A 518,326-nucleotide genomic window follows, 5' to 3' on the forward strand; every position below is an offset into this window, starting at 1 on the left:
TTCTTATGTATACATTGGTAGGTAGACTCTCAAGTATTATTCTTTAGTTATTTTAAATGAATTTTTTCTTTCTATCTCTTTCTGCTGGGTTTTTATTGGTATTGTGTAGAAATGCTGCTGTGTGTGGATTTATTTTATTTCTTGCAAATTTGCTGAAATTATTATTTCAATTAATTTTTAGTTGACTCTTTAGGGTTTTTTAAATATATCATTCCATCCTCTGCAAAAAAAAGTGAAAATATTGTTTCTTCTTGTGGTTATTCCCTCAATTTCTTTTTCTTGTTTCATTGCTATAGTCAACATTTTTAGAAGTATACAAATAGAACTGAGCATCTTGATTTCACTCTTGCTTTTATTGGAAAAGAATCAAGTCTATCTCTATTATATATAATGGTAACTCTTGATCATAGTAAACAAGCATTTATTCAGTACTTACAAAGTGCTAGGCACTGAACTAAATGCTGTGGATACTAAATTTAAGCAGAAAGGCACTCCCTGCCCTCAAAGAACTTGCATTGTATTGGAAGAAGACAACATATAAAAGAATATTGAAAAGGGAGTGATGAGGAAACAACACCTGCAAAGAAGCATGGTAGAGAAAGTCTAGAAAATCAAATGTAGTCTAGAGAGGAATGAAGACAAGGATGGCCTGGAAACTTTGCTTAAAATAGAGCTTTGAAAGGAGCCATCCAATCAGAGGGAGAGGCCAAAGGTTGAAAGGGTATTTCTAGACTGTGAATTCTAGGTCTAGAATGGGCTTTCATGATAAAGAGGTTTGTAGGGCATGATAGAAAAAGTCTGGAAAGTAAGAAAGAACAGTAGTATATTTATCATTTTGAGGAAATATTCATTTATTCCTAAGTTTTCTAGTGAGTATTTTTCTTTCTTTCTTTTTCTTTTCTTTTTTCTTTTTCTTTCTTTCTTTCTTTCTTTCTTTCTTTCTTTCTTTCTTTCTTTCTTTCTTTCTTTCTTTCTTTCTTTCTTTCTTTCTTTCTTTCTTTCTTTCTTTCTTTCTTTCTTTCTTTCTTTCTTTCTTTCTTTCTTTTTTTTTGCTGAGGCAATTGTAGTTAAGTGACTTGCTCGGGTCATACAGCCAGGAAGTGTTAAGTGTCTGAGACCAGATTTGAACTCAGGTCCTCCTGACTTCAGGGCTAGTGCTCTATCCACTGAGCCACCTAGCTGCCCCTGGGTATTTTTTTCTTTTTGAAACAGAAATGGGTATTATATTTTGTCAGATGTCTTTTCTGTATCTATTAGTGATGGGGGTGAACCCTAAAACTGTCCCCCTTGACTTTTGGGGTGAGCTCTGAATCTCTCCTCTGACAAAGACCCACCCTTCAGGGCAGTTAAGTGGTTTCATTAAGATTAGCCCAGGAACACTCCCTACTTACCTTTAACTTAACTGGTCTCATTCAGCTAGAGATCTAGGCCTGGGGGCAGTGACAACATTGAAAGAATCTCATTCAATGGAAGCTGTACACCCAGACTGCCAATAAAATGACCACTTTGAACCCCAAATCTCTGCAGAAGTATGAAGTAGAATGCCAAGGGACCTCTCTTCTTGGCACAGCTGCTTGCCTCCTGCTCACTGTGAAGAGACCTTCTCAGTGATTTCTGTGCCAGGGCCTCCTGCCACTGAGGAATCTGTCTTCCTAGCAAAGCTGGCTTCTCAGTACCAATAAATTTCTCTTTTGCCATTCAGACTTTCTGGGTTTGTGAATTCTTTCACATTGGACCTGCATGCTGAGGGGATTCCCATCCCAATTCTCACAACTCTCTGCACTGCCACTAACCACATCATAAATATAATCATAATTTTTGTTGATTTTATTATATGATTTATTAAGTTTATAGTTTTCATGGATATTGGCTATAGCATTCTCTTTCTGTTTTGACTCTCAAATGTTTATTATTTGTGTCATAGGAAGAATTTGGTAGAATCTCTTCCTTTGCTATTTTTTTCAAATAGTTTATGTAAAAATTGGGATTAACAATTGTTCTTTGGGTATTTGATAGAATTTTCTTGCAAATCAATCTCATGTTAGAGTATTCTTTTCCCTTTAGAAGTTTATTTATGGCTTTTTCGGTGAGACAAATGAAAATCTGACAGTTTCTGGGTAATTAATAATCAACACATCAATTTTGTTAGCAAATAATCAATAAATTGATGGTCAGTGATCTCTCAGTAACCAAAGACAAAGACCATGGAGATTATCCAAGGCATAAACACCTTTGGAGAAGTAGATGCCTTTGACAGTGGAAATCAACCTTGGGTAAAAGTACCTCATGATGGATTAATCCTAAAAAGAGTTTACCTATAACAAGGAATATGCCCTTGACTAGTGGGCTAAATTCCTATAGAAATTTAGCAGGGTTCTACAGTATGATCAGATCTTTTATAGGGTAAATATAACCTCAAGGGTTAACATCATAACTTGGCTTTCTGGTTCAATATAAGAAAAGTGGAGTTTCTAGAGACCTTCACCTGGGGTGGAATTGTAATCAAAAGTATGCTAACTCCTTTTTAGGACCAGTCAGACAGTGGATGGCATACTCTTGTTATAGCTAATTCCTTTCTGGGATTAGTCAGGTAAATGCTATTGGAATTTAGTCTGCTCTTAGCAGTGTAATAAAATCTTTGCCCTTTGATTTGGAGGTCTATGCCTATAAATTCTTTTGAGATAATTCATAACACCAGCCCATAATCTCTATATACCTTTGGGGTAACAACCCCAATTCTTAACATTGGGCCATAGATCACCTCATTTTTTAACATCTTTCACTATTAGGCTTCCTTATTTTCCTTATAATTTACTGAAATCTACCTCTCTTCAATCTTGGTTATCAGTGCTAGTTCTAAACTCAGGAGCCATTAAGATTAATTCTAAATGTCACTTTCAAATGTCAATCATTCAAATATTTGCAGACAGCTAATATATCTTCTGAACCCTCTCTATTTCAAGATAACATTTTCAGTTCCTTCAGTTGTTCCTTAGGTAGCATGACCTCTTCATCTGATACTTGTGCAGTTGATTTTATAAGCCTAAATGCTGTAACATACTCTATATTCATCCCTACTGACTTCTATCTTGCTACAATCAGTCCATCATTCCAGCCTTCCAAGATTCTTTTGGATCCCAGTTTTGCCATACAATGCATTTAGCTATTCCTCCCTATTTCATCTCATCTGTAAATTTGTTTAGTATGTAACCTATGGTTTCAAATATCTTTCTAAAATACAGCATTGCCTGGATCAAACACACTAGTTATCTTGTCCAGAAAGAGAAGGGAGAGGAGGAGGAGGAAGAAGAGAAAGAGGAAGAGTGGGAGGAGGAAGAGGAGGAGAGTGGGAAGAAAAGGATAAGGACAAGGAGGAGGAGAAGGAAAAAGAAGAAATGAGAAGAGTGTGGCATGTGTCCTTCATAAATTCTTGCTAGCTTATAGTAATCATTTTTTAAAGTCAGTCAGCAAACAAATATTTACTAAGCACTTACTATATGCCAACTACTATGCTAAATGTTGGAGCAGCTATGTGGCACAGCAAATAGAATGTTAGGCCAGGAGTCTGGAAGCCTTATTTTCCTGAGTTCAAATCTGGTCTCAGACACTAGCTGTGTGACTCTGGACAAGTCACTTAACCCTGTGGCCTTAGTTTCTTCAACTATAAAATGAGTTGGAGAAATAAATAGCAAACCTCTCAAGTATCTTGGTAAGAAAATCCAAATGAGTTCACGAAGAGTCAGGTATAACTGAAATGATTGAATAACAACTTAGAATTTCCTCTCCCCAGTTCATCATCTCTCCAAATCTTACCTATCTTTCAAAAATTGTCTCATCCATAAATTCTTGCTCTGTCTGTCTTCTGAGTTTTTAAATGTCTTTATCACTCAGTTGGCATTTATTATTAATGATATATATATTCTAGTTATTTTACATGCATGTTTTGGCCTCCCCAACTAGACTGTGATCCACTTGAAGGCAGGAATTATTTTTTTTTGTAGCTTCCAGAATGACTGGCAAGTAGCAGGTGCTTCTTTGACCTCCATAGGAATAAACAAAGACAGTCCCATGAGCCTACAAAATTCAGGGCAAATACAACAGAACATGTTGTCCCTGTTGCTATCAAATCTAAAGCACACATCCTTCTTTTCTGTTAACAACTGTTAAATTACAGAAATGGAAAATGATGTATTATGAGTCACAATCCTGCTGGGTGATTGTTTGGAAATTTGTTAGGCAATGTCTACTGTGTCAAACAAAATATGCATAGAGCCACGGTTTCTGTTAGCAGGGAGCTCCCATTGTGGAAACTTCCTCTACCAGATTAGGGAGAAGTCTGAAACAATATAGGGGTTAAATAACTTGACCTGGATCACAAATCTAGTGTCACAGGTGTGAATTCTTTCTGAATTAACCCAACCTTCTCACTTACTTTCCCACAGCTAACTCTAGCAAGACAAACAAAATAAAATGTCTCTTCAGACTCAACATTAAATATAATAGGAGCTTAATAAATTATTTTTGAGACCATATATCCAATCTGTTACTAGATTCTGCCATTTCTACTTTTACCCATCTTTTGTAACTGTTTTCTTCTCTCTCTTCATAAGCAGCCTAGTTCCTTGTACCTCGTCTTTTCCCTAGACTATTGCAACAACCTTCCAATATGTCTTCTTACCTTATGTATATTCCATTATATCTTCTACTCAACCACCAAAATCATTTTCCTAAGATATAAGTTTGAAGAATCAATCACTCCCTCCCCTCAATAAAATCCAATGATTCTCTATTACTTCCAGGATTGTAAGGGGCCTTTAAATGGGTGCCACAGCAAATCGGGAGATTGAGTGGTCTGGAAGTAATTTCTGTGGATATTAGGACTGCCCTTGGGCGGGATCCTGGCCATATTGAGATAGCTTCGTAATGGGTGACTCTCTCGCTGATTGGCCCTATGTAAGCCCACTGCAGGCAGCAGGTGCTCTCTTTAACCTGGCGTTCTTCACCCTGGCTTCCCAGCCTGGGTGGCCAAGCCAAGATGGATAGCCAAAAGAGGTAAGGGTTTTGGTAATGAACATGTGGGTCTTCTGACCAGGTGTTCACTCGGGAACCAAGTCAGGGCATCAGTTAGGGCATTATGTGAGTAGATATAATAAAGGCTTTTAAGATTACACGTGGATGTTCTTGAGTGCGCTACCAGTTATTAAGCTATAGATTCAAGAAATTGTGGCCAGAGACCTTAGAAGGCCTCAGAGGAGGCGAGCCGGGTAGAGTTCACACTGCAAAGGACAGTGGTCAAAGGTACTCTGGTGGGTCTAGGACAGACTAGTAATTGTAACTGCCAGGAGAGCACGCTACATAGGATGAAATGAAAAGATCTCTGTTTGGTGTTTAAAACTCTTTAAAATCTAATTTCTTAGCCTTCTGGCCTTCTTATACTCCAAGTATTCTACAATTCAGCCACACTGAACTACTTGTTATTCCTCACTGAGAAGATCTCATTTCTTTTCTCCATGCCTTTGCTATATTTGTGTCTTAATGCCTGTCATGCCCTCTCTTCTTATTTTTATTTCTTAGTTTTCCTTCTTTTAGGACTTAACTCAAATCTCAGGATCTGCAATCCTTTGTTATTCTCCCAGTTGTTATTGTCTTCCCCTCTGATCACATTCCGTCTACCATGTATGGATCTTGTGTGTATCTAGTTATATTCAGTCTTCCATTAGAATATAAGCTCAAGAGTTTATATTCTTTTATCGAGACACTGTGTTTTTTTATCTTGCTTTGCATCCCCATAACAGTGATTAGCATGTAGTAGGCCCCTTATAAATACTTGCTGATTGGCTAAAGGAACAATTGAGTCAATAAATATAGATTTACACTATTTCAATTTAGCCCTTCCATATTGACATGAGAGTGGCTCCCTTTTTTTGCAGAATCCTTATGAGGCTAGGTAAAATAAAAATGTTATTATTGCTATTTTACAGATGAGAAAACTGAGACTCAGAGAGAGGTGAAGTTTGACCAAAATTAGCTTCAGGGCTTCTGACTCCACATAGAGTTATTTCTATTGTACCACAATCTCTTATGTGCTCTAAGTGCCACTTGAAATGATATAAAAATAGAATTTGAAGGAATTTTTAAGAGATCATCTTCTAGTCCACCTTCCATTCCTACACAATACTCCTTTTACTTAACTTCATGTTGCTGTTCCATGCTTGAGTCCCTATGTCACAAGGAATGATTTTTTTTGCCTTCTCCTTGGTGTAAGAGATCATAGGAGATCATTGATCTAGTTCTTAAGGGACCTTTGAGACCAGTTACTCCTAGTGGTAGGACTTTAGTCATTCAAAGTTCAAGAACACCAGCTTGATACAGGAAATTATATATTGGGGATGATTCATGAATTTTTAGAATTTCCTCTGATAGACATGAAATGAATTTCTTTATTTTTATTATAACTTGTACATATTTTTATTATAACATGCACATATCCCTATAAATAGATTGTAAATTGATTTCTTATAAATAATTTGGTATGTGAGCAAGTGATTTTATTGCTCTGAAGCCTTTGGGTGATGAATGTTTAATAGTTCCTAGAAATGGAGGTGGGTTTTTTTTGCCATTTTCATCTCTTTCTGGTTACTGGGTCAGGAGGGAAGAATGAGAAATCATTGCCTTTATATCTATCAGGAGACAAATATCAGGAGCCAAGACTGAACCACTTAAAATAATCCAATATCATGTTCTCTTTTCAGAAAAGAATTCTTTCTCTTTCTCCTTGACCTTAAAAAATATTATTGGGAAATTCTGACACCTACAAACACTTTAATGCAGAAGGCACTTTCTCCATTCCATTACTTAAGCCACCTGAGATGTCCTTGGACAAAACAGTGTTAGTGTCTCGTTTGATTTCAGATTTTCCTGACACCAAGTCTAAGCATTCTATCCACTGGGTCACTTAGCTGCCTCATATCATAAAATTTCATATATAGAGATATGTCTATAATTTGTTGTTCAGTCATTTCAGTCATGAGCAGTGGTTTATGAATCACTCCCCAAAATATGAATAAAGATAGCTGCCATAGATACAGATGATACTGATATAGATATAGATAGGTGGGCAGCTAGGTGGCACAGTGATAGAGTGCTAGGCCTGGAGTCACAAAGTTAGGAAGATTTTTCTTCCTGAGTTCAAATCTGCCCTCAGACATTTGCTGTGTAACTCTGGGCAACTTAACCCAATTTGCCTCAGTTTCTTCCTCTGTAAAATGCCCCAGAGAAGGAAATGATAAATTACTCTACTATCTTTGCAAAGAAAACCCCAAATAGGATCACAGAAAATTATATATGACTGGAAACGACTGAACACACACATATGCTATTTATTATTCTTTCCTATTTATTTGTACTGTTGAAGATTTGGTTTGTTCCCACAACCAGGACTGCCTAAGATATTATAGAACAGAGGGTTCTAGTAAAAAAGAATACTGGACCTCGATGTTGAGATCTGAGTTGGAATCCTGCCTCTAATTCCTACCACCTGAGTGGCTGATTTGGGCAAATCCATCAACCTCTCTGATCCTGGGTTTTCTTATCTATCAAATGAAGATAATATGCTTAAAAGTTTGTGGAGAGAATCAAATAAGATGTAAAGGGAAAAATGATTTGTAAATCTTATTGTTCATACAAACATCAGCTATTATTGTTAAAAGAATAATAAAGGTATCCTGGAGCAGAAAGAACCTTTAGAGGGCATCTAGTCTAATTCCTTTATTCTAAGAGAAAATGGAGGTCTTGGAAAAGAAGGTGACTTTAGAAATATTTTATTATTTCTTTTTGTTTTTACACCAATAATTTTTGGATATATAAACCTACACACACCCATACACACACCCATACACACACACACACACACACACACACACACACACACACAGATAAACGCACAAAAATATAAATCCTTATGACAAAGACACAGTTAAACCAGCTGCCATAGTTTCACTGGGTATGCCACATTATACATCCATAGTACCCCACCTCTCTATAGTGAGGATCAAAGTGCTTTTTATATCTTCAAAGAAGTGATTCAATTAAAATTATCCAAGTTAGTGGTAGAGGTAAATCTTCTGAAATCAAATCCAATATTCTCTCTCCTTTTTAAAAAAACTATGTCAAGCTCTTTTTCTTTAAACCTCAATCTTAATCTTTTGAACATCTGAAAAACTCTCTCACAGAAATAATTGGGTTGTAATCCTATTTACTCAAACCAATACTACTTTTGTTGATATCAACATCTGGTGAAATGATGTTAGATGATTTATATCTTCTGGGACATTGTAAGAAGGAGACGTGCGTTAACAAGTTCCTATCAGTTACATGAAGCGCCCTTTATCCTAAGAATGTTCAACATTCTTTCAAAATGAACTTTGAACTAAAGAAGGATAATCCCTTTCACCTTTAACTTAGTTTTTAGCCTGTCTTTGCCTCTGTGTATATGGGGTGGGAGGGAGGGGGGGAAAGGGGAGAAAGAGACAGAGAGACACAGAGAGACAGAGACAGAGAGAGACAGAGATACAGAGACAGAGGGAGACAGAGAGAGGGAGGGAGGGAGGGAAAGAGAGAAGGCAGAGAGAGGAAAAAAAGATTCTGAGAGAGGGGAAGAGAAAGGGAGAGGGAGAAGGAGAGAGAGGAAGGGAAAGAGACAGAGATAAGTAAACAATCAGGGAAAGAGGGAGGGAAGAAGGAGGAGGAAGGGAAATAGGGTGAGGGTGGGAGAGAGAAAGAGAGACAGAGAGGGAGGGGAAGAGAGACAGAAAGAGACAAGGAGAGATCGAGAGCAAGAGAGAAGAGAGAAGAGAAACAAGTAGCTATAGACAGACAGATGGGCAGAGACATGGGAAACAGACATGCAGACAGACACAAATATACACATACCAAGGAGGAGCTAGTTTGAAATCATGAGAGCAGCAGGACACTGAAAACCATAATGTGGAAATAAAAATAACTTATTAAAGATGATAAATCTATTTTCAGGAGCAGAGGAAGCCTTAGGAAAGACTCTGCAAAGGGATGTCAGAAACCTTCCAGCATCATTAGCTCAATCCAGGCAAAAGCTTCAATTGAACAGTTAGGATATCACTTAAAATTTTGTTTTATTATTATAGCTTTTTATTTACAAAACATATGCATGGACAGATGGTAAGTAGTCCAATACATGTTAAATATGTTAAAGTATACATTAAATCCAATATATGTATACATATTTATATAGTTATCTTGAAATCAGATCTAGAAAGAAAGAAAAAAAACCTGAGAAGAAAAAAAAGAGTAAAAATGGTTCACACTCAGTTCCTATGATTCTCTCTCTAGGTATAGATGGTTCTCTTCATCACTATACAAGTGAAACTGGTTTGAATCATCTCAATGTTGAAGAGAGCCATGCCCATCAGAATTGATCATTGTATAGTCTTCTTGTTGCTATGTATAATGATCTCCTGGTTCTGCTCATTTCACTTAACATCAATTCATGTAAGTCTCTCCAGGGTTCTCTGAAATCATCTTGTTGGTCACTTCTTACAGAACAATAATATTCCATAACATTCATATACCATAATTTATTTCCAATTGATGGGCACCTCTTCAGTTTCCAGTTTCTAGCCACTACAAAGAGGGCTGCCACAAACATTTTTGCACATGTGGGTCCCTTTCCCTCCTTTAAGATCTCTTTGGGATATAAGCCCAGTAGTAACACTGCTGGATCAAAGGGTATTCATAGTTTGATAACTTTTTGAGCATAGTTCCAGTCTGCTCTGCAGAATGGCTGGATCCATTCGCAGGTCCACCAACAATGTATCAGTGTCCCAGTTTTCCTGCATCCCCTCCAACATTCATCATCATCTTTTCCTGTCATCTTAGCTAATCTAACAGGTGTATAGTGGTATCTCAGTGTTGTCTTAATTTTCATTTCTCTGATCAATAATGATTTGGAGCACCTTTTCAAATGACTAAAAATAGTTTCAATTTCTTCATCTGAAAATTATCTGTTCATATCCTTTGACCATTTATTAATTGGAGAATGGCTTTATTTCTTATAAATTTGAGTCAGTTCTCTATATATTTTGGAAAAGAGGCCTTTATTATCAGAACCTTTGAATGAAAAATGTTTTCCCAGTTTATTGCTTCCCTTTTAATCTTGTCTGTATTAGTTTTGTTTATACAAAAACTTTTTAACTTCATATAATCAAAATTATCTATTTTGTGATCAATAATGATCTCTAGTTATTCTTTGGTCACAAATTCTTTCCTCCTCCACAGGTCTCAGAGGTAAACTATCATAGTATATCTTCTAATTTATTTATAATCTCATTCTTTATGTCTAGATTATGAACCCATTTTTACTTTATCTTGGTATATGTCATCTTTATTATATTCACTCGACTTATCCAAGAGCACTTAATATTTTTCCAGTTGTTTAGATCTGACTTTTTTTGTGTGTGAAAAGTGTTTTGTAGCTTTGCTCATATAGTTCCTGATGTTTTCCTTGGCAGATAGATTCCCAAATATCTTATACTATAGGCAGTTATTTTAAATGGAATTTCTCTTTGTATCTCTTACTGTTAGATTTTGCTAGTGAAATATAAAAATGTTGATGATTTATGTGGATTTAATCTGTATCCTGCAACTTTGCTAAAGTTGTGGATTATTTCTAATAGTTTTTTAGTTGATTCTCTGGGCTTCTCTAAGTATACTATTATATCATCTATAAAGAGTGATAATTTGGTTTCTTCATTACCTACTCTAATTCCTTTAATCTCTTTTTTATCTCTTATTACCAAAGCTAGCATTTCTAATACAATATTGAATAGTAATGGTGATAGTGGGCAATCTCATTTCACTCCTAATCTTATTGGGAATGGTTCTAGTTTATCCCCCTTATAGATGATGCTTACTGATGGTTTTAAATAGATGCTACTGACTTTTTAAAGGAAAAGTCTATTTATTCCTATACACTCTAGTGTTTTAATAGGAATGGGTGTTGGATTTTATCAAATGATTTTTCTGCATCTATTGAGGTGATCATATGGTTTTTGTTAATTTGGTTATTGATATAGTCAATTATGCTAATAGTTTTCCTAATATTGAACCAGCCCTGCATTCCTAATATAAATCCTACTTGGTTGTAGTGTATTATCCTAAGGAATAATTTTCTGTAGTCTTTTTGCTAATCTCTTATTTAAGATTTTAGCATCAATATTCATTAGGGAGATTGGTCTATAATTTTCTTTCTCTGTTTTCATACTACCTGGTTTAGGTATCCATACCATATTTGTGTCATAAAAGGAATTTGGTAGGACTCCTTCATTCCCTATTTTTTCAAATAATTTATATAGCATTCGGGTAAAATGTCCTTTAAATGTTTGGTAGAATTCACATGTAAATCCATCTGGTCCTGGGGATTTTTTCTTAGGGAGTCGATTAGTATCTTGTTCTATTTCTTTTTCTAAAACGGGACTATTTAAGCAATTTACTTCCTCCTCTGTTAATCTGTAATCTGTATTTTTGTAGGTATTCATCCATTTAACTTAGCTTATCAAATTTAGTAGTTGGGCAAAGTAACTCCTAATTATTTCTTTAATTTCCTCTTAGTTTGTAGAAAGTTCTCCCTTTTCATCTTTAAAACTAACAATCTGATTTTCCTCTTTCCTTTTTCTAATCAAATTTATCAAGGGTTTATCTTATTTTGTTGGGTTTTTTTTCATAGAACCATTTTAGTTTTATTTATTAATTCAATAGTTTTTTTTTTTACTTTCAATTTTATTAATCTCTCCTTTTATTTTTAGAATTTCAAGTTTAGTATTTGATCAGGGCTTTTTTAATTTGCTCTTTTTCTAGCTCTATTTTATGCAAGTAAGCCTCTAGAGATATAAAATTTCCTATTATTACCACTTTGGCAGCATCCTACAAATTTTGGCATGTTGTCTCATGATTGCCGTTCTCTTGGATGAAATTATTAATTGTGTTGATGATTTGCTATTTTACCCATTCATTTTTTAGGATGAGATTATTTAGTTTCCAATTACTTTTTGGTCTATTTTTCCCTGGCTATTTATTGAATGTAGTTTTATTGCATCATGATTGGAAAAGAATGCATTTACTATTTCTACCTTCCTGTATTTGATTTTAAGATCTTTATGTCCTAATATATGGTCAATTTTTGTTTAGGTTCCATGAACTGCCAAGAAGAAAGTGTACTTCTTTCTGTCTCCTTTCAATTTTCTTAAGATACCTAACTTTTAGTATTCTATTTACCTCTTTAACTTTTTTCTTATTTATTTTGTGGTTTGATTTATCTAGTGCTGAGAGTGCAAGGTTGAGATCTCTCACTATTGTTGTTTTGCCACATATTTCTTCTTGCAGCTCTCAACTTCTTCTTTAGGAATTTAAATGCTATACCACTTGGTGCATATATGTTTAGTATTGATATTGTTTCATTATTTCTGGTACCCTTTAGCAAGATATACTTTCCTTCCTTATCTCTTTTAATTAGATCAATTTTTGCTTTTGCTTGATCTAAGATCACAAGGGCTACCCCTGCTTTTTTTTTTTTTTAACTTCACCTGAAGCATAATAGATTCTGCTCCAGTCTTTTACTTTTACTGTGTATGTATCATCCTGTTTTAAATGTGTTTCCTGTAAACAACATATTGTAGGATTCTGACTTTTAATCCAGTCTCCTATCTGACTCCCCTTTATGGGAAAGTTTACCCCCTTTACATTTATGACTAAAACTACTAATTCTGTATTTCTTGCCATCTTGTTATGCCCAGATTATACTTTTCTCTTTCCTTTCTTCCTTACCCTCCTCCCCAGTATTTAACTTAGGGGCATTACTTGCCTGAAGCAGCCCCTCCCCTTTAGAATTCCTCCCCCTTAGAGTCCCTCACCCTTTCTTATACCTTTCCCCTACTATTTCTGTATTCCCTTCTATTTAGCCTACTCCTTCCCTTTTCACTTTTCCCCTCCCATTTCTTACAGAAGTTTCTCTGTAAACCAAATATGTCTAATATGTTCTTTTTGAGCCAAATCTGATGAGAGTAAGATTCACACAATGTTCATCCCCATCCCTTCTTTCCCTCAGATACAATAAGTTTCCTTTGTCTCTTCACTTTTCCCTTTTTTTAGTATAATCCCCTTTCCACCTCTAGTTTCTTTTTTATATTATAACAGTAAAATCAAATTATACATGTACTCTCTATGTATGCCCATAACAGAAATGCAGTTTTCAAGAGTTCTTTTTACCTTTTTATCCTTCTCTTGAGTCCTATATTTAGAGGTCAATTTTTTTGTTTATCTCTGTTTTTTTTTTCCATCAGAAATAAATGGAATTCACCTGTCTAACTGAATGCCCATCTTCTTCTCTGGAAGAAAATGCTCAGTTTAGCTGGGTAGTTTATTCTTGGCTGCATTCCAAGTTCCTCTGCCTTTCAGAATATCAGATTCTAGGCCCTTCAATCCTTTAATTGGGGAAGCTGCTAGATCCTGAATAATCCTTATTAGGGTTCCTCTGTATTTGAATTGTTTTTTTTTTCTGGCTGCTTGTAATATTTTTTGCTTAGTCCAATAGTTCTGAAATTTATCCACAATATTCCTTGGAGTTTTAATTTTGGGGTGTTTTTCAGGAGGTGTTCAATGAATTTTTTTTATTTTAAAGTTAATTTATATCTTTATTTTTTATTATAGCTTTTTATTTACAAAACATATGCATGGGTAATTTTTCAACATTGACCCTTGCAAAATTTTCTGTTCCAACTTTTCCCCTCCTTACCCCCATCATTGTTGAAAAGAGCCACATCCTCAATGAATTCTTTCAATGGCTATTTTGCCTTCTGATTCTATGACATTTGTGCAGTTCTCTTTGATGATTTCCTGAAAAATAGTGTCTAGGTTCTTTTTCTCATCATGATTTTCAGGGAGTCCAATAATCCTTAGATTATGTCTCCTAGATCTAATTTCCAGGTCTGTTGTTTTCCCATGTAGGTGTTTAATATTTTTTTTCTATTTTTTTCATTTTTTTTTTTGTTTTTGCTTAACTAATTCTTGATGTCTCATCGAGTCATTCATTTCCATTTGTTTAGTTTCTGATTTTTAATGAATTGCTTTCTTCATTTACTTTTTTTTTAACTTCTTTTTGTATTTGTCCATTTGAGTTTTTAAATGAGTTGTTTTGTTCTATGGAATTTTTTTGCATTTCACAAATTTTTTAAGGAGTTATTTTCTTTTTCCAATTCACAAATTCTGTTTTCCTTGGAGTTCTTTACCTTTTTCCATTTCACTTTTTAGGGAGTTGTTTTCTTTTTCCACTTTATCACATCTTTCTTTTAATGAGTTATATGCCTTTTCTAAACTCTCTTGCAGAATTTTCCTTTCCTCACCCCATTTTTCTTCTAGCTCTCTTTTAAGATCCTTTTAAATTTCTTCTAGGAGAGCCTTGTGTGGTGGGGAACCAGCTATATCACCCTTTGGGGCTTCATATGGAGACAATCTGCTTTTAGTCTCCTCAGGTTTTGAAATTTGTTCTCTTTCACTACAGAAGCTGTCTATAGTTAGATCTCGCTTTGTCTTTTTACTCATTTTTTTTAAAAGGTTGGGATCTGTTTTTAGGGCAAGGAGGTTCCAACTTTTCTCTACAGATTAGGAAGCAACAGTGGCTGCATTGGGTTTGTGCTGAGTCACTCCTGGTGCTGGGTGGGTGTGGCCAGGTCCTGTGAGACTCCAATGCTTTGGTATACACTCTTTACCTTTTGTGTTTGTGTTAGATGTTTTATAACTTCTCTGCTGATCTACTGGCATGCAACCAGGGCAGAGTAGCCAACACTGTGGTAGAATCCTCCCTATAGATTGTCTGCCCTCGTAGACCTCACTCCACCCTCATCTGCTCAGCCTGCACTCACCTCTGTGCTCTGCCTCCCTGTCTGCATCTGGCCTCCTCCTGTGCTCACGCCCAATCAAAACAATCCTTTTCTGGTGATATTTCAAATTAACTTCTGCCGGTAATTTGATACACTCCCAATATTTGTGGATTCTGCCAGTCAATCACTATTTCAGAGGCTGAATTTCATAATTAATGTGAGGATAGTAGGAGACCTCAGAAAGAAACATGTGTCCTCTGTACCATCTTGGCTCCACCCAGGACATCACTTCTTTACTCAAAATGTCCTTAGATTAGCAGCCTAGAAAGTCAGGCAGGTCTCTATATTATAACAGATAAAAGAGATGATCACTTTTTGACTGACTAAAGGTTATAGTCAAGTGACCTCATTTCTAGTCAAGCTTGGTGCATTTTGCACTAGATTCTCCCTAACCAGTGGGGAGAATGTTGATATAACATTGAATGCCTGGGGTTCTTAGGAAAGGCAGAATTGATGTGAGGGCTTTGAAAGAGAGATTTTTCCTCTCTTGAAGAGAAAGGACACATATCATTCAGAGTCTCTTGAGGACCAGCTTCAGATATGTAGAGACAAATAGATAGACTTTGGAAGCTGCAAACATGAACTGATTCCTCAACACCTCCTTGAGTTCCAGCTTGCCTCCTTAGAGACTTCAGGCACTTTCCTCTTGGATAAAAACAGGGTCTCTCTTATGGCGAAGTTGAGATCTCATCTTGTTCCCACTGAAAGCACATTCATTCTTGTGTATTTCCTGCTATATCTTAATCTATAGAACTTGGATTTCTGTTTACCTAGATTTATTTACTATTCATAGCATGTGATTTTTTTTTATGTAACTAGCCTTTGGTGGAAAGGGATCAAGCCAGTGCTTTTAAGCACCCTTCCTTCTTTTAAGAGGTAGTAGCTAGGAAAGAGGTTTTGTTCTGAACTTCTAAATCACAGTACTGGGGGAAGGGCAAATAGTCTCATACTGTCCTCTCAGAGACTAAAGAACAAAACAGTCTGTTTCATGGCTCTATCTCCTGTTGCCCTCAAGACAGGAATCATAGGAGATAGGGGTGTGGGTTGATGTGGTCCAGATTCAAGGTCATATAATCATACCTCCCCTCAAGATAACTGTTTACCTGTTGAGAAATCTCATGTGGATACACATACATACACATACATATACATATTGTGTATGTGTATGTTTATGTACATATTGTACATATAAGGAGTTTTGCTAGCTAGGTTCAGGTAGCAATTATTATAGATAAAAAGAAGAAAAATTCATGGTCACCCTGTTTAAAAAAAAACAAAAAACTTCTGCCTCTTCTCTTTTTTCTTATGGAAGCTTCTCCTATTTCTGTAACCAAGCAAAAAGTTATATGTTCTTGCTCTTGTTGAATTTATTTTAGTCATATTTGACTCTTCTTGTCAAACCCCATTTGGGGTTCTTGGCAAAGATACAGGAATAGCTTGCCATTTCCTTCTCCAAATCATTTTATAGATGAAGAATTGAGGCAAACTGGGTTAAGGGACTTGTTCAGAGCAAGAGGTCCCACAGAGTCACACAGCTAGTAAGTGTCTGAGGCTTAATTTCAACTCAGATCCTCCTGCTGATGCTTTATCCACTGGGCCAACTATTTGCCCCATGAGAAGTTCAATACAACCATAGATTTAGAGCTGGAAAGGAGCTTAAGGACCACTAAGTCCAATTTTCTCTTGTGGATGAAGAAACTTAGTCTTGGAGAAGTCAAATGATTCACACAATAAATAGACTAAACAGGATTTGAATCCAGAACTCTCAATTTCTTCTCACTCCCAAATCTGACACTTTCCCCAAGCCACAATGGTGTAACTCTCTTGTTATGTTTCCTCCTCCTTTGGCTGCTTCCTCTTAGTAGCACCTCTACAGCTTGCTGTTCTAAATACTTATTTCCTATAATGCACTGGTCAAGGCTGCCCTTGCTGTTCATTCTAACCAGATGTCACCTGCATGCAATGTGAAGGCGGAGGAGAGGGCCATGAACTCCATAGAGAATGTGCCAAGAAATAAGCTTGCCTGCTTTGCCTGTTGGGTGTGTTTGCTTTGTTGGAACACAGGCTTTTTAGTCCTTGAAATCCTAAAGAACAGAGTGTTATAGGAGGCTGGGAGCAAATCTTTGACATGTACAGGAATCAAAAGGTCTCCCTAAACAAATCATTTGAGAAGCCAGGCTGGCAGAAAAATGGGGAGAAGAATTTTTGCATCCAGCCTCCTTGCTTGTTTGTACTTCAGAGAGAAGATAAAGAAGGGAGGACTTTTTGTTGTTTTAAATCTGCTCTAGAACTGTGTTATCAGAGGCAGCCAGCTGGATTGAGGCTGGAGAAGGGAAGAAGCATTTCTTCAACACCTACTAAGTGCCAGGCACTGTGCTAAGCACCTTTTAAAAATATCATCCCCTTTGAGCCTTACCATAACAATTTGGGATAAGTGCTGTTATTAATCCCATTTTATAGTTAAGAAAACTGATGCCCAGAGAGTTTAAGTGATTTGCCTAGTCATTAAGTATCTGAGGTCACATCTGAACCAGTGTTTGTTACTCCAAGATCAGTGATCATCAGCTGCCTCTGGCAGAGAAGAAGGGAAAATAACCTGGCTAGCATCAAAGAGTAGGAAAAGGCTTCTTCAGTGTGCTTGAGAAGGGAGAAGAGGAAAGAAGAAAAGTTACCTTTTGATAAAGAACTTCTTATAATCTATTCTTTATGACTATGCTGAGAATCAGGGTAAGTGATGAGAGTTTCAAAAAAAAAAAAAGTATAGGATTAAATGAAGAAGCCAGGTAGTGTTATCCATTATAGTGGTTTGATGAGAGCAGTCCTGGAGTGGAGGGCTGAAGACTTGGTATTCAGTTGTGTCCAGCGCTTTGTGTTACAATTTGGGGTTTGGGGGCAGAAATATTGGAGTGATTTGCCATTTCTTTCTCCAGCTCATTTTACTGATGAGGAAACTGAGGCGAGGGGGGCTCAGGAACTTATTCAGGGTCACACAGCTTGTGAGTATCTGAGGCTAAATTTGACCAGCTCATTAACTCATTAGCTGTGTGACTTTGGGTAAGTAACTTCTCTTTGGGTCTCAGTTGCAAAATGCAACAAGAATAAACAATGATTTCTCAGAGCCCTTTTATATGTCTTACATATATAATGTCAATCAAATGACTTTTAACTGGCTATAAAATTCAGACAAAAGTTCAGGAACCCCTTTTCTAAAGGATTAAAATATGTAAGAGTGGTTGGAATTAGTTCATACAAGAAGGCTTATTGTTAAATTTTCAGTTGGAGCATTTATCTATTGGACATTGACAAACATTACATATCAGAGCTTGATTTATTGTTTTATTAGTTGTTTATAAATAAGAAAGTAATTAAGAAAATATTAAAAATGCAGATTAAGCTTTAAAGTGGGGATAGCTTGGTGGTACAGTGGATAAAGTACCAGGTCTGAAGTCTAGAGAACCTGAGTTCAAATATAGCCTCAAATATTTACTAGCTATGTGATCTTGCCACTTAAGCTTTAGTTCCTCCTCCCAAACAGTGTAGAGTAATTCCCAGGGCCTCCTCCCAGTTGCTTGTTAAACATTTATACTCTTGCAAATGTAGTATATTACAAAATTAAATCTTTATTTTTTTCCTATTGTCTCTACAACAAGTGTTCTTAATTTTTTTTGTTGTTGTTATGAAAAAAATTTGATTGGTATACAAGTGGGCCACTTTTCAGAATGTTTTTTCAATGCATATAATAAAATGCATAAGATTACAAAAGAAGTCAATTATGTTGAAACGTAATTATCAAAATATTAAATACGCAAATTCAGAGAGCCCAGATTGAGAGCTCCTTCAACCAAAACATGAACTTTTCAGGCTGGTAAAGACTTCCACAATACAATTCCAGCCTGCTTTTCTTTCTTTCACTTCTTTCATTTCTTATTTGTTATGTTTTAGAGCCAGTCAGGATTAAGTGTCTTGTCTAGGGTCGTACAGTTATTAAGTGTCCAAAGCTGCATTTGAACTCAGGTCCTCCTGATTCCAGAGCTGGTACTCAATCTACTGTACCACTTACCTGCCTAATTCTGCCTATTTTTCTAAATTTATTTGATATTACTCTCTTAATTATATTGATCTTGTTATTCTGCTAGCTCATCAAGCCATCTCCCACTTCTGCGTTGGCAAAGGTCCCATGTGTGTAGTGTATCTGAGCCCTAGAATTCTAAGCTTCCTTCCATGCTCAGTTCAGGTACTCCTTGCTACATACAGGTAGTCTTTTCTGTGATCTCACTCTTTTCAAAATTTCTCATGTTTATTTATCTAGATACATGTTGTCTGCCCTAGTAGGATACAAGCTTCATGGGAGAAAAGGTTGCTTTTACATTTTGTCTTTGCTTGTCTACCACCTAATATAACCCAAATAATAGATGTTTAATAAGTGCCAGCCTAATTGATGATGCATGCTGTTTGTTTGACTCAGTGATCCCACTTCTAAAGAGTATATTAGGAGCAATTGGACCCACTTGTCCAAAAATATTTATAGCCATTTTATTTGTAAGAGCAAAAAATATGGAAGCATCCTATACATCCAACTATTGAGAGAGGATGACTATGCAAAGAAGCAGTGATTTTGATTTTCTGACTCTAAGTCAAGCTGCTTCTGTAATAATATAATGTGATATCAGAATAATGAAATGTTATTGCACCATCAGAAAAGACAAATGTGAAAAATATAAGGGTATGTGGAAAGATGGGACAATAGGTTGAAATGAAAAAAACAGGACAATACTTTACCTGAAACTGATTATTTAAAAAAAATAATTATGGCAAGCACAAAACTGAAAAACAAATAAACAAAGGTGAGGCACATAAATCCCAAACTAGCCTTTTTACTATTTTATTCAAATTAATATGTAAATAAAAGTAAATGAATAATTGTATTATAAAACTAAATTAATAAAACAAAAATTGTAAATGATTTGGAATCTTAGCTTTGAATATGAGCTCATTTTAAATTTTATTTCATTTATCTGGGTATTTCATCATCACTGAGCTTGTATTTAGAGCCTACTGTGTGTTAGGCACTGTACTAAGTGCTGGGAATACAGAGAAAGGTAAAACATTTGTTTTTTCGTTAATGGTTACTGTTGGTAAATTTTTTAAGTGCCTTCTAAAATGTTTGATAATACTGGGAGGAAGACAGACGTTTAACATGCTGTGTTTGCCTTCTGAGAGGCTATACTTTTGGGTATCTACTGTCAGTGACAGTACAGACCACTTCCCTTTCCCAAAGGTCACAGAATGACCAAAGAACCTGATAATAAAACCATCAGAGTGGGGTCTGTTTCACACAGAAAGACTAAATAGATTATAGGATCATGGGGATTAAGAGCTGGGGGACTTTGGATAGCATCTAATCTAAGCCCTTCATTTTTTACAAGAAATTGAAGCCCAGAGTTTAAATGACCATAGTGCTCAGTGGCTGAAGGACAGAGATTCAAGGCCAGGTCACCGGACTACAAAGTCTGCTCTCTCTCTGCTAGGCCAGTGGTCTCCAAAATGGGGCCCTGGCCAGCTGGAGAGCAGCAGGATGACTTTAAAGAGTGAGAGATCAACAGTGAGAGGGAGGGAAGACCTGTTCCATTCCACTCTCCACAAAGTAGCAGGGCTTGCCTTCAACAAAGGCAAACACCCCCCACCACCACCACCACCAACTTCCTGAGGGATGTGCAAGTTCTGAGTCTCTCCCTTTGGGCCTAGAATGGGCAGTTTTAATCTAACCTTCACCAGAGCACCTGCATTAGCAGCTGTTAAGGTGCTAATGGGAAAATTCTTCCCTTAACCACCCCTAGTGAACCCATTGCCTGTTCACCAAGTCACATGGTAGCTGTAACAAATTTCCTATGACTCTATCCTGTCAAGTATAGTTTAAAAAAAAGGAAAGGAAAAGGAATCGGCATAAGAAAATCAGACTTGTCCCTCAAACTCCATCCAGTCTCAAATCCCATCTTCAGTGTGGGAAACAAAGATGGATTTGTGTAAGGAAAAGAATGTTCTACCTACTCTCAGTCTTACCACTTCTTTGGTGTAATGATTAGTAATAATAATAGCAATAATAATAATAATAATAATAATAATAATAATAATAATAATAATAGCTAGTGTATTGTGAGATTTGCAAAATGTTTTCTCTATGTTATTTTTTTTGGTTCTCACAACCCTGTGAAGGAGTAGTTATTATTACTCCCATTTTATAGATGAGAAAACTGGATGAGAGCAGTGAATGCCTTGGCCAGGATCACACAGCTAGTAGGTGTCTAAGGTAAGATATGGACTCAGATGTTCCTGGTTCCAAGTCCATTTTTCAGTCTACTTTGTGTCTGGAATAGATCTCCCTTTTCTGTTTTTTTTTCTGTTGCTCCAGAGAGCAAGATCAGCAACAGCATGCCGGAAGAAGTTATAAAGAGATCGTTATTAGCTGAACATATGGAAAAACTTTCACACACTTAGAACTGCTCAACAATGGAATGTACCGCCTTGAAAATGATTGAGACCTCCCTCCCTGGAAAGGGTCAATCAAAGGCTGGCTCATCATCTATCTGAGAAAATGGAGAGGACTTTTCCACACTGGGAGGGAATTTTGGCAATTGAAACTCCTAAATCCTTTCTAACTTAGAAATTCTGTGATTTGAAGGTAATAATATTCCACAGTGGGGGCAAAGGGGGTTAGGGTATTCTTTCATTATCTATGAGGTTCTGTCCTGCCTTCTTCCCTCCCCCTCAAGTTCTATCCTGGGAGTCTGACCTCTTATAAGGTGGATCAGGCTCTTATTTCTAGCTCTTTGGGTCTTTACATCCCTATTCCAGACCCTCAAAGAAAACTGCTTAAAGCTTAGAGTTTGGCTCATGCCTAAGATCTCCTGAAAGGGGAAAACAGAGATTTACTCAATGAACAATATAGATCAGATATGTTTACATTGCTTTATTATCTCAAAGCATGAGGGTCTTTAATGTTGAATCACACAAATCCCTAGAATCCCTAAAAGTGGCCAGTACAAAGATTCAGCATTCCATTTTCTGTTGTTGAGTCATTTTAGTCATGTCCAACTCTCTGTGACCTCATTTTGGGGTTTTCTTGGCAAAGGATACTGGAGATGTTTGCCATTTCTTTTCCCAGCTATTTGACAGATTGGGAAAGTGAGGCAAGAAGGATTACAGGACTTCCCCAGGGTCACACAGCTAGGAAGTATCTGAGGCCAGATTTGAACTCAGGAGGATGTCTTCTTGACCCCAAACCCAGAGATCTATCCACCATACTATCTAAGAGCTCTATACTCCAATTTAATTTCTGCTATACTAACATTCTAAGACTTCTTGGCTCTGTAAAGCAGAAAATACTTTTTTTTCCCCTCTAAATTTCTATTATTAAATCCATTTCATTTTTTACAAGTATTGCTGAGTGACTCCCCACATCTGTGAGGCAATATAAAAACCTGAAGCAACCTTAAAATTAAAGAAAGAAAAAAAACTGCAAGTAGGACCCAAAGTGGTGGAGTGATTAAAAAACTGGTCTTGGAATTCAGAAGATCTGGATTCAAATTGTGTCAAATTGTGTCAAATAATTGACACAAGTCAAGTCACTTAAAAGTTCTCTAGGTTTCCATTTCTTCATCTGTATAATGAAAGTGTTAAACTTTATAGCTCCTGAAACTTTTTCCACCAGTCACTTTTTGTCCAAGAAATTTTTATGTAACGCCAGATATATAGGTATACAAATCAAATATTTACCAATAATAAATCCTAATTTTGTGACCCCCACATTCAATTACAAGACCCCCATGTGAGGTTGCAAACCAAGTTTAAGAAGTTGGGCTCTAAGGAACAGCCCTCAACAAATCAAGATTTCCTAAGGGCTTTCAAGCTCTAAACATTTTTTTAATCCTTTGATTCCACATTCCTGCCTTCAATGAATTTATAACCTTATTCAGTAGACAAGCCGAAGAGACAGGAAATGATTAAAGAACAACTAAGACTTTGGAGTGTTACACAATGTTGGCTCTAGTAATTTGAGAAGACTTGTTGGAAGAAAAAGAATTTGAGTCATGATTTGAAAGGACCCTTGGATTAGGATAGGTGAAGAAGGAGTGTGTGTGTGTGTGTGTGTGTGTGTGTGTGTGTGTGTGTGTGTGTAATTATATGACCTTGGATTCAATCTGATCAACTAAACACACTGATTCAGGCCTTTGAACAAGAATTTTGGAATCCACAGGAGCTTGGGAAGGGATCTTATTTTATTAAATCCATTTCATTCTTTACAAGTACTGCTGAGTGACTGCTCCCCACACCTGTGAGGCAATATAAAAACTTGAGCCAACCCCAGAATAAAAGAAAGAGAAAATGGAAAATAGGGCCTCAGATGAAAAGTATACCTCATCGTTGGCTAATTCCAAAGCACATTCCAGGCTCTGTAGGTCAAATGCTAAAATTTAAAAAAAAAAAAAAAATCCCAAGATCCTGGATTCACTGGCTATGATGAGTCCAGGTTTTCATAACTCCTTGGTGTGCCTTCATAAACCAACGTTTTCATACTGATTTCAAGAGCAAAGGAACTTCTTTCCTGATCTGTTTCCTTTAGGGACATTAATAGCTTTATTAAATCTTTGGGTGCAATGCTTAATGACTTTTCACCCTTTTACATCCATGTGTACCTTGCTATAGGCCCTTAAGTCACATTAAGAACCCTTTCCCCACCCCACTCCCAATCTTCTAGGAGTTGTAATCTTTAAGAAAAGACAGATACAGACCCATTACATCTACTTTTAGTCACTTTGGATGGGAATGTTTCTAAGGTGATCCCCTACCTTTTTTCTGCATGACAAACCATGATTATTGTTATGTCCTTCAGTCGTGTCTGACTTTTTGTGACTCCATAGACAAGTCCGTGAGGTTTTCTTGCAAAGATATTATAATGATTTGCCATTTACTTCTTCAGCTAAGTTTTAAGATGAGGATATGAGGTAAATGGGATTAGGTGATTTGTCCAGGATCACACAGCTAATAAGTATCTGAGGCCAGATTTTAATTCAAATATTCCTGACTCCAACCCTGGTGCTCTATCAACTATACTACCCAGCTGCCCTATGATTGCATAATGCCATAAAATACTCACAGTCTTGAAGGCTAGTTAGGCATGTAAGACTTCTTATTTCTATTTTAAATAACCTCAGAATGCTGTGCTATTTGAAATCTTCTATTTGTTTTACATACACTTTGATCTCTTCCTTCACTGCCAGGCTGCCCCTTTTCATTCCTTCCTTTAGTCAGAATGCTTGCATCTTAGAACCATATGAGAATATCAACTTTCTTTCTAATTTCCCATTTTCTCTCTGACTGCTGAGAACTTGGCCATTGAGCAAGTTCGAATCATGTAAAATATGAGTTAACAAGTACAAAGCTAGAGGCTCTCCTCTGAGTAAAGTATCTAAGCTTTAATCCATGAACTTAATGTCATTTATTTTGGCAGCTCAGATGCCCTTTTCTTTCTTTCAGTGTTCTAGACTGTATCCTAGTTAATCATTGTCAGGTAAATGACTATTCCACCACTTTCTTCCCTCATCCCCATCCCTCCCCCACAACTTGTGAAGTGTTATTGTAACCAGTAGTTAAATAAGGGCTAGGCAACAATAGTTGCATAAATTCCAATAGAAAGTTTATGAAACTCTTCCAATATAAAAGGCACTGTGTTAAGTGTTAAGGATACAAATGTAAAGAAGAACTTACTTCTAATAGGTAAGACAACATTAAAAGTGGACTTGGAAAGCTCCACTTTCCAGTGGAGTATATGAGAGTGGCAAGAATGATGACCAGGAAGTAGAGAGCAGAACCTGGTTCAAGACAAGATAGAGCAGAAATTCACTTCTTAGAGCCCAGCTTTCCAGGGGCAAAGTGTATGGTTCCCATAAGAAGACAAGGGTGACTGGAGTCTTGGTAACATGGCATGAAGATGGGGATAAAGAAAGATAAAGGGCTCATCCATTCGAGCCCAGCTTTGCAAAGACAAAGACTTAAAGCCATAAAGGCAATGGAGGTATATCTGTCCTCTTGCTGATGTCCTCGTTAGATTTGTGACAGTCAGGTAGTTAGATACAGTACCAGTTTTAGGCTCTGGAGCATTTCAAGAATAGTCAGGGACATGAGCTCACCTCAACATGTAATTCCCAAAAGCCTGAAGAAACAATCCAGGATTCTTGTTTGCCCATGCAGCTGGAAACATAAAAATCACAGTGTTTCCTAATCCAGTCATGACTTAATTGCCTTTATTCCCCTTTCCTATCATGGAAAGATAGAAAGCTTATAATAAGATATGGAACTTGTACCATTCTTGTGTTATGACAGAAAAACTGATGAGAAGAGTTAGAGAATCCAACCTAAAAGGAGTTTCTTCTCTGGGAGTAGGGAGAAGAAAGATGTGTATGTTATAGAGGCTATTTTGGTTTGGAAATCCAGCTCTGAGTTCAAATCCTATCCCAGACATTTGTTAGCTATGTGAGCTTAGGCAAGTTATTTAATTCCTCTGGGCTATTTTTCCTCATTTGTAAACTGGGTTCCAGGGAGTTGTAAGAATCAAATGAAATAATATTTTTAGAGCACTTTCTGAACACTAAAGCACTATTTGGATTCTGGCTATTATTATATATATTATCCATGATTAATCCTTCTACTTTATTTTTGTATGTTATAATTTACTTAATGTGTTTAAAGTAATGACTTTGCCTATTTGAACCAATTTAAATGAAGTTAGCAGAATCAGGAAAACAGCATGCTGTGCATCCACTTGTGGTCCCCTACCCTACATCTAAATCCTAACTCAACTGAATTTAAGTATATCCATTTCTTCTCTTATAAGCCATCTGTAATCTGACTTCCAACTTCCTTGTCACTGAAAGTACCCTCCCCAAAGTTATCAGTAATCTCATAATTGCCTCTTCTTATTTCTCATCCTTTTTTGGGGGGGGGATACAATTGGAGTTAAGTGACTTGCCCAGGATTTGAACTCTGGTTCCCCTGACTCCAGGGCTGGTGCTCTGTCCACTGCTGTCCCTCTTCATTCTTCTCTTCATCTGCTAATCCTCTTGGATTGTCTCTTCATGACACTCTACTATCCTCGTTCTTCTCTTATCTCTCTAACTACACAGTCTCAATCTCTTTTGCTGGATCTTCGTTTTTTTCCATTAAACTCTCCTTCCAAATTTCCCTTTTATTTTTGAAAGTACCACTGTGCTCCTAGTCACCCAGGCCCAAAATTTCACAGTTATTTTTGACTCCCCCACCCCAACACTTCCCATTCCTCCATCTCTCTCTTCTATTCATCCCACATAATTAGTCTGCTCCATTTCAATAAAGCATAGACCCTAGAATTCATCAAGTCTGATCCTAGAATTTAACAGACCAGGAAACTGAATCATAAAAAGGGTATTGACTTGACCAGAGTCTTGCAGCTGATCACCATCTGAAGAAGGAGTCAAACCCAAGACTTCCTGACTATATATTTGGTGTTTCATTCACTTTGCTATGTTGTGTCTCAACTGCTTTTTGGGGGCTATATCTATTATTTTAATGGTATTGGAAACACTCAGTAAGGAAACTTGCTCTATCAACATAGATGAGCTCATATTCTGTAAGTTATTATTGTCTTAGAGAGTTGTCTAAGCATTGAGCAATGAAGTAACTTGTCCAGAATCACAGTTTTCAGAAGCAGGCCTTGAACCCAGGAATTCCTGACTTTGAGGTCAACTGTCCATTACGCCACATCAATTCTCAATTTCTATACCTTTGCAACAGCTGTCCACTAAGCCTAGAATGCTTTCTCTATCTTAATTTCCCTAGCTTCCACCTTTTACAAAAGCCTTTTCCCCTCCTTCCCCTTGCCAGTGCCTTCTTCTCTGAGATCACCTTCTGTCCACTCCTAGAGATCTTATATGCAGCCAGTTACATGTCGTCTGTCCCTTAAAATGTGAACTCCTCATGAATAGGAGCTGTTTATGCCTCTCTTTGTATCCCAGAACTTAACCTGGTGCCTTGCACTAAGTTAATGCTTAATGAATGCTTGTTGGTTGACTGACTGATTCTCTAGGCCATGGTTTATTCATCTGTCATATTTTAGAGTTGGATTAGACACTATCTATGGTCCCCTCCAGCTCTGACATTCCCCAAGTCGTTGTCTATAATGTATTTTCCTGGAAGGCAAGCAGACCCACTGAGGCTTTGAAATCCAACATTTTATTTTCAGCCACATTTTAAAAGAGAAATCAAAGGAAATGTGCTCATATACTCCCTGTGTTGTTGGCCACCCCTGACTACCTTTCTCCCATCCCCCTTTTCTTCCTCATGACCTGCATCTCTAGGGAAAGATCAAACAAAGAAGTTTTTGGACAATGGAAGAATGCTATGCATTTGGTTATGGTCCCAACTGCTAGATGTGATTACAAAATGATGGTGGTGATGCTGGAGAGAATGTGATCCTCTCACTTCTGAGGGAGTTGGGGAATGAAGGGGAAAAGAAATAGAGAAGGGAAGGAGAAGAAAGAAAAACAGAGAGAGGCAAAACAGACAGAGTCACAAAGATAGAGAAAGTGATGGAAGGAGGAAGACAGCAAAAAAGAGAGAAATGGAAGAGAGAAGAAGGAAAGGTGACAGAGAAAGAGAGACAAAAACTGAGAATCACAGAGACAAAGAGAGATCCAATACAGATTAACTGTTTTTAAAAGTTTTTAAAAATTAGATTGTAAAAAATTTTCATGACAATAGGTCATTTTTCACTTTTCTTTTCCTCTTAGAAAAGTAAAGTTGGATTGTGAGTAGGTTGTGACACCATATTTATGCTTGGCTACCCAAATGATTCCAGAGACTCCCATGTACCTAAAAGTGGACTGTTCCTTATGATCTATGAACCCTTAAATGACAAGTAGGACATAAACTCCTGAAGAGTTAAGACTTTTTTTGTCTTTATATTTCCTGTGCCTAATATAGCACTTGGCATAGAGTAGGTATTTAATAAATGTTTGTTAAAGGAATGAATAAGATCGGAGTACAAAGTACACTAGATTTTGGAGTACTATTTGGAAATGGGAAGAAGGAATGCCATAACCCATCAGTTAAGTTGATTAGAACACTTTGGAAATGAATTCAAGGTCATAGGCTCAGGTCTCAGGTTTTTAGTTTGCTTCTAAGTGTTCACAGATTGGAACTGAGCCCCTATGGGCTATTCTGTGTGTGCCCGTGATGTTCAGGGGGGACTTGGATGAGAAAATGTGGGTTGGATTCAACAGAAACAATTCAACAAACATCTAGTAAACATGTCTATGTACTCAAATGAATGCACACTCTATTTTGGCTTAGAAGCCAATCAAAAGCTTTTCTTCTTCAGAAATGTATTAAGTAAACAGGAAAGAGTCATAGGATACCTACATATCTTCTGAAGTAGAGGGCAGAGCCCCCATTATAAATGCCTGGAAGCAGGCTTTCCAAGCATCTATGAGGGTTGGCAACAGGCATTGCCTACAATGTGTATTCCCAGGACTAAACGCTCATTGGTTAGTTCCCCCTTCCAAAATTGTGATTCCAAGTCACTTTTCAGAATGATTGGAATATTCATATCTCTCTAGGCAGTATATTCATGTGCCTATCTTTCTGTAACATCTCCAACATGGACCATTTTTACTTTTTGAAATCTTTGCCATGAAGACCTTGTCTAGATCAGACAATATGAATTTGAATGGATTCAAAAAGGATGGCTTTAAAACATTTTTAAAATTTTATTTTTTATTATGAACTTAATCATAAACAAATGTGAACATTGAAATATAAAAGACAAAGACAAAAGGATTGTCTATGAAATTGAACTTGCTAATTGAACCTATGCCCAACAAGAATTCCTAGAAGCATTAAAGAAGAGATAAAATTGGGAAAGAAAAGAGAGTGATGATTAACAGGGTGGAGCCAAGATGGAGGATTAAAGGTAGGAACTCACCCAACTTCTTCCATAAACCACTCCAAATTCCTTTAAATAATGACTCTAAACAATTTTTAAATCATCAGAATACTGATGATTTAAAATAGCAAAAAGGCAGAGTAGAATATTTTCCAGTTGTAGGCAACTTAGAAGGTCAGTAGAAAAGGTTTGTGACACTAGGATGGTAGTCCCAATACAGGCTGCACCTGCACAGCCTGGGACCCAGCCCTAGTCCCAGATCCAGCTCCTGGCCCCTGCCCAACCTTTGAATCAATGGTAATAATGATGACTTCCAGACCTCTCAGCCCAGAGACACCGAAGAAAACCTGGAAAGTTAGCAAAAAAGATCTGTGGACCCAGAGTAGGAGCCCAGGGTGCAATCTCAGGGCCAGCTGTACCACCACAATGAAAAGACCAGAGCTGAATAGAAAATTTGACATTTAAACACAAGACTGATGAGAAGCATAAAAAAGTAAACATGAAAGATTAATCATAAAGGGCTCAATAAAGTTAAACTGCTTATATTATTATATAGGAAGATGGAAAGGATAGACAGAGGGCATTGGTGTGAGTCAATTATGCTAGAATGATCTCCAGGAAAAAAATTGAAGGAGTAAGAAGGAGGGATTCACTGAGAAAGAGGGAAAGGGAGAGGTAGAATGGGGAAATTTTTCTCACATAAAAGGTGCATAAGGAAGAGCTTTTACAATGAAGGGGGAAGTGATCATTCTCATCAGAATTGGCTCAAAAGGGGGAATTTTATATGATATTATATTTATAGAAATTTAATTTACCTAATAGGGGAATAGGAAAGGAAGAGGATAAGAAAAAGTAAAGGGGATGATAAAGGGGAGGATAGATTAAGGGAGGTAGAGGTTAAAAATGAAATAGATTTTCAAAGAGGGATGAAGGAGTGAGGGGGGAAGGACGAAAGAAGGGAGGGAGGAAGGGAGAGAAAGAGAGAGGGGGAGGGAGAAGGAGGGAGGAAAGGGGGAGGGTGATAAGGAAGGGGGAAAGGAGGAGAAGGGGAAGGGAAAAGAAGGAGGAGGGAGAGGAGAGGGAAAGAGAGAGGGAGAGAAACAGGGAGAGGGAGAGGGAGAGGAAGGAGGAAGTGAGAGGGAGATAGAGGGGAGAGAAGAAGAGGGAGAGGAAGAGGGAGAGGGAAAGGGAGAAGGAGAAGGAGAGGGAGAGGAAGAAACAGAAGATAATGGGATAGAAAAATACACAGTAATTATAACTGTGAAAATGAATTCATCCTTAAACAGAAGTAGATAGGAAAATGGATTAGAAACAAGAATCCAAGAATATGTTGTTTATAAGAGAAGAAACACATTTGAAATAGAAAAATACACACAGAGTTAAAATAAATGGTTGAAGTGAAATCTAATATACTTCAGCTGAAGTAAAAAAGGTAGAGATAGCAATCATGCTCTCAGACAAGTAAAAAGCAAGAATAGATCTAATTAAGAGAGATAATCAGGGAACTTCATTTTGTTAAAAAGTATCATAAACAATGAAATAACATCAAAAAAATTATAGCAAGTTCCTCTGATAAAGTCCTCATTTCTCAAATACTTATAGAACTGCTTCAAATTTAGATGAATGCGTTATTCCCCAATTAATAATTGGTCAAAGGATGTGAACAATTATCAGAAAAAGAAATCAAAGCTATCTTATTTATATTAAAATGTACTAAATCACTAATGACTAGAGAAAGGTCAATTAAAATAATTCTGGAGTACTATCTCATATATATCAGAAATGATAAATGCTGGAGGGGATTTGGGAAAATTAAGGCATTAATGCATTGTTAGTAGAGTGATTCACTCATTCTGGAGAACAACTTGAAATTATGCTCAAAGGGCTATAAAACCATGCATACCCTCTGATCCAGCAATATCACTACTAATGATATTGCTATTAGTACTATTACTATTAAAGAAAAAGAAAAATAACCTATATATACAAAAATACTTGTAGCAGCTCTTTTTTGTGGTATTAGAGAATTGGAGATCAAGGGGGATGCTCATCATCTGAGAAGTGACCAAATAAATTGTGGCATATAATTGTGATGGAATACTATTGTATTGTGGAAAACGACAAGGAGAGGGAGTGATTCCAGGAAAAAAACATGGGAAGATCTATTTGAAGTGATGCAAAGTGAAGTGAGAATAATTAGGAGATGATGTGCACAGTAACTGCAATGTTGTAATGATGATCAATTGTGAAAGACTTGGCTACAGTGATACATACAATGATCCAAGACATTTCCAAAAGATTCACAATTTTTAAAAAATGCTATCCACCTCCAAAGACAGAAATGATGAACTTGAATGCAAAAAGAAGCATAATTTTATTTTTTGTTTTCTTTTTGAGAATACAGAAATTTTTGCATGATTTCACATGCACAATTAATAGCATATTGCTCACCTTCTCAGTGGATGGGAAAGGGATGGAAGGAAGGGAAAAAGTTTGGAACTCAAAATTTTAAAAGAAAAAATTATTAAAAACTAATTTTTTTAAAAAAAAGAGAGAGGGTCAGACTTGTGGAAGAGGAAGGTATTTGTGACCAAAGAAGAACTAGAGATCATTATTGATCACAAAATAGAAATTGTTGATTACATCAAATTAAAAAGCCTTTGAACAAACATAACTAATGCAAACAAAATTAGAAGGCAAGCAACAAACTGGAAAAACATTTTTACAGTTAAAGGTTCTGATAAAAGCCTCATTTCCAAAATATATAGAGAATTGACTCTAATTTATAAGAAATCAAGCCATTCTTCAATTGATAAATGATCAAAGGATATGAACAATTTTCAGATGATGAAATTGAAACTATTTCCACTCATATGAAAGTGTTCCAAATCACTCTTGATCAGAGAAATGCAAATTAAGACAACTCTGAGATACCGCTACACACCTGTCAGATTGGCAAGATAACAGGAAAAAATAATGATGAATGTTGGAGGGGATGTGGGAAAACCGGGACACTGATACATTGTTGATGGAGTTGTGAACAAATCCAACCATTCTGGAGAGCAATCTGGAATTATGCCCAAAAAGTTATCAAACTGTGCATACCCTTTGACCCAGCAGTGCTACTACTGGACTTATATCCCAAAGAAATACTAAAGAAGGGGAAAAAACCTGTGTGTGCCAAAATATTTGTGGCAGCCCTTTTTGTCGTGTCTAGAAACTGGAAAATGAATGGATGCCCCTCAATTGGAGAATGTCTGGGTAAATTGTGGTATATGGAAGTTATGGAATATTATTGTTCTGTAAGAAATGACCAGCAGGATGAATACAGAGAGGCTTGGAGAGACTTACATGAACTGATGCTGAGTGAGAAGAGCAGAACCAGGAGATCATTATCCACTTCAACAACAATACTGTATGAGGATGTATTCTGATGGAAGTGGATATCTTCAACATAAAAAAGATCCAACTCACTTCCAGTTGATAAATGATGGACAGAATCAACTACACCCAGAGAAGGAACACTGAGAAATGAGTGTAAATTGTTTGCATTTTTGTTTTTCTTCCCAGGTTATTTTTACCTTCTGAATCCAATTCTTCCTGTGCAACAAGAGAACTGTTCGGTTCTGCACACATATATTGTATCTAGGATATACTATAACATATTTAATATGTATAAGACTGCTTGCCATCTAGGGGAGGGGATGGAGTGAGGGAATGGAAAAGTCAGAACAGAAGTGAGTGCAAGGGATAATGTTGTAAAAAATTACCCAGGCATATATTTTGTCAATAAAAAGTTATAATAAAAAGAAGAAAGAAAATTAGAGGTCAAGCTGCAGTCAGAAGAAGGCTTCCTTTTCCTCTATTGCCTCCCCAAAAAAAGAAGAGATAGAAGGAATTTTGGTGGGTATACTCATTTGATCAAAGTAAGAGAAGGGAAGGCTGATGATAGCTATTGGTGGTCTTCCAAAGAAAAGATAAAGAGGAAGCTGATAAATGGACAATTTTCATGACAAAATTGAAAATCTTCTGCACATGTAAAATCATAGTAATTAAAATAAGAAGGGAAACAATTATCCTGGAATAAAATAGTTGCAGCAAATATCTCTGATAAAAGTCTAGTGTCCCACCTGTCAGATTGGCTAGAATGACAGGGAAAGATAATGTGGAATGTTGGAGGGGATGTGGGAAAATTGGGAAACTGATACCTTGTTGGTGGAATTGTGAATATATTCAGACATTCTGGAGAGCAATTTGGAACTATGCTCAAAAAGTTATCAAACTGTGCATACCTTTTGATCCAGCAGTGTTACTACTGGGCTTATATTCCAAAAAGATTTCAAAGAAGGGAAAGGGACCTGTATGTGCAAGAATGTTTGTGGCAGCCCTCTTTGTATGGCTAGAAATTGGAAACTGAGTGGATGTCCATCAATTAGCGAATGGATGAATAAATTGTGGTATATTAATATTACAGAATATTATTGTTCTGTAAGAAATGACCAACAGGATGATTTCAGAAAAGCCTGGAGAGACTTATATAAACTGATGCTGAGTGAAATGAGCAGGACCTGGATATCATTATATACTTCAACAATGATAGTATATGATGATCAATTCTGATGGGCGTGGCCCTCTCCAACAATGAGATGAACCAAGTCAGTTCCAATAGAGCAGTAATGAACTGAACCAGCTACACCCAGCAAAAGAACACTGGGAGATGTCTATGAACCATTACATAGAATTCCCAATCCCTTTATTTTTGTCTGCCTGCATTTTTTATTTCCTTCACAGGCTAATTGTACACTGTTTCAAAGTGATTCTTTTTGTACAGCAAAATAACTGTTTGGACATGTATACATATATTGTATCTAATTTATACTTTAACATATGTAACATGTATCGGTCAACCTGCCATCTGGAGGAAAGAGATGGGGGAAGGAGGGGAAAAGTTGAAACAAAAGGTTTTGTAATTGTCAATGCTGGGAAATTACCTATGCATAAAATTTTTGTAAAAATTAATTAATTAATTAATTTAAAAGTCTCGTGTCCAAGATAGATGACATTAATTCAAATATGTAAAAATAAGAGCCTGTCTAATAGATGAATGAATAAAGTATATATTAGGCATTTACCATATACAAAACACTGTGCTAAATGCTGGAATTACAAGTAGAACAGTCTCTCAAAGAATTCACATTCTAATGGAGGAGACAACACATGGAAAATTTAAGTTTCATATCTGGTGGTTCTTAGGGTACAACAGCAAAGCAGATGTTAATGCTCTTTCTTTAATGTTATTATTTAATGTCATTATTCCTGGGATTTTTGGGTTCAGGATCCTGGGTTGTCCCTATCAGCTTTTGAAGGGGATGATAGTATTTGAACATCCACAAGTTGCTACCTCTTGTCTCTCTTTCAGAATGTCTTGCTGTTTCAGCAACAGATAAATAGTCAACGGCTATGAATAGGCATTTCTCACATAAAGAAAACTATCAAAATCCATATGGAAAAAGTACTCTAAAATCATGAATAATTCAGTAAATTCAAATAAAAACAACTCTGAAGTTTCATCTCAAACTCATCACATTGGCAAAGTTGACAAAAGATAGAAATAGTGTAAGTTGGAAATGTTGGAGAAAGTCAGACATTGAAATATTGTTGGTGGATCCACAAATTGTTCCAAAGCATTCTAAAGAGCAATTTGGAATTATATTTCCCAAACTGAAAAGTCACTGAACTCTACATATCTTTTACTTCAATGCTATTACTTGACAAATGATATCATTACTAGATGTATACCATGATAAGAGTGCATAAAGAGGGAAAAGATTTATATATTAATAAAATTTTAATTAATAAAATTAATAAAATCATTTTAGTTGCAGCAAATAAACTAAGGCAGTACCTATTAATAGGTGAATTAATAAACAAATTATGGTATTATGTAATAAGATGTAATAGAATATTGTATAGTAAGAAATAAAAAAAAGGTAGAATTCTTAACAACCTGAAAGACTTACATGAATAGATAAAAAATAAAATGTGTAGAACCAGGAGAACAATTTATACACTACAACATAGCATGGAAAAATAAGTTTGAAAGACTTAGGGACTATATTGCTACAATAACCAATCACTACTCCAGAGAACTGATGATGAAGGCTTCTAATCACCATCTGAGAAAAATTGGGGATTCCAGGGACATACTTAGATACACATTTTCAGATATGGCTAGGCAATATGTGAGTCCATTTTATTTGGCTGTGCTTATTGTTACATAAGAAAAAAATTTAATTTGGGAAGGGAATTTGGGAGGAGAAAGGGCATGTAATAGTTATGACAAAAAGAAATAAAAGAAAAGAAACCAAAGATGATCATTGTACTATTTTTTTTAGTGCAGAGAAGAAGTACAAACAAATACATTATTGAAACTAACATGTTGAATTTATTTTATATATATTTAAAGTGGAGGTTACATATGATTTTATGTTCCACCCTCTTTTTCACTTCTTTATATATGGAAAAGCCCATCTTTAATGATATTTGCTAAGTACAGAAAAAACAAAACCCTTTTGATTACATTTGTTTAATGGTACTCCTGACATTCTTTTGGTGAAGCAGGATTCCTTACTCTATCTCTCTCCCTCACAGTCTTTCTGAGAGGCTGAGGCTGGGGCCTACTCAGCTGATGGGAATGAGGATTGGGATCCTATCTAATCCAATCCAATATGCATTTATTGAGTATCTCTTATGTCCAAGGCATAGTGCTAAGTGCTAGGAACATAAAAATAAAATGAAGCAGTAGTCCTCATACTCAAAAAGTTCACTTTTGGAATAGGATCACTATGCACCAGGATTTCCCTGACATACTTCTACCCCAATAAGGTTAGACCCAGGCTCAAGCCCAATAAATATGTCATCCTAATCTACTAATGTCATGTAAAGGCTCAACTCAAATTGAGGAGGGGTGCAAAATGGGGAGCATAAATCTCATCACTTCTATATCCCTACAATAAAAATTCTAAGCTACTATCTATTGAGCACTTATGATGTACATGATGTTATACTCTGTGCTGGAAGGGCACATACACACATATACATACGTATACACACATATACCCAAAGTACACAATATTCACACACACACTTCTAAAACAACATTAGACACAGTGGCTGCCCTCAAGGTGCTTTAAAGATTGTCAAATAAAAGTCAGATTCTGTTCAGTGTAATGTTGTCTTGATGATAGTACATGATATATTTCATCCTTCAAACAAATACATAATAGAGAGACAATCTAAAAAGACAATTTCAGGAAAGAGGCAATCTCATGTTTCTCTCTGTTGGCAGAAATATGATCCACATCTCCAACATGGCTGATTGTTCTGTGTCTGCAGCAAGTTCACAATGTTCAGTACAACTTGAACAACAACAAACAGTTGTTGGCTAATTACAGCCTGTGCTCTTTATCAGTTCTTACGTCCTGTTATTTGTGTCTTGTTATGGGACGTCCCAGAACAACCGAGGGACATTTACCTTGTAAGTCATTTAAAAATGAAAGATTCTATCGCCATCAAAAAGCAATCAGTAAAGAAAGGTCAAAACTGTAAGGAGGGTTCTGGGAAAGGCTGGAAAAGTGCCAGCATCATTGGTTGGCTAAATTGCATGGGAATAAAGTCACTAGAGAGCAGAAAGGGAAGAAAACTGCTTGGACAGACCAAGCCACCACTCCCTGTTTGTAGCAGCAACACAGCCCAGTCTTCACTCCTTTGCTCTTTGAAAAGTATTTTGAAAACTTAGCTCAGGAATTGCATTGAGGGCCAAGTCTTTAAACACTAGTTCTGGTCAAAACTGAAGCTTCTATAAACTGTCCTTGTTGGACCCTATCTTCCAACTTCTATGACCCTTTCTTTTTAATATTTTGTTGTTATTGTTTATCTATGCTCTATTTTAACCTTGCTATTATTACTCCTGAACATCACAAGCCCCTACCCCAAATAGTATTCCCCCTTATAGCAAAAAAGTACAATTAAGTAAGAAAGAAAAAAAATTCTGACAACATATGCCCCATTCTGCATCTATAGTCCTCCACCTCTCTGCAATAAGAAGGAAAGTATGCTTTATTATAGTCCTCCAAGGTCATCAATTTCTGAAGTCTTTCCATGTTGTTCTTTCCTATCTTATACTGCTCATACTAGGGTAAATTGTCCCTCTGGTTCTGATCACTTTGTTTTGTATCAATCTCTTGAATTCCTCATGCTCAATGTTTCTTCTGCTATAATAACTTTTCTTTACATTTGTGTACCACTATTTTTTTCAGTTATTCCCTAATCAGTGAGTACCTAGTTTCCTTCTGGTTATTTGCTACCACAAAAATTGCTTCTAAGAATATTTTGATGTGCCCTTTTCTTTTCTCTCCCACTTCACAACCTCTTTTCTGCCCTATTCCAAGTTCCCAGGATTCTTCTGCTTCCCCAATCCTATCAGTGAAGAAAGACAGTTAATTGATGAGTTGACTTAGACTGAGATATTAGAGATTCCATGAATTATCATCTAAGAGACATTGGCACTTTATTTTTTTAAAAATATTTTATTTTTCCCTATTACATTAAAAGCAATTTTGCCATCTTTTTTTTTTGAGCACCACATTCTCTCCCTACTTCCCTCCCTCCCCCTTCCCTGAGATGACAAGCAATTTGATATAAGTTATACATGTGCGATCATGCAAAACATATTTCTATATTAGTCATATTATAAAAGAAAACACAGACAAAAACCCACATTAAAAATAAAGTGAAAAATAGTATGCTTTGATCTGCATTCAGATATCAGTTGTTTTTCTAGTGGTAGATACCATTTTTCATTTCAGTTCCTTTGGAATTGTCTTGTATCATTGTATTGCTGAAAATAGCTAAGTCATTCACAGTTGGACATGGTACAATACTGCTGTTACTGTGTATAACATTCTCCTGATACTGCTCATTTCTCTTTGCATAAATTCATATTAACTCTTTAAAAAGAGGATGCACAGCAATGGATCAGTGGTTAACTCAAAGAAATTAATTGCTAATGGCAGAATTTCTAGAAAAGAGATTTGGGGGCAGTAGGATTTATCTGTCTCCCCTACAATGAGACTACACAGGTGATCTTCCATCTATAAGACCATATGAATGAATTGAACCTGAGACATAGGTGCTCCCTACCCAGCCCAACTTCTATGATACCTATATATAAGGCCCTGCTTTGTGTCTAGATTTAAACTTCCAGCATTGACCCAAGCTAGATGGTATTGTTTCTTTTTTGAACATCGTTTAGCTAGACTTTGACATACAGTTGTTTAATACCAACTGTGTGAAGAACACTGAGCTACATACCTTAAATAAACTACAATTCCTATCTTTATCTAATCCAAAAGGAGGGCAGAATGCAAAAATAACTCAATAATACATGGTGGTGCATGAGAGAGACATAGATCAAGTATTATTTGATTTCTGAAAGGGCATTGTGACTGAGAAGAGGAGTTGCAGAGGGTGGTGATAGAGAAGGGGTAGGAATTCAAATGGCAAAACATTCCAGAGTCTTTGCCAAGAAGACTCCAAATGGAGTTTCCAAAAATCAGACATAACAAACAACTCAACAATTATTTCCTGAGTTTCAATCCAGCATTCAATTCATTGAATTATCTAGCTACCTAATCAGAGTGGTTTGCCATCTCCTTCTTCAACTCATTTTACAGATAAGAAAATTGAGGCAAGCTGGGTCAAGTGACTTGCCCAAGGTCACACAGCTATTAAGTGCCTGACGCCAAACTTAAGGTCACCAAAACCAGTACCCTAGCCACTGTGCCACCTAACTGCCCTGAAGAGAAATAGTCCAATTAGAAAAAGTAACATTTAGCAGATTAGGTAAAATGAACCTGAGAGAGATGGTAGAAAGTAAAGAAGTGTGGATTTGAACTTAATTCATTTAACTCTAATGCTCTCCATATGCCATAGCTGCTTTCATCGGTCTCTTTTACAGAGCGGTTTCAGTACCATTTGGAGGATGGAAGCTGGACTGCAAGTAAAAGTGAGGAGAAAAAAGACAATATTCAGTAGGGATAAAATGGTTAAGGAAATGCTGTATGGAGCTGGGGGAACCTGAATGTGTTTCCTGGCATCTGAGGAGTCCATGAAAAGGAAGAGATTGAAGTTACTTTGGAGAGAGGAAATGCTCCAAGAAGGTAGGAAAATTAGATCTGCCACTCCAGGACTGAGGGATGAGACTTTACAAGGAGGAGAGGAAGATGTTCAGTTAATCAGCCTTCTAGATTTCATTAGTGTCCATTTAGAGAATTTTCCTTAAAGCAGTTATTGAATACTCAGTCATAAAAGACTATTTTATTCACCATAATAAAGAAACTAAGACAATTTAATTCTCAACGAACAACTAAACAAGAAATAATACAAACTTGACAAAGGGATCCGTTTAATTAATCCCTTTCCCTCACCCTAAAATACAAAACAAACTTTTCTGACTTTTCTCCTGGATTAAAAAAAAAGAGAGAAGAAGCCTATTTCCAAATAGATCCAGCTTCCCAAAGGTTAACCTTAGAGTGGTGACCTGGTACTGTCTTTTAAAATGTACAATTTTCACTTTTTTTCCCTTTCCTTACCCAAATCGGCCAGGGTCTTGCAGCCAAGGGCAAAACCAGGAAAAACAACATTGCAGAAGTCATGCCCATTTTTATCTGACCTGCTTGCAGCCCTCAGTGAGGAGCAGGGGAGCCCCCTGGGGGCAGGAAGGAGGAGGGCAGATGGCTCACTTTCCCCAGAGTAGAGTTGACCTCTTCATTCAGAAGAACCTTGGTACCAGGCAAAACGGAGCTTCAGAAAGCGCCTGGGCACAGGTTCAAGGGGGCCAGATCAGCAGGACAAACAATTCTCCCTAAAAGGGAAGGAAGAAGCAGGGTAGTAGCAGCAGTAGCTGTCCGCCCAGGAGGTCTCTGGAGACTGGGACAGCCATTCTCAGCACCGGTGTGCTTGCGGGCAGCTATGATCCCTTTATGATTTGGTCATCACTTCCTCTCTGACTGAAGACGTTAAGAGATCAGTGTGGATCGGTGGGAAGAGTCCTGTAAATTCTGAGTCCGAGAGCACAGGTTGAAATCCTTCCTATATGACTTGATTCTGAACATGTCATCTCTCTGAACCTTAGCATCTTCATCAATAAAATGATGCTTGTAAACCCCACCCCCAGTGAACCAGAAGATCACTAAGCTCTTTTCCAGCTCTTAACCTCTGATCCTAAATTCTACTTCTTATGACCCCAAATTAATCTTTTTCATACCCCCTAACTCTAATTTGGTGACAAAAAAGTTTCATTGGTTAGTATTCCCTCCTCCAACTATAAAGCTTGTTGCACTAAGTAATATAATAGTTAGAATACTGGTGGGTAGACCTGAGTTCAAATCCAGCCTCAAAAACTTATTAGCCCTGTGATCGTGGACAAATCACTTTACCTCTCTCTGCTTCAAGATCTTCCTCTATAAAATGAGGATAATAATAGCAGGTATCTCCTAAGATTGTCGTGTGCTTTTAAAAATATTATTATTAAGAACTCATTACTAAACAAGTGCTTTAGGAAGCAAAGATCAAATCAAAACCAGGTTTACTATTTTCCTCAAGTAGACATACAAATCACTTTAAAATATGTCTGAACAGCCAGCAATGTAATATAATTTCTCTGACCCTCTCCACCCAGCCCCAGACTTCCTACATACCTACATACCTACTCACTGGTGATGTCTGAAATGCCTTTAACAGGGCACAGTTATATTTATTACAAGGGATCTTTCCGTGGATAGAAGAAAGAAGGGCATATCTGGAAATGAAGGTGACGTGAAAACTAAAGATAGCAATAAAATTTTTTTTAAATGAAGACAGAATCTTTCAGTCCTCAGATCAGGTTTCTAATGCCTCTGAGAAAAGCAATACAATACCGACATTCACACTCTGGTATTAATGACTATTATCAGAGCCTGCCTATCCAGAAAACATTTTTTAAAGGAAGAGAAGAGAAAACACAGGGCATTGGGACAAAAGGGTGGTGCGCAAGGTTAGAGGAAAAGGAATAAAAGGGGGGAAAACACCACTTCCCTCTCCTACCCCCACACAAACTCCATTCTGGGGGCTAATTAGCCTTAGAATTCTCAGTTTTGCAGGACTCACACATCTGCAAAGTTATTTTAAAAGAGAAAATTGAAAACAGGCTCCAAGGAGAAGATACCTATGAAAAAAGGAAGCCCACAGACATTTTTTTCAAATTGTGAGGTCATTGCCATCCTTCCTAAGATGGCAGAATGCATTATGGAAAAACACTTTTATGCCAACCCTTCCCCTAAAATAAATGAGCTGTGTCTCTGCATGTGTATCACTCTCTTTCTCTTTCTCCCCCTCTGTCCATGTCTCTCTGCTAATTTCTCTCTGTGTCTCTATCTCTGTCTCTCTCTGTCTGTCTTTGTCTGTCTGTCTGTCTGTCTATCTGTCTATCTGTCTCCTCTGTCACTCTTTGTCTCTCCCTCCTTCTCTCTCTCTCTCTCTCTCTCTCTCTCTCTCTCTCTCTCTCTCTCTCTCTCTCTGTCTCTGTCTCTCTCTGTCTCTGTCTCTGTCTCTCTCTGTCTCTGTCTCTCTCTGTCTCTGTCTCTCTCTCTTTCTGTGTGTCTCTCTTTCTCTCTCTCTCTGTGTCTCTCTCTCTGTGTCTCTGTCTCTGTCTCTCTCTCTTTGTCTCTCTCTCTGTCTCTCTCTGTCTCTCTCTCTCTCTCTCTCTCTGTCTCTCTCTGTTTCTCTCTCTCTCTGTCTCTCTCTCTCTGTCTCTCTCTCTCTGTCTCTGTCTCTCTCTCTCTCTCTCTCTCTCTCTCTCTCTCTCTCTCTCTCTCTCTCTCTCTCTTTCTCTGTCTCTCCTCTTCCCCTTTTTTTCCTCTCCTCTCACCTCCTTTTGCCAGCTCTTTTGGAAGCCTTAATGCCAGCATTTCCCAAATAAAGATATTTGCAATCTCTAGAGTCCCCACAATATACAATCACAGAACCCAAAAGATAACAGTTAGCTGTAAAGGGGCATGAGGCAGGGGGAAAGTAAGGAAAACCTCCCAAAATGTTGCACTACATGCCAATTTGTCAAAAAATGTAAGATGAGCAAAGTTTTAAGAAAAGCAGCTTAGTCTGGCTTTAACTCTCAACCTACCAGATAGAAATATTCACACTGAATGCACTGGCTAGGGAGAAATCACCCCACATTCCCCAGCTTCACTGCTCTTGAGCTGTTCTTCTCAGGAAGGAGATCAGGCTGATATTGGTCACTTGAGAACTCCTTTAGTCTCAAGCAGGAATCTGGCACTGGAATGCCATTTTGGTTTTTTCCTCCATCTTTCTTTTAACCCCTCTTCTTTAGTTAGAAAATCTCTACTTTCTAAAGTCTAAATTGTCAAACTGTAAACTCCTACATTTTTCTCACAAGCATGGAAGTTAGAAATTAACATTGATCTACCAGGTCATTCCCCACCCACCCATTCACACATTTTGAAGTTCTACAGATTCCTAGAACAGAAAAATACCTCTCCAATATTTGTTCTAAATGTTCATTAAAAAAAAATTAAGAATGACATACTTAGAGTCAACTGTACTCAAAGACCTGAGCTAGGTGTTGTGGTGGGTTTAGTAGAAAGAAAAAAAAAAAGAGCCAGAAAGAAAATTAGACTTGGAACTGAGTGTTTTAGGTTTAGCTTATGGCTTATTAGTTATTTGACTTAGACTTAGTTATAAGACTAGAAGGAATGGTGAGTAAAGAGGTAGGTTTGGACTCAGAGAAAACCTGAGTTCTAATTCTACTTCAGATCCACTTATTTACTTTCAGATTCAGTTTCTTCATCTGTAAAATGGGGATTATATACCACCTTACTTCAGGAGCTGGTTGTGAATATTTCAATGAGATAACATGTGTATGGTGTTTTGAAAAACAGTAAAGTGCTGTATAAATTCCAACTATTATTAAGTGCCTTGGTTTTCTGTAACTTGCAATGATTATATTGGTGAAGGGTGTTTCCTCATTTAGGAGTTCCCTATAACAGTGAAATCACAGATCTAGTCCCTCTCCCTGGCCCTGTCTTTATCCACGTCCCTAATAGAGGCCTGAGCATTTTGGGAACTTAATAACTATTTATTGACTGAATACTGCCCACCCTTCAGGGGCAGCTAGATGTCTCAGTGAATAGATTCTGGCCTCAGACACTAGCTGTGTGATCCTGGGCAGATCACAACCATTTTTGCCTGCCTCAGTTTCCTCATCGGTACAAAGAGCTGGAGAAGTAAATGCCAAACCACTCTAGGATTGATCAAGAAAACCTTAAATAGGGTCACAAAGAGTCAAACAATGATGAAATGACTCAACAACTGCCTACCTCAGTTGGTATGAAGATACCTACTTAGAAAAATGTAAAGTGCTTTGGAGATCCTATCAGCTAAGATTCTATATAAAGGAGTCTTTTAAAGGAAAACCTATATAAAGGGGTTTCACTCAGGTGGCTAGATTTTTCTCCAAACCTGCTCCTTTCTTCAATTCTCCTTCAATTATGAATATCTTGGGGAAGGGTGGGGAATTGGAAGCCTTATATGGGTATTAAAAGTCTTAATAGTACTCTTTCACATTTTTTAATGCCAAAGAAATATTCATTCCTCCTCCATTGCTCACACATTACTCCACCCATCCACCCCCATTCTCCTCTAAGACATCAGTCAGAGAATGACTGAGCTGGGCTTTAGTGATATTACAAATAGAATGGTCATCAACAGCTCAAACTTTGGAGGCTCACACAATTACGTCTTTGGAGCAGGAAGGGATCTTCAAGATCATCTGTTTCTTTACCATTGTAAGCTGGCCCCAGATCATTCAGCTAGTTTAGTGATGGAGCTAGGTACTCTGATGACAGATCCAGAACTCTTTCCACTGGATGCAAAAATTTGGAGACCTTGCTATATAGTTTAGACTAGGACCATCTCCATTAAAGATCTCAACTTGGACACAAGAAATCAATCAACAAACATTTAATGAATATTTACTATGTGTCAAGCACTGTGTTAAGCTCTGCTGACTCAAACTAAAGTTTCTGCCTTGACATTCTAATGGGGGAGACAACATGTAAATAGCTATCCACAGAGAAGATTCTGTATTACACAGTGTAAATGGAAGGTACACTCTGAAAAGACAGTAGCAATGGAGTGGGGAAGATCTCCCCCCAAAAGATAGGATTTCAGTTGAGTCTTGAAGAAAGCCAGAAAGAACATGAGTGGGGGGAAAAAGATATAGAGGAATGATGAAAGAGAGGAAGAACTCGTTTCCTATTTCCTTAGACTAGCTTCATTTTCTTTAAATACTTCCCTTATGTGTGTATCATCATCATCATCATCATCATCATCATCATCATCATCATAGCTAGCATTTATAGAGGCTTTAAGGTTTGCAAAGAACTTTGTATCTCATGTGATCTTACTAACAATTCTGAGGGGGGTGCTGTTATTATTCTCATTTTACAATTGAAGAAAATGAGGCAGTCAGAGGTTCAGTAACACACAAGATCTTTCAACTAGTAAACTTTTGAGGATGGATTTGAATTTCGGTCTTCCTGACTCCAGATCCAGCACTCTGCCCACTCACTGCACTATCTGGCTGTATTCTGTTTATTCTAGTTACTTGTGTTGGTATTTTATTCCTCCCTACTCAACTATAATCATGTAGACAGGGACTATGTTATATCTAAACTCAGTTCTCCCTGATAGCATCCAGCGTGGCGCCCTTCACCTTAACAGGTATTTAATATATGTTTGTTGCATTGAATTGAATTGAATTTTTCTTATTAATCAAATCTATTCATAGTGTTCCCAATTGTATCCCTATCCTACTGCAAATCCAAAAACCTTAAGTGACTGGTTGATGGCACAGATCTATAACTCCAGCTACCAGAGGGCTTAGATTAGCATATCTCTTGAACCCTGGAATTCTAAGCAGCTACCAGCTGTGCCAATTGGGGTGTCCATATGAAGTCTGGTGTCAATATGGAGTCTTGGGAATAGGAGGCCACCAAGTTGTCTAAGGAACAGCACAGCTCAGATTGGAGACAAGAGCAGGTTAAAGCTTCTGTGCCATTCAATAGTCGGATCAGGCCTATGAATAGCCCTTGTAGTCCCAGCCTGGGCAACATGGAGAGACCTAGTCTTAAAAAACAGACTAAACTTGAAGGGACTTTTGACTAAGGATAAAGACTAGGACATAGACCTGACCTGGCCCCAGCCCAACCTATGAATCAGTGGCAGTACTGGTGGCTTCTAAATCTCTCAGCCCAGAGACATCAAAGAGGACCTAGAAGGTTAGCAGAAAAGGTCTGTGGAGCCAGAGGGGGAGCCCAGCACACAATCTCAGCACAAGCTGCCCCAACCCTAGCCCCAGCGCCAGCACAGACCCCAGTGTCGGCAAGGTGAGAACTCTGAATTAGTAGCAGTGCTGGAGGCTTCTGGACCTCTGCGTGGGGACACGAGGGTGGAAAATCAGCAGAGAGGGTCAATAGTGGAAGTTTGGCATGTAGTCCCAGTGTAGGTTGTGCCAGTGCCAGTGCAGCCCAGGCCCAACCCCGACCCAGGTATAAGCAAAACAGGGCTCTGTTGCTTTAGCACACAAATCTTACAACTACAGTGAGGTAAGGACACTCCTAACAGCTCCAGGGCAGAAAAACGGCTTGTGGTCAAGTTCCAAGAAGGATCTCTAAAAACAGCTGCACAAAACCTTGAAGCTTAGGATAGTGCACCCTCCACTCTGGAAATGGAGCCCTATTTTAACAAAGAATGAAAAGCTGAGGAAAATGAGCAAACAACAAAAAAAGTTTCTGACCATTAAAAGTCATTATGTGACAAGGAGGATCAAAACACATAATTAGAAGATGATAATAAAGTCAAGGCTCCTACATCCAAAGCTTCCAAGAAAAATTAGAATTGGGCTCAGGCCATGGAATAGCTCAAAAGGGATTTTGAAAATTGCATAAGAGAGATACAGGAAAAATTAGGAAAAGAATCTAAAGTGCTGCAAAAGAAATTCAAAAAGCTAATAAGAAGAAGAGTGCCTTAAAAAGCAAAATTGGCCAACTGGGAAAGGAGCTATAAAAGTTCACTGAGGAAAATAATTCCTTAAAAAATATAAATGAGCAAATAGAAGTTAATGACTTTATGAGAAATCAAGATACAATAAAGCAAAACCAAAAAAAGAAAAGAAAAGAAAAAAATAGGAGAAAAAAGTGAAATATCTAATTGGAAAAACAACTGCCCTAAAAATTAGATGCAGGAGACATAATTTAAAATTATTAGTCTACCTGCAAGTCATGATCAAAAAAAGAGTCTGGACATCATCTTTCAAAAAATTATCAAGTAAAACTGTCCTGATATTCTAGAACCAGAAGGTAAAGTAGAAATTGAAAGAATCCACCAATCATTTTCTGAAAGAGATCTCAAAATGAAAACTCCCAGCAAAATTCCAGAATTCCCAGGTCAAGGAGAAAATATTGTAAGCATCCAGAAATAAACAATTTAAGTACAGTGAAGCTACAATCAGAAAACACAAGATTTAGCAGCCTCTACATTAGAGGACCACAGGCTTAGCATATGATATTCTGTTGAGCAATGGAACTAGGATTACAACCAAGAATCATCTTCCCAGCAAAACTGAGTATAACCCTTCAGAGAAAAAAGTGATCATTCAATGAAATAGAAGATTTTCAAGCATTCATGATGAAAAAACCAAAACCAAAATCAGAAAAATCTGATTTTCAAATACAGGATTCTAGAGAAGCATAAGGAGGTAATCAGGAAAGTGATATCATAAGGAACTTATTAAGGTTTATCTGCTCACATTCCTACATAAGAGGATGATACTTGTAACTCACTAGAACTTTCTTATTATTATTACAGTTAGAAGAAATATATATGGACAGAGGGTACAAGTGTGAACTGAATATGAATGAAAAATGATGAAATTTAAAAGTGAGAGAGGAATGTACTAGGAGAAAGGGAAAGGGAGAAGTGGAATGGTACAAATTATCTGCCATAAAAAAAGAGGCCAGAAAAAGCTGGAGAGAAGGAGGAGGTGAGTGAATGAACCTTATTCTCATAAGAATTGGCTCAAAAAGGAAATAACATCCATACTCAGTATGGATATAGAAATCCCTCATCTATCATCACTGCAGGAATTACAGAAATAATTTCATGTGAGCATGATGCGCTCAGAAAAACCTGGAAAGACTTAGGTAAACTGATACAAAGTGAAATGAACAGAACTAGGAAAATTTTGTACACAGAGAGAACAATATTGGATGGTGATCAGCTGTGAATTACTTAGCTATTCTCAGCAATATAATGATCCAAGACAATTCTGGAGGACTTATGATGAAAAATGCTATCCACCTCAGAGAAAGAATTGATGGAGTCTGAATATAGATTAAAACATACTTTTAAAAATCTTTTTTTCTTTTTTTTGGGGGGGGTCTATGGTTTTTTTTACAATATAATATGAAAATATGTTTTGCATGACTACACGTGTATCACTTATATTAAATTGCTTGCCTTCTCAATATGGGGAGAGGGAAAGAGAGGGAAGAGAGAATTTAGAACTCAATTTTTAAAAATGTTAAAAATTGCTTTTACATGTAACTGGGGGAATTAAAATACGAAATATTTTTTTTTAAAAGGAAAGAAAGAATTTCAGATCAATGCTTAGAGTGAACATAGCTCTGGATCATAGATACAAGGTAATAGACCTGGATCACAGCCTAGACCTGGCAGGCCTAAGAGCATGGATAAACCTGAATTTGGCCTGGAGTTGGGGTAGTAACTGGAATTCACAGATGAAGTACAGCTAAGAACTGAGAGCCCAGTAACAATATGGAGTCAATTACAAGAAGAAGAAAGAAAGAAAGAAAGAAAGAAAGAAAGAAAGAAAGAAAGAAAGAAAGAAAGAAAGAAAGAAAGAAAGAAATTGTAGCGAGCTGTCGTCTCTAGAAGCTGCTGGATCGCTCTCTGGGAAGAGATCTGCTGTGTCTACTCAAATCTTTAAGACAGATTCTTCTTCCTGTAGTGAACCGTTGTCTCCAGGCAGTTGCTGTTAACTCTTGTCCTTAGAAGTGACTTCCCTTCCTGCAGAGAGCCCCGTCAAGCCTGATGCAATTCAGAGTCCTTCTCTTGAATCCTGGCTCTGAATCTCCTCCAGCTCTTATCCTTCTCCAGGCCGAAAAAAAAGAAAGAAAGAAAGAAAGAAAGAAAGAAAGAAAGAAAGAAAGAAAGAAAGAAAGAAAGAAAGAAAGAAAGAAAGAAAGAAAGAAAGGAAGGAAGGAAGGAAGGAAGGAAGGAAGGAAGGAAGGAAGGAAGGAAGGAAGGAAGGAAGGAAGGAAGGAAGGAAGGAAGGAAGGAAGGAAGGAAGGAAGGAAGGAAGGAAGGAAGGAAGGAAGGAAGGAAGGAAGGAAGGAAGAAAGAAAGGAAGGAAGGAAGGAAGGAAGGAAGGAAGAAAGAAAGAAAGAAAGGAAGGAAGGAAGGAAGGAAGGAAGGAAGGAAGGAAGGAAGGAAGGAAGGAAGGAAGGAAGGAAGGAAGGAAGGAAGGAAGGAAGGAAGGAAGGGAAGGAAGGGAGGAATCAGAGTAAAGTTATAAATTGAAATCAGGTAGTCAGGGATTTAGGAGGGTACAGATAACTTTCATCAAGGTAAGATAGGCAGTCAAATGACTGGAAAGACAGGAACCAAAAGGAAAAGAGAGACAAAATGGAACAATAGATCTGCTACAGAAATACCATGGTAACCATGATTTTGATGAAAACTCCTTTCCAGCCAGTTGTTATCTTAATATGCTTCCTGTAGGTGCAGAGGCTGGTGCTAGGGCCTATCTAATTCAGACCTATGTGTGCAATCTGGGAAATAATCACAATAATAATAATAGCTGACATTTACACAGCACTCTGTGACTACAAAGCTCTTTATATGCTTTAGAATCAGTCATCTGATACAGCTCCCCTCATTTTATAGATAAAGAAACTGAGACAGACAGGCTAGGTAGCTTGTCAGTGCATTCATAGCTAATTAGTGGCAGAATAACAACACAAATCCAATTATTTTGATACCAGATCCATTTCTTTTTCTGACACATTATGGTATTTAAACCTGGCTAGGGACATGTGTAAATAAGGGTGAAGGAGAACAATATTCAAAAGGTTCTTAACATCATACCCAGCCCATAGATTTTGTGGACTGATTGACTATAATTATGCAAATGTAAGCAAAAATGCCACTAAAAGGAAATCAAGTTCAGTTATCCCTTTCACATTGCAAGGATTGGGGGAATTAATAATATTAATCATTATAATAATACAATTATCTATATATTATATTAATATAAATTTATTAAATATAATAATAGTAATATATGAGGCTGTTAGGTGGTGCTGGGCCTTGTTAGGAAGATCCGAGTGCAAATGTATCCTCAAATACTTATTAGCTGTATAATTCTTGGAAAGTCACTTCATCCTGTTTGTCTCAGTTTCCTCATCTGTAAAATAAATTGGAAAAGGAAATGGCGAACCACTCCACTATCTTTGTCCAGAAAACCCTAAATGGATCAACTATGATAGACTTAGTTTTTCCCAGCAATACAGTGATCCAAGACAATTCCAATAGATGGAAAATGGCATCTACATCTAGAGAAAGGAGACAATGCAGATCAAAGCATACTATTTTCACGTTCTAAACTTTTTTTTTTTAAACAAATTAAGAGAGCAAGGGATAATTTATCTATTCGATCTTTGGAGAAGGAAAGAATTTATGACCAAAGAAGGACTAGAGAACATTATGAAAGGCAAAAATGGACAATTTTGATTACATTAAATTAAAAAGGTTTTGCACAAATAAAACCAACAAAAACAAGATTAAAAGGGAACTACAAAGCTGGGGAAAAAATCTTTACAGCCAGTGGTTCTGATAAAGGTCTTGTTTCTAAAATATAAAAAGAATTGTGTCAAATTTGTAATTTCCCAATTGATAATTGGTCAAAGAATATGAACAGATAATTTTCAGATGATGAAATTAAAGCCATCTATAGTTACATGAAAAAATGCTCTAAATTATTTTTTTACTGATCAAAACAACTCTGAGGTACCACCTTTCACCTCTCAAATTGGCTAAGGTGACAGGAAAAGATAATGATAAATGTTGGAAGGCATGTGGGAAAATTGGGACACTAATGCATTATTGGTGGAGTTGTGAAATGATCTAACCATTTTGGAGAGCAATCTGGAACTATTCCCAGAGGGCTATCAAACTGTGCATACCCTTTGATACAGCAGTGTCATTATTAGATCTGTATCCCAAGGAAATCTTAAAGGAGGGAAAGGACCCACATATGCAAAAGCATTGAATATTTTCTATACACCTCTTAGATTGGCTAAGATGATAGGAAACGATAACGATGAATCTTGGAGGGGATGTGGGAAAACTGGGACATTGATGCATTGTTGGTAGAACTGTGAACTGATCTAACCATTCTGGAGAGCGATTTGGAACTATGCTCAAAAGGTTATCAATCTGTGCATACCTTTTGATCCAGCAGTGTTTCCACTGGGCTTATAGCCCAAAGAGATCTTAAAGGAGAGAAAGGGAAAGGGACTTGTATGTGTAAGAATGTTTGTGGCAGCCCTTTTTGGTAGTGGCAACAAACTGGAAACTGAGTGGATGCCCCTCATTTGGAGACTGGGTGAATAAGTTATGGTATATGAATGTTATGGAATATTATTGTTCTGTAAGAAACTACTAGCAGGATGATTTCAGAGAGGCCTGGAGAGATGTACATGAACGGATGCTAAGAGAAGTGAATAGAACTAGGAGATCATTTTATATAAGATGATCAATTCTGATGGACGTAGCTCTTTTCAGCAATGAGATGATTTAGGCCTGTTCCAATGATCTTATAATGGTGAGAGCCATCTACACACAGAGAGAGGATTGTGGGGACTGAGCATGGATCACAACATAGCATTTTTGCTCTTTTTGCTGTGGTTTGCTTGAATTTTATTTTCTTTCTCATTTTCTCTTCTACTTTTTGGTCTAATTTTTCTTGTGCAGCATGATAATTGTATAAATTTATATGCCTATATTGAATTTAACATATATTTTACCATGTTTAACATATATTGGATTACATGTCATCTAGGGGCGAGAATAAGGGGAAGGGAGAAAAAATTGGAACACAAGATTTTTCAAGGGTAAATGTTGAAAAAATTATTCTTGCATATGTTTTGAAAATAAAAAAACTAATTAAAAATGTGCATGTTTGTAGCAGCTCTTTTTTGTGGGAGTAAAAAATTAGAAAATGAGTAGGTGCCCATCAATTAGAGAATGGCTGAACAAGTTGTGTATATAAAGCCAATGAAATATTATTGTTCTATAAAAATAATAAACAAACTGATTTTAGAAAGGCCTGTAAAGATTTGCATAAAATGAGGTTGAGCGAAACAAGCAGAACCAGAAATACATTGTACACAATAACAGCAAGAATGTATGATGATCAACTGTGAAAGACTTGGTTCTTCTCAGTCGCTCAGTGATCCAAAGCAATCCCAATAGACTTTGGACAGAAAATGCCATCTGCATCCAGAAAAAGAGCTAAGGAGACTGAATGTAAATCAATAGACACTATGTTCAATTCTTTTTTCTGTTTTTTTTGTTTTGTTTTGTTTTGTTTTTTTTATCTCTACTATGGTTTTTTCTTTTGCTCTGATTTTTCTCTCCCAACATGATTCATAAAGTAATATGCATTAAAATACATATATTTATTAAAGACAAATTTTTTTGTTTTTTCTTTCTTATGGTTTTCCCCTTTTCTTCTGATTTTTCTTTCAACAGCATGACTAATATGGAAATATGTTTGACATGATCATACATGTATAACCTATATCAGATTTCTTGATGTCTTGAGAAGAGTTAAGAGAAGCAGAAAAATTTGAAACTCAAAATCTTACAAAAATGCATGTTGAAAACTGTACATATAATTGTAAAAAAAATAATATTATTAAGTGGGGGGAAAATAAAGAAAAGAAAATCCCAAATGGGGTCACAAAGTATCAAACAGGGCTAAAAAAACTTAACAATATAACAAATGATAAGGTTTTTAAAAAAACTATAAATAATAAAACACACTTCTTCTTTATCTAGATATGGAAACTATGGATTTGAAATGTTATATGTACTGTCAGTTGTGGTTTTGCTTTGTTATTTTTCTAATTACAAGGACAAATCGAATGTGAAGAGTGGAGGCATAGGTTGGGAATGACAGGAATGTAAAAACAAAAGACATCAGAACTGTGTTATTGTGTGTGTTTTTTTGTTGTTGTTTTTTTTTTTTAAAGAAAGATGAATCTTGATAAAACTAACACTTTTGAAAACTCAAGAATGATCCTAGAAGATTGGGAAAGAATAAATACACAGATCATTTGCTTTGGGTTTTTTTTTTTTTTTTTTGAAGAAGGAAGAATGATGCTGCTTGTTATTAATTCTCCAACCACAATCCCAAACTGTTAAATATTACTGGAGGAAGTCATATCACCATGCCAATTAGATCTAGAATAAAGCCATATTATTTAATCTAAACAAAGCCCTTCATGTTAAACTGGTACTAAGTCTTTCTGGTGATGATGAAGAAGAAATTGATGATGATAGCTAGCATTTATATAGTGCATTAAGATTTGCAAAGTGATTTACAAATATTATTACAATTATTGCTTTTTATACTTATAACCACCTTAAGAGGTAGGTGCTGCTACTATTAATCTAGTTTTACAAAGGAAGAAATTAAAACAGACAGAAGGGAAAATCCACAATAACGTTACTAGTAAATGTCTAGGGCCTGATTTGAACTCAAGTTTTCCAGAGTCTTATCTACTGAGCCACCTATTTTGACAATTCTATTTCCCTTCATCAATTATATATCTCTAATCCCTCTTCTTCATGCTCTCTATCCTCAATATTCCATGCTTTTTATTTATTTACATACATATTGTACCCCCCTCAGAGAATGTGAACCCCCTTGAGAGTAGGGACTATTTCATTTTTATTTCTGTATTCCCAGCACCTAGCACAGTGCCTTGTAAATAGCGGCTTAATAATCATGTACTTGATTGAATTGAACCAATTAGTTATTTTAACTTGGATATGTGGGAAGAGAACAAGCTATTTGCAGTGGACAGGTGTAGAGAATGGGAAAGGGAAGGAAAAGATGGAAAAGGACATACTGGACACAACAAGAACAGCCTCCAGAGAATAATCTGTCACATTGGTGACATGAGTTAACTTTTTTAAAATGACTTCTTCCAAACTCTTTGTGCCTATCAGTTTTTAGATCAGGTAAACCATTGGAGGCACTATGATATATCTTAGCTAATATGACTTCCTTGTAGCCTACTGTTTCATCAGGCAATGCCATTAATGGGCTACCTATTAACCACCAACAGAACAGGAATGATCTTGATCCTGATGAGAGTCCCAGAGTATGGAAATCATGTTGAATATGACAAACTGATACAATAAGCATCAGTCAAAATGGGATATTTTTATTTTGAATTTCATATTAATCTATGTGTCACAATTCATATTCCTCACTATAAGTGATAATGCTTTTCAACTATTATTTTTTACAATTATAATTTATATGATTATATATTAAGTAAAATTATATTTTAACAATATATATTATAATGATCTATTACCTATCATATTCTAATATAATATATAAATTATTTTTATAAGTACAATTATTTTTCTTAGATCTGTGATTTTATCAGGGTAATGAACTACTGGTGTAAAAAACCAATTACAATTAATGTGAATGTTCTACTTGTCAAAAATTTAAGGGGACGGGTGAGACACTGAGACACTAAAGGACATGCCTGTGGTCACATAGCTTGAATGTACCAGTTAGGATTTGCACTCAGGTCTCTCTGACTCCAAAGTCAACATTCTATTCATTACATCAAGCTTCCTCTCAGCTTTATTGACCAAATATTTCTTGATAAATGATCAAACACAAGTAGACTTAGGTCAGTCCTTGTACCATTAGTCCAGCTAAAATAAAAATTTCTTTTTTTTTTTTTTTTTATTCATTTTTCCAAATTATCCCCTCCCTCCCTCCACTCCCTCCCCCCGATGGCAGGTAATCCCATACATTTTTTTTTTATTAGGATTTCAACCTTTTTTTTTTTTTTATTTTTATTTTATTTTATAATTATAACATTTTTTGACAGTACATATGCATGGGTAATTTTTTACAACATTATCCCTTGCACTTACTTCTATTCAGATTTTTTTCCCTTCCTCCCCCAACCCCCTCCCCCAGATGGCAAGCAGTCTTATATATGTTAAATATATTACAGTATATTCTAGATACAATATATGTGTGTAGAACCAAATTTTTTGTTGCACAGGAAGAATTGGATTCAGAAGGTAAAAATAACAGTTTACATTCATTTCCCAGTGTTCCTTTTCTGGATGTAGCTGATTCTGTCCATCATTAATCAATTGGAATTGGATTAGCTCTTCTCTATGTTGAAGAAATCCACTTCCATCAACATACATCCTCGTACAGTATCATTGTTGAAGTGTATAATGATCTTCTGATTCTGCTCGTTTCACTCAGCATCAGTTGATGTAAGTCTCTCCAAGCCTCTCTGTATTTCTCCTGTTGGTCATTTCTTATAAATTTCAATAATGATAATTATATAATTATAAATATAATAATTATAAATATTATAATTATATTAATAAATATTATAAACATTTATAAATATATAATTAAATATAATTATAATTAATTAAATATAATTATAATTAAATAATTATAAATATAATAAATATATAAATAAATATTATAATTATAAATATAATAATTATAAATTTCAAAAATTTCTTTAAAAATTCAATAATGTACTGTCACAAGTACTGAATTTGGAGTCAGAAGAACTAGAATTTAATTCTAGTTTTGCCAGTGATTTGATGTGATACTTGGATATTTCTGGGAGTGGAGCTAAGATGGCAGAGTGAAGCCAAAAAGCTGCTCTAGCTCTCCCAGTTTACCTTGAAAACCACATGAAACCAAACCTCTGAACAAATCTGACAGAATGAAACCACTCTCCACTTCAAAAGAGATTGGAAAACTTCAAGAAAGCTCAGTCTCACTAGGGTAAAAAGGGTATTCAGCCCAGCTCTGATAGGCTCTGGAAAAGCTGATGGAGGATCTTAATCACAGCATCAACAACTAAAACCCTTGGTCCCAGCTCAGTAGAGATGCAGATCAGTGAGGCAGCCTCCAATTCCAGCTCAGAAGGTAAACTCTGGGAAACCAGGCTGTTTCTTGAAAAGAGTAGGCAAAACTCCCCACAACAAACATGAGGGGTCCCTATGTTCAAAGCTGCACAGAAAGCTTGGGACAGCATCCCCTTTACTCCAGTAGCAGAGCTCAACCATAAAAATGAAAAGAAAAAGAGGAAAATACCAAAATAAAAAGAAAGAAAATGAGCAAGAAACAGAAAAGAATCTCGCCCAGAGAAATCTACTATGGTGACAGGAAAAACCAAAATACCACCTCACATGAGGACAAAATATCCACAGAGGAAATCTCAAAGAGTGATTTGAAATGGTCTTAAGCCCAAAGAATCTTCTTGGAAATGCTCATAAAAGGCTTTAAATGGCAAATAAAAGAGGCAGAAGAAAAAATGAGTATATAAGACAGAATCAACAGCTTGAAGAAATAAGGCAATTACTTAAAAAAAAAACACAATTGGCAAATTAAAAAAAAAAAAATCCCCTAAAGAAAACAACATCTTGAAAGTAGAATTAACCAATTGGAAAAAGAAATACAAAAGCTAACTGAAAAAAATCATGCATTAAAAATTAGAACAGGGCAAAAAGTTATCAAACTGTGCATACCCTTTGATCCAGCAGTGCTACTACTGGGTTTATATCCCAAGGAAATACTAAAGAAGGGAAAGGGACCTGTATGTGCCAAAATGTTTGTGGCAGCCCTTTTTGTAGTGGCTAGAAACTGGAAAATGAATGGATGTCCATCAATTGGAGAATGGTTGGTAAATTATGGTATATGAATGTTATGGAATATTATTGCTCTGTAAGAAATGACCAGCAGGAGGAATACAGAGAGTCTTGGAGAGACTAACATCAACTAATGCTGAGTGAAACGAGCAGAACTAGGAGTTCATTATACACTTCAACAATGATACTGTATGAGGATGTATTCTGATGGAAGTGGATATCTTCAACATAGAGAAGAGCTACTCCAATTCCAATTGATCAATGATGGACAGAATCAGCTACATCCAGAAAAGGAATACTGGGAAATGAGTGTAAACTGTGAGCATTTTTTTGTTTTTGTTTTTCTTCCCAAATTATTTTTACCTTCCGAATACAATTCTTCCTTTGCAACAACAACAACAACAACAAAATTCAGTTCTGCACATATATATCGTACCTAGGATATACTATAAGATATTTAATATGTATGGGAATGCCTGCCATCTAGGGGAGGAGGTGAAGGGAAGGAAGGGAAAAATTCGGAACAGAAGGGAGTATAAGGGATAATGTTGTAAAAAAAAAAAATTACCTATGCATATGTACTGTCAAAAAATGTTATAATTATGAAAATTAATTAAAAAATTAAATTTTATTTTTAAAAAATTAGAACAGGGCAAATGGAAGCTAATGACTCTATGAAACATGAAATATCAGTCAAAAAAACTAAAAAGAATAAAAAAATGGAAGAAAATGACACTTGTCCATGAGTTTCTATTTTTCCATCTATAAAATGGTAGGGTTGGACCAGAATAATGATATCAAATGAGATAACTTGTGGAAAACATTTTGCAGACATTAAAGCTGTATATAAATCCTAACGATTGTTATCATTATCACCATCATCATTATTTTTATTGAAAGCTCTTTCTATTGTTTCATGGTTCCCCATTAGTTAATAATTTTCTCCTTTGTCAAACATCCTGTTGCAACAATATTTTCCTTATCTCTAAGTCTGAGGCCCCTTTGGAAAAGGATGATGACCCTTCTTGCTCTGATATGACACAAGATAGGGACTGATAAAACTTCAAATTAGTTGATTGGTGGGACAAGATCCATCTATAAAAAAAGCTATTCTCAGGAAGAGAAAAACCTGGTGAAAGCCCTTCAACAACTACTGCTTGCCAAGATTCAAGGTCACACATGCCTTCTATAGGCACAACTCTTTTCCCCACCCCCTTCCCAGATTTGATTAAAGTTTCTATTCCTCATCTTGCACCTTGGCCTACTGCTCAAGGTTTACTAGCTACTCCCAGAGCGCTTCATAAAGCTCAGCTGGGGCAACCCACCACAGAATTCTTTCACATCATGTAATTTCTTGATTATCTGAGACTAGTGGTATTTTAAACTAAAGTCCAAGATTATTATATAAAATCATCTCATGATTGTTGCAGCTGTTATTTTAATGTATTGCTCAGCTGGTGAGATTTGTTTTTTTTTTTTTTATATAGGCTCACCTTGTGACATACAATTCAACATATTTCCACAATTAGGAACTTGAGAGTGCATACTGTTCCTGGCCTGTCCCCAAACTCTTATGAATATTTCTGAGAAACTGGAAAATGAGGGGGCCAGGCCATGACTAATTTTTTTTCCTTTGCCTATCTTGCAAAGGATACTATATTAAACTGGAATCATGGGATTTAAACATAGAAGGGACATTTAGCATGATCAAATTCAATTTGTTCTTTTATAAAGAAGAAAACTAAGGTATGGAGAGAGGAAATTACTTTCTCAGAGTCATATGGGCAGTTAGTATCCTCGTGATTTAAATAAATTAGCAACTAAAAAGATTTCATTGGCACACCCCACCATCAGAGATTCACTGAAAGTTAGACCTGGAAGAGACTTTAAATCTTGAATTCAAGCCTCTCATTTTTCAGAGAGAAGTTCTGTTAAATGTTGCTAGTCTAGAGAGATGCAGGAATATGATGTAATTTCTTATATTAATTGATTTAGGATTACAGTTTTACAGTTAGAAGGAAATTATCCATAGCCATTGAGTTCAATCCTTTCGTTTTCCATATAAGGAAACTGAAATAAAGACAGCCACTTACAATAATAATAATATCTAGCATTTATATAGTGACCACTATGTGTCAAGCACTATGCTAAGTGCTTTACAAATATCATCTCATTTGATTCTCACAACAACTCTGGGAGGTAGGTGATATTATTATCTCCATTTTACAAATGAGAAGGGTCAACTACATGATAGAATGATAGTCAGGAGTCAGGAAAACCTGAGTTCAAATCTCACTTCAGACACTTAATTAGCTGTGTGACCCTAAGTAAATGACTTAACCCTAAGTTTCCTCATCTGGAAAGTGAACTGGAAAAGAAAATGGCCATTCCAAGGTCTCTGCCAAAAAAAAAAAAAAAAAAAAAAAAAAAAAAAAAAAAAACCTCAAAAAAACAAAACAAAACAAAATGAAAACAAAAACAAAAACAAAAAACAAATGGGGTCATAAAGAATGACCCCATTTGAACAATAATAGCTGAAAGACAATAGTCTCAAACCCAAAGAGGTCTCTTGGAAGTGCTCATAAAAGACTTTAAAAGCAAATAAGAAAGGTAGAAGAAAAAATGAGAAAAAAAATGAGAGATATGCAAGAGAGAGAAAACAGCTTGGAAAAAGAAAGCAATTCCTTAAAAAACACAATTGGCCAAATGCAAAAAAAAAAAAAAAATTCACTGAAGAAAGCAACACCTTCAAAAGTAGAATTAACCAATTGGAAAAAGAGATACAAGAGCTAACTGAAGAAAATCACACATTTCTAGAATGGGGCAAATGGAAGCTAATGACTCCATGAGACATGAAGAATTAGTCAAACAAATTTTTAGTTCTTTTTAGAATGAAAAAAGTGAAAGAAAATGTGAAATATCTCATTAGAAATCAACTGACCTGGAAAATAGATCCAGAAGGGACAATTTAAAAATTATTGGTCTACCTGAAGGCCACGACCAAAAAAAGAGCTTAGATAGCATTCTCCAAGAGATTATTAAGGAAAACTGCTCTGATATTCTGGAAACAGAGTGCGAAATACTCAATAAAGGAATCCATCAATCACCTCCAGAAAGAGATCCCACAAGGAAAACCCCAAGAAACATTGTTGCAAAACTCCAAAACTACAATCTCAAAGAAAAAATATTGCAAGCTGCCAGGTGAAAATAATTCAAAAATCAAGAATCAACAGTCAGGATTACCCAGGATCTTGCAGCTTCAACAATAAATGATTGGAGGACTTAGAATACTACATTCAGGAAGGCAAAGGACATGGGATACAACCAGGAGTTAACTACTCAACAAAAGTGAGCATCATCTCTCAGGAGGAGGGGATGGATCTTAATGACATAAGAGACTTTCAATCATTTCTTTTGAAAAAAACAAAAATAAATAGAAATTTTAATCTACAAACACAGGACTCAAGAGAGGCATAGAAAGGTAAACAGAAGAAAAATATATATTATTTAAAGGTAAAGCTGTTTGCATCCCTAGATGGGAAAACAATATCTATAACTCTTGAGAACTGTATCTATTCCTGGGGCAGACAGAAAGGACATCACATGGGCAAAGGATGTGGTTGAGAATGGATTCTAATGTGATATGAAAGAAAAAAAAACATTAAAAGGTTTCTATCTTTCTGTACTGGAAGAAGAGGAAAAGGGAGGCATAATGGGACAAATTAGATCATGTTAAAAGATGCAAAGGACCTATTACAATCAAGGGGGGAAAAGAGGGGGATGAGCATTGCCTGAGGTTTTCATCAGTTTGGGCTCTAAGAGGGAATAACTTAATCATTCAGTTAGGTATAGAAATGTATCTAACTCTAAAAAGAAATAGGAAGAAAAAGAGGAAAGAAAGGGAAGGGGCTGGATAGAAAGGAGGGCAGAAACACTAGCAAAAAAAAAAAAGGTAAGAAAAGAGAGGAGGGTGATAGAAGATAAGATAATGGGTACAGTGGGTTAAAAAATAAAACACTACCAAAGGCAGTGAGAAGAGAACAAAAGTATATACAGGGGAGAAAATAGGATGAAGGGAAATAGAGAGCTGGTAATCATAACAATCAATGTAAAAGGGATAATCTCTCCCATAAAACAGAAACAAATAATAGAGTGGATGAAAAAAACAGAATTCTACAATATGTTGTTCACAAGAGACATATTTGATACAGAGAAACACATACAGAATAAAGACAAAAGGCTGGAACAGAATTTTATTATGCTTTAGCTAAGTAAAAAAAGCAGGGGTTGCAGTGCTGATCTCAGATAAAGCAAAAGTAAAATTAGATCTAGTTAAAAGAGAAAAGGAAGGAAAATAGATCTTGATAAAGAGTACTGTAAACAACAACGTAATAATGATACTAAATGTATATGCACCAAGTGGTAGAGCATTCTCTAGATTCGTAGAGATTCTCTAAATTTTTAGAAAATATATTAAGCCATTTATAGGAAGAAATATACAACAAAACTATATTACTGAGGGACCTCAACTTTTCTCTCTCAGAATCAGACAAATCTAACTATAAAATAAACAGGAATAGGATCCAAGAAAATCTAGATATGATAGACCTCTGGAGAAAACTGAATAGCAACAGAAAGGACTACACCTCTTTCTTGGCAGTACATGGCACCTACACAAAAACTAACTAAGTATTATGGCATAAAAACCTCATGATCAAATGCAGAAAGGCAGAAATCATAAATGCTTCCTTTTCAGACCACAAAGTAATAAAAATTATATTCAATAAAGGACCAGGGAAAGATACACTAAAAGCCTATTGGAAATGAAATAATCTAATTCTAAAAATTAATGGGTCAAACCACAAATCACAGAAACAATACATAATTTCATCAAAGAAAATGACAATAATGAACCACCTCCCTATTATATCATTTATTTTTTAATTACATTTTATTTTTCAGATCCATATTTTCCCTTTAATCTTATCTCCTTGACCACAACTGAAAAGTAAGAAAAATAAAACCCCTGTTACAAACATACATAAGCAAAAAAAAAAAAATCCAAATTTGTCCTGTCTAAATATGTGCATATATAATATTGCACTATTAAAACTATATATATATACACATATCTATTCTATAAACAATAAAATAAATATATATTAACATAGATAAATATTAATAAAATTCTATGAATAACTATAAATAAAGTATGTGTATGTGTGTATTAATATACAGAGAGTTCAAAATGCATTTCAAATCCATCAACTTTCTATCTGGAGGTAGCAGCATGTTTCATCATAAGTCCTCTGGCATTGTGGTGGATCACTGTGTTTATCAGAGGGCCTAAATATTTCAAAGTTGTCTTTATTATTATATACATTGTTGCCCTTGTTTTTGCTCACTTTACTCTGTACAAATTCTGTACAAATTTTACTCTGAACCCATTCCCTTCATCATTTTAGGGAAGAGAGGGAAGGAATTGAGCTTCAATGATTTGATTAGGGCCATTCAGCTAATCAATGTTAAATATCTGAGGTCCTCTTGGCTTCAGGACTGTACTCCATGGTGTCAGCCAGCTACTCCTCTTTTCAACATTTGTTATAGCACAAAAAATAAGGAAGACACGTTTCCTACATATTTTTTGAGGATTAGGATTCCCTCAAATAGGGAATAGAAAATAGTGAAAATTGAAGGAAGAAAGAAAAAAAAAAAAACCCTGGGTATTTATCGACAGAAAGCCTCATGCTTTATTGTAGGAAAGAGAAGGCAAATTCCTTTACATAGCTGAACTGAAAGGTGGGAGGAGATGCCCTCGCTTGATGTCTGAAAGCTCCATCCAATGATTTCCTTGTCTCAGTCACCCCAGGAAGTTCTGTTTAACTTGTTCTCAGCATCCCAAGAAGAGACTGTGCTACTGCTGTCTCCTTCCTGAATTTAGCATCTTCATGATCACTTTTCCTTGAACCTGTCCCCTTATTGTTCCTAAAAGTCTTCATACCTTGACCCAGTTAAAATTAGGTTTCATGGGAATTTGAAGTCTTAGTGACTTGTGATCAGGACTGTCTCTTTTGAGGCCTGGGGCCTCATGAGAAATGTAGTTACATTTCCTTAATTGAGCACCACCATAATTGCTTCTTCATGAGTCTGTCCCCTGTCCCTAAGAAGTCTTCTTTTCTTCACAAAACTAACACAATGTTTCATGGGAATTTGAAGTCTTGGTAGCTTACCTATAATCAGGTCTTTTGAGATCTGGGGTCACATGAGAAATATAGTTAAAAAGTGAATAGGTTTGTATTCGTCGCTTAGCACAGTAGGAAGAATAGGCTTACCTTCATCTGACCTTTAAACCAAAAGCAAAAGAGAAAAAGAAAAGAAAAATGGTGTTTTATACAGGAGATCAAGTACAGAAGAGTATAATCTAAGAATAAAAATAATTTTAAAAGAAATGTAGCTTTCTTTCCTGATAGCCTGTGGCTCAATGTGGTTTTCAACTCATATCAATTGTGTTATTTGGAACAATCATCACCTATAATTAGTTTTGGAATTGTAAGTATGGGGTTCATTTATGTGAAGGGGGAGAAAAAGAATAACAAGGTGTGTAGGAGGAGGGAGCTGAGGGAGCTCAAATGGGATGGCCTCAAATTTCTCAGTAAAATAGGAAATGAGATCATCTGCTGTGAGCGTAGGTGGGTTTGAGGGCATTAGGAAAGAGGGAATTAGAACAGGCACAGCATCAGTGCTGGGAGAAACAGAGGCAGAGGACTAAAGCTGTGTATGAATAAGCAAGGCATTTGGACTTTTACACTCTGCTATTACAGTGAATTATTTCGATCGTGTGGGTATGAGAGAAAGATTGGTTGCCTATCTAAAAGCCCCAAGTGTTTTTCCCTTTCAGCCCACCCAGGGTCTCTGAACAGTCAACAAGGAACCAACTGGAATTTCAGGGTATTTAATGTCTCAAAGCCCCAAGTTAAATTTCTTTCCAAATTACGGGGCAGCATTGAATTGAAGCATTTTAGTGCCATGGAAAAGTGGCACCTACAAGAGAAGAAAAATTGTATTAATTCCTTATGGATTTCTGGGGCTACTTTGTTTTCTCTATTGCTTATGAACCCCTGTGAGTCCTCTGCATTTTCTTAGGTGTGAAATAAAGACTGATTTGTGTCCAGTAAGTGCATTGAATATTTCTAGGAACCCTTTCCCCACATAAATGAAAATCGAAAATAAATGAGATGGCATTTGTAAAGCACTATGCAAACATTAAAGTGCTATAGAAACGCTAGCTATTATCCCAGCTATTCTAATGAAATATTAGCTATGATCAGAGATTTGTCAGAGTAAATTCTAAATGGGATAAAATGAACCAAAATGAGAGTGATATTGGTGATGTAATATGATTTTGCATTTCCCTGATTTTAGGGGGAGGCTTCTGTTCTGACAGTGAGTCAGGAAATCCTGGATCTTTTGGTTTTGGAGTCTGCCTCAGAAAACTCTCATGCCCAGTCTGTCTGATTCTGAATAGACTATTTCTCAGTTCATTGCTGACTGATGATCTGGTCAGTGATAATCAAATTTCAAGACCACTCCTCAATCTGGAGATTACTTCCCAGCCCTATCCTTGGGCCATAGAATTAACATGCCAATGATAGATTCCCTAGCCCTACCCTAGAGCCGTACAATTAACATATCTATGGTATAATAATGGATAAAATGTCTCTCTTGCTTCTGTCTCTACTAGATTCCCTTAGAATTCAGTCCACTTTGTAATGGCATTACCATTACTTTTAATAAACGTTGCCCTTCGACTAGGAGATGGGTTCAAGCCTGAAAATTCTTTTGAGACTCCTTGTGACAACAATCTGGGGAATTTTTGGGGTCCCCCTTCCCAACTTCAACATTGGGATCAGATTGTTTCGGATCTCCATGGGTTCTGAGCCCCGGGTAGGTAACAAGTTACATCTTGTTTTAATGGATTCCACAACTTCTGCTTCCAAAATGACAATATGAAGCATGTTACGTAAAAAAATTTAAAGTATTAGGGGTATAAGAAGGAAGAGCTTAGATTTTGAAAATGTTTTCTCTGTGATAAAGACCAATCACCCAATGAATTTCTAAACTAGATAAAATTTTCTCTCTGCTCATAGGTCCTATGAGTCATCCCTCAGCATACTGGGAAGTATAGGCTTGCCTTCATTTGACCTTTAAACCAATAGGGAAAAAAGGAAATGTGATGTTTTGTGCAGTTTCTATTGTTCACTATGTTTTATGAGACACTATTCAAAGCATTATGATGTAATGGATAATAGGATTGGCCTTGCAGTCAGAAGTTCTAGGATTGATTGCATTCTGGTTGTGATATACTTGCTATATGACCATGGACAAGTCATTCAATTCTGGGAGCCTCAGTTCCCTCTTCTGTAAATAAGGACTTAATAGTATGAGTAGCAGCAATTTCACTAGATTATTGTGAGGTTCAAATGAGAAAGATCATGTATGTAAAAGCACTGTGCTGGCTGAGTTCTCAGAGGTCATCTCATCCAACCCCATGGATAAGGAAGTAGAATCCCAAAGTTAAGGGAGGTGGTTTGCCAAAGTTCTAAACATTTGTTTACTTGTTGCCTCCCCCATTAGATTGTGAGTTCCCTTAAGGGCAGAATATTTCTTTTGTCTCTTTTTATATCCCCAGAAATTAGCATAGTGCCAGGCACATCGTAGATGCTTAAAATATACAGTTTTAAATAGTATTTTACTACTATTTTACTGACTAGACTAGAAACTCTCAGTCAAAAGATGCCTATAACAGGGACTAATCTCACTTAATACTTTGTGAATCTATTATAAACTTTGCTCCACACTCCTATTTACTTCTCTTGATTATGAAGCAAGAGAGACACTCACTGAATAAAAGGAAGGAGCTCAATAAAATGTGTACAGACTGGCAGTCATCTAAAAGAATATGCATATAGGATTACTCGCCATCTAGAGGAGGGGGTGAAGGAAGGGGGGAGAAAATTAGAACACAAAGTTTTACAAGGGTTAATGCTGAAAAATTATTCATACCTATATTTTGAAAATAAAAAGCTTTAATAAAAATGGGAAAAACTAAAAAATATATTAAAAATAAATAAAAGAATATGTAGACTGTACAGATAAGAATCTCTAGAAGAAGAAGAATGAGAGTGTCTTGAAAACTCAATTGTGTTGCTAACCCTATTGCTCATTAGTTATCCCAAACAAATACTTTCTATGGCTACCTCCTCAATCACCTAAACTCTTCATACATTTTGGCAATGACCAATTACCCTAGGGTATTCTGAAATCTATCAACTCTCCAGTAACAACCAAGAAATAAGAAACAGATAAATGATCAGCCAAAAATAGACCTGACAAGAGACACGCACTAAAGTTGGTGGAGGTTCTTTATAGAAGAGAAGACTCTCAGATTGACTCTGAATTTATGCATGGTTCCAGCAAATTTAGTGGTAGTATACTAGAAGCAAATTAGGTAGTGAGTAGGTACTGTGAAAGACAGATGTAATGATAGCATAAAGAAGTGACAGCTAACAGAGAGAGAAGAGAAAACCGAACGCTGTACTTCCCAGTGTTTGGCAAAGTGCTTAGAGCATGGAAGATGCTTAATAAATGCTTGTTGACTTACTATTAAAAGTAAACAAAAGAACAAAAAAAATTATATCTTTGTAGAACCATTTAGTATTGTCAATGCAAAGACTTCTCTAACCAACCTTAGACATTAACATATTCATACTTTAATTGTATCACCTCAAATATTGTTTAGAATATAGGATGGGTTTCTGGGAAGGGAGATGGGGAAAAAGGAATACAGAGGAAATTTTTGATGATATTAAAAAATATAAATAAAAATTTATTTTAAAAAAATTTATATCACCTTCAATATCCAGAACTTCTCTGACTACAGGTTCTTAACCTTTCACTTTCTGAATTATCTAACTTGCATATGACAACATGATATAAGAGCGCTGGATTTAGAATCAGAATATTTAGATTATTGTCCCAGTTTAGGCATTAATTTAGCTCAATTCAATTATAAGGGAGCTAAAAGCCTGAAAAAGCTTTAGACTTCAACTGGCCTTCTATGTGTAGTGTAACTGTCTCAATATGGCTCTCAGGGAGGCAAGAATAAATATCTCATGCATCTGTTCCATTCCCCACCCCCACTCTCCTCCAACAAGTCTTTAGTTCTTGCCAGAAGAAGAAGCAGGAGGTTTAGGCCAGAGGCTGGCCACTCTATTGTCTTCAGAGAGAAGTATTAGCCTAGAATTTTATCTGTCTGATTCATTAAATAGTGTGGGTCTAAGGGAAGTAATTTTAAGGTTAAAATTTAACTCCTGCATGCTATTCATTAATGGGGAAAAGAAGGTACCAAGCTTTACAGCCAAAGCTTGATCTCTTTCCCATCAGATGCCATTTCCACAATGAACACACATAGCAAATAACAAACAAATCCATTAATCCAAGTTGATAGCAAACCAGAAATTTGAGAAAGTATATATAAAAGAATATATACCACACAATATAGATTGAAAGAACTCTCCCACTGGGAAAAAGTAACTCAGCTCAAACAAAAAAGAGAATTCCAGATTTCACACAAAAGGAAACTCTCCAAAATCTCTAAGGTAAGTGAGCTGAGAATAAGAACATGATCAAAATTTTATATAATGCTTTGTTCCCAGAGTCTTTTTTCCTTTATGGTCCTGAAGAAAAGATGGAATTTCCCACATCTTCATCTCCTCCCTTGATACTGAAGAGCCTGAGACCATTTCTCTTTTCTCTGCTGCTCTCTCCCACTCCTCCCCTCACCATCACAAAGGCTCAAGGTATTGATCTCCACCAAGGAGGATAGAGTTTTGTAGAGTTTTGAGGCTCAGGTTACTTATGAAAATATGGGGAAGAGAAGAGAGATATGGGGACCCCTAAGTAATTGAATTCTTCTAATCCACTACATGAAATTACTAGCTATAAGACACAAGTAATAGACAATGAGATAGAAGGGCATTGCCTTTAAAACTCTGTTCTTTTACATTTTTAGGTTTAATTGAGTACCCCTCTCAGACCTGAGAATGTAGGCTCTAGTTCATTCTGAAAGTATATAGCATGTCTAAGCCGTGGTGTCAACTAGTCTGAAGTAGAGGTAGGAACTACAACCAAGTGGTGCAGCAGCATCTGTTTGAGCAGCATCTGGAAAGACCCAATGGAGAAACATCTGTAAGGATCCTATGGTATAGAACCATGAGTTGTCCAATGGAACAATGTTTAATGGAGACTTCAAGTTAAAGGTTGACACTAAAGGTATGTTTTTGTTTTGTTTTGTTTTGTTTTCCCCAGGGAAGATGTTCACTAGTCTGTGGCTGAGGGCTTTTGCTCCCAAAGAGCTGTGTAAAGTTCTTGGTGCTTTAAATCCAAAAAAGTATATCGGGAACTAGGTGGCACACAGGGACTTGAGTTCAAATCTGGCCTCAAACACTTGACAGTTATTAGATGTATGACCTGGGCAAATTTCTTAAAATCATTGCTTTACCAAAAAAAAAAAAAAATCCAAAAAACTCCCAAACAAACAAACAAAAAAAACATTATAAAGCTCATTCTCCTCATAGGGTAGAAGCTACACCAGGAGCTGAAAACAGAAAGTCAGCCTACAACCACACATCAAGTAAAGCCATTCCTAAAAGTAGGAGTAAAGATAACTCACTTAAAAGAGTAGGATCCAGTAAAGACTACATGTCTGACAGGGAAAATATATTTGGAAGTACTCCATAATCTGGCTCCCACAGACTTTCTCTTAACGGGGGCCCCTCTCTTATTTCCTTGCACCTAGCACTTCACAGACCAAGTGTGTAATATATTATAAGGTCACAGATTTAAAGCTACATGAGACCACAAAAGTCACCTAGTCAAACCTCTCCATTTTGCAAATTAGGAATCTGAGGCTCATTGAGAAGAAATGACTTGCTAAGTCTTCTCATTTAGCAAATGGCAGAGTTAGGGTTCATAGGATTCTAGATTTAGAATAAAAAGAGACCTTAGAGGTTCAATCCTCCTCATTTTATATAAAAGAAAAATGAAGTCTAATGACGTTACCAAAGTCTCACAACTGGTTAATGATAAAATGAGGCTTCAAAACCAAGTCCTTTGTTGCTAAATCCAATATCTTTCTATTTCACTCTTGCCTCCTTTTGTTTGCCAAAGCAATTGTTATTGGGACAAAAATCCTGTAATATCAAATAGTGGCTAAAGATATCTCTGTTCTGCCCAGCACAATAACTAACGTTAAAAAAAAAAAAAAAAAAAAAAAAAAAAAAAAAAAAAAGATGATGCTGAGTCATCAAGGAAAGGTTAAAAATAAGTTCAGTTTTTTCTGTTTAATAAGATAGGAAAATGACTCATACATTGTAGAAAGATTACCATCCTAGATGATTTTTAAAGTTTGGTTACATAAAGGGTTAAGCTTCTGTTCCAATTGTGTGGAGCCTCTTAATCTTTGGAAATGCCAAGCAATTGAAGCACTACTTTTATCTAAATTGTTTTTCTTTCCTGGAAAAGAATATGAATGATTAAAGTGTATTTTTATCCAGATTTCAAAACAAAAGAAGAAAATTGGATAAGAAAAGGAAAGAAGGAAAGAAAGACAGACAGAAAGAGAGACACAGAGAGAGATAGAGACAAAGAGAAAGGAAGGAAGGAAGGAAGGAAGGAAGGAAAGAAGGAAGGAAGGAAGGAAGAAAGAAAGAAAGAAAAAAAGAAAGAAAGAAAGAAAGAAAGAAAGAAAGAAAGAAAGAAAGAAAGAAAGAAAGAAAGAAAGAAAGAAAGAAAGAAAGAAAGAAAGAAAGAAAGAAAGAGAGAGAGAGAGAGAGAGAGAAAGAAAGAAAGAAAGAAAGAGAGAAAGAAAGAAAGAAAGAGAGAAGGAAAGGGGAAAAAAGAAAAAAGGAAAGGAAAAAAGAAAAAAGGAAAGGAAAAAAGAAGGAAAAAGGAAAGAAAGAAGCATCCTTAATTTTCTCAGCACATCCTGGGGAATCATCATCAGATGGTATGGGAATGGTGGGCAAAGAGGAGGGGAAAGGATGAAAAAAAGAATGTGTATGTTGGCATACAGATAAAGAAACAGATATGTGGAAATTAAGTCAGCTGTCCAAAGTCACACAGTTAATAAGTGACAGAGCTAGTACTTGAACACAAGTCCTTGGACTCAAAATTCAAAGGTCTTTTTACTATCACATATTATCCTTGTCTCTACCATACACTGATAGTTGCTGCAGTGGATAGAGTCCTGAGCTCAGTGTCAGGAAAATCTGAATTCAAATCTAGTCTCACACACACACATAGCTATGTGACCCTGGGTAATATTTAATCTCTATTCATCTCATTTCTTCATCTGATAATGGGGATAATAACATTACATACTAGAGCTATTGTGAAGATGAAATGTGATATTTCTACAATGCTTCCTTCCTGCCTGCCTGCCTGCCTGCCTTCTTGCCTTCCTTCCTGCCTTCCTTCCTGCCTTCTTTTCTTCCTTCTTTCTTTTCATCTCTAGGGCAGGGAAAGAGGGGGGAAAAGAGGGAAACATTTACATGATAATTTTATAATATATTTAAAAGGAATAGCAAGTTGTACCTAATAAATTTGCAGTTTCATATGCAATCATCTTTTTTGTTATACCATGTTATGGAAATGCTTGTTTTATTCCATAAATTTAAAAACAAATGAATAAATAATTAAATAAAAAGAAAACGGGGATGCTAGCTAAATATTTCAACAGTGAAGTAGCTGCCAAGAAAATCAATGCAACGTTAGGTTGCATTAAAAGAAAAAATAGCATCCAGGAAAAAGGAGGTGATAATCCTGCTCTATTCTTCAGAGAGCTGAGCCATGAGTTAAATATTTTGTCCAGTTCTGGATATCATCACAGTTTTATGAAGAACATTGATGAGCTGGATGGAGAGGATTTAGAGGAAAGCAACTGGTAGTGAAGGGTTCCACGTTCATGATATATAAGGATCATTTGAAGGAACTGGTATAATTAAGCTTGGAAACAAACAAACAAACAAACAAATAAAAAAATGCTCAGCAGACATAATAGCCCATTTTGAAGACCTACTCTAGAGAAGAGAAATTCCATTTGTTGTACTTGGTCCCAGGGCACAGAACTAGGAGCACTGAAGCAGAAGTTGCAAAAAAGAAAAATTTAGACTTTGACATAATGGAAAACTTCCTTACAGACTGCTTTGGAAGGTAGTAAGTTCTTTCATTCAAGAATATCAAGCAAAGGTTGGATGACCACTTGTCGGTTATATTGTAGAGGGGATTCTAGATGGCTTGACTTGATGGTTTCTGAGATTCTATTTATTCTATGATTTGTCTTTCACTTCCACTTTTATACTTTTCATACTGTTCTCATCTCCTTTCAATATTTTTCCCTTTTAATCACCCTTGTTGGCCAAATTAAACCCCCAAACTTCTTATGTGTCCACCACTCCACTGCTCTTATGCAAAATACCTTGAGTCATTAAAAGAAGAGATTCAGAGGTGTTAGCTTGAAGAAGAGAAGACTTCACAAGAAGAGAAGAATAATCGATTTCACAAATGGTAAGGACTATCACACAGACTCTTTGTTGCCTCAGAAGAAGGATGTGCTGGTAAATATTTAACTACTAACTCGACCAGGATAAACAATGTAGGAATAACACACTTTTTAGTTTAATCTGTGTTATAAACATTTCCTCAACTACTTTCTTAAGTCTAGGCAATCAACAAAACAATAAATCAAACCTTGACATATAGCCAATTTCTTAGGTGTAAATGCCTACAGTGAAAATTTAATAATTGGCAGAACCAGTTTGAGCTGACTCTAACATAACATGCCTCAGAGGATAAAATGAAGAACAATGAATGGGAGTTATAGAGCAGTGGATTTTGGCTTGATATAAGAGTTGAAAGAAAATAAATGCTTAACAGAAAAATAAGATTTAAAAAAAAAAAAGAAATCTGTTCTTCTAAAGCCTAAAGTCTAAGATATCTGTAAAACTATTCTCAGACTTTCTATCAACCTCTACAAAAACTCTAGGAAAGAAAATGATCTCCCAAGATTGCCTTCATTTCCATGACAACAACCAATTTTTTCCTTTTTTCCAAGAGACTCAGATCCTGATTATTCCACCCTCTTGAAGGTAAGTACCCATTTCAATAGAGACTGGCCAATTGTGTGCCTGGAAGCAGATGCAGTGTATCCCAGCAGAATACCTTGCCCAGCCAAGATTTTTCCTAACAAGGAACAGGGGTCCTGAAATATTAGAAGTATGAGTAGCCTGTGAATAAATATATTCTTTCAAAATATTTTCCCTACCAGTGTACCTCTCTTCTTATGAACCCTAATTGTGTTTACTCTCCCCACTGATACTGGGTACATTTTGGAGAGAATGCCCCCAGACTTATGTGGGAGATATTATGTTTTTTGCTATGCTAATTCAGTAAATGCTTTTGCTTTGAATAATTGGGTCCTTTGGGTGATTTGTAAAAGGTATTGATGGGAAGCTTGTGAACTTTTTCTTACCTCCTTAAAGGTAATACATTTGTTTTTCACTTGACTTTGGCTGTTTTATAGTGTTATTTTCTTTTGCATTACTGTGTGGTCGTGGTGGTGGTGGGATGTGTGTGTGTGTGTGTGTGTGTGTGTGTGTGTGTGTGTGTGTGTGTGTGTGTTTCCATCCCTATAACCTCTTCCAAAAATGACTTCTTGGCAAGAACTACATGAATAGAAAAAAACTGAGAATTTTTTTAAAGTAATAATTTTCATTCTTTTTAGGTTTGCTCTCCAAATGGAGTATGGAAAAGAAAAAATATTTCCCTCCCTCTAGTTTTTCCATGTTTTTCTCTGGCCTTAACATCTCTAAATAAACCAAACATTTTATAGGCAAATTGAGTCATGTGATATAGTCTAAATTTGTAAAGGATGCTAAAAATAATTTCTAAAAAATATTGGTTATATTTTCCTTCCTCCCCATGATGTCCATCACTACTAAAAATAAAAATTCTCTCTTACCTCCATATGAGGCTGGATCTACTGAGGGGCAGTTGAGGGCGTATTCTTCAGACTCCCCTAGACCCCAGTATGCAGCCTCCTACTTCATTTCTAATTATATCCATTTTCATATATTCTATAACTATTTCTGAGGATCCATTAATACAAAATTCCTGTTTGTAACCCAGAATGCTTTGACTCAAAACTTTCTGGAAATGTTCAACATCTAACTGAGGATCTACAAAATAACATGGGAATGGGTTGCTTTCTAGTTACACTTCCCTCTTGAATGTACCAGGTAGGGTTCAGAGGAGTAAGCAGAGGTTAGCCCTTCCCAGACTTTTGTGTCCATAGGGTTGGGAGTTAGAAGTGACATTAGAGTTCACATAATATGGCTCCTTCATTCTACAGAAGGGCTAGATGCTATACAGAATGAGAGTTCCAAGGGCTGCCCCTTCCCCCTATCCCTCCTCCTCCCTCCCGCAGATTGCTTCTTTTCTAAAATGAATGCCCTGACCCAAACTTCCAGATGGGTATCCAAGCAAATGCTGTACACAGTGCCAGGCAAAAAGCCAGCAGCACTGGAATGAGAGCCCAAATGATGAGGGAATTGGATTGACTACAAATCCTCTGGGCAGGGCCAGGCTTTGGCAAACCACATAGTTGGCAAAATTTGCCCCTGGCACTCTTCACTCTCCTTTCAATGTCTGTCTCTAAACTCCTCTTGCCCCTTTACCCTCCAAAAATTTATATAGATGATGCCTTGCTGAGACATTTACCTGAGCTCTAGTCTTCAGTGGAAATACTATCAGGGTTGCAGTTGCTTAATCTGTTAAAAGAGAATAATTTCTTGCTTTGATGGCAGAATGCTGAACCAAGTGATCATTTGAGCTGCCTTTCAATTCTAGCATCTGTGATCCTGTGTCCTGCTTCAATAAGATCTAGCTCTAAAAATTCTTATAAACAAAAACCTGAAGGTGATTGCTGGTAAAAAAAAATTAATATCACCTGGCCCAGAGTTAATTACATTTTAATATGGAACTCTTCTTTAAAAAAAAAATATTTTGCAAGCTTTTAAGTCTCAAAGGAATGAATATCTAATGAGAACATTTAAGTGAATGTGATGTTTTGTTTATTGAATCTGGCAAATTTCCAGATCAATTTAATGAGGTTAGGGGGAGGTAATCTTCCTTTGGAGAATATGAATTTACTCAATATCAGTTCCTTGAAAGGATATGGATTATATTCTGAGCACTAAGGACTTGTTGATATACTCATACTTCATCATGGAATGATTGAGTTTTGGTAATTGAGGATTAATTGATTGGTTCTGGCTGTAACAGATTTGAGCCATGACTTGCTGGAAAGCAATTTGGAACTAGAGGATGAAAATGATGATAGTGTCCAGATTTCTTGACCCAGAGATTCCACTGTTAGACAAGCCAAAATCTTTTTAGAAAGCATTTGCTAAGTTCTTACTATTTGTATAATATATATTTATAGAAAGCATTTATTAAATTCTTATTGTTTATATGTTATATCTTATAGAAACATTTATTAAGCTCTTACAATTTGTCAATAACTGTTCTAAATACAGGGATTTTCACCTTGCTTCCCCTCAAGGAGTTTATATTCTAACAGGGGAAGAGAACACTTAAAGGGAAGTTAGGAAAGGGACAGTGACGCAGATAGCAATACATGTATATTCTATAATCTTATGGTGTGAAAATGGCCCACAAATGATATGTGTCTGGATTTAGACAAAATAAGGCCAGAACAGATCTGTCAAAGCTGAGACTGATTTTAGAAACAGAATCCAATTTTCTGGTGGGAAGAAATGTCAAGGAAATGCTTTAGAAGTATTTTTTTTTCTTTGTAGTAGGAAAAAAAAAAAAACCCAGATGCCCTTCAGGTGGGAAGTGGCTAAACAAATTGTGTTTATTGCTATCATGAGAAATGATGAATATAAAAATTCCAGAGAAGCAAGGGAAAACTTGTACTATCAAATATAAAAAAATAAGTGGAGGAAAGAAAAGAACAAGCACAAAAACTACAATAATGTTAGTGGAAAAGAAAAACAATCAGAATTAAATGCTGCAAAATTATAATGATCAAATATGGTCCCAAGGAAGAATTATGAAAAGGTACCTACCTTGGATTCTTGACAGAGATTATCACTGAAAGAGACTGGGGAATATACTTAAAATCCAATTATACATATTGCTTTGGTTTAAGCAATATTTATATGTAAACTAATATGTATGAGAAAAGAAACTTTTCAGATGTGACTTTCTTCTCTTCTACTATTGACATATTGGTTATAATCTCAGAGAAACTTAACAATTGCCCAGTGATACCAACCAGTTTATTACCAACTAGCTCATTCTCCATTTATGTTTATTATTATCTACTTGGCAGATTTTCAAATGAACTGGTTAGTGTTATTTATTGCATAAATGAAGAATGAATATAAGTAGAAATGGAGCTCTAATTCTGAAATTAGAAGCAAAATAAAGCTTGTTTCTGCACAATGCTTGAAATGGTTTCAAGATGTGCTTTCAAACACAAATGTTTGTAATTTTTTGAGCATGTGATTAGCACTGATTAGGTATTATTACAAGATAATGGAGGAAAATGAGGCAACTAGTTTAGTGATGAATGAAATTTTATTAAAGCAGATTAAAAATGTGGCATTTTGTATATATAGTTTCTTTCAGAGAGTCGATTGTTAAACATATACCAGGCCACTTTGGTTGGAAGAGACCTCAGAGATTAAGTGATCCACCTCCCCTTTTCTCATTTTATAGAAAGAAGACATGACTTGCCTATGATCTCACAACTAGTGATTGAGTAAAGAGCTGGCCTCAAACTCAAGCTCTTTTGACTCCAAATACAAATCTTTCTACTATGCAATCATATACTAAAAAATTGAGTTGAATGACCTCTGAAATTCCTTAGGCAACTAAAACTGTATCTGTCACTGGGGCAGACACAGGCTATCACATGAACTCCGGGTATGGTTATGAATGGACTCTGATGTGATGACATTAAAGAAAAAGACATTAAGGGTTGAGAAAAGATCTGTACTGGGAAAAGAGAAAAGGGGAAGTATAATGGGACAATTAGTTCACATGAAGAAGTACAAAAGACCTATTATAATGGAGGGGAAGAAAGGAAGAGGATGAACATTGTCTGAAGCTTGATCTCATCAGTTTTGGTTCTAAGAGGAAATAATTTAACTGTTCAGTTAAATATAGAAAATTATCTAACCCTATAAAGAAGTAAGAAGAGAAAGAGGAAAGAAAAGGGAGGGATAGAAGAGAGGGCAGAAATACTAGTGGAAGAGGTAAGAGAAGAAGGGAGGTAGTTGATAAGGTAGTGGGTAAAGTGGGTTAAAAAATACTATTAAGAGAAGGAGAAGGGATGATAGATGATAAGATAGGGAGTGGAGTGGGTAAAAGAAAACACTAATAAGAAAAGGGGAGAGGTGATTAGAGATAAGGTAATGGGTGGAGTTGGTAAAAAAAACATACTACTAAGATGGGATGAAAAGAGAGAACAAAAGTATATACAGGGAAGAAAATAAGATGTAGGGAAATACAGAGTTGATAATCATAACTGTGAATATGAATGGGATGAACTCTCCCATAAAATAGAAGCAAATAGCAGAGTGGATTAAAAAACAGAATCCTACAATATGTTGTTTACAAGAAACACATTTGACACAGAGAAATACATACAAAATAAAGGTAAAAGTCTGGAACAAAATTTATTATGCTTCAGCTAAAGTGAAAAAAGCAGGGGTAGCAATTGTGATCTTAGATAAAGCAAAAATAAAAATAGATCTTATTAAAAGAGATAAGGAAGGAGAGTACATCTTTTTGGATTTTATTTATTTTAAAAATATATAAAATGCTATAAAAATTCCAACTTGTAAAAAATGGAGTGAATTTCATCATGAGATTGATTACTACATGCAATAACTAATTTGTAATGCTTTCAGCCTGGTGTATATTTTGTTGTACCTCATTTTTGTCACATATGGCCTAAATCACTCCTAGGAAGTTATTTGAAAATTAAGATAATTAAGTACTCATCTATACAAGCCAGACAGAATCCTAAGGAAGGGTTACAAAAAGAGAAGGTACTTGAAAGTGATCAATAGTCTGCTCTTGCTGTCTTCTTACAGGTTACAGGCAACAGAGTCAAGCTAATATAACAAACATGTTGGTCTACTTAGGCAACTAAAACTGTATCTGTCACTGGGGCAGACACAGGCTATCACATGAACTCAGGGTATGGTTATGAATGGACTCTGATGTGATGACATTAAAGAAAAAGTGCCATGCCAATCAAATTGCCAAAACATTATTTTATAAAATTAGGAAAAAATGACTACATTAATCTGGAAGAACAAAAGGTCAAGAATATCAAGGGAATTGATGAAAAAAAAATACAAAGAATGGTGGCTTAGCAGTACCATACCTAAACTATATTATAAAGCTGTAGTCATCAAAATCATTTGGTACTGGCTAAGAAATAGAGTGGTGAATCAATGGAATAAATTAGATACACATGACACAATAATCAAGGCCTATAGCAATCTAGTATTTGATTAAACCCCCAAACTCAACTTTCTGGAATAAGAACTCACTATTTGACAAAAATTGCTGGGAAAACTGGAAAATATTAAGTCAGAAACTCAGTGTAGACTTACATCTCACAGCCCATGCCAAAATAAGGTCAAAATGGATACATGATTTGGGAATAAAGGATGATACCATAAACAAATTAGGAGAATAAGGGGTAATTTAGCTATCAGATCTTTGAAGAAGGTAGGAATTTATGATCAAAGAAGAGCTAGAGAACATTATAAAAGGTAAAATGGACAATTTTGATTAACTCAAATTTTAAAAGTTTTGTACAAACTAACAGAAAAAAAGATTAAAAGAGGAAAAAATCTTTGCAACCAGTATTTCTGATAAAGATTTAATTTCTAAAATATATAAAGAATTATGTCAAATTTGTAAGAATACAAGTAACTCCCCAATTGATATATGGTCAAAGGAGATGAACCGACAATTTTTAAATTATGAAATTAAAGCCATCTACAGTTATGTGAAAAAAATGCTCTAAATCACTATTGTTTAGAGAAATGCAAATTAAAATAATTCTGAAATACCACCTCCCACCTCCCACCTCTTAATTTGACTAAGATGACAGGAAAAGATAATGATAAATGTTGGGGGAGATTTGGGAATACCAGGACACTAATGTATTGTTGATGGAGTTGTGAAATGAGCCAACCATTCTGGAGAGCAATCTAGAATTATGCCAAAAAGGCTATCAAACTGTGCATACCTTTGCCCAGCAGTGCCATGACTAGGTCTGTATTCCAAGGAAATCTTAAAGGAGGGAAAAGGACCCACATGTACAAAAACATATTCATATTTGTAGCAGAAAAGGATTGGAAAATGAGTTGGTGCCCATCAATTAGGGAATGGCTGAATAAGTTGTAGTATATGAAAGTAATGGAATATTATTGTTCTATAAAAAATTATGCTGTCATCGGGGGGAGGGAGTGCAGGGAGGGAGGATAATTTGGAAAAATGAATACAAGGGATAATATAAAAAAAATTCTAAAAAAATTATGAACAAGCTGATTTTAGAAAGACCTGGAAAGATTTACATGCACTGTTGCTGAGCAAAAAAAAAGCAGAATCAGGAATAAATACACTGTACACAATAACAGCAAGAATGTGCAATGATCAACTGTGAAAGACTTAGTTCTTCTCAGTTGTTCAGTGATCCAAAGCAACCCCAATAGACTTTGGCCAGAAAATGCCATCTGCATCCAGAAAAAGAACTAAGAAGACTGAATATAAATGAATGTTCACTTCTTTTTTTCTGTTTTTTACTCTTTCCCATATTTTTTCCCTTTTGTTCTGATTTTTCTCTCTCAATATGGTTCACAAAACAAAATTTTAAAAATGAAATAAAAAAATAAAATAAATGGTGCAGTGGATAGAGTACTGGTCCAGAAATCTGGATGACCTGAATTCAAATTTATTTTCAAACATTTATTAGTTGCGTGCCACTAAACAAGTCAATTAACCTATCTGCCCCAGTTTTCTCAACTGTAAAATGGGGATAAGAATAGCACCTATCTCTTAGGATTGGTGTGAATATCAAATGAGATAACATTTAGCAGTGCTCAACACATAATAGGCTTCTCATAAAATGCTTCCTTTCTTCCTTCCATTCAGCTGTAACCTTCTATTGCTCTATAAGATTTTTTTGCCTAAAGGGTTTGCACTAAAATTTGATAAATCAGGAATAATTGACCCTTTAGTCCCATTAGCAATCTGGAGAAACCCATGCACCCCTTCTTATAAAGTAAAATACATAGTCTTACAAAGGAAGTCAATTATATTGAAATATATGTGTGTGTGTGTGTGTATATATATATATATATATATATATATATATATATATATATATATATATATATATATATATATATAAAGTTAATTTTTTAAAATTCTGGCATGATTACACACATATAATCTATATTAAATTATTTAACATCTCAGAGAAGAAGGAGGGTAAGGAGAGAGAGTGAATTTGGAAGTCAATATTTTAAAAAAACAAATGTTAAAAATTGCCTTTATGTGTAATTTGGAATAAATTAAATATTATTAGAAAAATAAAAAAGTAAAAATTTAAAAATAAAACCATGAACCCTCTGAAAACCATCCATGGTCCCCTTTAGGGTTATTGACCTCTTGGGAAGAATCCTTGTCATAATATATAGCATGACCAAGGCCTTACCTTTCATTGGAACATTATCATTTCTTTGAAATGGAGTTAGGTGTCCAGCTGGTTGTAAGCATAAGGTTTTACCCAATATGTTAAAGTCACTGAACCTTTTTGGAAGGGCCACCTCTACCCTGGGGATTTCTCTTGCACTTTAAAATAATGCACAATGAAAATTTCTCACTGTGATTCCTTGGCAAAAATGAAGTATTTTCTTGAGTCACAGAAAGGAGTATTTAAGGGAAGGGTCTTGGGTTTCAGAATTTTCACACTGCCAGGGTCATGCCTCCTAGATAGAACTGGATTTTTTGGCTATCAGTGAAGCAATCATTGGAGGGCAATGGAAGTTTCCATGCTGGCACCTCTCAAATGAAAAAGCACAATCTGGTCCTCCTGAGTCAAATATTCTGCATGCCATTTCTAATTTGGATAGCTGTTCTGGAAAACTTGATTAGGGCCTCGAAAACTAGAATTTTTATTGGGGACGACTGAGCTATTGCCAGTTTGTTTTTCAAGGGAGTAAACCTAATCCCAGAAATAGTTCCAGGACAGAGCTATTATGGACGCCCTTGCAAAGTCTGATGGCAAATAATATGCAACAGAAACATGGAGCCAGCAGCCACCAGTATTGACTTTGGATGGACTGCCGTAGCATTGTAAACAACTGCAGAAATGATTTCTAATCTTGGCAAAACTTTTGTTTAGAGAAGGTTGTGTTCCTCCCCCTCCCCCCTTGCCTTTTCAAGGTAGTTTTATGATATATTTGCAAAAATGCTAAAATCTTATTTCTTCTTCTGAGAAACTATTCTACCCCAGAGCCAGATGAAAAGTTTTGTGTTTATTTAATGCTCATAGTTTTGTAGGTTGTTGTTTTAACTGTTACAGGGCTACTGAACAAATATTCCTAAATAAAAAGACCTTCAGTATCTATTAAGGGTTTGATTATGCTTACATCTATAACCAGAGTGGCTTTTAAGTTTTCTATTACCTCCTACCCCAATTTATTGCATTTTAAACCTGAGAACAATAAAAGTCTGCATATGGGGATCAGGAAAGCATTTTTAAAAACACCTCCAAAACCACTAGCTCATAACATCTCGGGCCAAACTTGAATGCCAGAATGGAATGATGTAATAGATTTTCTTTTTTACTGGCCCTTCTAAAACAAAATACCAGAGTTGTCAACTCTTGTCATATCATTGTGGGTATGGGATTTCTGGAGGATCTTCTGTACTCTGCAAATCTTGAGTGCAAACTGAAAATGAACCAGAAGGCTGAGCAATGCAAGAAAAAAAGAAGAAAAAAAAAAGATTTGATGATGTTTGACCATCCAGAGGCAAAATAAGCAGCAATCAAGATCACTGGATGAAGTGGATGGAATTTGAACCACACACCTGCCAATATAATGAGGGTTAGAGACGGCAGAACTAGACAATGTCAGGAATAGGGAAAGAGGAATTGGAGGAGAAATTGAAAGGAACATGAAAAAAGAAGATAAGGCATTAAATAGGATGAGGAAGGGAAGATGGAAGAGAGAGACAGAGAGACAGAGAAACACATACTCACACACAGACATAAACACATAGTGAGAGAGAACCAGAAATGAATGACATTAATCACGAGAGAAGGCATGCCAGATGATGAGAAACTCTAAATTCATGTCACAGGAGGATCTCTTGAAGAAATTGAGATGTTCATCTGGGCGAAGAGAAGACTCTCCTTCACTGCAACATGGTGGGTCTCAGTCCTTGGAAGGCTGTCATTTGACAGAAAGGCTAGTTTGTTCTGTTTAGCCTCAGAAAGCAGAACTAGTAGGATATAGGAACATGCAAAAGGATAAATTTAAATTTGATATTTGGAGAAATTTCCTAGAGAACAGAGCTATCCAAAAGAGGATAATTTATCTTAGGTTGTAGTGAGTTTCCTTCTTTGGAGAAATCCCAAGCAAAGGCTGTATATATACAATAAATGACTGTACCATTTATTGTATAGGTTGAAATGGGGATATTTTCCCCCCAGGTTTGGACTCAGTGACCTCTGAGGTTTTCTCCAATTGTGAGATTTAGTGACTCTGTAAAAATTAAAATTATATAGCTAAATTGTGGGGATTAAATGTGAATCACAACATAGCATTTTCACTTTTTTTGTTATTGTGTGCTTGCATTTTGCTTTCCTTATCATTCCCCTCCCCCTTTGATTGGATTTTTTTTTTGCATGTATGCAGCATAATTGTGGAAATATGTATAGAAAAATTGTACATTCTTAACATATACTACTTAACATCTAGGGAAAGTAATTGGGGGAAGGGAGAGAAAAAAATTTTGAAACATGAGGTTTTGCAAGGGTGAGTGTTGGAAACTATGCATATGTTTTGAAAATAAAAAGCTTTAATAAAAAATTATATAACTGTCTGCTTTCAGAATACCTAGCCTGCATGGAGGGAGATATACAGTAATTATAACTATGAAAATATTAAAGAAAATTTCTTTGATAAAAGCCTAATTTCTCAAATATATAAAGAACTGGGTCAAATTTATAAGAATATAAGTCATTCCCCAATCAATAAATGGTCAAAGGGTAGGAACAGGCAATTTTCAGATGAAGTAATCAAAGATATCTATAGTCATATGAAAAAATGCTCTAGATCACTATTGATTAGAAAAATGAAAATTAAAACAACTCTGAAGTACCATCATTCATCTGTCAGATTGGTTAATATGGTAGAAAAGGAAAATGACAGATGTTGAAGGGGATGTGGGGAAAATTGATTCAACAATTCTGGAAAGCAATTTAGAACTATGTCCAAAGGGTAATAAAACTATGTATCCATTGGTACAGCAATAACATTACTAGATCTGCATCCCAAAGAGATCAAAAACAAAAAGGAAAAAGACCTGTGTATACAGAAATATTGATAGCAGTTCTTTTTGAGGTGGCAAAAAATTGGAAATTGAGGGGATGCCCATCACTTGGGGAATGGCTGAATGTATGTTGTGATGTATGCTTGTGATGAAATATCATTGTGCCATAAAAATGATGAGCAAGATTCTCTCAGAAAAATCTGGACTTAAATAAACTGATGCAAAGTGAAATGAACAGAACCAGGAGAATATTGTACACAATGACAACAATATTGTATGATGATCAATTGTAGATAACAGCTATTCTCAACAATACAAAGATCCAAGACAATTCTGATGAAAAAATGCTATTCACCTCCAGAGGAAAAAAATTAATGGAATCTGAATATAAATCAAAGCATACTTTTTTTTTAAACTTTCTTTATTTTTCTTGTTTCTTTTTTTTCTGGTTTGTGTTTTCTTTCACAACATGACTAATTTAGAAATATGTTTTGCATGACTGCACATGTATAACCTATATCAAATTGCTTGCTTTTTCAAGGAAGAAAGAAAGGGGGGGGAGGAGAGAGAGGGAGGCAGAGAATTTGGAACTCAAAAATTTTAAAAACAAATGTTAAAAATGGTTTTTTACATGTAATTGAAAAAAATATTAAATGAAATTTAAAAATAATATTTAAAAAATAAAAAACCCACAAACTATGCAGAAAGCTGTTAAAAATGATTATAATTCATTACCTATATATTCTGCTCCCTTCACAACACTGCCCTACCCCTGCCCCTTAACCAACTTTCAGAAACAGAGAGCCACAAGACTCCCTTCTATACAAACACTCTCTGAGAGCCTTAGTTCAGTTTGAGGTATAAATGATTGGTGTTACAGATGAGGAAGCAGAGACCCAGAGAGATTCAGTGACTTTTCCAGAGGAATACAGATAGTACGCATCTGAGGCAGGATTAGGATCCTGGTTCTCCTCCCTCCTGTCAGTTCTGTACCCACTGCACAATTTTGGGTTTTCAGTTTCACCTCCTCACCAATGCAGCTAAATCACGGTATGGAAATGAGAATGCAGTTTACTCAAAAGGCCTTGATCTCAAATACAACCAGATTCCAACTTCTGTCTCCCTTCTCCCACCTTCTCTGCTCCCCAATGTCTGTTTTCTCCAAGAGGAGAAAACAGGAGAGAAAATTCCTTAGTTCAATTGCTCCTGCATACTCCCCAAATGTCTCTGCTCCCCTGCTGGGCAATCTGCGGGATCTGGAAGGGGCATTAGGGGACTTGGCACAGTTTACTGAGCATTAAGAGAGGGTCTGTGAGCAGCCTATGCTGAGAGCTGCAGCAACCAAGATGTTTTAAGTGCGCTGGAATGTCTAGCCGGCAGGACTGCACTTTGTTCTGCCCAGAGAGGGGTGGGAGTTGGAGGTGGAGTCCTGGAGGGGGGTGGCGGTGGAGGCTGGGGAACGCACTGGGACTTGGAGGCCATCCAGCATTCCATCTGGCTGACCGCCTTTGCCCAGCTCAGGCTGCATTCCTAAAGAGCTGGCTCTGGGAGAAGGAGGAGGCTGTCCCAGAATCCCTGAATCTCTGATGGCTCTTGCAAGACATCTAGAGCAATGTCTACCTGCATCCCCCCAGCATTCTCCATAATGGTCCCTCTACCTGAATACCTGCAGGAAGGAGGAACCACCACCTTTGGAGGCAGGCCCTTCTTCCAGTTTAGGGATTCTCAACTTTTTCTGTGTCAGATATTACTTCTATTCCTATTTTACAGATGAGGAAACCGAGGCAGATAGAGATTAAGTGATCTGTCCTGGGATAGATAGCTAATATCTGATTCTGTATTTGAATTCAGATCTTCCTATCTTCAGACCCAGCACTCTAACCACTATATCACCTAGCTGCCCTTTTAATGCCCTCATTTAATTCTCATCACTCTGTAAAATAGATGTTATTATTATCCTTGTCTTACATACATGGAAGCCAAGGCTCAGAAATGTTGCCAAAGATCATACAAAGACAGTAAGTGTCAGAGGAAAGAGTAAAACCTCCTGTTTTCTGAGTCCAAATCCAGTGCTCCACTAGTGCTCCACTCTATTGCCATCTCCTGAGCCCTTAGCTGCTTACACTTTTCACAGAAAATACATCATATTAATTTTTGTGCACAATTGTCTATGGATACCAGACTTGAGAGACTATACGTTCCTTGAGGGCAGCTCTGTTTCCAAGTCTTTAAGTTCCCAATAACAAACACATTTAATAAAAGATGAACAATGCACTGGGCAATGTGTATTCCCTGTTCCTGAAGGAAAGACATAAACTGAAGAAAAGTATAGGGTGTGGACACATTCCTACCCTGGGAGGGAAGAAAACAGAGGAGGGACAGAATTGGAAGAGGAAATACTTTAGCTTAAGAAACAGCCATAGCCTTCACTATGAAATCTCATGCTTCTCTTTCTACCCTGTGTTTTCTTTTTTTTTTGCCAGTTGGGATGTTTAAAGCATAAAAGGGATATTAGGAATCTTGATTACAATTCTCTCTCCTCTCTCTCTCTCTCTCTCTCTCTCTCTCTCTCTCTCTCTCTCTCTCTCTCTCTCTCTGTCTCTCTCATACATATATGTCTAAATATTCTTCTGATATCTTACTTACATAACATTCATATCCAAATATATCCTTCACTCATTAACCTTTCCCTCAAGCAATCCTTGTAAGAGAGATATTAAAAGAAGTAGAAAAAAAAACACAAGCTTCCTCATTTTTTACAGGTAAGAAAACTGAAATTGGAGAAGTTACATGATCTTTGCCCACCCCTTTACTGTGTCTTTTTAAAAAATTTTCATCTTCCTTACTCCTGCCCCCATTCCTCTCTGAGGTATCACTTAACAGATATACTAATATGACAGAAAAGGAAATTGACAAATGTTGGAAGAATTGCAGAAAAATAGGGACACCCATCAACATATTGTTGGTAGAATTGTGAGCTGACCCAACCATTCTGAGGAAAATTTGGAGCTATGACCAAAGGGCTATAAAACTGTGCATAATCCTTTGACCCAGCAGTACCTCTACCAGGTCTTAGTCCCAATGAGATTAAGGAAAGAGGGAAAGAATCTATATGTGTAAAAATACTTATAGTAGCTCTTTTTGTGGTGGCAATTGGAAATTAAGAGGATGCCAGCTGAATGAGTGATATATTGTAATGCTGGAAAAACTGAGGCAGGATAGAGATTAGAGAGTATTTAATAATTTATTTAATAGGAGAGATTTACTGGGACCAAATGGATCCATGGTTTGGTCCCAGGGCTGAATGAGACTATCGTCTCCAAGAACCCAGCCAACAATGAGAGTTCCCAATGACCTATATACACATGGCTCAGACTCAGGGGGGTACAATGAGGTGGAGGAAGAGTCAGGGGGCTGAGAGCAGAATGGGACTCTGACAGGGTGGGGTGTGCCTCCAAAGAGGGATGACATAATGGGGGAGGCACCCCAGACTGGGGAGAGGCATCTTGTTAAGACGGCATCTGACATTCCCGTAGCTTGGGATGGGGAGAGGCATTCTGATATTCTAAAACATAAGATCTTTTATCCTTATCAAATATTCTGATAAAGAGGAAGAGGGGGTTTTGTAGGACTGAGCTCTGAGAAGCAGGGAAACTGAGTCAGGACTGGGTCAGGATAATTATGGAAACTGAGAACTGTGGTATAACAATATGACTATCATGAAATATATAAGAAATGATGAGCAGGATGATTTCAGAAAAACCTGGAAAGACCTATATGAATTGCTGTAGGATGAAGTGAGCAGAAGTAGGAGGACATTGTATACAACAGCAAATATGTTCAACTGTGAATGACTTATCTTTTGTCAGCAATACAATGATCCAAGACAATTCTGAAGATGAAAATTGTCATCTGTCTTCAGACAAAGAACTGATGGAGTCTGCATGCAGATTGAAGCATACTATTTTTTAATTTTATTATTCTTAATTTGTTGGGTTTATTTGTTGTTTTTTTGTCTGCATTTTCTTTTGCAGCATGGCTAATAGAAATAGATTTTGCATGACCACATACGAATAACTCTGATGTGGATGATGTAGACATCAGATTATGGTAAGTACCAAAAATTGGGATTTGATCATGTAAAGAATCCCCAATGGCCATTCTCTTTGGCAAAAGGTAGTCTCTAATACTTTTTCTTAGTGGTCTCAACAACAAGCATTTATTAAAAACTTACTATGTGCTAAGTACTAGAGATACAAAAGAAAGGTAAGAGACAGTCCCTACTCTCAACAGACTGTACAATCTAATGAGATCTCATATACTTCCATAGCTTAATGATTAGTTCAATGCAGGTGTTTCCCAAGTCTCTGTCTTCACTCCAATCTCTCCCCCAAGATTCCCATCTTGAATTCCCAGATTATTCTACATTTTCCAGGAGGTTAGACTTTTCTCCCCTTGTGTCTCCCTCCTTCCCCATATCTCACTATTAAAGTATCCAAATCAACATCATTCTCTTTTCCTCCCAAGTTGTCTTTTCTACCTTGTTTTTTTTTGAGGGTACCAGGGTTCCCAATCACTCAGGCACAGAACAATGGAATCATCCCCAACTCTTTCCTCTCATCTTCCTTAACACATCTAATTGTTGGCCAATCTTCTTCTTTAACAATTATTCTCATTCATTGCCTTCTTTCAACTTCCATTGTGACCATGTCAGTAGTAACTCTCCTAGGTTACTGTAATAATCTAACCAATCTTCCTGAGTCCTACCTTGCCAATTCTCCCTAATCCATCATGTCTACCACTGCCCACTCATCAAGACACTCCTTTACTCAAAAACCCTCATGGCTCCCCATTACCAACAAATGAAGAATTTAAACTTCTCTTGCTGGTATTCGAAGTTCTCCAGAATCTGGATCCTATCTCTCCTTTCAATTTTATGAGTCATTAAAAACAAACAAACAAAAAAACCACTGGCTTTGGTTAGAATCCAAGATCTCCTATTTAATGCCTGGGTGATCTTCCCCTCATGACTTTCCCTCCCTAGACTGTAGTCTCTTTATAGAATGAAGGGGTTGGCCTAGATTATGGCTATGGGCCACTAACCCTATGTAAGGATTGCTCTGGTGATGTTGTTCATAGTTGTGTCCCACTCTATGTGACCTCTTGGACTTTGTCCACAGGGTTTTCTTGGCAAATATACTGGAGTGGTTTGCCATTTCCTTCTTCAGTGTGTCCCCATTTTATAGAGGAGAAACTGAAACAAATTGATTAGGTGACTTGTCCAGGGTTACACAGCCAGCAAGTGTGTGAGGCTGGATTTGAGCTCAGATCTTCTGAACTCCAGACCCCAGGGCGCTTATCCACTGCACTACCTCGCTGGCCATATATTAACTAAGAAAACTGCATAGTGAGATTATCTGTGCTGTATTGTAATTTTTATCAATTTTGTTAAATATTAATTAATTACATTTTAATCTGATGGGCTGCAGTGAGCCCTCTGTAGATGTTTAATACCTCCAGCTTAGATGATCTCTGAGGTCCTGCTCCATATTCTACAAGTTATGGTCTCTCATTTCTGCCTTTCCCAAATTTCCTGTTTCATTTAAACTGGATTACTACTATTTACTTCCCCCTCCTCCCTCATTCTCTTCCACCTCTAACCAACCTACTCTTTCCCAACTTTCATGCTTTTGTCCACAACGAAGGCCTGAAATCAAAGGCCAACTTAAATATTTCCTAATGTTCCAGTAGTACTTTTCTATAGTGGAGTTGCCCAGGATCCAAAACCCATTAGGGACAGGAGAGCTCTCTCAGTCTTCCGGGAGATATTGTCTCTCCCCAACCCCCCCTTGCTAACCTCCAGTTCTCATTGCTGTAGAGTGCTACTGCTCCTGCTGGAAAGATGGAAAGAGTGCTAGGACTGGAGTCAGGAAGTCTCATCTTCCTAAATTCAAATCCAGCCTCAGACACTTTCTGTGAGCCTGAGCAAGTCACTTCACCCTGCTTGCCTCAGTTTTCTCTGTAAAATGAGACGGAGAAGGAAATGGCAAACCATTCTAGTATCTTTGCCAAGAAAACTCCAAATGGGGTCATGACTGGGAAATGACTGAACAACAACATTCCACTATGTTCAAACATCACCTTTGCTTCCCCTCTACAGTTTCCAGGACATTCCTGCTCAAGAGTAAGGTATTTCTAGGATGTAGCCGTCCTTCTCTGGACCTTCTTCCAGACTTTCTCTGAAGCACAGCCCAGGTTTCGTGGCTGTGTAGGTACATACTTCCCATCCCAGAGAAGTAGACTGTATCAAAATTTTGGAGGAGTCTTGATGCTGATATGGACTTTATATTTTTTGTGGGGAGACAGTAGGGAGCCACTGAAAGTTTTTGAGTAGAAAAGTCACATGATTAGGGCAGCCAGTGTAATGAGTACTGGTCCTGGAATCAGGAGGACCTGAGTTCAAATGCAGCCTCAAACACCTAACACTTAGTGGCTGTGTGATCAGGCAACTCAACTCCAATTGCTTCCACCCACTCCACCCCCCAAAAAAATAAAAGTCACATGATCAAAGGGCAGTGGTCTGTAAGATATATTGAGGAGCATTGGGGAGGTAGGAAAGAAGAAAAACAGGAACTCCAGATAAAGAAAAAAATCAACTCAGTCTTTTCCCACTCTGCCTATTCTGGTCATTTTGTTTTTCATGGCTCAGCCTTAGTAATAGACCCCGAGACTCTGAGTGGTGTAAGCTGGGAAAGCAAAAAAAAGTTATCATTTAAAATTTTTTAAAGATTTATCCCTGATCACTAGTTCTTAAACTCTACTGTCCACTTTTTAAGGCAAAGTGAAGTACTAGGGAAGCAGGGCCTACTTAAAAAGGTGCTAATTTGTAAGGATAAGGCTATAAAAGTTGTTCTGAATTTTAGAGGAAGGGGCAAGATTTGATTAAACAGAGACTTTGTATTTTTAAAAGTGTATTAATTATTCAAAATTAAATTTAGTTAAATATTAATTTTATTTACCTTAATATATAAAAACAATGTCCTTTATGATTGAATATAGTAAATGCTCACCTGAAAAGGAGAGAAGAGAACAGAAGAGAAGGAAGAGAAGAAATGAAAGAGAAGAGAGGAAAGGAAAGAGAGAAAAAGAGGCAGAGAAGGGAGGGGAGAGGAGGGAAGGAGAGGAAGAGGAGATTCTTTGGGTGGATACCCAAAGGAAATATGTTGCCAACACCCATACCTGGAATGGAATCCCTGCTCTGTCTACTGAAATTGCTCCCTTCCTTCAAGGTGTAATTTAGGTATCATCTAACTCCTTCCTCCCTGCCCCCTCTGCCAGATGAAAACAATCTCTCCCTTCTCAGATTTCTCAAAGGATTTTGGACTTTGGACCTCACCTTTGCAGTAATCACTGTTTCCATTAAACCAAAATTATTTGTGTAGGCAGTTCTTTTAAAATCCCCCCTTACAATGTGAGCTGGTAAAAAGGAATCTGGAAGCTACCTCAATAGGGAGATGCTGGTTCTAAAACAAATTACCCCAAAATTTTGTAATGGGGAGAATCTTAAATCAGCATTAGGAGCAGCTTTAAAGAGGGACAAAAATCACAAGAAAGTTTTTGAGTGAATGAATAAAAAAGTACATATTAAGTATTGAATCTGTGGAGAGAACTGTGCTAAGTGTTGGGGATACTACTAGAAAAGGAAGACAATCCTTGAGTTCAAAGAGCTCACATTCTAATTGACGTTACAACATATATAACATGGAAGATCCCACAATCCTTAGGGTGAAGCAGCAAAGCAGTTGGTCCTGTTTCTTCTTCAATGGCATTTCCATCAATAAAATCCTATCATTTTCTAGTGTTGAACCATTTGACAGTACCAAGGACTGTGGGGACCAGGATTTTTCTTTTCTGGTTCTGAAGACCCTGAAACTCTAAAAATCCTTAAAGGAGAAAATCTCCTTCAACTCTGTCTCAGTGAGGGACCCACCCTGAGGATGAACAGTTTCATCCTTGTTATCTGGGTGGGGTCCGGCTCAGACCTGAAACTCATAGATTTCAATTCAAATTCCAGCTCAAAGCTGAAACCTATCAAGGAGCCAACTTGGGACCTCACCCATGAGCCCCCATTCAGCTTGTAGCCAAAGCTCCCATTATAAAAGAGTCAAACTTAAAACCCTCTCTTGGCAGAAGTTCCAAACATGCCATGCTATGCCATGCTTGGGATGCCAAGGGCCTCTGTCCACTGGGATACTCTTTCCAGTGCCATCTTCTCTTTATCCTCACCTATTTCCTAACCAGACTTTATACCTCTGTCAGGATTTCTAACTTTACTTCCAATCCCCATAATAAACCTCTTTTATTAATCTAGGTTTTTGGGTCTGTAAATTCTTTTACAGAGAACTTCCGCGCCACCATAAGGGAGTCCCCAAAACTCCCTATCCTTGCGCCAAATCCCAAGGGGTTTCAGGGGAGCCAAACCTCTCTATTTAGTTCCCTGAATCCTGAACCTACCACTAGACCTTATCATTCACAGGGGCTGCTTTCCAAGAAGAGGGATGTGGGCACTGGGCTGGAAGCATTGCCATTCCCAACACTTTAGATTTAAAATATTGGGTTGCCTCCACTGGGGTTTAAGGAGAGATGGTGTTTAAGGCAATAGGGATGGTTTATATACTTGCCACAAAGGTTGACTCTTTTTTCTCCCTTAAGACCTTCTGCTTTGGCTACCTTTACTTATCTACTCTTTAGGAGCACTCAGTTACCAATTCTTGGGGATGGTTGACTCCTCCACAGAATTTCTTCCCCAGATGATGCTCTGAGGGCTGGGATGGAAGCAGGACCTTTGGCTGAGGAGGAGGGCATCCTACTATTCTCAGGGTTCTTGGGCTCTTCTGTCTATTGTTGGCAGTTGGTCAACAATTGTTGCTGTTGGTTGTGAAAAGATGAACTCTTCAGCACAATGACTTCTTCCTTTAGTGAGAGCTTCCAGAACTCTGTGGAAACAGCCTGAGAAGAGTATATAGATTCGTATTTAGATGTAGAGTCCAAATATATTTTAAAGTTCATTGTAATAACCAGTTTATTCTAGGAACCTGGTAACTAAATAACTAACTAAACAACTAACTAGCTACAACAACAGCTTTTGTATAGAATTTTCTCTATGCTCAGCACTGATACTTTACAATAACTCATTTGATCCTCAAAACAACGTGAGAAATGAGTGCTATCATTAGTACCATTTTACAAATGAAAAATTGAGGTAAATAGAGGTTAAGTGACTTGCCTAAAGTCGCACAGCTGGCAAGTTTCTGAGGCTGGATTAATACTCAGGTCTTCTTGACGCCAAGATCAGTGCTCTCCTCACTCTGCCTCTTGGCTGCCCCATCAATTTCTCTGTTCTTTTAACTGACCTTAGTTCTATTTTCGGTTTTGGAAATGAAAGGTCATGTTATCATTTTTGAAAAGGCAGTATGGTGATAATGGCTAGAAAACTGGCCTGGGAGAAAAGAAGTCCTGGCTTCAAATTCTGCTTCTGGCCATACAGACCTCATGACCCTGAATAAGTTATTTCTCAATGTTTTATGCAATTTAAGTTAGCAAGACATGAATGGAGGATTTAATAAATAAATGTAAATAAATGTACATATGTGTTCATATCTGGATGTTTTTTGTTTATTGGTTTGTTTTTTAGCATTAGATGGTAAAACTTTTCCTCCTCCTCCTCCTTCCTACTATTATCTTCCTGAGTGACTGTCCTTATCTCTGGTTTGAAACTTTGCATGTTACCCAAATGGCAGAGCCTAAGGAAATTGCTCTAATTAAAAGTACCCTGTGAAAGGGTATCCTAGATAGGGTTTCTCCTAGAAAGATACTATCCAAAATATTTTCTTTATAATCTTAATATTCTTTTTCTACATAGCTTGTAATTTTACCATTAGAGATTATATATTTCCTAAGGACATGTTATTTCTTCTTTTAAAATATAAAAACTCCTAAATTAACACATTAAATTTCTAAAAATCTTTAATAATCAATATATAACAATTTGTTTATTTTCTTTTTTAATTTTCCTTTTTTTTCAATGAATAAAATCTGTTTTCACTCCCTCCTTCTTCCTCCCAATTAAAAAACAAAACCATTGTCACAAATATGCACAGTCAAGCAGAACACATTCCCAAATTGGTCATATTCAAAAAATGACTTGCAAGCTGAGTTCATCACCACTCTGTCAGGAAGTGGATAGTGTGCTTCATCATGAGTCCTCTAGAATTGTGAACAGCCATCATATTGATTAGAGTTTTCAACTCTTTTGGAGTTGTTTGTCTTTATAATATTATTATTATGTACATTTCCTTCCTACTTCTGCTATTTTTCATCTGCCTTAGTTCATATGTGTTTTTTCAGGTTTCTCTGAAATGCTTCTTTAGTCATTTTTTAAAGTAGCATAATAGTGTTCCACTAGATTTATACATCATAATTTGTTTAGCTCTTCCCCAATTGAGAGTCACCTCCTTAATTTCCACTTCTTTGCCAAAAAGAACTTTCATTTATTTTCTTTCCAAACAAGAGAGTCTTTGATTAGCCAAAGATACTGGATATCTGTGAATAGGTGGAGTGTTAAGATGAGGGATCCAGGGCATGGAAAAGCTAGGTAGGAGGTAGGCTTTGCCAACCACTCAAATGTTGCATTTGAACATCCTTCACTAATGAACTATTTCTGTGAGCTGATTATAGCTAGTTAACTGAAATCCATTCAGAGAATAGGATTTGGGGTTACTTGTCACAAAACCCTGGATATTTCTAGCTTACAAATTAATGATGAGGATGACGATGTCAAGTTTAGCTCACACTAGCAAAACGCTTTATGGTTTTCAAAGAACTTTTCTCACAACAATCATCTAAAGTTGATTGTAAATTTTTATTCTCACATTATAGATGAAGAAATGAAATTTCATATTAAGGAATTTTCTTGGGACCACATAACTAGCAACTGGAACTAGGACGTCTACTCAGATCCATTGTACTATAGTACAGTCACCTCATTGTCACCAAGGTGATTTAGTGACCCATATAGGCACATAGCAGGCAATTAATGTTACTGTTCATCCTTTCTTTTCATCATGAGGGGATGTCTTGTCTTGGGCATGAATTGATTTTAAGTGAAACAGGTGCGTAAAGTTATCAGTCTCACTCTTTCTTCCAGACTCTGGTAAGACAAAGTCAAGATAATTGGGGTAAATGCAGTGAATTACCTTGTCATCTTTTGCCTGACCAACCTCTAAGCCTCTTTCGTGGTCATTGGAACAAACTGTTTCCATCTTCCTGTGTGGGACAGTGACCCTTACCCAAATTAAAATTAGAGGCTCTCTAAATAAAAAGCAAAAAGAATGTATTAAGATTTCGTGAGAAAGGAAAGCTCCCAATGACAGCAGTGGTGGTATAGGAGTGCAAACACAGGATTACATAGATCTTAACTAGGAAGCCCCCACCCCCTTCTGATCTTTTCTCCCATTCACTGGGGGAGTCCAGACTTACATCCTAACACAGAAATCTACCCAAAGACTAAAAATCTACCCCCAAAACAAAAACATACTAGCCATGACACACCTTTTACCATGTCAGGAACTTAACACTAATGAAAAGGTTGGGGGAGACAACTGGAGGGGAAGGTAAGTTTATCTAAGATAATTGAACACCTGTGGCTTTTAGCGATATCTCAACTTGTTATTGCAAAGTCACAATTAGGGCATAGGTGTAAGCCACGTTCTTATGAGAGGTCTTTACTCAGTTTATCACATTCATTCCCATTCCACTAAGGGAAGTTTTTACCTATTTGAAGTAGACACCACCCATCTCACCCATGAGTTTGAGATCTATTGGTTACTCTCAAACTAGTTTAACCAGTCTGATAAGAGTCTTACTAGAATGTGGCCACTATGCATGCTCCAGCTTCTTGGAGCCACAGGTGAGAGTTGGGTGACAGGTGGAAACAAAAGTGGATGAACAGCCCTGAAAAGGACCTGGTAAGCCCTCACACCAGAGGACAAGAGTCCTTCTTGAATACTTAATAATTATTTATTCAATAAATATCTTTCCTAAACCATTTCAATGTGTAGTGATTTCTCTTCTGAATTTGTTATCTATAATTACTCATTTAGCACTGACTTATCATACTTGTTCCCCAACCTTATTTGTGGGTTATATCTCTTGTCTTTTGCATATGCTGATTTTCAACTTTTCATATGTTTTAGTTTTATTTGTATTAGTTCAATAATTCAATAAGCATTTATTAAGGGCTTGTGACTATAATACAATTCCCTCCCCCTCAGACAAAGTAGTATCAAAAGTCCCAAAATGTAAACCTAGAGTGTTAATGAAGTGCTAAACTCTGTTGGCAGAATTACCTCCCCCTTAGTTATCTGATCAAGCATCAGTCTGATTGAGTTAAGAATGGCATAACTAGATTGCCTGAGAAAACAAATTAGCCAGGCCTCATAGGCATTAGAGATCAGAATTTTCTTGTTTTGAGGATCTCCATCCAGAGAGCAAAAACCCTCTACCTATTGGGTCCTTACCTTCTCTGAAACTTAAACAGTTTTGCCTGGAGCACAGAGAGGATAAGGGATCAAGGATCACAAATCAAGGTCTTCCTGGTCTCTGGGGACTTTACATAGCTAAGCCTGAAGACTTGAGGCAGCTGTGAAGTGAATGTCCTTGTCATGTCATCCACTGGTAACCCAAAGACAGAAGATTTTGAAAAAGCAAGATTGCCTTACTTATATCTTCCTCTCCCTCCTTAGGTTGCCCATGCTTTGCACATAATAGCCACTCAATAAATGTTTTCAAATGAATTGATAGACAGGTATGTAGGATCTAAGTATGTAAAATTAAGAGCCATTCTCTAATAGATAGTAGATCAAAGAGTATGAGTAGGCTATAGCCTACAATAATCAACCATTTTAAAAAGTGTTAAAAATCAATATTAGTCAGAAAAATAAAAGTTAAAACAATTCTGATAGATTTTACCTTATACCCATCTAGTAGACAAAGCAAGTAAAAGTTGAAAAAATGTAATGCTGTCAGAGATGCATAAAATAGGCATAGCGGTTCTCTGCTGGCAGAATTGGGGGTCAATTGGTCCATTTAGGAAAAATATATGGAATTATACAATAAAATTGGGGGGGATTCTCTACCTTTGATTCCATTATTAGATTTATAACCTAAGGAGGTTATTAACAAAAAGACAAGGCCCAACTGTACAAAAAGTATCCTAGAAACACTTTGTAAAAGAAAAAAAAAACCAAAAAAACAAAACTAGAAACATATTATGTGCCTAACAATTGGGGAATGACTGAATAAATCATGGTGTATGAATGTAATGGGATATTATTGCCCCATAAGGAATGGCAAATTACAAAGAATACTAAGAAATATGGGAAGATTTATAAGAAGTGAAGCAGAGAGAAGAAAGCTGAACTGAAAAGAAAAATGTACAAAATAACTCCAGCTATGCAAATCCAGCAACATTAAACAGCAACAAAGCAATTCAACAAGCATTTATGAAACACCTATCATATTTGGGGCACTGAGCTAACCACTTCAATCTCTTTAATTAATCCTAAAGGCTTTGCCATTCCCAGAGCTGGATAAACCTACATCTTCCTGCCATCTTCACTCCTCATCTCCATCTTCCCCCCAAGTACACACATATATCCTTCTCCCCCCTCCCTTTGTGGTGATAGCTCATGAGACTGAGGGATTTTGTTGGCCCTAAGCTGGCTGAGCATGTGAGAGTGTAGGCAGAAAATGAATGTGTTCTGTATAGGCAACCAGGCGTGACCACAGTCTCTCATCCTCCAATCCCCTCCTGTGAGTACATGTTGTAATACTGACAGTTTCCTCATCCTATTTTCTGCTAGTGGCTGCTAGTGGGATTCATTTTGGCTATTCCAGTAACTCAAGTAAATTTGGTAGCATTCTGGGTCTTGGGTTAGCTCATCCTACTTCTCATCTGTCTATATTTATTAACTTACACTTTTTTTTCCTCTTGATCAATGATTCTTTCAAAACGAATATTTTACTGATAATTTCTTTTTTTCTTTCTTTTTCTTTTGAGGAAATTCAGGTTAATCAACTTGCCCAGGATCACCCAGCTAGGAAGTGTTAAGAGTCTGAAGCCAGATTTGAACTTAAATCCTCAATTCAGGGCTGGTGCTCTATCTGTGTCACCATCTAGCTGCCCCAATTTTATTGATAATAATTTTTGAAATTTAACACAAATTAAATCCTACCCATCCATTTTGGAGAGCCAATTACAGTATCCAGTAAAAGTTATTAAAATAATCATACTCTTTGACCCAATGATTTCATTATTGGAAATATAACCTGAAAATAGTGTTTAATTTTTTTAAAGAGCTATCTATTCAAAAAATTCTATGGCAAGAATATATGTAGTATTATGAAGTACTCATTATAAAAAATGCTATCCATCTCTAGAGCAAGAACCAGTCAACCTGAGTGCAAATTGAAATATAAGTTTTCCACTTTCTGTATTTTTCTAGCTTTATTTTTTTCACAATAAGGCTAATGTATAAAAGTGTTTTGCATGATTTTTCATGTATAATTTATATCATGTTGCTTGCCTTCTCAATGGGTAGGAGAAGGACTGGAGAAAGGAATAGAATTTAGAATCAAAATAAAAGAATGTTAGAAATAAATACTTTCTAAAAAGATTAAATATAAACATAATGCTATAACTTCCTCCTGTTCAAAAAAGAAGTGTATCTAACTCTTCAGTGAGAGGAATATTTAGCTTAATTGCATACATTAATGTATTTAATGTACTAGATAGAATATTATAATACAATTAACACTAACAAGTATGAGGATTGCAAAGGAATATGAAAAAGTGTTTTGAAATAATGCAAAAGGGGAAAAAAGAAGCATAGGAATGGACTACATACTTAAGAAGTTAGGAAACAAGTATTTTATTGCCTACTATATGCCACTTGACAGAAAAGAAAGATCTGACTATTCAAAGTATATCATAGAAACACTTTATAAAAGCAAAACAAAGACAAAAACAACTCTGGAAACATATTATGTGTCTAACAATTGGGGAATGACTGAATAAATCATGGTGCATGAATGTAATAGAATATTATTGCCCCACAAGGAATGGCAAATTACAAAGAACACTAAGAAATATGGGAAGATTTATAAGAAGTGAAGCAGAGAGAAGAAAGCAGAACTGAAAAGAAAAATGTACAAAATAACTCCAACTATGCAAATCCAGCAACATTAAACAGCAACAAAGCAATTCAACAAGCATTTATGAAACATCTATCATATTTGGGGCACAGACACTGTGCTAAGCATTTTTCAGAGATATTATCTCATTTGCTCCTCACAAAAACCCTGAGAGGTAGGCACTAGTTTTTATCACCATTTTACATTTGAAGAAATCGAGGCAGACAAAACTTAAGTGAATCACACAGCTAAGAAGTATCTGGGGCTACATCTGAACACAGATCTTTCTGAGTGTCCCCCACTCAAGTCTAGCACTCTCCCCATTTTAAGCTTCCTTTAATCCTTATTCTTTGGACCTCTCTTTGACACTTAGCTCTTGCTACTTTGTGTTGTGAGTCATGAGGCACCTGTTTGGATTTTATTTCCTCAAATTGACATAGCTTCATTTCAGAGCTTAGTTTCTTAACAAGAAGAGGACCAAAATGACATCATTATGTTATGAGTCGAGTTACAACGTGTTCCACTGAATATTCTGCCACAGATCAGACACAAATAGTCCATGCAAACATTTGGGGTAGCTACTCTCATTTCTTCTGGGCTAATTCAAGTCTGCTTTGCTCATAGAGCACCCTTCTCTGATGAGGGCACACCATGCTGGGCAGTCCTGTGCCAGAGTCTCCTATGTCATACAATTGATTCTAAAGTTCTTGAGAGATAGCTTGAGAGTGTCCTTATTTGGCTTTTTCTGATCACCTTGTGAGCACTTGCCCTGTGGGAGTTCTCCATAAAATAATTTTTTGGGGCAAACATACATTTAGAATTTGAGCCCAGCAGAGTTGAACTCTTTGCAGTACAGTTAGAATGCTCACCTTAGCTATATACCTTCCAGGGATGTCCACATTGATAATGAGATTGACACCTGTATTGCCAGAGCTGTCTCAGGGTTTGTTTGGGAGGCTCAGAAGGAAAATATGGGAAAGAAGAAGTACTGGACTGACTACCCAACTGAAGATCTACAGAACCATTGTGCTGACCTCATGGTTGTATGCCTGTGAAACCTGAACAGTCCACCAGATGCCATGCCAAGCCAAATCGCTTCCATTTGAATTGCCTCAGAAGATTCTGAGGATCATCTGGCAAGATACCAGATGCAGAGATCCTTTCTCGAACCACCTGCCAAGAACTCTCGAACTGACCTCAGAGCAGCTTCTGGTAGCTAGGTGATGAAGTGGAGAAAGGACTGGATTTGGGGGGTCAAAAAGAACTGAGTTCAAAGCCAGCTGCAGGAATTTCCTAACTCTGCAACCCACCTCATCTCTTTCTGCCTCAGTTTTCTCAGTTGTAAAATTGGAATATTACCACAAATAATAGCATTTCTCTCCCAGGGCTGTTGTAAGTATTGTGAGAAACAATAAACCGTTATGTTTCCTTAGTGGAGGAAAAACTGGAAGTCTAGAACTGGAAATAGTTCAGGAGCTGCAGAGCTCCTGAAACCAGTTGAAACTAGTTAAAACTGAACAAAGCTAGTTGAATAGTAAAACAAAAAAGCTGAAAGTAGGATAAAGGTCAGAGCTAAACTAGAGTAAGCATGTTTAATTGCTTCATGAATATTAACTTCTCCTTCTCTGGAGGAGCTAAAGCTCATTTTAATATTCAATGTACGAAGGGGGAAGAGGGAACATATTAAGAGATGTATGTTGTTATCAGACAGGGAAAGAATGTTAACCTCATCTTCCCACCAGTTCCGGGATAAGGGAGGGGATTCTCTGGCCTGGATTTGGGATAGGATCTGATTTTGCTTCTGAGAGACACGTGGGACTCTGGAGCTTTGTATCTGCTTCCTGCAAGAACATAATAAAACTTTATACTGTTTCATCCATCCTGAGTTTGTTCACTTACTTTACTACATTCTTTTGGGTCCAGGATTTTGTTTCTAAAAATATCAAATGAGATAATATTTGTAAATTGTAAAACAGTGTCTGGCACATAGTAGGTGCTTGATAAATGCTTGTTTTCTTTTTTTCTGTCCGTTGCCAAGTATCTTGGGTATCTGGTCCATTACCACTAACACCAAGGAGTGAAAAGAGGAGGATTATGACCAAAGAAGAACTAGAGATCATTATTGATCACAAAATAGAAAATTTTGATTATATTAAGTTTTTATCCAAACAAAACTAATGCAGACAAGATTAGAAGGGAAGCAATAAATTGGGGAAACATTTTTACATTCAAAGGTTCTGATAAAGGCCTCATCTCCAAAATATAGAGAGAAGTGACTCAAATTTACAAGAATTCAAACCATTCTCCAATTGATAAATGGTCAAAAGATATAAACAGACAATTCTCAGATGAAGAAATTGTAACTATTTCTAGTCATATGAAAAGGTCCTCCAAATCACTATTGATCAGAGAAATGCAAATTGAGACAACTCTGAGATACCACTACACACCTGTCAGATTGGCTAAGATGACAGGAAAAAATGATGATGAATGTTGGAGGGGATGTGGGAAAACTGGGACACTGATACATTGCTGGTGGAATTGTGAAAGGATCCAACCATTCTGGAGAGCAGTTTGGAACTATGCTCAAAAAGTTATCAAATTATGAATACTCTTTGACCCAACAGTGCTACTACTGGATTTATATCCCAAGGAGATCTTAAAGGGAGGAAAGGGACCCACATGTGGCAAAATGTTTGTGGCAGCCCTCTTTGTAGTGGCAAGAAACTGAAAACTGAATGGATGTCCATCAATTGGAGAATGGCTGAATAAATTGTGGTATATGAATATTATGGAATATTATTGCTCTGTAAGAAATGACCAACAGGTTGATTTCAGAGAGGTCTGGAGAGACTTACATGAACTGATGCTGAGTGAAATCAGCAGAACTAGGAGATCATTATACCTGGCAACAACAATACAATATGATGATCAATTCTGATGGATGTGGCTCTCTTCAACAATGAGATGATTCAAACCAGTTCCACTTGCTCAGCAAGGAAGGGAGCCATCTATACCTAGAGATAGAATGATGGGAACTGAATGTGGACCACAATATAGCATTTTCACTCTTTCTGTTATTGTTTGCTTGCATTTTTGTTTTCCTTCTCAGGTTTTATTCTTTCTAGATATGATTTTTCTTGTGCAACAAGATAACTATATAAATATGTATACATATATTGGATTTAACATATATTTTAACATATTTAACATATATTGGACTACCTGCCATCTAGGGGAGGAGGTGGGAGGAGGAGGGAAAAATTTGGAATAGAAGGTTTTGCAAGGGTCAATGTTGAAAAATTATCCATGCATATGTTTTGTAAATAAAAAGCCATATTAATAAGACAATAAAAAATAAAGTCACTGTAAGTAGTAGAAAGAGTACTGTAAAGTCAAAAAATCTGTCAGGCTCAGCTAAGCCACTAATTAGATATGAGCAAATAAGACATTGTCTTAAATAATCATTATCCAATCCAATGCTCTGGTTCCTTGAGAGGAGCCCAGCCTGGATTTCTCTTTATATAGATCAATTTTTAAAAAACTAAATAGAATTTAAAATATTGTCTTCATTGCTTGACCCATTCATAAGTGCCCTTAAAGATGGGAACTTCAAGTGGAAGGAGGGTAGAGATATTTGGGGTTAGACCTACCTCTTTTTCCCACTCCCCCCCAAAAAAATGAGAATTGATTTTTCCATGGTCTCAGAGCTAAAGAATGCCAGATCCAACACTCAATCACAAATCTGCTGATTTCAAATATAGTCTTATTTCCCCTATTCCCATACTGTCTCCCTTGTATAATCAGAGAGGCAGCAAGAGTCCACATGCCTGACCCTGAATAACCTACCTTCTCCTACTTCTCTCATTGTGTCTCTGTAGCAATCCAGAAGGGGACTAAGAATGGAAGGGTTCATTAGCCTGCCTGAACTTCTAGAGCCATGGCCCAGGGAAATTATTTAACATCTTTGAGTCTCCAGTCTCATTATTCCCAAGAAAAATGGGGATATTAAGACCACCTACTTTGTCATGAAATCAAATAAAATAAGGTTATGTATGTGAATTATTTTACCCATCTTCAAAGCAATATATAAATATTAGCTGCAATTTCTAGTTCCAAACGATATATTTGGGATTAAGGATTATTGGGTGAGATTGTTGGGGCTTGTTTATGTGAAAAATTCACAATATCCAGTTTTCCCAACAGTTTTTTTCAAATAATGAATTTTTATCCCTAATGTTGGTATCTTTTGGTTTGTCAAAGACTAGATTGCTATAGTTGTACCCTTTTTTGTCCTTTGTACCTAATCTGTTCCACTGATCTACTGGTCTATTTCTTAACCAATACCAAATGGTTTTGGTGACTGCTGCTATATAATATAGCTTTAGATCAGGTACACCTAGACCACCTTCATCTGACTTTTTTTTCATTAGTTCCCTTGCAATTCTCAACCTTTTATTCTTCCATATGAATTTTGTTGTTATTTTTTCTAGGTCATTAAAATAGTTTCTGGGGAGTCTGATTGGTATAGCACTAAATAAATAGATTAGTTTGAGGAGTATTGTCATCTTTATTATATTCGCTCGGCCTATCCAAGAACACTGAATGTCTTTCCAATTATTTAAATCTGACTTTATTTTTGTGGCAAGTGTTTTGTAATTTTTCTCATATAATTCCTGACTATTCTTTGGTAGGTGGATTCCCAAATACTTTATACTCTCAACATTTGTTTGGAATGGAATTTCTCTTTGTATCTCTTGCTGTTGCATTTTGTTGGTGATATATAAAAATGCTGAGGATTTATGTGGATTTATTTTGTATCCTGCAACTTTACTAAAATTCTGAATTATTTCTAATAGCTTTTTAGCAGAGTCTTTGGGGTTCTCTAAGTATACCATCATGTCATCTGCAAAGAGTGATAGTTTGATTTCCTCATTTCCTACTCTAATTCCTTGAATCTCTTTCTCGGCTCTTATTGCCGAGGCTAGCGTTTCTAGTACTATATTGAATAGAAATGGTGATAGTGGGCAACCTTGTTTCACTCCTGATCTTACTGGGAAAGGTTCCAGTTTATCTCTATTGCATATTATGCTTACTGACGGTCGTAAATATATGCTCCTGATTATTCTAAGGAATAGTCCATTTATTCCTATACTCTCAAGCATTTTAGTAGAAATGGATGTTGGATTTTATCAAATGCTTTTTCTGCATCTATTGAGATGATCATATGGTTTTTATTAATTTGATTATTAACATGGTCAATTATACTAATAGTTTTCCTAATATTAAACCAGTCCTGCATTCCTGGTATAAATCCTACTTGATCATAGTGTATTATCCTGGGGATGATTTTCTGAATTCTTTTTGCTAATATCTTATTTAAAATTTTAGCATCAATATTCATTAAGGAAATTGGTCTATAGTTTTCTTTCTCAGTTTTCGATCTACCTGGTTTAGGTATCAGTACCATGTCTGTGTCATAAAAGGAGTTTGGTAGGACTCCTTCATCCCCTATTTTTTCAAATAGTTTATATAACATTGGGGCTAATTGTTCTTTAAATGTTTGGTATAATTCACATGTAAATCCATCTGGTCCTGGGGATCTTTTCCTGGGGATTTGATTAATAGCTTGTTCTATTTCTTTTTCTGAAATGGGACTATTTAAGCAATTTATCTCCTCCTCTGTTAATCTAGGAAGCCTATATTTTTGGAGGAAGTCATTCATTTCACTTAAGTTATCAAATTTATTGGCATAAAGTTGGGCAAAGTAACTCCTTATTATTTCTCTAATTTCTTCTTCATTGGTAGAAAGATCCCCCTTTTCATTTGTAAGACTAACAATTCGATTTTCCTCTTTCCTTTTTCTGATCAGATTTACCAAAGGTTTATCTATTTTATTGGCTTTTTCATAAAACCAACTCTTGGTTTTATTTATTAATTCAATAGTTTTTTTTTACTTTCAATATTATTGATTTCTCCTTTTAATTTTTGTATTTCAAGTTTGATTTTTGGTTGGGGGTTTTAAATTTGGTCTTTTTCTAGCTTTTTAAGTTGCAGGCCCAATTCATTAATCTTCTCTTTCTCTATTTTGTTCAAATAAGCCTCTAAAGATATAAAATTTCCCCTTATTACCGCTTTAGCTGCATCCCACAGATTTTGGTATGATGTCTCATCATTGTCATTATCTTGGGTGAAATTATTAATTGTTTCTATAATTTGTTGTTTCACCCAGTCATTCTTTAAGATGAGATTATTCAGTTTCCAATTACTTTTTGGTCTATTTACCCCTAACTTCTTACTGAATGTAGCTTTTATTGCATTGTGATCTGAGAAGAAGGCATTTATTATTTCTGACTTCCTGCATTTAATTTTGAGATCTTTATGTCCTAATATATGGTCAATTTTTGTATTGGATCCAAGAACTGCTGAGAAGGAAGTATATTCCTTTCTATCGCCATTCAGTTTTCTCCAAAGGTCTATAATACCTAGTTTAACTAATGTTCTATTTACTTTTTTAATTTCTTTTTTATTTGTTTTGTGGTTTGATTTGTCTAAATCTGAGAGTGCAAGGTTGAGATCTTCCACTATTATAGTTTTACTGTCTATTTCTTCTTGCAACTCTCTTAACTTTTCCTTTAGAAAGTTATATGCTATACCACTTGGTGCATATATGTTTAGTATTGATATGGCTTCATTGTTTATACTACCTTTTAGCAGGATATAGTTTCCTTCCTTATCTCTTTTAATTAGATCAACTTCTGCTTTTGCTTGATCTGAGATAAGGATGGCTACCCCTGCTTTTTTGGCTTTACCTGAAGCATAATAGATTCTGCTCCAACCTTTTACCTTTACTCTGTATGTATCTTCCTGCTTTAAGTGTGTTTCCTGTAAACAACATATTGTAGGGTTTTGACTTTTGATCCAGTCTGCTATCTGTCTCCATTTGATGGGAGAGTTCATCCCATTCACATTTACAGTTAAAATTACTAATTCTGTATTTCCTGCCATCATATTATCCCCAGATTATGCTTTTTCCCTTGACCCCCCTGAACCCCTTTCCCAATATTTAATTTATAGACCCCACTTGTGATGTGCAGCCCTCCCTTTTTAATATCCCTCCCCCCTCCTTCCAAGTCCCTTCCCTTATTCCCATTTTCTTTTTCCCTTTTCCTCTCCCTACTTTTAATGAGGTGAGAGAGAATTCTCTGAAAAACAAATATGTCAATTATTTACTCTTTGAGCCTATTCTGATGAGAGTAAGATTCACACAATGTTTCTCCCCCTCTCTAAATTCCTTCAGATAGGGTATATTTTCTATGCCTCTTCCTGGGATGTAGTTCCCCTCTTTTTATCACTCCTTCCCCTTTTTCTGATACTACCCCCTTCCCTTTACTACTCCCCTCTTTGTTATATCAGCAAAATCAAATTATCCATGCGGACTTTCTATATATCCACAACAGAGATATAGTTCTCAAGAGTTCTTTTTACCTTTTTCTGTTTCTCTTCAGTCTTGTGGATGTAGATCAAATTTTTTGTTTAAGTCTGGTTTTTTTCTTAGAAACAAATGGAATTCCTCTGTTTCATTGAATGACCATCTTCTTCCATGGAAGAAAATGCTAAACTTAGCTGGGTAGTTTATTCTTGGTTGCAATCCTTGATCTTTTGCCTTTTGGAATATCAGGTTCCAGGCCCTTCAATCTTTTAATGTGGAGGCAGCCAGATCTTGAGTGACCCTTATTGTGGTCCCTTGACAATATCCATTCTCTTTGTCAAAAAGTAGTAGGTTTATTTAGGAAAAGAGATTACAGTCAAATGAAGAGATACAATAGACACCAGGAATGGTAAATATGAAATAGAGTTGGGACAACATATAGTTAGCAAGAAAAAGGGTTTTAACAATTAATGATAGAAAGAGCAAGTTGCCTAGTGGAACTCCCAATTAACCAGGAGAAAGGGAACATCCCCTGAGATTGGTGTATACCTTTAGTTGATAGATTAAATTTATAGAGGAATTTAGCACCCCGAAAGAATTAGCTATAAGAAGGAGAAATACACCATGACATATGGTGGGGTGTGAGAAGAGATGCCATGAGGCATGAGAGAGGAATAAAGGGAAAGATATCATGAAGCAGAAGGTGGTGGTGGGCTATAATCCAATAGGAGTTCAGCAAAGATGATGTAAGCCATGGACAGATTTATAGGGGAAATTTAACCTCAGGACTTTGACATTAACTTGGATTTCTGACTGGATGCAACAAGGCGAGGCTGCCCACAACCTCCACATAGGATAAGACTATGAGATTAAACTGATCCCCTTCAGTGCCCTTTCCTGCCTGCCCCAGGAACAATTCCATCAGTACTCCAGTCCCTCTCTGTCAACCACACCCAGTTACTCAGGATCTCATCACTACCACTACTATGGTCTTCATATAAATAGTATTTAATTTATTTTAATGTAGTACAAATATTTTCATAGCTAAAAGTTACAATTTGGGGGCAAATGGGAGTTCAGAGTGCCAGGCTTAGGTCAAGAAAACTCAGCTTCCTAAGTTTAAATTTGACTTCTGTCAACTAGACCAAATGAGCTTCTAATCAATGGATGACCAGAGTTGAATAGCTCAGGCTAGAGGATAAAAGAATCAGGAATCAAATAGAAATTTAATTTCAAATTGAGGAAAGCATCTTGCAAGGAAGGAGGGAAATTAGACCCTGCTGGGACCCCATCCTTAGTAGGGGAGGCCTGAGACAATGTGGGGAGATCTCAACACTTATACCAATGACTGCTCAGTGTGCTGCAGCTCTGACAATGAGGGGTAACAGCACCACTGTGACAAGTTTGATTCATAGCTGGGCTTTATGACCAGAACTTGTCTAAACGAGTCCAGGGCTTGCCTGAGCTCAGAGAACACCTTGTTCTGGTCAAAGCAATACAATAATTATGTGATTTTTCAGAGTGAGATCATCCAGAGGTTGAGTGCAAAGGATTCTTGTTATACCAAGCTCAGAGAACAGCTTGCTATCTGAGCCTTAGCTCTGAAAAACAGGCTGTCTCCTAAAATCTTGACATTTCCCTCTTTTGGTCAAAAGGAGGCCTGAAAGAACCCCTACCCTTCTGGTCAATAAAGTAGAGGTAGGAATAAGTCAAGACGTCACAAGAAGCCAGCTGGGCCAGGGCAAACATTTTTATCCTAAGAGCTCAGGTCCTTTTCCTGTTGGTGTTTCAGTTATAATTGCTAGCCATTGTTTGCTCGTAAGCAGAAAAGGGATAAGGCAAAAATGTAGGGAAAGAAAATACCAACAACATGTGAATCAGGCCCTGGGTGACTGGTTACATAACAAAAGGGAAAAGGACAGTATATAGGACAGTATATTTACCCCTCATCCAGAATCTTGGGGCAGATGTTTTGTCTGCAAACCTTGAGGTTCCCCAAGGTTGTACTATCTACTTAAGACTTTCTTTAAAAAATCCAGGAGTACACATCCACAAGTTTGAGAGCTTTGGGAATAGTTAGAAGGATGTGGCAGGGACCCTTACAACCAATGATTGATTGACAATTGTGAGAAAACACCTTCCATCAATCTTTGAATCTAAGTTTCTGGTCAGCATAGTCCTTGGTTAAAGGTACATAGAGATGGTCCAGTTTCCCAGTCATGCAGAGCTAAGTTCAAAGAATGTAATAAAGTTTTTCATAAATTCATAACCATCATTACATTGTCAGGTCACAGCAATGTCCTGTAACAGATCAAACTATGTAGAGGGCTCAAATGGACTGGTTTTGTCCATTTTTCCATGTCACCAAGGTAACCAAGAAAACATAAACATAAACATCTTGAAACAAAAGACCAAACTAATACAACAATTATCACCTATATTAATTAATATCTAGTTTCCTTGTATTCTAATAATCTATGTCCCAATTTCCATTTAACCAACACATTTGGATTCCAGATGTTTCATGTAGTTATCTGGTTTCTAGATATCTTTTCTTGGACAATAGGTTTTATTCTCAGGACATTTCTAAAGGAGGCTCTGCTTCTCTGATTCCATATCTAGAGATACCTAGATAATTCTGACAACACAATTTAGTAAATGTAGTACTTGAATCTTGAAATCTCAGAGAATTTCAGTTTACATACTACTTGCTATTTCTATCTTTACCTAAATCCTGTCCTTTAAAAATTTTATGGGGATCCAATTGCAAAATGAACTCATCTGCCCTTTAAGATTATCAAACAGATACCTTAAAAAATGGGAACTCCTTAATCCAATTCTGAGCTTATTACTTATTAATTACTTATTAATTCTGAGCATTATATACTCAAAACCTGAATTTCCATGATAGATAAATTTTGGAAGCCAATCATATGCATCTGTACATATGCATTCTTAAAGAAAACAATCTAATTCCATTGTTTTTCTAAAAATTAACTATTCCATTTATAAGTATAACAATGTCATACATAATAACAGAGAGAAAAACTCCCTTGGCTCTGTTTGATTCCAGGCATGAATTATATCTGATGATCAATCATGTAGTCACAGAGTATCAAAAGCAAGGTTCAGGATTAACCAGGTGCTGAAATTTTCTTTTCAGAAAGGAAATAGCACAATGGAGAACTAGTAGGACTATACCTTAGGCCATGCCAAAGTAGTCCCCAAAACTTTTCCCAGGCATAGACATCCATCTTTGTGATTCCCATACTTAAACACTTCATTTTGTACTATTAGCTTCATGATAATTCAGACAATTATTCTTGTAATCAAAACTCAAAAGAGTAATAATTTACAATCCCAAGAATTTTTACCTTAAATAGCAAAATTTTACTACCCTTTACTTATAAATTAAAATCATCCATGATCTGGGGTTTCAGACATACAACAAATTCCTGATAGTTATTTCATCATTAATATGTTGAAACTACTTCTTTAAATCTACCATATATACACTTTCATAATTTCCAAGATTTCCAAATGAAAATTTGCCATTATGTATGATTATTGTTACTATCTGCTTTTTAACAAAATGTACCTCATTAAATATTTAACAGTTTTTGAATATCTATTTTTATTAAACCTTTTAAAAGCCCAATTCATGTATAATAGCATCAAGATTTTTAAAAATTGTTTTGTCTAACAGTATTTCTTTTGCAATGATCTCTCAAATTTCACAACATAAGAGAATTTAGAAATATAGTCATGACACAAACAATATCATGTAACTTCAGATGATACCAATTACATTTCCAAGTTATCACATATAAAATATCATTAATCTTATTACCTTTGGCATTTAAACCCATTTTAGAGTTATCAGGCATAGTATAATTACATTTAATTAATGAAATAATAATAATGTAGTGCTTAGTATATGTCAGTCACTGTGTTAAGCTCTTTACAATCATCATATCATTTTGATCCTCACAACAGCCCTGGTACATAGGTACCATTATTATTTTTCTCTTTACAGATCAGTAAACTGAACCAAACAGAAACAAGATTATATAGCTAATAAATTTCTGCCGCCAGAATGTAATTCAACTTTCTCTCCATTCTTCCAGCATTTTTTTTAAATCACCTGTGTTTGGGAATCTGATCTGAAATGAGAGGGGCTAACAGAATAAGAGGGAGACGGTCTTGACCTGGAGGAGTCACAAGTTCAGTCAAGGAAGGATGAAAAGGGTTGCTATAAAGTGCAAAATGTTTACCTGTTTTTTCTTTACTCTATGATTACTTCCAAAGTAGCTTCCTTCCTTCTTTGCCCTAAAACAATGAAGCTATTAATCTTGCCCTTTATTTTTAAAACTTTTTTCTAAAACAAAATCCTTTTTTCTTAAAACAAATCTACCAAGTAGTACCCCAACACTTAGTAAGGTACTTCAGAAGGGAGTAAGTTCCTGAAATTACACCAAAGTCTTAGGAGTTCTCTCCTGCAATCTTAAAATGATTAGTCTCCAAATTCCTTAATCTACTAAATTGCTTTCAGTAGTTCTATTATTTTGATCATCTAATTCTATATCTGTAATTCCAATATAACTAAAGTTAAAATGACAGGGGGGGGGAAGTGTCTTGCAGATCTTGCAGATGGAAATTATAGTCCATAGTCAGGCACACAGTTACTGAGGTGTATAGTTTAAGAAACAACAGAGACAAGCAGAAGATCAATGAATACAAGAATGCAGTTTAAAAAAGGATATCCTCACCAGAATGATCTGAGACAAATTGGATCACCAGATGTTTTCCTTACAAAGAATGGCAACCCTGACAAGGCAGGAGCTTGGCATTAGACCAGGAATAACAGAGGACTCACCAGATGAGGGGGTCCTACTCCATAGAAATAAATCACCAATGGCATCTAGTCTGTTCCCATGGTATTATAAAGGCTAGTTGCTCAGTTCCATGCCCAGTCCCACTTTAGTCACCAATAAACATCAACTGGACTAAACTAGCTTCCAATCTGTAAATAGCTAGAGCTGAACAAAGTGGACTAGAGATAGGAGAGTCAAGAATCAAACAGAAATTTAATTTCAAAGTGAGAGAAACAGTTTGCAAGTAAGGAGGGAAATTAGACCCAGGTGCTGGGACCCCATCCTTAGAGGGGGGACCTGAGACAGCATGGGGAGATCTCAATACTTATACCAATGACTGTTCAATGTACTACAGTCCTGACAATGAGGGGTAACAGCACCAGTATGACAAGTTTGATTCTTAGCAGGACTTTATGACCAGAACTTGTCTAAACAAGACCAGGGCTTGTCTGAGCTCAGAGAACACCTTGTGCTGGTCAAAGCAATACAATAATTATCTGATTTTGCCAAAGTGAGATCATCCAGAGGTTGAGTGCAAAGGATTCTTGTTATACCAAGCTCAAAGAACAGCTTGCTTGCTGAGCTTTAACTCTGGAAAATAGGATGTCTCCTAATATCTTGATACCTCAGACTTGTAGGCAAGTCACTTAATCCTGTTTGCCTCAGTTTTTTTCATATGGAAAATGAGAGAAGGAAATGGCAAACCACTCCAGTCTCTTCCCCAAGAAAACCCAAATGGGGTCACAAAGAGTCAGATATGATTGAAAAACAACTAAACTATAACCACAAAACTCAATTTGAAGTAAGTTACCCCTGCTTTACTAAAATCTGGATTAAAGCAAGAAAATGTACTCCAATCAGGTATAAAATTTTTTAGCAAAGATGAGAGAATGGGCAGGGTAGGAGCAGGAAGGGGAATGAACAAGGAGGGTTTTCACCACATCTCTAAATGATAATAGCTAGTATTTATATTGCACTTTGTTTTACTAAGTTCTCATTTGATTGTCACAACCACCTCCTAAGGCAATTGCTATTATTAGCTTCATTTTTACAAGTGATGAAGCTGAGATATGGATACCATGGGAATAATAACCCTTGCATTTCCTATTTTACACAATGGTTATAAGGAAAGTACAAACTAAAGTACCATATTAAGGTGAGCTATTAAAATGTTGTATAGAGCTTCAAAAAATGTTGAATGGAACAGTTTCAAAGTAACCTGAGAAGACCTGTATAAATTGATGCAGAGCAAAGTGAGCAGAACAGGGAGAACAATTAGTTAACAAAAACAAACAAACAAACAAACTTTGAAATACTTGAAAAGCTTTGATCAAAGCAATGATTAACCATGATTCCAGAGGACTGATGACAGAGCATGTTGCCCACCTTCTAAGAGAAAGGTGATGGACTGAGGATGAAGAATAAGACAAACATTTTTTGACATGGCTAATAAGGGAATTTTGTTGCTTAACTAAATATATTTGTTATAAGAGTTCCATTTCTCTCTTTTTCTTTCTTAATGGGAAAGGGAAGTATGAGAGAAATTGAAGATGAAAAAAATAAATGTTTGTTGATTAAAAAAATAAAATGCCTAGAAATTGACAGCAGCCCATTAGCATGAGACTGCTCTGACTCAATTCAAGTCCAGCCCTGCCCCAATGGCACCAGCCCAAATGGCTCTTCTATTGCCCCATTAGACATCAGTATTTAGAATCAAAAACATCAGCTCCATAAGGGATCAATTCATGTGTTCAACAAATGTTTACCTTTACTATTTATTAAAAATTAGCAAATAATGTTATTAAAAGTTTGTATGTATTATTAAGTGTGAAAAATACTGGGTTAGGCTCTAGGGAAGATATTAAATTTATCTAAGTTAAAGTCTCTGCCTTCATGGAGCCTACAGTTTAGAGGAAGGAAGGAGGGAAAGACACGGAAGGAAGAAGGAGAAAGAAGGGAAAGCAGTAAAAAGAGAAGGGAAGAAGGAAGGGAAAGAAGGAAAGGAAGGAAAGAAAGAAAATAAAGGAAGGAAGGAAGAAAAGGAGGGAAGAAAGAAAGAAAAGGAAGGAAGGAAGGAAGGAAGGAAGGAAGTAAGGAAGGAAGGAAGGAAGGAAGCAAGGAAGGAAGGAAAGAAGGAAGGAAGGAAGGAAGGAAGGAAGGAAGGAAGGAAGGAAGGAAGGAAGGAAGGAAGGAAGGAAGGAAGAAAAGGAAGGAAGGAAGGAAGGAAGGAAGGAAGGAAGGAAGGAAAGAAGGAAGGAAGGAAGGAAGGAAGGAAGGAAGGAAGGAAGGAAGGAAGGAAGGAAGAAAAGGAAGGAAGGAAGGAAGGGAGGGAGGGAGGGAAAGAGAGAGGAAAAAAGGAAGAAAGAGGGAGAAAAGGGAAAAAAGTAAAAAAGGGCAGAAGGAAGAAAAGCAGGAAAAGAAGGAAGAAAAGAAAGGAAGGGAAGAAGTGTGAAAAATGCTGAAAAGTTGCATTTCCAGAGTGTGATAAGCCTTCAGATAGTATGGAAGAGTGGGTACCATTGACCTAGAGGTTTTCAGATTGTGAGAGGTTAAGGAAGGGTAAGATTCTACAAAACAATTAAGTGATCAATAGAAACCTTGAGCATAAAAGGAATGGGGGGGGGGGTGAGGAGGCTAGGAAGGCACAGGTGAATTCAGCCAATCAGTCTTGTGACTTTGAGAAAACCACAAACTTAAGATAATAGCAGATCCAGCCCAAGCTAATTGGAGTCAATGACAGGACTTGACCAAATCACTACTGCACCTGCTTAATAGACTAATTGAATATTAAACAACACATTCTGTAGGAGGAGTTTTGGAACATTTTTTAACAAGGGATATATGAGGGAGGGGGAACATGTTTATACATATTTAGGAGGAACCATGTAATGGGCTTATCAAAAAGACTGGAATAAAGGAATTGATCCATTCTCTGAAGGGAGGGGCTCCGACAAACTAACAAGTATAAGTGGGAGTGCTGAGCACTCCCTCTTCCCAAAGAGAAGTGGGACCCTTTTCTGGCCAGAAATATTAAGACAATTCCTCAAAATTCTTCTTTAATAAATTTTCCTTGATATCTGATTTTCAGTGACAAGAGTGTATTTTTAACAGAGAGAAGAAAGAAAAGGAACGGAGGGAAGAGAAAACATTAATTGTGCGAATTATTGGAACTATGGCTAGAAAAGGAAGATTGTCCCCACTCTCAAAGAACTCTCATTCCAAATGGGGGAAGATAACAAATTTAGGAGGATTTAGCTGAAAGTTGAACAGGAATCCCAGCAGTTTTTAGGATATATTGGCTAGTCATGGGAATATCTAGGAGTCTGGAGGATGCAGTGGTAGGAGCAATGGTATGATAAGGCTTGGTGATCCTTTGGAGTCAGTATCAGGAGCAGTTGGAAGAAACTTAAAAGATCCTCTCCCGAAACCATTGGGAAGAGAAGGGGCAGGCCCAGGAATCAGAATGGAGTGAACACAGCAAACATTCCCCCTTGGTGATGAGGGGGGTCAGCATTTAACCTGGAAAGAGCAAGATGGAGAAAACCCTGACAAGAATGTTTCGGAGGAAGGAGATGGAATCTGGGCAGGGTGAGGATAGGGAGGAAGACACAAAGAGAAGGTTAGAACAGCAAACTCTAATTCATCACGAGTACTTTGCAGAGGTCCCCAGAGAAAAACTGGGATTGGTCAGAGAACCACCTTAAGTGCAGAATGATTGCAAAGGGGAGGGAAAGGAACTTTAAAAGCCGAATAGAATGCCACTTGGCATCATTTCACAGACTGCCTTTTAAAGATTCTGTTGAAACAAGCCAGGTCTCCTTTGGTGCTGGGAATGGAGGCCAGGCTTCCTCTTCTCAAAGGGAGGCCTCTGGTGGCTGCATCTAAAAGTTACAGAAATGCTTTTTAAGGTTTTCCTTTCCTCTCTGTACCAGACTCCTTAACCTGGGAATTCGGGCATGAAATAGGGTTTAGCCATGCCCTGGTGCCCGCCTCACATTTCTCCATCTACTATGTGCTTGACTGAACTTGGAGCTTGATTGCAAGAGTGGGGAGATGTGGTTCCTTAGTTCTCAGAAAGAGATCAGAAGTGTCTGGGGGGAATGGGAATGGATAAGGAAATGGAGCCTGCCTGTCTATACTTCTTGGCCATTTTCCTTTTTGTCTCAGATCTTCCATTCAATTTAATTCAATTCAACAAACACTTATTAAACTTCTATTATTGTGCCAGGGGCTGGAGGTGGGAGGATAGAGCAAAAGATAGCAATAGGATGGTAGGTTAATCCTAGCTCAATTTCAAATCAGGAAATGGAGACCCAGAGAGGCTGTGACTTCCTCAGAGGCATGGGCCACATGTTTTTATGTTCTGCAAAAGGTCCCAGGTTCTTATGCTGGCCTTTCACCTCCCCTGAAGCTTCAGGTAAATGAGTCTGGAGTGCCAGAGAATGCTAAAGGAGGGAACTAATTGTTCTGATTTCTATATCCTCATCTCAGGGACTCCAAGTCAAAAAAGGAAAATTCTCTAGAGCAGCAGGAATATTCGGAATAAAGTATCCAGGCTAACTAACTTTTTTCTATTAAGCTAAAGGCCCCTTTGGTTATTATTCATTTGTTTTAGTCCCATTTTCTTTTATCCCATTTGGGGTTTTCTTGGCAAAGATATTGATTGGAATAATCTACCATATCTTTTGCCAGATCATTTTCCAGCTGAAAAAACTTAGAGAAATAGAGTTAAGTGACTTACACAAGGTCACATAGCTAGGACATGTCTGAGACTGAATTTGAACTCAGATCTTCCTGACTCTAGACCTGACACTCTATCCATGGAGTTACCTAAGCCACCCTATTTTAAGCCTATTGGAACAATTCTGATAGCAGAAGCAAGACCTGAGTTAAGGACAAACTTGACTACTAAAAGTTCCATTTCTTCTTATGCTATCTTTATGTCAGGTTGAGTGAACATTCTCACGAGTACACCATTATTACATTAACAATTCTATTTTCAACTCAGTTTATTTTTATTTAATTGATGTAAGCCAAGCAAAAAATAATAAATTGTGTTATTTTACCCATATATTCTTGAGACTATTAGGGTTTGTTTTCCTCTCTCCTTTCTATCTCTTCTCCCCAATGCTTTTTACCATTAAAAAAGACAGGTATAGCTAGGAAAAGTCAAGCTGAGAATGGAACCTCCAATAAACAAAATCAAATAAAGGCTAGAGGGTATAGCAAAAAGAGCATCAGATTTGGCACCAGAGGATCTGGCCCCCAACAGTGACTCTGCTAGCAGTGGATAGAGCACCTGGAGTGAAGTCAGAAGACTCATCCTCTTGAGTTCAAATTCAGTCTGAAACACTGACTGTGTGAGCCTGGGCAAGTCACTTCACCCTGTTTGCTCTGTTTCCCCATCTGTCAAGTGAGCTGAAGAAAGAAATCGCAAACTACTCCAGTATCTTTGCCAAAAACAAAAACAGATGGGGTCTCAAAGGGTCAGACACAGCTATTTATCATCTATGGATGATCTTACACCTCAATTTCTTACTCTTGAAAATTAGGGGATTGGACTAGATCAGAAGTTTCCATTCAAGAGGTCCCACAAACAGATTTCAAAAGGCCTATGATCTTGGCTAGAAAAAATGCATCTTTATTTTCACTGAGCTGAAATTCAGCATTGCCTTCAATTATTTTAAAACTTTATTTTGAGAAGAGGTTCATAAACTTTATCAGACTTTCAAAGGGATCTATGAAACCCACAAAAGGGATAGGGATGATATCTAATCTTTTCTGATTGCTAATGGTCATTAGACATGATCTACAGTTATCCCTTCTACACTGAAGGGGGTTAGAGGCAAAGCATTCTGTGATCTGGAAAATCTGTGTAAAATTTTTGTACCAGAGAAAAAGTCTAAATTATTATGGTGTTAAAAGATAAATTATATAATATTATATGCATATTTATGCATTTCTGGGTTTCTAAACTTTTTCTGTGTCATCTGCTGGTCTTCATGTGTCATCCACAATTTATACAAAACTTCCCCAAAATCCTCACTTAATTTCTTATGCAAATCTGTGATGTATCAGAACTGTAGTGGGGAAAGTCATGATGTGGAAAGGATAATTGTATTTATTCATACCACAGTCCTGGCTGCATGACAACAATTCTAATAGCATTCATTCCCTTAGCCTTAATAAACTGTCAGATTTTTTAATATCATTGTCAAATCTTTTTGACCAAAGTGAGTTTCAAGAAAGTCAGTGTTTATAATAGGGCCTGGAACCTCATATATTCTCTACAAATGCTAATTATTTACTATCACCATCTTGTATTAATATTATTATTATGTGTTGTTGTTATTTTATATTATCTCCCCCCAACAAGTAAAACAGTTACGTGATTAAAACAGCTAACACCTTAAGTGAAGAGACACACTGAGAGTGGAATCATTGTAACTGCTAGACATGTCAGAGGTGAGAAGTTCCTCCATAAAAGTATCAAGTTGTAGATACCTTGTCCTCCTATGGCTTTATCCTTGATTTCTTTTCTAGAAATGTGCTGTCTTTCCCAGGAGACTCCCATAGAGAATAGCAATGTTGAATACAAAGCTATAAAATGTTAGTTGTAGAGTTTTAGGAGGTATGTTGGAACTGGGTGGGGCTATTTGGCACTTCTTATCAAGTCTTGTGTGTAAGGACAAGCTGAACAGGACAGGCTGATGCACTTGAAAAAAAAATAATCCATACATATTTTTTCATATTAAAAATGTTTTTAAATTTAACAAACACCAAATAAAATGACCATTTTCATATAATATTGTGGACCAAGAAAGAATCAGAGGTGAATCTGTGAAACTCTATTACATAGAGCTTACATTTCTTTTTCATTGTATCATAAATTCAGTGTGTAACTGTAAAATTGTCATGCTTATCTGTAATTACTTTTGGATTTCTTTCTGTTATCTTCTCATTTAGGGGGAAATGGAGGAAGAAGAAACCCTATTACTCATTCTACTTTCACTCCCAATTCTTATTTACCTTCAACTGAAAAAGAAGGGGGAAAATTTCTTTGTAATAAATATGTATGACCAAACAAAACAAATTTCTGCATCGAGTTCCCCCCAAAATGTATATCTCATTCTTGAGTTCTTCATCTCCCTGATAAGCAGGCTTCATCACTAATCCTTTGGAACTATAGTTGATAATTACTTTGATCAGAGTTCCTCGGTGTTTCAAAGGAGTTTTTCTTTACACCATTGATGTTATTGTAGAAATTATTCTCCTCCTATTTATTTTACTCTACATCTGTTCTGGCCAAAAACTCTGAAGTTGATATTTTTGGGATGGTAAATTAGGTCATTTTTTTGTCTCAATTCTTATGTAGTCCTTAATCACTAAATGGGAATTACCTTAGACAAACTGAGACTTGTCAAGGAAAGACTTTCATTTAAAAGACCAAAGCATCCTGAGCCATCCCTGTGAATCTTAACTTATGTCTTGCCACTGGAATTCAATGATTGGGGAAGGAAAAATGAGGCTGATAACTTTGTGCAGCTCTCCTTCGCTTAACAACCAAATTCACACAAGAGTCAAGACATTATCTTCATGATATAATTGGTCTTCGAGAATGTAGAATAAATAGCAACAGCTTCAGGTCATATTAATCTTTCCAAGTTTCTCCAAAAACCATCTCTTTCATCGTTTCCTGTGGTGAAATCATATCTGTTTTCATTCATCCATCATCATTTGTTCAGCCATTCCCCCAATGGATATGTACCTCCTTACTTTCAGTTCTTTGTTACTACAACAAATAAATAAATAAATAAAAGTTAGGGGCAGCTAGATGATGAAGGAGATTGAGCACAGGACTTGAGTTCAAATCCAACTTCAGACACTTAATGCTAACTGTGTGATCCTGGGCAAATCACAACTCCAATGCCTTGCAAAAATAAGTCACTGTAAAATTTTTTTTAATAAAAATGTATCTTTTTCCTCTTTCTTTAATCTCTTTGGGACACAGACCTAGTAGCGGCACTACTGGATAAAAAAATGTATATACAGTGATAGTAACTTTTGTGAAATAATTTCAAATTATATTCCAGAATAGCTAGGCCAATTCATACCTTTACAGACATTGTGTTATTGCCTGTTTTCCCACAGCTATATCAACTAATGTCATTTTCCTTTTTTTGGTAATTTTTTTTCATGTTTATTTTCCCTTATTTTTAATTGAAGTTTTTTATTTTCAAAACACATGCAAGGATAATTTTTCAACATTGACCCTTTACAAACCTTATGTTTCAATTTTCCCCACTTCCCCCCTAGATGTCAAATAATCCAATATATTTTAAACATGGTAAAATATATATTTATACAACATATTTACACAATTTTATATATTTATTTATTTATATTTATACAATTATCTTGCTGCACAAGAAAAATCAGATCAAAAAGAAAAAATAAGAAAATAAAATTCAAGCAAACCTCAACAAAAAGAGTGAAAATACTATGTTGTTATCTGCCCTCAGTTCCCCCAGTCCTCTCTCTGGGTGTAAATGGCTCTCATCATCACAAGATCATTGGACCTGTCCTGATTCATCTCATTTGAAAAGAGCCACATTCATCAGAATTGATTATCATCATATATTGTACATGTTGCCATGTACAATTATCTCCTGGTTCTGCTCATTTCACTTAGCATCAGTTCATGTAAGTCTCTCCAGGACTCTCTGAAATCATCCTGCTGGTCATTTCTTACAGAACAATAATATTTCATAACATTTATATATTATAACTTATTCAGCCATTCTCTAATTGATGGGCATCTACTCAGTTTCCAATTAATATTCATGTTTAAAAAATAAGAAATTCCAATAAGAGGAAGAAGTACTGATTACAGTGATGTTAAAAAGGAAGGGAATCATTCCATTTCTGGGCTTAGATGTTCTGTTAGCTCAAGAACAACAGAGATAATCAGCATCAAAAGCATCATTCTAGAGAAATCGTAAATGAAAAACAGCTTAAGGAAAGAAGCCATATACCACAGGTAGGAGAACAATAAATCACATGTATGTATGAATAAGAAGGAAACATTTATGTAAGGAAGTATCTGTAGCAAGAATTTCATAACAAGACAATGGAAATGAGTAGTTATACTATGAGGTCTATCAGATAAAATCATATGGTCTGTGATCAGAAGGAACATTAACAACTGATCATTATTGGTTGTTATTTTTTCCCCAGATGGTAACAAAATTTGTGAAATTAAGGGGATGAAATTCACTTAAATTGACACATATGTTTTAGAGAAATGATGGATAAATTGAATAAGAACAAATGACTGAACCCTATACTCCTGAATAGCTTCCATAAACAATAGTATTCAAGGCATTCTAAAATTTATTTCTGAGAGAAGCCAACACTATGCATAGTTTCAGAAGGAAAATTCACTTTTTCTGGTAATTTTTGACAATGTAACGAGTCTGGCTTGGAGTGGCTTTTATTTGAAGTTTTCTAATTATTAGTGATTCATTTATTTTTTTATATTGTTATTGATAGGTTAGATTTCTTCCTTGAAAAAATGACTGCTCATATCCTTTAATTATCTATAGGAGAATGGCTTTTGTTCTAATAAATTTGAAACAGTTCCTTATATATCTTGGATATGAAATCTTATCTGACAGATTTTCTTCAAAGATTTTCCTCCTTTATTTCCCTTCTACTTTTAACCACATTTATTGTTTTGTGTGTGTGTGTGTGTGTACATGCATGCACATGTGTAAAATCTTTTTAATTTCATATAATCAAAATTATCCATTTTGTCTTTATTGCTTGTCATGGAGGAAACTAAAATGAAGGAAGAATAGGGAGTAAACAATTTATTTCATTCATTCTATCTCATCAATTACCAAGTCTTGCTGGATTTTCTTTTTAACGTATTATATATATCTTCCTTCTTCTCGTCTTCTAGTATAGCTGAGTCAGCTAAATGGCACAGTGGATAGAGTGATGGTCCTAAAGTCAAGAAGAACTGAATTTACATATGATCTCAGACTTTGGGTAAGTCACTTACCCTGTGTTTGCCTCAGTTTCCTTAACTGTTAAAAAGGGATAAGAATGGTACCTATCTCTCCAGGTTGTTGTGAGAATCAAATGAGGCAATATTTATAAAATGCTTAATACAGTGCCTGGCACATAGTGAGTGCTATGTAAATAGTAGCTATTATTATTATTTTAGGATCCCAAAATGCTGTAGTAATATTCAATTTACTTCCATGTCATTGAATAACCAGCACTACATGCAGTTTTATATGTATAACACTGTGCAGGAGATACCAAGATTGGGAGAGTGAAAGAGAAAATCCCAGTTCTCAAGGGAATTTACAGCTTAGTAGGAGAAATACCTACATGTATCAAATCACATCATTAGACAGCTCAAATCTGGGCAAATTATTTTGTGCCTCAGTTTCCTTGTATGTAAAATGAGAACTTTAAGGTCTCTCTCAGCTCTAAATTTGTGATCCTTAGTATAATGCTGGTTAACACATGAGGACAAAGGAAAGACAGACTAAGTAGGCTAAAAATTTTTGATAAGGGACAAATTGACTTTGAGGGAAATCATGGAGGCTGCCTGAAAGAGGTGACATGAGCTGAGCCTTGAAAAGAGAGAAAGATTTCTATGGATCAGAGAAGAGAGCATTCTAGGCACAGAGGCCCACTGGGCCTTGTATATATGTTTGCAGGTGGGAGAAGGCAGAATGATACTGGGAAGGAGCTAGAACAGTCTTAGTTGGGTGGTTTTAGAGTATGTAAAAGGGAGGTTTATAAAGGTGGGCTGAAAAGGCAGATTAGGGTCAGATGGTGGAAGTTTTTAAGTGAAAGACTAAAGAGTTTGCCTAGAAACAATAGAAACCCATTAAAGGTTTCTGAATAAAAAAGAAATATTGTTCCATCAAAACAGTTCTTTGGGCATCCTAGTGAGGAATGAATCAGAGATAAAAAGATGCAAAGTAAGGAAATTGATTATGAGGTTGATGGTCCTAAAAAAACAGCACTAGACCTGGATTCAGGAAGACATCCTCCTAAGTCCTACTTCCTAGCTGTATGACCCTGGGCAAGTGGCTTCATCCTGTTTGCATCGGTTTCTTCATCTGTAAAATGAGTTGGAGAAGCAAATGGCAAACCTTTCCAATTTCTCTTCCAAGAAAACTCCACATGGGGTCATGAAGAGTAGGATTCAATTGAAAAGTAAATGAACAACACAACAGAAGATAAGGTTTTCCATTACTAAGTAATGGAATAACATACCAAGTATGTGGGTAGTGTAAGGATTTGGGAGATAGTTGATTTATGACTGAATAGTCTCCTGAAGAGGAGAAGGGTACAGCAGAGAAAGAAAAGAATGAAAGATAACTTTAAAAGTCTTAAGCCTGGGTCATTGGGAGGACAGGAATGCCATCAGTAGAAATAAGGAAGTTAGAAGGAGGGACAAGTTTAGAGAGAAGATGTTGAAACAGCCTTGTGGGACACTCAAGCTTATGGGATGAGAGAATGATGAATCATCAGAGAAGACAGAGGGGTTGTTAAACAGGTAAGTGGAGAACCAGGATATACTAGTGAACTGGAAGACAAGGGAAGAAAAAGGATCATACCTTCATAGACAGAGGGCTAGAAGAGACTCTAGTGGTCAAGTCCAATGTTTTCAATCTTATAAATGGGAAAAATGAGACCCAGAGTAGGGAAAGTGAAAGTGACTTTCCTATGTTCTTATAGCTGGATAAGATTGAACTGGAGTGTTTTAAGGCTTAAGTGAGAAAATGGGTAAAAAACAAAAACAAACAAAAAAAAAAAACACTGAAAGCCTTAAAATGCCATATTAGTGCCAATTATTCACTTTAATCATTAGCCTACCATGACCAAGCCTCTGATGAAGTGATACCTTCCTTCCCTAAGCTTCCTGCATTCCTGCTGAGCTCAAGCAATATTTATAGAGCGATACAAAGGTGTGCTGGTAAATGTTTAACAACTGGGCTCTCTAGGGAAAAAATGTGTGCTCATATACTTGTAAACTTTAATTGAATTATTAACACTTTAAGTCTAGATAACCAACAAAACAATGAATCAAGTCCTGATTCGAAGCCACTGCTGATTTCTGAAGTTAAAATGTTCACACTGGAAGTTTAACAAACATGATCACATGGAAAATTTAACAATCAACTCTTCCACACAGTTAGATCTGGTTCTAGCATATCCCCAATTTAAACCAGGACATATGACTTCAAATACAGTGCTTTTTCTTCCTGAATGAAGGGTTAGTCAACACTATTAAATAATGAAGGAAATTCAAGGTAATTGAATACTAGGAAAAAGGTATTGAATTTGGTAATTAAGTGGTGGTGTCAGAAGCCAGATTGCAAGGAGAGAAGGAGTGAGTAGCTGGAAAGGAATCAGAAATATCCAGTATGACATAATCTTCCTAGAAATTTAGCTGAAAAGGAAGTAGGGTAGGGCAAAGAGAAATATAGAATGATAGTTTGAAGTTATATGGAGGTCAAGGGAGAGATTACATTTGCCTTTTTTTTTTCTTGAGGAGAAGGGAGAATTAAGAATGTTTGTAGGTAGCAGAAGGAACTAGAAAAGTGAAGAGAGGTTTAAGATAAAAAAGACAAAAAGGATGGTGGATAGAATAAGATCCTAGAGGGTTTTCTAGGTAATTTCTCTCCCTGTAATACTGCTCCTATCTAATCTACACTACATACAAACTATCCTCAGATTAATCTGTTTATTTTCATCGTATTGCTATCTTATTCAAGAAACCACAGTGTCACATGTACTACATGCATGTTGCTTGAATATTTATGACATTCAATATTTTTTTACTTTACTTATGTAATGATAGAAATGGAGATAAAAGATAGACATGCAGGAATGAATTTCTAGAACTTCTAGACTGACTAATATGTTAATCACTTGCTTGGACATAAATTATTCCAGAGCAATGCAGCTCCCATGAAATCAACTTGTCTAGCATCTTCAGTTCTTTTCAAGGAACATGTATTAAGTGTACCTGACAAAAATGAAACTTTACCTTTACTCACAAAGCTTCCATACTGCTCAAAAATACAATACACACATAAGTAAATATAAATTAAGTTTGAGTTGGAATGTAGACATAGACCTTAAATGCCAGGCCAAGGAACTGTATTTATCCTAAAGGACACAGTGAGCTACTGAAAGTCTTTGAACAAGGGAGCAACAGGTCCACTAAAAGAATCACTGGCCTAGGAAGAGAAGGGAAAGAAAGGCGAGACAAGGCAAAGCAAGACAAGGTAAAGCAAGACAAGGCAAAGCAGAGACCAATTAGAATGCTATTGCTATAGTCCTGGTGAATGCCAAATGAGAGCTTGAAGTATTTAAGGATAGCAGTTTTATGAGAGGGCCAAAGGAAATCCAGACAAAAGATGTTATGGACTTAGAACTGACAAGATCTAGCATTGTCAAGATATAAGTGAAGAAAAGGAGCTTCAAGTAGATATAAAAGAGAGATTGGCAGCTGAGGGTCTAGCCCTTGGAATATACATATATACATAATATATATAATATAACTGTTTTCTCTTTGTGGAAGCTTGTTGAGATTGCTTTCAGGATTAAGTGATAGAGGGACCTTTTACCTTCTGGTTTTAAAGTATGTACAGATATACTCCAACTGTTTCCTGGATGGCAAGCCCATGCCTGAATATGCACACAAAAAATTCAAATAGATCAATATTTCCTGATGAATTTTAAGTAAGTAACTGCAAGAGAAAATATTGTGAGGCTACAGGTGTGTATGTATGTGTGTGTAGTAGTAGTAGTAGTAGTAATAGCAATATCTGATGGTTGATGTAGCCACCATAATTCTCTCCCCACTTCAATCTATCCTCCATTCAGCCATCAGTGTGATTTTCCTAAAGCACAGGTCTAACCATGTTGCTTCCCTACTCAATGGGTTCCAATGCCTCCAGTGCCATGAGAATCATATACAAAATCTTTTGTTTGGTATTCAAAGCCCTTCATTATTTTGGGTCCCCCACACACACCTTTCTAGTATTCTTAAACCTTATATCTTCTCATGTACTCTTTGATCCAGTGATAGCGGGCTCCTCATTGTTCCACTAATATGATATTCCATCTTTCAGTTCTGGGCCTTTTCTTTGACTATCCTGTAAGCCTGGAATGCTTGTCCTCCTTGTCTCTACCTATCAGCTTCCCTGCTATTTCAAGTACTGACTAAAATCCCACTTTCTACAGGAAGTCTTTCCCCACCCTTCTTAATTTCTAGTGCCTTCCCTCTGTTAATGATTTCCTATGCATCTTATACATAGCTTATTTGTATATATTTGTTTGCTTGTTGTCTCTCCTATTAGCCTCCTTGAAGACATCAATAAACTTTTGCCTTTCTTTGTATCTCTAGCACTTAGCACAGTGCCCAAGGAGTAGGTACTTAATGAATGCTCATGACTATAGTTGCAGACTGCACCTTATTTCTCCACTTAGCTTCCATGTGACCATGATCTTTTGGATTTGCCCTGTTGTCTTGCTCTGCTCTGTTTCTTCTTTCCTGATCTTAGGTTTGAAATCAGAAATGGAAGCGGGTTACAACACAGTGAGCTTTTAAAAAGTCAGAAAAGTCTGCAGAATCCCAGCAGCTAGAGTACATAACAGTCTATCAATAGGCTGGAGCAGCAAGTGAGGAGCCATTCCTATGGAACAACTTTCTTGACCTAGCTCAGCAGTAAATCAACTTGGGCAATGACTGCAAAAGAGTGATTCCTCTATTAGCTATCCCACCCTCAGAAGTAAACTTAGTTAGGGGAGAATGTTTTATAACTATCACTTTACATGAGTCCATTTCTTTCAGGAACCAAAGATTTAGAGAAGAATGTGTTCCCAGTTTAAAGGAGTTTTGTACTTTATACATTCTTCAGTATAGATCCTTTCTTTTTTAAGCTAATTGATGTAAACCAACTAGTTGATATAGGGGAGGCAATACCTGATTGATTTAATATTGGAGGAACATATTGGATGGGTGCTCATGAGTGATGGTACTAGGTAAAAACACTCCCAATCCTTTAAAGTTGTATTCTAGGGGCAGCTAGATGGCATAATAAATAGAGCATCAGCATTGGAGTCAGGAAGACCTGAATTCAAATCCAGTCTCAGATACTTAATGCTTTTTAGTTGTATGATCCTAGACAAGTCACCTAATCCCAATTGCCAATTTGCCAAGGGAAGTTAGGGTTAAGAGAAACCCAGAGACTATATACTACATAGACATATCAGGGTACATAAGTAAGGATTTTCCTTCCTATGACAAACATTGCATGTGCATATTTAAAATAGATTTACATCCATTTGTCAACTGTGATAACAATTGACCAAAGAGTCACACAGTTTTACAACCACTATTAACTCCAAAAATACCAAAGAACTCACACAAGTTAAAAGCAAAAAGCTTCCTTTATTCCACAAGGGAAGAGAAATTAGGCATATATGTAAGGCCTTCCTGTGGTAGGAGAACCAAGGCAATAGGGCTAAACCTTGATTTATATACTTGTGCTTAGACAAAGTATCAAACAGTGTAGAGTAGCAACAGTAATGAGACACAACAGCAACAATGGGGCAAAGTCTACCCATAGGAGGGTTTCATATCTGGGCCTGTTGGTGCTTGTCTGAGCTCAGGAACCATCAGTTCTATGATCTGCTTGCCACAGAATTCTCCCAGAAGGGGAGCGCTTGTTGCTCTGCCAAGCTCAGGACATAGCTTGTTGCTGGACCTTAGTCTTGGAAAAAAAAGGTATCTCCTAATAACAACAAAAAAAAGGAATAAAGAGAGAAGGATGATCTTGTATCCTGACACATTATAAAGGAAAATAATTAGCAATATAATATAAAGGGAAGACCACTGTATTAGGAGACAAGGAAACTGGGTTTGAATCAATGCTCTGCCATTTCTTTCTTTTATGACTTTGCTGAATCAATTTCCTTATCCACAAAATGAGCACCAACATGCCTGCCTGATCCAATCTCAGAAGACCTTTGTAAAGGTGAAATGAGATAATGTAAGAAAAATTGTTTTGGATCATTATAAAACACAATGCACATGTAAGATATTCCTATGGTAGTTAATCACCACGTGAGATTTTATTTAAGCTAACAAATGATTATCCTCCAAAGTAGAACACTACCTTGATTAATGAATATACTCATCATTTTCCCCTCCCAATGTATCAGTGTCAAGATGGCATGATAGATAACAGTACTGAACTGGAGAAAGGAAGACCTGAGTTAAATGCAGCCTTAGATACATACAAATCACTTAACCTTTGTCTACCTTAGTTTCCTTAACTGTAAAACGGGGATAATAACAGCACCTACCTCCAAGGGTTATATGTGAGGATCAAATGAGATAATATTTGTAAAGCACTTAGCACAGTGTTTGGCAAATAGCAGGTACTTAATAAATACTTGTTTCCTTCTCTTGTTCACTATTTTGTGATCAACATAAATCTATTAGGTTATTAATAGATTTGACCAGTATCTTACATTAAAATCATAGAATGTTGGAATTTGGATTAGAGAAACTGAATTTTGAAGATGGCCTTCAAGGACACCTAGTCTGATCCCCCTGATTTCATAGATAAGGAAAGTGAGGTCCAGATTTGGTCAAGATCACTCAACCAGTCCAGCTTGTGAAAAGAATCACCAGAAAACATTAATGGATGATAGAAGCAGTGTGAGTTAGCTATGCTAGGTCTGGGACAAATAAGATTGAAAATAGCCTCCCCACTGGAACCTAAAAATTCAAACAGAAACAGCATAAAGCAGGCAAATACCGTGTTTCCCCGATAATAAGACACTGTCTTATTATTTTTTTGGGACTAAAAAACACCAGAGGGCTTATTTTCAGGGAGGGCTTATTTTATCCTCCATCATGCCCCTTTTATCCTCCATCATGCCCATTTTAGCCTCCATCATGCCCCTTTTATCCTCCATCATGCCCCTTTTAGCCTCCATCATGCCCCCTGAGTGCTTATTTTATTCTCCATCGCTTACTGAACTTACCGATTTTTAGATGGTCCTGTCTCAGCTCTACTCCGCGGCGCTGCTCTCAGTAGCGCCAGCAAGCAAATCACCAGGGAGAAGAGGATGACGCGCTCACTGCTGCAGCTCTGATTGGATGCAGCTCGGAGCGCGACGTGCGTTTCACCCGGGAGGGGAGGCGGCGCTGCTTACTGAAGGACCGCTACGCAGCATATAGCGCAGGGGATCACCATGATGACCGTTTTCATAGTAAGTTCGATAGGGCTTATTTTCGGGGGAGGGCTTATTTTAGCGGAATATTAAAGAGTATGTGGGTGTCTTATTTTCAGGATAGTCTTATTATCGGGGAAACACGGTATCTGCTTCAGAAGGCAGGGACAGACAGCACAGATTCATTATTTCCTCTCCAGGCAGTACTACTGACTTTCCTAGATTTACTTATACTGCAGCCACTCAAAAACATCATCATTCTGGAAGCTCATTCTATCCCTGAAACTGGATCCTTCTGGTCCTTCATTTTATTTTATTTTAAAATAATTCTATTTTAGTTTTTTTCCAATTATATGTAAAGAGTTTTCAGCATTCATCTTTGTAAGATCAAATCCCTGTCTCCTTCTCTTCCTTACTTCCCCCCACCCCAAGATAACAAGCAATTTGATGTAGGTTATACATGTGCATTTTAAACATATTTCCATATTAGACATGTTATGAAGGAAAAATCAGAATAAAAGGGGGAAAACCATGATAAAGAAAAGGCAAACAAGCAAGCAAAAAAGTGAAAATACTATGCTTCAATCCACATTCATTCTCCATAGTTCTTTCTTTGAATGTTGATGGTATTTTTCACCTTATGCCCATTGAAATTTTCTTGGATCCCTGTATTGCTGAGAAGAGCCAAATCTATCATAGTTCATTACCACATAATCTTGCTGTTCTTGTGTACAGTGTTCTCCTGGTTCTGCTCACTTCACTCACCATCAGTTCATGTAAGTCTCTCCAGGCTTCTCTGAAATCATCCTGCTGATTGTTTCTTATAGAACAATAATATCCCATAATATTCACATACTATAACTTATTCATCCATTTTCCAACTGATGGGCATCCACTCAGTTTCTAGTTCCTTGCCACCACAAAAAGAGCTGCTACAAACATTCTGGCACATGTGAGCCAGACTCCATTTTAAAGAGAGTGTCTAGACCAACCTGATTCTCTTGGACTTTCTCTATAATTACCTCAAATTCCAGTTGCCTTCATCTCTTCCCAACTCCTTTTCAGCCTCCTTTTTATGTGCTGTCTTTTCTCATTAGAATATACGTTCTTCGAGGGAAGGGACCCTTGAAGTGCCTGGCATATAGTAAATATTTAATAAATGTTAGTTCACTTGGTTTAATAGCAGATCTGGAGTTTTTCCCCTTCTAAACTATAGACTCTTTATTAAAACAAACAGTAGTCACCCAAAGAATGCTTATATAACAAAATTCATGTCTTTTTTTTCACTTGTCAATGAGTTGTTTTAATGTCAAATTGACAAAAAAAAATTGCATTAAAAAAAATCACCAAAAAGCTGAGGTCTCATGCTATCTGGAACTCTAATTCCCAGATCCCTATCTTTTCTATCCTTGAAAAGGCCAGCCTAAGACTTAAGAGTTTTTCCCAGACTCAAACATAGACATTCCAATTTTTATTTAAAGATTCTAATTTCTGGATGCTTATTTTGGGGGATTACAATGGTGGCTTAAGCTACTTGAAGACATTATGGAGTTGAAATCTTTCCTTCACTTGGCTGCTAAAGTTTAATTCAGTCTAATTATTTCATATTACATCGACTATAATAGTTTCATAATTTCTAGGATATTAAGCACTTAATATGTTGTGTCATTTGAAATCACATATTAAATTCAGCAAAGTACATTTTAATGAGAGTTAAGTGGTGTGAAAATATTAATGCAATGTAATAGTTCATTTGGGGTGCTCATATTTTGTAAGTCCTATCGCACTGCTTGAGTGCCCACTGATAGATACCAGGTAACAGGAGTGAGTGCTGGACTTCCCCAGGTTTGGAAGTGAAGGTGAAATCAAGGGAAGATTAAAAATGCCCTGGAATGGAATAAAATGGAGTAGAGTAAGGGTCTGGGGACATTTACTATCCCTGCTGAGTTCCTCTACAAATGAATGGCTGGGCTCTTGCTGGAGTCAATGAAATGTATCTTTGTCTGATGTTTTCCCCTCCCCCATGTCCCTCTATCCTGTACTTTTTCCTAACTCTCCAGGAATCCCTTTCTCTCTCTCCCTTCTTTACTGTTAGTTGAGCAAGGGTAATGCTCAACCCAAAGGGAGGCAACAGACCTAGTGGCAGAGTTTAAGGCATCATTGGAGATCTTTTTGAAGAGAGACGCTTCTAGTCAGGGTCCTTCAAACTCAAAGGCAGAACAATTTCATGAAAAGAACCTTAAACTTGAAATAAAAAAATCCTGGATTCACTTTCCAGCTCCATCATTTATTACGTTTGTGACCAAAGACTTAGATAACCTTTCTGAGACTCAAATTACCAATTTGTAAAGTAGGAATGATAATTTTTACATTGCCTACCTGGCAGGCCTGTTATAAGGAAAGTATTGTATGGCTATGAAGCCTTCTTTATATCATAAATAGCCTTGTATGTACAAAGTTATTTTCTTGTTCTGATTAGAATGTGAGCTCCTGGACGGGAAGTAATATCTTTTTCCTTTCTTAGTATCCTCAGTGCTTAGCACAATGCCTGGCACATAGAAGACACTTAAATGTGTATTGACTCTAGAAATGTGACTTTATTAACCCCTTATGTAATCACCACTTTTTTATAGAGCAATCAGTAAACATTAATTAGTTATTTACTATTTGCCAGATACTGTGTTGAATGCCTTACTAATCAAAATTAATCCTCACAACAACCCTGGTAGGAAAGTGCTATTATTAGTCCCACTTTACAGGTAAAGAAACTGAGGCAGACAGAGGTTAAATGATTTCCAAAGGATTGCACAGGTAGTAAGTATCTGAGGTTGGATTTGAACCAGGTCTTCTTGACTTCATATCTGTTGTTCTATCCACTGGGCTGTCTATCTATCTAATAAACCTACTAAGCACTAGTCTTATATTTCAGTTTTCAAATTCAGGCAAAACATAATCAATATTTATCTGTTCCTTAATTTGCAACTACTTGGATAAAATAAAACTTTCTATTCCTCTGAAGAACTTTTCTTCTTCTTGATAATGATAATATTAAAACAAGACGAAAAGAAAAAGAACAGATCCTCATCTTTTTATTTCCCTTCTTAGCCAAAGCAAGGTTCTCTGTAGGAAAGGGATATTGACATAAATAAATAAAAGCTATTTGCCACCTTTGCATTTTTTCCATTCAGAATATCACATTTTTTTTTTGTTTCATGAACTGTAAAAATGAATGACTATCAAGATATATAATGTGAATAGATACTGTGTACAGTCAGTGATTGGGGCCCAGAACTGAACAGAAGGGACATCAGCTTGCCTTTAGAGAATCTGACCAGTTCTTAATGATACTCAAATGAAGATTCATCTTCTATGCCCAGTATTTTCCTAGTGATGTTAAATGACTACAAGAGGAGCATACTGGTAAATGTTTAACAAAGTGAGTGGAGAATACTGTATGTAGTAACAGCAATATGTATAATGATCAACTGTAAGCAATGTAACTATTCTCAGCAATACGGTGATCTAAGACAATCCTTAAGGACTCATGATGAAAAATGTTATCCACCACCAGAGAAAGAACGATGGAGTCTGATTGCAGACAAAGCATACATTTTTAAACTTTCTTTATTTTTCTTGTTTTTTTTTCTTGGTCTGTATTTTCTTTAACAACATACCAAATGTGGAAATATGTTTTACATGACTGCATTGCATAACCTTTATCAAATTCTCCATAAGGAGGGAGGGAGAGAATTTATAACTCAAAAAGTTTTAAAAACAAATATTAAAAATTGTTTTTACATGTAATTGGGGAAAAACATTTTAAAAATTAACAATAACAATTATCTTTCCAAGGGAAATCATTCCATCAGTAGGCTTTTAATTTTTATCTGCATTATTAATATTTTCTTTAGTTTTTAAAGTCTAGACAATCAACAAAATAATAAATCAAGCAGCAATTTGTAACATTTGCTGATTTTCAAGGTGTAAATGTTCCCACTGAAAATTTAAATATTGGATCTTGGAACAAGCACAAGCTGGCTTCAGCATTCCACTAGCTACAAGTCATGGAATACCAATCTCTGAAGAATTAAATCTGAGGATCAGCCAAAGGGCAATGAAAGGGTATATGGTAGACATAAGCAAGTTAAAACATAAAGTCAATCCAGAAATCGGAAATCAGCAAGGCCTTTATTCACAAGAACCTTAGATTCCTGTATTCCAGTTCTTCATTAAAAATGAGAAATTCCTAAGGATAAGTTGAGTAATAATAATGATAGCTATAGAGTTTTGAGACTTTTGAAATACTTAACAAGGAAATTACAGGAACAAATATTTGAAAGTAGAAATAAATTTGTATGATCATAGAATTTAGATCTGGAAAGGACTTTAGAGGTTATCTACTACTAGTTTACAGATAAGGAAACTGAGGTCCATATAATATAAGTGCTTTGTCCAAGATCTCAAAACTAGTTGAGAAGGCAAGGCCCCTTTTATTTTATTGGAAAGCTAAAAAGTTGATAGAAAAATAAATATTCAATCCCCCCCCAAATAATAATAATAAAGTTTTAGTATGCAATCCTAAGCAGCTAGTGTCTTAAAACTATTTGAAAAGTGGTTTTTAACTCACTGTCCTTGAATCTTAGAATTTCCTCTGAGGTGCTTCCTTAATCTCTAACATATGCTCCAACTGTACCATTTTAAAATGGCCTATAACTTTAAATAGATTGAGTCTCTGTCTCTCTTCCTACAGACTAACTAACTTGTGGGGCTACCTCCATTTAAAGGAAGGGGAAACTATAGTGAAGCAGTAAAGCTGAGTGCCATGAATGCTTGACTATAAGTCAACAGATCTGGGCTGGACATTGCACATCTCCTCATTCACCTAACTGATGTGTGACTTGGATTACGTGCATATATATATATATATATATATATATATATATGTATTTTATTTAACATTTTTCCAGTCCCAAATTCTCTCCTTTCCTCCACTCCCTTTTCCCACTTAGCAAGAAGGGGGAAAATGGGTAAGTATCTAAAGCTGGAAGGGAATGTAGATATAATTTAGTCCAAAAGGGGCAGCAGGGTATAGTAGAGAAAGCACTGTTTTCTTGTCATCTGAGACTGCCCCAAACCCCATGAGGAAGAATTCCAGGCATTATCTCCATTTTACAAATGAGAAAACTTGCTCATAAATATTAAATGACTAGTTCATGGCTACACAGTGAGAAAACATCAGAGATGAGGGACAAGTAGATGATATAGTGGATAGAGAGCACTGACCCTGGGGTCAGTCCAAATTGTTAATGTGATACAAAGGATACCGGCAGACTAGTAATTGAAAAGCTTTTGGGTTTTAGACCTATTGTGCACGGTTATAACCATACTGGGATATCCTAGAACAATGCCTTACTTGGGAATGCCTGGGCCCCCACTCATACACATCCAGTTATTACTTGCATTTAGATGCCATGATTTTAGAGCTGGAAGAAATCTGTCTCCTCAATTTACCTAGTAGTAAATTAATGTCCCAAAGGTAAATTACTTGCCTTGCCTTTAGTCACTCAGTTGTAAAACCAGAATTCAAATGCACATCTTCTTAATCCCATCCTGATTTAGATGTGTTCATAATTTTTCTAGGGCAACCAGATGACATAGTGGACAAAGTACTGGGCCTGCAGTCAGAAAGTTCAACTATGACCTTAAATATTTACTAGTTGTGTGACCCTGGGCAAGTCACTTCACCCTGTTAGCCTCAGTTTCCACATCTGTAAAATGAATTAGAAAAGGAAATGACAAACAATGATACTATCTTTGCATATGGCCCAATTCTTCTATGACCTTGGCTGTCCCTTCAATTCTCTTGTTTAATCTCCTCATCTATCAAAAGGGGACAAAAATCTCTGTTTCCCCTAGCTTGTGAGGGATTGAAAGGATGAAATGTGTAATTTCTATAAAAGTACTTGGAGAAAAGGCCTAATTAAGAGGTTATTATTACAATTCAATGTAATTCTTAAGCTTCTTTTCTTACTTTTAATTTTTTTAGTAATGTTTTTTAAATAGGCAATACACACACACACACACACACACACACACACACACACAGAGAGAGAGAGAGCCACTGCTACCTCTAGCTTAAAATAACATAAGGAGTTTGCAGCCAGAAATAGTGAACAATAACCAGGTATGTCTCCTGCTGTTTTCTGCAATAAGGCAGTTATGAACCTGTGAGATGTGACCATTACCAGACCACCAATACGCATCTGAGAGTGCTGCAAATGTGCTCATTTTAAATAAATAAAAAAAAATGAAGATGCTAATTGAAGATTGGGATCATCCCCATCAATGTTAATACGCTTTTTGATTATTTGCAATTCCCTTTTGTAAATCGGAAAGAAACATCATTGCCCAAATTAGCTCTTCTCACTTAATAAAGGCCATATTAGCATTTCTAGGTTTGTGTACCAGTTACTTAGAGAGAGAGGTCAGATGAGAAGTTAGGCATTCCAAGCCTGGAATTCCATTTCACTCATGACAGGCAGAGAGAGAGAAAGGAAGCCAAAAACCACACTGGGAGGCGAACTCCCCTTGCTGTGATTTCTGCCCGATTCACCTCGATGCATGGAGAGACTGGGCAAAGGCATGGCTCGCCAGCTATTTAGACCACTGACTCCCCCCCAGCTGCTAACCAATGTTTTGGTATGATGCCAGGAAATCCTTTATTTCCTTACTCTTTTCTCTTCCAGTTATGGATCAAAGAATGAAAGGTAGAGGTAATAGTAACTAAGGTATGTCCTCCTATTAAAGTCAGTTCAACAATCATTTATTACAAGACTACTGACTGCCAGGGGTGGGTAAGTGTCACAATGACTAGAGCATCAGGAAGAGCTGAGCTCAATGTGGCCTTAGAAACTTACTAGCTGTGTGACTCAGGTAAGTCCCTGTTTGCCTCTGTTTCCCTCATCTGTTAAATAATCTGGAGCAGAAAATGACAGATTACTCCAGTATCTTTGCTAAGAAAATCCTAAAATAGGTCACAAAGAGTCTGATAGTACTGAAAGGGAATAAAAGCAACATTTGCCTTGAGGTTGCAAAAACAAGTGTTTACCTTCCATGAAGATTTCTCAGATCTTGGGCTTCACAGTGTGCTTTGTTTTATGCCTCAGAGAGGCATGGAGCTAATGGAGAAAGGCCTGGAATTTGAGTCAGAATGCCTAGAATCAAAATCCATCCTGCCTCTTACCTGCTTATGTGAGATTGGACAAGTCATATGACTTCTTGGGGCCTCAGTTAAATGAGTAAAAATGATCAGTAAAATGAAAGAATTAGACCAGATGATCCTGAGATTCCTTCCAGCTCTAAATGGATGATCTCTGTAACTCCCTAATAGACACAAATTGTATATTGTAGTACTGTCTGTGTGTCATATCCTGCTATTTCATTTAGTGTTTTATGAGAATGTCTGGGTGCCATAGTGGATAGAGCACTGAACTTGGAGTTAGGAAGACCTTGAGTACAAATTCATCTTCAGACCCTTAATAGCAATGTGACCTTGGGAATATCACTTAAATTCTATTTGCCTCAGTTTCCTCAACTATAAAGTGGGATCATCGCAGGATCATTGTGAAGATCAAATAAGATAATATTATTTGTAGAGTGCCTGGCACATAGTAGGAACTATATAAATACTTATTGCCTTCCCTGCCTCCTCATGAGGATAGATTGTGACTTCTTTAAACTGGGCAGCTAATAAAAGTGGCATGAATACAGTAGATACTTTTAATGAACAATTGGATAGATGAAGAAGTTTATGTGTATGTACTGTGATCTTATTCGTGTCTCTTCCTTCCTTCATCCAGCCACATTACAACCATTTTTTGGTGTAGTCTGCAAGGGAAGCTTAATACAGACTTGAGGTTAAGTCTAAGGCAACTGGTCTCAGGTTCCCTTTTGACCTCTTTTCCCATGATGATCTACTCCTTTCTTGCAAACACTCCAAATGCAATAAAAACTAGCTTTTGTTTATCTGGAGATAAAATTATCATAAAAGTACAAATCATAAATAAACAAGAATAAGGGGCTCAAGAAACTCCTTGGGGCAGATGCTGAGGCAGGGAAGTGAGAGGAATGTAGGGCATATAACTTTATCACTGCCCACAGTGTGAGAAGTGGTACATGCAGGCAAAGCCAGGTCTGTGCAGACAGATCACTTCTTAAGTAGGTCACTGAGCCTCCAACTGCACATCACCACATTAAAGTCAGAATATCAGTGGTCTCTACCTGCCCTCAGTTTCTTCTTTCCTCTGTGCAACTCAAAAGTTCTCAGCCTTCTCCCTCCAACAATAAAAAACAATATTTGCCATGAGTGTCCTTGATAATCAGGGGCTCTATATATTCCATGCTAATTTCTGGGCACACAACATATAAAAAACTCCTGTCTTGGGGAGATTCTTGGGGACATTACCTCTGAATCAAGCTCTCCATGGTGCTGATCCATCTCACCTTTCCTGCCTTCTTGGTACCTGCCTGCCCTTTGATGATTGATTTTGGCTTTCTCCTTTGGGATTTGAATAATCCTGGGTCTTGTGTTCTAGCCTTTTTTAGCTTTATTGGTTTCCTAATATGTTCCTAAAAAGGCCCTATCATTTGTAAGAGAAGAAATTTTGCCAAATGCAAGCCTAGACTATGTGCAAACCCACAAGCAAAGCCATAATTGGTAAAAGATCTCAAAGCAAAAATCCAGAATCAGGGACCAGAGATCTACCTAATAAAATACTAAGAAGCCTGATGTAAAAATGGGAAATGAAGAATATACCCAAATGATATTTAAAAGTAGTCAGTCAATTAGATCTGTCTTTGTCTGGAAACTGTCAGGGGAGACTCTCTGGTCCCCAGTGAACACTTACTATGTGTGTGTTCTCAAGTATGTTGCTTACCCTCTGTTTGTCTCAGTTTCCTCATCTGTAAAACAAAGAAAATAATAGCGCCTTTCTCCTGGAGTTGTGAGGATCAAATGAAATATTATTTGTAAAGTGCTTAATAGTTCCCTGACACATAGTATGTGCTATATAAAGGCTAGCTATTACTATTATTATTATTTATTATATATAATATTTCAGGGGGCCAAGGAAAATTATGTCTTATCCGTACTAGAACTGACTGGCTATTTCATGTATGTTATTGCAGGTTTCGATGGATAAAAATAGAACCAAAGACACATAGTATAAATGGTGTGTGTGGTAATATTTCTGGGCAACACAAAAGTATAGCCTCTCACTATAAAGCAGAAATTTCAGGGTAGGAAGAACCAATTAACCCCCTCACCTGGACAAAGCTTGACACAGGACTGGCCCATTGCATCCCCAAACAGCAATGGATTGAGGAAGAGGCAGGAAATCTTGATTAAGGCTATTACAGACTAGGTTATTCATCATTCCTCCACTGGCATCTAGATGGCAGTTGAATTGGATATTATTGGAAGTCTAGGGATGAGATCAATAGGAAGCAGAAGGTGTCCCGCCTAAGGTGAACAATGAAACAAATAAAAAGGATGTTGTAAAGTCTATTACAGATCTCCACACCAAGAGGAAATAATAGATGAAGTTTTGGTCAACTTCACCAAAATAAATAATGGAGCACTCGCTGATGAGAATAGGAGAAAGCCAGCAAACTGCACTTCATAACTTTTTTTTTTGTAAAATTGAAATTATCTTCTTGGTCTAGAAAACATTCCACACCTGGATTTAAATATGTAAACTGATTTGAAAAAAAACCACTATACAAAATCAAGAAACTTCTGTGGAGTTAATTTTTCATAACCAGGTAGATTCGGTCAATAACGCACTGAATTAACTTTTTTTCTCCTTATAAGTTTGTATACTGGGAGATATGGCCCAGAAACCTGGCAGGATGAACTGACAGCCACTAACATTCACAAGCAAATGAGAGTGTTGGTAGCATCCACACAAAGGTGCTATTCCTAATATCAAAGCTATAGTAAGGGAAAAAAAACAAATCAAAATCACCACAATCTCTCACTAGCTGTCCCTGTTTGCAAGAGACATTGTGTTGATTGCATCAATCAAGGAACGTTGAAGATCCCCCTAAGTGAAACCAATAATCACTCCAAAAACTTTGGACTAAGCAACACAAAAAATTGTCTTATTGTTCTATTGTCCAAACTTTTGTACACAAGACAATGCACTTATATTGCTTTTTAGTCTACACCAGAGATTCTTAATTCTTTTTGTGTCATGGCAAATCCTGTGAAGTTCATCTAAAAATAATGTTTTTAAATGAAAAAAAATTACAGAGAATTATAATGTATATATGTAGCTGGATGGGTATATATATATATATATATATACACACACACACATCTTTCCATATATAGATATACGTATACATATACATATATACATACATAGAGATAGATAGATAGATATCTATATCTATCTATCTATATATATATGTATATATATATATATATATATATATACCAAATGGTCAATAAGCTGGATCAAGTGAATAGAAGGAGGAAGGAGGACTGAATTGTTTATGGGCCACTCCTTTAAAAACCCCAAGCTTCTCCCCAAAATCAAAGACCAATCTTTTTGAAAACCAATATTCTTCCAGGTTTTTTTTTGGTCTAGCTCTGAGTTGTGGAATAATATAGTTTCTTAAGAATTGAAATTGGGGGTCACTTAAATGTCAGTGGAGAATTGTTGTTGGTCATGAATGGGGATTGGGGATAGCTGGAAGACATTTCAACTAAGAAATTACTGACTTTATATACACAAACAGCAATATCATATGATGATTAACTGGGAATGACTTAGCTATTCTCAACAATATCCTGATCCAAGACAATTCCAAAGAAATCATGATGAAAAAATAATATTCACCTCCATAGAGAGAACTAAAAACTCTGAGCAGATTGAAGCATGCTTTAAAAAAAAAGCAACTTTATTTTTCTTGTCTTAAGTTATTACGAAATATATTTTGTATGACTTCACATGTATGATTGATATCACACTGTTTGCCTTCTCAATGGGAGGGAGGGGGCTGAAGAGAAGGAGAGAATTTGAAACTTAAAATTTAGAAATTAGTGTAAAAAATAATCAAACAAATAAATAAATGCATAACGGAAAAAGAAGATTCCTCAGAACAGGGAGGCAGTGTGTAGTAATGTGGAAAGAATATTGGCTCAGAAGTGAGAGAACCTGAGTTTAAATCCCAGCTCTGCTACTTATTATTTGTATGACTTGAGTCTAGTTACCCCCTAGCCCTCTTGTAAAATGAGGAGATTGGACTAGATCAGTGGTTCTCAAAGTATGGCCCAGAGAATTCTGGGGTGTCTCTGAAACCCTTTCAGGGCCTCTACAAACTCAAGATTAGTTTTTATTTCTAACGTGATAAATATCTATAAGTACAATCCACATAAACAAAAACTTTGGGTAGATCTCAATAATTTTAATAGTATAAAAATTCTGAGAACAAAAGTTTGAGAACCATTGAACTGGATGGCCTCTGAACTCCTTTCTAGGTCTAATTCTGATCCTAAGATCCTTATTATACAACAATATTGAGGGATGGCTAGTGGATAGGTTACGTGCTCTACTGATATCTCCAAGATGTCAAGAGAATTCAAGACCCCCATTATGTTGGGTAAATAATCCTCCAGCAACCTTAGCCCCATCAGCATGAACTCATGGGAAGCTGTGGATAAGAACTGGACAGGTAGATCATGATCTATATTTGGATTATAAACCTACTCTGATGATATTATATGATTCCTTGGTCCTAATATTTCCCCACGGCATTTTGTATGTCTTCTTTGCCCCGTGACATTCTACCCTGTACCATGCTAATTTGTGTTCATGTTGTAACATCACTGATAAAATATAAGAGGTCAATGACTGTGGTAACATAAATGGAGAGAGTCAGGAAGACAATTCAAATCTTGTTTCAGATGCTTATTGATTGTGTGATTCTAGGTAAGTCACTTATCTCTCTTGGTCTCAGGTTCCTCATCTGTAAAAAAAAAGGAGTAATAATATAATTGCTCTAATATATAATATTAGTGCTACCTTACAAGGTTGTTGTGAAGATTAAATCAAATGAGATTTTACCTGTATTATAAATATGCGCATATAAGAAATTACACATAGATATACATGCATATTTATCTATATATCCATAGCTATCCTCTTGCAAATGTAAATGTTTGCTATTTTTTCATCTTTCCTCAGCATTCACCACACTGACACCTAGAAAGTGCCTAGAAAGTGCTTAACAAATGTCTGTTAAATTAAATTGAAGAGCATCTTCAGAATTGTTTAAAGAGCTTCCTAAGTGTCCTCCAAAGAACAAAGGGATTTTCAAGAAAAGAATAATCATTGTTTCTATAGCTTCATGCACTAAAACTGGGATGAGACAAAGGAGAGTAAATGAGATTATTCCATGACACTTCATTGTCTGGGAAATGCATGAGGAATGTTGGGGAACACTTTTTTAGGATTCATCCATCAAAATTGAAGAGGATAGAAGTAGGTACTTAGTTGACAAATGAAACATTGATCAGCAATGGAGAGACAAGGATCAAAAGGATTACTGAATTAACTGATCAGTAGTGAAGGACCTTGAATATGTATGTACTTCAGCCTTGAACATCATCTTCTATCAGTTTTGCTGATTTAACCTCAGACTGCACTGGTAACAACCCAGAGTATGCATTAGGGTGAAGGAAGGAGCTGTGGGATAGAAAGGGCAAGCTGGTGATTGGGCATTTAGTACATAAGATAATATACTTACGTTGTCAGTTTTCAATCTAGACCAATGGCTATTTTTAAAAGCATTATTTTTAAATTTCGGGTTTCAAATTCTCTCTCCTGCTTGCCTCTCCTACACCCATTTAGAAGACAAAGCAATATGATATCAATTATATACATGAAGTCATGCCAAAAAAGTAAGTCCATATTAGCTATGTTTAAAAAAAGAAAAAAAGGCAAGAAAGAGAAAGTGAAAATATATATTTTAATCTGCACTGAATTCTCTTTCTGGAGGCAGATGGTATTTTTCATCATTATTCCACTGGAATTATCTTGGATCATTGTATTGATGAGAACAACTAAGTCTTTCACAGTTAATTATTGTTATCATATTACTGTTTCTGTGTACAATGTTCTCCTGATTCTGTTCAATTCACTCAGTAGCAATTCATATAGGTCTTTCCAAGTTGTTCTGAAACCATCCTGGTCATCATTTCTTATAGCACAATAATATTCCATTATAATCCTAGGCCAGGATTTGTTATTAATAAGGACTTGGGTCTACCAGCAATCATTTCGGAATGGAGATTCATTTTCCTAAGTTCAAATCCAGTCTCAGATACAGACTAGCTGTGTGACCTAGACAAGTCATTTAACTTTGTTTGCCACAGTTTTCTTATTCATAAGTGAGTTGAAAAGGGAAATGACAAATCACTTCATCGTCTTTGCCAGAGAGATTCTAAATGAAATGTGGAAAAGTTGGGATATTAATGCATTGTTGGCAAAATTGTGAACTAATCTAACCATTATTGAGAACAATTTGGAATTATGCCCAAAGAGCAATGGAATTGTACATAACTTTTGATCTAGAAATACCATTATTAAGTCCCTATCCCAAAGAAATTTTTAAAAAGTGAAGAGGGTGGAGGGGAGGGAGCAATTCTTTTTGTGATGGCAAAGAATTGAAAATTGAGAGGATGTTCATCAGTTGGAGACTGACTACATAAATTGTGGTATGTGAAGGTAGTGTAATACTATTGTGCTATACAAAATAATGCTCTGGATATTTTCAGAAAAATTTGGAGTCACATAAACTGATAGAAAGTGAAGTGAACAGAACCAAGAGAAGCACAGTAAACAACAACACTATAAAATGATCAACTATGAATGGCTTAGATATTTTCAGCAATACAACATTCCAAGATAATTCCAAAGGACTTATGATAGAAAATGATATCCACAGTCAGAGAAAGAATTGATGCAGTCTGAATGCAGATGAAAGCATACCATTTTCACCTTCTTTATTTTCTCATGGTTTTTTTCTTTGAGTCTGTGTTTTCTTTCACAACATGACTAAGATGAAAAAATGTTTTACATGATGACACATATATAACCGATATCAAATTGCTAACCATCTTAGGGAGGGAAGAAATAAAGAAGGAAAAAATTTGGAACTCAAAATTTTCAAAAAATGAATATTATAATTTGTCTTTACTTGTAATTTGAAAAAAGGAATTTTTAAAGACCCCAAATGGGGTCTCAAAGAGTCTGAAATGCTTGAACAACATCAATTCAGTATTATAGTGTGCTAGGTGCTATTGAGAAATACAAGTAAATTAGAGTACATTAATCTACAAATATTTTATTGTATATCAGTTGTGTGCAAAACATTGGGTGCCTTGGCTAAGGCATGAATAAGGATAAGGCATGGTCCCTCTCAGAAGGGTTAGGAAACCAGATACCACTTTGTACTTATCACTTCTTGGCTCAAATATCTTTGATGGTTCCCTATTCTCTCTAATGTTAAGTCTGAATCCTTTAAGCTGGCATTCAAGTAAGCTACTTGAAGTCAGGAACTGTTTTTCACTGTCTTTTGTTTCCCCAGACTTTTTTCTCCCTCAACTTGGTTTAGATTGGTGATTTCATTTTTTATGAGAAATACTGAACACATAAATTTTATTCCATTCATGCCACACAACAACTCATTTGTAATTTATAGTTTTTCTCCCTTCTTGTCGGTACCTTGTCTTGTCAATAGAATGAAGACTCTATAAAATCACAGACCTTGTGCATTTCTTTATGCCCTCTCTGTCTACTGCAACGCTGGAGGCAGTGCATACTCACAAAATAGCCCCAGAATTTAATGGTTTTAACCCACTCTGAAAAAAGTGTAACTGATAGAAAACAGTATGTACATTTCTGCTGAGCACTTTGTGCAAACCACTGCTAGAATTCAAAGGAAGGAAAGACCGTTTGTGGACCAGAATAGTTAGCAAAGATCAAAGAGTTAAAACAGAAAACTCAGGTTCTGCCTTTGGGAAGCTTAGAACAATATCCAGAGTTGGGAAACTTCCAGAGTATGAACTGGAAAGACAATCAAATTCTCCTAAGTCAAGGAACTTTAAAAAACAAAAACAAAACCCAAAACACCACAGGGAAAATTGTGGTTCTGTCTCACTTCTCTCACTCCCTTGAAAATTAAAAATTAAAAGTGAGAAGTTCGCTTGGATAAGGCACAAAACTGATCAAATCCCCCTTCTTCACCAGGTGGCTCCATTGGTTGCAATTTCTGAAAAATGTCACAAGGTGGCAGCATTGTGGCGAGAAATAAACTCTCATCTTTAATGCTCTTGGTTTATTTTGTTTTTGTTTTTTGGGATTTGGGTTTGATTTTTTTTTTTTTTAAAGCATATTTTCCCTATTAATGTTTTTTCATTTAACTTAATTAGAATCTGAAAAACTAATTAAAATGGCTACAAGCCTCGAAATCAGCAATCATTTGTATAATTATTGATAATTACATTAATGCCGATCGTTTTGTTATTAATGTTTGAAAAAGAACATGACTGCATAAAGACAATCACAGCACAGGAGGATTTGGGGCCGGGGGCTGGATCTTAACAGTGTCCACAAGTCATCTGGATTATGAGAAAAAGCCTCTGAAGCATTGAAGTGTTTCCCTTGGTTTCTAGAGATCTCCATAGATGCCAGGTACTTAGAGAGGGGATCTTGGTCCCAGCTCTATTATTAACTGGTTTGTGCCCTTAGACAAATAATTGGATGTCTCTGTACCTCAGTTTCTCATCACTAAAAAGAGAGAAGGTTGAACTAGAAAAGTTCCTTCCAGCCCAAACAATTGATAACTTCCATGGGGAAAACTGGCCTTAAGACCTGAGTGAGATAATTCCCTCTCTGGTGTAAGACCCAAGAATGCATAATTCCCAGCCTTGGAAGAGGAAACAAGACTTAAATCTGAACTCCAGTTCTTAATGACTTTGGTATAGTAAAGTAGGTATAGTCATAAGGAAGTAGGAGCAAGATAGATTGGGGTAGGAAAGAAGGAAAATAAGTCTGATTTCTGCAAATAAATCCTCTACTCTCAGAGGTCATCAGGTGAACCAAATAATAGACTCTCACCCAGGGACCACCCATGTTTAGAGGGTAGTTACCTGTGTGATTCTCCCCAGCCCCACCAGATTCCCAACAAGAGGCCCAAACCTTTGAAGTTCCAGGAGCCTCAGTTTAACCGAGGTAAAACTTTTCTTTCCGTTTAAGTTGAATGATTGGATAAATGTGTTAACGGGACTTTGAAGGTCCAGTAGTCTGCCCTGGAGGGAGGCGTGAGACTCTGGAGAAGGTGAGGAAGCTGAAGATGAAAGGTGATGGATATATAATTAACACCCCCGAAAAATGCCAAACCCAAACATTCAATGCAGGAAAAGAAGGAAATGGATCCTTAGAGGGAAAAAATTGGTGATGGTGGGGAATAGCATGTTTTGGAATCAGAAGACTTTGAGTTCAAAAACAGACGCCTATTTCCTACCTGTATGACCTTGGACAACCCCTATAGACTTCAATTTTCTCATTTGTAAAGTAGGAAACGACTAGGTGATCACTAAGGTCCCTTTCAGCTCTAAATCTATATGCTTCTATATCAGGGCTGCAAAGTGAGAGAGGGGGAAACAAAAGGAGAGATTTCCAAAGGGTCCATGAATGGGGGGGGGGGCAAAAAATTGCATTTGTATTTCAATATAAATGGTTTTCTTTGTAATCCTATGCATTTTGTTTTGTGAATTTAAAAACCTAATTCTGAGGAAGAGTCCACAGCCTTTCACAGACTGCAGAAGAGGCCCAGGATACAAAGAAGATTAACAATCCAGGCTAGAAGGGATCCCTTAGTCCTCATCTGTAGCTGAATAGTTAGGAAGAACGAATTAAATCTAGAGAAACAGATTTACCCAAAGTCTTACTATTAGCTTCAATTCAGACTTCAGGGCCTTGGACTGTGTTCCTGGCCCAGGAGTTTTTGCATTGTCCAGAAGAAACCAGCTAAGTTTTCTGAGGGTGACCTGGGACTGTCCCTGGTTTCAAGCACAAGCCAGTCTCAAGTGCTCTGGAATCTCCATGGGAACTGATCCTCTTGCCTTATCTTCACTCAGACCCCTATTTTCTTGGGTTTAAACTCAAGCCTTTCTGGGCCAGGCTCGGTGCAAGAAACTGAAAAAGTGAATGACATCACCAGTTCGTCTGTTTCCCAGGAACCCAGGCTGTGCGGTATGAAAGGAGCAATTTTAGCAAGTTTTAATCTACCTCTTTATCCGGTAATCAGCATTTATCATAACTTGTCTTTATCCCCCTCTTCTTGAAACGTGCATCCCTGATCCATAATTTCATGTTCAAGAATCATCAAATGCTCTTTTAGAAGAAACTGAGCAGGACTTTTAACCCATTTTCCCCTTTCCAGAAGCGTTTCTAGGAAATGGGGGTGTTAGGCAACATGATTAGATTTGGGGTTTTAGTGGGCAAGAAGAGAAAGATCAGATTTTAAAACTTATAAAGAATACTTTGAATGTCTTACAAGAGCTGTGCAAATATGAACTATGATTGCGTGCAAAACAGTTCAGTAATGAGACACCAAAACGGTGTCTTTTAAATACCTGGCTGGTGGCCACCACAAGAAAAGGACTTGGTGAATTTTCCTAGTGCGCCAGGCTCTTTCCCTCACCCAGCATCCCAGAGTTCACTTCCCCATGAATGTGTCCTCACTCTGCAGCGGGACCGGTTTGGGAAAAAGATTTGGCGTAGGAGGTAAGGAAGGAACCATCCTGCCGGAGGTGAGGAGGTGTGGGGGGGAGTGGAGCAACATCTCTTTCAACTCCAGTAAAGATTGGAGGTGAGCTCAGAGCACTCGGCTTTGTTCGTTCGTGTAATTCTGGGCTAAAAAACAGGTATTTAGGGCTAATAGAAGTGTAAACCACCTTCGGGGGGGAAACAAAACAAACAAAACAAAAACCCGCAACACACCAAAAACCTCTCTCTGAGCTCATTAGTGTTTTACTTTCATGTGTGAAACAAGCATATAAATGGCCCACTAATGAACTCCTGGATCTCCGGAGAAGGGGGAGGGGATGACGAACTGGGGGAGGAAGGGAGAAAGAGTCTCCTTTCAGCGACCTGAGGAGCCGCCGCCCCTATTTTCCAGGAGAACGCGGGGGACCCGGGTCAGTTCCGGCGCCGGGAGAGAGGCTGTTCCCGGAGGCCTAACTTCCAAAACCCAGAAGCGGGGGAGGACGGAGAGAAGAAGGTAATGAACCCGATTGAGTTTCCTGCCCTCGGTCCTCGGATTGCATTCACCCCAGCGGCTGCCCCCACTCTTCACCTGACTCCAGTTCTGAAGCAATCAAGACCTCTAAAGTTGGGGAGGGGTCTGGTGTGCCCGGACAACTTTCCCGGGGTTCCAGAAACCAAGGATATAGGACACATGGAGGTGAAGTTAAAGAGAGTCCCCCTTCTCTCCCTCCTGGTCTTTTCACTGCCCTCCCGGGACGGGGGACTGAAACAAAATCGTAATATGGCCAGTGCTTTAGCTTCTCACAGTGAGGGAGTGTTGGGTGTGCGTGTGTGTGTGTGTGTGTGTGTGTGTGTGTGTAGGGGAGCGTCGAGGAGGGGGGAGGGGGGGAAGTATGAATGATTCCTTCTGGTGTGATGGATGGGGAACAGCCTGATCCACGGACTGTGCTATTGCCGGACGCGTTGGCTGAGATCGCGGCAATCCAGAGAGACCCCAGTTCTGCCCCAGTTTCCTTCCTCCCGGACCCAGAATGGTCATTAGCAAAAATGAAGACGTTAACCAGACAAGATCCCTCGGTTCCAAAGCAGACTCGGTACCCCGACGTCCCTCTCCTCGGTTTCCCTCAGTTTAGGGACAGATCCGTTGACTGCCAAACCCAGGTCGAGATCTTCCCCGCCCGTGCCCTTTCATCAGCGCTCGCCTCCGGCGCCCCCATGATCGAGACTTTTTATTAAAGAACCAAAGTCACTTAATACAGAAATGTCTCCCAAAACAAAGTTGAAAGGTTGTCATCTCGTGAGTCGGTGGTCGCCCTTTTAAAGTGCTGTTACATCAATAATTACAACTAAAAATAAATTAAATAAATAAAGCCCAAAGATCAAAACTCAGTGGGGAGGGAGGTAGGGACGAGGAGGAAAACAGCAAAATAAATTAATTCATAAATAAATAAGGTTAAGTTAAACCAAATGCTGTACTAAGAGAATCACAGTACATTTATATCCATTGCACATAGCCACTTTGTCATTAGGAACGAGAGTTTAAGAAGTGGACATTACAGGTAGCTAGGACTTCAGACAGTGATCACGCATGGAACATCGCTGGCGGGAAGTTGATAACGTATTCACAATCGACAGTCAGTTACTGTACAGTTGGACCGCGTGTTCTCCTTCAGGATAGTTGGTGAGGGTTTCGTTTCGTTTCGTTTTTGTTTGTTTTTTCCTTGCCCCTCTTCCTTTGGTCCAGTTAAACTTTTGTGGTCCGATGCCCTGAATTTCAACTTAGTTTTAGGCGGTATTTACACTTAGAACCTCTTGAGTCTGAATCCCAGGGACCGAAGGGTAAATGTGGGGAGAGGGGGAAAGTGGGCCGAGGCTTAGGAGATGGAGGAGGGCGTCCGGAGATCAGTATTTACATCGGTCTGGTATAAATGGCTTGTTTCTCTCTTTCGGTTGCTGCCCCGTATTTACAGAGGAGGAGCATGGCTTTGTAAGTGTGTCCACGCGGCTCGGCTGCGTTAGGTTGGGCTAGGGCAGGAGCGGAGGCTTGAATGAGCAGTTCCCTGTGCAGTGACGCGGCGTCAGCATCTTACAGGAGAAGTGGTGCAGGGCATCATGGGCTTCTGGAAAGGGACAAACCCAGGCCAGGGGCCCAGTCTTATTCCCCTCCACACCCCACTCTAGAGAATTTTTCATTCCCCGCCAGGGGCCCAATCTTATTCCCCTCCACACCCCACTCTAGAGGATTTTTCATTCTCCCAAGTCGGGAATCTCACCTGTCTACTAACGGTAGCTATACAATTTTTTTTAATCCAATTATAACTAAATGCATTTCTCTATACCCAAATATCCCTCATTTATCCCCTCCATCAACCCCTCCCCTCTATTTGGACAGACCGAACACTTATTTATCAGTCTGCCAGGTCTTCCCCCTCCCTCTTCCTTTCTTTCTTCCTCCCTTTCCATCCTTTCTTTTCTTCTTCCTCCTCCTCCCAGGTCCCCAACTTCAGACCTCAGTGGGAAGGGACAGAATGCTTCCCTCACCTTTTAATTTCTGCTGGATGGCGTAACGAGCCTTTCTTTCCTGATCTAATTCGTTACACAAAGTGTCTGAAAAAGAAAGGGGACAGGGTTGGTGCCGAAGTGAATTCCACACCCATCATTACCAACACATCAGACTCTGTTTAGTTGGGATAACTCTTCCGAGTTGTGAGTTGGAAACAAACACACAGCCGCAGCACACTAGCTTATGACTGCAGTATGGTATAAGAAAGTAATGGTAGGGAATTGCGCTTAAAGGCAGATGGATCTAACCAAAATTAAAGCAAACTTAGGCATTACTTCCCAGGTAATTTTACGCCTCGATTTTTAATTTAGAAACCATGGAAATTGCCGCGATAAGAAGTTCAATCACTCCATGTAATGATGCCTTCAAGCCGTTTGTTGGGCTTGCTTGCCATTCTGAGGCTAATCAGAGTATACAAAGGATATTAAATAAAAAAAATAATTGTTAAATTACCTTCAATTTAAATCCAAATGACTGAACTAACATTACAGCCCCTACCAGACAAGAGGTAGTTATGGCCTCTTGCAAGCGCTCACCTGACTCGAGTCTTACCTCTGACAATTTGCAGCTGTTGTACCATTTCTTCTCTATAGGCCAATTCCCTCTTCATCTGATCCTGAAAATTATCTGTGCAAATTGATTAAGTGAGAACTGTTAAGTACAGTCCCCCACCCCCGCATGCCGTACTCAGGCTGGTGGCCCTCTAGAGAACCCCAGAAAATGTGTGTTTGGCGAACTGACAACAAATGTGTTTGTGAGCATTGGGGTGAGAAGGGATGGGCCGGGACATATTTGGACAGTTCTTTGCCTCAATTGGCCTGGTGGAGAAGCCCAACTAGCTTGGGCATTATCCTTCAACCTTGAGGCAGTTGTGGGAGGGGAAGGATGAGGAAGGAAAGAGGAGGAAATGAGAAAAGAAGGGGAGAAGGGGAAAGTGGGTAAAAAAAAGGTGGGGACAGAGTAGGAAAGAGGAGGACAGGAGGGGGAGAGCAAGGCAACTAGATTTGTCTTAGGAGGAAGGAAGAGGAGGAAGAATGTAAAGAAAAAGAGGAAAGAAGAGTAAAGGGGAGAGTGGGCAGGACAGGGGAGAGAAGGGTAAGCAGGGACATACCTTTGAGGCTCTGGAATTCCCGTTCCAATTTCTTCCTGAGCTCCATTTGCTCCAGAAGCAGTTTTTGCAGTTCGCCTGTGAGGAACAGCTTGGTAAGGCTTTGCAGGTTTTTGGACAGGACAGCTCTGAGCCCCAGACTCCTAAACCCCATCCCAAGCTTTCTGAAGTTCTTCTACACACTCAAGGTCATACTCACACCCCACTGCTGGAAAATCCTGCCCATCTCCCCACACTACTTCCATCCCCATTTGGCTTTGGGATCAGTGTCTGCAGACGGGGCTTGTCTTACTTTTCCCATTTGTACTCAATAGAAGGATGGTGGTGGTGGAGCAGGAATCGAAGCAATCTTCCAAGCCAGATACCAAGCTTCTAGAGGAAGTGGTTCTAGTCACCTCAGCTAATCAGTCATTTCCCCTTCCTTTTGTCACTTCCAAATTGAGTATTTAGTGGGCATCCAGAAAAGAGTTAGACCTGCTCTAATCACTACTCATTGCACTTTTCAGAGGATCAGGTCTACCTTATATCCCACTATTAATCTCACCCATTTAGCAGCCCTATAAAAACTAAAATTGCAATGTTAAAAGGAAACATGCTTCCAGGAGTTAGACAATGTATTTGTATGCATCTCTTCTTGCCCCAGTCCTTAAAACTCCAGTGAAGGGGCCTCAGGACTATTTTCCTACCTCCCTACATAAGTGTTGCATCTACCATATAATATTCTTCCTGTCTACAGAACTGTGGGATTTTAAAAACTGGAAATTTTTTTTAGGTGAGCAAACTGAAGGCAAAAGAGTTAAAAGTGATTTGCTCATATTCACAATGAGTCAATGATAGAGCCAAAACTAGAAGATCCATTATCTCATGTTTCCACTCTGCAGAGCTTTGTCTCCAGAGAAACCAGACATTTTGACTAGTTTTCCTTCTTTTGGCTGGAAGGCAAGAGATGGAAAGGATGGATCAGGGAGCAGGGAACAGGGGCCCTCTTCATCGATATAGCCTTCTATGTTTTTGCCAAGAATCTTTAACCCTAACTTCTGGGGAAGGCTCCTGGAAGCTCCTGAGAGCTATTCCTTTTCGAAAGTTTGAAGATTGAAAATGTCTGCCATATCAGGTGGATGTTACTGACACTTCTCCTTGAAAGGTTAACAAAATTTCTTTAAGGCAGAAACTCTGTATAAAATCAACAGGAAGTCCTTCCACACCCTATTCTCTATCTCTCTGCTTCTCTAAACCTTCCAAACTTTCTCTATTATAGGAAAAGAAAGGGAGAGCTGGGAATGGTCATTAGGATAATTCAGTCCAAAAACAATAGGTGGGATCAAGGCCCAGAAAATCCAGACATCTAAAGGAGAGAAAAAAAAATTCCTGACCTGCTTTTAAGTAAAAGCCAAATCTAAAGTAGATGAAGGTCCTTTTGTTTGTTCTTCAGACTAACCCAGTCTTCTTATCTACAGGCCTATGTTTCCAAAAAGATTGTTCGAATCACCTTTACTCTGGCCCTTCCTCACCCCAGACCCTAAGGTCTTGATATTATTCATTAGGTTAATACAGCAGATTCTGGAAGGAATGGGATTTTTATTTGGTAAAGTGCTTTCAGTAAGCAGCCTACACACACACACACACACACACACACACACACACGTGGACTTCCTGTCTCTGAAGACTTAAGTTTTAGAGCCCTCACCTCTGGCGAGGTTCTCGATGTCTTTCTCACCTATCGGAGTTCCAGTGACATCCAAGGTCAGTCCTTCTTCTCCTGTGACAGACACAAGAACAAGTCAGAAGGTCAGCAGCTGACAAGAATGTCTTGATTGAGTAGATTAGTTGGAAACACCTTAGTCAACTCATGTGGAAGCTCAGCCTTAAACTATCCCTTCTTTTCCCATGAGGGAATAGGAAGAAGGGAGAAGAGTGGATTCATAGTCTCCCCAGGGAGAGGGTTAATCATTTTTACTGATGTGTTTCCATATATCCAGCCTGGAGAGAAGACATTGGACTACCTTTCTGCATGAAAAGCCCCTTGCATTTCAGGCTCGGTGCCCAAATTTCTTTTTCTTTCTTAACTTCCTTCCTAAACTTAACTTTCCTAACTTAACTCCATTCCTTTCGTCTTCTCTTTGCGCTTCCCCCTTCCTGACTTTTGGCTTCCATTCACTGGAATTACTTAGCACAGGCTAGTATCAAGCGGAATTCTGTAGGCAGAGTAGAGAGGAATTTGGGAAATCGAGCCAACAGAAGAGAAAGTGGCTCATGACTGGCAAAGTTATTTAAATATTTATCCATGTGAAGCTGGAGGGGACAGCTTCTTACTGTTGATTTAAAACCTTTTCCTTTCCAATGTCCATATCTCCATCATGTGTATCTGCCCTTCAGCAGTCTCACCAAGCAGTCAGTAAGAGCTGTACACAGGTGAAGTTCCCCAGAGGCAGCTCCAATCTCTCCCTCCCAGTTCTAGGAAGAGGTGGAGATGAGAGCGGTAGAGGGGCAAGGAAGACAGAGCTGGTAAGGGTGTTGCAGACATGGAGGTTTACTCACCTCGGTCTGTGGTTACCGGACTGGGCTGAGAGACACTCCTTTGGTCTTGATAGGATTTCCTAGCCTCCAAATCCTCTGCCGTTGAGTGATTGTCTTCTTTATCTGGCTCTTAAAAGGAATAAACGGATTTTCAAGTACAAGCAAAGAAAGTATGATCGAATACATCCTTAATTACATAATTAAGGATAGGGTGCTTATTAAAGACCTCTTAGGGGAGCTGCCTAATCTCTCTGCTCTTGGAAGATTGGCTAGGCTCCCTGGAAGCATTTTCTTAGGTAAATCTTCACTCTTTTACAAACCTTCCTTTCCTCCCCCAACCCCATTCCACAGAACCAACCCATCAGAGACAAATGACCTACATTGAGTGGAAATACTGGGCCACTAGCTAGTGTGTGTGTGTGTGAAAGAGAGAGAGACAGATAAGGAGAAAGAGAGGGAGAGAGAAAAGGGGGGAGTTAATGAATTTGAGTTTCTTCTATATACTTTTCCATCATTGGCTAATGCCTATTAAACAGTGGCTATTAAAGGCATAGACAGGACTGGCTGCCTACTGAGGCACAGAATACACCTAGGAAAGTTTGCCTTGAAAGAGCTTTTTTTTTTTTTTTTTTTTTTTTTTTTTTTTTTTTTTTTTCCTTCCTCTTTTTTCTCTCCTCTCTTTCTGTTTCCACACACAATGACTTTCCTTTGGAACTCAGATTTGGTAAAAAAATAGAAGGGATGTACTAGATTAGGGATTCCAGAAAAGTCTTGCCTTGTAGGTAGAGGGGGAAAAAAATCAATTTTTATTTCCATTAACCTCTAACTAAAATGATTTAAAAGCATTATTCTAAGAAGGAACTCAGAGCTTCCACCAAAGGAGTCAATGATACTAAAAGAAAAAAAAAAAAAAAAGATAAAAGAACTTTCCTGCCCTAAAATTCTCTGATAACCCTCATATGGGGGGGAGAGGTAAGGATTGAACCTGTAATTCATTGGGTAGAGAGAGAGCTCCCTAGTGGGAAGTACCTTCTATTCTTTCAGGATGGCAACTTCTCTGTAATTTGCAAAGTTATAGTTTCCCTAGCATTGAGAGATTAGGTAAACCCAGATCTTTCTGCCTTTGATGCTGGCTCCATATCCACTAAGCTATTTTGTCTCTCAGGTTTCATATATATATATGTATATATATATATATATATATATATATATATATGTATATGTGTGTGTAAGATATTGCATATTATATATATATATATATTTATATACACACACATACATTCATCATTATATATCAAAATGCTTCCTGTTCAATTTTATTCCCGTCAACCACTGTACAATGTAGATGAATGATCACACACATCTCAAACAACCAACTACAATGTTTCCTCCAGACAGATCCACTCAAAGAAGCTGCTCCTTACTTGTATATAATAGGTGCCCAATCAATAGCCCCTGAATGGGTGGATGAAGTTAAAGGGGGGAAGCCAGTGTTTAGTGTTTAGTTCAGTGTTTAGAACTGAACTAAATGCATACTAATGAGAACGGAAGGGGGAAAGAGTCTTTAATTTAGTACAGTTTAAGTTGGTGGGTTTCTTTCTCTCCCTCTCATTATTTCTATTATCATATTCTCCTCTTCGACTATTTCAGCGAAGTCTCTCGGGTAGGAAAGAAGGGAGAAAGGGCCACCTTTACCATTTGCCTCTGGGTTGCAAAGGTAAGAGGCCGCCGTTCCCAGCGCTGAAGAGCTCTTCAGGGTCTGCAAGTGCTCGTCTCTTTCCTGCGCATACACCTGCAAAGCGGACGGGAGAAATCAGATGCAATTAGGGCGGCGGTTTGTTCCAGCCCCGAGGACCCTCTGACACCCTTTTGGGTCAGGGAAAGGAGACGCTCCAACAAGATTCAATTGGGGGAGGGAGACCAGGTGAAGGGAGGGACTAGTCTGTGTGCAAACAGACGGGCGGGTGGAACAAAAAGGGGAGGGGCCCAGAGTCCCTCTGAGAGAGTATAATGACCACCCTCACAGTCTAAATGACGCAGACGAAGAGGCCAAACGGCCTCCGAGACTGACATAATAGGTTTGTATTAAATATAATTATTAGTGCTCTAGAGAAAATTACCTGAATTAAAAATTGAGCCGCAGAGGCCAAGAGCTTTTCAAAGCTCATAGCCCCCACAAATTCAACATCCGTCTGATTTTTTATAATTTCTCCTCTTCCCTTTGCTCTCCTCCCCGAAACTCCCCGCATAAAAGTCCTAATAGATTATTTGGATGTAAATATACAGGTGTTCGAATCACTTTAAAAATATATGATCCTAAGCCTTGTTTGATGCTCAAGTAGAGCCGACTGGGCCCCAACACAAAGTTCGGAAAACCACACATACCCATACGCATGTATACATGCATACATAATCACACGTACACGTGCGCGCGCACATACAACTGAGAGCATCCCCCCAGTCACCGAACTACTTCGAGAAGCTCTTCTTTCCTTCCTTCTCCCACCAAGCAACCCCGCATAGTTTGTCACTGTTTTTCTAAACTTCCCTCAAGCCGCTCTCTGTCCAAGGAATAAAAATCTATTGGATACACGTTTAGAAAATTGGTAGCCAGGTTGTAACATGGAATCCGAGGAATCTCCGGATTCTAGAGAGACCTCCCACCTTTCCAATTGCTCAAGCCGCGTCTGAGGGTGACAGGAGTGCTCTGAGGCATTTCCCCCTGTTTTCTTTCACTTTTATGAATCCAACAATCGGATACAAGTGTACCACTAGACTTCCTCAAGCCAGGAATTGAGGAAACCCACTCCGATTTATATGTTTCATTTCAAAGGTAGTTTTATACGTGTTCTCTGCTATTCCAAGTACACAGGACCACTGAAAAGTCAGACATGCTGTATTCTGTCTCCGTCTCTTATTTCTGTCAGGGTGTATTTGTTTTTACAAACGCACTATGAAATGTAGAAATAAAATTGCCTTCCATAGAAAACATTACTCAAGAGCTGCGAAATCTTGGAAACGTTACTTGTAATATTCCGGGTTACAACGACTGTATACAATAGCAACAGGAATTTTTGTGGGAATTTTGTTCCACGGGACCCCATGAACAGTTGGAGGGGGTCGTGTAAAAAGTAACTGGGAAGAGGAGAGGAACTTCCTCCTGGGACCTGAGACATCTCAAATGAGATCAAAACTCCAATGGTTATGGGACGCCCAGCTAGGAAAGCTACCTACTCTGCATGACTATAGAGTAGCTAGACAGTCGAGGTGTATTCACAACACGACGTATAGTTCCACCACACACTGACTTGAGGTTTGGGGGACGAGCTAAACACCTGACTAAAGGTGATGGAGGCTTTGCTTGGCCTTCACACCGTGGGACCTCCTGGTCCCCCCCTCCCCCAACCCTTTGTAGACTAGATCCCAAGAGAAAGAAAATAAGCATAAGGGGCTCACCTTGCCCGGGCCAGGGCCAGATCCTGGAACCGAGCCTCCCAGAGCCCCGCAGGCCTCCCGCATCTCGTAGCTTCCGTTTTCTGGACTTCCATCCGAGCGTCTCCCTGTTTCCTCAGGCGCCCGGTCTCCGAAACCCGGGCGGCCGCTCGTCTGCGGCACGTGACGCCGGCGATGGTGGGGACTGCCACCATCGGATGAATCTGCTGGGCAGTCTCCCGAGGAGGAGGTGGCAGAGGAGGAGGAAGAGACTCCGGTGGGAAGTGGGGTCGTCAAGTCTCCGTCAGGGCCGCCGCCTCCGACTGACTGGCCCGGATCGGCCTCCTCCTCAGGTTCCGCTTCCTCGTCGTCGGGGAAGCGATTGGACTCCACGTCCACCTCCGGCTCATCGCCCGTGTCGACGTCGGGCGAGGCTGAGCGGTAGCTAGAGCTTCCCTCGCTCAGGAAGTCCGGACTCAAGTAGCCTCCAGCGCCGCTACCCCCTGGGCCGCGGGCAGCCCCAGCCCCAGCCCCGTAGGCCTCCCGGGTAGTGCCGTATAGCTTCGCTATACTCTCGGCGTCTTTTACCACGGGTCGAAAGGCCGACACGTAGCTACCTTTGCGGGCCTGGTGGGGCGGAGGGGCCTGGGGTGGCGCCAGGGGAAGGGGACCCAACGACGGGGGCAGTGGTTCTTCTACCCCGTCCTCGTCCCCAGGTCCGCGGGACAGCGCGCTGGGGCACCGCTCTTCACCTCCGAGGCCACCTTCCTTGACCGGTTCTCCCACCACCTCCAAGGGCTCGGCTCCTCCAGGGGGTACTGGGCCTCCGCCTGGGCCTCCTGTTCCGCCCGCACCTCCTGGACCTCCAGCTCCACCGTTTCCAGCCGCAGCTGCTGCTGCGGCCGCTGCGGCCGCAACCGCCGCTGCCACGGCCTTGGCCTGGCTCTGAGCTGGATAGGGTGGCACAGGTAGGCTGCCCGCCGCTGGCCAGAACATAGGAAAGGTCGGATAGACCGTGGCAGCCGCGGCGGCTGCAGCCACTGCAGCCGCATCTTTGGCTGCCCCAGCCGGCTGGTGACCCCAAAACATCGTACCTCCGCCTGGTCCAGCCCCGGCCCCTGGCGGTAAATGTCCTCCGCCGCCTCCGGCCCCTCCTGCGCCTCCACCCGCACCTGCCCCGCCAGCGCCCTTGGGATCACCCCCGCCCAGTACTGGGTCATCCTTCTTGGGGCACAAGCCGAAAGCTGTGGGGAAGCCGTAAGGGTGCGGGAAGAGAGGTGGTGGCAGCTTCTGTAGAAGGCCAAAGCCCTTACTGGGTACAGGGATCACCGGGTAACTGCGAACTCCGGTCCCACTGCCGCCTCCAGGGCCACCCCCGCCTCCTCCAGACAGGCCCAAACCCCGTTGCGGGTGAGGAGGCGGCGGCGGCCCGGGTGGCCCGGTAGGGTCATCATCGGCAGCGCAGCGAAGGCTTTTGTGGGGCGGCGGTCCGGGAGGAAGGTCTCCTCCGCAGCCTGGGCCGCCCCCTCCACCACCGGCCACTCCTTTTCCGGGGCCCCCGGTGCCGCTGCCGCCGCCGCCGCCGCCGTGAAGGGAGAATGTCCGCTTACGGGTTCCACCGTTGAACATAGCCTTGACGTCCTCCCACGCGTGACTCAGCTCGTCCGTGGCCGTCTTGTCACTGAGCTTGAGGTGGCGGCGCCAAGAGTTGAAGTTGGCCGCATCGGGCTGAGTGTACTTGGCCTCCGGGGTGCGGTGCGAGTGGAAGATGAACTTGTTGGGGGAGAAGTACATGCTGCAGTAGCCGCACTTGATGCACTTGGCGCGAGAACTGTTGTAGCGCGCAGGAATGAAGCTGCCTCGGGAGCCCCAGGCGCACTCGTGAACCACGTCGAAGGCAAAGTTTTCGGGCAGCTTGGGCGGCTTATGCTCTCCAAGAAAGGACTTGCAGAGCCGTTCTGCCTCGCGCTTTGTGATCATGCCACAGCGGCGCGACGAGATGGGCATAGCCCCGGCCCGGCGCAGGATCTCCAGCTGAACCGGGGTGCACTGCACACACGTGATGCCCAGGGCCACCCGCCGGTTGTGGATCTCATTGTAGCTGTAGTTCTTCAGCAGCGTGTTCGAGATTTGCGCCAAGCACAGGCGCTCCTGGCCGTCGATGACCAGGGAGACGATGGGGACCCCGTACAGGGACGTCTCGCCGACCTGGTTGGGCTTGAGGGTATTGGAGCCGGAGTAAGGCTGCAGCTCCTGCTTGGAGTTTGGGGAGGAGCTTCCTTCGCGCCCATTCCCCATCTGACTGGCGAGAGCCTCCATGCCGCCACTTCTGCAAAAGAAAAATCAGAGAGGAGATGAGCCATTTTCAGCGCCGCTGCTCAGTCCCGCCCAGCTGGGCGCAGGGAGCTGCTGCCAGCGTGGGGGGCTTCGCATTTGTTATTCACAACAGAAGTCACCCCCCTATAATAAGTTTCCTTTTATTATTAATACATGTGCTGGCGCTAGGACAAAAGCCATCAGGGTTGGAGGAGAAGGAGGAGGAGGAAAAGGAAAAAGAGGAAGAGGAGGAGGAGATATTTACCCTAAAATTGCCCAGCTTCCCTGGTCCCGAATCAAGGACATTCACAATCTGTTCTCTTCTCTCTCTGTCCAACCCGGTGGCCACACAGGGTGTGGGTGGGTGGGGACATGAGCAGAGAGATCCTTAAGAGGGGAGCCCCCGGCACATGGTGGTTGGAGGGCTGTCAATGTCCATTATCAGACTATCTGGACTGGAGGGGGCATGACTGGGCAGGGTCTGCTGTCCGGAGTTCTGAGTCCCTCTCTAAAAGCTATTTAGGGTAATTTGAGTTCCTAAAAGCACAACCCGAAACGGCAAATCTCCTCACCTCCGGCCTGCTTCAAGATGGGACTGGGGTGAAGGGAGAAGAGTGGACTAGTGCTCAAGTGTAAACAAACCAGTTCCTTCCCTAGTCGCCCTAAGCTCCTTTTGGCTGAAAGATTAAAGACGGAAAATTAAATGGTTTTCTTTTTAACTATTAGTGGGAAAGTCTGCCGTGGCCATAATAGTGTTATGTTTTAGAGCATTTTTTCTGATAAATACTCATTTTAGGACTGGGCCATCTGGCGAGGTGGGGAGGAGGATTTTCTGAAAAGTTTTTCAGATCTTGCTTCTCTTTTTGTTCCAACCGAAAAGTCCCTGGTTTTTCATTCATTAAATACTGATTCTCCACTTTCCAGAGTGCAGGATTTGGGTTTTGACTCCTTTAATTTCAGGTTATTTGTCTCTATTTTTTATTTTCCCATTATTTTTCCAAATGTGTCCACAGTTCCAATTTGAGAGCCTTGGCCGCTTCCTGAAACGTTTGAGAAGCTCAAGGTATTTTTGATCTTTAGGATCGCTCTTCTCCTCCAAATAAAAACCCGGTTGCTCCGGTTGCCGGAATCTAGCCAGCATTTGGCACGAATGGTTGTTTTAAATATCTGGTTTCTTAAGCTCTGGAAGAACTCCGATCGGCCACTGGCCCTCCACGTGTCCTTAATCACAGTAAACGCAGATCTGGCCTGGCCAAGGCTCTAATTTGTCTTGGGCCCAGGAAAATCAACCTTTCCCACCCCATAACCTTCCAAACAACCAAGATGACAAATTAATTTCAAGAAATGCAACCCCATCGACCCGAGTTGTCTTTTTAAGGAACCATGAGGTGAGGTGTAGTTATCAACTCTGCACATTTCCTTCCTTTGGTCTCCACAAATTGACCTGAAACAAGTTGACCATACCTAAAAGTTGAATATCCTTTTTACAACCTTCACTGAAGCCTAAAAGAAGCAAGGAAGCAGACAAGTCCAATGCAGGAACCTAGCAGAAGGATGCCTAAGCCTAGAAAATGAGCTTATGTAGGAGGGATTGGAGAGGATGAACAGCTTTTAAGGTAATTACACAATATCGCACCGGTTTCCCGAAAATGTGAGGGTCAACTGGCCCGCATCGAGTGAAAAAATCTGTCCTGGAGTCCCCGGAGGCTAATCCCCCGTCTGAATCCCAATTTGTTCAAGAGCCGGTCCAGAGTACTGTGCATAGGGGGACACGGAGGGGAATTGGGGGTAGGGGTCGTGGAAACATTGAATTATTTTGGAGACCAAAGAGGAGAACGTATTCCTGGTTTTCAGCGTTATACCTAGTTTCAGTCAGGCCGAGAACAGGGAACAGAAGGAAAAAAGGAGCCCCCGGAGACGAATCAGATTTCAGAGACTTGCTTCTGAAGCAGGGTGTCTACTGCCAGGAGGGAGCAGGATTGAGGAAAGGAAAGCCCTGAAGACCGGCAGTGAGAAAAATGAAAAAGGGCCGGCGGAAGGGGAAAGTGCCGTGGCCCCAGGCGGGTTTGGCAAAGCTGCTTCTCCGCCTCCTGGCGTGGGAGGAAGCAGAGGATGAGAGAGTAAGAGAGAAAGGAGTGGAGATATCCTGTAGCCTGAGAAACTAGCGGCTCGGTGAGCTTTTAGGGTTTTGTTTTGCAAAACAAATTAAAAATAAGAACGTAACGAAAAAAGAGACGACCAGAAAGGGAAGGGGCTCCAAACTGGACCCGTCGCTGGTACTCACCTAGAGGCGGCAGCTGGACCCCGGAGTGCAGGGTCACTCTCTTTGGGTGACGGAAGCGGCGGGAGTCAGAAATCGCACCCAGCTCTCTGGGTTACGGTGCGGGCCCACGTTTGCGCGGGCACACACACACATTCACACTCACACACACCCTTCAGCCCTCCCCCTTGTCACCCTCCCTCCCCCTCCTCTGCCCTAAGTCCCGCGAGCTGGGCCGGCCGCGAGCCTAAGGGAGTTAGTTATAGCGGAGTCCTCTTCACGGGAGAGCTCGGGTGAGTATCCTGCGCTGCTGTCCTCCCAGCCCGAGACGCAACAAGAGAAGTGACCACATGGCCGGCTCGGGGGCTGCGGCAGCAGCGGCGCCCGAGTCGGAGGAGCCGCGCATCGATCCGCTGACAGCTGAAATAATAGGCGGGCACAACCCACTTAGCGGGCGCACCTCGGCAGGGGCCGCACTTCGGCGGGGCCCGGCGCGCGTCAATCAGCCCCCAACCCGCCAGTCACTCAGCGCGCAGCCTCGGCCTGGGGCTGGCTAGCCCAGGGCTCCGGGGACCGGGAGGGTGAGAGAAAGGGGGAGGGGGACAAGACAGGGGGGTGCCCCGGGCAGAGTGCAAGGTAAGCGGCTGGCCCGAGACACCTGCGCCCAGTTCTGCACCTGCGGCCGGGCGGGCGGCGCCGCGCCCGGGAGAGGGGGGAGGGGTGGGGGCGGGGAGGAGGAAAGAGGGAGGTGGAAAGAGAGGAGGGAGAGGAAGAGATGGGTGAGAGGGTTGGGGGTTAAGGTCGGCGTACGAGGGGAAGAGCGTTGGGCTGGCGGGCAGGACCGGAGCTGCTGGCGCCCTGAGATCTGGCCATGATTGAGTGGGAGTAGGAAAGGGACATAAATGGGGGTCTTGGAAAGGAGGAGAACAGAAGCTGCTGGCTGTCCCCGGACTGGGATGAGGTGGGAGAATTGCTAAGGGCCCCCTGCTAACCTTTCGGTTATCGTAGCCACAGTCGTGCGTATTCCTAACCCTTGGGTCCACGAGATGGTGAGGGTGCGGTGGAGACCCTACCCTCAAAGCTCCATGCCACTCGGGCTCCAGGCAGCTTGGAAAGTTTGTCTATAGGGGGCCCGAGACCGATTCAGCCCCACGCTCGGGCTGATACAGAAATGGGCCGACAAAGGTAGCAGCTGCGTTTCGGAGATGTTCAGGTTGGGGGGGGGGGGCGATGGCTGGGGAAGGAAGGGGAGAAAGCAGCAAAGGGTGTCAAAGAAGGGCAAGGGAGAATAGGTGGCTAGAGGAGGCGGTAGAGATGGTAAGGTGGAATGAGCAGTGCCTGCGGCCCGCCAGGTTGGCTTCCCTGCTCCATCACAGCCTTCACTCCGAATCTCTTGTTGCCCCCTCCTCCTTTGGCCCTGTCCACTGAGGTCCCAGACGCGGGCAGGTCGATGGCGGGAGAAATCACCTAATTGTATTATTTATGTAGCACCGCAAACTGCCCCAGGTCGGAGGGGGAGGAAGACTGGTCGATGCGGGATGGGAAATGAAGACGCCACAGGAGCCAAGTCGGGTCGAGGGTGGTGGGAAGTGTATGTGTATGGGGTCGGATGGAAGGCTGAAGGCAGGAGAATTGGGGGGGAAGGTGCGGTATGACAGCATGCTTGGAAGCGCGAGGTCTGGGGCTTGCGGAGTTGAGGGCAGGGTGGGGACTGGCGTTTGGTAGCCATGGTCAGACATAGCCAGGTCATTCTCTAACCCAAAATGGTGGAAGAAACCACCTTTTCTCAAGTGTTGTGAAGGATGATCGATGAGAGGACCAGGAACCAGGCCTTTTATGCGTTTGTATAATATGTGTGCACTGGAAGTGTGTGTATGGGGGGGGGAGGGCGGGAGGCGACTATAGACTGGAGTGAGAGGTTTCTTTGCTTGGGAACTGGGTTCTTACTAAAGCAACAGCTACCTTTCTGGAGTCCTTGGTTTCAGGCCCTGAATTTATGGTAGGGCTAGTCAAAGCACACCAACAGAGTCAGGCAGGGGGAGCTGGAGGTCAAGCACATCCTTACCAATTTCTCTCTCTCTCTCTCTCTCTCTCTCTCTCTCTCTCTCTCTCTCTCTCTCTCTCTCTCTCTCTCTCTCTCTCTCTCTCTCTCTCTCTCTCTCTCTCTCTCTCATTATAGTCATTCCTTGCTTTCTTTCTCATTACTCAATTTCTCCCCCCTCCGTATCTTTTCCTCTCTGAGTTCTCTTTCCCTTTCTTCTCTACTCAGTCTATGTTCCTTCCAGTCTCTTTTCCTCCTGTTTAAATTACAAGTCAGCGAGCTTGTGTGTAGAAGGTAAAAAAAGCTCCTCTCTTCTCCACTACCCCCACCTCCAATCCTTCCTTCCCTTCCCCCCACAACGCTTCATGGCATTAAATGCTCTTAATGGACACGTTAATTAAACTGTAATTAATCATACTGTCCAGCCCAAGTTTGAACAATTACCCTAATCAAACAGAAGTTAATAACGGCCGGGGATGGCCTGAGGGCTCTGACTTCGGAGCCGCTGCCATCCGCGGGCCGCAGGAACCCTCAGCACTGCCGGCCTGCTCCACACCGCGCCTCAGAGCCTGCCACGTAATGTGTTATTAAGTGGAGTTTGTCCTTGGAAACAGATTTAGTGCTATAAATCTTCCCTTACCAACAGCTCCCAGGTCATCCCCTTCTTTATCTGTTCTCCCTTCTTTTAGGCTCTTCTTCCTCTTACGGTCTTTGCTTCTTTGCTCTCCCTTTTCTCCTTTTTTCACTTCTTTCGTTCTCCCTTTCCCCCTTTTCCTCACCTCTTTCCCCTTACCTACTCTCTTCTATCTTTTCATTCCCTTTCTCTTTTCACTTCGTTTTCTTTCTCCTATTCTCCTCTTCCCCTTTGCTTCTTTGCTCTCTTTCTTCTTCTTTTCCTTTTCTATTTCCTTTTGGTCTTCTCTATCTCTTACTTCCTCCTTGTCCAGTCTCTCCTTTTTCTTTATTTTCTCCCTATCTCAAATCGAGAGCCCCGGGATCAGACACTCTCTTTGGGAGGGGAGAAGGGAGCCTTGGAATCAGAATAGGGCAAGTCATGTTAGATTCTCTCTGAGAGTCCAGAAGATAGCCTTAGGGCATATTTGTTCGTTTGTCTGCCTTTTTTTTTTTTTTTTTTTTAAATTTGTTTCACCTTTTTCTCCCTCTTAAATTCATTCACTGAAAGACATAAAACTTTCTCACAGGAAAGTCATTTTCAGGAAACCTAGTTTAGTTTCTTTCTTTGTCCTGTGTCCTGTTCAATTTCTTCCTAAACCTATGCTTTTATCTATATGTCTCTTTTCTTTTTGTCCCTTTCTATCTATCATATCTTACTGTCTCCACCTGTTTCTTATAACTCCATCTCTTATATTTCTATTTTCTATTTTAATTGCAAACCAGAATTTCCTTCCTTCTCTCAATCTCTTTTTTTTTAAATCTTTCTGATCTCATCTGTTCCTTGTTCTTAGTTTCTATATCTCTGGATAATTCGGTCTCAGTCTCTGATTTTGTCTCTCACTTTTTCTATTCTATCCCCTTCCTTCCCGCCCCTCTCTGGGACATAGTAACCCATTTTCGGTATTACTGTTGAATCCGTCCCCTAGCTCAGTTACCCACCCCCCTGCTCTTCCCTTCTCTCCCAGCCTGGGCTCCCCCACCCCATAATTACAATCCCAGTCGGTAATTATTCTTCGCCTTTTAATGATTTTTTTAAAGAGATTTCAGAATCCCGCATCATTGTGACAATGACTGTGCAGCCAGGATGGGCCCGGGAGGCAAGAGAGAGGGGAAGCTGGTCAGCCAGGCCTTGCTGAACCACCCCTTGTGCCTTCTCCATCCCCACCACGACCCCATCCAGTGGGGTATTAATCACGTAGGCAATTGCATTGTGTCTAGCTGGGGTGCGATCACTATACCAACATTGCCTAACTTGTCTGGTCCAGTTTGGTGATTAGATTACCTGGAATTGAGCCAGGTTTGAAAGCTTGTGACTGGGCCCCCTCTGTAGAGGGAGCTCTCTGCAGTCCAAGCAAGATCCGCTTGATGGGCTCCTGGGATCTCTCTTAGAACCAGATTGGTTCTGGACGAGAATGTGCTGAACTAGTTCAAATGACCGACCCTACGACCGAATCTCAGGGTAGAAGAGAAAGCAACAGAGTTGCACTGGTCAGGGCTGGGACGGAACGTGGGGGCGGGATGAGTTCAGAACCCAGGACAATCGGACAGCTCCAGCTCCTTTGAAGTTTCCAATTAGATTTGCCGGAATTCAAAAGCAGACTTCACTCTGGGGCGCTCAAAGTTTAGGAAAGGTAGTGACTTCTGTCCTCTTAAGTAATTTTATTCGGAGAAAAGCTTCAACAAGAATCCTAGGCCAGGAAGGAGGAGGGAAGATAGTTTTGGAGGTGGGAACAAGATCTTAGGTCCTGGGGACACTGAAATCAAGGTCACGGCTCTATGCCAGGTGTTCCCATGTGGAGGCCTTATTTTATTTTTTTAAAAGAGGGGGAAGGAGAGAAAGAGGTGAAACGACTTTGTAGTCTAGGGACTGTCCGAGGGTCCTTCCCATAACGAAGATGGACAAGTTAGTTCTCTTAGTTTCCTTCTCCCTAACCCATCAGATTGCTAATCCTTGCTTTTCGGCCCAGGACCGTAAAGAAGAGAGGGCTGAATTTAGATTTTCTCTTTTTCTAGGGCCAGGGCTCGTGGGAGATAGAGCCCCAGTTCTAGTGATAGTTCTATCTCAGTTACCGGCACTTTCTGAGTTTACGCAACCGTCCCTCACTTTCGATTTTTAGAGCCCTCTTCTCAGTTCTCCTTGAGTTCGGCATTTCTTCGGCTCCTTTATCAATTATCCGTTCACTGAGCTTGTTCTTTCTTCTTCTTCTTCTTCTTCTTCTTCTTCTTCTTTTTTTTTTTTAATCGGATCTTACTCATTCTCATTTCACCTGATGTTTGCTTCCGCTTCTCCTCACGGCCCCCGCACCTCTCCAGTTCGCACGGCTTCCCTCGGGCACCGCGTCCACACCAAGTCCCACGCTCAGGTTATCTGCGCCCCGGAGTCTCCACAGCCTGCGCCCCCACTTTTGGCTCGGGTTTGGAGAGCTCGCCTCCTTCCGCAAGCACATATCTTTTAACAGTTGAATTAACGGCAGTTTTCGTCAGTTAATTAGGTTTAATTTACATAATTAGTACAGTATAAAGAGTATTGGGGATAATCATGGGGTACGTATCGCTTACTGTGTAAACACGTATTCTGAATTAAAAATCAGATGTAATTAAGGCGTGTAGGCTCTGTTTAGGCAGGGTTTTAATTGTAATGAATTTCTAATTAACACTCAATGATTGCCAAATGCAAAGGGCTGTAAAATTTTCTTGTAGTTTTGCTAATTTATTGTTTACTTAATATCTGTATATTAATCCGCCGGTCTGGATAGACACGAGTCTGGAGCTTGGGCAGCCTGGGCCGAGGGAAGGGCGAGTGCAAGCAGGGACTGGGAAACGGGAACCTCTAGAGCTGCCTCCTCTGCACACCAGTGGTGCTGACTAACTGGAACGAATGTCCTAAAAATCGACTGGACCTTTATCTGGAAACAAAGGGTGGAGGTGTGAGAACCTTGGGAGGGGTGGATGATGCAGAACTGCCGGGGTTAGGGGAGGAAAGTTTTTAGTTATGGAACTCTTGCTCTCACTTCTATCCTGGATTGAATTTTGAGGTGAGAGAACACCACCCAGGCTCCCACGGTGCAAGTAAATGTCCAAGAGAGACCACTGGACTTTAGGATTTAGATTTCCCTCTTGGTCCCCAAGCCTGGAAAATGATTCATTGTTTTGGGTTTTTTTTTTTTTTTTAAACTTTGCTTCTCCTTATTTTTATTTGATCTTTAAAGCTTAGGGAAGCTAAGCTATGGTGAACGTGCTGGGGAGGGGAGCAGTGCTTAAGAAAGAGATGGGGTGAGGAGCAAGATTTGAAGGTGAAGCTTTATATTAGTAAAATCTGACATTCAGAGAAACATCCAAATGAGATGCAAAGCAGCATTCAAATGAGCAGAGATTAATTTCGAGACTAAAGTTCAGGCATGCTTTATACTAGAAGAATAAAGCAGCAGCTGGTAGAGGCCAGAAGTGGAGAGTTTTGCAAAGATCTCTTTGACCAGACTGAGGGCCTCTAGTAAAATGTCTGTCTTCTTGGTGCTTCAACCTGCTTATCTCCCTTTACTGCTAACATTACAACAGCATTCTAGAATTGGTTTCTTCCTCCATTTTTCCACTCTCTTCCCCAACCTTGTGGCTATTCTGTTCTTTATCAAAGCTATTTGTCCCAGAACTGAGAAAAGAAGGTTGACCCAAGGTGTCTGGTCCACTACCCAAGGAACAGCTCTGGGGGGAAAAATTTAGCCCAGGAAGTAGGAAACTATGGATGGTAAAGGGGAGGTTTGGGAATTCCCAAAGGATTTCAGTTATCTCTGCTTTCTCTGACCCCAATTAGCCAAAGAGCCAAAGGACTCCGAATTTTTATTGCCTCAGGGAAACTCCCTCCCCCAGACCACAGCTGAGAGGGAATGGGGACTTGCAGAAAGCAGCCCAGATAATCTATATTCAGATATAGATGTATATATACACACACACACACACACATATATATATGTATATATTTTGGCTTAGAAGTTCTAATTCTCTGGGTCTCTAGAACTCTTTAGAGGGCAACTTCTCCAATGCAAAGTATGTGCCCAGGAAGTCTTTTTTCCTCCTCTCTCCCTTCCTCCTTTCTTCTTCTCTCTCTTCCCTCCCCTCCTTCCCTCCCTCTCTTCTTTCCTAAATTCATATATAACAGCCTCCTAATTGGTCTCCTTGCCTCAAAAGTCTCCATTCCACTGCTGCCAAAGTAATTTTCCTTAAGATCAATTATTTCATTCCCCTAATCAATCAGTCCCTATTGACTTTAGAATAAAATGTAAACTGTTTAGTTCTTAAAGCTCTTCAAACCTGGTCCCAACCTATCTTTCCAGTAATAATGAACATCATTCCCCTTCCTTTACTTTTCAATCTGGCAAACTGGTCTTCTCTTTGTTTCTCATGTTCCATGTCTTTGAACTGGCTGTACTACATGGTTTGAATACATTCTCCTCTTCACTTTTAACTTCCTAGAATACTTCTCTTCCTTCAAGATGGAGTTCAAGTGCTTCCTTTTACAAGAAGCCTTTTCTGATCCCTTTAACTGCTTACGTTCTAGCATTTATTTACCTTGTGGTTATTTACATTTGATATGTATGTTATGTATATTCATATATTTCTATTTATATAACACATACATATGAAAAATATTTTTATGTCTTTGTTGGCTCCCCTCATTAGAATGTAAATTCTTTGTAAATAGGGAGTAATGCATTGTTTGTACCTGTATCTCCACTATCTGTAACATAGTAGGTACTTAATAAATACTTGTTGATTGATTGAATGCTGGTTCTGGTCTGGGGGGATTTGCAATCAAGTAGCAGAATCAAGATTTAGACACAAAGCATTTAAAAGCATCCTAAATGTGTTAAATGCCACATGAATGACACAGGTGCAGACTTTTAGGGATTCAGAGGGAAGTGAGTCTCACAATAGGTTTAGATGGTAAGGGAAGATTTAATGGCGAAAGTGTGCCTTGAACCAGACCTTATTGGAAGGGTAGATTTTTTTCTAGGCAGTGAGGAAAATCCAGGCTAAGGGTGGTAATGGTGGTAGGGAAATTGTGAGATGGGAGTATAGATATGCACTTGGGAATGCAGAAGTCAAGCATATGGGATGGAGAAAGACCTTCCTGACTGACATAGGATTCCAAAACTAGAAAAACTGGAGCAAGATTACAAACTATGATCTTGAGGGTTCAGGACTTTACCTGATAAGTAATGGAAAACCACTGGAGAAGATGTTTTAGGAGGAGAGTGGTGACCTGAAGTTAACTATCCTTCCTACAAATTGTCTTCAAGGTTTGAATTATGCCTTCTAGCAATTCAAGTATTTTGGCTATATCCTTATTTTGAAGTTTGAGTAGGCATAAGAAAGGGGAAGGGGAAGACAGAAGAAGGAATAACAGCAGGGGAAACAAAAGACAATTTGGCAAGCTTTATACCTTTAAGGCAGTATGAAAGCAGACTTTAGGTATCTCTTGGCTCCCAAAGTCATCCCAAGCAAAGTTATAATCAAGGTGAATCGCCCTGGGCTAAAATGCCTGGTACTCTGATATCTGATTATGAATATAACTCCTTGAGGGCAAGGAATATCTTTGTTAACCACCTCATCCTAGCAAAGTGCCTTGCACAGAAAAAATGCTTATTGGATTGGATTGAACTGGAATGAGAAGATAGCAGCTTCCCTTTAAAAGTCTTGCTTACTTCCTTTTCTCATTCTCTTCCTTAGGGCTTAGAATTGCTGTGGTGATTGTCCATTTTTCCCTTTAGTGCTGCCACCAGTCCTGGTTTTTGTAACCTTTAAGATCTTTGATCTCTCCCAGAAACTTCTGTGTTAAACATAAGCTCAAAATCTACTTTTCTCTTTAGTTCAAAGATTGAATTTTTTCCAAAAGACCTTGCTATAATAATTTAGAGGGGAAGAGAAATAAAAATCATAGAAACAATGTTACACCAAAAAAAAACCCCGACATTATAAAGTCCTGCTCTGATGGTGAGGAAGTTCCTGAAGGTTCTGATAGCAGAATCTAAGATCTGATTGGCCAAAAAATTGTAAATCATAGGTTTAGAGCTGGAAGAGTCCTCAGAAACCATTTTGTTCAATTTGTTCATTTTATGTGAGAAAAACTGAGGCTTTTGGAGGTTAAATGACTTGCCTAAGGTAATACAGATAGTAAGTAGCAATAACAGGCCTATCAAATTGAAAATGTATTGGCTAGAAATAGACTCACCTCAAAGGGCCAATCTAGCTGAGGCCTCAATCTGAGAGGCCACAAAGTGTTACTTTTTATTTATTTTTTTGCCATAGCTACTTCTAAAAGCAACACACCAAGATGTAAAGGAATTTGAGTTTGTGTTAGTGGAGGGTGATCTGGATATAAACCCAGATCTTTTGATGTTTTTAAGTCACACAAGAAGAGAAGTGACAGATCATAAAAACTCTAATTGAAAATATCTGTAATCTATCCATAGAAAGTTGGCACAACTTCCAAGCACCATCATACTCTTACTGTCAAACTTAGTCTTAACTCAATCTGGGAATAGGTAGCACAGCAAGATGAATAAAATTCTGAAGTTTTTTCTTGATAGTATTTTATTTTTCCAATGATGTTTTAAGATAGTTTTCTACATTAATTTTTTTTTATTATTATAGCTTTTTATTTACAAGATATATGCATGGGTAATTTTACAACACTGATAATTGCCAAGCCTTTTGTTCCAATTTTTCCCCTCCTTCCTCCCATCCCCCTCCTCCAGATGGAGGTTAACCAATACATGTTATATATGTTAAAGTATAAGTTAAATACAATATATGTATACATGTCCAAACAGTTATTTTGCTTTACAAAGAGAATTGGACTTTGAAATAGTACAATTAGCCTGTGAAGGAAATCAGAAATGCAGGTGGGCAAAAATAGAGGCACTGGGAATTCTATGTAGTGTTTCATAGTCATCTCCCAGAGTTCTTTTGCTGGGTGTAGCTGGTTCAGTTCATTACTGCTCTATTGGAACTGATTTGGTTCATCTCATTGTTGGAGAGGGCCACGTCCATCAGAATTGATCATCATACAGTATTGTTGTTGAAGTATATAATGATCTCCTGGTTCTGCTTATTTCACTCAGCATCAGTTCATATAAGTCTCTCCAGGATTTTCTGAAATCAATTTGTTCTAACTTCTATTACATTCATTTACTGTAATTTATTCAACATTCCCCAATTAATGTGCATCTACTCACTCTCCAGTTTTTTGCCACAACAACAAAGCTACTACAAACATTTTTGCACATGTGGGTCCTTTCCCCTTTTTTATTAACTCTTTGGGATCCAAATCCAGTAGTGACAATGCATTAGTGTCTCAGTTTTCCCACCTCACCCCAACATTTATCATCATCTTTTCCTGTCACCTTAGCTAATCTGGAGTACCAGCAGAAGGTAAAAGAAGAATGAACCACATGAAGAGATCTAGGTTACTGGCCACATAGAGCAATCAGGTAAGCCTAGATGCTAGCTCTGCAAGCAAGTTACCTAACCTTTCAGTTCCAGTTTCTCCATCTATAAGATGGGGACAATAATACCCATAATATCCAGCATCTGAAGGCTTTGACAGCAGAATCTAAGCTCTGATTGGAGTACAAATGAGATAAGATGCAAGGCATTATTTGTTGATACATTTTGTTTTTATATCATCTTCATTTTCCCTTTTCCAACTTGGAGACTTAAGCCTTATGAAAGAGTTTAAAAGAAAGGGGGAAAAGGAGATAAAAGTGGTTATTAATCAAGTCTGATAATATATGCTGTGTTTCATCTCCATAGTCCTGCAAAGAAGTAGCTGGAGGTGTCTTCTCAAATCTCTTCCTTGGGGCCAAGTGTGGTCATTGAAACTTTACAGAATTATGTTTTCATTATTTTGTTGTGGTTCTTTTCCATTCACATTGTTGTAGTCATTGTGTATCTTATTTTTCTCCTGGTTTTGCTTCCTCGATCTTTAATCAGTTGATAAATCTTCTGATGCTTATCTAAGTTCTTCCTAATCATTTCTTACAGTGTAATCATATTCCATTACATGAATGTACCACAATTTGTTCAGCCATTCTCTAGTTGTTGGACTTCTACTTTGTTTCTACTTCTTTGCTACTAAACAAAAACACAAATTATGTATAAAGCAACTAAATAAATGTCAGTTGTATTTTACATTTTTGCCTTAAGTTTTAAACATATATTCCTCTCCTTAGAGGGCCATCTCTTGAAACATATTTGAAAAAGAGAGATAGAAAAAATATTTAACAAAATTAACCAACACATTCAAGACTCTGCCAGTATACAAAATGTTCCATACTTCTCTAATCTACTATCACTTGACAAAAGGTAGGGCAATGTCAGTTATTATTTTCTCATCACTGACCTAGTTGGTGCCTTGGTGCATGTTTATTTGGCAAATCCTTAGATGAAGCTGGGTTTCTCTATTTCACTTTTGTGTGACATGTAAAAGACCCTTAGTCAAAATGACTAATCAGAGGTATAAAGCAGGAAGATTGTTTATTAATCCTCATGAGGATTTCTCTTATCCATGAGATAAGAGAAAGAGAAAGCTTGAGGTAGGAGGGTTAAAGAAGTAGTAAAGATACACAGCTTTTATACAAGAGATTATCTCACAAGTACAAGAGCATTGAGAAGGCGGTGGTGGGGGAGGCATCTCATTGGTTGTTGCTATCCAGAGAGATTGGAATGGAAGGTTTCTGTTTCCCCGAAATCACCTGATTTCTAGAAAACAGAAAATCAGGCCTTCAGGCTTTATATAATCAAGCAAACAGTGTTTAAATTAATAGTCTAAATATGGATAAATGTCAAATACTGATAAATGCCATCAGCTCAGGTTAAGTAAATATATTTATAGCTGGCCAAGGCTCAAGTAAATATGGGCCTGAACATATTGTACTTATGCAGGTCACAGAGACACAAAAATAATGAAAATAAAATACAGAAAAATAATTTACATATTCCGGTAAGTTCTTCACCTTATCTCTCTATTCCACACACTTTTTAGCTAGCATCTGGACCTACCTATGTGGCCATTAACCTAGATCCCTTCATGTGGCTCATTCTTCTTTTACCTTCTGTTGGTACCCCAAGTGGACTTCTTTATTTTCTAGTTTTATCTGCCATAAGAAAGGTGAAAAAACCTTTTACTCCACTACCTCTCTATGTTGTCATATTAAGAATTCCTAGCTCAAATGCTAGGGAATGATTATTTGTTTCATTCATGTCTGACTCTTCATGATCTCATTTAATGCTTTCTTTTCAAAGGTGCTGGAGTGGTTTGCCATTTTCTTCTCCAGTTCATTTTATACTTGAGGAAACCGAGTTAAATGACTTGCTCAAGGTCACACAGCTAGTACATTTCTGACACAGTACTTTTCTAGAATACTACCATTAGTTTTATAGTCCTCAGAAAGAGGTTTGACCATAAAAGAAAGTGGGCTGGATATATGACAGAGTTAAGAATCATTCATTGCTGTATACCTAGTTATCAAGGGAACTATAAAAAATCCCCCAGCATTTTGGATGGACCTTCTTTGGTGCATTTGTGATACTGTAGAAAGCAGATGGGATTTGGAGTCAGGTGACCTGGATTCAAATCCCAGTTCTCCAACTTATTACTTGTGATTTTGAGCAAATTGTATCATCTCTCTGGGCCTCTCAGCTTCCTTTTCAGTAAAATGAGGGTATTGGACTGAAGGATAAAATTCAGTCCAATTCTGAATCATCCAATGATTTATTGAACATGCATGTGGGGATATGGATAGGTTACAACCAGCATTGTTGGAGGGAGTACACACATAGAAGAGATAAGAAATCTGCTAATTGTATTAAAGTAATTCAAATAATTTTAAAACAATACCAACAGAGGAAATATGTACACAAAATTAAGAATGGGTCTCTTTTTCATCATGGACATACCCAACATTCTGTGTATAAACAAAATCAGGCTAAAATAAACATCAAAGAACTTGTTGGGTAGGGGAAGGAAAAGGATACATTTAAAAACAAATGAGATATACAAACAAAAAAATAGATATACAAACACAAATTTTAAAAAATTTTAAAAAGTTAAAAATGAGCATTAAGGGAGTCATAGAAGAAAGGTACTTGGGGCATTCTGATAAGATGGGAAAAGGTAGATGAGAGTGGGGAGAAGTGCAGTCTCTTCTCAGTCATGGTGTGTGTGTGTGTGTGTGTGTGTGTGTGTGTGTGTGTGTGTGTGTGTGTAATGAAACAAATGTATTTATTATACATTTCCATTTCAGGTTGATGAATCAATCAACAAGGATGTATGAATCCTGTCCTATGTTCCAGGCCTTGCACTACATCAGGCACTGGAGATAAAGAAACAATCACAAGTGAAAAGTTCCTGACCATGAGAAGCTTATACTCTACCAAGGAGAAATACACATATATAAGTACATGAAAAATTGATATGAAACCCCCTTAACTTGGGCATCTGTACCATCATCCCTTCTTATTTCCACTTTCCTATCCCCTCACAGATATGGGATAGATCCATTATTCAGATATCATACCCAAAAGATATAGCTCCATTTGCCTCTTCCATGACCTGACTGTTATGCGTGAAAGGCCACTTTCCAGTTCTTAGAGATCATCTGTTCCTCTAAAGTAGTTTCCCTGAACTTTTCCCCAAGCTAATGTGGCTGAGATTATTCTGGAAACTTGGTATAAATCGGAGAGCTCAACAATAGGCTAAATGTGATTTCAGTACACACTGGAGTGGAAGGGTTTCTGTAAATAACATAGAATACCAGAGGTTGAATTTTCTCATGAGAGCCATCCAAAAGCCCTAGGGATGTCAAGATGCATGTGTCTAGGCTTAGAAGCAATCTTGTGACTTTCAGAGTCTTGTGACATCCATTGAGTAAAATTAGCAACAAGGGAAAAAATGCAAAATGTCTGGTCAGAACTCTTGCAAATTAATTTACATTCTGACAGAGTTTAAATATCAGCCTTTCAGCAGATTGTAAGCAATTATAAGTTGTTATCAAAGCCTGTTTAAGTCATTCTGATAATTCACATTGTGAGTCTGTTATGTTTGGTATTTCCTACTATGTAATGGAATAAAATACCTGTCTCATTCCTGTTTTACATTATAGATTGATTCCCTTTTTACTCTTTCCTTTGGGAAGATTTAGAAGGGAGACCTAAACATAAGCTTTGAATAATTTGTAGTCAGAACACTAAAGTGAGAGTTTAATAAGCCAAAGAATTCGAGCATTCAGACCTTACCTCCTCCTATCACTAGAACTGGAGGCTAACAGAACTGAGCTAGGTCAGGCTGCATACCTGGGCCTGGTACAAAAGGACCCCCTAACAGAGTGGAAGAGGGTAAACAGTGCCCTAGCCCCTCAAGCCCAGCAATGGTTGCTTTAATGTTACAATAGTGTTAAAGCTTTCCAATGCTCTCATTGACTGTTGGATGAAATCTGTGGAATTCTGGAGCTTATATATTAGCAGCTTCTTTCCCCCCCCTTCTTTCCTCAATAGTGAAAGAAATGAAGTTAAATGGAAAACTTGAAGACATCTTTGCTCTGGGCTATGTTCTCATTTAGCACAAGCATTTACTCTCTTAAGATGAAGGAATATTAGTCACGTAAAGGGACTGAATGGAGATCAGCTAAAGGGAGGGGTTATGAGTGCATGTGTGCTGGAGATTGGGGGAAGGGAAGGCAGGTGGAGAGGAGCTGGGGAAGGAGCTGGGGAAGGCTAGACTTGGGGATCTGTTTCCAGAAGGAGTCCAGTTAAGCAGTAAGTGGCTCACGTTATTATAATAGTGTATAATTTTGAGAGAGTGGATGTTGGGCTGAGAATATAACACTCAAAAAAATCTGGGTTTATATCCTTTCTTCTATATTGGCTATATGACCCTGGGAAAGTGACAACCTCTTGTTCTCATTCCCTCACTCTCAGACCCCCCCCCCCCATCCCAACTCCCTCTCTTTTAATTTTTTTTTTACATTTTGAATTGAAATATCAAAGAAAATGAGCATTTTTACATCGATAGTATAGTAGAAAAAAAAAAGATTGTGCACAAAACTGAGATCTCATATGTAAAATCTACTTTTCTGTTAAAATACATAAATTCAACATGAAACTTTCCAAGCTGTTTGTGATTCTTTCTGGCCTTCTTTCTCTTCTCACCTGTGTTTTTAAAAATGCTTCACTGCCACTTTTTTCTTTTATTACTCTCTTTTTTGAGTACTTTTTTCCATCCACCCTAGCCTTGAAATTAGGAAGAAAAAATACTCCCATATCTTTGTAACATATTCGAGCAAAACGAATTTCTGTATTGGCCATATCTGAAAATATATGCCTTATTCTGTATCTTCTGTCCATCTCCTCTTTGTCTGGAGGTATAAAGTACTCCTCTCTGGAATCATGATTGGTCCTTGTTTGATCAGTTCTTAAATCTTTCAAAGTTATTTTTATTATAATGTTATTATATAAATTGTCCCTCCTAAAAAAATCTCTATGCTGCAGCGGCAAGTGCTGATCTGCGTCGGCAGAGGAAATTTCTGGGAGTTCCTTGTACCATTGAAATCACTCAATAAACATTTATGAAGCCCCTGTTGTATGCCGAGTACTGCACTAAGTAAAGACAGCCCCTATTCTCAAGTGCATGGTTTAGTGGGGGAGGCAGCATGCAAATATCTATATACAAAGAAGCTATGCACAGAATAAATTGGAGGGAATCAATGGGGAAGGTATTAGAATGAAGAGGGAACAAGAAAGGCTTTATGTATAAGGTAGGGTAGCTGGGACTTGGAGGAAGTCAGAGAAGTCAAGAGATGAAGATGAGGAGGGAGAACATGCCAGGAATGGGGGACAGTCAGAGGAAATACTGGGAGCTGAAAGGAGAATAACATTTGAGAAAGATGGAAGGAGGCCAGGCTCCCTGGATGGAGAATCTTGAGGTGTAAGAAAACTAGAAAGATCATGGAGAGGAGGCAGTTGACAAAGGGCTTTGAACACTAAAGAGATGATTTTCTATTTGATCCTGGGGGTGATATAGAGCCACTGGAGTTTAGCGAATTGGGGGGAGGGCAATCCATGCTTTATTTAGATCATTTTTGATTTAGCTTGTGTCAAAATACAAAGCTCTTTTCCTATAACAACTCTGAGAACCAGGTAGCTTAAGTGTTATTAGTACCATTTTCCGAGGCTCCGGCCTTATAAATTGAGGCTCAGAGAGGTTAACTGGCATTCTCCAAAGTCAGGTTTTCCTGCTTTGGTCTTTTCTTGGTTAGGTAACAGTTTACATTTATATATTTCTTTACAATTTATAAAATAATTTCTTCACAGGAATCTTGTCAAGTATATAGTCCAAGATATTATCCACTCTGTTTTTTAGGTGATGGAATTGAATCTCATCAAGGAGAGGTAATTAAATGACATTGAAATAGAGAGCCTGGGTGATACAATGAATAGAGCACTAGGCTTGGAATCAGGAAGATTAATTAAAAAAAATTACAAACATGGATACACATACATGGGTAATTTTCAACATTCACCCTTATAAAATCTTGTGTTCTAAATTTCTCCTTCCCTTCCCCTCACCTCCCCCCAGATATTAATTAATTCAACATATTTTAAACATCTGCAATTCTTTTATACATATTTCCACAAATATCATTCTGGACAAGAAAAATCAGATCAGAAAGGGAAAAAATGAGAAAGAAGACAAAAATGCAAGCAAAAAACAATAAAAAAAGTGAAAATACTATTTTGTGTTCCCACAGTCCTCTTCTTCACAAGACGGTTGGAATTGGCCTGAATCGTCTCCTTGTTGAAGAGAGCCACATTTAAGTCTTTTCTGACTGCAAAACCGGGTACTTTTTCTTCTCCCCTCCCTCTTTCCCTCCACGATGAAGGAAAAGACACACACACATACGTAACATACACCCTCACATACACTCACACACACATACATCACATCACAGACTCTCGCACATATCACACACATTTATATACACCTCACATACACAGTCATATACGTCACATGTTACACACACACAGGTTTTCAGGTTCTGAGAACTGGTTAGGTTTACTTGGGTTGGTTGGTAGAAAGAGCTTTTGCAGAGGACCTGGAACTGAACTAGGGCATTTTTGCTTACTACTGTGGGAAGGATTGTCCCCCATGCATAGCATAGGGGGTTGTTTGTGTGGCTCAAAGGGAGGTAAATAGACCTCTAGCTTCTTCTCCTCCCATTGTACTCCAAGGGAGACTTTGTTTCCCGCTGGGAAGGAAGTAGCAGGTTGCCATCTGAATGGACAAAGGACTGGACTTGGAGTCAAGAAGCATTGAGTTCAAATTCAGCCCCAGGCACTTACTAGTTGTGTGCAAGACACATAACTTCAGGAAGGAAGTTAGAAGGAAATAGCAAGATAGTAAGCCCAACTGAATAACTACAATGACAACAACAAGAAGTAAAGTCCCTGACCTCAAGGAGTTTACATCCTACACCTTTCTCATTTCTTCCCAAGCCCTTTTGTCTTTATTCTTCTCCCATATCTCTCCTCTTCCCCAGTAAGCAAATCTCACTGCTTTGCCTGAATTTTTTTTAACTAAATCTGAGGACAGTGAGACTTTTTATCCATTGCAAGCTAATGCAAACTGTTAGGAAGATAAATAAATGAAAGAGCTGCCTATAGATTGTTTGGCTCAAAGGAGAGAAATTTGTCTCACTTTAGAAGAAGGACCTAGAGGGATCAGCCCCATCGACTCATTCATTGTGCTGTTATCTGCCAGAGAGTCGGTGACACAAGAGCAATTAAGACAAACTTTAGTCTATAAGTTCATGCCTGCGATTCCCAGACTTCAGAACAAGACAAATGATACCTCTAAGGGAAGAAACCAAGTCTTTTCCAGACTCTATCCAAAGTCACAGCTAATATTTGCAGTTGCTCAGCAGAAAATTCCTCACGTGGTTGTGGGACTGCTATGTCCTCCATACATTTTAATCTACTTCAGTTGGTTAAGTGACATCCTTGCTCTCTCTGGAAGTAGCATGGGGCCTGAGATGATGATGGCAGTGGTGGTGGTGATGATGATGATGGTAATGGTGATGATGAAGTTGACAGCTAACATTATGGACAGCTAAATGGCTCAGTGGGCAGAACACTGGGCCTGGAAACAGGAAGATCTGAGTTCAAATTCTAAATATAGTTTCATATACTTACCAATTAGGTGATCCTGGGCAAGTCACTTAACCTATTTGGCTTAATCCACTGGAGATGAAAATGGCAAACACTCTAATGTCTTTGCAGAGAAAACCTCACAGACAAGATGGTCCATAGGGTTATGAAATATCAGACACAACTGAATAACTGGATAACCACCAAGCATTTATATAACACTTCATATATGCTAGACATGGTGCTAAATCTTGTACAATTATCTCATTTGATCTCACAATAACCCAGGGAAGTAAATACTAATATTACCCAATTTTACAGATGAGGAAACTGAAGCAAACAGGTGACAAACTTGTTCAGGGTCACACAGCTAATAAGTATGTGAAGAAATTTGAATTCAGATCTTCCTGATTTTAGACCCAGAGCTCTAGCAACTATACCACTTAGCTGCCCTGATAGTTCATTGGCCTTGGACTATTTTAATAAATAATATCATTAATTTTTCAGGGATTCATAATATATCTCTCCCACTGACCCCTCCAATTGCTGTGTGTGGGAAGCTTGAAAAATAAAATTCTCATCATAAAGATGCATACTCCAGAAAAACAAATTCTCACATAGGTTCTGCCCAAAAGTCAGTGTCTCTCTTTGTATTTTAAATTCATCAATTCTGGCAGAGGAGAGTAGTATACTTAATCTTTAGTCTTCTGGACTCATAGTTCATTATGGCATGGGTCAGAGTTCTAAAGTCTTTCAAAATTGTTTTCCTCTGTGTTTGGACATTCTCTGGATTGTCCTTCCAGTTCTGCTCACTTTTCTCTGCATCAATGCAGGGTGGTCTTTCTGGTTTCCTCAGCTCTTGATGTTTTTTCCACTCTCTGTCCTGCCCCCAGTTTTCCGGGAGATCTCTGAGGATTTCAGGAAAGAGAGGGATTTGTGATCAGTTGCTTATACTTAGTCTCTGACAACATTGCTGGGGGCTGTTAGAAATCCATAAAAGGCATGTGGTCAATGAAATTTCAAACTGAGCAAGGTTTCCTTTCGGTGTTTCCAGCATTCTGCTTCTATTCAATATTCAAGAGCCCAGTAGCAAGCCTTTTCTTTCTTTTGTCTCTAGTTCCCTCTTATCCAAACTTTCTATAATACATTTCTCTATATTGCTCTTCCTTCCTTCCTTCCCTCCCTCCCTCCCACCTTCCTTCCTTCCTTCCTCTTTCCTTCCTTCCTTCCTTCCTTCCTTCCTTCCTTCCTTCCTTCCTTCCTTCCTTCCTTCCTTCCTTCCTTCCTTCCTTCCTTCCTTCCTTCCTTCCTTCCTTCCTTCCTTCCTTCCAAAGTAGAAGAACCTTCCTACAGAAAAGAGATACTTGAGTTATTATAAACATACCATTAAAATGTAATTTTATTAAAAAAAAAAAAAAAAGGACAAGGGACCTGTATATGCCAAAAAACTGATGCTAAGTGAAGTGAGCAGGACCAGGAGATCATTGTACATTTCAACAACAGTACTGTATGAGGATCAATTCTGATGGAAGGGGATATCTTCGGCACTGAGAGGATCCAATTCAGTTCCAATTGTTCAGTGATGAACAGAACCAGCTACAGCCAGCGAAAGAACACTGGGAACAGAGCGTATACTGCTTGCATTATTTGTTTTTCTTCCCAGGTTATTTTTACTTCCTTTCTAAATATGATTTTTCTTGTGCAACAAGAGAACTGTATAAATATGTAAACATATATTGTATTTAAGATATAGTTTAACATGTTTAACATGTATGAGACTACCTGCCATCTAGGGGAGGGGGTGTAGGGAAGGAAGGGAAAAGTTGGAACAGAAATGATTGCAAGGGACAATGTTGAACCCTGCATGCATATGTTCTGTTAATAAAAAGCAATAAAAAATAATGTAATTTCCTTGAGGTCAAGTATGATTTTACCTATGTCTTTGTATTCTCAGTCTTGAAGATTGCACAGAACATAGCAGGTGTTTAAAAATGCTTGCTGAATAGAATGTAATAATTTTATTGTGGAAGTTGGAGCCCTGAAAGAGAAGGAAGCCACTTTACGATTGCTTTGATATCTTTCAAAGTAATGGATTGGGCAAAATCTCAGACAAAGGAAGAGGGTCTAATCTTTTTTTTTTTTTTTTTTTTTTTTCTGTCACATATGTCTTTATCAGCCTGATGAAGCCTATAGAGTCTTTCTCACAATGATGCTTTTAAATGAATTTATTTTTTCAAAAGACAGAATTACAAAACAAAACTAAGGGAGGAGTGGGTAGTGAATAACTTTTTTTTTTTAGCAACAACTACTCATATAGACTATTATATATAGACTATAGACCAGGGGTTTTCAAACTACAGCCCGCGGGCCAAATGCAGCCTGCTGAGGATGTTTATGAGGCCCACTGGGTTTTACTATAGTCCGGCCCTCCCACAGTCTGAGGGACAGTGAACTGGCCCCCTATTTAAAAAGTTTGAGGAACGCTGCTATAGACTATCTTCTATGTCTAAAAGAGACCTTAGCAGAAGAATTCATTGATGAAATAACAGAGCCTTGAAATATTAGGGAAAGGCTTCCACAAGGATAGTTGGTACCAGTCAGTGCCAGATAAACCACACACACATGCACATATATAGAAAAATCCTGTAACTTATAGTTCTACCTGAATTGCTTAATTCTGCTCTGATGGGAGAACCTGAGAAAAAATACATATACTATTTGTAACTAAAGGCTAGACCTATGATTTCACGTGGATACTTGAACAATTTCTACTCTTAGGGAGCTGTGTGAGGGAGACTGTCTTTTTAAAATTCCAGTATCTAGAAATAAGGTGGTCTGAGGAGGGCAAAATTTAATGAGGTTCTCATCTCCTTGTTCTTGGATGCCATGTTCCTTTTAATGCAGCCCACGAGCCCATCAGTTTTTCTGGCTGCCATATCACACTGATGACTCTTTTTAAGCTCGTAGTCTCCTAAGACCATTAAATTGAATGCAAAACAATGGCTGCCTGTCCATCCTTTTCCCATCTCACACTTGTGAGGTTGGTATTTTGTATCCAAGCACAAGACCTTTCATTTTCTCCCAGTGAATTTCATCTCATTAGATTCAACCCTGTGCTCTAGCCTATCAAGACCCTTTTTTTTGAATCCTAAATCTCCTATCCACTGTGTTAACTGTCCCTCTCAGCTTTGGGTCACCTGCAAATGTGATGAACATGCTATCTATATCTTTATTTGTCATTGATAAAAATGTTAAATAGCATAGGACTAAATACAGATCCCTGGGGTACTCTGTTAGACACCTCTTGTCACACTGACATTGAATCATTAACAACTCTTCGAGTCTAGTGATCCAACCAGTTCTGAATCCATTGATTTTACATCTCTCCATGTTTTTCAGGAAAATGATATGCTATACCTTATCAATAGCTCTGCTAAAATCTAGTTAAACTATATTCACAGCGTTCCCCTTATCTACTGGTTTAGTAATCAAACAGGAATGAGGTTTGTTAAAAGAATTTTCATTTTCATTTTCTATCTTTGACAGATGTAATCAAACATAGCAATTCCAAGGATGCTGAAAACGAGGATTATAATTATGTAACCATGATTTTCTATTATACACAGCTTACATTTTTATAAAGACTACAATAAATTGAACACATTATTTTCAAAACTGTCTTATTTGTGTTTCCTTTTGAACCTCCTTTGTTTTCTTCAGGTCCATTAATAATGCTATAATGACCCTCTTTCTTTTCTCTATTTTTTAGGGAGGACACATAGAATTCTTATATGAATTCTGTCTCCCCCCACCCCAGATCTTCCATACAAGTTAAAACAAACCCCACCAACCCTTTTTGGTATCAAATAAAAATAATCAAGCAAAAAACAATAAATGCATGTACTGGCAATGTTTGAAAATGTACATCCCAGACTGTCTCTAGTCTCTCTCCTGTCAGTTGATGAGTAACATGCTTCATCGTTGGTGGCAGAACCTGTTCTAAATGAAATCATGCTAGCTAGCTCTTTGTAATTACTCCCACTTTCTAGATGTTTGGGAATCTTCTTTTTAATTATTAATTTCACAATGTCCCAAGGAATCTGTCAAGTTCACTGATTTTACCTGTTTTCTTTCCTATTTTGAAACTTGAGATATCTGCATCTCTCCCAGTTTCCATGATGTTCCAAACATGACTGACAGAATGTTCTTACATATTTGTGTATATATATCTTTATTCTTGATCGATCATATCAGATTCTTTATGATCTCATGGACCATGGCAATATTGTCCATGAGGTTTGCTTGGCAAAGATGCTGGAGAAGTTGCTATTTTCTTTTCCAGTTTATATTGTATTTATATATGTCTGTCTGTGTCTATCTACATATATATATATATACACACATACATACAATGGTTTTATTAATTGAAATGTAGATACTGAACACAGATGCATGGTTTAATGGACTGGCTTTGCTAATTACCTGCAAACTAACTCTGGTGACTGAGCAAATCATTTAACTTCTCCCAGGTTCTTCCACATCTGACCAATGTTGGGGTTGAACCAGGTAATATCTATTCATCAACCAACCTACCCAACTATATCTGGACTGTGCACCCCATCTGGTCATCCACTAGGACACCAGGGTGTCCCCCCTCATTCCCACCACCTCTCAGGGAGGTACATGTATTCACTCTCCTGAACACCCTGAATTATCAAATCAGTACTAGCACTGGAAAATGGCGGCTGGAAATGGCAATCTATCGCTTGCAGAGTCCCTAAAGCTCCTTTCTGGCCTAGCCCTTCCTACAGTGAGTAGAATGTAACCTCTGTGAGGGCAGAAATGGTCTGTACACATAGCACCTGTATCAGGCTTGGCAACTATTAAGTGCTTAATGAATGCCTGTGGATTTGATTGATCTAAAGTCCTTTTCAGTCCTGTTCCATTCTAAGTTTTCTCAGACATTCCTATTTGGGAATAGATGATATAAAACAAAACTTAAATGAGGTGGTTAAAAGTTGTAATGCTTTTATTGTTATTATATGACACAGTGAAGCTTTCCTTTTTTGGGAGTTCCAATCCCTTTCCCTTCCCCCTACTCCTTTCTCATTTAAAAAAATACAACAAAGCCAAAAAATATCAGAAAAGGCCATAAAGGAAATGGGAATATCCAGCTCCCTGGGCCCCTCACTTTGTCATTCACTTGGTAGCAAAAGATTCAGATTCAGAAATTTCATAGGGCTGAAGTGGACACAATGGTCGACTTGTGGCTGGAGGCTGTGTCCTGGGGCCCCAGGTCCCCGAAGGTTAGTCAGTGAGACAGCATAGAAGGCAACAAGGAGTTCTGCTGAATTCCCTCTGACTCGGAAGGTATGGATGCTCCCCAAGGCTCTTCTGGTGCTTGGAAATAATGCTGTGTAGTGAGCATAATGACAACACGATAGGTTGCGGTTTCTTTTTTTAAAAGTCAGTGGCAGGATTTTCTTTCTGTGGCTCCTTTTTGGACTCTCCCTGCTCACTGGGGCCCCTGCTGGGTCCGTCTCTCTTCCAGCATCCTGCACACCCACATGGAGACCACTTCAGCATTCCCATCATTGTACTGCATGATAAATGGGTGGCCCTGAAGGTAGGAACAGAGGCAGATTTATTAGTAACAATATTCATCCTAATAAAAACCCCATGAACTTCCATTCTAATCCTATGAAGTGGGAGCCCTAGCTCTGGCCTGGTCCAACCAAGGTGGAAAAGTCCATCATAGCGTGTCCTGAGGTTTCTGTTGACTGAGAATAATAAGACTGGTTTTCAGAGGCTCTTCTTCAGGGAGCTGGTAGCCTGCTAGTAGGTTTTGTAGACACATGTAACCATGAAATTAATAATAATCAATCGATCGAGTTACAAATGTAAGGGTAGAAGGAGCAACCATAGCAATGAAATTAGCTAACAAAAATCTAAGATGAGATTTGAGCCCAGATTTCCTAATTTCACATCTATTGCCTCTCTGGAACCATGTTGCTTAATGTATGGCCCCTTTTCATTTGGTTCTTGGTAAACACTGTTTTGTTCTGTTAGTTATCTTTTCATGTGTATCTGTCCAGGTCTCTTCTTCTCCCTGTAGACGATGAACTCCCTAAGGGGAGGGAATTGTATCTAATACTTCCTTAACCCCATAATGATTCCTATGCCCAATGATGGACATGCAGCAGGACCCAATATACATATAAATGTTTTTATTGAGATCTTGTTTTTGTACCACCTTTATTTTCTAATATACTCTCTCTGTTCCAATGAATCATCTCTTAGAATTAAAAAAAAAAAAAAAAAGGAAAAAAAATGCAATTCAGCAAAATGAAGACAGGAATTAGTCTGTTTCTGCAAAGTCACCAGAACCACAACCTCTCACTTCTCCAAAGGAAGGAGAGAGATCCATTATGCTGTTTCCTTTACAAGACCAACAGATTCAGTATTAATAACTAGAACCCAAGTCTCCTGAATTCTAGGGCAATGCTCTGCCAAGTGACTCAAATGTCATCTGGTCACACAATTCACGTCAGTTCTTTCAGCCCTCCCCTCTACCACTGACACCTTCCTAAAAATAAATCAGGATCTGGTTAGCTCACTTTCTTTGGAAGTGTTTCTGGAACAAATGCAAACACATTATGGGAAAGACCATAATGATGTGTTTGTTTCCATTTCCATAGAGTAGTTACTAGAGCTTGTGAATGAAAATTTCTGCTGCTTCCTCCTGCTACTGTACAGCTCACTCTCAAGCTGTACAGTCTGATTTAAGAGTGATGGGCACATTTCCAGGCTTAGTCTTCCATCTGTTTTTATCCTCTGTCTCTCTCTGTGTATAACCTATTTATACATGCACATAAAATAGACACGCAGGCTCTGCTATCTTTAGCTGTCTCCCCCTCCCACCCATCCGCAAGATGCACACTCTCAATCTCCAAGCCCCTCAGGATTTCTCCTAAGGAGTCTTATGGAAAATAGGGAGGGCAGTCAGCATAGCCTCATTTAAAAATCAGGTGAAAGAGAAAGCAGAAAAAGGTTTTCTGTCTCACTCCCTTCAACCCTCTGTAAGGACAGCTCCTGTCACTGCTATTTGGCCTTAGGACATGTGGCATTTTTCTTCACCAAAGAAAGATCCTAGAGTTGGCGAGGTCAGAGGCAACTGGAGCGGCTGGCAGAGAATGTCTAACTCAAGGGAGAAGAGGTGGATGGGGAAGAAACCTGGCGGAGGGCAGATATGACTGGTTAGTTTTTAATTTTTCTTTCTCCCTCTCTCCTTACTCTCAGTCCCTTCTTCACCTTTCCTCCTTCCTCCTCGGTCTCCACTCCCAACCCTTACTTTTTCCAACCCTGCCCCAGCTCTCCCTCCCATCCTCCTTTCTCCTCTCCCTTATGCTTTTCCCCTTAATCTCTTCCCTGCCCCCCTCTGCTTCTTCCCTTCCCCTTTTTGGGCCTCCTCCCCCATGTCTGAAGCACTGTTTCCAACCCCTCCTACCACCATCCCTCCCTTTTCAGCTGAAGTCTGGCCAGAACCAGGTGTCAGTCTTGCCAGTGTCCCAAACTGCTCTTTCAATACACCTCAGCCTTGACCTGCAGGCCCCCAGGGGACAGTCAGACCAATTACAGCAGATTGCAAGGAGCTTCAGTGAGATGAGATCATCACACTCATTTTCAATTGTGCCTAAAATGAATTTGAACCCAGGGTTCCAAAGGTGAAAGGCTATGGCATCTTTCCAGCATGTCATCCAGACATCCAAAAACATAATGGCAGAGTGGGGGATGGGGTGAAGAAGGGAAAGGGAGGCAAGAGATTTGTTTGATAAATGAGAATAGAGCCCCAGGCTGAGAGGGGAAAGCAAGTTACAAGGAGTAGTCTGGATAGTGGACAAGAATGAATCACAGGAGATGGAGATTACAGGCAACTTCCAGACACACAGGTGAACAGATATTTAAAATAACAATCTAGGATTCCTACCAAAGACTTCAAGGTCAAATCCTGCCTAAGGCAAGGGAGATGGGTGTTGGTGCTAAATATGAAGCTGGAAGGAATTGTGAATTTTGGGGTATTTGTTGTGCACTAAAGTTCTGCTCCCTAGATGGAGATTTAAGTAGAATTACACTTGTTTAAATTCATTCAAGAAACATGTGTTAAATCCAAGTAATTTCCTATTAACTATGCTTTGCTTTTATGAAGACACAACACATGTCCCCTCCTCTATATTTCCATTGCCAATAGACCTTATAACCATTAGCCTGGACAATCTGAGGAGGCTGCTGATAGAGCTTCCCATCTCCTCTATCCTCTTTTATTACTGCTACCAGATAATTTTCTTATTCATAGATCGGGTGGTGTCTTTCTTTACCCCTAACCCTTGTCGGTGCACAAGCACTTTTTAAGCACTTACTATGTACTTCCTGCTGCTCATTGAATTCAAAGGCTTCTGCTTTACAGTTTCATAACCCAAGTTTAAAGCTCTTCCTGATCTGTTAACACTCTCCCTTTCTAGCTTTATCCCTTAATTTTTCTTTAGATGGCTCCAAGCCAAGATTCCCCATGAATATGGCATGCCCCAACACTGGTTTGGTTCTATGCCTGGAATGCTCATCTTCCTCTTCATCTGTTGAAATCCTTAATGCTGAACACAAATAAACATTTCCCCAGTCCTTCACTAATCCCTTCAGTGGATGAAGACTTCCATGCTTAGTCTATAGAGTCCTTTGATCTGTAATTAATGTGCTTATTATATAATGTTATACAGTATGGTTAACATTATGTCCAATCTCACTTATTAAGATGGCAAACTTTACAAAGGCAAGGATAGTTTTATTTAAACTTTGTGTTTCATTCCACTTCAAGCATAGTTTGCTGCAAATAGCAGTTATCTAATAAATGTTGGTAGAATTAATAAAAAGAGTTTAAGTGACTTACTCAAGGGGAATAGCCAAGTGATAGCCCTGGTGTTTTGACCAGTGTTTATTCATGAATTTTTAGCTAGACTTGCTGTTTTTGTATTTTTTTAGGACAACTTTTGCTTTTATATCACCTTCATTACCAAAAATCTCTCTATCTAGAGTACCATTCCTTATAATATGCAGTAAAAAAGAAAAAAAAAAAAAAACTTCAGCAAAGCTAACCATGGGGCAGCTGGATGGCACAGAGGATAGAGCACCAGCTCTAACTTAATATTTCCTAGCTATGTGACTCTGGACAGGTTACTTAAACTCAATTGCCTCAGCAAAAAAAAAAAAAAAAAAAAAGTTAATGAACTTATCAGATGAGTATGACAGCATCCCCATCTCTTCATTTTCTAACCTCTTTTTCGGTTAAACACTGGTTCCTTATTTTCTAAGTGGTATTCACTTAGGTTAGTTCCTGTTGTTTTTTGTTCCCATTTATACTGTTGCAGTCATTCTGGATATTGTTTTCCTGTTTCTGCTTATTTCACAGTGCACATATGTCTTCTACTTCTCTGAATTCCTCACTTTCTTTCTTGCCGTGGAACAGTAATATTTCATTATGTCTACATACCACAATTTGTCCAGCCATTCTCAGGACTGACAAGTATACATTTTGTTTCTAATTCTTTGCTACCGTAGCACAAGTGCTGCTATCATATATTCACGTACAATACATCCATCAAGAGTTTCAGTGGTTGAGTGTCTTCATGAAGCATAAGGAAAGGAAGAGTTGGAGTAATTTAGCTCAACACTTCTGTTTTTAAGGGCACACCTTCTAACCTAGAGGAGGGTCTAGAATATGTGGTTGTAAAACTGGAGGGTCAAAATCAAAACATCATTAACATGCTCTGCGATCTCACCCTACAGTTCCTGAACTCCCCGGTGTGGGTTCACATTAGCTCGGTTGTCCTTATGGGTAGAATTTTTCCCCTGGTTTCCTTCCAAACTCCTCCCATCTCAGTCTCTGCTTGCTGAAATCCTCTCCTCCCTGAAGGTTCCTTTCTGTCATCTCCTCTAATGCATCTTTCTTGATCTCAACCAGAAGTCAGAGCACTTGGTCTGGCCCCATCATTCACCCTTATGTGACTCATTATACTATCTGCATAGCCTCATTACCCCTACTAGACTGTAATCTTTGATTCTATTTATCTTTGAATCTCTCCTATATGACTTAGCTTCATAAATACTACACGGTATAGCAGAAACAGCACTGGACTTGAGTCAGAAAGAAACCTAGATGTAAAGCCTGGCTCCACTACTTAGTGACTGTGTGACCTTGGCCACGGGTCATATGTAAAACAAGGGGGTTGTTTTCTAGGGTCCTTTCTAGCCTTATGGGTCAAGTACTAAAGGTTTGCTAAAGCTGAGTGAGTTTTTACCCAGGCTTCTCTCTTTTTCCCTATTTTGATCACCCTTTTCCTACTTTCTTAAATCTCCTACTGGGAGCAAGAAAATCCTCCCTAAAATATATGAAGGCAAGTTTCTTTTTCAAGTTGTGAGGGAAGGAGTGACCTCTTGCCTTTTGAAGTGAACAACGGGAAGCTGCTTGCCTGAGCCAGTATGTCAAGCCTTGGATTTCTCCTCCCCCATGGAAAGCCTGGGGTAATAGCACTATCCAAAAATACTGGATGACTTTGGTTTCCATATGCTCCATCTCTGTAATCATCTGTTCAGGAACAATTGGACCAGAACTACAGGAGAGGGAGGGCTGAGACGTCCCTTTACTTTGCCGAGAAGGAACAGCAGGGGCCCCCTTTGCCACCTGAGTCCAGGTACTACTAGGCAAGGAGGAAAGGCACTCCTGCTTGGATTCACATTTTGCCTCCCCAGCTCTGCCTGGCACCTCCTGGTTGTTGCTTTAAGCGTTCTAGCCCTGGGCTCCTCTTAAGTCAACAATGTCAAAACTGTGGGTCTCAGGTGGGGTGGGGCCTGATTCTCTAGGAGCACATGCAAAATTAAAAAGGCCAGCAGGCCTCAGCTTACCCAATCAATCTGTGTCTACCCAGTGATATGTAGGAAGGAACGGAGAAAATGCGCATTTAGTTAGTGTCTACTGTGTGCCAGGCACTGTACAAAGTGTTTTTGCAAATATCTCAGCTGATGCTCAGCTAAGATAGGTGGAAGTTAAATGACTTGGCTAGGGGCACCCAGCACAGTTCTATCTGACTGTAAGGCACTGCTTATACCAACTGGGTCACTCTTTGGGGGGAATGTCACTTTTTAAATGAACTAGAGTTAATAAAAAAACTAGTAAATTCTTAGGTAAAGCAAAGAATCCATTTAGAATGCAAGTCATCATCCCATAACTGAGCAGCTCAAAAATATTTCTGGAGTTTATTCAGTAAGGTGAATATCAGGTATGTTAATTAGGAAGGTGGCTGTACATCTAGAGCCAGAAAGGCCCAATCCCCTCATTTCACAGATTAGGAAATTGGGGCTCAGAGAGGTTAGGGAGGGAAGAAAAGGGAATAAACATTTATACTGTGCCACTAAAAGCTTTGGGAGCATATTATCTCATTTGATCCTTGCAACCCTCTGAAGTGCTCGTAGTAAACACATTTTACAGCTGAGGAAACTGAGGCAAATAAAAGTGCTGGGAAAAATAAGTGTCTGAAATCACATTTGAACTTGGGTCCCTGGTACTTCGTGCACTCTGGCACCAGTTAGGTGCCTCAGGTAAGTGACTTCTGTCAAGGTCACACAGATAGTGTCAGGGATAGGATTTATATCCTCATCTGTGAGATGAGCTGGAGAATGAAATGGCAGACCATGCCAACGTCTTTGCCAAGAAAACCCCAAATGGGGTCAGGAAGACTTGGATATGGCTGAAAAGACTGAACAACCACAAAAGGAGCAATGTTTGTTGAACTGAATATAAGTCAAGCATACTGAGGGAAAGTAAAAGGGATTAGGTCTGTTCTGAAGAACTGCACCACCTTTACAGAGAATGAATTGACTGCCAGTAAAATGAGATTGCCCTGATTTTGTCCCAGCACCCAACAAGAGGGGCATTTCTGTGGTTTTAAGCCCAATCAACAAAACAGAAGAGATTGGAACTACATAACTTAGGGAACTCCTCCAAAAGAGATGAAAGAATTGCAACATTAGCAAGCACACCATATAAGACAGACTGCAGAATTTTAAGTCCATAAGCTTCACTGCTCTAGGCATGGCCTTGGGAAAGCAACCTAATCAGTTTGGAATTCAGTCTCATCATATGAAAAATAAAGGTTAGACCAGGTAATCTCTAATCTCCCTTCCAAATAGAAAATAATTCCCACAAACCTAAGAACCTATTACTTCATTACCACCATCATCATCTCCACCACAGAATTGCTATTTAAGGATACATATATATACATACACACTAACACCCACCCCCTTCTCTGTAAAAGCTTAAATTACCGTTCTTGTTCTTTTTCCAGTTGTCCCCATGGACAGGGTAAGGAACAGGGTAAATAGATATTACTTTCTGAATTGCTTAGGCAGAAAACCTGAGTCCCCATGAAGATCTGAACAAAGGTGCTGGGTACCTGGCCATATTATCAAAAGAAATGGTATAATTTCTGGTTTGCGGGTTAGCACAAATATTCTGCACGAAACTGGTACCCAATAAGTATTTGCTGAGTAGATGAATGGTTCAGGAAGGTGAAGGAACCCGATTAAGGCAAATGAGAAAAATGGAGAATTTACAAAAAGTCATTAAGTCACCTTGGACCATTTTGCAGGTACCTGATCCCCTGATTCCCCACATCAACCCTAAGGGATGCCAAGATTCAAGGACACTGAGCGAGGCAAGTCCTTATATGGTGAGGAACCAGATGGAGAGAAGCAAAGCACCTGGTAAAGAATGTCTGGAAGGCCACTTCTGAAACTCTCCAGAAAGGGAAAAGAGGGAGAGATGCTCCCCTCGGTAGCACTTACTTCCCCATGTTCTCAGACCCTATTCTGAGCCTGGATGAACGCTTTATCTCTTTGGCAGAGGAATCAGGGTCTGTAAGAGCTAAAGTAACCCCAGCGAGCTCGGAGGAACAATGGGAACATTAATGTGGCTCTTAACCGTGAAGACAAGATATTGATATTACACTTGTAAAAAGCAATTTTTAGCCCTTGTGAAAGGTACCGTCTGACTGCCCAGACACCAAGGTCCTTTATTCATCATACAGAGAGCACATTAATAGCCATGTATGCAAAGGAGCAGCCAAGCAAGTGGCAAGATGAAGCTGCTGAATAATCATGCTAACCTCATCAACAGGCAGTGGGAGCCCACTCTCATTTCCTTTATTCTCACAGGGCTAATTCCAACAATTAAACCGGTGAGGGTTGAAGTATTATGGTCCACAAACTTCTCAACAGAAGATGGAGGCATAATAAAGGGAAAAGGACATGATTGCAAAAGGTAAGATGGGTCCAAAAGTGGGACACGGCGATGGGGAGGAGGAGAGAAAGAAAGTCACCTGGAGCCTGACACGGACCAGACTTGGAAATAAATAAATTACCTGAGTGAGATGAAGGGAATTGATAGAAATTTAATAGCTCGTGAAAAGGAAATCATCATCATTGGTCCAATCCAGTCCCTTCTTCACCTGGGCTTTAGTGTCCAGATGGTTTCTGTTGATTCCTACTTTCATACCTGTGTAGTCATGTCCCAATTCTTGCTCACTCACTCATTTAACTGTGATGACATCCATTACGAATGGATTGAATGAAGAGTACTATTACCAAGTCCTCAGTGGTGCTTATGTTTTCTTGTTAGTCTGAGAGGTCAACTTGCTTTCTCCATTTTTCCCCTTCCCTCCAGGTTCCCCAAGATGTCTGTGAAAAAGCCTTTCAAGGTTGGACTTCCTGTTGCCATATTTAGTGACTCACCCAGACTCGGAAGAAATCTGGATTCAGAAACCAAGAAAAAAGTAGTTCTGTTGGAAGCATCACCATTCTTCCAGTCACTCCATTTTACAACTGGTAACATCTTTGACTCCTTCCTCTCCCTCAATGTCCTGCAAGTTGTCAAATCTTGTTGATTTTCTCACCACACCACCTTTTCCACCTGTCCCTTGTCTCTTCACTCACATACCCCTTCTACCTTATTCAGATCCTCATCATTCCTCACTTAAACCTTTTTCTCTTTTTGGTCCCTGCTTTCCTTGCCAATCCATCCTCCAGACAGCTGGCAAATCAAAATTTCCAAGACAGAAATTTGACCATATCCTTTGTCTGCTGAAAAAGCTTCAGTGATGCCCCAACGACTAGAGGATAAATAGAAAAATACTTCTGCTTAATACTAACATCCCCTGTTATGATCCCCACCATCTTTCCAGCCTTATTCATATTGTCTCTTCATGAATTCTGCACCTCATCACAATGACTTCCTCGTTGTTCCTGAACTCAATAGACTACTGTGTAACTTGGTACAGTGCTGTGCCTCATGCCTGGAATGCACTGACTCTTCCCCCTTTCCAGTAAAGTACAATCTCTAGCTTCCTTTGAGGTGAAAATCAGGCGCCACTTCTTTTGTGATGGCAGGCCCCCTCAGCTGTTAACACTTTGCCTCTTTTTACATTAATTTTATTTTCTTACCTTGTACATGGCACAGCAGGTATAGGGCTGGGTTTGACATCAGGAGAGACCTCTGACAGCTGTATGGTCCTAAGTCACTTAAGATTCTTTAAGCCGGAGTGTCTTCATCAATAAAATGGGGACAATATCATTTGCATTACCTATCTTCCAGGGTTGTTTTAGGGTAAAAAGTAATGATGTAGGTAAAACACTTTTCAAACTTTAATTAAATGTCAGGCATGATGTAGCATGTTGTATCTTCCCATAGAATGTAAGTGCCTTTATGTCTATGTCTAATCATAGACATTATTTATGAAAAGTGTTTAATAAACATTTGTTGAATTGCAGCATCTTTGGGTGACAGTGTTGCAGTTCAAGGAGAGCATTGTACTCCATGTCAGTCACCAGCGAAGATCTGACCACTGGTGGACTTTCCCTTTCTTTACTTGGGGGAAAAACCTTCAAGTTAATACTCCTGGTTTACACATGTGTGTGCTACATTTAGAAGTGACTGGACTGTCTCTGCACGTTTGCTTATAAAAGTTTACTATACTTTTGCCTGATCCTCTTGGATAAATTGTTTTTTTTTTTTTTTTAATTAATAACACTTTATTTTTTAATGAACAAAAAATGTTTTCCTCTTCCTCCCCAGGACAAAAAGTGAAACAAAATCTTCTTAAATAAAATGTCTGCATTTCTTTCTGCCTAATTCTTATTCACCCTTCAGTTCAAGTCCCTTATGGAGTCTTCTCTCAACACTCCTTTGTCCTAGACCCTCTTGAGACTCACTCTTGTATACTACATTGCACATACCAGGGCTTAATAAGTGTTTATTGGATGCTCCCTACCATTTCTCTGACACATACAATGCCTTCCATAATTATTTTTTCTTGTGTCTTATCTTCCAGGTTATACTATAAATTCTTGGAGGAGAAGGTCACCATTTAGTGCTAATCTTCCTTCAGTCTTACATAGAGCAGATCTGTGAATAAATATTGATTCATTGATTGGGCTAAAGTAGCCAAGAAACTATTTGGACTCCATTTGGTTTGTACCAAGCATCTCCTGAGTTGCTGTGCTATCCTGGCAAGCTGAATGATAGCTTTGCTATATCTGGATCCCTGTAAATAATGACCTTTACCCTGGAATTTTAGGTGGCACTTTTTTTTTTTTTTAAAGTCTTTAAAGTACAGTACTTTGTAAATTAACTGGAACAAAGTAAAATCACTCAATTTGTTACTGACTCAGAATAAATAGTAACGTCAAAGAACTTTCAGTAAACCTTTCTTTTGTTGTAATGACTTGTTTTATCTCCCTTGGCACCAAGTTCATAAGATTTTGATGTGTAATCCAGTTTTGCCTGGTCAGAAATGTCAAAAGTTCTGGGTCAGTTGAATATGGGTAGAAGCATGACTACTGCTATCACAAAATAAAAATATTAAAATGATTAATTAAAGCAATTAGCTTATCATTGTACATCTACTTCCTTGTATACATATACTTGTTTTATGGAGTTTTACCCAAATGGACAATTATATTTACTTTTCAGAATAAGGAGAGACGAATCACTTTTTTAGGAGGTATGAAGTACACAACTGGTAGGAGGAATATATATATGGCAACGAGAGAGGGGAACTGACACTGCTAAGGCCTTAGAATTCAAGGAGCGCTAGGGCTGGTTTGAAAGATTCAAGAAGGAGCATTTCTTCCTTAGCTTGAGGGTCATGGGGAAGCTGCTTCACTTGACATTGAAGCCAAAGCTGCCCCCTCATGGGATTATAGGTGATCCTCTAAAACTCATGTAAATTGCTCAAAAATCAGATTTAAAAGTTTATGCTACAGTGGGGTTTCACTCCCAAGTCAACTGGCCTTGAATTATTCTCCTCTTCATGTTTCCCCTCACCTTCCATAGCTCACTCTTGTCACTTCAATTCTCATGTTTTTCTTCTTTTGGTTAAGTGCCATTAAACGAATACTTAGGAATTTGTTATTTGAGCATATTTGAGTTTAAGGGGTATTCATGACTTTTGGTTAAATGAAACAAATTCTTAAAAATCTCCCACAGCCGAATCACTAGATACAGTAAAATGCTAAGCACTTGAGAGAGAAAGAAAAGCCACTAACTGCAAAAATAAGGTGAGAGCATAAGCCTCATCTCAGAAGAACTGTTAGGGTGATCTTCTAATTGGGTGTAATCTGATGTTGGCTGCTCTTTCAGATCAATCGGGCTCATCGAGGCTACTTCCAAGGGCACAGAGATTTCAAATGTAATGTTACCTATCCCAAGAACTTGCTTTCCCTGGCCTCAGATTTCCCATGCCCTCCCCCCTCCACCCCAAGAATGGCACCCTTCAAGCCCTTCATTTTATTTTAAGACTTTAGAAATGGTTTGCAGCTGTGACATGCCATTTCAATCAACCTTCCTGAGTTTATTCTTCACAATTGCTACAGAAATAGATGTTTCCCCCCAAATATTCAATTATTAGCAGTAAATTGCTTACCTCTAGCCATTCTGGACTGTACACAGCAAACTAAACAGGTCAAAAAGCTTTCAACCTTTCATCTGAACAGATCTATGTGTTCCCACATACAATAATTGGTCAGAAAATGGCCCATTGAGAGAAGAGAATGTTTCCAGAGGTCCCCATGATTCATTCTAGAGCTCATGATTACAGCGTGTGGCCACAGGATCAGTGTTATCCAGTGCTGGGAGGGAGAAAAGGGATAACTGCAAAGGCCACATTAAGGTGGATAAACACACGAGTGGCTGACAGTGTGGGAGGTTTTTGTGTTTGGAAGTTAAGCTCATCCGGATGGCAGAAACACTTTCAGACCATCTGTGGGCTTACAGTTTGCAGAAGGATCTAATAACTTTCCAGCCTCTCCATTGATGGCTTCTAACTCTAATTCTCATTCTCGCTTCCTCCCTCCCTCCCTTATCTCTTTCTTCTCCCTCTTTTATCCTTTCTCTTTCTCCCTTACCCTCTCCCTCTCTCAATAAAGAAAAAGCCCCAGAGTTCTAATATATTATCTCAGGCATTTTGCCAGTATATTTTAAGCCACTGTCTCTCACTTATTATTTTTTCCATTGAACCCAATTGTAAATGCCCTGACTCTTGGAAGATACTGGCAACACAAGAGTAGCAAGGAAGGAGGCAGAGAGGTGTTGGTCAGCTCACAGGTCACTGAATGTCAGCCAGCCTCCCATCTTTGGCAGACATCCTACAGATTGCTGACCACAGTCTAATACCTTAAACTTCCCAAAGTGCTTTATATCCACTAATTCAGTAATCAAAGACTGTTTCCTGAGATCTACCTTATTAGCAGCACATAGTAAAAGAGTGAAAAAAAAATTTTTTTAAAGATACAAGCAAAACAATACCCCCCCCTTTTTTGTGCCTATCAGTAACTTTTTTAATAGGGAGAAATTCTTAGGAGAGTGGTGGAATAGACAGAACCTAAAAATCAGAATATGATTAAGGCTGAATGTCTTTTAAAATGGGAACATTTGGAAGACTTCCAATTTAACAAAGCAGAAAAGCAACAAGAAAAGAATGACAAGATCACACACACAATTTGGGTGAATGCTTTTTTTTTTTCTGACCTGTTTTAAATTGCAACCTGTTTGGCTGAATATAAAACTGAAAGCTATCCTAGAGGTGATTCAAGTTTAAATAATATAAATGAAAGTTCTTTCTTTCTTTCTTTCTTTTTTTTTTTAAATTTCAGTGCTGGGAGAAAGCAGAGTGGGCAGAGAGCAGGAAAAGGAGTGTGGGCCAGCAGCATTAGGGTCAAAGTCCCAGCATATGAAATGCAAATCTTTCATAGGAAGTCATTGGTGATTCTAAAGGTTCTTCACTATTACTAAGTCCGGTTTTCCATTAAAAAGATTTTCCCAATCTTTTAAAACACACACACACACACACACACACACACACACACACTCAGGTAATTTTGTATTCTGGCAACAATAAAAATCATCAACCACAGAACCTCCTTTTAGCCTTGAGCAATATTTTCTAAAACAAAACACAAACAACCTGCAGGACTTAAGTATTCTGTTATTGATTCACTGTGGTTTGCAAGGTAATGTTGAAGAAAATTAAATGTATAGAAGCTTGAAATGTGTTTTCTGTGGCAGTGAATAGTGTGACCTGCATGAACTGAGGTAGGGCGGCTAGTCATGCTATAAAAACTAGCTAAGGAAGGATATTTAATTTGTTCTGGTACAAATACCCTAGTTAAGTTTAATTGAAGTATACTAAAAATAATAATATTATCATTTCACTCTTGAGGTTAGGATGATACAACAATCAGTGGACTTATAGGAATGCCCATACTTCAGCTGTAAGTGTAGAATTTTCAGTTCAATTCAATTCAATCCAGTCCGTTCATGGCACCAATCCTATGTTTTTAAACGCTAAGTCTGCTGAGTGCAAGCTTTGGTAAATCTGACCAAACTAAAAAGGTCTTGTTTTTTGGGTCTTTCCTAAAGGTCTAGTGATAAGCAACATGCTTGTTTTCTAGGAATAAGTTTAATTAAATTTGGAGTGGCTTATTAGTAATATGGCAAAATGTGGCAGTCCCTGAAACTCTTGAAGATTTCAGATCCTCAGAATTGGAAGGGCCCTAAAGAAGCTATCTCATTCAATCTGCACAGAACAAAAATTCGCTCTAAAAAATACACAAGTTGGCAACAAGATTATATGATAATCAATTCTGATGATAGTGGCTCTCTTCAACAATGAGATGATTCAGACCAGTTCCAATGACCTTATGATGAAGAAAGCCATCAATACCCAGAGAGAGGACTGTAGGAGTGTAGAGGAGTGTGATTATAACATAGGATTTTCACTCTTTTTGTTGTTGTTTATTTGTATTTTATTTTCTTTCTCATTTTTTTCCTATTTTATTTGATTTTTCTTGTGCAGCAAGATAATTGTATAAGTATGTATGCACATATTGGATTTAACATTTATTTCTACCATGTTTAACATATTGGATTACTTGCCATCTAAAGAAGGGTTGGGGAAAGGGGGGCGGAAATTGGAACACAAGGTTTGGCAAGGGTTAATGTTGAAAAATTATCCATGTAAATGCTTTGAAAATAAAAAATTTTAATTTAAAAAAAAGATACACAAATGACCATTCAGCCTTTACTTGAAGACCTCAAGTGAAGGGGGACCTGCTACTTGCTTGAAATAAGTGACTCTCTGTGCAGAAAGAGGAAGTTCCACATCAATCAAATCATAGATCTTTTGAAAAAACTCAACTGACATTTTTCTTATAACTACTGGATGACCACCTCTAGACCTAAAACCTAAACACTTTTTTCAGTTCATATTTTGATATTTGGTTTCCCAAATATACACATAATTTTCATATATAAATAAACAAGTGAATGTCTGTCTGTCTTCTGTCTATATCTACTGTGTGTGTGTATACAGCTATATATATCTTAGTAATTTCCTGGTTCAGGATGGGAAATGATTAAATTCTTGAAAAAATGGAAATCTGCATAAAATTTTATTAGCTAGAATATTGCTTATTTAGTAAAATATGATGATGTGATCTAAATATAGTAATCCCTCTATCTGAATCATAGCTGAGAATCCAGATGGAAGCAAAAAAGGCTCCTGAGAAGTCAAAACAGAAGTCACAAAATCAATGTACTTCTGTAGCTTATTTGCTTTACTTATAAAGGAGATCCTCAGGGCCTATTTATTCTTTGTACACAATTTCACTATGACTGGTTGATTCTGGTTTTCTAGGCTACCATAGATTAGGAGAAGCACATTAGAAGGGTATAGCATGGAAAATTGCTAGAAGTAGGAATAGACAGTAGGAAGGAATGAAAGTTGACAGCTTGATCATGAGAGAGGAGACAGAAAAACTATAAAAAGCAGACATGAGAATTTAAAAAAGCACTGCACTCTGAGGTCATTTATTGTGAGGGCAATGTATGTGTGGGCAAAGTGAGGGTGTGTATATTAAAATTTCCAAAAGTATTACTATGTTACGGCATACTACAATAAGTGGGATTTGAAATCATAATGTTAAGTCACCAGTTTTGCTCAGCACAAGCTGTTGAAAAGGAAAATTAAAGGTTCCTATAAAAATTGTTATCATTTAAAAAAAAATTGACACAGAAAGGATTAAGCTTCATTTATCTGGAAAATTCACGTATGTGGAAAGCTTCACTCCCTGATGATGCTAGATGAATGAGGTACCACTCTAATGAGTTTTAAAATGTCAATAGTAAATTCAATAAGCTCTCAGCCCCACCATCAATACTTTTAGTCAGCCTCCTTTCACTCTGAGGTCACCACACGGTATTGTGCAGTGTCACAAAGAGAGACAAAGCCATCAAGCCCCTGAATTCATTGAAGATATAATGGGGCCATTTGGGCCCCAAGTTTACCCTGGCTTTCTCTCTAAGAGACTTTGATTACTTATAAGATTTATGGCAAAAAAATAAAAAAACAAAAACAAAAAACGGAGGGAAAGAATTAGTTCACTGAGCAGATTTATAACTTCATCTTGGTTTTGTTTTTTTTTTTAATAACATTAGGGATACCATCCTATGACATAATCCTACAATGACTGCAGGGCAACTTAGAAACTCAGTGGGAAGTTTTATATTTTTGGGCATGGAACATTTTGACTTGCAAAGGTCAGGTAGGAAAGGACCAGGGAAATGAGCCGGAGAGATGGTCAGAGAGTGAGTGTCAGCCGATCTAATTTTCTGTGTCAACTCTGAAAATTAGATAAACAATGACAAACCAGGCTTTTTAAATGAACTTGTCACTTCTGGTTTTCTTGATAAAGGGTAACATTTTTCAAGTCCCAGTGGCCCAAAAGACAGATTAACCCTTGAGAGGGTAAAGCCCATTAGAAGGTTACATAAATGTTTAAGGCACCCCATTTGAAAATAAGAAACTTAGTTCAAACCTATAACCCTTAAAAAGAAAGTTAATTACCCTTGAAATTTAAATAATTTTCTCTTGATAATTAAGTGGACTCTGCCCAGAGCTAAGGGGCCTGGTATTTTGCTAGACTGTCACATCTCTCCCCAAATCTTTTTTCTCTGAAGCCTCCTCATTCCCCGCCACCCCGTCCCCTCAGTCTTTCACTTTATTCTGGAAAAATGAGTCTGCACCCTTACTTGAGCAATCCCAGCCAAGACTGTACTCTCAGCCATTTGGTTCTTACTCACAGTCATATGAAAGCAATTTTATGTCTGTTTGGCTCTGTTAGGAGGAAGCTTTGTCTCTAGGGATTCACTAGAGTATTATTTAAGGAGCATAGATGCTACTTTTGCTGTTGATATTATGAGTCTGCATTTTGGCCTTGACAGGTTCATTCCCATTAATAACACCCCTGATGCAGGTCTGGCAAATGGGCATGAATGCTGCCAATAGCCTCATCATGTCTGTCAACGCAACTCAATCTGATTCAGCAGACAAGGCATTGGCCATTCAAGACAAAATTAAGTGCCTGCCCTCCAGGAACTTACACTTTTCTGGGGGAAGGCAACATGTATACGGGCAAATAAATACCAAGTATACATACATACATACATACATTAACAACTGGTGGAATCATGAAGGATTTATGAAGCAGAGATGAAGAGAATGAATTTTGGGCTTGGAGGATAGCTAGAAAGGCAGGAAATGAGAGGATAAAATATATCCTTCAAAGAGCCAGATAACATGGCCATCTGATGTTTATAGAACACATAAAAAGAACAAAAACTGTGAAAAGTGAGTGGGAGCCACATTGCAGGTAAAGTATAGCCACACTTGGGCTCTTAGGAAATAAATTAGGATGAAGAAAAAGACAGGTTCTATGATGTCAGTCAAAAAGCACTTACTAAGTCTTTACCAAGTGTTAGGGGATACAAAACTAAGACAAGACCAGTGCCTGTCTTAAAGGAGCCTACATTCTTTTGAGAGAGAAAATATGTAAATAAGTAGTTACATACACGATACAGACAGAATAGCTGGAAGGTAACCTTAGAAGGAAAGGCTCTAGTAGCTGGAGGGACCAGAAAAGGTCTCTTAAAGAAAGTAGTATATGAGCTAAATTTTGAAGGAAATTTAGAGATTCTAAGATAGGTGGGACAGTGGATACAGTGCCAGGCACAGAGTCAGGAAGATTCATCTTCCCGAGTTCAAATCTGGCCACTGACAGCTGGGTGACTATGTCATTTATCCCTCTTTGCCCTAGTTTCTTCATATGTAAAATGAACTGGAGAAGAGAATGGCAAACCTTGCCAGAATCTTTGCCAAGAAAACCCCAGTAAGGAAAATGAAGAATCAGACATAGATGTGAACAAAAAGGGACTCAGCTGAGCAAGAAGAGTGTTCTATGTATGGGAAATAATCAGTACAAATGTAGAGAGATGGGGGATGGAGTGTCCTGTGCAAGGAGGCAGAGGTATAAATAAGGCACAGGATAAAGGCTTTCTATGCTTCTCAGGAGATACAAGCTTTGTGGGCTCTTTCATAGATAAGGGCTTTAAGAATTATGGCAAAGGAGCCTGGTTTGAGGGCCTAAATAAAAAAAGCATTACTTGAAGAAAAGGAGATGATCATCAAGAAAAGAGCAGAAGGGCAAGATCTGGCTGAATATATCAGCTATAACCACTCAAATGTCCGTCAGGATGCAAATGCAGATAAAGTTCAATGGACAGAATATTAATTCAGGAAAAGGAACAGTAATCAACCCTTACAGCTGGTTTTGTTTTGTTTTGTTTTTGCTAGTTTTATAAAAATAAATTATGTTTCTTGGTTAAAAAAAATTAAACACTGAGGAATTTGCATTTTATCCTATAGGCAATAGGGAGCCACTGAAGATTTTTGAGTAGTGACATGGTCAGATTTGTATTTATGAATATTAATCTGGTAATCACATGGAGAATCTATTGAACAGGATAAAAAAAAATGGATGCAGGGAGACCAATTAGGAAGGTATTACAACAGTGCAGGGAGATATTGTTGAAAAGATATCCTACAGTGACCCAAGATACAAATGTGCTTATTTCAAAATAAAAAAGATGGTTACTAGATTAATGGCTACTTAATGCCCAGGACAGCTTTTCTCATATATTCAAAAACATATCTACAGCATTCACTATTGCTTCTTTCTTTCTCCCTCTTCCTCCTTCCTTTCTGTCCCCCTTTCTCTTTATTAACTGATAATTCAAAATTATATTAGTGAGGGCAGTAATTCAAAAATATAATCACAATGAATAAGGAAAATATATATTCTAAGGGATAACAATGTGAAGGAGATATTTAACTCTGTTGCCTTCTTTCCCACTGGTGTCTAGTTGTCTTTGGGTAGTCCAAAGTACCTCACTTAGGTCTAACTTTCCCCTCCATAGAACTGCGTCTGATAGTAGCTCTGTATCAGGAAGAAAGTAATCTGATTAATACATACTGAAGGTTGGCAAGGTCTGTTTAGTGCTCTCCTATGCAGGCAACGACCCAGTTTGTCTGTGTAGGTCTGGACTTGCATAAATTTTTTTTTTTTTAATTTGTGTTACACATATGGGTAGTTTCAAATGCAATGTACTCTACTGACAAAGACATATCAAAGGGAGTAAGGAAGCTGAAATTAGCTAGCATAGAATTAGGAATTTACCCACCATTCCTTAAGGACCCTTATCAACTGTCAAATTGCTTTTCCCTTGGGTCTGTGCCAGAGAAGCTCAATTTACTTTCTTTTAGAAATGAGAATGAGGAAAGCCTCACCTGGAATCAGGATTCAGTGTAACTAAAAATACAAAATAGAAAAAAAAAAAAAAAAAGGAATCCCAACTGTTGCACTCACACACAGACTATTGACAAGATAGCAGTGCCCTCAGACAGCATTTCAAATACAGTTTATTAGTGTGTGATATGAAAAGGGTATTTTTATTGCATGATATAATGCAATGGGACCTTGGGCGCTCTGTGGAAAGACCTCACACTCAGAAGTGTAATGAACCCATAGTCCCAAAAACATTATACTGTACATTAACCTATCATTAATGGCACATTAGGGCTAGGGGCATTGCACGCTTGCTGGGCAGGGCTCCATCAGGACAGTATCGAGAAAACCACACAGTCTTCCCAGGCTTAAAACAAATAGAGAAAATAAATATTCCTGATGTCTACAGGCAGCTTTAAAGGAAGTTCAATCCCTGCTTTGCCTTGCAGTTTCTGAATTTGTCCTCTGAAAAGAGGAAGGAAAGCCCAACAAAACAAAGGGGGGGGGGGGAAGAAAATAAAGACTCAGTTGTCAGGTGTGTCTACACTGACATTTCAATACTTTAAGATTATGGGCAGAAAAGATCTTTGAGAGAGTTAAGGCCTTTGAGGAAACCTATACTCTGCAGATTTATAGCTTGTTTGGTCCAGAATGGGTTTCAGAGATCATTAGCCAAATCTTTTCATTTTACAAATAAGAAAAAACGAGACCTTGTGATATGAGGTGTGGCATATTAGCCAGAGCAGAGCATTAGAATTAAACAATATAGATTCAAAACCCTGAGCTTTATTACCTGTGTGGCCTGAAACAAATAAGGAATTCTCTGGATTTGTTCCTCAATTTAAATTGAGGAGGCTGGAGATCAAATGGTTAGTCTAAGGTCTCTTCCAGTAATAAATCCTGAGACTCTGTGACGCTAAGGGACTTAGAGAAGTCACACGGCTCTTGAGGGACAGAACTTGGCCCAGAACCTAAGCCACCTAACAAGAGTAAGAGGACTAGTTTCAATTTAGACCTGGTGGATGTGAAAAGTTTGAGTGAAGACATAAAGAATGTGTTTATTTTTTTAAAATCTGAGTCCCTTATCTCTTATTTTATATAACAATCAGCATAGGGGACATGTCCACCCTTTCATAATCCATTTATTTCTAGTGTTCTTGGAACACTAGGGATTACGGGGTGCAATGCCGTATTCCCATTGCTTTCATCACTGAAGATTATCCTTCTGGTGATTATCCCTTCCTTTTTGCTGAAGCCGTGAAAGACTGTGGAAACCTGGCTCATCACCTCCTTTATAGATGCAGCTCTCCTCTTAAGATTCCTACAGCAATTTTATCGATCCATTAGAATTTAATGATGACTCTGGGATTTCTCAGCTCATCTGCTTTTGAAAATGACAATCTCTCACATCACTATGGCATTGTCCGGCTCACCAAGTACCTTCCCATACATTGTGTCTCTTTGTCTCACATAAGTCCTATGGGATAAGGGATAATGATTCCTCTTATTAAGGTCTTCAAGCTGAAGTTGAATGGCCACTTTCTGGAGCATACTGTAGAAGCGATTCCTATCAGCTGGGTACTAGACTAATTGGCTGCTGAAACTTCCCAACTCTTCTCAACATGTCCCGTTGGTCATGTGAGAGAAGGGAAGGTCAGAGAAATTCATTGATGTGTTCAAGGACATACAGCTATCCAGGTAATTAGTCAAAAAAGCTGGTAGCTAAACATAGATCTAGTCTAATAGTCATCATATTCCATCATACTCTCTGTCACAGGAATCTTGGTAGTCTACCTCCATTCTTGGATGTAGAAAGCTCAGTGTTCCTACCTGGATTCTGTAATACTAAGAGATAACACCTTCACTGAAGTCTTACTTTTGTTCAATCAGTTAATGAGCATTTATTCTGCCTTTATGATCTATGCACCAAGCACTATATTAAGCACTGGCAACACACATACAGGCAAAGAGAGACTGCCCCTGCTCTCAAGGAGGTTACATTCTAATAGGTAGGGATAACACATAGAAAGAAGCTGAAAAGAAAGTGTAAAGGACATAGAGGTATTTGGAATGGGGGCATAATAAAGTTCAGAGCAAAGCAAGGAGAGAAATGGGGGATAGCTGGCCCAGAGGAACCACTCAATCAGTGAAGGACACTTTTATCATGGCATGAAGATAATGTTGTATCCTCAACGGCTATATTAATGGAACAAGAACTGTAGGAGATCCTACGCAGCCAGTATTGCTTCAAAGAGAAGCCTGGCAGGTCTGCTGTCCAACCAGCAACCTTGCTAAGTTTATTGGGCAGACCAGAAGGCAGGTCCCAGGTAACTATTTTTTGGCCATAGCAATTCACGAAGGTATAAAAGCATGCTAATCTGTATTTGTGGAGGAGATACCCCATATCAATGAAATAATAGAGCTTTTAAATCAATCCATCACAAGTATTTATTACCTATGTGCACAGTATTGCACTTACACTGGAGATACATTTACAAAGAAACAATTTCTACTTATATTATTAAATAATAATAATAAAAGCTAGTATGTCTGCAAAGTGCTTTACAAATATTATCTCACTTGATCTTCACAAACGCTTTGTAAGGTAGGTGCTCTTATTATCCTAATTTTACAGATGAGGAAACCAAGGCAGACACAGGTGAAGTGATTTGTTCAGAGTTATGCAAGTTCCGGATGCCAAGTATGAACTCAAGTCTTCCTGAGATAGCATAGTAGAGGGGATAGAGAGCTATCCTTGTTCAAGAGAAATCAGGATTCAAGTCTTGCCTCTGAAACATATTGGCTGTGATCCTGGTTCAATTGCTTAACCAGCCTCAGTCCAAGAGCTATATAAGGCCCACAGCTCTCCCAACTGTGGTCTAAACTACAATAAAATATAACTAGGAAAAATCTAATAAAATAAATTAAAATCTAATAAAATATTAATTAATATTACATTTAAAAACTGTCAATATGTGGCTTGTGGGGATCCTTATGTAAGGACTAGAGGCCCCTGTTTCTATTTGAATGCGATACCACTGCTCCAAGTAACTCTGAGTAATAGAGATCAACCTATATTTGCAGTTTTCTCATTTGAGAGTTCTCTACAATAATGAAATCACAGGTCCTTTAATAGGCTTTTCTTCAAACTAACCATGGGAGGTAATTAATAGAAGTATTTACCCCAAGACAAGGCATGGGTACATGGTGTAACCCACCTGGGGGTCCCCAGAGGCTTCAGAACTAAGCCTTGTTTTATTCCTCTGGACTTGGATGAAAGTCTTACTGAAAACAGGATGACTCTCTAGCACTTTCAGATCCCAGATGTCGTGTTCATCCCTCTTCTATTTCCTTCACCTGTAATTACCTCCCCTTTCTGCTCCACCAAGCTAAATCCCACCCATTTTTCAAGGCTTGACTCAAATTCCATCTCCACCATCAAGCCTTCTCTGTCTAACCCTAACCCGTATTGATTTCCCCTCTCTTTGGATTTCTACAGCAGTTAGAGCTAAAGAAATTCATTTCCCATTCTCACCCGTGATTAGCTGCTGTCATCTTAGTCTTCTGTGTCTCATGTGGACAAGGCTTATCTCTTCTATGGAGCTCCCTGGCTTGAATTCCAGCTCCATCACTTATGTATGAGGAGTGTGACTCTAGATAAATCATTTAACCTCTTCAGGCTACAGTTTCCTCAGCTGTAAATTAAAGGGCTTGGTTGGTGACCTCGGAGCCCTGTCTGGCTCTAGGAGGCAATTGTCACGAGACCAGAACTTTAGAGCTGGAGTGGACCTCGGACAGCATCTAGACTAGCCCTGTTTTACAAATAAGAGAAAATGTGTCCCAGCAAGGGGAAATGCTTTGGTCAAGGCCGCAGAGGTTGTAAGAGATGGGGGGAGGTTTTGCATCCACATCTGCTAACTCCAAACCTTGTACTCTTTTGGTACTCTGCGATGACCTATTTTCCCTTGGATTCTAAGGAATAACGAGTTCAGTTGATAGAGTTGGAGTCAGGAGGACCTTGAATCCTGCCTCAGACACTTGTTAACCATCATGACCTTGAGCAAGTCATTGCAATCCTATTAGCCTTCGTTTCCTCACCTATGAAATAGGGGTAATAGCATCTACCTCCTGTTATGAGGATAAAATGAAAGAATACGTGGAGTGCTTTGTAAACATTAGAATGCCATATAAATGCTATTATTCTAATATATACATAGATAAGTAACATACATAACATATATACATAAATATGTAATATATATAATACAAATGCTCTTATTCTAATTATAAATAAATATGTAACACATAACAGAAATGCTCTTATTCTAACAATGATATTATAAAATAGCCACAGGGAGGTTTTAAGTATCAAATGGGACAACACATGTCATGCACTTTGCAATCTTAAGTTCTACTTAGTGTTGGTTATCATCATCATTGCATTATTGCATGTGGTTTGTCACTGTCTTTCCTTTTCAAAGAGCACCAGTGACTTTGTGGGGTGATATCTTGACTTTTGCATTAATTGGACTGACGTGGGACAGAATGGCACAAACCCATCAGCCATATGCTATCAATTCTATTGCATTGTTGGGAGAGTAGTGAGAACAGCTACCTTCCAAATAATGATCAGAGACCATTGCTTTAGGGTAGGAAAGAACCTTGGAGGTGTTTTGCATGCTCAAGCACACCCAAGAAGTTTCTGTCTTCAGTTCAAAGATGGTTCTTTCCATCCAAAATGAAATGCTGCCTAATTCCATCTTCCTTTGTCAGACGTCTAAAAAGATTGTCTCTTGTGGGGTGGACATTTTACAGGAAAAAAGGCCAGAAGACACTACCAATGGCTTTTGATTCTAGGATAAAATGCAGATTCCCTGGCAATCAAAAGCCTTTCATAATTTGGTTCCATACATCGCTTCCCTTTGTGTCCCCTACATTCCTGCCAAAGTAGCCTCCCTGGAGTTTCTCTTACATGTTGGTCCATTTCCTCCTTGGGCACAAGCTATTTCCTGCACTAGGAATGCTCTCCCCTATTCATCTGCACCTTTTGGGACCACTGGCCTTTTTCAAGGTCAGCTAAAGGGCCACTTCTTACATAGTCTTTCCTGCTTCTCCGTTGTTAGTGCCTTCCTCTCTCTCTGAAATGGTTTTACAATTTTACTCTGTGTACATATTGTATTACTGATTTTTGTAAATGTTCCTTCTCATCCCAGGAGAATGTAAGTTCCTTGATGTCTTTCTATTCTCAAGGTCTGGCATACAGCAGACACTTACTAAATGCTCAAAACAAAAATGAATTATCAAACTGCCTGGAAGAACTCACATTAAATTAGAATATTTCTATATTTTGGGAAAAGAGGAAGTCTAGAAACTTCAGGACAACATGCTGTTTATGCTTGGCTACTGGGGTCTAATATATGAAATAAAGTTTTTTTTAAAAAATAACTATATGAATCAGTTTCATAACCAAACAGCTTGCAGGTCTAGATATGGGCACCCTGCCCTGACTGCCTAACTTCCTTTCTCCCCCCAAAAGGACATATTTAGAAATCATCCAAGAATATTTGCCATATTTTCATTTTTTGCACTGTGGTCTGATCTGATCTTTTATTTGTTACACAAAATTTGTTCTGTGCTTCTTCCTTCCTGTCCTCTTTACAATTAAGTCTAGTTATTTTCAGATAAAAGACTTCCACCATTGTTTTAAAATGTTAGATTTTATTTGTCCTAGGGTCTGCTAACATACACTGTAATTAAAATGTTGATTAGTAAACGGTTTAAATATATGACAGACAATGCAGTTAAAGCCTACAGTTAGGTCAATATGTGATTTAGATTTGCCATTTAAAAACTCTCATTTAAATTTTGCATACATTAATCACTACCATACTTCAATGTTCTGATATCCACCTGACTACAATATTAAAATAAAACTTGCTGCCCCAGGGAAATCCTACTTATTCTTAATTGTTTCGAGGCTTTGATGGGCTTTTAATCTAAGATTAATTTATGCAATTTTAAATAACTCTTCTTATGATTAATAAGCTTGAAAATTAAAAGGAGTCTAAAGCAATTATAATGAGCATTTGGTCATAACCTCATTAGGAGAAGGAGTGAAGGATACAGCTCTGGAATTCTTACAAGACTACAATTTAAGGTTACTTTTCTAGAAGTCAAACATAGTTCCTGAAATTGCAAAGGCAGGTTAGCAAAGGTCAGTGTTAAAATGACGGCTAGCTAGATTAGCATACTAATGATTTTCCCCAATAGTGACAGAAAGGACACTGAAAAGAAGATACAGAAAGACAAATGAACTGTGCTGGAAAAAAGCTACAAACTTAGAACCAAGTTTCTTATTATTTTTGGACAGAGATTTACATGGAATTTCAGGAAAGGCCTTGGGGCTATAAGCTCTCCATTAAAAAAATCAGCCTATGCCAGAAAATTTGATTCCATCTATACTAGGACAGAGATGAAGTTAAATTTGATTTTTTTTCATTATGCCTATAATCATTTATAGTTATCACACTGCTTCCCTGCCAATGAAGCTACAGTGGCTTCTGAGCAGATCAAAGTTAAACTCTTCCCTGATATGTAAAGCTTCATAAAAATCATATAGTTAGAATTGGAACAGATTTTAAAAATCACCTAGTCCAATGCCTTCATATTATAAATTAGGAAAAAGGCCCAGAGTGGTTAAGTGATTTGCTCAGTTACAAAAGGGAAGAGCTGGGATTTGAACTCAAGTCTCAAGTGCGATCTCTCGATCTCTCCCTCTTTTTCTCCCCCACCTCTCCCTAGCAACTGGGGTTAAGTGACTTGCCCAGGTTTACACAGCTAGGAAGTGTTAAGTGTCTGAGGCCAGATTTGAACTCAGGTCCTCCGGACTTCAGGGCTGGTGCTCTATCTATCACCTAGCTACTCCAGATTGTGGTTTTATAATAATGGCCCCAAGTCCTTCACATAAGACTTTGTGTCTAGAGATCAGTCATAGAAAGTTATGACTATTGGGAAATTGTCTGTGAACATTCACTCTACTATTTCTCCTTCCTCAGAAATGAAATAATATGCTTTGCAACATAAGAAACTCCTCAGATATAAAACCAAGAAGCTAATAGTAAACATTTAAGATACAATGTACTTTACTCAAATTAGTCTTACTCATCCAGGGTGGTAACAATGTAGGTGTAGGAAAAATAAAAGAATGTTCATTTTATTTTTTGCTATTTTTGGGGGGGAAGTGGAGAGGAAGACTGGGAATAAAAACAACTATGCTGATGAAAACATTTTCAGAATTTGCATCTGAGAACCAGTCAATATCAAAACAATCACACTTTTTGATATGGTTGCTGGAAGGATTCTGAACTACACTAACATTGAACCCTGTTGTTTGTGCCTGCTTTTGGGTGTTGTTGCTTATGGTGTTCCTTGTCTGGTGGACTGTACATGAACATATACACTTTTGCATTTCTCCCAAGGTCTCTTGAGATCTGGAGCATTGCTTGAATGAAGCTACATCACTAGGAAATTGCTCATTTCTGTAACTGCCAACCTAAGGGCATTACAAGAGTTTCTTTGGGAGAAAGGTGATGTGATCACAGAACTTGAAAGTCTTGAAAGCCTAGCCATCAGCAAGGCCTTCTTTACCTGCAATGTTGCTTCAAGAATTTATTACAGCATCAACTGCCCCCAGCTCTACCTCAGGTAGTTAAATAATAGACCAATTGCTAACTCTTGGTAAATGATTCCTCCTCCTCTCAATCTACTCCTACCCCCTGTAGAAATTATTATTTTACTGCAGCACAGATCAGAAAGAAAGGGAAGCTACTGATGATCTATCTTGCATCTCCAATATCATCAAAAATGCTCCAAGAGAGACAATTATGAGGAGGAATAGAAAAAGGGAAAAAGGATGACTACAAAAAAGTCCCTCAGACAAGGTGACTTTGCTTTCTCTCTTGGGAGTCTGGTTTTTGAAGTATAAGAAAAATTTCTGGTCCAGATGAACTTAAAAAAAAAAAAAACCCAAACAAAACCTGCACACCATAAATAACATATATATTTGGATAAGAATTAAGTTAGAATTCTTGTCTTTCTCATCTATGTAATTCATTTCTGCATATAAGATAAATGATTGTTTTGTAAGAAAAAAAACTTTTTTGGCTACCAAGGAATAGGATACTTCCTGAGTTTATCTGTAGATCTAAATTATACTGTCTTTACATTTGGGTGGATAGTCAGGGGGTCCACAGGCTGCGAAGTGGTCCTGTGACTGGTATGTGAAGGGCTATCCAGTAAAGGAAAGACTAGACTTCTTTGGTTTGACCCCAAGGGGAGAAGCAGGAGTCAAAGGTGCAAGAGGCAAGGAAGCCAATTCAGATTCACTGCAAGAGTTTCCTAATAACTAAGGGCTGGGCACTGGGAAGCAGGCTGCCCTCCTTGGGGTCTTCAAGCAGAGGCTGGGGGACCCCTTTTTGGGTATGCCATATGGAAGGGAGCCCTTTTGTGTGGGGGTAGACCAGAGTAGTGGCCACTAATGATCCAGTTTTGTGATACACATGGGGGAGGGGGGGTCACCGCTCTACCTTCCCTTTAAGGACATATGTCTGATGTATACGTGTGTGTGTGTGTGTGTGTGCATGCCCCGTGTACTGCACGAGTGCTCTTTCATGGACGCAGCTGGTGGCTCAGTGGATAGAGTTGGGCTGGTCAGGAAGACTGTGTTCAAATCCCGTTTAAGACACTAGCTATGTGACTCTGACAAGTCCTTTAATCTGTGTGCCTTAATCACACTGGAGAAGGAAAGGGCAAATCATTGCAGTGTTTTTTTTTTTTTTTTTTTTTTTTTGCCAAAAAAACCCTCTAATAATGGGGTCATAACGAGTATATACATGCATACACACTCACATATTATACAACTATGCACAGGTGGCCAATACAAACTTCGCCTTTCATGAAGTAAAGATGGTAGGTACTTATTACGTATTTACAGATACCAAACATTTTCTTTCTTTTCAATCATATATGTATGTGAAAAGGATAGGAAAATTAATCTGTTGGTTTTCACTAACCGGGACCTACCGACATTTCTCCTTTCTCCCTCACATAACCCAGTTTCTAAGTGACAGGGTGAGCCAGCTTGTTCAGCAAAATCAGAATGGGCTGCTTTTTCAAGGCCAGGTTCTTGGGAACCCAAGAATAACCACAGAGCATTCTCCCCCAGTAGTTTTGCTCCAGAGTGCTCAGGGACCCCCAAAGTCTGCATTCCTGAACTGCTACTCCGCATTTGGTTGGGAGTTAAAGCAAGAACATTACAGAGGCAAGGCCATAGCTTTCTTTTTTTCCTTAAAAAAAAATCATGTTTAATTTAAAAATTAGAAACTGGAGCAGGCTGTGAGCACAGGGGTTGATTGAAACAAAATTTAAATTCCTGTCAAGCCCATTTAAACACGGGGGCCCTTCATAGACAATTAGCTGCTCCCTGTGAATGCTGAATAAACTCAGGCCTGGTCACTGTTAGAAGAGAGAAACCTACTGTGAGGCACTGAAAAAAAATTAACTAAAATCAGGCTGTATGAAATATCTAGCCTTCCAGTTGATCACGGGGGCCTGGAAAGTGTAAACAAGACAAAAATCGATTCCTTAGTGCCCTCAAATCAATCCCCCAAAATGGTTGGGGCATCTGTTTCTGCTAAATTTTGTTTACTCGGGCAGATTTGCTGTAATTGCAGTTGTTTATCTCCCATTGTCCCCGGGGCCCTAATCTCCCGATTACTAATACTTAACACTCATTTCACATCTAAAGCTACTTCTAATCCTCAACAGGTTTGGGGGGCTCTTAAAATTATTGAAACCACAGAGACAGGAGACACAGCCTCTTTGTGAAAGGAACATTTTCTTATCTACTACCAGCTGGGTCCAATCATCACCAGGGATGGCTACAACAAAGGTGCTAAAAGGCTCTTTCACAATGACTGCTGCTCTACTGGGGATTCAGTGGATAAAAAAGAGCTTTGATGGAAAAATCTGAACAAGAGGCTAGAGCAGTCCAGCCAAATAAAGTTACTGTCATAATCAAATGCTGTCAATCACAATGAAAATCCAATTAAAAATGTTGCAGCACGACCCTCTTAAGTGGAAAAATGTCCCCTATTTATACACATTTTTGTCAGCTCCACGCTAATTCTACAATTGGAAAAGTACTAGTATTAATTGATTTTTTTTCCTACTTAAAAAAGAAACAACAACAACAAACCCAGGAGCCTTCTGAGGGATTGAGGTTACATACAGCATGTTGGTATACAATTAAGAGTTAATCAAGGCTACCTTTGAAAATTCCATTTTTATTCGCATCAAGGGAACCTTAACATAAATGGTACCTATTCAGCTACTTCTGAGCTGGAGTTGGTGATCATTTATATTTTAAGAGCAGAGATAAGAAAAGAAAGAAGAAACTAATATAGGTTGAAGCAAACGTCTCTCTCTAATTCATAATAATAGCTGTCATTAATTCTGAACCTAATATTTAAGTCTATCTTGAAAATAAGAGAAGCAAAGGTTCAAGTATTGTCAGTCCTTTTCTTTATCCTCTAAATGGTCAACCAAATCTCCATTTGTTTGTACACACAGTTTGGACCCCACAAATAATTAGGTATCGACAAAAGGTCTCTCTAAAACTGCTTGGCCCACTATCCCCAAAGGTCTCTCTAAAAACTGCTACAAATTAAAAAGCAAACAACCCATTATACAAATCCAGCTGGTACAACTGTAAATAGGAGGTTTCTAATAATTTTCTCTAGCTCTTGAAATTCCTGGTTAGAAGCATTAATAATTGATAAGAATTGCATCTATTTATTGATAAGCACTTACACTAAAACAACTTTGCTACCTTCAACAACAATTCCCAAATCCCAGATTACTTGGTCCCTGGATCTTTTTGTTTTTACTCTCACAGCTAGCTGTGTGTAAATGTATAACTCTTGGTGGTTGCCAACTCAACAATCATTCCAGAAGACATAGGAGAGGCTATATATCTGATGAGTTGCTGGAAACAGAAGATCATACCTTTTCCTTCTCCCTCCTTCCCTTCCTCCCTCCCTCCCTCACCTCACCAAGGTGATAGCAGAAAAGGGAGCTTGGAAAGCCAGTACATCAATTGAACATTTTAAAGATACTACTGGCAAGCTAGCCATCTCTGAGTCCGAGTTTTCAATAACTTCTGATTTTGGTGGTTGTAAGTGGGTTCCATTTCTAAATTAAAAAAGTAATTAGTCAAGTGACTGACAACTTATGATCCTGTGGTGTTCCCAAAGAGCCAAATGCTCAGATCTGTTCCAGATCTGAGATGTCTCCACATAACAATGGATTAGGTTGCTGATCAGGTAACAGAAATAACCACATTTTTTATTGAGCAGATCTACTATGTTTCCAGCACTGTGCCAGAAATTGTGGAGAATCTACAATCAATATATTCTCAAAAGATCAAGGCCCTGTCTTTAAGAAGAAGTTTATCTAGTTAGGGAGATGACAATGATGGACAATATCCACTTGAGTGATAAGTGGGTGGCACAGACAGTGTTAATCAGGAATTCAGATAGAAGTTGTATATAAGTGTGGGTTGGAAGCAATGTAGATTAAAAGGAAGTTGAAATATGGGTAATACTTGACTAGGGGTAGAATTTAGGGAGAAATACGGGATAGACAAAAGAGGGTAGACATTTCCAGTGAGTTAAGCCAAGGATCAAGTTATGTAAGTAAATCAAATTTAAAAAGTAATTATGTAAGTTTATTCTAAGAATATACTTAATTTTCATAGAGGATTTGGTATAATGTTGATGGAGAACAGTCTAATTTTTAAAATATGTGACAAATGACAATGCTATTGCTGGATTATAAAATTATAAAGAATGCAGCCTGGCATAGTGTAGCACAGAATCAGGGTTCTAGACCTCAGTCTGCTTTTAATTCTTAGTGTGACCCTGGCCAAATCCTTTTAATCACTCTGGACCTCATTGACCTCTCTTGTCAAATGATGGGGGAATGCCTCTGGTGATCCTTAAGGTCCTCTCCACCTCTAAGAGTCTGTGAGTGTAAATCTCATTTCAGCTTGTTTGATGGGGATGGAACAATAGTTTGGAGAAAGGGTGAACTCAGCTGCCCAACAAAGAAGGCAAAGTTCAAGTAGCAGCAGCAGCCTCAAACAGCCAGACTGAGAGAATGGCAAGAGATGCAATAGAGGAAAACAAAGTTATCTTTAACTTGTTGAAAAATGAAAACTGTCAGATCACTGTGATCAAGGAATGACAGATATTATCTATCTGTAGCTCTCTAGTAATGTGCATATATATATTTTTATATATTTATCTGTTATAGTCTTGTCAAAAGATTAAGCTGTCGCTTCTATGGGAAAACAAAGCTTGTTTTCTGGGGTTATAATCTCTCTGTTCTTGCTGAAGTGCTAACTTGTCATCAAAAACTCAAATTAAAGCTGTCTGATTTAGTGCGATCTCAAGCATTCAAGCCAACAATTCCACGGATGTAATTATGTGCAATTAAAAAGCTCAAATAAACTTATTTGCTGACAGAGTCCTACTTCTAAACAGACACAAATAGATGCTTCTGAAAAGCTTTAGTATACTTCAGAATTTAAAAATTAAATTATAAAAAATAATACCTTACATTTTATCATTGTGGTTGTCAATGGAAACTCCCATTGCTCCTGATGGGATTCTTGTCTTCACAGAAAATATTTGGAACAATTTTTGAAATTCCAATCTCAGAGTTGCTCTCTTCCAAAATCTACACTTAAAAATAAGGTGAATTGCTGCACCAGATGAATAACCAAACATGAAAATAACAATGGCAAGGACAGGTAGTCAGATGTCTCTAAATATGGTCAGATGTAAGCCATATATCCTGGGCAAGATGAACCCAATGGACTGTGGCCAAGTTTAAAATCACTTCTTAACCATGATGGACTTCTGCAGGCACAATAGTGCCTTAGCCCCAGCTGGCCTTTCCTTCACATTTGAGCTTAGGGCAGAGGCAAATCTCAGATCACCAGAAACTGAATTTAGCTAATATGGAGAAGTTTGGCCTGATGAAGAATATGAACAAAAACTCTTGGTCTGGAAATGGAAGAATTTTTTTGAGGATCTTAAAATTACAAAGCTGGGATTTGAGTGTTTTGGAGAAAATATTGGATTCAATGGTTTCTCTTTCCCCCTCTCTTTCTAAATTACTGTGAAGAATGCCCAACTTAATGTAAATCTTGATTTAAGTGCTGAGAAAACAGCCAACCATCAAACTATCTGAAAATGTAATTACATTCTGTAGGATTAGGATCAGTTTTGAAAAAAGCAGAAAAACTACCACCCCACAATTTAATTCAGAGAAGTTATGCAAGTTAACATCTCTTCAGAAGTAATTAAATGTTTGAACAGATTTTGCTATAATATTTTGCTATCTTAGACCCAAAACACTGCCACCCTTTACACATAAAACCTTGGAAATGGAACTATCTTGGAGAAAAAAAAAAAGAAATACAAAAGCACAACTTTTATTATGATTTGAAGATATATACACTCCTCTCCTGCTCCAGAGACTTAAAAAAAAATTTAAATGACTCATCCAGGTCTCACAATAATGCCTTTTCCTTGTAAGATAGCTTCAATTCAAATAGCAAAATGTAGTCCAATGCAACTTTTCCAGGCCTAGGTGAGAAACAGAACCTGAGGGAATGCTAAATAATAGTGCTCTGCTCTGACATGTTCAAGGAAATGCACAAAATACCAGGCATGATTACATTATAAGAAACACACACACACAGACACACACAAAACACAACAACGTGTTTTTAAACAATTACTAAAGCAGTATCATAATAGCATAAAGACAATTTCTGCGCTAGCTTGTTTTCTGAGATTCTCGTTGCCACTGAACAGCTAGAACAGATAATAACTATTAGTAAATCAAACTCCTCTGCAATATCCAGCTGTGTCTCACGCATTTACATACAGATAGAATGGGTATATGTTTTTAATATGTATGTGCTACGTACTTTTACCACAGCTGAAGTGCATGCTACAAAGGAGGAGGAGAATGGGAATAGAATCAGCATGAGATAATAAAGTGGCCTAGATAAAGTATTAGCCAGCGATTGATCTCAAACAGGGGATATGCTGCTTCTTTTTGACCTGATTACTTACTATGCATAGATTCCATTAAATAGAGCTTAGATATGGAAAGCTTTTCTGAAAAACAGTCTAAATGCATAGAAGGATCTATAGTATTCTGAGTCAAATTTCTAAACATTCACATGAATAATCTGCCCCTCCATATCCTTTCCAGATTGTGTACTCACTCAGTTCTGCCCATGTCAATATTCAAGATGAGACAGGGAGAGTATGGTGGGAAAGATGAAAGGGGTCTGGCTGAAATCTGGATGGAGAGCTCATTTTCACTGAAGAGAATCCTACAGGGAGGGCCCCAATCAACAGAAAGCATCCCCTTCCCTCCCTTACTCCAAGGATGGGGACTACCAAACAAATACTGCTTTGCTCTAGGGGCCAATCCAAACCTTTTCACATCTGATTGGCTTCAAAGATAAAGAACTACCCTGAACTCATTTCCAAGCCCTGCCCGCATTTGGAATCGGCAGCTGCAAGGGCTTTTCACAAGTTTTCAATTTAATAGAGTGAGTAAATTCATTCATTTGTGCTAATGAAGCTTCCACTTCTCAATCCCCACCCTGTTCTGGGATCCATAAACAACATCGCCATCTTTCTAGGAAGCCAGTTCTTAAGGCCCATTTTCTAATTTCACAAATGAGGAAAAAAAAAGTGAGCTGTCCAATATTATACATCTGCTTTAGTACTGGAGCCAGAACTAGAACATACATCTGAGGAGATTGAACCTCTACACCTCCTACCTGATCTATGATCTTAAATCTGTCTTCTATTTCAGTGATTATACTGCTGGAAAGTATCCCTAATGAATCTGCTTTATTTGATTAAGTATATTTGTGACAAAGGCTTGGTTCCCTCCCTCTTTCCCTTCCTTCCTTCTTCCTTTTCTTCTAATACAACACCTTACCAAAAGGAGAATCATTAAGGCATCTTTTCAAAAAATGCAGGACAGAAAAATGACTGGAAGTACAAATGAGGAGGATAGCTTTGAAAGCTATGCTTAAAGGTGTATAGAACAGAGACTTGCAGTTTCAGGTACAATCCTCTCTTTCTGTTTTTCTAAGTATATGGAAATATCCATGTTATTTGGTCTTTTATATTCAGAATAAAAAAAAATTAAAGAAGAAAACAGTCCTAGAAATATTTATTTCTCAAGAATATTGCTTTCCAAACAATGTAAGTACTCTTTATAGCCTTAACTCCCCAATGCCAACCGGGATAATTTTATTTTAAGATATTTTTTAAAACCATATTTTGATAAGAAACACTGTATATTTCAATATTTTCAATTCTGCTGTTCTGTTTATCCCCTGTTCTTATAGATTATGTCTTTTCCTGTAACTTCACTAACTTTGGTGAGACAATTGATTTGAACATGTAATTTTACTATTATCTTTAAAGTACTTTCTTTTTTTGCCTGCCTTTCTTTTCTATAACAATATTTCTATTTTCACTGGCAAAAAAAAATATTTTTTTTTCCATGTAGCACTATATCATTGTCAGGCTAACCTAAAAATAAGGGCGGTGGGCTCTACAACTGGCTGGGTCTTCCATTTCCTCCCTCCACAGGATCTGAAACCTTTCCATGAGTGTAAGCATTCCTAGCTCATGGAGCAGAGGGTAGCATTAGCAAAAGTCCTGTCACTTGATATATATGAACTTAAAATAAGTTCCTTAATCACTTATTAATCATCAAAGGAATATAAAGAATTTGGGATGTTATCAATTTGAAATTGTAACATATCCATATCTAGCTGTTTCCTTGGGGCGGGCTTTAAGCAGACACCAAATTGATAGTGGTCAGTCTTTAAAGCATTTAACCAGAGAGTCCACATCTTCCTCTAGTGACACTGACTTGAATGGAGCTTTTCTCCAATGAAAGGCATGCATGCACATATGTATAGTAGATGAAAGAGGAGAGGCACTAGAGTCTGCCACTGACAAAACTATTTTCCTAAAGACCACATCTGAGGGTATGGCTCTATGATGCCATATTGCAAAGGAATCTTGCAACAAGAGGGATTAGAGGTAGACATTTACTCTGGCAAGCAAAGAGAGGCACCCAGGGATCAGACATTCTCATCTCTACCCCCAAATCCCTGAATTCTCCCTGGTTTCAACATCTCAAAGGCATTATGGTGGTGATGACGATAGTGCTGGAATCACAACCTCAGGGAAAGCTATTCCAACAGCCCTGTCTCAACAATAATAATTGAATTCACTACTTGCTCTCCATTTTATTTATATTGGTGATCACTAACTTTAGTCTGGGTCAGGGTGAGGAACTCCCTGGCTTCTGACAGTGAAATTTTAACCTTTATAAGTCCCACCCCATCACCTAAGTCTTTTTCAATCAAACTGAAAAATAAAAGGCCATAAGGGGAACTTCAACAATGCTACAAGTCTTAAAGTTGCTCTAACCCAAGCTGTGCAGGCCAAGCCAATATCCAGCTGTTTGGAGTCACCGAGCTTTGGAGATAAACTGTTCTTTTCCAAAAGGAAGCCATCCCCCCTGCCCTGCCCACAGTGACAAATGGGCTCTGCAGTTCATGCATTCCTGAGGAGGCCCTCGGCTTCCAGATGGGAGTACCATCAAATAGGTTGCAGGCAGAGAAGGGAAAGGAAAAATTAAAGCCATTAATATGCTGGAAGGAATGAAAAAGACTGGGCCTTTTTAAAGTGGGGCTCCCCAAGAAGAGAGGTCCTGTCTTTCTAACTAGAAACACTTTGATTTTCTCCTTAATGCCCAGTGATTCTAGTCCTTTGGTCAAAGAATTCCTTTGGGAGTTCCTCTAGGAGTTAGGAACAGGAGTCATAAGAATGCTCCAAGCACAGTTCTCATTGCTGTCTGCCTTATGTCTGATCTCTTATGGAGCAATGGGTGGCTCACTCTTGTTATACCTCTGGGCATAAATCCATTTAAAATAAAACAGCAAGCAGTACTAGAAATAATGTTAAATATTAAGTACAAGACAATGCTCTCTGTGACTAAATTTTTCATTATATTTTATTGATTTATTGATATTTATTAATAAAAAAATAAAAGTGGGGTAGCACACACCAGGGTGTGTAGTTGTAAAGAGATATATCTAGGTATGTAGCCACATACATCTAAGTACGTATGCTTCTGAGGCACTGAAAGTGCTCACCCTTTAGCCCCATCTTTATGATTTGACACCCTGGAGTGGTGTTCCTTATGAAGATATACATACATATATATTTATGGGTGTATTGCGATCTGCAGATGTTTTATTTATAAGTGGCCGACTCATTGCAGCATTGAAACGTGCATTTACAAACAGATATCTGTTTTATGAAACCCTATTCCTTTGTTTTAATAGCTAAGCTATCCAGCCATAGCATAATAATGCGCAAGGTAAATGGGTCTCTTTCTCTAGAACCTGTTCCAAGTTTTCTCAGATGTGACTAACTGCAAGAATTTTCCAACCATCAAAAGACAAAAAAAAAAAAAAAAAAAAAAAAAAGAAAAAGAAAAAGAAAAAGAAAAAGAAAAAAAAAAGAAAAAGAAAAAGAAAAGAAAAAAAGAAGACTGTCTCACTTAAGGTACTAAATCTGTATGGATATAAATTGGAAAGCTTTGGGGTGAACTTTAACTTGAGACTACCTTGAATTCAGAATTTTTGCTCCTAGGATAATGTTAAGGAGGTAAGTACCTTCCTAAAAAGCAGTCATGCTGCAAAAGTGAAATGTTGGAATTTTTACTTTCCTATGGTGACATCTGTATGGGAAAGAAGTTATGAAATTCAATTGTGCTGTTATTACATTTGATTAAAAAAAAAGTGCTTATGAGTTTATAATATTAAGTATGAAAAACCACCAGCTGATATCCTCAAAATATATCTTTTAAAAAGACATGCAGAAAAATTTAAGGAAAATTACTATGATGACAGTTTTTTAAAGGTAGGATTGGTGAACAAAACATTAGAAAAGCATAGGCTATAATTATTACTTACTAATGTTAGATGCTGACATTATTCAAACAGCTTGTGCATTGTCAAATCAACAATCTGTACTAAATAAATGACCATTTGGGAATTGTGGAGAAGCATCTCTGTTCCTCTCACTGCCTGACTAAAAACTGTCATTTGCAATCAAAGGAGGCTGCCTTGGAGCTGAGAACACAGCACTAGAAGCCTTGCAGTTGCCTCTTTCTAAGGAAAAGACCAAAGATTCCCATTAACTTGATCTTTTGCAGCCAATCTAATTTCGTCCTGCACAGATCCAAGAGGAATCCAAGCCACTATGCTCAGCATTTCCTGTAGGATTGCATTAAAAACTTAATACATTGACCGCCTCTGTTTTCAATCTTCGGATTTGGAAAGGTTGTAATGGCAAATAATGACAAAGAATGACCTACCTTAAATTGTAAACCTTGGGTTGATACAAAAGAAAAACCTCTGCATTAAATATCAGAATGTTACCTTATAAAAACCCAGACTGAGGTCTGAGTGTCAAAAACATCTATCTCAATGAGGTAAATAATTTGGCTCTGACTCAAGCTGTATATGAAGTAATAGGTAAAAAGAGAGTGGGTGGGGTTTTTGTTTTTGGTTTTTTGGTCCTTCCCAAGAGAAATCAGAGCACAGACACAAGAGAGGAGAGTTCTTGAAATTAACATGACTCAGGGAAGTCCACTTACCATCAAATCCTCAGGTGCCGGCCTTTCTTTTGGCTGCTTCTTCATGCTGGAGAGGAAAAAATAATGTTTTCATGTGATTGATGTAGCTTGCAAAGTGTTATGCTTTCTATCCTTGGACCGCATTCCCCAGAATTTAAATACGCTTTTTAAATTTATCGGGGTAAAGAGAGAAATATATCAGCTAAAGCATCAGTCTGTGACCTCTTACTAATTCTAGCCCTTCAATATTGTACTTTCTTATGACAGACTAGGTTGCAATTGCTGAGCACTAAATTAGTCAGAGAAACAAAGGTGATTTTTCCAGAGTCGTCCTTGAAGTAGAGGTAAGGAAAGAATTAAAACTTATATTGGTTTTCTGCCAACCTGAAAAAGAAAGAAAGATGGTATTCCTGACTCAGTTAGGAATCTGTTCCTATTTTAGATGTGAGGAATAATTTTCTTTCTTTTTAAAACTGGAACAAGAAAATATGACAAGGGATAGGATTATCAAGTCAAATGACACAATGTCTCATTTCTTCATTATGATTTACAGTGACAAGTAATCTGTAAAAAGGATCAGAAATCCAGATAACACTATGAAATTACAAATGGGTTATTGCACATTGTTCCCATTGTTTCATTTATTTTGGCTCCAATACAAGTTGATAATTCATTAAACAGCTGTTAGAAAGCTAAGTTTGTTTAAGCAGCTTAAAGGGATCACATTTCTCATCCAAATATTCCTTGTCTTTCCAAGCAGTAGGTATAATTAGTAGCTGTAGAGTGTGCTTAGCTGCATGATGGAGTACTAATACAAGTGAGGTGACCATTGGTAACTGCCTGCTATGAGCCTGGATGATCATCTCCTCTTTCCTTGTTCTTTTATCCCCTCCCCAAACACTGATAGTATTTCTAGAATAAGGTAACCAAGAATCTCAGGCTTTTCTCACCTGGCAGGGCTAAATTGATTCTGAATGCTCCTTTGTTTTATGCAACAAAATAACAGCAAGAAATCCCTTACTATATAATTCACTGCATTTGCTGACAGTATTTTTTTTTAAACAGAGATTTAACGATCATATGGTAAATAAGAACCATAGTTATGAACCATTAATGACATCAAGGACAATTTGCCTTCCCTATAAATAACCATATGCACCTCTCAAATAATGCATCCATTAGCAAGTAATTCAAGCTGTCTCACTAGTAGGGTTGGTAACAGTCCTAATCTGACATTCCAAAGGAGCTGTATCTCTTGGGAAAACAAGGCTATTATCCACTATCATTTATGTTTCAGCTTGACATCTGTGGAAATTTCTGCACAGGTTATCCCTCCCTCTGTCTCCATAAAAGTTTTATACAACAGCTGATTAATTTTTTGGACGAGATGAAGAAGCAGCCCAAACACTCCACAATCTTTCCCACCCCACCTGCCCCTATCAGTTAGCCATACCACACAGCTTGCTATGCCTCAGAGTAGTACTACAAATCAATGCTTCCCCCAAAATGGGCGATTCCCTAAATCGAGGATATGAATCTGTCTTATAGCATTTTTTTTTTAATTTCAATATGTTGAAATGGAGATAATCATGGGGTGGTGAAGGGCTTACAAAAGAAATCTTAGGTATTCATTATATAGAATGGCAAGAAGGTACCTTTTTATTAATGAACTTTAAAATAACTTAGCTATAGTATAACTTGAACCAATATGGCAGTTCAGTTAGGCATGTGTGAAAATGAAAATGTTTTTGTAAATAAAGACAGCTCTGAAAAACCACAAATATCTTATAGATATTTTAAATAAATAAAAGCAATGTCTATAAACTTCAAAAGCATGAAAAAATATTCCTTTTATCTATAAAGGTTTTCCTATGGAATATAAACTGTATGGTGCATTTTTATTAAGAGGTAACATATTATACTTAGTCAAAAAGGTGATAAAGCCTGACATTTATATTAAAGAATATTTCTTGTTTTCAATTCAGCATAATCACCAAATGGATCATTCTCAGTTTTTTTTCCTTTTTTATTTCCCCCCACCCACCTCAAAATACTTGTATAGGGACTGTTCTCCACATTAGTTCGCCACACTGCACACGAAATGTCTTTTGGCAGGACACTCCTATTCACATTCCCCTGGCAAAAACAACTACGGACTGGCAGTTCCTTGTGGGAACTGAAGGAAGGAGGGGAGTCAGTAAAGGAGGTAGCAGAATGTGGGAGTGGGGGTGGACCTCCTGTCTGGACCATTTTCTAATTTGTGTTGTCTCTTTACTGTGGAATTCTGATTACTGCACCACCTACTCTTTCTGTTCTTTTCCTCTGGAGGCTGTGGTCATCCCTTGGCTCTCTTTGTTTGTGAAACAGCTGAAGGGAATCTGACTGTCCAGCAAGGGACTCCAAGATAACATCTGGCTTAAAGATACATGAGAGGAGTCAGTGCTAGTCAATCAATCCTGAAGGAAGATGTAGGGAAGGATAAGGAGGTGAGAGAGTCTTGTTCTGTTGGGAAGGGGGCTTTCAGGAAAAAAATGGCTCGAGTTTCCTTATCTGTAAAATGATGGGGTAGAACTAGAAAGATTCTCAGATTCCTTCTAGTTTTCAAAATTCTAAGATTCTCTTTGACTCTCAAAAGGTTAAAGAGACACAACCAAGCCATATACAAAGTCATTAAAGTGGCTTTCATGGAATACTGTATTAGAAATAGAGCCAAATAATTTAGTGAATAGCCAATGAATTCATAAACTATGCTGCTTATCTCAGGTGAAAGACAGGTTTATGGGGAACATGAGGGGATGTTAAAAATAAAGATCAGCTTCGTATTTTCACCCAATAGGTAACATAAAATTATGTGTGTGGTTTTAAAACACACACACACACACACACACACACACACCAACCAGCATCTGTGTTCATAGAAGTCTGACTCTCAGCAGTTTATTAAAACAGGGGAAAACCCTTTAATGTACGTTTAGGACCCTTTGTGTAAATAACGTTTACATAATTTAAACAATTTCTTCAGCTTTGCTGCCCCATCTGCCCAAGGCCCCAAAGTCCCTCCTGTCTCAGAAACGAAACAGGGAGAGCCACAAGGTCTCACAGAGCTGCAGAGTTAATGGCATGTATCATTTACATGGAGGGCATGGCATGTTTGCAAACTGAGCTCACCACTGAGTGACTCCAACCGGAAGGACTGGCGAATCCTGGCATGGAGAAGAAAACAAAACAAAACAAAACAAAAAAAAAACACCAAGTCACAAAAAGTCAGGACAATTTTTCTTTCCTCCCTTACCCCAACACAGTAAAAAAGATACCACAGATAAATAGCTAGCCCTTCCCCCCAAAAAAAGGTCACCATCCAATTAAAAAGGCAGTCCCCACACTACTCACATGTTTGTATAAACATGCCAAATTTAAGGCACCACACTTTATACAATGGTGAGAAACATGAGGGAAGATAGGGAGGGAGGTGAAAAAAGGACAATGATAGCCACAGGGTAGGAAAGAAGGTAGGGAAAGTGTAAATGAGAAATTAATGATTATTTAAGTAACACACAAATGGTCTTGTAATTAACAAAGAGCTGTGAAATTATTCTTGTGTTGACCTTTGTTTCTTTTACTAGATTTGCTATTTATTTACACTTTTCTTTTTATTTACATTTATTTATATTTTTACCTACTTATCCACTTAGTCAAATCCTCAATCATTTGATTTAGATTTTCTACTACATTCACACAAGGGGTTTGTATTTCCCCTCAAAGGAAATTCAATTCATTTGCAGCCAGCCTGATCCAAAGTTCTCCCCAACCCGTTTTCTGGGAGAAAGTGAATTAAAGACACAAAGAGAGAAATCTACCACTCACCACAAAAGAAAGCTAATAATAAACAAACACACAATCCCAAACCCAAACCCATAAAGCTAAGCAAACACCCCACAAAACAAAACCCCAAAGCACAAAATAAACCCAAGGAGGAAGCACCACAACAAAAAACTCCAATGGAGGGAACAAACCCCATTACCATTTGCAAAAGAGGGCTTTAAGAATTTAGGAGTTTTTCCAAGAATGACAGAGAACTCCACTGTGTTTATAGTGTAACAGCTCAGGATGTAATGAAATTACACTGCAGAGTACTTTAACAGTCATCTCATTAGACCTACAGTTGGAACAAGAGAGCCACATAAAATAGGCAGCTGCAAATGACTCCATTCTCATCTATTCTCATTTGCTATTAAAAATACCTTTCGGCGGCTTTTTTCCTCCCTGACATCCCTACACAAAGTACCCTGCAAAGTATGATACATGCACCTATTTAAATTAACAAAGGAATGACTTATTTTAATCTCACTGTGCTTTGGAGTGCTTTGGCCATTTGGATGAGCAATATATCATTACATACAACCTTCCAGCGCTGCAGGCAAGAAACTCAGAGCGTGTAGCATTTGGTGGGAGCCAAACAATTTCTCTCGCACACAACTGTGTCAAATGCATGCATGGATTCATTATTGAGAACGCGAGGAAATAGCTTTGATGTAGTGGAAAAAAGAAGATGATAAAAGCACCTCTACAATATGTGTGTCATTATCAATGGTGGCAGATAGATACAATTGCAGAGCCTCCTATGTGATTAGTAAATATACATATAATTGCTGTGGCCAATTATCAGAAAAATGAGATCGGTAATTACAAGACAGAAAATTAACTAGAACTCTTATTAAGGCTTTGTTTCCAATTCAAACAATTGGAAACTGTTGGAAAATACAATTAGATCAAAAGTAAGTGAGGAGTCAAAGCAACTCAAAACACTTTGGGATTTTCAAAGAGTTTTTTTTTTTTTTTCTTTTTTTAATGGAAAAAAAATGTATATGTAAAGTCTTTTTCATCCCGAGAAGGTTTATTTTCCTTGAATTCATCCATTTCACTCAGGGAGATCAAGATTATCATTTCTAAACTTAAAACATTTAGTCAGCATTGGAAGGCATTCACGAGGAAGGGGAAACAAAGGAAAATGGAGCTGGATAAAATCCGGTAAAGTTTTTAATTTAGAAACCTAGAAAACACTGTAGACTGCCTAAACACTACAAAAACAAAAATAACAACAACAAATTGGGCACCCAAAAGCATAACAAGGCTACAAAAAGGGACTATAAAATGGTCACAGAAGTCTTGTCAACTTGAGTTGCAAAAATGAAGAGTGGTATCAAATTTCTTTCCAGGCCCCTCTGAGGAAGGTTGTATTTATAACCAAGTCTGGGAGACTTTAAAGAAGTTCTAGTTCAAGAGATGATATTTCATTGCTTCAAAAAACCATTAATAAAAAGACAGTTCAAAGTCAGAGTGTAAGAATTTATAGATTCTACTTTGTCAGAAAGATTCTCTCAAGTTTTTGCTTTGCTGATTTCTGGGTGGTTTTGGTTTGGGTTAGAATGGAGGCAGTAAGAGAGAAGAACAAAACCTAAATGATATGTTTAGGCAAATAAAAGAACACCTCTTTAAAGTCTCTGAATATTTACATAGATTGTTAAAATTCCAATGTGGCATTCCATAAAAAGCCCAGCATAAAATGTAATGTTAATTTGGGCCTCATTTCAAAGTATGATCCCAAGACAAAATTAATGAATTACAGAGTAGCCAACTTGATGAAGATGTCATTTTAACATGGATGAGAAACAAAACAAGCAAATCTGACATCCTTCCATGGGTAGTTAATTTTATTTAAGACCTGATATTGTAGCCCGTTAAGTTGCACATAATATAAAACTCAGGAACACTGGGTGGTGCACATGAATAATTTATTTTGCTTTTGAAAATTCCAAACCAAGTCAACTTCCCAGAACCTCAGTGAGTAGATTCTCATCCCAGCTGGGCCTAGAATGAATCTCACTAATAAAATCAGAAACTAAAGGCATGGGGGTCAGATTATAATCTCAAACAAACACAAGTATCCTTTTTCTTTTTTTAAATCTATACTTCCAACACACATACCTCTTAGGCAATTTATGAAGACTCAGGGACTCAGAAATCACATTTAGACAAAGGTAAGGAATAAGGAAACAGTCAGAAAGCCACTATCTCAGAAGAAAGTGGCCTATTTAGCTTAAGTGAAAAATTGGTAGGGCAATATGATCAGAAAGTAAATCAACAAGGTTGACAGATTTCAAGCTGGAGGGTTTTAAAGTAGCCACCTCCCTTTTCTTGAGTCAGATTACTAATATTTTTAGGCCAAGATAAGAAAGACAGACAACAAGCTGCAGAATATTTCATGAATTTGAATTCCAATGGGGCAGAAATATGCAGCATAGGTTAAAATTAGCTAAGGGCAAGGGGAGGGGAGGGGAGCCTCCAATCACGCCAAGCCTATGGGCACAGGACTATAAAAATTATAGCCATTGAAGTGCAGAGAAATAAGAGAAGTATTCACTGATTCTGTTGGCTTCTCAAAGTTTTCTTTTCTTCCTTTTAAATGAGGTTTTTAAAGAAATTGTAAAAATACAAACAGATCAGAGAAGCAGCTATACCTTAATAATTCACAATGGCTAGAATAGACCTTAAATTGTTAATAACAATCATCCTTAAGACCTAGATAGTATACTTTACCCTAGAGATTTTTTAAAAAATGTTTTTCTCTTGTTGAACTTCTAAATAGAGGTACAGAATGGGAAAAAGAAAAAAAAAAAGGACACAACCTTAACCAAAAGCTTTAACCTAAGATGCTAGTCCCCAGTCAACTTTAGATTCTCCACAAAGGCAACATTCAACTGTATCTTGTTATCGAGCAAGCTATTGCTATATAAAAAAAGCTGCCATAAAATATTTCAGTAAGCAATTCTGGACATCAAGGAGGGCAGAATTTGAGTCTCAGAAGCTCCCACAGCATCTTGGTCAGTCTGATTCGTCACACAACTGGAACGTGCTTGTGCCGCCAGAGTACAGAGAAGGGCAATAGGGAAAAAAAAAGTTTGAGTGATGCCTTTGCCTTGTGAATAATGAACAGTTCAGGAAGGTCAACCCATTACAACTGAAACCGTTTAATTATTAATTATGCACAATCTATGAGCAAAGGACAAGTTCAGAATGTTTAATGTGTGGTAACTCCAACTGGACTCTCTCTGGGCATTCTGTTATTAGCACTTGTCAGCAAGGTGCTCAGGCATAAAGAAAAAGGCATGGTAGCAGAAAATGGGGGGGCAGTGTGTACATATTATGTGGGGTGGGGGCTAGTCAGAAGGAGGTGAAACTCCAAACACAGCTGCTCCTATTTAATTTACTGGGCAAGCTGGCTGACATACAACTTATGGACTTTGAGATCAGGCAGGTAAACTGGAAGAACCAAATAAGGAAGAGGCAAATGAAAGAAGTGCTCTTTAAATGACTTATTTAAAGTCATTTACATAAGGGAGGTTATTGTAAAAACCATATCATGTTCTTAAGCTAAACTATTTTCTGCTTTGTGTATATATACACACATATGTATGTATATATGTTAACACCACCCTCCCCATAATTATAATAAAGGAAAAGCAGAATGCAACTTTTGGAAAGCTTAGGAGTCAAGAGACAGATTGCGAGCTCTGATTCCATCAGTAACTTACCATGTAATTTTGAGAAATTTACTGAACCTCTCAGCCTCAGTTTACTTATAAAATTTTTAAAAATTCACTTACAAAATGAACTAATATATGTGAAAGCAGACTGAAAAGGATAATATGTTGTATTCTCTGATACCTGATTGAAGATCAGAGCCCAAAGAACTCTGTTTTGTTTAAATGAAAGATATGAGAAACCAGAAAAAGTTAAGGAATTTTAGTTTTAGCCACCAACTCAGCATGTAGTTATTAAGTACCTACTAAATGCTAGGCATTGGGCCAAGCTGTAACACTTCTATTGCTTATGTTGTTTTTTTGGACCATAATGCTCAATGATGGATGATTTTATTGGAAATACTAAGAAAGAGATGGGTATCTAAGTGAGATGGAAGAATTTTGTGGCAACAGAGGCTTTTTATCATCTTAGAATAGTGATTCTTTCCACTTACAAATGGGTGGCATGGAGTAAGTAGGATGGAATGATATCATTTTATCTTCAAGATACAAGGATCAGACCTTAAGCTCAAATGTGCCTCTTCCCATAGAATCCTAGATCTATAGCCAGAAGGCACTCTTTAGCAAGGTTCAGTTACTTGCCCAAGGTCACAAAAGTAGTAAAATCTAGCTCATCTGACTTCCCGTTTGGGGTTGTCCACTGTAACATACTCTCTGGTTTTCAACTCCTGGTTTGATCCTCTGGATCCAAGCAGAACAAGTCCAATCACTCTTCAATTTGACAATTCTTCCAGTAGCTGAAGGTAGCTATCCTGTCTCAGCCCACTTCCCTCAGTCTGATCTCCTCTCTAGGTTAAATAACCTCAGCTACCTGTGTAGTATGCTTGTTGTTCCCCTCATCATTCCCTTTGCATCGATGTCCTTCCTAAAAAGTGATACCTAGGACTAAATGTTACCTCCCTCATTCTGGATTCTCTGTTAGTAATGCAGCTTACCCAAGATTATGTGATGATCAACTATGATAGACTTAGCTCTTCTGAGTAATACAATGGACTTGGGATGAAAAACACAATCTCATCCATAGAGAGAAAGAACTTTGGAGACTGAATATGGATTAAAGCAAACTATTTTCATTTTTTGGGGGGTCTATTTGCTCTATCTACCTGTGTAGTATGCTTGTTGTTCCCCTCATCATTCCCTTTGCATCGATGTCCTTCCTAAAAAGTGATACCTAGGACTAAATGTTACCTCCCTCATTCTGGATTCTCTGTTAGTAATGCAGCTTACCCAAGATTATGTGATGATCAACTATGATAGACTTAGCTCTTCTGAGTAATACAATGGACTGGGATGAAAAACACAATCTCATCCATAGAGAGAAAGAACTTTGGAGACTGAATATGGATTAAAGCAAACTATTTTCATTTTTGGGGGGTCTATTTGCTCTTTCTTTCCTATAGTTTTTCCTGTTTGTTTTGATTTTTCTTTCACAACATGATTAATATAGAAATATGTTTAAAATGATTATATCAGATTACTTGTTGTCTTGGGGAGGGGAGAGGTAAAGAGAAAAAAATTTCAGCTCAAGATCTCACAGAAATGAATATTAAAAACTATCCTTACATGTAATTGGAAAAAGAAAATGCTATTGATAAAGTGAAAAAAAGGGAAAAAATAATGCAATTTACTGTCATTTTAGCCTTTTAAAAATAGTTCTTTCAAACTGTTGACTCATACTGAGCTCAACAGTACAGTAATACCATTACATCATTTTTCACTTAGCCTTGGCTTCCTCATCCTGTAGTCGTTGATTTTTTGAACCCAAGAGTAGAACTTTGCAAACTTATTGCTATTAAAATTCATCTCATTGTATTGTCAAGTTTCTTTTATGGATCCAGACTCTGTCATCTAAGGTATTAGCTATCTCTAAAAGCTACATGCCTTTTGCAGACTGGACAAGTATGTCATCTGTTTATGAAAATCACTGATTTAAAAAAAAAAAGTGGATGTGTACAGGGCCAGGAATAGATCCCAAAGGCTCTCCACTAGAGACCTTCTTCCAAGTTGATGCTGATCCATCAATGATTATTGTCTAAGTGGAATTATTCAATCACTAAGTTATCTACCTAAGAAGATTAAATAATGTAATTTGTGATTCTAAGAAAACAGGAAAGCATTCTACCCGGTTTGTACCTAGACTGGTTTCTAATTTTTATGCCTGGAAATTTCCCCCCATTATTCTTTACACTAAAATGTTATTTTCACAATGGGTCATCCAGATGTGTTATTATTTTGGTGATTTGGTGATGGGTGACCCTTGACTGGGGAAGAAACCTTGCCATTGCTCTGTAAAGTCTTAATCATACACTGTATTTTGTCTCAGAAGTTATTCTTTAGTCCTCAGGTACAGGCAATGTGAATTACAGGAGGCTGAGGAAGGAGAAATCTCAATGAGATCATATATCAGTATACAGAATTTATGATATAAGCAATTAATAATTGTACAATATATTTATTCCCAGAAATCAGTAGGCATAAGTATGTTTCATGAAAAGACAAGTACACTAAAATATTTCCTAAGCTAAAAAATTCAGCCACTCTTTGTGACCACAATTTATCTAAAAATTTAAGCACTTTAAAAAGCATTTTTGACTACACCATAATGAACTGGTCTAATTCACAGAGCTTCATCAGTAGGACAGGGTGTGAATGAGGTGAGCTTTGAGTTTAAGAAGGTTTACCAAGGGACGTCATCAAAAAAGGAGACTTCTGACCCACCCCTGTTGGAGATCAGAGAACCATCATTTACTCATCCTAGTCCACATCAAACCCTGAGCAGGGAAAGTGAAAGATGATTCAATTTCCACACTGGGTCACCCCATGCTCCAAGTTGCCAGATGTGACAAATTACATGTGTGGGCATTTTGGTGTGAAGTTCTGTCCACTGGGTCTAGGCTGACAGTAGCAGCTCATTTAACTTGTCTCAGGTGGGGCTGGAACTAGGGGCTAAAGGCCTGAATTTTAGCCACTGAAACACTCACTTTACCTATAAAACTTTAAATCATGGGAGAATCAGTTATTAGCCATGTGAGCATCACTGACAGACAGAATATTTAAAACATGCATACATAAATATATATACATATACACACATATATTATATATAATGTACATGTACATATATTATACACACAATTTTAAATGAATACAATCTATGTAATTTAGATTTCAAGATTTCAGTGACTTTTTTCATTTTCTTATGTTAAATATGCTTCAGAGATAGGGACTGAGAAGATTGTTTTTTAAATAACACCAAATCAACCCTATATATATTCATTTTTTAAGATTTCCATTATCTATTCAAGATTTTCCAAAGAGGAGCCTAATGGTTGTCAGCATACAGATTCATCTCTCAACTATAACTTTTAATTGCTTTAATTCCTTTCTGAAGCAAATACATTTTCCCCCTTTTATTATTTTAGTCTCTTGTCATTCACAAGATACCAGTGCACAACAATGTGGAAGTGTCCACACAAATACAACAAACACATAGGCATTCCTTTTAAACAGTTAAGGCATAGCAGCATGAAGCATACCTGGCTTACAGCAAAGGGACTTCATTTGAAAAAATAAAACCAGTTATTGTTCCTCTTTCTTCATATACTCCCGATGCATTTTTATTGCTTTTTCATAAAACACTGCAGCAAATAATCAAGCATGACCACTGACATCCACAAGATTGAGTTTTAGGAACCATTAAATGAGCTCACCCTCATGGGAAACCTCCTGCTCAGGTTGGTCTAAAGGTAATTATTCAGCAATTCCTACCTGTGGTTTTACCTTGTTTCTATATAGTGTCTGAATTTCATACACTGGTAAGGTCAATTTCAGCTTCAGTAAAAGTACAACTAAACATGATCTACCCAGGATCTAAATTATGATATAAATGCACATACTAGCATTTTATGAATGTTTATGTGCAGAAATATGAATGAAAACTGTCCAAAATACTCAAAATCCAAACTACTCAAATCCAAAAGTAAACTACAGGGAAGAAAATCATTTCTTCCAGGTCCCTAAATAAAAAAGTAATTTTTTAATTTAATAGGGATTGCAAAGTTTGCCCAAATTTAGATATACAAGCCACACCAACACCTATAAAGTTGGAGAAATTCCATCAAAGGGAAACAAATCTGGTATGCCTGTGTCCTGAAAAACCAACAAGCCAGAACTCTGTCAGACCAGAGCTCTGAGATCTCAAGGGAAGCTCTGAATCCATGTCCTCACACACCACTCCACTGCTGGTTAAAATAATTATTGGCATTTGGTACATGAATTGCATATACATGGAAAAATACAATTTAAAAAAACTGCAAAATATATGAGAACTTGGAATATTATTTTTGATATTTTTAGACAAATTCAAGGGCCTTGTATACCAGTTCCAAAACTATATATTATGAAACATGAGCTCTCCTGGAGTGCAAACAAAATATGATCTGTGAAGGGGTTTTAAAAGCTGGTTGAAGAGTATATAGCATTGGTTAAAATAACAGTTAACATGTGAGGAACAAAGAGAGAAAAACAAAAACATGAAGAGGGAGAGGCAGAGAATAAAAGAGAGAGAAAGAAAAAGGGAGGTAAGAGAGAGGAAGAAAGGGAAGGAGAGAGAAAAAAGAAAAGAGACAGAGACAAAGAGAGAGAAAAACAGAGAAACAGAAAGTGAGAGGGAAAGAGACACAGATACAGAGGAACAAAGAGAGAGAGATATCAGAGAGAATATACTACATGCAGCAAAATGAACAAGTTCACTTAGAATATACTTCAGGTTTTGGAAAATCATAACGTCATCCATTCTTCTGGATTTTAGAACATCAGGGATTTTCTGGGTCTAGCAATTCCCATTTCCAAAAGGAAAGAAGGAATTTACATATTCCCTGGAATGCTGAGAGGCAGCACCCTAGCCAACAAGCTTGAAGTCCCTTTTGAAAACATTTGCATAGTTTGCATATAGCATTTCTCCTAGGTTAGGGAAAATTAAAAACAAACTCAAAGATGAAATATCAGTGCCTCAGTCTGAGCTGCTGAGTAACTGACATTGGTATCCAACTTCATTTCAGAATGTATAAGTCACATCATGGTGGATTAAATGAGTTTTACCCTACAGCATAAGACTTCACAACAAGGTAACACATATTAAATGAAAGAATACAAAACTGGCCCCACCAAGCAACTGCCCACTGATAGACTGTTATTCACAAACCTACACTACCAAGAAATTAATTCATTAATAATACAGCAGACTTCATGGACAATTGAAAGAGCACTACTTCTCAAACAACCACCTACACATTTAGAATTTTTGCTGTAAAGTTCTATTCTAATTAACCTAATGGATAAAAATAACTTTCTTTGCATTTATTCAGTACCTTTGCAAAATAATAGAAATATTTAAGAAAATTTTAAAAATGTGACTTCATATTACCAAGTACTGTAAAAAAATCAGTTCTTCCTGATTAACATATTTTATTTCTATACACTTTAACATTTAAATTTTTGCTCTATTCTTTCTATTCTCCCTCCTATCAACTCATAAATATGAATTAAATATAATTATAAATGAACAGAACATTAACTTTTGGATTGCTACTGTGTTTTGGTAGAATGTTAATGTTATTTCTAAGGAAATAGTTATTACCAAAAGAAAAAGTAATTACTAAAGAAATCCTGGCCTTCACAGTAACCTATTTTAAAATCTTCAAACCAGATAAACTACATGATTTTAAACAGAATGGATTTTTCAAAGGCAGCATTAGATTTCTAACGCATTTATCTTATATTAAAAAAAAAATGGATGCTCAATTTTTGGTTTCTCCAGCTATATATTCCCAACACTATGAAACGAGGAAGAGAAGTAAATAACCATAAAATAAGAATGGGTAGCTACTTAGTGAAGCCCCAACTTCAAGTTTGGATTCTGTGACATCTTAGAAATGTGATAATGGACAAGTTGCTAATCTCAATGGTCCAAGTAATTGTCGAAAACCATCAATAGTCAAAAAGGAGCTACAGAAGGTATTACAGAGTTTCCTTGCTGAGAAAGCACCCAAAACTGATAAAACCACAGGTAAACCAAACTAAGACAAGACAAAAACCACTGTCATAGTGGTTGAGTTAACAGAATCTTAAAAATAAAATAAAACTCTTTTTAACCTTGGCTATTTAATACTTATAAGTTTCTATCACAACTTCTGTAAGTTATAGAATTTTAAAATATTATATATGTAAACAGAAGTAGATAACTCATGTTTAGCATGATTGGGAACTTTTGATCCATAGTAATTAGTTCTAGGCATACTTGCAAACTAATTCAACTATTTGCCTTTCTGTTCTGAGAGAGAAGAAATCAAAAATGAAAACCCCAGTTCTTTGTGATGCTCTGGATGACCCAGGCAGGGGAAAGTGGAGAGAACTTCAATGAGAAGGAAAAAAAAAATCTTCCTTATTAGGTTTTGAATGTACCTGCCTCTTAACTTTCCCAACATCCAAAGCAGAACTAGTTAATGCTAGTGTAGGTATTCTTAGGTGGCAATTCCTTCTCACCTCTCTTCTTGAGTAGGGGAGTGACAGAGTTGGACATGATTTTGAAGGGAGATTCTTTTGACAGTTGGAAGATGGGTTGTAGAAGGGAAAGACTAGAAGAAGAGAGTTCAGTTCAATAAACATATTATCACTGTGCTCATTAGTCGCTGCTTGAAGAAGAGAATGACTGAGCTGAAGATACATTAGGGAACTGAGAAGTCTACAAGGTAGAGTACTGGGTGGGAGGAGCAGTATAATAATCCAAGAGAGAGGTGATGAAGGCCTGAACAAGGCTTCTGGGAGTAGAGAAAAAGGAATGAAGACATTGTGGAGGGCCAAAATTCAGTAACTGATTTGGTGAGGGTGGTGAGGAAGAATGAAAAGCTGAGGAGGACTCTGAAATATCAAACCTGGATGACTAGGTGGTACCCTCATTGGAAACAGGAATGCTTGGAAGGAGGGACAGGGTTTTGTAGATGAGTGGGTAGGGAATGAATGAGATGAATTCTATTTTAGTAGGTTGAGTATGAGATGCCTATAGGATATTCAGGTAGAAATCTCCTAAACAGGTGTTTAGCAGACAAGCGAACCAAGCAGATAAAGTGGGGCAGAAATAGGCAGCAGTCATGATCACAGACCTAGTTTTGATATAATAGGAGGTGGTAGTTGTTTTTGGAGTGAGGGAAAGTTTGGGGAGGTAGAAGAAAAAGGGAATAAATACAGGGCGAAAGAACGAATAAAACCCTTTAAGATACTCTAGTGGAATGGTAATAGGAAAGATAGCATACCCTGAGCCTGGAGTTACAAGACACAGGCTCAAATTCCAGCTCCACTGCTTAGTTAGGGAACAAGGATTTTTAATGTAACAATTAAGTACCAGGTACAGTGCTAAGCACTTCACAGATATTATCTCATTTGATCTTCCCCAACCACTATGAGATAGATGTTATTAACCCCATTTAACAGCTAAGAAAAGTGAGATGAATGAAGACTAAGTTACTTGCTCTGGATCACACAGCTAGTATGTGTCTGTGGCTGAATTTAAAATGAACTTAAGTCTTCCTGACTCTAGATACAGGGTGCTACCTAGATGAATTTAACCTCCCCAAAACTCAGTATCCTCATTTGTAAAATAGGAAGCTAACACTAATTTTTATAATTAGCTTAATTGCTTGTTATGAATAAAATGCTGCAAAAATATTATCTATAAGAGAGCCATTTAAGTCAAGTACGTTAAAGTTAAGGACTGACTGCATAGACAGACATATAATTCTAGCATTTATTATTACAAAGTTCTAGTTGGGAAGCCCCATGCCTTCTGCAAGTTTTCTGGACTTTATCAATTATATTTAAAGAACTTACTACATGGAACTAGAATTTTCTTTGTCTACGAGAGAGGGATTGGAAAGAAAAACACAAAAAATGCATTTGAAATTAAAGCAACCTCACTGGTTTTGGAATCTCTCTACCTACATCAAAGTGAAAGGTTACAAGGCCAGCTTTTACCACAAACTGTGAAGTGGCCAAAGTCTGCTTCTTCATACCTCTTCCTTTCTTCCCTTAATCAAAAACTTATCTTAGGAAAAGACCTGACAAATATTTATTCTAAGATGAAAACACTTTAAAACTTGGTTAATTATTTGTTCCCATATCTCTGAAGGGGAGTGACCTGCATGCATCATAAAAGGGAGCTGTTTTGGGAAAATAGACCAGAAGAGAACATTTATCATACCTATGCCTCCTACTTTCCCAAGTAGTGCTTTGCAAATGGAAATTCTCAATTTGGGAGTTGCTTCTGTAAACTCTCTTAGCTGCCTCATCCTCCCTGATTTTTCAAGGGAGACCCCTTTGCTTTCACTAAGAACTGAAGGACTGACTCCTAGGGAAAATGTTCCTTGTGAATCCATAGAGTTCTTCCCTGAAGCCCTGTAGACTACCTTCTTTCCTCCATCAGGATCACACACTGACTGCTCTATTTTGGTGATGGGAAATGCCTTTAAGAGAAAGGGACTCTTTTTAAAATTGTAGAATGATAGGCATTGATTAGTTCATAGGGGTGGAATTTATTGTGATGGTTTTCATGAAATCATGCCCCCCAAAAGTAGCTGTCCTGCTTGTGCACAAGACATACTGGGATTACCAGTTAAATGGAATCCTATTCTCAAAGACATCACAATCAGAGACAATTCTTTAATAAAGTAATTTGTGAACAAGACCTAACTGTGAATCTGAGTACACCATGCCTGTCATTCTAAGGAGTCTGAGATATTGAGGGTCAACATTTCCCATGAGGTCATCTACTGAGACCCATCTCATTGTACCTTAAATTAGCCTTTGTCCTAAAAGACAAACGAGGTACACAGTCTCTTAAAGAGCAATTCAATTATGTTTCCGTTCTATTTTTATTCCTCCTTGGCCTAGCTCTTTGCCCACATAGTTCCCAGGGAGGCAATCTCCATTTGCCAGAATATTCTACTGCCTTCTTTCTAAACCCAATCTTAAACTTACCTCCTTTGAAATGCCTTCCTACAGTAAGTGAAAGAAAATGGACCCATAACTGTTGTGCCACAGTTCTCTTTTACTGTCCTGACTCAGTTTCCCTAATTATCCTGACTCAGTCCTGCCTCAGTTTCCCTGTTTCTCAGTTTTGCAAAACCTCCCCTCCCTCTTTATCAGAATACTTGATGAGGATAAAAGATCTTATGTTTTAGAATGTCAGAATGTCTCTCCCCATCCCAAGTTATCAGAATGTCAGACACCATCTTATCAAGATGCTTCTCTCCATGTCTGGGGTGCCTCCCCCTATTATGTTATTCCCATGTTCCTGCTCTCAGCACCATGACTCCACCCCTGCCTCAGTCTACCTTCTGTGTCTGAGCCACATGTATATATGTCATTGAGAACTCTGCTGGATTCTTGGAGACGATAGTCTCATTCAGCCCTGGGACCAACCATGAATCCATTGGCCCCAGTATATCTTTCAATTTAATAAATTATTAAATGCTCTCTAATCTCTATCTTGCTCAGTTTCTCCGGCATTACATAACCAGTATCATTCAACACATAAATGTGCACTAATAGGCACCATGACACAATATTTAAAAAAAATTTTTTTTAATAATATTATCCCTTGTATTCATTTTTCCAAATTATCCCCCCCCTCCCTCTACTCCCTCCCCTTGATGACAGGCAATCCCATACATTTTACATGTTACAATATAACCCAGATACAATATATGTGTGTAAATACCATTTTCTTGTTGCACATTAAGTATTAGATTCCGAAGGTATAAGTAACCTGGGTAGATAGACAGTAGCATGACACAATATTTTTAAAAAGCTGGACTTATAGCCAAGAAAACCTGGATTCCTAAAATATGCCAGCTTAAGATCCTATGTAGTTATTCTCAATGTCTAAGGCAATTCTCTAAAACTAAAAGTTGCAAAGATGCTAGTCAGTGATGGGAAAGGGTAGAATTTTCTCCTCAAGTACTACTTACACTAATGAAATAACTAATCTAATAAAAATATCATTATATTTTAGAATGCTATGATTACATAATTTTTTAATACCTAGTGAGTGAATGAATTTTTCTATTATAGACAAAGTGGGGGTAAAATGTGAAATTTAGGAATTGTTCTTTGTATTTTAAACAAATTAGCTATTTGTCTAATTGGTTCTGTTGTGATTACAAATCATCAGCGATCACTGTTTAAAATCAGCTTGCATTTCACAAATATACTAAATTCTACAACTCTTGCAATTCATCATAATACAGCAAGTGCAATCAACAATTTCTTATGAAAATATTTCTCATCAAGGTATAAAGTATGACCCAAACAGTTGCATAACTTGTGGAATGGGAGTATAAAGAGGAGGCTAATTCATTTGCTAATTTTTCTTTTTTTGTTATGGAAGTCAGATGGACATTGAATTTATGCTATAATGTATCTGATATACACTTATAAAATATCCCACTCGAGGTTGGCAAAATCTTCACAATCTCAGCTATCTGTCATGAAATTCTGTAAATCCTAAAATAAGCAAAATCTTCCAAGGCCATGCAGTTTATACTTTTATATGTGTTTGTCTTCCTCATTGGAATGTAAGCTCCTTGGGAACAGGGAATAAAACAGTCATTTTTCATACTTGTATCCCTAGTGCCTGACAATTATAGTAAGCATTTATAGAACATTTTCTGTTTTGTAGAAAGTCTTGCAAATATGATTTCATTTTATATTCACAACAACCTTGGGAAAGAGGTGCTGCTATTATTTCCATTTTACAGATGAAGAAACTGAAGAATAGAGAGATGTCAAGAGATTTGCTTGAGGTCAAGCATTCAGCATTTGAGGCCATATCTGAACTCAGGCCCTCCTATGTCCTGGCCCAGTGATATGCCTACCTAGGCCACAGTAGCCACTTAAATGGATGCTTATTAAGTGATGGACTGTACCATGCCCTTTATTACAGAGGAGAGCTGAAGGCAGCCACTCCTTATTTAGGCATATATCTGCTGACATAATTTTGCATATCATATTCTGTTATCTGGTTTCTCCTGGCAATCCTCTATTATGTTCTAGATTGCAGTCAGGCAGTGAAGAAGCTGGGGACAGAAAATTAGAAAGTTGGGATATTAGACACCCATCTACAGGGATAAGAATTGACAGGGGATGGGAAAAAGACAGACACAAGGGAAGAGATTAAGCAAACAATAACAAGACCAACACAGCGGTCTGGAGCTATTTAGTATAGGGGCAAATAGCCCTACACACCTCAATAGTTCCTGAGGGCATCACTAAATGAGGAGATAGAGAAACTGCCAACTACAACAGCTGGGGAGATTCAATTAAATAAAAAGCTAAGCTTTAGACATCTGAATAGTCTCTGATATTATTATAGGAAAGCAAAATATAATAATTGATGCTCATAATGATTACTGAGTTATAAAAGTTTAAATTATATTCTAGATCCTTTGTTTACTATGGCAGGGAAATGGATACCACATTTTCAGTTATCTGGAAATTTTACCTCTCATTCCCCAAAGGTGACAAATAATTTTAAAAATAGCTTGTATTTTAATAGTTCATATATTTCATATATAACAGTAATGAATTCCCTCCTTTGATTTTCAAATGAATTTATTAAGTATTATATTGTATTGTAGGATGTATGTCTTCTCCCCCTACTAGATGGTGAATTTCATTGAGAAAAGGGAATGAATTTTCATTGGTTGTCTCCTATGCTCAGAATACTCTCCTTCTTCCTCTCTACTTCCTTGTTTCCCTGAAGTCTCAACTAAAATCCTTTCTACAAGAAGCCTTTCTTGGCTTTCCTTAATTCTAGTGTCTTCTCTCTGATTATGAAGAAGACTTTTCTGGTTCTCCTTAATTCTAGTGCCTTTTTTCTGAAGGCAGTTTATCCTGCATATGATTTTTTGGAACACACTGTTCACATGTTCTCTTCCTCATTAACTGTGAGCTTCTTGAGAGGAGGGACTGTCATTTGTCTTTCTTTGTATCGCCATCACTTAGCATAGTGACTGGCACACAATAGACACAACAAGGCATTTGCATGTTGACTGATTTCGTCTTTATGAGCTTTATCTTTCATGGTGCCTATGATCATGCTATTCAGGTAGGTGCAAAATAATGTCTATTGAATTGAACAATTGAGATTTTTACTGACATACAGTTCAATTATAACAAATGAAACTTTTATAATGTTAGCACTGGAATGCGGTGGGGAGAGGGAATGCCTGATCCTGTGGACTGTGTTAAATCCTGATTTCTCTTTGTATTCTTTTCCTTGAAATAGTAGTGACTGTGCCTATGTTAATAACATCATGACAAAGTTACTACTAATTTGGCATCTGCTTTGGGGAGGGAATGTACTTCATGAAAGGGATGGATATTAGGAAACACCTATTACCTTGATTAGTCTGTCTACTGTGACAAAAAAGAACCTTTGTATGACTTTTAAGTCTTAGAGAATATTCTCAGCATCAGAACTGAGATTTGCCTATAAACACATCTAAGTAAATGTCTACAGTTGGATTCAAACCTTGGACTTCCTCACTCTAAGCTTAGAGCTCTACCTACTATATCATGATGTCCTTCTTTTGGTCAAAATAAAATGTTTCAATTTTTTTTTTTTTTTAAAGAATCAACACTGAAAAGGAGTAGAAAAATAACTGTGGATGTGGCCTGAGCCCAAAAGAAGTTTACAAATTAATTCAGTCAAGATGGATGTGTCTTGTACAAAATACATTGACTAAAACACATAAATACTTGCTATCTGGGCAAGTTATTAACCTCTCTGAGTCTTTTATTTCTCCATCTGCAAAATGAAACAATTAGACTTTTAAAAGTCCCTTCCCACTTGAAATTTATGAGGTTATGATTTTTAATAATTTTCCTACTTTTGGAAGAGGCAGAGTCTACCTATTGAGAATATGTTGAGATGGACTCAAGGAAATCTGGCTTTAAATTCTACCTGTGATATTTATCAGTAGTGTGATTCTGAGTAAGCTATTTAACCTTCATATACTTCATTAACAGTTAAATTACAAAAGTCATAGCGAAGTTGGAATCTGTGTTGGTAGAAGGGATTCCCCATATCAGGAAACCCCCAGTCTGACAAAAATCACAGATTTTGTATTCTTATAATCCTTATTTTGAAGAGAAACACTCAAATCCACGTAACAACAAGGCACCTTATAATGAACTTTGCTTTATGCTTGTACACGACTTTGAACACACCCATGTTGTCTGAATTAAGTTGTAAATATCTTCAGGTGTCATGACTACTATTATTACAAGAATGCTACATGACCACGAGTACTTAATCAAATGTGCTGATGGAAGTAAAACCGGGAGGGGTTCCCAGTTACATAGCCCCAGAAGGGTACACATGAACCCAGAAGAAATATTAAAACTCAGATATCAGGGAAACTTAACCATTTCTTCATCTATAAAATGAGGGGTTTTTTGCTTAATGGTCTCTAAAGTCTCTTCAAGCTTTAAATCTGTGGTCATGGGCAGTTGGACTTCATTCAAGTTGAATCTTACCATATATTGTTGTTGAGGCATTTTTCAGTTGGGCCCAACTCTTCCAAATCCCCTTTTGGGATTTTCTTGTCTAAGATACAGGAGTGCTTTGCCATTTCCGTCTCCATTTTACAGTTCATTTTACAGATGAGGAGACTGAGGCAAATAGGGTTAAATGACTTACTCAGGATCACACAGTTAAGTGTCTGAGGCCATATTTGAATTCAGGTCTTCCTGATTGCAGGTCCAGTAATCTATGCACTGTGCCATCTAACTGCTCCTATTAATAGGTTTAGTGTAAATAAACTGCTACAAATGCTGGGAAATTTGATAAACTCACAGGAGCAAGGGAGCACAACTATTAAAATATATTGAAGCTCAGACAAGGACCTCATTGATCCTCCCTTCTCTCAGAAGCATGATACAGAGTTTATCTTTGAATGGACCCTTTCTCCACCCACTCTTTTCCCCTCTCAATGTTCTTATAAGAATTTTTCATGTGGGTTTAAATCAAAAGCAAAATTAATTTTGTTTTTAGTCAAAATAATGTTGTTTCTTAGTTTTTAATTCATTCATTTTCATTCAACAAACATTTTATTAAGTATCTACCATTGTGCAGACCAACCCTTATGGAATTTGAGTGCAAGCATTACACATAAATATGCCCTCCTTATCTTCAATAAAAACCAGCTCATTAAATCCCCAAGTTTCCCATGTAATCTGTTATTAGAGATAGAGGGTGGTGATACCTGATAGTACATCCTTGGCCTGATCCATTAGCACAGAGTCTTAAGACAATCAATGGTACTGAACATGCAAAGCTACAGACTCCTGACATATCTGAGCAAACTTGAAGAATTGATGAAATTCTGTTTAATTTAGAAGATTGCTTGGGACAGGATGCTTTCTCAATGTAATACAAATGGAGAAGATATTGATGAACTACTAGATCCAGGAGGTCTGTCTGGTATTTGGGGTAATGGAGCCTCCATTGGCTTCAGGATGATATACTCATTTTTGCACCAACATGTTTCATGGGTTGCAGGGGATATATGGACTGACTGATGCTGTCATTAAGGATGTTAGATCGCCATTCTTACTATTATTGTGATATGTGTATGTTTGTCTTTTTCCTGAGAGGATCTTTATTTTTTCTCCCAAATCTCATAACTAGTTATACAGATGTTTAATTGAGAGGAATAATTATGAATTACGATTTGTTTTTTCTTTCAAACTTTCCTATCTGAATCATTTATTGCTTTTCCTCTCTAATTAGAAGTATTGAAAATATTATAAAATTAAAGTTTTAAAAATAAACATTGCTAGTGGGAAAGCCTAGACTGAAAAAAACTATGATTTTAAAAAAATATATTATGAGTGTTTCTTTGTTGGGAGCCCTACATAGTACAAAACAGCTAATTTACCAAAATGAGAAATTTAAAATCAGAATAACAAATGGGAAAAGTTGCTTGAGAAAGATTTAGATGGGTTAGTGCCCTCAAAGAACAGTGGTATTAACTATATAGCTAGCTATTATCAAAGACATAATGATTTAAAATATAAATATGGTGGTTCAAAGCAAAGGAAGTTAAGGTCACATATTCTGGGAAAATGTCTAATTAGGAAATTAAAGCTGAACTAGTGACCTATAGCTTATGTACAATTAGCTCCCCAATATGCTTTGGGTAAATAAAGGAAGACAAATTTCATCCCACTTATGGTTGCTGTTCACCTCTGACCCTTGCATGCCAAATGACTTTAAATATCTGTTATAAAATAAATGATACCTCTTTAATTTCTGGCTCCCTCCTCCCCTGTCTGGCTGGGAAGAGGATCAATTATTATGTCTGTACTCCTTGCATCCCTGGGAGGATCTGTGTGTGGGACAGTCTGTTTTTGCATAGCTTCTCTGTTAGAATTGGCAGAGTAAAATGTGGGACAGGGGCAGTTCATGTAACACAGCTCAATGCCATACAACACAACTTGCTCTGAGGATGTTGGGCATTGTGCTTCATTAGGAAACAAAATATAAGCTTTCCACACCATTAGGAATGACTTTAGGAGTGAAAGCACATAAGACGGTGCCTCACCTCATCAACAATGCACTGCAGTAGCTGGAGAGGCTGCAATGGGAAGAAGAGAGGAAAAAGTATTAGCCTATATGCAATATCTTTACAGTGGAGTGGAAAGAAAAAATCATTAATGCAATAAAATATAGCAAGATTAATCAACAGCAGCAAACTCTTATAAAAACATTGATGCTCAGGATGTTCTATTATTTCTAATGGTACCTAATCTAATAGTACAGGCAGTTAAAGGTTTGCATTTTCTTCAAAATGCAATTTGCTAAGTTTAAAACAAGGCATTCAAGCATGCAAAGGAAGCAGCCATCAGGAAAAAGAAAAGTGAATTTTTTTCTGAACTCATAAAGCTTACCATTAAAGATCCCTGGTTTTTCTGAATCTGAAAAAAGGCAATATGTAATTAGCATGTCATAATCAAAATGACTCACTTGGACACATTATGATCACTGAGAGAAAATTATTGCATTGCTGGTGGCAATTTGTGGGCATGTGTTAACACAATTTACATAATGAAAATACACAAATGTTAATAGCTCGCTTCTCATTTATAGGCGAAAGTCAGCAGAATGTTAATTTCACACAACACTTTTTAGTACCCTCCAGGTTGTATTAGAATAGGGAGAAAAACCATAATCCATTTCAAAAGGCTGTTTACGATTCAGATATAAATAATGTTTTATATTGCTAGATTGTGAACACTGGGCTTAATGTTGCAATCATTGCTAATGTTATGAAGCTCACTCTTTTTAAATTAAAAACCGATTTATTTAAAATTGAAATTAAATCATAGTCAGAAATTAGAATTTTGGATTCCTGCCAGTGTCTGCTCACAATTCCCTATTTTGTGAAGAAAACTTTAATTATGTGGTTGAAGTATCTACTTCTAACTCAGAAGAGGGGCAAATGATCCACCTCTCCCAAAGTTTTCCCACCATGTTTCTAGGACAATATTCTCTGGGGAAATCAACTTCATATAAGTATTGCATTGTTTTAAAGAAAAAGCAAAGACTTTTCATACAGCCTACAGAGGACTGCCTGCCTTATCAACATTCTGAAGGCAGGCTGTTCACTCATTTATAATATTGATAAACTACATTTATTAGAAAAATTACTAAAAATATGACACCAAATTAATAAAACATCAACTTAGTAATTAAAGTATTAAATATTGTGGCACACAAAAAAATATGTCTGCTAATGTATTTAAAAAACTCAAATCCAGTGTATTTTCAAGTTCTAAGACATGTTCTTGAGAAAGTCCTATTCTTAGCTGCTCCAGAGTATCATATGCTATTTCTTGGCTTTGCCTGAATATATGAGCCCATTGTAGCTGTACTGTGATGACTGGTCTCCAGCTGAGCTGGAAAATAGGAGGCAAAAAGAGTAGGACAAATATAAAATCACCAAATAAACTAGTTGCTTCTTCTTCAACCAACTCACCATTTTGAAACAAATTAATTTGCATGTGTTTACACTTGGCTTTCTAATTTCTAAGTATTCTTCTATGGATTTGACTTCTTTAGCTAGACTGGTAAATACTTCCAGGCCAGGGACTATAAATATCTTTTTATACCTAATCTCTCTCCCTCTTTCTATCTCCTGTGTGTGTAGATATGTGTTTGCGTGTGTGTGTGTGTTTTTTACATTTTTTCCCCTGCACCATCAAGTTTATTAGCAAACATCATCACCAATGTTCTGGATGGAATAACCAAAAAGCACTGTTTAAAGTCTGAAGCAGTTGCTAGGCCTTTGTGCTTTAATATTTTCAGCCTTAACCACAACTGTGGATCAATAGTAGTTTTCATTCCTCCTGACAAAATTTTCAGTCCTGATTTACAGGTAGTAGGTTGCATTTATAATTTAATAGGAAGACAAAGCTTAAAAATCTCACTACTTGGTTAAATTTTGTAGCCATCTGAAAGTTTTGGCATAATTCCATGTAACATTTAAAAAGTACCAAAGGCATAAATTGTATTTTCTGAAATAAGAACTTGTTTCTCTAGAGCCCATGTAGAGATCTGGCCATACAGTTTGAATAAGGCTAAAAAACCAAATTATTATTGGACATCAATCACAAGGTGTATTTTTAAAAATGTTCACTAGTTAAGGAGCATGTCCAAGAAAAATAGTGCTGTACTCCTCTAGAAGATTCAGCTGATATTTTCAGTCAAGGATGTGGGTTCTATCCTAACAACATATGCAAAATACTCATCAAAGTATGCAAGGCATTTGAATAGAGGAGGAAAAAAACATCCTCATTAATTGTTATTTGAAGGAGTATAGCAAGCAGTTCATCATGTCTTTCTTGGTGAAGATAATCAGTTTTTAAGGCATCTTAGAATTGTAGTAGTTTAGCTCTTGCTATGTAGACCACAAATAATTGAAAAACGTGTAACAAAAAAAATCTTTGATACTACTAACTATACTATATATATATTTTTTTATATATTTAAAAAGACACATTGTTACCAGGTTTTATTACGCGATTTTGATGGCAACATATTATTTGAAATCATCTTCATAAATTTTGCATCAAGGTGGCCTTGCCAGTACCTGAAATTGATTCAAAATGCTTAAGACACTCAATTACTTTTTAACACTGTTACACAACGCAGTGACTTATATCTTCTATTTCACTAGAATTTGATGATGCAACATCATTGTAATTGATTCATTTTCTCAATTAAATAAAGCTACTGTGCTTTTCTTTATATGAATGCCACAGAGACCATAGAGTTAGATGTATTATCTATTTTCTCTGTCTCAAATATATTGCCTTAAAGGCTGCATTCTGTTCCTCTGTTAATTCCACTAGAAAATTTAATGCTATAGTCATATTTTTCAAGTTGTGAACTGCAATGCACTTGACTGTATTTATATTAGGCATATTTTTCACTGTTAAACTCTCTGTTGTTTACCTTTTTCAAGATCACATTACTGTGTGGGCTCAGAACCCATAAAACAAGCCCAAACAAAAGTCAACTTCACAGCCAGTGCTTCCACTTTTGTACACAGTTCATGAAAAAGGGAAGCTCCTAGTTTTATAGCCCATTCAATATTTAGGTGTAAGAGTAGTCAATATAAAAATATTAGCTTCTTGTACTTCCATCTTTATTTGAGGTCTGCTTTATCAATGTTTTGTTTCAAGGCCAAAGTTCAAGGGGACAAGATGACACCATTGGGGCTGATGTATGATCCACATCTTATAACATGGGAACTAGCGTTTCAAACTAACTTGTGGTAGTTCTTGTTCTGCTATGTATATATTTTGCCTTTGCGGAGAGTTTCCTGCCTGTAACTATTACTTTGGGACAATGAGCAGAGCTATAATTGCCACAATCACACACTTTGCTAATCAGTCTCTAGAACTAGTAGTGTTTTGATCTGTTAATTAGCTGATCTTTTCCCTCTTCCAAGCATTACTTTTATCCTTCTGGCAGCAGTTAGGGCCAAGATTTAAAATAATAGCAGGAGAATAGGGCTTCATTTTGAGGTAAAAAGAGACCTGTGTTTAAATGGAGAGGCACAATTTCATGGTTCACAATCAACATTTTTGTGCTGCAGTCTTGAGTCTATACTCATATTTCCTCTTTTTTGTAATTGATAGGGACTCTCTCCTTTCTTTATATATCCTACAGGGCTTGGCATAGTGTCTTGCAAATAGAACTCCAGATTTAAAGCAGGGAGGATTCTTAGAGGTCATCTAGACCAGCAACTATTAAACTTTTTCCACTCCTGACCCCTTTTCACCTAAGAAAATGTTATGCAACCTCAGGCACAGAAGTATATAAAATAGGTATACAAATCAATTACTGATAATAAATCATATCTCATGACCCCCACATTCAGTTATGAGATCCCATATGAGGTTGCAAATCTCAGTTTAAGAATCTGGGATCTAGACTACCTACCTCAATTTAATAGAGGAGTAATAGAGGAATAAGATGAAGTCCTGAACCAAGATTACCCAGGAAGCAGTAGAGCGGAGATGTGAATCCTGGTCCCCTGACTTCCAATTTGATATCCTTTCTATTTTGCTGTGCTAAAGAGTTGTTAGTTGACCACTTGGCTAAAGAGTTTGCATTTTTGAACAATTAGATTCCCAAGCAAAACTACAAAACAAAATTTTGCTTAAACCTACTTTTGGAAGCATTATTAAGTCATTTCTATTTTCTTTCCTGAAGCCTTTATACTGTATATTTGCAACTAGCAAACACAATCAAGAGTGCTATAGCAAATAGAGGGCTAACCTTGAAGTCTAAACAAAGAAGTTTAAATTCTGCTTCAGGTATTTAATAGATTATAGATCCTGGATAAATGATTCAACCTTTTTTTTTTTTTTTTTTTTTTCAGCCTCAGTTTTCTCATCTGTGAAATGGGGATAACAGCATCTTTCTCTTGGGGTCCTATTGAGAATTGTAAGAATCTCACAATTAAGAATTATATTGTGAGAATCAAAAGATATCATATAGTGCTCTGCAAACTTCAAAATCCTTCAAAAATACTAGTTATTCTTATTATTTATAATAGTAATAATAGCATAAAATAGAAATGGAAAGCTAGGTTTGCATTGTGACTGTTAAAAACATTTGAGGGAAGTGAGATAATAGGTTTTCATAACCTGACTTAGGGAATTTTACTGTTAACAATGCAAAAGTTTTCCTTTTGCTGCTCCTACTATTTAATATATGCCTCTGGTGATGAAAAGCAACTTTTGACAGACCATCACATTATGTTTCTATCACCATGGAGATGTTTTTGACAGAAAGTGCCAAAGAAGACCTTTACCAGTTCTTTCCCATTCTACTCAAAGGCACAATCAGAAAACTAAAATGAATCCACCTATGTAACTTACAGAAGACACTAGCTATAGCTTTCATTTTCTCTTTTACTCTCTGGAATTATGACTTGCCCTGATTTATGTGTGACCTAGGTCAGATCTTCCTATATCAGTTGACAAATTTTCCCTTTACATATTTACTGCTTTTCAAGCTTCTGTTATTTCCTCTTAGACAGAAAAAAAAAAAAGATATAAAACCAAGTCATATAGTTAGAATTTTTAAAGAATGTTATTTCCATTTGCCATGCTACTGGCATGCCATTTGAGTTTCCAATGCTGATAGCCTTGTTTTTATTTTTTTTTTTAAACCTTAGGCCAATCTTGATGACAGCAGATATATTCCAAAAGACTGTGCTTCCAAATCACTCAAAGTAAGTAATAATAACCTTGCAGATCAGAATTATAGTATTATAAATGGTAATTTCCTTATATTGAATCACTGATTCATTCTATAGTACAGCAGATCAGGAAAATAACTTACTTCTCATTCATCATGAGAAAACTGATATCTAGGGAAGTGAGGTGACTTGTCCTAAGCTACACATTGAGTGATCAAGCTGAGTCTAGAACCAGATTTCCTTTTGCCTGTTTTTGTAGATTCCAATGGTGATGCAATTTTAGAGCAGGAAAAGATCTCAGAGTGGATCTATACAAATTACACTGTTTTACTAATGAGGAAAGCCAGAGCAAGTTAAAAAAAGATTTGTGCAAGATTTGTTGTGTTGAGGTTTAAACTCAAGTCTCTTGACTTGATCATAAACTCTTTGTATCACTAGTCAGCATTGGCTCTCCTTATCTGTCTACAGCCACACAAGAGTAGAAGTTTACTCAACGCAAAATTCTTCAGGTGTGGCTCTTTTTCTAGGTGGGAAGATGGCAATCTATTCAGTTTCAGTTGGTTCTGATGAACCTGGTGAAAAACAGGAAACTGCTAAGAGAAAAATGAAAGAATATATAGTAAAACACACTCATGGTTTTTTTTTTTTTTTTTTTTTTTTTTTTTTTTTTTTTTTTGAGGGGAAGGGAGAAAAAGGGCACTTAAATATGCTTACATTAGTATTTCTGGAATACGGATGCAGAGAGCCTTAATGATTTTCTAAAAAGAAAACTCTAACCCTGAAAGAGCCCAAAACAAAGATAAAAAACTCAACTTTAGAGGAAACCTGGATTCTGGTCCTACTTCTGCCACAAACATGGGCATCCCTGGACCCATCACTTAATCTGCTTGGGTTTCAGTTTCCTCGTCTTTAAAACAGAGGGGACTAGATTGTGTTTGCTCAAGCTTTGCCTGATTTTTTTTTTCTTCTTTGCTAAGGGCACAATTTCTTCAAGACAATGCTGAATCCAACCACTTGTGAGATTCTTTCTCCTCAAGTGGAAACTAACATGCATATTCCACTGAAGAAGTATTTCTTAAGCATCAATTTCATGCACAGCACTAGACTAGGTGTTATGAGTTTCTAATGTGCTTGATTATTTCTTTTTTAAGTTAGAACTTGCAGCACTTATAGTAGAAAAAAACGATTGTACCTTTAAACTTATTCATCTTCTTTCCCCCAAACCTATCCATCCATACAAACATGGAAACCTTATTGCCCAGGACAATCATCTTAAAAATGGGTTTGTTAATTCAAGCCACAAACCACTGTTTTAAAAAGGATAGGAAGTGATACTTAAAAGAAATGGAAATGTTAAATTACAGAACTAGTTCTATTAAGGAATAGAGGAATGACTAAAGAAACAGAAATATTTCCATTAAATTATAGGCACAAAATTCATTATGGTGATAAAATGAATAATAATATTTTTTGATTCCTACTCATTTAAAGATGACAGTGTAATTCACTTGTGGCTCCATTTTTCTATTGCAAATCAGCATTTTTGTTTATTAAATAAGCCTAGTAGCAGTTTTCAAGCTGTTAACACTTCTGTGAGTCTATTAACTTACCTAGAATAATGCCTAAAACAAAAATAAGTCACAGGAGGGCATAGTTGGAAGCTATAGGAAGATGTGTTAGGAAGCTACTTGACAGGAATCAAACCACCCAAATCTGCATAGTCTAAGTGCCACTAACTGGTCCCATCCCTCTTTCTGAAACCTTTTAGTCCAGCCAGGGTGGTAGTCTGTGAGGAAGAAAATTTGCCTTTAGAAGGCAAGGTAAATGAACAGGAGAGGTTGGGGGCTGGGATGGGAAGGCTCCAGAATGCCCAGACTCTGCAAGGCCAAGCTGACAACCTAGAGGAGGGCACGGCTCAGAAAGGCAGCATAGCAATAAATTAGATCACTTGGCTCTGACTGTTTCCCCAGTTATCAAGGACAATGCATTTTTACACAAAGTGCAACAGCTGGAGCACTGAGGTATTCTAACATTATTCATTTGTTTGGATTGCTAGTGAGTGAACAGTAAAAAGACCTTACTACTTGTCTGTACTCTTTCATCCTTTGTGTATTTAAAATTGACAGAGCTCATGGTTTACCCTGGATAGGTAGGTATAGTAGATCTATAGTAAATTACTCTTTTGGGCAGCAGATGGAAGCCTTTATTTTCAGAGCTGGATTTAGTAGGAAGAGTCAGGCTTCTGGGCCACAATTCAAAATGATCAATGTGATTCACAAAATTATCTGTTCTCCAATGTCAAAAGGTCTGGGCTAGGGAGCCTGAAATGCCTTCCTATTTAAGATTTTACAGAATTGTAGAAGGTAGCTTATCTCGTCGCATCAGCTAAAAGGATATTTTATTTCAAGATCTGTTTAAAGTAAAATCAAGTGAGGGGTGAGTGGGGGGAAGGAAAGGTTGATCAAAAGACTGCCTTTTATGGGAGGGGAGGCCTTTTGATCATTCTTAAGAATTAAATAAATCTCGATAAAAGAACAATGTTTTAAATTTCAGAAGTGGAGAGGAGGAATCTTTTGGAAGTTAGGCATGAGACCTTTCCTATTAATCCCATTCCTATAAATTAATCCATTCCTTTAATCAAAACTCTGTATCCTAGAGTTGGAAAGGTTAGAAGTTATTTAGATAAGCACAGAAATGACCTCGTTAGCCTCTCAACTTCTGTGCACCCCTCCAGAGATATAAATCTCACTATTTTACAAGTTAGAACTTTCCATTGTTAAATAATCTAAATGGGGAAGTTATTCATATGAGTTAAAATCTGCCTCTCAGTCATTGTTCTGCCCTATGAAATCCCACAGAACACTTCATATTCTATTTCTACATGACATCACTTCAAATATCTGAAGGGAGCTATCATGTCTACCCTCTCTCAAGCTTTCTCTAGGTTAAGCATCTCTTAATTTCTTTCAACAATGCTTGCTATAATATAAATTCCAGACCCATCTCCTTCCTGCTCACCAGTCTCTGGGCATATTCATGTTTGTCAGTGAATGAAACTCCTAAAATTTGATAGCCAAGAATTAAAAGAATACTTCAGGTATTGCTTAACCCATGGTCTATATTTCATTAGGCTTGTTTTTTTCCCCCCAATGTTCTTGCAGAATTGGCTCATAATGAGCCAACAAAAATTCCTTTATACATTAATCCAAAAGACATATATCAAGTGTCAGCTATATTCAAGGTGCTGGAGAAAAGGACTATTGCTTTTCAGCACTTTCATTTCATGTAAATTTTATCACAGCATCACAGTATCATAATGACTAGAGTGTTGTAACAATTATTTGAATAATTTAGGTAAAAATCCAGATAATTATGAAAACAAACAAGCCAGAATCTTTTTTCTAATTTACAGACTAATAACTTCTATGAATAGATTAGGAACAATTTTAATGGAAGATTCCCAGGGTCTCTAAACCCTAAGCCCTGCACTTTTGAAGTATATATTAATTTTCCTTTTATCTTTTTAAAGTACAGCAAACCCTAACTTCTGTCGTTGTGTTGGGGGAAGCAAAAACAGAGAAGGCCCCTACTTCAGCAGCCGGGGTAACTGCAAGTCAAATATATATACACATACATATATACATATATAGTTAATTTCTTTCCTAGCAAGTGTCCTACATTGTCACAAAAGGAGGAATGGCTGGTAGGGCTACTAAGTAAAGGAAGAAAGTGGATTTAGGGAGTACACAGAATTAGATGCTGCAATATCTCTCATATGAATGAAGGGAAATTCAGGACACAGCCATTCATTTATTGATCTAACATTTATCAAGCAACTCCAGTATTTAAAACAATGGGCTATCTAATAGTAGAGATACAAAATTTAGATAAGATGGAATTCTACTATATAGCCCTCTACTGCTTCCCTTCTTCCCTTAAGGTACCTCAGTTTCTTCAAGTGTAAAATGGGGATAATAACAGTATCTACCTTGCAGGGATGTGAGGAACAAATGAGATACTACTTGTAAAGGGTTTTGTAGGTGCTATATAAATTATTCCCTTTTCCTAGCCTCCCCTAAATCACTGTATAATTCCAGTTGGTCCTTTCGCCCTACAGACAAACAACAAACTAAGCTTAACTATTTTCTTGCTTTGGCCTTTATTATTCCTTCTCTTTTTCCAATCCTGTATCTGTGCTCAAACCTCTCATCATGTCTGGAGTGTGCTTCCTCTTCCTCTTCAGAAGGCCTACTCCTTTTACAATCTTTTTACAGTCTGGTACTATTTGCTTCTCTCTCTCTTTCTCTCTCTCTCTCTCTCTCTCTCTCTCTCTCTCTCTCTCTCTCTCTCTCTCTCTCTCTCTCTCTCTCTCTCTCTTTTTTTTTTTTTTGCAAAAGGACTGATATAAATAAGTAATAGATAATTAGATGGTGAAAATAGCAAGAAAACAAGATTTAACTTCCCACCCCAGTTCTCTCTTCCTCTAAGCCTGGGATTCTTAACTAGTTTTTTGTGTGTCACAGACCTTTTTGGCAATCTGGTGAAGCCTATGTATGGGTCTCTTTCAGAATAATGTTTTAAACTGCATAAAAACCACAAAGGATTACCAAGGAATCCAAGGATATTGAAACAAACATCACAAAATTGAAAAAAAATATTCACAGACCTAGATTAAGAACTCCTGCTGAAAGCCTTTCTTTCACTCATCTTTTTGATTTACTATTCATAATATGGATTTCTCTCAAACATACTCTTCTATGATCCTCTGAGTAGGTTGACCACGATTATGTGACAAGGGCAGGGCTTTGGAGGTAAAGAATCCAATGTTGTATTTTTGGGGGAAGAAAAGGACATCTTTCCTCTTTGCTAAAAAAACAAAAACAAAACAAAAAAACAAAACAAACCTAAGAATTTTGTCTTTCCCTTTGCTCTTCCTTTCTGTTTTATCCTCTAATGAAAACAGAAGTGGCACCAATGGATTAGATGCCTGTGTGGCCTTGAGCAGTTGGTATTTGTCATATTCAGCAGATAAGTAAAGATTTGGGTCAAATGGTAGAGGTTTTATTTTGCGCTTGATTTGGAAACTCAGAATTTCCTGGCTATATGTGGCTGGGAAATCATGAACATATGATGCAAAAAAGCATGTTCCCTGAATTCAAGAGCTCTGTATGCAAATCCTGCTGACATTTTCCACAATAAGCAAGGTCATTTAACATCTCTGAGCTTCTGTTTTCTTATCTCTAAGATGAAGTGGTTGTACTCAATGACATCTACTATTATTTACAGCTCTAAATCTGGGGTCATAAGAGGTTAAGGCCAGAGTGAAAATGAAGATCTAAAATGAAAATTTTAATTCCACTTTCATGATTTTGAGCTTAAGGGGGAAAATGGCCTTAATTACTTATTTATGCTTCCATTCAAATGTAGAAATTGAATAGATAAATCTCTATAATGTAATTGTGATTAATCAATGATAGATTATACATCCAAATCAGAGATCATAAAAGAAAGCTTTTGTAGGCTGGAGCATTGATAGTACATGACTATTCTTTGTTCTAGGTAACTAAAGTATTACCTAGAACAAAGAATAGTCATGTACTATCAATGCTACATCTGGAAACTACCTTATAGAAATATAATAATAATGTTGCCTAGTATTTATTTCTTCATCACTTTATGATTTTCAGTGCTTTCACATGAATTGTCTCATTGATCCTTTAGGATAATTCTGCAAACAAATTTATCTTTCTATCCCAGATGAATAACTTCCCCAAAGCAAGGTAGAAATATACTGACTAAGCCAGGCTATGCTTTCAAACAGTTTCCCCCCCTCCCCCAGAGACAGTAGGTTCCTGCTATCTCTGAGTTACCCTCTGACATTAAAAAAAAAAAAAAAAAAAAAGGAAGGAAGGCTCCTCTAGAAGGATATATGCCAATTATCCTCTGGGGAAGGCCTTATATTTTAACAGTCAAAACTGGAAGGGACTTTAGAGACTGCCTAGTTCAATCCCCTCATTTTAAAAGTGAAGAAACAGAATCAGAGAAAGCAGGGCACTTATCCAAGGCCACAGAGGTAGGTAATAGAAGAGTCAGAATTTGAATATGAGTGGCACAATTTGGGATTATTTGTTCTCTGACTTTAAATCTAGTGCTTGTTCCATTATTTATTAAGGGTTTCTTACAAGAAGGTGGCTCTAACAATCTCAAAGGGAAATGTAAGATATTTTAAAAAAACTCATTTAACTTTAAAAACATAGATGAGTCTATCATACAGCAATATAGGAGATGCTATAAAATTAAACCATTGCCTGTTCTCAGCCCTAAAGAGTTGGGAATCTCTGATCAAGCTATCCTTAATACTAAAAAGAATGAATGAAAAAAAAAAAAAAAGGAAATTTTATATTTCTATATTATATTGATTCAAGAATATTTTGGGGAGGTCTAATTTGAGGACTAGAGGAAAAAACAACAACAACAAACCTACACATTAAAATACTAAGACATTCTGGTAAGTGGGAAATGTAAGTAGAGGAAGATGAAGTTGACATATACAAATAAAAACTGCTGACAAAAAACAATAGGTCATGGAATAGTTTTATGTGGCTCTTGGATTCTCCATGACATTTATTTGTCTTCTTTCACGATGTACATGACAATAAGAATATATTGGATAGCTAAGGCAAAAAGTTCAAGGCTGGGAATTAAAATATTAGCCATCAACCCATTCAAAGGTTAAGAAAAAGTTGCAGGTTGCCATTTTTGCTTCTAGCTTAAGGTGAGTATCTGAAACCAAAAATGATCACATTATTTTTCCTCTTTTGTTAAAAGACCTCATATTGGACAATCAGAGGCTTGTAACACAAGGAAAAACCTCCTATTACAAACATTAAAAGTACATGCAGATGACATGAATTGTTCTGAACATAATTACTTCCCAAGGAGGCAAAATGTTTAGCCAGAAATTTGCATTTTGATTTGGCTCAGATACACTTAAGATATGAATGGGCCAATACTTTGGTAAAAACTAAATTCAAAATGTAAAAATTATATTACTTGACCAAAAACCAAACTTATAATATTAAGAATTTAACATATTAGCTAAGGTCTTTATGATGTCATAAGTAAGTATGTAACATCAATATTTGAGCATTTGCATTTGAGAAATGTTTAATGTTTTAAAACATTTTAAACTGTGTTATCTTCTTCAAGAAGATATTCACTTTCCCCTATTATGAAAGAATACTGTATCCAGAGTCCAATTTATTATAACCAAGTAAATGAATGTTTAAAAGACACTTCCAATTGACAAACAAAACACCTCACAACACACTAAAATAGCTTATTTCCATGCCAAGAGAAACAAAATATTTTCTCCTTGACAAGCTGCTTACATTTAAATGAAAACAGGACAAATTTGTTCAATAATATGGATTACATATAACAAAAAAGACCTTAGATCATGTTAATACAAGGATCAAAACGCAGCAATTTCAATTAAAATCACTCAATTATTTATCCAACTTTAAAATACAACAAAAATAAATTAATCTGTTTTAAATGGAAGTGCTAAGACAAGTAGCTTTTTGACCCACAAGTCTATCTCACCAATAGGAATTACAATTAAGCAAGAATCAGCTGAAGCCTGGCAAAAAACAAAAAAACAAAAAACCAACCAAACAAAAAAAAACCCCAAATCCAACAAATGGCTCCGGTATTAGTAATCAAAAGGCATTTGCAAAACATATTTTGTTGGTTAGTAGCAGGGGGCTCTGGAGCAGCCACCACCTACAGTTTAGTTCCTCTCATAGTTTGAAATATAGCAGTTTTGGGGATGAACACACATTTTCCATTAGCAGTAAACAATTGGGGGATTTTGCCTTTTAACAATGGAATGTTTTCATTTCTATACTGTCTGTAAAACATGGCAACAGCAATGCCCGTCTTTGCTTTAAAATCCTCTATTATCCACTTATGTTTTCCTTGCATTGGGATTTAAGAATTCCTTTTTATTGAGACAAGTAATATGTCATCATTTTGTTCAGCTAACAGGCCTGACAGCCCTGTCTCCTTGAGTTAAGAACAGTAGACCTTTAATTCTTACATTGCTGGCAAAACCTGGCAGAATAAATGGGAATTAGCCACTGAGTAGTAAGGATTTTTTTATTCCCAAAGATTTTGATAATTTACCTTCACTACAATTAAATTTGGCCAGAGATGGTGATTTTTAATAAAAATGGCCTTGCCTGTATTTTGCAATAATTTGTCTGAATGCATTTCCTATGTGCTTTTACAAATAACATCTCTATTCACGATTTCTCTTGTCTTTTTGATCCTTTTTCCTACTTATCATCTTCTTTATTTGAAACAGATTTTTAACAGATAATCTTGATCGTTACAACAATATCTTGCCTGCATTTTATTCAAATAATTCTTAAAAACAGCTTAAAAAGCCGTTTGGAATAACATCAAGCTTGCCATCAATCAAACGAAAAAATTCCGCTGGCGGTTGTATAAACATCAGATCAAGTCTGATGTCTTCAAGGATTTCAGAGTGAACCATAAAAAACTCCATTAACTTCTGACAAAGAATGCAAATTAATCACAACATGGGGTGAAATGAAATTAAAGGCTCTTTTCTAATCAATGACAAGGCAGGATGAAATATTTGTTACTCTCTCTGCACTCAGACTGCCTAGATGTTTGCACTTCCCCTGAAAAGCCCCAAATGTAAGGTGTGAGTACAGATTCACCCACAGTAGCTGTTTAGCCCTCCCCCCCAGAGCTATCTGCTTACAAGTCGTGGAGATTCACAAAACACACTAATCATCTGAATCTCAGGTGCATCCAATTTGTTATTCACACTCTCCCATGCCAGTGAAAAGCCTGGCGCAGACAGATGCACCAGGAACCCTAAATGACAGTTTTGGCCTCGGGAAGTTCGATCACTACAGCAAAATCTAGTACAGCCTCCAGGTGAAATGTCTGGAGCTCCATATGGAGCAGGGAAAATTAACAACAAGATGAAAATCGCTGCAGCAGCGGGGAGTCTGAATTTTTGAAAAAAAAAATGAAATTTAAAGATGAAGAAAGAGAAGTAATAAATTAATGGGGTGTGAAAACATTCAAAGCTTTACAATACCAGGGGCACTATTTGCTCAGATTTTTTCCCTTTTTTTTTTTTTTTTTTTTTTTTTTAACTTCGGGTCATTTTGATGTAATTTATTAACCAAGATCAGGGTTTGTAGCCAAAAGAAAAAAAAAACAAAACATTTTTATACATACAAAAGTACTTTAAATACACTTGTGTCTAGATTATCTTCACTTTCCTCTAGCCTCTCACTTTCCAAATTTCCTTCTGTCAAACAAAGTCCATCACTTGGGAATGCCTTCTTAATGGATTTACTAGCATCCTAATGTACTGCACTGTGATAAGGTTTGAATACACAATGACAATTGTTAGCAGGCAATTCTTTTCATTTCTCCTAAATTACATTGTCATTAAACAATCCATTGCCCACTATCATGTTTTTTAAGTCTACTGAATTTGGATCAACATGATTAACTAGACAGTTTTAGTCCTCTTTTAGATCTGCACATCTTTGAAGATTAATATTAGAACTAAATTGCATAAGAAATTACAATGCCAAATACTCTCTCCCTCCTTTAAAAAAATTACTTTTCTGTAGTGCCCACTGGAAAGTATGCTTCATAAGCACACAAAGTCTGGTCCTATAGTTTTTCTTAATTTCTTGGGATATTATCCATGCGAGGGGAAAAAAAAGCAGAAAAATAAGATTATAGAAGATAATGTTATCACCATCTACAATAGCATTACATTCAGCTGGATATATATATAAAATGGGTCTAATTGAAAGGCTGAATTGGGATGGAGTGGAGGTGGGGAGAGGAGGAAGCAAACAATTTAAAAAAAGGCTAAATATTATATATATATTTATTCTTAAAATCAAATTTTATTTTTTAAATGAATGAGAATTCCTTCCTTCTCCCATCCCTATTGAGAAAGAAAAAAAAAAGTGAACAAAAAACCCCCTTTGTAACATAGTAAAGCAAAAGAAATTCCCACATTGGCCATATCCAAAAATACACGAATCTCCCTGCATACTTGTCTGTCACCTCTCTGTCCAAAACTAAACATAGTATATTTTTTAAATTATAGTTGTCTCAGTCATGAAATCTGGGGACCAGGGAGTGAGGAAGCAAATATGGTGGCAGCTACCACCTGTAGGGGACCAATGCTTAGTTGCAGCAACTTCAGGTATACTTCTTGTACAGGGAGTAGGTACTGCTGCTGAAACTGGAAAAAGAGGAGTACTTTGCTCCAAGCAAGTCCCCTCTGCATCACAAATCTTCTTTACCTTTAGTGTACCCTGGCTGACCTTAATTTAGGTAGAATGTGAAGTTGGGAACTAACAGTGTGGTGCCCTACAGCACTTGTGGCACTCTTATCTCCGTTACCTTATTTGATCAGTTGGGTGAGATATATATTATCATCCTCATTTTTCAAAAGAAGAAACTGAGGTCCAAGGAAGTTACAGAGTAAGAGAGAAGGCCCAAGATCATAGAAGAAGTAGTAAAAGGCAGGTTTCTTAACTTCTAAAGATTTTTTGTTTTTAGATCACTCTTCTTCATAACTATCAGCTACGATCTTATCTGATATCTAGTCCAAGTTGTATTCTCATCTGGGGAACAAAATATACAGGCACAGACCTTGTAAGTAATCAATCTCAACTGCCCAACTTCTGAAGCACAGCCAGTTTTCTCATTAAAGGAAGACACTTTTTATTTCTCCTCAGAACATTCCTCTTGACCACCAGCTTATCATACATGACAATACAGCAACCATCTCAGCTTAGAAACCATAGGCTTGGATCAGTCCAGCCAGTTTGGATATGTCACACTCATTAGAGTGTGACAAAATTTAGGAATGGCCTAATCAGATGCAAAGTTTAGTCAGGGTAATGAGTTCATTATACCAAATCATGCCACTGTAAACTGGTTATAAGAATCTGAGAATAAATGACAAAATAAATTTCATTAGACCACTCATACTTAATAAAAAAGTATGGGCACTTTTATTGTTAAAAAAATGTCTCATTCAACTTCAAAGTTTGCAAAGTTCTTTAATTAAAATAGAGGGAAGGGCTAGCCTATAAGCTGCTGGTTGAAAAGACACTGTGGTGAAGATGGCTGACTTCTGTCTCCAAGTCTTAGTAGCTCTGTGATTATGGGGAAGTACCAAAATCTCAATGCCTGTTTTTTCGCCCATGAAATGTGTAGGTAATATTATAATACCTCTCATAGGAATGTTATGATTGTCAAATAAGCTAATGAATATACAAACCTTTTATAAAAATACTATATACGAATTTCAGCTATTAATATCATTGTTATTATCTATTTATTGGCAGTCCTTTGAAATCCACATTTCAAAGGCTTTTTTCCCCTGTACTCAAACCCTATGTTACATGATGATATATTTAAGAACTCAAACTATTATCTTGAAAATATCAGGACAGCAAAAAATGATAATGGTATTCAAATTAAGCTTTGAGTTCTAGAATGGTCCCATGGCTTCAAGATGCTTTTGGAAGGTGTAAGGATGGAAGAGAGTATTCTAATCTAAAGTGAAGTTTTTTTTAGTAGTCCTTATATGCAAATAACTCTTTGCCCATAAAGCCATTCTGATAATAGTCATTATTAGATATAATTCAATGGAATAAAGAGAAAACTGGACTTGAATATTGGCTCCTATCTTTACCATCTATATGACCATGGGATAAGTCATTTAACCTCTCTGGGCCTGTTTCCTAAAATGTAAAATAAATACAACAATATCTGTAGTGTGAGTTGTGTTGGCTAAGTATGTGTACTTTCAAAGTAAGTACTAGGCAGGTTTTATGGCATAGTCTAGTTTTAGAAATAAGCATAAATAGTAGACATATCTCTTGTAATACTTTTTTTTTTTTTTTTTTTGGGGGGGGGAGGGGGGAGGCCTGAGTAGAAGAAGGTAAAGAAGAAGTGCTATTTCCTCCCACCTCTAGCCTACATGATACTATACTACAGGGATATGAAACAAGTAAAATCAAATAAATCATTGCTGGCTTTGAGCAAGGAGACAAAGTTTTGTTTGTAACTTTAGCTCTGGGAAATAGGGCTGATGGTGTCAAAGGCTGCTTCTAATAAAAATCTTTATTTGGTGACAACACTCAATCAGGAGCCAAGGAAAACTGCTTCTTACTACTCTGGCATAAAGGTCAGTGCTAACTAGGGAGTTCAGTGTATTTGAATTTTCCAACTTCCACTTGACCGATCAAGTAAATGTGTATTTAGACATTAAGAAAAAAATGCCCAGTAGGTGCCCAATAGACCAGAATTGCTACCATGTAGGCATTGTCAGAGTACAGGGCTCTTTTCAAAGTTCTGTCTTAGTCTTTAACTCTTCATGTCTCAGAAACTATCAGCCATTGTGATTTGTTAAGAGTACATCATTCATTTTAAAATAAACAAGGGCATCCCAACTATATGGCAAAGGCTTCATTTTTTGTCATCTATGGAATATGGACCACAAAATTTGTGGATGCAGTCTTTTCAGTTTTGTGAGTTGGAATAAAATGTTCTAAATAAATGATTTAAAATTTACTTGCCTAACATGAGGTTTGGCCAAAAATTTAATCCAGATCCATAATCTGTATTATGCATATTACATATATTACACATGCAAAGGTCAAAGTATGAAGAATTGGTACACTAAAATTTCCTTCAAAACTAATGTCAGCATGCATGTCAGGCTAGTGGTTACACAAAGGAACTGGCCAACACGAGAAAGATGGCTACAATACTGTGATACAACTTGCTAACAACCTGGATGGCTTCTCCAGGCCATCAGACAGCTTGAGCTTTAAAAAGGACAGGAAACAAGAGGTTTCCCACATGGGTACCTAGAGAATTTGTTTAAAACAGCTTATAAAGATGGTAAAGAGAATGAGTTCCATCCTATTATTCAATAACCATGGTTGTGATGCATCTGCATAATCTAACCATGCATAAATTAGTATGTGTAATACAACAGTTATTTGCATAATAATAGCAAGTTAATAGATGCTTAAAGAGCAGAGACCAACACCACCTTTAAATCAGACATGCCTCCAGGCACTCTGGCCTGTACAGACCAAGATGCCAGAAAAACAGTGAGTGTAAACCAGAGGAAAACGTTCAAATTATTCATTTGATACTCACCCACCCCTTCACCCCCTTGGGTATTTCACTTAATTTTTTCCGCCCACAGTGGGGAATTGTTTTCGAATAAAAATGTAGCTTATATTTTTTGTTCTGGAATATTTTTGGAATAAGTATTTTGAAGCAATATTTAGAATTTAATGATTAATGTTAGTGCATTGAAGAATCTGTATTCTGAATGGGAGAATAAAGTAGTGGGGAGGAGAGAATAGGGAAGAGGGCACTAAAAAATGTAAAATCAAACTTCCTTATAAAATTTGGTGCAAATGATATTGAATTTGATTACCGAAACAATGACCTAGGCCAGATTTCCCTTTTAATCTTTCATTTCAAACCATTTCAATTAAATTCAAAATCCCAAAGAAGAAATCAGGGAAAGGGGGATTTTCTTCCTCACTGCACAATGTAAGCATGTAGTGCAGGAACCGAGGCTGCATAAAAACAATGCCAAAGTCTCACAAAGAAGCAGCGTGATTATTGCTTCCATCCATCTCAGAAAAAAAAAAATAAAAAATCTGGAGCCAAAAAGAAAAAAATAAAATAAAAAATCAATAGAGACTTCTAAATGACTCTTTTAAGATATCACTTTTCAATTTAACAGGACAGATTTATTTGTATGTGGCTCAAATGTTCATGATTGCTCCCTGCACCTTCATACATAGGAATGAATGTCACAGTGGCGAACGGCAGTAATGAACAATCTTACCTGAGGATATGGAAACCTCCCAAGAGCAAGCTGGGAAAGGAAATAATATTTGTCTAGTTATAGATTTGCATGTGGTGTAGATTTCCTTAAGACAGACAAGTACTAAATTTCACAATTGCATCCAGCAGAACAAACAATTTTCCCTCCCCCATCACGTTAAACACTTGACCTAAAAATAATCCTGTAATCCAATTAAAAGCTGTATTTAGAATGGACAATTAAATGGATGGTGTTTCCTTGAAGAAATATTATATTTCTAACACCTTAAAGTCTCCTTCAAAATCTCTCTGCAATAATATCAATTATGTAAACATCATTTAGACTTACATATGTATGTACTGATACTGAAAATAACAATATAGTTGAATACTTACCAGTTTCTTAATAAGTAGGTAGTAGACTTTAATATAGTGATTTACATATATTATCCCATTTTATCTTCATGAGGACCTTGTGAGGTAGGTATAAATATGCCCAGTTTACAGTAAGAAAAGTGAGGCTCTAAAAAGTTAGGTGACTTTCCCAGAATCACATGGCTGTCTGAGGCTGTATTTGAACTCAGGTCTTCCTGTTTCTAAGTTCAACATTTCTACTATTACGCCTTTATAATGAATATATTACTACAGAAATAATTGTCAAATTGGGTAATCTCTCATAATTTTGGCCTTCCTTCTATAAAATGGGGATAATTATTTCTAGTCAAATACTTATTAAATATTTTATGACCTTGAGAGAGGTACAATATCATGGAATTACAAGAATATCTCTATCAACTCTTATTAGTGATTTTCTAGCATTTAGCTGTTGATGTTGAAAAAAACATCATATTCCAATATTGTGAAGCTAAATCAAGAAAGAAAAAAGGGAAAATACATGAAGATTGAGCTAGAAGCTATGATTAAAAGTCTAGTAACTCTCATTATTTTAGCTGTAATTTACTATTTAAATTTACTTTTTAAATCTTGTAATTTTTAAATCTTGAACTCCTGCTTTTCATCAGCAAATGGAATAATTTACCCAAGAAAAGAAAATATAATTATAAAACCATACACACACACACACACACACACACACACACACATATATATATGCCAGAAGTTTCACATTCAAATGAGTCATAATCTTTAGTCACCTTGAAAAGCCATAAAATATGTAACTGCATAAAATTTAACTCCTTTTAGAGGAATTGCTTTTAGAGTCACAAAAAACTAGTCTCATTACCTTTGTAGCTACACTCTATTTTGGACCAGTAACAGGATTTCTCAGCTTGATTCCAGTCTCCTGCTTAGCCACCTGGCACCAGATTCAGTTTTGAATTATAACTTCTTTGAGGTTAAGAACTGTGTCTTATTTACCTATTATTTACATATATATACCTATTATTTACATATTTCTAAAATATGCTGTGGATTCAATACAATAGAATATAAACCTTCTGATGGTGGAAAGTACTTACATTTTATCATTGTTATCAACTTAGCAAATAGAAGGTACTAAATAAATGCTTATTGGATTGGATTGCAGAGAGGAACATCTTAATAAATGATTACTGTGGAATGAGTCAATAAACTACATTTAATTGTTTCCAAATATTTTATTTATCCTCAAGGGTTTGAGATTTAGCAACACTGAAGATATGTTTAAAAAATGCATAAAGTAGTTTGAACAAATGCAGAAGAGTTAGAATAAGACTATAGTTTCCTACAGTGATCTCTTTGAAAATATTCATTTGGATGTGTTAGTTGTGTTTGTCTAATAAGCAGTTCCATTATTTTATAGTCTTATCTCATCTATGAAGGATATATTAATATTCAATATTTGATGGGACCATTAAGTTAATTCAAAAAATTTTTGTTCTGTACTTTATCCCCTTCCTAACATAAATAGAAAGGATACAAGAAATGGGAATGTTATCAAAACCTCTAATAGATTGCTTTTTTTTGAGCCTGCTTATTGCATGTCCACAAAATACCTAAAAGTGTGAAGTATGCTACTTTGTCCCCACATATTGTGTTGAATTTTCACCCTAATATTTTGTAAATACAGTGCTTCATGCCAATAGGAGTTTGCATAATGATTCAGGAGGAGTCATTATGGGCTGTCATGTCAATAATATGTTGATTAAGGGTGCATACCATTCTATACAGATATGACAGACAGTGATGGCTCACTAAAAGCTGCTGCCTAGCATTATGCTGATCTCTAGATTATGTTTACATGTATTTTTTTCATAGAGTTAGATAATTACCAAGAAAAATTTATTTTACCTAAAAAAGATAAGATAGAGCAAAGTGCTGAATTTTATCTGACCAGCTATGGGGTAAAAACTTTACTCATAGCACCGCCTAGGCCTGATGCTTACATTATCAGGAAAAGATGCTTGTATCAATTCAGAAAAGATCCTTTTGATAAGTATACTGATCCTTGACTTTTTTGAGTTAAAGGAGAAAAAAAAGGGATATGGAATATTAAAAAAAAAAAAAAAAAAAAGAAGAAAAAGAAGAAGAAGAAATGGAAGAGGTCCATTCTTCTCATGTGTCAAAAAAAAAAAAAAAAAAAAAAAAAAAAAAAAAAAAAAACCAACAACAAAAAAACAAAAACCAGTCCACCATATTTCTAAACATTTCTTCTTGAAATACCAGACTTTTTGGAAATAAACACTTGGTTTTATTGGCTAGTGAAAGTCAAAAGTGGTCCAAGCATAACTTTATGTTTACCCAGTTCCTAAAGGCAAGAAAACTGGTTAATGAAAATTCAAGGTGGGCTGAGCAATTTGGGAGTCTTCACATCAAAGACTAGAGGCTTAAGGACTGTGTGTGTGGGGGTGGTGGTGGCAGAGTTTGAACTCATCAGTCTGTGACTAGCCATGCTTTCTTTCTCTTGTACATTTCCCTGACATCCTACTGAACCTCATCCCCCGTGACAACTCATCTCCCAGGAGGATCCTTTTCAAAGCACTGCCTGAGCACTGGAGGACCAGAGAATGGCTCCTTAGCCATGACCAGTAGAGGCCACTGTAACAGGAGACAATCATTCCCCCGCCATTACTTGTCACTATGAGACGTATTTCCAAGGAAGCAACACTCCTAACTTGTGGACCGAGTGGAAACGAGCCATGGTGCTTTGGGGCTGGCACAATGAGGAAGGGAGTCAACTCTATCTTTTCCTGTGTTCCTAGAGCTGCAGCAACAATATTTATACTTTACAGTAGTGGCAAAGTAGAAGGAAAATGAGAGGCAGTATCACAATGGAAGACCAATTCAGACCTTTATCAAACTCTTTTTTCCAGGAAAAGGGCTCTGAGCAGATTCTAGTGCAGGAAGAACAAGTTCTTTATGGGGCTATCAAAAGTTTATTTATTTATTTATTTTTTAAAATCAATGAATGGGTAAGAGAGCGCATACACTATGGTGAAAAATTCAGAAACAGTCAAACATGGGCTCTGTGTCTTTTACCCCTACTGCTCTATTGATCTATTTGCATTCTTCTCTAATCCCAACCCCCCCTTTTTATTGTCAAGGTATTATAAATTAGAAAACTTACAAAAGAGAGTATGTAATCTTCCCTGAAATGGCCTGCAGATATGTCACTGTACTAAATGTGTTTCAGATTTAATGAAGCTTTAATGTCCTTTTTAATTTTGCCTGTTTCTGTATCACCAGGGGTCGAGCAAGGCAATCAGCACTCAAGAGGGTGGTTTGGTTTAAAACTAGGAAAAAACTCATTTGCTTATGAGTTGCACTGTATTTTCTTAATTAAATTTACTGAGTAAAATGGTTTAAGTTCAGCCAACCAATGACCTTTGTATGTAGATTTAGATTTATAAATAGGTTAACAGTTAAAGTAAAGAAAAAAAAAAAAAAGAATCCCAACAAAGCAAACAGATTAAGGCTATGCCAATAGAAATTTTTGCTGCCTTTATCATCTTTACGAAAGAAGCATTTAAAAATAGGCAGCTTAGGTCCAATAAAAAAGTACACTTAAAAATAAAGGAGCTCACAAGCAATAGCAATCTATCAAAAGACTCACTTCCTCTCTACTCCCAGGAGGAGGGCAGCTCACAACACAGAAGCCCTGGAAAAGCTTCATTTTCCCCCTTTCTCTTGGATACTATTAAGCATTTTTTTTTTTTTTTGGTTTGTTTGTTTGTTTTTTTTAAGTGCATTTTGATTCCAAATACTTAAGATTCAGCAAACTGCAGAACACTATGCTTATTGTGGGTAAGTTTATTTATTTAAAAGGCAAAAAAGAATGCTCTAAAAACATCTACCAGTTGGGAATACATTTAAATAAAAGCAAGCTGCTAATATTTTATTTTAAAACTAGGAATGTATTCTGAGTCACTTCTCTTACAGAGCTCATCACACTAGGGATTCATCCCATTCTTAAGAGTACTGGTTTGAGGCATTTTCATATAGTTGAATTTGAAAATTTGAAGCTCAAATATGTGTAGGATAATGATAATTGAGAGAAAAGTACAAGGCAGAAATTCTGTAAAAATGTAAGCTAAAAAGTTAGAAAATGGAACCCTTATTTAGTCAAATGATGGAAATAATTTTCCTTGCTAATAAGAATTATCTTTATTGCTAAGGTACTAATGACAAACCCACACTGTCCTTGGAAAACAAGCGAGGAAAGGAAGTTTGGGACATATATTTAGGTGATGATGTCTCCTTAGTTTATTAACTACACTGTGCCAGTAGTTTTAAAATTTACAGTTATGCTGAAGAACGTGTAATTTTTTTTTATTCTTAATTTAGATACATTCTATGTTTCTCCCCATAACTGCAAATTGAAAATAAGCACTTACCATATAGCCAGTGATCTAGCTGAGGGAGGACTTTATAGTCTGAAATGTTCTAAAATTTGTTCTTAATTACCTCGTGCACATTTTACACAATTAAATTTCCATCTAAGGATTTTGCATTTAGATTGTGTGCTGCTGTTAAACCCTCATTTTATAGAAAAGCAGCAGCCAGTCTGAAACATTCAGACGTGGGGAAACTTTCAAAAATCAGACTTAACTACTGGATTACATAAAATTCCCTAGGTGAGATTCCAAGACCAATTTACTCACCTCTAGATAGATCCTTTAAATCATCTGAAACTATGCTGGTGAAGGACTTTAATAAATATTAAATATCTCAAAATCTACCCTAAGATTTTACTTTTCTTCTCATATATCAATTTCACTGTCCTCTTATTGCATGGCAAAAAAAAAAAAAAAAAAAAAAAAAAAAAAAATGCTAAGGATATCACAGCAATTTACCAGTGTTAAAGTGCTTCCGTGGTTCAACTGACAACAAAGAAGAGCAGAAACACAAAGCATCTTGAAGTAGGGTTTCAATTAAATGTGGAGGATTTAGTAATGCAGGACAAAAAAAAAAAAAAAAAAAAAAAAAAAAAAGAGTTACAAATTAATTTAATCTTCTGCCTATAGTTTGCAGCTGCACTCCAAAGTGTCTGGGGCTTAAGAACAAAGCCTTGAATGGCCTCGGAGTGAGGGAAGCTTCAATTTTTAATGTATAACGCCATTAGCTGATAACTTGTGGAATCTGCAACCCCTGCGGAGGGGCATAAGTGCGAGTAACAGAGACTGATGAAGTGACATATTTGTTCATGTCTAGAACTATGAGGAAGAGGGTTATTACTAATACCATCAGGCCCAACAGAAATATGCCCTAATAACCTTTGGGACACTCTCCGTTATCAGTTTTACTACAACAAATATATTAAATTCAAAACCTAATTCACTTTAATTAAAGACAATTAGTTTGTTTCACTATTATTTTTTTAACTTGTACGATATTAAAATACATTGCAAATTAAAGACAAGGCAATAAATATGACAATAGTGCCAGACTATGTATTCCTTTCAACCTCTGGACTTTAGAAATGAAGTTTATTGCTAGTGTTTAATTAAGCAAATTTAAGGAAATTTATTAAAATGATAGGGAAACATCTTGCAGTGTTTGGAGAAGAACAGTGATCTTGTTAGTCTACTGTCAATGCTTGATTATCCCATAATGCATTCCTCTAAAAGATCTCCAAAAACTCCATTGCAAACAGAATTCCTGTCGTTGTTTTCTAGGGGACACTAAGGAGGTACCAGAATTTGCCCAATCTTATATTATGGGCTGGCAGCAGAACTTGTTAAATAATGAAGAATTCTGGGCTCCCTCAATGCTTAGACAATGAGCAAGTATATTTTCTACAAAAATCTTGAAAGTACAGTGTATTATCCATTATGCCTGTAGAGAGAATTCTGTGCTCTTGGGAGATTTTGCAAATAACATATTTTTCTATGTGTGAGGGGTGAGGTTCCCCATCCTGACATTTTGGCCCCTGGCTCCATCTACATTACTTGTGCTTTTTAACATATTTTAGTGCTTATAAAGAATAAGCAGCATATCCTTACTAAGCTCTTCCTATAAAGCACAATTCTAAGTAATGCCTTTAACTTGGGGGACCCAAACACAAAGATGCCAAAATAAATAAAATAAACAGCACACTTATCTGTCATTCTAAATGTTCTATGTTTTACTCAGTAAATTGCTAATAATAATAATACAGAAAAGAAAGCATTACGAATAAATGCCTCTAATAGTGTGGGTTTTTTTTTTTTTAATTAGAAGTGGGCTTATTATAGCGGGTGCTTATATGGGGAGAGGGCAACAGTAATTCACAAGTACAATATCTTAATGTTGTATCTAATTGCTGTATTTGTTTCACTGTTAAAAATGATTGCCCACTGCAGCCGAACTGTGAATGTTAGAAAGCATGATACATGGAGGTCTCAACCTGGGCAAACTGTACCTAAACTTACACTTTATTGCAGCTTAGTTCACAATCTTCACCTAATATAGGGTTACATCCCAGTGCAGCAGGAGGATAAATCATCCTGGAATATTACTCCGGCAAAGTTTAGCTGTGACTGGAGCATATGTGCTTTCGAGCCACTGAAGCAAAGGCCCATAAAATACACTAATTACTGGAAGTTATGGTCACTGAGTGATTGATAGCTCTCTGCAAGGCAACTTCCTCATTTTCAGCTCTTCTGACGGGGCTCATCCGCCACATAGCAATTATTAATTCATGACCCACCCCTCAGGCACTAGTACCTTTACTTCTAATTCTCCCACTACCAAACTGCTGCTACAGCTGGACACTGTCTTTCTTCATTGTGATGGCTGGGTAAGGATGATAAAAAGTGGGCTTCATGCTGAAGGCTACTGCTTTGATTCTTTGAATCTTGGTCACACCATATCTAACCTTAAGAACACACTGTTACTTTGCTTTCATAATTCCTCTCTTCTTTCCAAAAGGCCTAGGAACTCACCCATAGACCCAACAAAAGAAACCTATCAAAACACTCCCTTCATAGAATATAGATGTTTAGCTTAAATATAACTTTTTAGCTAACCTAGAGTAAACATGGGACAGCTAGCAGTTGTTTTAAAAAAAATCTCCATATTGAGACTCCCCAAATTGTAGTTTTAAAGACATTTTAATTGTTCCATGTTGATTTTCATCAGTGGCTCTATTCAGAGCACTGGTAATTACAATATCTGAGCATATAGCTAAATCTCTCCAAGTCACTTAAAATGGCTGTAAAGGTCTCTTTTTTAATCGTGTTCTGTGCACTGAGGGGGATTGCAGTGAGAGATTCTGAATTAAAAAATGATATAGTTTACTCATGATGGATGAGAGCAAACATTTTGTTTTTCTAAGTGAAAAGTGAATTTACTGCAAACATATCTGCACAGCTCAAAATGCACCAATAGCATTTGATTTTCTTGTTAAAAGGAGGAGCAACAGATGGACAGATGGAATCTTAACCTATCTGTCCTTTAATAGCCGCCACTCAAGTTCTTCCTCCATGAAACCTCCTCTGATCCCTCTTTATTTCAAAGAATTCTATTCCTCCTCTGTGTTCACACCAATCACTCTTTCTACCATTCATCTGTAAATACTTTATCTGTGTGTCTGGGTTTCATTATTTTTGTTGGTTTAAAAAATCTAAACACTGGCACATGTTTCCTCTTCAGAGACATGAGCTGTCATGTTAGGATCCCAGATTGGATGATTATATTTGTAGGGTTACACTGGATTTTAGAAATGATCTGATCCAAACTCTTCATTTTAAAATGGAGAAAATGTACATTTAAAGTGACTAAGTTAGTTGCCTGAGACTGAATGAGCAAATAAGCTACAAGGTCAGGATTTGAAATCAGGTCCTCTGCACTATTTCCATTGTTCCACACTGAAGAGAAGTGCAACATGAGTTACAAAGGGAAAGCAGTGCAAAGGACGTTATCAAAGAAACATGTAATTGAAAAAAAAGATGGGCTAGTCACATGACAATAGGATTAACTAATAGATGGCTCATATCTCTATTGGAGAGAGGGACAAGATAGTTTATTGCAACCTGCATTTTTGGAGGGAATACCCAAATGGATGAAAGCATAGATATATTTGGCACATGAATGTTTCTCCTTTTAAAGTCTCACCCCGTTGACTCCTCCTGGTGCTTTCTCAAAGATTTTTCCAGTATAACACAAATTCTGGAAGGCCCCCCCCCCCCAATTTGGAAGATGCTGGGTACAGGATGGCTGTGTCCACTGATAGAAGATCATACTAGAAAAGCCTGGCAAAAGCTCATTAGGAGTTTTCAGCCACAAAATTTTATGAAGATGTTCAGTTAAGGTATTGAAAAGTTCTGATTCATAACCTAAATAACATATCCTTGAGGTATTGAAGTAGTATTTAATGTATTCATGGCTTGTCTGGTTGGATTATAAGCTCCTTGATTGTAAGGACACTTTATACTTCTTTGTATACCTTACGATACTTGACATTAAACCTTGTACAAGGTTTGTGTTAATTAAAAGCTGTTTGACTTGATGATTAAAATGACAGATCCATACTGCACTTTTTATTTATATGATCCTTCATTCTCAGGTTGGTAGCATGGCAGAGTGGGAGAAGTACTGACTCTAGAACCAAAGGACCTGAGTCAAAGTCTGAGATCTGTCCCTTTACTGTGTGACTTTGCAAAAATGTCAGTTACCCTGGCTCTCAGTTTCCTCATTTGCAAAATGAGAGGGATGGATTCTAAGGTCCCTTCCAATTCTAATCCTACGATGATGACCTCTCACAGGTAGAATTTTAACATATGACAAACACATCCAATTTTCAATTTACATATCTTTGATGAATGTTAGAAATTCTTGATTTGAGAGAGAGTGTTTACAAGTCTCACTCAGATGAGCCCTGCTTACTTGTCACTAGTACAGAAAGAGATGTTAAAGAAAATGACAATTTTTCATATTTCAGTTTCATTGTTTAAATGGGTAGTTTTTTTTTTTAAAAACAGCATTGAATTTTCTCAGTTTAAATATGGTTAAGCTATGACAAGAAGAAAAGGTCAAATTTGTATTACTCCCCAAAGCACTAAAATCTGTGTAATTTAAAAAAATACTTGAAGTCTTTAAGAGTGAAAGAATACTTTTAGTATATTTACTTAATGTTTACCTTTGCCTTCCAGAAGTTCACAGTTATTATCACGATAGGAAACTCTGGATGCATATGTCTGGGATAGGCATCTTCTTTTTCTCAACTCTTCTATTTATTGAGTCTTGTAACAATGAGCCTTCCAAATGTATCCTAGTCTACATGGTTCTGATGATCTGTAGATATTTCAAAGTCAATACCTTTTTCTGCCTAGTGCTAGGAACACAATGCACTGTCTGCTGTTTTCCAGCATTCGTGCAATCCATCTTTACTTTTGGTAAGTTGGAACATGACAAACACAAACAAGCTATAGATCAGGGGAAGGCTCCTGATAAATTGCTACAAATGGCAGAAATCGGGAAGTCTCTTTTGCTGATGTGCACCTATCTACTACAAACATATTGCTTTTATTTGTAAATTAGAAAACAAAGCTACCTTCTATAATCCCTTTAAACAGATAACATACAGATTTTACAAAACATGCTAGCTGTTTTTGTCTGTTTACAATTAAACTTATACTTAGAGCTTTAAGATCTGCAAAGTGCCTTATGAATACCATCTCATTTGAGATAGTACTAACATCTTCCCCTTCCCTCTTATTTCTTTGCTCTCCTCTATGATACAGTGAAAAAAGCACTGGAGTAGGAGTCAAGACAGCTAGCTAGGTTCTAACTATTCACTTTTCTGGTGACCTTGGGCAAGAATTTGCTTTTCAATAAGTTTTATTGATGGGCAAGTTATAATATAATCTACCTGAATTATTGCTTATGTCAGATGGAGATGATAACACCAGCCCTATCCCACATGTTGTTGTTCAGCTGTTTGTCATGCCTACCTCTTTGTGACCCCATTTGGAGTTTTCTTGGTAAAGATACCAGAGTGGCTTGTCATTTTCTTCTCCAGCTCATTTTACAGATGAGGAAACTGAGGCAAACAGGGTAAAGTGACTTGCCCAGAGTCTGAAGCCACGTTTGAACTCAAGAGAAGGAATAATCAATCTTCCTGACTCCAGGCCCCAGTGCTCTGTGCACTATGGTACCACCTAGTTGCTCTCCATTATAAGAAATACCAAAGCTGAGATTAGTGCTCATCTGTCAGGAATACTGTGGGAAAATTCAGAGGGTTATCATAAAGATTAAAAGCATTTGTAGATATATAAATGCTTTAGTACTTACAAAGTACCATGTTGCATACTGTAATACCATTTGTTAAAATGATTTTGTGCTAGCAAATGACATACAGAATCTGTGTACAAATAGGATTTTTGTTCATAGTCTTTAAAAGACCAACTAATTTAACTATTGGTACTGTTCATGCAGTCCTAGCCAAAAGTAAATAAAGTTTCTAGAGATGTCACACAATGTTAGCTGAAGAAATATCACAGAATCATGGAATTCTAGATTTGGAAAATATATTAGAAGTCACTGGAGGTTGGGAAAAAAAATCTTTCTACAGCATTCCTGATAGATATTAATCTCTACTTTGATACTTTTCTTGACTCATCTTGACTTCATTGAATTCAAATTTGACTATAGAAATTTACTAGCTGTGTAATTCTGGGCAAGTCACTTATCTCTATTTGCCTCAATTTCTTCATTTATAAAAAGAGCTGGAGAAGGAAATGGCAAACTTCTCTATTACCTTTGCCAAGAAAACCATATATGGGATCCCAAAGAATCAGACATGACTGAAAATGACTGATCCACCACAAAACATCCTAGGGTATCTATCACTAGTAAATGTTAACCTCATTATATAAGAAGTTGTAATAGTTTTGGAGAAACAAACAAACTCCCCAAATAGTCACTGAAGGAAAATTGGCTAAAACATAGTTAGAAGCTCATTATGGAATCAGGGATTAGAGAGGATGGGCAGCAGATGCTATTCTATGCTTTTTTGTACAATAATATTTTAGCCAAAAGGTCAGAGGACCACATAGTTCTAAATCTTGGAATTTGTTTTGACATTTCTCATGCTTTTGGATGCACCTACTCTTTATCTATCACTGGTTTCCTCTGGACAAGGATTAGCAAGTTAGTTTCTTCATTGGCTGCACTAGCACATAAGACACAGAGAGGAAATCAGATCCAATTTCCATATTTAATCCTTAATAGAGTTCACCCAGGGAAGAATAGGAAGTCTCTTCAATACCAATTTAAATGTTTAATACCTGCACTGAGTGTGTGCAGCGTGGTCAACCAGTGCCAACTTTGGGAATAGCTTTTATGATACTGAAAAGTTGATTGCAATGGACTAAAGATTATCTATTCTTATTATCACAAGACATCCAAAAATTATTAGTTATCAACTACTTTTATTAGACTTAAAATCTTTCTCTTTTTTGTACAATGGTCCAAAAAAGGCATATCTCATAATCAAAGCTGAATGTTCTAATTTACCAGGTAAAAACAGAGATGCTATGCCACTTGATATTTATGATTTCTAGGGCACGCAGAATATGGTTATATACTTTATTAGATATAAACTATTCAGAATTGGGGACCACATTTAAATATTGTTAAATTTCCAAGTATTTAGTTTAGGGCTAGGTACTCAATAAAATAAACTCAATAAATATTTTACAATAATATTTCAGAGGTCCTCTTTCACTAAATTCCTATTCTAAAACCTCATCAGGAATTCAGAATGGACCCTAGCTTCTTGAATGCAATGCTAGCGGAGTAGCAGCTCTTCCAGTTCTTACTACACTGGCAAATATTCAAAAACAGACTTAGGAACAAACTACAAAGGATGTCCCAAAAGCCTTGGTGTAACTTAAAACTTTAATAATTTAAATAGCTTAAAACTGTATCAAAACTTTTTGAGACACTTTATATGTGTTGTACAAGGAGCAGCCAAACTAGTATGAAGAGACAAATTATCAAAAGAGCCATGGGAAGCTGCATGTTTCTGCTCATAGCAAACTCATGAAAACATTTATTAAAGGCAAAAACTGTGCTCATCTACATAGGTAGAATCATTGTCTTTACTGATGAAATCACAAATCCTTGATACATTTCAAGATAGGCAAAGTAATCTGTTAGCTACTTACACTTCACCATTAATTTTTTTTTTCTAGATATATCAGAAAGTAGTTATGTCTAGATAAATTAATGGATAACAGAGTCAATACCATCAAGGTGGAGCTTAGTGATATTGGGATTATATGCCTAAATTCTTAGAAAAATATGGAACAAAACTAGACAAAAAACTGTGCTGGAGGACCTAAACTATATAGTATTTCTTAAATACTTCAATTTTTATTTCTTCTAATTCACTGTGTCCTATGCACCTATTAGTACTGAGAAGCATCTAGTAACTTTTTTAAATGAGTCTCCTCTGACATTAATTTATTTGTTTTAGCATGATTGCAAACAAGTCAACAGAGTTGGTTCTTAAAATTTCCCAAGAATGCAGTTATTTCATCAGATTGCTCATTTCTCATGCTAAAATCTACTTAGAAAAAATACTGCTATCTATGTATATTTGTTGTTTTCCATTTTCCCAACAAAAACTCACATTCTGGTTGAAAGCCATCTAAAATATTACTTTAAAAAGTGAAGTAGTTCCATAATATAGAAATACTAAGGGGGAGAGGGGAAAAAGGAAGAAAAATCTCCAGATAAGTAACATATAGGTATATTTTTCCTACTCTTACAAGAAAAAAATGGAAACACAGAATGACTATCATACTGTAAATCAGGTTTTGGCATCAAATAAATATTACGGCAAAGAGATATGTTCTGAAAATCTGAGCTTCAGAATGAAGATTGGCATATAACTCACAGTTTCAACAAGGGAAACATGTGAAGCCAATTTTATTCTGAAACTCAAAAAGACATTGAAATGAAAATAGAAATGTCTTACGAAGAAGTCAAAATAGTTTAGGAACTAAAAATTTCCAAATTTATCAAGGTTCTGTAAATGCTATGAGGTTGGATGAAATACTTGCCATTAAAATATACAATGCCTATGTTTCTTATAACTCAGAAACATTTTCTTCATCTATTAGTGATCAGTCTCTTGGGGGGTCTGGCCAAAATGAGTTAAAAAAAGTTAAACCAAATTAAAACTTTTGAGAATGACATTCTTTAATTTTCTAATCATGAATTGAAATTTCCTGCATTCCTATAGAGAAAATTGCAAGTCTAGAAAATACATGATCATACTCAAAACATACATTTGACAGTTATAAAATATTGAAAAGGCACGTATATTACTTAGGTGATAAGTAGGTACTTTGGAAGTAATTAAGAGTAAATGGATAAATGTACAGATATAGGAATATAAAGGCTGAGCTCCTTAGATTTTTCTTTTTAAACCCAGTAAGGAGAAGTATAAAACTCTGGAATAAACGTTAGCTCTACTCTTTGCCAGTAGAATATAACCTAGAAATACCACCTATCCCCACATCAATTGATGGTGTTACTTTAATGACCATGACCTTGTATGGCGCCCTGAATATCTTCTTCACCTATCTTGAGACATTTTTTCTAAACCGCTGTCCTTGCTTTCATCATTTAACACATCACTCAAGCCACTTCAATAAAACAGTGATCACGTTGAAGAGAGGTCTCAAAGGATCAGATGACATACCAATTAACAAAGCACATGGAGCCAAATTGTTCTGTGAGCCTGGCTCAGGAGACAGCATAAAGTAGAAGAAAAACAAAGGGGGAGAGCACACTTGAGTGAAAAGAGCAAAATACATGCACTAAAATGTTTGCCTGGTATCAGCTACAGTGTAAATGCCTGCCAGGATTTTCTACAGTCAACTTAACAATCAACAAAACCTTTCATATAGAATTCTAAACAAAAATAAGTAAATAAAATAAACTTTAAGGACATGTTCAGTAAGAATAAGAATATATTAAGGAATGAAATGCTTTTTTAAAGCATAAATATGTAGTTGGTTTGAAGCATGGTAAATGTAAGTAAGACAAGTTGGTTGAGTGTTCATAATGTGGACTGTGTTTTTGTCTTTTTAAATACAAATAGAGATTGTATTTAGAGAGCAAATATTAGTTGCTTTTAAAAAGGAAATATATTTCACTTGTTAAGAAAAACTGGTAAGATCCCTTTCTTCATCTACTATTTCTAGAAGGTTTGGCTAAAACCAACAGATTTAAAAAAAAAAAACAAATTAAAATATCCTAAAAAATCATTACGTATTTTTCTAATTTCGACTTTTCAGGTAGTACCATATGTGTACTTGATTTTTTTACTCATCTACTCCTACCATCAACAATAATATGCAGTGACTGATGAGTGATAACCAATAGTGACCCACTTTCTCTAGAGATTTAAAGGTGACATGTAAGTGCTGAACTGCCTATGAATTGAAGTAATTGTGAACCAAAATCTTTTAGGTGCCAAAAACAGGTCCAGTAAAGATATCAAATACAAAATAAGCAATTATAAAACACAAACTAAACCAAATAAAAACAAATTTTCATTTGACTAAAACCAGCCTAGTTATGTATTAAACATATTTACATTTTAAAGTTCAATCTTGAAGTCAAGTATATGAACCACAAAACTGTATATCCTATGAAATCCTCAACTGAACTGATTCACATATGCATTGATTTTCCAAGAGATGCACACGAATATCCTGGGGCAGGATTAATCCTTCCAGTTTGTCCTAGTTCATGAGTTTTGCATTATAATTCTACTTAAATCTCTTGTTAAACTCTAGTACTGAGATTTTGTGTCTGTACCACATAACACAACTTATTTTTGTCCAGGGACTTAAGAGATCATAATATTACATGCTATAATTGAATTGGTCTTCTCACAACTAAAAGGGGAATTCAAGATTGCATCAGTCTTATATGTAAATAGAGTATATAGGGAAATACAAAGGAAAATTCCCTACAGGAAAAACAAACAAACAAACAAACAAAAAAAAAAAAACCGATTAGAATCAAATAACCTAAAAGAAGCAATATGGGAGGAGCACTCTCTTTTCCATTTTTTAAACCTTAACAATTGTTGTGACCCAAAAGGAGGATCTCATTTTCTCCTTATGAAATAAAGCTATTATCTTTGTCAGATGGGAAAAAGAGAAAGTTTTTGTTGTGGTATAATATAGTATATTATTAGGATTGTACAAACTTAAGATCCAGATGCATCTCTTTGCTGATTTTTAAAGGCCACATCTTAAGAAAGCATGATATTATCTTATTATCCCATCTGCCACTGGGAAAGATGGCTTAAGGAAGAGTCTCAGGAAGGAAGGCTATCCTTTGGTTCTTATACCAAAGAGCGTCATAGAGCGGATAGAGAATCTGTGCAGAGAGTACTCTACTCAGATGTTTGCCCTCCACAAGTGGCCTTGATTATTATATTTTTGCTTTGCCTCAGTTGCCTAATTTCAAAAATGAGATTATTTCCTTCTTTTTTAAATCACAGTTATCTTGGGAAAACAAATAAGGCTGCTTAGAAATACTCTGAGAGGAGTGGCTACACAAGGAGAATGTAGAATTTATTTTTGATTGATACACTTCAGATGTTTTTGCAGATTCTGACACTTCATGTCCCCCTGGACTTCTGAGGGAGACCAACCATCAACTGCTTGGCTTTCTTCCTTCACTACAAATAGGAGGCCACATATCAGTCAGAACGAAATATCTAAGATTGTTACCTCTTTCTTCAAGCACGTGATGTTTCAAGAGGTAATTTAAACAATGTACTTTAGAATGCTAACCACAAATACATAAAAATCTCACTTTATTTTCTGGGAACCTTAATTTAGATCAGACAGAAATGAAGAGATTTGTTCTTCAGCTCTTTTTCTTGAATACAAAATTTTTTCATTATTTTAAATCAGGATCCTTAGGCATTTTTTTTTTTTTTTTGTCATGGACTCTGGGGCAAATGGTAAATGTTTAATAATTGGCTCTCCAAAACATCTCACACTTTTAAGTTTAATATAAATTATTAACATTTTATATATCACTTTTTTTAATTAATAATTTTTATTTACCAAATATCTGCATGGGTAATTTTACAACATTGAAAATTGCCAAACCCCTTGTTCCAATTTTTCCCCCTCCCCCCCACCAAATGATAGGTTGACCAATTCATGTCAAATATGCTAGAGTTATCTATCACTTTCTTAAGGTAAAACAGCAACAACAACAACAACAAAAAATCACGATTTGTAGCATTTGCCAATTTCTAACATCTAACTGCACAAGCTGAAAAATTAACAATTGGCTCATGAAAGCAAGCGTGAGCTGGTTCTAGCATACCCTTGCATGAATCCCTCTGGAAGATTGGTGAAACCTATGGACCTCTTTGTTGAATAATATTTTTAAATGCATAAAATAAAATATTTAGAATTATAAAGGAAACTATATTAAAATATAGTTATCAAAATGTTAAAAAACAAACAAACTTGAAAACCCCAGGTTAAGAACTCTTACTTTAAATGATCCTCTCATATATCTTGTTCCTTCAGAATCATTCTGTGCCTATGAATTCTTTATTACATGCCCTCTTTATGAAAACTCAAACTTTCTTACTTAAGGATTCAATGACATTATCTACTCTCAAATTAGATGCTTGTTATTCTACCCTGTTATTTATTGTTTAAATGCATATTGAGTTTTGATGATGTATTTGGTCTCTCTTCCTTTACTTATCTTTCTATAGTAACATGCGTATCCTTAATGACAAGCTAGAGAGAAGTGCATTGTACTGTAGGACAACATCATGAAGATACATACTTGTTTAATAAACATTTTAAAGTGATAATTATTAAGTGCCTGAGGCCAGATTTGAACTCAGGTCCTTCTGACTTCAGGGCTGGTGCTTTATCACTGCACCACCTAGCTACCCAGGTCTTAGTTTTCATATTTGTAAAATTAGGAGAGGTAGACTAGATTATTTGATCTCTAAGATCTCTTTCAATCTTAAATAATACATTCTGTATGTTTTTTTCTATCTTTCCATGTCATACATTTTCCCCCCTCTGCATTGAAACTAAGTTTCTCACATATAGATATTCTCTCTTCCCCCACCATTTTATTGTTACTTTTTGCTTTTCTTGAATATAATGTGGTTTTTCTCATTTCTTTTATATTCAGACTTGCATTTTCTTTCATGTCATTCTCTATGCTTTGAGTCTCACCTATTCTCAAAAATTAATGTTTTTTCTCTTTTATTCCAAGGGTCATACAATATCTTGCCTCCACTTCCTCTATGAAAATTTTCCTGAACAAGTGGAGATGAGCTTTTATTTATTCTTCAATAGTTTCTTTATATTCTACTAATATTTTAGGCACTCTAATGCTACACTAGAGTTATCCCTTGATCTTCCTACATCAGTCAACAAATACTTATTAAGATTTATCAAGTGGGCTTGGCTCTCTTTAACAATGAGATAAATCTAATCAGTCCCATTTGTTTAATAAGGAAGAGAACCAGCTGCACCCATTGAAAGAAGTCTGGGAAAGGAGCGTGAACCCCAACATAGCATTTCCAATCCCTCAGTTTTTGTCCGCCTGCATTTTTTATTTCCTTCTCAGGTTAATTTTACCTTATTTCTAAGTCCCATTTTTCTTGTGTGACAAAACAACTGTATGGACATACATACATATACTGTAATTAACATATACTTTAACATATTTAACATGTATTGGTCTACCTACCATCTGAGGGAGGGGGTGAGGGGAAGGAGGGGAAAAGTTGGAACAGAAGGTTTTGCAAGGTTGATGCTGAAAAATTACCCATGTAAATATTTTGTAAATAAAAAGCTATAATGATAATTTAAAAAAAAAAAAAATTTATCATGTCACTTAATACTTCCTAGCTGTGTGACCCTGGGCAAGTCCCTTAACCCCAACTGCCTTAGCAAAAAAAAAAAAAAAAAAGATTTGTCATGTACCTGGTATTGTACTAAATATTGGGCAGAAAGGCAAAAGCAAGTCATATAAAAGTGGTTTTCTGTTTTTAACAATAATTAAATGCCATTTATATAGCACGTACTATTTTTTTTAAAAGGCAAAAACAGCCCCTGACTTCAAGAAGCTTACATTCTAATGAAGAAGTAACATGTAAATAAATAGGTATGTGTGTATATAAAACATATATATATACACACACACACACATATATAAAAGAAACATTTAGAATAGATGGAATATAATCTTGAGATAGTTAGGCATTACGCTTTACCTGACAACTGAAAACCATTTTCAATAACTATGGAGAGACTCATCACCATGAAGTTGGCTGCTAGGACATAAACTATGAAGCCATGGAGTGCAGGAAGTAACTCCATCTCTCCCAAATAAAAAACAAAACTCTACCACAGAATGATCTTCAGTTTTGTGCTACTGCAGTGATAACCAAGAATTTCAGAAAAGAGTATAAAAAATACTTATTGATTAAACAATTAATTAATAATTAAATTTAATTTAATTAATGGCAGCTAGGTGGCGCAGTGGATAGAGCACCAGCCCTGAATTCAGGAGGACCTGAGTTCAAATCTGGTCTCAGACACTTAACACTTCCTAGCTGTGAGACCTTGGGCAAGTCACTTAACCCCAATTGCCTGGAAGGGGGGGGGGGAAGAACTAATCAATTTAAAAATATAATATAAACATTAATTTTGTTTTTAGTACTTTAAATGTGAGATTTTTTTCAATATCAATGAACTGCCCTTTTGCTGAAGGAAGTATTTGTATCAGTATTGATATTCTCACTATCAGAAGACATAAGAAAGTTAGAGATAAGTGAAAGGATAGCTCTTGGGTTCTGCTTGGAGAAGCAAATAAAATGATTGGTGAAATTTGTTCCATCATGGACCTAAAAACATGATCTTCCTCCTAATAACCTTGTCTTGCAATGATCATGATAAGCATGAGCAGAAATATCTGCAACTTACATCGCAGAGGCTAAAAAGATGGAGCAATTCTACAAAAAACTTGGCAAGATCCTTAAAACCAAGTTAACATATAGATTAATGTTTAGTGACTTTAAAACAAAGATGGTGGAGTAGAAATGAAAAATCTGCTGGAAAATATTGTTTTAGAATTAAAAAGAGCCATGAAGACTTTTTTTCAAGAAGAAATTTGAAAGGCACTGGACATAGAAAATACCAAAAAATTAAACTGATTTTATCTTAATGTACAAGAAACGGTAAATTACTGGTGAAGTAGACATTTATACCACATCCAATTACAACAGCTCAATGGTTGCTGGACAAGAATTTACATTTTGAGTACCACTGGGTGGTCTATTCAAACAAGTTTTTTCCCTTCCCCCTATGCACCCTCTCCCCCCTCCCGACCCCCTGCATACACATACATACACACAAGTGGGAAATGGATAATGAGGAAGCCAAAATAGCACAGAAATCATTATATTTCCTTGTCAAAAAGAAAAATATGGCAGCCAAAGGGACAATACTGGCATATAAGCTTATTTTCAAAGTGTTAACAAAGGAGAACAACAGAAGATTATAAATAATATCACCTGATACAACAGAATAGAATGATATAGGGGAAAATAATTATGCAGAAAGTCTGGCTTAAGATCCAGCTAAGCCATATCTTCCCAAAACCATTTACAGATGAAATTGGGATATATATAACAGACAATAAATGGAGCAAATCTTTATCGGCTTTAGATTTATAGATCAACAAAACCCAAAATATAACCAAAGCAAACTTCATATTCATTGTAAATAATTAATTTATTTATTATAAACTCTTAAAACACTATGATAATTCCTCTGAATTTTTTTTTTTTACTGGTACCTAAGCAGTTAAATACAACACTTTCTTGTGAGTACTAGAAAACTTAATAGTTGTACAATGTAAGTTAAGGGAGGACAAAAATGGGCTATTTCACTTACTGTATATAACAAATAGAAATTTAATTATATACTTGATAATAAATATGGAAAAATGAAAAGGATAATTATTTTAAAAAGTAGAAAGGTAAGATACGGTTCCTAAAAATACAAAATGTCAGTTATTCTTCTGTTCCAGAAACAAGATCATTTACCAATAACCTTTAACAACTGCTGGAATGAAAAACTGAACTCTGGGTGTTTGTCCATTGTTAAGATGTATTCACAGTCCACTTTTTCCCCCACTCTCCTTATATGAAATGGCATATGAGAACATAGTTTAATAAATTCTGTTAAAAAAGATCTGTCTATTTCTGTCTTTTAAGAAATCCTTGTTTTTTGAATCAATCTGAATTTAAAAACTTATTTTTGAAGCACTTGTGAGTATTCAGAATGAAATGTTCTATTGATAGTTAACCAGACTGGATCAGAGTATTTTCAACATAAATCTGAAGGGATTCAAAGGTCACTCTATAGGAAGAGCAATGTAAAGTTCCAGTGGGATTATAATTGACCTACTATGATTAAGTCCATTCTAAATACAGCTGAAAAGTTTAAAGATTCTGAAAACCCTTGTTAAAAATAATTAAGACCTTATTACATTATCAGCACATAACACACATACACAAGTATGTACACAACTATAAAGTAAGAAATGATTTTATTTCAGTAAATATATCAAAACTCATATATAAGGAGTTGTTTAAAGTCCTTTAAAGTAACCATCTTAGGAAATAAAAATCTGTTCCACTGATGCAGCTAATGTCAAAATATTTTTTGGAACTTTACTTTTCTAACTGCCTTCTGAGTCAATTTATAAATATAAATGAAAAGCAGTTCTATTTTATATTTTGTAATCACACTTCATGTACATAGATCAAAATATATGTACATATAAGCATACATATTTAGCATAACAAAATCTCTTAGTTTTAATTTTTTTAAAGTCTCTCCCTATTGGCATAACAGCTAAGTACAGATATGCACAGACTAACTACTTTTTTCAGCTTACCTCCATGAAAGAGATTCCTAAACTCCAAACATCTGAATGGATTCCATATTGCTCCCCTGAAATTCTTTCAGGCTACAAGGAAACAAACAAAAAAAAAAGTCCTAAGCCCAGCCAAAATGCTTAAAGAAAAAACAAAATGAAACAAAACCCAACAAATTTAAAACAGATAAACAAGAAATTAAAGTAATTAGGTACTGAGGCAGATTATAACATGAAGGAATGTGTAGGAATTGGAAATTCAATCCACAAAACATTGCAGTTTCTTTATTGTGCTAGAAGGGCCAATAGCTTGAGAGTTTTCTTAGATGTTCATAGCTGTGGTGCTTATACACTGCATTTGGGGCTGTTACTCCTTAATTCAAGATGAGTAATAAAAATGTGCCTAGATAGCTAGGAATAAAGTCAAGCCTTTGAATCTACAATATCCTTCAGTCCTCTTAATACGAACATTTTGTGAATGAGGTTCTGTGGGATGGGATGTGCAGAGAAGAGATAAACCAAGGTGGAATGGTGGCGGGCTAATGTTCTGGAAAAATACCACAAAAGTCCCCCACTCTCCATTATTCACACAATCCTTTGAATTCATTTCATGATAAATGTTTAGAATCTGTTTAGTGTCAATAACAAGGCCTAAATTAATAAAGATTTAAATGTAACAAAAAAAATTAGGTATTTTCCCCTTTATATTGCTGCATCATCCCATGGGGAAAAAGACACAGATCAAGTACTTCTCACATATATCTATTTCTATGTTTCCAGTGCTTCTACCCATTCTGTCCTCTGGATCCTATTTCCTGTGAAATCAGCAGAGTCCTCTAACCCGATTAGTGACTAGATAACCTTTTTAAAAAAAATTTATAAACTAATATACTATCAATCAAGATAAAATCACTCACCAGAGCAGAAACAGAGTAAGAGGTATTATGGGACAATTTCTGGGGTGCTAGTGAATATAATCATCTGAACACTTACCAGTTTAGCATTTTACTTCCATTTTTTATAACTGTAAACTTTCAAATTCTGTCCTCATACCAAAGCAAACACATTCTCTCTCAGACTCATTCAATGTATGTCAGTATCTGTTCATTATAGAATTAGTCATTTCAAGCCCAGGTTTGAATTGACTGAAGGTGGGGTATTAGGGTCTAATTTACATTATAGAAAGACTAAGCAGCAGCTATGGAACAAAAAAAAGACACAATTGCTTATTTACAAATTCAACAAATATTTATAGCCAAATGATCAGGCCTAATCAGGTCTTTAGATTGCTCAATGTCTATTAAATTATACATTTTCATCAGAGTAAAAACTCTTTCAGTGTTTATCATAACAGATGATCCTGGAGAACTTACTCAGAAACACAGCTTCTTCCTTTTAACAAAGAAGAAGAGCAAAGGTAGAAAGTAATGCAATATATGCTGTCAGATGTTGCTATAACTCTTAGTTTTGTTACAAGGAAAAATACAATGAGGAAAAAGTATGGTTTAGAAGAAATGAGACAGCAATAAGGTTTAAAATCAGTAAGTCAATAAAATCATCAAACAAAAAGATAAAGATAACCAATAAGTATGAATTTCACATAAAATTACTCAGAAATTGCTGAAGCACAGAAGGGCTCTAGTTTAATGAAACAAGTCCCTCTCCCTTTTTCCTTTCCTATTTTCTTTCTTTTTAAAATCAAGATTATGGTCAAGAAAGATACGGCCACTTATACAGAAGGTGGCAAAATGAATTCTGCAACCCATGTCCATAAGATTTTGTTAGGCATGACAATGAGATTGAGTACATTCATTAAATTTTCTCATTAGACAACAAGCCAAAGAGAAAACTGAATTGCACAATGAAAATTAAGCATAGAAATATAAATTTAAAAAGGAAAAGCAAGAGGGTAAGCTAATAATTCAACCACAGATATCAGGTGGTAGATACAGAGAACTCCTTGTGGAGAGGATTCTGACAACCTCACATTGCAGAAATTATCCTTTCAATAAGCAGATGAAACAAGATTACTATTGTGATGCAGAGGTTGGGCAGTAACGTACGGCAAGTTCAGGTAGCAAGCTCTGTGTGGCTACCCTGAAGAATTCATATGGTAGAAAGAATTTGGCAAATGCTCCCAAAGCCACTGAAACAGATTCAATGCATAAGGGAGAGTCTAAATTCATTCTGGATTTATAATGCCAGGCCTATATGGCCTTGAGCAGCAGTTTTGAGCTGATGTCATACTTGAAACTAAAGTGGTCTGCCAAAAACCCCACCAGACTCTGTATTACTCATGATGAACTATAATGGACATTTTGCAGTTAAAATGCTGAAGCTGGTATGTGGCTCCTCTGATATGACAGCTGTCACCAATGCAGAAAGCAAGTTAACAGGGGGGAAAAAAATTCTCAAAATAAGTAAAAAAAAAAAATCTGAGTTTTAAGTACACTTAAAAAAAAAAAAAAGAAATGCTGTTTGTACTAGGAATCCTAGTACATTCTTCATAAGAACAATAAGTCATGATTTAAAAAAAAAAGTGTAGGTCAGGAGGGTAGTTATGAAGAATTGAATGATGTAGAACTCAAAATTTCAGTAATGAAAGAAAGCACTTCCTTTTCCAACTAAGAGGAAAAAGAACCCAAAAACTGTGCCCTGTGGCTCAGCGCATCTATATTCAGTCCAAGAAGCTCATTTAGTGAAATCATTCCAAAACTGACTAGGATTTGTGAGAGGAAATTCCAGTATCTACATGCCAAAAGCACAGGTCACCAAAGTGAATTAGTTGAATTCTATAACAAAGAGAAAAACAATAAAGAGAGCCTATGCTAAGGGGTCAAACAACTTATCTTATAAAATATGTAATGTACCTGCAGGTATTTTAAATTGGCATTTTTCTAAAACATATCATTTTTGAGTTTTGTTTTCAAGTTCTCAAGCTCTGAATAGACACCACCAATTGATTTGGAGCATGTAATATTGTTGTTCTTCATTGATAGACTGAAAAATATTTTTTTCCTCAATAAGTATTTCATTTTTTCAATTTCAACATTCATTTTTGTAAGATTTTGAATTCCAATTTTTTCTCCTTTACTTCTCTCTTTTCTCAGATAGAAAGCAATATGATATAGGTGATACATGTACAATCCCTTTAAACACATTTCCTTAGTCATTTGTGAAAGAAAAATCAGAACAAAAGGGAAAAAACTATGAGAAAGAAAAAACAAAGCAACAAACAAAATTGGTGAAAATATTATGCTTCAATCTACATTCAGTCTCCATAGTTCTAAAAATATGTAGCATAATGGCATTCCCATCCCAAGTCAACTGAAATTACCTTGGACCACTATATTGCTTAGAAAAGCTAAGTCTATCATAGTTAATCATCATATGTAGATTGAAAATTCTCAAAGAGAAATCACATTAAATGGTGAAAGAAGTGAAAAATAATAATTCATGTTGACTTTCTGAATACTAAGGTTCAAGTAACAACATTTTTTACAGAATTTATTTATAAAGCCTATGGATTAAAAAAAAATCTTGAAATGATGAACTTAAAATTTTGCATTTTTATATATGATTTTTAAAACCCGACATCTATTCAATAATACATTTAAAAAAAAAAAAAAGAAAAAGAAAACTCAAGAAACTAGAATCCATCAATAAACTAGAACAGATAATGAGGCTGTTCAGAAGGCAGTGTGGTGTGATGGCAAAAACACTGGTTTTGGAAGACTTGAGGAGTTTACATTTCTAAATCTCAAAAGTAAAGTATATCACTTGAAAAGCAGTAGGGATAAGACTATCAAGAGCTTTAAAAGCCAAACAGGGATTTTATATTTCATCTTAAAGGAAATAGGAAGCCAGTGAAATTTACTTAGTAGAGAAGTAACATGGAAGACCACTTTGTCAACTGAAAAGGCAGACATGTAGTGAAGAGATGCTTAAGGCAGGGAGACTAACCAGCAGCCTATTCCAATAGCCTGCAGTGTCACTTTAACAGATATGAAGTGATAAAAGCCTGCACACAAATGGCGACTGCATCTGAAGAGAGAAAGGGACATAGATGAAAATTTTTATAAAAGTAGAAACAACCAAGCTTGGTAACAGGGCAACAATTAAGATGCAGGCCTGGATGCCTGACAGGATTGTGGAATCCTCAATGTGAGTGAGAAATTTGGAAGAAAAGAGGATTTGGGAGGAAAGATAATGACTTCTGTTTTGGATTCGCTGAGTTTTGAGTAGCCTACAGTTTGAGATGTTCAACAGGACATCTGGTGATATGAGACTGAAAGTCAAGAGAGAAGTTGGGACTATGTAAACAGATGTGAGAATCATTTGTGTAGAGAAGCTAATTGAATGTCTGAGTGTTGAAGGGATCATCTAAGGAAAGAAAAGAGCCAAGGATGGAATCTTGGGGGCTACTATGGCCCCCAAGTTATGTGGATATGATTTGGAAGAAGATTCAATAAAGAAGACTGAGAAGGAATAAATAGTAAGTTAGGGAGGAGAAGTAGGAAATTTGTCACAAAAAAAAAAAAAAAAAAAAAAAAAAAAACCCTAGAAAGGAGAGGAGGAAGAGATTAAAAATGAGTGAAAGAGCAGGGATAATAGAGAAGGTAATCAGAAAAAATGTAATGGGATCAAAGGTGCAGTAGAAGAGCTTGCTTTGACAAGAAGGGTCCCTTTTTTATACAAGATAGGAGTAAAGAAGGAAATAGTGGGGGAAAACATGAGTGACATGAGATAAAGAGAAGATAAGAGTGGGATCTTGGCAAATGGGCTCTTTTTTTTCAGTTAAAAAAGGCAGCAGGGGTAGGGGATACAATGGAAAGCTTAAGGAGAGATGAAAAAGTTTTTGGGGAAAAGCTGCTGTGTTAAGTGGGATAATGAGGAGATTGGAGAGCCATAAAAGGAATGCCTTGATGCTGTAAGGGTCTGGTTCAGATTATATTGTATAAATTTCTAGTAGATCTAGTTAGCATCATTTTACAATTTTCCCTAGCTTCTTTCTATAGTATAAGAATAAGAATGAGGTTTGTGGATGGTGGAAGTAACCCGCCATTGTATTTCTCATATTCACCACTCCTTCACTCAAGATTACATTCCATTACATGTAAATACCACAACTTGTTCAGCCATTCACCAATCAATGGGCACCCATTTTGCTTCCAGTTCTTTGCTACCTCAGAAAGTGCTGTTACAATGTTTTGGTACAGACCATGACTCTCATTTTACAGATGAGAAAATTTGAGGACTAGAGTTTGAGAGACTGGCCTAGAGTTATAAAAAGAACAAAGAGGCTTGTTCATATTTGCGTCCTGATGCACTGAGGTTTTAGAATACCTATATTATAGCTATAGTAATGGATCTAGCAATATCATGAAATAATAATAGCTAGCATTTATATATGTCTACTATGTGTCAGGCACCTTGCTCAGCACCTTACAATTATTTTATTTGATCCTCACAACAACCTAGGGAGACAGGTGCTGTTACTATCCACATTTTATAGCTTCTTTACTCCTGTCTTGTATAAAAAGATGACCCTTATTCCCAAAGCAAGCTCTTCTACTGCACCTTTAATCCCATTACATTTTTTCTGATTACCTTCTCTATTATCCCTACTCTTTCACTCATTTTTAATCTTCTTCTTTCTAGCTTTTTTGTGACAAATTTCCTGCTTCTCCTCCCTGACTTACTATTTATTCTTCTCAGTCTTCTTTACTGAATCTTCTTCCAAGTCATCTCCACTAACAAGTGACTTGCACAGTAAGTGAGGCCAAATCTGAACACGTTTTCCCGATTTGAGGCCCAGAACTCTATCCACTATACCACCTACTGTCCCTTACTATGAACAAGGTGCCCTAGCAGTCAATGCTTTTTTCACAGATAGCTAGTGGCAAAACCACCTTCAGAATTCAACTTCTATGGTATCCTCCACCAAGACCCTTGCTCTCCTTATCAAGAAATTTTAGAATTTCATGAGATAGCTTAGTCTAACGAACCAGTTCTACTCCATACTTGTTGCCCTCAGTTTCATATTTGGCACTTTCCAGAAGTGTGCAGCTCATCTTGCAATTCATCTTGCAATTGCTGGAGTAAGTGCAAATAAGAACAATACTTAGCAAAGGCTTTGAAAAGAAGAAAAAGGCTTTTTTCAAGCTTGGCCTCAGTTTCTCTTTTTAAAAAAAAAAAAAAACGTCAAAAATCAACAAGCATTAATTAAGTCAGGTTGCTCCACACAGGCCATGCTCAATCCTGTTTTCTTGCCTTCATTCATTTTCTTTGCCCTGCCCAAACATCTTTTCCTTTCCCTATCCATTTATTATATCCATCCTTTCCCTCCAGTGAAGTTTCTTTTTTCTTTAAATCAGGGTTGTTTATTCATGGCCTTCTCTGACAGTTTGGTGAAGCCCACAGGCCCCTCTCAGAGGAATGTCATTATGTGCATAAATAAATTAATATATGTTACAATTCATAATTATAAATATAGAAATGACAAACTACAGAGGATTATAAAAGAGGTGAATTATATTGAAATACAGTTATCAAATAGATATTTTTAAAAATTGTATGTTCATGGACTCCAAGTTCATGGACTCAAACCTTTCTGCAAGTAGTGTACAAGAGCAACTAATGATAGCTCTCTACATCAAAAAAATTCCTTAACCTCACTATTCAAATGGACTTTATATCTGTCCCCTTTACTGAATCACTCTGAGCTGGAAAAGGTCTTAGCAACTATTTACTTCAACCTTTACTAAGAAAATCTAATCACTACAATGCCCCAGCTATCTCAGAGACATCAGGGGAGTCAGCCAGAAGGATCTAAGAAGTATCAGAGGTGGCAGCTAAGCTCAAGATTTTCCTGAATCCCAAATCTAACATTCTTTCCACTCCACCATCCTGAACGTGGAATTGTGGGAGAGACGCTATCAAGGAGAACTTCATTGTATCTGTATATAATGTCTTGTTCTGTAATTGTTTCACATATGTCTATGTCCCTAATCATTCTAACAGAGTTAGATGAGTAACTCGTGTTTAGAAAATACTGGTTGACTAAAGACATACAAATCTGGACAAAAGTTCCATTACCATGGAGACTGTAACAAAACCTATTATAAAGTTCATTTTCCTTTTAAAGATACAAGTTTATTTTTCTTAAATCCATGACCCTGATTTAAAAAAAAAAAAAAAAAAGACTATTACTTCATCATCAAGGCTTTGCCTTTCAAGTTATACTTCCTACTTACCTTGATTTTCTTTGTTTGGACTATAAATTTTATGACTGGAATCCACTCATCCAAGAAGAAAAGCAATTTTACTATTGCCAATCGGATCTAACGTTTCATAATTTTAATCCTTGCTTTTTCAATTAACAGACGGACGCATTGTATTCATCCATAAACACTTTGGAAAAAAGTAATTTCTTTAATGTACACCTGGGAAGGACAACTGTAATCTGGATTTGAACATTCAAAGAATAATGCAATTTAATTATTAGAGCAATTTAAAGCGACTAAGAACAAGACGCATTGTTGAAAAGTTGATTCATTTTGAAGTGTTGTTTTTTTTTTCTCATCATTATTCTGAACTCTTCCACCAAACTGAAGCTGCTTCCCTCTTTCCTTCCTTTCTTCCTTCCCTCCCTCTAAAGTCTCCCAAATTTGCCTAACAGGTAAGAGCATAATGATAATTAAGTCTTGTTAAAAATAAAGCAAGAAGGTTTCAGAGGCTGAAAAAGGCAAATAAATCAGTTTTCTAATAACAATTACAGCTACTATCTATAAAATGCTTTAGGGTTTACAAAGTGCATTACAAATATTTTTTCATTTTATTCTCATAATAACCCTGGGAGATTGTTTTATTATTGTCTCCATTTTACAAATGAAGAAACTGAGGGAAACAGAAGTTAAATGATTTTTCTCAGGATCACATGGCCAGTAAGTGTCCAAGGCTGGATTTAAACTCAGATCTTCCTGATTCCAAATCCAGTGGTCTATCCACTACACCACTCAGCTGCTTCTAGTTTCTCAAATCAACAAAGTTTAACAGTTAAGAAGTTGCTGCTTTTCCTGTATTCTGGTGCCTTAACTGGCATGTGGCACAAGAGAAAAGAATCTAGTTCACCAAAATAAACATCTTTTGATTTAAGAGATAAAAAGTCTTTTTGTGCCAAATCTAAGTTCTAGATGTGAATGATTCACTGGAAGCCATTTTGGAAGCATACAGAGGGAAGCCCATATTGAAACAAACATAATCCCATATTAAAAAATTGTAAAAGATGCTCTCCAGAAGAGGAAAACAAGCCAAACATGGTGATGCAGGTTCTAGAAAGAGCTGTACCCACGGGCTATGGATTTGTATAGCCATAAGTAAATTTTGGCAACACCAATAACTTGCCTATATTCTTGGAGAAGACAACCAATCTTACTAACAGTTTAGGAGTACATGTGGATTAAGACAAGCAATCCTGCAAAATGGCTAATATAAGCATAGTTCAATTTTCCTATAAGATTATATTTCAATACTGTATATGCTTTATGATTTTTTTTCCACATGTAACAGAATCTAGTTAAGTCAACAGTGCCAGATAGGTTTAGAGCTCCTGCATTATCCTTAATGTTTTTTACAAAGATTTTAAAATCAGACTGAGTGGATTGACTTTATAATTTATGATCTGTAAGAACAAAGCTGTGGAATGTATTCAACTATTATATATTACCAAGTATGTAAAGATAAAGACTTTGGTTTAAATGTTATTTTTGCATTAGTTTACTTACCGCCATATAAGCATTTGTTCCAACATACGTCTTGGCTATAGAATTCACCAGCTATGAGACAAAACAGTCTGTTAGAACAATATAAAGATAATGTGGAAATAAAATGGGCAATTATTCCTCATTTAACCTACAATCATCATTCCCATAAATCAACTAAAAATTATGTAAAAGGGAACAAATTTATCTACAAAGGCATTAAAAATGATTAAATCTCTCTTTTCTTTTGAATGCTATTTCCACTTTAAACAAGCACAGCATTATAGTTTATAGCAGATAACCTTAAACAATTCTGTTAAGCAGGATGCTTATAGCTTTAGTACCCCAAACCCGCCTGATATAAAAAGTCAATTTGAAGTAGAATTTGAACACACTCATTTTTGAGTCAGATGGCTCAAGAAGTGAATGAAGCCACATGCATTACTAGAATGAAATGAACACTAAATACACTGGAGGGATAACAGACTTTGACAACTCATAATACAACGTTGACCTCCTCTTTGGTCTTCGTGTTTGGCTGAGAGTAAAGGTGGCTGCAATTCAAATCAACATCACAGCACGCTCATGGGTCACTATCACCGAGGTTCTCAGGGGAGGCCCAAAATGGAAATTAATTAAAATTTGTGCTGCACATTGTAATGGCCTACCACCATTGTTGCTCCCAATATTAATTTTTATTGTGGGCCAGTTGGGCTCCCCAGACACAGCTCCCACTCTGCCCTCCCTTTTGTCTGGCCAAAACGCTTTCATATCAAAGCTGCATATCAATGAAGTTTGCTATTCGTAAGTAGTAATTACAATATCAGCAGTTTTTACTGTCATTAAACAATGAACAATCATATTCTGATGAAGAAAACTCACTCAGAGATTAAAAATGAATAACATGTTCCCAGTGAGGCTAGCATTTTGAGGTTCTGTTTGTCTGGCAGCTAGGTGATTTTAATTCCAGGAAGGAGGAGAAATTAAAAAAAAAAAAAAAAAAAAGTAATAGTATTAGAGGGAAGAAGGAAAGGAAGACTAGGTTCTACCTGAGTGCTAACTCCAAAATCACACAGCTTGACCTGTCCTCTTGTGTTCACCAACATATTGGAAGGCTTCACATCTAAAGCAGGATCAAAGGAAACCAAAAACTTAATAATCCAATATTTATAGCTGTAATCATTAAAAAGAAAAAATACAAGTATCAGCTATATCTTTATCTAGGAAAATAAAATTATGTCATTAGTTAATTTCTAATCCTAAAACTAAATGATCATAAACATTATAAATAGAGGTAAAATTAAAGTTCTCTGATATCCTACTTCTAATTTTTTGTTGTTTCTGTTGGATCAAGAATTTATTGCTACCATGAATAAAATTGAATCTTTGTAATAATAAGAAAAGTATCCTTAAGTTTCTTGAATCTTTGTAATAATAAGAAAAGTATCCTTAAGTTTCTTGAATCTACTGCCTTCCGGCCTAAATCCATAGATCCTGTGATCTTGTGCTAAGAAAGAACTTCCCTCTTTCTTTTTCTTACAATGGTTTGGTTGCTCCAAACCAAACTATTATATAAGCACTAAAACTTCGTCTTGATAGGCTTATTCTGTGTGGCAACCATGATTCTATAACATTCCTTCCGAGTAACACACTCTGGCCTTTTTCTTTTTGAATACATGCCAAATTGTTTAAAATGATTTAAGCCACTATAATTGCTCTCCCACACTCCAGTCTCCATCCATTCCAATTTAATCTACATAATCCTATCAGGTTATCCAAAAATCCTTTCATTTTCTTTTTCCTCAGCTTAAAAGTCTTAACTGGTTTTGCATTGCCCACAAAATCAAGTCCAGATTCTCTAGTTTGGAGCATTAACCCAATTTACTTTTTAAATTTTTTTCTTTAAAATTTTTTTATTATATGCTTGAGCCATTAACAAACATGTATATTCCCATATGTCAAGAAAGCCAACTTTATCTTTTGTTTTTCATCTCTGCCTATATTATGCTCACTCAAAATGATCTATTTATTGTTCCTAAAACAAGCTTTAAAGCCTTCCTGTTGGTCACTCTGTCTTGGCTCATACTATTTTTCCCACTCTTCTATGCCAATAAGAATGAGGTCTACCCATCCCACAAGATTTTCAAATCACTCAAGATTCAAATAACTCAAGTTCTGTTACTTTCATGAAACCTTTCTTATTCAAACCAGTCCTTGGTAACCTCTTTCTCATCTGAACATTACTAGTAATGCTTCAGTAACATGCATTTGGCCCTTGTGAATTATCATTTTCTTTCTATATGATCATGTCTTCTTCCTTTAACTAGATTAGCTTCTTGAGAGCAGGAACTATCATGTACTTCTCGTATTTCCTACAGAACTTTACCATACCTGCCAAAAAATTAGCTGGTTATACTTTAAGATATGACCTTTTTTCCCCCTGAAATAAACTGAATCTGGATCCTTAAAGAAGTGAAAAATCTTCCCTTTGGGTCTTATAAAACACAATTTTAACATAAATTAATTCTAAAAATATAGAAGTTTCCTCACTTTTCTCATTTTTTTTACCTAATATTTTGTCAAGAGAAACAAACAAACAAACAAACAACCCTAGTATTAAATTAAAGTATCTAAGCTAAGGATTGGTCTTTTTAAGCTCTGTATTTATGTAGATTCTTATTCCACCCCACTCCACTTTATTCTGTCTGTAATGTATTCCCTTCATAGTGGTACCTAGTGAAATCTCTCCTTTTGAGGTTCACCAACACAATTTAAATAACCTATGTCTTTACTATAAAGCTACTGCATAAAGTGGTCATTAATTGTTAATAATTTAAGTCAGAGAAACTAAAACAATTCTAAGAAATATAATGCTATAAATGAAATTTTATAAGCTTGCATCCCATACACTAGCAATGTTTCATCAAATTTATATTTTCTGCAGTTATTTCATTTGGGAAAACTTAGAGGAGAGGATAGATTTTTTCATGTAGTACACCTAAATCTGGGGCAGTATAATGACTAGGGAATTGGAATTAGGAAAACCTGAGTTCAAATCTGACTCCAGACACTCTCTAGCTGTGTCGCCCTAATTAAATCACTTAATCCTGTTTGCCTGTTTCCTAATCTGTAAAATGAGCTGAAGAAGGAAATGGTAAACAATCTCAATATCTTTATTAAAAAAAAAACAACAATACAATATCTCCCCTCCAGAAAAACCAAAACCAAAACCAAAAAAAACCCAACTCCAAATAGGGTTTTGTAGAATCAACCATTACTGAAAACAACTGAACAACAAAACATGACATCTACATCTAAGAAAGTATTGTATGGTGTAATACAAAAAAAGAAAAAAAAAATCTAGATTTAGAATAAGAGGACTTGGGTTCAAATTCCACTTCTGCCACTTACTAACTGCATGTCATTAAGCAAGTGATCTTGTCTCAAATCCCTCAGCCTCATTTCACCTGTAAAGTGAGGAAGTGAGACTAGATAGTTTCAAAGGTCACGTCTAATTCTAAGTATAGGATCCTATAATCTATGACAATGTAATATTTTGTATCCCCTAGAAGACAAAATAGGGGGTCTATAAATATTGCTTTGATGAATAAACTGTGCTAAAATTGAGTTTTGTTGTTCTTATATCAAAATAATAGTTGTTTCAGTTGAGGCCATAGTAGTTAAAGTTGCATGAGTCAAAATATTAGGGAGATGAAAAGGCTTTCAGAAAATCCTAGTATTTTAAAGCTGGAAGGAGCCATCAAGATCAAAATATGCTTTACAAATGAAGAAATGAAGATTAATAGAGAAGTATGGCCATGTTAGTATCAAAGCCAGTTATATAACCTGGGCTTCCTCCAAAACTTCCAATTAAATAAAATTGTAAAAGACGAGCTTCTACAAGTAGACACTGTGGATCTTCCTTCATCCATTTCTAAACAATATTTATTTGGGCTACATTTAATTTTAATAATGACAAAAAATTAATTGAGCTTGTGGTCCCTACTCAATGGATTGCTTAGAACTAGTCACATCAGACTAATGTTTGCTTCAGGAATAATCTGTATTTTCTTTGAATTATACTTTTCTTTTCCAATACCTTTTGGAATGAGAAAGATAAAATTATCTTCCATTTATTATTTGCCAACATAAAATGTGTATAACATTTCAGGATAACAAACCTCCGAGGGAGAAGTATGTATATATGTGTATTTTTCTTTTTCTTTTTTTTTACCTTTCCATACCCTTAGTTTAAATTCTCACGGTACAACGTGATATAACATTAATCTTCTAATTTGTCAAAATGAGGGTAGAAGCATCAATTTAAGTTTCACTTCCTGTATAAAATGTTTTACCTTTATATGTCAGAGATTTCAACTAACTTCATACAAAGCTGCTGAACTCTTGCTTCAAGACCCAATGAAAGTCTTCATGTATAACATGTAAAATCCCTAACTCCCTAGAATAGCTCTGAAAGAATGAGGCACTGGAGTAATTTGATTTATTTTGACTATACTCTGAGCCAGACAAAATAAAACATCAAGAAAAGAGGCAGAAAAAGGACTTTTTAAGAAGTAGTCATGTCCTTAATTCAATGAAATCTCCAGTCGTAGAAAACGGAGTGAATGGGAAGGTATCATTTTTTCTTTAAAAACATCATTATTTTTCCTCCTCCAAACAAGATATATCAAAGATGAGTTAGTAAAGGAACAGACCAAAAAGAACAATTATCAGGGTAGATCAGGGTCATTTTTATTTAATCAGGCCATTAATTATTAGAGTTTAATAATTAGGTAAACTGAAGGCAAGAAAGCTGACACCAATAGTGGGTATTGATTTTACTGAGTCAATGTAGAGAGGACTCCTGATTTATTTTAAAAAATAAAAATAAGAGACAGAGAAACCAGGCATTAGTGGGTTTTTTTCCCCCCTATATAAACTAAACACAAAATATTTTCTATAAAAACAAGAAATTTTAGTGCATAATATGGATACTTATTTACATTCAACAACATGATATAAGGTAAAGTTGAAAGAGCACAATTTAGTTTTCTCTTTCTCTGAGGATTTGAGATTGTTATATGCTCTTTGTTACCATAGAGCAGTGGGAGAGTTAGGAGAACTGGCTTTCAGTTCTGGTTCTATTACTAAATGGAACCTTGTACATGGCCCTGAATTTTTCTGAGTCTCAGTCTATATATTTAAAATAAAAGTTAGACCAGATTCTAGCTAAAGCCTTACCTACAGAATCACATAATTTCAAATTGGATATTGGCTTAAATGGCTCACAGCAGCTAAACCTGTCATACCTAAACAGCTGATAAATCTGACTAGGAAAATTCCTTTCCATTCATCTCAAAGATTTACTATGAAAGCCTACAACATAAAAGGTAATATTCTAGGTGCTGAAGGTGACACAATGATGACTAAAACACAGCTCTGCCCTCAAAGGGCTTACCACTTAAGACAGAAGAATAAGAAATAACACATGCATATCAGTTTAATACAAGATAAGACAGAAAGACAGATGAACAGTACAATTGGATCACTCCTCCCTGGAGGTCCATAAGGGAAGCTTATCCAAAGGAGGTACCATTTGAACTGGACCTTAGAGGGTGATTGGGAAAAATGAGTTCTGATAAAAAGTGAAAAGAATAACATCATGATTCAAAAATAGCCAACATTTTTGTTCTTTATTGGGCTACGATAATCAGAGCAGATACGGCTTCTTTAAAAAAAAAAAAGCAGAAATTCCCCTGGGTTGGTCATACTTTCACAATGTCCTTGGAAGACAGGAGGAATCTGACAGGGGCAGGTGTTAAGTGAAGTCGTATTTCAGCCTGTTTTACCTGAATACAGGCTGCTAAAGATTTCTCCTAAATGACAAGAGCTATTCAGTTGGGATCGCTGAAGAGTCAACAATTACCCAATCACAACACTTGCCTTGTGTCACAATATTTTCCCACTCCTTCAGTGAGATTTCACAGTAAGCTGAGCTTTCCAGTGATGAATGGGATAATGAATCTTCGAGTTACAGCAGTGACAGAGCAAGCAGATAACAGGTGGTTTGAGGCAGTTCTGGCCAATAATTTGCAATGCTTAGAAGATTATCAAGAAAACATCTGGGAAGAGAGAAAGGAAAGCTAGAGAAAGGAACTTTGACAAATAGGATCTTCTATCATTCTGAAGAAAACAACAGGTGGCTTTTTAAAATAGTTTGGTAATAATTGAATGGAAAGCAGCCCTAAGAATCCTGTTATGTTTTTCATTCATTTTTGTCTTGCTGCTACTTTCTGTGGGCTACTGTGGTAACTTTCTTTTCTTTTTTGTCTCAAACAAAGGACTCTTTAATTAAGACCTTAATTATTAGATCCTAAATTAAATAGGTTTATGCTTTTTTTTTTTTTTTTTTTAAATAGCTGGGAAGGCTCTTAGGAATAATCTAATCCAAAGATTCTTAACTGCTCAGAATGTTTTTAAATGCATAAAATAAAATAGAAAGGATTACAAAAGGAAACCAATTAGTAGTTATCAAAAAACTTTTTATTTAAATCACAAATTTGCATACTCTAAGTTAGGAACCCTGATCAAATTTAAACCAATGAGATGAGAAAGCTGAGAGCCAGAGATGAAAAATGATTTGCCCCAAACCCCACGGGTAGCACTTACCAATAGCAAGACTAGTATCTGAAGCCAGGTCCTATGATTAGATGGGCTCTGATGTCCCTTAGAGCTCTAGACCAATAACTTCTATTATAACATACTTTATGACTACTCTGTGGCAGTGTTTTGATATGTTCATTTTCTCTTGGTATAAAGCATGTGCTTTAAAGATAATAATAATAAGTGATTTAAGATTCTTTCTCCAATACAACTAGGCCTACATCTGTACATGTACCACCAATAACTGGTTTGAAAGTGAAAAACTGTTGGTCCAAATAATACCAAATAACTGGCTTGATGGAGGTTATGGCTGGACTGATGGATCTCTTTCACTGCACTGACCAAATTGACTGTGAAATTGACATCATGTAGATACAACCCAAATTTTCACACTTAATGGTCTCATGATGGAAGCTGTATTTTTATTTGGATTACATCAATTAACCATTAAAAACCCACATAAACAGGATCATGCTGAAGCTCACTAATAAAAGCTAACTTTGGAACACTTCACAAAAGGCAGCACCGCCCACCAACCAGCCCCTGCTACAGACACAAATAAAGGTCAAAGTGGGTGGCTATCCCTGGAGTCACATTTTGGCTTGTTGCCAATGGATTTAAAAACAGATAAATAAAAGCTTTTTATGAAACCATAGTTGGAGGCATTGTCAACTTAGTTAATGACTATCCTTGACAGAATTTAACTCTGGGAAAAATTTTGCCTCTGTAGTTCAACCTGTTTTCTCTCTTTTCTCAGAAAATGAAAGCAACAGAACAAGCTTGATTTTCTTCTTTCCTAAACTGTCATACAGCTCACAAACTCCCTACTGAGTATATTAATCTGAATATTCAGATGCTTGGTATCATCTATAATTTCTGCTGCTTCTAAGTGAACTCTGCTTTATCCTTCAATGTCTTATTTTACACTGGTTTTAAGATCCTGAGTTCTCTGAGAAGTAAAACAAACAAGTGAATAACTTAGTTTCAGAGAATGGTCTGGCTCTGATGTGAGATGACAGTGAATAGAGACTGAAGCTCTTCTCCTTGACTTTTTCCCTTCTGAAAAATCAATAAAAACATGTATATTAACTGTTCTGAATCCAGGAAGCCATTCTCAGCTTAACTAGAGCTGGAGGAAACACCAGCAGGTCTCCCCTCCTAGTGACCACAAACAGCAGTACAACGGCCAGAGCCCTTCATCAGTCCTGTTCATTACGGGTAATTGTCTTATGAAAAGACACCATCCAATATATCTATCTAGTTATTTCTCAGGGACTGTACTCTAATGAAGTAAAACAGCAGGTACAATTAAATATAGAATATGCTGACATTTTACATTACAAATTCATCCATGCACAACAGGAATGCACTTAAAGGAAAACTATAATGCAATATAAAATTCAGTCTAATCATTCTATCACATAATAAAGAGCAGGTCACCCAACTATTCTTTTAAGTGCCTTAAATAAAAATAAGAAGCATAATTAAAAATTCTAAATGACATTTGCTGTCTTCAGCATCTTATGAAATAGTTTAGTGTAGGGATAATAATGTTCTGCTCTTGAGACTGTAAAAAACAGACATGATTTTAAAGCTTATAGGCCTGGAAAACATTGTAAAAAAGGCCTAAGAATCTAGTCCTCACTTCTCTTGTTCCATTTTCAGAATTATAGAATAGGGTCAAAGAACATTGGATGAGGAATTAAGAGAACTGTGTTTTAGTTTCAGTTAAATGATTATAGACAAATCACTTTGCCTCTCTGGGCTTGATTTATTCATTTGGAAAATAAATGAATTAGATTAGATCATGTCAAATTCTATGATCTAAAGGAATACTGAAAATTATCTGGAATTTTCTTTTTAGTCAAGATTATTTTAACTTCTGATTGGGCAGGAACCACACACAGACTGGATGACAAATAAAGTTCTACTATTTCCCCTAAAGATTGAGAGAGAGAAAGAAGGAACATAGAAAGAAAAAAAGAAAAGAAAGAAAGAAGGAAAGAGAGAAAGAGAGAAAGAAAAAAGAGAGAAAAAAAGAAAAAACTGGCACCTGGAACTTGGGCTGGACAAGTATCACTTAATGGCATGGGTGAATGCCTATGATTTTTAGTAAAGCTTCATGAGGAGCAGGGTTTTTAGAGGAAAAGAGTTGGTGATGCTTTGTATATTGTCATTGAAGGCTAAAACTAGCTGAGAGATGAAGCTACAACTGGAGAAAAGTCCATACTAGCCTTCTTTATTAGGCATCTGCACAGTTTTCTTGCATTAATGAATGAATGAATGAACAAACAAATAAATTAAAGTTGCCCTTGCCTGTTTTTCTTCCACTTATCTCAAAAGATGAGCCACTTCTACCTGAAAGCTAAGCTTATTAGTTTAGAGAAAGCTAATCTTCTCTTTCCAAAAGAGTGGTTCACCAGAATTGATGTTTTCTACTATGTATTCCCATTAAATAATTTGTGGGGATGTCTTTTTCAGAATATTATAGATAGGATTAAACATAATCTTTTAGGGGAGAAGAACCTTCAACAAAGTAGAGGGACTTTCAATCATTTCTGATTAAAAGACCAGAACTAAACAGAAAATTTAATCTTCAAATATAAGGCTTAAGAGAAGCATTTAAAGGTAAACAGAAAAGAAAAAAATAATCATGTTTTTTTAGAGATTAAACTGTTTACATTTCTACATGGGAGGATGATACTTGTAACTCTTGAGAACTATCTTAGGGTAGTTAGAAGGAGTATACATAGAAAGTAGGCAGAAGTTGATTTTGATGTGATGATATAAGAGGAAAAAACACTCAGATATGGAAAAAGGATTATACTGGGACAAAAGGAAAGGGGAAGTAAAGTGGAGTAAATTGGACCACATGAAGAAGCATTAAAGACCTATCATAGTGGAAGGAAAGGGGGGAGAGGGGATAAGCACTGTCTGAAGATTAATTTCATTAGATCTGGTTCAAAGTGGGAATGACATACACACTCAGTTGGATATAGAAATTTATCTTATTCTATAGAGAAGCAGGAAGGGAAAAGGGAAAGAAAAGGAAGGAGTTGGAAACAAGGAAGGGCAAAAACCATAGGAAAAAGCAGTAAGAGAAAGGAAGTGGGGTGATAGAAGGGAGGTCAGATTGAGGGAGGGAGTGGTCAGAAACAAAACTCTGGTAAAGAGGGGTAAGATGGAAAGAGAAAAAAAACATATATAAACAAGGGAGAAAATAGGATGGAGGGAAATACACAGCTGATAATCATAACTGTGAATGTGAATGAAATGAACCCTCCCATAAAATGGAAGCAGATAAGAGTGGATTAAAACATGTTTACAAGTTGTTTACAAGATACACATCTGAAACAGATACACATGGAGTAAAGGTAAAAAGGTAGAGAAGAATATATTATGCTTTAGTTGAGATAAAAAAAAAAAAAAAAGCAGAGGTAATGATCCTGATTCAGATGAAGCAAAAGCAAAAATAGAACTAATTAAAAGGAAAAGGAAGGAAACTACACCATGCTAAAAGGTACTATATACCATGAAGTACTATCAATACTAAACATATATGTACCAAGTTGTATAGCAGCCAAATTCTTATAGAAGTTAAGTCAGTTACAGGAAGAAACAGACAGCAAAACTCTACCAATCTCAACCTCTCTTTCTGAGAACTAGAGAAATCTACTAAGAAGTTAATGAACACAAATAAAAAGAAGTTAAAGAGATGAATAGAATCTTAGAAAACTTAGATATTATAGACTTTTGGAAAAAACTGAATGGGGATAGAAAGTAACATAGCTTTTTCTCAGCAGTACATAGCACCTACAGAAAAACTGACTATTAGGATATAAAAACTCATGATCAAATGCAGAAAGGCAGAAATATTAAATGCTTCTTTTTTAGATCATGAAAAATTACATACAATATATTGGGCCATGGTAAAAAAGGCCAAAAATTAATTGGAAATTAAACAATTTAATCCTAAAGAATGGGTGGATAAAACAACAAACCATAGAAACAATCAACAATTTTATCTTACAGAATGACAATAATGAGAAAACATAACCAAAATTTACAGGATGCATAAAAGCAGATCTTAGGGAAACTTTATAATTCAAAGTGCTTACATGAATAAAATAGAGAGGAGATCAGTGAATTGGACATAGAACTAAGAACTCTAGGAAAAAAAACAAATTTAAAATCCCTAATTAAATACCAAATTAGAAATTCTGAAAAATCAAAGGAGAGATTAATAAAATTGAAAGTAAGAAAACTACTGAACTAATGAACAAAAGTAAGAGTTGGTTTTATGGAAAAAAAAAATACACAAGTCTTTGGTTAATTTGATTAGAAAAAGAAAACCAAATTACCAGCATCAAAAATGAAAAGGGTAAACTTAGTCAACAATGAAAAGGAAATTAAAGCTAATTAAGAATTATTTTGCCTAATTGCGTATGAACAAATCTGACAATCTAATTGGAATGGATGAATATTTTCAAAAATATAAATTGTTCAGATGAGGAAATAAAATTCTTAAATGAACTTCTTTTACAAAAGGAAACTGAAGAAGCCAGCAATGAACTCCCTAAAAATAATTAAATTCAATACTACATAAACTATTTGGAAAAATAGATGAAGCAGTCCTTCCAAATTGGAGATAAGCTAGAAGCATTCCCAATAAGATCAGGGATGAAACAAGGATGCCTATGATCATCACTATTATTCAATATTGTACTAGAAATGTTAGCTTTAGCAACAAGAAAAGAAAAAGAAATTGAAGAAATAAAAGTAAACAATGAGGAAACAACACTATCACTCTTTACAGATGATATGATATATTGGTATGATGACATATTTAGAGAATCAACTTAAAAACTATTTGAAACAATTAACAATTTTAACAAAGCCACAAAATATAAAATAAACCCACACAAACCATAGGCATTTCTACATATTAACCAACAAGGCACCGTAATAGGAAATAGAAAGAAAAATTCTATTTAAATTAACTGCAGGCAATATAAACTATCTGGGAATCTACCTGCCAAGAAAAATGCAGGAACTATGAAAACAATTACAAAACATTTTTTGTGCAAATAAAGTCAGATCTAAACAATTAGAAAAAATATCAATTGCTCATGGATAAGCCGAGCTATTATGTCTAAATTAATCTCCTTATTCAGTGCCATACCAATCAAACTGCCAAAAATTACTTTATAAAGCTAGAAAAAAATAACAAAATTTATTTGGAAAAACAAAAGCGAATTTCAAGCGAAATAATGAAGAAAAAATGCAAAGGATAGTGGCATATCCACATCAGACCTAAAACTGCATTATAAAGCAGCAGTCATTAAAACCATCCAGTCCTAGTCATTTAACCCTGTTTGCCTCAGTTTCCCCATCTATAAACTGATCTGGAGAAGAAAATGACAAACTACTTTGCCAAGAAAATCCCAAATGGGGTCATGAAGAATTGGACAAGACTGAAACAACTGAATAGCAACATGTTAATTCTCTCCAAATCACTCCCTTCTCCATCATTGGCTTGTTCTCTAACCAGTGATCAAAATTTAAAATAAGAGCCTGATATACAATTTTGCTGAGTGTCTCCTTTCAGACTTCCACTCAAAGTAACAGCCTCATAAAGGCTGGGGAGCAGAAAACTCCACGCTACTTTGTAGAATACTTGAACTCGAAATTTCAGCTAACTATTTGAGCGGAACCCTTAGGAATAGAGCTATTCCTTAGATGACTTCTCAAAGGCAAACAGGTGCCTTTTTTTTTTTTTTTTTTTTTTTGCTTTTTCCCATTTCCACATGCTGCATACCTACTTCTTTCTATCTCAATATAGCCCTTCATATTCATTTTAACCTAATTTCATGGCTATAAATATGAGAGTGTTGAGAATAGAAATATGGTTTCTCTTGACCTCTGTAGTCTCTTTGGTATCCGGGGTCCACAGCTTCCCCCTAATGATTATGTCAAATCATCTCTGGCATGGGGGAAAAAATTCTGCATAACTTTGCCTTCTTAACCAGAACACTAGTACACAAGCAGTTAACTGAAAACAAATTACGTACTGTAAGATGAATAATCACATTTTTCTTTAAAAATCAGTTTTAAAGTGATAAGATGCAGGCTTCTTTTCTTTTAAGATTCATTATGATAAACATAGAAATCCCCAGAGATCTCCTGAGGCAAGGAGATGACCAATATGGGGGAGGAACCTTAATTCCCAGACATTCTTTCCTGTATTTAGTGCTGGGGAAAAACCAACAATCTAGAGTCATTAAACTAGTTTGTTTACCTCAGCTAATGGGGTGTCTTTTTTTTTTTTAACATAAATGTTCATGAATTATGATCTATTACAATACTGGTATGTGATTAATATTTACATTTAGAAGATAATATTTAAAGGGCTTTTAAATAAGAGTAAAAAAGGGTCATTATGTTCCCATCACCAGTACTTCCTTTAAATAAATGCGTTTTTGTTTTTTTTCTGAAGCACCAGGAACAATGTTCTCTTTGAAATTTTTGCCAAAGTAGAAAAGTAGTCTGGACAATGATTTTTGTGTCAAGAGGACAAGAAAGGGAAGTACCAATAATTCTGGTTACCATGTCACTACATTTAGCCAATTTTTGATGATTCCTTTAAGATGTGATAATTTATACAGCCATTATCTGTTTCTCTGGTTTTTAAAAATTATTCCACACTTCAAATCATTCAAATAAGTTAAGATATTTAAAAAGTCAAAAGTCAAATAGTAAAATATTAGTTTCTATAAGGCTGAATTTTCATACATTAAACTTCTTACATGGAAGAAGGGGTAAAAAAGGATCTGCACTGAAGGAAGAAATTTAGAAGAAATTGTGGAAGTGATATGGAGGCTCTGGAATTCTGTGACAAAGGTCAAGGAGTGAATTTGGGGATGGGGAAAGGTAGGAGAAAGCAGCTAGGGGACACAGTATAGAGAGAGCACTAAGCCTGGAGTCAGCAAGATTCATCTTCCTAAATTCAAATCCAGCCTCAGATACTTAAGTAGCAGGTTGACCCTAGGCAAGTCCCTTAATCATGTTTGCCTTAGTTTCCTCATCTGTAAAGTGAGCTGGGGAAGGAGATACCAAAGCACTTCAGTATCATTGCCAAGAAAACCCAAAATGGGGTGATGAAGAGTCAGGCATAATTAAAACAACTGAGTAGCAACAATCATGAACTTGAGAAGGTGGAGGAGAACTCAAGTCAAAGGAGGGGGGGTAATAGTTAAAGGATATGAGGATGAGGAGGAACAGCAGGAAAAGAAGGCCCTGAAATGGAGGACTCAAAGAAATGAAAAAGGCAGCGAGTAAAACAGAGTAGATGTAGCTGTCAGGGTGCTAAATGACTGAGGACAATGACAACTCTGCATCTCCTAAGGACTTCATTTCCATTAAGGACAGAAGCCTGAGTTAAAATTCTATCTTAAATACTCAGTATTTGTGTGACCCAAGGTAAGTCCACTTAACCTCTCTTAACTTGTTTTCCTATCTGTAAAATAGGGATGAAAAAAAGGCGGGAGGAATCAAGATGGCAGAATAGCAGAAGTAGAGCTGAGTACTCCCCCCACAACACCTCCTTTTAGGAAGATCTAGGAAATGCACTAGACCTGATTGAGGAATTCTGAAAAAATTCAGTGAGTCATTTTTCTGGTCTATGTTGGCATAGGTACACAAAGAGGGCTATTAACATTTCTTCAAGAATCATATAAACCTGGGAGACTATAAGGTCCACAATTGAATGATCCTGGACCTTTATTACCAAGAGGGTAATAAGCAGCACCTCTCCCCCCAACCCCAAATCTGTACCCAAATCTTTTTTAAAAAAGAAAAATCTAATATAAAATGATTAAAGGATATTAAGACAATTTTCAAATGAAGAAATTAAAACCATTTCTAGTCATATGAAAAAATGCTCTAATTCACTGTCAGAAAAATGCAAATTAAGACAACTCTGAGATACCACTACACACCTCTTAGATTGGCTTAAGATGACAGGAAAAAATAATGATGAATGTTGGAGGGGATGTGGGAAAACTGGGACACTGATACATTGTTGGTGGAGCTGTGAACAGATCCAACCATTCTAGAGAGCAATTTGCTACTATGCCCAAAGGGCTATCAAACTGTGAATATCCTTTGATCCAAAATGTTACTATTGGGCCTCTATCCAAAGAAATAATAAAAGAGGGGAAAGGACCCACATGTGCAAAAATGTTTGTGGCAGCCCTTTTTGTAATGGCTAGGAACTGGAAAGTGAATGGATGCTCATCAGTTGGGGAATGGCTGAATAAGTTATGGTACAGGAATGTTATGGAATATTATTGTTCTGTGAAACAATCAGCAGGATGATTTCAGAGAGGCCTAGAGAGACTTACATGGACTGATGCTGATTGAAGTGAGTACAACCAAGAAAACACTGTACACAGCAATAACAAAATTATGCGATGATCAATTCTAATGGACGTGAGTCTTTTCAACAGAGAGATAATTAAGGCCAGTTCCAATGTGATGAAGAGAGCCATCTACATCCAGACAGGGGACTGTGGGGACTGAGTGTGGATCACATACTATTTTCATTTTTTTTGTGTTGTTGTTTGCTTGTTTTTTTTTTTTTTTCTCACTTTTTTCCCTTTTTTGAGCTGATTTTTGTTGTGCAGCATGATAATTATGGAAATAAGTATAGAAGAATTACACATTTAACAAATATTGGATTACTTACTATCTAGGGAAAGGGGTGGAGGGAAAGCAGGGAGTAAAACATTTGGAAAGCAAGGTTTTGCAAGGGCGAATATTGAAAACTATGCATATGTTTTGAAAATAAAAAGCTTTAAAAAAATCCAATAACTTAGATGTTAGAGGGAAAAACATGCTAGATAATCTAATTTTCTTTTCTTATTACACTGCTACTAGACCTAGGTTTTAACAGCAGATTTGTTCTTCTCATTGAAAAGATTATAATCAGGTTAATCAGCTTGAAAGTTAAGACATCAAAGAGTAGTTATTAATGGTTTAATGTCAGCCTAGAAGGTTATCTTTAATGCAATGCTAAATACATCCATGCTTGGTCTTTTGATGTTTAATATTTCTGTCAATGACTTGGATAATAATGAAATACATAGCTATTTATAAAATTTATAAAGAACACAAAGTTGAGAGGAAAAGTAACGCATGAGATAACAGAGTTAGTATTCCAAAAGATCTTGACAAGTTAAAACATGTACTGAATTTGACAAAAAAAAAAACATGTACTGAAAGACAAAAAAAAAGTTATCATTTTTAGATTCAAGAAGATCAACTTCAAAGAACAAGATGAGAAAAGGCATGCATTAACTAACAGCTTCCCTTAAAAAAAAAAAAAAAAAAAAAAAAAAAAAGATCTAGAGGTTTTAGTAGATTGCAGCCTCAATGACTAAAGGTGTGATATGCAATCTTGTCTAAAAAAAAGGTAATAATTGTCCAACAGAACTCCACCCTGGGCAGTAATTTTTATTTTAGGAAGAGAACTTACTGACTTGTCCCAAAAGATGGCAAATAGGATAGTAAAGAGTTCTGAGGTAATGCCATATTCACCCCAGAGAGAAAATTTAGGTGAGGCAAGGGATTTGCCTTCAAGTATCTGAAAGCCTGTCATGGGGGTCACGAGTGGCAGAAAAAATATTGTAGTGTGTTCTTTTCTTTAGAATAACTGATTCTACTGCTTTTTGTATCAATCATTTCTTGCAATATTCTTCCCTCAAGAACCTTCATTTTATTAACTCTTTTTCTTTTTACATGGATAACCATATCTGACAGTGAATATAAAATTTTGAATCTATAGTTCCTCCCTTTTTCCTCCCATTCCTACTGAAAGGAGGGAAATGTGTCTCATCATTGGATCTCTAGGACCAGGACTGATGCTCAAATTAATCAGAATTCATTTGCTTTTTAATGTTAGTTTCATTTGCATTATTAGCATTACTGTATATGCTGTTTTTCTGGTTCTGTTTTTTTCATTTTGTATCAGTTAAATGTCTTCACATGGTTCTCAAAATTCAGCTTAATTCCATTAATGTAACATAATTTATATAGCCATTTCCCAGCTAATAAGTACCTACTTCTAGAAGCTGTGGAAAGCATACTGTAGAAAGATACATCAGTATCCCATTAGGAAAAAAAAATTACTAAACTGTTAATATTCTTTGAACCAGAGATGTCTTTAGGAGGTTTTGTTTAGTTATTGTTGCTTTTATATTGTGCTACAATAAAAAAGTACTGCTCTGAATGCTTTGGTATATATGGGACTTTCCTGCATTGAGTGACCATCTTAGGGTATATTTTCATAAGAGAGATATCTCCTTCAAAAATAGTAACAATTTAGAGATGCTTCTTGAATAACTACAATTTTTTTTCCCCACAACAGTTAGGCCAATGAGCAGCTTTCCCAGCAGTATGGGTGTACCTGATTTTTTTATATCCCCTCTAACATTGTCTGCTGGTCTGCTTTATTTTTGCCTGAGTATGAGGTGAAACCCTGCTTATGGTTTTTTCCCTCCCCCCCTTAGATGGCAAGTAGTCTAATACATGTTAAATATGCTAAAGTATATGTTAAATCATATATATATATATACATATATACATATATATATATATATACATATATATATAGTTATCTTAATACACAAGAAAAATCGGATCTAGAAAAAAAAACTGAGAAGGAAAACAAAAATGCAAGCAAATAATAACAGAAAGAGTGGAAATGCTATGTTGTGGTCCACACTGAGTTCCCATAGTTCTCTCTCAGAGTGTAGATGGCTCACTTCATCATTGAACAATTGGAACTGATTTGAATCACCTCATTGTTGAAAAGAGTCATGTCCATCAGAATTGATCATTGTATAATTTTGTTGTTACCATGTAAAATAGTTTTTTTTTTAAAATTGCCCAGGAGACTGGGTTTCTCTTGACCCTCCCCCCCCCCCCTTTTTCAGGAAGCAATGAGGTACTGATGCATTTCCAATACACTAACGTAGTATCATTGGTTTTTTGGCATTTATGATTATTCTAAATGGAAGTTAGATTTATGAAGAAGCAAGATAAGATTGGACCATGGAATTCCTAATACAAAGATGTACTAAAAATCCTAAGTCTATGCTTTTCTAAATAAAAATGTTTGGTCTATGCTTTAGCTATCAACCACAATTCTCAAAAAAAAAAAAAAATGAAAGCTCTTATATTAGAAAAAATAGTTATAAATATCAAGTCCACTTGCAGAAATGTGGGTAATGATGGTTATGACTAGAGCTGTGGGTAATGATGGTTATGACTAGAGCTTTAGGTTTATTAATATGCAGGGCTATCACCTCATTAGTGGCACGCATGTTTTGAAGTTAAGCTGCAATGTTTGCTATAATGTCTGATCTGGCCTAACAGACTTCCTCATTGTTCATTTCCTTTGTTTTTATCCACAGTCAGTAGGTGCCATGCTTGGAGGACTCAGACACGTGCCTTTTAATAAGGACAGTTTTTCCACAGCAGCTAATCATTATGGAATTCCTGAGCCAATTTTAATAACCCTTTCCTAATGTGATTTCATTTCAAGTTTGGTATTAAAGAAAATATTTACTAATTCTAACCCAGAAATGGAAGGTACAAATACTCTTATTTGGTTTAGGAATGGAGTATTCTAATAGAAATGTACTATATTTACATGCATTGCTTACCAATTTTGAAAAACTTAAGGTGTGATGAAATATACTTAACAATAGAACTATACGTAATATATGTTAATTTTTTTATAATCCAGGATGCAGATGCCTTAGGGTTTTTATTATAAATGTCAATTATCTGTATGCAACGTCAATTATTTGTAACTGAAATTCCAAAGCATTTCCAATTGAAAGAATGACAAATAAACCAGATTTTATTATAGCAGTAAATTTCAACTGGATAACTGGTTTGTCAGCTGCTAACTATTCATATAACATCATAAAAATTAATACTAGACAATTATTCAACTAGGCAAATTCACTAAAGTTTTTCGGAAATGGTATAGAACTTTTTTAGAAAATTAAATAGTGAAACCCATGGCTTATATTTTCTAGTAGTTTCTACATAGTTGGACATTGGATGCCAGTGTATCTCTTTTTCTCTAATTTTTTCTAATACACTAAGTTTTAGTATCTTCAAAAGTTAAAAATATGATGTCAATAATTGGTTAGTTGTAAAAACAGTAATATTAGTGATAATTTTTAAAATTATGATTTCATGCGTGGTTACTCCTATCAATACAAATTTGCAAACCTTCCGCATTTTAAAAGACTTTTCTTAAATTGCTCTGGCTAAAAATATTCAATACCCAATTGTAGCTAACCTTTTAGGAGTGTATCTCTTAGGCAGGCTGGTCCTTGTGTGCCTAAAGTCTATCTCTCAGCTTGGAACTTAGAGATTGTCATCTAATCCATCAAACTTATTTTATCTATAGCGAAACTGAGGTTTAGAGAGGGGGAAATAACTTGCCCATAGTCAAATGGGCTACTGCCAGGTTTTTTTATCCCAGATTCAATGTTCATTCCATTACTATATAGTGTCCAGAACTTAAATTCTATTAGTGTAACTTTCAAGGTCACTCCATGTCAATATGACTTATAAACAATTGAAAACTTGCAGGGAGCCTACTTGCAGTCATACAAGAGCTTGTGATGAAGAACTTCTGAGCCACAAGATCTGATGGTTCAAAATTTACTTTAAAAAAGCACTCTACTGAAGTCTGGGAGCCCTCTTGTTTTTTAGTTCTGAATTATGTTGACTATTTTAAATTGGTCTCAAGAAGGAGGGGAAGAGGCAATTTCCTTGTCTCTTACCCAGTCTCTATGTAGCTATAAGGATATGGGTACCTCTCTCTCCTTTCTTGCTCTTAGGCAAATGGATATTCTGAGATGGAAATATCTAGGTACCTTGTGAATCTTAATTCACAGAATTTTTAAAATTCTGAATGTCCTTCAAGGTCTGCAAAAAACATGATATTGCATCCATTGAAGAAGCATTGGCTGACAGTGGAGGAAACACTGGGATCAGACATCCCAAGGACTGATGAATGTGGAAAAAGAATCTCCAGAGAAATTAGGCAGCTTTACAAAGTTGGAGTGAAACATGACAGATGCACTGACCCCCAAAAGTTGGGTGGGAACTCTATAAAAGGAGGGTCTTCCATGGCCATGAGTTGTCAGTTACCCCTTTGCTACCCCAGGTTTAGTGGGGATCAGGTGGAAATGTCTTATATCCTTTTTTTTTTTTTTTTAAAAATTAAACCACCCTGGTAAATGCCTTTGCTAAGTAGATTATGATAGAATTATCCTTACAATATAAGGCTGGCAGTCTCCTGGAGACCCAACTTGCAAGAGTGAATGTAAACTTGGGGAATAACCCTAGAAAAGCCCCTATAGGTATAAACTCACTTTTGGTCCCCAGCAGTCCAACTTTTTTCTCTTCACACATTTCCTTGATAATTTTGATGCCTCTTATTGTGTGTATATGATAATTGGTAAAACACTGTAGGATTTTTACTTGGGATCACAATCATAGAGTTGGAAGGAACCTCAATAGCTTTCAAACGTTGAAACAATACATTCTACAACATACCATATAAATGGTCATTCAGTCTTTACTTGAAGACCTCCAGGGAGGTGTACATTTTTCTATAACCCTATGGGTAATTGGCAATTTTGATTCTTCTAAGATTATGATGCCTGACAATCTAAAGACATGATGTAGTTTTGCAAGAGTACTGACATTAAAAAAAATAAACTTCTATAAGTAGTAAGCAGCATGGGTTCACTGAAAGCATTGTATAATTTCTCAAATGCAATTCTGTCCAATTTTCATCTCCAATTCAATTCTGGGCCCATTTTGTAGGCCATCTGCAGTGTTCGTTCAAGACCTATATACCGATGGCTGAACTCAGTGGGCTGCCTGTTCAACTTGCATGTCATGATTGGTAATATGCATTTTTCATCACTTTGTTTTTCCAAAGTGGATAGCTAATCTCTTTTGAATGATCATGGATTTCATAAAGAAGGCCCTGTAGTGATCTAGGCAACTTGCACAATATTATCCACAAATAGGAACATCTGGTGAATCTCGCCATCAATAGGGAATCCCTCTTTTATTTGGGTTCTATTCCTCCCCAACACTGATGAATATCTTAGGTGAATATTTTTCTGTTTTATGCCTCACTTGATATTGAACATGGTTATTCCCGTGGTTACATCTGTCATGGTATCTTGTATGATTTTTAACATATGCTTGGGATACCCTGGGAGAACAGATTCTGTCCAGTGTGGCTTTTAAACTCCTTCTGGTTTGTTTCTGAAGCTACATGCCTGAGAAGATAGGGGAGGAGTCATGATTGAGGGTTGAAAGAGATATTGAGCATGTGATTGATTCAACAGCAACACAGCAAAAGCAGGAACTCCTCATTCTGTTACTTTGGATGCATTAGTGAGATAGTACAAACCTATGAGCTCCAGACTTTTCAGCTAAGCTCCTGGGACAAAAATATTGCTCCAGACAGATGATACTTACTGTTTTACTAAACCACAGGAGACAATAACCACACGCTCTATTTCTTAGAGGAAGCTAGACAAGGCCCTAGCTTTTGAGGGGCAGTGCCAACTACTCATCCTTGCAACCAAAGGGGCTTTTGTAATTGGGAATCTAGACAGAAATGCACTTGACTTGATGGAAGATAGATCACTGGGGAACTACTAATTTGAGTTTTAGGTGTGATTTAGTTTTCCTCAAGAGACATTATACTTTAGCTTTAATACTAAGCATCACTTAGGGGATGAGACTTTTACATGAAATTTTACCATCTGAATCTGAAAAGAAATAATTTTAAAGAAAGGTTTTGAGAGATGCATTCTAAGATTTCCTAATAAGTATTTTGCCAGAGATAATTTGTTAGGTCTGATAGATCTGCTTAGCCAAGTGAATCCCAAGTTGGCCAAGATGGGAAGATCAACAGAAGGACCAGTGTACCTAGAAACCACTTGGCATAGGCAGGTAATTGCCACCATAGGAGAAATTGTGGCCTGTATTTTCAATGAAATTCCAGATCATATGACTGCCATTGTTACCGGCAAAAGATTCAGATGGAGAGTATGTAAGAAGACAGGAGAGTTTTGAGGAAAAGAGTCCCATCTGAAGTCTCCCAAGAACAGAGCCATACTGAATCTTCTGTTCTTCCTTTTTCTGCCTAGTTAGTACTATCCTTACCATATCTAAATTAATGCTATTTTGTCAGAAAGTATTCAGAAGACAACCAATGTATATTTTCTATGATTCCTATGATGAAAAACATGGGCTGGAAAGGACAGCCCTGAGGAGGGCCCTTACATGTGAGGGGAAGCAGGTGTGACGGACAGAATTTTAAAATCCAGTCCTTTTTTGGGGGTTGGCAGATAGAACGAGGTGGCCCTTAGCACTCCTCAGCTCTTTGAAAGAGAGGCAGAAGGAAGAACCGAGAAAAAGAATGTTGCAGAAATTCCAGACAAGGAAGCTCTAAGACAAGGTAGTGCTTCTTTTCAGGATAGTCTCACCAGCCCAACAGGAGTTAGGCAATTTTTTCTTTGAAGCATTTAAGGAAGGGCAACTCTCACCCTCAAAAAGAGAAAGGGAAAAACAAGCCTTGGAGGAAAGATATTGTCAGATAATTTGGTTTACTGTTGGGCTATGAGGGAGAATAGAAAAGATAGGTGGTCCCTATTGTATAAAATTACATCTTTGTATCTTGTCATGAAAAGGGAGCTAAGGGAAAAGAGATGTCTGAAGTTCTTCAAAGAGATACTTAACATCAGAAAGTAGATTCAGAGATAGTTTAGTGTATGTTGATAAGATAGTCCAGGAGGCTGATGGGGGCTTCAAGTCCAATAGCATGTAAGGAATTATTTAATGCATGTGCTTTGTTCTAGATTGGACACTTATGATTAGAGTGTCCAACGGTAGCATGTTCTGGAGATAAAATTGCAATATAAAAGTTGGTATGACAACAGAGGGAGTAGCCTGAGAGTAATCATAAGGATGGAGAGTTTACAAGGGAAGAAGGTTGTGACCTGCCTGATATAATATATTTGGTATAAGGTTATGATGAAAGTCCTTAAATTAAGATTCTGTCTAATATGGTGTATTCTTTCTAAAATCAGAAGGAGTGTGTCATGGAAATAGTGAACATGAACCTGGACAGTCTTCAAGGGATAATAAATAGAAGGACCTGGTGTGCTAGGAGTCTATAGGGTTATGAAGAGTCGGACATGACTGAACAACAAACTAGGTCCATCAGTACCAGTACTCCAACTTTCACTGGGGTTTGTAACAGTTTATTTTTAGAGCATCTTTAAGGCGGTATTTTATGTCAAATGTCTATTTTTCAAAATGAGCAAATGATAGTGGAATCTTATTAAAGTCTCTATTCTTGCCAGTAAATCATGTGATTAAAATTGTGGCCAGGTAGAAATCTAGCTGTGAAAACCTGTTTGCTCCTTTGCATGTTCTGGTAAAAGAGATGTCTTACGCATACATAGACTGTTCTCAAAAAGATAATCTAGGGATGAGGAAGTTAACATGTGGGTCAGTATTCATTGATGGCTTCTTGATCTTTAGGGAGCTAGAAGAGGAAGTTGCAAAAAAGAAAGTACCATTTGTGATCTTTTCCATTCTTTGGCATCTTCACTTCTTTCATATAACCTGAAAACTGACTTTTAAGACTTTAAAATTCTCTGAGAGCACCAATTTCTTCCTAATTTCTTAAGTGACATTGCTACCTTCTCACAGTTTATTACATACTAAGGCATGAGAATCCAAATATGGGAGTTCCATTATTGTTGCCAGTGAAAATAGGTGATCATAGAAATGTTGGCACAATAACCTGCTTCATTTTTTTCTACTATTCTCCCAGTTTTCTCTACAACTGCTCTCAGAATAATCTAGCTTAGTTGGATTTTATACCAACTTGTTTGTAGACTAATTTTTGCCTGAAATGTTTATTACTACCTTGTAAAAAGACATTGCTTATACTGTCATTCTCCTCCATACTGTTTTGCAAGTAAACTTGTACTCTAATATAGTGTTGCCCATGGTTACCATGCCTTTGCTTGGCAAAGAGAGATTCTACTGACTAAAGTAATTTCTTGATTTTTTTCTAGTCATGTTGTTAAAATGATTCTTTATATTCATTAGACTCCTCTTTTGTGACAACTGATCTTTTCCTGTTTCTCTGTACTTCAGGAGATAACTACTTGCTTAAATAAGTTAGTTTGAAGCTATTTTTCCAGTGTCTTCTTGTCATTTTTATCCTTTCTTATTTGGAGTCAACACTGACCTATGACCTAATGAATCACTAATGTGACCACAGGCTAAGTATGAAATAACTCCCACAGGGGTAACGATTAATTTCTTTTTGTTAGAAGTAAATTTCATTTTTTTAAAGGAGGCTAGTTAGTGCCCAACTTGCTTCTTAATGAAAATATTCATGATACAGATGTTTCTTTAGATTTTCTTAATGTTGTACTTCATAAAGTTTCATCAGCTTTCCCCCTACTCACCTTTACAAGGAAGTCACTAAGTATTAAGATACTTATGCTGATTTAGTTTTGAGTGTCTTGTTAAATACTATATAGAACTTCCTATTTATCTTCTCTGACAAATATTGATACAAACCTACAATTATTTTTAGTGTATTCTGCTTGCACTCATTCTGAGCATTGTAAAGTAAGATAACCTAAGGTTTTATGATAAGTTTCACCTGACTTTTGGGACATGTAAAACTACTCCTACTCTAATCATCTTTTCAAAAAGAACCTGTGAGATATGCTTTCATTTAAATATAACTTTTTAATAGTAGTGCATAGCTCTAGAGTTGGAAGGATGCTCAGAGGTCATCTAGTCAATGCTTCATTTTTCTAATGAAGAAAATAAGACCTCGGGAGATGAAGTAGTTTGCCCCAAGGTCACAAAGGTGATACATGCTAGAGAGAGAATTTTGGCTTCAGAGCTAGTATTCTTTACCATGAATTGGATTTTGATTTATAACAAAAGTGGTAATAAAAACATGGCTTAGGTTCTCCAGTAGTAGATTAAATATTAAGACCCCAGAGACAATTCTTTACCATAATGATCCATCATATTGAGCCTATTTTTGGAGAAGGAAACCATTTAAATATGGGAAATAGTCTTTTTATCATGTAACCAAACACACCCTCATTTCTTAAACTTTGTTTCCTGTGCTCCAAAAAACATACAATAAATTCCTCTTTTCTTCCTGGATTATAGGGGAAACATTTAACAGGATAGTAAAATTCACATTAGAGGAGACTTAAGAAACTAAAATTAAGATTTTGGGTGAAAAAGCTTAGAACATTTCCCAACTTATGTTCCATGAAACTATGTTCCAAAGTACAACTAGGAATACCATAAAAAAATTAAAAAGAAATATGATGCTATTGATAGTTTTATCTCTAAAATATTAAAGACAAAGTTATATAAAACATCAATGTGATAATTGGAAGGGGTATAAAGATAGTTTTAATTTAATTGAGGCCTCTTTTCCATTTTCTTCTTATAGTACCTCCCCCATAGTATTCCCCATTTCAAAAACAGCAATCTGGCTTGAAGAATCCTTTGTAATTTGGTATTGGTACATGTACTGCTAGAATGTTGATCATGATTCATTTAAAGACAGTAAAAATGAGTCGCTGCATTTTAAAGAAAGTGCTGCAATGAGCTTGCCCAGCAAAAGTGTATATAACAACTACATTACCTATTTAATTGCCTGAGCTGATCTTAAAAGCTCTGATCTTTAATTGCCTGATTGAACTGATCTTAAAAGCTACATCTTTCTTTTTTTTTTTCTTTTTAAATCAAGGAGAAAATTAAATGAGGCTTTTTGGTAAATAAAATGGTATCTTTAATCTTTTTTTGTAGACTCCAAGTTATTAAATATGAACAATAGAAACTACAAATATTAACAGGCATGATAATAACTTCTCAATATAGAGTAAGTTTCTGACTAAAATTCTTTAGCAGGATCTTCTAGGATGTCTGGGAGTTTCTACTTCTCAATAAGAACCATAGGTTTTTAAATCTTGAAGGTGGAAGTTTAAATGTACAGGTCAAGAAACTTAAAGCTAAACCTATAAACATATTTAGTAGGTTTTATTATCATAGCACATTTATTTCTACAGCTGATCACTCTTCAACACTGGGAAATAACAGTGCAACTGCATTCTAATTTATTACTCTGTCTAGATAGATAAAAATATGTATACACACACTGGTGATTATTTAAAACTGAAATCCCAGAAGGGAACACTGCTAGACCATGATATATTATTTCCCCCTCCCATGATTCTTTTTTAAAAAAGCTTTTTATTTTCAAAACACATGCATAGATTATTTTCAACATTCACCCTTGCAAAAAAACTTTGTGTTACAAATTTTTTTCTCCCTTCCTTCCCTCCACTTCTTCATCTAGACGGCATAATCCAATATAAGTTAAACATGTGCAATTCTTCTATACATATTTTCACAATTACTGCACAAGAAAAATCAGATTAAAAAGGAAAAAAAACAAGAAAGAAAACAAGATGCAAACAAATAACAACAACAACAACAAAAGTGAAAATACTATGTTGTGATCCACACTCAATTTCCAGAGTCTCTCTTTGGGTGCAGATGGCTCTCTTTATCACAAAACCACTGGAACTAGCCTGAATCAATTTGCTATTGAAAAGAGCCACATCCATTAGAATTGATCATCGTATAATCTTACTGTTGCTCTCACATGCTTCTTTATTCCCTATTTTTCACTTTGTAGGAAACTGAATGAAGCTGGGGGAGAAATGAGAAGAAAAAGTGAAGCTAAAGTACTTCCTCTTTTTTACTTTGAATTGACCAAGACTTTTCTCAGTAGAAGCTCATCTAAGGCTGAGAAGGAAGGTTCAGTAAAAGGACAACTATTAGTAGTTCTGCATACTTATTTATGTCTATCCTAGCAAATGGGATAAAAATATCTGAATCCATCTACTAAGGTGGCAGCACCCATGCCCATGATACAAAATGTCAGTATATTAAGGAAAGAAATCACAAAATGTGATTCTTCTATTATCAGATTCTATCAGTTGGCTGAAGGTCAGGAAGTTAAGTGATTGGTTTAGGATGCTATGATTAGTAAATGTCAAAGGTAGCATTTGGACCCTGGACTCCCTGATGCTAAGTCCAACATACTATTTGTTATGCCATGATGCCTTTCAGAGATTCTTGCAATATGTCCCTCAAATAAGAGCTGGCTATTAGGTCTATGATTCATGTGTGTACTCAGATGAACAGACAGCAAATGCATAGAAATGCCACTGCTACCACATTAAAGAAAGTTGGGCTGCTGGGTTGTGAGGGCACAAAGATAGTAGTTGTTATCAGTAGCTCTAGAAACTACAGCATTCTTCCTCCCATGCCAGAGCAACCACCAGCCAACAATTACAAACAGGAAGAAGCACTTTTCAGCTGATGTTTATTACTCTAGCCTACGGGTGTCAAACTCAAAGAAAGAGAGACCCTCTGAGACTGAATTAGAAAAACATGGCAACTGACTTAGAAAATGACATAGCAACATGTAAATCCACTTAAAACAGCTACCTTTTCAGTTCCCTATTTCAACTGAAAGGAAAAATTAATAGATATTTCCCTAATATCAATAGTACCAAAAAAAAAAAAAAAAAAAAAAAAAAAAAAGAATCAAATAACCCACCTGGATTAACAATCCAGATTATCTGTATGACCTTCCTAAAATAAATAAGAATGGCACATCTAAGTGTTGCTGCTGACAAAATATCATCCAGAAACCTTCAAAAGACTGAAATTATGTTTGTGGCTGCTAATTTTAAAAAGACAAACCAACAATAATTGCAAGTTAACTAAAACTTCTTCATTATCACTGAATTTCTCAGAAAGATTCTCAGAGGATTATTTGGTTTCATAGCAGTAAAAGTTCGCCTGATAGGCAGTTTCTACCACCCACAAGATTGTATTGTTGGCATAAAGTATAAATTAACCTTAACAATGATTCTAAAGAAAACAGTATTTTTATGGAATTCAGGTTATTACTATTCTATAGAACCACTTTTTTGTCTTAATCTATTTTTTACTTCTAAAATTAATATGACAATAAGAATTGATTACTAGGTTAATTAGAATAAACCCAAAATATCTATTTGGGGAACGAAGGAGGCTATGAGTATTGGATAACCTCTATGAAATTCATAGAATATAAATAATATCATCTACAAATAAAGATAATATAAACTTTTCATATTTTTCCCATCTACTGACATTGGATATGTACATATGTCCACCTACATGTATACATACATACATTTACAGAGAAAATATTGTATTTAAATCACCCCAGCCAAAATTCCCTAATGTATATTTTTATATCAGCTGCCCACTCAAAAAAAAGGATGATAATGATAATAGCTAATATTTAGATAGAACTTAATCTGTGCCAGGTTTGTGTAAAATACTTTACAATTCTTTCCTTATTTGATCTTCACAATAACTCTGAGAGTAAGGTGCTATTATTATTCCCATTTCACAGATGAGGAAACTGAGGCAGAAAAGTTAAGTAACTTGTTCAGGTCACAGATAGCTAATATCTGAGGCCAAACTTGAACTCAAGTCCAGTCAGTATTCTATTCATCTGACCATTCATTTAACTGGCCTCATGGCAGCAATAACAGTGTTAAGTAGAAATTTATTTTGAAGTTTCATTTAACTTGTACAATTTTTATAGAATAAAAAATGAGTGGACATTTTAGTCTGTAAAGCATAGATTTAGGAAGAAATCTGGAATCACTAGGATTAAAAAAAGAAAAAAAAAACAAATAAAACCTTAGTAACAGATGTGATACAACAATTGAAAACATGAGTTGGTTTTTTCTCTCATTGTTTATACCTTTTTTAAAAAAATGTTTCTTTTAATCACATCTAATGTGTGTGCTATTGCATTTCCCAACTGTGCATAAGTCTAGAGTGAGCAGATGTGTAAAATTAAACAGTACTGTTACTAACATTAGGCCCTGAAGTTGCTTTGTAATAGTCTGTTTCTTACTTAATAATTTGCTTCAAATGAATCCAGACATTTTGGGAACATTAAAATAAGCAAGGAGAGGTTCCTTATGTAACATTCAACAGTTATCAGATTATTGTCTCATCTGTTTTGTAAATAGACCAGACAGACTTCTGACTATTTCATTGATTTCTTATTTAAAGTTTTAAGTTGAAAGTATTAAGAAACTACAATTATCCCTTTCACATCATGGGGATTTAGGAGTGTGGTACCTCTTGCAATATGGAAAATCCACATAAAACTTTTTGACCCTCTCTTTGTGCCAGAAAAGTCTGAATTATTAAGGTATTAAAAATAAAATATGTTGACATTATACAGTACTATACATATTTTATGCACTTCTGTGGTTCTAAACTTTTTCTGTATCATCTCTTGGCCTTCATATGTTGTCAGCAGTTTTTGCAAAACTACCCAGAAATCCCCATTTAATTTCTTATACTGATCTGTGATATACTGAAAAGTCACAATGTAGAAGGATTAAGTGTAATCTTAAGTCATACTATTATAACATCTGGAACCATTAAGTGAGTAAATGAAGGCAAATTCATTGAAAGTAAAAAAATTTAAACAATTAGAGATAAGTAATAGGATAGGCGATATCATATATAAATTCTAAGAAAAGTTTTTATGTAGCTTTGCTTAAGCATTTATATTGCAAATATGGAACCACAAGAATCCATATATTTCCAGTGACAGGAATAAGCCAATAAAATGTTTTGAAAACATTATATGCCATGACAACATTTATGTCCCATATATCCCCAAAATTTTGAATGTCATTAAAGATGTGGCACTATTTCTTAAATACTAGGCCAAATGTTAATTTTACAAATAAGGGAAAATTTAAATCAACACATACCTCTATGTAATATCTTTAAACTCCACAGGTAGGTTAGGCCTTTAACAACCTAAATATATAAAAGACAAAAGGTAAAAATGTGTTAAATTAAGAATTTAAAATTTTAAAGTGATTAAATCAGATTTCAAAACAATCAATACAATATTTAATATTTACTAGGTTTGTGTAAGATCCAATGATAGGTGTGGTAGGATATACAAAAGAATAAAAGGCATGATCTGATCTTCCTATTGCCTACCTTTAATCTAATTATGGAGATAGGATATATGTATATAAGACTTTAATACTATGAAATAGTAAACAAATGTAAATTTAAAATGTATGGTAAAACAAGAAATCTATAGAACTTCAGAGAGGAACAATTAGGCTGGTGAGATTATTTAAATCTTGAAGGACAGATAGGTTTTCAACAGGGAGATCTTGATAGGAGACAAACCAATTCAGAAACAGAAAAGAAAAGAGCAAAGTTGTATTTGGAGGAGTGCTGTTGTCCAGTTTGGCAGAAGGTTTGCGCATGGGAGTAGTAAAGATCGAAAAGGTTGACACTATGTAATAAAGACAAAGTAAACACTGAAATCAGAATGATCTGATTTTCCACTCTCAGCAATCTACATTAGCAACCCAAGAGTCAACTAAGATTATGAGATTGTCTGCCAATGTATAATCCCTTTTTGCCAATGTATAATGCCTTCTAATGAGAAAATCAAAAATTGGTATTAGCCAATAATTTTTTTGAAAAAATGATTTAATAAATATTTCATTTGCATTATGAAATTACCAGGAAAGTTTATAAACTGGCAGCACAAAGCAGCAGTTATTTTAACATAAAATTCACAGTTTCCCACAAAATGGAGTGGATTTGTTGTATACATGGAACATCAACTGTGGAATCTTACAGATAATCATTATTACCCCTGAAAAAATTACCAGATCTAAAACACACATATTCCCAAACTCATGATATATACTTCTTAATTGTGGCCATTGATTAGCCAATCTTTTGAATCTTTATTAATAAGCTATCAAAGTGCATGGAACTGTGTTTTTTACAAACCATCAGTGCGCACAAGGGCACACTCTGGTAATTATTGCAGCAGTTCAAAGAGTTCTACATATGAACTGCTTAAGAGCAAGACTTACAAATTTCTCTATTCACAAGTTAATTAATCATCAAAATTTGCTTAAAATTAGCATATAAATTTTACTAGGCATGAAGAATATACACCATATCAAAATAAAAACTTCAAGCCAAGTACACACAAAAAAAACCAAAAATCAAAAATCAATCCTCCAAAGTGAGAAGTGGTCATGAACTAATTTGTCTTGAAAACAAGGCAATTAGATTTGGGAATTCATTGTGTAAATATCTCAACTAAAACAGAAATCCTAAGAACAAAAAAAGAGAAAGAAAACATGAAAGATAAAGTCAGTAAAGTCAATTTTAAAAGATGTCACTAAAGATCTAGGGCAGGACAAAATCTCTATTAATTAATGCAGGACAGAGGTTAACATTTTAATTGTACACATATAGTTCTTCGCTCTTGAAAGGTATGCTAACATAGTGTAATAAATTTCATTAGGTGTTTGTATAGTAGTGTAAAGAAGAGATAATTGCTTCTAAAGATAATCTACCAGGGAAAATTTCACATAAAATTAATTTTTGCTTTAGTATGGGAAATTTTTGTCTCAGAAGTAAAGAAACCACACTATATAAAGAAGAATGCATTTATTAGTCACTGAAGGGAAGGGAAAGGAAGAATGGAATAAGCATTCATTAAGCTCTTACTCTGTGCCAGGCAATGTGCTAAAGACTTTATAAATATTACCTCCCAACAACCCAGGGAAGTAGTTATTATTATTATCCCTACTTTATACTTAAGGAAATTGAGGCAAAGAGGTAAGTTGACTTGCCCAGGTTTATACAGTTAGTTAGTATGTGAGATCCACTTTGAACTCAGGCCCTCTGATTACTGGCCCAGCACTTTTATCTACCATACCACCTAGCTGTTCAGAAATTCAGATACATTGTTTTTAGGTATATAAGGTTAATACTAGCTAATAATTAACAATTTTCTTTCCAAGTCATAAAAGAGCCATTTTTTTGGTATAAGAATCAGTGTCTATGGGCACTGGTAATGATATTAGTTTTCATTTCTAGGCTTGAATATTTATATAATTAAAATTTTTTTATTAAAAAGCAATACACTAGTGAAAATCTTGGAGAATTAGTGAATAGGCAGAAAACTCCTTGCCTGAAATACAAATTATTAAATCAAAATTATGAAGAGAGAATAAAAAGTTTTAGTGTTTCCTAAAATTTTAAACTATGATAATGTTATTTTAAGTTTTATTGAAATATACTCAAATTTCCTCTTAAGAGCACAGGAGAATTCTCATTTGACAAAGAAATCAGAACTCTTTTTATAGAAAACCTAGCGGGCATTATTGGTATTCAGTTGACTAAGTCTTAAAATGCCTTGACAAAGCCTTGACACTCAAAAGTACTTATACCTATTGTAAATCACTCACTTTCTGACAGTTCAAGTGCACATCCTTTCAGGGACAACTTCAATTAACATTAGCACTCAAAATACAGTGCAGAATGTCATGGCTTCACAAACCAAAGGGACAATAATATAGTGTTCACCCAAAGCAGGATTGGCATAATTTCTTACAGGTTTCAAGAAAGTAAACATTTCACAGGAGGAAGGGCTGAAGATAACTAGCTCATGTATTAACTTAGGGATTCCTTTGTTCAATTTTAGAACCTCCCATCATTCATCCCATGTCTGATGATCTGAGTAAATTATTGCTGAAATAACTGAAAGAGTCACTATTGCTTCCTTCTGTTTGGATCCCTGCCTTTCATTTCAGTGACTAAAACCAAGAATAATCCTCTGACTAAAGGTTTCTAAATGTAAAAAGGAGCAGATATTGAAATGATTTATTTATCTTGATTTATTACTTTCCATCTTCATCTCTTCATTTTTTCTCTTTTTTCTCCCCTTTTTTCCCCTTCCTTCTTCTCTCCTGATGCTACTTCTACTTTTCCATTTCCTCTTCCCTGGATGACACCCTGGGTACTATTTGGTCTTGAGGTTGGAACAGTTGCTGATTCCTCTTCTAGGATAATATTCATGCAGTCCCAACACACATACAGATCACAGGACAACAGATTTAGATATGAATGGAGCTTTGGAAATCATCTAATGCTCAGCTTCTTAAACTCTAGTTTGCGACTCCATATAGAGTCTCATATATGGGGGCCAAGCAATTATGATTTATTTTATTATCAGTAAATGTTTGATTTGTAAACTGCCTCTCTAAGGAAGTAATCATCTATAGCAGAAAATGGAATCAGGCTAGGAGAACATTTATTGAATTGCCTCTTTATCAAACTAATTCCAATAAAGTTCTTCACTAATGCTCATTGACATGGGGGTAGATCTTGGTTCTTGAAGACTATTTGAAAATTCTGATTGGTCCTACAAACTAATTTTTCTATGTTCATTACCAGAAAGTCAACTCAAACATCTATCAATCTACCTAAACCACAGTAATTCCTTAAACCCATCTCTGGGAGGAACCAAATCTCTGTGATTTTCATTAGTGTAAGGAGTACTCAGACCAATGTCATTAGAAATTTTTTGTGAGGTAGTGAGATTCAACTACAGGCTACAACTTATAATTAGAGTGAAAGAGAGAAATGAGCCTTAAATTCTTTTTTTCTTTCTTTATTTACAAGATATATGCATGAGTAATTTTACAGCATTGACAATTGCCAAGCCTTTTGTTCCAATTTTTCCCCTCCCCTCACCCCTTCTCCCAGATAAAGCAGTAGAATTCTTGAAGGAAAGAATATTCACTTTTCGTTTTGTATCTCCAGAAGCTGGCTATTTGCTTATAAAAATGGGTACTTAATAAATATGGAATTATCTTTGGCTAATTCTGTTTTGAATGTCATCTCTTTCCTGTCTTCTATGTTTTACATGTCCTTTCTGTTTTCTTCCTCCCTTTGTGCTGACCACAGCTTTTTGCCAGCAACTGTAACTTGTGGAAACTACCAAGGCTCTGTTAACCTACTTATATTTCAAAAAAAATTAAGATCTTTGAGGTGGGGGAAAGGGGACAGGGAAAAGTCATTTTATAAGGTTAGGATCTAGAATACATTGGAAAAAGTGACAAATGAAGAATCACACACCAGATTATAGAGTTAGAAGGAGCTGGGGATATTAAACCACAAGACTAATTTTACAGAGGAGGAAATTCAAACAAACTCCTTTCCTCACCAAGAAGAAAGACCTACCAAAAGACACATAAAAATAAGTGTCAGGGCTAGGAACTGAATTTAGGCCTTCTAATTCTAAATTTAGGAAGTCAGGAAGATTTGGGCTCCAATTCCTCTCTGGACTTTTAGTAGCTTTAGTTGAAACAAGTCACATAAACTCTCTGTTGCTCAGTCTCCTTATCCACAAAATGGAGAAAATAATAAAACTTACCTCACAGGGCTGGTGTGAGGATCAAATAAGATAATTTGCAAACCTGAAAGTGTGAGCTATTATAATTATTCTATAAAATTAGATTAGTCACAAAGGCGTGGGGAAACACATTTTAACAGAAGGTAAAGCTATAAAAAGATCAGGGCAAAAGTGAAGAGTGGTGTGATTTTTTAAAAAACTGACAAGTTTGTAATTAGTCGATATATGCTATAGGATGTACCCAATTTTTCCTGCTTTCTCTATCCCTCCTTTGCCTTCAGCAAAGCTCATCAGAATAGACATGTGACTAGCCCTTATGTGGCTCCACTGCACAAAAGGAGACTTATGGGTTGCAGGAGAATAGAGAAAGGGAGAATCCTATCTGTATGAAATTCAAGAGGAAAATGAACACTTTTTAAATTGTTTAAAATGTGTTTCTTTGCTTCCCCTTTTCTGCCTTTTATTAAATGTGCTACTAAATTTTAGAGCCGTGGACCACTGAAAGCAACACCATATCATTCATATTTGGAAGAACAAATGAACACTTTTATTTTTACATAAGAATCTTGATTTAAAGAATTCCAAGTTCATAGCAAAAATACTGCACCAAAATATGTTGATTATGAGCTCCTTAACAGCATTAGCTGTTAAAGCAAGAAAGTTCCCCTCACCCTGGGCAGTTCACACCAATAATTAGAGAGAAAAAAGTAAAGCTGTGAATTACAATGAACTAAGAGGAAATAACTGTCCATGTTGGATTAAAGGACTTAAGTTGTCAGTTTGATGTATAATGAATGCGAAAATCAGCCATTTAATTAAATGGTACATGGTATAATCACTTTGTTATGCTTTAAACTGCTTAAGTTATCAGAGCACCTTCTATCTAGCAATTGTTTAACATTACCCCACCCCATGTGAGACACACTTATCTAAATTTATTCTGATCTGAAATCCAGAATTCATACAATGTTTGCTTATCCATTTAAATTTCATTAATGAATAGCTAGGAATTAAAACAGTTTTATGAAAACAGAATAGGAAGATTGTTTATGACCACCAAGACCAAATTTCTAGAAATGGTTTGAAAAATTACTACAAATTAAAATAAACACACAAACACACATACTGATCACAGTACAACAGATTTAGATATGAATGGAGGTTTGGAAGTCATCTAATGCTTAGCTTCTTAAGCTGTAGTTTGTGACTCCATATAGAGTCTTATATGTGGGGGCCATACAATTTTGATTTATTATCAGTAAATGTTTGATTTGTATACCTATTTTATATACTTATATATTTGGGATCACATAAAATTTTCTTGGGCAAAATGGGGTCACAAGTGGAAAAAGTTTAAGAAGCCCTAATTTAATCAAGTCAGGTCAACAATGTTTATTAAGAGCTCAGGCACTGTGCTAAAAAAAAAACCCCAAAACTCAAAAGTCTCTTCTGAGGAAACTGAGGCTCAGAGTAGTGTAAGTAGATTATAATAATAACCAATATGTCAAGAGCATGTGATTTCATCAGTTTAGCAATTCCCTTGCTATTAATGAAGATCAAACCTCATCTATAATCTATAATTTTACAGATTTGCCCGAAGCTTAAGGTATAGGGACATGCTTGTTAATAATCAATCAATACCACTAAAGTAGAAAATTTGAACCTAGGTTTATTTCTTTCAGAATAAAGGATTCCTCATTCTTTCAGAATGAAGTAGTGCACAAACTGGCCCATTTTGTAACTGATAGCTACAAATTGTCTAATTGCAAAGAAAGACATTTTCCATTTCTAAAACAAATCAAGTAAAAAACTAGGAACCATTTTCCTTTTTAGCAAATTTGGAAAATCCAATGAATTTTAGTGCATAGCAAGATCAAGGTATAGTAAGGTCCTGGCATATGCATCAATTGAAGTTCCTCAGGGCTATCTAGAGGCTGGGAAGATATTAAGTGACTGGCATTTGTAGTTAATGGACTGGCTATAGAAGGGAGGATAGACAAGAACACAGGAAGGATAAGAAAATCCCAAGAAACATTTTGGCCTCTTCTTCTATCAAGAGTTATAGAGAAAGAAGGTTAGGGGCTAGAGCGTAGAGAAGACGGAGGCTGCACAAAAAAGAGTTTATTGGCCAAATTTCACAAGGTAAAAGCAAATACTCACTGCTACTGCAATTCTTCCCAGGACATGCTCTGGAATTTTCCTATACACATCCAAAGATCCCCCTGTAGAAATAAATAAATGAAAATGTAGAAAAATAAATATTTTTGATACAAACAACAGCATGGCAAAGATTTCACTTTTTTGTACTCAATATTGTGGGAGCACTTCTCCTTGCCCTCATGTCACACATTAAATATCCAAGGTCAAATTGGTTTTTAGCCCTATTTTCTTTGTGATGGGCATAAATTTTACATCTGCAATTAAGTGATCACATTTGCACTTAGCCACCTGAGAGCATAATTCGTCACTTTCACTTTATTCCCAAGAGTGTGATTATATGTGTGTTAAAACTGTATCAAGAAAAAAAAAAAAAAGAAGCTTAATTGTGGCTAGACTCAAAACATGCCCATTGTGGAAATTTTAAAATGACAGAACAAGGGCTATAGTTGGTACTACAGTACAGTACAGTATCAATTTCCTCAAATGTAAAACTAGGTTTTTCCCCTATAAGGTCACAGATGTAGAATTGAAAGGGCCTTTATTTAGACCAACACTAAGAGATGAGGAAATGGATGCCTGTGGAAGTTGAGTGGTCTGCCCAAGGTGACAAGGGGCCAGATCACACAGGGTAAGAGGCCACATTTGAACGCAGATTCCAGAACAAGTACTCTTTCTGCCATGGCAAAAAGGTTTACCAGGAATACAATATAAAAATGTTCTAAGAACAATAATATTTGACTATAAGACAATGGGATTTATTTAAAGTCACAAATAACCTGACCAAAACCCTAAAGATTTTGTAATTTTGGGAAGTCATACATTAATTTGTTTTCAACTATTCTTTAGACTTCTTTAAGAACTTCTATGTCATATAAATTGTTCCATAGTATTTGGGTATCAGAATTCATTTACTTGACCCAATATTCTACTCCATTTGATTTTCTACTTTATTCATATGAATGAATGAGGTTTTGATTAAATCTGTTCTTCAAGGGCCAAAGATTTAATACTACTGATGATATTCAAAAAAATGTGTGATACTGCAGAAAGATGGGAGACTTTGGGTGAGGAATGTTACATACACTGTCAATTAAGGACAATGTGCTGATTGATTATATACATTTATTTTTTTGTTTTGATTTCAGCAAAAAAGAATCATTGAATATGGTGATATATCATGAAGTGACTATGGTTTTATGGAATAAAAACAAATGGATGAATATAACTTTTCAAAAAAAAAGACTGACAATTTTAAGACATTTCAAAGTTAGAGCTTAGTAATGTTTGAAATAATGGTAACACTGCTGGAAGATATGAAAAATTTTCTCAGATGAGTACTTTGAAAATATTTATTTGGAGATATACATTCTGGCATATTTGTAGGCTGCTTTTTTTTTCAGTCAGGACTTTATTATTATTAGGAATAACTTACAACAGGAACTTTGTAAGTACTTACTTATTAATAATATATGAAGTATATTTTAACACAGAAAAAATAATAAAGTGCATTTGTTAGTAGTCAAATATGGCACCATAAGAGAGTTGGCTCTTTGCATATTTAAGACAGATTATTTCCAATTGGCTCTCTTTATACCTGGAAACATCAAACTAAGTATGTCTAAAATCTGAAATTATTTTTCTCTTTAACCATATCTTCTCCTAAATTTTCTATTTCTATGACTTAAGTAACCATCTTCTCAATCACTTGGATCTTAACCTAAGAATTATCTTTGGATGTGTGATATGAGGGAGAAAGTAGCTTGCAAATTTCTTTCACATTGGCTCTTCTCTAATCTCATGTGACCACCACAGCTTCTGCAGTCCTACAAAACCTTGCAGTAATCTTCTAATTGAGATTACTGCCTTAAGAAATCAAAATCTTTGATTTGATTGCAATATAAGAAGTCATCCCATTGAACCTATACCTGAGCAAGAATCCTCTCCATAAGAAAAGACCTTAAACACTGTTAAATGGTTTGATGCTCTAGAGCAGTAGTCCTCAAACTTTTTAAATAGGGGCCAGTTCACTATCCCTCAGACTGTTGGAGGATGGGACTATAGTAAACACAAAACCTCACACTCTGTCTCCACCCCTCAGCCCATTTGCCATAACCAGGCGGGCTGCATAAACGTCCTCATTGGGCAGCATCTGGCCCACGGGACCGTAGTTTGAGAACCCCTGTTCTAGAGCATAGAAGATACTCTCAATTCAGAACACATATTCACAAACACTTAATTCTGGCTAGGAAACCAGTATTTCCAATATATACTTTTCTAATTTGAGTCAACAAACAATTATTAAATATTTGCTATCTTTAAGGCACCGTGTGATAGATATAAAGACAAAAAGAGTTTCTATCTTCAAGGAACTTACATTAATTTTTTCCCCTCTCTTTTCTTTAACTTAAAATTTTTTTAATTAAAGCTTTTTATTTTCAAAACATGTGCATACAAGATGGCGGTGTGGAGGCAGACAGCTGCTTGAGCTCCTCGTTTTCTCTCAGAACTTACTTCATGACAAGCCTCAGACTTAATGCTTGACCCAGAAAGAAATCCACAAATAATCACCCACAGAAGACATCCTTGAAAGTTGCCAGAAAAGGTCTGTGTTTGCTCGGGGGAGGGTCAATCAGACTGGGCGCAGACTGAGGGCAGACAGCCAGAGCAAGACAGGCAGCTCACACAGCTCAGACCGGAGGGGGAGGGGTGCGATCTCTGCTGTTTCTGCGAAAGGGCTTTTGCCCCAGTGTGGATGCTCCGTCTTGGCAGCAAGCCAGGAGCAGCAGAGAGGGTGTAAACACTGGAGGTGAAGATTAAAACCCCAGAAAGCCAGCGTCTCTCAGAGCCCGGCCACCCCCAACCCCCACCTGAACTGACTCGGTGCGTTCTCAGAGCCTCAGAGCGCAGACTCAGTACAGTCATTGCTGTTCTGTTAGTGGCTCTCTGCTGCCCTACCCCCAGTCTGTAGAGGAAGCCCATTAATACCATCCAGCCCTATCCCCCGCAAAACAGACCAATTGTTTCTCTTGTCAATTTGTTTTCTTTGATTCCTACTCTGACAAAATGAACAAAAAATTCAAAAGGGCTCTAACCATTGACAGCTTCTGTGTGGAGAGGGAGCAGACCTCAAATGCTGAGGAGACTAGGAACAGACTGTCCCCAGATGTATCCCCTGGGAGGGATATAAGCTGCTCCTCAATACAAAAGAACCTCATAGAGGAAATCAAAAAGGCTCTCACAAGAGAGCTGGAAGAGAAATGGGAAAAGGAAAGGGAAGCTTGGCAAGAGAGCCTGGAGAAGTCATCCCATGCATTCAAAGACAGAATGGATAAAGAAATCAAATCATTGAGAAACAAGATTAGTGAGCTGGAAAAGGTAAACTACTCCAAGGAAAACAGGATTAGTGAGCTGGAAAAGGTAAAAACTCCAAGGAAAACAGATTAGTGAGCTGGAAAAAGAAATCAGCTCTCTAAAAAATAAAATGGATAAAATGGAAAAAAATTCCATAGAAGATAAAAATTCAATTGGACAATTACAAAGAGATATAAAAAAAGTGAGTGAAGAAAATACATCATTGAAAATTAGACTGGAACAAGTAGAAATGAATGACTCAAGGAGAAACCAAGAGGGAGTCAAGCAAAACCAGAGAAATGAAACAATTGAAAAGAATGTCAAGTACCTTACCAGAAAGACAACAGACCTGGAAAACAGATCCAGGAGAGACAATTTGAGAATAATCAGACTCCCTGAAAAATGGGAGGAAAAAAGAGCTTGGACACCATTTTTGAGGAAATTATCAAAGAGAACTGCCCAGACATTCTGGAAACAGAGGGTGAAATAGACATTGAAAAAATTCATCGATCACCTACTGAAAGGGACCCTAAAATCAAAACGCCAAGAAATATAGTGGCCAAGTTCAAGAACCATCAGACAAAGGAAAAGATATTGGAAGCTGCTAGAAAAAAGCAATTCAGATATGGAGGATCCACAATAAGGATAACCCAGGATCTAGCAGCGTCCACATTAAAAGAACGCAGGGCCTGGAACATGATATTCCGAAAGGCTAAGGAACTTGGTATGCAGCCAAGAATAACTTACTCAGCAAGAATGAGCATCGTTTTCCAGGGAAGAAGATGGACATTTAACGAAATAAATGAATTCCATCTATTTTTGATGAAAAAACCAGACCTACATAAAAGGTTTGATCTTCAAATACAGAACTCAAGAGATTTCTAAAAAGGTAAAAAGAAATCTTGAGAACTATACTTCTGTCAAAAAAATATGTAAAGAACATATGTACAATTTGTCTTAGAAACTAGAGGTGGAAAGGAAATTATATCATAAAAAAGGGTAAAGTGGTAGTACTACATCTCATGAAGAGGCAAAGGTAACCTATTATATCTGAGAGAAAGAAAGGAGGGAGATGAACATAGCGTGTATCAATAGACATATTCAATTTATGGTGAAACTTCTTCCACTTCATTGAAAAGTGAAAGGGAAGGAGTAAGCTAAGGGGAAGGGAATACAGAAATTTCGAGGAAAAGGGGTAAAATAAGGGGAGGATCTTTAAGGTGGGGGAGGGATCCTAAAAAGGGAGGGCTGTGAAAAGCAAGTGGTGTTCACCAGTTTAATACTGGGTAGGGGGGGTAAAAGGGAAGGAAAGGGGAAAAGCATAAGCAGGGGTTAATGGGATGGCAAGCAATATAGAATTAGTCCTTCTAACAATAAATGTGAATGGGGCAAACTGCCTCATAAAGAGGAAGCAGTTAGCAGACTGGATTAAATGTCAGAATCCTACTATATGTTGTTTACAGGAAACACACCTGAAACAGGGTGAGACATTCAAACTAAAAGTAAAAGGGTGGAGCAGAATCTATTATGCTTCAGGCAAAACCAAAAAAGCAGGAGTAGCCATCCTCATCTCAGATCAAGCAAAAACAAAAATTGATCTAATTAAAAGAGATAAGGAAGGGCATTATATCCTGCTAAAGGGCAGCATCAATAATGAAGCAGTATCAATATTAAACATGTATGCACCAAGTAGTTAAGCATCTCAATTCTTAAAAGAGAAATTAAGAGAGCTGCAAGAGGAAATAGATAGCAAAACTATAATAGCGGGAGATCTCAACCTTGCACTCTCAGAATTAGATAAATCAAACCACAAAATAAATAAGAAAGAAGTCAAAGAGGTAAATAGAATACTAGAAAAGTTTGATATGATAGATCTTTGGCGAAAGCTAAATGGAGACAGAAAGGAATATACTTTCTTCTCAGCAGTTCATGGAATCTATACAAAAATTGATCATATACTAGGGCATAAAAACCTCAAAATCAAATGCAGTAAGGCAGAAATAGTAAATGCATCCTTTTCAGACCACAATGCAATCAAAATTACATTTAATAAAAAGCCAGGGGAAAATAGACCAAAAAATAATTGGAAACTAAATAATCTTATACTAAAGAATGATTGGGTAAAACAGCAAATCATAGACATAATTAATAACTTCACCCAAGAAAATGACAATAATGAGATATCATACCAAAATGTGTGGGATACAGCCAAAGCAGTAATAAGGGGAAGTTTTATATCTCTACAGGCCTACTTGCATAAAATAGAGAAAGAGAGGGCCAACGAATTGGGCTTACAACTAAAATTGCTAGAAAAGGAACAAATTAAAAACCCCCAGACAAACACAAAACTTGAAATTCAAAAAATAAAAGGTGAGATTAATAAAATTGAAAGTAAAAAAACTATTGAATTAATTAATAAAACTAAGAGTTGGTTTTATGAAAAAACCAACAAAATAGACAAACCCTTAGTAAACCTGATTAAAAAAAAGGAAAGAGAAAAAGCAAATTGTTAGTCTTGAAAATGAAAAGGGTGAACTCACCACTAATGAAGAGGAAATTAGAACAATAATTAGGAGCTACTTTGCTCAACTTTATGCCGATAAATTCGATAACTTAAATGAAATGGAAGAATACCTTCAAAAATATAGCTTGCCCAGATTAACAGAAGAAGAAGTAAGTAGTCTAAATAGTCCCATCTCAGAAAAAGAAATAGACTAAGCTATTAACCAACTTCTTAAGAAAAAGTCCCCAGGACCAGATGGATTTACAGGTGAATTCTACCAAACATTTAAAGAACAACTAACTCCAATGCTATATAAATTATTTGAAAAAATAGGGATTGAAGGAGTCCTACCAAATTCCTTCTATGACACAGACATGGTACTGATACCTAAACCAGGTAGATCGAAAACTGAGAAAGAAAACTATAGACCAATTTCCTTAATGAATATAGATGCTAAAATCTTAAATAAGATATTAGCAAAAAGAATTCAGAAAATCATCCCCAGGATAATACACTGTGATCAAGTAGGATTTATACCAGGAATGCAGGGCTGGTTTAATATTAGGAAAACTATTAGTATAATTGACCATATTAATAATCAAATTAATAAAAACCATATGATCATCTCAATAGATGCAGAAAAAGCATTTGATAAAATCCAACATCCATTCCTACTAAAAACGCTTGAGAGTATAGGAATAAATGGACTATTCCTTAAAATAATAAGGAGCATATATTTAAAACCTTCAGTAAACATCATATGTAATGGTGATAAACTAGAACCTTTCCCTGTAAGATCAGGAGTGAAACAAGGTTGCCCACTATCACCATTACTATGCAATATAGTACTAGAAACTCTAGCCTCGGCAATAAGAGCCGAGAGATTCAAGGAATTAGAGTAGGAAATGAAGAAATCAACTTATCACTCTTTGCAGATGACCTGATGGTATACTTAGAGAACCCCAAAGACTCTGCTAAAAAGCTATTAGAAATAATTCAGAATTTTAGCAAAGTCGCAGGATACAAAATAAATCCACATAAATCCTCAGCATTTTTATACATTACCAACACAATCCAACAGCAAGAGATACAAAGAGAAATTCCATTCAAAATAACAGTCGATAGTATAAAATATTTGGGAATATATCTACCAAAGGAGAGTCAGGAATTATATGAGCAAAATTACAAAACACTTGCCACAAAAATAAAGTCAGATTTAAATAATTGGAAAGACATTCAGTGTTCTTGGATAGGCTGAGCGAATATAATAAAGATGACAATACTCCCCAAACTAATCTATTTATTTTGTGCTATACCAATCAGACTCCCAAGAAACTATTTTAATGACCTAGAAAAAATAACAACAAAATTCATATGGAAGAATAAAAGGTCGAGAATTGCAAGGGAACTAATGAAAAAAAAAGTCAGAGGAAGGTGGTCTAAGTGTATTTGATTTAAAGCTATATTATAAAGCAACAGTCACCAAAACCATTTGGTATTAGCTAAGAAATAGACTAGTTGATCAGTGGCATAGGTTAGGTTCACAGGGTAAGATAGTGAATAAAAATAGCAATCTAATCTTTGACAAACCCAAAGATCCCAAATTTGGGATAAGAATTCATTATTTGACAAAAACTGCTGGGAAAACTGGAAATTAGTATGTCAGAAACTAGGCATGGACCCACATTTAACACCACATACTAAGATTAGATCAAAATGGGTCCAAGATTTAGGCATAAAGAACGAAATCATAAATAAATTGGAGGAACATGGGATAGTTTACCTCTCAGACTTGTGGAGGAGGAAGGAGTTTGTGTCCAAGGGAGAACTAGAGACCATTATTGATCACAAAATAGAACATTTTGATTACACCAAATTAAAAAGTTTCTGCACTACAAGAAAATGGTATTTACACACATGTATTGTATCTAGGTTATATTGTAACACAAGTAAAATGTATGGGATTGCCTGTCATCGGGGGGGAGGGAGTAAAGGGAGGGGAGGGATAATTTGGAAAAATGAATACAAGGGATAATATTATAAAAAAATATATAATAAAAAATTATTTAAAAAAAAAGTTTCTGCACAAACAAAACTAATGCAAACAAATTAGAAGGGAAGTAACAAATTGGGAAAACATTTTTACAGTTAAAGGTTCTGATAAAGGCCTCATCTCCAAAATATACAGAGAATTGACTTTAATTTATAAGAAATCAAGCCATTCTCCAATTGATAAATGGTCAAAGGATATGAACAGACAATTTTCAGATGATGAAATTAAAACTATTTCCACTCATATAAAAGAGTGTTCCAAATCACTATTGATCAGAGAAATGCAAATTAAGACAACTCTGAGGTATCATTACACACCTGTCAGATTGGCTAAGATGACAGGAACAAATAACGATGAATGTTGGAGGGGCTGTGGGAAAACTGGGACACTGATGCATTGTTGGTGGAGTTGTGAAAGAATCCAACCATTCTGGAGAGTAATCTGGAATTATGCCCCAAAAGTTATCAAATTGTGCATACCCTTTGACCCAGCCATACTACTACTGGGCTTATATCCCAAGGAACTACTAAAGAAGGGAAAGGGACCTGTATGTGCCAAAATGTTTGTGGCAGCCCTTTTCATAGTGGCTAGAATCTGGAAGATGAATGAATGTCCATCAATTGGAGAATGGTTGGGTAAATTATGGTATATGAATGTTATGGAATATTATTGTTCTATAAGAAATGACCAACAGGAGAAATACAGAGAGGCTTGGAGAGACTTTCATTAACTGATGCTAAGTGAAACGAGCAGAATCAGAAGATCATTATACACTTCAACAATGATACTGTATGAGGATGTATTCTGATGGAAGTGGATATCTTCAACATAGAGAAGAGCTAATCCAATTCCAATTGATTAATGATGGACAGAATCAGCTACATCCAGAAAAGGAACACTGGAAATGAGTGTAAACTGTTATTTTTACCTTCTGAATCCAATTCTTCCTGTGCAACAAAAAATTCGGTTCTACACACATATATTGTATCTATAATATACTGTAATATATTTAACATATATAAGACTGCCTGCCATCTGGGGGAGGGGGTTGGGGGAGGAAGGGAAAAAATCTGAATAGAAGTAAGTGCAAGGGATAATGTTGTAAAAAATTACCCATGCATATGTACTGTCAAAAAAAAAAGTTATAATTATAAAATAAAATAAAAATTAAATTATAAAAAAAAATTACCACAACCCCCCCCAAAAAAAAACATGTGCATAGATAATTTTCAACATTCACCTTTGTAGTAAGTACCCTTGTGTTCCAATTTTTTCCTCCCTTTTTTCCCTCTACTTCCTCCCCTACAGGCAATTAATCCAATATGTTAAATTAAACATGTGCAGTTCTTCTATACATATTTCCACAATTGTTATGTTGCACAAGAAAAATTAGATCAAAAAGGAAAAAAATTAGAAAGAAAACAAAATGCAAGCAAACAACAACAACAAAAGTGAAAATTCTGTTATGATTCACACACAGTTCCCACAGCCATCCCACAGATGGCTCTCTCCATTACAACACTACTGGAACTGGCCTGAATCACCTGACTGTTGAAAACAGCCATTTCCATCACAATGAATCACTGTATAATCTTGCTGTTGCTTGGTTCTGCTCACTTCACTTAACATCAGTTCATGTAAGTTTCTCCAGGCCTCTCTGAAATCATTGTGCTGATTGTTTCTTTCAATATTCCATAACATAGCTGTGGCACCTATTCCATAACATTTATATACCATAACTTATTCAGCCACTCTCCAAGAGATGGGCATCTACTACAAAAAGGGCTGCTACAAACATTTTTGTACACGCATCATATAATTTTCTTGTTGCTGTGTACAGTGTTTTTTTGGTTCTGTACTCTTAGCAACAGCTCATGTAAGTCTTTCCAGGCTTTTCTGAAATCAGCCTGATTATTCTTTTTCTTTTCTTTTCTTTTTTTGGCCTCGATGTATTTTATTTTATTTTAATTAAAGCTTTTTATTTATGAAACATGCATGCGTAATTTTTCAACAATGACCCTTGCAAAACTTTCTGTAAGGAACTCACATTCTAATGGTAGACAAAATGTAAAGATCTGCATAAATACAAGATATATACTGGGTGCATTGGGGGCCAGGAAGATGGGATTTTAGCTGGGCCCTAACAGAATCCAGGTAGCAGAGAAGAGGAGGGACAACATTTTAGGCATGAGAAACAACTAGAGAAAACATATGATTCAGGAGATTGAGTGTCTTACATGAGGAAGAATAAAGAAGCCAATAATAATATGACATATATATAGGGGAGTAAAGTATAAACAGACTGGAAAGAAAGTAGGGGCCAGAGGATTTTATATCTGATTGTGGAGGTAATGGGAAGCCACGAGAGTTGACTTAAGAGGGGAGTAACATGGACATACTTATGTCTCAGGAAAACCAATTTGACAGCTGAGTGGAAGATGGACTAGGATGAGGAGAGAAGAGGAAGGGAGATCAAGCAAAAGACTATTATAATAGTCCAGATGTAAAGTGATAAGAGCCTACACCAGGTTTGGGGCAGCATCCTAGGAAAGAAAGAGATATATACAAAAGATACCCCAAAGGTGGAAATTTGGTAACAAACTAGATATATAGTGAGTGAATGAGGAGTTGAGCCCTCAACAAAAACTGGGAGATTAGGAAAGTGGATCCTGGGGTAGGGGCAGGGAAAGATGAATGAGCTGAGTTTTAGAAGGATTGCTTAAGTTGTCTGTGGGACATCTAATTCACGAAGCTCAATAGGCAGTTGGAGATGTGAGCCTGGAAGTCAGAAGAGGTTAGGGCTGAATAAATTGTTCTGAGAATCATCTTTATAGAAGATGATAACTAAACCCATGGAACTGGATGAGATCAGTGAGTTAAACAGAGGAAGAGAAAAGGATCTGGAACAGAGAGTTGAAGGGCCACCTCCATTAAGCAAGTGTGACCTGGATGCATATCTAACAAAGAAGACTGAGAAGAAGCAGTCTGCCTGAAAGGTAGGAGAACCAAAAGAGGTTGTGTAGCCAAGAGAAGAGGTTGGTTGACTGTTAAACATTGCAGAGAAGTCAAAAGGAATGAGGACTAAGAAAAAGTCATTGAATTTGACAACCAAAAGACCACTGGTAAGTTTGGAAAGAGTAGTTTCAGTAAAGTGATAAGGTTGGAAGCCAAATGACCAAGAATTTAGAAAAGGGTAAGAAGAGAGGAAGTGGAGAGTGACTGCAAGGGATCTTCTCAAGGAATTTAGCCACAAAACAGAGTAGAGATATTACAATGTAGCTAAGCACTTGTGTGGTTGGATAGACCAAGTTGGGGATTTTAAGGTTTTGTTTTAAGATAAGAATAATTCATTCATTACACTCCTGCCTGAATAATCTTAATAATATATGGCTATGGTTATGTAACAACCTTTGGGGACTCATTTGAAAACCTAAATTGAATCTTTCTATACAACCAAAATTACTCCTTATATATAAAGGTAGTTACTTTTTCAATATGGATTTTCATATAGTAAGGTTTCGTAAAGCCAGGCAAATATTTACTTGGTTCATCTATCAGAAATTATTTCAATTATTCAGAACCAGTGGTAAAAATGAAAACAGAAGTAATTTTGCTAGCCTCCTTTCCCTTAAATTGATCTTTAAACATCAAAATCTGGGTAGGCATTTGTTATGGGCCAGAACTCTGAACTTGAAACAAGGAGTCTTACAAGGTGGTAATTCAGTGGAATTGATGAGACAATGGTTATTTAGTTTAGCACGGTGCTTAACAGTTCTCTAAGTTCATTATGATTGATTTAATCTTACAATAAATAATGGTTTCCTAGTGATATAATGATTGTTTTATGCTCAGTGTAGAGCATAGAAGCCTCGGGCCCAGTCAGCTTTCTTAGAGGCCTTCCAGAGTCTTGGTTTCAGTGGAGAAGCTAAGGAGGACAACCCTGCCACCAAGTTGATATGGGATGGGATGAACAAATCTGAGTCCAAGGGCTTGTGCTTCAGCCTCCAGTCCACTTGTCTTCCCTAGCTCTCTATCCAAGCTCTGTCAGTCCCCAGGAGAGCCACCAGGAGCCTGACAACACAGCTGTGTTGAAATTTCCTCTAATCTCAGTTATTTCCCATTCTTCAGATATCATCTATATAAAATACTGTTTAACACAGCTGGTTCTTGCAATATTGGGGTATACCTTATCTTTGAAACACTAATTACAGATGAAAGTCAGAAGCAATGTTTACTTCAATGATATATGATTTTACTGGTGTTGGTATTCCTTCCATTGCTCTGTCAATAGTATCTCCCCACCTTAATATATCAAATTCATGAGTAGGTATGTTTAAAAACAAACAAACAACAACAAAAAAAAACTACTTCGTGCATGCTAACATTAATAAGTCTGTCCCCACTTAGGATGATTTTTGACAAGAGAAACATAATCCGTAGCCAGGTATATATTCTTAAAGCCTTTGTAGCTTGGTAGGACCTGCCAAGGTTTACACTCCTCTGATATAGTCCCACAGAAACAGTCATCATCATCCCACAATGGAAGAGGACTTTAGAGGATGTCAGAAGTGATAATATGACTTAAATGGATGTGGCATAATTATTCTAGAATATAGGATAAAATAAGAACCAACAGTTTCAAGTGAATATGTTAAGTCTACTCTAAAAAAAAAAAGACAATGGAACATGAATCACAAAGGTCCTATAGACTTCAAGTAGCATGAAGTGAAAATTCCATGAATGAACTAAAAATGTTGGTTTACACTGGGACTATTTAAGGGTTTCTGATTTCAGTTCATTATGGCCATATTTCCTCTTCTCCCCCCTCCCTTTTAGACACAGATGAATAGTCTATTTCTGGGTGGAATTCTTAGAATCACAAAAGCTCCTAGAACAGTACCAACTTAGAGCTGGAACAAACCATTGAGTTCTACTCTCATTTTTCAGATGAAGAAACTGAGGCCCAAGGAAGTGAAATGACTTGTGTAAGATCCAATGAGTGAGTACCAGAACGTGGACTTTGTAATTTTAGCCTAATCCTTTTTTTTTTTTTTAAACAACATCCTATTTTCATGTGAATACATATACTTTTGTAGTTTTTTTTTTCTTTCCAAATTCCATTGCTATGCAACATTACTTTTAAACAGATGTGGAAGTCTAATTTCTAATTTGAGTGTTCAATGCATTTATAAACCCAATGTATGATTAGTTCATCTGGTTTGATCACAAAGACAACAGGACCAAAGCTACTGGCCCCAAGAGCCAGTGAGTTTCAGTCAGTTCCATGGATCATGCCTAGTCAGTCACCTTACAGAAACATGCTAATGGTGACAAAAGGTACCCAGCTTGAGTGGATGGATGTATCTGAAATGTCAAATAGACAGAAAGCTGACTAAAGTGACATCTCCTGGAAGGAGAAGATCATCTCACATTTGGTTCATAATATAATAATAATAATAATTAATAATAATAATTAATGTTCATAATATAAAATGAAAAAATATATGCCACATCCATTTGGTAAATGCTCATAATATTATGAGCAATCCTTTATGCTTTTCCATGCCTGGCATTCTCTCTCTCTCTCTCTCTCCTTATCTCTATTCTCAGAATATTTAGCTTCCTTTAAAGCTGAGATGCTACCATCTCTATCAACTCTTTCCTTTTTCTCTAATTCTTAGAACTTTCTCATTCTCCTACTCAAACCATCTTATACTTATATGTGTATACATTAGGTCACTTTCATAAAACATCACCTACTTTTTTAAGTCTTTGTGTCTCAGTGCCTATCATAGTACTTTACATACAATAGGTGTTAAATAAATATATGCTAAATTTAATTGAAGTCACATGATAGACATGAAATAAACATTCTAAATAAAAAGACTATATTAATATCAATCATTCATATTGTGCTTTAAAATTTACAGAACATTTTATAGATATCTTTTTATTTTATCCTCACAACCACCTTGGAAGGTAAGTGCTATTATAATCTCCATTTTACAGTTGAGGAAACAGAAGCAGAGAGAAGGTAAGTGATTTGCCCAGAGTCATACAGTAACTGAAGCCTGTAGTTCACATATGCTTTGACAATCAAATCCACGATTCTCCAAGAGCTTCCCCAGCTGTGGATCACAGTATCTGAAGGAGTTGCAGGGCAACTTTTGCTGACACAGGTGTTGAGGACTGGGAATGAGATAAATTGGAGGCAGAGGGAAGAGGAAAGTGGTCAGACAATGCAATGGCCTCTCATTCAGAGAGGTCAAAAAATAGCAACTGCTTCTCAGTCTCCTTGTCATCCTCTCACAAGAGGAGATTCATTCTGTAGGTCTGGGTTGGATCTCCAGCAGTCACTGTCAGGTGGCTCCTGTGTATTCCAACAAAAGCCAAATTTGAACTCAAGTCTTTCTGCCCCTAAGTCCAGCACTCCACCTACTATGTCACCTAATTGATTCTCTTATTACTGTTTTTATTTATTTGAAACAAATCACTTAATTTTAAAGAAAAGAAATTAATTACGATTATAATCTTATTGCAAGTTTAGATTTTATATTCCTGAGTACAAATTTTAGAGAAGGCTTCCATTATAGACTGGTGGATCTGAGATGTTTTTGGTGTGAGGGCTCCCTTCATTTCAGTAAGTAGAAACTGCTCTCACTTTTTTATGTTATATAAAATTCTTTTTCAATCCTTTTCATAAATTCAGTATGGTAGATCTAGCTTGGGTTAGATATCTTAGCCTGTTTTTTTTTTAATATTAAAAAATAAAACAAAAGTAAATATAGAAAACAAAGGATAAAATCTTATCCATTAATGAATGTTTAGCAAAAGCCAAATGATAAGAAAAGTGCATTTATGCCTTGTCCATTCCAAGTTTTCTCAAAGTTCTATCACTTTTGGTCCTGTTTTTCTTCTCTCCTTGCTTGCCTTTTCTTTTTAGAACACAGAACTATATCCCTGTGTAGATCATTCTGGTTCTGTTGACTTTATTTGCTTTATATACCATCAAATAAGCTTTTCCATCTATCCTTTCACTATTTTGAAACCTCAGAGGCATCAATTTTTGGACTATTTTCCACTCTGCTGATTTTCCTTCTTTTTAATTGATGATTATCCTTTCTTTTCCAATCTAACACTTCTGTGATGAGATCTCCTAAGTTACTTCTGCATGTCATTACTGACAATATACTGCAACTTCCTTTAATCCACCATGGCTCTTTTGATTATCCTTTGGGTTACTTGTAATTCTGAAATCATGGTGTTTTGTAATTTATAGTCAAATAACAGGAGCATATTAGTATGTTAAGAAAGAGCTTTTGCAACAGCAAGCATTAGATATCACTGAAAGCACCTGGCAATTTTCTAAATGCAATCCAATTTTATCTCTTCCCAGGAAATCGTGTCTATCTCATTGTCACTGAGAAGTCTCTCTAAATATCTATCTTCTAAAATGTTAACAGATTATGTATTACAGTCTGGTCAATATGCATTTTTCATCCATTTTGGCTTTTCAAGTATGGATGGTTAAACCAATCTCCTTTGCACTGGAGGAATTCAATGAAATTGGAATTCAATTTCCAATTGGATTGGAATTCAATGAAAAGACCTTAAATGTATTCAAGAATTCAATGCAATTAAATTATCAGTTATAAAGAGAAGCATTTTGGAGAAACTCACTACCAATATAAATCCTTCATTCTGAATGTACAGGACACTTAACAAGTCACTAGCAACTGCCTTATATAAGCATATCTCTTTTTCTTTTAAGCTTAGTTAAAATTCAGTAGGTGGCTGAAAATTTTATTAGTTATCATATCTATCAAAGTCATATGTAATTTTAGCATGTGCATAGGAAATATTTTATTTGAGGTGGTCCTTCAAGGCTTCACTTTACTGAGTTAAGTACTTTGGAAATATACATAAATAAAAGAGTAGATCTTAAGTGTTCTCTGAAGAAATTATGTATATATAAATGTGTAGAGCTATAGAAAACTGTTAAAGCTTGTTTCTTAATCATTTTTCAATTGAGTATATTTTATGCCCATGATTATCATTTAAATAAAATCAACTTAAATATTAAATATGTTTATTTAATGTTTGCTATGTGCCATAGATATAGAGATAAAAAGAGAGATTAGCCAGGTTTTTGCCCTCTAAAAGTTTCCAATCTAGTAGGAGACATAAGACATAAAGAAAAATACAACGCAGAATTAAGCATGATAAATAGTAAAAGTCACAAACAAATGTTATGAACATTCAGAAAAGGAAGAAATTAATTTTGACTGGACGATCTCAGAAAAGATTTTGTGGATGAAATAGCATATAAGTGAGGCCCTGTAAAAACAGGTAATGAAAAAAATCACAAAAGACCATGGAGGAGTATGTTAAATATTCAATGAAAAGTATTTGAAGAGAGAAAACATTAAATGTTAAAAAATGGAACTGAAGAATTTAGATCTTTTAATAAGATTCTAAGCATGACTCAGATTTATGTTGCCACCATGTAGCTTGTTGCATAAGACACATTAAATATATGGTTCTAAGACATTTAATTTTCGATAGCTAACATGGCTGAATTTTGTCTTAGAAAACCATATATATAACAATTAAAATACACACCTTAGTATGATATCAAATACTGGATCATAAAAAATTCTAGAATGTACTGAGAACATGAAAATGGAGACTTTAATGTATGAAAAAAGATAAGTTTTAATGGGTCAGACACTAAACATGTCACTTAACAGACATGTTCAGACTTAAAGATGGTGGAAAAAAACAGTGATTACCTAATTTCATTGGTAAAATGCTGGGAAATCTATATATTGCCTTGATAGTGAGACTGAAAAAAATACTCCAGAATGGTTATGAGTGAAAAATACAGATGGGAAGAAATAGGGGTAAGGTCCAAAGAAAACTAAATGCAGCTTGGTTAAACAGCTGTGTTGAAAAACAATTTCTTATCTTGCAATTAAGAACCGATTTCTCACTGAAAGACACAGGACATTGGGTTAATAGATTTCTTTAAAAGAAAATCTGTTTTGGCTATTGAAACATTAAAAGAACAGAACAGCTGTTTTGTCAGTAAAGACAGATTGTATAGAAGAATCAAATATCAAACCACAGATTAGACTAGCATTTAATCTGTTCTACTTACATTTTCAATAAAAGTAAAGGAAATTACATTCTGGAAAATATAGCACTGCTAAAAATTTTAACACTAGTAATCAAAACCACTAGGTTGATTTTAGGGTAGAAGAAGAGGTAACTATTAATATGTTTTAATTATTTTTAACATCCTCTCAATGGCTATAGCAAATGAACATTTTAAATTGCAACGTCAATAAAGCTATTTAGGAATGATGCAAAATGTAAAACTCACCATCCATGAATTCTGTACATATTGAAATCCTGTTTTCTACAAAAAATGCACCATAAAATCCTATGATATATGATGAATCACACTATAAAAGAAATAAGAAAAAAAAGTAGCTTGGTTAAAAAAAAAAAAAGTAATACTGAAAACATGTTTAAAAAATGATTACTGGGAAAATGATTACCTTATAAAGAATTTCCAATTCAGACATAATTTGTTTTTGAAGTTCCAGTGTAATATCTAGCAATATCACCTAAAACAGGGGAAAAAAAGCCAATTATTTCCTGTTTGTCCTCTTTCAAATGAAAACTTGTGTACAACTACTAAAAAATAAAAGAATTTTAAAAAATGATTCTCTACCACCATCACCACCTCATCCTTATAACAAACTGCATATACACATCTATCTATTCCTTTGGAGTGGGGGAAGTGGTACAGAAATGATTGATGGGATAGGGAAAAAAGCCAGGTCTCCAAGGTCAGCATTAATGGCTTTAAAAGTCAGTTAAGTTATAACACCCTTAATTTATACACCCTATTTTGGCCATATTGGTTATTTTCAGAGAAGGAAAATAGGAGTGAGTTGTACCTATTAACCCTCAAACCATTAAAAGAGAATGTGTTGTGATTCACACACTGGAAGATAAGCACACAGGATGACATATAAATGTCATTTAAAGTTGGTCCTTTGTTTGTAAAAACAAATAAGTCATCCAAATCTTCTTTTTTTTGGGGGGGGGGGGCACAGTTAGGAGAAAAATATAAAGCTTTGCTTTTACAGTGTGATATGGAAAAGGACCAAAGAAGTTTTAGAACTGGAAAAAACTTTAAAGACTAACTAAACCAGAGGCTATTCCCCATTTTTTGTATCATAAAAACCTCTGGCTGTCAACGGAGGTCTGTGGATCCCCTCTCAGAATAATGTTTTTAAAAATACAATATAAAATACATAAAATTACAAAGGAAATAATATTGTTATATAGTTATCAAAATATCATTTAAGATAAGTTCACAGATCTCATATTAAGAATCCTTGTTCTACATCAATTCTCATTTTATGGATAAAGAAAATAAAGTCCACAGAGATAAAGAAATATGCTCAGTTCACATAACTACTAAGTATAGAACAGAAGTCAGTCTCTAAGCCCTCCCAGACTTCTATTCCAGGGCTTTTCCCACTACTCTCTGGTGCTTCCAAACATATTAAAAAGTATTCAATTATTATTAATTAAATACATATATATGTTAATAAAGTAATTAATATTAAAAAATAATTGCAAGGCAATTAAACAAATGAATATAAAATACTTTATTACACAAAGACCTATGTTTAATTTTCTTTAAAAATACTGTTAGACGTGTAAGGGAGATAGTACACATTGATGAAAGTATATGTCTTCTCAAGCATTTATTATATATAAAAAGATGACCAATTATTTAAATTTTACTTGGTTCTTCAGTTAAGATTAATGTAAGGACAGTGATTACTCTTTTATATAAAAAGATTTACCTAATGAGAAGAAAAGTGTAGAAAGGCTTTTTTTTTTTTTTTTTGAATAAAGATTTCTTACTCGAGGCAATCTGGGAAAAGAACTTCAAGTTTAGATTTCCAAAATAACACTAAATGCACTTACTATCCTGCCACACTAGTATATACCACCCAATAGTTAAACTTCACTTTATCTTAGAAAAGGAAAGTAAATGTAATCATGTTGTAGAATTAAAAGAACATAAATTATGGACTCCTTCCTGCTGATAGAACCAAGTGAGGAAAAAAGGGCAATTTCCAAACACATATCTTAGAGTATTGACATCCATCTAAGGTAGAAAAAAAGCAAAAAGCATAACTAGTTTCTATCAAGAGTTTGCTTTAGGGTTATTTATAAAAGCTCTCACCAAACTAGATTGTAAGTGTAATACAGGTCCTGCCAAGAAACATTTAACACACTTCCTTCGATCAATAGTCATTTGCCAACAATATTCACTTACATTTTTTCTGACTGTAGAAAACTTAGCAACAAAATAAATTCTTCTAGCACAGTATCAATCTTGAACTATTATAATATGAAAATATAGAAAGCCTATTTCAGACACAGACTATTTTCTTCTAATAAACTAGGCTTAAATCTTAAGGGTTTCAAAATTCACTTAATGCTTAGCATGACTACTATCAAATATAGCATTATCAAGTTATTATCACTTATAATAATTCATTCACATTATGTAAATGCGTCTAGCTTTTTGGAATTAAATCAAAATTCACATTACAACTCTAATCTTCATGGTTAGATGTTTTTGAATAGGGAAAATGGATATATTTTACTCTTCCAGCACTATTTCAAATACTAAGAGGTAAAATGGAAAAAAAAAATCAACCAGAATTCTAATTCTTTCAAGTCTATTTTGCTGATTTAGATTCTATAAATTCAATGTATTTAAGCCTGACATGCTGGTTTCATGTTATGGTACAAATCTTCTAAATACAAATGTTTATTTTACTTTATTTTTAATCAGCAGTATTCTAGAATTGAGAATTCTTGACTCCACAGTGGATAAGAAAGTAGATAACGTCATTTGGAGGATCTAGTACAGGAAAATAAAGTTGATCCTTAAATTATAGTGCTTCTGGGAGATTTATTACTATAGGTGAAGTTTATTTTCATTATCTCATGTATTCTTGTGAGTGATCATTAAAATGCTAAGATATAAAATCAATTTCTTATTGGATGCAGACCATGAACAAAATATTAAGCAATTATCAGCAAAATATTAAATTTGTTTAAAGTATCTGAAAAAAAAAAAAAAAAAACAATCTCAAAGGATGGGACAGCTGAGACAAGATTGAAGTGGGTAACTCTCTCTTTGTACCTCTCATCTGGGGTTAAACAGTCCAAAGAGAAAAGTATTTGAATATTAAGCATTTCACAGACAAAGAGTTAAACCTAAGCATGAAATACCTGAGTACATTTCTTCTGCTCTCTACTACACCTCCAGGACAAATAAAGATGAGTTGTCAAGTTAAATACAAGCAGTCAAGAGACTGAATTATAATTTACTCTGTGCTCAATTTAAATTAGTGTGAGGCTATTAAAATATACAGTATAAATACGGCAATTCATCACAAGCTGTCATGGATGACTTCATTTATTTGCTAGAGTGGCACACGTTCTACTGAAGAGAAGGAGAGCAAAATCACAGGTCAAATTAAGCTGCTATTCTCTTTTAATTCACTTATTTAATCTGTGGCGACATAATTGTCTTTTACAGTATGTACAACTCAGAAAGGAAATTTGGGAGGATTACAGTCAGTATACAAATGATTAATCAAATGGTCCATTTAAATGCTAGTTTAAGAACAGCAGAAACCCAAAGCAGTCGAAGAATGATAATCAGTGTATGCTACATACTATATACTATGATTTTTTTTTCCCCTTGTAGATGGATTTTTCCCAATTAGGGGGAAAAAAAAAAAAAAGCAATACTGGGGAATCCATTAAATCCTCCAAGCATTACCTAGCTGAAAGATTTTTATAGAATACTTTAATGGTGTAAAAAGGTTTAGTTTGCAAGTTGGATAACAGTATTTTATATGTTTTTCTTGCTCTATTTATTTGCAATTTTCAAGACCACCTATAATAAAAATGGTAGTTACTAATAGGTTTCATGAATTATAGTCATTGTCAAGTAATTACCCTGAAGTGCATTTGTGATTAGTATTTCTTTCAGTATGTTTTCTTTAGTGAAAAGATTTCTAAATTTTATGGCTGCAAAATTAAGGGAACTTTTATTTTTTTTTCCCTGAAATTTAATTTGCTTTACATTCTTAACCCCCCCCCCTTTTTTTTTTTTTTACAATGATGAAAACCAGACATTTCATCATTGATTTTTTTTCCCCTGGGTACCCAAAATCACAAATATTTATTGTTGCCTTTGATATCAGTCAATTATGAAATTTAATTCAGAAAGGAGAACATTAAACAGGGTTTTAGCCTTTATTAATCTAGTGAGTATGTTAAAGAAGTTACTGTATGTAACATTTGTTAGTATTTTTTACATAAAGGGGAAAAAAACTTTTTCTAGGGTTATGTCTAATTGCTCCTGCAGCTATGGATCTAACTGATCATCTCACTTGGGAAAATGAATTTCACTCATTCTAGAGAGTCACCAAAGCCCAATAGTTGATTTTTTTGGGGGGGTGGGGGGAGGAAGGACTGATTCATTATTCTTTACAATATACTTTTGTGACACATGGCATCCTTATTTCACAGTTGAAGTCACTGAGATACAAATGCTATTTTCAAAGTCAAATGAAAAGCCAGAAGTAAACTCAGGAAAAACTAAATGTACTTCAAACCCTTCATTTCATCTTGTCTACTAGTAATAATAAATGACAACTGGCTAAGATCAGAGAATCATAAAGTTCACTATTTTGCTGTCAATGATAGTACCTTGACACATTTTGGAAGTTGGTTGCTTCCACAAATAGTTATTGAACACCTAATATGAAAATGATACTGTATTAGGCACAGTGAAGTAGGGGGAAAAAAAGACATGCTTCTAAGGATATATACTAAAAAAACTCATTTAAATAGTGCTTAAGGGATTCCAAAGTGTGGGAGGTAAGACACATATGCTAATAATTATAACACAAAGTAATTTCCTAAGAGATTTGCAAAGTACAACAGGTGTCCAGAAAACAGAGATCTGAGATGAAGAGGTAGCATCTGAACTAGACCTTGAAGGGGAGATAGGATTTCAACAGACAGAGATGGGGTGGGAAAGAGGAGGAAGGCATTCCAAGCCAAGGGGCAAAAGCAAAGGCATAAAGGCAATACAATTCAGTATGAGCTCAATTAATGACAAATAGTGCAGTCTGGCTAAAACACAGGGTAAATTATATAGGAATCAGAAGAGATAAGCCAGGAAAAGCAGCCTGGATTAAAATCTTTTGTTGTTATTTAGGCTTTTCAGTTGTGTCCAACTTTTTATGACCCCTTTTTGGTGTTTTCTTGGCAAAAACATTTAGAATAATCAGTCATTTCTTTCTTCAGCTCATTTGACATATTAAGAAATTGAAGCAAACAGGGTTAAATGATTTGCCCAGGATCATAGAACTAATAAGTGTGTGAGGCCAAACTTGATGATGAATCTTCCTGACTTCAAGGCCTGGCAATCTGTCTGCTTTGCCATCTGCTGACTCAAAGTCAAACTTTGGAGGGCCTTAAATGACAGGCTAATTAAAAGAGTGGGGCTTTGGTAAGGAAGGAGAGAATTATTACAGCTTTTTAAGATAGGAAAGATTTAGACTATATTTTAAGAACATTAATTTTAAAATAGTATATAGGAGGGATTTAAAGCAGGAATAACCAGAGAAGCAGGAGATAGGAAACTAGTAAGAGGCCACTGGAATAATCCAGGAGACAGTTAATATGGAGCTGAAATCAGGTGACAGCAATGGAAACAGCATGAATGGAACAAATTCATCAAACAGTCAAAAAAAAAAAGAATCAATAGAATTTGGCAAGTGGTTGTGGTAGGAAAGAAAAGGATCAAAGATGACTACTTAGCTTTAGCTCTGAATAAAGAGGAGATTGAGTGTACCATTAAAATACAGAAAGTCAGGGGGAGAAGTTATTTTTATGTATATAATAACTTAGATTTTAGATGTAATGAACTTCCGGTGTTAACTAGCAGGATTCCCAAGCCACAGCATGAAGTCATCAGAAATGCTAGATGAGGACTTGGTAGTGGTCAGGGTTAGAGTCAAAGATTTGGAAATTATTTGAACAGAAGTGAAAACTGAAGCCATAGGAGTCAAGAAAGAGCTGCAGGGGAAAAAAAAAAAAAAAAAAAAAAAAAGGTGTTTTAATAAAAGTGGAAAGCTGTTTAGAAGAATTGTACATGTTTAACTTATATGGGATTACTTGTTGTCCAGATGAGGAGGGAGAAAAGGAGGGAAAGAGAAAAGTTTGTAACACAAGGTTTTGCAAGGGTGAACTTTAAAACTACCTTTGCATATAGTTGGAAAAATATAAAGCTATTATTATAAGAAAAAAAGTGCTTAGTTTGTGGATTTGTGTTCAAATCCCAGTTCCACCACTTACTATCTGTGTGACTTTGGATGAGTCACTTTTCTTTGAGACTCAGTGTCATCATCCATAAAATTATGTATAAGGTGATAAGAGTAGGAGGGAATAGGTAAGTTGAGGTCTCTCACATCTCTAAATCTATAATTCTATAATATCATTAAAATGGTTGACTACAGATTAGATGGGGATTCCAAATGAACAGTGGGATTGATGTACTAGAAAAATATGATTTCTTCTATTATTTCTAGATCTCTTTCCTAGATGATAATAAGCAGCTTAAAATTGATCAGTTCTTATTTGTACTATTTTTTCTAAACTTACTGTACACTGAGCAATGTGCTCCTTATGAACACATGGGCAAGGGTAGGAAGGTGGTGCTACATTTTTGCCTAATCATAAATTTTCTTTTCATAATTTACTTCTGTTTATAAAGCTGTTTCATTACCCAGATGAAATCACTGTCCTCTACAAACATGGATGTTTCACTTTAGTACATTTATAAAAAGTTAAAAGGACCCTTCCTTTAGAAAAATTCAGGCACAACCCCACAGTTAGGCTTTTCAATTCAGAGCAGTAATATTTAGTTCCAATTCTCTAAATAACCTTCCTACATATAACAGAAGCCTTCCTCCAATATCCAGTTTAATATGCTACCTATCTCTTCTGAAAGGCTAACTCTATTATGACCATTCCCACCTGCTCCTGCCCATATGCTTTACTCACCCTCCTTTCCAAGCCCCCAATCTTTTAAAGAACTCTAACATATTAGTATGATTTCTTTTTAAAGGATTCATGGTTTTTTCCCTCAAAAGCTTATTCTTTCATAAGTTTTCAGTGATCGTACTCTTTATTGTCCTTTTCATTGTTGGTCTGCAGTTCACTCTATAATCTTTATGATAGATGAGCAAATCACATGTATATGCAGCCAGAATAACACAATTTAGTGAAGAGTTTTACAAATCCAGTCTGTTTCTTTAAAAAATAAAACAAAATTAGGGATGTGATAATGACAAAATCTTCTATTATGATTGATTTATATTTGTCAATTCTAAAACAGCATGTCCACTTATTCATTTATTCCATACTACTTATTGTATTATATGATTGTAGTATATGTTACCACTTATTCTACACTATTCTAGAATTACTTATTCTAAAAGCTGTAATTGAAAGTATTATTCAGAAAATATAAAATAAATTATATTATATATTATTAGCTCAAACAAAGCGCAACTGGGCAAATCTACTGTTAAAAAAATGTAATATAAAGACAAATATAAATGAATCTCAGATTATAAGTATTATTGTTCTTCTTTATTTTTGTAAATAACTGAGAATTAATTATATTTACCAAAAAACATGTGAAATAACAACCTAACTTTTCTCTGCATCCATAGGATATCAGTTTATGGAAACCAGTCAAGAACATTTATTTAGTGCCTACTCTGTATGAGGCACTGTTCTTTGTGCTAGAGATAGAAATACAAAGAATGAAAATCTCTACTCAAGAAGTTTATATTCTAACAGGAATTAAACAAGAGACAAATATGAAAATAAAGAAAATAAATCTAAAGAAATGTTTATTAATTTTCTTAATATCTACAGTCAAATCACTTATGAGGTTTCAATGACAACAGTAAAAAATGTGTGAAGTATATGCAGAGTAATGAAAAGACTGGATTTAGAGAGAATAGTAGATAATATTAAAATAAAATGTCAAGACTGAACATTGGCTGAAAATATAAATTCAGATAGAGAATTGATTCTATTAATAATTAGAAATTTAGACTCTCTACAACTCAGTTTCCTTTATTTTTAAAATGATGAAGTTGGGACTAGATGAGTTTTAATTTTTCTTCAAAACCTAAAATACACAGGGTTTATCTTTTGGCAAATATCTCTAATAGTAAACTTTGGGGCAACTTAAAAAATAAAACTACTAGACTAAAAATATCACTGAACGTAGTTTTAGAGCCAAGTGTCTGAAAAAAGGAATAGATATGATGACTAAAATAGCTAAATTTTTCATTCACTTATTTTGGGGTGATTCTTATGTAAGAACAATTTTAGCAATGTAAATTTTATTATTCTGTTATATTTAAAATGCCTTATACTACTGGAACCACAACAAATTGCTGCTGCTCCTAATTTCCTAATTTAGCATGCTAAAGTCTAAGGCAAATATGAGTAGGTGCTTGGAATTCCAAAAGAGGACACAGGTAGTTCTAACTACTGTCTTAAGTTGATAGATATCTTAACCTCTCTTCAGCAATTACCGAATGCCCCAGATTTTTGCTATAACTTTTGGATAATGTCAGTAAGTCAGAAAACATTTATTAAATACCTATTACATATCAAGTTTGAATGTGGTTTGAATATAATGTTATGTTTTAAAAGGTATATTTAAAATATAAATATAATAAATAAGTCTCAATATAATATAAAAGTATAGCAAGCATCAGGCAGAGTAAGACAAAAGTTTGCATTCAGAATATATATTTTTTTTAAATGGAGAACAAAATAATAGAACCTCATTCACAACTTACCTTTACAGCTAATATTTTTCCACTTGGGACATGATATGCTCTGGGAAAGAAAAAAAATTGAATAACTTTTAAAAATAGCTTATTGATATATTATAAATTCAACCATCATATTTATAACAATGTGCACTGACAGATTTCAAGTAACACTAACAATAATAAACACCATTTATTGAGCATTCATTGTGTGCAAAACTGCACTGCACCCACAACAATTTGTAATAAATAGTAAATCTGTTTGTTTCTTTTCTTTCTTTTTTTTTTTTTTCCCTGAGGCTGGGGTGACTTGCCCAGGGTCACACAGCTAGGAAGTGTTAAGTGTCTGAGACCTCCTGCATTCAAGGCTAGTGTTCTATCCACTGTGCCACCTAGCTGCCCCCTGTACTGTTTGTTCTTAATGTCAATACTGTGATTTCAAGATGTGACTTCATCAGTATGACTATTTTACTGTATATATGTATATGTATGTTTAACAAACAGTTGTATAACACAAGTATTACATGCCTTAGTAGATATCTTCATGAGTTGATATGGCAAAACATTGTTTTATTCTACAACATACTCAGAAATGCTGAATTCCTGCCACAATCATATCTGATAATAGATATAATCTGATAAAAGCCATCAGTTGATTGAGGGGGAAAAAGTGCTAGGAAAAAGAAAGAAGAAGGAAAGGAGTGAGATGCTATTTATATATGAACAAAATAATGGGGTGATGAGCTGAAGAATGGTAAAATAACAAGTGAGAAAAAAAACTGTTTAGAGAAATGCCAGGAAGTAGAGTTTCCAGAAAATAAATGTTAAAAAATCAGACTGAGACCTTTTATGTTTAATGTAATGTGGCCTTTTGCATCTAGACAGTAATGAATTCATATGAGGAATTCTATAAGCACCATAATCCAGAAACAATTTGACTTATATAAAAATGTTAACACAAACAAGTAATCTCAAATTATCCTCTTATTCCATTCTTCTAAAAGGAAAAAAGCAAATCTGTTTGCTCAGACCTTATTTCATAATAAGAATTTATACATTATCCAGAGTTGGCTGTTCTTCCAAACTCCAGAATTGATATAAAATGAACCTGCCAAAGGTCAAGGAAGACAGTTTATTCCCAATTCTATCATTGACTAAAAATTCCTATCTGCATTGACAAGCATTTGCAAAATCATTTTATTGTGCTTCCAACATTTTAATTAGTATTGTCACATTAGCCAAATTGGATCTACCATATATACTGCATATATCTAATATGTTTTAATGTGTATATGTGTTGTCTTGCCCATTGGATTAAAGCTCTTTCAAGGAAAGGACTTTTTTCTTTTTATTTATGTCCCCAGTATTTACCATAGACTAGGGAAAACAATAAGTATTCAATAAGTATTTGCTATTTGCTTCTATAAAACAATGTACATTACCTATAATCTCAAATCACTGATATCAATTTCCACTTTAGCTAGAAAGATCTGTAAGATTTCTCTGATGGTCAGATGTTTTTAAGTTAGGTGCATTAACTTTTAGTGGTGAAATTTAACTAGAAACAGTTTGCTATAATGTTTTAAACATTAGAAAAAGATAAATATTTTGAAAGAATATGCCACCAAAGGGCAATGGTAAGAAATACGCTGCACATGAATTGGCAGCAAGGTACAAATGAGGAGTTTTCAAGGAAAAGCAGCATAAAAGTCATAAACAGAGAAATATGCAACTAAATAAAAAATGCAAAAAAAAAAAAAAAAAATAGAATGGTCAGGTAGCCAAAGCAAGGGACAATCAATAGTCTATCAACTCTAGCACTATCCATATCATAACAAAAGAACATGAAAGTGGCTTCTACCAAATACAATGGAATCTTAGTTGTGGATTTGGGAAAGGAAGTGACTAAAAGTGACACAATATGGACAGATATAGTTGTATTGTGTTCTGTATTAGTTAAATGTCTACATCATTGAAATTCAGCTAACATTAGTACTTACTTGTAATGTCTTGTTTATTTAAGTAATCAATATAATGGTAAAATCTTAGATAAGCTACTAACCCTCTAATTCCATGATTCCATGGATTCTCTAAGAATGGAGATCAGTATAGCTACATATTATGAACTAAAAAAATGTATAGTTACAAAATAAATGAATTTAGAGATTGCTCACACTTCTGAAGTATTCTTTTGAGTTACAAAAGGATTTATTATAACACTTTGATAAGTAGTAAACCCCTCCAAAGTACATAAAATATGATTCAATTTACAAAGATTCAATAATATACAAGTTTTTAGAAACTTAGATTTTGCTTTATAATACCAGTGTGGGTGAACAGAATATATCTTCTTGAATATAATGCCTTGTTGCTTAGGCATTAAATTCAAATTTGGCAAATAATGAATGTCAAGTATGTGAGAATAACTTTGCTAAGCTCTAAACAAAGTTAATGACCCTATTCTCAAGGCAGTGACAATCATCTAATCTGATCAGACCAATATGAGCTTGGAATTCTCTGCCACAGGCTGGACACAAATAGTCCCTATGACCATTTGGGGTGACATCTCTAACTTTGCATAGCTTGCGTTTCTTCTGATCTAATTCAATTCTGCTTTGCTCATGGAGTGTAGCACTTTCTCTTTGAAGCACACTGTGCTGGGTGATCCTGTATCAGTGTTTCTCATGTCATACAACCAATTCTTAAGTTTTTAAGAGATACCTTGAGAGTGTTCTTGTATTGATTTTTCTGACTGCTTTGTGAGTGCTTGCCCTGTGTGAATTCTCCATAAAATAAATTTTTTTGGCAAACATACATTTGGCAGTCTAACAATGTGGCCAGCCCAACAGAATTTTGCCCTCTGCAGAAGGGTTGGAACACTTGGCAGTTTAGTTTGAGAAAGGACTTCAGGGTCTGATATCTTATCCTGCCAGGTGATTTTCAGAATCTTCCTGAGACAACTCATACATTAGTGATTCAATTTCCTGACATGATGCTGGTATACTGTCCAGGTTCCACACTGGCATACAACAATGACTTTCTGTAGACCTTCAATTTGGTAGTCAGTCTAATTCTCTCTGATCCCATACTTTCCTTCTGAGTCTCCCAAACACTGTATACAACTCTGGCAATGCATATGTCCATCTCATCAATGTGGATGTCCCTGGACAGTATGCTGCCAAGTGAATTTATCCACAGCAATCAAAACTTCACCATTTGCTCTGATGGTTACATATGGATGTAAGAACATAAGGATAGTGTGGTGCTGGCTGATGAGATACCCATGTTTTCTTAAGGTTAATTGTCAGGCCAAAATTACCACAAGCAGCAGAGAACTGATACTTTGTTGTGCCTCAGCTGCAGAGGCTGCACTAAGCGCACAATCAACTGAAACAAAAAATCATGCACCATCACTCCCTCCACCTTAGTTTTGACTTGTAGCCTTTTCAATTGAAGAATTTACCATCAGTGTGCTAGCTGACTTTGATTCCATGTTTGTTCTCATTGAAGGCATTGAACAACACAGCTGAAAATCTCATGCTAAAAAGCTTGGGAGCAAGCATTCAGGCCTGGATCATACTTCTGGTGGCCGGGAAAGCTCAAGAGCACTGCCCATTGTCTAGAGGCTGGGCATGGATAACATCATGAAACTGATGCACTATACTGATGAACTTCTCTGAACAACCGATTTTTAAATTAAAATCCCTCCTGAATGTCAGTATCAATGGCCTTGGTCAGATCTACAAATCTTGTATACAGACCTTTGTTCTGCTCCTAGCATTTCTCCTCAAGTTGCTGGTCAGTAAACACCATATCTATTGTTCCTCAGGCTCTTATTTATTGACAAGTCACTATGGCACAACTATAGTTATATAGTTAAATATGGTAGTTATTACCAGTAACTATGGGTAATAGAGTGAAGGAGGCAAAGTTTATACAATAAATGTGAAGGAAGAAGAGATTCATTTCACCAGATGGCACAGGGCTGAAAGAATAGCTCAGTGAAGACTTTTGCTGGAGGAGCTAATCCTCACTTTGAGCCTTCAAGGTAAGAAGATATTTCAATAGATCATAGGACCACAAATTTAATGCCAAGAGAGTTCTTAGCGGCTATTTAATTCAGAACCTCATTTTACAGATAAGGAAGGTGAAACTCAGAAAGGTTTATTGACAGTGCCCAGAATTGCATGGCAAGTTAGTAGCAGAGGAAAGATTTGAACCTAGGATTTCCTGACATCAAGTCTAGCATGATATCCACTCTGCAACACCACCTCTCTGGAGAGTATGTTTTGAAGAGTATGTTCAACAGAACAATTAAAAAAATTACTTTGTTAATGCATTTTAAAACCACATTTACTTCCTAATCATCTTTGCCATAGTACCATATAAGAAATAATATAGCACAGTAGACAGAACACTGAACTTGAAGGCTAGAAAAGACAATTCATATCCTGTTTCAGATATTTACTCATGGTATGAGTCATGGCAAAAGATTTAACATCAGTTTCTATTTGTCATCTACAACATTTATTTCAAAGATAATGTATGTTAAGTGTTTTGCAAATTTTATTCTACTGTATTCCACCTGTTACCTTTTCTTCAAATTGAATAACAGAAAAGCTAAACAAAAACTGACAGATACAATGAATGAGAATGACAGAGTAAATAACATTACGCATCCTTGGCATAACACCTTTTAACAGAGAAGAAAGGAGTATGTTCCATGTCTGTCCTCAAGAAGCAATACTAATTGTTTCCTTCCTTCCAATGAAATTATAGGCCCAGTAACCCAACAATACCATACTTGACAGACTGGAAACTTTTTTCATAAAATCTATGATATTTATAATCAATTAGTTGTCAGGGCTTATTTGCTCTGCCTCCAAAACATCCCCTACCTCCAATAATAGCATGTTAATAATAATAATAAATTCTACTTCCAATAAAAAATATAAGTTTTGCTGCCTTTTAGTGTTTTGTTTTTTCCATTTATAGTCATTGTGCCTTTTCTTCTGGTATTGATTTTTCTACTCTGTGGAATCCCTATTGTTTTTTAAATTCTGTGTATTGACATATCTTATAGTACAAAACAATTCCATTATATTTATGTATAACAATGTGTTCATTTATTCAATTCAAATGATGCTTCCAACTTTTGGCTACTACAAAAAACGTTTTGTGAATATTCTTTGGCATATATAGTACCTGTATAGTTATTTTTTAACTCAAGGTATATATAATTCCATTTAATAATAAAACAGGTAAGAGGGTTCTGCTGTGAGCAGCAGCTCATTATATCTGGTGAAAAGTTACTTTAAAATGGGATTCAAAAGACTATTGTACTTGTATATAAATAAAGCTAACACAACATGTTAGAATATATAATTTCTTTTGTATTCTATTAACTAGTGCCAACTTATTTTAAGTTTGAATATTAAAATTTCCAATTGAGAACAGTAATGTGAAGGTAAAACAAGTGAATGCACAGACCAAGATTGAAGAGTAAAACTTTTTAAAAATGGTGTTATTACTCTGAGTAACAAGAGTACAAAACATCTGGACTTTTGAGATAAGCAGCAGTGATAAGAATATGATGAGAAGATACTCAAATATATACTACACTGGACAGTTCGGCAACTTAATTAGCTTGTCAAGAAAGCTGAACCCTTTTCCAAAAGAGAGATCTCATGTTTCCAAATGAATTAAAAGGAAAGACTTGATGATTTAATTATGATGTACGCCAATTCATCCGTGGAAGTTTGGGTTGGATTTCGAGTAATGAAGAGATCCCTGGTTTGGTTTACAGTGCATTGACAGTACCAATTTAACATTTAATTATCATGGAGAATTGGATCACAAAGATGATGCAAGGCAGATGGGCAAAATATATCCCTCAGCTTTGCAAATGGCATATTATTTGGGAGAAAAGAAACTTGTTTACTTTAGACTGATACTGCATCTCAATTGTCTTGACCTTCCTCAACACATTAACTGTAAAGTGATTAATGAAGTTTGAATAGAAGCTTTGGTTACACCAAAAGACAACTGTACACCTCTTCAGTGTTTTAATTAACAGCTAACACTTCAAATTAGTCTGTAGTTGCCACAGTAATTACCTGTTCCAATGAGTATATAGGGGAAACATTTTTTATAAGATTTTTTAGTGCTTAGTCCTTTTCCTTTATTAATTCAATTGAACAAACATTTAAATATCTACTTCATATATCAGTCATGGTGTTTGGTTGAGAAGGTTCAAAGATAGGGACAAAACATTCTCTACTAACAAGCTTAATATGTACATGGAGAATTCATTTTAAAATGTATATGAGTGTGAATATATATTTATGTATATGAATATATGCATATATGCAACATAAACATACACACATGCTAACTATTAAGTAATTTTAATGATGGTAAGAACACTAACAGTCAGTAAAATCAAAGAAGGAAATGGCTCTTGAGCTAAGCTTGAGAAAGACAGGGATTCCAAGAGGTAGAAATGAGGAAGAAGAACATTCCAGGAATAGGGGACAAACTATGTAAAGTAGAGATTCTTACCCAGAGATGCATAGCCTGTGGAATGATTTAACAAAGCACTTGAACCTGAATGGGGAGGAGGGTAATAACTACATCTTGATTTTCACCAATTTTTTGTTTTCTTTGTAATCTTCTGTATTTTATTTTGTATATTTAAAAATGTGATTCTCTCTCAAAGTTTTATCATTATGAAAGTTTATACTTAAAAATTTGAACTAAGGTGATTCAAAGTTTTATATTTGTTGCAGCCATGGGAAAAGGCATTCAAGAGATATTACCAAGATTTCTGTAAGCTAGGGATTTAATAAAGGAAAGGTACAAGAAAGGGGAAGGCATTCAAAGGGGGTGGGAGGGAGTCTAAAGAGGGAGAACTGCGTGAGGCAAGTGGGGCCCATAAGTTTAATACTGGGAAACAGGGTAAAGAGGGAGGACAAGAAATAGAAAAGCATAATCGGGGGATAATAAGATGGCAGGAAATACAGAATTAGTAATTTTAACTGTAAATGTGAATGGGATGAACTCTCCCATAAAACAAAGGCAGATAGCAGACTGGATCAAAAGCCAGAACCCTACAATATGTTCTTTACAGGAAACACATTTAAAACAGGGAGATACATACAGAGTAAAAAGGTAAAAGGTTGGAGAAGAATCTATTATGCTTCAGGTGAAGGTAAAAATGTGATTCTGAGAAGGAGCTCATAGACTCCATAAGATTACCAAAAGAATTCAGGGAAGAAAAAAAATAATAAAACGTTAAGAATGCCTAATGTAATGCCATATATAGAGAACTGGGAAGTGATTCAGCTTGGTTAGAATGAAGAGTTTGTGAGGGAAAATAATGTAAAATTAGTCTAGAAAGATGGGTTAAAGTTAGTTTGTAAGTTACTGAGGTGTCTTGGGCAGGAGAGTGACAAGTTGAGAGGTGTTTTAGGAGTATTGCTTAAATACCTGTGTGGAGGTTAGACTGGAGAAAGGAAACACTGGAAGCATTAGAACACTATCTAAAGACTGTAATCCAGATGAAAGAGTTGAAGATGTGAAGGTAGTGGTAGCATGAGTAAGGAGACAAATGTTGATGTTATGGAAGCAGAATTGCTGATGATCTGATGAGATAGGAATATCATAAAACTTATGAAAAACATTCCCAGTTCTTAAAATCAAGTATGGTATATTAGGTGAGTAACTGGACCTGTAATTTCATTGGAAGGAAGGAAACAAGCATTTATTATGTGCCAGGTTTTGTGCAAAGCACTTTAGAAATACTATCTCATTTGACCACAAGCCCAGCAGACAGGCACTATTACTATCACCCTCATTTTACAACTGAAGAAACTGAAGAAGCAGACTTGTCCACAGTCACAAAGCAAATAAGGATCTGAGACTGAATTTGGAATCAGGTTTTCCTGATTCTAGCTGCCTAGTTCTACAACTCTCAATTGAGAGTTGTAGAAAATTCCCTCTACCAAAGAAGACTGGTACTTTCTTTATATCAGATGCTCTTGTTAAATTAAAAATCAAATAATGTTTTTAAAATGACAAAAAATAAAAATAACAAGTAGTATTATATTGTGATGAATCAACCTAGGAGACAAAGAGTTTAAACTGGAATTTAAAATATTTTGATGAGGATAATGTACAATGTATATTAATAATGCACAAAACTTACAAATTTTCATTTTTATCTAAATTCTAGTTGTTCTATTATTTAAATTCTTACTTGTACTTTATTTTACTTATACCATCCAGGCCTTCAACTCAGCAGAAACATGATCCCATAGCAAGAGAAATTTAATTTCTTCTATTAGTATCAATGGCCAGAAAAACATGCTATCTTAAAGGTATATATATAGATTTTCCCTTACTATGTGCAACAACAGATGTACTCAATCAAAGAAATGAAATGATTATTGAGTCAATTCCTGAAGTTCCCATTAGTTCCTGGATTAAAATGATAAACTGTTAATATCCAACACCCTAAAATTAGATCTTCCATTTTTTTTTCATTTTCAACTAAAATCAGAACTTAAAACCAAGAATACCAATGGAAACTTTTCTGGACTTCACCCTAATTTTATTTCTTTGTAAAAATATTCATTCCTTTGAAAACATTCTACCAATGCCAGATCCAACCTATATATATATATATATATATATATATATATATATGAAATTAAAAGAGTCCTATTGAAGTAAAAACACAGAATCAAAAAATTTTTGTAGTAGGTATTTAAAAAACACAGGGGACCTTTTGGAATATTGGGTGTAATCAATAAATTTGATTATTTTGAGGGAAATCATGGTATGCAAAATATTTGAAAGAAATATATATAATATCCCTTAACTTATGTTTTTCCCTAATGTCTGATCAGGATATAGAAGAGCCTTAGGTTCTTGAAGACACATGTTACCAAGACGGACTATATGTCTTTCATTTGAAACACAGCCTATCTAATCATGGCTTATCCCTACGTAGCTGGCTACTAGGCCCATGAAATTGGAGGGGGGAAAAATTACATCTTCATTTTTCATTAACTTATAATTGGAATTTGCCCTTCAATTATTTAAGGGCACAATTCTGAAAAGGGAGCCAAAGATTTTACCAGATTGTCAAAAATATGAGATACATACAAAAAGTTAAGAACTCTTTGTTTAGAGCATACGATCCCATTAATAGGATATGAAGGCAACTACTCTCATATGAAACTGATGGAATAAATGCAGTGATCAACTATGTCTCTATGATTAAGCATGATGACTACCATGATAGAGAAATGATAGACTAGGTGTATAGAATGAGATATTTCTGGACATGGCCAATGGGCAGATGTATTTTGCTTGACTATACTTATTTGTTACATAAAGGCTTTAAAAAAAAAAGTCTGGAAGGTATACTGGGAAAAAGGGCAGTTACTTATAATAAAGAAAAATAGTGTCAATAAAATCAGTGATAAAAACTGAGGCACACAGTTGTCTAAGCATGACCAATTTATTAATTAGGCTAGCAATAGTCAATAAAATGGGTCCAAGACTGCTCAGTAGGCAAGGATGCTTTTGGCTATTAGAGTAACTCTTTTAGGCAGTTAAAAATACAGGGGGCAAAAATAGTCCAATGATTCAAACTACATCTTAATCTGTGATTGATTAGATCCAGAAAGGGAGACTGGGCTATGATCAGACTGACTCAGAGAAGGGATTTCTAAAACCCAAGATAATAGGACAAACAAAGTATCAAAGTTGACTACCACAATCTAGAAAACTTCAGGGTCAATAAAGTTCTCAGTTTAGAATTTCTGTTATTGAATTGCAGTCCTTAAGAACAAGGAAATTAAACTTCTTACAAATTTAACTAATATAGCCTATACAATCAAATCTGAATTTAATTTACAAATACTGACTGTGATTAGATAACAATGATTAGATATAATTCCCAATCAAAAACACTTCAATTTCACAGTTTCCCCCCTTTGATTCTTGTAAGACCTGTCTTTCATGGATTATTAGCTTAGAGCTCTCCTATGACCGAAGGTTGACAAAAACTGGTGGGGGAGGTCCCCTTAATAAAGAGATCTCACAGAAGAAATGGCACATAAGGAAGTAAGGAAAGAACGGATTATTATAACATAGATGGTTTTATTTCGAGTAAATTTATAACAATATCTTATTAAAACTTAGGGAGACTAATAATAACTAGTGAGAAGGCATTCAGCAATATTGTTGAATGATATGTGAAAGAACTGAACTCCCTTTGTAGTGAGATATGGCTAGAATCAACACATCAATCTCTGCATAGTAGGAAACAGATCTTAATTAGTTGGATAGTGTTAGTGCTACTATTTCTTTATAAAGATTCTTTAAGTGTGGGAAGGGAATATATTCAAGTTCTTTACAAATCTGAAATCTATTGAGACCATTAATCTTTTTTATTTTTGCTGGACATCACAAGGATTAGGTATTTCTTTAAGCTTTAAGTGACAAGCTAGACATTTGGGTGCATTATACAGTCATTATTTGTAGCACATGAAAAAGAATACCATTTCTCCACTACTTTATAGAAGAAAGTCCTACAAGCTACAGAAGTGAGAACACTATAATAACAGCAAGAAGCTTCACTCCCATAGATCACACAGACTCTTTCAGATAGCAGCTCAATATTCAGATGTAGGGGCTTTGTCAGCACAGTTATGAGGGGCAGGGGTCCTCTTAGATCAAATGAAGTGGAGGAGAAGGCACTGTTGGAAACTGAAGACCTGAGTCCTGGGGTGTAGAAGGTGTGCTTATCTTCATTCGTACATTCAGATGGCTGAAGCAGATCATCAGGAAGACACATAGAAATAGTCCTTGAGGAGAAAAGTATCATTAAAATGGATTATAAACAGGAAGTCAGACTGGAGAATGATAATTTCATGGGTCATTCACCAATCTGTCAAACTCTTTCCAAATTTCTCAAGTTCACAAATCTAGTTGTGCTAAAGAATTTGTTATCCCAAAGTCAGTTTCCCAATTTCCAATTGCTTGTGGCAGAGGACCCAGCTGGTTGTGCCTCATGATCAGGGAGCTACAGGTCAGTTAAAGGCTTGTTGGTGAAATGGGGGTAGATCTCTTTCCCCTTTGGCATTTACAATCTCTGAGAGCCAAGCCCCACCATACCATTTCCATGAGAAACACTGAGCACCAATCCTAGTGTTGATGGTGTTGTCATTGTCTCCAGGGCATGAAACAAGTTCTTTTCTTGCAGGCCTTCTAAAGACTTTACAGCTATTACAAGTCAAGATGCCATAAAGATGACTTATAGTTCTATTTCCACAAACTAGACCAACCATCAGTTGGCAAGGAGAAGTGATTGCAGGAACAGCAACGGGGGTGTTTCTGGATGTGGGTGCTCACAGTGGGGCAGCTGATGTTCTCCTGTAGCGGATGGAATGGAGTGAGCAAACAAATGTTTTTTAATATCTCTTTCATCCTTCAGCTGAGATGTCTTTAGGCTGGCATGAATTTTCAGACAGAAGTATTGCTTTAAAAATTGGAAAATCCATGTTGTAAAGTAACTGATGAATTTTCAGACAGAGGTATTGCTTTGAAAATTGGAAAATCCATGTTATAAAGTAACTGAGTTGCAATTTCTTATGGAGAACTACCATAAAGCAGAATAAAAATACAGTGATTAACATGCAATTTTTATAGATTCATTTGATGAACCACCATAAATTTCTTTGGAATTAAATTCAAGCATAGGTTGGAACTTAAGGCAGTTCAGCAACTAATAAAACAGGGAGTTGAAATCATGAGACTTAAGATGAGAAGGCCCCATTTGATTCAGGCGGAGAACATGTCATGCCTGGAATCAAGAAAAGATCAAGGAAAACGACCACATGGATCTCTATAACCATAATATGTTGGAATTCTTGAATATTTGTAACGCTATCTCCTGACTTACTAATATAAGAATAACAGGATTGGTTAATAACAGCACAGACCCCTCCCTAGGCAGTAGTCAAGATGTTTAATACCAAGTGTTTTTGGAAAGCTATCTGTGTCACTAAATTAACTTCTGCTTGAAGAGCAGAAATATCTTTAGAAGTCTTAGAGATGGCTTGGATTGTATCGTAGACAAGTTTTCAATTTCAGAAGAATTGTTTCCAAGAGATTTCATTAAATATCCTATTCCAATGGGAGAAAATAAAAACCAAAACCAAACAAATAATTGTAAAATAATAATTTTTAAAAATCCTCCTCTGGATATTATTGGAAATAGCCAGAGTTTGAGGTTTGTATTCTTCTGACTTTTTCTCACCTTATCCCTCCTAAGTCTTTAATAATGATTAGAATGATTAGAAACTAATACGGGTGAGGCTATATTAGCAATTCTAAATGTTCAAAGGAGGAGGGGAGAAAAGCAAAAACTATTCTAGAACAAATAAAGAATTGGCTTAAGGTCACTGGTTCCCATGCTAACTATAGTACAATTTTTGATTGGCCAAAGAGATCTTGCCCATTTTAAATAAGAGTTGTAAAAATAAATTTTGGGGGTGAATCATTAGAGCAATTAAAAAGAACAAGTTTTAGCATAGAGAAATGGATTTGCCTTATTAATGTTAGGAAAAGGAAGATAAATTCATCTGATTTCCCCAATCAAAAGGAATGTTCTTGTTCTCATTTCTCCTAATATAAAGAGGAAACACTAGCAAATGGCTATATAAAATTGAGTGGAGGAATCCTATTTTTACACATTCCAAAATTGGTTTTCAATGTTGCTTTGAATTTAACTGAAATCTGAGACACTTTAAGGGGGCTGATGGTCATGAGCACTGTAACATTCCTTTTTGACTGATCTCATTCAATCTAGTTAATATTACAGTCAGCAAAATTGAAAGGTGCAAAAATTCCAGAAAAAAGAGATTACTTTCTTCAGATGCTGAGACATTGATTTAGAGACCTGGATAGAATTGTTCTGGTGGAGATGATGAGAAATCAAACACCTGTAAAATCCAACAAATTTAGAGTGATATGTGTCTTAATTGACTAGTAAGTGGATAATAGAGTTCTTATTTATTAAATCATAATGTAATCAGAGAGGGCAATGAATAAAAACACTAGAATTATCATCAGATGTAGCTAGGATGTTTGCATACAAGCAGAGAACTAAACAAGATCACTGAGATAAATACTAACACAGAAAATAACCAGCTTTTTAGTTTTCATCTAAAGAAGACTATTCCCCCCCAGCGGAGGCTATTTCCTTCTAAAATTATAGGAGATGCAAAAATAGAGAAGATAAGGGTGCACCCTTAGTACACCCTCTGAATGTACAGACATAGGAAACTTAACTAAAATGGTTGGCTCAATAAAAGCATAAAAGTCAATCCACCATGTATTTCTGGCTGTGGTGGATCTGGAGGTAGGAATAATAGATGTAACAATATGTCTCTGAATTGTGGGATGTCAACATTGAGATTATTCTGTGAAGTGGGAAGGATTCTCAAAATCACAACTATTGGAGTAGTAGAGACTAGTTTCTCCTAATCATCCTCATACCTGAAGGAAAAGGAAAGAAACAAGGAAAGAAAAGGAAAGGAACAAGGAATAAAATGCAAAGTGGTTGTTCAGGTAGACGTCGAGGTAGCCTATGCTCATCAAACAGGTACTTTGCAGTTCCTCTGAATTCTCACCAGTTGTAATTATTTTTGGATAATTAGAGTTAGAAGATAGTCTAGAATCCTTTAACTCATATATTTTATTTATTTTTGGTCAAGGTAATTAGGGTTAAGTGATTTGCTCCATCAGATAACTAATAAGTATTAAATGTCTGAGTCCAGATTTGAACTCCAGCCTCCTGACTCCAATGCTGGTGTTCTATTCAATACTCTATCTAAATGCACTCTAACTCATCTATTTTAGAGGAGTCATTTATCTCCTCCTCAAAATTGATCTCTACCTTAGATAAAAGCTTATCTGCTTCCTTCTCAAAGGAATCCTTTTTATAGTGAGTAGAGAGAAGTGGGAGTTCAGTTTTGGAGTAGATGATTCTTACTCAAGTAAGGAATCCCAATGTTCTAGTTTTTTAGCTGTTTAGTTCCCATCTTGCAGCAACGATAGACCTTTAAGAGTATTAGACCAATAATAGTGCTGGTTTATATGGAGGAAAAATAGAGTTCATCTATTTCCTCTGTGAAAGACAAAGTGGGAAATGGAGGCTCTCTCTCCCTAATGTTATAAGAGTTGGGGTTATAGGAATTAGTATTATCATATTCTCTTAGGAGGACTGGTTTATATACTTTTTCCCATGAAAATGATAGTTAGTACTAGAGGCATCCTGAGATCTGGTGGTAAGGATAGAAGGCCAATATGTAGATTTGAGGGAGAGAAAGCTATGGCCAAGTATAGGGACAAAGCCATCTTCTGGTCCAGATCTGGCCAGTATTATCTTTTGCTGGGATTATACATCAAAGTACCCTTGATCTGGCCAGTATTATCTCTTGCTGGGATTATACATCAAAGTACCCTTCTCAGTCATCTCAATCAGCATTGGGGGGACAGACCAGAACAAGCAAAGGGTACAATCTTGAGAATTAAGAGGAAAATGAGGAAGGGGCATCCTGGGTTTAGTACTACTCTATGCATTTTACATATCATAGAGCCACGGATGGTAAGGCTCACTACATGTAACAAGATAAAGACAATCTACATGTCAATATGCTCTTTTGATTTTCTATTTTTTGAGGGACTAACTTACTACAATATGAGAAAAACAACAAGTGGTATTAGTAAAATTAGATAAAGTAAAAGGTATGTTATGTTTTGGACAAAGGCTAAGTTTTCATGTATGAGCAGCTGATCCAGGATTTTTTTGCCAATCTTGATTGGGGTTGGAGTAGTCAACCACACTTGGATCAGGCCTTATCAAATGGGTTGAATTCCACTAGTCTGATAGAAATACTTGATGTAAACTTCATCTCCAGGGTGGGATTTACACAGAGAAAACTTGAAAGGACCAATTTGTACTCTTTTGCTGTGAAGCTCTCTCAGTCTATTTTGGAGTTTCCATATATAAGACAGTAGTGATATATACACTAGGGAGAAAAGTTTTGCTTCTATGGTATATATATATAATTCCCTTCCCTCTGCAGATAGGAAAAGAGCAAGGGACAGAACATCTGGCCAGTTCAGGTGGGTTTCAGAACACATTTTACCAATAAGAATTTTAATTCCTTATTCATGTATTCTACCTCTCCTGGACTTTGGCAATTGTAAGGAATATGGAATTTAGGTATTAGGTTAGATAAACTTGAGAGATCACAGAATCAGTGAAATGAGTATCTCTGTTTGAATTTATATGAGCAGGTGAACTACACCAAGGTACTATTTCTTTAAGAAGCATTTTGGCAGTAAAGGAAACTGTGGCTTCGAAGCCAGGAAACATCTCTATACCCAGTGAATAGGCTGATCATCAATAGCAAGGCAAATTTGATAATGACCAGTTTTAGGCATGCAAGTGAAATCGATTTGCAAATATGTAATAAGGATGTCTATTAAAAACAGTGGCTTGGAAAGCATGATGGTTAAATGCCTGACAAATAATTCAGGCTGCACCAATTCAAACTGAAACTGAGGTGAAGCCTAGAGGAACCCAAGCTCTTTTAATTGTATCCACAATTTTTTGTGTGCCAAAGTGGCCAAAAAAAGTGACAAAACGTGATATTTGGTGAAACTCCTTCCAAGTGGCTTACCATAGTCACCCAGACCCCAGAGACCTATTTTCCCGATATTGTTGTTTCCATTTCTTGGCTTTGGAGTCATTGTAGGGGAGAGAATACCATTATTCAGTCCCAGTGGAAGAATGGTCATCAGTAGCTGAGGAAGGCTTCAAATGAAATGCATAAATCCATCCCTCTAAGCCAGCCAGCTTTGCGGCTTCCTCTATTCTACTGTGGTTTAGGGAAACAGCATCAGGGCCACCAGTGCGTGCAGAGTTGTGGACAATAGCAAGGGCCTGAAACAGATGAATGGCAGACAGAAGGTGTTTGATGAGCTCTGTATTACTAACATTACTGGAGGAACTGAGAAACCCTCGCTGTGGCCAGAGCATTCTAATGGCATGGCAGACCCCAAGGGCATAGCCATTTTATGTAGAGAGTTACACTTTTACTGACAGTAAGGTGTCATGTTTAGTCAGAGCCACTAATCCTGCAGCTCAAAGATTAGATTGCATGAGGCTGGCCAAAGGGCGTCATAGTCAAAGACCATGTTTGCACTAGCAGAGTGAATACTATCTTGACAAAAGATAATAAAGAACATAGTTCAAATTCTGGAAGGATGTATTGGTGAGGTCACAGTAGGGACGTTTGACCAAGTCTACTGCAGAAGCACAGTTATACATTATTAGAGATAGTCAGATCAGGAAGGAGAGTCACATGATTGAGAACTAAGCAGCACTTGAGTCACAGCTTCCAGCCCCAGTAATGCTACTTCTTATCTTGTTAGTCTTTGATCTGAAAATGCCTGAGTTCAGTAACAAAGCAAGAAGCCTTCAATCTCATGGAGACACTGCACTGTTGAGGAGATTTAGAACTAAACCACAAACATTTTTTAGCAGGAGGGCAGCAATGGCCATGGCTCTTAGAGGAGGATGTCAGCAACCACAGAATCCAGTTGCACTGGATTTAACTGAGTAATAGGGTGCTGGATATGAAGTGAGTCCAAATGCTTGAGTCAGGACTCTGGAAGTCACCACTTCATTCATGGACAAAAAGCTTAAAATACTATAATCTAGGAATTCTAGTACTGATGCTGATAGGTCTTTCTTGAAGTCAGCATGGACAGTAAGGTACTCAAAGGTACCATTTCCAAGAAATGAGTCTTTAGTTAAAGAGCCAAGAGATTTGGTATTCTCACCAAATGATAGAATGTACTGCCTACAGTATCCGGCAGCTCCCAGAATAGCTTATAGACAATTGCTGGAGAGCCCTATGTGCTTCTGGGAAACAGAAAGAATGCCAGCAAACAAAATGAAACCAAGATATTCTACCTGAGGGAAGTACCACTGAATTTTTATTTAAAGACTTTGTGGCTTCTATGATGCTGAAGATGACAATTGTAAAGGTTAAAAAGCCTCTAGGAGCAAGGAATACAGTTCAAGGCATGTGGGAGAACCTCAGGGATGAGAGGTACCAAGGCGCAAGCGAGTTCTACATGGCGGTGGGACATAGCCCCAAAAGTGGTGCCTGACCCCAGGTACCACATCTCCCTCCTTAGTGCTCTCAAAGTGTAGCACGCCTCCCTCCCTCTTCTCGGGCCAATCCCTTTATGACTTGCCTGTCCAGGTTCATAGAGGACCTCCCCTCAGCCTGATTCCTCAGGGGGGTATAAATATGTGTTACCCAAGAATAAAGTTCTCTTTCCCTTTACCCCAACTCCTGGTAGTCTGTCTCTGTGGATCCAGGGTGGTGCCCGAAGACAGGTAAGTGTGGCCTAGCCATGCCATCGACGGACGGGCATTAAGAGTACCTCTAAAGGGATCTACAAAGTTAGGGTAGCATTAAGGGACACTACAACAACTATCTTCTTGGCAGATGACAGGAGTAGGTACTGCTCATAGGAGACCACCAACAAATAGAAATTTTGAAGGTAATGGAAGCTAAATCCTGTTGCAACATTTGAGAAAACAAGTAGTTCTATCTATGCTTGAGGCAGATGAGTTTATGTCCATTGATTATTCTTTCAGTGAAGGCAAACGAGTTTTGTGAGTCTGGATGATTGGGGATGCAAAAGAAAGCTGAACACAAATCTATCACTGTAAAACAGGCAGCTCCACAAGAATAGAAGAAACAACAGTGGCAGGATTAGACACTACTGGATGTCTAACATTAACAGCAATAAATAGGTATACCTTCAGGGCCTGGCTTAGGCTTCTTAAAAGGCAAAATAGGAGTATTACAAGACTTGCAAGGGACAATAATAACCTGTTTTCTAAGAGAGTCATTGATAAATTAAATTCCCAAGACAAAGCTGGGAAGGTATGGATGTGGGGCCTCCTCTTGGTAGTCATAAGATGATGAAGGGGCCCATAAGGGAGTCAGGAATGTCTGATTAAATACTGGGACCTTCCTTTTATTTCTTAAGGACAGTGTGAGACAATACAAGGAACAACGAGAATCTCCTCAACATCAGCAGTAATATCAGTACAAGAAAGAAAGAAAGTGGGCCATCTGGGAGATGGAAAGACAAAGAGTTACTGGGAAGGCATGAGATAACAGCCCTTAATTTACATAAAAGACCTCATCCATGCTTCAGGTATTTACAGAAAAGAATATTGTACTAAAAAAGGGTCTGTGTAAACAGACTGGGAACATCTTGGAGTTCTTCAATTGCAACAACCCTCTAAAATCCAGTAAAATGACATCCAGGTTAATTTTTTTTTTTTCTCAGAATTGAGTTAGTGGTACCAATATCTCTCAGACAATAATAAAAGATATCATCAATTTTAAGACTGACATTGCAAGAAGAGGCAAAGAATAGCATGACTGGGGCAACTAAATTCTCACCAAAGTTTAGAGTCCCTGTCTCTTCCCTATACCATTATGCCAAAGACTCTCCTTGAGATCTTCTAAAACCATTGCTGTTTTGAAAGTGAGATGCCACAAAACCTCTTTTATTATTTTGTAAGTCTTATCTTCTTTCAATGCCTTCTCTCTTAAGATGACTCCTTTTATGTGTATTTCCTTTTTAGGCTTTTCCTTAGGATTTGTTTCCACTTCCCTTCCTTCATAAACATACTAAACAATGGCTTTAACTTCATCTTTAGCCTTCTCATGCCACCAGGTCAATTGTTATAGATGTAATTATGAATTTCTGGCACTAACTGGTTAACAAATGCAGAATTAGGAAATCTTGCATCTCCTGAGTTACTGGACCTATTTTTTTTTATTTGTTTGTTTTTATTTAATATTTTATTTTCCCTCAATTACATGTAAAACACCTTATAACATTTACTTTTAAAATTCTGAGTTTGTTGGGTCTAACCTTGTAGAATGTTTGGAGTTTTTATAAAAGCTTATTGTAAAAATGGTTGGGAGTTTCATTTATCCTCCTAAATGATGTTCTAAAATTTGCTCCAATTAACAGGTGACATCTGCACACACCTTCATTCCCCCAAGGAATGCTTCTCTGGCTTGTCCATCTAATATAGTTGGATAGATAATTAGGATTGTAGTGTAGGTCCTATGATTAGGACCTACCTAATCACTCTTAACCAGCAGGGGCTACTGCTATGATTTGCCTGTCTGCTGTTTCTATTATGGCAGTATTTTCTCCAAAGGAAAGTAAAGTCTTCTTTAAATCCATGACATCTCCTCAAGTCGGGTTACAACTTCTGAAGGTGGTCTGAAATTGGGTTAAAACAACAACTAGATCTTCACCAAATTTAGGGGTGTCTCTCCTCCATATAGAAAGGTGAGAGGGGCTAAAAGGCTGATGATGCCTAACAAGAACTAGATTTCCCTGTAGTTTGATTACAAGTCAGCCTTTCCTGAAGACTAAGTAGAAAAGAAAGAAGATGGAGCAAGACAGAGAGAAGGTGGTCCTTTTTGGTGTTATGCGCACAGTTTATCATTCAGGGATTCCCAGCGGGACGAATATGTCATTTGGCATGGATAAAACTCTTCAATGGCCATTCTTAATTTCTGCAAGGTATAATAAGCAAAGGTGTTAAATTTAGATCAAATTAGTGTGGAAATGAAATTCATTATCTCAATGATTATTCCACTCTATTTTAAGACCTCTTAATGCTGCCACTTCAGTTGCCAGCTCCACCTTTGTAATTGTAGTTAACTGCTTCTCCAAGAGGAACTAGACTTGGAGAATCTCAGATCATCTGACTCTTATTAGCCACCATTTGTTGTAGCTCATGAACTCAGATCTTGTTCATCTGAAGAATAAGTTGATGAACACATACAAAGGCAGTACCTTTACAGAAAGAAAGTTGACATCTTAAATTTTGATATAACTGATTTAATCAGCATTATTATCCATTGTTCTTTCTACAGAATGACATCCAGAAGGCCAATTCATCTCACCTGCTTCCTGCAGTAATTACAAACATGATTTTCAACACTTTTTTTTTTTTTTTGTAGAACAAATCCCTATACCAGAAGTTGCAGTAATTTCAGTAAGATGAATAAAAGATCTGATCACTCAGAAATCTATCACCACAACTAATAGTCCTCCTTCTAAGTATAATGATGCCAAAAATGTCTGGTCACACAATCCCCAGGCCTTTTTCACTCCTTTCCATTTTTTTTTTCTTTTGAGGATCACATAAATTTAATCTCATGATGATTTGATAAATAGTAAGGCTAATCTGCATTACTCTGAAGCTACTGGATCTCATGGATCTTTATCATCATATTCACCAGAACAATCCTGACTCATAGATACCTATTCATGTTCAGGTATTCAAAGCCATGCCACAGCTACCAGCTGAAGAGAGTAATTCCTTTTATGAGGGCCATTTGATTCAACCTTTTAGGCAAATCCAAGTGAAATTCAATACATCAGAAATTAATGAGACCTTAAGAATCCATAAAACCAGGACTCTTCCACTCACAAGCCATTGCCAAAGTTTCCTCTCTGTGCTCAAAGAGCAAAAGTGAGGCTACTTATGTAAACACAGGAGACAAATTATAATTTCACTCTTCCAATTCCTGTATCAATCAGACAAACTCATTCATCTATGTTAAAACTTTGCTCTTCAGTAACTCTGAAGGTTCACTTAGAAACTTATCTTTTACAATCTTTACCTATAATGATCAATGTCTTTTGGGAAAGATACAAATCATCCCAGAACTATCATAGGAATTAGGGACTTTGGGTCAGTTCTTTTGTACTAGAGCAATCTTTTCCTCTTTTTCCATGAGAATGGTATGGAATGTGTGGGATTGCTTATTGGTTCCTTCCCATATGTCTTTAAAAAGGAAACTGCTAGAAAGGATACTAGAAACCTGAGCATGGTGGCAGAGATGGAGAAAGACATATATGAAACAAAATGAAATATATGAAAAACATATAAATAAAGAAAACTGGATACAAAAGTCTAGTGCCAGAGAGTTCTGTGAACTCTAATCCTATAGCTTGAACAGTGTTTCAGTCAATAAGGGATATTCTTAACTTAATGGCTAGCTCAAGACTCATCCTAAGCCACTTTTGAAACATTCAGGGCTACCTCCTTTCTCCAAACAAAGGTAGATTCCTTAACATAAATGATTTTATAGAATTACATGGTACTGGACTTCTGAATGCTGCCTAAAGAGAGGCCTATGTTGTTATTAATCAATCTTGTTCTTACATTAACAAGTCAGGAGAAATTGTTCTTGACATTCACAAGCTCCAGAGAATTATAAGTGACATTCAGTATATTGTAATGGAACTGCATAGTGGGTTCTGGTGTCTCCTAGTGGGATTCTTTTTTATATCTTTTTTTTTTTTTTTTTTGGTTTCAAACAGGATATAGTTTTTCTCCCATAGTTAAATGGAGTCTTCTGATTCTTGGTCTCATCACTGCTAGCCCCTGTTTTATTAATTGTTTCTATTACTTATATTTAAGCCTATGTTCAAACTTATTCCCAAAGAAAATTATGGCTGTTTCAACTGGATTATTAAAGATTAAATTTGTATTCTATTTCACAGTATACCTGCATATAATGTAAACAAACTACCATTATATTGATGTTTTCTTAATTGTTTTAATGAGATGAATATTCCAATTTTTAAAAATTACATCATTGCTTCTGGCTGCTTGCCAATAAGATGGTAACACTTCCCACTGAAAATGACAAGCATAATGAATGATGCCCCATTTTTGATTCCCAGGTCTAACCCATCCCTAGCCATCAAGTTCAGTTAAATGGGGCTTCTGCTCCAGTACAGGCCACCAAAACTCTTTCTTTGGAAGTTGGGAAATTCACTCTAGTCAAATATAAATGTTACATCTCCTGGATATCACACTAGGTCTTCAGTCCAGTAGGTAATGGAAACTTTAAAATAGTGGAAGAAATTTGATGGGTTGATCAATGATTCATAAAAGAGGGAGTCTATTTTGATTTTACTCAATTTAATTCCTTAGTATCAGAATGGATACATTATCTAATATAAATTAGTCTTAGTTAAAGAACTCAAAGATAAAATATCACCCTGGACTTTAAACACATACTTTGTTATTAAAGGTAAGTTCTCTTGGTGCTACGTTTTTATATTACTATTAAGTTTTGACTCTGGGTATTACTGAGTTGTCATTAGGCCAATTTCATTCAAATGAAAGCCATATACTGTAGCCTGAGAATTGCTACAGGTGGATGTTTGCCCTTGGAAGAAGGTTGAAAGGAACCTTGTGAAGGAAAAGGTAGGATCCTCTTGACTCAGTTTTCCATCAAGCTACATAAACATGAAATTTTCTGATTTGATTTACTCTAAGCCTAGCTTTTGATATGCTGTGAATGGTGTGGAAGTTTCCCATTTAACTAGCAGTCATTACGACTTATACCTGAAATCAAAGAGAGCTATGGGAGTTTTTCCCCAATTATATCCTAATAGTCTATCATGATTATTTCCCATCTTTTTTCTTTTATATTAACCTTATTGGCCAAGATAAGTATCTAATAAAATAACAATACTAAATCTTTAGTTGCAAGAGTTTAAGGACTCTTAAATAATCGCATGTTAACTAGTCATATATTCAGTGTATATGTATACACACACATATGTGGGGGGTATATATAGACATGTGTATATATATATATATACATATATATATATATATATATATATATATATATATATATATATATATCCACACAAAAATATACATAAAAATGCATTCATATATATGCAGAGTATGTTTGTATATGTGTATATGTACACAAATATATAACATATTACATATTTATAACATATATATTACATAACACATAGTAGATTTTGCAGCTTTACTTAGAAAATCTCCACAAACATCCTTTGATCCATCTACAACAAAAAGAGCCCACCCAGTTTGTTCCTATTAGATGGAGCAAAAGAATCCATCTCATCAAGCCAGTTGAGTGCCCTGTACTTCAACCAAGACTTCTTTTGAGACATTGATCTTATTTTTAGACTTCTCTTTTTCTTCTCCAAATACCCTTGCTTCTCTAAGGACTATATACTGAAGGGGACTGCTCCTGACAGATTTGGTCAACACACTTTGGTGTTATTACTTCAACTCTCATTTTTTGACATTTATGTTTGTCAAATTTTCCTCATTATCTTGGGAACATATAAAGCCTTGTTTATCAAATCTTTAAGATTCATTGAAGAAATATAGTTCCTCAAAGAAACAAAGGGGGAATTGTGGAAATAAAAATAATCATTGACTATTCTATTCTATCTTATTCAGGTTTAAGCACTTTACTTATTAGTCCTCATTATATGAGTTTGAAATCCCTTAAAGCTGTCCTTTCAATTACCTAAGTCTATCCTTGTAGCTATAGCTTAACAAACACATCCTACAAGCTCCATTACAATAGAAACAACAAATCCATGTGCTCCTTTTAATTTCCCCTTTTTACAAGACAAATTCAGCCACAAGATTCTAATCTACTGTGTTAAGTCAGTAGCATTTAAACCACTGGTCTCTCCATTCTCCCTAAAAATGCTCATCCCAGAGTAAGAGTCATAGGATGGTAATCTACCTGACAAGGAACTGGATTTATCTGACAAGGAACTGATGTAAACAGCACCAAGCAGTCAACTACAATTCATATATCCCTCTTATTTTTGTCTACTAGATACTGGTTTATTTTTGTACTTTCCTCAATACTATAAATAAACTGCTTTGCCTATCGGTTTTTTACCATGGTTGCTAGAAACTTGAATTGCATTTATTGGCAATGCTCACTTTGATAATAAAATTGTGCTCAGAACTTTCTGCCTCAGTTTCTCTTTATTGGAGATTTTTATTGCAACAAATGTTTATCTGCTGAATTTCTAGTAGTCTTAAACTAAAGGTCATTTAATTTAGTAGTGCACACTTTCATCCCTGGATGAACTGGTAACTTAAACTTGATTCCAGGATTTAAGTAATTCTCCCAAAAGGGTTCCTATGGGAACACTACGATCTGCCCCTATTGTTACTCATAAAGGAATAGTAAATGGATTACCCAATTACAGTAGTAACAAGTAATCCTGAAAAAGAGTTGTAGCTGCCACTAATGACTCCATAGGAGGGGGTAATCATCAAAAGAGGGTCAATGGATTTCTGCAGAGAATCCTCTACTTATCCTCCTTAAGACAAAGAATGCTATAGAGTTGATGTCTGATCAAAAGACTGGCACAGTTAATTGTAAAGAGATGTGGTTTCCAGAATTGTGTTTGAGGGATTAAACAGTCTAGCTGAATCCCTTAAACCTTGCTCTCTACTATGGCTCAGATTGCCTGGCCAAGTATGTGTGGCTGCCTTGGGAGTTTAGTGACAGGCCTGGTCCTTAGTTTATGGATCTGATGAAGCCCAGGAAGTCCTTTCAGGGGTCCTTCCTGTGATCCATGGTATTTCACTTACTTATTCTTATTTTTAAGACTATAATCACAGAGCTAGACTGCAGATGGCTCTGAGTGGCCACTATTAACTGTAGTGCCAAGTAGCCAGTTTATGCCTATATATCCTACAAAATAGGATATGGAGACAGATTCTCAATTTTGAAATATTATAATTTTAAGCCCAAAGAATTTGTCAGCTGAAAAGCTATTTTACTTTGACTTATTTTTACTTAAAAGAAAGGGAAAGTCAGTTTTTAACTTATTTCATTTTGGCCAGTACCACCAAAAAGAGGAAGTCACCAGTATTATAAATTTAACTTTAGATCTAACTCATTTCTTTAAGCCATTTTACTTTCTCTTTAGAAGTTTAGCTAAAAATGTAGTGTACACAAACAATTTCAAGGCCTTTAAAAAAATCAATTTCAATTCTCTTTGTATAATAACTGTCTAAGTGCCTTAGAGATTTTCCTGAGTGTGGGAGATGCTATTCTATCTGAAAAATAGATTTCTTTCTATATTGAAGAAATAAACTTTTTTCCTCCTTGTTGCAGGAGACTTTTATCTGCAATAAGGATTCTCCTTCTTGCTCCATGTAAGATAAGAAACTTTTGTTGTATTGATAATAATCTTTCATTTAAGAACACACCTTGGCTTGGAGAAAATCTGCATTGAGGACAAGAAGGAGTCTAATCCCTAATCCCACTGAGGTGGTCCTGCTTGGAGAAGTCCCTGGAGAAATGGAAAACCTTATTGGAATGCTAGAGTTCCTTGGCAAGAGTGGCCCTAAGTCCATGGATTGGCTCATCAATTGTAATTGAGAGAATCGTGGCAATTGAGTAAATTACACTGACTTTACCTTGTGACTCAATTCTGGAGCTCATCGTAAGCCATCGGTTTTCTGTCTTTTCAATTATGGGTCTAGTTCAATTTCTGTCCTATGAGAAAATTTTATCACATCATTTGAGCCTAGCCCTGTGAGGCTGGGAAGCTGGATCACTTCTACCTATAGCTTAGAGATCCTTAACTAAGTACTCGGCTTATGCTGATCAAAAAAACTCAATCAAATCTGAAGACCGATGCAAGGAGTTCTCTCACAATTCTACATCGCAAGCAACACATGTGTTATCTGAAAACCAGCAGTGTGCTAATCAACCAGTTATTACTTTTGTTTCCTTGACTGAAAACTAACACTTGAAAAGTGGGACACCTTTTTTTTTTTCCCAATTTCAGGAAATGGTACTTGTTTGTTCCCCATCCTAACTTGGAAAGCCTCTAATCTTTCCTCTATTGGAAATCAGATTGCCTAATTTTGTATCCTGGTTTTAATATTGTTAATTATTTTTATGCAAAATGGCTTTCTTTCCTGTTTGGGGGAATCCAGGACAAATTGAAAAGGCCTGGTACTTGTTTTGCAATTGGATACATTACTTAATAAATTTATATGCTCGGAAGCTCAGACTGTTTCTGGTTTTACTCTTGATAAGTCAAAATATGCTAAATCAGGACTCCAACCCATTGGGAAGATACCTTCTCAGAAAAACTCTCCAGAACACTGTGGTTAATCTTTTACAAGGGACTTTTTCCATGGAAAACTGTCCAGAGCAGACTCTCTTCAATTTTTACTTCCTCAGAGCTAAGGTAATATTTACCTCCAAAATGCTGGAGATGGTTTACTCTACCCTCATTACTAGGGAAAGGTTATTCTCTTGAAGAGAATGTTGAGGTTAAATTTACCTCCAACATGAAGGTGGGGAACATTAGGTTCTAGAAATAGTAAAATACCAAAAAAAAAAAAAAAAAAAAAATCCCTTTGGGAAAATTGCTATGAACTGGGGAAAAACATAGTTAATATGAAACCACTTAGGGAAATTTTTATATATCTGAATATGGTAGCAAATTAAAGGCTTTGAAATTAGTAGGAGATAAGGAATCTATCTAAGAATGTATGTCTCATTATTGTTTAATCTATATTTTTATGTCTTTATAAAAACTCGGAAAATAACACCAATTTTTGTCTTGTATGGTGTTTAGTGTTGTTTGTTGATTCTACTACCTTGAAAGATTTCAAAGGGGAAAATACAGCCAGCCATAAAGACTATTGTACAAAAACTTCAGTCAACTACTTTAGAATGCTAGGGAACCTTAATAATAAACTGCCACTTTAGGCTTTCAGGAGGAGATTAGGTCAAAAAGAAAAAAAAACCTGCAAGATATTTTTTCTTTTTTGTCATTTCAGTTATAGCCACATTGAATTATATAGAAAAGGTCAGATAATCAAAAAAAGGAAAACTTTTTTCTGGTTTGTAGGAATTTTTGGCATGAAAAATGAATTCAAGATTTCAAATTTTGGTAATTGCTAAAAACATCTTTTCTTCTTGGATTTTGGAAGTTTTGAGATTGATGGAGAATAACCATTAAGAAGTTTGACGATTAAACATTTTAAGATTGTAGGGGAGAACTTCTGGGATTTGGGGGTAATTCCAGGAACTTCCTCCATTTTCTTTGTCCTATTTGATAAAGGTATTTAGCAGAAACTTAACATATTCTGAAATGTCTTAGTAAACTTTGATGTACAACTCTGAAGAATTTGTTTGAAGGAAAAATAAGAAATTTAATTCAGTAAAAAGGGTAAATATCACTTAGATCACTACCACCACCTCCTCCCTCAGATTGATAGAATCATGAAGGTAGAGCTAGTTTCAAAGTGATCCCAGAGTGAAGAAAAAAAAAAAAAAAGATATATGCTTTATAGTTTGACTTAACCCTCCTTGACCATAGAAAAAGAAAAACTTATTTAAATCAGAAAGCAACTTAAAAATAAGTAAAACTTAATTAAGAAATTGAAAAAAGTCATTGAAACTGAAGAGCCCTTCATGAAGAGGGACCTCATTCTTGTGAATAATGGGGATAAATACAAACAATGACAGTGGGGAGTGTGAGCAGGAACTAGAAATGTTTTTTGGGAAAACTGAAGAACATTTCAAATCTTTATAACAAATTTGTTTAAGTAAATTAGAAGCAATATTTACCAAAGGATAATAGAAAGAAACCAAGCATCTGTAAGCTTTAAGGAATCCAAAAAAGTAACAGTATTGCAATTAACTGGAGTTGTTTAAAATTTTGTGCTAAATTACAAAGGAGAAACATCAGTGAAGATTAGTTATTTGGACAGTTTGGGATATGGTTAGGAAATACAACACTCAGCCCTGAAAAGCAATTCCAGGAACATATTCCTCAGTCTTTAGAATCTTATGAGCTTCAAAGCAAGAAGATGGTCAATTGAGGTTGCCATTGGGAATCTCTCCCAAATTTTTTACCCAGTGTCAAAATTAAAAAAGTCTTAAGGAAACAAAGAGTAAACTTAAGTTATGAACACACAAAAAAATAATTTGGCTCTTCAGGTGATTTTTTTTTTTTTTTGAAAGAAAATAGTTCATATAACTGCAGGTGAAATCTTTGAAAATGAGCCAATTGTTAACTTTTGGCTCTAAATTTTAAAGTTCAGGTACCTAAAAGCTGTGGAAAATTAAGACTTTGATTTTGTAGTTGTATATCTGAATTGGGTTTGGTTGAGATTTTTTCTAATAAGATATAATGCAAAAAACAATGCTGGAAAAAGTCATGGGTCACAGAAACCTGAGTTATATTCTGGTCTCTGAATCTTATTAGCTGTGTGATATACAGGAAGCTATATTATTTCCTGATCTATAAGGAGGGAAATAATAATTGTGCCCATTTCCCAGGCTTGCTGTAAGCTTTAAATGATATGAGTGTAAAGTGCTTAAAACAATGATTAGCATCTAGTAAGCACCATATAAAGGTTGACTAATGTTATTTCTTTAATTGGATGTAACTGCAAACCAGGTTTTAGATGTGATTAGTAAAATGCCAAAGGTGATAAAATGAGTGATTTTCATGTTAAGATAATATCACAACACAGTAGGCTGAATTGACATCTTCTGACAAATTTTGTTTCACATTTCAAATACATAATCTTGTGTAAGTTATTACTAAAGATTTTTTTTAATATTGTGAAATCTGAGAAACCATTGTATCAGAAATGCTATTAGATAAATAACTTTCTTTTCAATCTAGATGCTGTTTCATTATGAACTGAAATGTAAAAAAAATGTAATTAAAACATTTTAAAACTGTTAAAGGACAGAAAAATTGTTTAATGGAGTATTTTTTAAATTAAAGCTTTTTATTTTTCAGAACATATGCATGGACAATTCTTTAACATTAGCCCTTGCCAAACCTTGTGTTCCAATTCTCCCTCCCTTCCCTCATACCCTCCCCTAAATGGCAAGTAGTCCAATATGTTAAACATGGTAGAAATATATTTTAAATCCAATATATGCATACATATTTATACAATTGTTGTGCTATACAAGAAAAATCAAATAAAACAAGTAAAAAAGAAAAAAAAAAAAGGCAAAATAAAATGTAAGCAACAACGAAAAGAGTGAAAATGCTATGTGTGAAGGACACTCACTTCCCACAGTTCTCTCTCTGGGTATAGATGGCTCTCTTTATCATTGAACAATTGGAATTATTTTGAATCATCTTGATGTTTGAGAGCCACATTTATCATGACTGATCATCGTATAATCTTTTTGTTGCTGTGTATAATGATCTCCTGGTTCTGCTTATTTCACTTAGCATCAGTTCATGTCTCTCTAAGTCTCTCTGAAATCATCTTGCTGGTTGTTTTGAACAATAATATTCCATAACATTGGAATGTTATTCTATAACATTCATATACCATAATTTATTTAGCCATTTTCCAATTGATGGGTATCCATTCAGTTTTAATGGAGTATTTTTTGCTGCTGCTGCTGCTACTACTGCTACTACTACTATTTCACTGAGGAAAAAGTTGCATGGACCTTTAAGAGGTCCCTTGAGATTTTGTATTCAGGCAGGGTCGTAAGATCTTACAAGCTCTACTGATCACATGTTGCAAAATCTAAAGTACTGAAATTTAAGAACCTGAAACTGAGAAAAATGTAACTTTAAAAACATTAAAATGAGTCAACTATTAGGTATTTGCTATATGTCTCAAACTGAAGAATGTGATTAATTTTAATTTATAAATAAAAAATAAATTAAATGTAACTGTTAGGAAAACATGAAATAATTAATATTCAAGTCTTAAGAAATGATTAATGAATTTCGCTATCTGAGGTAAAAATTCTTGGGACTATAGATATGAGTTTTGATTATAGGGATGGGTACAGCCATGAGTCAAATAGGGAAAATGGCATGTGTAACAGTCTGAGAATTGCTGTAGTTGTATGTCTATCCCTTGGAAAAGTTGAGAGGAAGGCCTGGATATGACCTAAAGTAGGATTCTCTTGACTCAGTTTTCCTATTGTATTATTTTCTTTCTGACCAGTATATTTTTCTCATCTGGGTAATTCTGAGCCTAGCTATGATAACCTGTGAATGTGAACTTTATGACATGATTGGATGTCAGATACAGCTCATATCTGGAATCAGAGTTAAGGGAAAAGTTTTTCACCTGTTATGGTATATGTCCAATAAGTCTCTGCTCTTAAGGGGAGAAGTCTTGACACTTATGATTGTCACTCCCTTTTTCTTTCATAACAAATTTTTATTATTAGGGCAGATGAATAATATAAGTTTTGTAAGTACAATACTAAATCTATTAATTGATTGACACTGGACTATATCTCTGGGTATAATATAAAATTTTAATCAGCATTTATAGTCAAATTATAATGCAGGAATGATAACCTCATAAATGGAAAACTAGACAAAGTAATAAGACAGGTATAATGTAAAATTTTTCTAATTAAATGAAATATTAAATGTTGAGAGAAGAAGGATTATACTGTTTTGGATTTTTTGTATTATTTATATTATTGACTTTCAAATATATTAAGTAGAGAAATGCAAGCTTTGGTTTTGTTTTAGTAATAAGTTCTCAAATTGGGTTTAGGATTTTACATATAAAATTGCATTGATAGTTATAAAGAAAATGATTTCCCTTTTTAAAGGTATTTGATAATTTAAAAATAGATTCATTTTACAAGTCAGAACCTCATGAATTGGTTCCTTTTTTAGATTTTTAGATCAGGTACAGAATTTAGGTAAAGATAAAAATAAGAAGTGATGTATAAAAACTGAAATTCTGAAAACCAAATTTAAGAAACTATATTATATTGTATTTTCTTATTACTGGCACATTTAAGCAGAACTGTCTAAGAATTTCTATGATTGACTTTGAACCAGAGAAGCAGGCCCTCAAGGCCCTTTCCAGAACATTCAAGAGAAGATATTCCTAAGGACCAAACAACTCCATGAACTACCTGGAACTCAAGGAGATTGAAATAATTATATGTACATTGGGAGTGGGTTACTAGGATACACATTTTTAAAATTGATCATCATTGTACTGCTTTGGTCTTCTGTTTCATGATGTTCATGTTGTTTTCTTGGTTACCCTGGTAAATCTCCCCTTTCAAAATTAATCTATTGTGAGCTAAGCAGTCTGATCTTTAGTCTGACTTAAGTAATTCGGATTCTGAATATATGAAAAGCCTTATAGATTTGGCTTAGAGATAAGTAATCCATGAGGGAAAGGGGCTGGCCACTCCTACCATAAATCAAAACCGGCAACTATAGAAATTGAGTGAATCACACCTACTCCTGCCATTTTGTGACTCAAATGTGGAGCTAAGTTGTCTTTTTATTCAACCTGGATCCCTTTCTATCTAATTTTTCTTGTGATAATTTTATTCAATTATGGAACAGTGAGAACATGTTGTTGCACTATGAGGCTAGGAAGCTGGACCTCTTCTATCTGTTGCTTAGAGACCCTCAACTTTGGGCTTGCCTGATGCTGACCAGAAACCTAGACAGCTCCAAAGACTGAAAAAAAGGTTTCTTACAATTATACATCTCACACAACCCATATGTTTTATCTGAAAATTGGCTTTATACTTGTCAATCAGTTACTGTTTCCCTGTTCTTTTAACTGAATACAAACATTGTAGGAATGGGGAGTAGAACACCTCTTTTTCAGAGAATTGTATCTGTTCATTTTCCCCCTCCCAGTTTGGAAAGCCTCTAATCGGTCCCCCATTAGAAATCAGATTACCTGATTTTGTTTGCTGGTTTATATCTTATTGATTGCTTTAATGTATACACAGACTATATTTGGGATGCAGTGCCAAATTGAGGAAGCCTGGTCCACCTTTGGCATGCATTGCTTCCTATAGTGATATGCTTGAAAGCTTGAATCTGTTTCCTCAGTTACTTCAGATTTTACTCATGATTCAATAAAATCTGCAGTAAAGAACTAAAGCACAAAGCTCCAAGCCAAGCTAACAACAGAAAATAAAGGGGATTCAAGATTGCTTGGTAGGTAAGGATGCATTTGGCAACCAAAGCAGAAATTTTAAGCAGTTGAAAGAACATTATATAGTATACAAAAACAGTCTAATGATACAAATTACATCTTGGACTGTGATTGATCTGATCTAGAGATGGAAGTTGGGCTTCCTTCTGACTCGGAGAGGAGATTTCCATTAAAGCCAGGGCAAGGAAAACATACTATCATAGAGTTGGCTAATATCTCCTTGAATGCCCCATGGTCAGCAAAGTATACAGATTAAAATTTTCTGGCTGAACTTCAGCCGATAAGAAAAGGAAAGTTAAGTTTATTACAAATTTTATTAATAAGGCCTGTATAGTCAATTCTGAATCTAATTCACAAGTACTGATTCTGATTAGATACAAATATCTGGTATAATTCCCAATCAATAATAATTTCACAAAAGAATGCTACTAAAGCATTTAAAATGCATAAAAAGGAAACAGAAGTTCAGAGGGAGACACAGACAACAGCTCTGAAATGACACGGAATTTACTATAAACAAAATAAGATCTGGATATGAGTCATGTTTTTACATACAATCCTTTTTGTTGTGGTGGTGATGGTTTATATATGAAAATGTTCATGCTTGTTGGTATTTGGCAAGTTAGATTAAAAAAAAATCCTCTTTAAATTAAGAGCAGTAAGATTTGAAATGAGAATGGCAAAAGTCCTAATATTTATATAGGACATAAGACAGAAACAACCTGTAATCATATCTAAACATCTGGATTCTGAAACAAATGTGAATCATGTATAAAACTCAATACATCTGCATTTTCATGTTGTTTACTGAAATTAGTTATGCCTAGAGTTGCAAACTCAGGGTAAAACAAAGCAAAACAAAAATACAAATTGGCCCAGCTGACTCCTATTCATAAAATAAATAACCTAGAGCTGATCATACATTTTCTGATAATGGTTGTACTACTTTCATACAATTAATGTAGACATCATATTTCTATAGCACTATCTTGCATATTAATATTTTAACACATTCTAATTAAACCCTTTTACATTATGAATAGAAATAATTTACAATAGTGAGTATCAGATACTTCTTCAAGTGACTATAAGATAGAATAAGTTTATTTTCTTTCCCCCTCTCCCCCCAGGTTAACCTATCCCTGATCTGGCTGTAAACACAGTGGACTTCAGCAATGCTGACAAAACAACACAAGTCTATAAAAATGTCAATTTGATATGAAAATTGACATCGATTTGATCAAGCAAAAGCTTTTCCTTTTTATCTTCTGAAACAAGAATTTCATGAGTGATCACATGTATGACTAATTTGAATTGAGCTGTCAAAGTGGTAATGGTGATAAGGTAGTACTGTGGCTGGTCTGTGAATCAGAAGCACTTTCCCTTCATAAACCAAGTAGAATTATTCTGTTGAATTATTCCCTGCTTCTCACAGAATATATGTCAGGGATACTGTGGAAACAGAGACAGAATTATTTTGTGAATTATTTATAGAGTTCTACCAATTCTTAGGAATTTTTCCAAATGGATGGCCAATGGTTTATACCAAATCCAAAGAAAAGATTTAGTCATTAAAATGGTTCAAGTCATAGTATATAGCCTCAGAAATAATTAGCTAGTGGGTAATAATCTATTAAGTGAGTAGTAAAAAATGCTTATTTTCTTTCATGGTTATTTCTTAATAGGAAATAGAAAAGAAACTCTAAAAAAAATAAATCATTAAAAATGTTAGAATATTCCTTTTTATTTCCTATAACAATAAGGATTAATATCATTGCATAAAATCAACTTTCAGTTATTGTCTCTAATAAACATTTAAGGGGCAGCTAGATAGAGCAGTGGATAAAGTACAGACCCTGAAGTCAGGAGGACCCGAGTTCAAATTCATCCTCAGACACTTAACACTTCCTACCTGTGTGACCCTGGGCAAGTCACTTAACCCCAATTGCCTCAACAGGCAAACATTTAATAAATGCCTATTATGTAGAAGATAAAGTGCTGGTCAGGGAACATATGTGTATCATTCAGATCCTTTTCTTTCTGTCTTTGACCATTTAAAGAACTAAAGATCCCAAAGATCATTAGGATATTTATCAAAGATAGGGCAAAAAGAAAGTGAAACTTTGAGACCTTTGAATTTTGAGTAGATATGGTAAAAATTTTAGAGGGAGGAGATAAAATATAAATTATTTTTAAAAGTAGCTAAAAAATTATCTTGTTTATACAACCTCTACTCCTTATCAACATATAAAATTAAGTTGACCATAGTCAGACTCTATTAAATTTAGGGGTAGCTGGATGACACACCAGCTCCGGAAGTTAGGAGGACCTGAATTCAAATCCTATCTCAGACACTTAACACTTACTAATTGTATGACCTGGGCAAGTCATTTAATCCCAACTGCCTCACCAGAATAAAAAATAGAAAAAAAGAAAAGAAAACAAAGGCTTCTAATTATTAAATCTATTTACTAATCAAAATCAAATATAATAGTCTAACTGCAACTTAGTCAAAAAAGTATTTGTTTTATAGCTTGGGTTATTTCTAAAATTGCTTGGTGAAGTTTTGTTTGTTTGTAGACTTATCATTATGTTTAGTGTTCATGGTCAGGCACTGGAATTTTAATGAGCATGTTGTCACACTAAAATGTCCATCTACAGAAAAAAAAAAAACTTAACTTCTTTCTAGGAAATCAACACTGGCAGTTGTTGCCTCCTATAATAAAGACATTAACTTGACTCTGGCTGTTAAGATAGAAAATACAAAGTAAAAAAGCAGTTGTAAAAAGAAGCTATTATGTAAACTATACTAGATCAAACAACAATTCTATGCTAACCTTCCTTCTGCCTAAAATTTCATTACAGATGCTTGATTACTGATTGCAAAATGATTTGGTGTTAAGTAGCAAAATACTAAAAATGTTTGTGTGAAACAAACTGAAGCATTAGAACATAGCCATCAAAAACAAAACAAAACAAAACAAAACCCTCCTCAGATACATATCAATCCACAAATCAACATTAAAGATACGATTTAGGGAAGCTTTCAGATTTGGGAAAATCCCACATTTTAAATTCTTTTTCCCATTTATAGTTCTTCCATGAGTTGGAATCATTTTATTTATCTTGTTTAACAATTCACCTTAAACTCTTAGTTCCAAATGTGCCATGTGAGTTAATATGGTTATTACCATTTCCACATTTCTTCTTGATGTGATAAAGTTTCACTCAGGCCTCAATCACTACATGCAGCAGTCACTGAAATTCCTTGCAGCAATCTTTCAAAATATCTTTGAGAATCACCATACTACTGGCAGAAAGATTTCTTGATCAAATAGTCTAAAAGATGTGATGGGCAAACCAGAAAGGTAAGATTAAATAACATATAATCATGAGAATGGGAGAAAGAAATGGAGTAAGCGGGTAAATAAGTCTGGAAAAAAATAAAAATAAAGAGCAGTAACTTGAAATAATATGATTATAATTTAATCTTTGTTTTTGGTTTAAGCTAATGATAAGTAAACTTGTAAAATTGGAGGTCTAAGAATATTTATTTTAGGAAAGCTTTTACTATGCAGTATCTTTATGTGAACTGCTTGTTTCCAAATTTTCTAATTCTAGTTTCTTCTAAGAATATTTGGATGTGGTCAGTTGTTGGTTTTTAAGAAAGTAATAGTTTAAAGTGATTAAATGACTCACTTTTCAAAAGCGCATTAACTTTTTCAGGCCACTGGGGTACTATTTACTAAATTACCTTTTCTACCACACTCAATAGTACCCCAGTGGGCCAATAGAATAAATGCACCTCCGCAAAGTGAGTCATTTATTCCCCTTTCTCCTGTAGCAGATGCCATATATCCCTGGTGACTGAAAAATTAACACATTTCCATAGAGAAAAGAAAGAATTGTCCCATATTGGATGAAATAATTTGGTTATGAGTAAGCTTATCTTCCCCTAAATAAATGTAAAACAGATTAACTCTCCTCTATGATTTTGCCCTGAAAGCTGATGAAAAGCCAACAAACAGCTCATGAAGATTTCTCATTCTTACATCCTTAGGGTTTCTTTTTTATTGAAACTAAGACCTCAAAATTGGAACAAGATATAATTTTGAATCTGATGATGGTTAGGGGGAAAAAGTGCATGAGCCATAATTATAGCTTTGTTTTGAACTGACACTTTTTAAGTTCAAATATTTTAGTTATGAAATCAGACGTCAATTCTCAAAACACTATTATCCCATAAGAATTATGCTACATCTACCAGTGCAGCCTACTTTACAGTCTTGCCTAAAAAACCAATGGCTTCTCTAACGAGCATATTGTTGCTTCTAAGCTCTGTAAAGATAGGTAACCACTCAGATTGTTTTATGAGTAGCAATTGAGAAATTCACATTATATAATTAGCAGATGCCATTGCAAAACCAAACTAAGTTTTCAGAGCTATTAGTCCCTTGCTCTTCTGGAAGATGGCTACACAATGAAAACAAGACAACTTTAATTTAAGAATCAACCAGTTTCTAATTAAACTGCCATAGGCAGCTGGTTGGATAAGTTTTAATCAGTTTCAATCACCTATTGATTGGTATACTGAAGCTTAAAAAATTAAAAGTAAAAGATGATTGGGGAATTGTCCCATCTCAGAACAACAGTAGAGGCCTCTGTAAATAACTCCTCTTTTAACCATCAGCTAAATGAACACTTCAATACTGCAGTACAAAGTCTTCTGCAAAATTACTTTAACTAACAAGCAGAAATTTATCAGCTTCAGCCAAAATCAATGCTGAAATCAATTTGAACACTGGTTGTGTCTAAAGGGGCTCATTGGCAATTTAGGGAAATTACACCATGTAAATGCCTGTGCTTTAATTGAACAGTTTCATCAACTAGGCTGTGATTGCTGTCCATTCATTTATTTACTTTCACTGCAGCTACCATTCTGCAAAGGAATGGCTTTTGTCAGGCTGGAGAGAGGGCACTTTATCTTCATTTTATGCACTTTTGTGCATAACAGATTTCATGAAATAAGCAAGTCATGGCCAGGGTCAAACAAACCAGGAGGTTTTTTTTTGTTTTTTTTTTTAAATAGCAACAACCAATCCCACACAATCATTAGACTGCCTTCTTTCTTAAACAAGACCATGTGAAGCAATCTGAAGGGCTTCCACAGCACAGTCCAATGTGATTCTAATATTCTCTATCTAAAACCATGGTTCCCAAAGTGGGATGCTGGGGATTCACTAGGAATTAGGGGGGGAAATTAGAATTTTTGTTTATTTTCTTATCCGGAAATGAAAGAAATCAAGCTTTCCTAGTTATTAATAAACGGACTGGCAGTAGTGACCTCTTTCGGTCATGTTGTCATGTATGGTGGTAAAGAAAAGGACTCCCACAATATAAAATGGCCCCCAATCTCTTTCTTGGCTTTTGGCATACTGAGACATACTGCAGTTTATGCATGCTGAGTTAAATGGTAAGATAAGATTCTATTACCTAATTTTAACTTAACTAATCTTTACAAAATGGACATGAGACATTAAAAGATTCCTTGAATTAAAAATAAGACCAATGGGAGCACAAGTGAGAAAGGAAATGGCTAAGCTGACACTTCAATTCTTCATGGAGCTAATTAGGAACGAGAAAAATCAAATCAGATCTGATAATACTGATAGTCAAAATTATCAAGATTACATGAAATACGTTCATAACTAATATTGCTGATCATAATTCTAACCCTAAGCATACCATCTTCCTTAACATATTATATGAAGCAATCAGTTGGCAAGAAATTTCAAAAATAAGTTTTCTCATCACCCAAAAAAGTCATCTTTGTTATCTATTAAAAACCATCATGCCTGTACAATTTTTAAGATTGGAAACAGAATGTTCTAATTTGCTTAAAAATCTTACAAACTAATTTCAGTGAACCTACTTGTTTTTATAACACTTTGCATTCGGTTTGTGGGCACCAAGGAAATGGAAATCTATTAGCTGAACTTCAATCAAAAACCTTTAAATTATTGTTGGAGGAGATTGAAAAATGAGTATTAGCATTCTAAACAGCAATTTGGAATTAAGCCCAAAGGACTATCAAACTGTGCATACCCTTTGACCCAGCAGTGTTTCTATTGGGCTTATATCCCAAAGAGATCATAAAAGGAGGGAAAGGGACCCACATGTGCAAATGTTTGTGGCAGCCCTTTTTGTAGTGGCAAGAAACTGGAAACTATGTGGATGCCCATCAGTTAGAGAATGGCTGAGTAAGTTATTGTATATGAATGTTGTAGAATATTATTGTTCTATAAGAAATGATCAGCAGGATGATTTTAGAGAGGCCTAGAGGGACTTACATGAACTGATGCTAAGTGAAGTAAGAAGAAACCAGGAGATCATTGTATATGACAATAAGAAGATTATACGATGATCAATTTGGATGGATGTGGCTCTTTTCAACAATGAACAATGAGATGATTCAGTCCAGTTTCAATGGTCATGTGATGAAGAGAGCCATCTGCAACCAGAGAGAAGTCTGTGGGGACTGAGTATGGATCATAACATAGCATTTTCACTCTTTTTGTTTTTGTTTGCTTGTACTTTGTTTTTTCTCACTTTTTTTTTCCCCTTTTTCATCTGATTTTTCTTGTACAGCATGACAGATGTGGAAATATGTATGGAAAAATTGCACATGTTTAGCATATACTGAATTACTCGTTCAATTCTCCTCCAATATTCAAGTTTTGCAAGGGTCAATGTTCAAAAATTATCCATGCATATGTTTTGAAAATAAAGCTTTGATTTAAAAAAAAAGAAAAGAAAAATGAGTGTTAGCATTTTGTAAGCACAGCGAATGATGCACTTCTTTTAAATGGAGCCAGGTGTTAATATAAATACCATTTTCAGCAATGACAGCTATTAAAATTAAATATCAGAACAATGTGAATGAAGAACCGAACCTTTGGATCACTGTCACTCATGATTTTCAAGTAATGAAACATATTCAGGCAAGTTTTAAAAATAATAATTTAATTATATTAATAAATTTTATTTTAAATATTACTAATTATATTTTAATAAATTAATTACATTTAGCAAAAAAAATAAATAATTATATATTTAGTAAGAAGTGCAAAATAATTTTCATTGTTTATTTGATCTTCATTTAATCCTTTTAAAATTTGTTTAGTATATTTTTATAATGCACATAATATACTAGAACATTAAAATATATAATTTATAAATAATAGTTCATATATTGAGAGTGCATAAGTAATATATTGATAAGAGTAAGCAGTAAGTAGGTTAGAGATAAGGGCTCTTAAGTAAGAAGATTATAAAGCCAAATGCTGGACACTGAATTTAAAATACAACCTGACTACTGCTTTTGAGGGAGATACTTGAATTTTCAAAAGCTGTGATTTTCTTAATCTGAGTCATTGCTCTACCAACACATGCAATAGCCACTCCACATCTTAGTAGATAATTTTATATGATGGCCAAAAAATCTTCATGTGTCAAACAGGAATAATAAAAGTACTTGCCTCACAGGGTTATTGTGAGAATGACCAGAAAACAATATATGTAAAAAGCTGTGCAAACTTTAAGTGCTCTACACATGCGAGGAAAAATTTCTTATTTCTGATGATGAGCCATGACAAGAATGTCACTAGATCTGTACAGGAAGCATTCCCAACTTAGTAAGACTTACCCGAACTCACTAGAGTACTCTGGCATGGTCTCTGAAACCAAGGGTCATCTTCCTGTACCAGAAGCACTGGTGCAGATTGCAATATGGTTATTTCTAACACATTTTAAACAATTTGCAGAGAGCTGTATATAAGAAACTGGCCCTTGGTTTTAATACCTGCAGATATACACCTTGTTTGGTATTTGTTTCATTCAATTTAATATAGTCATTCCATGTCAACAAGACTAAACAAAAAGGGAAAAAAAAAAGATGCAAGTAATACTATTTAACTGCCTATGTTGCAATTTGCTGATTTTATATAAGAACTTTAGCTGTACAAAATTCCACTGTTATAATACTGGTTTTGAAAAACAACCCATTCAATTCTCCTCCAATATTCACATAATGATTAATGATAATGACAGTAATAACTTACTTATCTAACACTTTAAAATCTTCAAGTGTTTTATAAACATCATGTGCTCATTTGAATCTCATGATAGCCTTGGTTAGGCTGGTATAAAAGGTATTTATCATTACTCTCATTTTACAGAAAAGGAGACAGGCTCAGGAGGTTAAATGCTTGGTATCTTGTCATGATGTGTCAGACATGGCACTTGAATCTGATTCCAAAGTTTTCTCCAATATGCTATGCTCCATCACATACACATATTCTCCATGTGCACAAAGAATATAATTGAATTAGATAGTACATGGTCTACACTGGGAGAGCTCTTTCACTAGGAGGTTCCAACATTAGAATGTGCACTTCTATTTGAGTTTGATACCACCACACTAAACCAATGAATCACACTGACTGTGTATGAATCACAGGTCTGAACCAACCAAAACAAAAATACACACTCTTATTTGTAGACTAGCAAGGTATTTTATAATAGTATTTCATTCTGCTAACAAGATGATATAAAAACTAAATAACTATGGTTTTATAAAATCCTTTGAGGTTAATTGAGAGGCCACTAAGGGAACTCAAACAGTCAATTCTTCTTTAAATGTCTGTGATACATTTAAAAACATGATAAATAGGAATGGAAATGGGGGAAGGAAAGGAAAACTAGCTTCATTTATAAAGATATGTCAAGCAGAAAAAACTAACAGGACCAACGAAGATTATGAAAAGAAAAGCATAATTATATGATGACAATAAAAAGACAAAAACCAATCTACATGATCAAATGAACAGCCAATACTGTGTGGCTTGTGACCAAAAGTAATATTCCTGACATCTGGATAATTAAGATATATATGTGCATATAAATATGTATGGATACAACACACACACACACACACACACACACACACACACACACACACACACACACACACACAGAAAATTGCATCAAGAATGCAGAAACAATTATTCACCCAACCTAATTTAGTATCTCATCATGTAAAGTACAGGATAGTAGATTCATATGTAATTTAAGGACAGTAATGATTACAATAAAAATTAATTTAATGGGAGAGACAAGTCCTATGAAATGTCAGAGAGCATGCAGTCACTAACTGAACTAAAGGTTGTATCTCACATATTAGAAAAATGGAGACAATTTTGAGATGAAGAGATTAAAACCATTTTTAGTCACATGAAAAAATGCTCTAAATCACTATTGATCAGAAAAATGCAAAAAGACAATTATTATTAAGACAACCCTGAGGTACCACTGCACCCCTCTCAGATTGGCTAAGATGACAGGAAAAGATGATGATGAATATTGGAGGGGATGTGGGAAAACCGGGACACTGATGCATTGTTGGTGGAATTGTGAATACATCCAGCCATTCTGGAAAACAATATGGAACTATGCTCAAAAAGTTATCAAACTGTGCATCCTTTGATCCAGCAGTGTTAGTACTGGGCTTATACCCCAAAGAGATCTTAAAGGAAGGAAAGGGACCCAGACAAAATTTCAGTCATTTTTCTTTTGTGCCCTTACATTTCTCTTTCTGAATCTTCCATCAATATGCTAGTGTACCTCTCATACTACCAACTATAACTCAGGTACTAATACCTCCCCACATGCCTGAAATCTGGAAAGATTTTATACATTCTTAATAAAAATTAATATTTCCTAAGAATTACAGGTCTATTTCAGGAGGAAATCAATCTAATTGAACTAAATCATGATAATATATATGATTAATAGTCTTTTAATTTTCTAAGACGGGGTAGAATTTCAGATAATATGAAAAAAAATATTCAGAAATTCCAGAAGTGTAGAGGAAGACATTTTTAAGAATAAAAACTCATGATACATAAAAGTCAGTCTTATCAAAGTCTTCACCCCAGTTCAACTCTCAGATGCTAGCCCCATTTTCGTAACTGTCCCAAGTTTTTTTCGTTAATTGTTCCGTGACAATAACTGCCATGACAATTCACCAAAATATCTAAAGAGTACACTTACTTGATAATGCACACATTCTTATAAGTGCAGACACAATCTGATCAACTTAAATTTACCTTTTAAATGTAGCCAAACTTTTTTTAAAACTAGTTTTCTGTTAGTAATTAGGTAAAGTCACTTGGCACTACTCTGCCTCAGTTTTCACAATGATCAAAAACTTGTCCTACTTAGCTTACAATGTTGTTAGACACATACAGTGAGATGATAAATGTTAGAATACCTTGAAAAGTTAAAGAACAATTAAATCTCAAGGTACAATAAAAGTATAAAGACATAGAACTGTAATAATTATAATATAATTAAAGTCCCTCTTTAAGATTGGGAAGGAAGAGTATCAAAACAGCTTATATAGGCTTTAAAGAGAGAACAGGTCAAACTTTCATTTATTCTACTTAATCCTTTGCCGCAGAAGGTAAGGCAGTGAAATGCTCTAATCTAAGAACCTCCTAGAGACAAAAATTGAGGGGCAATTAAATATCTACCTTCAAAATTTATTCCATGTAACTTATTTACTAACAAAATTCTACTATATATCATTTAGTTAATATGACAAGTGGAAAAAAAATTTTCTTCTTAGTTTTTAGATAATTTTTTTCAAAATTTAATTACGGTTTAATCAAGGCTTTATGTTTATTGACTTAAGTTTATTGTTACACTTTGCTGCTACAATAAGCAGACATAATAGAATCAGTATGTCTGAAAACCTTAGACAATATATAATTTCCAAATACACTAAGCTTGTTAAAATGCTATATTGATTGTGCCCTAAAGCAAATTCTAATTTTGTCTGAACATTTTTCATTTCATTATTTGATTTTGCAACACAAAAAACTATGACCTCTGCTTTTGGCAATAAAGTCACATGATCTTTAAAATTTTTTCAAAATATAAAAACACTGATATAGCTTGAGGAAAGAAGAGACAGTATAGTACAAAGTTTAAAAAAAGACCTCACTAAAAATTAATGTTAAGTATACTGATGTACCTAGGACAGTTAGGTGGTGCAGTGCATAGAGCATTGGGCTTATAGCCAGGAAGATCTGAGTTGAAATCTGACATTTCCTCAGACATTTCCTAATTGTATGACCCTGGGCAAATCACTAAGCTCTGTTTGCTTCAGTTTCCTCATCTGTCAAATGAGCTGGAGAAGGAAATTGGAAACCACTCTAGTATCTTTGCTAAGAAAACCCCAAATGGGATCATGAAGAGTCAGACATGACTGAAATGACCGAACAACAATTGTGCATGCTATGCATGTTTTAGATCAATACAGAAAACTCTCCCGATTTTAGTATACTTGCAACTTAGATTCAGAAGTAGAATGTATATATTCTTTCCATCCCTCCAAACAGACTTTAAACATTCCATATGGTAGCAATTTCACAAAAATGTGGTTCCTTTCAGACCCAAGTTATCAATGATAAAGCTAAAAGAAAAAAAAAAAATTCATGGCAGAAAGGTATAAACTGTAAATGCTTTTTGGACTTTCTGGTGAATTATTTTTCAAAAAAGCAATTTTAAGTAAATACTCTAGATGCCATAGGATACAAATATTTTCCTCAGCTACATGCCAACCAAAAGCCTACAACTTCCCTACACATTAACTACTGTAAGAGAACTGAGAAAAATTAGAAAGTTTGTTATTCATCTAGAAATGTATCACATACAACAGTATAACCATGTAAATAAATAATCTGTGAATTCAATGACTAAATTTTAAGTTTTTATACATATAAATAGATCCAAAGAATAGCCCAAACAACAAACTAAGTTGGATTTACTTCAGAAAGAAAATTTTTTTTAAAAAGAAAATCACAGAATTTGAGTTAAAAGGAACCTTAGAGGTTATGCAAGTAATTTCCAATTCCAATTAGATGAATTGTTTCTACAGATAATTATCTATCTAAATTTTTCTTAAATATCTCAAACTAAATGGAAGCTCATTATATTCCAGTATAGACTATTCTACAAGACATACAATTTATTATATGCCTACTATATGCAAGGCATGATGAAAGTTTTTCTGGGCCACATGTCTTTTTAACTTCTACAAAGTGATTTGAACCCAGACTTCTAGAATAAACAACAACAAAAAATTTCTAACATCCTTTTACTCAACAGTTCTTTAATTATTTTAAGGCAACTGACATTAATTCAACTCTTTAAAACTGTTTTTCATACTTCAACTGCATTCTCTGGTGTGACTTTGGTTCTCTGAAACACTTTAATCTCATTATATTTTGCTTCATTTAACTTTTATTCAGGTTCATGAGTTATCTACTCTGTTGGAATGTGAGCTCTTGAGTGCAGGGAATACATCTTAAACATCTCTTTACCCCATACCAGTATACATTATAAATTCTTGTGTCAGTAAATATCAATGGGAGAAAAAAGAAGAAAGGATACTATTTCCTAAGCCCTCATTAATATGGCTGTCCTTCTCCTACATGTATTTAAAGTTTGCCAATATGCATCTTAACTTGACAATATTCCACAACTATGGTCTGTTCAGTGCTGAAAACGACAGAGCTATTAATTTCTATGATCAGGACACTATGACACTATATGTTTACTAATTTACATGCATCGTGTTAAGGTTTTTTTTTTTTTTTCTCTGTTTTGCTACATCACCTTATTGGCTCATATTGAGCTATAAGTAATTAAAAATCTTCTAAAATTATTCCTAACAAAAACAGTATATACTTCGACCAAGGCTCCTTCTGTTTAGATTTGTCAGAGTTTGCTTAACTTTACCCATTCTACTACTTTTTTTTAGTTTATTAATAAAAGATTTTAGCTACAAGAAAACATTAGTACAAAACTTTGCCTTTTAAAAATTTTCTTTCTTAAAAAGAAATGTAGGTGGTAAAACAAAGATTCAGCAAGTTCTCGCTGAAAAAAATTATTATAAGGTATTGATTTTTTTTTTTACCAGACTCAATTGACTGAAAAGTTGTTTGTATAGCAATATTAGCCAAACCAATATGCTGGAACAATTTCGTTACCCATAGTAATCAAGTGAATTTCTGAAATATAATTATAATGTCATAAAACTAAAGCCAACATACCCCTTCTCCAAGCAATAAAGCTATAGAGGCTATAAAACAAAGGGAAGGGGGAAGACTATATAAGTAAGATTTTTAAAAATGAAATTTAGTGTCTTTCAAAAACACTACTACTCCCTTTCTTTCCCTTCCTTTAAGCCAAGGTTAGCATGAAAAGTGATCAATACTTCAATCTCAATAAACTATTTCAATAATAGTTAATTCAGGTGGAAACAGAGTCTGAAAATTTCTGTTCAGTGACCTGTGACATCCTGTCATGTTTGCTGAATGCCAATAATACATCATTGCCATAATGGATATGACTAAGTGTAAAGTTGTAGCAAAGTGGTGGGGCTGGTGGAGAGGGAGCAAAGGAAAAAAAGATGCATCCAATCACATGAACTCAGGTTCATTTCTTAGATTCTAATCAATACTACATACATTGTCTCCTGAAATGAATCTCTAATTGTGAACACTGAGAGAAGGGCAAAAGTGAAACACACCTAATTAATTTTATTTGACAAGTGCTTATTGATTTTTCTTAAAACATAAATATCTGTCCATAAAAGGTACTTTAATACAATCCAGTCATATAGAAAAATTCAATTTTGGATTCAGATATTTTATTTGCTAGTTTAAAACATCATGATCTTCAGCACAGGATAAGACTATTCATTTGATCAGAAGGTTAAAGTTAAAATAAACCAAATAGTTATCCTAAATCACAGGCTAGTATTTATTAAAACAGCACTTAGAATATTTTACCTAATTTCCAAGGCATATTTTAGACAAAAAAGGAGTAGGATATGGAACAATGATGCCCTGAATCCTTAAAGAACCTGGGAAAGAGTGAGTTCATGGATGATTTCAGATCAAGTATGTTGTTTTGATTTGGCATCCTTAAATATGTTAGGAATAGGGAATATAAGATCTTTCTTGGTATTAAGAAATGTTCAATACATGCCACATAAAATAAAACAGAATAAGGCATGGAATACATGGAATTTTATTATCTGAAAATTATAATTTAATGATGCCTTTACACTCTCTAAGGCTATTTATCATCACTAGCTCTAAGTTTGAGGGAAGAGGTAGTTGAAGAATATTAAATTTCGTTTAAGACATTCCTTTTATTGATGCAGATCAGAATCCTTGTATAATTTCAAAAGAAGGTGTGCAAAATTTGTTGAGGTAGAAAAACATAGCACCCTGCATCACACCCATTGATGAGCTCTTCTTAACTCAGCAAGGCCAGTTATTGAAAAACTGACAAATCTTATTAGACTGTCTAGCTCTGGATATTTACAGGTATTTTTTTTTTCCTACTTAATTTAATTCAACAATACTTAGTATGGACCTAAGTTGTTCAGGGTATTATGCTAGACACTAGGAATATGAGGACAAAATGAAAAAAAAAAATGTATACAGAGTATAAAGCTTATACTCTACTAGGCATCATTAAATTAATACCTAATTAATCAAATAACCCAACATATGAGACCTTCAATTTATCCTATTATCTTCTTTAAATAAATGGGATCAAATTTACTTCCACTTCAGACATCAAAGAACAAGGAGAAACAAAACATTGAGTCAACTGACCTTTTATCATTCAACATTTTAAAATGTTTGCATTAATAATAGCACTACCATGGGGCAACGAGGTGGATAGAGCACCATCCCTGAAGCCAGGAGGACCTAAGTTCAAATCTGGTCTCAGACACTCAACACTTCCTAGCTGTGTGACCCTGGGCAAGTCACTTAGCCCCAATTGCCTCAGCAAATAACAGATAAAGGCAATGCTAAAAAGGTTTTTTATACTACAATATTCTATGGATGACAGCTGTTGCTAAACCACTTCCTTGCAAGACCTACATAATTGAATAGAAATGTCCATTCTTTTAGCCAAATGGTCTACATCAAGATATGACCTTACCAATAGACCTTCTGGGTCTGTATGATCTGACTAGAAAAATTTAATTTCTTCTTCATGTAAATACCTGTTTACAAAATCATGTCTCTGTACTATGGTACAGATGAGGAATCAGGCCCAGAAAAGCAAGGTAATTTGTCTAAGATCACACAGCTAGCAAATGGCAAGACCAGAGTTTGTTCCTTAGTCCTCTGACTTACAATCCTCTGTTTCTAAAACTATATTCCAGAGAAGCTGCTGATTTGCATCAGAAGGGAGAGTTCCCACATTAGGAATTGCCCACACCAATGAAATACAAGTCTGAATCCCTTCCAATATATATAGCAGTAGAAATGAAATGACTAAAAAAATAAGATTTGTGAGCTATATTTATATTATAAACTACAGTGTTATAGAAATGACAAGGTATCTAAAAAGAAAACTTCCATTTTATGTTTTAATTTCTCTTTTTCTAAAATTTTCTTTTTAGGAACAGTGAATATGCTTGAACTATTTATGATATTTTCTCTACAATCTTCCCAACAATTCTAAGAAAAAGCCTCAATTCTTTAGAAGATGTCTACTTTACTATCATACAACAAACATGAAAAGCAACAGCTTTCTTTTCTTGTCTATTTTATTGCAAGAGTTGCTTTCTCTATGTTTTCTTTTTGCTGGGCAGGACTATCTCCAATTTTTGAAAGGATAGAAATGTTATTAACTATCAATAATATGCTTTGTAGCCCCACAGGATATCTTAACTCCAAAAAACTCATAACCTATGACCAACATACATACCCAAAATATCTCCTCTTTTTCCCCTGTAAGTGGGAAGGTACTGATTACAGAGTTTTAAATTATTACTCTGTATTTACCAGTTATTACATATCACAAGAAAAAAAATTGAAGGCCATTAAGAAGTTTTGTTACTAAGGCATGGCTTAAAAAAATTTTTTTGATGTCACTTACTTAGTGAATCCTATAATATAACCAATTTGTCTAAAAAGCCCCATTTTTGTAGTTCATACCATTAAAATAAACACAGTATGGAAGGAAGTCAAACAAAACAACAAATGTTTGTTTTTCTGATACCATGCTACAGTAGATCCCCAGTTTCTGCCAAACACTACATCTATAATGAGCCATAAACCTGAATACTCACTCATGGACAATAACAACCAAACCTGACTAAGAACCTTAAGGGGTGCAAGTGAGAATAAAGATCAAAGATAATGGAAAAATAAGCCAGACAAGATAATAAATACTAAGAATTTTCACCGTGTCTTTCTCAAGGACTATAAAGGCTTTATAATAAAAAGCAAATGAAATTATTACCTTCTTTATTCTTCAGCATAACTTCACTATGAAATTTTGAAATATTAAGACAATGAAAATGATCACTCAATATAAAGCTATATTAAATTATATTATTTTTAGTATGCTATCTGAATGACAACAGATCCTTTTTGACTGAAGGTCAGTAAACCAAGAGGTAAAAAGCCTGAAGATAAAAAGTTGAATTAGCATCAGCTGATGGGCAGCTGCCAGATGGCTAACAACTCCACAAAACAGAGAAAGATACACAACACAAACACTCGCATATCCATTCATCCACCCCCACACACACAACTTTATACATTTATCTTATACAGTTTTAGGGGAGAAGGCCCAAGGAAACTCTCAGATGATATTGCACAGCTAATTTTCTTATTTCAGGGGCTGAGTGATAGAGAAAGGATGTCAAGTGATTTGGGGGGTGGCGATGGAGAGGAGACCTTCTTAACTGTGGAATAACCTTGGTGTCACCCAAGATCTGGTCTGATGAATGTTGTCCCACAGTTAATCAGACCATCTAGGTAGAGTAGGAGGTCTCTAGTTAATCTCATCAGAATGTCTAGGTCAGACGGGAGGACAGAGATAGTGTCAGACCTCCTATTGAGATGGAGTCAGACTAAAAGTCTGTCTTTAATTACACAACCCTGCAGGCTACATTTCTTTGACGACTTAGGCTACTATCTCTGGAGAGATAATTTCCCCAAACTCAAAGCAGCACACAGATTTTGTACATTTTCTCCACAGAACTAAGATTCTAAATGTATGTGGATGTTTGTTACCTTTAATGCATAAAATTTTGAAAAACTGACACTTCTCTTTGTCTCTATTTTAGAACACAGTTATTCACAACATAGCCTTTGATTAGCATGTTTTGAGGGTTATATACTACCATTTTTGGTGAAATAAAATATAAAATAGGGAGAAGCACAAAGTGAAATTTAATAAAGAATGCCACATTTCTAGACTATACCTGAAAATGACAAAAGAACCACTAAATTCATTCAGGATTCAGAAAGAAGACTTGATGGTATTCCCTACCATTTCATTAGTGATAAAGTTTTTTACCTTGGCTGCTTTTTTTTCTTGATTCTTCAAATACTCTATTATTGTCTAGACTCCAAAGAAGAATCAAAAGGAACAAGATAGAAGTACTCAAACATCCTCAAACTTATCCCTAAAGAATTCCCTCTCCCTCAGCTCTCTAGTTCTGGCTATCAGCTTGAGGGCCCAAGGAAAGAGAACTATTGAGACTGATTATTGTTTTGTACAGGTGACTCATATCCCATGCTCTTTTCTACCTCATCCAAGTTCTTAGCAAATGGACAATAATACCACAGCTATTGTTGTCTGATGCTAGATTTGAACTTAGGAAGATGAGTCTTCCTGACTTGAGGTCCAGAACTCTATCCACTGTATCATGTAGTTGCGCTAATACTACAGTGAATGATAGGAAATGGTTCCTAGAAAAGCTCTGTCCTTGGTCACCGATGGTATGAGAGGGAACAATTCAAGTTAAACATAAAGATAAAGGAGAGGAGACAGATATGAAGAAAAATTACTTATAGAAAAATAGAGGCACTTCAGGAGGACAGGCAGAGAGAAACAGAACTGTGGTCTTTGACCTTTTTAAAAACAGCAGCATTTTTGTTCTACTATTTTAAAACATAAAATTTAATTTAAAAAAAAATCCAGAGGAATTTAGTTGTAAATATTTTCTTTCTCACAAAAGATCAATATTTTCTTCTCTAAGATATAACAGGAGTACTAGGCTTTTAGAACAGGTGTTGACCAGAACTAAAGTCAGACAGAATAGCTGAAGTCCAGATCTGTGACTCTCCAGACAGCTCAAAGGACTGGACCTGAGGCTAAGGACTTGATTATCTTCCAAGAAACATTTGGTTTGATTTTAGTCAAGGTGAGGACATCCCCTCTTGGAATCTAAGAACATGCCCCTTTTGCAGTTATAATGTGATTTTCATCTGTATTCATGCTTTTAGTCAGAACTTAAGGATCTAAGGACATTATTAACCAATTAGAAAATAAATGGGTTATTTTACAACTTTGGGAGTACATGTTACTATCAAAGTTAAAATATCTAAGGTATAAACAAGATCATAATAGGATGCAGGATTACTGTATATATGGTAAATAGCTCTCTGGAGAAAAGCTTTATTACTCCCTCAGGGCTTTCTTACAGAGTATGGATTTCTTAATTCCTACTGGAATATTTTTCATACACCACTGAAGACTATTAAGTACCAGATATTACATTATGTAGTTTAAACTTTTTACTACTGTGTAAGAAAGACTTCCCTGTCGAGAAAGCTACTCCTTTGCTGTTACAATTTTTAAAATATTAAAATGAACACTCCTTCAGGGTATGAGCAAAGCAACTGAAATTTGGAAGAACTTTATAACTTAACATATTCATCAATGTGTAGAAAACCTCTCAAGGGAGTCAAGTGAAGAGAGAAGGAAATATAACAGGAAGAAGTTTTTTTTTTTTTTTTTTTAATAACTTTCAGAGTGTTGACACAGGGCAAAGCAATGGTATTTATAAGGTTTTGCTTCCATTGGGCATTGATGTAAACATTGGACTAGCACAGGATGCTAGCAAGTTTAAAAGGAATAATGGTATTAAAAAAGGAGTGAAGGAAAAAATGCATTAAACTTTAGGTCAGTTAAAGGTGTATTTGCTAAAGGTGGCCTATTAACTGTTCACCCAGGAGAGACTCAGTCTCAGAAATATTTAAAAGGCAATATAAATGCACCATTCCACCATTTTTTGAGAAAATAGATGCCTTGCAGAATCTGGAGTCAAATATGAAAATAAAATCTAATTGCTGATGGTCATTTAACATCTTGTTACAGACAGCCCGAATCACCTTTGGGTTAAACTGGATCCAGAAAGTTTAAACAAAATGGACTACTCACTTGTAGACTGTGCCTCCATTGCCATGACCGAGGGTGTCTCGATACCGTATGTCTTGTTCATTCATCTCCACAAGAAAGAAAGAAAAACAAAAGGGGTGTCATGCTGTGGATGGAAATGTCAAGGAAAAGCCACTCCGGGCCATAAACAACAAGCAGTCTGGGTCATTTCAAGTTCAGCTGCAAGAACGAGAAGATCAATACAACATTTGCTGTCCAATTTATAAAAGACGATACCAAGGGACAAAGTGATGGAAAGTTTAATGACAATTTGTTTGCCTGGGTCATTTCATTAAAGTTTGATAAAAGATGTCAAAATGGAATGATATAACATAGCTCAAAAGGGTCAGGTCAGAGATACTGATAAGAAAAGGATCCCCAGTACTGCAAAGAACCAAAGCCAAATGGCAATGAACATAACCAAAGCCAGAATGAAAAAGAAATACATACAAACCACAGATAATACTAGCATCTTTTAAATGATCTGTAAAGCAATCCATGTGAAGAATTCAATAAGTTAATACACAACAAACTAATTGGATAACCTACAGTGATTTTCCAAATGCAAGGTATAGCTGCACTTTGCAAGTGGTGAATCAGTATTAATATTCAGCAATAACATGGTGGCACAAAGCCAGGTAGAAGATATCCTATGCTGATGGAAAATGTCCAAGTAATGCATTTTAAAATTCACATGCTGTCACATATAACAGTGCAAAAGGGGGGGGGGAGAGGAATATGGCATAACACCAACAAATTAAAGCTATTTTTGTTGATGCACTACACCATGATAATATTCATTTGACTTTTCAACTTTAGTGGTTTTATGCAATCTTTTCTAATACAAATATTAATCATATTTTTATCACAAGTAGAAGGCACTTCATTTTAGTGCTCAGTAAACAATAATTTAGAGTTTTCAAGTACTTTTAAATAAGCTATTACTGTTCACATGTTTAAGATCACTCAGATTCTATTTGATGCTGTTGGTAATTTTCTACAAACTTGGTCCAGTCACTTAAAAATTCAGTGCCAACTTTATCTATTCACTAAAACAAATTCAATAAAAGTCTTGTTTCCACACAGCTAAAGCCAGGGAAAAGCCATCGTAAGCCCTGAAAAAAAAAAATCAATTTCCTGGGAATTGTATACCTTGCATGGGCAGAAAATGGATGGAGTTTTTAATTCAATATCACCTGGAAAAAAATAGTTTGCTTTCAGACCATTGTAGTAATGCTTTAAATATTTTTCTCTATTCTAAACTTCAACCAAATGAATAAACTAGAGCTTCATTTATCAAGGGAAATATTTTCCTTCTATACATTTCAGAGGTTGAGGCTTCTGAGAGCTGTGATAATTAAAAGTACAGTGCAGGTTACAGAAACAGCTTCCTTCCCAAGCCATTCTACAAACAATCCTAAAAAACATATTGACAGATTAATGTGTAGAGGCCAGTTCAACACCCAAATTAATTGTAGTACAAACTGATTGATGCTATTTACAATCAGCTAATTGCTGCAGTTAGTTTGGTGGAGAAAAAAGACAAAGCAGAGAAATTGGCTAGTATCTTTTCCTATTGTGGGATTTTCTGTGGTTTATAAACTTTACATTATTGATGAATATATGGAAAAACATATCTTGAGATATGTGTTGGGAAGTAACATCAATTTCAATTTCATCTGTTACTATTAGTTGGATGAAAGCAAATCTGAGTTTTAGAGCACTTTAAAAATGTTTATTATTATCTTTCAAGTATAGCATATTTTAAAAGTAAAGTAATTTGAAATGAATCATTAACTTCTTAGCAAAGGTTCTGCTTGATCTCTTTAATGAAAATACAAAAAGCTGTAATTAATAGTATCTTTTGGCAAATCAATACAATCCTATAATCCTTGTAAAAGATTTCTGAAATAGGTTAAATATGCCCCCAACAATGTAGTTTGAACTATTAAGTTTTTACTGAGAAAACCTATATATAGGCTCACAATTTTTAGAAAAGGTAAATTTCAATGTAGTTCATGTTAAAATATTCATAAATTCTGAGTTAAAAGTTTTCAATAGGATAAATGGGTCACAATCCAAGGTTTTTTGGGATTCTCTGGGGATAGGAAAATATAGCCAACATTAGTCTTCTCCATCTCTTTACTCCCAGTTCAGCAATTTCATGATGAGCAATCCAACTTCTTCCCACTTCCAATACACACCCTAGCTAGCATAACATTCTGTAAATCAAAGTATCCCCCTCAGGAAAAGGTCAGTAATCTTTGCCCTAGAGGATCAAGACAAACCAAGAAAAAAGTGAATAAATGTTAACAAAAAATCCAGCATATGGCTTTAATGCTGATTGGGAGCATGAGAGGAAAAAAGAGTACTACTCTTTCACCTTTTGTCTTATCCCAATTTCTGGCTCTAAACACAACCTACAAAATAAGAAGTGATATACTCAATACTCCTAATCTGGAGTTGAAAACAACCAGGATAAAAAGGCTCTGAAGTCAGAAAATCTGAGTTTAAAGAATATCACAATTAGATTTAAGAAGACACTGGAAAACATCCTAAGGATTTCCTATTTATGATTAAAATTTGCCAAGTTTACATAATAGTAAGAAAATCAGACATGATCCAATGCCATGTCATTTCTTAAAAAGTTTAACGCAAATAAAAGCCAGGGTAGGAAAATGTGTTTTTTTGCTAAAGATGCACAAAGGAATCTATTGAGTGCTGTCTCATAAGTAAAAAGTAATTTTTTAAAGACTGAGAAATATTCAAATTTATCTGCTTTTTCACTTAAGAAATAAAATTCTGCACCCAAAGAGGAGTGATATTTAGACAGGAAAAAGTTAATAGAGAAAGTAACATATATAAGATAACAAAATGTGAGACAAAATATTACAAAAGATTTTTCTAGTTGTCTTAAAAGGAAATAAGGTTCACAGTAAAAGCAAAAGGTACCAATATATTATGGCATGAACTTTAGGCTTCTAAGTTGGATAAGAATAGTTCCATTCAAATTTTTCTCATTCTATGTGAAGTTTTATATACAGATGACAAAACTAGCTTTCTATGTGGAAAGTTTTTATAAAGTTGATGAATGTCTCAAAACAACTCAAAGTTATAAGATGAAGTTTAGTTATATATCTGTGATTTTATATTTGACGTACCAGCAATAACAATGTTCTTATCAACTTGGACTAACTGTCTAAGTAATGGGGGGAAGATAGGCATGGAAGAAAAGATTCAAGGATTTCCTTGGTAAAACTACAAACTGCAATCTGACCTTTGTTAGATACTTGTAATCAGCTGCAAAGCCAGAAACAATAATATGGAAGAGATGATACTGAACTAGACTGGGAAGAAGCAAATACATGCCAGAAAGCACATGAGATACAGAACTTAAGTTAAAATGTCTAATAAATATGCAAAAAATAACTCATTTTACTTTTTTTTAACTAAAAAAAAAAAAAAAAAAAGGAAGGTTCCAGAATATACAGATAATATAAAAACAACGATTCTACCACTAAAGACTAAAATCTAAACTTCAAAAGAGAAACTTGATTGGACACAAATTAATGGAATTAATGGAAAAAGGGAAATAGAATTCAATTATGGATCAGCAAACAAAACATTCTTTGTTTATGTTTGCCTGTCTTTGGAAGAATCAGTGCTCATCTCTTAGAAATCATTAAAACCAAAATGCTCAATTAATCCTTATTTCATATGTAAACCTCTGACAGAAACTAAGTCTTATCAGTGGACCTTTGCTTCACAAATCGAAGCAATAACGGTTTTAGAAAGCAGTCACACTCTATGAGCAGACAATTGGAGAGATTTAGTAAATCCCACTTTATAGAGCAGAGACTAATCGGAAAACACAATCCAGTCAAATGTTTCTTATGAACTGTTGACACTATATCAATGCTGAATCAATTGGTGGCATTTACTCTGAGTGACAGAAAAGAAATAAATATTTATATCACATAACCTATATCAATGAACCTAGGCAGAAAGCTATTTCTAACCTGTCAATATTTGATTAACTTGAAGAATCATGTCTCCTTCTTTTAATGATTAATATGAATTCCTTATTAAACCTAAGTGGAGACTAGTGGAAAGGCAAATCATTATTAATGCTCGAGAGCATAAACCACCAAAATTAAAAAACAAAAAAACAAACCTATGCTCAAATGTTAAAGTAATGCCATGTGTAACTCACACATGCCACACCAATCAGAGCCAGCATTCAAGTTAGAAGAAACATACTAATCTACCCCACTGCCCATTCCTACACGACTGCATCATTATTCATTCACTTTGGGATTATCCAACAACACTTGCTCATTCACTCCACTATGTCCTTACTCACCTGAAGGAGCTATTTGGTCAATTTATAATATTTTTTCTTTAATTAATAAAAAATTGAAAAGCTAAAGGCCACATGTGAAAAATAAAGTTAAGAGATTTTGGTTTTTTATTAGTATGGCTATCATAGCCCTAAAATTTTCAATATTTTATGCCTTCAAAAATTTCCCTGTAGAATTTATATTGTAACAAAGATGACTGACCTATGATTGAACATTCATCATAAACTTCTTCTTTTACCCCATGGTGGATAAAGACTGATAGTATTTTATTTTTAAAAAGAAATCTATCATAACTAGTCTACCATTACTTGAGCAGAACACATTTCTGCCAATGTTTCTACTTCAAAACAATTTTATAATAACTGTTTTATAGTATAAAGGGCACAGGTGTGTTTTATAAGTGAATTAAATAAATACCAGCATTAAAGACACCGTGCATTCTATTCTTATATTTGTTTCGAGGCAAATTTTGTTTCAAATTAATTATAAATGAATGTATACAAAATAGGGCCAAATGTATGCATTATATCCAGCCAATTTCTCTGGTTGATTAAACAAGTATTTTATAATATTATCAAATTTATGAAAATGATATATAGATAATAAATGCTCCTTGTATGCATTTAGAATATAGGAGATCGAATTTATACAGTCTGTATAACATTGAAAAATTTATTTCATCAAGCTTATTTTATTCTATACCCACCAAAAACCTCACCAATCCTTTCTAATCATATTCAAAGGATTCTGTGCTAAAAAACAAACAACCAAGGCGTCCGGCGGCCTCCTGCTGCCGTCGTCCTCTGTTAGGGGCCAGCGTCTATTAGGCCACAATGTTACAGGTGATAGTAAAGGACAAGCGTGAAGAGGCAGCTTTGTCTTCCTGACATGCTCTACTACCAGCACTCAATTCATGAAATGCCAATGAGGCTCAGAGAGGTCAGTGTGAGAAGGCACTGAATACGCATCTGAGATAATTAAGATTTCAGCCTTCGAAACATGGAGGGGAAGTGAACAGCAGTTAAGAAAATCAATAAGTCTTTTATTTGCAGTGACACAGATGTCTCAGTCAATAGAGTCTAATAGGCAGGCTTGATCGCAATGGACAGGTGCCTGCTTCCCAGGCTATCAAAGGGCTCCCACTATAACAAACATTAAAACTTATTTATGTTGCTATTGAAGAATCTAGTATCCTGTAGGTGGCTTAATTTACCAGTATACATTTAAAAGCATTATACTTCCTTAGATCTGTCCATCTACCTGAATAAAAAATAGAGAGAAATAACTGGCCTAAAAGTCTACCTGTCCATCAATTGCTAGTTGAGGCCATTTGACTTCAGATGGCCTCCTGGGTAGACCAAGGTCACCCAAAGCAGAGGAATCGTAAATGCCAGAAGGTCTCCTATAATTCTGTTCCTCTAAAAAGCAAATGTTAGCTTCAAAGTAAAATGAGTAGTTCAGAATGAGATGGTATCTTTCTTTCCCTTTTTCTAAAGGCCCAAGAAGAAAGTAACTGGTGACCTCTGAAATGCAAAGGTCATCTGAACAACCTAGGGGTCAACACAGTTATTTGAACTGATTAACTTTTTTTTTTTTTTTTTTTTGAACAGAGGTGGCAGTAGGGTGGATATGGCACTTCAATCCACTGAGAGTGAAAATCCATTAGCATTATTTGAAAAATGTGCAGTAAATTGCTCTGCCAATCAAATTAAACCACGTAATTCATTTATGACATAAAAATATTCTTGAACTGTTGTTATAAAAACAAAATGGCTGAAAAATTGTGTTTACATCTTACATGTAATGACACCTACCTGGCCATTGGCTAAAATTTTTTTCAATTCAGCAGAAGACTTCTTTAAGCTGGAAAAGCAAGATATGTTCAATGACAAGGTGATCTGACAGCACTAAGCATCACATTGAGAAACAGTAAGCTCAAAGTACCTTTACTTTAACATACAGTAAATGGGACACAGTTTTGGTTTTTTTTGTTTGTTTGTTTGTTTGTTTGTTTTTACAATTCTACTTCTCCAATGTATTTTAAAATCATAAGAAGTGATGTTACACACAGCAAAAATTATTTATAAAGACCTTGGAAATTGATTACCATTACCTATTTATCATTCATTAATTTGAACAAGTTAAAGCTATGCAACAGAGCTTTATATAATATGTAGCAAGGATATTTTAAGAGACAACTCCAGCCCATTAGAATTTTACAAATCTATCTGTATCTATCAGCAAACTAACTCCATTATTGTGGTACTTTTCAGTAAGACTTTATTATTTGCAGAGAGCTGTCAATTCATAAACTAGAAAGATTAAATATTGTCTACAGCAGGAGTGGGGAACATTTATAACATCATTCATGGGCCATGCAAAATTACCAACCTAAAAATTAGCCAGTTATATTTGGTCAAACATTTAATTAACCAAACCCCTAATGTGATGACTGGAATTGTTGCCTTGGCAGGGTCAGACCAAATGATTTCACAGGTCTTATATGGACCATGGGCCAGACATTCTTCACTCCTGGTACACAGTCTTAAGATGCTCTAAGGAAGCATGAATTATCATGGTGGCCAAAAGTCCAATTCTTAATTGTAAATACAGTAGTAGGCAATGAAATTTATTGTAGGGAAAATATGATAATTATAGAGCTCATATGATCAGAAGAGCAAAGATTTTGAGCAAGAAGAATCCTTAGTGATTAACTGCTCCTATATCTTCACTTTAAAGATAAGTATATTTTTCAAGGTTAAACAAGTCAAAATGACAGGACACTCAGGTCTAAACCTGTATCCTCTAATTCCAATTCTAGTCAGCTTTGTTTGCTAGATTTTGTGGAATCATTTTCCCTAGGTAGATACCCATGCATAGATATATCTGTGTAAATGATTTTAATGCTACTTCTAGAGTTCCCTGTGAGAAAGTTCTTCTCCCAAGAGAGATCAGCATCTTTTCTGCATCCTCTGAACTCAGAGAAGTGCCTGAGTCACTGAGCAGTTCAGTGCCCTGGCTGAGGTCATGTAGGCAGCATGTCTGAGACATAGGACCAGAACCCAGGTCAGCTGTCTAGACATTATACCAAGCTGACCAACTAAGGCACACAAGAGGGAGTGACTTTTAGCTAGTAACTAGCAATCAGACCTCACTGATGCTTTCCTTTTATACTGTAGTGCCTCACAATAGACACTTATCTGCCAGGTTAAGGTATTATGAATGATAGAAAACTCTGGTTTATCCATGCAAATGAGAAATTAATAAAATATACTAAGAATCCCAAATCTTCCTAACCAACAAACTCAATCTTTGTCCTCTAATATGTCTACAGATACTAGAAAAGAGAAATGTTAAATTTAAATTTTACCACCTATACCTATCCTTTGGGCAGAATAGTTAATGAATACTACAATTTCAAAGAATTGGGCAAGTACACAATGGACAAAGATTCAGAACTAATAACTCATAAAACCTTACCATCAGTCAGTGAATAAGAGGGATTATAACTGGTCTAGCAAAGTCCAAAGAATGTTGTTATTATTGTAGTAAGAAAAGTAAATATGATTGGCTTTCGCAGAAGGGTTAAATTTATATAATCCAGTCAATAAAGAAATTATTTATTATTAAAGGCTAATTATGTGCCCGCACTGTGCTAAACACTGGGATACAACGAAAAACAAAGGAGAGTGGGACTTAAGGGACAGGGATAGACTGAGAAAGGCCTTCTGAAGAAGGCAGTATTTAGGTTAAAACATGAAGAGAAGTCAGGGATGCTTAGGTACAGAGATGAGGAGAGAGAGCATTCCAGGCATGAAGGGCAGTCAATGTGAAAACATGGGATTGGATGCTAGAATATTATATATGAGAAATAGCAAATAAATTACTATCACTAGATAATAAAGTGTAAGAAGTCTACAAAGGTAGATAGCAGCTAGGTTTCAAATGGCTTTAAAGAGCAAATCACACACTTTACATTTGATTCTAGAGCTAAAAGGGATCCACCAAAGTTTACTAAGTGGGGTAAGATATATATATATATTTTAGGAAAATCACTTTAGCGTTAAATATTACATGAAGAGTCAAAATTATAAGCAATTAATATCTAAATTGTTGTTCTATATGTGCTCCTTTATGCTTATTCAATATACACAATATTACACAATAATTTAATTTCTTAATAGTCATGTGCCAATTTGGTGATAATAAGGGGGAAAAGAGATGTCTTCTTACAAGCCCCTCCTTTCAATGACCAAACACACAAATGAGGATTCTGTTCTCACCTATTGCTTGGAAGTGAATCTGAAACTGCTGGGCTGCTATGATGAGAGGGCCCAGCCCGTGTATTCACCTGCAGGCAAAGAAAGAATCTTTATCAGTCGTTTGTGTTCTGAGGACACGGTTCTAATTAACCTGTAATTTGCCATAAATTTCTCATTTCACGATGGAGGTTAATTAGCTTGTTGCTAGGCATGCCCATGGTTGGAGTCTATTCAGTATGTAGGTTAAGGTTCTACATTACTAGCATATTGCATGATGTTCAGATCCTTGTTACATGTTAAATGCTTAGTTAAACTGTACTGAAAGAGGAGAGGACAACAGGAAATAAAAAAGGAGGAGTGGCAATTAATTGTTCAAGATCTATCACAGATGGGACAATTTAGTCACAAAAGACACAGATCAGATATATCCAAAGATTAGATATGCATCTTAAAAGTATCATGAAAAAAGAATCATGAATGAAAAGTATCAGGAATATAGGGTGGATAGCCACTGAAAGGAACATAAGATAATATGAGCCTTTTGGACTGTAGTGAAATATAAGCGATTAGTTAGAAAAGGATTTAAGACTCAAAAATACTTCTTTTTCTATTTAAAGGTAGAAGCACTGTTCTGTGATGTAAAATTCAAAACATAAAAAAAGAAACAAAAAAGGCATCAAATGAATATACCAAAAGGAGGATATTAATGCATTATAGTTATGAACCTAATTAATTAAATCAATTCTATATTGTTTCAAATTTTTATTAGACCTAATACTTAGAATCATATTGAACACATTTACAAAGAGAAAAGGATTCAAAAAATAAAAAGATTTCACTAAAAAAACTAACCCATATCCAACCATATGTAGATATTAAGCATATACTACAGATGATTTTTCCCCCACCTCCTTTTAAAAAAACTGCTTGTCAGAGCTTGAGAAAGTGCAGTTTTATTTGACATTTCAATAAGTGGAACACAGCATTACAAATCCATCTAACTTTACTGAAACAATTATTGAAATTCGTACCTTCAGGCCATGTATGTTCCGTTTCCCAGGAGGCTTGCAGGCTGAAACAGTAATTGACTAAATTGTAGAACACATCAGGGCCATTTACAAATTTGCTCAAAATGAATCGTTTAAAAAGAAATGAGGGTGACACCAAAATTAGCAGAGAGAAATGATTGAAAAGTGGCTCCCTAGACCCAAAGTGGGAATTATGAACCAGGGTTTTTAACTTGCAGGAGTGAGCATTTATAAATGCAAAGAGCTTTCTGACATTACCTAATATAAATTCCAATTTCGGCTTAAAACATACCAAAATCAAGTTAACTGAGCTAACATGATTAGATTCCTTTCATAACTCAAATTTCTATAATATCTTTTCACTCTCTTACATTTAATTTCCTCTATCATTTAAAGTATCTTAAAAATAAATGTTTCTTTCTTTGAACATCATGGTTTTTTTTTTTTTTTTTAACTTCTTTCAAAAAGACTGTTGCAGGTTACAAGGAGCACTATTCAAGATTAGGGATCAGTTTATATAACCATAAGCAAATGGGGTTATATTGAAGCACAAAAATACCAAACTCATTACATCATGTTGTTTATAAATAATGACATATATTAATATTTAGGTCTGAAGATGGAGTACCAGGGGAGAAATATAATTTCTTTACATTCTCTTTTCCAAGTTAGCACTTTTCCTATTCAGCAAATCCTTTTCTATCAAGTGTTAAAAATACAAAAAAGCTCTTGGCTACATGTTATGAATTGTTTTCATTTGAAAACTATAGTGCCCTACAAATTGTATATTAAGGGTCTGTCAATTTTGATGGATTGTTTTAAGAAGGATAACCCTGATTTTTCTTCTCTTAGATGCACATGTATTTTACTTTTGTTTTGACAGTGAGAAAGAGCTATTTATTAATCAGTAGTTACGAGCAATAATTACAATTACTAAATATATCAGGTTTTTTTTTTCATTTTATTTCACCTATTTCCAGTACATTTGAAAGTCCCAATTTATTCTTTCAGCAGTTTGATAGTCTGATAAATATTCTTTGTAAATGTTTCTTAAAAGGAATATGCAAATCACATCCAGTTGAGAATAAGTATTTTTCTTAAATAAATTATAATCTAGGTTTCAATATACTTTTCTTTCATATGTAAATAAGCCTTTTGAACAAAACAGTGGACACATACACTTGATGCCAGGTTCCTGACAGCCCATCAATAGCTGCTAAAGGACACTAAATATATATCCACTGAAGTATTTCATATATATACACTTTTAATAAGTTCTTCATTGTGAGTAATGAACAGACTTTAATCTTTATCTCCAATTATTTTCATGTGTGCTCATATGGCTCCTTAAACTATTATGATCAAGAAATTAAAAGCTATGCAAAAAAATTAATTCCTTAAAATCCAAAAGTTCAAGCAGTCTGGTATTTTTGGACTGGATCTACAATTTCTGATACATAAGAACTCCCAGTAAGGAATTCCCTCAAGTAATACAGATGAGCAACTGCTCTGCACCTGATGGTCTTTCAGAGCTTGTGAGGTAGACAAAGTCTAAATGACTTGAGCAGGGTCAGACAGCCTGGAATCATAAGATGTAGAACTTATGCTGATGATAACAATACTTCTCATAATCACAGAAACTCAAGTTATTAAAAATTTAATGAGTTTTTATATTTGTTTATAATTAAAACTACATTTTAATTGTAAAGAGGACGCATACATTTCAAATCACTATTCAAATATTCAAAGAAGCTATGGAAAGTAGAATTTATGTGAATGTGTTGAAATTGAATCATTTTTTCTTTCTCCCTATCAGGTCAAAGGCTTTGAAGATGTGTTTGAACCTCAATTTTGCACATTTCCAAATCCTACTTGTCCATCTCACTTATAATTAAAGAGCAACAAATTATTATAAACTGCTACAAATTATGCATACAAAATCAAAAGAATTTTAGTAACAAGGAGATCTAGCCTCCCACTGCCTGAGTATTTAAAGATGACACAAGATAATCAGAGAGCTCATGACGTAGGAGAAGATCCTGGATTTGAAATTAGACAAATAAGTTCAATATCAGCTCTGCATTTTTATTGGCTAGGTCATTTTAGAAAAGTCATTCAATTTAAGCCTTAGTTTCCTCATGTGGAAAATGGACTAGATGAAGCCTAAGGTCCTTTTCAGCTTTGATATGGTATAATTATATGAAGCAATATAGAATTAATGAATATATACTAGCTCTGACATTGATAATTTCTAGTACTTTGGAGTAGCTTTCCCTTATCTATAGCAATTGTTTTCGTTAATGCTCCCAATTCTTCTGACCTTAAATACTTTAACTTTTATATCCTTCAAAATATGGGAACAATAATTAATATATTAAGATAATGTAGAAAACCTTAAAGTATGAGATAAATATCAAGTATCATAAAATACTGATATTATCATTAACAAATTAATAATTTAAAAATATCTAATAAAAAAATCCTTCAGAATTGCTCAGATAGAGCAATGCTCAGAGGGTATAATTTTTTTCAGTTACTTTCTATCTCTACAGCTATGTATATCTATCTGTAAGAATACCAAAAAAGTATGCTGGGCAGTATGACTATAATAAACTGAGTCCTTAAAGAATTTAAACTGAACTTGGAAAGTTTTAAGTATAAAATAAAAAATAAGACTATCAAAATAGAGGAAGTTTAAAAAATTTCCTTTTCTCCCCCTGGAGTCATGATGTAGAGCAATGTCGGGTGAGAAAACTCCCTCTATCAAAACGGATTCGCAATTGCTCAGTAATTTGTAGTTTTATTGTAGGATAGGATAGGAAAAAGTGACTTGCCCAGGATCACATAGCTAATATGGATTAGAAGCAGTACTTAAATTAATTCTTTATAATATTATACAAATAATGTGTATTACATTACAACTAGCATATTGATAATCTTGGAAAGGAATTGGTAGAAAATTTTAAGATGGCAAAAAAAAAAAAAAAATTGGTTTTCTGAAAGACTAAAATTTCAGTGTTGTTATGCTTCCAAACCTCTGTACATAAGTCAGCAAACTTTCTTTTAAGATCTTGTTAGTGTGAATAAGATTCCTATTGGTTAATTGTCCTCTTCAAACTTCAGTCACAAGTAGGAAAGTCTGGAATATTTTATAGAAAACTCATTCTATGATTATTTGTACAAAAGCAAATTAACAAGGATAAGTTAAATTTTTCATTATTTTAATTGATTTAATGCTGGAAGATATACTTAAAGAACTGAAATTTATCAGCATCATTAATTCTGAATTCCTAGACAGGCAATAGATAAATTGGAAAGTATTAATGGATTAAAATAAACTCTTCCTCTTCAACATTATCCAAATAAGGAAAAGGGTCCACATTTCAAATATTCACATCTGGTAAAAGACCAACTAATACAGAAACAAAAAGACAACTTGGTTCCATGCATCACCTTCTGCCCCTACATAATTTTTAAAAGGTTAACTATTAAACAACCGTGCATGTGAACTTCCCATTGTTTATAGAGACATTTCTCCAAATAACAAACCAAATCACTAAAAGTTCTACTAATTTTTCCTCCCTTAAAAAATGTTAGCTAATTTTATTTCCCCACTGACTGAAAATATTCTACTCAATAACAGCACTCACTGGCCATCATCATGAGTCACAATTTACAAATAACTAGAATTAAAGTTATTCATTTGCCTTGGATTGGAAAACGTGAAAATCCCAAAGAGTTCTCTAAGCGTATATAAATGTGCACTTTGAAACAAAATACAATCTAGTTAGTTTAATTTACTCTAGTAAATTAGATATTTTATCTGCCATAACTATAATATAGTCTGCAATCCCCACGATAATGAATACTTCTTTTGTTTTTTCGAATTAAAGAGCTAAACATCATGTTATGTGCATTTAAACCTTTGGAAAACATAACTGTTGATGAAACAGTTTACTGAAATAATCATTGTTGATTAGAATCTGTTAAACATTACCTCTTGGAAATATCTGCAGAGGCTCTATTAACTGTCCATTTACTTGCTGTTCCATTACTGTGGAATAATACTGCAAAGAGATTACAGAAAGAGATTACTCAGTAATGCATGAATACTGGAATGGACACTCATGGGTTGTTTAATTCATAGTACTTTTTTTTTTAATTGCTTATATACATATCAGCCTTGAGAATACTTTCCCCCATTTGAAAATCAAAATGACTATAGTAAATGATAGGCCTAAAAGTTTAATACAGTATAATCCCCCAGATACAAATGACACTGATTTTAAAAAGTAAAAATGTTGATTAAAACTTTATATTGGTATATAATCTCTTAAAAGTATTTTAAAATGTCACTTATTAAATAGAACATACTATATTGTCTCTATCCCACACAACTTCTGCCCCAATTTAGTAAATAAAGATATAAATGTTTCAGATTTGACTTTGATGCACATGCCAGCTAAGGAAATAAATTTTGTGTGTGTGTGTGTGTGTGTGTGTGTGTGTGTGTGTGTGTGTGTGTGTGTCCAATGAAAAAATAATCAAATCTAAATCAAAAAGCCTGTTACATTAATGTGTACTGTGAGAGGTTCCAAAAGAAGGTAGAATTAAAGCAATACAAGAGGATTACTGCCAAGTTCCAAGCAAGTTCAAACCCATAACAAAACAAAGAAGCCTTATCCTTATAGACATTTTGTTATAGACTACTTCAATGCACATTACACTTATAACAATGAAGAAACTTAGGAAATGAAAATACTTTCAGGAATCCTCACAGGGATAAAATTATTTTATTAATCATTATAATTAAATTTTGAGGTTAAATAAATATTAGTTTTTACTAGCTTATTCCTCTTATTTTGGCAATTATGGGTCCTAGCATGAATCGTTAAAATCTAAGTGAACACCACACTTAGAGATGGCTTTTGTTCCTTCACTCCTACTAACAGATGACTCAAAATGTTCTTGATAGAAAAAAAAAAAAACTGCTGATGAAATAATCTGAGAGGGTACTTCTAAAGGCACTCTTCTTAAAAGACAAATGATTACCATTTAATTGCAACATTTGGGGAATATCTCCTGTCCAATCCTTTGCTGACTTCCTAAAAAGTTTCTCACTACATATAATTTTACAGTACTTTTCTGCACAGTGTCATTCTTAAAGAATAATTATTATATACACTGGAATTAAGTGTATGTAATTGAATCCAAGTGAATTTTGCAAAAAAATACAAGGGATCATAAAATTCTGCATTATCTTAGGAAATCACAAATAATACATGAAAAGATCTCTTTGCCCTTATAAAAAATAAAGTGAAGGTAGATTTCTGATAGCTAAGGGGCTACAAAAATGTGCTCTCCAGAGGCTTCAAACTGTAAAAGAGATAGGTTCTCTCATTCCATGACCCTAAAGACTTATATACATACAGTTTAAATGTGCACTACATCCTCCCTGGAATATATACTAAGGCAAACGTCTTTCAGGAGACTATATTCCTTAAAACCACAGAAATACAGCATTCGCCATTACTCAAACAGTGATGACAAGTAAATGAAATATCAATCATGTAGGCTGTCAACCTTTTGGGACAGCAATAACTGTTAACAAGTAGTCTGGAAAAATTGTCCGAAAATGACTTGTCCTCGGCACTTGAGTGTTTGAGGTTTCCATGGAAAATTAAGATGCCAGTGGCTATTTGGAACATTGCTCAGGTATTCTTTTTAATGGAAAATTTGCCAGTTATTGATCCACAGCATGTACCCCTTGCTTCTGGAAGGCTGCAAGCAACTTTCCAATCAGTGGCTGTCAAAAAAATTACTGCCTTTTTATACTGATACAAGACAACAGCAGCCGTACTGCTCTCCCATACTTAATGCTTTTCTTTAATTAACTGCTATGTACAATAGGTAAGTAATTTCAGTTGCCATTTCAACACATTTCTAGAAACCAAAGCTAACAAAATCTTCTTATGTCTTAATATAACAAATTAATTATAGAGGTGTCTGAAAATGGTGCTTGAGGTCAAGTTTGAAAACAAATACCCTTAAATGTAAAGGGTAAGGACAGGTGCAATGCATTTTTTCCTACTATAAAACCTTGCATGCATGAAATTGGCCTGTTTTCTTGTTTTATTTCTCTACCTCACAAATAAATAAAAATTCTGTCTTTTCACTTTAGATCTTTGGCATATAATTGATAAATTTTGACTACTGGTGTCACTGGAAAATTTCTGGAAATTTACATTTCTTTTTATATGGTAACTATTCTCACAATTACCATTAATGGTGTTAGATGGCTAATTTACTAATTTTTCTAAAAGAATTTCTTTTTTTTACTGAGCTCCTTCAAATGTTAAATAGATATTCTTCCACTAAAATCTTGTATTATGGGGGATTTCCAATTAAGACCAAAGGGGAAAGAAGTTTTACATGTCTGAATAAAATAAATTAAATGATGAAGGTTTGTTATAAAACAAGGTCTCCCAAACTAAATTCTTACCACTGGTACAAGCTTAATACCATTTCAAATACCAGGCTAGAATGACTTTTATGAAGAAGAGTGAGCCAATTTCTGAATTGCCATAAAACTAAGAATTCCCAGGAACTCAGGCACTAACTGTGCCTCTTCTATATCAAAAAGTGCCAAAAAAACCCCAGAAAAAGGTACCATTTCTTCTTTCTGACCTCAAGCCAACCTCTTCTTTGTGTTCTCTTCTTTCCAAAATTTACATTTTCTCCTATCTTCTATTCTGAAGACAGAGAAGAGAGGAAGAATAGCCCCTATGTCTTTTTAAACAGGAATAAAGTCATCAATAATTCCAAATACTAAATTACTAGGCTTGAAAAGTACTTCAAAAAAAGGTAGCCTCATGCTACCAAGATACTCACATCAGCCAGAAAAACCAAAGTAATATTTGCAAAGTCACTAGCTGGATCCATAGTATTTATTATATATCTATAATCCTATGTGAACACCTGTAATCTTGTATGAGTCTAGGGCATCATGTGTGTATGTGTGTGCATGATTATACACACACACACACACACACACACACACATATATTTAAATAAGCCTTATTTTATCTACCTGCCAAAATTTTTCTAGCATTTTCTCATACAAAATTACTAATGCAAAAATGCTTCCTTAAATCAAAGTTAGTATTAACAGTTATCAAATTTGTTTCCTGGTGTTTTCTTCCTCATAATACAGTAACTGAGGCAATAATCAATAAGCTAAGTAAAAATTAATCAGTATTTGTTAATGGAATCTCCCGAATGAGCTATTTTCAGTATCCCTCTGAGATGCTCTTAAAAAATTCTTAAAACAATTTTAATAAGGATGTGACACAAAGTTTAGTAGTTATCCAAAATCTAATTAATTTAAGACTAAGGACCACATTCAGCAAGGGGATAAGTAGTACATGTTTTCTGTGGCTATGTTTTGTTATCTAATAGTTAACTAACACTTTTCCTATTTGTAATCAACTTAATTTAAATTCTAATAGCAAATTCAATCAATAATTACAGTGGTTTTTTTCCTTCCTGGAAAATTGGAAAAAATTGAGAAGGATATTATAACACTAAAAGTACAATAGTTTTGTTTTTTTTAAATGAAGAACAAGAAACACAAAAACTAAAAATCACAACAAAACCAACTAAACACTATCCAAATAACCAGACTAAGAAAGTATTTAACATAATTTTAAAGTATTTAACAAATGAAAAATACTTTCTACAAGGTAATTGTTCTGGAAGAAAAATTCTATAAGAATACTTATACTGAATCATGGTATATCTATAATGGAGTCATTTAACTTGCGACAAAAACACAAGCAGAAATATGCTAATCTTTCCAGCTCAACCAATATCACCCATCTTATAAGACATTTCATTAAATGAGTGTTCTTGAGTGAATTTCTGAGAGGATATAACAAGCATGTTTCATTTTCCCTTTCACCAGCAGTTTTTTTCAGACACCAGTTTTCTCAAGTACCTATTTCTTATATTAAAAAAAGAACAACACTGTTTTCCACCTTCTGTGTAAAAACAGGTAACTTCTCAAATCAGTGCTTCAGAATACAAGTACCACACTTCGAGAGATGTAAGATCTCATTGACGTTGATATTCTTGAGTGATGAAGAATGCTAGCCATCTGTGCTACCCAACCTGTGTCTTGCTGTCCTTTCCTTACATCCACAAGAGAATGAGATGCTTCCCAAGATGCTTAGAAGGGAGAGGTGATAGGTAGGTCTTCCTGGAGAATGTTGGGGTCTACGCTGCTTATTTGCTCAATCTCCCCCATGACATCTTACTATATGTTGTTTACAGGAAACACACCTGAAACAGGATGATACATTCAAACTAAAAGTAAAAATGTGGAGCAGAATCTACTATGCTTCAGGCAAAGCCAAAAAAAGCAGGGGTAGCATCCTCATCTCAGATCAAGCAAAAACAAAAATTGATCTAATTAAAAGAGATAAGGAAGGGCATTATATCCTGCTAAAGGGTAGCATCAATAATGAAGCAGTATCAATATTAAACATATATGCACCAAGTGGTGCAGCATCTAAATTCTTAAAAGAGAAATTAAGAGAGCTGCAAGAAGAAATAGACAGCAAAATTATAATAGTGGGAGATCTCAACCTTGCACTCTCAGAATTAGATAAATCAAACCACAAAATAAATAAGAAAGAAGTCAAAGAGGTAAATATAATACTAGAAAAGTTTGATATGATAAATATTTGGCGAAAGCTAACTGGAGACAGAAAGGAGTATACTTTCTTCTCAGCAGTTCATGGAACCTATACAAAAATTGATCATATACTAGGGCATAAAAACCTCAAAATCAAATGCAGTAAGACAGAAACAGTAAATGCATCCTTTTCAGACCATAATGCAATCAAAATTACATTTAATAAAAAGCCAGGGGAAAATAGACCAAAAAATAATTGGAAACTAAATAATCTTATACTAAAGAATGATTGGGTAAAACAGCAAATCATAGACATAATTAATAACTTCACCCAAGAAAATGACAATAATGAGACATCATACCAAAATGTGTGGGATACAGCCAAAGCAGTAATAAGGGGAAGTTTTATCTCTCTACAGACCTACTTTCATAAAATAGAGAAAGAGAGGGCCAACGAATCGGGCTTACAACTAAAATTGCTAGAAAAGGAACAAATTAAAAAACCCCAGACAAACACAAAACTTGAAATTCAAAAAATAAAAGGTGAGATTAATAAAATTGAAAGTAAAAAAACTATTGAATTAATTAATAAAACTAAGAGTTGGTTCTATGAAAAAACCAACAAAATAGACAAACCCTTAGTAAACCTGATTAAAAAAAGGAAAGAGAAAAAGCAAATTGTTAGTCTTGAAAATGAAAAGGGAGAACTCACCACTAATGAAGAGGAAATTAGAACAATAGTTAGGAGCTACTTTGCTCAACTTTGTGCCGATAAATTCGATAACTTAAATGAAATGGAAGAATACCTTCAAAAAATATAGCTTGCCCAGATTAACAGAGGAAGAAGTAAGTAGTCTAAATAGTCCCATCTCAGAAAAAGAAATAGAACAAGCTATTAACCAACTTCCTAAGAAAAAATCCCCAGGACCAGATGGATTTACATGTGAATTCTACCAAACATTTAAAGAACAACTAACTCCAATGCTATATAAATTATTTGAAAAAATAGGGATTTAAGGAGTCCTACCAAATTCCTTTTATGACACAGACATGGTACTGATACCTAAACCAGGTAGATCGAAAACTGAGAAAGAAAACTATAGACCAATTTCCTTAATGAATATTGATGCTAAAATCTTAAATAAGATATTAGCAAAAAGACTTCAGAAAATCATCCCCAGGATAATACACTATGATCAAGCAGGATTTATACCAGGAATGCAGGGCTGGTTTAATATTAGGAAAACTATTAGTATAATTGACCATATTAATAATCAAATTAATAAAAACCATATGATCATCTCAATAGATGCAGAAAAAGCATTTGATAAAATCCAATGTCCATTCCTATTAAAAACGCTTGAGAGTATAGGAATAAATGGACTATTCCTTAAAATAATAACGAGCATATATTTAAAACCTTCAGTAAACATCATATGTAATGGCCATAAACTAGAACCTTTCCCTGTAAGATCAGAAATGAAACAAGGTTGCCCACTATCACCATTACTATTCAATATAGTACTAGAACCTCTAGCCTCATCAATAAAAGCCAAGAAAGAGATTCAAGGAATTAGAGTAGGAAATGTGGAAATCAACTTATCACTCTTTGTAGATGACATGATGGTATACTTAGAGAATCCCAAAGACTCTGCTAAAAAGCTATTGGAAATAATTCAGAATTTTAGCAAAGTTGCGGGATACAAAATAAATCCACATAAATCCTCAGCATTTTTATACATTACCAACACAATCCAACAGCAAGAGATATAAAGAGAAATTCCATTCAAAATAACGGTCGATAGTATAAAATATTTGGGAATATATCTACCAAAGGAGAGTCAGGAATCATATGAGCAGAATTATGAAACACTTGCCACAAAAATAAAGTCAGATTTAAATAATTGGAAAGACATTCAGTGCTCTTGGATAAGCCGAGGGAATATAATTAAGATGACAATACTCCCTAAACTAATCTATTTATTTAGTGCCATACCAATCAGACTCCCAAGAAACTATTTTAATGACGTAGAAAAAATAACAACAGAATTCATATGGAACAACAAAAGGTTGAGAATTTCAAGGGAAGTAATGAAAAAAAAACTAAATGAAGGTAGTCTAGCTGTACCTGATCTAGACCTATATAATAAAGCAACAGTCACCAAAACCATTTGGTATTGGCTAAGAAATAGACTAGTTGATCAGTGGCATAGGTTAGGTTCACAGGGCAAGATAGTGAATAAAAATAGCAATCTAGTGTTTGACAAACCCAAAGATCCCAAATTTTGGGATAAGAATTCATTATTTGACAAAAACTGCTGGGAAAACTGGAAATTAGTATGGCAAAAAACTAGGCATGGACCCACATTTAACACCACATACTAAGATTAGATCAAAATGGGTCCAAGATTTAGGCATAAAGAACGAAATCATAAATAAATTGGAGGAACAGGAGATGGTTTACCTCTCAGACTTGTGGAGGAGGAAGGAGTTTGTGTCCAAGGGAGAACTAGAGACCATTATTGATCACAAAATAGAAAATTTTGATTACATCAAATTAAAAAGTTTCTGCACAAACAAAACTAATGCAAACAAGATTAGAAGGGAAGTAACAAATTGGGGAAACATTTTACAGTTAAAGGTTCTGTTAAAGGCTTCATCTCCAAAATATACAGAGAATTGACTTTAATTTATAAGAAATCAAGCCATTGTCCAATTGATAAATGGTCAAAGGATATGAATAGATAATTTTCAGATAATGAAATTAAAACTATTTCCACTCATATGAAAGAGTGTTCCAAATCACTATTGATCAGAGAAATGCAAATTAAGACAACTCTGAGATATCATTACACACCTGTCAGATTGGCTAAGATGACAGGAACAAATAATGATGAATGTTGGAGGGGCTGTGGGAAAACTGGGACACTGATGCATTGTTGGTGGAGTTGTGAAAGAATCCAACCATTCTGGAGAGCCATCTGGAATTATGCCCAAAAAGTTATCAAAATGTGCATACCCTTTGACCCAGCAGTGCTACTACTAGGCTTATATCCCAAGGAAATACTAAAGAAGAAAAAGGGACCTGTATGTGCCAAAATGTTTGTGGCAGCCCTTTTCATAGTAGCTAGAAACTGGAATATGAATGGATGTCCATCAATTGGAGAATGGTTGGATAAATTATGGTATATGAATGTTATGGAATATTATTGTTCTGTAAGAAATGACCAACAGGAGGAATACAGAGAGGCTTGGAGAGACTTACATCAACTGATGCTGAGTGAAATGAGCAGAACTAGGGGATCATTGTACACTTCAACAATGATACTGTATGAGGATGTATTCTGTTGGAAGTGGATATCTTCAACATAGAGAAGAGCTAATCCAATTCCAATTGATCAATGATGGACAGAATCAGCTACATCCAGAAAAGGAACACTGGGAAATGAGTGTAAACTGTGAGCATTATTATTATTATTATTATTATTATTTTCTTCCCAGATTATTTTTACCTTGCGAATACAATCCTCCCTTTGCAACAACAACAACAAAATTCGGTTTTGCACATATATATTGTACCTAGGATATACTATAAGATATTTAATATGTATGGTAATGCCTGCCATCTAGGGGAGGGGGTGGAGGGAAGGAGGGGAAATACTCGGAATAGAAGGGAGTACAAGGGATAATGTTGTAGTAAAAAAAAAAAAAAAAAAAAAAAAAAATTTACCTATGTACTGTCAAAGAAAATGTTATAATTATAAAAATTAATAAAAAACAAAATTAAAAAATAATAAAAAGTTTGAGTTTCCACAAGATTTTACAGGGGTGAAAACTATCCTTGCATATATTTTGAAAAATAAAAAGCTATTTAAAAAAAAATCTCCTCATGACAGACCCATTTCTTTTTCTAGTCATACATTTGTCTGATGATATTCTATCGTCACCATGCAAGTCCTCATCTATAATGTGCCTGCTTGTGCTTACCATGTATTTACAAATTATACAAGAAAATAAGCATTCATAATTCACATTCACACCTCATTTGAGTTCAAAATCCTCAGTCCCAGGACACAAAAGAGTGCTTGTGATCACTTACAGACCAGAGTATAGGCCAGGAGAGTAGTAAACACATCTCTCCTTAGATCATATCATCTGAGAAGGACTGAAAATTTACAGGTTCCTAGCAGTATCTCTGAAAACAGCTGCACAAAATTCCTGAAGGTTGGGATAGTGTACTCTCATCTTGGCGGAAGAATCTTTTTTTTTTTTTTTAATATCAAAACTTTTTATTTTCAAAAAATATGCATGCATTATTTTTTAATATTGACAGTTGCATAGCCTTGTGTTCCAAATTTTCCCCTCCTCCCCCCACCCTCTCTCCTAGATAGTAAGCAATCCAATATATGCTATACAATATTCAATATATGTAAACATATTTATACAATTATCTTTTTTTTTTTATAATATTATCCCTTGTATTCATTTTTCCAAATTATCCCTCCCTCCCTCCACTCCTTCCCCCCCCCCCCCATGACAGGTAATCCCATACATTTTACATGTGTTACAATATAACCTAGATACAATATATGTGTGTAAATACCATTTTCTTGTTACACATTAAGTATTAGATTCCGAAGGTATAAGTAACCTGGGTAGATAGACAGTAGTGCTAACAATTTACATTCACTTCCCAGTGTTCCTTCTCTGAGTGTAGTTATTTCTGTCCATCATTGATCAACTGGAAGTGAGTTGGATCTTCTTTATGTTGAAGATATCCAGGAAGAATCTTTTTTAAACAAAGAATTAAAAATCAAGTAATAGTCTGGGAAAATGAACAAACAACAGAAAATAATTCTCACCACAGAAAGTTGATATGATGACAAGGAAGATCAAAATGCACACTCAGAAGATAATAAAGTAAAAAACTCCTAATTCCAAAACTTTCAAGAAAATATGAATTAGTCTAAGGTCACAGAAAAGCTCAAAAAGGATTTTGAAAATCAAATAAGAGAAGTAGAAGAAAAATTGGGGAAAGAAATGAGAGCAATGCAAGAAAAGCATGAAAAACAAGTCTTCTTTGGTAAAGGAGACACAAAAAATATAGAAGAAAATAACATTTTAAAAAACAAACTAGACAAAATGGCAAAGGACAAATAAAAAGCTGATAAGGAAAAGAATGCCTAAAAAAGCAGAACTGACTAAATGAAGGAAAAAACCCACTAAAGAAAACTACTTGAAATGCACATAAATGGAAAAAGAAATACAAAAGCTCACTGAAGAAAATAATTCCTTAAAAATGAAAATTGGGTAAGTGGAAACTAATGACTTTAGAAGAACTCAAGAAACAATAAAATAAAACCAAAGAATGAAAAACTAGAAGACAATGTAAAATATCTCAATGGAAAAATAACTGATCTTGAAAACAGATCCAAGAGAGACAATTTAAGAAATATTAAACAACCTAAAAACCATGATTTTAAAAAGAGCCTAGACATTATCTTTCAAAAAATTGTCAAGGAAAACTGCTCTGATGTTCTAGAATCAGAGGGTTCTAAAAAAGAGAAACTGAAAAAATCCACCAATCACTTCCTGAAAGAAATCCCCAGATGAAAATTTCTAAGAATATTATAGCTAAATTCCAGAGTTTCCAGATAAAGGAAAAAATTGCAAGCATCCAGAAAGAAACAATTCAAGTATTGTGAAGACACAGAATAATATAAAATTTCACAGCCTTTACATTAAAGGACTAGAGAGCTGGAAATATGATATTCTGGAGAACAAAGGAATGCAGATTGCAACCAAAAATCACCTATTCAGCAAAATTTGAATATAATTCTTCAGGGGGAAAATTGACATTCAAGCAAATAGAGGATTTTCAAATATTATTGATGCTTGATTATTGATCAGAATAAAAGAAAATGTGACTTTTCAATACAAGACTCTAGAGAAGTATAAAAAGGAATATAAAGTATGTATAATATATATAATATGTATATATATAAATATATAAAGAAGTATAAAAATAGGAAAGGGAAATCATAAGGAAATTAAAAAAGGTTAAACTGTTCAAATTTATACATGGAAAGATGTTACCTGTAACTCAAACTTTCTCATTTTTAAAGCAGTTAGAAGGAGAATATATAGAGGGCACAGCCATTAGTTGAATGTGAAGGGATGATATCTAAAATAATAAAATTAAGGAGTGAGAGAGGAATGTACTGGGAGAAAGGGAAATAGAGAATTGTCACACATAAAAGAGGCAAGAAAAAGCTTTTTCAATGGAGAGGAAAAGGAGGAGCTTAAGGGGTGTAAATAAATGTTACTTTCCTCATAATTACTTCAAAGAGGAAATAACACACATACTCAACTGGATACAGAAATCTCTCTTACCCTAGAGGATAACAGGAAAGGAAGGGGGAAAAGGAGGTGGGGGAGGTGATAGAAGGGAGGGCAGATCTGTGGGGACAGTCAAAAGCAAAACACTTTTCAAAAAGAGAGAGACTAGAATAAACCAGGGTGTGGGGGAAGAGGGAAGAATATAGTTAGTGGAATTGTGAAATAAAATCTAAAACAAATTTATCTCATAAAGACCTCATTTCTCAAATATATAATGAACTGAATTAAATTTTTAAAAATCTAAGCCATTGCCCAAATGATAAATGATTAAAAGATAAGAGCTGTTTTCAGATGAGGTAGCTATCTATAGCTACTGGAGAAATGCAAATAAAACAAAAAGGAAAAGGATCTATATTTAAAACAAAAACAAAAAGGGAAATGATCTATATTTAAAATATAAGTAGCTCTATTCTGGGGGCAAAAAATTGGAAATTGAAGGGATGTGTACCAATTAGGGAATGGCTAATAAATTGTGATATGTAATTTTGATGGAATATGCTTGTGCTATAAGAAATGCTAAACAGGATACCCTCAAAAAAATGCAGAAATACTTGCATAAGCTGATGAAAAGGGAAAGGTCCTGTGTACAAGGTAACAGCAATATCATAAAATGATCAATTATGAATGACATAACTATTCTCAGCAATAAAATTTACCAAGATAACTCTAAAGGAGTTATGATGAAAAATAACACCCAAATTTTGATTATAGTAATTTAAAAGGATTTTGCCCAAACAAAACTAATGCAATCACAATTAAAAGGAAGCAGAAAGCTGAAGGGGAAAAAAAATTATAGCCTGTGTTTCTGATAGAGGCCTCATTTCTAAAATATAGAGAACACAGAGTCAAATTTATAAGAATACCACTCATTCCCTAATTTCTAAATTGTTAAAATGTATGAACTGACAATTTTCAAATGAAGAAATTAAAGTAATTTCTAATCATTTGAAAAAATGTTCTAGACCACAACTTTTTAGAGAAATACAAATTAAATCATCTCTGAGATACTACTTCACACTTCTCAGATTGGCTAAGATGATAGGACAAGACAATGATAAATGTTGGAGGGGATGTGAGAAAATTGGGACACTGATACATTGTTGGTGGAGTTGTGATCCAACCATTCTGGAGAGAAATATAAAACTTTGGTGAAAGGGCTATCAAACTGTACATATCCTTTGATCCAACAGTGTCACTACTGGATCTACAGATCCCAAGAAAATCATAAAAGAGGAGAAAGGATCCACATGTGCAAAAATGTTTATAGAAACTCTTTTTGTGGCAATTGAGTAGATGCCTGTCAATTAGGGAATATCCGAATAAGTTATGGTATGTGAAGGTAATGGATTACTGTTCTATAAGAAATAATGAGTAGGTTGATTTCAGAAAAGCCTGGAAAGACTTACATGAACTGATGCTGAGTGAAGTAAATAGAACTAAGAGAACACTGCACAAAGTAACAACGAGATTATATGATGATTAACTGTGATAGACTTGATGCTTCTCAATAATGCAGTGAATCAAGGTAATTCCAATAGATTTGGGATGGGAAATGCCTCCACATCCACAGACAAAACTACAGAGGCTGAATATAAGATCAAAGCATGGTATTTTCACATTTGTTGTGGTTTGTTTCTTTCTCATGGTTTTTGTTTTTGTTTGCCTCAAAAGGCAATTAGATCAAAATCTAATTTTTTTTCTTACAGAACATGACAAGTATAGAAATACATTTAAAAGATTTGCACATATTTAACTTATCTATCTTGGGGATGGTGAGGTATGGGAAGAAAGAAAAATTTGGAACACAAAAGTTTTACAAAAATGAATATTAAAAACTATCTTTACATGTATTTGGAAAATTTAGATGAACTTTGTTATTATTTTTCTAACTCTGTAAAATAATTTCTTGGGAGTCTGTATGGCACCGAATAAGTAGATAAATTTAGGTAGAATTGTCATTTTTATTATATTAGTTCATCCTACACATGAACACTTGATATTCTTCCAATTGATTAGATCTGACTTTATGTATGTGGAAAGTGTTTTATAATTACCATTGAAAATTTTTCAAAAAGAAAAAGAAAAATGCTATCTATATCCAGAGAATGAACTGATGGTGTCTGAATGAAGCATACTTTAAAAAAAAAAAAACAAAAAAAAAAAACTTAATTTTTCTTTTTTTAAAGATTTTTTTTATTATTATTACTAACTACATTTTGTTTATTTTTTTATTTTTTTAAAATAATAATAGTTTTTATTTACCAGATATTTGCATGGTTAATTTTACAATGTTGACAATTGCCAAAACACTTTTTTTTTGCTGAACAAAAAGAAACGGACATTGAAATAGTGTACAATTAGCCTGTGAAGGAAATCCAAAATGCAGGCGGACAAAATAAAAGAGAATGGAAATTCTATGTAGTGGTTCATAGTCACCTCCCAGAGTTCTTTCACTGGGTATAGCTGGTTCAGCTCATTACTGCTCTATTGGAACTGATTTGGTTCATCTCATTATTGGAGAGGGTCTCGTCCATCAGAATACATCCTTATACAGTATTGTTGTTGAAGTATATAATGATCTCCTGGTTCTGCTCATTTCACTCAGCATCAGTTCATGTAAGTCTCTCCAGGCCTTTCTGAAATCATCCTGTTGGTCATTTCTAACAGAACAATAATATTCCATACTATTCATATACCACAATTTATTCAGCCATTCACCAATTGATGGGCATCCACATATAAACTTTATTTTTCTTGAAGATATTTTTGGTCTACGTTCTCCTTCACAACATAACTACTATGAAAATGTGGAAGACTAACTACACACATGTGTAATCTATATTGAATTGTATACATTCTAAATGAGATAGGGTGGGAAGGGAGAAAGGCAAAGAATGTGGAACTCAAAGTTTTAAAAACAACTGTTTAAAATTGTTTTTACATGTAAATGGGGAAAAATAAAATACTCCATTAAGAACTGTTGTTCTATATGATTCCTTTTAACTCTAGATTTCTATGACCGTGGCTCTATAACTTCATGACTATATTTCTTATTTAGAATTTTTGTTAGCTTTTGAACTGGAAAAGAATTCTAATTTTAGGTAAAAGATTTTTCAGAAGATTCCTGATGAAAATGAGTGTATGCTAGATAATCAATTCAATAAAATTTCATTCTTAATATTAGTGAACAAGAGGTCCTTTTAAAAAGATAAATTGCAGCATAATTTTCTGATAGCAAAAGTTGTAGCAACACCAGAGTAAACATATTATAGTCTGGGAGAAGTCTTGGTATGAATGATATAATGCGATTTATATTCCAGAATGCCACCCAGTTGATTTTTATATTTTATAAGGTACTAAGGAGATATTTTTAGTAGAGGGAAGAAAATAAAAATTTTTAGGAAATATTAAGAAAAATTAAAGGGTGGTACATGGGAAAATTTTTAATTCTACCTACTCCTGGAGCACAGATAGATTAATTTATAATCACAAGTCTTCTGAGGAATGATTTAAGCTATTAATTCATTTTATGGTTTTATTCTATTAAATACTTATATTTTGTAACTGGACCCAAACCACATCTCCCACACATTCAAAAGAATGTGTGGAATAAAAATAAAAAACAAAAATAAAATTATAAAAATGTGGCTTCTTTACTGTTTCTGCAAACATACACACAAAACACAACCTGATTATGGTTTTCTATTCTGTGCAAGTAAATCAAAGAACATTAGCTTCAATTGTTGGGCAACTTTTTCTAACATTGAACCTGACCCTTAAAAAAGAAAAATAGGTTCCATATAAATTTTTTGTCTAACAATCAGAATCATCTAACAGTAGAATGAGCTTCTTTGGGTGGTAAGGGGCTCCTCTCCACTTGAGGTTTTTAAATGAAGGCTAAATGACCACGTTATTGAAGATGTAGAAAAAGTAATTATTGTTGGATTTCAAGTCGGCTTAGGGGAATTCAGAGATACTTCATAATTGTAATCTGTGATTCTCAATTTCAAATATTTAAAAACTGCAGTATTGTATAATCTGTAATTATATAACATCCCCACCACATTGGTGGGTTTTTTTTTTTTTTTTTTAAAGGGCACTTGTTTCAGAGAGAACTTTAGGGATGAACAAAAGAATAGCATAGTTTCCCTAAAGCAACTGCACCTGCTTACTTCTTGCTGTTTCATTTTAGGCCTAGCAGCCCACTGCAATCCAATAGAGGAGCTCTATGAATTGACCATACAACTGTACATCACATTTTGGGCAAAAAACATTCTTTTTGTTTTTGTTTCCCCTCCCTTTCTGGTCTCTGAAGATAAATCAGAAATACTATGAGAAACTAGAAGAATAAAAAGAAATTAGAAGTGTCGCAAAAACACTATCACAAGGGCAATATGCCCTACCCAAAGGCCTATGATACTAAAATGGCTAATTTGCTTCATGGATAGTAAAAAATTTAACTGATTTGTCCAGTAGAAATGGCATATTTTTCAAGCAACCTTATTAACACAACAATATACACACACATAAGAAGCTAATTATAATAGAAAGTGTATTGTTTACTTTCTGGAAGAAAGGAGTTTTGTAAAGCCAATAAAGAATTATAAAAAATATTATTATTAGTTCTACATTTCCAATATATTGACACAAGAAAAATTTATTTTATTAATTTCCCCAACATTTATTGACTTCCTCAATAAGTCAGCTTAAATTTGTCTTTCATCTAACCTAACAGACAACACAATTGGTACAATATTTCAAGTTATAAAGAAAAAAGAAATTTATTTACTCACTTCCTCTCCACCAAGGATAAAATTTTAAAATTCCTTCTTTGCTAATACTGCAAGCCTACCCCATTATATGTAGTTCAGTCAGTAATTGCAGCAATAATCAATAAACTAACCAACTATTTGTAGTCCATAGTTAATTTATTAGATTTCCTTTTGGAGAAGCCAACAATTATAACACTGAAAGATGTCTACAAACTCAATTACAATACTACTTTATTGTGTCATCTGTTATATAGCCCTTCAATTATCTCTTATATCTTTCAGTAACAGGATTCTTTGCTGAATTATATTACTGTGAAGCACACAACTGCCCCAGCAGATCAAAAAAGAAAAGGTCAACAAAGAATAGCTTTGGGAATCTGTTTGCACATTTATCACATAAATATATTTATGATTTGTAAGCAAAAAATATAAAAAGTTAGCAAAGTTTAATGATGACATTATTAGTTTTAACTGCCAAAACTATAATTAGCAGGATTAGATAACACAACAGCAAGTGGAATCAAAACTGGATAACTTTAAATTAATACATATTGACAAGAAAGAGTTTTAACTTGTCATATCTGCTGATAAACTCAAAATTCATAGGATTCACTCAGCCAAAGACTAAAGAATCATGATATTTGGCTTGAGGCAATCTACACTTTCACCTAGCTTTTAGAATATAGAAAGTTTGCTTTACTTCTTAAATCAGAGAAAAAACAACTTGTGTTATTTAAAATAGTAGCTTCAGGGAAGCTGATGTTTAAATAAGTGAGGGGGAAAAAAAGAAAAAGAATATCCAGCCATGTAGACAGTTGGCCAAATGAAGCATTCCACTGTAAATAGATTGCTTTATTTGACCAGTTCAAATATTGTCTTGATGAAGATACTGCTTAGCAACCATTTTTTTTTAATTTATTTTTTAGCAACCATTTAAAAACAAATGTTTTTATGCATAAGTGGGAAAAATATCAGCCAGGTTTTTTTTTTCTGTATCCATTAATTTTTCCTATGATACTAATTTACTAAGTACTAGCCCTTTTACTGCACTTTCCATAATTTACAATCATTTTTTTCAGTAATATGTAGTACATATCTTTATTATCTGCTGTGAAACTTGCCCTGAACAGCAGTCTGGGATTCCCTATATAAACTGCCAATGAACACTTAGCATCTTCTTGAGTTCCCCTGTAGCTTACAAATATAGCAAGTCCTGCATTTAATGTCTTTGGAGGTGATTCCTGGCAAAATAATAATTCTTTATATTTATACAGATTCCAAGTTAAGATGAAGAAAGATTTTTTTTTTCATGAAAAAAGACTTTTTTTCTTGCCTAAGATGAGGAGTATCCATAATGACCAGTATCTTTGTTCAGTGTCTTGCAGCAGATTATTCCTTCTCTCAAATGACCAACATATAAAATATATTGTAAAATGTAAAATGGTATTTTAGGCTTTTAGCTAATCTTGTTTATAAATGCAGTCATGTTATTGTTGCTGACAAAAGGAAGCCAAGTTTCAAGAGAGTTAATTAATTTGCTCTATTTTCACTTTTCTGCTACTTATAACAATCTGTTATTGTCAGAGAAGCATAAAGAAGGGTCATTGTTATAAGATTAATGTTATCAGAATAAATTATACAGAATTGGCATCTTCCTTTCTTTAAAACAAACTACCCACGGTGAAATATATTGTCCAGTGGTAATGGGGTGGAGTGGAAGATCAACAGATTTGGGTTTGGGCTGAGTCAATAAAACTCAATGGAAAATGTAGCAGGGTTTAATTTATGGATTCTTGGGCTTAAACCATGACTGCGATGCTCACAATTCTGAATTTCCTTACTTCAGATGCACTACTGTGAACTTATAGAAGTGTTCCGGGAAATTATATATAACCCTTAAGGATTTATGCCAAGGTAACATCTTTATTATTATCATAATTTTATTATTAAAAATAGAACTAACCAATCACTGAAGACTCAGTTTATTTTAGGTATTTAGTCTAAGTAAAGCACCTGGTAATATTGTAAAAGTTTATAGAGTGGCAAGGCGGAATTCAGTTGTAAACTGTTTTCACAAGTTTTTTCCCATACGAAGAGAATAGGATAGAAAAAGGAAAAGCTGACAGAAGGTTATTTAACACTGAATAAAGGAAATAACTTAATATGGTAAGTCAATGAACTATCAAATTCTCTGCTGTTATGTTTTATAGAGGAATAGCATAAAGAACCCTGAACTAGAGACAAAGAACTAGTTTTCCACTGACTTGTTAAGCTATTTGAAATGTGTTCTTAATGATCTTGAAGATGTTTTCCAAGCTTTAATATTCTAATTCTATATTTCTATTTTTTAATCTGGGGCAGCTAGGAGGTGTAATGGCTATTGTGGCCTAAAATTAGGAAAGATTCACCTTCTTGAGTTCAAATCTAACCTCTGACATTAGCTACATGACCCTGGGCAAATCACTTAATCTTGTTTGCCCCAATTTCTTATCTGTAAAATGAGCCTGAGAAGAAAATGGCAAAACATTCCATTACCTTTGCAAAGAAAACCCCAAATAGGGTCACAAAGAATCAGATGGACAATGTTTATGATAAACCAACCAAAGGAGCCATATGTAGGTATGAAAATAAAGTCATTGTTGTCCAAATGTTAAAAACTAAAAATGATGAAAGCAGAAAAGCTGTATTAAAGATTTCCAGACAAAACAAAACAAATTAAAAACTGCATTAAAGAAATAATTAACTGTGCTCCGTAAATAATTAGCAATGATCAGGTATTTAGTTTTCAGAATATTTAGGTTCTACATAATTTTTTTTCTAATAAAACATTTCAAATTCTAATTAAAAAATACTTTATGGAGAAATTAAAAAGATGCAATAGTGTCAGAGGGAAAGCCATGATCCCAGTAGTGGAATATTCTAACAGTAACTTACAAGAAACTACGCTATAAAAACAGATTGTTGATTAACACAAACTCATAACAAAACACACATAGCTATCACAATAGTGCTGTAATAACACTTGGCTGTTGAATTCTTTCAATACATTAAATATCTCCTTGGAGACAAAATTACTTTACATTTTCTTAAAAAACAATTTATTATAGCTTTGTTTTCTTCTCATTATCTCTTAAAAATATATCTAATGAAGAAAACAAAACAAATTCTAAATAACTTACATAAAATGAAACTAATGTGTGATAACAGACTTTGGTTTAATATGTTAGTTATTATTTAACATTGTACAACAACCCATTTTCACAACAAAACCCTCAGACAATATAATATTCTGTGTGTCACATAGATCAAATAGCACTGTACACCATTATTATAGCATGCATAAAATTAACAGCCCAAGGCTGCTAGCAATTTAAATAATTGATAAGTTTTCAATTAAAAAGGCAACATTTTCAGTTCCAATACAAAAATCTGTTTACATTACTGATAAAAATGTATGTTTGTGTTGGCCTACAGCCAGAAAATGGTTTCATTTAAGCAAGTATTCCAGGTTTCAATTCATTCCAGAAAAATGTAAAACATTTTCTCCTTTACTGTGAAACCCTGGCTAAACCAATTTCTGGCCTCTTGAGTTAGTAATAGCAACTCATACCTATGTAGCAACTTTCAGTTGATAAAGTCCTCCCTTACAACAAACTTCTGATTTGTGTCATACCAGTAATAATGTCATCAATAATGTATTTTTTCTTTCTTTCTGAGGCTGAGGTTAAGTGACTTGCCCAGGGTTACACAGCTAGGAAGTGTTAAGTGTCTGAGACCAAATTTGAACCCGGGTCCTCCTGAATTCAGGCTGGTGCTCTATCCACTGCGCCACCTAGCTGCCCCATTGTCATCAATAATGAAAATGGAAGCACAAAGAGGATAACTAGAGGTCTACAACCTCACTAGGAGAAATGGGTTCCTTGAAGTCCATATCCTATGCACTTTCTACTATATCATCACATCACTAATTTCAACTGTGGCTTGACCAATGAAAGAAATCTCCAATTTATAATGCGATAGAGTAGAAAGAATACTTTCTTAGAGATAGAAGACTGGAGTTCTTGTTTCAGTTCTAACACTGGTTGTTATCTGGGCAATTCCTTTAATTTCCAATTTGGAGACAGTGTTGGATAACAACACTTGTACTGAATATTTCCCAGGTTTCCTGTGTGGAAAGAACTTTTAATCCTTATAAGCACTATTAAATCTAAGTGATTATTATTATGATTCTTTCACTAACCTTTCTTAAGAATAGTTATAAAAGCCAAAAGACTTAAAAATAACTAAGGAGTTTTATGAGGGTTTTTTTAAAAGAGTGGCTATACATTTATTAAGAAAATATGCTATATGAAAAAACCAGATCTGAAAAGAACTGAAAAAAGTATCCTTTATTTTATGATTCCAATTCTTGTCATGAAAGCACATCAGGGTACATACATAAAAAACAAATTTCAGTGTCAGTTATTGTGTAGTTATCATATGGCCAAGGCCACTATTTCTTCTAATCTATCACTATTTAGAACTCAAAAACATTATCACTGGAATCTTTCAATGGAAATCCAACCTCCTGAACAAAGGCAGGGTAAAACCAAATGAAAAGTTGATTATAGACTCTAAGAAAGGAAATGTCTTTTGTTTTCTTACTTTTGTTCAAATATTGAAAACTTTTCTTCAAATTAAAGTCTATATGAGCAAAGAGAAAAAAAAGAATTAAACTATGCTTTACTACTCTCATTAAGAATCATAAAAGGATGCAATGATCAATTCTGATGGACATGGTGGCTCTTTTCAACAGTGAGGTGATTCAGGCCAATTCTAATAGGCTTGTGATGGAGAAAGTCATCTACAGCCAGAGAGAGGACTGTGGGGACTGAGTGTGGATCACAACATAGTATTTTCACTTCTTCTTCTTCTTTTTTTTTTTTTTGCTGGTGTTTGCTTGCTTTTTGTTTTCTCATTTTTTCCTTTTTGATCTGATTTTTCTCATGCAGCATGATAATTGTGAAAGTTATGTATAGAAGAATTGCACTATGCAATACATTGCAATATATGTTTAACATATATTGTATTACTTGCTGTCTAAAGATGGAGGTGGAGGGAAGGCAGGGAGAAAACATTTGGAACACAAGGTTTTGCAAGGGTGAATGTTAAAAATTATTTATGCATGTTTTTTAAAAATAAAAAACAAAAAAAAAAATCACAAAAGGAAAAAATAATTCTCTTTCCTTGCCCTAAAATGGAGAATTGGCTTTATGAAAGGTAAAGAGCAGTTCCATTAGAGTTCAGGTACCCTTAGGAATAAAAATGACTACATGTATCTAATGTTATTCTAGAATAAGAAAATAATTAGAATCTAAAGTCAAGAAGCTAAAGAATGATTAATGGAGATAACAAAACAGATATAACAGGGAAATTTCAACCTGGTCATTAGACAAATACAGATAGTTTATAAGTATATACTAATGTTGACAAATAATCAGTATGACCACATAAATCAATGTCCATTAAGTAAGCAAATCATTTTGGTTTTACATTATGAAAACAGGTCTAATTGTATGGTCCTGCCAGAGAAATAATAAATACTGATATAAATAACAGAGTATGAGAAAACCATAACTTTATGTGTTGCTTTGTACTTTATTCTTTTAAAAAGCTGTTAAAATTTCAGAATAGCTAACAGTATATTAAAGTCAGAGCTAGAACCTTTGTCCTGCTCTCTATCTTTCAAGAAACTGAAGAACCCAGTATTGAATTCTCAATACACAAAGACTCCCATGGAAGCTAATGGGAAGTCAATAGAAAATTGACTTTTCTAATGCTCTGTTAATCACGTCATCTCTCTTGGTCTCATTTTCCCTACTCTAAAAGAAACATTTCAAAGAAATCTTTTCTAGTTTTTTATAGCTTGTATTAAATAAAACAAAGCAATGTGGTGTTTTTAGTTGATACCACAATAATACCACTTTACTACTGCCTAATGAGAGAGGTTTCAGTGAAAATACAGTCAACAGAATTACCATTTCTCCATGCTTTTAAGTTTTTACATATGTATTGATGTCACTGAAAGAACAAAGACTAGGACTCAGAATACTTAAGTTCTAATTTCATCTCCTCTACTAAATATTTAAACTCTGTTAACTATTTGACCATTTGTTTATTTATATGTAAAAGGAGGAATTTGGTAAGATGATATCTGAAGTCCCTTCAATTTCTAAAATTCTATGATTCATCTTATTCTTAAAACAATCCCATGAGCTTGGTTATATAAAATCATTACCCTCAACTGGCAAATGAGGAAACTGAGACACAAAAGTTAAGGAATTGCCTAAGATAAGACTGAAGCATAATTATAATTAAGTCTTATAATTTTCATTTCTGCCCACTTCCTGTTAATCACACTATGCAAATTTTAATGGTTATCTCAAATCAAGGCTCAGACATTGTTTCAAGAAAACTTAAATTTTTCTATTTTAGTGCTAGATCTTTAATAATATACTCATCCATCTTATTTATCCACTTTAGTCAAGTACAAATGGTAATGCAAATTTTCAGTGATATTCAAAACAAAAAGGATAAGTCATTTCTAGATATAGTCAGTCCTATTTATTCAATAAGTAACCTTGGATTCTCTCTTTCTCTGGCATGTGAGGCATAAAAATAACAGATAGTACATTTTAAAATCATGTATCTATATTAAGCCTGCAGCTACAATATGACTCTAGTCTGCTGAAAGGGTAAAAGAGATCCCCAGTTGAAAGTAGATTTTGAAAAATTTTTTAGAGCCCAGGGGTTCATTTTTAATGAGCCGTTACTTTAAGTACTGCATAAAAAATACAGGAAATTGATAGTCCATTTAGTCTGCACTATACCTAATGCAAAAGTCATTAGGATGCATTATTCTTAATGTTCATGATATGATCAGTAAGTGTACAACTCTTTTGAAAAGTGTTAAGCATGCCCTTAACTTTCATGTATAAATGTAAACCTTACATATTACATAGGGAAATGTAGCAAATGTCATACTTTCTCTAGATTTAATATCTTAGCAGGCCAGAAGAACAATGTTCTCAATTACATTAACATTTTAAAAATATTATTTCTGCATAATATACCTACATATGACAGCATGGCCTTCATTTCTTCATCACTTCTCACAGTAATGCGATCACCATCCTCATCTTCATCTGATTAAAAAGCAACATAATAAGGATAATAAAATTTTAAATGCCATTTCTAGTAGTGAAAAACAAGGATATCTATTTAAAACATTTGAGAATCTATTAAGTCTCTTCTAAACTGATACCAAATAAAATCTTACTCCTGTTTTTTTGATTCAAGGTAAAATCAGAATCTCTGCAGAAAATTAAGATTGTACCAAGAGTCAACCAAGCAATAGATGAGAAGATATCAGATATAGTGGACTCGTTGTCCTTTTTTGAAGATCAAAATGATATCACTATGTTAGATTTGATAATGTTAGAATTGAGTTACAATGTGTCTGACAGTGGCTGATGGAACCAAAATGAACTCGGAATGCTCTGCCACTAGTTGGACACAAATAGTCCATATGAACATTTGGGATAGCTTCTCTAATTTTGGGTATTTTGCGTTTCCTTTGGATTAATTCAATTCTACTTTGCTCATAGAACATAGCATCTTCTTTGATGAAGGCACACCATGCTGGGTGGTCCTGTGCCAGTGTCTTCTATATCATACAATCAATTCTTAAGTTTTTAAGAGATACCTTGAGAGTGTCATACATATAAATTGTTGTACAACTATACATGGAATATTTATATTACATTGCTTACAATAATCTTTTATAATTAAGTCCAACCAGAATTCATAAACCACACAAGAAAAGCAGCCATCTAACTTTTAGAGTTACTTATACCAATATGGAATAGTTTATCTAAGTTACCAACTTTCTTTTTCAGATTTAGTTCTAGATAACTTTTGGCCATTTCTAGAATTAAAAAACATACTGTAGATAGACACATACATAACAGATGCAGATATACACAAACACATATATTTCATTAAATATTTCTCAATTACATTTTTAAAAAATTAACAAAAAAATTCTGTTCTAAATTCTCTTCCTCCCAATCTTCCTTTACTTCTTGAGAAGGCAAGTAGGATGATATTGATTTTACATATGAAATCTTGCAAAACATATTGCCCTATCAGCTATACTGTAAAAGAAAATACATATACCAAAAAAGTAAAAAAAAAGTATGCTTCAGCTGGCAATCAGAGTTCATCAGTTCTTTCTCTGTAGATGGATAGCATTTTTCATCAACAGTTCTTTGGAACTATCTTAAACTACTGTCTTCATTGGAATAGCTAAGCTTTTCACTGTTTTTTTGTTTTGTTTTGTTTTGTTTAATCATTATAATATTACTGTTATTATGTACAATGTTTTCCTGGTTCTGTTAACTTCCATTTATATCAGTTCGTCAAAGACTTCCTTGGTTTTTCTGAAGCTATTCTGTTTATCATTTCTTTCTTTTTTTTAAAAAAAAAAAATCATTTTATTTTTCCAAATATATGCAAAGACAGTTTTCAAATGTAAAACCTTATGTTCCAAATTTTTCTCTTTCTCCCTTCCCCTTCCCCTGAACAGCAAGCAATCCAATATAGGTTATAGGTTAAACATGTGCAATTCTTCTAAGCATATTTCCATATTTGTCATACTGCAAAAAAAAAAAAATTACATCAAAAGAGGAAAAAAACACGAGAAAAAACAAACAACAATAAAAAGGTAAAAATACTATGTTTTGATCCACATTCAGTCTCCATAGTTCTCTCTCTGAATGCAGATAAATCTTCCCATCATACATCTATTGGAATTGTCTTGAATCACCTCATTGTTGAAAAAAAGTTCATCGTACTTAATCATTACATAATTTTGCTATTGCTGTGTACAATGTTCTTAGTTCTGCTCACTTCATTTTGCATCAGTTCACATAAATCGTTTCATGCTTTTCTGAAATCAGCTTGCAATCAATTTTTTTAGAAGAATAATTTTCCAAAACATTTGTATACCATAACTGATTTAGCCATTCCCCAACTGATGAGCACCCACTCAGTTTCCAGTTCCTTGCTACTACAAAAAGGGCTGCCACAAACATTTTTGCACAATGAATCTTTTTCCCTTTTTTATGATCTCTTTGATATACAGACTCAGTAGAGACACTGCTGGACCAAAGGACAGTTGATCCAGTTTTTATCATCATTACTTATAGCATAATAGTCTTCTATCACAATCACATATCATAACTTGTGTAATCATTCTCCAATTGATGGGCAACCCCTCAATTTTCAAATTTTTGCCACTATAAAAAGAACTATTATAAACATTACTGTGAAAATAGTCCCTTTTCCCTTTTCTTTGATTTCCTTGGGATATAGACCAAGTAATACCTGTAGTGGTATTACTGGTTCACAACGTATGTGCAGATTTATATCCCTTTGGGCATAGTTCCAAAATGTTTCTCAAAAGAGCTGAAGGAGTTCACAAGTCCACCAACAATCCATTAATGTCCCTATTTTTCCATATCCCATCCAGCTTTTGTCATTTTCCTTTTCTATCATATTAGTCTATCTGATTGATATAAGTAGTGGTGACTCAGAGTTGTTTTTACTTTGAATTTCTCTAATCAATAGTGATTTGGAGCTTTTTTTCACATGACTATTAAATAGATTTGATTGCTTATTCAAAAAAGCTATTTGTTCATTGTCTTTGACCATTTATCAAATGGAGAACAACACATATTTTTATAAATTTGGCTCAATTCACCACACATTTGAGAATTAAGTATTTTACATTATTGGTAGTTACGAATTGATCCAACCATTCTAGATAACAATTTGGATCTATGCCCAAAAGGGAAAAAGGACCCATTGTACAAAAATCTTTGTAGCAGCCCTTTTTGTAGTGGCAAGAAACTAGAAACTGAGTGTATGCCCAATAATTAAGGAATGACTGAATACGTTATGGTAAATGAATGTTATGGAATATTATACTATACTATAAGAAACAATCAGCAAGATAATTGCAAAAAGGCCTAGAGAGGCTTATATGAACTGATGCCAAGTAAAGTGAGTAGAACCAAGAGTACATGGTACACAGCAACAATAAGATTATGTAATGAACAATTCTGATGGATTGGCTCTTTTTAACACTGAAGTGATTCAGGTCAATTCCAATAAACTTGTAATATAGAGAGCCATCTTCATCCAGAAAGAATACTATGGGGACTAAATGTGGATAACAACATAGTTTTTCAACTTTTTGTTGTTGCTTGCTTTTTTTGTTTTCTTTCTCATTTTTTTTCTTCTTTGATCTAACTTTTCTTGTGCAGTTTGATAAATGTGGAAATATGTGTACAAGAATCATATATGTTTAGTATATATTGGATTACTTGCTGTCTAGGGGAGGGAATGAGGGAAAGGAGAAAAATTTGAAACACAAAGTTTTGCAAGGGTGAATTTTGAAAATTATCTTTGCATATATTTTGAAAATAAAAAGTTACAAATAAAAAAAAAAAGAGAGAATTAAGTATTTTACCAGAGAAACTTAGGATAAAATAATTTTTCCCAGGTCAAAATACTCTTAAAAAATAACTTTCTCCCACCATTTAGACTACTCAAAACAATTTACCATAGGCTCTAAAGACAATTCCAAGGACACTGCAAAAGATTTTGTGCAATGACAGAACAGCTTCACAAAGAGATTATTTTGGTCTTTTTTCCCCCAATCACATATAAATAAAATTTTAACATTCATTTAAAAGTTTTTTGAGTTCCAATTTTCTCTCTCCCTTATCTACAATAAGCAATTTGATGTAGGTTATATATTGCAATCGTGTAAAACATTTTCATATTTGTCGTGTGGTATACAAAAAAAGGGGGGGGAACAAAAAGAAAAAAAAAAAAGCCCCAGAAAGTGAAAAACAGTGTGCGCTTCAATATGTATTCAGATTCCATCTAGTTCTTTTCCTGGGGATGGATAGCACTTTTCATCATTAAGTCCTTCAGAACTGCCTTGGATCATTATATTGCTGAGAAGAGCTAAGTTATTTATAGTTGATAATCATATAATGGTGCTGTTGCTATGTACAATGTTCTTCTGGTTCTGCTCACTTCACCTTGCATCAATTCATGTAAGTCTTTCCAGGTTTTACTGAAAATATTCTGCTCATCATTTCTTATAGCACAACAATATTGCAATACCTTCACATACCACCACTTGCTCAGTTATTTCCCAATTGATGGGCATCCCCTCAATTTCCAATTCTTTGTCATCACAAAAAAACACTGCTATAAATATTTTTGTACATGTGGGTCCATAAAGAGTGTACTTTGAACCCAATACTATTCATTAGGCAATATAAACTCTAATATGTTCATTAATATGTTCCTTCATCACTACAAGAAGACCAAAAGAGTTCAGAAACTGGTCTAGTAAGCAAATATTTGATTTACTTCACAAGAAGAAATAGAATAATGCCAACAACAGCTAGGAAATAGGACATCAGTTTCAAGCAGTGATGGTTGATCTGAAACTTAATTGACATGTAACAGTTTTCCAGAGTCTCTGTCATAAATTATCTTAAAGGAAGGAAAATAGAAATATTCCTTACACAATGACATCTAAAATCAACGAGAGAAATTTCTTTCTTTCTTTTTTTTTTTAAATATTAAAGCTTTTTTATTTACAAAACATATGAATGGGTAATTTTTCAACACTGATCCTTGCAAAACTTTCCGTTCCAAGTTTTTTCTCCTTCCCCCCATCCCCTCCCCTAGATAACAGGTAGTCCAATACATTAAATATGTTTAAACATATGTTAAATCCAATATATGTATATATATTTATAGAGTTATCTTGTTGCACAAGAAAAATCAGATCAAGAAAGGAAAAAAAAAACCTGAGAAGGAAAACAGAATGCAAGCAAACATCAACAGAAAGTGTGAAAATGCTATGTTGTGCTCCACAATCAGTTTCCACTGTCCTTTCTGGGTGTAGATGACTCTTTTCATCACTGTACAAGTGGCACTGATTTGAATCATCTCATTGTTGAAGAGAGCCACCTCCATCAGAATTGATCGTCCTGTATACAATGGTCTCCTGGTTCTACTCACTTCTCTTAGCAACAGCTCATGTAAGTCTCTCCAGGCCTCTCTGAAATAATCCTATTGGTAGTTTCTTACAGAATAATATTCCATAACATCCATATGCCATAATTTATTCAGCTATTCTCCAATTGATGGGCATCCATTCAGTTTCCAGTTTCTTGCCACTACCAAAAAGGGCTGCCACAAACATTTTGGCACATGTGGATCCTTTCCCCTTTTTTAATGATCTCTTTGGGATGAACACCAGTAGAGACACTGCTGGATCAAAGGGTATGCACAGTTTGATAACTTTTTGAGCATAGTTCCAAATTGCTCTCCAGAATGGTTGGATTCTTTCACAACTCCACCAACAATGTATCAGTGTCCCAGTTTTCCCACATCCCCTCCAACATTCATCATTATTTTTTCCTGACATCTTAGCCAATCTGACAGGTATGTAGTGGTATCTCAGAGTTGTCTTAATTTACACTTCTCTGATCAACAGTGATTTGGAGAATCTTTTCATATGACTAGGAATAGTTTCAATTTCTTTATCTGAAAATTGTCTGTTCATATCCTTTGACCATTTAACAATTGGAAAATGGCTTGAATTCTTATAAATTTGAGTAAATTCTCTATATATTTCAGAAATGAGGCCTTTATCAGAATCTTTGAATGTAAAAATGTTTTCCCAGTTTATTGCTTCTCTTCTAATCTTGTCAGCATTAGTTTTGTTTGGACAAAAACTTTTTAACTTAACATAATCAAAATTATCTATTTTGTGATCAATAATGATCTCTAGTTCTTCTTTGGTAACAAATTCCTTCCTCCTCCACAGATCTGAGAGGTAAACTATCCTATGTTCTTCTAATTTGTTTACAATATCATTCTTTATGTCTAGATCATGAATCCATTTCAACCTTATCTTGTGTATATAGTGTCAGGTGTGGGTCTATGCCTACTTTCTGCCATACTAGTTTCCAATTTTCCTAGCAGTTTTTATCAAATCGTGAGTTCTTATCCCAAAAGCTGGGGTGTTTGAGTTTCTCAAACATTAGATTACTATAATCAATTACTATTTTGTCCTGTGAACCTAACCTAATCCACTCACCAACTAGTCTGTTTCTTAGCCAATACCAAATGGTTTTAGTGCCGCAGCTTTATAACAAAATTTTAGATCTGGTACAGTTAGGCCACCTTCATTTGATTTTTTTTTTTTTTCATTAGTTCCCTTAAAATTCTTCATCTTTTGTTCTTCCAGGTAAATTTTGTTGTTATTTTTTTTACTTCAGTAAGATAGTTTCTTGGGAGTTTGATTGGTATAGCACTAAATAAATAGATTAGTTTAAGTAGTATTGTCATCTTTATTATATTTGCTCCATCTATCCAAGAGCACTTGATATTTTTCCAGTTGTTTAGATCTGACTTTATTTGTGTGGAAAGTGTTTTGTAGTTTTGCTCATATAGTTCCTGATGTTCCTTTGGCAGATAGATTCAGAACTATTTTATACTATTGCCAATTATTTTAAATAGAATTTCTCTTTGTATCTCTTGGTGTTAGATTTTATTAGTAATGTATAAAAATGCTGATGATTTATGTGGATTTATTTTGTATCCTGCTTGCTAAAGTTGTGGATTATATCTAATAGTTTTTTAATTGATTCTCTAGGGTTCTCTAAGTATACCATCATATCACCTGCAAAAAGTGATAATTTGGTTTCCTCATTACCTATTCTAATTCCTTTAATCTCTTTTTCTTCTCTCAAAGCTAGCATTTCTAATATAATATTGAATAACAATGATAATAGTGGGCACCTTTGTTTCATCCTGATCTTATTGGAATGATTCCAGTTTATCTCCTTTATATATGATGCTTGCTGATGGCTTTAAATAGATGCTATTGATTGTTTTAAGGAAAGATCCATTTATTCCTATACTCTCTAGTGTTTTTATTAGGAATGAGTGTTGGATTTTATCAAATGCTTTTTCTGCATCTATTGAGATAATTATTATGTTTTTTGTTAATTTGGCTATTGATATAGTCAATTATGCTAATAATTTTCCTAATATTGAAACAGTCCTGCATTCCTGGTATAAATCCTACTTGGTCATGATGCATTATCCTGGAGATGATTTTCTGTAATCTCTGCTAATATTTCATTTAAGATTTTTGCATCAATATTCATTAGGGAGATTGATCTATACATTTCTTTCTCTATTTTCATCCTACCTGGTTTAGATATCAGTACCATGTCTGTGTCATAAAAGAACTTTGGCAGGAGTCCTTTGTTCCCTATTTTTTCAAATAGTTCCTATAGTGTTGGAGTTAATTATTCTTTAAAGGTTTGGTAGAATTCACATGTAAATCCATCTCATCCAGGGGATTTTTTTCTTAGGGAGTTGATTAATAGCTTATTCTATTTCTTTTTATAAAATGGGACTATTTAAGTTATTTATTTCCTCTTCTGTTAATCTGGACAATCTATATTTTTGTAGGTATTCCTCCATTTCGCTTAGCTTATCAAATTTATTGGCATGAAGTTGGGCAAAGTAACTCCTAATTATTGCTCTAATTTCCTCTTCATTGTTGAAAAGTTCTCCCTTTTAATTTCTGAGGCCAACAATTTGGTTTTCCTCTTTCCTTTTTCTAATCAAATTAATGAAAGGTTTGTCTATTTTGTTAGTTTTTTCATAAAACACTCAGTTTTATTTATTAATTCAATAGTTTTTTTTAACGTTCAATTTTATTAATCTCTATTTTTAGAATTTCTAGTTTGGTATTTGATTGGGGGGTTTTTAATTTGTTCTTTTTCTAGCTTTTTTTAGTTGCAAGGCCAATTCATTGATCTTCTCTTTCTCTAATATATGTAAGTAAGCATCTAGAGATATAAAATTTCCCCTTATTACTGCTTTGGCTGCATCCCACAAATTTTGGTATGCTGTCTCATTATTGTCATTCTCTTGGATTAAATTACTGTGTCTCCGATTTGTTGTTTCACCCATTCATTTTTTAGAACATGATTAGTTTCCAATTACTTTTTGGTGTATTTTCTCCTGGCCTTATATTGCATGTGATTCTTATAGCATCATGATCTGAAAAAAATGCATTACTATTTCTGCCTTTTTGCATTTGATTTTGAGATTTTTATGCCCTAACACAGTCAATTTTTGTATCACTTGCATGAACCGCTGAGAAAAAAGTAAACTCCTTTCTGTATCCATTTAATTTTTTCCAAATATCTATCATACCTAACTTTTCTAGTATTCTATTTGCTTCTTTAACTTCTTTTTTATTCTGTGGTTCTATTTATCTAGTTCTGAGAGAGCATGCTTGAGATCCCCCACTAATATAGTTTTACTATATATTTCTTCTTGTATCTCTCTTGACTTCTTCTCTAGGAATTTCCATGCTATACCACTTGGTGCATATGTGTTTAGTATTGATATTGCTTCATTATCTATGGTACCCTTTAATAAAATAGTGTTTCCTTCCTTATCTCTTTTAATTAATTAATTAATTAATTAATTTTATTGCTTTTTCTTGATCTGAGATCAAAATTGCTACCCCTCCTTTTTTTTCCTCACCTGAAGCATAATATATTCTGCTGTAGCCTTTTACCTTCACTCTGTATGTATCACTATGCTTTAAATGTGTTTCTTTTAAACAACGTATTTTAGGATTCTGTTTTTTAATCCACTCTGCTATCTACTTCTCTTTTATGGGGGATTCATCCCATTCACATTCACAGTTAAAATTCTGTATTTCCTGCCATCTTATTTACCCTAGCTTATGCTTTTCTCTTTCCTAGTCCCCTTCCCTCCTCTTCAGTATCTTGCTTTTGATAATGCCCCTTCAAACAATCCTCCCCCTTTTTTACACCTTTCTCCTGATTCTTCTGTTTTCCCTTCTTCCCCTCTTATTTTTTCCCCCCTTTCCCTCCTACTTCCCTATCAGGTGAGACAAGTTTCTTTGTGATATCAAATATGTCTGATATTCTCTCTTAGTGCCAAATCTCATAAGAATAAGATTCATCCAATGCTTATCCCCCTCCTTTATTAGGGGGATTCCCTCAATTATAATAGGTTTTCTTTGTTTCTTCATGAGATGTAATTTCCCTTATTTTGCCTCTTTTTTCCTCTTCTTCCAGTATGATCCCCTTTCTACCTTGTTTCTTTTTCATATTATCATAATAAAATCAAATTTTAACCGTATTTTCTAAGTATACCCATAACAGATATATAGTTCTCAAGAGTTCTTTCCTTTTTGCCTTTTTTTGCTTCTCTTTGAGTTCTGTGTTTGGAGATTAAATTTTTTGTTCAGTTCTTGTCTTTTCTAAGTAAAATTCACTTATATCATTGAATGTCCATCCTCTTTTTTTTGTTGTTTTGTTTTTTCATCTCATTGTTTTATTTATTTATAATTTTTTTCACAGTATATATGCATGAGTAATTTTTTTTTATAATATTATTCCTTGTACTCATTTTTCCAAATTATCCCTTCCCTCCCTCTACTCCCTCCCCTTGATGACAGGCAATCCCATACATTTTACATATGTTACAATATAACCTAGATATAATATATGTGTGTAAATACCATTTTCTTGTTGCAGAATGTCCATCTTCTTACCTGAAAGGTAATGCTCATTTTAGCTGGATAGCTTCTTCTTGGCTGTAATCCCAGTTCCTTTGCTTTTCAGAATATCAGATTCCAGGCTTTTCCCGATCCTTTAGGGTGGAAGCTGCTAGGTCCTGGGTAATCCTAATTGTGCCTCCTCAGTATTTAAATTATTTCTTTCTGGCTGCTTGCAATATCTTTTCCTTGGTACTATAGTTCTGAAATTTAGCCACAATATTCCTTGGGGACTTAATTTTGGGATCTCTTTCAGAAGGTGATCAGTGGATTTTTTTTGATGGCTATTTTACCTTCTGATTCTAAACTATTAAGACAGTTTTCTTTTATGATTTCCTGTAAGATAATGTGTAGATTCTTTTTTTAATCATGGCTTTCAGGAAGAGAAATAATCCTTAGATTGTCTTTCCTAGATCTATTTTCTAGGTCAGTTGTTTTTCCTATGAGATATTTCATATTTTCTTCTATTTCTTCATTTTTTTTTGTTTTTGTTTGACTGATTCTTGAAGTCTTATTGAGTCATTCACTTCCATTTGTTCAATTCTAATTTTTAGTATATCATTTTCTTCAGTTACCTTTTGTAGTTCCTTTTGTAATTGGCCAATTAAATTTTTTTTTTCGTTGCATTCTTTTTTCATTTTTTCCAGTCCTTCTTGCAATGATCTCATTTCCCCATTTTTCTTCTAACTCTTTTAAGATCCCTTATGCAATCTTTGAAGAAAGCCTTATGAAATGGGGACTAGCTCATGTCTCTCTTTTGGGCTTCTTCTGGACTTGCTTTGCCTTTAGGAACCTCAGGATTTGAAGTCTGTTCTCCCTCTTCACAAAAGCTGTCTATGGTGAGAGTTCTTTTTTGTTTTTCTTTTTTTTATTTATTGTTTTTAAGGCTAGAGGTCTGTTCAATGCAAAGGATCAACAGCTGCTTTAATTTGCCCTTGGGGCAGTTCTTCTAATTGATTTCCATTGCTGGGTAATGAAGGATAGGTCCAGCATTTTTCTGGGATTAAGTGATTTACAATTTGTCTTTTACAAAAGGCAAATCTGCCAAACCACCTGCTTGCAACCAGAACAGAGTGGCCAAAGAGGCTCACAAAAGATCCCCAGGTGCACGGAAGCTACAACCCTGACTCTCTGCTCCAGCTTCTTGCCCCAGTTTCCCTATCTGCCGTCTGGGCTTGGCAGACTATCCCCCTGCCCAATTGAAACACACCTATTCTGAAATTCTTCCAAGGTAACTTCTTCTAGAAATGTGTTGTACTCCAAATATTTGTGGATTCTTTGACTTCAAAACCAATTTAGAGGCTTAAATTGCTGTTAGTTTGAGAGAAGGTTAGAGGAAGTTGCAGAGAGTCATATCTGCTTTCCGCCATCTTGGCTCTGCCCCCAGAAAAGTAATGTTCAAAAACTGGAAAGTTACTTTCATAAATTTATAAATAATTATGCTTCTATTATTAAAGCACTGAATAATCTTACTCATGAATATAAAACTGAAGAAAACCAAAACTAAAAGGGCCTAAAAGATCAACATATAAAAGATCAATATGCTAAGAAAACTTTGAAATCATTTAGAGATTTTTGGACAGATAAAAAATAGTTTGTAATGATTTAACTGATTTTTATGTGGACTTTTATGTTAGCCAGATACTAATAAACCTTTTTTTCCCCCCTATACATGGATGCTAGCCTACAAAGCTTAATGGCAGTTTTATAACTAAAAAGGGTGATGGTCATCAAAAAACTATTGTTTTTATCAAAAACTTAGTGACAGTGCTTACTATTCCATATGTTAATTAGAACTCACTAGAGAATCCACTTTGAAGTGAACTTTCATCTAAAAATTCATATATTACCAATACAGAACTAAACTTCGAGTGTGGACTGATGATGCTCCACTGGCATATCTTGACTAGCACCTAATCAGATTTTATTTGCTGGAGAGTGTTAGCAGTATTAGTGAATTATGAATTCATTTAAAGGTACTACTCAAAAGAAACTATGCTGTTGCTGCTACTCTGTCTCAAAGGCAGTGGCATCAAAGTTATAAAAGTAATAACTAAAGAAATGAAAACTATCTCTGATAACCACTGAATGGTCAAAGACAAATTCTAGAGTAATTAAGAGTTCAGGATTTCCACCAGACAACACACCATCTATGTTTGTAAACTATTTCATTATGGAAGAAGGGAAGGGAATAAGCATTTTTATGGTACCCACTGTATGGCAGGATCTGAACTGAGCACTTTATATTTCATCTGATCTTCAAACAATTCTGTGAGGTAGGTTCTAGTATTATCCCCATTTTACAGATGGGGAAACTCAGGCAAACAGAGGCCAACTGATTTTCACTAGGTCAACCAACTAGAAAAGTATTTGAAGACCAATCTGAGCTCAGTTTTTGCTGTCTCCAGGCTCAGCACTCTACCCACTGAGCGACTCAGCTGCTTTAAGTGTCATGAAACCAACCCTTTCTTCCTTCTTCAGTCTGGGGTTGATTGGTAGGGATAGCATGTCTCTGATAAAGGACAAGGAGAAGTAAAGTAAGATGAGAAATAAGATAGTGATTCTGAAAGCTTCAACTTCCAGTTCTCAAAAAAGTATTCTACTACTGATATGGCAGAAGTTGAGTTGTACATTAAAATAATTTATCAGATTGTTACTGTTTTCAGACATGATATCAAGAAGTGATCAGTGCTGTTCATAACAAGTTATGCTATATTCCTGAAAGTTCTACATGATGACTTCAGATATGGATCAAGTAAGGAGACTGGAGCTAGTAAATGGCAGATTTTTTTTTTTTTTTTGTAATTTCTTTTTTTTTTTTTTATTATATATATATGTATATATTTTATAATATTATCCCTTGTATTCATTTTTCCAATTTACCCCCCCTCCCTCTATTCCCTCCCCCCGACGACAGGCAATACCATACATTTTACATGTGTTACAATATAGTCTAGGTACAATACATGTGTGCGAATATCATTTTCTTGTTGCACAATAAACATTAGAATCCGAAGGTACATGCAACCTGGGCAGACAGATATTAGTGCTAACAATTTACATTCCCCTCCCAGTGTTTCTTCTCTGGGTGCAGCTACCTCTGTCCATCATTGATCAACTGGAAGTGAGTTGGATCTTCTTTATGTTGAAGATTTCCACTTCCATCAGAATACATCCTCATACAGTATTGTTGTTGAAGTGTACAGTGATCTTCTGGTTCTGCTCATTTCACTCAGCATCAGTTGATTTAAGTCTCTCCAAGCCTCTCTGTATTCCTCCTGCTGGTCATTTCTTACCGAGCAATAATATTCCATAACCTTCATATACCACAATTTACCCAACCATTCTCCAACTGATGGACATCCATTCATCCTCCAGTTTCTAGCTACAACAAAAAGAGCTGCCACAAACATTTTGGCACATATATGTCTCTTTCCGCTCTTTAGTATTTCTTTGGGATATAATCCCAGTAGTAGCGCTGCTGGGTCAAAGGGTATGCACAGTTTGATAACTTTTTGGGCATAATTCCAGATTGCTCTCCAGAATGGCTGGATTCTTTCACAACTCCACCAGCAATGTATTAGTGTCCCAGTTTCCCCACATCCCCTCCAACATTTGTCATTATTTGTTCCTGTCATCTTAGCCAATCTGACAGGTGTGTAGTGGTATCTCAGAGTGGTCTTAATTTGCATTTCTCTGATCAGTAGTGATTTGGAACACTCTTTCATGTGGGTGGATATAGTTTCAATTTCTTCCTCTGAGAATTGTCTGTTCATATCCTTTGACCATTTATCAATTGGAGAATGGTTCAGTTTCTTATAAATTAGGGTCAGTTCTCTATATATTTTGGAAATGAGACCTTTGTCAGAACCTTTGTTTTTAAAAATATTTTCCCAATTTGTTACTTCCCTTCTAATCTTGTTTGCATTAGTATTATTTGTACAGAAACTTTTTAGTTTGATGTAATCAAAATCTTCTATTTTGTGATCAATAATGATCTCTAGTTCTCCTCTGGTCATAAATTCCTTCCTCCTCCACAAGTCTGAGAGGTAGATTATCCTCTGTTCCTCTAATCTATTTATTATCTCCCTCTTTATGCCTAAATCATGGACCCATTTTGATCTTATCTTGGTATATGGTGTTAAGTGTGGATCCATATCTAATTAAATGGCAGATTTTTATTAACCTCAAATCCCTCCAGCTGTCACCAAAAATTAATGCTTACTGTTTGTGAATAAAAGCACTATCAACTTGTGCAACATATATAAGAAGTATAAGTATTATTGGGAATTTCTCTGCATTGAAATATAATGAGAAATCAGAAAGCTTCTACAGTTGTTAAAAGTATTTTATTAAAAAAAATAAGCTACTTATCTTTGGCAGAAAATAAAAAATTTAGAACTATATCTTACTCTCTCAAAGAGACCCACAACTAACTGAATATGGGTAAGAAAGAATGAGGAACTGAAGATGATTTCTAGGTTGTAAGCCTGAAGGACTGACAAGATGGTAAGACCCTTGAAAATAAGAGAAGTTAGGAGGGGAAAGGAGGTTTTGGACATTACAAACTAGCTGTTTTGAACATACCGAATTTATGATGTCTATGAGATAATTAGTTTGAGATGTCCAACAAAGAGGTAAAGATGTGAGATTAGAGATCAGGAGAGGTTTGTAATAATCAAATAGATCTAACAAATTATTGCCATAAAAACAATCATAGAATTCCTTGGAGCTAATGAGATTAGAGAGAACTAACATAGAGAAAAAGAAAAGAGGGCCCGGAACAGACTTTGAAGAACAATTATGATTATAAGATGGATGAACATTCAGCAAAGGATCCTGACCACTGGTCAGGTACATAGGAGAATAAGGATAAAATAGTGTCATCAAAATCTAGAGATAAGATGCCTGACTGCATCAAATGCACCAGTGAGATCTAGAAGAATGAGGACTGAGAAAAGGCCATTTTGTTTGACAATGAAGAAATCAATGTTAATTGCCAGATGTTTCAACTGGATGATGATGATGAGATCAGAAGACAGACCACAGGTATTTTTACATCACACTTAAGCATGAAGATTAACTTTGCCCACCTACTGATAATATGCTCTAGAGTCTTGAAAGATGAAAAATATTTAGTTACTCATAACAAACATATTTCATTTTTCAGAGAGAAGTAGAAGAAATCTTACTATGACTTCAGCTCAGAAAGATTCTGACAGAAATAAAGTTACAATGTCCAATCAAGCACTACAGCCAGATAATATAGTTTTACTAAAAAAACTTTAAATTCCAGGAATCTACAAACCACTTTAGAGATGAAAATCTAATCCTTTTCAGATTACTGAGAAACCAGGCAATTTTTCAAGGATATAAAATAATAACTGAAAGTACTAGGAGTTCCATAAAACAATTCACAAAAATAATATATTGTCCACAGAAAAGTTAATCATCTTAAGAAATAAGAGAGGACTCTGACAAGAAGGAATTTCCAATAATTATATCTAGACTGAGCTACACAAGGACCAAGAAACTCTAGATTAAGACTGAAGAGGACCCCAGTTTAGATGAGGACAGCTTTCCTACCTGAAAACTCATTGTAGAAACTTCTAGAGGAAAAAAGATGACATATATGACTTAAGGATAAGGATAATCCATCCTGTCAACATGTTCAGGTATATATTCAGAAAGATTAATAGGTCAAAAAAGAATAAGAACAATTTAACCATGGGTTAATAAGATCTTGCGGATACAATTTCTGTTGACAAATGATATCAAATGTTCCTTTACACTTTGATGAGTAAATGCTTTATTATACAAATGTATTATTAGTCTATTTACCTGTTATAATTGTTACTATTACATGGATCATATTATTTTCATTCTACTATTTTTATTAGAAGTGTTGCATTTTTATGTTACTTGAAGCAGACTATAAAGGGAGCCTTTCCAATTAGATAGAATTATTGCACATAATATTAATGTGGATTTGATGTATCTCCATATGATTTTTTTCAGGAGACTAAAAAAAAAATTGGCTACAGGGAGAAAAATAACTATAGTGACAAAGTCAAAAGTTAAAGTCTTGAGTTTTCTCTTACTTAACAAAACATTCAAAAGCAATGGAGGTTAAAAAAACAAACAAACATATAATCAGAGACTGAACTGAGCCATGTCATCCCAAAACTATGAGGCTCGTAGTAATAACTCAGATCCTTTCACAAATAACTATCTATAGTAGACCATATCTTTACAATCTCAAAATTGAATGGAAGGCTGATACAACACAAAATTTCACTGTTAGTTTTGTTGATTTTAACCAAAAAAAGATAAAAAACAAAAAGCCAGTTGATTCAGCAGTATAATATAAAAATTAAGATCATGCAAGATATACTAAAACTAAACAAAAAAAAATTGGGTAGAGTTGTGAATCTATAAAACTATGTAGGAAAAGGTAAAAACAGTAATATATTAAACTAATGAAGTACAAGAGCAAGAATTAATATAGATTAACTAGATGGGCAAAGATGGCTGGTAATTCTAAAATCCAACTCACATCAGAAATGAATTAAAGAAGGAATAATACATATATTCAGAAGGGTATAAAACTCTCCAAAATGTATAAAGAAATAAGAAGGGAGGGAATAGGATAAGACAGAGTATAGAAGAGTGTACAAATTAACAAGAGTGAGATAAAGTATATAAATTATTGGGAATGGGATAAAGAGGAAGGAAAAGCTTGGGAAAAGAGGTTAAAGGAAGATTCTTTGGAGAAGGAGAGGTTAAGCAAGGCAAACTAGCAGGTAACAGTAGAGTTAACAATAGGAAATAAAGAGATAATACACAAATACAGTTGTAAGGTTCTTCTATAAAATATAATGTTCTCTGGGAGCATGTTTCTCAGGGGGCTTCTGGGAGCAACCTTAGTTTCAGTTCAATAATCATCTCAAATGCAGCCAGGTATAAAAAGTCCAAATCTTTTATTGTCTCCCTCAAAATAGCCCAGTTAGCTTTCTTAGAGGCCTCTCTCTCCTTGGTGCCAAGAGCCCCTGCCACTAGCTAGTCCTTTGTCTCTTCCAGCTTCTGCCTCTAGCTCCCTCTGAATCCAAAGCCTACATCCAGCACAAAGGTGGAAAATGGAATGAATCTGACTCTGCCTCCAAGAGAGTGAGATTGTGGGCCTCTGTGTCTGGCCCTGAGAGCTTCTTGCTTATATGCTGTGCACTGAGTATACTCCAATCAACAGGAAACCATTATTTGTTGTAGGATTAAATCAATGCTAAACTAGATTTAACCATTGTCTCCTCAATTCCATTTAGTACCTTGTTTCAAGTTCTGGCCCCTAACATCTCCTTGTAGGGTCAGATCAATCATACTGAACCATGCTAAATTAGATCACTATTGTCTCTATCAATTCCACTAACTTAGTACTTTGTAAGAATCATAACATACAGTAACAATGATCAGGAGTAGAATTTATTTAAAAAAGCAAGTACGGCTAGTAATCATTGATCTCAGATAAAGTCAAAGTTAAGGGGAAAAAAGATTCAATATAAGCAATTGCTTATAGGAAAAGAGACTTCTCAATTTAATAATATTTAATAACTGGGATAGTACTGAGCTAATGGATTAAAGAGGTTGAAATTTTTGTCATTAATAAATATCTTAACATACTCTTAAGACTGCCTTAGATTCAGGAATAATAATAATAAAAAAGACAATCTAAAGACTCAATCTAAGAGAGAAACCTGCATTATATGTCAGCCACATTAATATTGTTATAGATCTATGTATATGTGTATATCTGTATGTGTGCATGTGTGGGTATATGCATATATATATATATATATATATATATATATATATATATATATATATACACACACACATGTATGTGTAAAGATATACACACACATACATACATAAGTTGTGGTGTAATCGTAATGGAGTATTATTGTACTATAATATATATATTCACACACTGTAGTCCACTTAGGGGTGGTGGGAGGAAAAAAAAAATAAAAATACACAGCAGAGAACAAAAGAAAACCTACAAAGAAACAAAAGATTATTTTCTAAAAAAAACTTTCCTAAAATGCAGTACAAACCATTAACTCTGGTGAAAATGCCAGAGAGATTTAAAAAATAAAATAAACATGGCATTAAAATACAAGGTCACATAAGCCGCTGGTACAAAACTTCATAAAGTTTTCTACTTAAATTTATTTGTTCTAGAAGATATTGACGAGGTACAAATGATGAGGCTAGTGGTTGAGAATTAGGGTGGAGAATCCTCTCTGGTCAGCACAGGTCCAATGCGAAAGAAACCTGAAATCTGTTTGTGTCAAAACAGATTTATTGTTGGCACTGAGAAGCCAGCTTTGCTAGGAAAATAAGACTTCTTATGGCAAAAGGTCCTGTCAGGGAAATAACAAGGGTTAACACTGAGAAGACAATATCTTCACAGTGGGCAAGTGTCCTGGCAGGCAGCTGTGCCAAGAAGAGAGCTTCCATGGCAAGCACAATCCTGTTTCAGACTTCTGCAAAGATTCGGGGTTCAGTTATCTTTTATTAGCTGTCTGAGGCTTGGGCTCTCATTCATTCACAATTGAATAAGATTTCTTCAATGCTGTCAATGCCCCGGGCTTAGATCTCTAATAGAAAAGAGATCACTTGTCTTAGGAGTTGACTGTTGAGAGCGGTCCCAGACTAATCTTCAATTGAATGAGACCACTTAACGGCCCTGAAGGTGGGGCCCCTTTCAAAGAACAGTTTAGACAGTCTCAGGGTTCCCCCCATCAACATATTGACTGTTTCACAAAATGGTGTCAGATATATGATAAGCTTAGCTTTTAGTAATGGCAGATGATGGTATATCAGAAGTTTCAATAATGTCAGTTACTAAAGTAATACTATTATGTAAATTTCAATTCATAAAAAAATCCAAATAGTGATTGGCTAGAATGACAGGAAAAGATAATATGGAATGTTGGAGGGGTTGTGGGAAAACTGGGACACTGATACATTGTTGGTGGAGCTGTGAAAGAATCCAGCCATTCTGGAGAGCAATTTGGAACTATGTTCAAAAAGTTATCAAACTGGGCATACCCTTTGATCCAGCAACATTACTACTGGGTTTATATCCCAAAGAGATTTTAAAGAAGGGAAAGGGGCCTGTATGTGCAAGAATGTTTGTAGCAGCCCTCTCTGTGGTGACCAGAAACTGGAAACTGAGTGGATGCCCATCAATTGGAGAATGGCTGAATAAATTGTGGTGTATGAATAATATGGAATATTATTGTTCTGTAAAAAATGACCAGCAGGATGATTTCAGAAAGGCCTGGAGAGACTTACATGAACTGATGCTGAGTGAAATGAGCAGGACCAAGAGATCATTATACACTTCAACAACAATACTGTATGATGATCAATTCTGATGGATGTGGCCCTCTCCAACAATGAGATGAACCAAATCAGTTCCAATGGAGCAGTAATGAACTGAACCAGCTACACTCAGCAAAAGAACTCTGGGAGATGACTATGAACCACTACATAGAATTTCCAATCCCTCTATTTTTGTCCGCCTGCATTTTGGATTTCCTTCTGATGCAGGTTGTAGCCCCTTTAAGAAACTAGTCCTTTCAGATTGATTTATTCTTTTCTGATTCCCAACCCTTCCTGGCTGATGCATTATCAATTCAAGAAGCTAGGACCTTTGATTCACAAATCCTGGTCAAAAGCACCCCTTTGAATTCCAATAGAAGATCCAGGCCTGTCCCAGCCCCCCACCATATCTGAGCCAACTTGGGCTGTCCCAGCCCATTCTAATGATCTGCTCAGGTTTCCCAACTCTCACCAAGCAAATTCTAGCCCTAACTGAAACCCAGCTAGAAGCCAACTTGGGACTTCACCCACAGACCCCTTTAGCTAAATCTCTCATTATAAAAGAGGCAAGCTGGAGTCCTCTCTTCCCAGAGGATCGAAACATGCTAGCACCATGCCTGGCACAGACTCTCTGTCCACTGGAACACTGTTTCCGGTGCCCTCTTCTCTTTACCTAAGACCTTTTATTAACTAGACTTTAACCTTACTTCCAAACCTCTTTTATCAATCTAGGTTTTCAGGTCTGTAAATTCCTTTATAGGGGACTCTGAGCGGCCACTAGACCTCATTTTACTCTGTATCCTTGCGCCGAATCCAAAGGGGTTGCAAGGGAGCTCTATTTGACTCCCTGTACCCCAAACCTGCCGCTAGACATCAATTAAACCCTAATTTCATTTAGGTACCCCAATTCTAGACCTCATCACTTCACAGGTTAATTGTACACTATTTCAAAGTCTGATTCTTTTTGTACAGCAAAATAACTGTATGGACATGTATACATATATTGTATTTAATTTATACTTTAACATATTTAACATGTATGGGTCAACCTGCCATCTGGGGGAGGGGATGGAGGGAAGAGGGGAAAAACTGGAACAAAAGGTTTTGCAATTGTCAAAGCTGAAAAATTACCCATGCATATATCTTGGAAATAAAAAAACTATAATAAAAAAAATCCAAATAATAAAGGAAGGTTACTTCTGATGTTAGTAAAGTAGCTGAGAAACCTTTTCATGTCTGGAAACAATACTTGAGTAGTTTCATATTAGTAACTTATACAATTAAGTAAGTTTTTTTACTTTCTATACTTCTGTATCAATGAAGCAGAGGAAATAGGATCCCTTAAAAAAAAGGAAACTTTAACCTAGAAGGAATATTTTAAATAGCAAAGTCTGAGGGAGGAGAAAATGATTCTTTGGGCTAAAGGGAGACTTTGACACTAAGGAAGACTGAGACTTCAAGACAAACTTTGTTCAGAGGGACTTTTAATGTAAATCTAAAATGTCTCCAAGCTGTCCCAAGAGAAAACTAATATCAATGACAACTTAGGATAAGTAGAAATAAGCACTCTTCTTAAACTTAGAGATGAAACCAAAATTAGATCACATGGGTAATGAAAGACCTTTAGGGACAAAAGATGAAGGTCTGGCCTTGAACTAGGAAAGATTTGGGGTCTACTTTGACTGTGTGGCAAGTAATTTAACCTCTCAATACTTCAAGCAATTTTCTAAGACTGTATCTTTAATGTTACATACTCAGCTAGGATTTAAATGCAGTTTTACAATGCAGATAATTACAATGAAAAATAGACACTACTCTCTTCCTTATTTAATCTACATTGAGAAGAAAACTGGATGTTTGGACCATGAGACTATAACTAACAAATTATTTAAAGGCAAAATAAGAGTAAATAATCAGGCCCTTCTATGTTGTATTTGCCAAACTTAACTTATCTTTTCAATGGTTCCTCCTACAGCCTAATTAGTAAAAATTAAGCTTTTTCTGGCCTTCAAAGTCTTTCATGGTCATATATAAGTAATCTCATTCAATTTTGAATCGAATTGAAAGAAGCCCCAAGCCTCAAATCTTCACAGATGTCCTAACAGGACATAGCCAACTGTTGGAGATATTCTCTTCTCAGTGTAACCTATCTTTGCTATATTTCCTGTCCAGTAAGAAGGCTGACTTCCTAGCAAGCTGTCTTCCTAAGGTAAATAAAATTCCTTTTGCCAAAGATTTCAGGTCTGTGAATTCTTTCCATAGGACCTGCAACTCCTACCAGAGGGGATCTCCCACGTCTCTTCTCACACCTCATCACAAGGACTGAGCCTTATCAAAACTTTGTATTTTTTCCATATCTACTACAACATTTTACACACTTTAGGAGTTGCTTATGTTTGTTGAGCTCAAGTAAAAATATTTTAAAGAGGTGATTAGTCAAATTTGAGAGGTAAATCCAGATACCTGGATCAACTATAAATAAAGAACAGCATATATCTAGCAATTTGGCAACCAAAAATAAATACATACATAAATAAATAAATAAGGGGAGAGAGACAGAGAGACAGAGAGACAGAGAGAGAGAGAGAGAGAGAGAGAGAGAGAGAGAGAGAGAGAGAGAGAAAGAAAGAGAGAAAGAAAGAAAGAAAGAAAGAAAGAAAGAAAGAAAGAAAGAAAGAAAGAAAGAAAGAAAGAAAGAAAGAAAGAAAGAAAGAAAGAAAGAAACAGCTATTTTGTTAAATAAATTGAGCATTTAGCAAAAACAAACAAACCCTCTTACATATCAGGGATAATCAGCTGTGGAAAAAAAAATAAAAGGTTACAAACAACAACAAAAGAAAAGGACAGCTAGGTGTAGTTACATTGGATAAAGTGCTGGGCCTGGAGTTTATCTTCATGAATTCAAATACATCCTCTGAAACTGATGAGATTAGGGTTCCTGGTGGTCAGGAGTTAAATGATGAGGTTAGGCTCCCCTAAATCCCCTGGGATTCAAAACAGGGTAAAGAGTTGTGGGAACCCCTTCTGGTGGCACAGAGGTCCTTCATAAAGGAGTTTATGAACCGGAAAAGTTTATTGTTGGTATTAGGAAATCAGCCTTTGCTATGCATGAATAGAAAAACTGAATTCCTTAATGGCAAGGTCCTGACAGAGAAGTAAAGTTTCTAGTGGAGGAGTCCTGGCAGAGAAAGTTTCCAGTACAGAAATCCCAACAGAGAGATATAAAATCTTGTTAGGGAAATAGGTGAGAAAAAAATAAAAGAGAGGGTAAAGCTGAAAGAGAATATCATTTCATCAGGCAGAGGTTGCTGCTATGCCAGGGGGAGAGAGAGAGATTCCTTGGCATATTAGGTCCTCTGCAAGGACTGAGGCCCAAGTTCGCTTGTTTTATAATTGAGGCCTTGGCTACAAGATGGGGTTTGCTTTTGATGATGGTTGGTGCAGCTTGAGCTGGAATTAGAATAGAGAATCTTAGAACTGAATGTCTCTAGGCTGATCTTTAATTCAATGGGAGGCTTAATCAGAATGAAGCTGTTTATCCTGTTTCCCTCCTGCGGGGGTCCTTTACAGAGGCAGGGTTTAAGAAGACTTTTTCCTTGAAGGAGTTTTAGAGAGAGAATTTCAGGGTCTCCCCTCATCATTCCCCCCTCATCAAAACTTATTAGCTATGTGATCCAGGGGAAGTCCCTTACTCCTGTTTGCCTAAGTTTCCTCATATGTAAAATAAGTTGGAGAAGGAAAAAGCAAATCATTCCAGTATCTTTGTCAAGAAAACCCCATGTTAAATACTCAGCTATGATTTGCAGTTTTATTTTATTTAAACAGATAATTACATTGAAAAATAGACTACTCAAATCAGCTCCATTTGTTCAACAATGAATAAAACCAGCTACACCCAGCAAAAGAACTCTGGGAAATGAGTATGAACCACTGCATAGTATTCCAAATCCCTCTATTTTTGTCCGCCTGCATTCTTGATTTCTTTCACAGGCTAATTGTACATTATTTCAAAGTTTATGTACAGCAAAAATAATTGTATGGGGGGCAGCTAGGTGGCGCAGTGGATAGAGCACCAGCCTTGAATTCAGGAGGACCAGTGTTCAAATCTGGTCTCAGACACTTAACACTTCCTAGCTGTGTGACCCTGAGCAAGTCACTTAACCCCAGTCTCAAAAACAAAAAAAAACACACACACCAAAAAAAAACTGTATGGACATGTATATGTGTGTGTGTATACATACATACATACATATATATATATATATATATATAGTATTTAACATATATTTCAACATTTAACATGCATTAGTCTACCTGCCATCTGGGGGAGGAGTGGGGGGAAGGAGGGGGAAAATTGGAATAAAAGGTTTTGCAATTGTCAGTGCTGAAAAATTACCCATGCATATATCTTGTAAATAAAAAGCTACAATTTAAAAAGGGAGGGAGGGAGGGAAGGAGGGAGGGAGGAAAGAAGGAAGGAAGGCTACTCTCTTTCTCATTTAACCTACATTGAAAGGAAAACTAGATGTTTAGACCATGAGACTATAACTAACCAATTATTTAAAGGCAAAATAAGAGTAAAAATAATCAGGCTTATTGAATTAAAATTTTCAACAACTAAAAAGACAACAAAAACAGCATAAAAATTCATGAAAACATATCAAAGTGCAATGCATGGTACTGATAAGGTGCATGAATGAATGAATGAGATCCTTTCTGTTCCAATAATCAGGTTCCAAAACGAAAGCATTCAGTAACCCCAAGTTTTGTGGCAAAAGTAAGTGGTTTATTTTACACTAAGAGGTTTTTTCCTTATCAGGCCTATTCTCTCATGGAGAAAATCTGCAAAGAATGGTTAAGAAAAGGTCTATTTTATGGGTAAGTCTGGGGGGAAGAAGTTTGATAATCAGACCAGGATTTCTCAATTGAATATGAAGTTTTTTCTTAGAATATGACTTCCTAAAAGATCAATAGGAGTTTTATTTGCCCTTGAATGGTACTGCTTATCTCCCTCTGAGAGAATGACAGACCATTTGGAGCCTGGGTTTTTGCATATCAAAGGCGATATGATTTTTGTAATTTTACACAAATTTTACAGAGTTCACTCAAGTCAGTTCTAAACGTTTTATTAAAAAACAAAATGATTATATGTTAGAGACAGAGGAAATTTGGAGATCATCTAGTCCAATTTTATAGATGAGGAACCTGAGGTCTACAGAGTTGAACTGACATCTATAAGGTCAACCAGTTTAAGATATGACAGAAGTAAAGACTAGAAGCCCAGTTTCTTAACTCTCATTCCATAACCTTTCAAGTATCCAACAGTCTAGTGGGGCCTCAAATGAAGAAGAGTAAAGGGAAATTATCTGAGTATTCAAAACTATTTTTGCCTTATATATGGAAATTATTTGCCATCTGACCAAAAAGCATAACTAGATATGACCCAAAAAAAGGGAGAGGGGGGGAAATAATCTGATATACTGGTTTACAACCAGAATTCCAGGCTTCTCTAGTTGCCTGAAGCATAGTAATATGATTTTCCAGCACATTAGGGAAGCAAAAGTAGAACCAGAGAATCTATGTACTGACTGGATTTTGTTAATGTCACTTAAAATGGAGGAAAAAATCCTAGCAAGATACCAAATAGAGTGCAGCAGATGGTAAACAAATATTATGAAGCAATCTTCACAAAATCTGCAGTGTGTCACAAATATACAAAATGGCAGAGTTTAGGAAAAGAGAATCATAACAGGCCATATGTTGTCGGTGATTTTATTTGGAGCAACATGCAATCCAAAAGAGAAACAAAAAGAACATAAAGGCCCAATAGTAGAAGAAATGCAGCCTCAGGTAAAGAGGTGGTAAAAATGGCAAACATAATGCTAACTATATAAATAGCAGCAGAAGCTATGGGACTAACAGCAAAACATACACCTACTGAAGTGGCAGTGAATCACATGAGATTCATATAAAAGCAATCTAGATACAAAAATAAATAGAAAATTAGAATTATTTATTAAACATCCTTTGTTACAAATCTTCAATGCCAATTAAGAATTAATCAGAAAACTAAAAAAGACTCATTTTCCAAAGAGAGGAAAGAAAGGAAAATATTGCTACACAAATTAGGGAAGCCAAAGACTAGAAATTAGAAAAGTTCTCATGATTGGAGCCTCCAATTTCCACTGTCAAATCGTATTTTCCACAAAACTCTTGCGAACCTCTATCTCTATCATTTTTATGTTTTGATGAGAAGTTATAAGATCCTTACAAGGAAGATTCAGAATAAAGTCATCCAAAAATTAAAATAGCTAATATAACAAGATTCTCCTTTTATAGCACTAAAACCTATTTGAACTTTCATTATCATCATCAAAAATAGTGTTAAGTGATTAAACCAAGTTTCATTTCAATTAGTAGCTAGCTACATTGTTATATAATTTTTAAAAGCATATTTGTGATTTTCATTGATGAAAGAAAGTCATAATAGGAAGTATGCACCTTCTACAATTTATAGTCTTAGAAAGGTATCTGGCAAAAATCAAAATTATCTGCAGTCATATGAAAAATTGCTCTAAGATCATTATTGATCAGAGAAATGCAAATCAAAACAATTCTTGAGATACTACCTCACATTTATCAGATTGAGTAAAATGACAAAAAAAGGAAAATGCTGGATATGGGTGGGGATGTGGGAAAACTAGGACACTAATCCACTATTGGTGGAGGTATGAAATGATCCAACCATTCTGGAGAACAATATGGAACTATGCCTCAAGGGCCATAAAATTCTGATCCAATAATACCACTACTAGATCTATATTCCAAAGACATTTTAAAAAAGGATGTGTGTGTGTGTGTGTGTGTGTGTGTGTGTGTGTGTGTGTAACCTATTTGTACAAGAATATTTATAGTAGCTCTTTTTGTGGAAGCTAAGTATTAGAAATCAAAGCGATGCCTGCCCATCAATTGGGGAATGGCTAATCAAGCCTTGTATGGCATATGATTGCAATGGCATCTTATTGTGCTATAAAAAATGACAAGCAGGACGATTAAAAAAAAACTGGAAAGACATACATGAACTGGTACAAAGTGAATCAAAACAGACCGAGAAGAACATTGTACACAGTATCAGCAATATTGCTTGATAAAGAACTATGAATGACTTAGCTATTCTCAGCAATACAATGATCCAAGATAATCCCAAAGAACTAATGATAAAGCAGACTATCTGCCTCCAAAGAGAGAACTACTAGTTTGAATGCAGACTAAAGCATGCTATTTTTCACTTTCTTTCATTCTTTTTTTTTTTTTTTGAGTCTTCTTGTGCAAAATGACTAATACGGAAAGATTTTAACATAATTGTCAGATATAACATGTCTGATCACTTACTATCTCAAGAAGGAAGAAATAGAATCTGGAACTCAAAACTTTAAAAAATGAAAAAAGTTTAAAATTTGTTTTAACATGTAATTGGGAGGGGAAAAAAACACATACACACATACATATGTGTGTATGTCTATTAAAAAAAAAAAAAAAAAAAAAGCTGTCTGGGCACTGAAAGACTGATCAACTTGTCCAGGTCTCATAGCTTAGACAGCTAAGGAACATGAGGACCAGGTCTTTTTGACTCCAAAGCCAGCCCCCAATCCACCACATCATATTTCTTCTCATTGCGTACAATGTGGAAAGTTCTTAATAGTAATTTGTTTATCAATCTACATTATTAACCTACATTTGATTTTGTATTAATCATGATAGCCAACAGACATATAACACCTGTTATATTAGGTATTGAGGGGCACAGTGGATGGCACACCTTGTCTGAAGTCAGGAAGAGCTGAGTTCAAATTCAGACTCAGATACTTCCTGTGGCTGTGTGATACAGGACACAGGACTTCATCCTGTCTACCTCAGTTTCCTCATCTGTGAAATAAGCTGGAAGAGAAAAATGGTAAACCACTCCAGGATATTTGCCAAGAAAACCTCAAATTGGATATGACTGAAACAACTGAACACCAATTACATACAATATCTCATTTGATTGTCAGAACAACCCTGGGAGGTAGGTACTAATATTATCCATTTTATAAATAAAGAAATTAAAATACAAAGAGTTTAAGTAACTTGCTAAGGGTCATAGCTAGTAAATGGTTGAGGCAAGAGTTTAATTCAGTTCTTTCCGACTCTAAGCCTAGCATTTTATTCACTGTATCATCTGGTTATTTTCAATACTGATTAATATATGCTAGCTGCTACTAACTTATGCTGTTATTAAATTAAAATTATGCTACTAGATTTCTTTTAATTATATTTTAAAATATAAACTTTTATTGTATCTGATTGGTTTTTCTATTTTTACTTCATTATTCTGCATTAAGAGATTTTCTCTGCTCAACTTTAAGAACCTACAATACTCAGAAAATTTTTTATAAATGACCACATATTTTTAGGACACAAATCAGTATCTGAGTTGGATTTTAAAAAAATAACCGAAACCAGAATCCTTCAGAGCTTTGTACAGAATGGTAATAGTTCAAGAAGAAAGAGAGTTAATCCAGCAATTCCTAAAAGTTTAAAATACTCTGGGCTTGCCAAGTACTTTAGGAGGTCTAAGCGTCTAGCAATTCCATATTCTAAACTAAGCTGTTATTTTACAGAAACTTCTAACCTGTAGAAAAGCAGGCCAAGGACTAGGCAATCCCCACAAGAAACTCATTAGTACAGATTGCTGATTATTATCACCCCATTCACTTGAATACTCATTAATCTACTAATGAAATTGTAAACATCTAAAGGTTTCTATGACTATATAAGCAAATAAGCTTTTACTCTAAATGTGATATTTATCTATAAGTTGGAAGCATAATCACTGTTATTCCCTAGGAGAAGCAGAAGGGGAGTTGAGTAGAGAAACAGGACTATGGGCACAAAGAATAAGCCAAAAGCAACAGGCCTGGATTATTCTGTTCTTCATCCTCTTAGAAATAGCATCACAAAGAGGAATGATCAAATGCTAACTATTACATTCCCTTTATTCTTTCAAATATATATGAACCAAAAGAGTCATTAAAGAATTTGAGACTGACAAAAAATTTTTACACTCAATTATTGATTTTTTAACACAAATTGTGGAAAGCAATATTTCTGAAAATAGAAGATGATTCAAAAGTCATCATAAATTATTTTGGAGAAGAGACTTGGATGGAAATATGAATATGAAACTTCTATTGTTTGCTACATAATTAATTTAAGCTAAGACTAGAACCAAGTCCTCCTGATATCCAATACAATGCCCTTTCTGAATAGACACTTTCAACAAAAAAATGTTTAGAATTATTGAATATTAGAATTTCAAGGATTTTAATTCAACTTCTCATTTTAAAAGTGAAGAAAAGAAAGGGCTAGACATTTTAAATGACTTTCCCTGCATCACACAGTAAGTTAGTAATAGAATTGGCAGTAGAATCCCCTTTTGAGCTGGGCTTTAAATGTAAGGAAGCCAAGTAAATCAAGTTACTTTGTGTTCTTCTACCTGGTTGCCATGTTCCACATAAATGATCGCTTAATTAACACAAAACAGTCTTTTTTTTGGTTGCCAAGTAAATATAATTAATAACAATAATAGTTAATATTTATTTAATGTTTACTATGGACCAGACACTACACTAAGAACTTTACAGTCACTACCTCATTTGCTCTTCACAACCCTGGAAGGTAGATGCTATTAATATCCCCATTTTACAGATTAGGAAATTGAGGCAACAGAGGTTATGACTTGTTCAGGACTAGTAAATGTCTCATTGACCTAAAATCTCAAGATGTTGCTAGGGTACAGGCTCAACATTAAAACTAGTGCCAAAGGGTGAAATGTCAAAAAGGAACTATAAATTCATAACTCTGATTTCAAACCCCTGAGTGAAAGTTTACATATTTGCTAATAAGCACAGTAGAGATAAATCAACTGTATATTCAACTTCTAACTTGAATTCATCTTTGATGAAGATGAGCTTGTATTGTATTCAAAGTGGCAGGTAATCCAAAATCAAGGAGTACAGAGATTTCATACTTATTTTTGGCCATAAACCCTTTATATAATCTGGTGAAAGCTATTCTCAGAATGATGTTTTAAATTTGCATAAAATAATTTCTCTTTATGTAAGTTTTTCACATCTATGTATAAGTAACATATTTGAAGCTAACATGAATTTTAAAAAAGGAAGAAATGTAATTTTGTTGAATTTTTTTTTTTATTCTTTGCTATAAGAGAGTACACACTGAATGAGGAAAAAGAGTCAAATTCAGAAATAAAGTTGATATACATTTTTAAAGATATCAATTTTTTTTCAACTGAAGAAATGGGTAAGCCTTGAAAATATGTTTATGAAATGAACCTTTGCTAGGTTTGGAAGATCAAATAACCAACAGAAATGATTAAGAAGTACTGAGTAAATATAATCTTCATTATATTTATAATATATTTACATCTTAGATGTAAATATAATATAAATCTAAGAGTAAATATAATCTAAGAGCAAATAAAATCATTTTCTAAGATGATCCATGCCTTTCAATGATAGTCACCAGCATTCTCTGATCCCTTTCTGTCTAGAATCTATGATGTACTATATTCTGCATTTGCCCCTTTAGTTTCCTGGGGTACATGTTTATCTCAATTAAAACCTAAATTTGGTCCTCTTAGTTAGTAACCTACTTGGTGCCCAATCTCTGCTCCTCTTGCTGCCCAACCAGGACAATTTCTGAGTCAAATCCAAAGATCCAATGTGTTTGCTGCCACCACCTAGTGGCCCTGAAGAAGCCAGCTGCAACACTGTTAGTCTAGTCAATATTTGTTTAAAAGCTCCACTTTGTTGCAGTTTTTAAAAGCTACAATGGATTAAAACCTCTTAATCAATATTCATCAGCCTACAGGTAGTTTACACTTTTCATTTAGTTCCAGCAATATTATTCCAGTGAGAAGCAAGAGCAGATAAAGGTCATGTTGGTAATTAAAGCTATATTATAGAAATATGCACACTCAAGATGTGATTAAATAAGAAAATATTACTCAGTTCAGTATCATCATTAAACTTGCATTAATTTATAAATATTTAAATGTACCATATGATGATCATAAATACTCTATATTTGTCAGTTTTAAAAGTAACACAAGCTATAAACCCTTTGAAGAATTACTGCAGAAATATACAAAAAAAAAAAAAAAAAGGAAGAAAAAAGAAAAAAATAAAGTATATAAGCCATACTCACATTCAAATGCTGTAGTTGTTGCATCAGGCAAAACCTGGCCTATCACATCCTAAAACAGAGAAAGGATACAATTAGACATCTTTTTAATTGTCCACATGTAGGCAATTCATCTTCAATGAATAAGAAAGCCCAGGAAAAATATTTTCAATCTTTGTAAAAATGTTATCTCACAGCTTAATTCAATCTATTCATATCCAGGTATTTAAAGCACTAATTACTCCATGAGGAAAAAAAAATCTCTACTCTAAAAGAAAATCATGGTTTTTCATTCATTCATTTCTCCCATCTGTCCCTTTCTCTCCATTCACCCTCTAACCACTCCTCAACAACATCTTTTGCTTGGGAAATTATAGCTGAGGTTCCTAAGTGGTCTTGCCAAATCTAGTCTTTTGTTCCTCCAATCCATCATCCTCTGAACTGCTATACTGACATTCTGAAAGCACAGGTATGATCATGTTACTTCCCAGCTTAAGAAACTCCAGTGGTTCTTCAAGAAGTTCTTCTTCAAGAAACCCCATTAATTCTAGGATAAACTACAAAGATCCATATATGTGAAAACCTTCATGAGTTAGTTCAAACCTATCTTTTGAGGCTAATTAGATATTCTACTGAGCATCTACTAGATGCCCTCTATAAAATTATTTATTCCATCCTTGGCTCCTCTCCCATCCCATCTCTTGCCTTCATGCTTAAAATGCTCATTCTCATAGCCTCTGCCTTTTGAATGCCTTCAAGTCCCTCAATAAAAGACCAGATAAAGTGCTGTCTCTTTCCAGATTTCCATTATAAACATTCAAAAACTGAACTTTTAAGATAAGGATGATAGTGGCAGATTATATTCTCTACTGCTTTATAGTTTACAAAATACTCTACATACATTATTTCATTTGTAAGTAAAGTAGGCATATTGTTAAGTTGTTTTTAGTCATATCTGAAGTTTTGTTTTTGTTTTTTTGACAAGGATACAGAAGTGGCTTACCATTTTCTTCTCCTGCTCACTTAGCAGATGAGGAAACAGGCTTAAGTAACATGTCCAGGGTCATATAGCTAGTGTCTGGGGCCAGATTCAAACTCAGGAAGACACTCTATTCACTTCACCTCCTAGTTGCCCAGGAACACTTAAGTAGTATAAGAAGTATGGTACACATCATTATCCACATTTTATAGAGGAGGAAATTCAGGCTTAGTCTCTTCCTAATATCTATTAAGTGACTTGTCCAAGGTCACACATCTAGTACAAAACAGTAGTGCTGAAAAGATAAGCTTGGCCCAAACACATTTTACAAAGAATTAAAAAGATTATATAGTCTTAGAGCTTATACTAGGTGAAGTCTAAGATGCTGTTTTACTTTACTTCAGAGCAACTGAAAAATACCACTGACTGAACAATCTAGAAATGTTAACAACCAGTGAACTAAGTCTACCTTTTTAATATAAGAACTTTAAAGTCCTTGTTATCTGATACAGCTGCAGCTTTATCCATAATAAGAGAAGCACGCTAGGAATGATTTGCAGACAACTAAGACACATGGGGTCTTTGGAAAACTTGATATTCCATTGTGTCCAAGTCCAACACAATAGATCTAATCTCATCTCTGCCCTCTCTCTCCCAAACTTTTACTCACTGGAGAAGAGTTAAAATGTAAGCACTAAAACAGTTGTCTTTGATAAATTAGGAAGTTGGTTGTGACCCTAAATGCCCAATTCTAACACTAAACATGTGCCTCCTAATTCTAACCCTAAATCCAAGACTATAATCAGCCAACAGGCTAGCTGAAGTCTGTTTTTAGAGTCTCAGGAATGTGGCACTTAGCAGAATGAATGCAACTTTCTTCTAAAGTTAATTTTACTCTGCTGTCTTGTCAATTTGAATAACAAGATTATATTTACAACATAATTTTTTCTCAAAAATTAACCCACATGCCAGTGTACCTCTGAGATCCGTGGAAAAGGGAGGAATTTATAGCTAAAGAACTAGAGAACATTATGAAAAATAAAATGGATAATAATTTTGACTAAATTAAGTTAAAAGGGCTTTGCACAAACAAAATCAATGCAGCCAAGATTACAAGGCAAGAAGAAAGCTGAGGAAAATATTTTATAGCCAGTTTTTCTGATAAAAGCCTCATTTTAAAAATATTTAGAGAACTGGCTCAAATTTACAAGAATAAAAGCCATTCTTCAATTGATAAATAGTCAAAGGATATGAACAGACAATTCTCAGAAAAATAAATTTGACGGGGGCCTGAGACTGTGTTCCCTTTTGATCTGTAAAATTAACACTCTGAAATTCTGTCCCCTTTGATTCCAGGCGTTCCCCTCCCCACAAACTCTAGAGAGTCTATGAGAACATATCCTCCTGGCTGGGCCTTTTCTAAGGCAAATTATCCCATTAATGCAGACCCTTTTCAGGGAATTCCAAATTCCAGAAGCCTTTAAAAAGTGATTTCCATTCAACTGGAGATCTAGGCCTGGGGACTTTGGCTTTCTATTCAATCTGAAACCTGAGCCTCAGGTTTTTCTACTAACAGATATTTCCAAACTCCTGATCCTTGCAGAAGTCTAGAGTAGGGCATAGCTGCCAGCCAGCACTCCTCTCCCCAGAGAAGACATTTTCCTCTCAGTGCCAGTCTCCATTTCCCTAGTAGGACTTTGTCACTGAAGAAGTCAGTTTTTCTAGCAAAGCTGACTTCTCATCCAACGATAAACTTCCATTTTTGCCATTTAAAACTCTTTGGATTCATGAATTCTTTCATGAACAACTACACCCAGAGAAGGAACACTGGGAAGTGAATGTAAACTGTTAGAACTACTGTCTATCTACCCAGGTTACTTATACCTTCAGAATCTAATACTTAATGTGCAAAAAGAAAATGGTATCTACACACATATATTGTATCTAGGTTATATTGTAACACATGTAAAATATATGGGATTGCCTGTCATCAAGGGGAGTGAGTAAAGGGAGGGAGGGGGTAATTTGGAAAAATGAATACAAGGGATAATGTTATAAAAAAATTACTCATGCATATATAATGTCAAAAAAATTATAAATAAAATTTAAAAAAAAAAATGAATTCTTTCATGAAGGACCAGCACTGAACAAAAGGGAATTCCCACAACTTTCTGACTGCCAATAGAACCCCATCAACTTTTATCCATATTAAAAGGTGCTCTAAATCACTATTGATTAGAGAAATGCAAATTATGACATCTCTAAGACATTATATCTCTCAGATTGGCTTGGATGACAGGAAAAGATGATAATTATTGGAGGGGATGTTTGAATGGGGACACTAATGCATTGTTGGTAGAATTCTGAAATGATCCAACCATTCTGGAGAGCAATTTGGAACTGTATCCAAAGGACTATAGATTAGATAGGAACATTAGTGCTGAAGTCAGGAGGACCTGAATTCAAATCCGACCTCAAGACACTTAGCACTTCCTAGCTATGTGACCTTAGACAAGTAACTTAATCCCAATTGCCTCAGCAAAAAAAGAAAAAAAAAAAAAAAAAAAAGAATGTACATGTATGGGGGGGGGGGAATGCTATTAAAATTAATCCACACAATAAAATAAAATTCTCTTAAATTATTATGATACCTTAGACTTGAGAAATATTGCTTCTTGGCCACAATTTACTCTTAAGAGGAAAAAAATTAACCTTACAAGAACAGATTCAGACTAATGTGGAAATGTTTCACATGACTACACATATATAATATGCTTGTTGCCTTAGGAAGGAGAAAAGGGAGGAAGAAAGGGAGAAAAATTTGGAACTCAAAATCTTTCAAAAAATGAATGTTGAAAATTGTCTTCACATGTAATTGAAAAAAATAAAATATTATTTAAAAAAACAGATCTGGTATGAACAATCAAATCCTTCACCATGTATAAAGTATAAAAGGTATTATCAGGCTAGTGAAAGCTCTATAAGAAAACAATGGAACATTCTGGAGCTGTCTAACTAACTCAAAGTCATTCTATAATGAGATTGTATCTTCTAAGATACTACAATTGTAGTGTGTCAATAAAGAATTTAAGTGACCAGGGAAAAGCAACGGAATCATATTACTTATACAATTATTCAAAAGTTGTAAAAGATAACTTCTGTGGTAGTTGATCTAAAAATTTGGCATATTTTTATTTGTAAATAACTGATAAGACTAAAAAATTTTAAATAGCTTGAATGCATGAGTCCAGTACATCATGAGTCCATCAACATAAACACTAAACAGAACAGATATACATGGTGAGAAGAATAAAAACACAAAATGGAAACAGCCTGGCCAAAGTATAACTTGAAAGCATATAAGATGAGACAACACAGAATAGTAGATAATAAACTGGCTTCAAAGCCTGATGCTACATATGAGGCAAGTGGTTCAAATTCAAATAGAAAAATAGAAATATTTCCCAATTACTTTTTAATTTGTTTAGGTCATAACAGGGAAGATATGGCATATTTCTGGCTGAGAAAACTTTCTAAATTGTTAAGAAGATGCTGACTTGCATTGGTATAGAAAGTTTCCTCAATCAAGAATTCCTTATGCCAATGAAAATCATAGTTCCATGTTAGGTTCTTACTAAGTGCTAATGAGATAATGAGATATTAGGTTCTTACTAAGTGCTAAGTCGGTACTTAACAATTCTCTAGTTTTGGCCTTTACTGGGAGTTTTTCTTGTGAACTCCTGGGGAGGAGCTTGCATGCTTAGGAGGAGCAAGTTCATTGGTTGAAGTAATTTTTCCAGAAGCCCTTGCATTATCCCACGCCCATTCTCTGGGAGGATAAAAGAGAGTGGCACTCAGAGACAGTCTTGTCTGGACCAGACTTGAGGCGGCTCTCTGGAGGAAAGAAGAGTCTCTGCTCTAGGCCAGAGTTGAGGCGGCTCCCTGGAGGAAGAATTCTCTCCTGTAGCCCAGAGAGCAATCGGCAGTTTCTGGAGACAACGGCACATTACAGTTCCAGTCTTTAATCCCTGAATAAATTAGGGCTCAAGAGTGACAGAATGTGGTTTGAAAAAAAAAAAAAAATCAAAATCAATGATCCATTAACTAATTGAGATAAGTTTAAGAAAGTGGAGGGTGCAGCTGCTAGATGGCACAGTAGATAGAGCACTGACCCTGGAGTCAAGAGGACATGAGTTCAAATCTATACCCAGACACTTAATACTTAATAGCTGTGTGACTCTAAGAAAGTCACTTAACTCCAATTTCCTTGCCAAAGAAGGAGAAAAGAAAATAGGTGGATTATACTTCTTATAATTTACTTACCATTAATTACATTTATCTACACACATGTTTACATAAACACACATACACACACACATATACACACTTTTCTGAAAAATTAGCATCATATCCAAAAAAGGCACATCATCCCCAAAACATTTATAGGAGAAACTGAAAAAAGGGTAACAAACATGAAAAACTGAACAAAATAAGAGTAAAATAAACTTATTTTCATTATGACAATGGTGGAACCATATTTGTGTTCTTAACCTTAGTCCCCAATTTGCTACCTAAAGAAGTGGAAATAGCACTAAAGATAACAAAAGTAGAAAGAGGATATCTACTTGATCAAGTACATAATTATATAATAAATTTAAACTTGCTTTTTAAAGTATTGATTTTAAAAAAATATATTGATTGATTTTCAAAAAGAAACAATCATTTATTAGATGGATCTACCTTTCTCAGGCCTCTCTTCACTGCAATCAATCCTCTATTTCAGTTACTAAATCACCAAAGTGATATTCCTAATGTGCAGGCCTAATAATGTTAACTATTTTGCTCAATAAACACCAGTAGCTCCCTATTGTTTTCAGGATCAAGTACAAAATCATGTGTTTGGCATTCAAAGCCCTTCATAAACTAAGCTCCTCCTACCTCTGCAGTCTTCTTCTTAAATCTTACTCTTTGACATTCACTCTTCAAGGCAGTGGCCTTGGCCTCCTTGTTACTCAATTGAACAAGACACTTCATCTCTTGGCTCTGGACAATTTCTCTAGCCCTCATGCTTGAAATGCTGACATGTGCTTCTTGACTTCCTTTAAATCCCAATTAAGAAGCCACCTTCTACAGGAAGCCTTTCCAGAGACCTGTTAATTCTAATGCCTTCCCTCTGCTAATTACCTCCTATTTGTTGTCTATATTGCTTGTTTATATATTTGTTTGTCATATTCTCCCATTAGATTGTGAGTTCCTGGAGGGCAAGGACTGTCTTTTTGCCTTTTTGTAACCCCACTGCTTAGCACAATGCCTGGTACACAGTAGGCACTTGGTAAATGTTGATTGATAGCTTGATGGGGCTATAACTTATCTGTATTTTTTCATCTTTACAAAATTTTTATGAAAATGATCTACACAGATGTTGAGGGCATCCTTGATAAAAATATGAGAAGAGAATTTATTAAATGATTTTCTACAAAATAATTTAAGCTTAAATCACCTTCATAAGTACATGGTGAAAGTGGCAGGATTAAAATTTTGTAAAAGATTTGGAAATTTTAATGCACTGCAAAGTCAATAATATAACAACTAAAAAAAGGTAATACAATCTGAGGCTATTAAGTTGGACATTAACAAGGAAGGCAAAAAGAAGGGAAACCAGGATAGTGAAGGGTCTTGAGATCCTGTCATTTGAGGATCATTTGAAGGAACTGGAAATTTACTCTAGAGATAAGACAACTTGCTGGGGAAGATATAATAGCTTTAATGGGTAGAAGTTGAAAAGAGACAGGTAAGTTTATGCAAGGAAAAAATTGCTAACAATTAGAACAATCCCAAACTGAAAAAAGCTGCCTCAAGAAGTACAGGGTTCCACCTCAAGCAGAGGCTGAATAACCACTTGATGAAAATCCATTTGATGAAAATATTAGTGACTTTTTAAAGTATGAATTAGTCCAATGGGCTTTTGATGTCTCTTCCAATTTTGAGAGTCTATGATTCTGTTTGTCATAGTTACACAACTGACTTGAAAGTTGTGGAGAATAAAAAAATTCCTGTTGTGAATAGCTTCTTTACTATAAATTTTACTATAAACAAACATCTTTACTGTTAGAGCAGAAAACAGCCTTAAAGGTTCTCCTACAAGGTGTTTCCTGGGCATGGGTTAACATCATACAAGATTCCTTTATAAGGGCAGCTAGGTGGCTCAGTGATGTCAGGAGGACCTGAGTTCAAATCTGGCCTCTGACACTTAATAATTCTTAGCTGTGTGACCCTGGACAAGTCACTTAACCCCTCAGTGGGGAGGAGATACCTTTATAAAGGCAACAAAATGGTAATTTTGTTCATTCTTTTATGCTTAATGTCACATGAGATGCAAAACAAATGTTACTGTTGTCATACATAATATCATATGTGGAGTCCAAAAAGAATAGAGATGGCTACAGAAGGCAGTCTTAGTGCTATTTATAAATATAATTATACTGTGAGAAATTAAAATTAATTCTACTTTATAGCTGATTTTAAATTGTATGATTTCATATTGTAATTGATTATTTAATCTACTTAAAGTCACCTTTCTACGTTCTTGAATTGAGCTCAGGAATTTAGCTTTTCCTGAGTCAAAGTTATGATTAAAAGAAAAGTTGTTATCTCTCATAATGGTAACTCCTGAGATATTACCAGAACATCTATTTGCTATCTTTAAGCTATACAAATTTTCTTGACACTATCACCCAAAATTATGTCACCTGTCCTTGCTTGTTCTTGTGCAATCAGGTCAATTTTTAATTTCTTCTAAGGAGAAAGCAAATCTGGTAGCTTTGATTCTTTAGCATAGATTAGAGAAGATGCAGATAGATCTCACAAAAGAATTAACATTCCTTAATTATCAGAGAGGACCATGAATAGTCTCACCTGAATGCTAACCACTTTTCTTAATATAGTTAATCATACAAGACTTCATATTTGTTGTGTGCCAATAAAGAGGGTCTCCTCCTTTTCACTAGGGTCTCTGGCTTTACTGATGTTTACAGTCTTGACTTTACAATAGTTATAAGCATCACTGATAATAAAATGATTTTTCTCAAAGCCATATACCTCAACAACTTTACCTTTATTAATTTTATTTGCTATATTGCATCAAGTCCTGGAATATTTCAAAGCTTCTTTAATGAGATTAACTACTAACAATCTATACAGGAAAAAAAAAAAATGAAAAGTTCCTATTGTCCTATTTATGACAGCTCCTTGAGCTAATTTATTAGTACGTTATCGGACAGACACTGGAGACCAGGGGTCCTCAAACTACAGCCCTCAGGCCAGATCCGGCCCACGGAGGATGTTTATGCGGCCTGCCAGGTTATGGTAAAATCAGACCAGAATTGACTTTCTACTTAAACTTGCCTTAGCAACACACACTTCTGGCACTGGGCTGAGGCAGCGGAGACAGTGTGAGGAGATACCAAGGTGTGGTGAGTTCCCAGACTGGGGTATATGGTGTAGGGAAGGGAGAGAGATACAGAAGACAGAGAACTGACAGCCGGCGACCTTGTAAAGTAACGGAAGCTACCACAACAGACAGGCACTAGGGATGTACAGTCCATGCTGCACATGTCACGGCCGCTGCAGGGGGAATATATGGGCTGTGTCTGGTGCTCCAGTATAGTAACAGTTAGTACTTCAAGTCCCAGCTTGACTCTATCATTGTCATTATGCTGTAATGACAATGTAACGGCTTCCTTTTTAGCACATGTTACAATACTGACTCCTGGTACCAGGCTGCAGGCCTTGGCCCTGTATCCATAGTGACCTCATGTCTGACTGTTGTGGTCATCAGTTTTATGATTGTGTGTATATTCTGTAGTTTCATAAAGAGATGGAATATTGCTAACATATGTCATCACCTTATAATCACTGGGGTCTGACCTTAGTGCCCCCCCCTACTTATCCTGAGTAGGAGGGGGTGTAGAGCTGGTGAACTGCTTCATTCCCCTCCAGATCCCCATACACTTGTACAGCTTCAAGTCACATGATGACCTCCCTCAGAAGCCCCAATGTACGATTTGTCACTGAAGCTCATTCTGCACATACAGCATATCATGCAGTTATATACATATATGCACAGTCTTGCCTGCGATTATGATAAATTACGAGTGCAGCACATATGATCATGTAGCGCTGGATCATAAGAAATGATCCTAGGATTCAGAGGAAGCCAGGGAATTTGGGAGGGCCACTTGAGCGGTGACTTGTGTGCAGTGAAGGTCTGAAGCAGGAGAGAGAGTGCAGGAAATGGAGGCATCACAGCACAGAGGCAGCTTGGAGGAAGTTGGGCCTTGCAGTCTGTATGTCTCTGTATGGGCAAAGTTATTGCTGGTATATTGTTTTTGTAGCGATATATATATATATATATATGTATGTATGTATGTATTTTACTAATAGCAATTTGAAATCCCTTAGAAATAATGATGTCAAGAAAAAGAAAATTTGACTTGGAGTGTAGGATATTCAAAGAACAGTGGACTTATGATTACTTTTTCATGCAGTACAAGGAAAGAGCTGTATGTCTGATATGCCAGAATATAGTGTCTGTGTTCAAAGAATATAATTTGCGTTGACACTATGAAACTCAACATAAAGATAAATATGATTGGTTGGAGAAGTAAGAAAAGATAAAATATTAAAACTGAAAAATATATTGACAACTCAGCAAAATATTTTTGTGAAGTAGAAGCAGCTAAATATTTCATCACTGCGAGCAAGTTTTCAAGTTGCCAAGCTAGACCATTTGTGGAGGGAGAATCTGTTAAAGAATGCCTTCTTTCTTGCCAAAGAGATGTATCCAGAGAAGGCTGATTTATTTAGTACAGTGAGTCTTTCAGGACCTACAATTACACGGAGGATTGAAGAAATGGGAGACAATCTGCATCAGCATTTGCAAAACTCCACAGAAAAAATTTCATATTTTTCCTTGGCATTTGACGAAAGCAATGATGTTTGGAATTCTGTATAACTTCTGATTTTTATTCGTGGGACGAATGATTATTTTGAAGTCATAGAAGAGCTTGCTGCACTGCAAAGCATCAAAGGAACAACTACAGGAGAAGGTATCTATGAAAAGATTTGCCAAACTATGAATGGTTTGGAGCTGGACTGTGCTAAACTAGCCAGCGTGACAACTGATGGTGCCCCTAGCATGGTGGGGTCTAAGAAAGGCGTAACTGCTCGCATTAACCAAGAGATGGACAAACATAACCATTCTCATCCAATAGCCTTACACTGCCTCATCCACCAACAAGCGCTGTGTAGTAAATCACTGAAGTGGGACTCTGTTATGAAAATTGTGGTATCTTGCGTTAACTTCATTAAAGCTAGTGCAATAAATCAATTTCAGGAATTTCTGTCTGAGCTAAATGTTGAGTATGAAGATGTTCTATATCACACAGAAGTCCGTAGCTGAGTCGAGGGAGAGTTTTGAAACATTTCTATGACTTACTTCCACAGATTACAACTTTTCTGCTTTCAAAAACCAAAAGAAGTACCAGAGCTCAATGATGCAGAATGGAAATGACACCTTGCCTTTCTGACAGATGTAACAGAGCTACTCAACAATTTCAATATTCAACTTCAAGGAAAGGGGAAGCTCATCGGTGATATGCAATCACATGTCAAAGCATTTGAAGTAAAATGAGGCCTCCTCATCAAACAAGTGAAAGAGGAAAACTTCTGCCATCTCCCCACAACTCAAAATCTGTTAGCAGAAAAGCCGCTGATTGCATTCCCAAACAAAACATGTGTGGATTCATTGGAAAAATTGCAAAAGGAGTTCCAATTTAGATTTAAAGAGCTTCATCTCCATGAACAGGACATACAGCTTTTCTGTTACCCATTTTCTATTGACATTGAAAATGTGGATACAATTTACCAAATGGAACTGGCTGAACTGCAGAATTGTGACTCTCTGAAAGACGCATCCAAGTCAAGCAGCCTTCATAATTTCTATGCATTCTCCCCTCTGAGACATATCCTCATCTCAGGAACCATGCACTCAAAATGGCAACGGTCTTTGGCAGCACTTATGTATGTGACAGACTTTTTCTAGAATGAAATATTTGAAATCTCCAACCAGATCAAGACTAACAGATGCACACTTGCATCACTTGTTATGACTAGCAGTGACAAACATGGAACCAGACACTGACCATCTCATTAGCCAAAAGCAGGCCCATGTTCCCATTGAAATACTGATAAGTTTGTTGATTTAACTTTACTTCATTTTCAATATTGTATTTGTTCCCACTTTGTTTCTTCACTTCAAAATAAGATATATGCAGCGTGCATAGGATTTTGTTTATAGTTTTTGTTTTTATTATAGTCTGACCCTCCAACAGTCTGAGGGACAGTGAACTGGCTCCCTATTTTAAAAGTTTGAGGACCACTGATGTAGATGGACAGAAACTAAGCCCAGAAATGAACAGAATGAGATTAGGCCAGGTCACACTCAGATAACTATATGGTACTTTCAGGAAATCCCTATGTTTCCTGACCCCCAAGTACCTCCCCCCCCTTTTTTTTATCCCAAACTGTCTTTCAGTGATGCTCTGTGACTATGGATCTTTCTCCAATGAATCAAAATGCTTGGTGGCCTAATGAACCACGGACACACGAAGTGGGCATCGACTGAAGCACCCTGCAAATGGTGGAAGCAATCAAGAAGTGGCATCATAGGTGTGTGGTATGGAAATGGTGAGGGAACACCATTTAATAAAAAAGCTGGAGAGGTCTCTACAGTAAAGCAAAGTTTATTGTACATTATTGGGAGAAGGGTGAACCACCCCTCAAGCAGAGAGAGGAAACGCCTCCTGTGGGCAGGGTAGCCCCTTTAATCCCTAACGCAAAACGCCCCCTTCCACCACAGACCCTCATCCTCATTGGCTGAGAGTCTTACATTCTAAACGTCAGATCTACCCATGAAATTGAACTTGACCAATAAGTATGCAGTTGCCCATATTTGATTGAAATAGGGAGGAAATTGTGTCATGGGAGGATAGCAGGAAGGGGACTCAATTATGCCCTTGAATCAATGCTCAAAGTCCTTCAGGCCTACTCAAACTCTGAAGTAGATGAAGCCTTACTCAATTTTCACAACTGTCTTGAAAGATCTCACTTCATCTCATTCATAGATATCAAGAAACTATACAATTAGAAAAGAAGTCCTGGTCACTTAGTGAGATCAAGGGGTAACTGACAGTTTGAGGGCTGCAGTGATACCCACAAAATCTAATGAGACCCAAGAAGAGGCTTCAGCACACTGGGCAGGTCCTTGGCAAAGATTTCAAGACAAGAATTATACAAGATTAAAATAAGGTGTTATCAGTTATGACCTTCACTGGAGGTTAACCATTTGAAGGATATCATGGAGTCATTTAAATACTAAGGCATGTCTTATTCCCTATCTTATCTAAACTTTACACTCTGGAGTCTTCATATAATAGATAATATCTGTTGAATTACTTTAATTAAATTACACTTTTTGAATATTTTCTCAAAGGACAAATTTTCCACATTAAAAATCACTTGTTATAATGATTATCTGCCCTAACGCCAAAGCCCATACTACCTTCCAAGGCAATTTTGAATTTCTTCTCCTGCTGGTTATCCTTTCTCCTGTCAGAGCCTCCATTTAAAATGGGCCCAGACCATACATCTCCACCTGTCCCACCGAGTGTTACTTCTCTGCCCCAGCGCATCAAGCTCCCTAAACATCTAAAAGATCAAGTTCTCCCACGAAAACGCTTCCCAGGATTGGGATCTATGAACCTAGCGAGGTTCTGGAAACTCGAAAGACAAATGTCCAGATTATTTCCTGCCAGTGAAGTCCGGGTGGGCCCCTTAAAGGCCTATTCAAAAGGAGTCAGAATGACAGAAAGTTAGAGCCAATCCAGGCTCATGGTTTTACAGATGAGAAAAAGCGGTGAAGAACAGAACGCAGGGCCCCGGGTCCCACCACACGCCCCAACCTAGTTAAAAGTGACTCATACAAGGTGTATCGCACTCTGCGTACTGCCACACAGCGGTCCTTTAGGCAGCCGGTGAGTGTTTCTAGATAATCTGTGTGTGTGCTGCCCCACACTAAGAACGGGTGTCTCCGCTCCCTTTTCCCCGAGTTAAGGGTGCTCTCTGAAGCTGGACTCTGCTTCCAGAGTTGCGGGGACTAACGTCATAGAAGTCACTTAGGCCTTTGGGCCTCAGTTTACTTAGAAGTAGAATACATCAGTTAAAATGGACACTGTATAGGAAAATTCCTGGAGTTAGGATTCTAGAAGAAGGCATTCTGAGCGTCTCAGCTGACAGCCCAGGAAGTGACAATAAGGCTAGCTCCTTCTCTGCGCCCAGTGAAAGCGCGGCGTGGGAAGAAGTTGGAGAATGCTGCAGGCGCTCGGAGGAGTTTCACTTAGCCTGAGAGTTCCGCGTGGGGCTGACCACTCACCAGCACATCCCGGAAAAGCAGCTGAGGCCCAGAGTGCACTGTCCAGTCCACGGCTCCACCGTCCGGGATCTTGATTCGAATCACCAGCACCTGGCTCTCCATGGCACGAGAAGGGCCAAGGGCCAGCCACAGCATTCCCGCCCGCTGGGCTCACATCCTTGGGGGAGGGGGGAGGAGAGAGGCCCTCCCGGCCCCTTTGGGAGGCATGAATGGGGAGTGAAGGGCCAGAGAGTGGGAAAAGTGATGGGGGGGGGAATAAATAGGAAGAGGATGGGGGCAGAGTGAGGAGGATGGAGAAAGGGACAGGTTGAGAGGGAGGAGGAGGAGGTCAGGAGGCTGTGAGGGGGTTAGGAGGAAGGAGGAGATCGTGGAGAGACGGAGGGGGCTAGGATGGTGGAAGGGGGGCTGTTGGGAGTATGATGTGGAGCGGCAGGAGGGAAGAGTTAGGGGGCACAGCCTGCCTCGAGCCCCCGTCTGAGCAGTGAGAGCCCGGTGCTCACCCGGGACTTGCGCACAGGTGGGGGCGCAGGCTAACCGGGATCCACGGGGTGCGGAGTGCTCCGGAGTTGGGGAGGGCGGGGTGAGTGAATCCGATCCGGCCTCCCGCTGGGAGTCAGCCCCCGTGGGAAGCGGGGGAGACGGCTCAGGGGAAATGGCTTTGCTACCCCTGGAGGAAGAGGAAGCCAAAGGGAGACGAGGAGGAGCGCGCCGAGCCGCTACCCCCTCCCAGCGCTATGTGGGAGCTGGGCAGTTCTGCCCGCGGCCAGCTCCAAGCTTGGAGCGTTCCCAAGAAACGGCGACGGCGGCGGGGCCGGCGGCCCCAGGGAGAAGAGGAAGAGAAGGAGGAGGAGGAGGGTGCAGGGAGCAGGGAGCAGGGAGCAGGGAGGAGGAAGAGGAAGAGGAGAGGGAGGAAGAAGTAAGGGGGAGATTTTACTCCGGAACCAAATTGCGCGGAGCCGGAACCCGGAGAGCGGGCGAGCAGTGGGAACGACTCCTCTGGCGCCATGTTGGAAGAGGGCACTAGCCCACATCTTTCCCTCAGTTCCCGGCCCCGCCCATGGGCATCCGTAGGGCTCAGGCCGCCGCCCCAGACTGGCGGAGCTTCCTCGGCTGGGGGGGGAAAAATCGCCGAGCGGGGTTGGAAGTGATCAAAACGAGGCTGCGGGCAGTGTGAGAAAGCTGTGTAGGCTTCTCTTGGGCGGCTGCAAGGTTGGTTGGCGGGGACGCGGATGACGGCGTGGTCCCCCGCCACCTTGTTGTTTGGGAGGTGCCGGGGGTCGGTGTGTGCTGGGGATACACCGAGAAGGAGCGAGATGAGCTCGTGCTCTCTGCCCTTGCCCAGCTCGGCACGCGCCCGGTTTCTGTATCTGCTTGTGGGCACTCTCCTGTGTGCTACTTTATTTCCACCCTACAAATTCTCCCGCTCCTTCCTCTTCTCCCAACCCGCTTCCATCCAGTCCCTAACAGATCCTCGGGGTCAGGTAGCAGGCCCCGACTGAGCGGCTCCCCCTTCCTTACACCTCCCCGCGGCGTTAGCAATCTGGGCCTTTCTGGGGCCTTGTTTCCCCTTCGGAATGTCCCGAAATAGCCTGAGCGAAAGCAGCGAACAGAGGAACAGGCAGGATGCAGGCGGGAGCATCTTTCTCCATCATTAACTGTGCAAACGTAGCCAGCAGCGTTCATAACTTAACGGTTCTACCCGATACTTAATTAGAACCGCGGTATTACAGGTGTGGCAGGAACCGCACGGCCTTTCGTTTTGTGTTTGATTTCTTCTCTTTTCACGTCTTTCTAAATCCTGGTGATGACTGTAACCTTCTCTCGAACTTGGTTTCAAACTGGAACCTGTGACATTGTCTCTCTTACGACTAAAGTGCAGTCAGCAGCTTTGCTGATTGTGAGTCACGTATAGACTGGGATGGTGTGTGCAGGTGGGAGAGGAGACAGACTTCCCCGAAGCCTTCAAGCAGCTAGATGTTTGATGCAGAAATAATAGTAATAATAGAAATTCCCGAAAGTCTTTCACTTGCCTTTATTTTACATTGCCTGGCTTTTATTATGTTTAATATTTGAATGACTATTATTGGTGATAAATTATGTTTTCAATAACTATAATTTAGTAGCTACTATAGGATGTGTTTTGGATTCCTCCCCAAATTCTAGCAATCACTACTCTCTACATGGATGTCAATTCTATGAAAATGAACCCTTTGCCCTAGATTCCCATGTAACTTTTAATGAAGATTCATTTTCTATTAAATCTTCTAAAGAATAGGCTACAAAACTAGAGATTTCCAAGAGCTATTGATTTGCTAAAATATCTTTTTCATCCAAGGACTATAGGGAAAACCAATTCAATTTGACAAATTTACATAAACATTTTAAAAGTTTCTCTACTAATAGCATACTTAGTACTCTTTCCCAATATTTGCAGACACAGCTGTAATCAAACCTCAGCTTGTCGGACCCCTTATAAAGCATCTTAGTATTGACAGTTTCAGTAAACACTTTTACCAAAAAAACACCAACACATGATGTAAGCAATGTCTGGATCACAGACAACGCAAGGCTGTTAGTTTTATGTCTTAAATGACAGTGTCATAACTTTTGAAAGCTTTGTCAAGCTAGAATACATTTTGTTTTCTGGACAATGATTAAAACTATGAAATAGGGATGACAATTCCATAACTACCTGCCCTAAAGGATTGTAGTGAGGAATTTAAAGTAGTAGATAAAATGAGTTAAAAATCTTAAAATGTGTGCACAGAGGATATTTTTTAAAAGTTCCTTAATACAATAGTGAAATCACTGGGTTTAGTTGATATGGAATGATAGTTTGATAAATGAAATAGATCCTTTATACCAAAGATTTTGCTGTAATCTCAACTTAGAGGGGCTTGATTCTTGGTTAAAGAACCCGGGATATTGAGGAGGCAAGACTTGTAATTTGATCTGCTATCGTAGATGTATTCTACACACACACACAGAGATAGTTCCTGAGAAATTAGTTATGAAACATTCTATGATGAATTTAGTTTTCTTATAATTTCAAAGGTCTTTTCCTCTATCTCCAGCTATTTCCATATGCACTGTCTGATTAGAGTGCAAGGCATGTGGAGTAGAAAAGGACAAACTCAACTGAGCATCTGCTGCCTGTCTCCAGCCTCACTTATTTAGCCTTAGCTCAAGTTTGTTCACAGCAAGGGGTCCCATGGAGAGATACAAAAACTACCAAGCACAAAAACAAAGAAACAACTCTGCAGTTCACAGAATTGCAAAATCTCACTTGGAATTTCAAAAGTTTCTAGTTCATAGAACTAGAGCTCAAAGGAACTTCAAAGGGCATCTAGTACAACTTTCCCATTTTATAGATGAAGAAACTTGCCCAAGGACAGAGGTAGCATGAGTGGGATTTGAACACAAGTCCTTCCTCTATGAGTCTTCTAGTGATTACAGAATCTTTCACTTGTGGATAATTGTAATTGTTAAAGATTTTCCATTCATAAAGTCTAAATCTATTTCTTCTCATTTCCCTTATTGCTCCTAATTATGCCTTTTTAGTATACACCAAGAAAGTATAATCTCTTCTAGAAAATAGTCCCCATCACATGTATGATTGGGAAGAGATTGGTGGAAAGGAGGAATAATAGGGAGTCCAACAAGCTATTCTCACATTAGGTAAAATGTTGAACCTCTTAGAAGCTGTTTTTATCATTTTCTAACTCATTTCTTATTTTTTTCCCTTAGTATTCTAAAGAATTTCCCCCCTCCCCCAAGCAATTGGGGTTAAGTGATTTGCCCAAGGTCACACAGCAAGGAAGAGTTAAGTGTCTGAGACCAAATGTGATCTCAGGTCCTCCTGACTTCAGAGCTGGTGCTCTATCCACTGGGCCACCTAGCTACCACCTCTCATTTGCTTTTAAAAATCATTTTTAGCTCTTTCTTTGACTTCAGCTTCTCCAGGAATTCTAATTTAACTTGTACCCAAGTTGTTTTTCTATTCAAGGCTTTGCTTGTAAATCTTTTGGAGTCATTCTCTTTCTGAGGGGTTTGTGCCTTGGGTATCCCTGCCACCATAATATTGATGAGATTCTTTTTTGGGTTTTTTGGAGGGGGTGTGTTGGTCATTTTTCCAGCTTATTTCCTTACTTTAGACTTTATGCTAGGGCCACGCTCTGTATGCTTTTAGAGGAAATGTTTTAAGTTGATCTTGTATCTTCTCAGGTCCTTCTGCTACTTTCTTGAAGTATTAAGTGTTGTGTTACACTAAGATGTTACTCTACTTTGGCTTGACCTTGTTTGGAATTCCAGGAGACTGCTCCTGGACTCAGATACTATCAATCAGGTGGAAAGTTCTTCAGATTCAGAATGAGAGAATTGTTGGCTCTGCTTTGGTCTGGTATTCCTGCCCTGCCTATCTCTTTCGAACTTCACATTGGGTTGGAAGCTGGAACTGAGATTCTATCCTGCTCTTGGGGTTGAAGTCACAAAGATACTGTTTGTGCTGAACTCACTCTTCATTTGGTACAGTTTGCCACTAGTAGGGTGGCCCAGGACACCCTCCCCCAATACACACACACACACACACACACACACACACACATTTATCGAGTAATCCAGTGACACTGGCTTCTTTCTTGTTCCTTGAACAAGAAACTCCATCTCCCAGCTGCACCATTTTCTCTGGCTATCTCTCTTATGCTTGAAAATTCTGCCACTTCTCATCACCACTTCCTATATTCCCTGGCTTCCTTCAGATCCCAACAAAATCCCACCATCTACAGACTCTTTTTGATCCCCTTTAATACTAGTTCTTCCCCTCTGATTAATTTTGCAACCACTGCTCACCTTGGAACATCAACACTAGGATCAGATCCCTTTTCGGTTTGCCTTGAATCTGTGATCTGGACTTGGATAGGGAACAACAGAGCTGCCAGTTGGCACCTGTACTACACAAAGATTGGAGCCCCTCAATATAGATCTATGACTTCTTGCCCTAGTTCACAGACTTAGTCCACTTTCAATTCCTGAATGCTCTTGGCTAGACCTTATCTTAAGTGTCTGTGAACCTCTCTAATTTGTTTCTGCAGGCTAATCTGGATTAAAAATATAACTCGGTGATTTTTTTTGTCTTGGATTTTTTGATCAGATATTTTCTAAACCTTTGTAGAGTACTTGTGGTGGGGAACCCAGCTACATACACTTCATCCTTTTTTTTTCTGTCATTTTGACTTTGCCCTAGCTCTCAGTTCTCTTATGGTATAATCTCAAAGCCTTTCAACATAGTTCTTCTCTTCTTCTGATAAGGTTCCAGTTTATCAATATCATTCCTAAAAAAAGAAAAAAAAAAGGTCACTGGAATTAAACATACTGTACAAATATTATCTCATTGAATCCTGAAAGTAGATGATATTATCCCCATTTCAACTGTGCCTAGGGTCACACAGCCATTAAGTTTCTGAGGCTGCATCCTATTCAAGGCACAACCTAGATATTTCTAGGCTACAATATAACAGATGTAGTCCAACCAGACTAGAGTGCCTCAAGACTGCTACACCTCTAGTGCTAGATATTGTTTTTCAGTTTGCCTTGAATCTGTGATCTGGACCTAGGTAGGGAGCAACAGACTCACAACTTCATTGACTTTTTGGACTACTACATTGTATTGTTTGCAATCCATTAAATCTCCCCAAAACTGTTTCAGATGAACTACTTCTAACCACGCCAACCCTATCATGAATTTATAAAGTTTATCTTTTTAATCCAAATATAAGACTTTATTCTTATTTCTGTTAAATTATTAGATTTGGCCCAATACTCTAGCTTTGTCACTGTTTTTTATTTGGATCCTCAGTAATTCATAGTGTTAGCTACATATTCAGCTATTGTCAGATTTGTGTCATATACAGATTTGATAAGAATACAATCTTTGCCTTTATATATGGCATTGATAATAAACATGAACAAGGTAAGACTAAACATATCCCTAGGGCACTCCACTAGCTGAAGGCAAGACCTATAAAGTAATCAAGTGGTTCAGAATCTATTCAACTGTACCAATTCAATTGAACAAGCATTTATATATAAAGCATTGTTCTCTATATTAAAGATGCACTTATAGATTTTTTAAAAATCCTTTCCTTAAATACCCATCAATTGAGGAATGGCTGCATAAATTGTTGCTATATGAATGTAATGGAGTGCTATTATGCTATAAGAAATAATGAGCAAATGAATTCAGAAAAATCTAGAAAGACTTACATGAACTGATGCTAAATGAAGTAAGCAGAACCACAAGAACACAGCAACTGCAACATTATCTGATGATTGACTATAATTAACTCAACTCTTAGCAATACAATAATCAAGCCTAGTTCAAAAGATTAATGATGGAAAATACTATCCATAACCAGAGAAAGAACTATGGAATCTGAATATAGATTGAAGCATACTATTTTCTCGCCCCACTTTTGTTCGGTTTCTTTTACAACATGACCAATGTGGAAATATGTTTACATAATTGCATATCTAACATATATCAAATTGCCTGCCATCTTGGGGAGGGAGAAAAAAAATTGAAACTCAAAATCTAATAAAAATTTTTGAACATTATCTCTACATGTAATTGGAAAAAATACTGTTTATTCTTTCTCAAAAAGAAAAATTTCTTCCCCAAAAGAGTTTATATTCTACTTAAGAAAAAAATGTACACAAATGGGAAAAAAGAATATTAAAAACTGGGTGTCTCAGGGAAAATTCATAAAGCAGATGGCAACTAAGTTGAGCCTTGAAGATGGAAAAGGATCCAGAACTCTTTACAATCTTACTCTTTTCTGGTTGTCTCACACCTCCTATTAACCTCTACCTTGTCTGTGGAGTACGGTTGTACTAAGGAAAGTGGTATATTATTGTAAAGGAGTTGGTAAAGGACTTAGGCCTGACCAAACTGGACTAGAGAAACCTAATCTAATGTTGTTCTCCAGAGCTTAGCAACTAATTGGATATAGAGGGTGAAAAAAAAGAAGAGTTGAAGGTGATTTCAAGATTCCATGACTTTATATTTAATTATAGAGGAATATACCTTTTGGAAACAACTATGACTTAAAGAGCTGCAGAGTAACATAGTGGTATAGCTCTTGAATACTTACTAGGATTAATCATTGCATCTACAAACATCATGTTTAGTTTCTGGGTGGGTCAGACGTCCAAATTTTTGATATTGGAAACCAAGGACTTGATTGATTCAGCAAACATTTATTGAATACCTACTATATGTAAAACAAAATGCTAGGGGTTATAAGGCATCTATAGATGAATTAGAAATGCTTCTTGCCCTTAAATTATAGTTCAAGTATGAAGATGACATTTTCACATGTAAATATAAAAAATAAGAGGATGGCAAGTATAAAATATATATTTTTATATAACAGATACTGTAAATGGAGGGAGATTAATCATGTTCACCTAGAGAGGTTCAGAAAGTTTATCATAGTGATACAAGCATTTGAATTTTAGTAAATGGTTTTGAAAATGGGTTGGGAAGAGGAGGATATTATATTTGGAAATAGCATGCACCAAGATGTCAAAAATATTTTATATTACCTAAAGCTGTAACATTTGGAAGGTCTTGGAAAGTTACTCATATGTTTCCACTTAGTTCTCTTTTGGGTAAAAACCCTTCAGCTTTAGTGAAAGACATTTATCCCAACAATCATCCACCAGGACACTAGAACCCATCAAAAGTGGGCATCTTGGGATCTTTCCTGCCTCTGTATATTTGCCCAATCCATCTATTTTTACCTCCTACCAATGTTATCATTAATACTGAAAAGGGAAAGAAAGGCACCCTATAGTCCCATGACTCTAATCACAATCTCTCTTGACCAAAATTCCTTTCCCTGGCCACCATTCTCTTATATGTTACATTACCCATTAAAATGTTATTTGAAAGCAAGGATTTCACTTTTGTATTTGTATCTACAGTATGTGTTTGACATATAATACTGCTCATTGTGTCTAATCTTTGTGACTCCATTTGGGGTTTTCTTGGCAAAGACACTGCAGTGGTTTGCCATTTCCTTCTCCAGCTCAGTTTACAGATGAGGAAACTGAGGCAAACAGGATTCAATTACTTGGCCAGGGTCACATAATTAGCGTCAAGAGTTCACGTTTGAAAGCTGGTCTTCCTGATTCAAAGCCCAGTCACTCTATCCACTGTGCCACCTAGCTGGCCATTGACACAATGTTTGCTGAATTGAAAAAAAAAAATGGAATTCTCTTATAATTCATTAATGATATGTAGTTTCTCTAAGTTGGAATGAACTACTTCAGAAAAATGGGGCCCAAGACTCCTTGAAAGGCATGAAATTACCATTAGGGTTATGTAGCTATCTCCTTATCCTTTGTATCTTGTCAATAAATTCATCATTGAATAAAGGTTGGAAGAGGATTCAAAACATGTGAGGTTCGTGATGGCAGACCAGAAGAGTCTGTATTATCCATACAGGATAAATGTACTTGGATTAGGAGTTTTGCATTAATATTGGCCAAGTGGTTATTAAAAAAAGTTTTCTTCCCAAGCAAGCTATTTGAAATGTCAGATTTTATATTTTAATCAAAAAGTAACTTGACATAAATTTGTGATACCATATTTAGATTCGGATTAAAATTCCAAATTCTTGGTTCTTCCATCATAGCTTTGTTTTTTATAAATTTGTATAATTAGAAATCAGTAATTATGATATCACTTAATTGGATGTTTAATCTTTTAAGGATGAAGCTCTGAATATTAAATACAAAGAAATAAAGATGATAGCAAGATGGCATCTTATCCTGATGACTTACCTTAATGCATTTTTAGTTATATTTTAAAAATATATTTCTAGAAATGTAAATAGAAACTGATTTTATTAAATAGAATTTAAAATCTATGTTTATTGGCACAGTTGTAATGGCTATTTTTGTAATTGTATACTTCTAGCAATTTTATATTCTTGCTTTAAGTGGTAGGAAAGAAAAGTTTTTAGATCTGATTTTAAATTATGCACTTTTTTGAAAGTAAAGAAAAATGAATTACACTATGCGTAATAAATTCAGTGCTCAGTCTACAAATAGCTTTTGTTATAAAATTATTGAAATATTCTAGCAAAAGTAGTAAAGGTTATGTTGAACAACTAAAAAAAAATCAGACCATGGAGTGTTAATGATGTTACCTTAACATATCAGCTTCAGGGGCTGCATAATTGTTTCTGCCAACCCATAAATTTTTGAGTAACAACAAAATTATTGTGATTTTTCTTACTAAATAATTCATACATTACAAAGCATGTATGTAACAAGGTCCATGAATCACTAAAGCATATAATGATCATATATCTAATGACATATTTGTTCTCATAAGATGAATTCAAATAGATTTATGTATTTAGGTTAACTAAAAAATACTGAGTTTATAAGGTTCATAATTCTATCAACAAAAAAAAAAACTTCAAGTCTTCTTTAGAAAGCACTATTTGTAAGAATTGCTTTTTAGAAGCAAAAATCTGTTGATCAGAAACCTCACATTTGAGCTACTTTTCATAAAGTTTTCTACAGTTTTTTTGCATTGCTATTACTAATATCAGTGAAAACAAGCTAGTCACATATTATAATAGTAGCATGGTATTAAATAGTGTTTAAAATTATCCAACTAAAATAGCTATAAGCATCATGGGAGATACTCAATATTACTACTAATCAGTCATATTTAGTGATTCAGAATCAAAAAGGAGTATTTAAACAAACAAACAAAAAAGGCCCAAACATCTTTGTCTGACCTTTTGCAATAGATGGGGTTTACCTTCAAACAATTCTTTGTTAAAACAAACATGAATGTCTAAAATTGTCAAATTAAAATACAGAAACTTATATAAGACAGTGTTAATTTTATACATATTTGTAATAATTTGGTATCTTTAACATTTTTTCTCAACTTGGCTGATTTCAGTATGCTATCACTCAATCATGCTCACTTTGTTAGAACAAAAAGCATTTACTAGTTTCAGCTATCTCAAAACAAAGGAGATTTCACATGGTGTATTTGGATTAATTTTTCTAGGAAGCTGAATGAACTTTTAGAAATATACTACAAATTACTTGGATTACTTTCATCCCAATTAAATAAGAATTCTCAGTTAGCAGAATAAACTGATTTCTGACAAGTAATTCAATGAGTATATTGAAGGATATTAGTTTAGCTATATATTCATTAAAAGAAAAAAGTTCTTCTGCCACAGATTTATATTAGAAAATAATGCTCTGTGGAATATGGTCACTGTTAATAATACCTTTTATTGTTCAAGAAAGCTCCTGTAAAATAAATTTGTCAGGAACATAAAAAGGAATAAAAGTGAAATATAGTAATTAAGGTCTGTCTTCTATTGATTGTGTAGTTTAAGCAATTTTTCATTACTAACATAAGATTTAATAAGTATAAGTAGTTAAAGATTCTGACTTGGCACTAGTCATTAGCATGTAATTGAACTGGTAAAAAGGATCAGTTAAAGCTACGTTGATTACCACCTTATCTTTGAAAGGCAATTAAAGACCTCAATCATTGCAGCAAGATTTGATTATGCAGCCTTTATTGGACATTGATCTTTCAGCAAAGTGCAGTTACATTTTCCATTAATTTATAGTAACACGGTTTAACTTGGATACCTTAGACTGTTGACCCAGGTAAGATGTAACACTAAGCACTTGTTTAGGTTAAGATGCCCCTAGTAAGCCATTACTACTTAAATGGTGAGTGCTGAAAAAAGTAGCTATCTGATCCACTAGGTTTAGGGTAAGGTTTCTATTCTCTGCATTAACTGTTAAGTGAGGTGAAACTAAGATCCTTACCTTTTTATGTCACCTCATTCATTTAAACATCATTCTTGTATATAGTGAAGAGATAAAGTAAGTTAGATGTTCTGTGCTTCTGGATTTCTATGAGATTGTATTAGAAGTTGGTCATTGTATATTTCAAAATTTTCCCCTAGTGAGTATATACGGTTTCAGAAAATGAAAAAGGACATAGCTTTACCAAAAATTACAAATAGCAGGATTTTAATTAGCGACTAAATGTGTTTATGATAGAAAAGATAAATAATTATAGCCATTATGCAGATTATGCTAAGTGAAGTCACCAGTAGGCACTAAGAAAAAGTATTTTTTATATCATGTGTATTATCACCCCCTGTTTTGCATCTTTTAAAATGTGTCTCATGAGCAACAAATTATTCTGATTAGAAATTTCCTCGATTATTTGGTACTTGATATATAGTGAAATAATTATAGTTAGCAACGAAGCAGGGTTATTTCTGGACAAAAAAAAAAAAAAAAAAAAAAAAAAAAAACCTTTTAAAAGCTAACCAATCAGAAAAGTTTTTTTTTAAATATTTTAAGAGAAACATAATACTGCAAACCAAATTTAAATGCAGAAAGTCTGCCCCAACTTGCCTTACCAAAATAAAAATTTCCATGGTCTCCAAAATAGGTAAAAATATATTTGGCTTTCTCCATTAATGAAATATAATTTTGTTTTTAAATGGGGGCTGGCATGGGGCATTAAAAAGCTTTTATAAGGGAACAAAAATAAAACTGATGCTATATTTGTAAATATATTTGGATTCATTATAAGTTAAAGGAACAAAAATTACATGTATTTTTCTTTTATTACACGTGGGAAGAGCTATAGGATTAATGCTAAAAATAGAACTAATCTTTTGATTGGACTTAATGTCTTATCCCTTAGATCATAATGACTCTTATCTAATATCCAGAAAAAGTACTTAAACCATTATTGTTCTATGTATAGCAATTTTTAAAAGACAAAAACAGTCTGTAAAATCCAATTAATATTATACTTGAATTCTGTCCTTTGCTATCTTCTAGTTCATCCCTCTTCATGATCAACTCTATAAGAGCAAGAGGTCTATTGATTTTCATGTAATACAAGAAAATATTACATTTGCTTAATTGTTACACAGTGAGAATACTAGACAAGAAATCAAGTCACTATTTAATGCTGCAAGCAGCACAGAATCACTGGGATCAATATGGTAGTTTGTCAAAGATGTTCTCTAAGGAGACTTGCCCATCACCATATGGACAAGAAGTCACACTGGCCACAGTTATTGAAAAACAGGTAAGCAAAGTCAGCAGTACAAATTATCAGAAATCAAACAAGCCAGTGTAAGAGGAGGTACAACCCCACTGAAAAGCTGTGTTTATAGTCTGGTAATTAAAAACTATTTTATCAGCCTTGTGTTGGGACCAAACCTTTACAGCAAAGTATTGACAAGATCAGCAGCAATGAATGAGCAATATTTGACTTTAAACTTATGAGTTTTAGTTATTTAACTTTGTCCATTACACAGGAAATCAGTTCTAGCCTTTCCAGCAAAATGCTAATACTGAGTTTTATTATTAATGAAGCTTAATGTAACACTATCTCCACGGTGCAAGCCATTCATTTAACTTGTGTCAAGTATATTCTTCAGTACTAAATATATTGGCATAAATACTTCTTTGATTAAAGTTTTATTTAGTGTTGCTTTTAGACAAGTGAACACAATACTTATGTATTTGGGAAAACAATTCACAACCTATAGATCACTTACAATATGATTACTTCTAGTAGGGTTCTTTGTATTACTTAATTGTATGTGATCTTTGTGACTTAACCTCAGTCACTTTCACTTACTTTCATTGCAACAAATAGCTGGGGGATAAGGGGCAGGGGATCTTGCTATGAAATTTGCAAAGTCTTAGTGACATGTTAGCATACAAATGAGTGATTAATTATAAGAGATGTCATTGATCTTAAATATATATTAGATTGGAAATCAAATAGCTCTTTTTTCAAAATTGCCTCCTCATTACTGAAATTTACCATTCAGCTTGAGTACTTTGAACCTGCTAAGCATGACGATTTTTTAAAAAATTATAAGGCTTTCAAAAATACAGTGAAATTTTATTTAATAGGCTCAGAATCAAAGCTATTTTTCGACCTTTAAAATGACTGTTAGAAAGACTTATGATCATAAAAATTATTCTGCCAATACTAAGATGACCATGGGGTTTTGGAAGCTATTTTAGCAGAGTACTAGTTTTAGCATGTCAACCTAGAAGTGATTCAAGTAGGGGCCTAGTGATGACACTTTTCCTGATGTTCAAGGACCAGCTTAACTATATTCACAGAGTTTAACACAAAATTGACTGTGACCAAACAAATTTAAGATAACCATGGCGTGAAGGGTATATGAAGCCCCTCCGTAATCATTTTTCATTAGAAAATATAATTTTTCTGGAGATAATCTTTTTCCCCCATTTTTGACATTAGATTATTTTATCCTTATAACTGAAGTATAATTTCGTTAATTGCACAGCAACTATAACTTTTAAAATACTTGACATTCTTTCTTTGGAAAGACAAATTCAAATATCACCTTTGAAACTAACTATATGACCATGGAAAGTCACCCACTCCCTTTAAAACGTAGTTTCCTATTCTAATGGGGACAATATTTATATTATCTATTTCATAGATCTGTCTCAAGAATCAACTGACAATGTATGCAACTGGGAATATAACAAAGTGCTCTGTAAACCTTAGTGCTATATAAATGCCAGTTATTATTACTACATTCTAAATATATTTAATATAGTACTTGAATCCATAAGCAATAAAAAGGCATCACTGTTATTGCATAGTATAATTCAAGCCCTTTAAAATATTCCGTCTTGAATCAAACACTTGGGTAGGCTGGATTTTACACTCTATTCAGCATTCACTATCACTTTTCCTGTAGCTAATGACCTAGAAATGCTTTCCAAATCATATCTAAGCTTTCTATGTTACTTCAAATCCTTTCCTATTTAATTTAGGCCTTTAGCTTTAAAGAGTTTATTTAAATTGATAATATCTAATAATAGGAATCTGTATTCATTTTAATTTTTTAGCTGAAATTTACCTACCTTTAGGAAAAAATAGCAGTGTGAACATCCAGGTGTTTGAAGTTCCCACTGGCTGAATAAAGTAAGCAACATATATATTAACCTATGAAAAGCTAAGCCTCTTAAGGGCAATAATTTATCTTGAAGAAACAAATAAAAAGAAAAAGTGTTGTTAAAAAGTTTTATTTTAAAGGAACAAAAATACATATTACTTTTATACACATGAGAAAACCCACTAGCAGTTGTGCTCTTCAATGCACAGTTTTAGTACATGGCACCTTCATCTTCTTTATTTAGAAAATAAACTGTTACTGGTCCATAACTGGTATGAACAGTCTCTGTGACTCTGGCAAATAACCAGGAGCCAAGTCCATATAATAAAGTTGGAATGCCTAGAAGAGAAATGAACAAACATCACTGACATTTGCTAAATGTGTATAAAAATAATAGAGAGCGTAGAATACATGAGATAGTTCAAACCATTTAGAAACTTCAACTGAAAATTTTAACTGTCAGTCAACCAATGTGCTAAGATATCTAAAGAAATGTTCAGGATATCAACTCATGTATCATCTCTTTGAATAAATAATGTTGGTAAAAATTTTATAGGCCTAACCTAAAAATATTTTTTCTACCTTTCTGAAAAACTTAAGGTGGTTTACAAATACAAACAGATTTCCTCACAGTCCTTAGGAAGTAATTCTGTATTCCTACAGAATATTACCTTTAATTGGCTACATGAGATCTCCTATTATTTATTAGTCCTGACACTTAAATTATCCAAGTTCATCAGCTCTTTATAACAAAGAGAATGGGACTACTGGCTACAATTTTTAAATTATACCACATATCTGTCTTTTAAACTTAAGTTAAAACAAGTTTGAGAATTCTATACTTTTTGAGAAAAAATATTTATATAACTGCAATTAGAAAACAATCTTGTATTTCAACTGATTTGAAATGGAATTAAATTCTAATATAAAGATCTTTGGTCAAAATTTGAAAATTATTGGTTAGATTATTTTCCATTTGGGATACAGGAAAATAAACATATTGTCCAGAGATTAAAGTCACAATTATTACCCACTCTGAGCATATAATCTAAAACAATTAATGCAGAAAAACATAAAGCTATATAAATACATAAATATGTTTTTACCATATTTTAACTTATTTAACATATTTAAAATATTTTAAAATATGTTATTTTATATATATCTTTATATATATAAAATAACATATTTTAAAATATTTTAACATATTTAAACATTATTTTAAATGATTTTACTACTATCATATTTAAGTACATAACCAACCATGAGCTGTCAATTTGGAAAAACACTTTTTGCATCCAATTAGTAATAAAATCAACAAATCCACAGAGACAGTTTTCCTTCTTTCCTACAAGAAACACTTGTCATGTGTGCTCCTGAGTGAACTGAGACAACTCTCTCTAAATAGTGTTACTTGTTATGCCTGCATTAGTGAAGAATTTCCTCATAAAGATTTAGTTCCCTCTAACAATGACCATAATCACAGTTCAAGTCATACTCTAAGAAGACAGCCAGTCAGTCTGGCCTATACCTTGATAGAGAGAGGTCTCTTAAATGTTAAACTCCTGTTAACATGTCTGGCCTTCCAAATTACATTAGATTTATAACAGCACCTTTCAAAAATTATATTCAGCTTGTGGTCTAAACTAACTTCAACTCTTTAGTCATCTGTACTAACCTTTCTTACTTACATAGTAGTGGAAGGATTTATTTTCCTCCAACAGAAAATAAACTCTTAGAAGGTAGACACTGTTTCATTTTTATCTTTGTATCTCTAGAGTCTACCACAATCAAACTCATAACAGGTAACTAAATGTTGTCCAAATCAATAAAATCTCTGACTCTACAAAAGTCCTACTCCAGTGCTTCACCTGTTATCATGAAAATCCACAGAGACAGCCTTGGACTTTGAGCAACCATACAGTAACTCAACTGAATAAGGTTGGCTACCAAGTGATATATATATATATATATATATATATATATATATATATATATATATATATATATATATATATATATATATATATATATATATATATATATATATATATATATATATATATATATATGTAAAAGCTACTGCCATAGTTAGAAGACCTTGATGATTACCTTTAAGGTGTAGAATGGTTGCCACCTTTATCAGTAGGAGGAATACCTATGTTGACAAAACCATTGATTCTTGAAGTATTGAAGTCAAGTCTTCCAAAGTATTTTTTTCTTGGTAAATTTAATCCTATACACAAATTTCATTCAGCTCAGCCAAATATCTTTGAATTCAATCTCTGAAGACTGCAACAACCTTACCTCCCAAATAAATACTCTGTTATCCAAATAAGTAATTAAAATATTTTAAAAGTTCTTCATCTTCAGACTAGCAAATTATCTTCATTAATACCTGACAGAACCTAGGACAAATTTTGTGGAACACTTCCATAAATCCTATATTAACTTGTTCAGTTACATATGTAATATTTAAATTTAATTAGTTATCAGGCTGTAATATTAGCACAGTATAGCTAATCAGATGTACCACAGTTTGTGCTTAAAAATTATCACAACAGTTGGATAATATTTTCATAGCTCCAAAAGCCTCAACTGTGGACGAACTGACATCTGTACCTAAATGTGATCCTTGCAGATGGGTTCAAAACCTCGGTAGGCTTATAAACTTTTCACCAATTGATAAAATCTGCACACACCTCAGTACCACATTCCACCTAATCCAAGAATGTAAATTTCTGGCTGATAAGGATTTTTTCATTATTTTTAATTGTAATGTGCTTACCACACAACCTCATAATACCTGACTGATGAGTATCACACCACAGTCTTAATTCCCCAATATATGAAAATGGCACCAAAATAGAAAGCACAAGTTGCTAGATTTCTTTTTAATAAAGTTTGTTAGAACAAAACTATCCAGTGAAATTAAAGATTAAAAATTAAAATATATTTTCTGCTTTTGACTCAAAACTGCTGCTGACATTTTATATCAACCTTTATTATCTTAGAGGTTCTTACTCTTTTTATTTTTTTTTTTAAGAGTCATGGAACCCTTCTTTATAGCAATCTGGTGAACCCTCTGGATCCTTTCTCAGAATTTTAAATGCACAGAATAAAATTCATAGGAAACAAAGTTAATTAATTATATTAACTGTAAAATCCTTGAGGGCAGATACTATTTTACCTTTATTTGGATTCTCAGAATTTAGTACAGTGTCTAGCACTTAATTCTTTCTGGTTGACTTTTACTTGTTGGTCCTCAAAACGCAAAAAGGAAAAAAAGAACAGGTCGAAAACCTGATAGAGGTACATATATACGGTTTAAATTTTCTTACGGCAAGACCTGGGGTGCCAGTTTTTACAAGTATAAACTACTTCAATTACGAATGCCTCCTGCAAGGGAAGCACTTCCTTTACTTTAAACCCACTTTTTCCTGGGAAGAGCTTCCATAATCCCTTAGTCTCCTCTCTCCATTCCCGCAGTGATCCACATCCCTAAAGAGAAGGAGATGGAGAATAAGAGGCCGCCTTCTCGAGGCGATGGGCGGGTGGGAAGCTGAGGAAGCACAACGCGAGAGGGCGGGGCTTGTTGTGGAAGAGGCGGGGCGCCTCAGAACAGCCGGACCTAGTCCTTCACTCATTCCCTCCCTCTTGAATTCCTCCATCGTCCCTTCCCTCCTCCCTCACCGAGGTTGATGATTTTCAGCGCTGTGAAGAACAGGTCCTGCCGGTCCAGGTCCTGCCAGGGCGCCTTGGAACAGTGGTACTTGATGAAGGGGAAACAGCCAGTACGCAGGACGTGGTAGTTGGCTCCCTGCACTGCCCAGTTGAAGTGGGACAGACCGAACTGGTCGTTGTGCACGGCGCTGTAGGGAACACAGAACGAGGTCCAGTGAGGCAGGCGCCGCTGCAGCAGGTGCTGGGTCAGCACCTCCGAGGCACGGGGCTTGGGGTCTCTGGCTGAGGCCGCGCCCCGGGGGCTCAGCCTCAGCACCAGCCGCAGGGCGGCCTCGTGAGCCCGCCTCAACAACTCCATGGGCGTTCCTCCCTCGGGAGTCGCCCCTCCCCCCCACCTCCGGGGACGAAGCGGGAGCGCTCCCAACCCCCGCGGTTCCGCCGGGGACAGACGTTTAGGGCTGCGCGTGCGCCTGCTCCTGCGCCCCCGCCTCCTCCGTTCTTCTGTTGTTGGGTAGGCTGTGCGCGTGCGTGCAAGAAGCCCCGCAATTCCCTAGTTGCTCCGTGCATTTGAGAGCAGACCCCGAGTCAAAAACTAGCGCCTCCTTACACCGATGCGCGTACTCTCCCGGCTTTGAGGGAGAGATTCAGTTAGAATCAGACTCCAGCATTCATGAAGGAAATGCGGGGCGGGTGAGGGAAGACCTCTCCTCGCCCGCGGCCAAAGGGAAGACAAAGAGACGGAGGGGCTTCGCCTAGGATCTGGGAGGAGTGATCCTTTTTCGTGGGTCTGTTTGTCCTTGTTCACACTTCTGCTTCCCTCTGCTCTACGATTCTTGGTGGCTCCTAGACGGCCGACTTCTGGGATTACTAATTACGTAATTGAGTAAAAACTGTGTGCAAAGCTAGGGATTCTGTTAGGTTAGGGATACAAAGAAAAAAGAAAATCCTTGCCCTTGTTCTGTTGGGGGAACAGTCCTGGAGACTCTAAAATAAGGACACCAACATTACAGATGGGTGAATAGACCCCAGCAGAACGCTCCGTCCCGGAGGCTGCAGCCCAGTGTGGAAATGGGCCCCGAGGAGGGGTGCTGTCTGTCTCCGAGCTCCTCTTTATGTGTAAATAAATCCCTTGGAATTTCTTATTTTCACAAAATTACCTTGTGCAGACTGAGCTACCTTGTATCAATATTCAAGTTACTCTATACATACAGGAGGTCAAGCTATTACAAGCGTCTGTTTCAAGGACTACATCCCATAAAGCTGACCTACTTTATGATCGTCTGTAACCTTACCAATGCACGCAGCCTGCTTAATCAGTGTTCCTTGTTCAGACTTTTCCTCTAAAAGGTCCTGTCTTCTCCCTTGTTAATTGAAAGTTCATGAGGAGTTTTGCCCACTTGCTAAGCTCTACAATAAAGCTGTGCTCCCTGGCTTTGAGATAGTGTGAGTCTATGAATTCCTTCCAGACGGTTCCCCTTGAAACTTGTTGGAGCCCATCGCCACCATTTCTCTCGCTGTCGCTGCCTCTGTATTTGCCTACTTCTGATCTATGATCCTATAATTCGTTGTTACTTGATCATATGGGATGTTTGTAAAGAGCTTTGCAAACTTGAGAGCTAGAGATAAAGTCGATTATCATTATATCTTCCCCAGAAGATAGTTCATTCTATCATAGGCACATAATAAATAGTATAAAATGAATTAAAAAGTGTCTTCAGAGAGCCTACTATGACTAAATCCAAAGAAAATAAAAAACAAGTGTCTTTATTGTGCCTTCTTTGATCATAACTGTGTTGGGACTCTCTTCCTGCTTCCCTACATCATCTTCAAGACAGCAAATCTGTCCTCTTAGGATGAATTTCACCCTGGATCTGGTAGATTTCAAGTGAGAATTTGTGGGAGGTCAAAGTTGATCCCTGAAACTTAAAAATCCATTATGGATCTACCTATTTATTTAGTTTAAAAAAAGAACAAATCTATCTTTTCTGTTTCTAATTTGTTACTGTCTTTTGAGATAGAATGTTTATGAGTCTTTTGAGATAACGTCTACTTGGTAATGGAATGTTTCCCTAGATTTGCCCTAAAAGTACTTTGTTCAAGTTTCCAAGGGGCAGGGGAAAGGAAATTGGTTTTTACATCTGGGGATTTTGTGCTGTCTATACATTTACCTTATTTGCTCAGCTAAAAATTCTTTTTAACCTTTTATTAATACAGAAAAAGCAGACAGGGATGAAAATAATATTGCCTCATCACTTATCTTTTCCTTTGGCACAGTGGTTATCTCCTTTCTAATAGATTAATAGGATTATAGTTAGAAAAGGAATCTTGGAGGCTACATAGGTCAGTCTCCCCCTCCCCTATTTTATATTTGAGAGAACAGAGATCCAGAGAAATGAAGGGACTTGCCCAAGTCACCCAGGTAAAAAGTAGCAGAGGCAATTTGAAACCAAGTCCTCTGAGTTCAGGGCTGCTATGCCTTCTACTGTACCAGACTGCTTTCTGTCTTCCACAGTTGAAAAAGAACATTAAAAAAAAAAAAAAAAGAGTTTAACTGCAAGGGGAAAATATGGTTGAGGGTTTATTCATTATGCTAATAATGGGCAGCTAGGTGGTACAATGGATCATCAGTCCTGGAATCAAGAAATCCTGAGTTCAACTGCAGCCTCAGACACTAGCTATGTGACACTGGAGCAAGTCACTCCTGTTTGCCTCTCCTTCCTCATCTGCAAAATGGCAAACTATTTCAAAGTCTTTGCCAAGAAAACCCCAAAATGAGATCTTAAAGAATCAGACAAAATTGAAATATCTGAATAACAACAAAAAATTGCTAATACAAATATGATTTTGCATTCGTATAGTATTTTGACATTTGCTAGATCTATCTCTATACAAAAAGAGGCAAAAGACAATTCCTTACATCAATAGCTTATACATTGCTCTGGTTTGGTCAATGTCATCCTACTTCAGATCATATAAGTCTTCCTAAATTTCTCTAAAACTATCCTTTTTTATAGTTGCAAAAAACAACAATAGAAAATGCTATCCACATCCAGAGAAAAAAACTATTGAGTCTGAATGCAGATTGAAGCATGCTGTTTTCACTTTTTTTGGGTTGTTTTTTTCTTTCTCATGATTTTCCCTTTTGTTCTAATTCTTCTTTCACAGCATGACTAATGTGAAAATATGTTTGATGTGATTATATATGAATAACCCATATCAGATTGCCATCTTAGGAAGGAGGAGGAGAGAGGAGGGAAAAGAAAAAGAATGGAAATGAAAATATTATAAATGTTGAAAATTAATAAAAATTTAAAACGATTCCCTTTATTGTTTTTTTATAATGCAATGGTATTCCATTACATTCATATTCCATACTTTGTTCAGCCATTCTCTACTTGATAATTTCTCTCTAGCTCTTTGGGATCACAGAAAGAACTGTTTTAAGTATTTGTGCACAAGTAAGATCCCTTATTCTTTGATTTCTTTTGTGGTATAGGCCTAGTAGTGGGTTAAAAAATAAGCATAGTTTGATTATTTTGGGGTCATGGTTCCAAATTGCTTTCCAGAATGGCTGGACCAATTTGTAGCTTTACTAACAGTGTCATCAATGTATTTATTCCCCCACTGTTCTCCTAAGGTTTCATTTTTCCTTTTTAGGAGAGTGAGAAAAGACCAAGGAAGATATCACTCTCACTATTAGGTATAGTTGAATTAACTTAGATAACAGCATGTGTGACTGTACTATAATTGTTTTAAATCCACGAATCATATTTATTTCTTCCTCAAATTAAATATACTCACTTAGGATTAAAAAAAACCTAATTCACTTTATAAATTAGAGTTAAGACTATAGGATATAGAGAGAAATATGGCTACCTATAGTTTAATTTTGGGAATAAGACATTCCCATAAAGCAATATGAAAGCAAGAAATGGCACAGTAGAAAAGGCACATTGTCCCTCCACCCCACTATTCTGTCTTTGACAATCATTCCAGAGTAATTTTATGGAAGAACATATTTATTCTTCATGACATTGACCTCAGAAGAGTAGTGTGATCTGTCCTTAGTCATCTTTAGTTTCAGTTAAAGCAACTTGGGCTTGAGTCACGAGTAGTAGGTTTGTATTCCACTCTGCCACTTATTAGCTCTGTTGGTTTATACAAGCCAATCTCCCTCTCTGTTTCTTAGTCTTCTCATCTGTAAAATGAAAACATCAGGACTGGATGACTTTGATAGGACTGGTGTTTTTTTGACAGCAACTTCTTTCATCCCATCCACAACGTGAAGAGACTTTATCTAAAAGAAGAAAAAGCTCTTCCTGGAACCTGATTAACTCACAAGATTGGTCCCAGATTCCTTGCTGCAGCTTCCTTCTCCATTCTCCTAATTCCCAGCCATATTATCCAATTTAAGACAAAGTTGTCCATGGGACTTGATTGGCCATGGATTCCCTGACTCAGCTTTCTGGCTATTTAAGTATATTAGAAAGTCCCAGCCATGTAGTATGTAGACCCTTTAAAACTTGATGGGTTTTTTGACACCCAAGTGAATAATGACAGTGTGTGTATGTGTGTGTGTGTGGGTGCAAAATGACCCTATATCCTCATTGCATGTTTTTGCTGTATTAAGGCAAAGTTAAATATACACTTGTTAAATATTCAGTGATTTTGAGTCTCATTTTGTCCCAACATTAAGCCTGAATTAAGTAACTGCTGGTATTAGAGCCTCTACCAACTTATTTAAAATTTTTTTTTCATGAAATAATTCTCAATTACATATAAATTAATTTTAAAAAAATTTTAAGATTGTGTGTTTTAAATTCTCTTCTTTCCTCCCACCTCTCCCTCTCTCCCTGAGACAGTAAGAAATTTGGTATTGATTGTACATGTGAAGTCATGTAAAACATATTTCCATATTAGCCATGTTGCAAAAGAAACAAATAAAATAAAATGATAAAAATAAAGTTTTAAGAAGTATGCTTCTATCTGTATTCAGATCTAACAACTTCTAGGGTCATTTCTAGCTTTGTCATTTTGTGAGCTAAATTTGTAAAATTTTGTTTGAAGCAGCAATTCCTATATATGAGAACTTGTTAATTGCAAATTTAATTTTCCCCGAATTTTAAAAATGTTCTCCTGAATAAACACACCAATATCAATCTCAGGCCTGAAGTTTATGTAAGATATAAAGCCCTGAAATTTGTATTGCAATGGACATGATATCTGACAAACAAATTAGCTGGATATGAGTAATGCTGCTGCTATGACAATATTCACATTTCTCCTATCCAGCATCTCAGTGAACCACAACTTGTGGTTCAGCTCTTTTTTTTTTATCCCTTATTGCTATTTCTAACAAAACAAGATGTTAAAACTAACTATATGCTCTATTAATTATATGAAGGTGAACTTGAGTCATATTTGTTACTGAAGATGATTAATAATTACCAGTCCTGCACACATTTCTTGTGCATTACAGTAAATAAACAGGGTACATTGTTGGGTAGTAATTGATTAATTAGCACATTCATCCTACATAGCTCAATGGTCTAAGGATGCTGAGTTTGAGATATTGCTCATAATTATTACAAGAAACAAATCTGTTCCATTTCTCAGTTTATTCTTCTGTAGAGTTCTTTTTTTCTCCCTAAATCGAATGTTTAATGGTTCAAAACCTCATAGGTTTTATTCAGATAAATCAAATCATGAAAAATTACCAGTCACAATTTCAGAATCTTGTTTTTGTGTGAACTAGAGTGAAAACTTTTACATGACTAATTGTAACATTAGATCTGCTGCAAATACTGTAACTATAGGGCATCTCCCTACTATGCCCAAGATGCTCATTGTAACAGGGACACTGTTATCTCATTTGCTTAAGAATCAAAGAAGTTCAGGATTGCAAGTGTCATTAGGTTGGCACTTTTCAGCACAAGCAGATATACTGTGTCATTTACAGAGAAGTATAACAGCATGTGATCACTCACCATTATTGCTGTGTTATAATTTATTTTCTTTTAGTTTCTTGGAAGCACAATGGCATGTTGGAAAGAATGAGACTTGATCATTCCCCAATTTTTAAATGGTTAGATAATATGAACAGACACTTTTCAGATGAAGAAATCAAAACAATCTACATTCATATGAAAAAATGTTCCAAATCACTATTGACTAGAAAAATAAAAATTAAAACAATTGTGAGGGTCCACTTCACATCCATCAGATTGGCTAATATAGCAGAAAAGGAAAATTATAAATGTTGAAGAGGATATGGGAAAATTGGGACACTAATGCATTGTTGTTGGAGTTGTGAACTGATCAACCATTCTAGAGAACAATTTGGAACTATGCCCAAATGATATCATGCTGCTTACATATGCAGCAATTGTTTCATACCTTGGATCCAACAATATCACGACTAAGTTTGTATCTGAAAGAAATAATGAAAAAGGGGAAAGGACCTAAAAAATATAAATTATTATTATTATAATTATTATTATATAAAATAATTATATCAGTTCTTTTTGTGGTGGCAAAGAATTGGAAATTGAGGGGATGCTAATCAATTGGGAAATGTCTGAACAAGTAGTGGTATATGAATATAATGGAATACGTTGTATTATAAGAAATGATGAGCAGGTAGATTCAGAAAAACCTGCACTTATATGAACTGATGCAAACTGAAGTGAACAGAATCAGGAGAATATTGTCTACATCAATAGCAACATTACTTAATGATCAAATATGATTGGCTTATATATTCTTAGTAATACTATGAGCCAAGACAATTCCAAAGACTCATGATAAAAGATGTTATTCAAATCCAGCAAAAGAAGTGATGGAGTCTAAATGAAAATCAAAGTATGTTATTTTCACTTTATTTTTTAGTGTTTTTTTTCCTTTTTAGTCTGTTTATTTTTATATGATGACTAATATAAAATATGTTTTACATGATTGCATATATATAATATCTATATCAAATTGTTTATTAGCTTAGGGAGGAGAAAAATTTGGACCTCAAAATTTTATTTTAAAGATGAATGTTAAATATTAAAAATTACCTTTAAAAAGGAAAAAATAAAATACAAAAAAAGAAATAAGACTGGGTATAAGGCGATCAGAGGTCTTGCCCCAACTCTGCAATGCATAAACAATTTTGATTTTTGGTAAGTCATAATTTCTTGGGGTCTCAGTTTACTTTTCTATAAAATGAGGAAGGCCTGACTAGCTTGTGTTGACAGGATCATGGATTATATATAGTGAGCTGGAAAAGTATTTATAAGATACTTATTCCAACCATCCAATTTTGCAAAGTGAAAAAACTGAGGCTAAAGAGACAGTCAATAAACATTTATCAAGTGCCAGGCACTACTCCTAAGCTCTAGGGATACAAAAAAAAGTAAAAGACACTTTTGCTCTAAAGGTGTTCACAATGTGCAAATAATACCTACATACAAACAAGTTCTATAATGGATAAATAGGAAATAATTAACACAAGGAGTGAAATAGAGTTGGGAAAGGGTTTCTCTGGAAGGTGGAATCTTAGCTGGGATATTTGAGAAATATTAAAAAGATAAAACTGAAGAACAATGGAAAATAAAAGGGTTGGAAGATTTTCTGTGGTGAATGGGATAATGAGTAGGTCAGGGAGATATAAAAAAATACTTAGTAGCAGTGAGAGCCCAGAAGAGATAATGCAGCATAAATTTGTAGTGAACTCACTCAGTTAACATAGTTTCATGGTAGCACCCAGTTTCCTTCAGCAAATATGTATGTAGAAGTGAAGGCATCATTTGGTGGAAGTGATCCAAGCTGAGCCTTGACAGGGATAGATAGTAAGATAAGGGGGCAAGGGACTCCAGAGAAGATAGTGTAGAGTTGAACTAAATTACCAGGTGTTCAAAATGGGGAAAGAAGGTAGTGTAAGGTGATAATTTGTGAAAGAATTGAAAGGTTTAAGAATTGAAGTTCATAGTGTGGATGAAGAATGAGGTGTGGGTTGCAAAGCAGATGGACAAGTAGAATGACAGTGGCTTATAATCAAATGGGCAAATTTAAATGTTTGTGGAACTATTGTGGATTATGGCAGAATCCAGGGTATTACCATCTTTATGTGTGGCTGAGGTAGAAGATTAGGTAATATGAAATGACTAAATTGAACTACAAGATTAAGGTGTTTAAAGAAGTATTAATATGGGGGCAGCTAGGTGGTGCAGTGGGATAGTGGTGCAGGGCAGGTATAATAGCCCTGAAGTCAGGAAGACCTGAGTTCAAATTTGAACTCAGACATTTAATACTTCCTCGCTGTATGACTGTGGGCAAGTCACTTAACCCCCAATTGCCTCAGGAAAATTTTTAAAACGTATTAATATGATTGATGAAGTCTCCTAGTATGAGGATAGGAATTTGGAAGAAGAGAAGGACTGTTTCACAGGTAATGAACTCATCAAAGAAAGAAGCAGAATGTCCTGGATACTGGTAGAGAATAGCTATTAAAATTGATTGTATGGTAAATGTGGATTGAGTGAACTTCAGAGACAGGGAATTCAATGAGCGATGATGAGAGAGGGAGAACCTGAAAGTAGCAATAGGGACCAAGAAATATTTTTCTTTCTTTTTCTTTCTCTTTCTTTCTTTCTTTCTTTCTTTCTTTCTTTCTTTCTTTTCTTTCTTTCTTTCTTTCTTTCTTTCTTTCTTTCTTTCTTTCTTTCTTCTTTCTTTCTTTCTTTCTTTCTTCCTTTCTTTCTTTCTTTCTTCTTCCTTCCTTCCTTCTTCCTTCCTTCCTTCTTCCTTCCTTCCTTCTTCCTTTCTTCCTTCCTCCTTCCTTCCTTCCTTCCTTCCTTCCTTCCTTCCTTCCTTCCTTCCTTCCTTCCTTCCTTCTTTCTTCTTTCTTCTTTCTTTCTTTCTTTCTTCTTCTTTCTTTCTTTCTTTCTTTCTTTCTTTCTTTCTTTCTTTCTTTCTTTCTTTCTTTCTTTCTTCTTTCTTTCTTTCTTTCTTCTTTCTTTCTTTCTTCTTTCTTCTTTCTTTCTTTTCTTCCTTCCTTCCTTCCTTCTCTCTTCTTCTTTTTTTCTTCTTCTCTTCTTTCTCTTCTCTTTCTTTCTTTCTTTCTTCTTTCTTTCTTTCTTTCTTTCTTTCTTTCTTTCTTCTTTCTTTCTTTCTTCTTCTTTCTCTTCTTCTTCTTTCTTCTTTCTTCTTTCTTCTTCTTTCTCTCTTCTTCTTTCTTTCTTTCTTTCTTTCTTCTTTCTTTCTTTCTTTCTTTCTTCTTCTTTCTTTCTTTCTTCTTCTTCTCTTTCCTTCCTTTCTCTTCTTTCTTTCTTTCTTCTTCTTTCTTCCTTCCTTCCTTCCTTCCTTCTTCTTCTTCTTCTTCTTCTTCCTTCCTTCCTTCCTTCCTTCCTTCCTTCCTTCCTTCTTCCTTCCTTCCTTCTTCCTTCCTTCTTTCTTCTTCTTTCTTTCTTTCTTTCTTTCTTTCTTCTTTCTTTCTTTCTTTCTCTCTTTCTTTCTTCTCTCTCTCTCTCTCTCTCTCTTCCTTCCTTCCTTCCTTCCTTCCTTCTTCTTCTTTCTTTCTTTCTTTCTTTCTTTCTTTCTTTCTTTCTTTCTTTCTTCTTTCTTTCTTTCTTTCTTTCTTTCTTTCTTTCTTTCTTTCTTCTTCTTTCTTTCTTTCTTTCTTCTCCTTCCTTCCTTCCTTCCTTCTTCCTTTCTTTCTTGCTTTTTCTTTCTTTTTTTTTAGTCTTACATGATCTTTATATATATATGTGTGTGTGTGTGTATATATATATATATATATATATATATATATATATATATATATATATATATATATATATATCTTTTTATTTACAAAACATATGCATGGGTAATTTTTCAGCATTGACTCTTGCAAAACCTTCTGTTCCAACTTTTCCCCTCTTTCTCCCCCCCACATCCTCCCCTAAATAGCAGTGCAATACATGCTAAATATGTTAAAGTATATGTTAAATCCAATCTATGCATAACATATTTATATAGTTATCTTGTTGCATAAGGAAAATCAGCTCTAGAAAGAAAAGAAAACCTGAGAAGGAAAACAAATATGCAAGCAAACAACAACAGAAAAAGTGGAAATGCTATGTTGTGGTCCGCCCTCATTTCCCATAGTTCTCTCTCTGGGGGTAGCTGATTCTCTTCATTACTGAGCAATTAGAGCTGGTTTGAATCATCTCATTGTTGAGAAGAGATACATCCATCAGAATTGACCATCTTATAGTCTTGTTGTTGCCGTGTATAATGATCTGGTTCAAGCAAGAAATATTTCAACCCTGAAACCTTGTCTAATATCAAGGGGAATGTCTAATGACTCAGGGAATGGCTGAAAGTAAAATCAGTACTGGAAAGAATGGCCAGGGAGACAGTATCCTCAGAAAAGAACCATGAGAAATGCAGGAAACCAGGCAGGAGAGAATGTAATAGAATAGTGTCATATTTCTGGACCCTTAAGGCAAGAGACTGGGGCAAGACAGAATGGCATTTCTCTTCACCCAGAGGCTAGAGATGAAGCAGAGAGGTGAAATAATTTACCTAATGTCAAATAGCCCATATGGAGCAGAGCTGAGATTTTAATTCAGTGCTCTGTGTCCAAATTTAGTATTTCATGTCATTCTCTGCTCAGAAATCTTTGGTGACTAAGTGCTAACAAACTTAGAATGAGTTTTGAGGCTAGTGAGGAAAACAAAGGGCACTAAAAAGGATTTAGATTTCCTTTTTGAGTTATATTGAGGAAAGAAGAGAGTTAAATAAAAGATAGGATCATTGCTTGGGGTAGATGGGATGATATTAACTGTCTAGAAAGAGGGTAGAGCTACTTAATTTCTGCTTCTTTTCTCTGTTAAGGAGAATGCCTTTAGACTGGGAAAAGCAAGACTAAAATAATTAACACCCAGAAGAAGAGAAAGTAAGAGAGCATCTGATAATGAATTCAAATCTCATGGCCCAGATAAACTATATCCATGGGGACTGAAGATATTGGGAGAGGAGACTACAGAGCAACTATCAGTAATATTTAAAAGGACATAGAGAACCACAAAAGAGTTGCAAGGTTGGAAAAACAAACAAATGTCCTGATTTTCTGGAAAGGAGAAAGAAGAATTTTGGCAGCCTATAAACCTGTCAACTTGAATTTAATTCTTGGCAACATGCACAAATGGATTGCTAGTAGTATAGTTATCAGTGATCAGAATGAGTCAGCTTGGCTTGATCAAAAATAAGTCATGCCAGACTGAGCTTACTATCTCTTTTGGTGAGGGTTATTAAATGGGCAGATAATGAGAATGCCTGGATTTTAGCAAAGTGTTTGATAAAGTATTTTTTGCTATTCTTGTGGGAAAGGTGGCAAAACGTAGGCTAGGCAGCAATAGAAAGGACATATAGAGGGATTGGGAATCAGCTTAAAGGTTGAAATCAAAAGTCTTCAGTGGTTCAATGTAAATCTGGAAAGAGGCCTTCTTTAAAATTATGGAAGGATCTTGGCTCTGTGCAATTTGATATTTCTATTAATGACTTAGAGAAAGGCATGGATATGATGCTTATCAAATGCTGAGATGTTATAAAGTAAGAGCTAACGTTCTGAATGTCAGCTTACAAAGAGACCTGGACAGGCAAGAGGTTGATAAGATAAAATTAAAAAGAATAGCTATAAGATCTTGTACTTGATTTGTTTTTTTTAAATGAACTTCACAGGTTTGAGATTGGGGAGACACAACTAGACAGCAATTCATCTGAAAAGGGTCTATAGATCCTGGTGGGTTGTAAACTCAAAAGGAGTCAGAAGTGTGATATGACAAAAAATTAATGGAAATCTTGGGCTGCATTGAGAGGCATAGCTTTCAGAAGCAAGGTAGTAAGACTTTCACTGGACTCTGGTCAGAGCTGGAATATTTTTGTTTACTTCTGATTGCCACAGTTTAGAAAGGACCTCTAACTTCCAACTCTTGGTTGAGACAAAGACCTTATGGAGATATCTATCTTCCCTGCTTCCACGTGTCACTTAATGACAAACCTATTTGTACCCTCCTAAACCTCCCTCCTGCTGCTACTGAGTCAAAGTTGCCCTGGTTATTGATTGGAGAGTAAATCAACTGTACCTCAATTCTCTATGGCCAGACAGACCCTGGATTTGAGCCTCATTCCGTTTAGCCAGAGTTTCAAATTCATGGCCAGAGTCCAGCAGATTTGGGAATAATGACCAAATATTGTCACTGCTATTGGGAGAATCATGATAATATACTACATTTGGGCTCCACTCAGAATTTCCATGATTCAGTCATAGTGGATTGAAGCTCTAACTCCTACCCCTCTTATATCAATCTGTCAGGTCTATCCTTATTTCTATATTTTCCTTATTACATATATTATAAGAAACATTTTGGTCAATAACGCATTAACATCTTTATTTTATGGAAGAATTAACTTTGCTCACATACTATTAGAATGATCATACTTTCATTTTTCATTGTTTTCATTGTCCTTGCTATTTTCTGGCCATACTAGTCCCCTGTGGCTCCCTATTGCCTCTAGGATAAAAAATGCAAATTTATCTTGCATTAGAAATCCTTTACATCTTGCTCCAACTTATATTTCTAGAGTTTCTACATTACATGCCCTCACATGTATAATTTGGCCAAACTGGTCTATATATTGTTCTTGTATATTACATTCCTTTTTTAAACTTTATTATTATTATAGCTTTTTATTGACAGTACATATGCATGGGTAATTTTTTACATTATCCCTTGTACTCACTTCTGTTCTGATTTTTCCCTTCCCTCTCTCCATCCCCTCCCCTAGATAGCAGGCAGTCTTATACATGTTTAATATGTTATGTATGTATATATATATACATATATATATATATATATTTATATATATATATATCCTAGACAATAAATGTGTGCAGAACTGAACAGTTCTCTTGTTGCACAGGAAGAGTTGGATTCAGAAAGTAAAAATAACCTGGGAAGAAAAACAAAAATGCAAACTGTTTACACTCATTTTCCAGTGTTCCTTCTCTGGGTGTAGCTGATTCAGTCCATCATTGATCAATTGGAATTGGATTATATCTTCTCTTTGTTGAAGATATCCACGTCCATCAGAATACATCCTCATACAGTATTGTTGTTTAAGTGTCTAATGATCTACTGGTTCTGCTCATTTCACTCAGCATTAGTTCATGTAAGTCTCTCCAAGCCTCTCTGTATTCATCCCGCTGGTCATTTCTTTTCTTTTCTTTTTTTTTTTTTTAATTAATTAATTTTTTTTTTTACAAAAATTTTATGCATGGGTAATTTTTCAGCATTGACAATTGTAAAACTTTTTGTTCCAATTTTCCCCTCCTTCCCCCCACCCTTCCCCCAGATGGCAGGTTGATCAATACATGTTAAATAGGTTAAAGTATAAGTTAAATGCAATATAGGTATATATGTCCAAACAGTTATTTTGCTATACAAAAAGAATCAGACTTTGAAACAGTATATAATTAGCCTTAGAAGGAAATCAGAAATGCAGTCAGACAAAAATAGAGGGATTGGGAATTCTATGTAGTGGTTCATAGTCATCTCCCAGAGTTCTTTCACTGGGTGTAACTGGTTCAGTTCATTACTGCTGTATTGGAACTGATTTGGTTCATCTCATTGTTGAAAATGGCCACGTCCATCAGAACCGATCATCATATAGTATTGTTGAAGTATATAATGATCTCCTGTTTCTGCTCCTTTCCCTTAGCATCAATTCATGTAAGTTTCTCTAGGCTTCTCTGAAATCATCCTGCTGGTCATTTCTTACAGAACAATAATATTCCATAACATTCATATACCACAATTTATTCATCCATTCTCCAATTGATGGGCATCCATTCATTTTCCAGTTTCTAGCCAGTACAAAAAGGGCTGCCACAAACATTTTGGCACATACAAGTCCCTTCCCCTTCTTTAGTATTTCCTTGGGATATAATCCCAGTAGTAGCACTGCTGGGTCAAAGGGTATGCACAGTTTGATAACTTTTGGGACATAATTTCAGATTGCTCTCCAGAAGGGTTGGCTTCATTCACAACTCCACCAACAATGCATTAGTGTCCCAGTTTTCCCACATCCTCTCCAACATTCATCATTATCTTTTCCTGTCATCTTAGTCAATCTAATAGGTCTGTAGTGGTATCTCAGAGTTGTCTTAATTTGTATTTCTCTGATTAATAGTGATTGGAACACCCTTTCATATGGGTAGAAATAGTTTCAATTTCATCATCTGAAAATTGTTCACATCTTTTGACCATTTATCAATTGGAGAATGGCTTGATTTCCTATAAATTAGAGTCAATTCTCTATATATTTTGGAAATGAGGCCTTTATCAGAACCTTTAACATTACATTCCTTTTTAAAAAAAATCTCTGTGCCTTTGCACAAGCTGCCAGCATCC

General features: G+C 36.0%; 3 protein-coding genes and 3 long non-coding RNA genes across 13 annotated transcripts; 3 read left to right on the forward strand and 3 right to left on the reverse strand.

Moving 5' to 3' along the window:
• Positions 1 to 16,942: 16,942 nt before the first annotated feature.
• LOC141553701 (uncharacterized) lies at positions 16,943 to 22,651 on the forward strand. The gene is made up of 3 exons (XR_012485592.1): positions 16,943 to 17,693; positions 21,209 to 21,273; positions 21,376 to 22,651. It is a non-coding gene; the product is annotated as an uncharacterized LOC141553701 (long non-coding RNA).
• Positions 22,652 to 70,936: 48,285 nt separating this feature from the next.
• Positions 70,937 to 101,057, forward strand: LOC141558074 (uncharacterized). Its single transcript, XR_012486950.1, has 3 exons — positions 70,937 to 71,291; positions 85,854 to 85,929; positions 100,953 to 101,057. It is a non-coding gene; the product is annotated as an uncharacterized LOC141558074 (long non-coding RNA).
• A 44,660-nt stretch (positions 101,058 to 145,717) lies between these two features.
• SKOR1 (SKI family transcriptional corepressor 1) lies at positions 145,718 to 157,312 on the reverse strand. 2 transcript variants are annotated; one of them, XM_074294726.1, is made up of 8 exons: positions 154,148 to 157,312; positions 152,387 to 152,483; positions 150,713 to 150,820; positions 149,892 to 149,933; positions 148,178 to 148,252; positions 147,619 to 147,693; positions 147,045 to 147,110; positions 145,718 to 146,623 (listed from the first exon to the last, which is right to left on the reverse strand). In XM_074294726.1, exons 1-8 carry the CDS (start codon positions 156,440 to 156,442, stop codon positions 146,529 to 146,531), a joined length of 2,853 nt encoding a protein of 950 aa, XP_074150827.1. In that variant the 5' UTR covers positions 156,443 to 157,312; the 3' UTR covers positions 145,718 to 146,528. The 2 variants fall into 2 exon arrangements, with proteins under 2 accessions (XP_074150827.1, XP_074150826.1); XM_074294725.1 differs by having other exon boundaries at positions 149,862 to 149,933; positions 154,148 to 157,311.
• LOC141558076 (uncharacterized) lies at positions 146,124 to 173,572 on the forward strand. The gene is made up of 3 exons (XR_012486951.1): positions 146,124 to 146,184; positions 168,821 to 168,902; positions 171,717 to 173,572. It is a non-coding gene; the product is annotated as an uncharacterized LOC141558076 (long non-coding RNA).
• Positions 173,573 to 181,620: 8,048 nt separating this feature from the next.
• On the reverse strand, positions 181,621 to 487,125 carry MAP2K5 (mitogen-activated protein kinase kinase 5). 5 transcript variants are annotated; one of them, XR_012486952.1, is made up of 22 exons: positions 486,166 to 487,125; positions 472,721 to 472,769; positions 442,432 to 442,499; positions 419,447 to 419,516; positions 415,453 to 415,493; positions 414,443 to 414,510; positions 411,974 to 412,022; positions 405,802 to 405,866; positions 354,513 to 354,552; positions 346,062 to 346,130; positions 345,884 to 345,965; positions 328,592 to 328,653; positions 321,954 to 322,002; positions 293,298 to 293,371; positions 292,273 to 292,323; positions 283,508 to 283,579; positions 262,119 to 262,148; positions 243,330 to 243,356; positions 242,984 to 243,016; positions 222,854 to 222,923; positions 219,742 to 219,787; positions 181,621 to 182,233 (listed from the first exon to the last, which is right to left on the reverse strand). XR_012486952.1 is itself a non-coding variant. In XM_074294727.1 (22 exons), exons 1-22 carry the CDS (start codon positions 486,298 to 486,300, stop codon positions 182,129 to 182,131), a joined length of 1,320 nt encoding a protein of 439 aa, XP_074150828.1. In that variant the 5' UTR covers positions 486,301 to 487,125; the 3' UTR covers positions 181,621 to 182,128. The 5 variants fall into 5 exon arrangements, 2 of the variants coding, with proteins under 2 accessions (XP_074150828.1, XP_074150829.1); XM_074294727.1 differs by having other exon boundaries at positions 222,889 to 222,923; XR_012486953.1 differs by lacking the exon at positions 222,854 to 222,923 and having other exon boundaries at positions 242,937 to 243,016.
• Positions 487,126 to 500,312: 13,187 nt separating this feature from the next.
• C2H15orf61 (chromosome 2 C15orf61 homolog) lies at positions 500,313 to 504,349 on the reverse strand. 3 transcript variants are annotated; one of them, XM_074294731.1, is made up of 3 exons: positions 503,892 to 504,349; positions 502,311 to 502,434; positions 500,420 to 500,537 (listed from the first exon to the last, which is right to left on the reverse strand). In XM_074294731.1, the coding sequence occupies exons 1-2, from the start codon at positions 504,238 to 504,240 to the stop codon at positions 502,313 to 502,315; spliced, it is 471 nt and encodes a 156-aa protein (XP_074150832.1). In that variant the 5' UTR covers positions 504,241 to 504,349; the 3' UTR covers positions 500,420 to 500,537; positions 502,311 to 502,312. The 3 variants fall into 3 exon arrangements, with proteins under 3 accessions (XP_074150831.1, XP_074150832.1, XP_074150833.1); XM_074294732.1 differs by lacking the exon at positions 502,311 to 502,434 and adding an exon at positions 503,633 to 503,699 and having other exon boundaries at positions 500,452 to 500,537; positions 503,892 to 504,348; XM_074294730.1 differs by lacking the exon at positions 502,311 to 502,434 and having other exon boundaries at positions 500,313 to 500,537; positions 503,892 to 504,346.
• Between the last annotated feature and the right edge of the window lie 13,977 nt (positions 504,350 to 518,326).

The sequence above is a fragment of the Sminthopsis crassicaudata genome, chromosome 2, assembly GCF_048593235.1.
Source record: "Sminthopsis crassicaudata isolate SCR6 chromosome 2, ASM4859323v1, whole genome shotgun sequence".
NCBI classification, from domain to species: domain Eukaryota; kingdom Metazoa; phylum Chordata; class Mammalia; order Dasyuromorphia; family Dasyuridae; genus Sminthopsis; species Sminthopsis crassicaudata.

What these genes read in the sequence shown, in the direction of transcription:
- SKOR1 (XM_074294725.1), bottom strand. Translation starts at nt 156,442, where the DNA reads ATGGAGGCTCTCGCCAGTCAGATGGGGAATGGGCGCGAAGGAAGCTCC. An exon ending in TCCGGTAACCACAGACCGAG is followed by an intron (nt 149,934 to 150,712) that starts GTGAGTAAACCT and finishes TGTCTGTCACAG; the next exon opens with GAGAAGAAGGACTGACCTTG. An exon ending in CATCCAGCAGAAATTAAAAG is followed by an intron (nt 146,624 to 147,044) that starts GTGAGGGAAGCA and finishes GTCCCTTTCCAG; the next exon opens with AAGCCCATGATGCCCTGCAC.
- MAP2K5 (XM_074294727.1), bottom strand. Translation starts at nt 486,300, where the DNA reads ATGCTGTGGCTGGCCCTTGGCCCTTCTCGTGCCATGGAGAGCCAGGTG. An exon ending in AAAACCAGGGATCTTTAATG is followed by an intron (nt 243,017 to 243,329) that starts GTAAGCTTTATG and finishes TTCCCATTGCAG; the next exon opens with CCTCTCCAGCTACTGCAGTG. An exon ending in CCGGTTGGAGTCACTCAGTG is followed by an intron (nt 219,788 to 222,888) that starts GTGAGCTCAGTT and finishes TTTCCTCTCCAG; the next exon opens with CATGAAGAAGCAGCCAAAAG.
- C2H15orf61 (XM_074294730.1), bottom strand. Translation starts at nt 504,240, where the DNA reads ATGGAGTTGTTGAGGCGGGCTCACGAGGCCGCCCTGCGGCTGGTGCTG. An exon ending in GCTGAAAATCATCAACCTCG is followed by an intron (nt 500,538 to 503,891) that starts GTGAGGGAGGAG and finishes TTTCTCTTCTAG; the next exon opens with GCATTCCAACTTTATTATAT.